The sequence below is a fragment of the Natrix helvetica genome, assembly GCF_964273705.1.
Source record: "Natrix helvetica genome assembly, chromosome: 1".
Lineage (NCBI taxonomy): Eukaryota > Metazoa > Chordata > Lepidosauria > Squamata > Natricidae > Natrix > Natrix helvetica.
The window spans coordinates 313,521,971-314,042,628 of record NC_138548.1 but is presented as its reverse complement, the minus strand read 5'-3'; the positions used below and the strand labels follow the sequence as shown (position 1 = coordinate 314,042,628).

The following is a 520,658-nucleotide window of genomic DNA, read 5'->3' as shown; positions in this document are numbered from 1 at the left end:
GCTAAGAAGCTGCTTCTAAACATGGGAAAGAAAAACCAGCCAACAAGTTGTATGCTGCAAACAAGCAACCTGAACGTATCCCTTAACAGATTCATGCTTTCTGAACATCTGTGTTATATAAAGAATAGTCAGCCCACGAATGAAGATTTGCAGACAAATTTGTAGGTACAAAAGGGATGGAGCATGCTGTAGCTGGTTTAGACAACTTCCAAGTTTCATCATTTGTCTCCCACTTCTCCTCCCCCATGAGTGCATTTAACATATAATATTCATACCACGATAACCATGGTCTCGTGATGAATTCATAATTGACTGGACTCACACATTATGCTAAATATTGTATCATGGTCTGCAAATAAGTATGTGTTTCTTCTTAGATAGCACTAAACCCAATCAAACAAGCCACATTATGGTTTAATACAAACATGAACAAAGCCAATGTCATCACCTGGTTGAATCTGGCTGATCTCAGAAGAGCTAAAGAGGATTGAATTGATTACATGTGGCAGGGAGGCCCCTGGGCAATTCCAGGGCTGCTGTCTAGATAGGAATTTGAAAAATTATCCTGGAAGAAGGAACAGCAAACCACTTTGTATTGTTGCTAAGAAATTACACAAATGTGTCCATCCACTTTTCTGGGCCTGTGGTGTGCAAATACGTACCTTTTGTTTAAGTCATACAGATCCATTCTGACAGCTTATTTCCCAGCATGATGCTGGGACTCCTGCTGGTCCAAGTACTCTTAGAAATATCTCACTGTAGATCTATTTATGCAGGAGAATGAGATGGCCAATTCCTCACTTTCAGTCTGAAATCAAGCTGTTTGTTCCAGTTTCAGGACATTAGCCCTTAATTCCACTGTCTATATCTAGCCTGAGTCTAAGGATCTTGCTTGCTACTATTCAAAAGCCTGTTAGCATTCAAAGCTCCACCAGCTGACAAGACTGGCTGAAGCCCCAGTTCCTGGGGAGATTAGTCTGGCCTTAAGTGCCCAGAAGAGAGGGGTCTTCTGCTATAGGAAAGACGAATCTTCTAAATTCCTGGCTACCAATACTCCTGATTATCCAGTTTACTATGCCTCGGGCCACAATCATAGCATGTGCAATTGTCCTTGGAAAGTTCAGTTGTTATCACTTCATCACATAAAGTGTGTTTGTGGATTACACAATCATTCTCAGTCCCTCATAATCTTTTTCTGCTTAGCTGTGCACTAGAACTTGGGGACAAAGACATTTAATGCTTATTTTGGAGCCTGTGGCTCCTTGCCAAGCTCCCTTGCACGCATACACACACACACACACACACACACACACACACACACACGAGAAGTGACATACAATTATTATTATATTCTGTCCCAGAGTGCGTGAAATATTAGGAGGGTTTCTCTTCCACTTCCTATTAACCATCCTGCAACTTTCAACATTAATCCCAGAGAATACAATGCCACAATTATGAAGCAAGAAAAATATCTCTAAGAAGCTGCAGGATAATAAAACTATGGTCAGCAAGCACTGTCAGAACAAGATTTATAGGAGATGCAGGATGCTAGGGAAACTCAGAAGCTCTTTTTTAAGGGGGAATTTTCCTTTAGAATAATCATTAAAGGAAATATATGGCCTCATGTATCATGTTTGTGGACAAGTGCTTCCTAAACAATAGCTATTATAACTTATTTTGCAATTACAACATTTATGCCCATCTATTTAGAAATCTAATTAGGAACAAGGAGGTAAATATACAGCACTTTTTTCTTCAGGCCACCACCCAGCACAGCCTTCAGCTACACGAATGGAATCCACAGAGGACAGGAAGATCCTTTTACATCCTTTTCCTTTTTTTTCCTCTGGGACTTCCTTAATCTTTTAAAAGCACAAACACAACTCATAAAAAGGTTGCAGCCCAATGTGCTGGAAAAGAAATCATTTATGAAAAATGTACATTCATGCATTTATTATCCTGGGTGACTATTTGTATCACATTAGTCAGTATTCTTGAGTAATGAGTATAAATCACACACACGTTCTGTAGCCTTCTGTTGCAAATGTTAGACACTTCCAGAAGAGATTGAAGTGCAATCCAGACAAATGTTATTAAATGCTGCACATTTCTTACTATATTTCTAAATGGCCACTGTCATAAGTTTTGCTTTTCCCCCCAAACTGTTTTCTTCTGTATACCCATTTGCAAATATTTTGAATCATATGATTCAATTGCAGCTAGAATTTTTTTTCCCTGTTTCAAAAGGGCAACAGATCATCCTGGCAGGCTAATGCCGTTCACAACAGCAATGGACTTAATGAGAATATGAAGCCTAGCAAATTAATATAAATAGATTGTGGCTTCCAACACATTTTTGTGCTCGCAGGTTTCAGTGCACAAGGGGTAAAATATCAAGATGTAACCTCAATGACTTTGTCCTTGGACAGTTGATTATGGAGCTAAGAGGGATCAAGTTGTGGAATCAAATTACCGTAATCTATAAGAAATGCTCAGGGAGGGGAGAAGCTTTGGGATGTGTATTTCATTGCTGTCCTTAAAACTGTGATACTCTAAATCAGTATTTCTCAACTACAGCAACTATAAGATGTGTGGACTTCAACCCACACATGGATTCAACCCACACAACTCTTCAACAGAATTCCCCAGCTAGTATGGAATGCTGAGAGTTGAAATGCAACACATCTTGAAGTTGTGAAGGCTGAGAAACACTGCCCTTACATTGTATCTGTGCAAATGAGCTTACCCTGGCCAAGAAACAGAATCATTCATTTCTACTCTTCTCCAGAACAAACTTTATCCATCAGTTATTTTTTTTTTACATAAGAGTAGAGAGAAGATAAATTAAGATCTATCGGTAGATCACTGGCTGATTTCAATGGAGTGTGGATTCTGACTCCCAATTGCTTGACAACGACAACAAACATAATCTTTCGCTTGCCAATTTCAATGAGTGGGTTGAAATAAATACATAAATAAATAAGCTTTGGAAGGAAAGACAGAATTTTTGCAGGAAAAAAGTTTGGGTTCATTCTGTAAGAGAAAATGTATTCCTGGACTGTGTTGTACAAGTGATGGAGCACTCAGGGTTGTAGATGCTCTATCACTTCAGGTCTTCCAGAATAGACTGGATAACGATTTGAGTAGGATGGTATAAGGCTCCTGCCTTGAGCTGGAGTTTGGGCTAGAGGACCTTCAAAGTCATTTCCAACCTTATGTTCTATATCTTCTTGAAAATGAAACATGTAACATGTCCTCAACCTTATGACCACAATTGAGACCAGAATTACTATTGCTAAGTAAAGTGGTTGTTAAGGGAATTGCACGTGATCTTTACATTCATTTTTACAACTGTGAAATGAATCACTGCAGTTGTTAAGTGAATCACATGGCCCTTAAGTGAAACCAGCTTCCTCCATTGACTTGGCTTGTCAAAAGCTGTCTGGGAAGTTGCATATAGCAATTGCATGACTCCAGGAGGTTGCAACTGTTGTACCAGAGGTGGTATTCAGCAGGTTCTAACCAGTTCTGAAGAACCGGTAGTGTAAATTTTGAGTAGTTCAGAGAACTGGTAAATACCACCTCTGACTGGTCCCGCCCCCATCTGTTCTCTGCCTCCTGAGTCTCAGCTGATTGGGAGGAAATGGGGATTTTGCAGTAACCTTCTCCTGGAGTGGGGAGGGAATGGGGATTTTACAGTATCCTTCACCTGCCACGCCCACCAAGCTACGCCCACAGAACTGGTAGTAAAAAAAAATTGAATCCCACCATTGTGTTGTACATATATGCCAGTTGCCAGCACCCAAATTTTGATAGACTACATGGATGCTGCAATGGTTGCAAGTGTGAGGTTTGGTTGTAAGTCACTTTTTCAGTAACTTGGGTCACTAAGCAAATGGCTGTAAGCCAAGGGCTACCTGTACATGTACATTCCTTGATTTTTAAATTTGACTTAATCAGTTTGCATGCATGCTTAACTCATTCATCTTTCTATGCATGCATATGCTAAAGGGCCTGGTGGTCCAGTGGTTAGAATGCAGTAATTGCAGGCTAATTTTGCTGACTTCCAATTGCTAGCAGTTAGGCAGTTCAAATCTCACCAGGCTCAAGGTTCCATCCTTCTGAGGTGGGTAAAATGAAGACCCAGAGATTGTTGGAGGCAATATGCTGACTCTGTAAACCACTTAGCGAGGGCTGTAAAAGCACTATGAAGCGGTATACAAGTCTAAGTGCCATTGCTATCTATATGGAGAATAACTTGCAAACCAGCTGGATATTGTCAGCGGAATTTTTTTAAAACCATTATCCATTTAAATCTACTCAACTATTTTGGAAGCATATTGCAAATGCTTCTATTTTCTACTGTGAATTGCAAGGTGTCCTTTTCAATAAACAATGAACAAAGGGGAACTAAGAGACCATAATAGACTGATTATACCGAGGAAAAGATGCTGCTTTAAGTGAAACTTCTCTGTGCACTAAAAGCTTTATTTGCTTAAACAATGGCTGTTCTCCTCTCTCTTCCGAGTGCTTCATAAGCCTTTCAGCTTCTCCTGTCGTGGCAAAGCAGGTGATCACTTGACCTGCACAGCACTTTTCTATGAGAGCCGCTCTCCGTTACTCTGCAGCAAATGCCGTTACTCTGCACTTGATATGGCCTTTTCTATAGACCTAAATTGATTAGCCGCTGTGCTGCTTGCAAGATGGGTTGGTGCACCACAGAGGGAGGGTGGGAAGGCACTAATGAGTCACTTTGCTCTAGTAATTGATCAAGATGGTGCTTTCTAACAGGTGTTTTTTCTCCCTTTGTTTCTCTGGAAAAAAATGGGGTAGAGTTAGATTGCAAAGATAAAATGAAGCACAGGGTTGCCTGCAATTATGGGGTTTGTCTGCCATGCCTAGCTCTAGTGGCCTGGAAAAGCAAATTAATGCATGCTTCCAACCATTGGCTCCAACAGCATGTCAATATAGGAGCAATTGTACACATAAGGTTTCTGTTTAATGTCACCTTCCCCTTTGAAAAGCACCATGGTAGAAGATTAAATCACAAAAGCAGAGTTGACATCAGGGCTTCCCAAGGCATAGCTTTCACATTGCACATCTCCTTGCAGTGCTGTGCAAATAGCCTGTGGGGACTGGATCTAGGTAAACCCTTGCCCAATAGAAGCCCAACAACTGGTTGATATTAGCAGGTATCTCTTTGAAATGCACTGCATAAAAAAAACATGCATCTATTCAAAGCTGCGTTCCAAACAGAGATTTGGCACTCATCCAGAAGAGTGCTAAACCTATGTATAAAAGCAGCCTAAATAACAATTGACAGTGGAAAGTTGTGCTGAGAAACAGCAGATATAGACCTCTGTTTAGTTGTGCTCTACCACTTCATTATGCAGCTCCTTCCCTGCTGTCATTGCTTATCAGCTGCTGTTCAATCCGATCAAGGACTCCTTAGTATGTCTTGGAAATTCTCAGTCATCCAGGTCACGGTTGTCCCAAAGGTGCTTTTTCTCAAGGCAATGGACTTTTCTGTTTTTTCTTTGAAGATGTTTTGCTTCTCATCCAAGATTTGAAGAAGCTTCTCTGGTGCTTTTTCATGAGGCAATGGACTTTCTGGTTTTTCCTTTGAAGATGGTTCATTTCTCATCCAAAAGCTGAAGAAGCTTCTTGGATGAGAAGCGAAACATCTTCAAAGAAAAACCAGAAAGTCCATTGCCTCATGAAAAAGCCACCTTTAGATCTCTGTGGTATAATACTACATTGTAGTATAAGGGCATCCCAGTTGGAAAGTAGCAGACTCAACTTCTGTTCAAAGTAGTCGTGGAAGATAGCACCATGTTGGCGGAAGAGAGATGTTTTCTTCAGCCTAAATTGGCTAATAGGATGCTAAACATATTCCAGCCTGGGAGTCACTTGACTCAGTCACCAAGTTAATAGTTGATGAAACACATTCTATTGAATTCACTGCCTTGAATTGCTTGCTTAAAAAGGAAAATGTTATTTTCACACTGGAACAGTTAAGGATGACTTTAGACTGCCTTCGCAATCAGTTGGAGATGAAATTCATTCACTCACTCACTTATTCATTCTATATAGCTTCCTATCTGAAATTCATGACACTAAGTGGCTTGTGACAATTTAAAACAATTCTCCTCCCCAGAATACAATACAAAAATATAACATAATGAGCCACTGAGACATAAAAACAACCAACCACTGCACAGGCATAACATAACATAACCACTGCACAGGCTCTGTAAAACACCAAGTTCCCCAAGCCCAGTGGTAAAACTATGTCTTTAAGGCCTTATTTTAAGTGGGGAGATGATGTTTCAAAGCACAGGTACCATGACAGAAAAAGCTCTCTTCCTAGGCCCAACCAGATGACTTTCTCTAATAGATGGATGGAACTTAACCAAGGAGAGAACCAACCTAGAACAAAGGAGAAATTTCCTGTTAGAAAAATTAATCAGTGAAACAACTTGGCTCCAGAAGTTGCAGGTACTCCAACACTGGAGGTTTGTAAGAAAAGATCAGACAATCATTTGTCTGAAATATTGTGGAGTTTTCTGCTTGAGTTGAATTAGAAGACCTCCAAGGTGTCTTCCAACTCTGTTATTTTGTTATACCTCTCCCACGGGATCTCATAGGATGGATAGATGTAACATGGAATAGGTGGCTCCAGGCCATGAGTTGAAGGAGGACATGGCAGAAGAAAAAAGTTAACAGGGCATGAGATTAGCTGCAAATGGGGAAATATTTATTTAATATGAATTTAGAAACTGCCCACCTCAGAAACCACATCTCTGGTCTTAGAGGAAGAAAACCCAAGCTCCTAGTCTTAGAGCAAGAAATCAAAGTTTGCATTCCCTCAGGGGAGTCTCAGGATGGGAGAGGAGATAGAAAGCAGGGCTAAAGTAAGGAATTACAACCATTCTCTTGTGTCACCTCTCTATAATAGTGTCCCTTCTTTCTCATCCTTCCCTTCCACCTGCTTCTCTCTCTTGAGCAGTCAATTGCAAGGGTCAGATAGCTTACCCTGGACAAGAGTTTTTGCAACTGGGATGAAGGCTGAATAAGGTCTAAGGGCAAGGATCTACAATTCATATTACATGTATTACATGAGACTCCCAACATCCATTAACTCCACCACTCACCCATTTGGACTAAAATCATGCAAATGAAATCCAGCAGCATAGTTTCAGCAGCATTGCATACAGATTTTGCTCTGTATTATCTTTTGATCCCTACCTGATCCCTCCAAAAATAAGGGTGGAAATTAGAGAAAACATTTTACTTTCCTATGCCAAACTCCCACCCACTTACCCATTGTGCCACCATATTAGAGGAGGAGAAGCAAATGGCCTCAGGCCAACAGAAGTAGAGAATGTCCCATCCCTACCTTAAAGGCCACTGTAATACATTTATTGTAGCAGCAAAAAAAATTCATAGACTGAAATCCATGTAATCATGTACCAGATGTATGAAATGGACTGTAGTCCATGAAAGTTTATGCTAATAGAAATGTCGAAGTCACTAAGATATAACAGCTTACTTGCAGCAAAAGCAGTAGAAAGTTAGCTTTCTAGGAATAAAGTTGGTAATAATTAAATATATTAACATTCTAAAAGTTATTGCATTTCTAGAGAAGGTTTAGAGCCTGAAGTCTTTTGATTAGTAAATTGTAACAAAAAAGATATATTATGATTGACAGCATACATAGTGTATAGTGTAGTGATGGTGAACCTTTTTCGTCTCAGGTGCCAAAAGAACGTGTTATGCCCATCCCATAATTTAATCCCCCCCCCCATTTTTCAAAAAAAAGTCTGAAAATCAAGGCCAAAAATCAGCTGGCCAGCGTGTGCATACATGCTGGAACTGACAGGGCAACACCTCACGTGCCCTCAGAAATGGCTCCACCTGCCACCTTTGGAACGTGTGCTATAGGTTCACCATCACGGGTGTAGTGTAATAGCAAATAGGGAAGGGCAGATGCTCATAATTAGTACATTCTACTTAATGTCTTTGAGAATAATGTGAGCAGGTATCCTATTATTTTTTGCCCAAAATGGTTCTTAATAACTCTGGGCCTCACTAGGTAGTCCAGATGACTCCACAGGAAGGAAGGCCAAATTTACTTTTATTGAGATTGGCTATAATAACCAAATCTTGACAGTGTGATTGTGTGTCTGATTGTCTGGTTTTCAAGGGGAAAAAAACAAAAATAGTCCAGTCGTCTTTTGAAAAGTACCTTTGGGCCAACCATGACTGGATGATTGAGCATCTCCATAGATTGTGTGCCTCCTCCTCCCCCTTATAGTTTAGTGAACAAGAGAAGCCAAGTCACGGATCCATTTTTGGAAGAAGGAACCTAACAGCTACACCGTTTCAATTGCTGAAGTCATCTCTGTACTCTGCAAATCGGTGACGGCTTTGACAATATTGCATACAGGAAGCCATCCAAATCCATCAGGCACCTGAGTCAGAACATTGTAACTGGTCCTTTCTTCACCCTGCAGGCAGTTTTAGCGGCTGCCATCCAAAACTCAGCAGAGAGTAATCTGTCCATTTCAACAGAGTTACAGAGAGCACCTTCATCCTTGGATTGCTAGATTTAGCCAAACAGAACAATTCTGCATGTACTGTTCTGCATTCATGGGGCCAGATACCATTTGAGACCTGTTTATGATCATCGTGGTGGAGATTAAACCCTGAAGCACTTCTAATTGGGCAACCTCCTCATAAATGCTGATTTTCTCCAGGACAATTAGTTTAATGTAGTCCAATCCCACATCAGAGATCAGCATGACTACCTCAGGAATAATAGAAACTGTTGTATGGTGGGTAGATCATACAACAGTCATTCTACACTGTCCTGGCTCCTCAAACATAGCAAAAATCACCTCAAATGTTATTTATTTGTATTATTTATTTACTCAACCTATACAGTTGCCCTTTAAAAATGACTTAGGGCAGGTACAATTAACACAACAAAACTCTAAAAAATAACAAACATAAACACAAACATAAATCAGGTTCTACCAGAGGTTAAAACAACTATCAGAACAATCAAGAGAATTGGGGACATCTGGATCATAGGGGAAATACTATTTCATAGGGCAGGTACAGCAACAGAAGCAGAGGTGAAATGCTACTAGTTGGAACCACTTCGCCTGAACCAGTAATAAAAAAAAGCTACCTGTTTGGCTGAACCAGTATTTCTGACAATCAGCTGTGACACACAATTTATATTAGCTAGAAAGCAGGATTTCCTGCTTTCTAGCTAATCTACATCGTTTGGCACAGTGGATTCCCCCCTCACTGTTCTACTTACCTTTGTAGGCACGCTTGGTAGCAGCCTCTGCCCACCCGCCCAGACATCATCACGTCCGTTTTTGACAGTCTGTGCTTCACAGACGTTTCTGCACATGCGCTGAGATGGCACGTGTACTCACATTTGCAAAACTGTAGCAAAGGTAAGTAGATTTCACCCCTGAACAGAAGGCATTTCGTGTGAAGGACAAAGGAGAATAGGAAGGAGTTGTGGGGGGGGGGGGGGAGGAAAGCAGTCTAAACCAGCAAAAAGAGTTAATGTTTTTAGCACTAACCACTAGGAGGAGGAGTCATTAGCAGTAATTGGAGTAGTAGTAACAATGGGAAGAGTGGAGCAGCAGGAAATAATAAGTAATAGCTTGTGAATGTTTGTTGGATGTGTTCTCTAGAGATTTGTGTTGGCTGCTTTGTGTTTTGAGCCCACTGAATTGGCTATGCTTAAAAAAAACCGTGACCATATGTTAATTATTACTTATGCTACTACATTTTGGTCTAGCTATAGATTCTGGGTAGTCTTTAAGGGAATGAGAACAAATAGTAGAATGCATTACATTAGTTCATATAATAGGTGATCAAGGTCAGACTTGTGGATTGTTTAATGGAGTTTCTAGTAGTTAAGTAAATGTCTGACTGTAAGGGCTGGTGCTCATGTCCATTTCTTAGCTGAGGGAGCCAACATTGCCTGAAGATATTTCTGAGGTCAAGTGGCCAGCATGACTACACACCAAAGGCACATGGAACTCTGTTACCTTCCCCATCAAAGTGGTACCTATTTATCTACTCACATTTGTATGCTTTTGAACTGCTAGGTGATCAGGAGCTGAAGCAAATAACAGGAGCTTATCCCATTGCATGGTGGTTGGGCCTACTAGAAGGGGGTGATGAGCCACCATGCCCCCTTCCTGTAGTGAGATGAATTTTTAATATACAGCCATGTCATCTCTCTGCCTCTGGCCCTAGCCTGCTGCATCATGGAGTAACTTGGCAGGTAAAGGTGGAAAAGTTCTCCTTTTTCTCAGCCAGGCCCCCATAAAAGATGCCAGGTTAGCACTTTCATCTAGGATTCAATCTTGGCTAGCAATGAGAAACAAGGACTGTAGTTGGAACACTCACATTTGTTGTCACTTTCTCTTAGTTAGATTGCAACTGTAAGGACAAGAGGTTTTCCCTCCTTGCAGAAGCCAAGTGACAGCTGTATAACGATTGATTATTCCCTATAAATATATTCCCAAGTCATGCTTCATTCCCCACATTCCACCATCTCCTTGGCGTCTCTTTTTTTTTTCCGAACAAAATTTTTATTGGTTTTACAAAAAAATTCAGGAAAAGGGATAGTGGATAGGATTACAAATTTTGACAGCTACATTATGCAGGAAATGGCACTCCCCCCAATTCTCATAACTTTCACTTATTAATACATTAAGTTGTTACTACTTAGCAATATTTTGACAGCATATCTTCAAATGATTTCAATCTATCTTATATCAAACAGAAAAAGTTCTCTGTATTAGCAATTGCATTGTTTTTCTAATTCACTTTTGTGATCTAAGTTTTCTCGGTGTTGCCTCTTCTCCCCCCACCAGCAAGGCTCCAGCACCTCCCGTGTCCTGTATGTCCCGTGTGGTATCATCAGCTTTATCCAGGAGGACTTTGTTTTTTTCCATGAAGGCCTCAGACTCCATAGTTGTATTAATTCTAACTCTAGTGTCCTCCCAGAATATCAGCATACCTTCTGGCATGAGCCATCTAAACCAAATCCCTTTCTGGTATAATTTCTTCGCTAAGAGCGAATATTTTTTTCTTTTATCTCTAACTTTCTTTGGGATTTGTTTCAAGATGGCTATTTCTCTATCCTTGTATTTTAACACTTGCCCCCTTTGTGCACTCAGAATCTCATCGTCTTTCTAAGAAATTTAATGTGGACCTCCCTTGGAACATTATGTGTTCTGGCGTAGGCTGAATTTACTCTATAGACCAGGTCAATATCCCATCACAGCTGTTGTCTGTCTTTTTTGATATATTCAGCCAATAATTTTGTCCTTGACATCTCTTATAAGACCCAGAAACAATAAAAACTGAAAATTAAAACAACTCCTCCTCCTATAGAGACAAGCAGGGTGATCCCCTTTCTGGTAGATTAAAAAGCAATTATATGTATTAGATTGGGTAATGAAAGGCACAAAAGGCTAAGATAACAACAGCTCTTTATTTGGTCAAGTACAGGCATCCACTGAGTGAGAGGTCTGGCAGATCCCTTTTTAAAGGGGAGCTGGCCAGCACTTCAGCCAATCAGGTCTCTCTCTGTTCCCGCTTGAAAAGAGAGGACCTGACTGGAAACTACTATTGTCCTTACAGCAACTAGAGGGGGGAGTATCTAACAATATGTTTTCTAAGATATATGGAACTGTATACATCTAAGCTAGCTAGGAACGTTACTAATGCATAAACTGGTGTTCAAAATTGCAGTGGATATAGTCCTCTCCTTCTAATTATCTCTTCCTCCCATGTCATAAAACCATATTCCAAACCTTGTATTAGATTATAACTCCCTTCTAGTAAGGGCTGCATGGTTATAACTCCTGGTGGGGGAGGCATTGTTTAGTTAAAATCTCAAGGGGGCGTAGGATGGGGCATGTGGATTTCATTAAGATTTCCCTATTCATTCCACTTTATTCAAGCACCAGATAACAAAACAAATGCAAAGAGTAGTTCTGGTCAGTAGTTCTAACTAAAGAAGTACACATCGGATGCTGGTTTGGATTGGTTACCTAGGGAATCAACTGATTTCCAATCAAGATCACTGTGTTGATTTGGGGCCAACTCAAATATATCTCAAGGCATAATTCTTCAGATAAGCCAGGGGTGGGTTTCTGCCAGTTCTAACCTCTTCTATAGAAGAGGTTCCACAAATCTACAGTGCCGTTTAGAACCGGTTCCAGCTCCCTCCCCCCGCCCGTCTGCACATCATCAAGATGAAGAGCGAGAGGAGGAATTCTGGGAGTTGAAGTCCACAAGTCTTAAAGCTGTCAAGTTTGAACACCCCTGGGGTTTTTTTTCTAAAGGGTTAGGAGTGCAAAAGTCTTGTAACTTGACAGCTTTAAGACTTGCGTGCTTCAATGCCAGAGTTCCTGAGCCAACATTTTGGTTGCTAAGCAAGAGTGTTTTAAGTGAGTTTCACCACATTTTACAAGTTGGCCATGCCCACCCAGTCACATGGCCAGCAAGCCACTCCCACTCAGTCACATGGCCAGTAAACCACTCCCACAAAGCAGGCCATACCTACAGAAGAGGTTCTAAAAAATTTTGAAACCCACCACTGAGCTAAGCTATAAACTATAGTTAATGAATCAAAATAATACTGTGTCACATAATGTGCTATGTCATAAAGATTTTGTATTGCAATGTAACATGATGCTTTGGTGGATCCTGCAAAGTAAATCAGAATGTGGTTTGCTTGGCTTGGCTGAATGACAGCCTCATAAAGAGAGGAGGCCAAAGGAAAAACTCAGCAGTGAAAAGTGGACTAGAAAACAGGACCTTGCATAGCTCCAATAACGCCTGCTACCTGAATGGTTTCCATAAGGGAATAATAGAAGCTTATCTCCCCAACTCTGACCTATTTTATCAGATATCCTGGTTTCAGTCACCTACCTCCCTTCACTGCTAATGCTTGCTTTGCTCCTAGTTTCTCCTGCTATTCACTTGCCTATTTCTAGTAAAAGAGCAACAGGAAGGAGCAACAAACTGCATTTCATGACATCCTTCACATGCTGTGTGAAGCAGGTCACTGTTGCTTATTCAAAAACACACACGAATATATATTAATACTTTAGTAGTATGTGTGGATGCAGCCTATTTTTACTTTCTTTTAAAGAGGAAGTCCCATGGGCAGAAATGAATAGTTAGCAATAGGGTGATCCAGTGAGTCTTCTCCTCCAACAAATCAGCCACTATACTCATTGTTCTCTGTTGGTGAGTGACTGAAAAGTTGGAGCATTTGGAATCCAAGGATTCCAAAATTTAGATCAGAACCCACAGATATGTCATCAGTTAAAGCTTCAGTTTTGAAACTCCTTTGAGGATTTGTTGCACATATCTTTTAATTGCACTCCAATTGTTCACCCTAATTAAATAAACTTTGAAACAATAACATATTAAAAGGCTAAAAGAATATTGTAGCCTACAAGTTCTAACAAAAAGATGCATCAGGCACATTGACTCAGGCACATTGGGATATATAGCATTATATACTCTTGGTGTCTGCATTTAATGCATATGTATCTCAAATATTACTATTTATTTTCAGTGTAAAATATGAACCATAAAATGGTTGTTACCATATAAGATGGGTATAACGAAGACAGGTAAATATCGGTCGTAATTGCATTAGCCTATCTATTGCATTGTGTTTATTCTTAAAGGTACCCATGAACCAAAAATAAAATTATGTCTTAAAATGTATTTATAAAATAAAGGGATTAGCAAAAGCAAACCTTTTCTTGATTGCCAGATTTTTAGGAGTATTTGGCACAACCTTTATTTATTAGCAGTTTCCCTGTTTATTTGGAGACTCTAATAAAACTGAATTAGCATTCCCCTTCCCCTTGTTTTCAATCGATTCTGCAAGCAGAAGTTACCCTAGGTTAGTTTTTAAACTGTTCTTTGTCCCTTTGCTATTGTAGGTTTATTACTCGTGTGAACTGAGAATCATTGTAAAAGATAAACTTTAATAGTATGAGTGAAATATTGCAATACTGAAAAATTATAGAGACTGGTATAGATGGTGTAACTGGAAAAACAGCAAATGTTGCCCTTATTTATTCATGAAATCATTACGGGCATTTAATGCATTTGTGGAGACTACGCATATGCCCACACATATGATTGGAAGAATGCCAGTATTATTCCTCTAGATACATAGGGGAAAGCAGCAGTGTGACTGCAAAACAGTGACAAAAAGATTAATTTGTTAGGAGCTACTGGTAAGTTACTTGGCAGAATTCTGCTAGAAAAGGTACATAAAATGACAATGAGCAAAATTTGACAACTGCAGTATGGCTCTGTGCCACACAGTGTAGAATGTATTTTTGCATTTCAGTAGGTTTTTGACAAATGTATGAATGTGAGATAGTTTATTGTTTATTATCTTATAGAAATTATGAAGAAGTGAGCAAGCTCAAATTACTGAATTTTTGCATAAAGATGGAATTGAAGGGTGATAGCTGAAAGCTATAAGAGCACTGTGCAAAGGAAGATAAGCACGTGTGAAAATAAATGGAATGATTAACTGTTCATCTGACTCTGAGCAAAGAGTAAGACAAAGATTTGTAATGTGCTTTTGGTTGTTTACTATGTGTGTGGATAAATACATAAGGAATTATTATGGAGAAGTTATGAGTGTATTGGTTTCGGGAATTTGAATGTATCCGTTTTTATAGATTATGTGAAGTAATGAGAATGGCTTTAAAAATTAATGTATCAAAAATTCAGGTAGTTGTGTTTGAGGGGGAGAAAAATGGATTTTTTTTCAAGTCATATGTAAACAGTGAAAAACTAAAATAAATAGATGAATGTTTGTGCCGTCACCTTTTAAAAATGGGGACATAGATGGGGAATGCAAATAATGGTAGAAGGATAGTCAGTAGATGTGGTTTCTTGTGAATAACAAATATTTGTTGAGGTAAAAAAAAACTGGTTGTGCCTAAGAGAATGCTTCTGCCCACTTATAATGTGGAAAGGTAGTACTGGGTAGGATAGGAGAAACATAAAACTTAGTTGAATGTATTCAGAATGGGATACATCAATATTCAGTAAATCAAGAGATAGGGTCAGGGATGAACAAATATAGAAATGGATGCAAATATAGAAATGAGGTGACCAGTATGAGATAAATGAATTTAGTTAGTCTGGCCATACAAAGAGAATGAGTGAGAATCAAATTGCAAAATAAATATGTTAAGGAAAAAATGATAGTTGAAATGAAGCAGGGGATTGAGTAAAAAGGATGGTAGTTGAATGTACGGTAACTGGTTATATCATGAAAAGAGAAAGATGAGAAGTTTAAAGAGCAAAAGTCAACGTGAGAAGTAATGTATAGATGTGGTTCAAGTTATGGTTTCGAAGGTAGAAAGGGATGGGGGAGAATGTTGAATGCTGTGATGTAAGCTAGTTTTAACTATATTTCATATCTTTTTAAAAAAAATCTCAGACCTTTAATCTCTTGGTATGGTCTTTCTCATTCCTTTTCTGAGTTTTGCAGGATGTTGCTTACTTCCAAATGGGAATTGTGAAATGGAGTATATGCACTTTGAATGCCCTGGAACAATCCGTTCATTATATTCATAGCTCACACTAAATAAATAAAGCAAGCTCATTACAGTATAGTTTAATGCCACAATGTCCCCATACCCCATTAGAAATGTTATGGACACAGCACTTCTTACATAATTAGCATAATTATCTTTGAAACATGCATTGCTGAAAACTTTTTAGCTATGTTCATAGTTTATGTTTGTTTATAAACATAAAGGTTAGTAAATGGAAGAAGTGGTGTGCTATTTGCCATGTCCTGACATTTTATACTCTCACGTTTAACTACTAGTGGATGGAAAGCACTCTGATATGCCTCCCAGGCTAATGGGACAAATCTTTAGCCACTTACCTCTTAGTCAAGGAAGACTGGTTAACCCTGCCTTCTCCTGCCTCTTCTTTTATTGAGGTAGTCTTGGTGGACAAAGAGACTGAAATGAGGTAGTGGCTGGCAGAGAAAGAAAGAAAGGGGAGCGAGTTGAGCTGTTAGGAGACAACGGAGAGGATTGAAAAAGAATTGAACAGGAAGGATTGTGGATAAAAAATCTATGGCAAATTGATCTGGGGTGCTTGTTCTTTTAACTCAGGAGAACAAATTCAACAGAATACATTGATTTTATAGGCATTTATTGAAATATTTATTGAGAATGAGTGTATCTCAAAAAAAAGGGGGGGTTTCTGAAACAGAAAATGGTAGGTTTGATGAAGAGGTTGTAGAAGTTTTCTTCTACCACACAGTTGGGTTGCTGACAAAATATTTGTCCCTCAGCCTCCTCATTTGAAATAAGTGTTTGGTTATGTTGTGTAGGATGAAGTGTGACACCCCCCCTTATCTATCACTTATATTTTTCTTGGCAAGTACCCATAAAACTGCATACAATCCATTCAATTTAAGTGATAATTAGGGGGGATTATATCAATAGTCCTCTCCAACATCACCACCTAGTCTATTTTATTTATTTATTTAGTTTGTCCAACATGTAAAAGATAACAGGTATAAGTATAAACATAAGTATGAACAAAGTAAATGGGTACGAATAAATGGAGACATTAGGACAGGGACAGGAGGCACGCTGGGGTGCTTATGCACGCCTCTTACAGACCTCTTAGGAATGGAGTGAGGTCAACAGTAGATAGTCTTAGGTTAAAATTATGGGGGTTTGGGGAAGAAACCACATAGTCATGTAGTGCATTCCAGGCATTGACCACTCTGTTGCTGAAGTCGTATTTTCTGCAATCGAGCTTGGAGCAGTTTATCTTGAGTTTGTATCTATTGCTTACTAGTGTATTATTTTGGTTGAAGCTGAAGTAGTCTTTGACAGGTAGGACATTGAAGCAGATAGTTTTGTGTACTACATTTAGGTCAGACCATAGGCAGTGTAGCTCTAGGTTTTCCAAGCTCAAAATTTCAAGCCTGTTGGCATAGGGCAGTGGTGGGCAACCTTTTTTTTTCAACTGAGCCAAATCTCGCCAAAACCACAATTGAAATTTATTTTGAGAGCCACATTTTTAAAACCGAAAAATACATAGGATGGTACACTGTTTTTAGTTTCAATAAGTTTTTATTGAGAATATTCTGCATGCAAGTATCCACATAGGTCGGGAGGATACAAATAACACAACTAATAAAACAAAAACTTTAGAACGATATTATTTATCGATAACGTTAAATTCTGTAAAATTTGCCTTACAATGTAGAGAAAATTACATCCTGACAATGACTGACAAAGTCACAACCACTAATGTGAACATTGGCCTTGCATTTCCTTGGATAGTTTGAGTAAGTCAGGTTTGTATGTTTTTGTTTTTAATTTCATCTCTCTCTCCCACTTTCTTTCTTTTTTTCTTTTTCTTTCTTTCTCTCTCTCTGGCTCTTTGTCTCTCTCTCTCTCTCCCTCCCTCTCTGTCTCCCTCTGTCATTTTCTCTGGGTGTCTATCTGTCTGTCTCTCTCTCTGTATCTCTGTCTCTCTCTCCTCCTTCCCCCATCTCTGTCACTCTGTGTGTGTGTGTGTGTGTCTGTCTGTCTCTCACTCACTCTGTGTGTGTGTGTCTGTCTCTCCCTCTGTCTCTCTCCCCTCCCTTCCTCCCTCTCTGTCACTCTGTGTATGTGGGTGTGTCTGTGTGTGTCTCTCTCTGTGTCTGTCTATCTTTCTCTCCCTCCCTCCCTCCCTCCCCCTCTCTGTCTGTGTGTGTGTTTGTGTGTGTGTGTGTGTGTGTGTGTGTGTGTCAGTCTCTCTCTGATTCCCTCACTCACTCCCTCTCTCTGTTCCTCTCTCTGTCTGTCTGTCTCACACACACACACACACACACACACTGTGGTCACCTTGTTGAGTGTTCCAATCACATTTGAAACGCTCAACAACTGGCCTGCATTTATGGTATTTTACAGCATTCTGCAGTCATAGGACCAAAATTGGTCCTATGACTGCAGAATGCTGTAAAATACCATAAATGCAGGCCAGTTGTTGAGCGTTTCAAATGTGATTGGAACACTCAACAAGGTGACCACAGTGTGTGTGTGTGTGTGTGTGTGTGTGTGTGTGTGTGTGTGAGACAGACAGACAGACAGAGAGAGGAACAGAGAGAGGGAGTGAGAGAGGGAATCAGAGAGAGGCTGACAGAGTCTGACAGAATCAGAGAGGTACTTTTAACTACCTGGCAGTGGCGTTTTTCCTTGGGGGCTCCTCAGAACATCCCAAGACTTCGGAGGGAAGCTTACAGCCCCGAGCAGGAGCAAAGCCCCTTTCCCAACTGGCCCTTCCTCCCTCGGAACGCTTTGGAGGGAAGCTTCTGCAAAAGCCCAGGCGAGTGACAACAGGTTCCCACCGTTACGAAGTCTCGGAGGCTGTAATTTTCTGAGCTGTGCGCGCGCGCCTGTTTTCCACGGCGTAGAGCAGCGGCGAGATTCTGCGCGGCGAGCGATGATTCCGGGAGCCATCCGAGAAGATGAGGAACGCGATGGGGGACCCTGCCCCCCCACTGATGGCCTCCGGAATCATCGCTCACCGCTGCTCCACGCCGTGGAAAACAGACGCGCGTGCACAGCTCAGAAAATTACAGCCTCGGAGACTTCGTAATGGCGGGAACTTGTCACTCGCCCGGGCTTTTGCAGAAGCTTCCCTCCGAAGCCCGAGAGGAGGGAGGGGAGCGGGCGCCCGGCACACAGAAGAGCCGCATTAAAGGGTGTAAAGAGCCGCATGTGGCTTGCAAGCCGCGGCTTGCCAACCACTGGCATAGGGTACTCTATTGTGAGTAGAGGAGTGGAGTACTCTTCTCATGAAATACCTCTAGATCTCTAGATAGTCAGGAAGGATACAACAGGAACAATACTTGCCTACAATGGACTCAATGACCAAATAATATTGATTAGACTTTGCGGACAGCCCTTTTATATGATCATATGGTCATTCAAGTTGATGTTTCAACCACTGATGCAGAAGATGAAGAAATTCATGAGTTTTATAATTAAGTTTGGTTTGAAATCAACAGAACATGCAAACATCAGATCCAGATCCCTTCCCTTACACATTGCCATCTTGTGGGTCATCAAAACATGCTTTTTTCATTGCAACCCCTGCCCTACAGAATACCCTCTCCCTGGAGGTATGACCTAAATCCCTAAAACTTTTTCCCAAAAGCTCTTCAGACCTAGCTCCTCTCCCTGAGATAGGGAGAGATCAGGTCAATATGAGAAGATGAGTGGGTGGATCAGGAATGTATGTCTGCACCACTTTGTTTTTGTGGTATTCTTATTTTTTTGTACCACACTGTACATGTTGTTCTATGCTTGGGTTGTAAGCCACCTAGAATTTGCTTTTTTAAGATGGGCAGCCATACAAATATTTTACCTACATGAATAACTAATCTCAGAACAAACTGGAAATTGTCAAGAGAAGAGAAGCCAAAGCCAAGAAAAACAGAAATCACAGAAAGGAACTTAACAGAGTTTCAGACTGCTATTAGAAAAGACAAGAAGCAGTATTGCAACATCTATATAGACAGTGAATATGGAAAAACAAAGAAAGGGTTTCAAAAATATATATATTTGTATTAGAAGGACGTTCCAACCTGACTTCAGTATACTAAAGCACACCATAGATAGTAACCAATTCAAAGGAGATCAAAGGAGTTTTTTGGAGCATACGGGAACACAGTATAGTAGAAATATTAACTGCAAAATACCTTAGAACCGTGATGGTGAACCTATGGTACGCGTGCCACAGGTGGCACATAGAGCCATATCTGAGGGAACGTGAGGCATTGCCCTATGTCAGCTCGAGTACGTGTGTGTGCACTGGCCAGCTGATTTTCAGTCTACTGGAGAGCGAGGGAGGCCATTTTCACCCTCCCCAGGCTTTAGAAAAGCCTCCGGAGCCTGAGGAGGGTGAAAAATGGGCCCAGTAGATCCTGTGGGCCATTTTTTTGCCCTCCCCAGACTTCAGGAACTTTCCTGAAGCCTGGTGAGGGTGAAAAATGGCCCGACTGGCCTACCTGAAGTCCAGAGGCTTCAGTGAGGCCTGTGCACATATGGGGGGCAGCACCGGGGGGGGTGGGTTGTGCATGCATGCACGGGCCGGGAAGGGCATTACATTATGGATATGGGCTCTTTTGGCACCCAAGCAGAAAAGCGTTTTCCATCACTGCCTTAGAATATAGTCCCCATTTAAAAGAACGTGCTAGAAGAAAATCAGTTAATTCAGTCATTACCAAGTTGGAAGGCAATACTCACTAAGCAACAGCTGAAGAATCAATAAAAGTTCTAACCAAGCTGAGGCAGCATATCTGCAGAACAATATAGGAATCAATCTACATTGTAATACCCCAAAAAGGGAGAACTAAAAGAGTGTACAAACAATCATGACATACCCTTAATTTTACATGCTATCAAAGTAATGCTTAAGATCATCAAATGCAGATTTAGAGCCCTACGTGGAAAAAGAGGTGCCAGATGTTCCAGATGGCTTTAGATAAGGCCAAAGAGCATTATGGTGATGCAGTCTGGATACTTGATAAAGCCAAAGAATACCCAAAAGTTATTATGTGCTTCATTGTTTATAGAACGATTTTTGAATACATAAGTTATATCAACTTGTGGAATGCGCTCAGAAAAATGGAAGTCACAGAACAAGCCAGGAAGCCATGATGAAACAGACTGACTCTAAATTGGCAAATAACTGAGATTAGGATCTATATTCTTCCCTTGCTTTGTGCTATGTGCTTTAGGGTGGCCGTACTGGAAGAAGATGAGCAAGGTTTCAGAACTGTAAAAAAAAAAAAAAATAATAACCTGCATTGTGCTGATGACATTACCCTGATAGCTGAAAATTCAAGTATCTGCAAGCTCTAGTAATAAAAAGTCTAGGAACAAAGTGAAAAAGTTAAAATATAAAGATCAAACTAACGACAGCAGATAGAACAACCCATCTTAGAATTGACAATAAAGATATCAAAGTGGTGAACAGCTTCTAGCCAACCATAGACAGTAAAGGAACAAGCAGTAATATATATGCTGGCCTTGTTGTATTCGGGTCTTTTCCCATGTAAGATTGAGATTGTCTTGGCAACGTTTCAGCAAGGTCTCACTCGCCATCTTCAGGCTGGGCTTTGGGCTTAAAGTGTGATCGGAGCTGCTGTCTTTCTATAAATCTTGGTGGGGGTGGGGGCATGCTGGCTTTGTTTCAATAAGTGGAATGATTGGTTGTGTGGTTGTATCATGATTGTAGATTGGTGCAGATTGGTGCTGGCTGTGTATCTATTGTTGTTTCGTGTTGCTTTAAGGTGCTGGAAAAGGGAGGAAGTTTTTTCTTTTTTTCTTACTGCATTCTTGTGTTCTGCGATGCGTGCACTTATTCTCCTGTTCATTTGTTCTATGTATGTTGCAGGGCAGATTTTGCATGGTATTTCATAGACTCCTTGGTTTTCTAGTTGGATTTGTGTGTGTGTGTGTGTGTGTGTGTGTGTGTGTATCTTGCAGACTAGGACTTGATAGGGCAGCCATAAAAAAATACTTAAATGCTGTGATGTCTCTATCCACAAAGATCAAAAAAAAGTGCAGACTATTCTCTGTAACACTCCATGGAGGTAAAGTTGGACTTGAAGAAGCAGGAAGATTATTGATGTTTTTGAACTTTGGTGTTGAAGAAGACATCTGAGCATACTATGGACTGCCAAGAAAACAGATGGATCATCAAACAAATCAATTCAGAGTTATCCCTCCAGGCACAAATGACGGGTTCAAATTATTCTACTTCAGACATATTATCCAAAGACCTCAATCTCCGGAGAAAGCTCTAATGCTGGAAAAGGTGGAAGAAAAGAGAAGAAGATGACCAGCAACAAGATAGACAGATTCACTTAACATGTAGATGTATGCACCTTTGGAATATCGGAAAGACCAGGTTAGCAGCAGATCATTATAGAAAAAAATCTATGAGGTTGCTAGGAGCTGACAATAAATTAATGGCACCTAATCAATCAGTCAGAAGGTCAATCAATCAATCTCAGAGCAACAATCAATCCTGATTTGGGCCAGAGCTGCCTGTAGAAATCACAAAATATTTGTCTTCTCATAATACTGAATTTCTTACTACTTCAATTCTAGAATTGTCTCAGTGCTACTCAGAAATTTATGAAGAGTTCTGGAAAAATAAATTAGTCCATTTGTCCCTCAAGTGAAGCTCATGTAAGTCATGCAACAAGATAAATATACAAACAAGAAGCCCTCTTCACTGTCACTCATGCTTTAGTCATCTCCTGTTGGATTACAGCAACTTACTCTACATAAATCTGACCTTGAAGGCCACCGGGAAACTTCAACTGATGAACAATTCAGCTGTTCAAGTAATGATGGGAGTTCAAAGGTCTTCCGTGTAAAACTCCCAATTTAGAAAAGCCATTGCTTAATGTGATGCGTGAATCCTATGAGGAGAAATACTTCACAATATATGCATGACTCAGGCCAAAACTAGTAAGACATTGAAGAATTTAAAAAACCCTAAATGCCTGTTTGCTTGCTTTTGGGGCGTGCAGCCACCATTGTCAATGTGTTTTGATTGAAGACCGCTTAGTCACATTGTTCTATATCCCTTTCTAGTGGTAATAGTTGTTTCTTATTTTTAAAGAATCTCTGAAAACAGTACATTTGAAATATAATCAATGCCTGCTACTAATGGCTGAGGATGACTCCAGGGAATAGCATTCTACACTCCTCCCTTTATGTTTCTCAGTAATTGGGGAGCAGGCAGAATAGAGATGCCCTATTGACCAGAAGCCAGAGGAGCAGATAAATGATCAAAGGAATGAAACAGCTGGCAGCCTGCCGATACAGGGAACGGGGAGGATGAAGCACAAACAAAATCAACATCCTTTATATGGGCCAATTAATTTGGAATAATTGACACATTTCTGGTTTGTGTGTGACAGTGCTCTGCTTGGTTTTTACTGAATAATGCTGGGCTCCCCAATGTTCAGGCAGTGGACTAATGGGGAGTCTGGAGCTGGTGAGACAATTACCTTCTTGTATTTGTTGCCCATTTGATGAAATAAGGTAAAGGCTCCCATCACACATATGTGCTAGTCGTTCCCGACTCTAGGGGGCGATACTCATCTCTGTTTCAAAGTCTAAGACATCAGCACTGTCCAAACATGTCTCCATGGTCATGTGGCTGGCATGACTAAATACCGAAGATGCATGGAACACTGTTACCTTCCCACCAAAGGTGGTCCCTATTTTTTCTACTTGCATTTTTATATGCTTTCGAACTGCTAGGTTGGTAGAAGCTTGGAAAAGTAACGGGAGCTCAATCTGTTATGTGGTGCTAGGGAATTTGAACCGTTGAACTGCTGACCTTTCTGATTGACAAGCTCAGCATCTTAGCCACTGAGCCACTGTGTTCCTTGATGAAATAGATCACCCCAAAGGTTCATGTTAGGCCATTTCTTTAGCTGCACTCGGGCAGAGGCTATCAAGGAGGAATTAGAAGTTTGGGGTGTGTGAAGATAATTGTAGGGAGCTGCTAAACTAAAAAGGAAGTAGAGGCGCTTCTTCATATTTCTGATCATTTGCTGAATTGTGATTATAATCATTTATTTTTATCCACCAGAATACTGCAGGCCAGTTGATGCTCTAGGTGTGTGAATCAGGATGTTCCATAGAAATCTGTAAGATCCTGGAACAAATCTAAGACATCCTTTCTTCCCGTTTATATCATCTAGAAAACTACACAAGTGTAGCTAAACAATCAGGACATATGTTCCAATATCTCAGGGGTTGCCACAAAGAAGAGGGAGTCAAACTGTTCTCCAAGGCACCTGAGGGTAGAACAAGAACCAATGGGTGGAAACAAATCAAGGAGAGAAGCAACTTAAAACTGAGGAGAAATTTCCTGACAGTTAGAACGGTTAATCAGTGGAATAGCTTGCCTCCAGAAGTTGTGAATGCCCCAACACTGGAAGTCTTTAAGAAGATGTTGGATAGCCATCTGTCTGAAACAGTATAGGGTTTCCTGCCTAGCCAGGGGGTCGGACTAGAAGACCTCCAAGATCCCTTCCAACTCTACTATTGTATTGTATTGTATTGCATTGTATATAGCTCATTTCTTGACAGGCATGTAGATGCCTTTATGGGAGCCTGGTTGTAACTGAAAATATGTTCTCAGAGTTGAACTACTCATCCTGTGAGAGACTAGGGAGGGTTTTCTGAAGATCCCACAACCAAGAGAAACTTGCTTGAGTCTTCTCAATGATGGTGCTCCATCTCTGCAGGTTATCCCCAGAATCCTTCCCTATTGCGTTGTCAAAGGGCTGTGAGAACATGGCTTTTCAGAAAGGCATTTGGGAACAGATGAACATAACTTCAAATAGTATTGAAGTTATGGGTTTATTTTAATTTAAGTTGGACTTGCAAACTGTTAGAAGTCTTTGGAAATGGAGCAGTATAAAATATGAAGGAAATATAGAAGTGCATCTTACTCCTAGATAAAGCAATGCTAGCCATAAGTATTCCAAATTTTGGCATATTGGTAGAGCTTGTACACATTTTGGGGAGGGGCTTCTTTGTTGGATCTGATTACTTGTGCTCCAGCGCAGGGGTGGGTTGCTGCCGGCATTACTGACAGTTCGGTGCATGCGCAATTTTGTGTGCGTGCCAGACGCACACTCTGCCTGCATATGCAGTTTTCCATAGATAGGTCTGCGCATGCGCAGAACATTAAAAAATGAAAAAAAATGCTGCACCAACCCTGGAACCAGTTCAGAGGTGTGGCAGGCCTGGGTCACTGCTGGTTCTGGCGACACAGGCCGCTAAACCACTACCAGTTCGGCCAAACCGGTCCCAACTGGTAGGAATCCACCTCTGCTCCAGGGTTGTGTTGTCGTCTCCTAGAATCTTAACAGTTCTGCTAATGTTAAATTATTGACACTTGGCTTACAAATATGTAACTATTTATGTTAGTATTTTGGCATTTATTTGCCAGTTCAATCTTGATAGACTCTAGATGGTGTACAAATATTTTCAAAGTGCTCTTGATCAAACTGGTAAAATTGCTACAGGTATTCGTTTTTTGTTGCAATGACAAAAAAAAAAACCTGACAAAATTTGCTTCCTGATATCAGATGCAAATAATATAAATCATGTGATTTGTGTCATAAAGTCATGGCCCACATTTCTTTTCTTTGATTGGATACACAAACCTCCTTTCTTGGAGATACCTATGGGGAATTGGTCGTATATACGTTGCTAATTGCTTAAAAAACAGAAAGCAAAAAATAAGGATGAGTGGACCATTTTCTTAGTGAAAAGTAAAAAGAATGGAGTCTCTCAAAAGAAAATTATCTTGCCTTGGGGTAAGCAGTGAGGTAGTAATGTTTGCAGAGAGTACCACTATTCACAGTGGTAAAAACCAAAAGTGCTCTTGAAGAGTTCCAGAAGAATCTCTTAAAATTGGGTTAGTAGTCAACCAGATGGCAAATACAATTCAACTTAAGTAAGAGTAAAGTGATGCACATTAGGGAGAAAACTGCATATAGATTGAGCTACCTTTAACCATGAAAGAAGATATTGGGTTCATAGTGAATGGATAGGTTAATGAGGATGTCAACACAGCATGCAGTGTCTGTGAAAAAGGTAACTTCCATGCCAGGGATCATTAAAAAGCAACTGTAATATAAATGCCAACATTAGTGTGCCTATATGTACAATTTTGTGTTTTGTCTGCCTTTGGTTCACTGTATATTGTTCTGGATGTCACATTTGAAAACCTACATAATAGAGCTGGGAACAGTTTAGCAGAGGATAATCAAAATGGTTGGGGGTTCAAGCATCTTTTCTATGAGAAAAGGTTAGACTGTGGCTCTTCAGCATGAAAAAGAAGAGACTGAAGGGGGAAATGAAAAGTTACATCAAATCATGACTTTTCTACCGTTCTCAAAATAACAGGATCAGGGACCAGGGAACAGAGTTGATTGGGAGAGGTTCTAAAACTTTAACTTTATTGTCATTGCATCTTGTACAACGAAATTAAATGGCATCTTCAGTGTACGTTATACATAAGAGCTATAAAATAAAACAAAAACACACATCCTTCACATTCTATACAATTTAATAGAAAACCCCTGATATTGCATTAATATTGCACTATACAGTAGAATTCAATATAGTTGCTGCTGTGGGATAGAAGCTATTTTTCAGCCAAAAGGAAGCACTTCTTCATTCTTTTTTTGTCTCTTCTTGTATCACACACATTTCCCATATACAGCATACTTACATTATACTTGTACTACACTTACATTAAATAACCATTTCCTGCTATGTTAAACTAAATACATTTCTCCTGACATACTCAATTCTTACTTCCATGATACAGTGAACAAAGAAGGGTGCTGCTCTCATATGTAGCCTTCCTTCCTTTCTTCTTTTCTGCCTGCCTGCCTTTCTTCCCACATCTTATAATTTATCCAGCCATTTTTCCATCTCCAGTACACATGAATTCCTCTACTCCCACTAATTTTTCTACCTATCTAAATAACCTGTAATTTAAAGATTTTTTAAGTCAAGCATTGCTCCAATATGTCTCTGAATGTAAACTCTATGACTATGAACCGCTGTCAATGACCTCAAAAGAGTGAGAAGTGATTCCATTTTGATTTTTCTCCTAGTCAGTGTACAGAGATGAATGAATTGTAGACTAGGTAGTTGCAAATGAGATAAGTAAGATGTATCTTTGGAGACAAATTTGGAATGTAAGAACTCACCACCCCCACCCCTGTGGACAAATATATAATGAGGGAATAGTATGTATTGGAGAGTTTAGAGCTGTGAATTGTGATCTTCCATTCTACCTGGATAAATCTTTGGCCCTGAGAGATTAAATGAATTAAATTAAATGTGTGTTAATTTAACATGGCTTCTTCTTTCCAATAAATGGATCCATACTAGAACCCTCTTAACATGGGCCAGAGAGGAAGGTCCTTCCTTTTTCATACAATCTATGTTTTCCATATCAAACTGGCAGGAGAAAGTTTTCCTTTCTTAGTGTGAAGAAATGGAAAAAGAAATTATCCAAACTGTAAGGCCAAATGAGAGAATGCTAGGATGAGTCACTCAGATTTCAGAATGAAATATTTGAGCAAAAAGCAAGAGCTGAAATAAAAGGAAAAAAGAATAGCTACGTCAAGCTAAAGCCAACCCAACCCCATTGATTGGCCTCTTTGATCCTCACACTTGATAATGAGGCAGCTAGTCTGCCAATTATTCTCCCACTTTTGCCAATCCCTCAAACTAATGGGGTGATTTACATGGCTATGGGCTTTTGAATGCAGGGGAGCCATCTGAAGACCTTTCTCATGAAATAAGCATGTTGATCTTCCAACATCTGTCCTCCCACCCTCCACACCTGTCATGACAAGGCAAAAGAAATTCTTTACATCTTGTTCTCAGCAGAGGAAGAAGGGGACTTCTGTTGGTGAGGGACGCAGCAGACAGGGAGACCCGGGGGCTCAAATTACAAAGATGAAAGGAGGATTAACCACTTATCCCCCTGGCATGTGCCTCAGGGACTGACTTCAAGAGGCTGGCCTGGTTGGGTGCCTTGCCTACTCATCTTCTGCCGGTGCGTAAGAGACAGCGCAACTTGGTCACTTGCATGACAAGCTAACATGCTGAGACACAGCCAGCTGCAACTAATGAGGAATTCTGCTCACTTCTTTATGTTGTCATTCATTTGTGTGGACACTGAGCTGCATCCAGACCCAGCACTAGTGGCAGCAGTTTGGTGTTGTAACTAAGATGCTGGCTTAGAAACCAGGAGACTCTGAATTCTAGTCCTGCCTTAAGAATGAAACCTGGCTGGGTGACTTTGATCCATGCACTCTTTCTCAGCCCATGTACTTCACGGGGTTGTTGTTGTGGGGGGAAAAGAAGAGGAGGAAGGAATAGTAGGTATATTCATCGTCTTAAATTGCTTAGGAAGTAATAAAGGCAGGATTAAAAAAAATCTAATAAATAAAATACATAAAGGTTTTGTAGGCGAGACTCCACAGCCTGCCCTTCAACCCTCAGTTTTAATGACAAGTGCAGCTGTAGCATCAGAACATTCATCTGGGGTGGGGGCATACTATTGACCTCAGATTGCAAATAGTTGGGCTACTTATACCACATATTTTGAAATAGCCTCCTGATGACTTGGTCACCAGGTAGCATGGTCTAAGGACCCTGGAAGAAATCATGGGGATCTTATCAGGGAGCCCCATTTGTTCAGTTTTGTTCATGGCAACCAGCAACAGGAGCTATCCAGGCTGTCACCCATATAAAGTCCCTCCCATGTGCTGGTGGACACTCTATGAAAATAGAGCAGACCAGACCTTCTGTTTGACCAGCAGGTGCTCTGTGACTAATCTCTTCCCTCATTTCTACATGCATTTTGTTGAGTGTATAAAAGCAAGTATTTTTTTTCTATAATGCTTTCGACTTCTTCTCTTGCGTTTTGCAAAGTTGACACTTTTAAGAGTGCGGTGGCCAAGTAGATTCATAGTGAATCTATGATATTGTTCCTGGGAGGGAAGACAAGTTTATTTAATAAGCTCATACCAGAGGTGGGTGCTTCCACCTGGATTGGGCGAACCAATCCAGTGGCGGTGGCTGGAGGCTCTGCCCACCCGCCAGGATGCTTCTGAACATGCACAAGTGAACCAGTAGTAAAATAAATTGAAACCTACCACTGATTCATACATCCCCCAATCTGGATCTGAAAAGTGACTCTCCTGTGCATTTCTGTACATGTACAAGTAGTTTGAAACACGGACATACATGAACTGAAGTTTTTCTTAAGTTTGCATCACTGTAACTAAAAAATTGGCATTTTCTACGTTGTGCGTTAACAGAATGCTGTTAGGTGTGTAGGCCCACTTATGCGAAGGGCAGACTAACTCTAAAATTAGAGCATAGTTTGGGGGAATCCCCCAAGTACATTTTCCAGGATTGCACTGTGTCTTCCATGAGCCTCCAAATGTCACCTAGAAAGGTTAGCCAGGAGGGCTCCAGGTTTCCGTAGCATGCTGGGCATGGGGCCATCTGCTGCTGTTCCTCCTCCTCCTCCTCATTGTAGCTAGACACTTGTCAGAAAGAGTGCCAGCATAGCCAGTAGAGCCAATCACTGAAAGGGGCAGTGGGCTGCCCTTCACATGATGCATTCAAGCAGAGATTGTATGGCCATCTGTTGGGGATGATTTCACTTGAATTCCTGCTCTGGGCAGAGGACCGGGCTCAGTGGACTAAATAGCCCCTTCCAATTCAGTGATTCTCTGAATCTAAGGGGAGGTGATGACAGATGCTTTTCCTCTTCAGTTCTGCTTTGTTTAAAAAAGGGGAGGGAGCCAGATCACCCAGAAACAATAAGGTGCCTTCTGGTAGAGTGGGAGGAACAGAATTAGACTAAGGGATAGTTCACTACAATTCCCCCCCCCCATATCAATGTGAACCAATCTAGTGCACTATAAGGTTCCAACTAAAGGAAAGTGCAGCTCACTTTCATGGCACATGCATAAACATTGCACAGGACAATGCAATGCAGATCATAATGCAAGTGTTCCACCTCCATTTGAAGTCAGTGAAAGGTAGTTCAGAGCAAAACAATAGTAGAACAGCCAATGTATCTGAATACTAAAAACAGTAGAGCTGGCAGCCAAAAAGAAATCACATTTAATTTGTTTAAGGGAACAATACATTTCTGCATATGTATTTACAGTCCGCTGATCTACAGTTTTAATATTATCTCTTCTACCCAATTTTTTTTTAAAAAAGAGAGCGTATTGAGGATAATTTAGTCAACTCACCTCTATTTTCTTCTATTCATTTCCTCCCTCTCAGACTTTTCTTTTGTGCTGTCTTTTTACAGCTGAGATTTTTCACAGATGCAGGATTACTAACAGATATGAACATGTGATAAATATACAGGAATAGTTACAAAAGTCAAAATAATTATTTAGATGCACAAGTTGTGTTCGACCATAACTTCCTGGTTTAATTTTCGTGTGTGATTTCAAACAAGGAAGTCTGTAAAACTTGCTGGGAAAGGGGTCAGTAAGAAGGCGAGAACCTTTTTTATGGTGCAATGATATGATGCTTATCCTAGAAACATACATAGAGAGAGATAATGGTGAATTCCACTGTGGCTCATCCTCCTATAATAAGTAACAGTTTAGGCCAAAAATACATGTATTGCCTTATTTGTCTAGACCAGTGGTGGGCAACCCGCGGCTCGGGAGCCACATGCGGCTCTTTACACCCTTTAATGCGGCTCTTCTGTGTGCCGGGTGCCCGCTCCCCTCCCTCCTCTCGGGCTTCGGAGGGAAGCTTCTGCAAAAGCCCGGGCGAGTGACAACCAATTTTGGTCCTATGACTGCAGAATGCTGCAAAATACCATAAATGCAGGCCAGTTGTTGAGTGTTTCAAATGTGATTGGAACACTCAACAAGGTGACCACAGTGTGTGTGTGTGTGTGTGTGAGTGAGTGAGAAAGACAGACAGAGAGAGGAACAGAGAGAGGGAGTGAGGGAGGGAATCAGAGAGAGACTGACAGACACACACACACACACACAGAGACAGAGAGAGACAGAGAGGGGGAGGGAGGGAGAGAAAGATAGACAGACAGAGAGACACACACAGAGTGAGTGATTAAGTGAATGAGTGAGAGACAGACACAACCACATACACAGAGTGACAGAGAGAGGAAGGGAGGGGAGAGAGACAGAGGGAGAGACAGACAGACACACACACACACAGAGTGACAGAGATGGGGGAGGGAGGGAGAGAGAGACAAAGAGCCAGAGAGAGAGAGAGAAAGAAAAAGAAAAAAAGAAAGAAAGTGGGAGAGAGAGATGAAATTAAAAACAACAACATACAAACCTGACTTACTCAAACTATCCAAGGAAATGCAAGGCCAATGTTCACATTAGTGGTTGTGACTTTGTCAGTCAATGTCAGGATGTAATTTTCTCTACATTGTAAGGCAAATTTTACGGAATTTAACGTTATCGATAAATAATATCGTTCTAAAGTTTTTGTTTTATTAGTTGTGTTATTTGTATCCTCCCGACCTATGTGGATACTTGCATGCAGAATATTCTCAATAAAAACTTATTGAAACTAAAAACAGTGTACCATCCTATGTATTTTCGGTTTTAAAAACGTGGCTCTCAAAGTAAATTTCAATCGTGGTTTTGGCGAGATTTGGCTCAGTTGAAAAAAAAGGTTGCCCACCACTGGTCTAGACAGATCTGAATTATTTAGATTGATGCACATTTAGCATCAGATTTGAGATCTGTTCTGCAACATGTTGCAAATGGATGGCCAATTGACAGCCTGCTTTTGCAAGAGTCTTGTAGACAAACTTTCCAAAAGCCCCTTGTTTCCCACAAGTTATGTCCTGTTATTCTGCATCTAAAGGAGGAAGATTTCCTCTTCCTGCAGAAGCCTTCTCCTAGGATTAGGTGAATCAGCTCGCTTTCAGCAGATTGTTGTGTGTTACTAATACCTTCCCAATTCAGTGGCCATTTGAATTTTTTACAGGAACCTATTGCAGTTTTATTTTACCAGTAGAAAAGCCCCTGTGTAACGTCAGGGCTGCAGATCCCTAGCACCAGACTCTAATGAGTCTGAACTCATTAGAAAATGTAAAATAATAGAATAAGAGTTGAAAGTGTCCTTGTCGTCTAGTCCAACCCCTTGCTCAAGCAGGAGATCCTACAACATTTCAGACAAATGATTGTCCAATCTCTTCTTAAAAAGCCTCCAGTGATGGAGCATCCATAACTTCTGAAGCCAAACTGTTCCACTGATTTTTATGTCAGGAAATTTCTCATTTTTAGGCTGGATCTCTTCTTAGTTTCCATCCATTGCTTCTTTTCCTGCCTTCAGGTACTTTGGAGAATAGGTTGCCTCCTCTTCTTAGATATTCGAAGACTGCTATACACTTAAATTCGTATACATTAAACCAGGATTAAATTGAGCTTTTTAAAAATCCTACTGCTGATCATTGGGATCAGATAGTCACTTCCATGCAACATTCCCATAATTCGTGCAAGAAACTATGGTGCCCAAAGGGAATCATGCATTTTTCTTGAGTGTTTCATGGACAGAGATAGTGGATGAGCATGAAAAACCTGGGGACATCGGCAACAGTAGCTGTTGGCAGGGAGGGGAGATTCAGATAAGATCAAGAGTAGGATACTGGTGAGTTATCCCAATTGGGATATAATCATCAGCATTAGTGGCACCCAGTGGGCTACACCACATGTGCCACTGCAAAACATACAAATGGGGGAGCTGGCAAAAGAAAGATACATATTCCACAGAGCAAACAGCTTATCCCTTCTAATTCATACCAAGGGAACCCATAAATGATACACAATTTGCTTGCTTCAGACAAGGGCCTATAATGGAGAACCAAAAATACTGGAACAAGTAGAAAAGATCACATTGAGGCTCAAACAAAGGAATGGTTGGCCAGTACGAAAGACTCATCAGGCTGCAGGAACCTGCAAATTAGCCCACATGGCTGGTCCCTTGCCTCGTGTCACTTCTATATTTCCAAGTTTCCCCCAAACCAAAACCCAGTATTCACAAAAGCAGACAAGACACGTTCTATAGCAAAAATGTTTAATCTCTTCTTAATGTGCGTGTTTATTTACAAGTACTAAATCTGAAGAACATTAAAATAGGAAATAGCAGGATATTTACACAACCAAAGGGTGCCGACCTGCCATACTGGCACAGTTGCTTCAAGTCTGAAACAATCACATAAAGCAGGGGTGGGGAACTGTGGCTCTTTTGCGACTTGTGGACTTCAACTCCCAGAATTCCAGAACCAACATAGCTGCCTCAGGAATTCTGGGAGTTGAAGTCCACAAGTCGCAAAAGAGCCACAGTTCCCCACCCCTGACATAAAGTTATGATTTTTTTTTTAAATTTTACTATTAAAATTCTGTTTTTTTTTAATGGTTTCCTCTCTGCCTCCCCTCCCATACCACCCCCTTCCCCGTTTCTTAAAGGACAGTTAACTGCAGCCTTGACATTCCTTAGAAATAAGTGTGAGTGGCAGCGCCCTACAGTGCTGGAATATATATTCAGCCCAAAGAAGTACCAAAAGTGCTGAAAAGAGGAACATCACGAGGGAAAAAGGGATTAGCTCACTCTCTTTGTCCAGTGTGTCCACTCCCCTATTCCACATTTGGGAAATATTCCTAAAACTTCCAGTTCCAAGGAGCTGGAAGTATTTACTCCCTGTATATTTTTTCTTGGAGCACATGTGCAAAAAGAACCTGGGATAAATTGTAAACCTTGCTGCATGGAGCTAGTGTTTGTCCTTCAGGCTGTCTGTCTGGAAGATGAAAGTAGAACCAGTGCCTTCTACTCTAGGGACATGGTCCAGAGTGTGTAGCTCACATGGATGGGATTTGCTGCACGTTATTAGACTTCTGTAATTTTGCACATTTTGGGGGTAATTGAAGACAATTCTTACTTGTCGAGGGATTTCTTATGTTAGAACTCTAGGAACTTTGAAGAAAAGCCAATGGTTTAAGGGAACAAAAAAGCTGTCTCAAATTTGCTCTCTCAAGTCATTCTCTCAGAACTGTGCAGTTTGAGATCAAATCATTTAATTTATTAATCACAGTGCCTTCATCATTTTTCTACCAGTTGCTCCTTCAACTCATTCCCATTGTGTCCTAAAACTGCATTTATATTTAAGAATGTAAGGGGTGGGAGACTAAAGGGAGGAAATGAAATATGAGTACGCTTATGAACAATGAATGTAAACCTGAACTGGTCCCTGAAGAACCAAAGGTATTTCAAATGCATCTTTTCCTACAAGGGTATTAAAATAATGGAAAATTTTTCAAGTCATGGCTGCTGGAGTAGACACTAGATTTATTGGTAGGGAATTGCAAATAATGTTGGTGGGAATCAATTGGCATGATGATTAAGTGCAATTTTAAGTAGTGACATGATAAGTACTCTTTTTTTGTTTCTGATATTTGATGCTTTTAGAAATCCTTGAGTTAATCTCTATTTATTCAGTATCAGAGTTGCCATTTTAACATTCCACTGTTTTGCTTTTGAAGGATTTTTGTAAAGACGTGTTAATCCAAGATTTTCCTGCTTATGTATACAACTTTCTTATGTGCTCATTTGAGCATCAATCAAAAGGCATATCAAAATACCTTGCCTATTGTAATGACATGAATAACTACAGTTAAAATAACTGCTTAACTGCAGAAACTTCTGGGGATTCAATATTGCAGTCAAAGCATCTGACATTATCTTGGCAGAGTATTTGTATAACTGGGTGCATCAAGGGTCAACATAATCTGATGAAAAATCTAATAAAATATTTATACTCGTGGAAAGTAAATTCATTCTGCAGCTCCTCGGTGTTAATCCCCACTCTTAATAGGAAAGAAACTACAAACAGTTATATGAGAAGAGCAGACCCTCAAGAGAAATAAGTGGAAATACGAAAGGACAGCTTAGACAACATCAACAGAAGTGAAAAGCTAAGAGAATCATTGTTTAGGAATACAGGAATGGTCCTACAGAGTAAGATGAAAAGTCCCTGTAATCCATGAGGAACTAGCCAGATATTTCAAAGAACTAGAGAAGCAGGCTATGGATCCTCAATCCATTTAGGAATTTTGGTATCAGAAGTAAGCCGATTTTCAATGTACAGTAGTAGTTAAATAAAGCAGGGTAGATGAACAACAAAGAAGAAAAAGTGATCAAATGCTCACAAAGATGCCTAGCTTTTTAAATGACTCTTTCACTATGAAAACCACTTGGTCAAATAACTTCATAAAGTACGAATTGGCTACATAGGCTAACTTTGGAGGGTTAACAATGGGCTACATAGGCTAACAATGGGACTCATTTACTCACCAGAAAAAAAAAGAGTGATGCTATCAAAAGGCTATACCAAGAAAAAGAAAATTGGTCTAATGTTTCAAAACACTTTTTTTCCATGGACACTAAAAAGGGACAAAAGTAAGTTGACCTACTAGTAAGTTCTGCTGAAGTGGGCGTTATGACTCCACAGTTTAAAAACTTTCAGCAATATAGTAATACCAACTTTCTCCATGTATTCAATGAAGTCTTAGGATTAATACTGAGCCATTGTCAGATGAGATGATTATTTAAATAATTTTGCATGCAAAAATACCAACTGTTTAGTATGGAGAGACTGGGAGATTAATTGAACATAAGATGTATGCAGATTTGCTCTCTTATTGAAGAATTTGAACAGAGTTGAGACACTGAATTAAAAAGGGCAACCAGATAAGCCCAAGTTACATCTTCAAGACTCTAGCACAAAGAAGAGAACAACTCCATTTGGAAGGGAAGGATGATTAACTCTGTAAGTTTCTTGGTGATGTCAAGTGAACAGCCAGTCCCCAGAGGTGTAGCATAACTATTGGCAGTGTGGAACTGTCCCTATGTAGGGTTTTATTCAAGCGTTCAAATCCTAAGAGTGCAGGGTTTGAAACCACAATCAAACAGGATTAAAGGGATGATCCATTTATTCATTAGAGCGATCCTTTTTGAAATTGACTGCAAGCCCTTTAGAAACACAGGAGGAATGTGTGGTGGCACAAACAATTGTTTATTTTCTGTGAAACCACAAGCACCATGGTGAGAAAGATGAGCATCTGGGTTCAGTTGCCTACTTGTCATATATATTTCCTCCTGTTATATGGGACAGCCACTGAGCTCCTCTTTTGCCTCAGGCACCGTCTGGAAAGTGGCTGGCTCTGTTTAAATAGCAAACAAACTGATAGACAGAACCAGATAATTATAACCCCCCCCCCAATCCACCCTTCAAAATACAGACATGCATCCCTCAATACAAAGCAGTCATGGGGAGGCGGGTGTGTGTGTGTGTCAAAAAACTTTTTTCATGCCCCATCTGAATATTGCTATAATGGATCTATCTCACTTTCTATCTCGAGTGAAGCCTTTGCGTGTGAAAAAGCATTCACTGGGCAATCATTGTGGCTGCAAATATGCAATGAATGCAGGATCTGTTTGTTCCACCAATAGGATTAGTCTACCACACTTGGCCATACACTGATTAATTTATTGCTTTTCAGCTATTTTAACTGAAGTTGTTTGTCCACCTGGCAAAGAACCTAGAAGATACAGAAAAACGGCGACTTTTCCACACACTTCATCATCGTTAACTTTAATTTTATTTTATTCTATTTGTTTATATTTGGCAAGGACTCCTTTCCCCGGGGATCAAATGATTGCCACAGAATGATGATAATGGTTTAGTTGAATCAAGGCCAATAACGGGAAAAGCAAACTGTTTCATAAGCAAAATTTTTCAAAAAGAATAAATCCCCAAATCTCTTTACTTAATTTTGCATTCTGCAGGATGTAAATCCAATATTGATTTATTTCACGATCAAACTAATATGGATAAGGAAATTCCAGCATGGCTTTATGAAAAAATAAGACATGTGACACCAAACTTATCTTGGTGACCAGTTTAGTCATAATGGGGATGGTGTGTACATGGTCTCCTTTGACTTCAGGAAAGCATTCAGCAAAAATATCATGGGATTTTAGTGGATTACGATATTCTATCAGCTGTAGAGGGCCTTAATTGAATGACTGTACCCAACAAATCTAGCTGGCTAATTGTTTAGCTGGAAAGAAATATTGTGTTGTGTAATGAATGCTGCATTATAGGAATTGTGCTGTTTAACCTATTTATACATGACTTGGACCAGGGGTATAAAATAGCCTTATCAGCTTTCAGATGACACAAAGATGAAGGGGTAACAAATACTTCACCTTCAGGAGCTGAAGTGAAGTAGAAACTAGGACTGTGAACGTCAACATGGACAAATGCAATGTTTGGGTAGGACAAATCAAAGACATGAATGTAAGAACTGGGGAGCAGACCACACTGGGCCATAATATATGCAAAATGGATCTGGAGAGATCTTGCTAACATGGTCATACAGCTGCATGTGTGACACAAATGCAATGTGATACAGCTGCAAAATGAAAAAAGCAAATGCAATCTTAGATTGCAGTATCCAAAGTAACATGACAACTTCAATAGAATTGCTCCCATCTAGTCAATATTGGTCAAGCTGCATTTAGAATATTGTGTCCCATTTTGAGCACTCCATATTAAGAAGGATATTGACAACCTAAAGCACATACAGAGGAGAGAAATTCAGGCCTGGAAGGAAAAACATGCAAGGAACAGTTGAAAGTGCTGGACACGTTTAGCAAGGAGGAGAGACAGATGACTGCCATACTGAACAGCTGTCACACAGAAGACAGGGCAGAAGTGTTGTTCCAGGATGCAAATGAAAAATGAGGGATTTATATGATAGGTAGATTTAAACTGAATAAATATCCTAATCTTAAAAGCTGTTCAATAACAGAACAGACTGCCTCTTTTTGCTAGTGTTTAAACAGAAGTTGGATGGCCATAAAGTAGCAGACTGACAATTGGGCAGTTGGATGAAATGATCTCCAAGTTCCTTTCCGAGTTTAAGTACTAGGATTCTAAGCAGCTCCTGAAAAAATATATGTAACTTTTAAAAAGAGAAATTCTTTGCATTAATCAAAACAGACGAAGATTCTGATCACGTGAAACCACAAAGCGGAATTTGCTTCTTTGTGATCCATGATACAATTGGAAAAGTGAAAAGATAAGTCATGTTGAGGAACATAAATCATATAGTGTTTATAGTCCCAAGTAGACTTCAAAGTCTGGAGACATAAACCTCTAAACCAGTGGTTCTCAACCTGTGGGTCGGGACCCCTTTGGGGGTCAAACGACCCTTTCACAGGGGTCGCCTAAGACCATCGGAAAACACATATTTTCAATGGTCTTAGGAACCGAGACACCAATTTTATGGTTGGGGGTCACCACAACATGAGGAACTGTATTAATGGGTCGCGGCATTGGGAAGGTTGAGAACCACTGCTCTAAACCATTATGGTATCCTTCCTGTGTAGCAACATTTAGCTGTCCTTTAAGACTTATTTGAGTACCATTTTCCAGAAATAAACAATTTACATTAATTCTTTTTTGTTTCTTGTACAAGTGACAAATTAAGTCCAAAATTTCAAAAAAATAAAAGTCTAACCAAACCTCTAATATTCAACACTTGCATTTTTTTTTCTTTTGAAAAAAGATTAACTCAGACTAAATTCTATCACAGTCATGCAACAGCCCACAGGTCTTATGGATCCAGAATTATCTCAGGACTCCACAGAATTTTTTTAGTTTGTTTTATTTTATTGTCTTCTCTTTCTCCTCCTCTTTAATTAAAGAAATAATTAAAAATAAAAATTACAAAGTAATTTGAGATGTATATTCAAAGGATTGTTCTATTGGTGAGGAATGTTAATATATTTTTCCCCCATTTGGTGTTTTCCATTGTTTAGTGTAAAAAGCCACATTTGATATTGTTTCAACTCCTCCAGTTAACTGTACAGTTGCCCCACTGAAGTGTAAAACTTAGATTGTAGCATTTTGTGTATACACACACATACACACACACACACACACCACATCTCTCTCTTCCACTTATTTAGGTAGGATCAGGCTTGGTATGTTTCACAATACCTTCTCTTTCAACACTAGGTGAGTTGAGAGAACAGTTTAATTTATTGGTACTTGATAGGCAGATAGACTGAAAATTGGGTGGATTTGGTCACCTGAGTTGAATTGGGGCAGAGACTTCAACACACTGGTAAATTCAAAATAATAGTAAAAAGCTTTACATGCAGAACGGAACTGAATGTCTTCATGCAAAAAATGGAATATTTGATGGAATGATGAAGAAATAAATGACAGAAGGGAAGGAAAAAGGAAACAGAATTCAGGAAAAATCCCAATGAAAGGAATGTCATCCTTTTGATTGTTAAACGAATGGTCATACATCACTTTGACTACCTGTATAAAGGCTTTGCTTTTAACTGAGGATACCTTCTAAATGAACTGTGCCAAGACAAAACAAAGGAACACACATTCCATTCTAAAACATTACAAGACACCTTGGAAATCTCCATGGTAGCAATAAAGGAAGCCTTGCTTTTAAATCGTATGGGAGATGTCTGATTCAGCCTAGAGAATAAGCAAGTAACCAAGACTCTCTGCTCTGTTTTTAACCGATTTTCCATTGTTTTCCAATGTTGGCATCTGTTCCCCCTAGTGATTGTTTGCTAACCAGCAACTCCAGAATCAAGTAATGCTCAGAATCAGGGTAGAATTACAATTTTGGAGTTGGAAGAAATAGAAGAAAATAGAAAGTACATGTCCAATTAGGAGAGGTGGGGAGATGGCAGTAACCTTTCTGGTACTTTTCTACTAACCTAGGCATTAACATTAAATGTGAGCAAACGATCCTATGCTGTTCCTATGGAGATTGTTATTTATCCCCTACCTAAAGAAACAGGGCAACAAGATAACCAAAGCAAGTTATAAATAAACTGGGAGTGAGAATATTGGGCTGGTCATAGATCATTTAAAGTTTCTAACAAGCAAGCAACCATTCAAACACTTTCTGGAGAGATCATAACTGATCGCTGATATCAGCCTACAAAAAAGATCCCAAATGGTTATGCTTCCATGCAATTAAAGAGCCATGTTTTCTCTTTCCTTCTCATGGGTCGATCTGCTGTCATGTCTGTTTCCCACAGAATATTTTGTTGCGCACAAAGAGCACTTGGTTGCAGGCTCAGCTTCGGTGGCCTAGCCATTATTTCTTGCTTTAAAGCATGATTGTCCAACTTTTTGGCTTGCCTGACCCACACTGAGTGAACTGGAAATGTCTTGGGTGCATGTTAAATGTGTAATACAGTTACTATATATGCTACTGGCAATGTGTGAAAGTCTGGTATTGTATAGAATGGGATGGAATAGTACATTTATTTTGTTTTATTATAAAAGGTAAAATGCAAAATAAGAAAACAAACAAAACATGTGAGCAAAGAATGGATGACATTTGTAAGCAAAGTATGAAATGTCTGTTATTTTAATATGCTATATACTTTCCCTAGATATTGTATGTAATACCTAGGCATTATGCAGTGTGACAAGAACTATTTAGTTCTTGAAGCATGAAAAGAGCAACATGAAAAGGGTTACAGTTAGCTTAGGCTTAGGTTTAGGCTCTCACCCTAACTTTAACCCTTTATTGGAAAGGCATGTATGAAAATAAAAGAAGAAATGCAAAATAGAAGTTTTTCCTTACTGAAAAAAACAAATAAATAACCAAGACAAAAAGACCAGTATTGACCTACATGTTGCAACAAGGAAGGCTAGAATGGGATTTTAGCAGGAGTATTTTATACTTTGCTGGTATGCCTTTTTGCATTGCATAGAATGCCTAGGGAATGTGTGAAATGTTAAGAGTTTCATTTGATTTTTGGCATTCTATAGATTTCCTAGGCATTCCATGAAATGCCTAATTTCACATATTGACAACAACATATATAAGCCAATAATAATGTGGAAGGTTTATGGGGACACATTACTAATGTAACCGTCCAGGGCTGCATGCAGACCCAGGTCTATAGATTGGACAAGCCTGCTTTAAAAACTTTAACCCTGGTTTTGTTTTTGGAATTAGCCTGCTGAAGATACAAGTATGCTGTAATCAGTATTTGGAAGAGTTGAATGTCCATGAGCATAAACAACCTCTCTCTCTCTCTCATACACACACATACATACTGAAAACAATGCTGGAAATGACATGCCATATTTAGCTGGGCTAAACTGCAACCTTATGTGGGAACGCTTTTTTTTTTAACTGTTTGGGATAAAGACTGCCCTTCTGATAATCTGACCAGGCTTTATGTTGCCATTGGGGGAGAGCCAGAGCCAGTGGAATGAGGTGGAACAATGCAATTTCAAAAGGCCAAAAAAAAAAAAAAAGCTTTTCTCTAAACTGCCTGCATGATCCTGCTTAACCTGAATGTTCTCCTTTTGCAATACTGAGCTATTAGACTAAATAGCTCCTTTCTCTCTGGCTATATGACACTTGTACATGGAGAGCTTCTTTGAAAGTATCTTTGACCTCTAAATGGAAAGCTTACACATGGAGGGAGGTGTCTCTGTGTGTGTACTAAGGAAAACTGTGTAGGGGCAATTTTGAGACAGTTGTTAAAACTCTGCTTATAAAAGCTGATTCTGAGTTCTATAAAAATCCAATGCAAGGTGTATTGGGAAGTTGCATTGCTCCTTATAGACGAGAAACATCATTCTTTAGGTGAGATTGTTTTCATATGTGCCTATCCCTCTTTTTTATTTTTAGAGGGGTTTTTTTGCCTTTCTGTTTCTAAGTCTCCAGCACACCCTTAAGCAGCATTCAAAATGAGAGCATTTATTTGGCCTGTGCTCAATAACGTTTTAAAATGGCACAGGACGAACTGTAGAAAGAATAAGAAAGGAGGCCTGGGACCACTTCTCTAGATTCTACTCACCCTCGTTTCTCTCCCACACCAATAATTTGTTTGGGGGGGGGGGAAACCTTGCAAAGATTTCTTGCAGATTTGCAACCTCCCCCCCCGCCCCTCCATATCCTTTCAGTCCCTAAAAGGACAGCATTAGCTTGTGAAAATTGTGCAAATTTAGCAGTTAACACTAGAGGCAGCAGGCCAGGGAGAAAGAAAGGAGGAGTAGATTGAAGAGTTGAGTTGTCCAGTCAAGGCGGGAGTCGAAGCAAATACAGAAGGGAAAAAAATGATAAGACTGCCCACCCGCCTGCTATAAGAAAAACATAATGTAAAAACATTGCCCTAGAAGTTAGTGCATGCCCCAACCTTCCTTTGCCAGATTTGGGGCAGGCCTTGGTGGGGAAGGGACAGTAGCAGTTCAGCTGGAATTTCTTCCCCCCGCCTCTTCTCACACATCTCTTGGGTCTCTCAGGTTCTTTGCCACGTCAGTCGCTCCTTTCAAAAAGGTCCTTAAATTGTTTTCAATTTGCTTTGATAATAATGATTTAAAGGATTGTTTGATTTTCTTCTGTTCAATCGGTGCAAAAGGTTCAAAGACGCAGCAGACTCTGTGCACTGTTTTGTGCCGAGCCCCAGTATATCTTGTGTGTTTTCTTGTTGCTGCAACTTGCTTGCCGCTTTCTCTTTTAGCCTCCACTGCTAGGAAGTCTGCAACAACAACTCAGCCTTTTCAGCTACTTAGGGCCATTGTGTCAATTGCCTGCTCCAACTTACTTCGCAGCCGTTGTCTTCGGGCCTGTTCATCCTTCTCTAAAGCAGCTAAAATCTGATAAAGGAAAGAGCAGAAAGGAAAAGATTAGTATTATTAATTAAAAAAAAATCCTTTACAAGGAGCTGTCTAACAGGAAAGCCAGAAGGAATCTTCCTTGAACCATCAAAAGGCCAACGAGGACAACAGTAAGGAGACAATGGGACACAGTTGCCAGTGAAAAAAAATATGAAGTGTCTGGTTTCCCAAACATCAAAGATAGGAAGAGACTGGGGAAAAATACTGGATTGTAAACTCGAATTTGAAGTTAATAACAATAACAGGGTTGGAAGGGACCATAAATGTCTTCTAACTTAAGTAGGAGCTCCTATACTATTTCAGACAAATGATTGTCCAATTTCTTCTTTAAAACCTCCAGTGTTGGAGCACCCACAATTTCTGGAGGCAAGTCCTTCCACTGATTAATTGCTCTAACAGTCAAGAAATTTTTCCTTAGTTCTAGGTTGGTTCCCTCCTAGATGAGTTTCTATTCATTGATTCTTGTCCTACCTTCCGGTGCCTCTTCTTCATGGCAGTCTGAGATATTGGAACACTGCTATCATGTCAACCCAGTCCTTCTTTTCATTAAACTAGAAATGCTCAGTTCCTGCAACAGTTCTTCATACGTTTTAGCCTCCAGCCCCCCCAATTGTCTTTCTTCCCTTCAAATGAATGGGTTTACTTGCCAGATCACTAGAAAACATGACAACTAAGAGTAGGAGACACGCTTAGCTTGGTTTGTAGTAAGCTGTCCTCTAAAACAGTCAGTATCTTCTCTCTGCAGATTCCCTCTCATCAATGTGGGTTTCAAAATGTACAGGTGAAAAACAATGAAAGCCATTTACCAGGCTTAGATAGAGGCAGAGATGTGTAAGCATTCTCTTTCTGTTTATTGGAATGACTATCCTTCTTCATACCAATCAATTAAAAAAAATGTTTCTGAGCATGTGAAGCCATTGCTATTAAACCAAAGCAGCCAAACAAGGATGGATTAAATCCACCTGAATGTTTTGCCACACTGAGGTAGAATAGCCAAGCATTATGTTGACCTGAATCATAACTCACCCACACAGGCCCAGAAAAAGAATGTGTTCTCTTAATGTCTAAATTTGTCCTGATGTTGAAAATATATGAGAGAATGGTTCTTCATGAACATAAAACCTGATAATTATACAGAACAAACAATGGGATAAATTACAGGAAGTCATCGACATCTCTGAAACTGAGTTTCTTTAGCAGTAAAGTATTTTGAATAGAATATTCAAAGGCCTGCCATGGAATCCTTTTAAGTCAATCTTCTACAGACCCAATTTGTTTTTAAATTCATTACTATCCACAATGAGACATTTCTCAGGTAGTCAATATGTTTAAATGGTTCTGTTTAGGTCATCCTGAGCTCATTCAATCCAAAGGAGAATTTGAGCCTTCTAGTCTCTGTCAAGGAGTGAAGCTATATAAGCAGTGAGTGCCTATCTTTCGTTGCTGGGCAAGGCATGAGAAATTGCTGAAGAATCTAAATGTATTGGTCCGATGTAGATTTCATATTCAATTGCAGTCAGATTTGCCTCAATTGATGAAAGAACCTATTGCTATTCACACTACATTTTAGAATACTAGAAAATGTCAATTCTGGAAATTTTCCACCAAAATTTCATTTCACTAAATAGGCTTATACTTCAGTGCCATTCAGAAAACATGTCAAGTAATGGAATTTAGCATGCTCAAGGCCTTTTATTGAAGGCACTAGAAAAAAGGACATAATTATGGAATACAGTTGAATTCATATAATAAACAATCTTTTCCTACTGAAAGAGCTAAAAATGAATCCTACATTTCAGTTCTGTTCTCAGAATCAGATGAAAACCTTTAGAACACCAGTTTGTACATATTCTTAGAAAGCCATTCTTTAATCAACCATATTAATGAACTGAAGGGTGGGATGTTGCGAGAGGGTCTTTTGACAGTTGAATGAGAAGGGAAGATTTGGCAGGAAAGGATTGAGAAAGTGGAGGGATAAAAAAGAAATACCCCCAAACCCCACCTCCCTTTCAATTGCACTGCCAGATTTTTTTTTAGAAAAGGGATGATTAAAATGCAATCTCATCAGAAATCCCATTATAGTGGTTACATTTGTTGTGAGTGCAAGCTGTATTTTTTTTCCAATTAAATGTCTAGGCATCCATCAAAAAGAACTCAATTAACCATTTCATTGGCTGCATAATTGGAAGCAAACTCTTGTATAATTAATAGGCTGACTATTCGAAAGCAGGAAAGGCCCATCACAAACCCTACAAGTAATATGGAAATAAGTTCCCTGTGATTAAAAGCAGCTGTGACACCTTTAGGCTTCCCATATTGAACATGCAGAGATGATGGGGAGCACACACACAGCACTGCTGCCCAGGGCTTTCGGGAAGGCTGCAACGACGCAAAATAAAGCCACCAAAGTGGCAAAATGTGCCACGGAGCTGGTACATCCTGGTGGAATCATCAGATCAAGAAAGGCATTAGCCAATCCAATGTCATGCCTGTGGGAAGATATTCCTACGGTTGTTATCATATGGGAAAAAGATTTGTGTCTAGTTGCAAAAGTTTTCTAAATATGAAAGGCACAAAATGCTTCCTGGCACAAAATTGGTCTGGCTGCATATCCATATAGATAAAAATCCTGGTCAGAGTTTGACTCCCCCAATACCTCATCCCTCACCTAAAGCATTGTTCTTTCAAGCACCTCTAGGTGGTGCCAAAATACTGAATGTCAACCAAAGCAACCAATTAGGTTGCCGATGTCAAATCTTAGGATCTTAAAGGTCTTGGAGGCCTGAATAGAACGAGAGACTCCTCCAAATCTCCTTTGTTTCCGATTTAACTGGAGACAATAACTAAAGTTTGAGTTTGGAAAGATTTTATGACCTGGTTGTTCTTCTGTGGCACTTCTGGGCACAACAGGGTAAAACAGAAAACAGCAGGGGGGGGACAGGAAAAAAAAGAGAGATACTTGTCTGTCACCTGCTCTAAAGACCTCCATGATTAGGAAGATGCAAAAACCCAAATGAAAATTAATTATGATTTTCATTCAGTGCCAATGACAGCACATTATAGTACTGAGCAACAGGAAAAATTATTCCCTCCCATTTTGCATCAAAGAGGGTGCAATCGGGCTGCATGTAATTGTGTTTAATGAATGAAAACAAACAAAGGGAACAGCTGCTATTTATTAATCCCATTACAAATCATAAAAGAAGCTCCTGAGAGCTGCAAACACACAGGCAACACACTTTTTAGAGCAGACTTATAGAGGCACATTCAACAGATGCCAGACAGTGGTTAACCAAAAAGACAAGGATTGGCAACTTCTTTTGCCTGCAGCTCATTAAGGCTGTACTTTCTAACCACATAGCACTTGCCCTGCTTGCTATTGATTTCTGCTCTTAAGGCCTCGCTGATTTGTAAGACTAATGAAAGGGAATGTTGGGAGCTGGGAGACTAGCCTCAGGGCAGCAGCTGCTGCTGCAAAAAGCACCAGAGGAGCCGCTCTTTGGGGGTGCCGCTGCCTCTACTTCCAGTTTTTGTGATTGCTGTCGATCTTATCCAGATGGCAGTCAGGGTGCTGAAAAGCTGCAACAGTGCTGGCTGTTAGGTTCCTGTTGATGACCTCCGTGACCTTTCGTATACAGTGCTTCATCCTTAAGGCAGGTCGGGTTTAGGCTTCGGTCTGTTCATACAAGAGGCTTTCCTTGGCCCTGCTGGTGCACACCTACCTTTACCATACTTGGCTGGAACCCACTAAACTTTGCCCAAGTTAATCAAGGTACGATTAAAAGGAAAGGTTACATGGAGTTTTATTTGCAACTTATCTCTCTGGATTCCATTCAAAAGGATACTTGCATTCTTCCTTTTATTTATTAAATTTATATGCCGTCTGTCTCACTATCCAAAGCAACTAGGGGCAGTTTGCAATACAATAAAAGAGTATTAAAAATACAAGACCTAAATAAATAAATTCCTTTGCAAAAAGCAATAGTAAAAAGGGGGATCTCCCAGGAAGCAACTCATCCCATCTGGGTGACAGAGTTCTGAAGTCTTTGTGGCTTCTTACTGTTGAATGAAACCCCAGAGTTGCCCCTACTAAGAGTTTTTGATTAATTTACTACTTGATTAATAGCTGAAGCCTACAAGGGCCTTCAAGGATAAAAAATGGCCAACTCACAGGGGATCTTCCAGATCACACTATCTTTTGAGTAAACTCTTGAGGAACGAAAGTAACATTTGAAAGAGAGCCTTAATTCAGGAAATCTCTCATTAACATTCCTTGTTATTAACAGGAGTTGTGATAAATGGAGTTTCATATCTATGTGAGAGATGCTTTTCTCTTTTATGCATTGCAACCAGCATATTGGAATGGGTGATTATTAACTTGATTTAAATAGTAAAAATTCTGTATTATTATTATTATTCTATTACTTTCACCTCAGGAAGAAAAGCTGTAGATCCGGATAAAAAAAATCTCATTAATTGGGAATTTCAAACAATTCTGTCTGTATCACTCTAAAAATAATTCTACATCTTTTATCTCTAAGATCTTGTTCAAAGGAAATCTAAAAGAACTCAAGTAACAGAATCTAGTCTAGTTAAGTAGCGACTATTAATCATTAATATGCAATGCCAACAAAAGACTGGCATGTGAATTTATTTTTATGGGATAAAAACAATAGGAAATTGGAATGCTCCCAGCAGCATTATATTATACCACAGAGGGAACTCTGCTGACTTGAAATAGATCTCTGAACTGCATATTCAAAGAAACTTTGTTCTACAAAATGCAAGTTGCCACTGAGAGATACAAAAATCCATCTGAAGATCACGTCTACAAAGAAACAATAATATTCAGTTTTGCTGACATGCGGCATTAATGTTACTCTTTTCACCATCCACCCGAATCTGGTGCCATTCAGAAACAATACTTTCAGAATTTCCAATATGCGAAACACTTTATATATGAATAGAATATTTAAACTCAGAATAACATTATTCAAAACATAGGTAGGCAATGTATTTTATAGTGGTCTTACTTGGAATATTAACAAGCATGTCACAGGCACTCTTACAAAATGGATGTACAAATGTGCTTTCCTATTCACAAATAATGGGCACATCAATCACATAATAACCATTCTCCAGACTGTGAATAGGTGAGATTGCTCCCTCCTGCCAACCCCTCTAATCCCCCGGGGTGCTCCCTATTACCCCAGTATTCCTTCCCTTCCTTTTAGTTTCTGGCAGGTAGCCATAGTTCCAGCACAGAGCTGCGACCACCCACCATTTTTATTGTTTAATAGTCCTAAACTTTAGTGAGACTCAAAAGATTTTTGGAGATAAAAATGAGACAGAATTTGGGGGCATGTTAGCTTTCTATTAAAAACAAAATATCTGAGGGTACAAAGGGAGGTGGATATATATACATCTAGTTTGAAGTAACTTATCAAATCAATGACTAAAGATCAACCAAGGATCCTAAAAATGTAAACCTAAGCTATTTGTTGTTGTTGTTGTTGTTGTTGTTGTTGTTGTTGTTGCTTTCAAGTCAGTTTTGGCTCCTGGCAACTGCCTGGACTAATTCCTGAAATTTTCTTGTCAACTTTTTTGGAAGTGGTTTGCTACTGCCTTCTTCCTAGGGCTGAGAAAAAGACTAACCCAAGGTCACCAGAAAAACAGAACAGAATAAGAGAGTTAAAAGGAGGTCTTCTAGTCTAACCGCCTGCTCAAGAAGGAGTCTTTATACCATTTCAGACAAATGGCTGACCAGTCTGTTTTTAAAAGCCTCCAGTGATGGAGCACCAACAACTTCTGAAGACAAGAGGTTCCATTGGCATGTGAAATTTGCCACGGAGCGGGAGATCTCAGCTGGCTACAGAGCATACTGGAGTGCAGAAACCTCTAAGAAGCCTTGATCTCTATTCACACTTATGTGAATAGGCCACTTTCTTTACTAGCTGTTGAAGGAACCAATTTTGGAGCCTTGCCCAAATAACAATGCAAAGATGTTTGACAAGGTCTTGTACAAATGCTTTCATTATCTTATATAAGCAACCAATCCCCCCCCCAGCTCTCAACATCTTTCTGTTGGGCAATAAAATCCATATAACTCCATAATATATATATTAGCATCATATATTTTATTGCTTTAATAAAGGATTGTAGAGAATGTGTTCAAAACTACTTTCTGCTGTTCATATCAATTACAGTAGATGGGCTTTTAACCACTCTTAAAACTTTATAGGCTTATAAAGTGACTCCCTTGTGATAGTAAATGCCACCCCCACCTCAAAATTATAAATAAGGTCATTTGTACGTGGGCTCACTGAAATGACCCAGAACAGCTGACACAGAACACATTCATTTAGAGTGTTAAATGCTTCAGGTTTAGGTTGATATTTTTCTTTTGTCTCTTATTTGATTACTTCATGTGTTCCCTTCACTGATTTAATTCTTCCATTCTTATTGGCCCATTACTTATCTGCTGAGGCACTGTTGTGATTTCCCCTCCTATTTTGGAAAAGTGTTGTTTTGTTGTAAAAGGCAGTGGTCTGTGTTTGTTACTTTAAGCAATTCGTATCCAAACAGGAGAAGAAAGGATGAATATAATAGGAAGATAAAAATACCTCAAGGCATATCTAAACTTTAGAAAAGAAACAGGTGTCCTCTCTTTGTAAAGCAAATGCAGGACTTAAAAGAGCTTCAGTAAAAGGTCTTTGTAGGTGGCAACATTTGGCTGGCTAGGCTTGTAGGTTAATTCTTGGACAGAGATAGTCACAGAATCCCAGGTTTGTTGGTTATGTGAAATAAAAAGCATGGAGCATAAGTCACTATGACTCAGGAGGGTAATATCATCATTGTTGTCATCATAATCATCAATACTGATGGAGAGAAATTAGAGGAACTACTACTTGACAAATGTTCTTCTCTCATCCATCTATGTCAGAGTTGATAGTTCAGATAAGGGGAAAGAGGGAGATTGAGAAGAATCTGTATCTTTGGGAGAGCTTAGTACCCTGTTTCAATAATTTGCTGCAACTGGTTCCCCTACTATTCTAGTATCTCAACAGATGGGTAATTGAACTACATCTTTTTAATGATGACTAGCTGTTCAGGACGACAAACACCCTTTTCAGTTAAATGATTCAATCATGGTTAGAACAAATGGTGGGAGAACAAATTATGTTTAAACCAGAAACTTTTCTCCTAGGCATAATACCGGAGGGGTTTAAGAAAGATACACTTTATTTAATTATATATACTAACTGCAGCACGCATAACCTATGCACAGTATTGGAAAAAAGAAAACACACCATCAGAGCTTGATACAATCAGAAAAGTGTTGGCCTGTGCAGAAGCAGATAGGCTCACTCTTGAACTTAAAAATAAAGGGGAATCAGAATATTTTGAAGTATGGAACAGATTTTATGATTGGTATAAGACAAGATGACAATACTGGAACAAATGTATATATTGTGATTGAACAGAAGGACAGACAATGTATTAAGTAGATTAATTGTTAATGGTTGAAACTAGCTGTACATAATGTGAATGTACGACCACTCCAACTCTGCGGTATTGCACTGTTTTAAATGTAATAATAATAAATATATATATTAAAAAAAACACCCTTTTCAGTTTAAAGTGGGACAAAGCCAGATAGGTTTGCCCCACATAATAGAAATGATATGTACAACCATGGTATTTTGTAAGTAACTGCCAAGATCAATCTTGAATAACTGATTTTGGAACATAATTATAATGCACATAATTGTGTTTTTTTGTTTATTGCTTTTATACATTACAAATCATTTTTAAAATATATTTTAAAAAATGGAGCTTCTTTTGTATTTGTATAGAAATGCTGCAGGACACTAAATAGCGGGGGCTCATTAGCTAGTTGTGCAACTATTAAGACATGATAGGATGAGTTTACAGAGGGATAAAAGCAGCTCCACTCTGGATTTCTTTTCATGGGTCAAAAGAAAGAGGAATAAAAAGAGACAAATAGTTAATATTAAGATAAGTCTAAGAGTTCTGATATACCTTACCTCATCCTTGTACTTAGTAATGTATGAGTAGATCTCATGCAGGGCACTCATGCTGTTGAATTGGCTCAAGTGTAACCGTGACTGCTCTGCCAAATAGGCACTCATGTCCTGATCGCTGATTGCTGGCATTTTAGCTATATCTGCATAATATCTATAAGTGAGAAGAAGGAAAAATAAATCACGCTGTTCAAAATAAAGATGTTCAATAGCAGGTAGGAGTCAAACTGAGGATAAATCTAGAAAATACCATAAACTTAATTAACAAGTCTCCAGATTAAATGTAATACATCTATTCATTACAATGAAGCAATTGTAATGTACATAGCGCATTTAGCCATTTCATAGTGTTCTGCCTGCCAAATGACTCTTCATTTTGTGTTCAAGTAAACAGACTAGTCCTCTTACAGTAAGCCCTCACAGGCAGAGCACACAGGGTCTCCCTTAACATCTTAAGACTGAGGAGATGAGGCAAATCTGATCCAAGCTCCTTGTGTGGATTGAAATAATAGGACTTGAGAAACAGATTTAAACAGATGCTGTGGTAATTGGAGGTAAACCTTTTATTGACATCGTCTTCCCCCTCTCCTCTCCCCAAACAAAAGCAGCTTGAGTGCAAGAGATTGGGCGAAAGATCCAATCTTTCTGCAGAAACAGAAATGCTAGGGCCATCTTAAATAGGGATTTGGAGCACTTGGTACTGCTATACCTGACCTACAAACACAAAGCAAAACACAGAAGGATTGCTGAGGGAAAAAGACCTGAGGTATAAGATGTTTTGTCTACATTCTTCGTTGGAGATAGACCTGAATTGTTCCAAAATCATGGTGAGTCAGGTCAAGCAGAATCACAGATCAGTAGTTGGAAACTCCTATGAGAAGAACTTAATATAGCTCATCAGAGAGCAGAAAGTGTTTTATAATTCTGTATTTATTAGAAAGTTTGTTACCAAATTATAATGATGATTTCTGTTATGGAAGAAATGGGTTTCACTTAGGAGAGCAAGGTAGAAGCCCATTTTTTTCCAGACATCAGTAATAATTATCTAGCATTTATAGAATAATTTATAATTGTACATACATCAGCTCCCAGAATATAAATATGCAACATAAAAGATTCATGTTTTAAAAGTGTAGTCATGTGGGAAACATCCTAAGAGCAATATTATCTCTAAAATACCACCATAATGTATAATATTGGCTAGTATTAAAAATAGCCAGCTAAGCAAGCAGCAAATAGTATTGAATATCAAGATTATGAGTGTGCTTCAGATCCCTCTCTGCTAATCATTAAAGCAGCTCCACTTTCTTTAGGTTTTGCACAAGCCCCCCAAAAAGCAATGTTGCTGTTTTAAGAAGTTAATCCATTAAAGTTGTATTAACTTTAAGGGATCGAAAAGCAGTTGCACTTTTTTCAAGCTCTCAAAGAAGAGAGCTACTGTTTAATAACTAGTACAAAAGTGCTCGCACAAGATTTGAAGTTTTCAAAGTGTGCAGAATCTTATTAATTTTTAAAAAAAATATCTTAAGATGGTACAACTGCATCATAAAATATTGTTTGTATTAAGGTTAGCAGTTGAAAAGTTAATGAAAAGGACACAAGTACAGGTTTTGTCCCAGATGTCCTTAGCTTGAGATGCTGGCATGAAAAAGGAGGATGCCCCCCTCCCTCTCACAATATTAGTTAGGTTTCTGGGTATAGGAAGATTAGGGAGATGACTTAAAAGAACAAATCTATAGGATGTTAAGAAAACATCAGGTACAGTACAGAATAAATATGGGTTAAGTTCAGAGAGAATGGAAGAGAGATTCAGACTATCTCATCTCTGGTTCCCTAGTGTCAAGGGAGGGAGGGAAAACTTAGTCAAGATTCTGTTACTAAAGTTTATTACAATGAAATATAATTCTAGCCATCCATGAATCAGTTTTCTGGTCTGTCCATCTTGTAGAACAGGCACTGGGCTTGTGTAGTCCACATATTACATGAATAAACAAAATCATTCATAAAAATAATACTCATAAAACTAATGCAATGTCCTTCTCCTCTAATCATCAGAATAATAAGTTGTTAAAGCAGTTTGAATTAAAGCTCAGCCACAAATATAATATCTAAGTTTAAGTATTTGGAAGTATGGTTTGTACCATGTACCAATGCTAACTAACGTCTCTCTCTCTGTGTATCAGCGGTGGGATTCACTTCCCTTTCCTACTGGTTTGCAAATGTGAGCGCCGTGTCTGTACATGTGCACCACCTTCTGTGCATACACGGTCCTTACGCATTATGTCAGGGCAGGTGGGCAGAACCTTCTACAGCCACTGCTACTGGTTCGCCCGAACCGGATGGCTGAATGCCACCTCTGGTGTGTATGTGTACACAAACAGAAACACAGTCAATTTGTTTAATAAAATAGCTCTACTTATAAATAGAGAGTCTTATTCATACTGTGTTTCACTATCTATTTTTTCATCTTTATTAGAAACAGTGAAAAAAACCTCTGACATATACAATTTTCACAAAACAGCACCAGCTACACTGAGTCTTTTCAATTTGCAAGCCTCTGCCCCAATAGCATACAATAATTAACAAACCAAACATACTTGAAGTTGATCAGAATCTCCCCAGTAAAACCCCTGAAAACTAAAAACTCTTATCTGTATTACTCAACACAATATGATTGTATTATTTTCAGGTTGGATCTAATCCAGGCTTTAAATTCCATTGGCAAGAGATTTTGCTTTGCTAATCCCCCTGCAAATGGATTGCTTTACCAGTAGAAATATCCTCAAAACACAGGGACAGTAGAAGGAGAATGCTATTTTTACTTTCCTGGAGTGCCTCCCAAATTCCCCAAACCCACCTCCACCAATCCTTAAATACAATTTTAGGAGACTTTGATCTGATAATGGTTGCAACGGAAACATCATTCCCTGTCTTGTTCTACCACTGAAAAGCTCAGCTGATAGAAGAAACATTTCACTGAGGTTTCCCCAACCCAAGTTAGATGTTTATGCTGGATTCAGCCTAATACAAATAGCTGCCATTGTGAAATCTATATGCTCTATTACTTATTCATTAGAAAGGCCAGAAAGGAATTGGCAATTCTTAGAAAAACAATTACTTGCAATTGTTTCAAAGAACCAATCTGTCTCCACTAGCCAAGGGTGGTTTTTTAATAGCATGGAACCATCCCAAACTTTCTAGAACTGCCACACCTTTTGTTCTTTTTGCAAACCTACTTTGTCTATAGCTGCAGTTACTCACCTTTCTACCCAGCTCTTATAGTTAGGGATGTCCTTGGCATACAGTAGTTTATTGGAGGGAGAGTCTTTCCCTAGCTTGTGCTCAGAAGTTGAGCAGGAGTCCATGAATGTCTGAGCCACCACTGATAGGCAAGCATCAGTAATACTGTTCTTATGAATGTCAAACACAAATTGCGGGTTCTTAATCACATTCACCCAAAAACGCAGAGGTAGACTGAAAAAGAGAAGAAAAGAAAACATTATTCTTAGTAGCTTCAAATAAAACTCTTAACATAAACCCAATGGTATATTATCCATTAAGCAGACTAAGCACGTGCTTAGGGTACCAGACCCAAGGGGGCACCACAAAATGGAGAAAGAAAGAAAAAAACAATGAAGATTTGTACAGTTACGTACAAAGGAGAGGTGCCCCAAGATTTGTCAATGCTTAGGGCACCAGTAAGCCTTAATCCACCACTGCATAAACATTTACTTGGTTAAAATCTATCAAACTAAGAGGGCAGGGGTCTTCCCCAAAATCTAAATAGGTGATAATAAGTCTGATGCATGGTTTGCTAGCTACACAGCTATCTCAATGAAGGGTGGATATATATATATATATATGGGTGCAGCTGTATATGAACATATTTGTAAATGTTTTATATGTTAATATAAATATGTAAATGGTTTTAAGGGCATTTGGCATTTGAAAAGTAACAGTGAATATGAGAAATATTTCTATCATGACACCTGTTTTAAATATCCAAAATTGTGCCTGGTAAATTATATTATTTGTGACACAAAATAGAGCATTTGTCAAAGTCATTCATATATTGACCTTGGGATTTTATCAGTACCTGTCAACATTTCTATCATTTTCCTTTGCTCTTCTTAAAAGCTTTGGAATTACTGTTAAATGTCAGGGTTCACCAAGTTTTCTGCCCTTTATTAAATCCCTATATTTTTTATTAGCCCTTGGAGATGAAATTCTATTAAGAAATGAGAACTATAATTAAAGGAAAAGCAAATGCCTTCTTGATCCTCTTTAGCTCAGCATTAATTTATCTCTTAACTGAGGCAACCAGCACAATGCAATTGGCTATGCTGTTTCTGCAAATTACCCATATTTATTTTCACAAAACAATATTATTGAGGAAGAAGGGCTGTGATAATATTTTCCGTGTTATATTGGCTAGGTTGGGGGAAAAAACTCGAAGTATTGGGAAAACTCAAACAAATGTACCTGAAGAAGGTTGGGATGACCAAGATGCAAAGTACAATACAAACAACCTCAGGAATACTATCTAATTTTTCACTTTTCACTGGAAAAAAATCTGTACGTCAGGGAAATCCATGGAGACGTTCCCCATAACTTCTAAGGTGGGGTGTGTTGTTTTTTTTTTGGTGTGTGTGTGTGTGTGTAAACTAATTCCATCATCTGATCTCACCTACCCTAACATAAAATCTGAATTATCTCAATGAAAACTAGGCCCTGCTTTTCGTAACTGTTATTTGTCTCAACAAACTCCCACAAATGAGATAATCCAGGTGTTGGTCATACCTACTTCTTTTAATTTCAGGGAACCATCTCTTGAAATTTACTCTATCCACTGAATTAGCAGTACAAAACAAGCAAGGGCATTAGTATGCTGGAGCCTGCCTGCCTCCCTGGGCTCTGTGGAGTTGCATCATTGGGATTCTTTCCCTACCCCGTTTTTCCTCCCAGAGCAGCTATTTCCTTTAATATAGAAAGCCGAGTGATAAATCAGTTCCAAATGTTTCCATGCTCTCATAACTCCATTTAAAAATGTTTCTTTTCCTGCCTTGCTAATTACTGACAGTTACTGAACTACAAAAGCAATTTGGTTTCTATTTAACAAATATCAGAGATCAGAGTGTATATTCCTATCCCCAGTAACAGTGAAAGGAACTGAGAGATCAAATCAGGAAGGCAGCAGCAGAAGAGAAAAGTGTCTGCCGCTTCTTACTATTCACTGAGCAGCCTAATCCCCAATAGCACGAAATAAATAGCGAGACGGAGTTTAAGGCTATGCAAATAAGCATGCGGAGAATAACTTCCCTATCACATTCGAAGGTAAATGTGGAATACAGTTCACCAGCAAATTGATAACTGGCTATATAAACAAAAATGCTGCATACAAGATTTTTAACTGCTCTCCTGTAGCTGCCGCTTTTATTGTTTATTAAGACTCTGAATCGCTTCTGATTCAAAGATTAAGAGGTGCTTTGAAGCGTGCAAAGGTCTGAATGCAGCACCTGTTTGCAGCTCGTTTCAGTAGCTGCCCTGTTTTCTGGTACGATTTTCTGCCCTTCCGAAGCAGCCATGCCATCCCTCCCAAAGGTTAGATTTTCTCCAGCACTCTGAACAGCTTTTTGCCTTGAATCAGCACTGTGCAACCCTGTTATTTTACTGATCTCTTAATGATTATGCTCCCATTATTGGATCCACATTATTATTCCATGTTTTATATCGTGATTTTAGTGATTTGATTTATACATTAACTTGGAAAACGCTGGTTTTGAGGGGGACTTTGAAGTATTTGACGAAGCAAGATGATTTCCCATAATATAAACTTAACAGCAATTTTATTCTGACAGACTTGCATTCTTTTAATTTATTTGATTTCTATACTCTCCCATCTCAACAGGTGAATTAGATACAGGCTATATTGTAGCCTAATATAAATACCCTTTTAAGTGTATTTGTGAGGCTTCCTCTATACCAGGGAATAGAATAACACAAATGCTTTGAGGCTGCACTTTCTTACGTGACGGAGGTAATTTTTTTAAACTATCTGATCTATTTTCCAAAAAAGCTGAAACTACGGTAGGCTGTTTACACTCTTTGACAGAAACATCTTCCTGTTAGCTATCCCCAACTTTTCACCACCAGCTGTAGCTTAGATAAGAAATCGGCTTGCAGAAACAAACCATTGATCTACCTAACTGAATATTTATCTACACAATGACCCATCAGGTATCCACTCTGTCTCAGTTTGACCTTCAGAAGTTGGGAAGAGATCTTGGGACTTTCTGCAGTGCAAGCTGTGCGCTTTATTGCTGCGCTACAGCATCTTCTTACCAGTTACTCTTCCAAGTGTGCCTGACATCATAGTCATTGATCTGGTGCTTATCAGCTTGTTCATCCAGGAAGTCAAACATGTACTTGATGGCCAGAGGCAAGGCACTGCCTCGGTGGGCTGTGCTGAAGATAGTCTCAAAAAGGTCATCCACAAACTTCTGCAAAGTTCCCTGGAACAAAAAAAGAGGATATTTGTTCAGCATTACTTAATATCATTCATGTACACAACCAGAACAGCAACAATAGAATGAAGGCATTCTTTTTTCTTCTTCTTAGAAGGGCTAAAATATCTCACTGGTATTAAAACATGCTCTCGAATAAGAAACTGACGTGTCACCAATGGATGAAATAAAACCGGCATTTCATGGGCTATTGTAAAGGAATTTAGAACTGAACTTGGAGAAGGTATAATAGAACTATAAAGAGAGGAAGGAAGGAATGCATTAAAAATAGGGAGAGCTTCAATGGCACTGTTTTGGCTAGACTACTGAGGCTATCCTGTGGACACCCATGTCATATTCATTCATTTAAGATGGCTCCTGTGCCTTGTCCAGTCTCTACAAATCTTCAATTTAATGATTTATATGTGGTAGTGATATATGATTTTACATAAAGCAATCCAAATTATTTCAGGGTTCTGGTTCAGTATTAAGTACGGGATCACTGCTTTTTTTTTCTTTTCATAATAGTTCCAAGCTGGCTTTCCAAGACAGCGATTTTTTATGAGGAAAGATAAGCCTATAATCCTCTCGGTTATCATCTCATGTAGCATCCAGCTACTGAAGTTTGAAAAACACACAAGCCATGTAGTTCAATAGTGGTTTAAAACTGCAGAAAGATTGTGTAAGGGAGAGAAACTGTCACTGCAGACTTCTTTTAGAGTCCCTACAATTTTGCTAAGAAATCTTGAATTTTGAAAGTGCTTTCAAAAACTGTGCCTTTCAACATCCAACAAATACATAAAATATAGATATATTCCTCTTCTTTAGGTTGAGGTAATCCAGGTATCTCTCTATGAAAAAGGACTGCTTTTAGACTGAGAGAGAGGAAGAAAAATCCATGATGGCATTCTGAAAATATTTGAGAGTGTGAGTTCCCCACTTTCTCCCTCCTGAAGAATCTGGGCTTTCTGACGGAATGTTCAAATTATGTGTCACCTATATATTCTGAAACTAACCAAATGTGACTAACCAAAAGGACAAAATTTCTAGTCTAATATAGTCTAAAACTGTACATGTTAAACAATAGCAATACAGCAACCAGCATTCCTCTTGCAGATTACTATGATTTATGATTTGGCTAGGATAGATTCAGGTGAGCTGAATTTAGCTCTGCAGTTACCGTGGGATTTTTCAGAATCTGACAACAGAGTATTGTTTTTTTATTTGTTCCAATACAAATCTTCTACTGGCCATTTGATTTACTTCAGGAATTAGTGTAGCAATTATATTGTGAGCAGTTTGGTGTTTATGTCATAAGCCACTGGATTTTTAATACTCCTTCGCTTGGGTTTTTGCTGATATGGAAGACTGGTAAAATGAGGGCGTTCATCAAGTGCATGAACAATGAAGCTGGATAAATCAATGATTATAGCACCTAGAGGCCGCAATCCCATCTTGCTTTTGATAATAGCTAGGGTACAATACTCATCTTTGCAGGTTTAGTGGGAGGGCAGATATAAAAAGGCTAGAAATGGGAGGTGATGAAATCAAAGGAATCAGACGACTCATCATATCAGAGGTAGTAGAATCACCAATCACTACTGAGAAAGAGTGACCGGGCCAAGATCACTGAGCTGGCTTGGAGGGCAGAGATCGACCCCCAGGCGTGTCACTTGTGGGGTGCCCCAGGGGTCGATTCTCTCACCCCTCCTGTTCAACATATACATGAAACTGCTGGGCGAGATCATCTGTGGTTTTGGGGTACGGTATCATCAATATGCTGATGATACCCAACTTTTCATCTCTACCCCAAACCACCCAAACGATGCCCTCGACGTGATGTCCCGATGCCTGGAGGCTGTGCGGATCTGGATGGGGAGGAACAGGCTCAAGCTCAATCCCTCCAAGACTGAGTGGCTGTGGTTTCCGTCATCCCGATTTGTACATCTTGTTCCATCTTTGACAATAGGGGGAGAAATTTTAGCCCCCTCAGAGAAGGCTCGCAATCTGGGAGTCCTCCTGGATACGCGGCTTAGTTTAGAAGAACACCTGACGGCCGTGACCAGGGGGGCCTTTTACCAGGTTCGCCTAGTACGTCAGTTGCACCCCTTCCTGGATCGGGATGCTCTGTGCACAGTCACTCACGCCCTCGTCCTTTCTCGCCTGGACTACTGCAATGCTCTCTACATGGGGCTGCCCTTGAAGAGCACCCGGAGGCTTCAGCTGGTCCAGAATGTGGCCGCACGGGTTATCATGGGGGTACCTAGGTACTCCCATGTTACACCCCTTTTAGGCGGCCCATGTTACACCCCTTTTAGGCGGCCTGCACTGGTTGCTGGTTGTTTTCCGGGTGCAATTCAAGGTATTATGACCTTTAAAGCACTCCATGGCTTAGGCCCAGGATACCTGCGAGACCACCTACTGCCACCAGTAGCCTCCCACCGTCCAGTACGATTCCACAGAGTTGGCCTCCTCAGGGTGCCGTCAGCCAGGCAGTGTCGGCTGGTGACCCCCAGGGGGAGAGCCTTCTCTGTGGGAGCGCCTTCCCTCTGGAATGAGCTGCCCCCGGAGCTCCGCATAATCCCTGACCTCAGGTCCTTCCGACGCGCCCTAAAAAGTTGGCTTTTCCAGCAAGCTGGCCTGGCCTGTTAATTTTAATTTTAACTTATTTTAAATGTATTGGTTTTTTTAAAAAAATTCGGTTTGTTTTTTTGGAAATAGATTTAATCTTTTTTAACTTTTGGGATGTGTGTTTTTTAATGTTGTACGCCGCCCTGAGTCCTTTTGGAGAAGGGCGGCATATAAATCCAAATAAACCAAACCAAACCAAACCAAACTGAGAAAGAGTGACCGGGCCAAGATCACTGAGCTGGTTTTCATGGATAAAATGGGACTGCAACTCATGGTCTCCTACTTCCTAGCTTGGTATCTTATCCACTAGATCAGCAATCGCGAACCTTTTTTGGCTTGCGTGCCATAAGTGGGGGGAGCGCAGGGTGGTCATGTGCGGGCATGCCGCACCCATAATGCAATGCACGACCCCCAGTGCGCATGCACACGCTAAATGCGCTCCCCCATTTTTACATGCTTTTTTCACCCTCCTCAGGCTCCAGAGGCTTTATAGGAGCCTGGGAAGGTGAAAACAGCCCCCCCTGCCCCCTCGGACGCCCTCCGGAGGTGTTAGGGAAGCCTCCGGACAGTCCCTGAAGCCTTCGGAGCACTCAAAACGATCCTCTGAGCAGAGGGTCGTTTTGAGCACTCCGAAGGCTTCAGGGACCGTGCGGAGGCTTCCCTGACGCCTCCAGAGGGCCTCTGGGGGGGCGGGGGAGGCTCTTTTCGCCCTCCTCAGGCTCCTATAAAGCCTCTGGACCCTGGGGAGGGCGAAAAATGGCTTTAAAAAAGAGTGAATTCAGCTGACAGGGCAGCGCCTGACAAATGGCGTGCCATAGGTTCGCCATCACTGCACTAGATCAACTAATATTCACCTCCGGATTATGGATTAGGTTTGGAGGGAGAGACTGTCTCTAACCCAACAGTGGGAACACAGTATCATAGAACTGGAAGAGACTAGGAGGTCATCAAGTTCAATCCTCCGTACATGCAGGATTTACTACATCCCATAGATCACTATGCAAATGGCAATTAGAATCCGGTGCAATGCATATAATTCACGTATGTATATAAAACAATTTAGGAAAAAAAGGTGAACAAGATAGAGTTCATGATGAAATATTAAGATCCATGATGGCACAGTGGTTAGAATGCAGTACTGCAGAATACTTCTGCTGCCTGCTGCCTGCCTGCAATTTGACAGTTCAAATCTCAGCAGGCTCAAGGTTGACTCAGTCTTCCATCCTTCCAAAGTCGGTAAAATAAGGACCCAGATTATTGGGGGCAATATGCTGACTCTGCAAACCGCTTAGGGAGGACTGCAAAGCACTGTAAAGCAGTATATAAGTCTAAGTGCTCTCGCTCTTACTATTAACAAACTTATAACACTACCCCAATGTTTCAGTAGACCTAGGAGCCATTATGATTTACCTTAGTAGCTAACAGACGAGTCAAATATATTTCTGAGACCATCTTGCTGCCACGATCACCTTCTCGTTGATCCATGTGATCGTGATTCTTCACCAGATGCCATAACTTGGTGCCACTCTCCAGGTCAGGTGTGATCATGGGGGTCCGGGAACGGAGACTGTCAGGGCTGCTAGCTGTCCGGAGCATACTCTCTGTGAGGAAACCACATATAATGGCAACTGCCTCTCCCTCCTCTGCTGACTCTTGGCCTCTGTCCTCCCTCCACCTCACTTAATTTGGAGCATGGCCTGTCATACCATCAAGAAATATGATATGTTTTGGTCTACCCTGTCAATTAAACTTCATTAACTAATTGGCCCAAGAAAAAAAGAGATTACTGCTTTTTTTTCATGGAAAGGCTCTAATGAATAATGAAGGAAGCTCATTACATTTAAGGCCCACTGGCAGGTACCATTCAATTCTAAATAAGTGACCTTTTTCACATATGAAGGCAAATATGCATGTCTCAGGATAATGTTATAAAATCCAATCAGAGTTGGTCATCAGGAGAAGAGTTTAGTGTGGTTTCAGACTTGTGCTGGAGTCCATCCTCAGGAAACTTCTCTCTATCTGAATCTTCCTGGAGGATGGGCTCCAGCACAAGGTCAAATGCTGTGCAGACTAAACTTTTGGTCCCAGTGACTGACCCAGATTGGATCTTGCAACAATTTTTTTCCTCAGTAAAATAATTTTTATAATAGATCCTTGCTTATCTTAATCATGTTAGCAATAAGACACATGAAAGCACAGTGGCTTTAAGAAAACATAGTGAAGAAATACAGATTTTGGAAGCATAACTAAACTGGGTAAAGCAAGCAGTGGCAAAAGCCTTAACTGGGAGAAGCTGGCTGAATTACTATAAAATGGGCCTAGGTCAATTTTGTCATGCAAAACCAAGGAAGTCAATAGAAAAGGCTTGACTGAAGCATGATATCCCTTTTAGTCTGCTTTTTCTTAATTTAGGAAGACTTTCTTTCTTAATTCCCAGATTGCTACTAAATTCTAGACAGTAAACTGGCAAGGATGTTTTCTCATTTACTCACCATATCTGCTGAGTGATTTTGTGAAAGTAGAGGAATTGGAAATGTTGTAGGCAGAGTTCTGCTTGGGCACCAGTGCCACAGATGAACCATCTGTTACCTGTAGAGAATATTACCAAAATTAAGACTGAAGATCCATAGCCTCTACCTCTCTCACTCCAACCAACACTGAGTTCCCTACTAAAGGAAGCTGAAATAACAAGTTTAACTCCCTATTCAGTGGATACTCAGTGCCTCTTAGAAAATTTGAGAAGAAAGACAGTTCATTCTCTTATAATGTACACACAAACATAAGAAAGCTTTCTTTTTCTTCTTAATAAAGAGCATTTTTCATTCCTTGGGATTCCCAGATCTGACCTGAGTTTTATCTCCTTCAAAATCTGCCTGGCACAAAAATAGAAAGCTTTTCAGCTTTGTCTAGAATTTGTTCTTCTTTCATTCTTGCTTTGTTAGAGCATATTTATTCAATTGTTTGTGGTGGACAGATCAAAGCCAAAGCACACAGGACAGCATATGGATTCTTCCAGGCCTTGTCAGGAAGAATACAGAGAAAGAGAACAATCTTTCACATAATTTTAATGCTTCTTTTGTTAAACTTAAGAGCTTGAAGCTTTCTTTTCATTCTCTACAAATGTGTTTCCAAGATGTATAATTTAGTATTCTCGCTTGCTTTTCTTCTTACAAACATTACCAGGCTAGGTAACATCATCTGTGTACTGATGTTGCCTAGCTTGATAATGAAATGTCTGCAAGAAGAAAAGCAAACTCAGAGGACACCAAAAACCTAACAATATTATCCTGAGCTATGCATGTTTTCCATTATTTAATACTCATCACATGAATCTAGCCTAGACTTCCATCCTCTTCTCTACCACCAATATTAATTCAATGGTAAAATAAATAACAACAACAGCTCTTTGTGGTATCCATCTCTCATATATGAGATAAATATAGGTATCTTATTCAAATACATAGCATATTCAGATGCCAGGTCTCTTCTGCCACCACTATGGCAAAACCCAAGGACAACCACACCTGGTAATGAGCTAGAGTGTTGAGCCTTTTCCAGTCATTGTCGATCTTTGTGGTGACATCTTCATCTTGAAGAATTATCCGAGCCATCCTGCCCTGCCGCCACTCTGCACCGATGGAAGAGAAGGGCATGGGGTCACTGGGGATCGTGCTCACTTTGGACAGATCACAGAATGAAAGGCATGGAGAGCATGTGAATGAGGCATGGCAGAAGCCATTTTAAAAAGCCACACCCCACTCTAAACCCCATTACGGTCTTGCTGTAGTTAGCAATAATTATGCTAGGAAAATCTGTTTGGGATCTAATGCAATAGGGCTATTTTCTCGTTGGTGATTTGGGTTTCCCACTCCTTAAGAACAAAACAATGGCTAATCAATTCTGAAGTGATTGCCAAGAAAACTGTGGTTGACAGAAGTGAACTCAAAAGCAACCCCCTGCCCACAAAACTTCAAATTATTCAACTTCATAACCCATTTGGAGGAATTTTCAAGAATATCTCCAGTTTAATCAACAACCTTCTGCTTTTAAATCCAGTGAGTCTTAATATTCAGTGATCATCTCAACTACTGGGATTATGTCAGTTCCCCTTCCCTCTCAGAAAATATTTAGTTCACTACTTTATTCATATGAGATTAGTGTTCTCATCATCTCTCAGGTAATACATCTTATTACTTCCTGTGATCATGAAGTTGTTTAAAATGCTAACCTAGAATCAGCGATACATCATAATAACATTTTTCTTTGAGAATGAAAAATGACCTTCCTTGCATAGCAAATAGCATCTGTCTCAAGCTACACATTCCTTTTATCTAGTTTTGACCCATGAAGATTTCAAGTATGAGGACTTTATTTTTGGAGCAAAAAGTAGTTCATTTGTGGAATACTGAATACCTCTTGCCCATTTTTATGTCTTTAGTTTCTCCCCAAAGATGATTATGGCTCATTTCTGAGGAAAAGACTTTGGGGTGATAAATTTCAAAAAGGAGAATATCTAACCAAACTAATCCTTCTTCCTACTGGACTCAGTTTTAAATGACAAATTGTTTCTTCGCTTGTCGATTAAAGCAAAATTTATCATTACAGTCAAGGCACCAAACAGGTTTACCAAGTTTGGTTAATCTTCCTGCAAATTCTGCTATATATTGGGTCTAGTTTCATATATTAGCCATTTAAAATTACTATTGTTCTATTCCAATTATTTCTGCTAAGGACTTGACTGAAGGGATATCATCATCACCATCCTCATCTTCATTTGTATTCTATCTGATGATTGAATCACACACAAAAATCTATTTCTTATAGGTAAATTATCATTAACATGTTTTATGATATTGTCACTATTATGCATATTTTGATCCTTAATTCTTAGAGAGCCTAATTCTATTCATAGTTTGCTAAGAAAATACTAGGGATGTGCCAAATGGGAAGAGACCTTTCCAGAGAATTCCAGAATGTTCCATTTTCTTCTGAATAATGAACCTTTTCCAGACAGTGCCCTTCTTGGAGACAATTCAGTAGTTTGGGAAGTAAATCTTTCTGTGCTACAGCATGTGCCTTCTCGAACAGCATCCTTTTAACAATTTGCTTGACCTCCACACCCAATTCTACTTGCCTTCAAGACCCCAAAACATGACTTGTTCTTTAGAGCTTGGCATAGGGACCCTCCAGATAGGTTTTTTTTATTTACTCTGACCAATTTTTATATAAAATTGCTTTTTCAATTTTTAATTCTGTAAAATACACAGAGTAATTTTTGGGCAGCCTGGAAATTCGATGGATGGAAAAAAATAAATAAACAAATGATCTTCTAGAGAACCATACCAATTTGTAGCTGTTGCATATTTGCCTATTCTTCCTCATATAAAACAGATCCATTTATAAAAATACTATCAATTGAGCTGCCAATAACTAAATAACTAAATAACCAACCCTGTCTCTTTTCAGCCCCTGCCTATTCCCCTGAGTCATTAGTTTGAAATTAGCATCAAGTTTGTTAGTTTTAAAATGTGGCCTTAGAACATAGAGGGAGGTATCTATCAACAAGTATAGAAGGTCAGGTGTGAAGGGAACTGTGGGAAAAAGAAAGTAAAATGGCTACATTTATACATACAGGTGGCAAAGATAAAGAGTAGCTTCTGAAGCAGCCACATGAGCCTGGAAAAGCATGCAGCTCCTTTAATGAAGTAAAAGGAATTATTTTGAAGCATCTTTTCTTTTGAAGTTTTATAGCCCTTATGTCATGATTATAATACGAATCCACTGTTTATCCTAACCACACAAGAAATCATTTCTCACCCAAGTCCATGTCTCCTGCTTTGGGTCTTTGGGAATATGGTACTCCTTTGTACACAGCATCCAACAGCTTTTCCTTCACTTGTGTGATGGTATCACAATTTAGGACCTTGACTGGAATTTCAGGAGCATTTTCATTTTCAGGGTTCACACAGTTTAGTGTCTGTATAAAAGGGAAGAATGAAAAAAGCTTAACTGCATTCTTTCTTTTTTAATGATTGCTTTAGTTTTAAACAGTTTTTTGTAATATGAAAACTTGGTTTTGTAGGGCATCATGAAAATTTCAAAAATAAAATAAATATAAATACATTTGTGTAGAGGAATGCTCTGCATAACATTACAGCTTTCCTCAGATGAAACGGATGACAGGAAGGGCTGTCATTAAGCTGTCTTGAAACACATCGCTCCACTCTAATTAGGAAGGAAATCCGAGGGAGAAGCTTGTTGCAGAATGTTCTCATTTGAAAATAATAGGGAAAATCATAGCTGACATAGATCACCTGGTTGCAGCAGAAGGTTCAAAGTCCAACTTTAAGCATTTCTGAATAGGAGAATCTCCAGTCTAAAAGCCTGAAGTAATGAGTCAACTATCCTAGAATGTACAGGCCAATGACCTGACTTAGTAAAAGGCAATATACTTCTATATCAAGCCATGAATGATGCAGATGCTATTTAAACCTAGCATCTCTATTTGTCATGGTTCATATTCCTGGAGAAGAAAATAGTTACTAAGTTTCTTACATGTGGCACAAAGGAAGAGGTCCCCCCCCCCTTTTGATTTAGGAAGAGAACTAATATTAATATTAGAAAAGAACTATTGTTTATAGCCCACTGGGGCTTTAAAGGATGCTGTGTGTCTATATTTTAATGCCATTTTTTTCTTCTTCCAAGGATTCAGACTATAACTTTAGTACTAGGGACTAATCCAATGTTTCTTAAAGTTCAAGCATCTTTGAGAGATGTGAGAATTCAAAAGTATTTGCCAGTCTTTGCTGAAAAATTATTTATTTACCGTATGGCATCTACAGAGAACATGCAAATACAAATTTAATTTAAATAAAGTACATATCAATATAAATATGGATCTATGCATCCATATCCATATCCATGTAGGTAGGTAGGTAGGTAGGTAGGTAGGTAGGTAGGTATAGATAGATAGATAGATAGATAGATAGATAGATAGATAGATAGATAGATAGATAGATTCCTGTGAATTTTACTTCGCTAGTCGTTGTAGACTATGGGAGTGGTGCTCATCTCCATTTTAAGGCCATTGAGCCAGAGTTGTCTGAAGATGTTTCTGCAGTCATGTGGCCAGCATGACATTACAGAGTGCTGTTACCTTTCCCACCATAGTGATACCTATTTATCTACTCGCATTTTCATGCTTTCAAATTGCTAGGTTGGCAAGAGCTGGGGTGAGGACAGGAGTTCACCCCATTGTGTGGCGCTTGGGTCTCAAACCTGGGCTGCTGGCTTTCCAGCCGACAAGCTTCATGTCTTAACTGCTGAGCCACCATGCTCCACACACACACACACACACACACACACACACACACACACTCCCATAGGACTGCAATGTTATAATTGCAGATGTTATAATTCAATATCTAAAGAAGCCGAAAATTATTCAACATTAAAATACCATCAAACCCCACAATGTTAGCAGCAGCAAACATGCCAATTTTAATTTTAAATATAAAATTAATTTTAAATATACTGTAGTAAATATAGTATAGTATGTATCAATAAATATAATCCATTGAATATATTCTCACCTCTCATTCTATCCTACCTCCTTCTCTTATTAATGGTCTTGATGAAGGAACAACTACCGTGTTAATTAGAGATCCTCCCCTCCCCCCCAGCAAAGTATTATCAGAAGGACTAACTCAGAGGACTAAGACTCCATGCTAGTTAAATTCCCACTGTTACTAACCAACATTTTGTAGTCAATTTGTTGCCGGATGAGCTTGTCTTCACTCAGGGAATAGCGGGCTTCTCCAGTGATTGCATCTATAGGCCCCTTCTCCATCTGTTGTTTGATGGCACAATACAACATGAACAGAGGTTCACCTGCACACTCCTGAAGAAAAGAGAAAGAGAAAGAAGGGCAGTCAATATAACATTAATGCTTCATTTCCAAAATAACTTGCATAGGTATGTACGAGAAATACTGTAGTTGCTATTCTGGTCTTTTAGACGACTCTGCATCAAAGGCTGATTTTATTAGCCATTATTTCATGTTCAATTAAATGATTATTTTACAGGATGCTTGCTGCAGGATAAAAGGTATGTACACAGAAATGACCGGGAATGGGCATGGTCAGGATTTTGTTAGTTATTAATTCAATACTCTATTGTCTCCAAAAGTAGCTCTATTTGCTTTGGTAAGATTTCTCTTTCTCCCTCATCCAAAATAGTAGCTGCTTATTCAGTCTTAAACTTTTAAAAAGAAAAAAAAACTTTACACTATTTGGAATATGCAATTCCTGACTTCTCTCTCTCACACACACACACTCTCTCTCCCTTCCCTCTGCCTCCCTCTTTTTACAAAATGGCATGCAAACAACAGTTTCAAGAATTTCACTGAAGGTCATTGAGCTCCACGGATTGTAACTTAATAATGGCAAACCAAGATAAAGATTCAATATTTTAAGTTCAAATGAAGACCCTTTCAGAAAATTTGATTTAACAAGAGATTTAAGTGAAGAGCAATACACAATTATTTGAAGGCTATATTTTCTATGGCATCTTTATAACTAAAATCCTCAGAGAATCTAGGAAGCATCATTTCTGGCACAGATTCTATTATTTCTAGAGCTTTAAAGACGGCAGCCCAAACCTGGCTTGGTTTTGAAAACACATTAAGAGCCTTGCTTCTGAGCTGTTTGAAGAGGCTATAGGCTTTTTTTAAAAAAATGAAAGAGGTAAGATTGATTGAACAACCACTGATTTTTTTTGTATTGGTGTAGGTAGTATACCACACGTATTTTAAGCAATACAGATTACACAAGCTATGCAAGGAAATAATAATTTTGATAGGGCAACGGCAACAGCCCAATGTATCCTCAGCCAATTGGCACCTCAGTCAGAACTTGCTCCTTAAGAAAAGAACAGATGCCATCAAATCATTCTCTTATTTTTTCACATTCAGTTACAATCTCTAGGTAAAATAATTAAGGTATGCAGATTTAGCTCCAGTTTGTTTCTTAAATATTTTATTGCTAGAAGCTTCAATATCTTCTCCAAATTTCTCAACTCAATTGTGAATTTTCCCACTCCCAATATCCTACATTAATCTGTATTTCAATTAACTTCTGTAAATTTCCTTTATTCCTTAAAAATGTTTTTAGTCGTGCTGCTAGATTCCATATTTGATAGTAATGAGATCAATTAGACAATCATCTGAAGGTTTGAAATAAATGCTTCCTGTTGTTTCCTCTATAGCTCCTAGTTCATTTCTCTAGGTGTCCTCTGCTGTTATTATATAAAAAAGCAAATACATAATCAATGAGTCAGCTTCCCTGCACTGATAAAAGCAACACAATTTACTCTACTGTGAAAGAGGCAACCTTATCTATGTCCTGCTTTTTTAGAAGTGTAAGAAAAATAAAGTACTGAGATTTCAGTTCAGGGAGATGTACTAGGTCACAGTGCTTAGATGAAAGGGGGGGAAATTAGAAATTTTGAAGGGTACAGTATTATGCAATAAAGATATTTGACAAGGGGCTGGATTGTTTATGAGAGAAAGGAGTAGCAATGAAGAGTTTAAAATGATTAGGCTAAGAGAGACATTATTCAAAGGAGGAAGAGAACTACTCCAAGAATTGCCATCTGGGAAGGGAGACATGGTCTCCAACATTTACAGATTATTATAGATCTGATCTATAATGCTGCTACATTCTTAATTCCCAAAATATTTCAGGACCGTGAACAGCTCCAAATTATGAGGTGTTAGGAACCCTGGGGCAATATTCTACATTACCTCTATGGAGTCTCCTCTTATTCCGGTGGCCACCAGCACAACAAATTCTACTTTGGTGCAAAGTGAGCCCGCTCTTCTGTCACCATATGCTGTTAGCATCTCGTTAGCATCTGCAGTAATTAAAGAGACAGCTGCTAACGAGCAGGAACAGGCATACATCATCCCTAGACCTTCCGACAACACGCCTGTCTTTGAAATTATGTTTCATTTGCAAACTTGGCTTCATTAAGTCTGCTTGGGGGGAAAATGTGGGTGCTGCGCTGTTTATTAATAACTGTCTTGTCTCCTTGTAACGCACAAGCCAAATGATGACCGTCCGTTAACAGGCACACATGGCAACTATGATCCATCCTAGAAAAATGCTCCCATTTTAGTCCTTCTCTCTCCTTTCAGGTGAAGCCAAAAATATAAAGTTTCTTCCCAGGCAGTTTTTGATTGCTCGTAAAAGGTCTCTGCGAACCGCTCAACCACAAAGATGCAAGTCTAGGCAGAAGATAAATTGAAGATGGCTCCTTGGTCACATCTCGTTTGTCTATTGTGTTTGCCTGGCATATCGTTTTCTACCACTTGCAGTCAGCTGACAAGCCATGCATTGCTTTGGGGCTGCTTGTGCCTGCCTTTTCATCAGGGCTGTTTAAAGTGCTCATAAGAGCAGTGGATTGCTTGTTCAAAAGCACCTCTGAGGACTAACCCATTTGCCATTCTTATTCTAGAGAGACTCGAGAGATATTATGTATCGTGCAATGGGCAATAAAAGGAAGACTTCTGCAAGTTCTTAAAAGCTCGGGATTAACCTGTTAATTACTTTATATTTGCTAACTGATGTTGGGCTTTCTGACTCTCTCAGCCGTACTTGGATATCTACCTCTATCAAGCAACAGTGGAAGAACTTTTTAACAAAAAGTAAATTAGTGGATTTGGTATTTGTTTTCAGTGGGAGGTGGCAGTACTTGACATAGGCTTAAAAAGCAGCGTGGCGTTTCAAACTAACAGGGATTAAGCCATATAAAATCAGGCCATTGCATCCACCTAGAAAGCCAACGTGGTTGGCTTTCATCAATTCAGCCTTATGCCAAATAATGTATTAGCCAGGTCTTTGTTATTCATGGATAGTTACCACACAATGACTCCAGATAACCCATTTTGGCATTTGGTTTTTTTGATTAGTTTTCCAACATCAAAAAACAGAATTGCTTTGTCTGTTCTAATGAAAGATATACAGACTAAACAGGATGGTTACCAGAATGTATTGCATACCTCACTAACCCTGTCCATATCAGACTTCCCTGGAGGCGTTTTAAGTTCTGTTCATGAATGGCCAAACTGGTCCTGGCTTTCTCTTCCAAAGATTAATGTCTTAAGTTCAACTATGCAGAACTGTCAGTAGCTTCAGAGGCTGCTATAGTTTCCAGGGTACCAATTAGGTCATTTTAGATACTGGTTTTTATAATCATTTTGGGCACAGCTTAACCACAGGCAGCCTGTTTGAAAAACTAGGTATGTTTCACAAACAAACTAAAATAATAAATAAATTAATCCATTCAGAGCACAATATGCTGCTATGATAGGAGCATAACCAAACCAAAGGGAACCCACTAAAGCTCAATTCACTGAGTTTAAAGTAAAAGGTAAAAGTTCCCCTTGCACACATGTGCTAGTCGTTCCTCGCTCTAGGGGGCAGTACTCATCTCCATTTCAAAGCCGAAGAACCAGCTCTATCTGAAGATGTCTCCATGGCCAAGACTAAATGCCAAAGGCACATGGAATGCTGTTATTCACCAAAGGTGGTTCCTATTTTTTTACTTGTTTTTTTTTTTTTTACATGCTTTCGAACTGCTAGGTTGGCAGAAGTTGGGACAAGTAACAGGAGGTCACTGCGTTACGGGGCACTAGAGATTCGAACCACTGAACTGCTTACCTTTCTGATCGACAAGCTCAGCGTCTTAGCCACTGAGCCACTCACCGTGTCCCACTCACTGAGTTTACCTCCCTTTAAATTCTAAATTCTGCTTCAGGGTTCTTAGAACTCTAAATCCCACTTTTTTCTTCACATAAGCATCCACCATCATTTTGTTAAAAGGGGGGAAATATACCCTGATATCTTTAGGCAAGCAGCCATGTTTTATAACAACCTCAAACCTTTCTCTCTATTTCTGAGCAGCAGGGATTAAGTGCTGATCAGCAACATTAGAAATAACACTTCATAACTGAAGAGGGAGATAGCGGCCAATACATGTCACAGACACCACTGCTCGACTCTGCATTCAGGTATACAGCACTTTCCTCTAGGGTCATGAAAAAAATTGCTGCTCAATCTTCTAAGGACACAGATCTAAAAATTCCATTATGTCAAATGATTAGGAATCCTCCTACAGACAATATAGGATGAATTTTATAAAATGAGTTCATGGTTTCAAGCTCACTTCATCTAGAAAAGGAACCAAAGACAAAAATAAAATGAGGAAAAATCCTATGGACAGCTTGCTATTGTGTTTATAATGATGTCTACACAATGCTGATGATTCCTACCCCAAATACAGTTAAGTGTAGCTTTTTATGGAACAGCTACCTGCTAACCTAGTGTCCCTCAGTAGTGAATAGTTACATTCACTAGGAACTCGGTGAGTTGTAATCCAATATAGGTGGAGAGCACCATGTTGGAGAAAGGAAGAATGAACTGAAACTATAGGACTCAGTGGGATGTATGAGCTTGGCATGGGAATGCCTGTGCATATGCAGAGGCCTGAGGCAGTATAGCTAATGCTCACACAGTGTCTTATTGATGAGATTTAGCTCATCAGGCACCTAATATTGTGCATTTTTCAATGCTTCTCTTTATCTGTTTCCCTAGGATGGCTCATTAGGATGCTGATAAATGGCTCTTGAGGCCTCAACAAAACCACCAGTCCCAGGGCTTGCTGATTTCTTATTCCCACCTTTTCTGCAGCTGACAGCTAAATGGGAAATGCGGGAGCGAAGAAAAAGTATGTTGTTCTCATCTCTCTGTGGGATTGAATCAATGCATTATTTTGGCAAGCTAGCTTTTCTCTGTTTCACAGGCCTGGATGTGGTCACAAGGGAATATATAATCCCACGTGACCCACACAGTTATACCTTTGGGAATACTTTCCCCCAATTTGATGACAGAATAGCCAGCAAGACTATAAATGCAAATTTGCCCTGTGGCATCCTGTATGAAAAGTCAGAGAGCTTCTGAGAAAGCCATCCTTGGCACTGCTGTTCTGATTGTCAGTCAATTGTGGGCTCAAAGATATGCGCCCCCCCCCTGAAGATCAGAGCCCTGTCAGCATCCCCCCAGTGACACGTTTTCATGAAAATCTGCTGTATACGTGAAAATATAGATATTTTTACTTGCTTGATTGGCCTGCACAAGTTTGGGCTAAGAGATTATAAAACAAAACCCACTGACATCCTGCTTGCTTGCAAAGCCATTTCTAAATATCTTAACTGTGCCCTCTTATTTGACAAATATTTGCAATATTCGCCCATTAAAACCTCTCAGAGGGGAGAAAAAAGAGAGAGAGAAAGGAAAGAAGATGGATCTTTTCTTTCTTAATACATCAGAAACCTGATTGGCAAGGCACATTTGCCTAACATTTTAGCTGAGGCATATGTTCCCAAGACTTGGGAAATCACTCTTACTTTTTCCTCTTTTTTTATACCACAAGACCTGTAACACACTTTTATTACGTCCCTACAAATGCCCCCGCTGTTATTGCATGGATCTTTTCTCCAGACATTAGTTTATGAGAGCTGTTGTTTGAAACATTACTCTTTTCTACTGAAAATCCTCAGGTATATAGGGTGTAAAGATGACAACGGGTGATGGATTAGGAAAAGCTGGCCCATTTTTGACCAATCTGATTTTTGTTTCTTTATTTTAACTGTCTGGTTTACTATAGCTCCCAGGAAAATAAATCCAAGTACCAGCAACATGACTGATAGCCCCATGGTGGTGAGCTAAGTTTTGGAACTTGACAACTGCAATCAGGGGAAATCTGTGAGAAATTCACAACTTGGAAATACATTTTACCTATTTCAGGAGTTTGGTGGATCAGGATATATTTGAAAGAAGTGGAGATGTACCCATTATTCTTAAAAAACAACAACACCAGAGCAGCTATTAGAACATTCCAAAAACAATGTGAGGCATATTTTCCAGACTGCACTATATTTCATTCTCCTTTGTTTGAATCCTATGCTGAAGCACAGTATGTAATAAATTGTAAGTCATGATTGTATTTATGGTTTCTACATTTAATATACAAAGTATGGTAACAGCACACTTGTGCTAAACAATTTCTCCCTGACAGGAGAAGTAAAACTTATCATCAGCTTCAGATAGTACATATAACTGAGAATTTGCTGCATTTGTACTACCAGTGTAATATAAACAGGTTTCTGTTTTTTTGCTAAGTTTCCACTAATCTTTATTTTATTTATTTATTTCTTAGATTTTTAGACCACCCCCTCTCCCAACAAGGGACTCGGGGCGGTGTACAGTCAATGCAAATAAAATACAGTCGTAACAATAAAATACATTTAAAATACATTTGGAGGGGGAGATAGACTGTACAAGAAATAAATTATTCTAAAACCCTAAAAACATCCCAATTAAAACCCCAAACCCAATTAAAATAAATCCCCGGGAGGTAAAACTAAGAGAGTGCCAGGCCAGCTGATTGAAATAGGTGAGTCTTTAACTTTTGACGGAAGGAGCGGAGGTCGGTGGTAGTTCGAATGTCAGGGGGGAGGTCATTCCAGAGGGTTGGGCCCATCACAGAGAAGGACCTACTCCTAGGTGTCGCCCGTTGGCATTGCCTAGCGGACGGCACCAGGAGGAGCCCCTCCCTGTGTGAGCGGATAGGTCGCAGGGACGTGTGTGGTAGGATGCGATCCTGCAGATAACTAGGTCCTATGCCATGGAGCGCTTTAAAGATGGTGATCAATACCTTGAAACGCACCCGAAAGGCCACAGGTAGCCAGTGCAGCTCGCGCAGGAGAGGTGTTACGTGGGAGTAACGCGTACTCCCCATAATAACCCGCGCGGCTGCGTTCTGAACTAGCTGCAGTCTCCAGATGCATCCCAAGGGAAGCCCCGTGTAGAGGGCATTGCAGTAGTCCAGGCGAGACATCACCAGCGCATGAGTGACCATGCGCAGGGCACTCCGGTCCAGTAGGGGGCGCAATTGGCGCACCAGGCGAACCTGGTGGAACGCCCCCCTTGCCACGGCTGCCACATGGTCCTCCATTGACAGCCGGGCATCAAGGAGGACGCCCAAATTGCGCGCCCGCTCCACAGGGGACAGTTGTTCGCCCCCTATGGTCAGAGATGGAGTCAGCTGGCTGAACCGAGGTGCCGGTACCCACAGCCACTCGGTCTTGGAGGGGTTGAGTTTGAGTCTGTTGTCCCCCATCCAGACCCCGACGGCTTCCAAACACCGGGACATCACTTCGACAATCCTTTGTGCAGATACTCATGTTCCATGACTTCACCACCATGGATCAAACAAGTCAGTCCCTTACTTGGTTCCGGCCAAATATTATACTGTGTAAAAAACACAGCCAGAATAAAATAAATTGTGTAGTTATATTTGCATAATTTAAAACAACAATATCAGAAAATATGTTTAAGGTAAAGGTTCCCCTCGGACATACGTGCTAGTCATTCCTGACTCTAGGGGGTGGTGCTCATCTCCGTTTCAAAGCCGAAGAGCCAGCGCTGTCTGAATACATCTCCGTGGTCATGTGGCTGGCATGACTAAATGCCGAAGGTGCATGGAACACTGTTACTTTCCCACCAAAGGTGATTCCTATTTTTCTACTTGCATTTTTACATGCTTTCGAACTGCTAGGGGGGCAGAAGCTGGGACAATTAACAGGAGCTCACTCTGTTACGTGGTGCTAAGGATTCGAACTGCCGAATTGCCAACTTTTTTGATCGATAAACTCAGTGTCTTAGCCACTGAGCCACTACGTGTTTAAAGAGATGCAAAAGTCTGTTGCTCTTATTCTTTTGCAAATTATTATACATTCTACAGCAACATAGAAATTTTCAAGGATACAGGATGTCCCTAGAAGCAAGGAGTGGAATGCCTGTGACCAATGGTATTAAGTTCCTTCCAATTGTGATTGCTTGCCATCTGCATAGCTTTCTACTTATTCTGGAAAGCAGCCAAGCTTCCTTTATTTTAACAAGGGATGGTATTCTTCAAAAAGCAGCTCTACTCTGTGCCATAGCAACTCACTGAGTAAAACTCTGGCAAAACCCTATTATTTAAGCATCACTTTTGATTCATAGATCTGTAGCTGCCATTAACCTAAGATTCCTTCTGTGCCTCAAAATTCCTTTAACACACCATATGCACCAAAACTATAGTTTTAAGTTTATCTGTGATACAGCAGTTCAAAGCTATACTTCAGGCAATATTAAAAACATTCTCTGTGCTGAGAGAATCAGAATTTTATTCATGCCTACTGATTTTCCTAGGGAAAACTGAACCAATGGTAAATATTACAACAGAGAATAATGACATGCTAAGTGATTATCAAAAGAAAAAACACCCGTCAGCAGGACCACAATACTACCATAAGAATCCTATACATTATTATTATAACTCTGGCTCCACAGTTTATTGAGAGGTTGGTGTGGTGGAATGTAGTCTGGATTCCCAGGAGAGAGGAGGCACATTCCAGAGGAACAAGAGATAGTAAAGTGTAAATAGTTTGGTTGGGAGGAAGCGAGTCAAGACAGTTTCTATCTAGAAGTTCTCAGAGTGCATCTTTAATGATGCAAATAATTGTTTCACTTTGACAAATTTTCTGTCAAAAGGTGACAAACAATAATGGAAATTGCTTAGAAATAACTCTATGTTTCCTTTTGGTTTTTTTTTGGGGGGGGGCTGAGAGGGTCACTTTTTTCTTAAATTAATATATGTATTTTACCTAAATAAATTCTCAATAGTTCTCTTTTCCATGTGTATTTAATATATCCATCAATGCCTCAGATGGATTCAAAACAATCCATGCCTTTGCACCAACCAATTCTTAATGAAGATAAAAAAAGTTGGGAAAATGGATTTTTTTAAAAATCAAAGCAGAACCTTCACATTCCACCAAGTGAAAAGGATTTTAAAATAATATATTGAACATTTTAAACATTTATAGCATTAGGTTTTATAACAAAAGGTTTTAGCAAGGATGGAAAACAGCTCAATGTTGTTATTCTTTTTGCAGAAAATGAAATCTCAGTTGGACTTAGTGTAGTACCAGCCCTCAGAAATCAGAGGGCTGAATTCTTGATTCACACAGAGTATTTTAGCCAAATATACTGTCAACCTCCAACAGATAAAAGATTCTGTCAAATGAGCGTCTCAGTCCTTCTCCCAGGCACTCTTAGTGTGGCTCACAGAATGTAACATTCTTACCTTTAGGAACTTATACAGAAGGAATGTGAACCAGTTGGTCAGCATTTTTTCAGCTACCGACTCAGTCCTGTAAGAAAAATAGAAAGTAAATATGATGACAGAAAAATTCAGAATTCTCCGATCCCTCGGAGTCTTAAAACTTTTAGTTATTTATCTTAAAGACTTAAACAGTCAAATTTTGAAAGGCAATAGCTTTAAAACAAAAAGGAATACTGAGGTTATTATGTAACATTAAAAGATAGTCTTAATTAGCCAATTGCAGTTTGGCTCGTTCAGTCCATTCCAGTGAAACAGGATCCTCTCTCTATAAGCTACATATTATTTGGAATAAAAAAGTTCCAGTCTACCATCATCAAATCTTCCAGAGTAATATAGGGTACATGAGAGGATCCATAGAATGTTGTAATTCAGAACACAATTTATGCATCTTCTGATCAATTCATTAGAAACAGAAAGCAGAGATGAAGGAAGTCACATTTACAAGTTTTCTATAAATTCTACACACTTACACCTAGTTAACAATTGTAGTAAAAAGTAGTTAGCTGCAGAATTCAGACAAATCCTGAACAAATTTAAAATTCTTTTGTAAAGCAGCGAAATATTTCTGTTGGAAAAGCCACAAATAAGGTTATTAATGTTAATGTGATTAACAAGATAGCAACCATGTACATTAAGTATCATGTGGTCTGTCCAATGGTCACTAAGAGGAACCTTCCACCTAGAATACAACACTAATAACAGAGGGCAAAGTATAAGTATGAAATAGTAATGAAGGATGGGTAGATTCTTCCAGTTCTCAAAATCCATCTTTGTTTCTTAGAAACAATCAAAGGAATTTAAATCAATTTGCAAAATCCAGATAGGGACACTATCTCCCTTCTGGCTCTTGCGTGTGTGTGTGTGTGTGTGTGTGCGCGCGCGCATGCATGTATATATATACACACATATATATATACATACATACACACACACTGTGTGTATATATATATATATATATATATATATATATATATATATATATATATATATATATATATATATATATATATATATATATATATATATATATATATATATATATATATATATATATATATATATATATATATATATATATATATATATAAAAGTGACACATCCAAAGGACACGTGGGTTAAAAAGCTCATAAGGCATCAAGTGAGTTAAGAAGCTTAAGTGTTTACAACAGAGATATGAATATGTCTCTGTTGTAAACATTAAGATTAACATATTTATCAAACATTTAAACTATGCACATTTATTCAGCATGAAAAAATGCAGGTGGTTCTGATTGAAATTCTTTCTTTATACTTCTTTTTGACTGCTCCATCTATTAATCATCAGCTCAGCTATTTCATATTCAAATGATCACAAAAGCACAAGCAACTCTAATGACCTCAAGAAGGTAACAGCTTTTTCATTGCTATAAGGAAACAGGGGAAGAGTAGTATTGAAAAATAACAAAATCACCACAATCTAAATTCCAATTCTCTAAGTCTAGAAGCTACATGGATTCTGAGTAGTCTACGTAACACAAAGGAATATCAGGCAGAAAGGAACAGTTAAGTAACACAGATTGTTCTGAACAGAACAGGACTATGGAAAATGTTATTTCCTGACCACCTTCTGCCTTCTGCCAAATGAAGACAATATCTTCACATTTTGGCTTTCTGCCTATTATATCCCTCCTTTGCTTTCCTCACAAAAATAAACCTGGTAAATTGTGACAAGGGTAGAAGTGGGAATTGTTGGATTCAAATTTAAACACAAATGACCTAATTTCTACTTCCCTACTAGTAGATATTCTAAATAAATCCCTCTCCTTCCCTTCTGGTATGCAGCCTGGTTATAAGATAAAGAATGACAGCTTGCATTCAGCATGATAGAAACGCTAGTGTGGAAAAAATGTGTGTCCCTAAAAAAAAAGGGGGGGGGCAGAAGTCTGAAATAGCCCAGATACTTTTATAAATCTAATTGTTGGAATAAACTTGGCTCTGAGTAAAAATAACAATATTCAGGTTTCTGCCACTGTTCTGAGATCGCTTTCTGTAGTCAAGGCTTAATTATTAGATTGCCATATGTCCATAGGACTACATTATATAATAGAGATTTCACAGAACATGCGTGCTAAGGCTTGGTGTAAAGGCAAAGTTTGGCTTGAGAATAGCTCAGAGGAAGAAACTTCATCATTTCCTATGCAGGAGGTGATACAGAGAAAGTCTATAAGATCAGGACTGGGGAAATAAACTTTATGAATGCTACTATACATACACATACAGAGACCACATTATTTATTTATCTGCCAAAGTTGCATGCATGCATGCATACATACATACATATATACATACATACACACACACACACATACATACACACACACATACATACACACACACACACATATGAAAAAACCAGCCTGAAGATGGCGAGTGACATCTCGCCGAAACGTTGCCAAGACAATCTCAATCTTACATGGGAAAAGACCTGAATACAACAAGACCAGCATATATATCGGAGCTGCGGTCTTTCTATAAATCTTGGTGGGGGTGGGGGTGGAGTGCTGGTTTTGTTTCAGTAAGTGGAATGGTTGGTTGTGTTGTTGTATCATGATTGGTAGATTGGTGCTGATTGGTGCTGGCTGTGTGCCCATGTTGTTTCATGTTGTAATGGCCTGGATGGTGGGTGGGGCTCGTGTGTTGTCTAGGGCTGGTTTCCAGATGTCTGGTAGGCAGGAGGTATCGTCGCGTTTATTCATGTTGTGGGGGTGTTTCTCTATTTCGATGGCTTCCATAATTATTCTCTTGTTGTAGTGTTCTGTTTTGAGATTAACCTGGTTCCTTCAAAATTAATTTCATGTCCTGTAGCTCAAAATTAATTTTGAAGGAATAATTTTATAGGATCCCTATGGCATCTTATATTAGTAGCTAGTACCTATCAACTACTGTATAATGCTACAAGAAAGTCCCTGTCCAAAGATCTTTAAAACCTAGCTGGTACATACCATTAGTAAAATGTTCAGACCCCAGCCTCTTCAGTGATAAACTGATAATGAAGTTGGCAGAATTCACAATGTGGGCTTACTTTACACATTATCTTTGGGAGGCATATATTTTTACAGACTTAAGAAAGGATAATATATGTGATTATATCTAGAAGCCAGAATTCACTGATATTTCCCCATTAAAAGTGTAGCAAAGAATCATTTGTCCCAATGTAATAGAATAAGAAACAGTACCAAGTTCTAAAAGAAATCCTTCTAATGTGTAATCATATCTCCATCCCCAACTTTGGTGTATTTCTTCTGTTTTCCTTCTTTTAAAAATGTGCAAAAATAGCCATTGTCTTAGTAATGTCAGACTGGTACATCCAGCTAATGGAAATATTATATGTGACAGTTCAGATTGCCATAATTAAATTACTATTTGAAGTAGCTGACACATGTCTTCAAACACTCAGACATATGAATTAAGTGCATGCATGAGAAGACCCGTTTGGCAATTCTACTATTTGATATGTCCATTACATGTTTATGAACATGAATCTATCTTACTGTATGCACATGACAATATTCTTTTCAAACATGTTTTTGTACAACAAATAAAACTACTATTTCATCTGTGAACTGATCTAAAGCCTAAGTCGATAAGAAAATTAACCTTTGCAAAAGTGGCTTGTTAAAAGCTCAAGGAAAGGAACTTTGTGAATATATATTTTAGTACACATTTAATAACAGCTAGTATATTTTTCAGAATGCATTGGACTATAATTCAGTAAACCTATCTGGCTAAGGTTTAAAAACCTGATGGAGCAGAACAGACACACGAAGGAAGCGGAATACATTCTTGTATTCATCTCCTGCCTGTGTTGAGATAATAAATACTCAGAAAAAAATCTGCTTATTTTATTCTGAAACAATCACTTGATAGAGGTTGAAGAAGCAGTCTTGAAGAAACAATTAGGAAAGAATAACATGGCAAAGAGAGGTCTGATGCACTGCATGCAGAAAGAAGCTGTATTCCTTTTGGACTTTTATAATAATGGCTTGCTCCCTACCAACCGTTAGAAACAAATACTACTAAAAGACAGTAACTTTGCAATGGACATTATTTGTGATGAACAAACCAACCCCTGATTTAGAGACTTTTGTAAAAATACAGTATCTATGTGGCACAGTATTGGTAACCAGCAAGATTTAAAAAAAAAAAATAGAAGAAAGGAAGGAAATAAGTTGAAAGGAGAAAGAAAAAGAGAGCAAATTGCAAAATGCTCTATTTCTTTTGTTTGCCTTCTGCTGAGTAAAGAAAAAACATCTCAAATAACAAACAAGACACAGCAGTGAGCCACTACTGCAAATCAAGCATATATTTGTCCTTTCAATGCTGTGCAATCATTTGTAGGGTCATTTTCAAAGCCTTTTAAAACTTTTTCCCCCTTTGATTTTTACATCAGATTATCATGGTCACACCTGTCCCCCACATAGAAACATTTTATTTGTTTAACAAAGCATACAATTATTCTGCAAAGAATGTTAACACAGAGTAGATGTTGTTGAAAATGGTGTATAATAATGACTTCTACATTGAAGTCTCATTTAAAAGAAATGCTGACACACTCAAATGTCTGTTCTCACATTTAACAGAAATCTGATAGGTCTGTCTACTTAAACAAACATTTCCTCCTATCTGTTTGTCACCTTGTTTTTATATCTGACTTGCAAAGATATGAAGATATTCTAGCTTCCAAGTTCCTACCATACTCATAAATGTTCACATTTATAATTGAAATACTAAAGGCCAAAAAAAAATTCCTACTTGCTCAGTTTGGTGAATATTCCATCTAATAGCAATCACTCTGTTTTTGAGAGTTACTCAGATATGAAAATCACTATTTATGGGTGACAATCTATTATTTTAGTGCTAAATTTATGGTCAGAATTGTTGAAAAACACAAAATACCCTAACTACAGCGAAAATCCACACCAATCTGTTTACTAAGAGGATCCTATATAAATGCTCACCTCCTCAAGAGCAATTTGGGATGGTTCTTGCTCTCCAAATTCTTTTCAATCAGATCTGAGAGAAGCTGTTTCAGCACTCCAGTGGCATATTCCATCTCACCCTGTAGGGCTGTCATAATTAAAGAGGCTACATTACCCCGGTCGCGCATGGAAAAGCTGCGTTGGGCCTCTAACGTTCGAATAAAAGTTAACAGGAAGTGCTTTTTGTTCAAGAGCTGCCCAAAGAGTGTCAAAGACTTCTCCACATTGGCCTGGACCTGAGGAAGAGAAAATACAGCAACTTACATCAGAGTATTTTAACGATATAGCAAGATTAGGAAAATCACATACAGAATCAAGTGCAACATTGGACAAGAAACAGACAGACACACCCATAGAGGCACAGGCCTTTAGGGAAAAAAACAAAATACACCTAGAAAAAACAGAAGATCCTACAACAGATATGCAGGACACGGGAGGGGCCGGAGCTCTGCCGGCGGGGGGAGATGGGGCAATACCAAGAAAGCTCAGATCACAAAAATGAATAAGAAAATATTTTTGACATAAACTGATCGAAAGTATTAATGGAATTAACATGTGGACTATATACTACTATGTATTAAATTGATTGAAAGTACCAATAGAATTAATATGCTGACTATATATGACTATGTATCAATGACTTCTACCCAGATGTATACTATGAGTTTGGAAGGAGGGGGCGCCTACCACACTTTGCAACTGCCAAAATTTGTATACTTTTCCACTACCTTTTCCCTTGCAAATTTTAAAAAAACCAATAAAACTTTGTTTAAAAAAAAAAAGAAACAGACAGAATCATGGAGTATAGCCAACAAATACATGCAATGACCAATAGTCACTTTTTAATGTTTATTTCTAATTATATGTGAAGACATCTTCTCTTTGTTGGAGTCTGAATTGAAATCTCAGAATTTAGTGTACAAAACATGAAGATGGCCCTTTAAATCCTTTCAGCTATGTTCCTCCACCCAATACTCAGTGAATCTACTTTTTTTCAAATACTTAACAATTTAAAAATTCCCCACTGTGTGGATATATAATACTTTGTCTCTTAATATTGTTAATTAAAAGCAGCCTATTCTAGAAATTCTGAACAGATTACTGAAGAGATATTCTCAAAGATTGCATACATGAAATATATGTAATTTATAATTTTACTTGTAGGGTTTATTTCAAATTTCCCCCAAATTTTGAGATCATGAATAAACTGATCTTGTTTGCAAATAATACTGGAATAGATCTCTCTCTTGACTATTTAGTGTTCAGTCCACTGAGCCTGTGCCTTTGTTCATGGACAAAACACAAACATTTAGGAAAGGGTCAATAAAACATAATAATTTGACTGCCGGAAAACATCAGAATTCCTTTCTGTCCTGTTTTTCAATGTAGTTGTGCACTTCTGTGCATACAAAATGTGAATAATAAAAACAGTCAAGCCAGGACAGGGTACTAAAGTGCATGGATAAGAGTTTGGAGACTCATTTAATAATGGTTAAATTCAGAGGTTTTCTCCTCTTTTTCCATCTTGTTCTCCTATTGCTCCAAATCTGATTCAAATTCCAGCCCATCCATTCACTAAATATAATATTGAAAGAGAACTGCAGGCTCACAGTCCTTTTATCTAGTATCACATCAAATTTACAGAAACAAATAAAGCTACTGTCATAGCACTCTGGGCCTATGGGACCGAAGTAGCAAAATTCAATAGCAGAGAGAACACTCTGATCCAGATAAGCATGAAGGCTGTACAAGTAGTTCCCACTTAATGACAGCAATTAGGCCAACAATTCCATCGTTAGACAGTCATTAAGTGAAACATCATGCAACCATGCCGGTCTTATGACACGGCTTCCACTGCAGTCATTAAGTGTGACATCGTGATTGGGACGTGTGTCTTACTGTCTGCTTCCCTCTGACTTCGTTGAAAGTTTGCTATGAAGGTCACAAATGGCAACGACATGACTGTGAGACGCTGCGACTGTCATATATGTGTGCTGGTTGCCAGACACCCAACTTGCAATTATATAACTATATGAGGAGGCTTTAATTATCATAGGTTCAAAGGCCGACTGTAAACCTATTTCTTTTTTCAGCACTGTCATGAGTTGAATGGCTGCTAATCAGGACAATTGTTAACTGAGGACTATCTGCATTTGGTTTTCTGCAGAGATCAACTCAAGGAACAGGTCTGAGTTCAGCCGAAAACTAATTTATTATTTAAATACTGTATTTTCATAGGCAGTGTACACTCCTTACAGTGCAATCTATCTTGATGGGACCACATAAAATGTAGAATCTATTAATGATATTTGATCAATATCAGCATATTTGTCGCAGTAAATTTAAAGCCAGGAACATACAGGGGGAAAAAAACATTATAACAGAGGATAACTCTTCTTTTAACGTTTACAATAAATTACTTGCATTGTACGATTTTCAAGAAACGACATTATTTTTAAAAAATCCCTCGCCTTACATACCATTAGATTTTAAGATTTTATCCAACAAGCGTCTTATCTCCATCCCTAAACAGGAATTGCCAAAACGCTTCCGATTTGACCTGGGACTAATTGCCAGATTCCTCCTGGCTAAATCTGAGCATAGCAAACAGCCCTACAGGAAAACCTGATCTTTTGCACTTTCTACATATGGCTCTAAATGTTACCGTCTGTCCCTGAGATTTAGCAATGGAATTGGGTCATATGGTATATCTAACCATGAAGCAGAAAATAAATTGCTAAATATGACCAGGACATCTGATCCATAGGGACTCAAGCAAAGAAATATTTCTATTTAGCTACAGTTGTCGTCTACATGGTGCCTCGATTCCATACTTATACTCATGAAATGTCTGAATAGAGGCAGAAAAGAAGCTGTATCATTTGGCCTACTGACACACTGTGCTGTCTCCATATTTTCCCAAACAGGTAACTAAAACTAAAGTTACCACCAAGGCAAACACCCACCTTCCTCTTGTGAAATAAGTGTTTCAGGGCAAAGATTTTTCATTTCATTATTCTGAAAAGTGTTTTATACTGATGGCAAAATATGAATAATAAATGAAAATTAAATAGATTTATATCCCATGTTTCATTAATACAGCTCTTGTGGATATTAAAAGCACAGAGCAAGTACTATATATCTCCTGAATCGTATATAGAATATGGATTACACATTTATACTCATATTTCTTAAAAATAAGTGTGCACAAAAGAAAATATTATCTTCAATCAAGATTATTCACCAGCTGTTACCAACGGTTATTACTGTCAACGGATTGTTTGCAATTGAGGGTACAGAGATTTGCTTAATGGCCACGCAAATCACATGAAAACATAAGACAATGGTTTGATAATTTGAGGACAATTCAAAAAATTTTTTTTTTAAAAAAATGGTATTTCAGATTGGACAAAGCAGTTGTACTTCTAAGGAATTTTCAGTGAGCCCTTTCTCCATATTTACCTCAAGAAGTGAGATTCAGAACCCAAATAAAGAATACTTGCAAGACAATCTTCTTCTGAATGTCCAACTTGCTCCCTAGAGAATCTAAACTCTCCTAAGGGATGAGTATTAGATTCAGACCAAGCCTGATTCCTGTCCCAAATGAGACACTTCAGAGATTCACCTCTCTCTAGGTTTTCTGAATTTAAAGCTGAGCCAAACAAGCTCCTCTAAGAAAGTGACTGGAGAGGAGGCATGAAGTGGAAAATAATATTGCTTCGTAGTTGGTGGTCATTGTTATTAACTTCTAAAATTCACTCAATTTATCAAAAAAAAATGTTTTCTGTAATGTCTACTAATGTCATATCCTAGAATATTCCCCAAGTCTCATTTTCTTGCATCTGAATTATAAAGTATCTTGATTTTTATATGTGCCCTGTGTTACTAATTAGGTAAATCATTTCCCTTTGGCCATTCTCCTTCCTTTTGTCCTAGCTAGCATTCCATGGTTTTAATGTACCAGCTCTACTTGGTCAGAAACTGTTAAATTGCTGGTAGCGTTCAGGGAAAAAGCTCCAATTTATGTCACAAAACAATAGTAGTTATTTTTGTCCTCTGTGACATGTTCATAATAATTTGAATTTACATTTATCAGTTATAGCAGGAACCCACTGCACTGAGAAGCACTTGTGCAAATTCATTTTAATATCATTAACACAAAGCAAAAGGTTGGAGATTATCTCTATCCTTTCAAAAGCAGCTGCTTTCAGCAATCTAGTTGTTACAGAAAGGACATTACATAGGGTAGTAACCTCCCATATGTTGTCAGTGTTTGTGTGTGTGTTTGCATGTAAATAGGCATGTGTTTACTTCAGTGGTGTATTAACCATTAAGCAGACTAAGCATGTTCTTAGGGCACCAGGGCGAAAGGAGGCATCACAAAGTTGAGACAGAAAAAAAAAAACCCAATGAAGATTTGTACAGTATGTACAAAGGAAGGGCACCAAGATTTGTCAGTGTTTAGGGCACCAGTGAGCCTTAATCCGCCACTGATTTACTTTAGGTCTCTCAAACAATTAATTCTCTCTCCACAATATGTGCATCATGTTCTTGAGGCACTTCAAGGCAGGACCATTTTTATTCCCCAATATTTCTAAACCACAGCTGGGAAATGTCAGATTTAAGACCACTAACGGGAAAAAACTAATTCTAGATTTTTTAGTGACAGAGTTTGTTTGAAATACAATGCAAAAGGCCTCCTGTCTGAAGTGTAGCAAGCCAAACTGACTGACCTAGTTGCTTCTATGAGGAATTTGAATTGGCCCCAATTCCTTGTTTTAATTAGGGGTATATGTGGGGGAAGGAAGGAAGGAAGGAAGGAAATTATTTTCCTCAACAATGGCTTGCTTCTCCATTCAAATTATCTCAAAGTATGCTCCTTTCGGAGGTTCTACGTATAACGAATGAATAAAGAAACATGAGGAAGAGAGCTGTATTTTAACCTGAGTTGCTCTTAATCATGATATGAACATTCTATTTATGGCAGATATCATAGGTGGCATTATGCAAAACCACTGTCTCAAATTTTCACTGATCAAAATAAATAACAGCCTTTGCTTGCTTCATGAAGTTAAAGGAGGATCACACAAGCATCTTCTTTCTTGGGCGGTGTGCTCAGCTTCCAAAAACCCACAATAGCTGATAAGCTCTAAAGCTTGCCTTGTCCTAAACAAGTTGTCTCATAACAAGCATAGCAGAGTGGTGGTGCTGTATTAGTAGAAGCAATAGCACAAATCATCTGTCATAGAAGTGATCTCAGCAGGCTTGGCTAGTTATGAAAAGCTCTGAAAGCAACGAAACAACACACATTCTCTCCTTTTCCTTCCCCCACCCACACGGTCACTCTTTTTTTAACAGGTACGTGTTCATTAACAGAAGTAAATAAGCAATAAAGCATGATGGCTTTAAATTTTCATAAAAGTAATAAAACAGCAACTTAAACCCACAAGAGGAGTTGTATTTACAGTGCAACAAATTAATTGGGGGGTAATGCACAACAAGTTAGGAAGGGTAAAGAAAGACAGATCACATATCCCTTCCTTGCCATCTGCAGTAACAAACATTATTATTTGCTAGTTAAGACATATGAACACAAACTTGTCATATTGATTTTAAGAATTGCTGAAGTTACATTTGACATAGTAAGATAAATGGCAATCCTACTTGTTTTGTTCCAAGGGGGGGATCCAAAATTGACAGTTGAATATCTTTATTAGGGACAAAGAAAATAATACAAACAACTTTCAGAATCTGCACAAAACTTAGTTGGAAATATAAAAGTGGGGGGAAGATGTTTTCAGAATTATATGTATCACATTTCATATTTTTTGAGATGGCTGAGCCTAAAAATATGATGAATACATAAATAAAGTGACAGGGAACTTATTAGATCTGCTAATTGGGTCAGAATGTTATTCACGCTGCCATAAGGCCTCTCCCCCAGCTCTGAGAATATATTTGTATTTGTATGAATCATGCTGGTTTTTTTTCTTTCTTGCAATTTAATTTTTCCAACTGTTTTGCATACAATGTGTAGCATAACTGGGAAAGGCTTGTATTCTTATTGCTTTACTCATTATTATTTTTATTTCAGAATTCTACCAGACCAATGAACAACTTTTTTGTTTTTCTTGTATAAGACACTGTTTTATACTTTACTATATAGCAATCTAAATTATCCTTATTTACCTTGAGAATAACCTGAAAATGAAACTTATTTGGCTGTAGAGTTTTGAATGGAGGGAGTGTGCTGAACTGATTGTAATAATGAACTGTGAATAAAGTTCTGTTAACGTGAATATTACTATCCAGCACCTCCTGTTTGGTACTGTTTGCATGTATAGTTCCATTTTTCCATTTGCAGGTTATCGTTGCACTGAAAAGTTAAAATCCCTCTCTTGTGCTTGATGTGTGCCCTTTCTCTCTCTCTTTTCCCTCACAATAATTAAGGAGGTAATGACAGGCAAAGTGTAATCATAACAACATCACTGCCAAGAGTTGAAACACAGTTGGGCAAAAAAAAAAAAAAACCTCCTCTATGTTTCAGTTAGAATAAAAGCTAAAGTCCTGATTGAGGTATGAATGAATCTGGAATTTCTCAATACTTGTGACATAAAAATGGGCATTTCCAGAACAATATTTTTTCTGGAATACCTCCAAGATAGAATGGGTTCAGACTTTGCCATTGTTTTATTGCAATGGTCTGCCTCTATCAAATGTACATAGTAAAATCTCACATATCATGAAATTAAGCTCCTTGGCTATTTTTGCTTCCTTAAAGACATAACGGCTCACAAAGAATTTTACGACTGTGATATGCTTCAAGCCAATGGCATAATTCTTAAGTTCCATACCTGAGCTCAGGATTTTTCTGCATGTTTAAAGAGAAAAAAAATTACATTCTTTGCTCAAATAAATTTGGCCAATTCACTAAAATCCATAGCAAATTTATGTACCCCATAATACTTGCAATAGCCGTCTTTTATTCTTAAAACAATGCTTAAATTCTTGGTTTGGTTAACAAATAATGATGCAGTCAGTATGAACAGAGAAATAAAAAAAAGCATTATTGAAAGCGATGAAAACAAGGGTCATAAACTTCTCTTTAAAAATAAGATGATTTCCAAGGATTTTTTTAAAAAGCTCCACAACCAGAAGACAGCTCTCTTTCTTTTTTAACAAAAGCTGAGGCATTATATAAACTATGTATTTGTTCTTATATTCCCCCTGAAATTCTGTGCACAAAAAGTGGGTTTTGTCTTAATACTGTCTTCCCTGATGTGGTATCCTTTTAATTTTCTAGTTTTCACCTACATGAAACATCCCAAACAAGATGCAGAAATCCATTGAAATTGTTTGGAAAAAAATACTACTTTAATAATAAAGGAGTAACAAATAGAGTATCATTGTGGGAATTTAAGCAAAGTTGACGACAGGGAGAAGATATGAACAATGCTTTCCTAAACCAATTTACCAATTCTTCAAGAAGGCAGCTTAGAGTAGCAATGGGAGACTTCAATTAGCCTGCCATTTGCTAGAAAACTAAGCTACAAGTGGAAGTGTCCAAAGATTTCTTCTTTCTCTTAGTGACAGATCATTTTTCAGACAGTGTAAAAAGAAACAAGGAGTCAACTATCCTAGACCTAATCCTGACCAATAGGAAGGAATGTTGGATAGAGCAAAAGTGCTCTCCAAGAGGAGAGCAATCACGTCCAGATGGAGTACAAGGTTAATTAGGGGATCTATAGAGAAGGCAGTCATGTGTCATGGACATCAGGAAGACAGATTTTAAAGAACTCAAAAAAAGTTGGGCATCACATCATAGTTTGAAATCCCAAAAAGTCACAGAGATACATTTTTCCAGGGCGCTGCTCTGGAGAGTCCAAAGAAGGGGTTAAACACAGCCAATCTGCCCAGAACTGAATTGAAACTTTAAGCCACGCCTCTGGTGCCGACTCTCCCCAGATTTTTTCAATTCAGCTAGCCCAGTAGACGCGCTTTAAGATTTCTCCAGTTCTAAGATTGATTCCTTGGACTCTCCAGAGGAAGAATAATTTTTTAAAACAGCATATTTAAGGATTTTTAGAGCAGGCTGGTGAGTTTAAATTTAAGTTTGTTTTTTTCCCTTTTTAATTGGGTTTTTCTCACCCTTTCGGCTCTCCTGGAGTCCGGGGCTTTGCTCTGGCTCCTAGAAGCCGCAGGCAGCTGTTGGGGGAAGCGCGTGGGTCGGAGTGCCGACGCCAGCGCTGTTGGGGCACCCCTACTGGGGGCCGATTCCCACTGGAAGCCCTCCGTTGCAATTTGTGCTTCTAGCAAGTCAAATTGCTGCGTGGGCTTCCAGGGCAGCCATTTTGGCTTCTTCCCTCTTTAAATTTGGCGCGCAAAGCAGCAGTGAGTTCCGGCCGCCATTTTGGATTGTGCAATCTTCCGGCTTTACTTTTAAAAGTTTTTTGCGGCAGCTGCCTGGTGCCTGGCTCTTTGCAGGAGCCGCGTGGAGTCAGACTTGCCCGGTGTGACCGGCGACCTGGGCCCCAATCCAAGCAAGTGATAGCGGCGTGGGATCGTGGCCTGCTGGGTCGCCTCCTTTACTCTCCTGCAGGCGCTGGGAGCGAATTCTGCTCGCGCCTAAGAAATTCCAAGCTACTTCAGGCCTTGCAGTTTCTCTGTCTCCTCAGGAGCATCGTGCTGCGGTGGGCTTTCTGGAGGTGGTGAGTGGTGGTTTCCCATCCCCCTACTGCCCCAACCAGTGATTGTTACCATGGCAGATCAGGTCCCTGAGACTTCTGAGGGTGTCTCTTCCAGAGCCCCTGTAAGACAGGCCGGGAAAGCTGCCAGGGAGGCCATTAGAGGGAGTAAGCCTTACTCCAGGCATGGCCCCAAGCAGGGCTCAGGCCTAGACAAAGATGCATTAAGGCGACAGAAGGCCTTAGAAAAACAGTCTTCCAAAGCCCAACAGCAGGCCCAATCTTCCCTTTCGGTGTCTCCTGGGGAGCCCTCCAGGGAAATTCCTCCAGCCCAGGGAGGCCCCATTTCTGATAGTGAAGAGGAAGGGGATTCCTTGGCCATGGCAACTTCTCCAGGCCATTCCATGGCTGATCAGGCTGATCTCTTTGCCTGTCCCTCTGATATGGAGGAGGGACCAGCTCCAATGGGGCCCTTAGCCCCTCAACAGCCGATCCCCGGGCCCACTCAAAGGGTTCGCCCCATTGAGGCCCAAGGGCCTAACCTATCCACTGAAATGCAGGAAATAATTAACAGGGCCATTTCCCAGGGCATTGAGGCAGGCATGCGAAAAGGTGGCAAGCGCACTCGCAAGACCCACCATTTGCAACCCCAGGAGGATTCCAGAGAGATGACTCCTAGCCTTCCACCCCCGTCCCTGCATTCTTCAGTGGCCTCCGATGAGTCAGACTGGGAGGAAGAAGAGGAATTTCTTCCTAGGCAGGAAGCTGAATTCTCTGGGGATGAGGCAAGCCCCGCCAAAAAGCCGGCCTTTTCAGGCTTATTTAATTTGGATAATTTCAAAACCATTTTAGATAAGGCTAAGATCTCAACTCACGTGGGGTCCACCCCCCCCCAAGCTCAGGTGGTTGTAGACCCTGATGATCTATCTGGGGATCTCTTTGAGGAACCCATTTCGGTCCAGGAAATAGTTCCTGTACCCAAGATGTTCCTCAATTTAGTTCAAAGACAGTGGGCGCAGCCAGCTACCATGGCTACCCCCAGCAGCCATGACAAGAAGCTATATACGGTGGATGCCAGCCTGGAGGAGCTGCTCAAGCTCCCTCCTATCGACCCCCCTGTAGCGGCTCTTACCTCCTCTTCTGTGCTCCCTCCTGACCTGTTGGAGGGGCTCAAGGCTGAGGACAAGAGAACCGAAACTGCTTGTCACAAGACCCATCAGGCAGCTGCATGGGCCATTAAGTCCTCCGCTTCAGCCTCCTTTTTCTCCAGGACGGCTCTCCTGTGGCTGAGGCAGTTGTTGAGGAAGATACCTGCCAAGGACGTTAAAGTCAGGCAGGATATCAATAAAATCATGGCAGCCACAGAGTACACTGCTGATGCCACTCTGAATGCTGCTAAGTTTGCCTCGCGTGCCCTAGCATCTAATGTTACTTCCAGACGCCTCCTGTGGCTTAGGCACTGGAATGTGGATATGCGCTCCAAATGGAAGCTTGTTACTGCCCCCTTTAAAGGGGACAAGCTGTTTGGTGAGGTCCTTGACCCAGTCCTTGTGGAAAACAAGGACAAAAAGAAAGTGATGCCATCAGTCACCAAAAAGCCTAATCGTAAAGGTCCTGGCTCTTACAGGAGGCAGGCCTTTCGGAACAATGAGCCCTCCACCAGCTCCGCCCCCTATCATCGGGCGTATCCCCAGCAGGGTGAGCGGTCTCAGGACCGTCAGTCCTTTCGAGACAGAGGTCACCAGCAGCCCTTCTCCAAGCGGCCATTTCAGGGGGGCTCCGGCTCCCGACCCTTTAGGAGGTATAAATGACCATCACAGGTCAGCTCCCATAGGAGGGCGGTTGCAGTTGTTCCACGCCAAATGGGAGCAGACCACGTCGGACCAGTGGGTTCTTCAAACGGTCCGCATGGGTCTCACTTTAGAATTCTGGTCCCCCCCTCCCCGCCACTTCATCCGGTGTCCAGTTCCCTCAGGGTTAGTCAAAAGATCCCTCATGGAACAGGAGATAAGGCACCTCAAGGAGATCAGGGCCATAGAACCTGTCCCAGCAGGCCAGGAAGGAAGAGGGTTTTACTCCATCCTGTTTCTGGTCCCAAAAAACTCAGGAGGGTGGAGGGGGATATTAGATCTAAAGAGGTTCAATCACCACGTGACATATCGCAGGTTCAAGATGCAGTCCCTCCAGTCCATCTTGGGGGCATCAGGCCAGGCGATATACTAACGTCCATAGACTCAAAGAGGCCTACCTCCACATCCCTATCCGCAAAGCCCACCGCAAGTTCCTGAGGTTCTCTTACGCAGGCCTCCATTACCTCCGGGACCACGGGTTCACCATCAACCTGGAAAAAAGTCATCTCGTTCCCACGACCAGACTGAAGCATCTAGGAGCCGTCATCGACACCACCTCGGGCACGGTATCCCTGTCCCCGGAAAGGGTGGCCAGCCTTCGGGAGATGGTCGTTCAGGTGCAGCAGTCACGTCTAGTCAAGGTGGTTCAGCTCTCACAGCTCCTCGGTAAGATGATCTCGTGTCTGTCAATCGTGCCTTGGGCGAGACTTCACTCCCGTCCCCTTCAGTGGCTCCTGCTTCCATATCAAAGAACAAACGAAAGCAGCTCAACAAGACTGATTCCAGTTCCAGCAGAGGTACGTCGCTCTCTAAGTGGTGGTTGTCTCCGGCCCTGTTAAAGGGGTCGCCATTCAAGGAGCCAGTCAGGCTCACCATCACAACGGATGCCAGCCTGTTCGGTTGGGGGGCCCACTGCCACAACCAGCTCGCACAGGGCAGGTGGTCCCCTTCCGAAGCCGCTCACAGCATCAACTGGCTGGAGCTGAGGGCAGTCAGGCTTGCGCTGAAGCGCTTCCAGAGCACCGTTCAGGGCCACCACGTGCGCATCATGACAGACAATGTCGCCACCAAGGCGCACATCAATCGACAGGGGGGAACGCGCTCCAGATCCCTGATGAAGGAGGCGGAGCTCTTGGGTCGATGGGCGGAGAGGTATCTCCTTTCTCTTCAGGCGGAGCACATCTCGGGCACGAGCAACACCCAGGCGGACTGGCTGAGCAGATCCACAGTCGACCACTCGGAGTGGCGTCTACATCCGCTGCTGTTCCAGCAACTGTCCCAGAGGTTCGGCCTCCTGCTGGTGGACCTGTTCGCCAACGCGGCCAACGCGCATCTTCCGCGGTTCTTCACAAGGTTCCACGACCCGAGGGCGGAAGGAGTCAACGCGCTGCACGGCCCGTGGCCGAAAGGTCTGCTTTACGCTTTTCCCCCGCTACCTCTTCTTCCCAGAGTCATCAGGAAGATCCTAGCAGAGGAGGCGGAGGTGCTGCTGGTAGCACCGTACTGGCCCAGGAGAACCTGGTTTGCAGACTTGGTGAGTCTTTCGATCACACCACCGTGGCGGATTCCTCCACAGGACATCTCTCTCAGCCAGGGGGCCCTTCAACATCCAGAACCCCAGTGGCTGCAGCTGGCCGTCTGGCACTTGAGAGGGATCTCCTAAGCAGAGGCAAGTTGTCAGACAAGGTGATTGGCACCATCCAAGCGTCACGACGGCAGTCCACGACGCGCATCTACGACGCCACTTGGAAATCCTTCGCCAGCTGGTGCACGGCTCATGGTACGTCTGCGCCCCTTGCTTCGGTTCCTGTCATCCTGGTCTTCCTGCAGGAAGGTTTGGACAAGGGCCTGGTACCTAACACCCTGAGGTGCCAGGCGGCAGCCCTGTCAACCATCCTCTCAGTTGAGGGCTACGCACCTCTTGGCCGGAATCCGACCAGCCGCAGTTTCCTCAGGGGAGCGACCAACCTGAGACCCCCAGTGGTCCACAGATACCCATCTCGAGATCTCAATGTAGTGTGCGGTCCCTCATCGGGCCCCCGTTTGAGCCCATTAAGACGGCCAGTCTCAGACACCTCACATTCAAGACGGTTTTTCTGGTCGCTATCACGTCTGCTCATCGCATATCGGAACTGGCTGCCTGTCAGTCAGAGAGGACTTGTGTCTCATTCGTAACGACAGAGTAATCCTGAGGCTGGACCCTTCCTTCAGTCCGAAGGTCAATTCCGGGTTTCATCGGGCGCAGGAGGTGGTCCTTCCGGATTTTTGTCCGCATCCTCGGCACCCGAGGGAAAAGCACTGGCACATGCTGGATGTGCGCAGGACTATTCGCAGATACATCAAGCGCACGGCCAGTTTTCGGAAATCCGAATCTCTATTCGTCTCCTTTCAACCAGCTTCTCAAGGCAAGAAGGTCTCTTCATCTACCATCGGCGGATGGCTGCGAGCCTGCATTGCGCTTGCCCACGTTTTACAGTCCGTTCCTGTGCCTCGCAATATCACAGCACATTCGACTAGAAGCGCCGCCACCACAGCTGCCTGGTCTACACAGGCACCGATTGAAGAGATCTGCAAGGCGGCCACCTGGACTTCTCTGTCTCCATTTGTCCGAAATTACAAACTGGACAGTTTTGCATCGGCGGAAGGGACCTTTGGGAGGCATGTTCTTCAGGGCATCCATACCAGCGGAGCGACCCTGATGGCTGAGCCTTCCCGCCCTAGTGACAGTTAGCTTGGGCATGTCCCTTCTTTGGACTCTCCAGAGCAGCGCCCTGGAAAATGACCATTGTCTTACCTGAAGGGTCCTTTTCAGGGCGCTGCAACGGAGAGTCCACCCCGCCCTGGGGTCTATTCTCCGCTTGTGTTTGTGAAGTCACAGTGTTGTTTGTTGTTTCTGTTATTGTTGTTGGACTATTTTTGACTTGTTCCATATTAGACTTCCAGTTGAAGTTTCAGCGCGCAACTGTTCCACGTCTTCATTGAATAAATCTGGGGAGAGTCGGCACCAGAGGCGTGGCTTAAAGTTTCAATTCAGTTCTGGGCAGATTGGCTGTGTTTAACCCCTTCTTTGGACTCTCCGTTGCAGCGCCCTGAAAAGGACCCTTCAGGTAAGACAATGGTCATTCTATGGAGATTCTCGGTCATCCAGGTCATGTTGCCCCAAGGTGCTTTTTCAAAAGGGGACTTTCTTTGTTCTTTTCTTGAAGACATTTTACTTCTCATCCAAGAAGCTTCTTCAGTTCTGGCTGAATGGTGGAGAAATTGAAGGATTTATATTCCTTGCATTATTATATTCCGATCATTCTTTACCATTCAGTCAAAACTGAAGAAAAGGCAAAGAAAGTCCAGTTGCCTTTTTAAAAAGCACCTTTGGGTCAAAGAGGTACAGGTAATCCAGAAAAAGCACAATGCTAAACAGGACAGAGAATAGAATAGAATAGAATAGAATAGAATAGAATAACAGAGTTCGAAGGTACATGGAGGTCTTTTAGTCCAACCTCCTGCCTAGGCAGGAAATCCTATACCGTTTCAGACAAATGGCTATCCAACATCTTCTTAAAGACTTCCAGTGTTGGGGCATTCACAACTTCTGGAGGCAAGCTGTTCCACTGATTAATTGTTCTAACTGTCAGGAAGTTTCTCCTCAGTTCTAAGTTGCTTCTCTCCTTGTTTAGTTTCCACCCATTGCTTCTTGTTCTACCCTCAGGTGCCTTGGAGAATAGTTTGACTCCCTCTTCTTTGTGGCAACCCCTGAGATATTGGAACACTGCTATCATGTCTCCCCTAGTCCTTCTTTCTCTTAAGCTAAACATACCCAGTTCCTGCAACCGTTCTTCATATGTTTTAGCCTCCAGTCCCCTAATCATCTTTGTTTTTCTTCTCTACACTCTTTCTAGAGTCTCCACATCTTTTTTACATTGTGGCAACCAAAACTAAATGCAGTATTCCCAGTGTGGCCTTACCACACTTATAATACCATTATAAAATGGCATTAACACTTCACGTGATCTTTATTCTGTCCCTCTGTTTATGCAGTCTAGAACTGTGTTGGGTTTTTGAGCAGCTGCTACACACTTGCTGGCTCTTATTTAAATGGTTGTCCACTAGGACTCCAAGATCCCTCTCACAGTTACTATTATAGATTGAGGTACCACGTATACTGTACCTGTGCATTTTGTTTTTCTTGCCTAAATGTAGAGCCTTACTTTTTTCACCATTGAATTTCATTTTGTTAGATAGGGACAAATAAGCTCCTCGGAAAGCTCCTTAAGAACTGAATAGTAATGAACAAAAACCTGTTCAACAAGATGAAAAACAAAAAAGGAAATGTTTTGGAAAAGGAAATGGGGCTGTTAACTAAAGACAACAAAAAACTGATGGCTCAAACTTGTACAATGGACTTATCACTTTTCTATAAGTGATAAGTCTCAGAACAAGGTAGGGCTTAGGATGAATGCAAACTATGATGGGAAGTGAAGTTTAGAATACATTCCTAAGAGAAGACAAGACGGTTAGTGGTCTCTTATATGGGGAAGTTGTTGGAGTAATAAAGGAAAATAGGAAGAATACAGTATAACACTTTCTTTGCATCTGTTTTCCATCAGAAGAGAAAGAGCTGTGCCTGATATAACTGAAGAAAGGGCAGGAAAAACATAACTGAAGAGTGAAAAATATATTAAGAACTCGCCATGAAAAAGTTCAAGACTTCAGAGTCATTTGAGTTACATTTCTAGCTGACAAATGAACTGGCAGGAATGATAAAACCTGTTATTGTAATCTTTACAAATTCCTACACAACCGATAAGGTGCCAGAAGGTTGGAGAAAGACCAACTTGGTGTCAGAGAAGGGCGGAGGAGTAAGCCATTAGAACAGACTGTCAAGCACTGTGTCTGCGAATTTTTAGAAAATAATGCTACCATTATTAGGAGCCAGCATGGGATTGTCAACAAGTCATTTCAGATTAAATTTATCTTTTTTTAATGACAGAGTGATTACTCTGGTAAACTAATAGAGCGCACTGTGAACAAGGCTTCTCATTATATTCCTCTGGACAAGACAGATAAATGTATACTTAACAGTACTATACTTTGGTGGATTTTCAACTGGTTGAAGAATCACAGACTAAAAAAAATCACACTTAAATAGATTTGTATTGTTCTAGAGGGAAATACCAAGTAGGAATTTCCCAGGGCTCTCTGCTTAGCCCCATACCATGCAACAATTTACAAATACCCTAAAGAATAGAGCAGAACTGATGCTTATTCAATTTACGGTACAGATGGCACCAAGCTAGAGACTAATATCTCACAGAACAAAATCACAATTAAAATTATAATGACAGCTTTGAAAATCAAGACAAATTCAGCAAGTGTGGCTAGTATAAAGTCTTGCATCAGGCAGGAAAATGAAATATGTAGCTATGGACTTGAAGAAGTCTGCCTTGATGTCACCAAATGTGAAAATGATCTAGTAGTAGTAGTGTGATATAGCAGCTATGAAGGACTGTACTAACTTGGGCTGTGTTAACTGAGCCATTGCATCCAGAATCAGGATATAATAATTCTTCAGTACTCTGATGCTTAGGCAAGGGTTGTAGAGAAGTTGAAGTGAATTCAGAGTAGAGCTATTAGGATGATATGAGACCTGGAAACTCTTAGAAGGGCTAGATATGCTTAGCTTGGAAAAGAGGAGAGATTGATTACCATCTATAAATGTCTAAAAGTTTATACTATGCAAGAGGGAGAAGATCTATTCTGTGTTGAACTGAAAGCAGCACAAAAATGTTGAACTGAAATGGAAATAAATGAGATTAAGGCTGAATATTAGAAGAAATCCCCACACAATAAAAGGCTGTTTAGCAGCAAAACTATATACCTAAAACATTCAGCGTGATCTCATGTCAGAAAAATTGTTTAGCGGATTCCTAAATTGAACAGGAATTGGACTACATGACGATATGGACTACATGAGGGTAGATGATATGTTTGTGTGTGCACATGTGTGCTTGTACACTCTCCCAAGTATGCTGGATATTTACAGATACACACTCATGGCACAGATACTTTTTTTTATTAAAAATTGGTTTTCAAACTAGAGAAACTGTGTGCAAAAGCAGGATGGAAAGTCTGCATGTAATATAGTAAAAATTGATCACATAAGCATTGATTGTGCTTGACTATAATAGGCAGCCTTTGTCTGTAATTAATAACTCCATTATTTCCTAGAGCTGATTACGCCTAAATATACTGTATTTCAAAACCCAAATCAAATCTGAGAGGTCAACAGCGAGGGGATGATAAGGGCATCCTTCATGCCTTCTATCAAGAGCAACCTTGTTAAACAGAAAAATGTGATGCTAATTTTGGCAGAACTGCTTGTACTAAATTAAGGGAATAATACTGCACGGTTTGGGGAAAAAAGAGAGTAATGGATTAGGTGAAATGAGAACCTGGGAATTTGAGGATGTTAGGGAGAGGTGCAAGAAATGAGGGATTAGTCAAGTCTCGAACAAATCCATCTGAATCAACCTAGTACTGCCAAACCCGACAGTAGCAATGATTCAAGGATAAAAATGATACAGGTACTTCTCGACCTATCACTACAATTGGGTACAGAATTTCTATTGCTAAGCAAGGTGGTTGTGAAATAAGTCACACCCAATTTTATGACCTTTTCTGCCATGGTTGTTAAGTTAAATTACTGCAGTTAAGTGAATCATGTCCTTAAGCAAATCAGGCTTCCTCTATTGACTTTGCTTGTCAGAAGCTGGCTGGGAATGTTGCAGACGGTGATCACACGACCCCAGAATGTGGCAACTGTCATGAATACATGCCAGTTGCCAAGGCTTGAATTTTAATCAGGTGACTGTGGGAATGCTGTGATAGTTGTAAGTGCGAGGACCAGTCACAAGTCACTTTTTGGTGCCACTGTAACTTCAAATGGTCACTAAATGAATGTACGTACAGTAAGCCGACAATTACCTGTGGTAATGTCAGTTATGAACCAAAGCTTTTTCTGAGTAGTACAGGGAAATGTATCCCATGGGTGCATCTTGACACTTTTCTTATGAGGGTCTCTCTGATCCTGCATCTGGCTTCCCACAATGGAGAGACAGGTGCATCTGAGAAGTACATCAGCATGACATACATAAGAGCAATTGTTCTTATTTGCTTGCTCACGTTCTGAGCAACTGGTATTCACCACACCAAGCGTGCTCAATATTGTATTGAGTCATAAATGACCAACCGTGATTAATAACCTTTTCTTTTATAGATTTTGCATAATATCCTTGGCAAGGATGACAAGGCTCATCTCATTTCATGGGAACAAACTCCTTAATTTAGCAAAGTATTGAGTGAACAATTTGCTTCTGTTTGTTCTGGATTTCTCACCACTCTTCATCATAAAAAGATCCTCAGTTCAACTATCATAAAATAACAAATTATCAGCAATTTGCATTGACAAGGAAAGGTACTCTATACTATAATATATACTTCCAGTTTAAAAAGAAACTTAAGAAGCCAAAGCCAAGAAATACAAGCAATCTATCATAATTTCTGTAATAACCATTCTGGACCAAGCAAATACTAAGAACTATAAAATAATACAAAGATAATCATGGTGAGATTCCCCTTTCCCAAAAGCTGAACAATTTATATCCTCCTTTGAAATTATGGACATTTCCCAATGGATATCTGTCCCCATGTATATAGCACAGTGTATACCAGCCTATGTTTGGAGCTGGCAATCGGACTGCATTTGTTGGAGTTAGCAACCTTAAGGCAAAGGCCCTTTATGACTCCATTATCAAGGACACATCACTATCAACCAAGAAAGGTGGCTGATGTAAACTTTTATATGAGGATTAAATGGAACGAGGCTTAAATAAATAATTCAAAGTAGACAACAGATAGATCTGGATTGTCATGTGAATATGCTTAGGACTTTTCTAAATTGTTTGTTAAAACTCTGGCCCTAGGAATTGTCATTATTACTCCTTGGTGTTTCATTCCCTTTTGCAAAGTTTAGTTACCCTTGTGGTGGTGTACTAAAAAGCTAGACGTAAAGAAATGATGTACAGTCCAAGTACAGGAAATATTACTCATCAAGCTGAGCAGAGTGTGGTCCAACTGGAGTCCTAACCTATAACAACGGAAACAGCAAGGGGTATTTTCTTCTTGCTTTCATTGCTTTTCCATACTGTGAAGCATCTTCTTTAGCAAGATTTAGGAGTAGGAGGAGCCACAATACTCAGTAATTCCCAGTAAATAATTTGCATCATTCTTTCCAGAGAAAATTAATTAGGTATATCTCAAGTGGGTCTTCAGGGATAAAGCAAGTCAAAAGGAGGTAATTTTGGCAGCTGCTTATCCTGTTATCTTGGATTCTTTCCAGCCGGTAGTTCTGAAGGATATAGGAAGAGTGTGTGGAGAATTATGGCTACCATGTGCTTATTCAGCTCACCCCGCTAGTTGATTAAAATAAAATTAAAATAGCTAACAGGAGGTAGCACTGCAGCTCCAGGTGTGCCTGGATAATTATCTAGTCCCAATACTGGGCAGAATACAATACTGAGATAGATTTGGTACTCTTGGTGAACTATCTTCATCAAAAGCCAGATATGGAGCTGGCCTAGCCCTCTTGGATTTTTGATACCACCAGCCATTGTATCCTGCTGACCATCTGCTAGGATTGACTTTGGAAGCACATTTAGCAATATTCTAATCCTATTTTCTGTATGGTGTCCTGACAGTCTATAGAGAAATTTGTGTCTCAGCCTTTGAACTGGCTAGCCTTGGAGACAGCAAAAATGGACAATATCATTCAGCGTAGTTGCTCAAAAATTAACTGTAATGATTTCCTAAAGGCAATTCTACTGTTTTTGATGTTGTGGAAAAACAGATAAATTGAAATTGTATGCATTTTTTCACTTTTTAAAATTTCTTTTGAATTATGTAGCTTTTTTTGTAATTGTAAATGAAATTAATGCATTTTGCCTTTAACAGTTTTTAAGGCAAAAATAATGGTGATATATAAACATTTAAAACTGTAATAGACTTAACTATTTAAGGCAGTCTCTTTCCTGTTAAAAAGGTAAAAGTTCCCCCGCACATGCATGCTAAGTCATTTCTGGCTCTAGGGGGCAGTATTCATCTCCATTTCTAAGCCAAAGAACCAGCACTATCCGCAGATGACTCCATGGTGGCCGGCATGTCTAAATGCTGAAGGCACATTGAACGCTGTTACCGTCCCACCAAAGTTGTCCCTATTTTTCTACTTGCATGTTTTATGTGCTTTCGAACTGCTAGATTGGCAGAAGCTGGGACAAGTAAGGGGAGTTCACTCCATTCTGTGGTGCTAGGGATTCGAATTGCTTCTGATCGACAAGCTCAGCGTCTCCTAAGGATTCCCCAATTGTCGGAAGAAAGCAGGCAGTACTGCTACGCTATAAAAACTTGCATATGTCCTCTAATCACCTGGTGTTTAATCACTGATTTCAGTATTCATAGTTATAATTGTTACTGTAATCACTAATCCAAACAGTCCACTGCAAATGAAGGCTTCTTTTCTGAAGATTAACAAGTATAACCTATCATGATTATTCAGGATCAATTGGTAGGCAGATGATTTTGGACTTCCTGGTCTAGGGCTGAAAGAGGGAGAATGACCCCAAAGGAACAATGAAACCAAATCAATGAAGTCACTGGCTTCCATGCCTTAGGGAAGACTAGAACTTGGTCTCATGTTTTTAATCCAGCACCTTAACCACAAGGCCACATTGGCTCTCAGTATTCACAGTATTTACCTTTTAATACTTTGCACTAAATTTTCAAAATTTTGTGAGCCCTCTTGAGTAAATTGAATGAATGAATAAAGTTTTTTTAATGCATGATTTTTACTTTTTAGAGAATTTCTACTGAATGAGAAATTGTTCAGAGATAATTCTAATCTATGCACACTTCATTAATGAAGAAAGAAGTGGATTGGTTAGTGAAATTCAGAAGCAAAGAGCAGCTCAGCAGTCCATGCCTTCTGAAGTAAAAACAAACAAAAAATCTGCTAAAAGTAGCAAAACTCCACCAGCACTAGCTTACACTTAGACAATGCAACTAGAAAGAATCACATATTGTAATCTCAGAAAGGAGATTGATGGACACAGCAGTAATGCCCATGTCATAGAAACTCCTGTGTACAAACTCCTCACTGCACAACACTAAAATAGGACATCTACTTGAGTGATTTTTAAAATTAACTGCATTTTAGTGTGGCAATTTTCAATTAGATTATGCTGTTAGCAAAAGGCTTCTGTTGTTCTCTGCCTTTGGCTAATTTTCATTCTCTTACTCTTTACTTAAAATCCTACTACTTGAACTGACCTTAGCAACAACTTTATGATCCACTTAATGATTTCCTATGGCTCCCTCTTTGCTTACCCTATTTGACCTACCTATTAACATTTTTTAAAAGATGCTCCTCAATTCTCCAAGTTGCTATCAAGCAATGTTGTCTGTAGAACTGATACTTCTTATTCTCATTTCAATTAAGGCAATAACAGCTGAATTAGTCTCTATGCTCTGCAGTTCAGAAGGAATACAAGAATAAAGCAACAGCAGGAGTGATTTAGTGAGAGCTCAGTCACGACTGTTGGAAGGGTGTTCAAATCCTATACAAGACACAGTTTTCCTAGCTAGTACAGCTCTGGTCAATTTCTTCAATGTTCAGCTCTTATTCAGTAAAACTAAATGGCTTATTTGACAAGATATTTGTGAAAGCAAAGTCCTTATGTGCCATCTTTTATAGAAAGACGAGGACACCCCCCCCCGAAAAAGTGCCCCTCCACAAAATCAATAAATTTTTGTCCTTGAACCATCTATAAATGCAGAAGCCAAAATCTGCTATCATATCGATGTTTGATCACAAATCATGTCCCTGGCTAGATCTCAAGAACTTGCAGTTTGAAACCCCTGGAAGATTTTGAGTTGATTGATCCATTATTAGCATAATTCTCTGTTTGGATTTTATAATACCTACCTCCTCCTAATACAAAAATGCCTATGACCGGATCCAGCATTTAAGAAACACAGATTAGTGTCTTCAAAATATGGATATAATATGATACACCATGAACAACTTTCCTTGGTGACAACATTATAGTTTTCCCACCAACATCCATACTACTTGACCTTTAAAACAAGCAATCCCTTAAGTTTGTTCCAAGAAGCAACACCTTGAATGTGCCTTCTGTATTAAATCTTTATGAATAATGGGAAATTAGGAATCATGGGAAATTGATGATTTTGAGACCATTTAGGCTAGTCTAAACCAATATCCTAAAACAGAAAACATCAATAGGCACAAATAACACACACACACAAAATTAGATTATAGAGATATCCCTCTCTTCTATAGAGAGATCTACTGCAGCAAATAACAAACAAATTCCCTCTTCCTCAACGCCCAACCCTACAAAGCAGAAGAAATTAATGCAACATTAAAGATTATCCAAGCAGACACACATACACCCATTACCACACCTCCATTTCTTTCAGGACAGGATGGTCTTCTATTCCTGGAAAGAGGACTCTCATGGCATAGGTGCAATAATCCAAAAATGGGATGCCAGCCCCATCCAAGTCATTGGTCAGTTCATGGATATCAGTTTGCAGCTCAGCAAATGCTGGGGAGGAAATAGCAGATTTTAAAAAGTGCCCAGATAAATTTCCCGTTCAAGAATTCAGTGGACTAACACTACTAATTGTACTGTGCAGCTAAAATGTTGTTTAAAGTGGAAATATATTTAATTCATTAAAATGGTATCCTAGCTCACTTTAGTATGAAAAGAGAACCTAGAAGGTTCGTGTTCCCAAAACTCTACTGGTAGGGATTTCTTTAATGAAAATAGTTTAATCTTCTGACACTGACGAATCAAGTGGCAGATCTGGATTAAAACTTCAGTGTGAACTTTGACTTGAACTTATATACAAAAAGGTACTAAAAATGAAAAAAAAACAAAAACAAACCCAAAGCAGAGTATTTCATTAAGGAAGACTAGACTAGACAACGAAAAAGTGAGTCTCTCTCCTTCTTTCCCATCTTTCAAATGGAAGAACCATTTGGTAATAAAGTACTATTGGAGCCCTTGGTGGTCTCTGAACCTACCGTATTTTTCGGAGTATAAGATGCACCAGGATTTTGAAGAGGCAAGTTAAAAAAAATGTTTTTGCACTTTGCAGACCTCCCAAAAACGGGCCGTTTTTTGTGAAAACAGGCCTGTTTTTTTTAAAAAAGGCATGAATAGCCTTTAGGAGGCCTGAGGAGTGCTGGGGGGGGGGGGAATGAGCAAAAAACAGCCCATTTTTTGTGAAAATGGGCCCGTTTTTTGTCAAAAACGGGCGTGCATAGCCCTTAAGAGGCTTATAGAGTGCTCTTGGGGGCTAGGGGGCAAATTTGAGCAAAAGCCGGCCAATTTGTCGCTCGTATCTGCCCTCCCCAGCCCCCAGGAGCACTCTGAAAACCTCCTAAAGGCTATGCATGGCCATTTTGGTGAAGGAGGCGAGGTTTCAGGAGGCAAAAAATGATGTATTCAATGTATAAGACGCACTCAGATTTTCAGCCGCTTTTTTGAGGGAAAAAGGTGCATCTTATAGTCCGAAAAATACAGTAGTTGTTTGTTTGCAGATGTTTCATTTCCCAACTACTACCACTAGGTAAAGGAGAGGTAGGGAACACAGTGGCTCAGTGACTAAGACACTGAGCTTGTGGATCAGAAAAGTCAGCAGTTTGGCGGTTCAAATCCCTAGTACCGCATAACGGAGTGAGCTCCCGTTACTTGCCCCAGCTTCTGCCAACCTAACAGTTTGAAAGCACATAAAAAATGCAAGTAGAAAAATAGGAACCACTTTGTTGGAAAGGTAACAGCGTTCCGTGCGCCTTTGGTCTTTAGTCATGCAGGCCACATGACCACGGAGACATCTTCAGACAGCGCTGGCTCTTCGGCTTTGAAATGGGGATGAGGACCGCTCCCTAGAGTTGGGAAAGACTAGCACATATGTGTGAGGGGAACCTTTACTTTTATCTTACCAGTAGGTAATGTCATCATTCTTCCTGTTTTATATACAGTAGGTCACCCTGCACGTAAATAAGGCGCGAACCTGATCCTCACTCTCACTGATATTACTCAGTTGGGGTAATGGAATGTCTGCAAGCAAACAACTAAATTTAGAGAGCAGCAAGGACTCCACAGTTCATCGATGAGCCGTAGATATTCTCTTCTACTGGAATACAGTTTTTGGCAGGGTTGGAACAGTTCACAAGAAAAATAAAGCACACCCTACAGCTTTAAATTCACCTACAACAAGCCAGGTTGTTTGTTTTTGAGTTCTAAAGCTGGGGAGGGGGAAACTGTAGCTGAAAGAGGAGAGGAATGCAGGGGGAAAATCAAATTAATGGCACTTTAAAAGGAAGCTAGAAATGGCAGAGGGCTGTAGGCTGATCAGTTTGATGAGAAAAAACAAACCGTCAGTTTGAAAGGCACACTATCTTATCTGTAACTGGTGGGACTAGAAAAGAGAAAAGGCAAGGAAGATACTGCAGCTTTTAATTAAAAGTAGATCCTTTTATCTGCCAGCAATGGAAGACAAGGCAAAATCCCCTCCTTCCACTCCCTCCCTTCTCCTCCAATCACTCTGTCACTATTTCTATCTACAGGGCTTTTTTCCTCCCATACTTCCTTTTTTTATTATCTCATTTTAGGAGTCTGCTTCTGAAGCAGCTTCTGGGCCAACTTGGAGTTGGCAGGGTCACAGCCCCAGGCACTGGCTTGTGGTGATAATGGGCAATTAGGTTTTATCAGCAGGATCAGAAACAGTATTCTGTCCAATTTCTCAGCATCTGTCTGTCACATAATGAGAGAGACACAGTCTTTCACAAGCAGACTTCTCTCTTCCTTTAAAACTTTTCCTCTTAAAATCTCGCTAAGTTCCTTCAAACTGTTTTAAACAAAACCCTCAGTAAAATTGCCTCATCTGACCTCAAAGCAGTGCCTAAGCTTACCCAAGTTTTGGGGGTTGCAAAAGCTATAACGCCAGATGTGGCATAAACCAGGCTCCTATGGTTTTTTTTTAATCAGTCTTTACCTACCTGGCAGGTGATGGTTGCCCTACCAATCACAGACTCCTCAATCAGAATGGCCAATGGTACAAGGGAATTCTGGCAATTACAATTACAATATACCTGGAGGAAACCATGCTGCAGGTTTTTGCCTTAAATCATAATGAATGGTTTCATATTTGTGCTCATATAACACAGTAATGAAACTGGAAGCAGTACAAATATGACCATTACTCATTATTTGGCAACAACGTTGTAGGCTGTTAATATTGGTGGAAAAGACGCCTTCTTATCTCCCTGCCTCATAAAAACAGGGCAACATATAATGTTCACTTACATCTTTCTGTTTTACTCTACTGTTTTAGCTGTTGCGCAACTCTTTCAGAAGGCACTAAAGATGTGGTTCTTACCAGCAGGTCTGGGGAACCCAGAGTGGGATTGAGCCCATTAAATGGCAGATACGAATGTGTGTTGTCGCTGGGGTGGGGAGTTATTATTTTATTATTATTATTTTTATTTCTTTAATATTGTGTTTTTATGTCCTATAAGCCTCCTTGAATTGCCATGTGCGAGTAGGCGGCAATACAAAATTCCTAAATAAAATAAACATCTCCAACATTAATTTTTTAGAGCTTGTTCTCAGAGCAAATATGCATTTTATTTCTCGTGATCTAAGTAATGCCGAGATATCCCAAAGGTGCTTTTTTCAAGAGGCATCTGGATTTCCTGGTTTTTCTTTGAAGATGTTTCGCTTCTCATCCAAGAGCTCTTCTTCAGAGCTGAAGAAGCTTCTTGGATGAGAAGCGAAACGCCTTCAAAGAAAAACCAGGAAATCCAGATGCCTCTTGAAAAAAGCACCTTTGGGACAACCATGTCCTGGATGACTGAGAATCTCCGTAGACATAATGCTGAGATACTGAAAGGCAGCTGTGCTTAAAATGTGAGTTGTGAGCCCCCTGCCTAGGGTGCAATGACCAACTCTAAATGACGATTCCAAAATATTTTACATTATGGTTGGCTAAGTAGGAACACAAACAGATCTCACTCTAGGCTTTGCTTCACTTTTGTACAAGCCAGCTGCAGGCTTGCCAGAGCAGAAAGAAGCAATGTTTAACAGTGTTTCTGCTAAAAGCAGTGTTTCTGCTTTGCAAATGGAAGGATCCTTGCATGTCAGTCTCAGCTTTGCTCTCTGCTTTGCTTGCACAAGTCTGCAGTGGATAGTTATGGTCTGATAATAATCAATGATACTCAGGCTGACAAGGATCACCCAGAAGACTGTTTAAAAACAGCCACATGTAGGCTCCTTAATTATCAGTGAAGAGAGTCTCATTCACTGGCTCAAAAAAAGCAAGCAGAAGAAGAAAATGAGGAATCTGTCTCAATGTATCTTGGGGATATATTAAGAAATATTTCAATTGCCAGAATTTTTGTAGCCTCTTCTCTTTCTTAACACATTTCTGCTAAGGAGATTTTTAGATTTAGGAATAGGCAAAGAGCATGATAGTAATTGCAGTGTTTGAAAAATTATGTGATTATATAAAGATTTAATTTCAAATGGTGAAATTAAAAGTGGTGTAGTTGTTTCTTGCATAACCTTAGCCCCAGTGGAATTATTAGTTCTATTTATATAGAAGGAGATTTTGCACAAATTCATTTATTTTTTTAGGGAGATATGGTGCTGGAAATATTGAGAATCCATGCTGTAGAGCCACAAAACTCCAACATCCAAATTCTTGTGTTCCAGGTATTATAATTATAAGACTGCCTCACCCATAGCTAAGTCTGAATATAAATGTCCTTACACCCACTCTGACATTTACTGTTACCCGCCTTATAAAAAGAAATGAAAGAGGTCTCTTGGAGAAAAACATTGGAGAGTGACCATGAATGTGTAGACAGCATAATGTAACATTATGTGGCGGGTGGGTGGTGGGTGGGAGGAATGCTAGTGTGGTTTTTGTTTAGTAATATAACTTTACCTGCAATTAGGGCATTTATGAACCATGACATTATGACTTAATACCCTTGGCAACATTACATTTCTACTCTGAACTTCTCCTTGAAAATTATATGGTTCTGTGGTTTTCAGATAGCTTATGGAAGAAACTTGATTTGTTTTAGTTATAGAAAATTATTTTACATTATATGTCTGGATCATAAAAATAATAATAAATGAAAAGAAATTCTAAATGAAATGTATGCATTGCTTCATGGTCAGCTGAAATCATATGATGTGGAGTGGGGGGGGGGTGTCTCTATCTGATGTGGTTGTTTCACATGGTTGTAGCTTGCAAACCTAATAATCCATCTTTTTCGGGGGGAAAGAAGTTATAGTGTTATCTAAACAACTAAATCATAGAAACTAAATGGAGTAGAATGCTTTAGAGGACCATAAAGCAAACCTAAATCTACCATGATGGTGGAAGATTCATTCATTCTGTGATATGTTTGGTGCTTTTTAAAAAAACACAAAGAAAATGCGGAAAAAGTGCAGCAGTGGGGAATGCTGAAACCAGCTTCTACTTGCCATTTTTTTTCTTATAGTAGTGGACTGACAACAATATAAATGACAGAATAGCAGAAAGATGGCAGACATCCTCACCTTCCTTGCATTCCAAGGCCACCCGTGATTCCAAGTTGTCCATTTGCAGCTGGAGACGTTTGAGGGTACGGTCAGCATCTCGAGACTTCCGTTTGTATGCAATAAGGACAATTATGATGATGAGCAAGAGAAGTCCGCCTCCTCCACCAATGCCAATAATGGCTGGCAAAGTCAACAGGTTGTCAGAATAGATCAGCAGCGAGCCTGGAGAGAACTCAAACCCCCCAGCCTTAATCTGGAAGACACAAAGAAAGAAAAACATCCAATACTTAGTCCAAAAGAGACGTTTATTCTCTGTTTTATTTAGTAGACAAGGAGGCTGAACATATTTTGAAATTGGGCAATTGAGCAGATTGTCCAGTGTAAAGATACTGAAAGGAACTATTGACCTAAGGACATTATCAACATATACTTTTCCAACTGGTGATCAGAACTCTCTTGTCATTGCAGGATAAGCAAAAGGCACTTTTCTTTTTAACCTGTACTTATTTTAACACTAAGAAAAAATATATACTCGCAACACTGATTTTTATTCTAGCAATAGTCCAGAGATTCTTTACACTCAGCATACCATTATTAAAGTTTGTTCTATCCTCACTATTCCCATTTCTAACAATTTCTAGTTAGCATTAGCTGTCACCTTTAGAAGGAAGCAAATGTAACGGTAAGAAAAAACAGCAGTGAGATACTGCAGGATAAGTCTCACACTACCAGAAAGGAGCTTAGATGGGATATAGACATAGGCAGCACACTACTGATACCTAACAGAAGTATCAAGTTTGGTATCTCATTCAAATAACATTATAATAATACATGGGACGCAAAGTATACTCCTCTGATGGATGAAGTGCCTGGAGGTAAAAAATATTTTGGGTCCTTTTCAAAAAATGTAAGGCTATAATGAACTCTAGAGTAAGGCCGAATTGTTGTACTAAAAACTAAGTTATATAATTCATACAGATGTTGTTGAGTAAAAAGAGAGAACAGGTAAAAAATTCAGAGATTAGTGAGATTTTTCTTTTTCCCTCTGAAACCAACAATATTAAAAAAAACTAAACTAAGTTTATGATTTATTTAAATTTTGCATAAACACAGATATGTCAATTTTGTCAAGCAGCCACATTATGATTGTTTTAAACATGCATAACTGTGTTTACTTTTTAACACATGCATTTTGTGGAATTTCATATAATATGTAGATTTTTGAGATAATTTTGAAACAAGGCCTGTGTGCAATATCCATCAAAAGAAAATCGGAGGGGTGACTATATTATGATCTGCATCATAACTTGGGAACTAGTAAAGCATTTTGTTTAAAAAATTGAATTATGTAATTATTCCTGCATTCCTTCCTCAAGTACAAGTAAGAATTTCTAAAGTTGTAATATAGCAGTACATTAAAAAACAGTTTTACAGTGACATTTGTAAATACATTGAAGATGGAAACAAGAAGGGACTTGCTAAGGAATGTGAGGGACTGAAGATAGTTCTGCAGAAGTGAAGCCAATTATGTAGCTAAGAACATGGAATTGACAAGCAGATCAGTTCCTTTGATCCTCTCTGGAGAAAGAGAGGATGTGAGATTACTTATGTTGGACTCCCTACAGTTGCTCTTTACAAGCAGATTGCAAGGTATCAGTCTCTGGAGGATGAGAGAACTGGGAAATTAGGGAATTTACCATTTGGCTCTAACCAAAGTCAGTGTCTTTCAAAAGACATTAAATTTGTATTTACACTCTTCAAAAATTGCCTATTAACTGCTTTAAATGAATTAGATATCTTCAAAATGACAAATGGAAGCATCGGATAAGAGCCTTCAATGCTCAATCTTAGAAAATAAAATTGTATCTTTTTAAACTTGAAGAATTTAAAATACACATCAAAAAGCAAGACAAGATTTGGCACATAGAAAGTTTTAAATTAATGAAGGGTTCAGAAAATGTTGGAGTATTTGATTCTGAATATTAAAACTTTGAAATTAATTTTAATACAATAAATACATTTTCCTAGGAAATAAAAAAAAATATTTCTGAAGATGGAGACATAACAAGAGAACCAACTTACAATGGGGTAGAGAGATATTTTTGAGGAATTGCACCAGAAGCCTGACTTTAACATTGCAGGAAGAAGCAACAATGATCTATGCATCCAATGACACTAAGTAGTCCTTGAATTACAACCGGTTGTTTAGTGACTATTCAAAGGTATGATGGATTATAACTGAGAATCAAAATCCAAGGATTGCTCCACCAGTGTGGCTACCTGATCACACTTAGGGTGCTCAGTAACCAGGCTGCATTTGCTAATATTTGCAGCACTCTATGGTCATCTGTCTGCTTTTTACAACAGTTTTGTGTTTTATGACAGTTTTGCTGAAAACTGAATTTACTTCTGATTTTCGCCAAAACCGTGTTCATAGAGAACCTGTGGTTCACTTAATGACTGTGCATTTGCTTAAGGATTGCAGTGTTCACTTAATGAATGTGGATATGTTTAATGACTGTAGTTACTCACTTAATGACAGCTACGAAAAAGTCCCCTGTCACAACTGATCCAATTTACAATCAAGATAAACAATGATCATTATGGCCATAATTTGAGGAGTACCTGTACTCTAATAGCTGAAAATGCAAAGGATCTGCAAACTCTAATAATGGAAATCAAGGAGCAGAGTGAAAAAGTGGGATTAAGATTAAATGTAAAGAAGGACAAATCAAACTAATGACAGGTGTAGCAACCAGACTTAGAATTAATAAGACCCTGGAGTTGTGGAAAGCTTCTGCCTTTAGAATCAACTGTCAATAGTTAGGAACTAGCAGTCAATATATATGCTACAAACAAGAACTTGGTATAGAAGCAATGAAAGCCTTGAAAAGAACACTGGATGCTATGACATAGCTATACCTAAAAACTCCAGAATTATGTAATAATGATTTCCCCCAATGATGGTCTATGGACGTGAAAGTTGGATTGTGCAGTAAAAGGACAAAAAGTGTATTGACTGCTTTGAATTTTGGTTTTTAGAGAAAACTCCTGAAAATACCATAAGCGTCCAAGAAAAGAAGCAAATGGTCATAGAACAAATCAATACAGAGCCCTCATTAGAGGAATAAAGGACCAGGATGAAATTATCATATTTTGCACATATTGTGACAAAGACCCAGCTTTCTTGAGACTTCCATAATGCTGGGAAAGGTGGAAGGAAAGAGAAGATGATGACAGTAGCAAGGTGGAGAGACTCCTTTGCAGTAGTGACCGGGATACCATGGGGAGATCTGATGGACCAGGCTGGGGGCAATCATCTTGGAGAAGGTCTATCTGCCAAAATTCAACACTAAACTGACAGAGCATAATCAATAAAAAGTTATCTCACAAAACTAAATAAGCAATATGTACAATACAAATAGATAAACAGAATAGTTCTTCAAACAGCAGAATTTACATTTGGAAAGGGAAGGAGGGAAGAGTGACAAAATTTGAAGTACAATGCCTACATTCTGTGATCTTTGCAATTTCACAATTCTTTTAGCAAGAAAAATAAAATAAGCACTTGGTGTCCAGGTAACACAAAAGCACAAAGGCATGCCTGACTTGCCTTACCGTCACTTTATGTTGTCCTGTGAGGTTTGGGGACTCGCAGAGCAGTTGAGTTTCAGAAACAGTAAGAGCACATGGAGTGTCTCCAATGAGTACAGTATAGTTTAAGCGGAAATTACCAGGTGCTGGTGGGAGCAGGTTACGGCCCTTTAAAAAAAATAAAAGTAGGTTTGTTGTTGTTGTTCAGTCGCTAAGTCACGTCCAACTCTTTGCGGCCCCATGGACTATTTCACTATAGCATGCCAGCAATGGTGGGATTCACTTACCTTCCCTACCGATTCGCAAATGTGAGCGCATGCACCACCTTCTGCACATGCGAAAGGCCTTTTGTGGATGTGCAGAAGGTCACACATTATGTTGGGGTGGGTGGGCGGAGCCTCCCGCAGCCGCCGCTACTGGTTCGCCCAAACCGGAGAGAACCGGCTGAATACCACCTCTGCATGCCAGGCTCCAAAAATAGGTTTCACTCACTCACCCATCTATTTGTTTGTTTGTTTATTGTTTACTTCATTACTTTATAAGTAATTCAATGTAGCAAACATACATAATACTTCTTCCTCCTATTTTCTCCAGAACAGTAAACCTCTGAGATGAATTGGGCTGAGAAAATGACCGGCCCAAAGTTACTCAGACAGTTTTTATGCATATGGACTAGAACTCAATCTCTCCATTTACACGCTACCACTATAGTCAACCTTATCTTTTTAATTCAGCTTTCAACTGTGTTCAGCTTTGAAAAGAAAGTACAAGAAATTGAAAATATATATATATCAGACCACTGAAGGGATAATAGCTTATTTTTGGATGAGGAGAAAGACCAGTAAGTGATCGGAGTAAATATTTATTTATTTATTTATTTATTTGTTTATTTGTTTATTTGTTTATTTGTTTATTTATTTATTTATTTATTTATTTATTTATTTATTTATTTATTTATTTATTTATTTACTGTGCTTCTAGACCGCCCCCTCTCCCGAAAGGGACTCGGGGCGGTGTACAGTCCATATAAAGAATATATCGAAATACAATAAATAGAAGAATTAAATATGTACAGTTAAATATGGAGGAGGTTAAAAATGGGATTAAAAAGAACTGTACAGAGCCAGTATATATAAATATAGTTTTAAAACCCCTAGGACACACACAAATTAAATTAAAAACAATACCCCTAAAATAACCAGTTAATAGTACGTTTACCAGGAGGTAAAACTGTATCAAAACTGTTAGGTTAAAAGTTGTACAAAACCCTCCCATCTGTCCAAGTCCAAAGGCGAGCCAATCCACAGGTGTGAAGTTGTTATGAGAACTTCAAGCTGAGAAGGTGCTAAGAAGCTGTACTCAGGCACCCTATACTCTTTCCCTCGGAGCTGAGACAAAACAGATAATCCAAGCCTATCCCCCCCCCCCCAGATTGTAAACTGACATCTAGGACCTCTCCACAAGAATGGCAGCATCCCGATAGGGATCTAGGAGGATCTGACAATGTACTTGCAATGGTCCCCTTCTCCTATCTTCGACACTGCAATGTGAAGATTCAATTAAGATTTTTTTTCTGATTAGCAATTAAATTTCAATCCTAATGTCAGGGTTCCAAGTAACACCCACAACGAAAGAAGACTCTGAGGCTTGAAGTTCCTCAAAGTTCCATTTTATTAGAGATGTCATATTGGCACATCTGGGAAAAACCAAACCTGAAAGCTTCCAGGTTTTCCCCATCTAAATGAAAGTCCAAGTCTCTGCCCAGCACCCACATGTCCATCACATGGCCCAATCCCAATTGGAGATGCTTTCTAGTCACACCCTTCCAGATGCAGGGCAAGATGTCCTTGACTCTCTGAGAAAGGAATGTTATGTTGACTATATATATCTCCCCACTCCATATATCCCCCTTTCCCATTTTCCCACAGCAGTAAATGTAGCAGGCCAGAATGCCCAATGCAAAAGATGGCTTCCAGGCCTGACACTTGTACATTGTGAGTAACAGTGTCTATTAGTTTAATAGACAAAGCTTTTAGTGGGTCTAGGAATTCTGAACAACACTGCATCAACATAATGTATAACTAGTACTTATCTAATAAGATTCTTCAAGAAGAACATTTGCCTCTCAAAACTGCAGAAATGAGGTTGAATAAATTATTACCTTGAGGATAAGAGGAGAACTTGGCTTGAGCTCCAACAAACCAGATGGCAAGGGTTCAAACACAGGATCTGGATAATAGATAAAGTTAGTTTTGTTGATGATCAACAAGGCTTGAACATTGTCCATAATAAAGCCAATCTCATCTGGTCGATCACCAAGCTCTGAAGGGCTCTTGACTGGGTTATCAATGGAAGGAGCATAACACACCATGATGGTATCATTGTAGACTGTACAATTCTGAAAGGCAAAAGTTAGCAGGCTTTTTCATTAAGTTTATCTTATTGCCAAGAAAAACCAATTTCCTCAAGTCATGTGCCGCATCCTTAACTTTTTCATACAACTAACCAAGTCCCCCCTACTGCTAGCACTCTTTTAGTTGCTGTTCAGTGCTTCTATTAATTGGGAAATAGGAAAACATTGAAGACACTTCCATCCCTTTTTCTAGCAAAGGTATATTAAAAAGAGGAACCAGTCATTATATGGAGGGAGCGGTGAAGTGATCCCTTGGAGTGGGGTGAAAGTTGAGTATCTCGACAGCAACAGGCAGGGAGAAATTTTCAGAACCAGGAGGTTGAATGAAAAGTAGGAGCTCTTGTCAATGTGGAGTTTCCTGTATTGTAACGCCAAAATGATAACGTGTCTTTTGGACCAGAATCTACGCCAATAATTAATTGATTCAGCTCAAACAGCATTCAGGCCCCATGACATTGTGGGAATCACAGATTTAAGCCTGGCACAGCCCCCCACGTATTGTCCTTGTCAAATGTAATTAATTCCTGGGAAAAAATATGTATTTTTCTCCCTCAATAAGTAAACTTAAATCAGGAGTATGTAATCTTTTTTCTGTTAAATTGTTAATTTTAAATTAATTAATTGTTGAAATCAATGTAAATTATTTAATTCATTAAACGTTATTGAAATTAATAGAGAATGGATAGAGAATTTTGGGAGCTGGTCCACAAATCTTAAAGTTGCTGAGGTTGAGAATCACTGACCTAAATAATATTAAATGTGATGGTGCTATTATCTAAGGAAAGGGATTCTGGTGATATATCCTATGACATCTGTGACATCAGTTTAAGTATATCAAATCTCTTTTGAAACCATCCAACATTTAAAAATCTAGTTTGAGCCTTTCCTGATTTAACTGAGTTGAAGTATAATAAGGTACTGCATTTATTCTTTATGTTTCAAAAAAGGAGAAACTGCTTCTGGTAAGATTCCTATTTTTTCAGATTTTCATTTTATTATGAATCAAATATGCTGGTTAAACTACTCATTTTACATTCTTTTTTTTTCATACCCCTTTAGACTTTCTTCCTATTTGCCCATTCTAAGGAGACATAAATTAAACAATTACATTTTCAACTTGTTCAACTAATTTGAAAGGAAAAATTAAATTGAATAATAATTTAATTAGATGCAATGGCACACTTCTCCAACAAATGTACAAAACAAAAAAGGGCCACCATAAATGAACTCAGATCATTTCAACAGAAAGTAAAACTTTAATTTCAGGAAAACCCAGATGCACTTTGTCACCTGAGACAACAATTGCAAAAATTTGCTTAGATATCAATCTTCAAGCAAAGATTGATAAATGAACTAAATTACTATTGCCCAAACTGGAAGACTTGCCATGGTTGTTATTGTTGTTGTTGTTATTTGCCTTCAAGTCCCTTTTTAGTGAAGTCTCTTTCAGGATTTTTTGCAAGGTTTTTGAAGTGGTTTGCGATTGCCTGTTTCCTGGAACTAGAGAGAGGAAGGGACTGGCCCAAGGTCACCCAGTTGGCTTCATGCTTAAGGGAAGAGTAGAGTTCATGGTCACTGGTTTCTAGTCTGATGCCTTACTCCAGTGGGTCTCAACCTTCCTAATGCCCCGACCCTTTAATAAATTCCTCATGTTGTGGTGACCCCCAACCATAAAATTATTTTATGTTTTTCCATATTTTTTCAAAAATATGTGTTTTCCGATGATCTTAGGCGACTCCTGTGAAAGGGTTGTTTGACCCCAAAAGGGTCCCGACCCACAGGTTGAGAACCACTGCCTTACTCACTAAACAAAATTGGTTCTTCGCTCTCTGCTGTGGTCATTAAACTTCACTCAAAAATAGCACTGCTTCAAGTGATGCTGTCAATGAAGGACATGTTTTGAAAAGTACAAGATGATGCAATATTTTTCTGCGTTCTTTTCCCTATACTAGTTATACAGATTTTTACCTAACTCATTCTGCATCACAGAACCCATCCAAGACATCCTAAGTAGACTGCTCTCATTTCTCAAGCTGTGAACGTGAATGTGAGGAGCACAAGAAATTCTTTCTCCCTGCACCATTTAAATGTTGACTGTGGTATAAGATCTCCAAACTATTCCATAGTTTTTTCAAAAATTTCTAAATTATGCTCTACCCGAGACAACAATGCAACAAAACAACCAAGCTTGTCAACCAAGGTAATTATGGTCTTCATGAAATTCTGAAGTTTTTAGAAATATATTATCTACTCGTCAAAAACATTGAAGGCAGACTTTTGATTATGGCTGCTCAGGTATCCTGGATCCAAGCTCTCCAAATTCCAGATCAGAATGTGCATCCCAGTGGTGGGTTCCGGATCTCATTGCAACCAGTACGGTTGCAACGGGGCCTGACGTCCTCCACATATACACGTGTGGCGTGTGCGCACACACACACAGCGCACGTATGCATCTTACCATCCAGTGACGCTTCCGCAAGCCTCTGTGACGCCCCAGCTGCTCGGCGGAGCATCACGCAGGCACTGTACGCGCAATGTGCATGCGCAGAAGCACCAAAGGGTTTAAAGACAGGTAAGGCACGTGGGCAGGCGGGTGGGCCCTCCGGAGCACCATACCGGAACGGTGCCCGGTGCTCCGGGCAGGCTCTGGTATGCCCGTACTGGGGCATACCGCCTGCAACGTACCACTGGTGAATTCCTAAAACAACTGGAGAATACTACATTGGGTTAAAGCTGGATGAAGATTTACTTACATTCTCCTTCTCAGCAGTGCCATATTTGGCTCGGATTCTAGGTGCTTTGATAGTAGCCAGGTTAGTGCCCGTCACAGTCAATAATGTCCCACCACTAGGAAGCAAACAGAAGAGGTCAACTGAAGCTCCTAATGAAAAGAGTGTGGGCAGCCTAAGTCAATGAAACAAAGCATTCCTTTTGGTCCAATATTTTGCAGCTCCCTGCTCTTTTAACTTCATGCTGGGAAAAACAATGTCTTTGTGAGTTACTTCAGGCAGTAACAAACAATTCCTACTCTGAGTTCCATTAATCTCCACAGTGTACCCAGGATGCCCAATATCAAGCTTTGACTCTTAACAAGAAGAATAGTTCTTCCTTTTGCCCACTACCAGTCTGAAGTTCTGCCAAATCTAAGGAACCTGGCTGAGACACATGACTGTTGATACTTGTCTCCTTGGGATGCTTCTTCCTCCAACTTTTAAAATCTTTATTGGAACAATGGGGTTGCTCAGCTTGCTTTCTCTGTGTGACTGCCAATGCTTCTCTTTCTATCCTCCTGTCCCTCCTTGCTGTATTCAATTTACTTTTGTGAGGGATAATGGTTTGTTGCTTCCCATTTAATATTATCTTCACCTTAAATTAACTTGTTCCTACACACACTTATCATTTTTATTAGGCTATGCATCTAAGACAAATGCAGTCAACTTCATCATTTAGTAAAATGTCTACTAAGGAGTGCTTTAAAATAGCACTCTGTTCCCATTCTGTGCTGTGTCACATAACTAGAGATTTGAGTGGATTTCTCCCCCTTATATAGCTAAATTTTTGGCAAATAGTTAAACTATTACAGTGCAATTCTACAAATGTGTAGGATAAGGCTTACTCCCAAGTAAGCTAATATCAAGTTTTAATAGCATTAACTGATGCCAAATTCTGGGCAGAAAATACATTATTCCTTCCAGTGTTTATTTTGGAATTCTGTATGGAATCAAAAACTAGACATAAAAGGATATATTTCTCAGACATTGTTTGAATTCTTTTCATACCGGTCCGTTAATTACCAGTATAAACCCAACAAATAATATTACAATTTCACTTTCATATTTGATATTTTGTGAGAAAACACATGTCAAAAGCAAAGGTCTATTGTCCCAAATACAAAATACATCTTTTATTGTGGGAAAAGAGATATATACCATATCAGTAATTCATAAATAACTCCCTGAATTGTCCCTATATAACTTATTAAATAGATACAAAACAGATAGAAAACCTAACATTTGTAGGAATTTCTTTTGACTCTTGGTATTGGTATTAACGTGGTAGTCTACCAAGGAATGTGCAGAATAAAGGGTGCCAACAAATACTCAGCATTTTGTGTTCAAACGACTTATGATGGCTATCGTGCCTTTACTTTACAGTATTGATTGAAATAGCTTAGGGAAAAAAAGTTATGACATTCTTCAGTAGTTCTTCTGTGTAAAGGCATAAACTGCATTAAAAACTACATCACCCAAAAATGGATGATTTTATTTATTCAATCTTACCTTCTGATACTCCATTCAGGTTCTATCTTTTGGATTGTGGGATCCTCGGTATAATAATATGTAACGTCAGCACTGCTAAGCACAGCTCGATTGATATGAATGAGGATGGCTGAACTACCTGGAATCTGACCAGATGGGGTCCTACATTGGATTTCACCAGCATTTCTCCTGTGGGACATAGAGAAAAGAGGGAGGGAAATGAAAATAATGTAATTTGCTAAGTTTAAGACAGCAGGCATCTTTTATATTGCTATACCATGATGCCAAACCAACTGAATATCCCATTTGCACCAAGCAGGCAATTTGTTCACTTAAGGCAGTCCACCATCTACTTTTCATCTTCACTGTCAGTTAATGAAGCCAGAGCCTGCTCACCATCATGGCCCTCACTTCCAATATTCACTGCCAGTCAGCTTTTTGCAAAAACGAATGAATAGCTAAAACTGGTTCACTGACATATATAAGTAAGAATACAAATAACAACATGACTAAATCAACAATAGTGAACAGGTCTTTCATGCCATTAATAATGGTGAGTTTACATACGGGTGCTAAGTGGAACGATGATTGTGCACAAGAAACTCAAAAGAAAATGCAGATAGAAAATACATAACTGAGTATCAAAAATGGGATTGCAGTAGCTTGAAGATCTCCTTTTTCTTGTTTATTTATTTATCACTTAGATTTATATGGAATGTGGAATTCAAAGAATAATATCAATTAAAACAAACAAAAATGATAAACATTTTAAAGACAGCATATTAGTCCCTTAATACTTTTAAGAGCCATACATTTATTCATTCAGTTTGTATTGGCCTATCTCAAATACATAACTGAATGTTTTCTTACTTTCCACCAGCAATTTTGTACTAAGAATTCTTATTATAGGAGGTTGGTAACTTAATTAAAGAGATAAACATTTAATATTGATTCTTTTAAAAAATAGTTTAAAAAAGCATTTGAAAATGAAGACAATGGGAAGACTTATATAAACTATATAAACAAACATAATCACCCTATTTTTTTTAGAAAATGTGAGCTTCCATGTTTTTAAAGAGGAAAATACATGAAGAGCTGTATGTCTTCATGTAAGGTGTAAGGTAAAAGTCTTTCTGCTATCTTATTTCAAAATATACTGGGGAGCAAGATATTTTAGCTATTGCTTGCAAATCCTGGTGGGCAGTGTCTAAAAGCCTCAGTTCAATTTGAGTGTTTGCTGAGGAATAATCTAAATCTGATACCCTTGTCAAATCAATACCTATTTGTTATGTTTTGTCTGCTAACAAAGTTATCTAAGTACTAGTGTAATTCTCTAAAGGGACTAGCACCAAAAGGCCAACTGATATTCTAAAAATACATTTTCTCAACTATACTTCAACAGTAACTGACCAGGCTCAAATTGAAAAAGGGCATAAACCTTTTTCCAGTAATAAAGAACACATTGGGGACACAACTTAGGACATGAAACAAAACACAAAGGAATTGGGCTAGTAATGAATGATAGTCATCTTTTAATTCCTTTAACCCAGATTGCCACCATATCAAAATTGAGTCCCTGTTTTGTTCTAAAAAGTCCAAATGTCTGTGAAGGGGTGTTGGTTCCTTTGAATAGAAAGATCTAAGAATTACTAAATTATTAGCAATAACCTTTAACCCAGATGCCTTATTAGCAAAATACCTAAGGAAAAAACCATGAAAGAGAATGGTGAATATTACCTTCCAATACTGTATATAAAATCTTTAACCGGCTCCAACTTATCACCATCTAAATGTCATGACTGTGGTTTATAACTCTTCTCAAAAACCAATACTTTGGATTTAATGTAATTAATTTTCAGTGAATTCATATCACAGTACTTTGAGAATTTAATTAATAGGTGTTTAAGGATGAAGTCATTCTGACCCATGACCAGAAGAGCAATAACAGAATAGCAAGAAAGTCCCCTTCCTCCAGCACGTCTTTTGATCTAGTAGCAGTAAGAATTGGATTGATTCTGACCCATCATCTTTTTGGCATTGGAAAGGGTCAACTGGAAGAAAGATGCATAGGAAGAATAGATCCCCCTGACCTTTCTCAAATTATTCTTTCTGAAACCATCCATGTGAAACCACGTTAGCTATAGATCAGAGGTGTCAAACTCAAAGCCCGGGTGCTGGATTTGGGCCATGGGGTGCTTAGATCTGGCCTGCAGGGCCACCCTGGAAACAGTGATGGACTTGTCCCTGGTGCTTCTGCCAGCAAAAATGGAGCTTGCAACCCTCCCGAGCTCTGTTTTTGCTGGTAGAGGAGTGCAGGAGTCTGTCACAGCTGAAAACGGAGCTCAGGAGCCCGTTTTCAATGTCAGAGATCCTCAGGCCACCACCTGGGCCCTGACATGAGTGATGTCAAGCTGGCCATGCCCACCCTGGCCCCCCGAGATTAAACACAATCCTGATGTGGCCCTCAATGAAATCGAGTCTGTTACCCCTGCTATAGATAGTGCTCTGTTTATTTATAATTTAGATTAACCCTAACCCTAACCCTAAGCCCGCCTAATTCAACAGCAATCCTAACCCTAACCTTAACCCTAAGGAAGAGAAATGATCTGGAGACTCATCTTTGATAAGAGTTCTCAATGGGTGCGAACATTTATTACTCTTCAAAAAAGGATGCACAAGAAAGATAATTTAACATCCCATTTGATACACATATGGAAAGATATTTTAAAGTTATAAAAAAAATCAGGAAATCCAATGAATGTGGAAGAACTCCTTGCAGAGAAGAGCATGCTAAAAAAATAGCAAATACAAGAGTAAATAAATTCAGGGGAAACAGAAAACTTGCAACAAGGCTAAAACTGCAGTAATCCAAAGCAACTGGAAAGATGTGGAAAACTCCTACATAGGCAACAAGAATCTCTTTTCCCCCACTTAAGAAGCATAGATAGAAATGCCCAGTTGGTGTCTTGTGCTGTTATAGAATCTCACTTATACGAAGGACAGAGATTGCAACCAAAAAGCTGAGGTACTGATAAATTATAATATGAACTTAGTAATTATCAGGTGAATTATCAGTTTGACTAGTTCAATTTCAGTAATATATTTGAATTTATACATGGAAAAAAATGTGAATGAATGTTAGGATTCCCTTGTGAAAATTCTAGGCTTGGCTGTCTTTTAAGCACTTTACAATAGATTTTCTACAAATAAAATATTAATGTCTGCATCTGGTCCTTCCCCACCCACTCACTCTAATCTTCTTGGGAAGTTCTACTAAAATTATCAGTTAATGTAAAAACAAAATAAAACATACACAGTCCTTGAAGCTGACATAACTCCGGAGCGTTCTCCATCATGCAGCGACTGCAAACAGCAGCGATTAAGGCTGATAACCAGTAATTACTGCACAAAAATATTTAAAGAGCCGCTCCATTATCATCCCTAATCTAAAAATTATCCACTTCATGGCTCAGGGACCTGTGTTTTTTTTTATAAGGAAAAGGAATTCATTCTTTGGACTTTCTACTTCTTTTTTTAATGAACCATGAAAAGAAATTCCACAAGCTACACAGAAATGTTTGCTTGGCTCCTTAGGAATACTATCTTACTTCACATTGTAGTCACATGTTTATACCCAGTACGTATATGTAATTGATTAGTTCAATGCATTCCAGCCGTTCTTCTCTCTATATACAGTCCTCGACTTACGTCCACAATTGAGCCCAAAATTTATGTTTTTAAGTGAGAATTTATTACGTGAGTTTTGCCCCCTTTAACCACATTTCTTGCCACAGTTGTAAAGTGAATCACTGCACTTGTTAAGTTAATAACCTGGTTGTTAAGTGAATCTTGCTTCTCCATTGACTTTGCTTGTCAGAAGGTTGGAAAAAGTGATTAAATGACCCCGAGACTCTATAAGGGTTATAAGTATGAACCAGTTGCCCAGCATCTGGATTTGGATCACATGATCATGGGGTTGTAACTGTGAAAAATGGTCATAAGTCACTTTTTTCAGTGCCGTTGTAACTCTGAATGGTCACTAAATGAATTGATGCAAATCGAGGACTAACTGTAGTGCCTGACAACCATTTATACCCCAAACCAAGAAAGCTCACCCTGCAAAAGCACATGGTTGTCCTCCAATGGTCACTGTGATGTTACTTCCTGCATTGAGATGTCTTCCTCTGATGCTAATCCAGGTGCCCCCAGAAAGAGGCCCACGAGCTGGGATGACTTGTGAGAAGGTAGGAGCCTGTCAAAAGGAAACATAGTCAGTTCACAGCATTCAGAAGACAGCCTTAAGGTATAAGCATAACAAAAGGAACTATGGAAAGGCTTCTAAGCAACAAATTAAAAAAATAAAAATGGAAAATTCTTCACATCTCAGGCACTATGGCTATCACATTGCTATGATACATAGTTAAACTCAGAACATAAAATCAATTATGAGGGTATCAGTGATAATTCAGTGCTAGTTCACATACAATTATTTTTCTATAATCTTCTTATTGTTTGCACTTGTACACTACCACAATCAACTAGCTCCTTTGACGTTCATAGCAAGATAAAATACAAAGTAATTATAAAACAAAAATAAAAAATAAAACAGGAGACTAAAGAAATAATAAGGCTACAATTAAAAGCAACAGATTAAATTGGCTAAAGCTCAGCATTTTAAACACCCAAGTAATAAAAATATTGGGTAAAAGTATTATAATTGTATACACTTGCATATGCACATATATTACCAGTGCCTTAAAGGTAAAGGTTCCCCTCGCACTTATGTGCTAGTTGTTCCTGACTCTAGGGGCAGTGCTCATCTCCGTTTTAAAGCTGAAGAGCCAGCTCTGTCCGAAGATATCTCTGTGGTCATGTGGCCGGCATGACTAAATGCTGAAGGTGCATAGAACGCTGTTACCTTCCCACCAAAGGTGGTCCCTATTTTTCTACTTGCATTTTTACATACTTTCGAACTGCTAGGTTGGCAGAAGCTGGGACAAGTAACAGGAGCTCCCTCCGTTATGCGGCACTAGGGATTTTAACTGCCGAACTGCAACCTTTTTGATCAACAAGCTCAGTATCTTAGCCACTAGCCACCACGTCTTACAGTGCCTTACATATAGGCAAATTGATGCTTTTCAAAAAAAAATTAGCTCTAACTGCCATCATTCAGAGAGAAACGATTCTGAGAGGTCACCCTTATTTGTAACCCTCTACTAGCCAGAGAAAAGCTGTTTAACAATAAATGCTACATAGGACAATCTTAGTAAATGACAAACGATTCTAACCAGCCAAAGTCTCATTAGTTGCTTCACAGTTTTGAGTAATTTTAGAAACATTGCTATCAGCAGATGCCAAGCTCTAAATCAGTGAAAAGAACCAGCCCATCATTGAGATATTGCTGTTTAAATCTTGATCTAGTCCAATCTAAATTAGTTAATGACTGCTCCAGTCATATTTATAAGATGGGAAACTTTTCTAGTTAAAATCACACAAGAATCCCAGTTTGAGCAAAAACATCTTGAACCTTCTAAGGCTGAACAGATTGACTGGTAATTTATTTCTTGGCATCCCTTCTGTGCATATTTTTACAAAGGTTAGGATATAATTTCTAAATTAAATTAATATGCTGTCCACCAACAAATAATAGACATGAAAATAGTTAGGATAAGGGCTTATGTAAAAAATCAAGTTAGTAAGGTAAATCTGTGGGGCAAAAATTGGATTCGGGAGGCGATGGGATGGCGAAAGCAAATGTCTAATATTTTAACCTTACCACAAATGTGAAGCTTTTTGGAGCTATGGCCTTGTAGCTGGGAGAACAATCTCTGACACACACTTCTACAGGAGCATCTTGAATTTTGCTGGGGCTGGCTTCTCCAATCTCACAGACAATCCTACAGAAGGTACACCAATTGAATGTGTTATAAACACATGAAATGTCAGTGCTCTTGTTACATATATGAAGTGTAGCTACCCTGCAGATCATTAGCCATATCCCTATGCCAAATATTTCTGATGTTCTTGATTCTTTCTTTCAATCTTGTCATTCCATTTTGATGGGCTGTTGTTATTTTAATTAAATGCCATTTAACAATTTCAGCAAATTATGTCTTAGCATACATCAAATTGGTGTTTGAACAATAGGCATATTAAAATTGCAGAATACATAAAATATTACAAGGGGAGTATAATTTAACTCAGTAGGGAATCAATTAAAATTTAACACAACTAAAAAGAAAAAAAAAGCCATTTATTTTCATTCCGCCCCCCCTCCTATCACAGTATGTGTTAATGTAATGTAATGCACATCCATAAGTTAAGCAGTGGAAAATATTCCTATACATTTCTGGCTTTGTATTTTGATTTACTATCTGCAAGCAAAAAGAAAGACACCCACTAAATGATCCTACATTGATTTTTTTTTATTACCGTACATCCTATTGGTGTTTAAAATTGCTCTGTATTTTTCTATGTAATTTTAAACTGGGTAAATTTGAAGAGCATAGTACACAGAATGTATGTGGCTAGCCAGAATTGACCAACTTTAGTCTGGCTCTGTAAACACTTATTTAACTCAAAGTGGGATTTTAAATTAACACAAACTGTGTGGTGAAAAAACATTCTCTCCCCCCACTTCCCAAACCCTCCCGCCCCACAGGTATATTTTGTTTTCAAAATCAAAACTCTGTTAACAACTCGCAGAATCATTATATTTTACCATCCAATATTTTCCAGAAATGATTTGTGAAACCAGAAGAATCTTTCTGACAGAATGTCACAGAAGATTTGGCATTCCCCTTATTATTTTGCCACTGTTTTTGTGGAACCAAACCCAGAGGAGGATCTGGCATTATTATTTTTAAGCTATCCTGCCATTCTTTTTTTTTTTTTTTGCCTCTAAATTGCTCAGAGAAATGCTTATACACTTGCCATCTCATTTAATAAACACAGGAATCCTATGAGGAAGATTAGGGTGAAAGATAATTGCTTCTAGAATGAACTGGTGACCTTCATGGATAAGCAGAAATTCGAATCTTTATCCGAGTTCAGCTGCCTTATCAACTTCGCCACATTGGCTCTTTCCAAAATAAGAATCAGTCATTTTAAAATGAGTTAAATCAAGAAGTGCTAATGGTGACTAACACTCTAAAAGAAAAATCACAGCCATCTTTCCTTATTGGCAGTACACAAATCTTGACTCTTCTGCTTTTTACAGTTATATAGGGTCTCATAAACGAATCCATTTTTTATATCCTACACAGTCACCTGTAATTTAAAGGATACTCACTGTTCAGCACTGATATATTCACTTTCAATAGGGATGCATATCACTTTGCCAACCCGTACACCCATGCGTACATCATCAAATTTCAGGCCCAAGTTCTCACCAATGATGGTTAACCGAGTTCCACCTTGTCGGGGGCCTGTTTCAGGAAACAACTAAGAAGACACAAAGCAGACTGTTATGAAATCCATCAGACCCACTGCAATGAACAAAACATCTGTCATAGCACTGTTATACCATCCAGATACAAATAAGTATGATACTATAAATTTCTAAAGTTTGCCATTTACAGTGAGGTTATCAGTAGAAAAACTAAAATTGAAGTGATAATCATTTAAAATTGAGGCAGCCCTTCTATAGTTCAAAACAAGTTTCTATCATCCAAAGCAGCAATATTAATACTTTCTTTCTCCTGAATTCTACTATTACATCGTCCATTTTCTTACTATATTAACTTACCACAATATATCCCTCTGAACCAATCAGAGTATGAAAATGGCAACCATAAACTCATATTCCACTGGAATACGGTTTGCTTATACTATTAGCATTGGACTTCATGATGGCCCAGGGAATCCTTCTTAGCATTCTTCTTGTTCAACCCTAGATGTTCTCCGAAAGCCTACTATTTCTTTCCCATGCTACGAATCATTAAAAGAAAAGTCATCATTTCAGAGCCTTCCTTACAAAGAAGACACCAATTAACTCATGTAAAATGGGTCTTTTCTTTCTCTAGTAATTCTGGAATATCCCAGCATACAATAGTTTCTGCCAGCACCAGCTGGGGAAGGAGGAAAGCCCCAGCAGAGCATGATATGGCTCATTTGTTAGGATGATTCCCAATAAAACGGACAGGTGTGGCTTGACATATGCCAGTGCGATGACAGATGAGCGGTGTGTTACAAGCCCACCATTGCCACTAACAAGGTAATTATGGGCAATTTTACACCACATTTTGCTGGGGCCTAGTGCTTGGCATACACCTGCAAGTGATAAAAAGGATTAATGGGCACCCAGCTGTGAAAGCTCCTCTGGGTCACCACAACCCCAAACCAAGGGAAGGGACTCCAGGGCTGAAACAGCATAAAAGGACCTAGCAAAATCAAGATCTGATCCTAGACAAGGCATCCTTTCCTAAGCTGATGAGGTTTAGGAATAGGAAAGAGCTTTGGAATGCATGTAATTCTTAATTTGCCTGCTGAAAACTCTTAAATGCTCAGGAAACACTTTATGTTTAAAAATAGACAGAAGACATAAAAGTATAGTCAAGACAAAGCCTCCCAGTACTGCCTACGGAACAGCTTTATACTGACTCTACCAAATGCATTGGCAAGTCTCCAAGAGAAGGAATTTCTGTGTTTAAGAGTCAGCCTGCAAGTTACTTCACTACATGCCCAGATCATTGTATTTTTTAAAAAAAAACATTTATTCAAATGTTGCCTGGTAAGGCCAAATTGTTTGGTTCTAGGCTTACATCTAGCACTGTAGCTAGAAAGTGATTTGAAGAATCACTTTCATATAAGTATGACAACCTGCAAAGCTTCAACTGGCCAAGAATGATGCAATGATGCCCATCCCACTTCGTGGAATGCCAGGTTGCTTCCAGGTGTGATTCAAAGTGCCAGTTATGATCTATAAACACACACACACATGCACGCACGCACACACACACATACACACACATTATTTGGTTTTAACCTTGTAAGCCAGCCAGAGTCACCCTGTGGCAAGATGGGTGGCAAACAAAATCAATCAATCAATCAATAAATAAATAAATAACATTCTTTCTATTGGGGATTCCTATTTTTTATACTGTGAGACACCAGAGTTTGTTGCAGTCAGTTGAGGTCAAACTGAAATGAGGAAAGGGAAGATATTTTGTTTGTACACTTCCAGGGGAGGATGCAAATATAGATAACACCATCATTCTAGATCAGGGGTGTCAAACTCACATCACCATGGTGGCATCATATGACATATCACAACTTTTTTTCCCCTTCGCTAAACCAGGCATTGGAAATGGGCAGCGCATGATGAATCCGTCTCACGGGCCGCAGGTTTTGACACCCCTGTTTTAGATTATTGACTGCCGGATATTAAATGCATTAACACAATAAGGGGAGAGGGGAAGAGAAAGAAAGGAGCTAGGAAGATCCAAGGGGGATTAGAATGTCCGGCCAGTGTCCTGTGTTCTAAAAGCAGAAGATCCAATTGCACCTCCACCCTGCAACTCTGAGTTTTTCTATTGCTTGTTAGCCTTAAGCAATTATTGACTTTATTCCAAGTGCATCGTTTTGAGAATTAAGAAAATGAGAGTGCGGGGAAGTTGTCTGGCAGCCTGCCACACAGACTATGTGAAGCAGTTCTTATGAAGAAATTGGACAACTATTTCTCTGAAATGATATCGGTTTGGACTAGATGACCTACAAGATCCCTTCCAACTCAGTTACTCTGTTGGAGGGGGGAAGCCTTGCCCGACCTCTCTGAACAACTCTCCTCCAAATTTTGACTTGGCTGAAACCCAGAATCAACAAAATCTGCCAGGTTTTAAATTTCTCAATCAACTCCCAACCTGGAAAAGTTTAGTACAACTTCCGAGATGCAATGTATGAAGTCATTTTCCATTTCATTCACATCTACAATGACTCTACCTATTGACAGATGGAGAAAAGGTTCTGCTGGACAATGACCAAATGGCAAAGTGCAGATCTGTTGCTGCTTGTCCAGAGCCAACATGTATGATCAATCCAAGACTACAAAGCCCATCTTTGTTCTCTGATTTGCAGGTTATTCCATTGATTAACTATGACAAGGACCTGAAGGAGTCTTGCCACGCTATAGAATTTATACAAGACAAGACAATTTGAAAACTGGAGTCTATCATTCACCTACATTTAATCTAATCATGCACTGCTATCCTGAACCAGAACGCAATAAAGCAGCTGTTACAATAGGCCACTTGAGTTATTGTTCCCTAAACTAGGCTCCTCTGGGTACCTGGTGAGTTGTGATGTGATTTGGTATTGTTAAATTAGTGCAAAAGGCTTCCATGGCATGTTAGATTTCCCCTCTACTGCAGCAAAACTGACAAGGGCCACATGTTTGGGGAGAAGCAACACTGGGAAAAAGTTGACACTGCTTGACACACTGTGTGTGTGGGGTCATCATTAAACAAGACACTTGGGAACCAAAGCTGGCAGGAAAATCCAGCTATTTTGTTCTCTTCTTATACACAAACTCCCACCCCAGCTCTGTCTGACAAACAGCAGCCCTCTTCATCTAATTGGTTTCGGAGCACAACTCTTCATATCTGCCAAGTGAATGTAAGAAATACCAGTACCCAAAATATGAAAATAATGAATCGTCTACTAAGCGTCTTGATTGTTTGACCATTTAATTTCAGAATAGCTGATCTGTCCATGCAGTTGAGAATGTTAACTACAGAGCGTAAGACTGGAGGCAGAGAAGTGAGCCAAAGTTTGAAACAACACAACCATATGGGCCCAGCTTCAGTATTGCAACTGGCAGTCAGCAAAGTGTATGTTAGTTGGGATCCGAAAAAGGGACTTTATCATAGAGAAGTCTGGCAACAAAATGCAGCATTTTCATGTGGTTGATTCACTTCTTCATATCCAAAATAGAATTTAAAGCAAAGGGAACTTTGGGGTCAGATTTTGGACAGTAATATCGTGCCAAAGTGATAAAAGACAAAATAATGGCCTGACATGGAGAGTGTTTTAATATTAACTCAAAATCTCTCAATTTCCTGTGAGTAAAGTGGGAATATTAAGATCACACTCAATCACTTGGCTTGATTTTATTACAATAATAATAGAGATAGCAAATGTGAAGTCTTTCTTAGCACAATTATAGTGCTAAAAGGAAGGGGTAAGCACAACAATCTTATCAAATCAATCAAGAGCAACTTAATTTAATTAGTAGATCACATAAATGCTTTTTTTTTTATTCTGACAGCCAGAACAATATTTTCTCACCTATTCTCCCAAATCGACTCTCTTGGAGCCCTTTTACAATGCTTGTACTAGACTAGCGAAGTTACATCTGAAGCAGATTATCATCTTTTTTTTTCCTATCAAAGATCTTCCACAAATCTCCTTAATTGTTTTCTATGGCAATGTATCAAAGAAGAGGAAGGCATTATCTGAGCGGTGCATCAAAAGATAGAGCTGAATTTATTTTTCAGCATTCAAACACTTCTCTTCTAAAAGCTAAAATCTCAGACACCAGCTTTCTATTTTAAATGGATGTACTTCAACCCTATTTCCCTTCAACCTAGCAGAAATCACAGGTTGGCATCAGTAGGTAAGCTTTAACATTTAATTTTGCTTGGCTTTTGGCTAGTAACTGTAACTGACCAATCTCTGAATCCACAATTTATGGCTTAATAAACAAAGTGTTTTTTTTTGTGAGTGTTTTTTTAAAAGTATCTCAACTTGCTGTGTAAACACATCCACTGTCTCTCTCCCAAGAGTAACAGATTACAGTAAGTAACTTTACTACTTGTATTTTCCAGGATTAAATGAACAAACAAACAAACTGCACAGCATATTTTATACCCCTGATTCTATGCACTCTGGATGATCCTAGCAAATAAACTATCTCTGCATTTTCTTGAAGTATTACTGCACAGCAATACCTGTGAAAAAGTAATAACAATGTAACACCCACACACACACCCCAAAAGTACACAGTAATAAACTATTTGATTTGCTTACGTAGGGTGTACAACTGCAGGAACAAGTTCTTAATTTAGTTTTCATAATTTAGTAATGTAGAGTTGTAGGAGAATGGGCATTGGTTCTTACCTGATATGCTCATTTTCTGGTAGAGTAGAGACAGCAGCCAGACTGGGTATGCTCCGTCCATTAACCAATTGGACTGAGTCTACACTTATGATGTCATTGGGCCCTTGTGGCTCCTCCCCAGTTTCAGATGAAGGAAAACTGTAGACTCAAGTGAAAATTGTGAGCAAAAAGTGAAAGTCCATAGTCACTGTATCTCTCTCCTCCACACAAGGAATTCCCTCGTGTGACCCATACCAGGGCGGGGCTGGCTGCTGTCTCTACTCTACCAGAAAATGAGCGTATCAGGTAAGAACCAACACCCATTTTCCTGTTATCGTAGAGACAGCAGCCAGACTGGGACGTACCAAAGACTGGGCTGTCCACTAGGGTGGGAAATTGTAAAAAAGGTCCATTAGGGCACAAGCACTTGTTGTAGCACCCTGCGCCCAAAAGCCACGTCAGCCGACATGTACTTGTCCAACTTGTAATGACGTGTGAAGACTGTGGGAGACGCCCAGGTGGCCACTGGCAGATTTCTTCCAAGGTGGCTTGAGTGGACCAAGCCGCAGATGTCGCAGCGCTGCGTGTAGAATGAGCTGTAATGTTTGCAGGGACCTGTATGGATTGAAGTTCATAAGACAGTTTAATACAGGCTCTTATCCAGTGCCCCAGACTAGATGATGAAGCCTTTGTACCCAAGGAGGCCTGGCAAAAGGAGATGAAGAGAGCTTCCGAGTGGTGGAACGAGGCGGTGTGGTCGATGTAATCTTGAGGGCACGACGTACGTCAAGATTATGCCATTTGTGCTCCCTCTTGTGACAGGGTGATAGACAGAAATCAGGTAAGGTCAACTCCTGACCTCGGTGGAAACAGCTATTGACCTTTGGTATGAATATCGGGTCCAGTCTTAAGACAACTTGGTCTGGATGGAACACGCACAAGTCAAGCCTGACTGAAAGAGCAGCCAAATCAGAAATACGTCTGGCTGAGGTTACAGCCACCAAAAACAGCGTTTTAAAGGACAACAGTTTCAAAGAAGTGGATCTCATAGGTTCAAAGGGTGCAGAAGTCAAAGCCTCTAGAACACGAGGCAAGTCCCAAATCAGATATCTATGTTTGGCAGGGGGACGCAGGTTGGACACTCCACCGAGAAACCTCTGGATCAAGGGGTGAGAAGGTAGATGTTCGGATGCCAGACCGTCCAGAACAGAGGTCAGAGCGGCCACCTGTCGGCGTAGCATGTTAGGGGTAAGTCCCTGATCAAGCCCCCTCTGCAGGAAGTCCAATATCTGCGGAATGGATGCCCTAAGTGGGTCAACAGTCTGGTTGCAACACCACAGAGCAAAAATCCGTCACATGGCAACCTAAATGCGGTTAGTAGAGCTTCTGCGTGATGCCTGAATGGTAGCAATGATGCCGGCTGTTAAGGCTTGCCCCTCAATCGCCATGCGGTTAATTGCAGCCACTGGGGGTCAGGATGACAAACTGACCCTTGGTGTAGAGACAGGAGAGACCATGGGATGTACCATGGGGTGGAGATTGACAGAGTCACTAGGTCGGCATACCAAGGCCGGTGTGGCCAATTCGGCGCAAGCAACAGTTCTGCCTCCTGCTCCAGCATTTTTTGAATTACCCTCTGAATGAGGGAAAGGGGAGGAAATGTGTACATGAGACCCCTGGGCCACTGGCATCTGAGAGCGCCTACTCCTTCTGCCATGGAGTCCATGAACCTCGAGTAATACCTGGGTATCTGGTTGTTGTCTGCCATCGCAAACAGGTCTAGGACTGGGGGGCCAAACCTAATGTCAGTCAATGGAAGAGGCTTGGATGGATGGTCCTCTCCACCTGATCTATCGTTGTCTGGCTCAGCCAGTCTGTTTGGACGTTGGAGACCCCTGAGATGTGTTCTGCCCTGAGAGATGACAGGTGAGATTCTGCCCACTGGCACAAAACAGGTTGGATTCCTGCATCAGGGACCAGGAATGAGTTCCCCCCTGTCTGTTTATGTGTGCCTTGGTTGTGGTATTGTCCGTGAGGACTAATACGTGACGGGTCTAAACTCTGTGGTGAAAGTGTCTGAGGGTGAGGCGAACAACCCCCCCCCCCGCAATTCTAGCCTATTTATGCTGTTTTGGCTCTCTTTGAGGGACCACTGACCCTGAGCCGCTAGGTCCTGCATGTGTGCCCCCCATCCTGTCAGACTTGCGTCTGTCGTAAGTGTGAGATGGCACAGCTCTCTGAACAAGGTCCTACACCCTGGAGAAAAAGGAAGTGGCTGTAGAGGTCCTAACAGCCCAGGCCCCAGTAGTGAAGACAGGGCTGCAATCGGTGCATCCACTGGGGGAGTCTTGAAGAACTTGGTGAAGTCTGGTGCAATGTTGTAGAGACGTTTGTCAAGGTTGGTCGGCTGTGGGCCCGGGCCTCGAGACTCCCACTGCTTCTGGATAATGTTCAGGAATATCTTGGGAACAGGGATCACCTCTTTTTCCACCATGGGTTCGGTGAATGGTGTACTGGGACCCTCAGTTGAAGCCGGTTCTGCCTGTTTATCCTGTGAAGTAGAAGCTGAAGCAGAAGATGGTAATTTACCAGCTTTAATGGTCTTAAGAAAAAGGGACTTGAAACGATCCGTTTTGAATAATCCGGTAAAGGCAGGGGTATCTGGGGTGACCACCTCGTCATCAGACAGGTCTGAGTCCTGCAGGTTATCTTGCTCCCTGCCAATTGAGGCCTGAGAAGTAGAGGTAGATGGATCAGGTTGCTGACCTGCAGCAGAAGATTTATGCTTATGGCCATGTGATGGAGCAGGTTGGGGTTGCTGTTGTAGGTCAGCAGCCATGACCTGTTTAATGGTTTCAGCAATGATGGTTGCAACATCAGCAGGAGAGGTATACATGGTGTGCGGGCCCCCAGAGCCATGTGTAACTGGGAGGGAAGCCTGTTCAAAGGTGCGCTCCCTATTGAGAGGGACATCAAAGAAATTGTCTCTATTGTCAGGTTCCATCGAAGACGAGGACTCCGAAGACAATTCCCCTTCTGAATAGGCCGGGGGGGTGGGGTCAGGGCCCATGGGAGGCAAGACAGGTGGAGCTGGGGATGCCACTTGGTGATCCGCAGAGGGAGGGAGGGAGAATATGATGTTGTTTTGGGGCCCTCTGAAATTCTTTCTCAAGGGCCTTCTGCCTGCTCTCTTCTACCCTGGTAGTCACTTTAGAGACCTTGGAGTTTACTTGTGAGGAAGGGGCCTCTTTGGCTTGCCTCTTCCTGCTGCCCTTTGCCCCTGATGGCCCTGCCTCCTTTAATCCTGCATTTGTATCCATAGCTGGATCAGCCATTTCCCCAAACATAAATCAACACCCCAATAAGATAGGCAACGGTCTCACCCATTTGCTGGCCAGGCGCTCCTGATCCGGTCAACCTGGGGTGATCCTGCATTGCTAGGCACACCAAACAGCTGCTGTAGAGTTCACACCTTTTTTAAAGCATCCAAAATGGCTGACTTTTTTTCTCTGAGGCTTCTCCGAGCCTCAAAATGGTCACCGCTATCTTCGTGGGCTTTTCTGACCCGCAAAATGGCCGCCGATACTAAGTGTGGCCAGGCAATCTGCAGAATGGCCACCGGACTCGCCTAGAACTGCTGCACGTGAAACAGCCAGTTGTGCATCCCTCTGAGTGCCCAGAATCAAGGAGCGCCACAGGGAAACAGTCGTGGAGCCATAGCTTGTGAGCTGGCCAATCTGATTGCAATGCAGGCTTCCTGAGTAAACTCGTGGCCGCAGGCAATCAGATGGCTAAGGAGAGGCAGCCAGAGATCAGTTTTGAATTTCCCTCCAATTTGTAGAATAAAGGATTATTTAAGGAACCAATTTAAAGGAACAACAATTTTTTGGGGGGGAAAATTCACCAATTAAAGATATAATTAAATAATTTGGAGGAGAGATCAATTCTCACAGCCAGTCCAGGTTGGATTGAGTCTGAAAACTGGGGAGGAGCCACAAGGGCCCGATGACATCATAAGTGTAGACTCAGTCCGATTGGATAATGGACGGAGCATACCAGTCTGGCTGCTGTCTCTACGATAGGAAAATGAAATGCTGACAATTACTTTAAAAATGCAGATAAGCCACCCATATGTTGCCATACCCACTTGGTAGCTCTGAGACTTTATTGTGGCCTTACATTATTAAACTTCTCCTCTTTTCCTATGACAACTGATACTTCACAACATAGTGCACTCAATTGGTTCTTAAAAGCCCATAACTCATTACTAACACCAGGTGTATCATGAACCCGGATTTAGGATTTTAACATTCATATTTAAAAGGATGAAGCTTTTAAGAACCAACATATTATTGCTTGGGGAAATGATGCCTATTTTCTGCTGGTTTAAGTTTGGGAGCTCAATTTAAAGCCATTAAAGGTATGACTTAATCTTATGATTTCTGCTGTTGCAATTTCATTGAGATGCTCTCATCACCCCTTCCCACTTTTAAAAATTATGGAGGATCCCAAAAGTGTTTTTGTTTGTATGGATTATATTTATAAGTTAAGTTAAAATGGAGGCATTCATAGAATTATGTTGAATCCTATAAAAATAACAATATTGAACCCATTAGAGGTTAACATAAATATTTGTGTAACATATAAAAAGTAATAATGGAAATATTTTAAATTATTGCAAACATCTTCAATATCTGGCAAATAATTTTGATTTTGCAGAATCCTGGGAGGGTCCTGAAGGCCCCAGGAGTCCTCTGACCACATTTTAAGAAACACTGAACTGGACCAATTTTGTCTCATTCTTGTACATAGAAACATACATATTCTCCTATATTCTTCAGAAACAGTCAAAAGAGGCAGTGGCGGGGGTGGTGGGGACCCCATACAGGTGAGATGGGTGGTGACAAAAAGATCCCATTCACTAGGACAGTAAAAGGAATCGGAGACCAAAACTGAATGATGAAATGAGAGGAAGAGATTATTGAGAAGTGGGGGGTGGGGTGGGAGAGAGAGGGGGGGAGGAGAGAGAGTTCAATAATTGCAAAAACGTGTTAAAATGAGAAAGGAAACTATTAAAAAGGCTACAGCTCATTTTCAGACTAATATTCAATGGCATCCAGCTTTGCAGCAAAGAAAGCTGCAATTTCCTGAACCTTTTGCTTTTTCCCTTGTTTTCAGCTCCTCCTTTCTATTCTTAGATGCAAAGATAATGGGATGGATATACTTCAGGAGAAACTACGTAGAAACTTCCTAAAAGCAGAGAATGTTGATCTACCATAGTGACTGGTTTCTATCACTCAATTTTAGCAGACAGACTTCAGAGTGTGAGTTTAATATATACAAGAGGTGCTCTAGAAACAAATGCCTTGTAATGCAGTGAATATGTACCAAATTCACTTCCAGCCCCTGCCTATTAGAGGGAATTGCCCTCAGAGTAATTCATTAGATATGACCAATTGCCCTCAGAGCAATTCTTCAGATTTGAACAATGAACTCTTGCAAGCCACAAATATCGATTGATATTATACATCTCCATTCTACAGTGAGAGCAGAACAAAAGTCACAGGGAGAAACTAAATAGAAAAGGAGAAAAATCAGTCCTAGAAATGGCATGCAGGATAGGTATCTAATTCTAACCACTGAATCACATCCTCTATATCATTTCATCAGGAGCAGTAGCATAATCAAATAAGCATTAGTGTTCCATGAAAATTTATGAAGGATAAGAGATAATTTTACAAAATTTGTTAAAAAGAGCCTCTAAAAAGTAAAATGACATGATAAAAGTATTTTTAACAGCTGAAGAACTAGCAGTCTAAACTGACAGCAGTATTGTGTGCCACAGGAATGTTATACACACCAGCTTTCCCCAGCATGGTATCTGCCAGATGTGTTACACGTCAAATCCTATCATTCTTAGCCTCCTCTGACGCCATTTCATGATTTGCCAAGGAAATTCCCCTGATACCACAGCTAGGTAAGCTAAGGGATTATGAACATGAAATCAGTAGTGTGCAAAGCTGATTAATACCAACAGCTGTAGGGTATGCCTATCAGTCCATAAAATATTACAGGACCAAGTATTTCCAGGCACCCTGTGACACAGCCAATTTCCTGTATACTGTTAAGAAAGAGAATGGTGAAAGGCCCTCTTCATTGGCAATGCAACACCCCCCTCCCCCTCCCAAACATACCTTAAGGATTTTGGGATCTGCACAACGGCTGTTGCCATTGCTTGCATGCATCCAGCTGCTTTCCGATACTGGGCAGTGTTGACGGAGAGAACATCGTTTTTCTGACACACACCAGCCACACTCAAAGCGTGGATCTGCCTTCAAGCACAGCCCACAGCTTTCTCGCAGAGCTGAGCACTTGTACAAGTGAGCTGCAGAGGAAAGAATACACTCAAAGATGAATTGGTGCAAGGTAGAATTTGCTAATCAGACTATCCTCTGATGAGTAATTTTAGATGTTAGAATTTTTTAAATTTCTAGTCCAGCCCTCTGCCCAATGTAGGCACTCTCAAACCATATAGGATAAGTGGTTGTCCAATATTTTCTTGTAAATCTCCAATGAGGTTGGAGGCAACCCTTCCACTACTTCATAGTTTGCATTGTCAGGAAATTTCTCCTTATTTCCAGGTTGCATCTCTCTCTGGCGAATTTCCAGCCATTGATTCTTGTCCTGCCCTCAGGTGTTATGGTGAATAAATTAACATCCCCTTCTCTGGGGCAGCCCTTCAAGTATTGGAAGACTGCTGTCATACTCTTCTTCATTAAACGAAACATACCTAGTGCTTTTAATCATTCATCATAGGATTTAGCCTCCAAAACACACTGTCAGGCCTGCAGCCATATTTTCTTTTGGATCTTTGGCCTGCCACACTTTCCATTATTCTACTATGCATTTTCTATTATGGGAAAATGGGAGGGGGGATTGTACGGAGCAAATCTATGTAGCCATAACAAAATTCTTTCTAGAAAACCAAGGTCATCCTTTGTCTTTGCAACTCTGCACCTGATCGGAACTGGATGGGTGGAACTGCCAGCATGGCAAAGAAAGATTGGACCATGTGATGGACTTGTGGGTGTGGGGGCAAGATCTTGAACTTTCAACTCGGAAGCTTTCAGATTTGGTTTTCCCAGAGGTGCCAACATAGCTCTCTTAATAAATTGAAACTTGGAGCAGTACTTTGCCTTAGACTCTGATTTACTTTTGGATGCTATTTGGAACCCTGACATACTTATTGTCAGGGTTCCAAGCAACACCCCCAACAGACTCCGAGGCAGGCATCAAAGTTCCATTTTATTAGAAATGTCATATTGGCACATCTGGGAAAACCCAAATCTGAAAGTCCCTGGGTTTTTCCCACCCAAAGGAAAGTCAAAGTCCCCTCTGCTGCACCCACATGTCCATCATATGATCCAATCAGGTCAACGTCCCAACTGGAGTTATTTCTCAGTCACATCTCTCTAGGTGCAGGCTGAACGTCCTTGACTCCCAGGGGAAAAAAACGTTGTTATGGCTATACATCTCACCCCATTTCCATTCAACCCCTTCTCCCATTTCCCACAGCATGTCCATCCACCAAGCCCTGAAGATCCAAAGAAAAAGATGGCCTCCAGGGCTGACACTTATCATATTTGTTGCTCTTCTTCGCACTCTTGCTAGGGCCTCAGCATCTTTTTTATACATCTTTTTTGTGACCAAAACTGGACACAATATTACAAATGTGACCTCATCAGTGTGATATAGAGTGATACTTTTGCTTCCCTTGATCTTGAAACTATCCCTGTGTCAATGCAACTCCAGGACTGTATTTACTTTTTTAGCAGCTACAGCACACTACTGAGTCGTACTTGCATACACCAGGAAACCTAGACCCATTTCATAGGCACTATTGTTGAGTTAGATAATGTCTATCTTGTACTGGTACATATGGCTTTTCCTGCTTAAATGCAGAACTTTACTCTTCTCACCATTGGATTGCAACTTGTTGAATGGAGCCCAATGCTCAAGTCTGTTAAGACCCTCTGAACCTGAAACTATCTTCCAAAGTGTTAGCAATTCCACCAGTTTTGTGTCATCTGCAAATTTCTGATGAGATCCCCTTCAATCCTCTCACTTAGGACATTTATGAATGACCTAGGTTGCATTAATAAAATAACTTGCTCATGGTTTCCTGCTATCCAGGATGTGCATCTAGTTAACTGAATAACTTGCAGCATTTCCAGAGATACATTAGACATAGAGAATAAGTTATAAAACCAGGTCTTTCCAGACTGTCTTCTTTAACTTTGCTATGTGTAAGGAAAGTGTTTGCTCATATGGGCAAAATGTTTTGAATTTTCACTTGTGGCAGTTTGTTAATTCCAATATGATCCCCAGCTGGCTGGTTCAAAGATTAAGTGTGGAGACGGTTTACTATGGAGAAATTTTGTTATAACTGAAGGTGTTTCTACATTCCCTATTTCATCTTACCTTGGATGTTTTGGGGATTGTCAATTATGAAGTTTCCATTCCACACAACAGAAAGGTTCACTGGGAGGTCACTGATGTCATTCCCTTCATAGAAATACTGCCAAAGAAGACACAACAGGGCACAGAGTCTATTAGTCAACCTTACACAAAAATAGCAGATACAAACCAAGAGGCAAATGAAAAGCCAGTGAGGACATCACATTATTCTCACTAATTTCAAGTTCACCTACCTGGATCTTCCTCTGCCAATTATGACCACGCCAAAAGCAAAACAGATTGGTCAGACACTAAGTCTCCCCAATAACTAGGGAACAACAACACCACCACAATTTTCTTTATTCCCCCCCCCCCCCAGCTACTTCGCTACAGTTCTGCCAGACAGAATGCACTTTGGGGGAAAGTCTGAACTGGGTATCAATCCAAATAATCTAAATTATTTTCCACTTTAATTATCCCTTTGCCTACTTAGGCAATGTTAAGATAGTCTGGTTCTGGATTTGTAATGTTCTTTACCAGTAGAGAATGATTGGTAAAAATTGAGCAAATCTACTGGATGTCAAATCACATGCGTAATTTATTTGAGCTGTTGAGGCTAATGGTCCTTGGCACAAAATTGCATCATCTAACAAACTGGGCTTGTTGTTAAAAGTACAATCCGAGAATACACAAAACCTAAAACAAAGTGATTTTCAGACCTATTCATGTAATATACAAGCTATAAATGAGTGTTGTCACTGCATAAATTAATAAAAAGTACAAATTGAAGTTATTTTATTCTAATCATCATTCAGCGCCCAGGAATGCTGTGCACCTGTTCCTCAAAATAAGACAACAGAGCAAGGAGCCTTTGTCTGAATAAATATTTAAACTGAGGAAGAATAGAATCTAAAGCCTCGCAGCAACTAGAGACATTGCTTTTGTCTCTGTTGAGCTGGCAAATACTGTTCAGCTTCTTCTACAGCAGGAGAAGAAAATGAAAATGCAACGGACATAAGGAAGACTCTCTCTCTAAGAAGGATGATTCCAGAGGCACACAAATTGGGAATTGTATTTCCATTCCTACATCACCATGAGCCTTCACCCCATCTATCTCTGTGAAAAATAAACCTAACCCAATCTCTTGCTTCAGACAAACTTCTTGCAGCCTCATCAATATTCCCTTCACAGTGCCTGCGTGCATGTGGAGGCTTAATCGATAGGAAGACAGGAAGGCAGTCGGAACCTTCCCTGACAGCTAATGACCTCCTTTGGCGAGAGATTCTCTGCTTTTCTCCGGAGAAAATGACAGGTGTGTCAGGAGAGATTAAATGAAAGATTCATAGCTTGCTCTAGTTTGTTAGGGAACTATGGATACTACAGGTGCAGCTTTCCCCCTGCTCTGGAAACACCCCCTCCCTGCTCAGCCACAGCAGTAGAGTAGCCACCAAGGCATCAGGCAGCCAGAAAGATGAAGAAGGCAACAAGTATCTTCCCCAAGCCATGTATTCTTCCAAGTCTCTCTTTTCTCTCCCTCCTCCTCTTCAACTTCCATGGAAATCCAATTTGTCTTAATTTGTATGTTTTTTTTAAAAAAAGCTATAAAGCATACAGAATACAGGTGAACTGTTATGCATAGAAAATGAGAAACAAAACACACAACAGAAACACTCACTTTCTGAGAGCTGTGTCAAATGATGTGACCAATCTTTTTTTTTTTTTTTTTTGCATAGAGAGCCAGAAACAATACAGAATCGCAATATGAGGTACGACCAGGGATGGGCTTCAAAAATTTCAGCAACGGGTTCTCTGCCCGGTTGCTGGGTGGGTGTGGCCTAGTCAACCTCCTGCACCACTGCCGGGGGGGGCAGAGTTTTCACCTTCCCAAGACCCCGGAGTCTTTCCTCTGGTAGGGTGAATGCCTCCCCAGGCTCTGAAGGCCCTCGGGAGGCAAAAAATGAGCCAATTTCTGGCCTTCCAGAAGGCCCCGTTTTTCCCCCTCCCCAAGCCTCCACACGGGCTCTGCACTTACCTCACATCCAAAATGGGCTGCGTGGAGACTCCTGGTAGGGGTGGGGTGGGCGGAGCCACCCGGGGGTGGGATTTGGAGGATCTCCAAACTGGCCATAACCTTAGCTATGGGTTCTCCCGAACCCAGACAAATCCATAGCAGCCCATTCCTGGTACAGACTATAGCAATATAGGTCTCAAGCCTTAATTAATAAGGGTTAGTTACAGAGCACCCATAGGCATAGTCTTACACACTAGAATGAAGTTCATTTACTCCCATATTAAATAACAATGGCCAAGCTCTCTATGAGGGTAGTTCTTGGTTTGTGATGATAATTGGGCCCAGGATTGCTATTGCTAAGGCTTAAAGTTTTCATGTGACCCCATTGGTTAATGACAGCAATTCTGACCATTCTGATTGTTGTCATTAAGCTAGATCCCTGGGAGATTCTTAAGCAACTACCTCATGTGATTGCAACTTGCAACTCCTGGCAGTTTTCCCATTATCGTTGTGAGGAGTTAGCAAACTGTGATCATGTGACTGTGGCTCACTGCAATATCATACTCATGAAGCAGGCATCAAGGGCCTGGATTATAATAATCACATAACTACATGGATGGACTCATTGCAAGTCCCTCTTTGTTTAACTCCATTGTAAGTCTTGTCGCTAGCTCTTGTAACCCAAGAACTACCTGGATACATTTCTTCTTTGGAAAAATAGGTTAAAACTTCTGAAATTTAACATCTTGGCATTTGTAAGACATTGTTGGAGAGAGAAGAGGAGTCAAACAGGGAATTAGTCTAGAATCCCTATGTGGGCATAAGAGAGGGAAGTCTGACTACGTTTGAATGCCACTGAACCTTATCTTGTCTGATCCAGGTGCAAACTGCCAATTTGAGAAGACTTCTGTGTAATTGGCTGGCTAAAGCAATAAAAGAGCTAATTGAAATCTCCACTTGTGGATCTGATTATTCATGCCTGACAGATATTTGCCCATTATGTGAGCTTCTGCAATGGCACCTGAGCCTGAAAAATTTATCAACCCCTGATCTATAATATTAATGATATAAAATATTCTTTAATTAAATTCAGCTGTTTAAAACCTGCTTTACCTAGTTAGCATTCTTCACATATATATGCCCGGACTCATTGAATAATATATCTGAAGAGCATCAATTTGAGGAAGGCTTGCCTAAAGGGCTGAATATGATATTAAATGGTTTTAAAATTAAAAACATAAAAATATTAAATTAAACCATTAACGCATTTCAACCAAGTGTCTTATCTGCGGGTTGATGTATCTATCTGAACTATTATTATATTTTCATGGAGAACATCTATTTGGTCACCAAGAATCAACAACTTGATGGCACATTCAACCAACCATTTATTCATTAATTTTATTTCTCTTCCATAAATGCCTTTCCTAGAATAATCCCTCACTAGCTTGACACTGTCCAAGTTAACTGCTGACGGTAACCCAGACAACATCAAGCTGCTCTGTAATGCCAACTATCTTGCACCAAAGAATAGAACTCTAAATACAGATTGCATAATCACAAGTTCAGATAATTGAAGTGCAGCTAATATAAGTTCACATCAATAATATCTTTATCCAATATAATATATAAGCTATTTAAAGGTCAGTAGAGACTTGGAAATAATTGATGTTTGCATAATGTGGTACATGCAGTTGTGTAAGTGTGTGCGACTATATTTGTGTGTGTTCATGTCTCATTCTTTTCTGGCTGTGTTAGACTAATTGGAAACAGGCCGAAGAAGCTGTCTATAGGCATAACTTAAAAAAGGTCACGTATATTTACATAAAGGAAAAGTACCCATCATTTGGAAAGAGAAAAGTGTTTTGGGAGGGTGGCAGGGAAGGATTTAGCTGTGACGAGCAGCGTGGCAGAATAAGTGAAATTGGCATTTTCAATTTGTACTCTGACATGTCTCATTTGGGGCCCTGGCATCTCAGAAAGGCATACAGCCTGCAGCTGTCCGAAACACTTATTTGCATTTCTCTGCCCTGGATCTTTTTGGAAATGAATTCCTTTTGAATAGGGTACAAAGTGGGAACTGGCAGATTATTAACTCTTTAGAAACCCACTCTGACAAAAAGAGTTTACACAGGAGAGACTGTTATGTGCATTTTTGTCTCACGTAACATGACCCTTTCTATCTGACAAACATTTTCTTGGTGGTAATTATTAAGTCTTCTGGTGATCTTCTGCAGCCTATAGCATAAGTAAGGACTTAGACAAGATGAGGGTTCATGTTCATGAATAATCAGCTTTACTGCAATATCTCTTATGACATTAAGACTTCCCTTGCTTTAAGGTAGGATGGATACCTTCCTTCCTTCCTTCCTTCCTTCCTTCCTTCCTTCCTTCCTTCCTTCCTTCCTTCCTTCCTTCCTTCCTTCCTTCCTTCCTTCCATCTTTCCCCTCTCTCCTGAAAGCAATTTTGGCAGCCCACCGTGCATAGTTTGAAAAGATACATTCCTGATATCAACAATCAGTCTGCTTGTCTAAAGGACTACCTTTTCAGAGTATAATATAAAGGAGTGTGTTCTATAAACCATCATCTGTAGCCAGCAATGGCACAATGCAGATTCATTATCTCATACATTGGAGAACTTGCTTGAAGCTAATGAATTCAACATCTTCAATGCAGCGAAGAACAAAGGCTACATTAGATAGCTAAAAACATGCCATGCATGTTCTTACATAATTAAGAAGGCACTGAATGTAATTTCTCTTTTAATACTACATTGGTCCAAAAGGATGGATGGGCACATCTGGAAAAAACGCCAAGAACTAGGAATCCATTTACTTCTACAATTGCCAGTGTTTCTAACATTCATCTAGAGGAAGAACAATCTAGAATGCTGGTCTTGCCAATAATTGCTTAAGAGTATTCCTGGATTTCCAAACTATGCAGAAAGGAAGGGAATGGAAATGCATCCCAAGAGCTAGAGGGAGGGTTTAAAAGGTAGGCCTTTTGAAGAAAACAGGAAGGAAAGCAGCCAATAAATTTGAACCATGGGCAGCAGTCGGACACCACACAACAAAGCTAGGCACTTGGGTTTTCGACTTCATTTTATTCCAATTTTATGTTTCACTATTATCCTTAACTGTAGTTAGTTGCACTCTGACAACTTCTAACTATTTAGGATTGCAACTCAAAATACATGCATTTGGAAGGTAGTTTTCTGGAATCAACAGGGCTTATTTCCAAACAAACATGTGGGAGAAGATAATGAAGGTCAGTTTATTAAACAATCATGTTTGTTGATGTCTTACATTGCTTGTGGCTCCATGCCAATGTTGTTAACATCTCCCTATTCACATTTTTACAATTATACACTTCTGCAAATGTATTAGGCTGGCTTAATGGATGTCGCACACAGCAACCTGAATTTGCTTGTTAGGCTCTCACAAAATTACACTATCAGCAAACATTGCATTATGCATACACACAGAGTATCTCGGAATGGTAGAACGTGTTAGGCTGTTGGTTCCTTGAATTTGGGGGACAACTCTGAAATTGTAATACAAATGTTTCCACACCAGCACCATTTAGATGGGGGATGGCATCATGCCTCTGTCCAAAAAAACCTGGCATAAATGTTTTAACACATTTTGAACTAACAATTTTCCAGATTGGCCGATTGCATTTTATGCATAAATTCTACTCTATGTGCTCTCTGACTTTTACTTACTCTGGATGCAGAAAGCACAGGTGCCAGGCAGAGTCCCAAGGAAGCAAGGACTATCCAGATTATCGACCAGTAAAACACAGAGAAGAACCCTTGGGTAGAGTTCTTTCCGAGAGAAGGAACGCACTGAAAGCAGCTAACCATCAACAGCATAGCAGAGAAAGAATTATTATTTTTCCCCTTTTGGAGGTCTATGCTGCTGAAGGCTCTAAGATAAATCCCGTTCTGATTTGAAACCTTGATTCTTGCTGGGATTCTTAGTAATGAAAGAATAGCTTTAGCAATGCTACCTTTTGGAGGACTCTCAAAGCAAAACCTGTATGCCCGTGTCATTATTATTAGCACTGCTGACATTTTATTCATTGTTTTTGCAAAAACAATTTCAAAAAAGGATTGGGGCGGGGGGCAGTAGAAACTATTATTTGTGCCCCAAGTCTATCTTTCATTTTTTTTTAAAAAAAAACAGGTTTTTAAAAATGTGTTTTTAAAACATTTGAAAAATAACTGTTGATACATATGATAATACCCTTTCACAATATAACTATATGTGTATGCGTGGAGGGAAAAATAGAAGAGCAAAGGGTGGGTTACAGAAATATTATTAGCCTTGCCTATTACACGTATTTAAAGTCAATGCCAATTCCTTAAAAGTCACAAACATGAAACACCACTTGGGTACTGGTAAAAATCAATTCCATTGTAACATTTGTATTTACTGTTGCTACACTGATATAAATATCAATTTAAATCATGTGTCTGTCTATTTATCTTATCTATCTCTTTCTGTCTGTCTCTTTATCTATATACCTGGCCACATGGCTCTCCCCTTGTTGGCTTTGTATATGGCCCAGAAGACCTTGGGCTAAGATAGATGGACTCTTGTCAGATGCATTTTCCTCTATGTTTTTGAATACAACAACTAGATCCTGTCTTGTTTTATTTTATACAATACAATACAATACAATAGTAGAGTTGGAAGGGACCTTGGAGGCCTTCTAGTCCAACCCCCTGCCTAGGCAGGAAACCCTATACCGTTTCAGACAAATGGCTATCCAACATCTTCTTTTGTATTGTTTTTTCATAGTTTATTATGAAAATGCAATTTTGTATTGCATTTTCATAGTTTATTATATTGTAAGCCATTTAGAGTCAGATGGCACCTGAACTGAATTAAATAAACTACCTGGGTAGGTAGGATCTCCCCACAAGGTTTGCCTTTTGTGATTTTGTGTGATTCTTCCTTCATTCCCTGCTGTAATGTATTCTTGATCTTTTTAAAGTATCAATCAGGGATAACTCTATAATTGAAATCGTTATACATTAATGTATATTTTGTCTGATGAATTTTGTTAGAGAGAGAGAATACAATTGATAGATATATTTTATTTTAAAGTAACATTAAAACAAGCATTAAATTAATTTCACCATTAAAAATAGATGTGTTTTTACAGATTTTCTTAGCACCAAGAAAGCTGGGCCAAATACAAACCTCCAAAGAAGTAATGTAGCAACATTCCCTCCCCACTGAAATAGAAAGCTTTGATATCTGGAAGATTTCCAAAAGGGCCACTTCTGCAAAACCTAACAGTTAGAGTAGCTCCTAATAGATGAGCCAAACATTCAGACCCTATTTATGACTTAAATGTTCAATACCAACACTCAACATTGTATACACCATCTGTACTTCTTTCACACAAGCTCCATATGAGCACATTCCTTTGTGCTGCATTTGATACCAACTGAAAGTTCTGGACATTTTTCAAGGGTAGTACTACATACAGTGTGTTGCAGTAATCAAGACTGAAGATAAGAAAAGCAGCAACTAACTGTTGTCATGTTGTCAAACCCAATTGGCTAAGGAAGGGAGGCAGCTGAGACTTTTGGCATTTTTGTGCAAAAACATGCCTGACAAATCCAGTGATGGAAGAGCTTTAAGGAACACTTTCCAAATGTGAATCAGCTCTTTCAGCCAAAAGAGACTGACCTAAGCACCCCAAACCAATAACCTGGTATTTATTCACAGCACTTTTATCTTCTGTAGACTTGTTCTTCTTTCTCTTGCCCATATTTTTTTAAACTTAGGGCACATTCAGAGCAATAGAAGCATTATTGGTGACTTCCCACTCCAAAACCCAAGATGACCTCCCACAGGGGTCTCAGGTAGAATATAATTGGGACAAAACACCATAGGTCAACACCTAAGATTTCAAACAATACTCTGTTCAGCGCAACTTTCTGAACATTCTCTCAGAGGAAGAGCCAGAAGTGCTACAGAAGGATTTCCCCGAGGTCCAATTCAATCTTGCTGGAGCATATGCCATTTAATACAGAAAGTAATGTTAGTCTGTTCTTTATGGTTGCTGGAGAGTAGTAAAGGAGCACTTCAAATAGATCATTAGATGGGCCTCTGTTGACACTTAGTATCATCTGTCACAAGTCTAACAAAATCCCCGAGATCTACATCTTGGAAAGAATCTCAAAAATCAGACAAGAGGCATCTAAATTTTTAGCCCTGCAGCCTTTCCCAACATTGGGGGGAAAAGAGCAAACTGGATAAAGATAAAGCAAATTGCTCAATTGCAAATTCATAGGGTATAAATAGGGCATAATTGAGCTACCAACAGTACCTCCCTCCAACATTCTGGTAAACAAAATATTACAAAGCACATGGAACTGAAATTGACCTAGGTAAAAAAACAGATTTTCAGATGGGCTTCATATTGTACATCAATCTGATTTGTCAGAAAAGTCTTTCTCCTACCTGTTGCCCCATCTGCTTCGCCACTCTTAAATTCGTAATAAAGCAGTGGGCTGATTTGCCTCTATCAGAGAGAAATGGGTTCTTAGGAGCGCCAATGTCAACCACCTCAATTACTTCCATTTTTCAGAGGTCAGCCATGGCACTTAACAGTATCACTGACAGATACCATGAGAAATTCCCCAAAGCTTTCATGAAACTATTTAGATAAATAAAGTATTTTAACGGGATAATTTTAAATGGTCCTTGACCCTTAGAAGTTTCTATCAGCTTTCAGTCTAAAATTAACCAGAGAATGATATGACCATGACAACAGTGTTATAGACAGAGTCTCCATTTTTAGATCAGAAACTTCAAAGAAGCAGACAAATCCAAATTTTCCCCTATGGTAAGTGAGGAGCAGACACTAGTTGGGACAGGCTGATCAACATCAAGGAGAGCATTAAATCATTAACCGTTCTTAGTTGATAATTAATCAATGAGGTTACTGAAATTCTACAAAACATGGTGTTATGTGTAATTCAATGGCATGTTTGGATTATCCCCAATAAACCAGAAGGAGAGACCATTCAATAAAAGTATAAATAGTATGCTGACATATCCATAACTAGCCTGAATAACCAAATATAGCATCTTCCATTGAAAACTAGGAGTTTATAAAAATGTACATCTGGTTATCAAGATGGAATTTTTAAGGACTGTTATTCTCCTTTCCCAAGCATATTCCTAGTCTACTATATCACACCATAGTATGGTGGACAAAGCTGGGAGGCATAAATTCCCCACTCTTCTGTTTTCATATATTCCTGATAAATACAAAGTTAAGGACTAGATAGCAATAGCAAGTAGACTTATATATTCCCTCACAGTGCTTTACAGCCCTCTCTAAGTAGTTAACAGAGTCAGCATATTGCACCCAACCATATGGGTCTTCATTTTACCGACCTTGGAAAGATGGAAGGCTGAGTCAAACTTGAGCCACTCCTGGAGTGAGCATTGAGTTAGCCTGCAGTACTGCATTCTAACCACTGATGCCCACGGCTCTTAGATAGCAGATAAAATCCTGGATAATGGCTATTTTACCCAAGAGAGCACTGAAAAGCAAGGGTTTTAAGTTGGAAGGGCTATGTTGAAATGTTTGATTAGACTGTAACCTTAAAGGAAGTTACCCTAGCCTTTGGCCAGAATGCATATTTTCACAAAATGCCCTCCACCTCAAGCCAGTTACTGGTTCAATGCTTCCCCAGTCCATTTTCCAGTTGTCACTCTCCTCCGTGATTCTGCTACAACTGTGAATCTCAGCAGGACATAATCAACCAGCAGTTTAGATTCCTCCCCTCCTAGAACTCATTAAAAACACAAAAATAAAAGTAGGGTGATTTGGTCCCCAAGACCTTTCCAGTTATTCTTTAGAGTTGCTCCTACAGTGGTAATTTTCATTGCCAGCAATATCTCTTCTGCAGGGAAAGATTTTTTTTTTAAGTCATGGGTCCAGGAAATTAATTAATTGTTCATTCATTCATCCAATCAATCTCTACAGTCACATATCCCAACCAATGTCTAACTATAAAAATAATAATGAAAACATTTAAACAATGAAAACATTCAAAATTAATATATACACTAGCCGAGGTAATGAACCAATTAACAGTAAAGCTAAGAAATGAGGTTCTTAGCACGTTCAGAGCCTCAGGCTCAACTATGCAGGCAGCCTTTCAGAAAGCTGGCAGGGTTGAGGCCATTCTAATTTACTCTGTGGGGAGAATATGTCACAGAGCAGGGGCTACTCCGGAAGAGGCCCAACAGTCTTTGGCTGAAAGGATCTGCAGCATGCCCAATCTGTTAGATCGAATTGGATGGGTAGAGATTCTTGGAAATTGATGTATTCCTGGGCAGACAGCCTCTGCTAGGAACATGAAGTTCAAGGCCTAACCCCTTAAGAAAACTGTTTCTTTAGTGTAGCAGATAAGGAGACAGCCATCCAGATATGCATCTTTCCCTCTCTGAGTGTCCCTACACCCATAATTCTGTCTTCGTTGTAGATATCTTAAAGAAACAGAATATCAGACAGATGTGTAAATATTGTAAAGATTAAAGAACAGCACAGTCCTAATCAATACAGTCTGGGCTTGAATCTCTGTGTTATATTCTTGCAGCATGCAAAACCAGCAAGAAAATCCCTCAATTTCTACTGCCGATTTGCCAGTTGTGATTGCTGCAGATACCTAACCTCAAGACTTGGCACTTCAGCACAGGAATGGCCGTACTCCAATTATTTTCGTTTAAGCTGCGTTTATTTGTTGTTGACAGATACACAGATGGATTCTGTGCATGCCCTGAAAGCTCAAACAGGATTTCTATTTACTTTTTCTTTAAAAAACACACCACACAACTCTATTTAGATTACAACAGCACTCTGTAGTTAACATACCACAGATTTAAACAGTAACTAATCAACACTTCTACCTGTTACCCCCTCACCCATCTGATGAGAAGCAAATTTATTTCATAATCCTTATTTTATACACCAGATAATTTTTTTTAAAAAAAATAGCAAAGTGGTTGATCTAAAATTAAACCAGAGCAGAATGAGGCCAATGCATTTTGAGGTAGATCTGGCTAGCTATTCTGAGATAGGTCCCACTGCTTTCATTATAACTGTCTAAAGCCACCTCTTTATATAAAACAGATTCCCATTAACAATATGCTATCTGTCTGGCTGATCTCATGATAATGGTTTTCCTATCTTTCCCTGCTCAAGTGAATTAAGTGTAACAAAGATATGTATTAAACAACTATCCTTTCTACTTTTTTTTTTTAAAAAAAATACTCCATATAAAGTGAATATATCCAAAGAAAATATGGAAGTTGAAAGGTTTTCCTTGCGAAGGAACCTATTGTTTATTCCCTGTATCCATGAAGGCATCAGTTATTGGGTGACATGAACCCTTGGCCTCAAGACTTTGGAGAATTGCTACTACTCAAAATAGATGATATTGCCTAGATGGCACAATAATCTATGTTGAAGGGTGAGAAATATTTAGATTACCGAAATATGAAACCATGTATGTGCTGGATAACTATAAATGCTGCTGCATAAATGCTTGCATCAAACAAATAAAAACACCAGCATTTGGAAAAGAAGACAGAAAGCATTTTGCAATAGGCTAGTGACAGAGATACCCGATTCCTAATAACTGAGGCCAAACTGCTCCAACTGCTTGTTCCTGAACAGAAAATAGTTCTGTTCAAAGAAAAATAGGAAACTGTCTTATTGCCAGGTCAGAGTATTCCTCTCATTTGGCCAGTATGATTAGTTCTCTCCAGGATCCTTCATGTTACCTCTAGTGCAGGCATGTCCAAAGTCCAGTCCGCGGGCCATTTGCGGCCCGGGGGGCGGTTTAATACGGCCCTCTAACAGCCCTCCCTGCTCTGTGTAAATGCGGACCTCCCACGGCCCTCCCTTCTGATTGGCAAGCAGAAGACTGTCTCGCTGCTGCTCCACGCCTTGGAAAACAGGCGCGCGCGCACAGCTCAGAAAATTACAGCCTCTGAGACTTCGTAACGGCGGGAACTTGTTGTCACTCGCCCGGGCTTCTGCAGAAGCTTCCCTCCGAAGCCTTCCGAGGGAGGAAGGGCCAGTTGGGAAAGGGGCTTTGCTCCTGTTCTGGGCTGTAATTGCGCCTATGTTTTCCACGGTGTGGAGCAGCGGCGAGGTTCTGTGTGGCCGGCAATGACTCCAGGGCCATCCGGGAAGACGAGGAACGCGAGGGGGGACCCTGCCCACCACTGATGGCCTCCGGAATCATCGCTGGCCGCACAGAGCCTCGCCACTGCTCCACGCCGTGGAAAACATAGGCGCAATTACAGCCCGGAGCAGGAGCAAAGCCCCTTTCCCAACTGGCAGTCCCAAAATGACAGAGGGAGACAGAGAGGGAGGGAGGGAGAGAGAGACAAAGAGCCAGAGAGAGAGAGAGAAAGAAAAAGAAAAAAAGAAAGTGGGAGAGAGAGATGAAAGAAAGAAAGAAAAAGAAAGAGAACTTATGACCACAATTGAGCCCAAACTTTTGGTTGCTAAGCAAGAGCATCGTTAAGTGAGTTTCATTTCATAATTCATTTGCATTTAATTGTAATTGTTCAAAGAATGTTTGGAAAAATGTTCGGCCCTCCACCATGTTCACTTCATCCAATCTGGCCCTCTTTGAAAAAAGTTTGGACACCCCTGCTCTAGTGGATCCCTTTTTAAATTGGAAACATCAGAGTTCAGCAGAGTTCAGCATGTGCGCCTCCCCACATGGCAGAAAATTACATACCTTTGACAATTTTAACAATTTAATAAACAGAAAACTATGAGGTGTTCACATCACCTTTAAACTAGGCATATCTATGACCTGCGCACAAACTAAATGCTTTATCGGCAATCCCTCAACCTCTTCATAATCATTATACAGAATTTCCAGTGGGATATGACATTTACATATGTAATGCAAGTAACTGATAGTAAAAATATGCAATACCATGAAAACAAAACTAAACACCATCAAAAAGAAATAAAACATCAACAGTGACATTGAAAAGCAACTTAGGAAGTTTAAAGTAGAGGATATAATAACAATTAGGACACAAAGCTACTTTTATCCTCTGACCTAATTGTCTCTATTCCTGATTGAGTAATCAGTTGCCTTCTGCTAGTCTATATTTAATACTCCTTTTTTGAAAAGTCTACAACAAATGCTTCTATATACAGCTCAATTGATCAGTCTTTAAAAATAAAAAAAATACCCATTTGTAGGTGGACAGAAACGTACACAGATGGGCACACAGCATGACAAGCAAACAAGCAGATGGGGGTAGAAGGACAAAGAAAAAATATAGATATGGAGACAAAAACAGAAGAATACCTAGAAAGAGAAATATGTGGATCTGGTGCAAAAGATCCATTATAGAAAAACATACCAGAGGGGAGACAAAGAAAACATTCCCAGCGAAAATATTCTTATTTTTTTAAAATTATTGTATTGTTTTTAGAATGTACAAACTGATATTCTCAACATTCCAGCATTAAAATATCTCTTCCTTTTAAGAGTATGCAACCTGAAATAAATATTATATACTTTACTCAATAAACTGTTCTTTTTAAGCTGACAAATCTCTTTGTAAGAGCATTTTTCACCATCAGCTGGTGTTTAAACAAGTCAAATGGTACTTTTGTGCCTTGTATATTTTACATGGAGTTTGTGCGGAGCTATCTGCTTAACATTCCCCTTCATTAAGTTTCATCTTGTTCCACCTAATCAAGCATCAAATAGTTACCAAGTTCTTTGAAAAACAATGGCCAAGTGCCTGGAAGGTTTGAAAACGGGATATAAATGTTATTCAATTTAGGATTAACTGACTGCACATTCAGTCACCAGGAAAAGAAATACATGATTCAATTTACACACCACCTACTGTAAGTTCAACAATTTATTAGGCTTTAGTGCATGCATGTGAATCCACCCTTTGTGGTTTGTAAATCATAAGTACAGAGTACTCATACTCAGTACAGAGTGTGAAACAAATTGTAGCTAAACCAAGCTATAGCTTAATGCAGGGGTCAGCAACCTGCAGCTCTGGAGCCGCATGTGGCTCCTTCATCCCTCTGCTGTGGCTCCCTGTCACAGCTTTCAGTTAGAAGAAAAATGGCGCCACACTAGAAGGAGACTCCATGGTGAGGGAACTGGATTTCCTATCGGCTCCAGAATTTCCGGTTAGGACATTTGTGGCTCTTTGAGTATTTTAAGATTACCGACCACTGGTTTAATGGAATGTGTGAACACAATCTACACATACATTTTAATTCAATACCCTTACCAATGTTGATTGGGATTGGGATTCAGTCACTATGCACAAAACATCATGTTACATGACTCTGCCACTTAACACCAGCAGTTCTGGTTGTCACTGCTAAGCAAATCACCATGGGTTACTGAGTGAGGACCTCATGTGATTGCGACTTCTAACTTCCTGCTGGCTTCTCCACTGATTTTACTTGTGGCAAACTGGCAGGGATTGCAAATTGCAATTGTGACCACAGGAAGCTGCAACAGTTGAGACTTTGAAGACTAGTTATATGTACCCTTCATTTAGCACTGTCACACATTCAGTGCTGAATGAGTGGACATTAAATAAGGACCATCTTTACTTACTTAATATGTATTAAGGGTACTGGTCTTTGATTGCAATACATTTGAATTGATTGACTGATTGATCCTATTAAGACTTATTGTTTCCAAGCAGCAGAAATGCCTTCAAGATATCTTTGAATTATTTATATAGGGGAGAGTCAATTGGGATAGATTAGACTTAAAACATAACACTTTAACCAAAATTAGTTTGTTTATCTAATGGGCAATGTGTGATAGGAATGTCTGGTATTTTAATAGGCCTAATCTTATTTCTACTCGATTCTTTTTATTGCCACAATAAAAATATAGTTCCCATTAGAATGAGGAACCTAGATTTCTTTATGTCCCTGTCTAAGGGTTTGAATCTGAATGGCAAAGGAAGACACCTCCTGTGCTGATCTCCTGGATTCATACGGAACACTATTGTGGTCTACACATCTACCTTGAACACACAGACTCACACAAACACCTTCCAACCTCATTTCCCTTGACTATTTTCTACACAAGTAGTACAGCTGCAACTGTGTTCTATTTTTCTATAGTTGATGACCTCCATGCCTTCTTCGCACTATGGGGATGGCAGTAATGTGCATTGCGTCTCATCGGAGCTCAACTGCAATTCATCATTATTTTATCGGTTGGAATTTAATTGGATCCTATCAAACTCTCCTGATACTCCCTTTTCACGCTAAACACTGCTGCAGAAAGATAAATGCCGGTGCTGCTTGGAAAGAGAGTGTGAGGGAGGTTTTTTTTTTCCCTCCTTCACAAATATTTCTAAATTCATAAGATCCGGCCCCATTTCTCCTTCTGTGGCTGAGTAATTAGGGATACATATACTAAAGGTGTGCAGTGCACATAATAAAGTCTTTTGTGTGATTTATGTACTCCAAGCCCAGTGAAACAAACAAACACACACACACACACACACACACACACGGTTTGCCATCTGCTTTGTTCCACATCCGTTTTCTCCACGCCTAACATTATTCTTCTCTATCACTGCTTGCAGCTGAGTCTTCCTCTCTTATAAATTCACCTAATTTTATAGCTGCCTATCTTGCACATTCAGCATATTTAGTGTGTCAGGTTTTTGCCACTCAATGTGATTTCATAAACTCAAGTCTAAAATGAAAAGATGCAAGTTTTTAGTTGAAAATGTATTACATCTTTGCGTTACATTTTTATATGCCACATATATTTTATATGCATAAACATTTGGCATACACACAATGGTTAGTTGCTATTTAGAATGTTTTTGTGTTGCATCTTTGTATTTCCTCATTTAAATTACTTTTACTATGCTTAAATGCATATAATCTACACATATTTATTTAAAATATATGTGCTTCTTTTACCTTCTTTGTGCAGCTCTAATAGGGAAGAAAGTCCGTATTTACTAATTAGGTTCATTCTGCAGAAATTACACTAACTATAATAAAACAGTAGCTATAATTTCCAGGGATTATAAATACATAATGAATTATTTCTACTAGGGAAATCAGAATTTATACTAGACCTGTTTTAGGATGTAGACTCTCTCACTAAGCACCCTCCAAAGAAATTGGACTGCCAAATTCATAATCTGAATTTGGCTATATGGGTGGGGAAATATGTTGCACGAAGTGTTACAAAAGGCATAGGATGTGAAGATGCAATAAACTTTGCTCCAGAAGTATTTTTTTAGGCTTTTAAAGTATGATTGCTGGTACTTTGTTGTCTTATATGTACAACAAGGTTTAATTTCCAAATCGATATAAAGACATTTCAATGCTATAAAGTCAAGTAAGGATGGTGGGTCTCATTTCTCAAGGATAATAACAAAGAAATTGTACAGCAGATATTTATAGTAATTAAGACTTTTCCTGGTTAAAAAACTATAGGCAAATCTTTCTGGGGGAAATATGGGCAATTGGAGAGATTAACAATTTAGATTAAATTATTGCTAATCAGAAGATAATATGATCTGAATTACATAACAGCATTATATTCAGTTAAAATTCTGATTTAAAAATCTATTCTATATACAGGTGAAACTCAAAAAATTAGAATATCATGCAAAAGTTCATTTATTTTAGTAATACAACTTAAAAGGTGAAACTAATATATGAGCTAAGACTCATTACATGCAAAGCAAGATAGTTCAAGCTGTGATTTGTCATAATTGTGATGGCTTACCAGCTCATGAAAACCCCAAATCCACCATCTCAGAAAATTAGAATATTACATGCAATCAATAAAACAAGGATTGTACATAGAACAATAAAACTCTGAAAAGTATAAGCATGCATATGTATTCAGTACTTGGTTTGCAGCAATTACTGCCTTAATGCGGCGTGGCATGGAAGCTATCAGCCTGTGGCACTGCTGAGGTGTTATGGAAGACCAGGATGCTTCAATAGCGGCCTTCAGCTCTTCTGCATTGTTCGGTCTCATGTCTCTTATCTTTCTCTTGGCAATGCCCCATATATTTTCTATGGGGTTCAGGTCAGGAGGGTTTGCTGGCCAATCAAACACAGTAATCCCACGGTCATTGAATCAGGTTTTGGTCCTTTTGGCAGTGTGGGCAGCTGGAAAATGAAGTCAGCATCCCCATAAAGCTCGTCTGTGGAAGGAAGCATGAAGTGCTCCAAAATCTCCTGGTAGACAGCAGCGTTGACCCTGGTCTTAATGAAGCACAATGGTCCAAAGTCCTGTTGCTCAGTGGTCCAAAGTCCTCTTTTCTGATGAGAGCAACTTTTGCCGAAAGCACCAAAAACTGGTTCAATGACCGTGGGATTACTGTGCTTGATTGGCCTCTCCATTCTTCCTCCATATTCTGGGTGTCCTTGGTTTCCAAATGAGAGGTACCACCTGTTGTAACACCCTACACCCAAACGCCACATCAGCCGATGCAAACCTGTTTAAACTGTAATGTCTGATAAAGGGAGACGGGGACGCCCATGTGGCAGTCCTGCAAATCTCCATGATAGGCGCCTGTGTGGCCCAGGCCGACGAGGTAGCCGCACTCCTGATGGAGTGTGCTGTCATGCCCTGGGGCATCGGAAGGTGCTGAACCACATAGGCCAATACGATGGTCAGTTTGATCCACCTCCTTATAACCGAGAAGTGGCTTTTTCTCTGGACTACCCTCCTTGGCACCAGATTTGGCGCCCTCCGTCTCACCCAGTTGCGCTGTGGCCCTGGCCATGCGCAGCAGTGATTTGAACAAATCCGGAGGAAACAAACCAGAGAATTCTGATGTCTCAGGTTTTGAGGGATCCTCATCATCAGACATGTCTACTTCTCTCTGAACCTGTTCCCCCGCCATGGAACCTTCGCTAGCTAGAGAAGGAGAAACAGGCTGGCGTACCTCCAAGGGGGAAGGCCTCAGCCTGGCCTGAGCAGTGGCACCCCCCCCCCCGCAGGGACCTTTGCCACCATTGCGGGTCGCACAGACTGCTTCTGTAACCCAGCAGAAATTCCATGTGAAATAGCAGAGGAGATAAACCTCTGAATGCTTGCTGGAAGCTGCTCCATGTCTCTAATGAAGGAATCCTCCTCCTCCTCTTGTGCACAGTCATCAGGCTGTGGAGCCAATGATGGCCTGATGGGACTATCCCCCCTGATCCCCCTTCAATGAAATGGATCCCTTAGATAGGGGCCCTGTTCCACCATGGAGAGGGGGGGGGAGGTGAAATGTCTCTGAGATACACTGGGGAATCCCCCCCTGTGAGGAGACCTAGACCTGGATCTAATAGGTGATCTAGACTGCAGGAGAGAACTAGGCCTCCCTCTCTGTTCAGCCCTGGACACCTGCTTTTCCAGGGCCCCGTGCTGCCTTTCCTCATCCTTCTGCAAGGCTTGGAGGATTTTCCAGCTGCTGCAGTCTTTCGCAGTCTCACAGAGGCTATGAGCCTCACTCGGGCCCCACTGGAGGTCCCCTCCCTAGGGGCCAATGGGGGAAATCTGGCCTCTTCTCTGCATCTGCCATGGCACCAGGTAAGGGCTCCACCAGGCTCAGCCCATCTGAACAGCAGCAACCAAGAAAACAGTTTCCCCCAATCATTCATGGCCTCCATGCGACAAAATCAACCTCCGGTAGACCTTTCCAGCCCCTTTTGCAAGCTGCGTGTTTGCCTGCAGCCACAGGTGATCCTCACTGTACCGCGCTGCTCCAGGCCGCCTGGTGTCGATTGAGGCCCGCAGGGCCTTGCCGCCACCGCTGTAGAAGGGGGGGCGACCCCAGGAAGGCAGGGATGAAAACAAGGCTCTGTAGTAGCCTCTGCCCAGCCCATGTGGCCCGCAGGAATTTGAGGCCCCAAAATGGCCACCGTAATGGCAACCTGCCTCTATAGCTCCACGAAGCAACTTTTAAATCCCTTATCGGTGGCCGGGAGTGAGCCACACCAAGGGGAGGCTTCCAGGTATCAGATGGAGGCAAGGGGAAGAAGGTAGGGAGAAGGAATTTGCAGGCTGGCACTGGATTGTTTTTGGAAGAATCAGGAACCAAAAGCAACTTGTCTTTCTTCGGCCAGACAGAGTTGAAACTGGGAACCAGAAGCAAGGAGCACAGAGGCGAGGCTTCAATTTAACTCTGTCTCAAGGCCAATTGGGCATCACAATACCCAATCCTGGCTAATCCTACAAAATTTCTCCAGAAAAGAGAAGAATTTCCTTCAGGTTATGTGACCTATTAGCACACATTTTGCGGAGAACATACTTCATGTTCATTGGCAGTTAGAAACCCAGTAGACAGACCCCAGTGAAATGACTGCAGCAAATTTTGGCAAAATCTTGCTTGTTAATATTGTTTTACGTAAATCAGTAAAGTTGAAAGGTATGGAGGTTTTTCTTACTTAAATCATCAAATTTTGAAACTTTGGTCGGGGTGGGGGGGAAGAGGCAGATTATAGTTTAGTGGTAGAAGGCTTTTTAAGGCTTTCCAAAATGTCAGCAATATTTTCATAGTTGGTTTTTACCGGGATTAGAATCAATTCCACTTATCCACGTATTCTACTGTGATAGAATGTGTACCTGAAGAAGCAGTGCAGGAGTCCCGAGCTGGATGGGGAAGGGTAGTCACACCTTATAATCTCTTAGAATAGATCTAAGGCAGGGGTAGATCTAACTCAAGGCCTGGGGGCAGGATCCGGTCCATGGGGTGCTTAGACTTGGCCCATGAGGCCAACCTGAAAACAGCAAAGAACTGGCCTGCAGTGCCTCTGACAGTGAAACTGATGCTCAGGAGTGCTGCATGTGGCCCTCATGAGCTCCATTTTCAGGAGGGTGGCAGAAGGCCATCTCAGCTGAAGACATTTTCTCTGGTAAAGCTCTTGGACTGCCACAGGCGCCCCTGATATGAGTGACATCAAGCTGGCCACGTCCACCCCAGCCATGCCCAGCCCTCCAAGGAGAAATACAACCCTGATGCGGCCCTCAATTAAATCGAGTTTGACATCCCTGATCGAGGGGATTAGAAGATTTTTTTCGATTTGTAAGCAATAAGGGATTTGACTCAATTGGATTTCACTGGGTTTGGGCCATCAAGCATGGTGATGTCATTTCATAGGAAAATACAAACATCAACTCTTTCCCATAAATAAAACTCAAGGTTGTTGGTTTTTTCATGACAAATGCAATCCTGAGAATATCCATGGCTTTTCCCATGCAAAATTATAAACACATATGCAAATGAAATGAGCCATGCTGCTCAGTTTGAAATAGAAGTGATCCGGGAACAATAATCCTTTCTTAAATGAGTTTTTCTTGGATTCTGGGCCTTTTTTTTAACTCCAGAAACTCTATTTTGCTTTTGAGCCTTTGTTTATCTACTTCCATTATCAATATTTAAATCAGAACTGCTTTCTGAGCACATGTCCAAACAATATCTCCTGGCCTTCTTCTCCATAGTAGCATTTCTGTGGTCTTATAATTAAGAGGCTGACAGAAATCCCATTGGGTTTTAATGGCCTCCCTTCACCCAAAATGTATATATGGTTCAGCCACTAGAGGATTGCACAACTATTGTTAATTTTTTTAAAAAAAATCCCATGGCATTTCCCTAGCACCCTTTTTTGTTAATGAAACAATAATAGCATAGATGAAATTCATGTTCTCTAGTCTTGTGCTTATAGATGAGAATATGCCCTTCCTTCTTTCAGGTTTTGTGTTGCTATAGATACAGAATTCCTTCCCCATGGGCTGTATTTCAAATACAACCTTCAGGACCCATTAAGCTAACACTTTTGCTACTGTTCAGCCATGCTGTTTATTGTTAAACAGTGTCCTTCAGTATAAAGCAGACCAAATCTCTTTAGAATGAAGGAAGCTCAATTGTGTTCTAAAGTGAAATGGGAAGCTTCAAAGAAAAGATTTGGAGGAAAAGGCCCTGACCCTGAATGTTCAAGACCCAGCAAAAAATAATAGAACAGAAGATACTCGATGCTGACGGAATTCAATCTCTGGTTCACCATTTTGAGAGTTTGATGGAAATGGGGCCATGGGACACATGAAAGCAGGGATGAGGAAACTATTTGTAATCATAGATTACCTGAAAGCTAGTATCTTGGAGTAAGAAAAGACAGAATGCTGGATTAGCCACAGGTTGATGGTCAGATCTGTGTCTATCTTTTATTTTTCTTGTTAAAAATACAACTAAGCAAGCCCAAATCCTCAAAGAAAGAAAGTGGAAAGGATGCATCAAAACAGCATAAAAAGACAGAAAATCATCAGGATGTGTATTCATATAGAACATTCAGAAACCCTTTTCATGAGAGGCCGTATTTATCCAAAAAGAAGGGAGGCACCACTAGATTTAAAGCAAGAAAAACAACGTGGTGCCATCACAGTACTCTTAGTCAACCTAAATTGGATTCTTTGATTCTATTTAAAACTATTTGAGAATGACAGTTGGTCTAACCTGAACTGTTCTTTTAGGAGGTTTTGCAGGATTAGCCAGCATTGGGTATTGTGATGTCCAATTGGCCTCAAGACAGAGTTCCCAGTTTCAACCAGTCAAGACCACTGCAAAACACCTGAAAACAAGTCATAAGGGAACACACCCTAACCACTGAACTCCCCCAACCCCTGGATCAATGCTAGGGAACCTGGCTAATCCTGCAAAACCTCCCAAAACAACAGTTCAGGTAAAACCAACTGTCATTTTCCGGAGGAATTTTGCAGGATTAGCCAGGATTGGGACATACACAAGTTAAGTGTTAGATATTTACACAAACCGCTGTAGTCTCCACTCAGGGCGGGAACAAGGGGTTGTTCTGATTGGATGGGAGGTCTGCCAGCTCCCCATAAAAGGGGAGCTGCACGACCCCGTATTCAGCTGGATCACTACTACCTAACTAATAAAGAGCTGTTATGTCACTATCGTCTGGAGTCTGTTCTCTCATTGCCCGAATCTAACACTGGCGACGAGGATGGGATCGAGAGGCAGATAGGATCTACTAGCAAGAATCCACGGATTCGATCCAGCCCGGATTTCGGCGGAAATTCCGGCAGCCATCTCAGCGCGGCAAATTCAAACGCAGGACAAGATGGCGATGCACACTCCACCAACCCCATACAACCAAGTAGCCGAGCATTGGGAATCCTACATGCTGAGATTCGAATGCTTCCTCGAGGCAAACGATCTCATGGGAGTACCGGACTCCCGGAAAAAGAATATGTTCCTGAGCTACTGCGGTCGAGAGGTCTTCGAGACGGCCAGGGATCTATTGGAGCCAACCCCCATCCAGGCGGTAACATGGACGGCGCTACAACAAATGCTACAAACGCATTTCGCGCCAAAACCTTCCCGCCACGTTCGCCGCCACGAATTCAACATGAGAAACCAGAAGGCGGACGAATCCATCAACCAGTACATTGCAGCGCTCCGAAAAGCAGCAACACATTGCGAATTCAGGGATCTGGATGAGCACATCCTAGCATGCCTCATATGCGGATTACAGGACATTACGTTGCAGAAACGGTTGTTGGCCAAACCCAACTTAAACCTGCAAATCGCACTAGATGAGGCAAGAGCTTCGGAATCAGCGGACAGGTCTACAGAAACGCTGCAACGCGGGTACAGCGCACCCCATTCCAGAACCAGACAGACCCGGGTGCATCACGAGGCCACCGATCAGGAGACCGAGGACAGCGAGTGCGAAGACAGCCATCGCATGCGCAGCAGCCACTCAAAACCGGCGCAAAAATTTGAATCCCGCTTGCCACCCTGCGCAAGCTGCGGAGGGAATCATCCCCGGTCTACCTGCCATTTTAGAGACGTTGTTTGCCAGCGTTGCGACAAAATCGGACACATTGCAAAGGTGTGTCGGAGCGAAGTACCTGCTACAACATGGCAACCGCCATCGTATCGCCGACAGAAACCCACCCCAGGGGCTTGGTGAAAAAACAAAGGGCGCCCAGAGAGAGAACCAAGGGAGTCAACCGAGAGAGAGTATTCCCAGAGAGCCGAGAGAGAGTATTCCCAGAGAGCCGAGAGAGAGTATTCCCAGAGAGAACCACTAAGAACCTATCTCACAACGATAGGACAGGTCCGCACAAAGTGACCTAAAAAGCTGAAACTCACTGTCCTCCTGGAGGACTCACCTTGCGAGCTTGAAGTCGACACGGGATCATCGCTAACAATCATCTCGTGGTCAGCGATGAAAAAGGCGATTCCAACTCTAAAGAAGCGCCAACTATGGACACCAGACATCCTGCTTTGCGACTACCAGGGGAACAGGGTCCCCGTCATGGGTCAAGGCACGTTCCGAGTGAAATTCAAAGACATCACAGGCCAGCTGCCCGTGACCGTAGCCAGCGCGCCACTGCAAAGCCTCCTGGGACTGGATTGGTTCGAAGCCCTGGGACTGGAAGTTACCGGAATCAACGCCGTGGGCAACAGCAGCGCTGAAGGAATTTTTAAGGAGTTCGAGGATGTGTTCAGCCCTGGCCTTGGTAAGTATGTGGGAAAACCAATATCATTTAATTTGGATCCAAATGAGGTGCCTATCAGACTCAAACCGAGGAGAGTGCCTTTTGCGCTCCGACCCAAAATTGATAAGGAAATTGATAAGCTGGTAGAGCAAGGAATCCTCGAACCAGTGGACCACGCTCGCTGGGAAACCCCAATCGTGACCCCGGTTAAGCCAGACGGGTCAGTCCGCATCTGCGCGGACTATAAATGCACAATTAATGTCGCCCAACAACAGAGCGCATATCCTGTGCCCGTAGTACAGCACTTATTGCACTCATTGGGGCCAGGAATTTTTTTTGCAAAACTAGACATGGCACAAGCTTATCAGCAGCTGCCAGTGGATAGCGCCACGGCGGAGGCCCAAACCATAGTGACACACAGGGGTGCTTTTAAATGCAACTGTTTACAATTCGGCGTAAGCATCGCTCCGGGATTGTTCCAAAGCGTCATGGAACGGCTATTGCAGGGCATACCAGGAGTCGTCCCTTATTTCGACGACATCTTAGTATCGGCTGCAAATGAGGAGCAACTATTAAAGCGTGTTAGGATTGTTTTGGCCAGAATTCGAGAAAAGGGTCTCCGCCTAAAAAAGGAAAAATGCCAAATTAACGTGCCCAGCGTAGAATTCCTGGGTTACAGGATCGATGGACTGGGAATACACCCGACATCGAAAAAAATTAAGGCAATTCAGGACGCCCCCACACCACGAAATCAGACCGAGTTGCAGGCCTTCCTCGGACTTCTTAACTTCTACAGCGTCTTTCTCAGACAGAAAGCTACCGTTGCTGAACCATTGCACCGACTTCTAGCAAAGAATGCTAAATGGACCTGGGGACGTTCCGAGGTGACCGCTTTCGCCGCAGTCAAGCGCCTGCTGACTGCCGACTCTCTGCTAATCCAGTACAGCCAAACCCTACCGCTGGTGTTAACTTGCGATGCCTCACCTTTCGGCGTCGGCGCAGTGCTCAGCCACAGAATGCCAAACGGAAACAAAGCCCCCATTGCATTCTACTCAAGGACATTGTCTTCGGCGGAACGCAACTATAGCCAACTGGACAGGGAGGCGTTAGCCGCTCAAGCGTTTTCACGAATATCTCTACGGCCGCGATTTCGAACTTATAACGGACCACAAACCATTGCTGGGTCTACTGGCGGGAAACCATCCCACACCGGTATCCCTCTCCTCGCGCATGACCAGGTGGACTGTTTTCCTGGCTGCGTATTCCTATAAACTGGTACACCGACCGGGCTCTACGTTGAGGCACGCAGACGCGCTCAGCCGCTGCCCGTTACCGGAACTGTTGGCCGACCCCACTCCAGAAATACCAGTCCTTTTGATTGACTGTTTGGACACAGGACCAGTATCTTCTGTGGACGTTGCTAGGTTTTCTGCTAAGGACAACATAATCAGACAAGTGCAAACTTGGGTATGGAGGGGGTGGCCCAAAGGGATTGTGGGACCCGAATTCAAACTGTTTTGGTCTAAGCATGATGAACTGTCAGTTTTGAAAGGTTGTTTATTGTGGGGGGATCGAGTTGTTGTACCGCACAAACTGCGGAGAAATGTATTAGAGGCTTTGCATGTTGGGCATCCAGGGATTGTAAGGATGAAAGCATTAGCAAGGAGCTACGTTTGGTGGCCTAACATGGACAAGGAAATAGAGGAATGCGTGGCCACTTGCAATCCGTGCCAAGAATCCAGACCAGCCCCCCCTGAAGCGCCCGCTACGGAGTGGGACAAACCGCAGGCACCCTGGTCACGAATACACATTGATTTCGCAGGACCAGTTCACAGACAAACATTTTTAATAGTTGTGGACGCATACTCCAAGTGGTTAGAAGTAGTCCTGATGACATCGATCATGGCAGAGGCGGTCATCAAGGTACTACGGCGACTTTTCGCCACGCACGGCCTGCCCGATCTCCTAGTCTCCGACAACGGGCCCCAGTTCACGGCCATGCAATTCGAATCCTATCTAGCAAGTCAGGGAATTCGGCACGCCCTCGTCGCGCCATTCCATCTGGCATCAAATGGTCAGGTGGAAAGGATGGTGCGCGCTGCAAAGGAGGCCCTCGCTAGGATGGGTCCGGGTGATTGGTAAACACGGGTTGACCATTATCTACTAATTCAACATATTACCCCTAGCGCCACGACGGGAAGGAGCCCCACTGAACTCCTCATGGGTCGCCGACTACGGTCTCACCTAGACCGGTTACACCCAAATTACTCTGCCACATCGCCCCCAGACTCCACGAGCAAAATTCAGAATTTTAGCATAGGGGATTCAGTATATGCCCACAACTATGCAGGGGGGACGCTGTGGATTCCGGCAAAGGTAATAGGAATCACCGGACCTCGTTCCTACTTGTTAGAACTGGAAGACGGTAGGAACTGGAAAAGACACATCGACCAACTCCGAGGTCGCCTGACACACTCCAACCTACGATCATCAAACGAGGAATTGATACCATCGGAAGGATGGCTGATACAACAACCCGACGCGCCCATCACAAACGACTACGGCACAGCGGAACCAAGGGTGGAGCCAGAGGTCAACGTAAGGACAGAGCAGCTCCCAAGCAAAGGGAGTCAACAATCCCCGACCAGGACGGAGGAACAAAAAGGTCACTCTGATCCTGCACCCGTTCTGGCACAACCAGAGTTACGCAGGTCCACCCGAGCAAGACAGAGACCCGCTTACTTACAGGACTTTGTAACAAACCAGAACACTCCATCTAAGATGGGAGGGGTGTTAGATATTTACATAAACCGCTGTAGTCTCTACTCAGGTCCGCCACTAGGGCGGGAACAAGGGGTTGTTCTGATTGGACGGGAGGTCTGCCAGCTCCCCATAAAAGGGGAGCTGCACGACCCCGTATTCAGCTGGATCACTACTACCTAACTAATAAAGAGCTGTTATGTCACTATCGTCTGGAGTCTGTTCTCTCGTTGCCCGAATCTAACATTAAGGTCCCTCAGTGGGGGCACTATTGGTCCTGGGCTCCTCATGCACTACCACCTGTTGTAACACCCTCTGACCAAATGCCGCATCAGCCAATGCAAACGTGTTTAATCTGTAGTGCCTGATAAAGGGAGATGGGGAGGCCCACATAGCCGCCCTGCAAATCTCCACGATAGGCACCTGTGTGGCCCAGGCTGCCAAGGTAGCCACACTCCTAGTGGAGTGTGCTGTGATGCCCTGGGGCACCAGAAAGTGCTGAACCTCATAAGCCAATGCGATGGCCAGTTTGATCCACCTCCCTATAGCCGAGGAGGACACCCTCTTCCCCAGGGAAGATGGATAAAAGGAAACAAAGAGTGCCTCAGAATTCCTGAGGCCCTACGTGCGCCTTAAGTAAATGTGCAAGGCACACCTGACATCCAGCTGGTGCCAATGGCGCTCCCTGTCATGAGACTGGTCCAGACAAAAATCCAAAAGTAAGGCACAGATTTTTGCTCCAACTTCTTTGTGGGCATAGGCATGACCTCCTTTTTATTCTTGTCTTCAACGAGGATTGGGTCCAACGGGGTACCGAAAACGGATTCCCCAGAATAAGGCAATGATGCCAAGTGCCACTTTGCCTTGTTCTCTGCTTGCCACCCCCTCAGCCACAGGAGGCGTTGGGAGGTCACCGAGGCCGCCATTGCCCGTGAGGCATACTTCATGGCATGCAGAGTGCTGTCCACAGAGAATTGTGCAACAGCAACCAGCTTGTTGAGATCTTGATGAGTATGCACCTCCTCAGGTGGATCCTTTCCTGCATCTGTTGTAGACAAAGGATAGCCGTGCTGCTGAAGAACAATGCAGAGGCAGCTGCCTTGATGGCCAACACGGAAGTCTGGAATGTTTACGAAGGGTCAGCTCTGCCTTCTTGTCCTTGGCCTTCAAGTAATCAGCCACATCACCGGACACCACTGTTGAGGTGGATGCCAATACCACCACTGGAGGGTCCACTGTGGGCACCTGCAACACCTCAGAGAAACTAGGTTCCATGTTAAAGAACCTGCTATCACTGCTGCTGAGGTTGAGAAATGTTCCTGGCTATTTCCACTGCTTTTTAACTACCTCTAGGAACAACTTAGGAGCAGCGATCTCCTCCTTTGCTGGAGGAGGCTCTGAGTAAACTTGATCTTCTGGCTTTTTCTCCGGACCACCCTCCTTGGCACCCGACTTGAGGCCCTCCATCTCACCCAGTTGCGTTGTGGCCCTGGCCTTGTGCAACAGTGACTTGAACAGATCTAGAGGAAACAGACCAGAGAATGCTGGTGCCTCAGGTTTTGAGGGATCCTCATCATCAGACATGTCTACCTATCTCTGAACCTGATCCCCCGTCATGGAACCTTCACTAGTTAGAGAAGGAGAAACAGGCCGGCGTACCTCCAAGGGGGAAGGCTTCGGCCTGGCCTGGGCTGTGGCACCCCTCTCCCAGGGACCTTTGCCACCATTGCGGGTCGCACAGCCTGCTTCTGTATAACCCAGCAGAAATTCCATGTGAAATTGCAAAGGAGATAAACCTCTGAATGCTTGGTGAAAGCTGCTCCATGTCTCTAATGAAGGAATCCTCCTCTTCTTGTGCACAGTCATCAGGCTGTGGAGCCAATGATGGCCTGATGGGACTATCCCACCTGGCTCTCTTGTACTGAAAAGGATCCCTTAGTTAGGGGCCCTGTTCCATCATGGAGAGTGGGGGGGGAGGTGAAATGTCTGAGATACAATGGGGAATCCCCCCTGTGAGGAGACCTAGACCTGGATCTAATAGGCGATCTAGACCGCAGGGGAGAACTAGGCCTACCTCTCTGTTCAGCTCTGGACACCTGCTTTTCCAGGGCCCTGTGCCTCCTTTCCTCATCCTTCTGCAAGGCCTTGGAGGATTTTCCAGCTGCTGCAGATTTTTGAAGTCTCACAGATTCTGTGGGCCTCACTCGGGCCCCATTGGAGCTCCCCCTCAGGGGACAATGTGGGGGGAAATCTGGCCTCTCCTTTGCATCTGCCATGGTACCAGGTAAGGGCTCCACCAGGCTCAGCCCACCAGAAATCGCAGATACCAAAAAACAGTTTCCCACAATCACTCACAGCGTCCACGGAACTAAATCAGCCTCTGGTAGACTTTTCCTGCCCCTTTTGCCAGCCGCACTGCTCCCGGCATCGCCACGTGGCACGCCACATGGTCCTCACTGTCCCGTGCCACTCCGGACCTCCTGGCATCAATCTGGGCCTGCAAGGCCTTGCCGCTGCCACCACTGCAGAAAAGATGGCCAACGAGGCTTTGTAGTAGCCTCTGCCCAGCCCATGTGGCCTGCAGGAATTGAGCCCCCAAAATGGCCCCCAAAATGGCATCCTGCCTCTAAAGCCCCAGGAAGCAACTTTTAAATCCCTTAGCAGGGGCTGGGAGCAAGCCACACCAAGGGGAGGCTTTCAGGTATCAGATGGAGGCAAGGGGAAGAAGGCAGGGAGAAAGAATTTGCAGGATGGCACTGGATTGTTTTTGGAAGAATCAGGAACCAAAAGCAACCTTTCTTTCAACACGAGTTGAAACTGGGAACCAGAAGCAAGGAGCACAGAGGCGTGGCTTCAAATTAACTCTGTCTTGAGGCCATTTGGACATCACAATACCCAATCCTGGCTAATCCTGCAAAATTCCTCCAGAAAAAAAACTAAATTTTCCTTTCAGTCATATAATCAATACTTTGTATTAACATAAGACACATACATATGTCTTGTCGGGTCCCACAGGCCGATTAATATGTTTTATTAATGTTATTAATTTTTATTTCAGAGAAAATATTACTGTACTTAGAAATGTATAAAGGTCACATATTAAATGAATAAGGAAGTGTTTAAAAAATGGCAACCAACTCAAACATTTAATGTAATTTATGTATGTTGGCCTGACCTACTATATACACACAGAGAGTTGGGGGGGTGAGGGAGACAGGGGGAGAGATTAAAGAATAGGTAGTTTAAAAATTCATGGTGTAGTGTAGTATGCTATATTATTTTATTTGATTAATTTTCAGTGATACAAACATACATATTTACTAAAAGACTGGCTCTAAACTTAATACATTTATAACTAATAAAAAGGCTTAGCTCACAGCTAAATTTTCAGTAGAGTGATGCAACTAAGAGATTTAACCAGCTGACTCAGTCTCTTGAAACACATCTTCCTTCTAATATGATTTCTCCCAAAGCACATCAAAATTATTCTTATAATTTTGCACAAATATACACAAATAATATCCAGACAATTATAAATATAAAAACATTGTCTCTTCCATTATTAGAAGTTATGAATGAGGTGATATCAGAGAGGAGAATACCCAAATCATGGTCAGAAGCATATATTACACTTTTACCAAAGGAGGAGGCCAATTTATTACAAATTAAGAATTACAGACCAATCTCCTTGTTAAATTCAGATTATTTTTATTTATTTTATTTATTTCTTAGATTTTTAGACCGCCCCTCTCCCAAAAAGGGACTCGGGGCGGTGTACAGTCAATACAATAAAACCAGTCATAATAATTAAATACATTTAAGCTAGATTTAAAATACATTTGGAGGGGGAGATAGGCTGTACTAAGAAATAAATACCTAAAAACATCACAATTAAAACCCCAAACCCGAAAATAAAATAAATCCCTGGGAGGTAAAACTAAGAAAGTGCCAGGCCAGCTGATTGAAATAGGTGAGTCTTTAACTTTTGCCGGAAGGAACGGAGGTCGGTGGTAGTTCGAATGTCTGGGGGGAGGTCATTCCAGAGGGTTGGGCCCATCACAGAGAAGGATCTACTCCTAGGTGTCGCCCGCTGGCATTGCCTAGCAGACGGCACCAGGAGGAGCCCCTCCCTGTGTGAGCGGATAGGTCGCAGGGACGTATGTGGTAGGATGCGATCCTGCAGATAACTAGGTCCTCTGCCATGGAGCGCTTTAAAGATGGTGATCAATACCTTGAAACGCACCCGAAAGGCCACAGGTAGCCAGTGCAGATCGCGCAGGAGAGGTGTTACGTGGGAGTAACGTGTACGTCCCATAATAACCCGCGCGGCTGCGTTCTGAACTAGCTGCAGTCTCCGGATGCGTCCCAAGGGAAGCCCCATGTAGAGGGCATTGCAGTAGTCCAGGCGAGACGTCACCAGCGCATGAGTGACCATGCGCAGGGCACTCCGGTCCAGTAGGGGGCGCAATTGGCGCACCAGGCGAACCTGGTGGAACGCCCCCCTTGCCACGGCTGCCACATGGTCCTCCATTGACAGCCGGGCATCAAGGAGGACGCCCAAATTGCGCGCCCGCTCCACAGGGGACAGTTGTTCGCCCCCTATGGCCAGCGATTGAGTCAGCTGGCTGAACCGAGGTGCCGGTAACCACAGCCACTCGGTCTTGGAGGGGTTGAGTTTGAGTCTGTTGTCCCCCATCCAGACCCCGACGGCTTCCAAACACCGGGACATCACTTCGACAGCCTCGTTGGGGTGGTTTGGGGTTGAAATATACAGCTGAGTATCATCAGCGTAAAGATGGTACTCAACCCCAAAACCACGGATGATCTCACCCAGCGGCTTCACATATGCGTTGAACAGAAGAGGCGAGAGGACCGACCCCTGTGGCACCCCACAAGTGAGTGGCCTCAGGGACGACCTCTGCCCCCCTGTCAACACACATTGCTTCCGGTCGGAGAGGTAGGAGCCGAACCACCGCAAAACGGTGCCTCCGACTCCCATCCCCTCCAACCGGCGCAATAGGATACCATGGTCGATGGTATCAAAAGCCGCCGAGAGGTCTAATAGGACCAGGATAGAGGAACAACCCCTATCTCTGGCCCTCCAGAGATCATCAACCAACGCGACCAAGGCTGTCTCAGTGCTGTGCCCGGGTCGGAAGCCGGACTGGCGTGGGTCTAGATAATCGGATTTGTCTAGGTGTCGTGGAAATTGCTGCGCCACCACATTCTCAACAACCTTCGCCAAGAAGGGGAGGTTGGAGACTGGACGATAGTTAGCTAGCTCCGTTGGGTCGAGCGAAGGCCTCTTGAGCAAGGGTCTCACCACCGCCTCTTTCAAGGCGGTTGGTAAGTATCCCTCACCCAGTGAGGCGCTCACCAGGCCCAGGAGCCAGCCTCGTGTCACCTCCCAGGCTGCCAGTACCAGCCAGGAGGGGCACGGGTCCGTTAAACAAGTGGTGGGTCGCAGCCGTCCACGCAACCTGTCCAAATCCTCGGGGGCAACAGAGTCAAACTCCTCCCAGAATGGTCTCTCAAGACTCGCTGTTGGCGGCTCGTCTGGTCCACTGACGGAGGTCCACCCGCTCCGGATCTGATCGATTTTGTCCTGAAGATATTCCCCAAACTCCTCTGCTCTACCCTGTAAGGGTGTCTCCCGCGCCCCCTGCGATAAAAGGGAGCGAGTCACCCTAAACAGGGCGGCAGGGCGGTTATCCGCGGACGCAATAAGAGCAGCACAGTGTCTACGTTTGGCCGCTCTTATTGCCACAAGGTAAGTCCGCAAATAGGCTCTTACCTGTGTTCGGTCAGATTCGGAGCGTGAGGACCTCCACCTGCTCTCTAGACGTCTCCTGTGGCGCTTCATCACCCTAAGCTCCTCAGTAAACCAAGGAGCCCGGGTGGGTCGATGCCGCAGGAGAGGTCGCAAAGGCGCAACCCGGTCCAAGGCCCCAGTCGTCGCCCTATTCCAGGCAGTCACTAGGTCCTCGGAGCGGGAGCGGGACAAGGCTACAGGAATTGGCCCAAGCTCCGTCTGGAATCTGTCAGATTCCATCAGGTGCCTGGGGCGGTACCAGATTATAAATTGTTTGCTTCAATATTGGCAGAATGACTGAAAAAATACTTAAGTGGTTTCATTCACTCTGATCAAAATGGGTTTCTGCCAAAGAGAAAAATTAAAGATAATATGAGGATAATCTTAGATACTTTGGAATATTATGAGGCACATCCTGAAAAACAATTGGCATTGATGCTTTTGGATGCTCAGAAGGCATTTGATAACGTGAATTGGCGCTTTATACTGTTTCAACTGGAACAGATGGGTTTTGGTGAGAAAAGTACTCAAACCATACAAACTATATATTGTAAACAAACAGCTAAGATAATGATAAATGGAAATTTGACAGAGTCTATTGACATAAAGAAAGGGACTAGACAAGGCTGCCCATTATCATCATTATTTTGCCTTAACGTTAGAAGTTTTAAATAGAAATGTCAGAGAAGGAAAAGAAATAAAAGGAATGAAAATCAAAAAGAAAGAATACAAGCTACAAGCATTTGCAGATGACTTGGTCTTCATTCTAGAGGATCCATTAGAAACAGCATCTAAATTGATAGAAAGAATAGAAGAATATGGAAAAGTAGCAGGATTAAAAATCAATAAAGACAAAACGAAGATCTTGACAAAGAATATGTCAACAAGACAAAAAGAAGACTTGGCGGAAACCTTGGAGATGCAAATTACTAACAAAGTTAAATATTTGGGGATATATTTAACAGCAAGATGCAGCGCTCTTAAAGACAACGACTACTTTAAACTCAAACAACAGATTGTGATTGATCTGAAGTAATGGGAAAAGAATATGTCATGTTTCGATGATAGGGAGAATATCTACAATTAAAATGAACATTCTACATAGAATTTTATATCTGTTCCAGATGATTCCAATTAGACTACGGAAGGAATATCTTGATGACTTAAATAAAATAGTGTTGAAGTACATATGGCAGGGGAAAAAAGGAAGAATAAAACTTAAACTGTTACAAGATGCAAGAACAAGAGGAGGATTGGGCCTGCCCAATTGGGAACTATATCACCAGGCAGGAAGTTTGATGTGGGTTAAAGAATGGATAACACTAAAGAATACCAGATTATTGACCCTTGAAGAACATGATCTATTGTTGGGATGGCATGCCTTTTTATGGTACAAGGGAACTAAAACACAGAGGTATTTTAGAAGACATTACCTACGGGAGGCTTTGCTACTAAATTGGGAGAAGATTAAAAGACAATATTATTTTAAAATTCCAGTCTAGCTATCAACTATTGAAGCTTTTTCATACACAATAATATACAAAAAGGAACAAACAGATATGGTGAAATATTGAATGCAGAGGGTAAACTTAAATATATGCAAGAACTGGAAAAGGAAGGCATAAAGATGAACTGGTTTTCATATGTGCAAATACAATCTAGATATGACAAGGGCCATAAAGAGGAAGGCTTTTATGATAAAATGACTGAGGTAGATAAAATTTTGATGGGTACTGATGAAAAAGTAATTTAAAAACTTTATGGACACTTACTAGGGGTTAAGTAAGAACAGGTTAAAGGAACTATGATAGCTTGGGGAAAAACTTTGGGCATGGGATTGAATTAGAGAAGTGGCAGAAATTGTGGTCTCAAAATTACAAAATGACAATGTCAACAGCATATAAAGAAAATTTGTATAATATGTTTTACAGGTGGCATCTACCCCCCGACGAGAACAGCAAGAATGTTCAAGAATAAATCAGAAAAGTGTTGGAAATGTCATCAGACACTGGGCTCATATTACCATATGTGGTGGACTTGCACAGAAGCTAAAAGGTATTGGACTAAGATCCACACCTGGTTAGAGAAAATGGCACAAAAACATATAGACTTTAAACCAGAGACTTTTTTATTGGGAATTATACCAGAAATATATAATAGAGACTTGAAATATTTGATTGTAAATGTTTTAACAGCAGCTAGAATTGTATTTGCAAAAAAATTGAAAAAATGAGAAAATACCAACGCAGGAGGAAATTATTCAAAAAATTATGGAATGTGCGGAAATGAGTAAATTGACATTTGAAATTAGAGAACAAGAAGATGAACAATTTTACAAGGTTTGGGATTTGTTTTATCAATGGTTAGATAAAAATCATGGTAATGGAAAAAGTGGGAGAACTTTTTATATTTTAAGAATAATAGAATGATATATGCACTACTATAATGGTTTAGCACTGTTAAACAGATTAGAATGATGTAATGGAATGATGTTGTATGTATGTTTTCAATATATAGAATATTTTGTTTAAAATGTAGGAATAATAACTGGAGTTGAACCATTGATGCAAAATGATGTTGTATATATGGATTCAATATTTAGAATATCTTGTTTAAAATTAAGGAATAATAATTACGGTTGAAAAATTGACATATAACAATAATGTACTTATGTTTATCTAATGAACAATTTGTGATTCGATAGATAATTGTAAGTGGTGACCATGGAAAGGATGCACAAAATCTTGTAACCCAACGACATGCTATATGAAATGGAAGAAGGTTGTGTGTGTTTTATGTTTCTGTTTGTTTAATTTTTTTAAAAAATAAATAAATATAAAAACAGATTAAAATTGAAAAATAAAAAATAAAACAAAATTTAAAAATATATGATGCAGCAGAGAGGCAGGATTGCCTTCTTTGTTAATGCACCAATGACCTCCAGCCAACAGCTTCTCTTTCAGGACCCCAATTTAATTTTTGTCAGTGCTGTCATCACTTCAAATGGTCGCTAAACAGGGCAGTCCTTAAGCAAGACCTATCTTTGTTTTTCATGCCTTCCATATTACTTATTACTTTAATTTTACTTTTTGTTTTCACCAAGTACCTGAGGATTATTATGTTGTATTGTTTAGTATAGCATCCTTTCTCCCTTACCTTGCTTGCCTATTTTAGCAGGTAGGTCAGGGGTGTCCAAACTTGGGAACTTTAAGACTTGTGGACTTCAACTCCCAGAATTCCCCAGCCAGGCTGGCTGGGGAATTCTGGGAGTTGAAGTCCACAAGTCTTAAAGTTCCCAAGTTTGGACACCCCTGCAGTAGGTGATACAGTTACCTCAAAAAGAAAACTTCTTTGCAGTGTCCAGTCCCTATCATCAGGCTCTTCAGTGTACATGTACTAATATGTTTTCTCAACTGTCATACAAATAACCCTCCCCCATATGCAGAATTGCAGAATCAATGAACAAATAAATATTTGGTTTGACGTTATGCATTTCATCCACATGCATGTACACATCCGCAATACTCCCACAAGGTTTCTTGGGAAAGAGAAGAAGCCTTGCTTGTTTCTCTCACAGTAAACATGACTGGTATCCTGCTGTTAATGGTAGCAAAAACAACCAGTATCCAGAGAAATGACTAGCAGGCAGGCAGGAAGAAGTTGTCCTGGGAAAGGAAAGAAGGAATACACAACCCCAACAAAATATCATTTTTTACCTACAAAGAGAATATTCAACCTAATTTTTGAATAAACCATTTACTGCCTGATCTGATTTACTTCCATACACATAACAAAACATAGCCCTTCTCCGCAACTCTGCAAGGATGGAAATCCTGGAGGGTTTGCAGGCCATATAAAAACAGCAACCATGCCAGAGATTCAATAGAAAACACTCTCTTAACAGTTTGCTGTCTTGTCTACAGGCAAGATTTGGTTGCTGCTGCCTAATCATATACATACACATTACGCTTTAGTTTTTCTAGTTAACATTTGCCCCCTTCGGAAATGCAGTTGACTTGAGGTACATTAGCCTTAGCCAGTGATGGCGAACCTTTTCAGCACTGAGTGCCAAAAAGGTAGCGCGGAAACGCCGCGCATGTGTGCGCGCGTTCATCGGGGCCCTGCTCAGGAAAAGCCAAACTTCCGGGTTCTAGTGTGCATGTACACCCAATGATCAGCCGGTCAGCACACATTTGCAAGCCGGTTTTTGGCACTGCCGTACTGAGAAGGGATTGCGCTCCAGAAAAGCCAAACTTCCAGGTTCTGGCATGCTTGCATACCCGACAATCAACTGGCCGACACGCATGTGCACGCCCACTTTCAGCACTGCTGCACACATGAAGGGTTAACGCTCCAGAAAAGCCAAACTTCCGAGTACTGATGCGCATGTGCATTCGACAATCAGCTGGCCGGCGCGCATGTGCACACCAACTTTCACCACTGCTACACACACAAAGGACAGTTGATTGTTGCACACACATCCATGCAAGAAACCCAGAAGACAAACAGGCAAGGCAGCATGTGGCGGGCAACATGGCATGAATGCCATAGGTTCACCATCACAAGCCTTAGCTGTTAAAATACATTCTTGTCTTACTATTAGTCTCACCAGGATACTGGCTCACCCCAAAACCAACACAGCTTCTCTCCTGCAGATGTTATTTCATTTAAGTGGGCAGGGAGGATTTATGAGAGAAGTACTCAAGATTGTAATACCCGGAGTGAACACAAAATCCCAGATATCCAGGATTAGAGTGCCCAAGAAAGGTACTGTATACTTCAAATTCAACCGATACAAGATTCCATCCTTATTTTCTGATCTGAATTTCAACTGATTGACAGTGTCTCCATTTAGACTGAGCTTCAATTTGTGTTTCACTCATCTGTTCTATTCTGTCTAATATTATGACAGTAATTTAGAACCTGGAACAGCTTCTTTGGATTTAGTTGGAAAGGAAATAGACTTGGGGCGTCAAATTCCAAAACTCAAGTAAAATCTGCCAGTAGTTTCATGTATATCAAAACAGACAATTGGAGTCAAACTTTTTTTGAGCTGAGGGCTGCATTTCATTTTCTAACAACATAACAGAGATGACACTTCAAAACATGGGTCCAGAATAAAATTAAATGTCTTAATGTAACTGAAATTAATCACATCTAATCTGATTTCTCCCCATACAGTATACTTAATCAAGTCTACTTTTCATAATACATTAAAATTATAAGTCATCAGCAATTTGGGGATTATAGTCAAAGCTGCAGAGAGTTGCAGGCTATAAATCTCAGCTATGGGGAAAGAATATAACATAAAAGAGACAATCACAAAATGTTCTGTGTTCTGAACTTCCGCTTTGAAAAAAACTAGAAAAATGTAAGGAACAGACTATATAAGTTTATTCTTAAAGGCTACCTGTTCTGACCTAGGCTTCCCAAAAGCATGCAGCAAACTCATTTTCCCTTTTACTCTGAATTCTACTCATTCACATCCAACAAAGTCTTTCAAGGGAAGATTTACAGTCACAGACATTATCTGGCTTGGAGAACTGACAGGCCGATGTCTGCAAAACTTGGCAAGGACTCTCGGAGAGTCACGAACCAATTAAGCAAACTAATTGTCTCCTGCAAATTCCCCTCCCCTTTTGCTCCTCTTTTATTTCCTCCAGGAGGGGCCATTCATTATCCACCTGTGGCCTTACTCCCAAGCTGACCCCTGTTCTTTAGCTGTTCCCCCTGTTGTTTAGCTGTTCCCTTTGACTGGTAACTGTGGGCATGCGCACACTGGGAACAGGCTCCAGCTATTCATCTGCCTCACTGATGTCTGAAGACAACTGATAACTGGCATATGGCTCTTGCCCCCTCTCTGCCTCCAACACAGAGCCCTCATCAGAGCCTTCCCCAGACTCCTCCCCAAGCTCCTCACTGTCCGAATCTGCTGCCAGCTCTGTTGGCCGCTGGTGGGCCACAACACTACCAAATGGACAATGTCACCAAATTTTGTTATAATAGAACAGTTCACAGTTTCCTGGATATCTCTATACAGACTGAAAAATGAACAGAAGTAATAGTTTACTTGCTGACACTAATTACACATACAATTCTTTGATGGTCTGATTGGGTGCCCTTAGACTCATCTAGAATTTCCTATCAATATTATTTGATTGTCCTTCTGCTAGTTTAACTACACTTCACTCCCCTGAGCTAATGTGGTCTATTCAGCAGAACAGAGTCTTAAATAAAGGCGTGATGATTAGAAGATAGCCCAGAAGTCTAGCCAAGAAATAGTATGTCTCTGCAGATTAGCACATTAAGTTTACCGGTCTTTATGATCTGAGCTCCTTTAAGACCATTCATCCAATACTCTGGTACTGTGAGGGATGTGAAACTTCTTGAAACAATAACAACACCTGCTACTGCCTTTGTTATTATTTTTTTCTGTCAAAAGAGCACTCATGGCAATTAAGTAATCTCACGTGAGACTACTAACCTGACCTAATTAAAACCATTTGGTTTCTCATCCAGGAAATATTTGGGTATAGGACAATATGAACACAGAGGGGGGGGTAGCTTATCTCTTCCCCCCACACACACACCTGTGAATGAATTTATTTTTTTTATTTATCCTGCCTTTATTACTTTATAAGTAACCCAAGGTGGTGAACATAGAGTATCTAATATCACTTCCTGTCCACACCTCTACTACAACAACAACACAACAAGAAAATGAATGAGACTAGAATGCTAAATCTTAAGAGAAAAACCTGGATGAAGCTCAATAACTACATTTTCCATTTTAAAAAAAGGGAAAACACAACCCACTAAAAAAAAAGTCAACATGAATTAGGCAAAATGAACAAAGATCAAAATACATCCTTCCTGATACTGTGTAGGGCGTATATGCAGGAAACACAGAACTGTCTATAAATATAATTAATGCATAAGTGCAAGATATGAGAAGATTTCAAACATTTTACAGGTTGAGGTTACATAATTTTCTACATCTCAGCCTTCCTCTAGATCCAAGGCCAAAGTAAGTTTTTTCAAAGGACAGTTCTGGACTATGGACTCACCGAAGTATTCTGACACTGGATACTGGTACTGTTGAAACGCAGGGCAGTGACACGGGAAGGGTTCCCAGGGATATGGAAAATGCATTCATAATTGCGCTGTCCAGACTGTGGCTGTGGCAGGTTTTTGGCAGTTAAAGTGATAGGCTTCACTACACCAACAGGGATATAGATCTGGGTGCTTGGAAGGATCTGCGGGCAGTCCTGTGAGAGAGAAAGATTAAAAAAAACAGGTTTTACATATTTGTTTCATGTTTCATAGCAATGGTGTGAGCGGCTGGCAATGCCAGCAATGCTGGCAAGGCTTTCCTGAAGGCCTCTGCAGCTGATAACAGAGTCCGGATTGATCCGGAGAAGAAGTAAGTCAGCAAGGTAGGTGTTGGGGTGTGCGAGACCTGGCTGCAATTGTCTGAAGGTAAGTAGTAGGGCAGTTCCACCCCCCCATCCCCACCCTAGCTTAATTTTTACCCGTGCGCCTTGCCCCACCCTGTGCACCCAGGAGTGGGTGGTGTCTTAATTAGGGCTTGTTTGGGGCAAGGAGTAGGGCTTATGTTGGGCACACGTGTAAAATTCAACAGAACTTATTTTCATGATAGGTATTTTTTTTCAGGACAGCACGGTACTAGTTTACTATGGTTAGCTCTGAAATAAAATTACACTTTAATGTGAATATGCATTAACCACTTTAAAAAGCTATGCATTATAACTAAACATTCATAAAGGAAAGTTGTTATTCAAATGACATACTTGTCTAGTGACTGATCTACATTTGGAAACACTCTCCCTAAAAGCTTCTCCTTGCTATCATCCTACTTCAACTAATAAGGACTCTCCAGCCTGTTATTTTTGTATTCTGTTCTTCCTCACCTGGATGCTCTCAAGATTTGTGGTTTCCAACTCCTGGCATTCATTCTACTAACTCAGCTTCTTCTTCCCTTACTATTTTTGTCTTTTTGTCAAAGCCTTTCAGAATTCTGGCTCGTGTGCTTTCTTTCAGTGCAGTAAAGTGATCTGTCTCCAATTACTCCAGTTTGTATAACCATTATACCCAGACCACAAAAATGTCTGATTCATGACATTTCTGCTTATAGATAGCAAGACCATTTAATGATTCAAAATACAGCTTATAAAATGTTATAGTTGCACTCATGTTAACCTAAGTCATCATTGTTAGGTACAAGTATTTACAAAATTCTGCTTTAGTTAGGTTTTACTTCTGTGATATTTACATATGTCTAGATTAGAAAATCACAAATACTAACACTAATGTTACTGCTCCTCCCATCCCATCAGTGGAAAAAAGTAGTAATACTGGCTTTGCATACATAGAAAGGGTATATTAGAAATGGAAGAGCATCTCACAACCTAATAACATTCCTGGGCAGAGCCCTCAATCTGGGGGTAATCGTGGGGATTCAAGAAATTTAAGGGCATGTTAACAGCACCCTCAAGATGTTTTGTACAGATATCCAAACATAAAGCACACACCTGTGGGTTGTTCCTTACCACCCTACTGGTCTTTCAGATACCTCTCTAGGGCTGAAAAAAGCACCTTTGGGACAACCATGACCTGAATGATTGAGAATCTCCATAGACGTCTCTAGGGCTCAATGTACCTTATCTATTTCATGGATATATATAGGTATATGATATATATCAAAGCCCTGGATGCAGTCATCATTTTATGTTCTTGTGTGGGTGCTAAAGGCAACACCTTAAATAATTTTAAAAATAGCTTATAGATCAGATTATGTCTGAGTCTGACACCTTGCTTTGCCACAAACTGACGTCTAGAGATATGCAAAATGGTTTGAACATGAACCTCTTGGAGCACTGACCTTCTAGTGATTCATGCATGAAGCGAACCACACATAAATGTGTGGTTCTTTCTGATTCAAAATAATGTACAGTATTTTGTTTCGGACACAGACCAACTCGAAGATTTTTGTAAGTGGGGAATGTTTTGATAATGGAACCATTCTGGTTTAGTGATGTCATTGGAAGATGTCTTGCCACATGCAGTTCAGATGTTACTTTTCTGGCCAAGAGAGTCCTGGCTGTCAACCCCACTAGGTAGAGCAGGCCAGAAAATCAATAGGAAGCCATACTTTATCGAGATAGGCTATAATAACTGTATCTTACAAACCTCTTACTTAGACCACAGCTTTTAATTCCCTCATCTCCTTCCCTCCATCCCCTCTCCTCCTAACACATGGTTCTCAACCTGTGGGTTGGGACCCCTTTGGGGGGGTGTCCAGCGACCCTTTCACAAGGGTCACCTAAGACCATTGGAAAACACATATTTTCGATGGTCTTGGGAACCAAAACACCAATTTTATGGTTGGGGGTCACCACAACATAAGGAACTGTATTAAAGTGTCGCGGCATTGGAAAGGTTGAGAACCACTGTCCTAACATATCAGAAAGCTGTCCATTGCTTAAACACTCCAAATTCTTATACATTTTATTTAAACAAAACATGGAACACTCAAGTTACTTTGAATTATGTTACAACCAACCACTACCAATTCAAAATAATTTCCTTCAGAATAAAATTACTTCTTTCAAGATTTGAAAAGGTTTTTTTTTCATGTACACCTCTACTAATTTCAGATGATAATGATGTTGTTATTCAAAAGAATTTTAAAAAAATGAATGCAGGTAGGGGGATTTCTGTATAAGCCATAGGGGCATCATGTGGATGTCCAGGAGAATTATTTCTCTTCCTTTCTTGCTTTGCTATTCAAAGTGCTGTGTTAAGCAGAAGTCATTGTTAGTAGAAACATGGGCCATAACAAATGCTACATAGCAGGAAACACAATATACATGTATTTTGAATTACTGAGTTTTCAGTTCTTCTTGTGTGCCCATTGCAAAGAGAATAAAAAGGGTTTGCAACACAATATAGGCTGACAGTTCTGTCACAAAAGCTGCCAGTGAATTCAAAAAACAGGAGGACCTTGGAGTATCAGACAAGCTGTTTACCATGGTATTTCACTATTCAACTTGCTATGAAAAGAAAGGCCAAGGCAATGTTGACAAGAACACTAGAGAAAATCAATGCAGTACAGTAGAAGAAAGCACTTCAAGCCAAGTTTGAATTTATCATCTGCTATGAAGCTCATAAGGTGAACCTGAACCACTCTATTATCGCTATCCTATCTCCTAAGCTAAACACATTTATCAACGTCTAACTGTGCCCAAATAAATAAAATGTATCACAGCTTAACCTGATCGCTTGGTTTACACTTACTGAGACTCTAACTGGGATCACACAATACGTTCAACCTCAAACTAAGAGCAGCGGTGACGCAGTGGTTAGAGTGCAGTACTGCAGGCTACTTCTGCTGATCACTGGCTGCCAACAGTTTGGCAGATCGAATCTAACCAGGCTGAAGGTTGACCCAGCCTTCCATCCTTCTGAGATCAGTAAAATGAGGACCCAGATTGTTGGGGGCAATATGCCAATTCTGTAAACCGCTTAGAGAGGGCTGTAAAGCACTATGAAGCAGTATATAAGTCTAAGTGCTATTGCTAAACTATCCAACTTTATTTTAGCCACATATGAAGGGAAAATCCAGCCATAGGCTCCCTGAGGATAGGCTCCCACAGGAGTCCAAAAGCTTGGAAGACTAAGCCTCTGGAACACCAACCCATATTGACCTGCAAAACAAATATGGTGGAAACCATACATTGAAGTTTTAAGATCCTTAAATGTAGGATGAGATACAAATATTAAGCATGATAGTAGGTAGCATAACTAAAAAAACTGGCTTTTGCAATTTAAGGATGCACTAATCTTTGCTGTTTCTCTAAAGCTTAACCTAAATAAAAGGCAACATATACTGAATAAATAGCAATGTTAGGGCTATAATATCTCTATTTACTTAGCATTAGTACATGATGCCCTCTGAAAGCAATAATAAAATCTATAAAGGTGCTTAACTTTATTATTCGGGTGCTGAAGAAATGTTAACTCCTCCTTGTTGACAGCTCTCTATGAGAAACAAGCTGCAGAACAACGAGATAGGGTGTGGATCCTGACAAACCAAAATATCAATTTTCCTTTTTCTGCCTGTCTGACCTAGAATTACTGTACAACCTGACCTAATATTGAAAAAAGAATCTTCAAAAACCCCAAATATATTGCAAGGTTATTTTTCAGAATATCATCCAGCTCTGTCTTCACAGAACTCAGCGCATCTCCCCATTTCTTTGTGGTACTGATCACCGGCAACAAATCATTGGCATCTCTGGGTGCTCTGGTGGAAATGTTGCAGCTACATTTGATGGGAAACAAGATTCATTATTGACTGAGCCAAATGCTCATCTATCGTCTGAGCCGTGGGTGAACTTTCCCAATTACCTTCAACAAGTGGCTGTTTAGCAGCTGGCAAAGTAGAGGCCAAAAGCTCTTCATAGCACTTTTTGCTCTCATAGTGCCATCTTCGCTTCCCAAAGCCTAACTGCAATACTCAAGAGAGCAGAGGAGAATAAAAATAAACAGGACCAGCCAGAAAAACAACCTCAGTCCCAGAAGGGCACCACTTCAGCAACAATATCCTGATGCAACACCCAGATTACCAGCCTAATGGCAAAGGCATTCCTACCTTAAATAGCAGAAAGAAAGGAGAATAACATGTTTTCAAGTGAAGTGTTACAGACTTCAAAAACTGGCCTTAAGAGCCTAAAGATATGTATGCTCATTGGGGACTTCCCTAGAGGCAAACCAGCATATGCTTCAGTTTAGCGCAATTCAGGAAGGCTTATTCTATAAAATAGACATATAGCAAAGGCAAAGGCAAGAAAAAGGTGTGTCTTCCTATATCAGGAATGACTGCCAAATACCCAAAGGCCTGGTATCTCAAAAAAACCTTACAAGAATTCTCACCAATCTATCCCTTGCGTCAATGAATTATCAAAGCTACAAAACCAAACAAACTAGCCCAATAAAATGAAATTCAATGGTGATAAGAGTAAGGTTCTACATTTAGGCAACAAAAACAAAATGTACAGGTACAGTATAGGTGGTACCTTGCTCAACAGCAGTAATTGTGAAAGGGATCTTGGAGTCCTAGTGGACAACCATTTAAATATGAGCCAGCAGTGTGCAGCAGCTGCCAAAAAATCCAACACAGTTCTAGGCTGCATCAACAGAGGGATAGAATCAAGATCACATGAAGTGTTAATGCCACTTTATAATGCCTTGGTAAGGCCACACTTGGAATACTGCATTCAGTTCTGGTCGCCAAGATGTAGAAAAGATGTGGAGACTCTAGAAAGAGTGCAGAGAAGAGCAACAAAGATGATTAGGGGACTGGAGGCTAAAACATATGAAGAATGGTTGCAGGAACTGGGTATGTCTAGCTTAAGAGAAAGAAGGACTAGGGGAGACATGATAGCAGTGGTCCAATATCTCAGGGGTTGTCACAAAGAAGAGGGAGTCAACTACTTTCCAAGGCACCTGAGGGTAGAACAAGAAGCAATGGGTGGAAACTAATCAAGGAGAGAAGCAACTTAGAACTGAGGAGAAACTTCCTGACAGTTAGAACAATTAATCAGTGGAACAGCTTCCTCTAGAAGTTGTGAATGCCCCAACACTGGAAGTCTTTAAGAAGATGTTGGATAGCCATCTGTCTGAAACGGTATAGGGTTTCCTGCCTAGGCAGGGGGTTGGACTAGAAGATCTCCAAGGTCCCATCCAACTCTGCTATTATATTAATAGAATAGTTGGCAAATCCCTGCTCCCTCCCTCTAAGCTCCATGAATATGGAGTTTCCTGGTTTCTAAAGTTCAAACAAGTTTTTCTCACTTTTTTTTTCCAAAATGAATTCAACATCCTGTTCCTGCTGCCTCAACATTCCTGAAAAAGGGACAGGTTGAGAAATTCACTGTTAGCTATGAATTTGATTATCATAGTTCTTTGATCTTTGATAACCAAATTCATTGGGCATCCTGGTAAATGGGCCAGAGGTATGTGCTATTATAACTACGCAGAGTCTTTAAAAGTGCTTGCAAAGCAATCTGACACAAAATATGCCTCCTCAGATGCCTAGACAAATACAGTGAATGAGCTAATGTGTTTTTCCATCCTAAAGATGTACACATTTTAGTGAATTTTTCAACCAGAAAAGCTCCAATCCTGCTATGTTATATTTGGCATATATAGGGAACAGTGCCTAATTGAACAAAAATTCTGCCTCACTGAAAAACAGGAAGCACCTGGTACCTATGGATTTTTTTTCTAAAGAGTTTCATGACTCAGCATTCATGACACTGGAGTGAATGTTCCTCAGAAGAAATGGCTCTGGTGCTACGCAGTTGTTTTTCCCAGCTGCTCCATTTTTTTTGAATAGCCAATTCTCAGGATTAATGAGAACATCTCCTTATTCAAACACCACAAGCTTATCAACTGCTTAGCCAACATATCTTTTTCTGGATAGAAGAGACACTGAATTTTGGACAGCAGTGTGAATGACGATCTTGTCAGCTACCCATTTAATTATACTGTAATGTTGTATGTCAGGGGTTCCCAAACTCCCCACCACCACCCAGTTTGTGGGCTGGAACCTGTACACAGCATGCCAGAAACCAGACCATGCAAACAAGTGAAGCCTCATCAGCGGGATGCAGGCAGAACACGAAACCATGCTTCCTCTGGTCCATGGAAAAACCTCTTTCCACAAAACTGGTCCCTGCTGCCCAATAGGTTGTGGGCCACTGTTCTAAGTCATCCCTGCACAGATATTTTGTACATCTTTCTCATATTGTAAGATATCTCTTGACTTTGAAAAATCACATCTTGATGTATCTGATAAACTTGATACAACAGAATGCTCTAAGCGTCTAAAGCAGAGGTGTCAAACTTGCAATTGTCACGGTGGTGTCACGTAATGTATCAAGACTTCCCCCTCCTTTCGCTAAACTGAGTGTGGGCGTGGCCAGCACATGACACATCTGGCCTGCAGGCCATGAGTTTGACACCTCTGATCTAAAGATTTACAAAAGTAAGAAAGAAAAGTTGAAAGTGAAAGGTCAAGCGTCCTCTGAGTGACAAGATTGATAAAAAGGATCAAAATTATTAAATAGAAAAAATGCTCAAAATCCATCATAGTAATCTTTCCTATTTTATTTAACAAGCTGCTTTTCCCATTTTTATTTATTTCATTATTAATATCCATAGAAACTTAAAAAAAAAAACCTCACCAACTTATCTCTTTAGCTGCTCCCAAACTGTGGAAAGTTTTTCTACTGAAAGCTTTGACAGACCTCAAGAATCTCATAAATTTTAGAAAAGCTATTATGAACCAATTCAGAATCAATAAATGTAACTTTTGGGCAGTTTGGGGTGGTGGTGTAGACAACAGATTTCCTGATATTTTGCCAGCAAATGTGACTGGCATCTTTGGAGGCAAGATGGTCTCTGTATCTTCACATATTTATGTGAAGACAGCCCTGCCTCTGAAGATACCAGTTAAATGCCAAGAAATCTGTTGTCTGGACCACAGCTGATGAACTCTGAACCCTAATACTGCCCCAACAGATAGCAACCATGGAACTGTACACCATTAAAAGTTAACTATTTTATTTTCCCTATTTTCATCATTTTTTTTTCAAAACTGGAGGTGTCTATTATTAACTCCCAGTTATTATACCAATAGCTATTTCTGAGGCTACTTGGTTACTTGTTTACTAGAAACAACAAGGAGAAGGGAAAACAGTGAACAAAATTGTTAGGGAATAAACTACAGTTAGCACCTGCCTTCAACGAATGTGTTTCATCAATTTCATCTCTCTCCTTCCACCTGCTTTCAATTTCATCAAATCATGTTTTGATTAGATAAGAAAATTAGGAGATTGTTTTGTTTCACTATCCAAATTGCATCCTGTTGTCATTCAAAGGTTTTGAATTAAAAATAATAATTAAGCAGCCTAGGTGTTAAGCGGGAAGTTGTGTTCTGGCTACAGACAGCCTGAATGCAGAACAAATATTTTAAAAATATAGAATTGTGGGACATCAAAAAAAAATGGGTTTAATACCCTTTTCACCAAGGCACAAAAAAGCACCTGCTCACAGGCCAATTCAACTACGCAATGAATAAAATACTACACAATGAATAAAAGCACCCTACAGAAACAGGACAATCCTTCTTCTATGTAGCTTTTCTTGAACACTTTAATGGCCTAGAGTATGCTGTAATTCAAAAGCAAAGAGACCTAGTTGGTAAGGTAAAGGTTCCCCTCGCACATATGTGCTAGTCGTTCCTGACCCTAGGAGGCAGTGCTCATCTTCGTTTCAAACCATGTCATGAGGCCGGCATGACTAAATGCCAAAGGCGCACGGAACGCTGTTACCTTCCCACCAAAGGTGGTTCCTATTTTTCTACTTGCATTTTTACATGCTTTCGAACTGCTAGGTTGGCAGAAGCTGGGACAAGTAACGGGAGCTCACTCTGTTACGCAGTGCTAGGGAATCGAACTGCCGAACTACTGAGCTTTCTGATCGACAAGATCAGTGTCTTAGCCACTGAGTCACCAGGTCCCTACTTGGTATTATACATGAATAATTATTGTATAACTTTTTACTTGCACACAGCACCTTGTCCCCAAAATGCTACACAGATTGTGCTTCCTGACTTGGTATTCTTAGCAGGAATTCAAGAAACAATGAATCAGAAACAAAGAAAGGTTAAAAATCTATAGGTTAAAAGTCAGAGCCAGAGGAAGTTTTCATTGGGCCTTTTTTTTTTGGCTAAAATGTATAAGGTGCAGATTCCTTGCAATACAACCAGGCTCAGAGCTTGCCTAAAAGAGTTTTAAGGAATTATGCAATATTTATGAAAGGTTAGCAATCCAAAGAGACAGATAAGTCTTAACTCATCCACTGCTTCCAACTATAAGAAATTCCAGAATGAAAGTGATGATATCCTCTGCCCATTCAATGTTACTTTTACCACTTGAGTTGGGAAGCCATAAGAGATCATAGCGCATGAGTAAACGCTAGTGACTGCTTGTTCCACCTTGAGCAATGACCTGATTAAATCTCAAATCCAGTAGTATTTTGTCTGGCTTGCTTTTCTCCAGAAGTAGAAATTCCTGAAGCTTTACTCAAAACAAGAACTGCTTTTGTTGGCTGAGTGTGGAATTGCCAATATTTGAACAGATTGCTGTAGTTTGTAGCAACAGTTTCATCTTCCATAATCAGCAAATAATATTTAGCTCACACCTTAAGAAGCTTCTGTGGCTGATTCTTGCTTAGTAAACATATTAGAGGCATATAAATCAGGGTATTGTATTTTTCCGCTGTTAATTAAGCAAGAGCAGACATAGGATGGTGAAAGGACTATCATAGTTGGCCATATACTGATCACTCCTTCAGCACTACAAAGGAAGTACCATTCATTTATTATTACATCCAAATCCATAAAAATGCATTTATCCCCTTTCAGATTTTCTAAAGTTTGTATATCTTTGCTACTGAATGTTAACAGAGTTTCATGTGGATTCTACTACTGGCAAAAGTATTCAACCCCTAAGATTATCAGTTGATTTGAAGAAGAAATTAGAGACAGATGTTTCAATTGATGGAATTCTAATCAGATGTGAGTGTCATGTATTATTTGAAGAACAGAATTCTGGATATTCATTATCAGAGTCTGATCTTTACAACGCGAGTAAATTAAAGTAGAAGTAGTTTTTGGCTTAAATGAAAAGGCTACATTGAGGCACAAAACAATATCCAGCAATCTGCGGGATCTCTTTTCTTTACTACAATGTTGGTGATTCCATAAGAAAAGTGCTCAGTAAATATGAGGTTGATGGGAGTGTAAGTGTTGTGGCCCACCTGCGGCCAGAAGAGCTAACAGCAGATCTGGACAGTGAAGAGGTTAGGGAGGAACATGGGCCATTCCTGGAGTCTGGGGAAGGCCCTTGATGAGGGCTCTATGTTGGAGGCAGAGAGGCAGGAGGCAGAGCCTTATGCTAGTTATCAGTTGCCTTCAGAGCCAGACATCAGTGAGGCAGACGAACAGCTGGAGCCTGTCCCCAGTGTGCGCATGCGCTGAGTTGCTAGACAAAGGGAATAGCTAAAGAACAAGGGTCGACTTGGGAGTAAGGTTGGACGATGAACGGTTCCTCCCAGAGGAAATAAAAGAGGAGCAAAGGGGGAGTGGAGTTTGCAGGAGACAATTAATTCATTTAATTGGTTTTTGACTCTCCATGGCAGGTTTTGCAGATATCGGCCTGTCAGCTCTCCAAGCCAGATAAGGTCTGTGACTTTGCATTCTCCCTTGAAAGAGTTTGCTGGATGTGAATGAGCAGAATTCACAGCAAATTAATAGAAGGGTTTTTTGTCAGGACAAGGAGTTTGCTTCAGGCTCTTGGGAAGCCTAGGTTAGAACAATAGCAAGGTGGAAGACAGTGCTTGCCAAGAAGAATAGTGCAACTCATGGAGTCCTTGGTGCCTTCTTGAGGTTGGCTGTTTGCTTGCAGATATTTCATTAACCGACTAGGTAACTTGATCAGTGCCACTGAGTGTGGGTTTTCTCCCTATTTATACACAATAATCAGAGTGGGAGGGGTTGCTGTTTTCTCCTTGGCAGTTCCTGGCAGTATTGTTTTCTGCTTAACTGTTTGTCTGATGTTAATCCTTGCTTATCTGGGTGTTGGCTACTAACAAGGATGTGTTCTGATCTTTTTCTTTCCTTCTTAGTTTTTTATTATCTCTTTTGAATGGTGGGTACATGTGGCTTATCTCTATATGTCTATTGATGGTTGATTTGTCTGAACCCCAAGGAGTTCCTCAGCAGTTTTGGATTTAGCTTTGTCTAGAATACTCAGTTTCCCAGTCGAAACTATATTTGAGTTTGACCACGTGTCGTGAAATTAAGGAGTTTTCATCTTGTCTTCTGAGTGCTATCTGATGTATATGGATGTGTTCTGCTAGTCTTCTACCTGTCTGTCTTACATAGTGGCGATATCACTTAGCTGTAAGAGTGATACAGAGACAATAGTGACAAAAGAGATAAAGAGAGGGCTTATAGAAATCTGAACATTTTTCATTTATTTATTTAGAGAACGCACTTGCTTAAGACCACAGGGACCACGATTTGTGCCTGCTTTTTGTTTTGTGTGAACCACATCGTTTTAACAATTGCATAAAACATAGCTTAGAGCAAAGTGTAAATTTAGTCAGTGTGCTCTTTCTCTCCTACCAGTTTATACCTCAGCATCTGCTTTTACAGAGGCTGGTGGAGAGAGGCGGCCGGGGGGGGGGGGCAGATGTAGCTTCTCCTCAATTTCTATATAAAGACAATGGTCCTTTCATCTCGATCATCCATATTCTTCTGAGAGAACAGGCTCACCAACTCCAGCAGCAGCTTTTGCCTTTAGCAATTGTTGACAGAGTTTGACACATAATAAATAAAATAAATCCCTCTCTCCTTTTCACATAACCAGCCCTTACAAAAGCAATCACATTGCTGGTGGCTGGGTGCTGGATGAATGACTGCCAATCTGTTGTGGTTCCTCCTTGGAGGCTGGTGCTCCCAGAAATGATAAAGGGTGAGACTGGGAGAAGGGGAAGGGGGGGCGGGGTGGGGAGAATTAATTGCTTATTGCCAGAAGCTTGAGTTCTTTAATGTGGCGCCGACACTCATCAGTCCAGAATGGCTGCCAGGCAGAAGTCATAGTGGGAAATGATACAAGGAGAGAGAGAGAAGTGAAAAATATAGCTGAGGGCATCTCCACTATGCCAGCCCTCACAACCAAAGATTAGAACGAGATTCATCTAGTACAACACAGGAGCTGTCAAACTGCCTATCCCACTGCAGATTGCAGCACACAACGTGGAAGGTTATCCGTGAAATGAAACAAACCACAATGAGCAAATGGTCGGAGCTAATCCAAGTCAAAGTTGGGTCCAAAGAACCATTAACACTCACTCAAAGTCATAGGATAGTAAATGAGGCCGGGGGAAAAAGAATCATGCCAAGCAAATGCAGGATGGAAAGTAGAGTAAGGCTTGCATTAAGCTTAAAATTGGATTGCATGGGAAGAAAAGAAATAGACGTAAGTTTCAAACAGTTGCAGAGCTGTTAGAGTTTAGTTTATAACCCGACCATGCTACGTCTGGAGACACTGGTTTTTGTTGTCCAGTTCTGAAGGAGAGAAGAGATGCTTTCAAGGTTTGAACAGACAGTTGCACCATATATAACAGTGATGGCTAACTTTTTTGCCATCACGTGCCAAAAGTGGAGGGAGCACGGGGGGGGGGGATTGTGCACAGGAGTGCCCTCACCCATAATGCTATGCGTGCAACCCCCGTGCATGCACACGTGACCCCGGCCCTCCCCCCGCTGTTAGCGTGCAATGGATCCAGAGGCTTTCTAAGAGCCTGAGGAGGGCAAAAATGACCTTTCCCTCCCCTGGAGGCCCTCTGGAGGCTTCAGAAGCCTTCCCTTAAGCCTCCGTAGGGCGAAAACGGCTCTACGGGCAACCTGGAAATCTGTTCCCGAACCTCTGGGTTGCCTGTAGGATTGTTTTTTGCCCTCCCAAGGGAGAAAAATGCCCCAACGCGCAAACAGGATGTCCGTTCCCTGAAGCCTCTGGAGGGCAAAAAACAGCCGAAAATGAAGAGTGAAGTCAGCTCGCCAGCACACACATGTGCGCTGGAGTTGACAGGACAATGCCTCGCCTGCCCTAACAAATGGCTCCGCCTGCCGCCTGAATTGTATGTGAAAGAGAATGTTTAATCTGCAATATTAAAAAAAAAGCTCTTAGAATATATTTACTCATAAGTCACAGAGGTGGACATCACTCACAAAAGGCCAGGGGCTCCAACTGACTTTAATTTTCTAGCCTACGTTTTCCAGAAGACAACCTGGACCCTTAAAGACCAGAACGATACTGTGACAAAAGCTTTTATATTAATAGAGCTAGAATACTACTGATCCATGATTCTCAGAAATAGCAATAGCACTTAGACTTATATACCGCTTCGTAGTGCTTTACAGCCCTCTCTAAGCGGTTTACAGAGTCAGCAATATTGCCCCCAACCATCTGGATCCTCATTTTACCCACCTCGGAAGGAGGGAAGGCTGAGACAACCTTGAGCCTGGTGAGTTTCGAACTGCCAAATTGCAGGCAGCCAGCAGTCAGAAGTAACCTGAAATTCTGCATTCTAACCAATGTGCTACCACCATAATTCTTTTACATCCTGTTGATAGGACTGAATATCAAAACGCCTTTTAACACATCACTCCATTGTTTATAGTTTATACGTAATATAGTTTATAGTATATTGTTTATACTTTGAGGAGACATCAGAGGATTTTATGGTCAAATAAACCTGACTGCAAAATGAAACAGTTTCCACAAGTTCAAATCACAAGTTTCAGCATTTCAGTATCTTCCAAATATTGCTTACACTATACATAGCTATTAATCTGCACACAAATAGCTACAGGGATGTGTTCTTAATTTGCTCCAGGTTCTTATGGTGAATTTCTTCATAAACAAATAGGCAAATAACTATCTGAAAATCGCACACGCTGTCCAGCTCATAAAGCAAGATGACAAACTCAAAGACATAAAACTACAATAATGGCCCCAAAAGATCCAATTCATCTTGTTTCTAGGAGATACCGCATACTCGTCTACGAGACTACCAGTGAGGGCAGCCTCAGAGACCTTTCCATCAGAGCTGGGATTACTCACATTAAGACTTTGGCGATTCATAATTGAACTTTCTAGTTTTTGTTGCATTTTATAAATGGATACATCTGTTTGCAGGTTATCTACATTCTAACCTTAAAATCTAGACTAGGCCTGCACATCATATGACCCAAAGCCACATGCAACCCGCAAGCAGCCTTGTGCAGCATTTTTGAACACTTAACAAATACCGTTGCAAAAAGTTTCCGACATCAGGAAGGTTGCATCACCACCACTACTTTTTCTTAACCACTTCCCCTGTGGAAGACATGCTGCTGAGTGCCTTTGATGCCTCCAATCCCTGGCGATGTTGCTGTTGCTGCACAATCAGTCACTGAACACACACATCAGTGCACCAGCTATTCCTAGGTAGCCCATAATTATTTTGGGCTCGGCCAGAGCCGAGGTGGCGCAGTGGTTAGTGTGCAGTACTGCAGGCTACTTCAGCTGACTACTAACTGAAGTTCGGCAATTTAAATCTCACCGGCTCAAGGTTGACTCAGCCTTCCATCCTTTGGAGGTGGGTAAAATGAGGACCCAGATTGTTTGGGGGCAATATGCTGACTCTGTAAACCACTTAGAGAGGGCTGTAAAAGCACTATGAAGCAGTACATAAGTCTAAGTGCTAATGCTATTGTATCAGTGTGGCCTTTTTTATTATAAAGTTTTTTATTTTTTTCATTTTCATAGCATATAATCACATGTATACTATTACATAGCCAACATCATATTGTATTATTTAATGTTTACATTGATTCATCTTACCATCAACTCCCAAAAACAATTATTGGCTTTTTTGCTCTCCATACACCATATTTGTATCTTATCTATCACTTTCTTCTCCCTTTCTCCTCCTCCTCCTCCCTACCTCCTTTCTTCCCTCTGTCATCCTTCCCTTCTCTACTTCCCCTTCCTCTCTCCTTCTCATCTCTCCCCTTTCCACTCCTCATTTCTCTCCTCCTCTCCCCACCCGCTTGCCCTCTCTCCTATCCCTCTCTTCTTCCCTCTCTCTCCTCTATTTCCCACTCTTCATCTCATTTGCTTGGTGTATTTCAGCTTCTGAGCAAGCTCCATTTTATGTTGATGGTATTTATAAATCCTTTTCAATATATATATATATATATATATATTTAATTTTAACATGTATTCTTCAGTGTGGCCTTTTCTATGGTATGTATGAATTTTACGTGCTTGCTCTAAATGAAATAATGCTGAACTGTCACCAGGCAGAACATTTCAAGTCTTGACATTACAGATAATCACTGAAATATAAGCCAACGGTGTGCTGCAGCTGCCAAAAAAGCAAACACAGTCCTAGGCTGCATTAACACACACAGAGAGAGAGGCTCAAGATCACATGAAGTGCTAGTGAAATGTTATAATACCTTGGTAAGGCCACACTTGGAATATTGCAATCCAGTTTTGGTTGCCACAATATAATAAAGATGTTGGGACTCTAGAAAGAGTGCAGAGAAGAGCACGAAGGTGATTATGGAAGCTAAAATGTATGAAGAGTGATTGCAGGAACTAAGTATGTCTAATTTAATTAAAAGAAGGATCAAAGAAAAGGGAGTCAATCTATTCTCCAAAGCACCTGAAGGCAGGACAAGAAGCAATGGATGGAAATTAATGAAGGGGAGAACCAACCTAGAACTAAGGACAATTTTCCTGACATAAGAACATGATAACATAAACAAGTGGAACAGCTTGTCTTTAGAAGTTGTGAGTGGGTAGTCCAAAACTGAAGGTTTTAAGAGACTGGACAGCTATTTGTCTGAAATGTTATAGACTTTGAGCAGGGGGTTGGACTAAAAGACCTCCAAGGTCCCTTCCAACTCTGTTGTGTTACATACTTCTATATTTTAATTTTACCATTCGTTTTAAAGAACGGTAAATATACCATATACCATAGAATTGCATTGAATTTGACTTTTCAGATTGGTGTTTCAATCTGAATATTTGCCAGCAGCTGTTTTGAGTTTCTGCAGGCTCCACCTTGCTTTACCAATGAGTATAACTACCATATTTTTCAGAGTATAAGACAAATCTTTTTCCCTCAAAAAAGAGTGCGGAAACTAGCTGCTATGGAGTAGCAAGAATTAACACTTTGCAATACATATAAAAACCACTTGCTTTATAATAAAGAAGAAACCCAGGATGATACAGAGCCACGCAGATAGTTCTGTTATCCAAGTTTATTATCCAATGTATCATTACATTTCAGCATTTTTGTCCCCTTGCAGATCAAAAGCCAAACTCTTCTCATCCCTTAGGGCAGGGGTGTCCAAACTTGGGAACTTTAAGACTTGTGGACTTCAACTCCCAGAATTCCCCAGCCAGCCATGCTGGCTGGGGAATTCTGGGAGTTGAAGTCCACAAGTCTTAAAGTTCCCAAGTGTGGACACCCCTGCCTTAGGGGAATAAGCCAAAATGATAAAAGTTCAAAAATATTCAAATTATGGTTTGAAGATAGAATTTGCTTTAAGCTGACTCATTTCTGCAGGGCATGTGCCCTGTCACTTACAATTATTGATTCTCCTTGACAGTTCAAATACTTTAATCACTCAGGTTAATAACTAAGGTGGAATAGATACAAAAAATAAGGGCATTTAAAAAAAAACAGGTGTTTTACTTAAGCTATATGTTATAATTTTCCTTAAGACTTTAGAGGTAAATATACATAAGGTTTTCCTGAAAGCCAGTTTATAAGTAATTTGAAAAAAAAACAAAACCTGTCCACCATTATCAACTTATTTTGATTGGAAGTATCCTCTCAGATAATGGAGCAAGAAAAAGAGCTTATAAAATGCCCGAAGGCTAAAATGACAGTCTGATAAAGATGAGAGAAGAAAAAGGAAGAAAGTGTCCTAGTGAACATAACCGTGACCTCTTTGAAATAGACTTGCTGGCTTGTGGGCTTCTTTCTTAATGGTTTGCACAGGGAGACTAAGAGGAAACTACAAAAGGATAAAGAAGTTAAATCCTCTGGTTCTTGGAAGCCTCCGATTCTTTGTTAAACAGAGCATTCCGCCATAAGCGCGATAAGCAAGACAACAGGGTTTATCTGGCATGTGTCATGTCTGCTTAAATCTCTGGATCAACTTTTGGGAAGCTTTGGAATGCCCTTCCCTATAACGCTTAAGATAAAGGTAAAGGTTCCCCTCACATATATGTGCCATTCCTGACTCTAGGGGGTGGTGTTCATCTCCGTTTCAAAGTCAAAGAGCCAGCGTTTTCCTAAGACTTTCTCCGTGGTCATGTGGCTGGCATGACTAAACACCAAAGACACATGGAACGCTGTTACGTTCCCACCAAAGGTGGTTCCTATTTTTCTACTTGCATTTTTACATGCTTTCGAACTGCTAGGTTGGCAGAAGCTGGGACAGGTAATAGGAGCTCACTCCATTATGTGGTACTAGGGATTCGAACCGCTGAACTGTGACCTGCTGACCTTCTGATTGACAAGCTGAGATTCTTAGCCACTGAACCACTGTGTCCCCCATAACACTTACTTCATACTAAATGCCATGAAAACAGTACTATTTTTTACATATCATATATACAGAGAAGATGTCTGCAAACATTTATGAAGAATTACAAAAAACAAACAAAATAGTCCCCTTTCTATACTATTTTATGTTTTAATTTTACATTTTATTTTAAAAGATTTGTATCTCACAAATCACAATAAAACTATAAAAACCATTAAAAAACCCTAAAAACCCAGTGCCTCAATCAATTTTCCAGGGTGCCCCAACAATCCATCATAGGCTTTAGCACTCTACCTCACTGCCTGAGTAAAAGGCAAGGCTTTAATGGCCTTCAGGAACACTAAAAGAGTGGGCCTTCTGGATTGCTGAGGGGAATGTTCTATAAATGAGCAACAGCCACAGATAAAGCCTACTTCCAAGGTTGCATTAGATGGGAATGTTTCAGAGAAGGATCTCGAACATGCCCTTCCTACTCAATCTAGTAGGATTGACAGATATGTCAAAGAAAGGCAGTCCTGCAAATAGCCTGATCCTAGTCCTGGTCCTATGCTATGTAGAGCTTTAAAGATAATGAGCAGAACCTTGAATTGCACCAGAAATGAAATCAGAAGGTCTGTGCAGCTTGCGTGACAGGAGTGTAACAAGGGAAAACTTAGAGGCACCCAATACCATGCATACCTCTAGGTTTAATCACATTCCACCCATTTTGTGCAATCCAATAGATGTGCTTTCACATCTTTGTCTAAATCTCTACTGCGTAGCAACCCACTACGATCCCTCTTAACTTTTCCTTGCATGGCCTGACTTTTAAATTCTCCTTTCTCATTCTTTCAAGTCTCCTCAGTCTTTTCTTATTCTGATGCCTAAGTAGATATGGATTGCCCAATATTGAATCAAATGATTACTATTGTTTTGATCCCAGGATTTGATCCTTCTTTAAATGAAATGGGGCTCTGAGCTGTATCATCTAAGAAATTGAAAGAAAAAGACAGGAGAAGAAAACCATCTGTTTTCTTCTGTAACACTGAGCAAAAAAAGGCAGACTTGGCTATATACCTCAGACATGTTCACACGGCCTTCAAGGAAGGAACAGTCTGCTGCATTTTGAGTACAAATGTGACGATATTTACACCAGTGGCAAGGGAAGGATCCATTCACACAGGACAGGCAGCTGTAAAAAACACACACAAAAAAAGAAGTCAAGCATTAATACTTTCAGAGACATCTTAATTACACAAGAGCTTGTCTTTTTCATTATTACTAGCAGTGTGTCATAAACAAAAGTGGCTCATGACCAAGATCCAGAAAGTGTTGACAATATATACAATAAGCGAAGAAATGAACATCAGGCTGAGAAATGAAAAACCTGTATTATACAATGGAACCTGTGGGGGAGATTTTATAGGCTAGGACAGTGGATTAACATTTGGATGGGGCCGTACTGACATCTCTTTGTTGCTAAAAGCCTCAGTGGCTTTTGGCCAAAATGTTTGCCATATAATACAAATCATAAAATAGCAATGGGAGAAATACATCACCCCTTAGGATCATAATAGGATACAGAGTGAAATGTCAATGAAAAATGTCCCTTACACATCCCTGCAAGTCTTTTTCCACAATTTTATGTCCTTAGTTCCATGTTGAGACAACCGAGTTCACTACTGAATCAAAGATGAGGACACTATAAAAAAAGCTAAGATGCCACCTTCAGTGACTGCAAACACAGAACTTTACAAATGTCACAGTTTAATATTCACATTCCTTAGTCCTTGTGTCAACTGCCTTCTCCTTTCTCCACACTGGAGCCTCATAATGCTTTCCATGTGATTAAATCTGTGCCCCAGTGACCTCAGCTTCTAACTTGGCAGCATTACAATTCTTTCTTTCCATCAATATGGTACTATGGGTTGAGTCACAGACTTTGTGAGCTTTATTTTGGCCCGTATGAAACGCAATTTAAATAAACAGATAGCCAAACAACAGAGTTCCACTGAATGGAGAAAAACCCTGAAGAACGTAATAAAGAATCATTCAGGGCAAGGGGGGAGGATACAGTCACGCAAAATCTGAGTCAGATTAACATTTGAAGAATGTTATTTTTTTTTTAAATCTTATTACAGCAACATACTACAATGTCTTCTATTATCTACCCAGGTTGCTTCTATACCAGGGGTGTCCAAACGTTTTGCAAGGAGGGCCAGATTTGGTGAGGTGAAAATGTGTGGGGCCGATCATTCAGCCTGACATTCTTTGAACCCTTAACATTAAATGCGAATTGACTACCGTATTTTTCGGAGTATAAGACGCACCAAGATTTTGAAGAGGCAAATTAAAAAAAAAGTTTTTGCACTATCCCAAAAATGGCCCATTTTTCACGAAAATGGGCCTTTTTTTTAAAAGGGCATGAATAGCCTTTAAGAGGCTTCTAGAATGCTCCTGGGGGCTAGGGGGGGCAAAGTTGAGCAAAAAATGGCCTGTTTTTTGCCAATTTATGCCCTCTACAGCCCCCAGGAGCACTCTGAAAACCTCCTAAAGGCTATGAATGGCCATTTTGGTGAAGGGGGCAGAGTTTTGGGAGGCAAAAAATGCTGTATTCAGTGTATAAGATGCACCCAGATTTTTAGCCTCTTTTTTGAGGGGAAAAAGATGCATCTTTATACTTCGAAAAATACGGTATTTTATGAAAGACTAAACAAATAACTCCAGTGGGGAGAAGAGGCTACGGGCCACTTGAAATTTGAAAAAGGGCCACATTTGGCTCCCGGGCCGCACTTTGGACATGCCTGTTCTAGACCCTTCGAAAGGATGGAAGGCTGAGTCAACCCTGAGGCCCATCAAGATCTAATCACAGGTCACCATGGGCAGACTTTTGCCTACAATACTGCATTTTAATCACAGCGCCACCAGGGCTTAAAATAGTTGGTGGGTTTTTGATAGATTAAGAATTCTTTAACTTCATTTTCCCCAATGATCAAGCCTGTAATCTCAATTTTAGGTTTTCGATCTTCATTCCCATTTGCCTCTGCTTTGTTCACATTGGAGAGAAAGATTCAAGAGCTCCTTGGTAGTCTTCATTTGTGGCATGTGTGGGGAGGGGAAAGGAAGGGAAACAAACAGATGAAGTAAACAGAACTCTAGTTTTTGTTTTAAAATCAGTGGCAGCTTTCTTTCTCATACTGACAATAGTTAGGGCTGCTACTAATCCAGAAACATCAGATAAATAGACATCCTAGAAATCATATTCCCCAGTCTCTGGTACACCAGGGCCCAATTATACCTGCAAAAACAGAATGCTACTGTCTGGGATTGCTGTAAATGTGCTATGTTTCCAATTGTCATTTTATTCAGGCAAATGTTTTTGATCTCAGCATTCAGAGAACTGAAGATTTGTATGAGGCCTGAGGAGAAACAAAATCAATTCCCATATTTATATAGCTTTGTGAGCAATGTGAATAAAGTTTTCTTAAGAAAAATAATCAGGAGAAGGGTTGCCCTGACTGTAACTGGGTAATTCAAATCACAGTTAATCGTCAAATCCACCATGTTCAGTCCACTTTCTCGAGTTGAGTAACCAAAGACAGAACAATTTGTAGAACATTGGTGCCATTACTAAAGATACAAAAAATAACTATTTTCTGGAAATTTATTTATGTTTATTTGTGTTTTCATTCCCAAACCAAAAAAACAGATTTAACAAACATGTTTGTTTATTTTATCTATTTATATATCACATTTATATCAAATGAATGTGTGATTGTGTATTTTTAATACCTAAAATGGTACAATCATAATTGGTAGACAAAAGAGTGAATAATTTCATTATCTGGGAAGAAACCATTAAATATTTCACATAAAGAACGTATGAAGTTAATCCTTGCATATCAGAGTCAAAAGTTTTTATGTACCATGGGATGACAAAAACATTCAGCACTATGGGGACACTATTGGGTTTCAATGGGTACAATACAAAATTCTCAATCTCATGTACTTGCTTTGAACTGGCTGGACAATATATTCTTTTCCAATTATTAATACCTGTTGCATCAGCAAATAAACCCCCATGAGGGGAAAACCTCAAAATTTCCCAGCCCTTCATGTCAAAAGAAATATAGTAACAAAACCATTTAGATAAGGTAGCACATAGACCTGACATCCAATCTCATTTAGTGAAACATCAGCTGAGATGCCCACAAAAATCAACAGCTCTGAGAATCATTCTATTTATCTGGGTGGGTGGAGGAGACACAGATATCATTTCATTCCCACCTGTCATATTGTATAGTATTAATGATGCTTGTCACAAACAAAAATGTGTGCCAGGTACAAAGTACATGAATGGCGATCAATGATTGAAAGATTGGTTAACAGTTGTAAGTGTGTGCCTGTTGTGATGCTCACAAATGGTGTGTCTGGGACACTGCGGTGGCTGGAAATGCAAGGATTGGTTGCAAAGTTGTTTTTGCTGTAACTTCAAATGATTGCTGCACAAGGTAGTGAGTAAAGCAACAGCTACCTGCTTATAATATAATGCACATGTATTGTATTTCTAGACTTTTGCGAACTTCACAATGGGTGAGTTTAATGCAGTAACATTTATGTTTGAGAGTATAGTTATGTGAAAATGAAAGTGAATAACTCTAGTGCCAACATTAATTCTTTAAGCAAGGATGAAATAGTTCTATGTGAGAAACTAAATGTAACCTCTATTGGGATTTATTAGGGGGTAGTCCTATACACCAATGTCTATTAATATCTTCGCTTCTTTTTTGGAATTTTTTTCCTCTGCGACTTCTAAGGAAATAGAAATATTTTTCTTCTCAACTGATCATCCTGGCCATATCCACTTAGATTCCTTATTTTATCAAAGTATAAGAGCCAGGGAGACTCTTCATACTGAGATCTGAATAGGCTTCATTCAAAATTAAACATTATAGTATGTTTGGGAGTTTATCCCCTATATCCATATGTCATCACTATCTGTTTATGTTTCAGCAGCAGGTTGCTTGACAGCCTGACACCATCTGTTCCATCTCTCCTTTTTCCTGGGGTGAACATTGTTTACTGTCAATATTCAGGGACTAAACATTTTTTAATGTTTAGAGAAAGTAACTGCATTTCCACAACTTACATAGTTGGTCAAACCGGCTCATATCAGTCATAATAGGCTCAAGTCCAATCTTCCTTTCAAACTTAACTATTGTTTAAGAGGTAATACTCAAATCCTTTCATCTTGTCCAGGTAATCTCTTCACAAGCGGCATTTCCAGCAAGTAAAGCTGTAAATTGATTAATCTGATCTAGAATGAATAGAAAGATTTGGGGTGGGGGGGAGAGCTAGACTGAAGTACTATTTCTATCTCTGCTACAAAGCGATACTTGAAATGTGTTAATTAAATTTCTGTTTGGGTTTGTGAGTTAGCTAGACAGGATTTCACATTTTTGTAAAAAAAAAACCCATTAAATCTGAGATAATGAGAATGGCAATACCATCCTTCAAAAGTTATGATTTATATTTTTAGACAATTAGGGCCACTTTTGTTTCTTTCACTGCTGCCGTTTTTAAGTTGGTTTCAAAGCATCTGCGTGCGGAATTTTTCAAATTAATTATGATTGATTCTCACGCTTGCCTGAGGTCAGATTCATATGATTTGGCATTATATTGGATATTAATATAATTCTGGAAACAGCGCTATATAATATATAAAAAGCGCTACATAATGTATTAAAAAGTTCCAAAGCTTCATGGGAAATATTGAAGGGCACGATGCCCTCTAGTGGAGAACATATTTGCAAAAGAGAAAACAGAATACTATTTATAACTATGCTTGCATACATATCCATAAGCTTTCACGAGGAAATATAGAATGTAAGAATCACATAAAGAATACAACTTATGTTAAAATACTCTCTCAAAATATCAGATAATCAGAGATGCAAAGCCTTTGCCTGTTAATTACATTTAAAAAATTTCTAAGGAGAATTTTAAAAAATGTATACCATATTGTTAAGCCAAGAAACAAAGATTTTTCCTCCTAAAAGAACTTGCAGTCCTACACAAACTTCTGGATTCTGCTATGTGAATCTTTCTTTTGCAGTCAAGATTACTGTTGAGGCAAACCAGAGTTTATGCTAGTTTACAGAAGGATTTGGTGTTTTTTTAACCCGATAGCTACAATTACCCTAATTGATGTTCAAGGACCACAAAGATCTTGCTCTAGTGCAATATTTTCTGGCATCTATGCCCACAAACTTACTTCCTCTATAGTCTTTTGTGAATGTATTTTGCGCAGAATTAACAAAGTAAAGTGCCAAATAATGCCCTCCAGTAGCAGCACGGATGAAAGAAATGTTTGTCTAAAAAAAAAAAGCAAACAAACAAAAAAAACCCTTAAAGGTCAAAAGAGGTTGTGAGTAGCAGGATGCCTCATTCTAGCTGTCCCAGGATAGGAAGAAAAAACTAGGGTGAGATGAGTAAATCCACATAAATCCAAACAACATCAATATCTAAAAAAAACAAGGGGCAAACAGGTCATTTAATTACAGGATTATCTTGCTGCTTTTAACAATATGGGAATCATTGTACTTGTAAAACTATCTGGCATACCTTTCTTCCATCTATACAGTACTGCTATTTCTTATTGCCAGTCCAATTTATGAAATGCTCTATTTCAATTCACTTATAATACAATATTAAAAGAAAAAAAGATAGCCCCAATATTGTTTATGACCGGTAAAGATTCTGTAATAAATACCTTGATCGAAATTTTCGTACAAAAATAATATATAACTGAAAATACTTCTTCAGGTAAATGTGGACATTTTCCTGAACTTATTGTTCTTACTTCTGTATGTGTCTTATAACTCCAGGTTCTTTTGACATATTTTTTTATTATTTAATTTAAAATATGTATTTCTTTCAGTGTTTCCATTTCTGCTGCTGAAGGTCCCTCATCATTGCAGCTGTTAACTGAAATGAATGTATTTCCATGGCTTCATCCAGATATAGCAACAAACCAGTTAGCTGAGGAGCAGAAAACACCCAAACCAGTGTCAAAGTTCCTTTTTAGAGATACACATTTAAGGAGAATCACACTCATCTTACAAGAGAGTCGATCAGTCAGTCATGCAGGTAGGTGAGATCACTGTAGAACTAATCTCATTGAATTGCAGTGGTCAAATGCACTGAAACTGGATTTATTACAAAGAATTTTTAATAGTCTCCCTCAAAACCAATAAATGTTCAGTACATTTGCAATGTTTTCACTTTAACATTATACATTACATTGAAATATGCAACAATATGCTAAAAGACTGAATTTTCTTTGGAAAATACAGTCTTTAGTATGTCATGCTACGTATTACAGAGTAATAATCCAAGTGAGCCTATAGACTCACAAACTATATACAAGTCTTTACTTCACAGACTCCAACTAATTTTTTTTTAGATAATTCATCTACTGAACAAACAAACCATAGTTGCTTGATCACATTTACAGAAAAGTAAACATATTGTCTGTACTGAATGCATTGCATTAAGTTCAACATAACATACCAACAAGTATTTGTAGCATATGCAGATAAGAATATACACGCAGACTATTAAGTAGGGATGTTTATAAACACCAATGTCTGAGTGATACATACTGTATACATTGACAGCATCTACTCACTTGAGAATTTCCAATTTTCTGAATATGATGCTTAAAGAATTCCGGAATTCATATTCTTTCCTTAAAGTTCATATTCCTATGGTCCTATTCAAGTGTCACATTTTAGTTCAGTTTTCATTTGCAAATTTTATTGTATAGGATTGCTGCCACGATGCTTACTTTTTATATTTATAAAGCATGAATGAAACAAGTTCTTTCTTTTATCTTTGGTTTTTCAGGCTGACCACTCTTAGATTTGGGCATGACTTTTCTGAAGGGGAGGAAGAGTAATGCTCAAATCTAAGGAAGCAAAAGAAGATGGAGAAAGCAAATTATTTTTAAAAGATGGAGGGACAGAGTGAGGGATGGAGTGAGAAAAGCAAGCTTTAAAGAAGATTGGAATATAAATAAAATTGACATACAGGTAGTGCTCAATTTACAACCACAATTGAGCATAAAATTTCTGTTGTTAAATGAGACATTTGTTAAGTGAGTTTTGCCCCATTTTATGACCTTTCTTGCCACAGTTGTTAAGTGAATCAATGCAGCTGTTAAGTTAGTAATATGGTTGTTAGGTGATCAAGAGTGGAGGAGAAAGAGAGACGCTTAAATAAACGCTAATAAAACGCTAATAAATAAATAAATGAATAAGGGAGAGAGAGAGGGAGGGAGGGGGGAGGGAGGGAGGGAGGGAGGGAGGGAGAGAGAGAGAGAGAGAGAGAACAGGTTTGTAGTGTGTCAAATTTTTCAGCTTTCAATTTCCAAACATTAGGAGTGATCAAAAGTTGTAACATGCCTTGGAGATTGTAAGATATTTTGGTTACTTTAATATAATTTAGATGTGCCTGGTAAATAACTACATAAATATTATAACTTTTTAACATTTTGTTTGTTTCATTTGTTCTAGTAACTCACAAGTTTCAATATCGTAATGCACTCTGTTTGCAGAACTGAAGTCCAATGCCAAGACCACACCAGACAGTTTATAGTTAAGACAACACAAAGAAGCTCTAAAAACACCTATTTTTTAAAAGGGGTTATTTAAATAGGCAAATAATAATTTAACTCTAGTTAATTGTTAGTTTTAATGGCTGGTTTAAATATCTGTGTTTACTTTTATCTTTCTACAAGAGACATTGGTTGTCAGCAATAAAACAAGCTTAATTAATTGACTGATGTTATTTGATTTCTGACTGCCTACTTCAAAGATAAAATATCCTATAAAATATACATTTTTTACATTAACCAGTTACAAGGTAAGGAGCATTATTAGTATTCTCTAATACAGAACTCCTTTCTTACAAAGAAGAGAATCAACATCTGTGTGGACAATTAGGTTGACCTTTGATCTGTTATATAATAAGCCTACTGGATGGGATATCATGCTATAAATATATTCCTAATTCTACTAAGGGACAATGATTTGGCATTTTTCATCTGCTTTTCTTTTATTATCTCTGGCTGGAAGTCATCATTGTTAGATGGTGAGATTCCTGTCAAAACAGCTTGTCTCTGAGATATACCGTAGTCACCAAAAAGGCTGTCAGTTTGGAAATCCATCAGGACTAGAAGGCTAAGGGCGCACAATTCTATATGTCTACGTGTATGGTTTTTTGCAAGTTTATTGTGTCATAACAGAATCCATTACTATTCAGTGAACATTGGTGGAAGGTGTGTTTGTTAGACTAGACTGAGAAGCCATCTAACAACAGAATGATTCTGGGCATCTTACACTTAAAAAGAAAAAGAAAAACCCCAAGAAGATCCTATGCACACAGACAAAAACACAAGGTGCTAGACGGTGTTCCCTTATCAGAATAAGAAAATGATGCATCCCTTTTGAAGTGATTTTGGGAAGATAAAAATGTTGAGGAAGACATAGAAAACTTATCTCATATATTTCATGTAACATATTTTGATCTCTCAAAATCAATGCTGTCAGGTCAGACAGTCATCTGTTCTGATCGTGTGATTTTAAATTCTGGATTAGTCATATTAAGACTATTATCCCTTTGTATAATTTTGGAGGAAAAATTGATCTGGTGCGCATTACTGAGATGTTACCCGGCAGGGTCCAAAACGTCATTGAGGCTGGAGGGCTGTTGGAAAGCTGGAGTTGCTAACATTACAGATATCCCCTTGCTTCTCACTGAAATCTACTTTAACACTAATTCTGAAGCCATGTACTTGGTTGTTAAGGAAGAGAAATAGGGCAGTCTGGTGTTAAGACAGCCAGATAAGACAACCCAATTATTATTTTTCATACTTCCTTTCGGGAGTCCCTTTCGGGAGAGGGGGCGGTATATAAACGCTAATATATAAACGCTAATAATAAATAAAATAAATTCCTGGCACTTTCACTGGCTGAAGTAAATCTAAGAGGTAGGCGTGGAGAACCACAGTCTAGTAGGTTTAGAAGTCTTCAAAAACCATGCTAAAAGCTCCCTGACTAATCTAGTTCAGAATGTCATTGGCCTGACACCTAAGCAACTTTTGAGGTTACCTAATAGTTTGACACATATAATAGGTCAACTTGTGATTCATTTTTTTTCCTTGGCAACTTGGCAAAGAGAAAGGACTCTATATGTATGTGCGGAGATTAGAATTTATTTGAAAAGGGTAAACCACTTCCTCTTGAATCTCAGACTAGTGTTGACAGAAGGGTTCCTGAATGCATAGACTATTATCTTGCGAGCAAGACTAATGATCCTGTCTTGTCAAGTTATTCAAATATGAAACAGAAAGGGCCACCAATACAAATACTCATTGGCATTTTGTTTCCTTTTTCTTTTCTTTCCTTTATACTGTAATAGGATAAATCTTGATACTTATTTTTACTTTCTTATTTTATTAATTACTTTATTTGTATCCAGCTTTTATTAATTTTGCAAATAACTCGCGTCAGTGAATGTATCGAATATAACTTCTTCCTCCTCTTGTTTTTACAACAACTTTCTGAGCTGAGTTTGGTTGAGAGAGAGTGGTTGACCCAAGGTCACCTGGCTGGCTTTCATGGCTAAGGTGGAACTAGAACTAACAGTCTCCTGCTTTCTACCCTGTGGCTTAACCAGTAGGCCAAACTGAGTCTCAATTCCAATGCAAATTTCAATGAAACCTTTTCAATGCAAATTTACATTGCATTTACAAATTTAATTATGTTTATAATACTATTAAATTCATCAACATTTCTATTATTTATAAAACTTAAACTATTAAAAATAAGAAAAAAGTTTAAAAAATATGTATTTACTTATCATTAAATTTGTATTGCTGCCTATTCATCCATGGTGACTCAAGGCGACTTACAGGATATAAAAAACCACATCTAAAAACAGTAAAACTAATTTTAAAAAAATCAAATAAATAATGTAATAAATTAACCCCACATCTCCCACCTCCCGCCCCAGCGACAGCTGATCACATGATCCATTTAGTGGCCTCCGTCCCTCTCTGGGTTCCCTAGGCCTGCTGGCAGAACCAGGTCTTCAGAGGCTTCCAGAAAAAAATCTATCAATATTAATAGTATTTTAGGATCTCAATATGACAAGCACAAAATTGTTTAACCGTTCATCCAAATTTGAGTATAACATAAAGGTACAGATTGTAGAATGGAACATGAAATTATTGGCGTGAAATGTATAGGTTAAAATGAGAAAATTAAAAAGAGAAAGTGTGCCAGGAAAACTTGATCTGTCCGCATACAATCAAAATGTAAGATTAATGCTAGGAACAGATTTGATAACCATGAAAAGAAATAGGAGACACTGAAAACTGGAGCAGCCAAAAAAAAAAAAAAAAGATGTGAACATTTCAAAGAGGAAAAGATCCAAGTGGCTTTCAGTACAAGCTATCACAATAGTCAGGAAAAAAGGAGCATGAAAGCCTTGGGCAACAAACAGAACAACACAGACTTTCAACATCAAGCAAAAAAAGGATAAGGATTCTTGATTAAGACATCTAACAAGCAGAAGTAAATAACAAAAACAAGAGAATGACAGGTGTTTTAAAAGACTGGAGAAATCACAAGAAAATGTATAGCTAAGGTAGGTAATCAAGTAATCATGGAAGTGAACTGAAAGAGGCAAACGAGATTAAAGGAAGATGAAAGGAATATGCCGAAATCCTTTACGGGTAGGATTACAGAATGACGTAGAGAAATTATATTCAATAGCTGACACTTCTAGAAAACTGCCAAAGGTACAAGAATCAAATGCAGAAGGAAACTTAATTGACCAATTTAAATATTTAGGCAAAGAGGTAGTTAAAGTGCCAGCATCCCCATGTCAACAAATATGAAATAAGACTATGCTGTTTCAAAGTTGAAATATATTGATATACCTATACTTATACCAAAAGAGATAGATAAAAGATAATGTACAAATTATTGAAATGTTGCACTAATTCATCATACAAGTAATATATCATACAAGTTTTTTTTAAAGGTAGAATCATATATGGAGAAATACCAAGAACAGATTTCAGAAAAGGCAGAGGGACACATCGCATAGTTAACTTAAAATGGATATAATTTAGAGCAAGATTATTTCAGCAAGGGCTTTGATGTCGTAGTTCATGTCAGTCAGAATGTAAAATATATTAAGGTCAATAAAGTGTCTTATTCTTCTGAAGAACCAGGTTCACAAAGACAAGGATGCACGTTGTCCCCACATTTTTTTAACTTGTACTGTAAATATATATTTTTATGGATGGTAGGGCTGGAAGAAATGACAAGCTGAGATTAAAGATATAGAGCCCCATCAGCAGTGCTATGCCCACCACCAGCGCCTCTGCCGCCTCCATGGCCCGCTCGCTGCCCAACCTCGCCTGCTGGCCCCACAGCCAAGTGCTTCCCTTTCACAGGGACAGCCCCAGCCCCCCTCATTTTACCAACCTCAGAAGGATGGAAGGCTGATCTTGAGCCGGTCAGGATCAAACTGCTGGCTGTGGGCAAAGTTATCCTGCAATACTGCATTCTAACCACTGTGCCACCACAGCTCAACTTTTCCAATCCACTGGAGGAATCACTACTAGAGCTTTCTCCAGAAATGACTATTCCATTATCTGCTGAAATATTTTCAGGAAAGAAGAGTCCACCATCTTCTAAGGACATCTGTTCCATTACTGAACAGGTTTAATATTATTGTATAATATATGTTACTTTTATTGTATCTTGTCTTCTAAAGTGATAATGAACAAGTCTATGCCATCTTCTCTACCACAGCTTGTCCATAACTATCATATCATCCCATGATCTATTGTTCAGGTTTATGTTCAGTACTTCCAATCATTCCTCTTAGGTATTCCCATCCAGGTCGTTACAAAAAAAAAACCCGGCATATGTTGAAATAGGAATAGATGTTTTTGAAAACCAGAAAAGAAAGTAATTGGCCATAGTCAAAAAAATATGTGTATATATGTAATAATTGTCTTTCAGTCCTTATTTTCTAACACTTTCTTCTTTACCAAATTAAAATACAAAAAACTAAGAGAATTAAAACAGATTAAGACAAGGACTGAAAATCCCCAGGGGAGCCCAAACAGTTGCTCAACAGTTTATTACTTGAGCAACAAACAGTACATGAAATATCTATTCAATCTAATAAGGTAATATTTTTCTTCAAAAATATTTCAAAAATATTAATTCGAAGTAAAGTTAAGGCTTCCCCTGTCCAGTTGTTTCTGGCTCTAGGGGGCAATATTCTTCTCCATTTCTTAGATGAGGGTGCCAGCATCTCCACAGAATCCACATTTCCATGGGGATGTGGCGAGCATGACTATATGCCGAGGTGCACTGATTGTTTTTATCTTCCCACTGAAGTGGTACCTATTTATCTACTCGCATTTTGCATGATTCGGTAATTTTAAACTGCAGAAATGTATCAAAAAGAAAAATACGTGAAAACAAGTAGGACAGTTTGCTCCAATGGTTGCATAGTCAACTTGCTGTCCTTTAACCTACAATGTTAATACATTATAGATAATTTGGATTTATTTAACAAAACAATATATTGTTCCTCAAAGTTAGAAATACTAAACCATGCTTAAAATTGAAGTCCTGTTTCTCGTCCTACATGCTTATTTTTAAAAAAATCCAACACAGTTTACCACAAACTTCATATATTTAGCACTGTCTAGTCCTGACACACATGTTTTGGGGTACTCTGCTAAAAACAATATTTGAGTAGGAAATGGACAACCTGTAATGAGAGGTATAATATCTAATATCTAGTACCCTCTACTATTTCATCATGTTGATCTGGATGGACTACAAAGAAAAGATTCAAAGCTTAATCCCAGGAAATATTTTATGCAGAGGCCCATGAAATTGTGTTGCCCAGAAGAGGCAAAAGTTGGTAACTCTGCTTTTCTCTCCACTACCAAACCAAACTGGGATGCCTGTTGAATCTGGTATCAGTGTAGGTATCAAAGACAGTTTTGGCAACAATAAGAGATAGATATTTTCAGGAGGGGAAGACAAGGTTAAGCCTACTCCTCATACTGCTATCTTCTGCTGTGTTGGCAATGGTATTTATAATGGTCAAAAGTTGGATCTGAAGAATATGCTAATCTAGGCAAAAGTGAGACTGGGTTACTTGTGCTAGGATTGAGGCATTCATGTGACCAGATTCAAAGTTTGGGAGGTTTGTTGTAACTGACGAGTTGTTAAGCAAACAATTCAAAGCGGAGAACTACCTGTAACACTTTGATGTTGGTCAATAAGCTCATCTGCCTTTAATCTATGCTAATTAAAAACTAATACAAATCAGGAATAAAGTGCAAAAAAGGAAAAAAGAAAGAAACATATGTGTGAAGACATTATCTCCCCCACCATAGCAACAAATATAAACAATTTGATAACATCATCTTCCTTTAAAATACAACAAATGATCTCATCTCTTATTTATATACATATCTTTAAAGCCTCATCATTCAGTCCTGGACAGTAAAAGTCCATTGAGGTTTACTACAAATAACATATATACTTTAACCTTAATCAAATAAACCAACTTTCTATTTCTTCTTTTTATGTTTAACAATCTTAATCTTTTAAAATTTCTTATCTTTACTTTTAATAATCATGGTCCTTAATCCCCTCAAATGAAATCCTGGACCTCTGGAACTTGATTTGTTCTCATTTTGTCTTTGTCCCTTCTAATGACATTCTTCACAAACTTTTTTGTATATCCAACATAAGAACATTATCCAGGACACTCTTGGTTTGGTAAAACATCAGCTGGTTTCATTTATATATCATTGTAACATCTCTTTACACATCATACCCATAGCCCATTATTTTTAAGTCCAGTCAAATCAGATTCAATCCTATCTGGAAAATATGGTTTCTTTTCCGTATCAGTTTCCAAACAAAATCTATTTATATCTATATCATATATCTATCTATCTCTATATCTATCTATCTATCTATCTATCTATCTATCTATCTATCTATCTATCTATCTCTATATCAATATCTCTGTCTGTCTCTGTCTGTCTGTCTGCCTGCCTGCCTATCTATATCTATATCTATACCTATATCTATACCTATATCTATCTATTTATATCTACCTATCTAGATATAGATAATAATAATATATACAGACATTTTTAAAATTCACAGGAAGTGTGAGTTCTACTTCAGCCTTAGGCATAAAAACCTGCTGGGTGTCTTTGGGCTAGTCATTGTCTCCGAGGCCAATGTACCTCACATGGTTGTTATGAAAATAACAAGAGGAAGAAGCATTAAGTACTGACTTGATTTATTTATAAAAATAAAAGCAGGATTTAAAAAACTCTAAAAACATTGTTAGTAAGTCAAACTCACATGCTTTTTCCCTTTGATTGTAATTTTTTAATTCCTTCCGGTTCCTCTAATATCCAACCTTCAAAATCCCATCTCTTCCTCTGCCTCCTCCTGTTCTCTCTCTCTCTCTCTCTCTCTCTCTCTCTCTCTCTCTCTCTCTCTCTCTCCCCTCTCTCTCTCTCTCTCTCTCTCTCTCTCTCTCTCTCTCTCTCTCTCCCCTCTCTCTCTCTCTCACACACACACACAATTCAAACCAACAGCATTTTCCCACAATGCTTTAAACTACTAGGAAACCTGTCAGAGATTACCACACATTTCCTTGTGAAGAGCAGCTGTCTGGAGAGTTCATGGGCAACGCCAGTCCTCTCCTTGTCTAGAGAGGAATTGCAAAGAGTTGACTTTGCACTCCAATTCTTCATTCTGCCACAGTCGTTGACTGTGTAGTTTCTCAGGGAAACTATCATCAGTTTACCATTTCTTTCCCAGAAATATTAATTCTTAGTATCCTGACAATTCTTCTCATTTAAACCATAAAACTAGGTGAAATTAAGCCAATCCTATTGAGCATTACATACTCTGATAGTTACATTCCAAGATAAATACAGCTGAGTCTTTTCTGTGTTTCTATGAGTCCTTCACATCACATACTATCTGCATTTTTAAACTGGAATATTAAAGACTAAATAATTCAGACAAAGAAAGCAGATGTTCTACAACTGAGCTACAGCCCTTACCCACCGAGGGTTGCCTGCTAAATAGCAGCTTTTGTAGAACAATATAATCTGTCATCAAATGGCAACAGTTGCCAGGAAAAAAATCACATCCGAGTCCACATACTCAATTCTTGTGGACACATTGTACGTCTTCACACATAATCTTCCAAACACAAGCCAGGGTTTGATTTGTGAAATCTTAATAGCCCCTTTGTATCTTCTGAAATCTATTTCTAAATCTGACAAAACAGCATTTTCCTAACTATTCTGCTTCCTAAAACCAAATACCACTAACACTCCAACTTATTCTTCTAGTTAGATAAAACTCTCATTTTGGAAATCTATCAAAGTCAGAATTTAGGAATTTTTCCAGAACTTTTAGGGTTTCCTTTGTTTCCAACGGTGTTGTGGAAAATGAACAAGCAGGTCTACATTTTGCAAATGTTAGGGTGAAAGAAAGCAAGAGTGTTTTATACATTATGATCCCAAATCTATTTTTCCCCCAGTCCAGCATATTTGTCTTGCAAATATTCTGAGATTTTGGAGATCATTATGAAGTTCTTCAGCTGATATCAACTATCTGTGCCATCTTTACTGAAGCAGCTCCAATTTGTCCAATTTACTGAGAAAGACCCCCTTTAATAATTTGAAAATTTCATCCATCTGCAGGTATTTTTTGATAGAAGTAACACACATTCCTATTTTTTCTTTTGCTCCTGATTTTCTAATTAGTGATCATTCTTCCTTCAAAAAGCTGTTCTTTCTGCCTACAGGTAGCCATAATCTTCTTTATTAATTGCATTTTAATTCCATATATGTCTCTTCTATTTTTTTTTAAAAGGGCCTTGACTAGTGTCCAACTGTTTGAATTCTATGTTTGTATTACAATGCTTCCTCAGAAAGGTACCACCAATTTCCCCAAAATGTGGCTAATACACACATAGTTCAAGAAACAAAGGCTTTCTATAAACACTGCTTAGCATGATGTACAATATAGTCTTCGTGGTCATTCAGTTTCTGCCTAGCTGAACCTCCATGGACCTCCAGACTTACATGAAGTCTGCTCTTCAGTCCATCAAGCTTGTACACAACATATTGTCATGCTCCTTGACAAGCATCTTGATATATTAGGATTGGGTTAAAAATGGTCCCACAGGCAAAACGTTCCGTTACAAGTAAATAAATGACAGAATGAATACAAAAGTAGTGTTTTTCAAGTCACAGGTGTTTTATTAAAGCTACCTTCTATAAATTAAAAACCACAAATAATCATCTTGCGGCAACCTGCCTAGAACAGGTCCATTAAGTGCCTAATACACCATCTGTAAAGTGATCATGTCTAAACATATCCAAGAAAAATGTAAGTATCAGAAAAAGACCAATATTGGTACTCTCGATTGTATCGCAAAACATACAACTGTAAGAGATGTCCACTCCCCTTTATTTATTATCACATATCATTTTATGTGACATTACTTCATTGTACTGCTCAGCTATTCACTTTGCTAGAGAATGCACAGTACTGTAAGAGATATAAAAGTGTTTCTTAGTACTAGTACTTAGTACTTAGTTTCTTAGTGTTGAGAATACATAAAAGAAAACATCTGCTGCCTTAGTACATTTGAAACTGCCCAGAGATATTCAGATGGCCACACATGTTGGAAAAAACCAGGCTGGACCAAGAGTAGTTTGATCAAATTAACTACATAACTTTTAATGTCCATCCTGAATGTTACATATATAAATGACATTTGTACTTACTAGATTTTTCAAATCTCGCCTTTATTACCGTCCTTTATAAGTAACACAAGGCAGTCAACATACATAATATTATTTTCTACAATTTCCCCCCACAATACCAAACCTGTAAACTGAGTTGGACTGACCAGCCCAAAGCCACGTCATGCCGAAGGAAGGATTAGAATTCACAATCTTTTAGTTTCTAGGCCTGGACCTTCGGTAATACACTAAACTGATTCTCATGTGTGTGTGTTTGTATGTATGTATCAGTGGTGGGTTGCAGGCAGTACGCCTGGTATGGGCATGCCGGAGCCTGCCCAGAGCACCGCGTACCATTCTGGTACGGTGTTCCGGAGGGCCCACCCACCTGCCCGAGCTCCTTACCTGTCCTTTAAAGCCTTTGGCGCTTCCATGCATGGCATGTACAGTGCCTCTGCGACGCTTCACCGAGCAGCTGGAGTGTCGCGGAGGCTTGCGGAGGCATTGCTGGAAGGTACGACACACACATGTGCTGCGCATGTGTGCGCACGCACTGCATGCATTCATGTGGAGGATGCCAGGGCCGTTGCAACTGTACCGGTTGCAACGGGAACCGGAACCCACCACTGGTATGTATGTATGTATGTATGTATGTATGTATGTATGTATGTATGTATACAAACAGCGATGTTCACTAAAAGCATGTTTTCAGTGTGTGTATATATGTGCATGCACACACACATACCCCATACTGACAAATTAGAAACCAAAATTGCTTAGAATTTGATTTACTATGTTACTTTTATAAATAAGAGAGCTTGCATTCTTTGCCATAGAAAGCAAACCAATGCATGCTTCAAGTTTACAACCTACTGAATAATATGGTTCAGAGGCAGATTCAATGAAGGAGAAAGAAAGAGCGTGTTGTTTTCAAAAAATATTTCAACCATACCAGTTTTCATTTTAAAAACTGTTTTAAAACTTAGAAAAACATAGTCTACACAAATCCTGTATCAAGAAGCAAGCTAAATTATGTAAGGTTGAACAGAGATTCAATTGCCATACTAACTGATTGCAAGTTAATGTACAATGACAAACATTTATTTATGTATTTGTTTTTTAGAGAACTTATTTGATTGGACTTCCTTCTTTATGATGAACCCCAGAGTCAGATGATAGCAAAGGAATAAGGAAATAAAAAAAAAGTCTTATTGTAAACAACCAGTGCCATCAATAGTTCTAAAGTGATTTTATAAATATTAATACAAACCATAATTTGCTTTTTAAAATAATTCATCTAAAATTGAAATTCAATCTGATCATAAATCAGCAACTGTGGCTGTTTACTGCAGAGGATTTTTGGCTCTTTTTTTACTTTTTGCATATATTAAGATTTAAGAACAGCATCCTTATTGTGCCTTTCTTGAACAAAACATACCCTTTATTATCTCGTTGATAAAGCCACTTTTGTTTGGGTTCATACATGTGTAAAACTGGGCACCCCATCTATCAATGAAATATCTTTAGACTTATAAAATCAAAGAGAAACCAAATCCACATCCTTTTCTCCAAAAGGGATCATGATGAAAAAGAAAGTCCAGCTCAGAAATCTGTCTCCTTCCCTGCCTATACAATCCACCCCCTCACTGGCAACTATTGAGAAGCCAAAATATGTTCTCTAAGGCTGCATTTCTCAACCTTGTGAGCCTTTAAGATGTGTGGACTTCAACTCTCAGAATTCCCCAACCAACATGGTGGTACTGATTTCCAAGTTGCAGTCTTGGCATCACCACTCTGTCAGGAAAAGCTACAATGGAGTTTCCTATGTGCATATCTTACACTCTGCTGCCCAGATCAGAGTTTTAACTCTTCTATTCTGCTGTCCAATTTTATATCCTAGAGCAAGGGTGTCAAACTTAAGGCCCACAGGCCACAGCTGGCCCATGTGGTGCTTAGATGGGCACTATCTAATAAAATGAAATTCAATGGTGAAAAGAGTAAGGTTCGACATTTAGGCAACAAAAATGGAATGCACAGGTACAGTATAGATGATACCTTGCTCAGTAGTAGTAACTGTGAGAGGGATCTTGGAGTCCTAGTGGACAACCATTTAAATATGAGCCAGCAGTGTGCAGCAGCTGCCAAAAAAGCCAACACAGTTCTAGGCTGCATAAATAGAGGGATAGAATCAAGATCACGTGAAGTGTTAATACCACTTTATAATGCCTTGGTAAGGCCACACTTGGAATACTGCATTCAGTTTTGGTCACCATGATGTAAAAAAGATGTGGAGACTCTAGAAAGAGTGCAGAGAAGAGCAACAAAGTTGATTAGGGGACTGGAGACTAAAACATATGAAGAACGGTTGCAGGAACTGGGTATGTTTAGCTTAAGAGAAAGAAGGACTATGGGAGACATGATAGCAGTGTTCCAATATCTCAGGGGTTGCCACAAAGAAGAGGGAGTCAAACTATTTTCCAAGGCACCTGAGGGTAGAAAAAGAAGCAATGGGTGGAAACTAATCAAGGAGAGAAGCAACTTAGAACTCAGGAGAAATTTCCTGACAGTTAGAACAATTAATCAGTGGAACAGCTTGCCTCCAGAAATTATGAATGCCCCAACACTGGAAGTCTTTAAGAAGATGTTGGATAGCCATCTGTCTGAAATGGTATAGGGTTTCCTGCCTAGGCAGGGGGTTGGACTAGAAGACTTCCAAGGTCCCTTCCAACTCTACTATTGTATTGTATTGTATTGTAGATCTGGCCCATGGGGCCACCCTAGAAACAGTGAAGGACCAGCCCGTGGTGCCTCTGCCAGTGAAAACAGAGCTCGGGAGGATTGTGCAGTGTTGTGGCCCAGCAGGCGCCGTTGCCGCTGCCACCAGACTCCGAGAGTGAGGGTCCCTATGAGTTGGCTCCAGAGGAGGTGGGGGACCCTGGACAGGGTTCCGATGCTGAGCAGGGATCAGAGAGTCTGGTCGGCCACCAGGAGGCGCCTGAGGCATGGAGCAGCGGTGAGAGCCAGAGGAGGGGGGCTCCCGATGCCATGCCTTGGAGCAGCGGGGAGGAGTCACGAGACAGTGAGTCAGAATTGAGCAGGGAGTTCCTGGACTCGTTACCGCCATGCCCATAGACGCAAGGAGCGTGGGCGTAATTATCGGCGATAAGAGCTCTCAGCTGCTGATCAAGAGGCTCCTCTCCAGGTTATAAAAAGGGTTGACTGTGCATACACCCTTTGCAGCAGTCAACAGATGACTTATGCCAGAAGTTCTAGTCTGGAATTCTAGCAAGCTGGATAGCTGCTTTCGTGTTTTGTGTTCGTGCTGCACCCTTTGCAGCAGTCAACAGATGACTTATGCCAGAAGTTCTAGTCTGGAATTCTAGCAAGCTGGATAGCTGCTTTCGTGTTTTGTTTTTGTGAGTTTTGTCTTGGTGGTTTACTGCCACGGAACCTTCTGTTTGTTTGTGCAATAAACCTTGTTCCCTTGTACTGTTCAGGAGTGTGTTCTGTGTGGGCAAAGGAGGAAGAGGGGTCAGAACAGTGCACAGCCATCCAAGTCTCCATTTTTGGCCATTACAGCCTCCTGCAGCCTCTGCCAGCAAAAATGGAGCTCGGGAGCCCGATTGCTTCAGCCACCACAGGCACTCCCGACACAAGTGATGTCAACCTGGCCATGCTCACCATGGCCACTTCCACCCCAGTCCCCACTCCCCCAGGTAAAATAACACCCTGATGTGGCCCACAATGAAATCAAGGTTGACACCCCTGCCCTAGAGCACTCTCTTGGATGCCAGAATTTTCACTGAAAACAAGTGCAGGCATGTTCAAAGATGCACAAAAGTTCAAATAATACTGCCAATCATCTATCTGCATCCACACCGAAAGCGCTATTCTTCCAAGAATTAAGGCATCTTTTCCCCATTAAGTAAGCTTTTCAATTTATGTTCTAAGTCTATTTAATACCGGTAAGAGTTTTGTGAACCAAATTTCACACGATCACTCACAGAATATAAATACCAACCATCCTAAGGAAATGTATATAACTTATCTCTATAGAATCAACATATGATTATAATTAAATCATTTGTTATGAAAGTACATACATGCAGCTTTGGTTGCCTAGTTTTTGGGCCAAATCATATTTTATCAGCCAAGCAATGGTATAATTTTTCTTAAAATAAATATGTCAACTCTGGAAACAGTGTCTGACTTTTCCCTCATTTGATTGCTTTTACTATACACTATTCATAGTGTTCTTTCAGAGCGAGTCAAAAAACATTCAGAATGACATGTATTTTAGGATACTTACGATTGGTGAACACTACAGTTGTAAAATACAAAATCCACAGATGCAAACTTCTTCCCTGTCTCTTTTGACTTAAGATAAAGCTTTACCACTCGCTTATCACCTAGAAAGAGAACAAAGCAAGGATAGAGAATCAGAAAAAAACAAACTTGTGATTGGCACAGACATCTGTAAAAATAAAGAATTTTAATTTGACCGGATTGGAATAAATAGTTCTGACTGAATTGAGAAATAGTCTCAGTGAATAACCAAGGACATGAGAAAACATTAATCATGGAGGAAGATGATCCATCCAAATCACTTTTCTTCTTTCTAGATAGATTTAATGGTTTAGAGAGAAAGTAATCTTGCTTAGTCCAAAAGTAAAAAAAAAAAAAAAGCTGAGGTGAAAGACTCTGATAATAGATCTTTAACTGCCTACTGCAGAATTTATATTTGGCATTCTCCACCTTAAATACCTCTCTAGATCTAATCTGGAAACTTTCTGAAGATGCAATTGGCAAAAGTGTCTGATTGAACTTTTTAAAAATGGGGAACCAAAAGATTTGCAGCAAATACACCTCAATGACAAATTAGCCTCAGCAAATCCTTGGCTTGGTCTCAAGCTACTCTATTCAAATTACCCTATTCAATGACAAACTGACTTTTCCAGGCCCTCAATTAATATGCATCTCAAGTATTGCTCTTTTTTCTCTATTTACATGTTGCCTCCCCCTCAAGCAAATATGTTATATCTTAAGGGATTTTGATTTCTCTGTAACAAAAACAATCCACGTATCTGAGGTCAGAATATATTATAGCAGTGATGGTGAACCTTTGGCACCGAGTGCCAAAACTGGAACACACATGCATGTGTGTGCACATGCCAGAGTGCTGGAAACCCAAACACCAGCTGGCTGCCACACTCATGCCTGTGTTTTGGCCATTTGGGGGGTGTTTTCAGGCCATTTTTTAGACGTTTTCAGGCATTCTTGGGGCATTTCCAGGTTGATTTTCAGCTGAAAAATAGCCTCAAAATGGCCCAAAAAATGCCCCAGAAAATGCCCCAAAATAGCCTGAAAGACAGCCTGAAAATGGCCCCAAAACAGCCCCAAAATGCCCCAGAAAATGCCCCCAAAACAGCATGAAGAGGGTCTGAAAATTGCCCAAAAATGGCCTGGGTTTTTTGGCCATTTTTGGAGCTGTTTTCTGACACTACAGCACCCTTGAAAACCAACTGGTATTCACGGGTGCGCATGTGCACACCAGAAACCAAAAGAGCAGCTGGCGATGGCACATGTGCCCACAGAGAGGGCTCTGTGTGCCACCTCTGGCGCGCATGCCATACGCTCGCTGTCACAGGATTATACCATCTGAGCAGAAGACTAAATTATCTGCCTTCCATACAGGGACAGAAACAACAACGCATTTTTTAGACAGTGCTTATTATTACCTTTCCCAACCTTGCTTATTATTACTTATTATTACTTTTCCAAACCTTGGCAGCTTGAAGTTGTGCGGACTTCATCTCCCAGAATTCCCCAGCCAGCACTGGGAAGTTCAACTAGGTGTTGAAGTATATACATCTTCACATTGCCAAAATTGAACAATTCTGAACCCCGAGAGAAGGATTTTGTAATGGAATAAAAATATTACAAGATTTATAGAATCGTAACAATAAACTACATATACAGCTTTTGTATGACTTCAATATTTTTTTGAAAAATTCAGTTCCCTAAATCCACTCGGTTTGTTCTATATTTAACTGCTGCAGGATGATGAGAGATATTAACACACCTTGTCCTCTGGTAATAGGTATCACATCTTTTGTAGATGGAGAACTACAGTAGATTCTGCCATCTTCAATGCGGCTTTCAGATTCAGTGAAATCTTCAAAGGAACAATTCACACCAGCCAGGAGATCAGGAACATTCCAGGCTTGTAAAACCAGCTGACAGTAAAAAAAAAAAAAAAAATCAGTGATCTGTTTTTTTTTTAAGGGCTCTATAACAAAACCTGCATACGTCACCATCTTAAAGAAATATGCTGACATAGTATTTAAATTCCACAGTTATATGGAATTCAAAGTTAAATGACCCACCGGGACTTCCGACATGGTGACTGATATATTCTTAGGTTGAACGGTAAGTTGAACACACTGGTGCAGATCTGAGGCAAAACGCTGGTATTCTTCCGCTCGATCACAACGCTCCTTCCGAGAACAGCTGTGAAAAAGCAAAAAAACAATGTCTATAAGACTGTGGCAATACAATAGTAGAGTTGGAAGGGACCTTGGAGGTCTTCTAGTCTAAACTGAAAGACAAAAAAAGTAAGTATAAAAAGTGGAAGGAGGGGGACATAACTAAGGCAGAATATCAGCAAATAGCCCGAGCCTGTAAAGATGAAGTGAGGAAAGCTAAGGCTCACAATGAAGAAAGGCTTGCCACAAAAGTAAAAATTAACAAAAAAAGCTTCTTCCAACATGTTAAAAACAAGAAAAAAGTTAAGGAAACAATTGGTCCATTGCTAGGAGAAAGTGGCAAGAAGGTGACAAGCAACAGGGAGAAAGCAGAACTATTTAACTCATGTTTTGCATCTGTCTTTACACAAAGGGATAAAACAGTCCAACCTATCAAAAGCAGCACCACAAAATTAGGAACACAAATTGAAATAGGGAAGAAAATGGTAAGTGACCACCTGTCTACCCTAGATGAGTTCAAATCACCAGGACCGGATGGATTACACCCCAGAGTTCTGAAGGAACTAGCAGACGAGATCTCAGAACCACTGAATTATATCTTTCAGAGATCCTGGAACACCGGGGAACTACCAGAGGACTGGAAAAGAGCTGATGTGGTTCCCATCTTCAAAAAAGGGAAAAAATTAGATCCAGGAAACTACAGACCTATCAGCCTAACCTCAATACCAGGAAAGATTCTGGAAAAAATAATCAAGCAACGAATTTGCGAACACCTAGAAGCAAACAAAGTAATAGCCAAAAGCCAACATGGATTTGTCAAAAACAGATCATGCCAGACTAATCTTATTGCATTCTTTGATAATGTGACAAAATTAGTGGACCAGAGGAATGCCGTTGATATAGTTTACTTGGACTTCAGTAAGGCTTTTGATAAGGTAGATCATAACCTACTACTAGATAAAGTAGAAGAATGTGGGTTAGACAGCATCACCACCAGATGGATTGGTAACTGGCTGACCAACCGCACTCAACGTGTAGTTCTCAATGGAACTGCATCTACATGGAGGGAAGTATGCAGTGGAGTACCCCAAGGCTCTGTTTTAGGCCCAGTACTCTTCAACATCTTCATCAATGATTTGGATGAGGGAATAAATGGGGAACTCATCAAATTTGCAGATGACACCAAGCTGGCAGGAATAGCCAACACTCCAGAAGATAGGCTTAAGATACAGAAGGATCTTGACAAACTTGAACATTGGGCACTATCTAATAAAATGAAATTCAATGGTGAAAAGAGTAAGGTTCTACATTTAGGCAACAAAAACGGAATGCACAGGTACAGTATAGGTGATACCTTACTCAGTAGTAGTAACTGTGAAAGGGATCTTGGAGTCCTAGTGGACAACCATTTAAATATGAGCCAGCAGTGTGCAGCAGCTGCCAAAAAAGCCAACACAGTTCTAGGCTGCATCAACAGAGGGATAGAATCAAGATCACGTGAAGTGTTAATACCACTTTATAATGCCTTGGTAAGGCCACACTTGGAATACTGCATTCAGTTCTGGTCGCCACGATGTTAAAAAGATGTGGAGACTCTAGAAAGAGTGCAGAGAAGAGCAACAAAGATGATTAGGGGACTGGAGACTAAAACATATGAAGAACGGTTGCAGGAACTGGGTATGTTTAGCTTAAGAGAAAGAAGGACTAGGGGAGACATGATAGCATTGTTCCAATATCTCAGAGGTTGCCACAAAGAAGAGGGAGTCAAACTATTCTCCAAAGCACCTGAGGGTAGAACAAGAAGCAATGGGTGGAAACTAATCAAGGAGAGAAGCAACTTAGAACTGAGGAGAAATTTCCTGACAGTGAGAACAATTAATCAGTGGAACAGCTTGCCTCCAGAAGTTGTGAATGCCCCAACACTGGAAGTCTTTAAGAAGATGTTGGATAGCTATTTGTCTGAAACGGTATAGGGTTTCCTGCCTAGGCAGGGGGTTGGACTAGAAGACCTCCAAGGTCCCTTCCAACTCTACTATTGTATTGTATTGTATTGTATTGTATAGTCCAACTAGAAGGAAACCCTATACCGTTTCAGACAGATGGCTATCCAACATCTAGCAATCTTTAGCTACAACTAATAATGTTCTCATTATGTTGCTATATTGATGATTAATGACATGCAAAGATCGATTTTATGTTCATCTGCTAGTTCGTTTTAGTTTTATTTGAATTCTAGTCCACCTTTCATAACTGCTTTGTCAGTTAACAATTGAAATAGAATAAAAGTGGCACAAATAAGCGAGAAAGCCCTTAATGCTACTCCTGTACAGAGAAAGCCTTTAATGCTACAAATAAATAAGAGAGACCATAAACATTATCAAATGAAAACATGCTTCACAATACATACTGAAACTTCACATTCAAATAATCGCAAAAATATTTCTTTGGTAATTCAATTTATTTTTTGCATATTATATTTTGCTCCTGAACCCACATCCATGTTTATAAGAAAACTAACACCTAGGTCAGGATGGTATTCAATGTCTCAGAGAATCTCGCTGAAAAAAAAATAAAGATGGGCTTTATGCATCATTTAAAATTAATCTGAATGAGAAAGGAGTAAAGGAAACATTTTACAAACATAGGTATATCTTCTCAGAGAAAGCTTTAATGATAGTACAAAAGTTTTCTCCTAGAAGGTTATTAAAATTTATGCTTTTACCACAATAAAATCTGAATTTTGAAAACAAGCCTTATTCTTCTGTTTTGGTTTGCTTGCTAAATTACATTTCAATGTTTCTTTATGAAAATTAGTCCTTTAAACAAAGAAACCCACCCTAGATGTTATTACTCCTTAAAGTTAAATCTCTATCTTTATGATGGGATCTTAATTTCATTTGCAATTGTGCATGGGTTATTAACAATGTAACACAATAATCTAACAAATACTTATCATGCTGAACAGCTTCTTAATATTCAGTGTTTGCATAAATGCTTGCAAGTGTGCAGTGAGTTTCACATGCTTTTGCACTTGATCTTTACAAAACCACTACACAAATCACAGAATAGGTAAGAATCCAATATGATGATTATGCAAGAAATGCTTTAGAACTGTATTAGCTAATCAGACATTTTTTTAAAAAAAAAGGAAAGACAATCCATTCCACTAGCAAAACATATTTATCTAAAAGCTAAGAGAATATTCCTAAAGTTACAAAATGTCCTGTAATTTGAACTAGTTGATCTTGATACTATAAACATTGTTAATCTCTGTAACTGTTCTTCAAATATACAAAGATGAATACCACGATACCCTGAATCAAGTCTTTGCAGAATAAGCATATGCAATGCTTACAATCTTTCAACGTATTTGTCACCATCCTCCAGACATATCCTAGCTCATTAACATTCTTCTTAAAATATGACAGTCAAAACTGCTTTTTTCACTATGCAAGGAGGAGTCAACAGCAAGAGTAATTTGCCGGTTAAGTTCTTACCTAGCAGGTAAGAATAAGAAATGAGTAACATTGAGACTCGTTCCTGTTCTGTGACTTTTCATGTAGTGGTTTTTGTAAAGGTCAGCAACTTCATGGCAGAGTCAATATTCAAGCTGGGAATTTGGGGATTCAGTTCTCAATATCTGTATAACACTGATGATGCAACTTTATACCTGGGCATTTATATGTCTGAATTAGATCCTTTTTAAAATTTCTGTCCTTTAATATCCTACCCGAATGAATTCCAAGCTCTTCCCATCTTGTGTATTGTGGTTTTAATGGAGTTGGAGTCCTGCTTCAATTTCCTTTGAACCTAAGAGTTCATCACACTCATCTATGCTCTCGATTAAGCAACTCCAAGCAATTTCAAATAAGCAGCTGCAAATATTCCATCTATTTCATCAAAGGCAGCCCTCCCCCGCAGCACTGTTCTAGCCAGGTATTCTGCCTCCATTAATAAGTTTAAATGGGTTTCTTTAACTTCTCCTCTCTGCATTTGTGATAACATTTTTTCATTATAGAAAGCATTTAATTAGGCAGAGGGCAATACAGTATCAACAGATACACATGCACCTTTCAAGGTCTTGGTAGTCTCAATGATTTGTCTTCCCTAGCAAGTGCCAGCATGACACTGCACAATGGAGTTTCTGAGCCCCTACAACATTCCACCTATATCCTTGGGGTGCTTCAGGGAAAGAGATGTCTTTGAATTTTAATTAAAATGCTCCACATGGCTAAACAGTCAGGACTCTGTAGCTTATAACAACTTTTCCCCCTCAAGCCCAAAGAAAATCACCCCCTTAATGTCTTTCCATTTTTGTTTTGCCCCTTCTCTTTTACACTTTCATTAGTAACCCTATATGAGAGGCCCAGTTCCTGAGTTAAAGACGCTGAATTGTAAGTTAGTTTTGATCCGTAGCAGCAAATGCACATGAGCTTCAAAGGAAACCAGACTAATGAGTTATAAAAGATAATGTTGTCTTCATACTATTCCTCTGCAGCTAAAACAGGGCTAGAACTGATTCCCAAGAACATTTCCCTGTTGCCAAATGTTCTTGGATTGGCATCTCAGCGCTGCCCCAGTTCAAGCCAATTTCAAAAGTTAAGAATCTCCACTTTCCCAATGTGACAAACAAGAAGCATTGGGGTACCTGCATTTGATGCATCAATCGACATAACTGGAAACGTTTGATAGCTACAAGTACTGACATTTCATGCTGAGCAATCAAACTGCATTCATAAAAGTATTAAGAAAGTTTCTTTAAACTGTAGATAAAATATAAGATAAACTAAGTAGTAGATAAACTAAGATAAAATATTTTCAAGCAAAAGGAACTAAATATGCTATGTTAATGCCATTACTCACCCACCCACCCATTTTCCATTAATCCAAGTAATTCAATATCTAAACTCATTATATATGAATAGGTGTGTGTGTGTGTGTGTGTGTGTGTGTGTGTGTGTGTATCACTATTCAGATGCTGCACACACTCTCTAAATACATTAATCATGGACAACGGGTCTCAGGGCAGCAAACTATTTTGGGGAAAGCGTAGTCTGGGTCAATCTATGGTGGAATGAGGGTGACTCCTGCTATGTTTCAAGATAGGATGTAGAAAATTTAGTCCTCAGCCACCCACACATCAGACATACAGAAGCTGCCGATGCAGTAGACAACTGGCAACTCGGAGCTGGCTGCCATCAATCAGCTTTACAGGATAAAGCATTTACCACAGAGGCAAGAGGAGACTAAGTATACATACCAGACATTGAGGTTTACTTCTCTCAGCTTGAAATAAACAGGTGAAGCCTAACAGCAATTCTTTGCTCTATACCCCCAGTGTGCTGTTTCCACATTCATGCAAATTAGCAGGATAAGGGATTCTTGACAACTACAATGGACCGATTTTTTTAATCCCTACAAAAATTTGCTGAGGTATCCTGCCATAGGAGATTCAAGGTTGAATCTGCATGACAAGCCGACTCACTCAAGCAAAACAAGTAATTTCCCCAACATTACAAAAAGAAATGATAATGTCATCCTTATCCTTATCATAGTTATAACATTTTTATGAGTATGCACAGCACTTCAATCTTATTATTGCAATCTTATAATAACTCCATAAACTCAGTATTATATAGTCATGAAGGGGGGGGCAGTGCTACACTAAAAAATAGAATTTCCTTTAACTGAGTTCCATTAAACAGAAAAACACTACAACTTCCTTTTACTTTTTTTTACAGAAGTTAACCAGGTGCCACCAAAAGCCCACAAACAGATCTAGAAATGAGTTCCTTCTCTGGCTCTTTCATCATCACTTCACATTCAATAGCCTCTGTTTTTTGAATAATTAGATCTCATAGCCACATTGTGACTAAGGCACTCCAAGCTCACCTTTTGTCAAGGCCTCCTGTCATTTTTCAATTCTATGCCTTTTACCATTCCTCCCCCCCTTTTTTTTCTTTCTATCTGTCCTTCTTACCCTAGCATGCATTGCTTTAATGAGTTGTTTCCTTTTTTCTTTTTAATAAAGTTTTATTAAATAAACATTAAAGCATTGGACACAGAGCGACCATTCTGGATTTGTCATTTCCATACATCTTTTAACATAACAACAAATACAGTTCCTACTTATCGTACATAGCTACTTTGATCTTATAAACATATCCCTTGACCTCCTTTGTATATTTGTCTAGGTATTATCCAGTATCAATTCTGCAATCCTCAGTATATTCTGTTCTGACTCCTTTTCCTCATTTACAACTACTGATACATTTTGTTCCAAATTTCATATTCTGTCTCATATTTATTTTTAATTTCTAGTGTCAGTCTGTCCATTTCTGCACAGGCCAATTTTTTTTACTACTTTATGAATTATTTTCTGATTTAACTTAACTAATATGGCCATCTTTTGTTACTTTCCCTTGTTTAATGCTTTGAAAGGTTCTTCTTATGTATGTCATTCTATCATATGCTCTATGATAGGAACTATGATAGGTGTTACAGAACGTAACATTAATACATTTTTAATTGATGAAATTTAACAATTACAACAATTATATTAGTGATCTTATAGTAAAAATGCACATCCTAGTGATTAAAATAAATTAAACAAAAGGAACAACTAGCATCTATATAGCATCAGCAAAAAACTGTTTTAATCTCTAAACTTAAAATTACATGACGATACTTTGGGCTCTCTGAAGTTAATTGTTTTCTTGCAAGATGTTTTATTACCCAACTAGGTAACTTCAGCATTACTAGGACTGTGCAAAATCGATGATGTTACCTAATTGGGTAATGAAACATCTGCAATGAAACAACCAATGAAAAGATCCCTCAGGTCAATCCTGAGCTATAAATATTCTCTTCTAATGTTAACATTCAATCTAGACCATATAGAACCATATTCCTCTTTTACATGGCCTTGTTACTAAATTGAAGATTAATTGTACTATTATAACAGGTTTATAAGCATTCACAGAATGCTTATAATGCTTATGTCAGAGGTAAGGCTTCCACAATGGGACAAAGTTTTTATATATAAACAAAGGAGTGTGGAGAATAAGGAGACACCATCAAACCAAACCAAACCAAAACAAAAGACAATTCAGCATACTTACATGTTATGTAGGACACACCAACCACAATGAGGATCTCTAGAACCCAGGCACAATGCACATGTTGTATATTGCTCACAGCTTTCCACTGGCACACGAGTCACCTGGGGGACAAGCACTAGTGTTAAATAAAGTCTAACTTCAGAGACTTTCAAGCTGCAGTTCTTATTCACGTGAAATTCCCAGCGCTTCCCCTTTTTCCCCATTTACCATCAGACAACTGAAAATGGTTCACTCTTTTACAGCACCCTACTCCTCGGTTACAAGGGAAGAAAAAGTGAAAAATCCAGAAGTGGGAGCTAAAATAAGAGAAGTGCATCCCACTCTGTCATGGCACCAGCGCTATGGAATGAAATTCTTCCTGAGATCCATGTAGCTCCCACCCATTCTGCAAAACCTTAACAACCTGGCTGTTCTCTACACCTTGAGTTAGGGTGGATAGTGTCCTGTTGCATTTGGGGAGGGGGGGGAGTGCTGTTACTAGGACTTGCCATAAGTTCTTGTTCTTTTTAATAATTTTATTATAATGCATTTTCCAGTTTGTTTGTTCTTGTTCTTTGTTTGTTCTTGTTCTTGCATAAATTATATAAATTTTATTTAATATAATTTAAAAAGGGTCTTGGCTGAAACAGAGATGCACTTCTTGGCAACTCAAGACAATGATTTCCTAACACCAACTCTCTCTGTTTAATACTATGTTGCAACATTATGGTGTTGTACTAAGGGGAAGGAATTATGGTTACCAGCCATCTTTTAAACATTCAATTCTCCTTTGATAAAGGTAATTGGGAAGGGGTGTTATGACAACCAGCTGTTGGAAAGAATACCTCATTGCTTCTGCCAGAAGAAAACGCCACTGCCTTTGTGAAACAGATGGCAAGCACTGAAAAAAGGTGAGGCAGAGGACTCTTTGTCTACCACCCCAATTGTTCTCCATGGAGTACACAACATGATTACAATGCAATCATTAAGGGGGGGGGGAGAGAAGCAATTCAGTTAGCATTGAAAGCATTCTAGAATTCAAAATTACGTTATCGTTCCTTCAGTTTGTTCTGCTATTTCAAGGGAAGCATACTTTTTTTCCCCTAAACTGAGATCTCCACTTGACCTTTAGATAATGTGACAGGATTACACTCCAGAAAGTATGCAGGACCTTGATAAGGTAGTTATTTTACTGTAGACAATTACAGCAACTATGATTACCCACTAGGAAATTCTCTGCATCACATCTAAACATTTTACTTTAGTGGCTAGTGGGGAACGGGGGAGGGGCTTGTTAATCTCCATGTGGACATTTTTGGCCTAATATTGCACCTGCCTGAAATACATAATCCTTCACAAACTATTACAAATTACTATAGTTTTCCCTAACCCGTATCTTCTACCTGTATTATATTAGGGCTACCATCATCACCCACCAGCATAATTCTGTTATGATCATTCTGCTTATCAGCTAGGGCACTAGCATGCAGGGGGGGGGGAGTAGAGTATAATTCAGCCCACTATTTTTAGTACTATAAAACCTGAAATGATGCTGAAATGAGCTAAATTTCAGTAAAATAATATGCATGCATTCTCCAACTGAAATAGTTTGTGCTGCAATCACCTCAGGATGATTCAGGAATTATCAGGAAAGGATCTAACTGAACACTAAAACTGAATTTTAGACATGAAAATTAGACATCTCTTTTTGAAGAGATAAGATAGTAGGTAGGAATGTCAACAAAGGTGCAGAAAATCTCATACAACTTAAGTAGTTTTATATAGGGAGGGGGGAAAACAAGAACAAAATGCAAGCTTGCTTTGCTTGTGGATTAAAATAATTTTACACTTTCCATTCTTGCAATCCCCACATTTAAAGCCAGATACCTTCAGTGGGCCTAAAAGGGTCAACGAAATATAGGTCAAACACCAAGGTTCTTTCTAAGTGCAAGGTTCAGTCATTGGATGCACCCTACTACCTCTTTGATGTTGCTGATCACAGTAGAGGGAAAAGGAAGCACATTTTCTGTGCTATCAATTTTCTCAATATTCCCTTGGGTCATTCCTCAGTCTAAAAAATAAAAGTTTGGGTCTGTTAGATGAGTTTCCAACTCAGAGGAGCCTATGTCTGAACATCAGCTAAGAAGAACTGATGTTTCTAAAAGAGAAGACAGGAAATATTCCCATGAAGATGGGAATGGCTGAAAGGAACCTATACTCCACAACATAGACTAGAGTGGTGCGAAACAGAAGAGTAACAGCTGCTGAGTGCCCAACTATGCCAGTATGAATGTTTTCCCAACATGTATCTCTTGTTGGAATAACTGAAACTTCTCAACCTTAACAAAAGATAATACTATCCTAGCTTTCCAAAGTATGCGGCAATCATTTTTACCCCATTTTAGATTTCCATGTTATCCTATTCTTTCTCAAAGAGTATTCATAAATATAGTATATTTATATCACATTATGTCTGTAAGACAATAACCAATCCAAAGGTATTCAATGAATATCAGGGGAAAAATATAGCCATAGTAGACAAGGGGTGACAAACTCAAAGACCACGGGCTGGACCCAGCCTGTGGGGTGCTTCAATCTGGCCCATTGGGCCAGCATGAAAATACTAAAGGGCTGGTCCGTGGTGCCTCTGGCAGCCAAAACAGGGTGCGGGGGGGCATGAACTTTGGGCTAGACAGCCTCCTGCAGCACTCTGCTGGTCCAAAACGGGCACATGGGGACTGTGTGTTCCCCCCTCGTGCACTATTTTGACTGGCAGGGTGCTGCCGGAGGTGTCCGTGCTTATCTCCCCCCCCCACCCCCTTGGCCGATCCGCAGAAGAGAACTAAAATGCTGATCCGGCCCTCGAAGAAATCCAGTTTGACACCCCTGCACCAGACCATTAACTTTTATATATCACAGCGGCTTCTTGGCCCAATACACCAAAATCAAACAAGCCAAATTACGTTTTCATACTCAGCTTCAACGTCACTATCATGTCTCTTCAATTTAGAAACTTGTTTTCCATAGTTCCTGGCCATATGGACAGAGCCTCGTCTACGTAGAAATTAGGCAGACATTGAGTAAATGTATACGGCTAAGTAATGGGGTCACACACTTCATTTTACTGTAATATTTGTGTTCATTCTCTCCTTTCATGAAAACAGAGCTACTGACTGCCAGCAATTTCTACTGGATATATCTAGAATAGTTTCATTATGGATGAAAGATTGATAAGGACAAAAATCTCAAACTATGTACATGTTTCTCAGTTACTACGTATTTATTTTGTTTCTAATGTACTGTACATCTCCCCAGAAGACAGCTAGAAATGTCTAATTATCTGTTCTATGCATTTAATATTTTTGAGAAATTGATTTCATCAGTTTTCTGGGAGCCAATGTTTATCAGTTACTCTTCACTATTCAAACAGAAAAGGAAGCAGAGCGTAATACCAGCATTCCTCTATAGATCTGCTTCTGATCACAGTATTATCAGCAAGACTTGTATGTCACTCTCTATTTCTATAGAAAACTAGAATGTGAAATAAAATATAACTCCTGGGCAATTGGCTAATCAGAAAAGCCTGGCTCAGAAAGCAACTGCCTTGCTTTTTTTATTTTTTATTTTTTAAAGAACATGATTAACAACTTTAGAAACTATTTTTAAACCATAAACCATTTATATAGTTGGTTGGAAGATGGCACATTATTGTGCATTTCATCTGTGAATACAGAGGTGGCTCCGAGTTCCAGTATGGAAGTGCAGAGTCTGGCACAGTGATGACTAGTCTTTTTGTTGTCACATGCCAAAAGTGTGCACGTATGACACCACCACCACCTGCCCCCAGTTTTGGGGCTGGAAAATCTCCTGCACCAACCTGTTAAGGCAAAACAGGGTGTGGGGGGGGCTGCACAAAATGTAATGCGAGCACCCGCCGTGCATGTACCCTGTCCCCCTTTGCATGTGTGCATGTGTCCCTGCATGCACCCCACCCTCTGTGACAGAGACATGAAGACCAGCTGGCCAGCGGGAGGCACACACGCATGAGTGGTAGAGCTGGGCTGAGATGATGGTTTGCGTGCCTGCAGAGAGGGCTCTGCAGTCCACCTGTGGCACGCATGCCCTAGGTTCACAATCACGGGTTTAGCACAATGGGACCACTGAAGTCCATAAATATTTGTAGAAGTACATATAGCGTATACAATTTCATGGCCTCTAAGATCTGACTATATATAACACACCAATAAAGCATTTGTACTGTCCGCTGGCTTTAGGAAACTGTAACAAAACCAGGGTGGATAAAAATCATTGTTTTTTTTTTAAAAAATTGTATTTTTAAATTTCAAATCAGATTTTTTTTTAAATTCAATTTATTTTAATAAAATGCTTTTGGAGTAAAAATCCATCTCTCTAAAGATAATTTTCTATTTAAGATACATTAATAATTTAGTTTATTCAGCATGAAATGGAGCTTAGTTATGTAGCATGAGGCTGTATATTCTGCAATATTTACATTTTTAGTAAATTCGTTCAATGAATCCAACCTTTGCAAATTTAAATAGGAAACCTTCATTTTGTTTGTAAATAATAATATTAAACATTCCAACTACCAGCAAGAGTGAGTCCTTACATTTAAAGAGCACCTGTCATTTCAGATCCATCATGGCAACACCTGTTAGCAGGCATCTACTCACATGCTGCCCACCATGTCCTTCACCTTCTTGTGTCACTGCTGCATCACCAGTTGTCCCATTAATGTGAGTGGGACTGTCGGTGAGCCAACAGGACGTCAGAGGAGGAGCCGCTGTGGGACAGAGATGACAGCTGCTCTTTCAAAATTATGATTTAAATCGAGTTGATTTAAATTAAGCCTTTTTACTAGTGATTTAAATCATAATTTAAATCAAGTTGATTTAAATCATATCCACTCTGAACAAAACCTGTACTAACTTCCAAGACAAATAAATGTGCTATTTTAATCTTCTACCTTTGGGATCCCCAACCCAACCAGAGTGAGTCGGATTGCCTATAAAAACTCCCCTTATTGCAATCAGCTAAGTAATTGCAGGACTGCATTAATTCAAAGCACTATTCTTTATTTCCACAAAGGCAGCCCAGCCTTTTTTGAGAAAATAAAGCAACAGTTGAATGTTCTTTCCTTAAATGTGCAAACCTGGGAGGGGGGGGACACATGAAGGACAAAGTTAAATGGAACTAGTTGGAAAGAAACTTAGATTCATTCGCAGCATCTACTAAAACATCTTTGACAGATCCAGCTTGTCCACAGGGGCGCAGTCTTAAATCTTATTGTTAGAGGGACTTTTACCAAGTTGCCTTTGCCTGCCCACTCTAAACTCAAATGATTACTTGATTTTGACTGAGATGTAATATTTGATGGAGCACTAAATGGTGTTTTTTTAAGACTTAGAATTTCAGCCTATTCCACTGTCTGACATTTTATACAGTCAGAAAGTTGTTCCTAATGTCTAACCTTGAATCTACTTCCTTGAACTTTGGCACACTGATTCTAGTCAAGCTAAATGTTCTAACAGAAAATAAGTCCATTCTCTTCTACAAAACAACTCTTCACCTATTTGAAGACTGCTATCATATTTTCCTTCAGTCAGCTTTTCTGTGAGCTAAATATACTCAGATGCTTTAACTGTTCCCTGTAAGGCTTGCTTTCCAGACTCTTCACTATCTCACTGGGCCTCTGCTGAACTGTATCTGTCACTATTCTTTTTGAACTGAAGAGTCCATTGCTGTCACAGTGGTCCAAAGAGATATGGTCAGGGAAAAGAAGAATAAACCAATAAACTCACTTCCCATAGTCCCGTCTTATATTCCTATCAATGCACCTCAATAGTATTTGCCTTTTTAGCAGCTGCATCATATAGCTGGCTGTTCAACCTGATGATGAGACACAGGTATCTTGTCCCATTAATACTGCCAAGTCACCCAATCCTATAATATTGGCTTACATTTTTCCCTCCCAGGTGAATAACTTCACATTACAACCCACTGCTCAAGCCTGTCTAGTTTTTTTTTTAATCTTCAATTTTTATCTAAAACATTAGCTACCTTTCCTGTTGTGTATTTTTGGGAAATACCCTAGAGATCCTTGGAGAATATCAGATTGGTTTCTGATAAATTGCTATTTTGTAATTGACTATCGCTGCAGTGAGAATTAGTTTAGTGGAATGGTTAAGGCAGCAGGTTACAAACCAGGAGACGGAGAGTTATAGTCCTGCTGTAGAGAAAAAGCCAGCTAGATGACCTCAAGCCAGCCCTTGGAAGGAGGCACTGACATTCATAGACAGTAACTCAGCAAAAAGGAAAATAGGTGAGGCACAACATCTTCCTACTGTCAACCAGCTGAAAAGAACTCACACTATTGTTTCCAAGCAGCCAAATTGGGTTCATCAAACTCCAGGTAAGCCATCATACCAAGCTAGTGTACTGCTTTGGTTGAAAGACCACAACTTATACAGGCCTCTCCCTAAGGTACTTCTGCAATCTTTGTTTTGCTAAATGTTCTATCCATGCCAAAAAGATGGAATAATGAGGAGAGGGCCTCTGGAAATGGGGAAAAAATATTATTAGTTACCCCCAAAGTGCTTGTTTTTAAATCAAGCGCTTCCCTTTCCAGAAGTCTCATCAAACAATTTGTGTTTGAAATTTATCTTAGGTTCAAAAGCAAAGACTTCTAAAATTCCCAAATTAGTTATGCTATTATAAGTGAATCAAATGAAAATAAAGTAACTAACAACCACTATCCATAACAAAACTTATATGACTTTCAGAAGTTGCAAAGACTGATTCTTGAGTGGTCATATGGAAGAGCTCTTGGACATCTTCCTTGCACATGGATACATTTTCTGTTCTGTATGCCACAGTAAATGTTGCAAGACACTTTTCCAGGCTTAATTTTCCATGCTATGATTTCTGTATCAACATACATATCTCTGTTACAAAGTGCATTAGCTGAAAACTTTGTTTCCCCAGTCAGAACATGGCATTTCCCCATATCACAAATGCCTTGATCTTTTTTTTTAGAAAAAGGCTCAACCAAACAGATTGTAAAACACATTTTGTATCACCCCTGTAAGGAAGAAGGAGAAAATAAGTTTTTGTATGTTACAGTTTCCAAAGTTTCAAGCATAAAAGTTGTCTGGTTTTTAAAAAAAATGTACTGTAGACTTGCTTATTCAAAGCCACTTAAAGGCACCAGACTAGAGTTATAGTTTTGCCCTAGACACAAAGCCAGCTTGGTGGCTTTGGACCAGTCACTTTCCCTCAGCCCTAAAAATAAGGCAATGACTAACCACTCCCTTCTGAAAAGCTTGCCTAAAGAGCTGCTGGACTTGTTTATGTGGTTGCCAGAAGTCAATGTGGATTCGAAATCACACAAACATACACAAAAATTGCTTATTAGGAGGGTGTCTTTACTGCAATTGCATCTGATGCTGAAAGATTCAGTTCCCAGCTCCCAATTCTCAAACTCTTATTATCATCAACAACAGAGGGTAAACCTCATTTTAAAAACCACGGGAGCTTCTTGCACTAACTTGTTTTTGCCCCAGACACAAACTATAACCCTCATTCTTTTTAATCTGCCACAAGAAGTCACCCTTAAGGGGTTACAAGTTCTTTATTAATTGCTCCTCCAGATTTGATTAAAATCCCCTCATTCCTCAGGCCCTTTGAGCTCTGTTACAACTGCTCATTTAATTACTTTCCACCAACATCCTGATAACAGCATGCTATGGATGAAAGCTATTTTTATTACACAAAAGTGAGAGAAAGGGACCTGTACGAGCAGAATGATTCTTGTGTCAGTGTCATCACAGCAACTTGAACAAATGTCAAAAGCCTCCTCTTGTTGTATCCAAGGAGATTTGGACCTTAGTTGTAAAATGAACCGCATTTGATATTCAATAGTTTCAGTGCCAAAATAATATGCATAAATGTCCGTGTTCAAAAGAACCTACAAAATCCACTGATTACAAACAGAGGTATCACAAGACCTTATCCCGTATGTTTTGTCCATGTTCTGTGAGGGACTTCTTTCACTTGTCCCCTCCCAGATGCCTCTCATTTCATATTTTGCCTTCTTCTATGGAACAATGGCCTCTCTTCCAGGGCAGAGCATGGGTCTCTTGAGATATAAAGATAACTACAATTGATCAATTAAATCAGATGGGTCAAACCCAAGACCCACAGGTCAAATCTGGCCCACGGGGTGCTTAGATTTGGCTCATGGGGTCACCCTGAAAATAGTGACAGTCTGGTCCATGGTGCCTCTGCCAGCGAAAATGGAGCTTGGGAGGGCAGTGTGCAGTCCTCTCGATCTCCATTTTTGCTGGCAAAGGGTTTTAGGAGGCTGTCGCAGCCAGAAATGGAGCTCATTTTCACTGGCACAGCACTGGGGGCACCACAGGTGCCCCCGACACGAGTGACATCGAGCTGGCCACACCCACCCTGGTCACACCCACCCCAGCTCTCTGAGGTCAAACCCAACACTGATGCTGCCATCAATGAAATTGAATTTGACACTCCTGAATTAAAAGTATGGAAAAGAGCATTGCTTCTGGAATTCTTCTTAAAAACACCTGTGCTCTAAGATCACACGCTTGGATCTAGGAGGAGAGAGGTTAAAATGGAGAAGTCAGCAACTTTTTGTTTGTTTGTTTGTTTTAAATTTGGTAATTATGTGTAGCTAAGCTTAGTACATGACCTATTTTTTCCCTCGTAACAATCCTTGAAGTTGTTGTGTGGGAAAGCAACTGAGCAAGTGTTTCTGTGGATGAAGGAGCACTAGAACCTGGTCTGCTGACTCCTTGTCCAATTCTTTAACCAACACTTTAAGCCAGTGTTTTTCAATCTTTCCAACTTTAAGATATCTGGACTTTAACTGCCAGAATGCCCCAGTCAATCATGCTGACTGCAGAATTTTGGGAACTGAAGTCCACGTATTTTAAAGTTGCCAACATTGGGAAACACTGGTTTCAATTGATAACATTAACACATTGCTCTATAACACATTCCAAGTCTCTAGCCCAGTGATGGCGAACCTGTGGCACGCGGAGCCATTTGTCAGGGCATGTGAGGCGCTGCCCTGTCAGATGGCCAGCGCGCATGTGCGTGCTGGTCAGCTGAGTTCACCCTTTTTTAAAGCCATTTTTCGCCCTCCCCAGGCTCCAGAGCCTTTATAGGAGCCTGGGGAGGGCGAAAAGAGCCTCCCCGCCCCCCCTGCAGGCCCTCCCCAGGCTTCATTAACTTCCCTGAAGTCTCCAGAGTGCAAAAAAACGGCCCTACGGGCAAACCGGAGGTTTGGGAACGGACTTCTGGTTTACTCGGAGGGTCGTTTTGACTGCTCCGGAGGCTTCAGGGACACGTCCTGAAGGTCCCTCAAGTCTTCGGAGCGCTTAAAACGACCCTCCGAGCAAACCGGAAGTGACTTCCGGTTTGCTTGGAGGGTCGTTTTGATTGCTCCAGAGGCTTCAGGGAAGTGTCCTAAAGGTCCCTCAAGCCTCCAGAGGGCTTCCAGGGGGCGGGGGAGGCTGTTTTCGCCCTCCCCAGGCTCCTATAAAACTTCTGGAGCCTGGGGAGGGCACAAAAAGCATGCAAAAAATGGGGGGAGCACCTGTAGTGTGCGCATTCGCACTGGGGGGTCACACATTGCATTATGGGTGTGGCACACCCGCATACAATCCCCCTGCACTCCCCCCACTTATGGCACGTGAGCCAAAAAAGGTTCGCCATCGCTGCTCTAGCCAATGGCTTCTCCCACAAGGCTCTTTTCAGGATTATTTTTTAGTCTCCAGGCTAACTCAGGTTTTTTTTAAAAAAAGTTCAAGGGCTTTTATGTAATTTCTTTCCAAAGTCCTATTGATTTGAAAAAAAATTGAGAAGTCCTGGCTGGCAAAATCCTTTCTGCTGGCTTGGATTATGGAATCAAGAAAAGGCCTTGGTAGTTCTGCTTCTTTGTCAGATGCTGCTGCTCTCTTCTCTTTCGACAATTACTTACCATAGGCTGAAGTACATATTGGTCTTCCTATCAAGAAGTCAGCTTGAATTGGCCTCCATCTAACCACCCCTGCTGTTCACACATGTAAAACATAGTCCTAGCTTTGGCTTGTGTGCAGATGTTCCACGACAAGCATCAGCGCCATGGGGTGACCAGCTGTGCCATTTAGAGCATTATTCAGAATCCAGTTCAGATCTCTGTATGAAAATGACACTACATCAATTGCCCTCATAAAGAAGGAAGCCAGCCTTTCCCTCTGCAACTTAACCCCCTTAAAAATGTACCTGCCCCTCAAGTCCTAGAGGCGTGGGGGGGGGGGGCAGGGATGAGTGATCCTACTAGGCTAAGAATCTCATCTTCTAAGGTGATTCTGCTTTAGAAGATTCCCAGCTCTAGCCATCTCAAAAACGGAAGCCCATTTTTTAAAATCACTAAACCCAGCAGAAGCCTACAAGTAAGCAGTCCAAGGTTTACCTCATTAGATTAGAATAGGTGACAAAATGTGGGAAATTACTACTTCTAGACATCACTCCTAAATTGCAGATGAATCTGTCAAATATCTCGCTTGCAATAGCCCCAAGCTACGCTTTCTAACTCCTTTTGCAGATTGCTTCAAACGCTGCATGCAGTGGAGACAATTTACCTTCATCACATTAAAGCAGAATCTTATTTTCACCCGTAGGCAAGTGAGAACTACTGATATAATCCAAAGGCTTTGGGTGGCATTTGTTCAGCTCTGGAAACATATTTTGAATTTCTAGAAATCTGCCTTTCACAGAAAACAGGGATATCATGGGAAGTTGGATCTCTCTATGCCCAGGCGCCTGGGATTTTTCCAAGGCCTGCTTGACCGTTTAACTACCATGGGGACATGCAATCTTTTGAAGCAGGCCATTTTCTTTCATAGCAGGTGTGCCACTTCAGCCTCAAGCGCTGGAACAAAGGAGCTGTTTTGAAAGAGGTATTTAGCAGCTAAGCATGCAAGTTTTGAAAGGGTTAGATAGGCAGGCGTTCTAAGTGGGACTGGGATATGAGCAAACGCTGATAAGCATTGATGAAGGAGGAAAGGATTCTATACTACAGAAAATATCTGATTTTATCAGCTCAGAATTCAAAAGAAAGAATGACTGCAATGTCAGATAAGATTTTTGCTGTATTTTCTTTCTGTATTTCTCAGGTCTAAAGAGCAGCCACGTATTGTGTATCTGTTTATGAGCAGGGCTTATCCTTCATTTCAAATTTAATTGTATTTATGCATTTATAAGATTTATACCTCGCCCTTTTCACAACAAAACAGGGCCTAGGGACCTGCTAGCTAAAATGACTCAGACAGCTTTCTTGGCTCGTTGGGGGCGACTAGTCCATGATCTTCCAGACAGGTCTACTTCTGCGGGGTTTTAGCCAGAGAAAACCAACCTATACATGAGTATACAGGAAGTTGTTGACTTAGAACCATTTATTTAGTGGCAATTTGAAGTTACAATGGCACTGAAAAAGTGACTTTTGACCATTTTCACATTGCAACCGTTTCAACATCCCCACAGTCACATGATCAAAATTCAATCCTCTGCCTGGCAAGCTAGGATTGGCAACTCCCACTTAAGACTTTCTTAGATTGCTTTTTTTTTCTGTAACAAGTACACATACACACTATTCAGTGTTCGCACTGTAAAAAAGGGAGGACTAGGACTAAAAAACTTTTTAAATATTTAATAGTTTATTGATTAAAATCAATTGATTGTAAAGGAAGGCATTCAGATACTTGGCAACTGACTCATATTTATGACAGTTCTATTGTCCCAGGCTCATATGATAACCTTTTGTGACTTTCTTACAAGCAACTCAATGGAAGCCAGATTCACTTAACAGCTGTGCTACTAAGGTAACAATGATAATGATTCACTTAACACCTGTTGCAAGAAGGGTCATTAAATGGAGCAACACTCAACAACTGTCTTGCTTAGCCACAAAAAATTTGGGCTCACTTGTAGTGGTAAGCTGACGACTACCTGTATTCCTTACATTAACATTGTGATTGCAGTTTTGTTGTTGTTGGTAGTTGCAAAGTTGTGTCTGCTCCATCGCGATCCCATGGACAACATTCCTCCAGGCCTTCCTGTCCTCTACCATCCTCTGGAGTCTATTTAAGCTCACACCTACTGTTTCGGTGACTCCATCCAGCCACCTCATTCTCTGTCGTCCCCTTAATACAATACAATAGCAGAGTTGGAAGGGACTTGGCGGTCTTCTAGTCCAACCCCCTGCCTAGGCAGGAAACCCTATACTGTTTCAGACAAATGGCTATCCAACATCTTCTTAAAGACTTCCAGTGTTGGGGCATTCACAACTTCTGGAGGCAAGCTGTTCCATTGATTAATTGTTCTAACTGTCAGGAAGTTTCTCCTCAGTTCTAAGTTGCTTCTCTCCTTGATTAGTTTCCACCCATTGCTTCTTGTTCTACCCTTCAGTGCCTTGGAAAATAGTTTGACTCCCTCTTCTTTGTGGCAACCCCTGAGATATTGGACCACTGCTATCATGTCTCCCTTAGTCCTTCTTTCTCTTAAGCTAAACATACCCAGTTCCTGCAACCATTCTTCATATGTTTTAGTCTCCAGTCCCCTAATCATCTTTGTTGCTCTTCTCTGCACTCTTTCTAGAGTCTCCACATCTTTTCCACATCGTGGCGATCAAAACTGAATGCAGCATTCCAAGTGTGGCCTTACGAAGGCATTATAAAGTGGTATTAACACTTCACGTGATCTTGATTATATCCCTTCTTCTTCTGCCCTCAATCTTTCCCAGCATTAGGCTGTTCTTCAGTGAGTCCTTCCTTCTCATTAGGTGGCCAAAGTATTTGAGTTTTATCTTCAGGATCTGGCCTTCTAAAGAGAAGTCAGGGTTGATCTCCTCTAGGACTGACCGGTTTGATCTCCTTGCAGTCCAAGGGTCTTGCAGAATTCTTTGGTGCTCAGCCTTCCTTATGGTCCAACTTTAACAGTCATACATTGCAACTGGGAAAACCATAGCCTTGACTACCTGCACTTTTTTTGGCAGGGTGATGTCTCTGCTTTTTAGTATGCTGTCTAGATTTGCCATAGCTTTCCTTCCCAGGAGCAACTGTCTTTTAATTTCTTGGCTTCAGTCCCCATCTGTGATGATCTTGGACCCAAGAAAATAAAAAATCTGTCACTATCTCCACTTCTTCCCCATCTGCCAGGAATTAAGAGGGCCGGATCCATGATCTTAGTTTTCTTAATGTTGAGTTTCAAGCTAACTTTTGCACTCTCCTTCTTCACCCACATCAAACAGCTCTTTAGTTCCTCTTCACTTTCCGGCATTAAAGTGATATCATCTACATATCTGAGGTTGTTGATATGTCTCCCAGCAATCTTAATTCCCACTTTTGATTCATCTAGCCCCGCCTTTCTCATGATGTGCTATGCATATAAGTTAAATAGGCAGGGCGACAGTATACACAGATTGCAGTTTACAATTTGTTAACTCTCTCTCCTATGCAGGACCCATGGAAATGTGACTGACAAAGTAAAGCATTTGCCAATGCTAGTGCCAAGCATAAAAATAAAATCAGATTTCACCAGACATTTCAAAGTGCCATTTTACATGGAAGAAGAGCTGAGTTTTTATTTCAATGTCTTCATCTGTTTTAAAATAAAACTTCTGAATGAATGGCATAGTAAGCTGTTTAGAGAGTTTGTAGTACCTTTATTTTACATGCCTGAACCATGTTTCCATACCCGTTTATTTTTTCCATTTGAAGTATTCGCATTTAACAGATGAACTTAATCAGATGGTTGTGGTGCTTTAATACAAATGCTTTTGTATATCTTTTCCTGAAGAAGACAGTCATAGGCAGTAATCTCCAGACTAGACATCTGTAATGTAGGGCAGTACATGCAGGCAATACCTAAAAGTATCTAAAAGTTTCAACTAGTATGATAATCCTGAATAAAAGAAGAAACAAATAAAAGTCCCATGCAATCCCTAGCTACCCCTGCCTAACAACCTAAGGTTGGCAACTTGCCCAAATAATGCTATGTTATAAATTCTGGTTTATAAACCACAATAGCTACGTTCATACACTCATAGTAGGGCAAAATAAAATTATCTGACAGAATGGATGAACCAACCCAACAATGATGTTGGGTTGGTTCATCCATTCTGAACTGCAGCCTGGCTGGACTGAGAATATTTGAGAATATTTTAAAAAAAGATATTGTTAGTAAAAAGGATTAAGGGGGTTAAACTGCTGGTACAAATATTTTCACAAGCAATAGATTTTGTGTGTTTGGAGGCAGTAACAATAGGTGTCTGTACTATAGTAAAATGTGGAAAAAGAAATGGTGAAGCACCTGATTAGTACTTGTTGCCATAAAAACAAAAATAGAATTTATTAGAAAACTATATTGAATAGATGAAGAGACACCATTATGTTCATTCTTGAACATAAAGCCATTTTTCGTAGTAACTGCCAGTCACTAGATCCACAAGCAGAAGGCATTTCAGTGCCTTTTATTCATTTTATCAAATTTATATGGCTATCCATTTGACAAAAATGTCTCTGGACGGCTTAGAACTATTTATTAAAATAGCAAATGTATTAAAACAGTCATTATTAAAATATAAAAACTGCAAGACATAGGATTGAATGTCAACCACAACAATGGAGCTTAGAATTTCACAGGTCCTCTGAGATCCCAGGCATGTTGGCAGAGAGATGGACCTAACCTCACTTTAGGAGGTGGGGGAGAATGTCCCATGATTAGGCAGATGCCAGAGCAGAAAAGGCCCACCTCTTGGGACCCACCAAATCCCCTAGCAATTGGAACCCAGAGCATTTCTCTTCTACCAGACCTAATGGGACGGGAGATATAATTAGGGAGAGGCAGTACATTGGGCCTTCAGGCTTGCCACATTTTCTACTGTGGGAAAATGGGAGGGGGTTATTAGATAAGAGTATGGATGATATAGAGTCAAAGTAACATTCTTTTCTCAGAGAGTCAAGGACACCTTGCCCTGCAGCTGCAATGAGGTGACTGGGAGTTATCTCCAAGTTTATATGGTGCCTGTTTGGATCATGTGATGGACTGGGCTGGGCTGGGACTTGAACTTTCTTTTGGGTGGAGAAAACCTGGAGACTTTCAGATCCAGGTCTTCCCAGATGTGGCAACATGACATCTCTAATAAAATGGAACTTTGGGGAAACTCAAGCCTCGGAGTCTTCTTTCATTGGGGGTGTTACTTGGAAGTCTGACACCATGAAGGGCTTTAAAGATTACCAATATGAATTGGAGCCAACCAGTAGTTCTCACAGAGCTGTTTGGTCTGGAGAGAACTAGGAACAGACCCAATTGGTGTACAACACAAAAGCCTCCTACTATAACTACAACTATTACCTGCTGGAGTTGTGAGTTCAGGAGGATCTCCATCACCAAAGATGGTATAGTCTTACAACTGGCATGTCCTCCATGCCACTCCGTCTTGCCAGAGTGCATCGGGAGCCTGTTATCCCCTATTCAGACCTTCCCATCTTCCAGGCACTGGGCTACAATGGTCAGAGCATTGCTTAATACACCAGGAGCAGAGATATATAATTATCAGCAACAGAGTGATGATACCTTACCCCATAGCAATAGATGAGGTCTCCCAGTAGCCTCATAAAGATGTTGAATCATTACTGACTGGAGAAATGAGGCTAGCAGAACAAGACTGTGTTGGCCACCCCTAATCCTGTTCAGAAGGATACCATGATTGATGGTAATGAAAGCAGCAAGCTAATTTGCATTACACTGATTTTGTCCGTGTGTAGGGCTTGCTAAAACTGAAATTTACTGAGTGAATTCATGTTAGCTATCTTATGGTACTATAAAAACTGTTCATTTTTTCAACAATCTCTTAAGAGAGCCATCCCTCTTATAAAGGTGCTGCTTGTCAGTCATTCAAATACTTTTATTCCAATGATCTACATCACCAGTCCATACAGTTTTTGTTCAATTCATCCAAGAATCTTACAACCATGTCCTAAATTAATGCACTGTGCTTGAGAAATGTTCCATTTGCAGCAAAGATTAAAAAGAAACCTCTAATCATCTGCTTATGGGTTCCCTAGGGTTGGGTTTATGCAAATGAAATGTAATGCAAATTTAGATTCTTACCTGTTTTTCACTCATGGCATAAAGATATTGCAGATCAGGGCTCAGCACTAAATCCCGCAAAATTGGACTGCCATCATGGGCTATCACATTTTCATATTGCAAGGCTGGATGCCCAATGGGACTGGCAGGATCAACCAAGATCTGAAAGAAACAAGGAACATGTAAGAAGCATGAAAATAGATGCATTTTTTGCAAAATTAAGATGAGTTACATTTATTAAAGGTTGCAAAGACACAATGTTCCACATTCTATACAATTACAGGTAGTCCTCGTTGAATGACAGTAAGTTCACAACTATTCAAAGTTACCATGACACTGAAAGAAGGGAACTAATGATCAGTCCTTGTAGTTGCAGCCACTGTAGCATTCCCACAGTCGTATGACCACAATCAGCACTTGGCAATGTCAACTGGCACACTATTACAATGTCTGCAATGTCTGTGATCACCATTTGCAATGTTCCCTGTTGACTTTTAACAAGCAATGGGGAAGCCAGCAGGAAATTGCAAAAGGCAATCATGTGACCATGGAATGCTGCAGACACATGGAATTCATATGACAGCAGCAAATGGGATCGTGCACCCTACTAGCACAAATCAGTACAATCAAGTGATGTTGCACTTTACAACTATGGTGCTTAGTGATGGAGTTGCTAGCCCTAATTAGCATTGTTAAGCATAACATATATTTAGTCTTTACTATTTCAATTACTACTTCATAGCTTCCTGTCCTACCAACAGCCTGATAATTGAAAAAGTAAATTAATGTGACTACCCAACACTACCACCCCAAGAATTTGTTTTACTGGGCAGTGGAAAAAGCAGACTTGTGAAATAAAGAAAGGTAGATTTTCCTAAATAAAAATATTATATTTGTTTTTGCTTTTTTTTTTAACAAAAAGCAAAATAAGAAAAAAAATCAATTACATTTGGTCAGTTAATAATTTGTCTGCCCTTTTAAGTACATTTATCTGAGTTGTCATTTTTATGCCTTTCACAACAAAAGCAATTATTTCCATTTGCTTTCCATTGAAGATTTATTTGATGTATTTGTATACCACTTGCCATTATTATGAACTGTGAGTGCACTGTAGTTAAAATAATACATTTGAAAAAAATGAAGCAGGCAATTACTGGATAATGTGTATTAGTATCTCTAGAGAAAGTGCCGGTAAGAGGTATGTTGAGCATTATTGACCATCACCATATAGAAAATATAAAAATCCTTTAATTAGAGCAAGTTTCCCATTATCAATTCCGCTACAGGCTGAATGGGATGGAGGGAGAATGGTAGCTATTTGTGAACCTCAGCCTCGCTTGTGGTAGCCTCAGAAATATTGCACTTCCAGCAATAGGATTTACCTCTCATGGATACAGACCCCTCTTCTTTTACCTGTCATTACAGCCTATCATCTTTGCCAGAGCAATTATACATTTACCACCTCTCAGCATTTACCATCTCCTACATTTGCTGGAATCATTACTGGAATTAATCATCTTCGTTTTTTTAAATGATGAATTATATATGCTTTGTTTCAGCCAGCTCCCCTTACCCAATGAACTTCTCAATGGCCTAAGAGTTGCATTGCTCTTGAAATGCTCTCCAGCATATCAAGAAGGTGAAGCACCCAAGCACTAAACAACCCATGCAAGCATCTATGCAAAGAGGATGCCTAATGAGAGCCAAGAGAATGAAGACAAATTTCATCACCATTTCGATATTACAATCAAGGGCCCGCGTATTCTATTAGAAGTTATACTTCATAAAAGGAGTGAGGGTCAATCAGCATATTTGTTCCCGGCACAGCAGGGATATAGCAAATGCTCTAATCCCATTAATAATAGTGACAATAAATCTTATCCAAAAAGATTTGCTTTCACCACAGAGGCAATAACAGCATTAAAAGGCATTATAAGATTCTATTCAACCCATGACAGGGACAGAATATAACTAGGCTAATTCTCTTCATTCAGCTGCCAAGGAGATGCTCATCATGCTTCTCTTTTATCTATTTGGACTGAAAGCATTTTTTTCTTTCTTGCTTTCTGCAATTAAAACACTTAGAGGCCAACTTGCAAAACCTGAATTGTGGGGAAAATGGGGAATAACCTTAATCCTGAAATCTGGATTCAATCATCTTTTGGTCCTACAATCTATCTAGACCAGGGGTGTCAAACTCATGTCGTCACTGCAAAAGTAGCGGTACTGCTCCTTTTTCCTTCGCTAAACTAGGTCTGGGCATGGCTAGCGCATGACACATCCGGCCCATGAGCCGTACGTTTGACAGCCCTGCATCTAGATAAAGATAATGTACAGGTAGTCCTGGAGTTGCAACAGTTTGTTTAGTGACCATTCAAAGTTACAACACCACTGAAAAACTTATGACCGTATTTCATACTTACAACCATTGCAGCATCCCCATGGTTACATGCTTAAAATTCAGTTGCTTGGCAACTGGTTCATATTTATGACGGTTGCAGTGTCCTAGGATCATGTGATTCCCCTTTTGCGACTTTCTGGCTAGCAAAACCAATGGGGAAGCCAGATTCTCTTAACAACCTTGTTACCAACTTAACAACTGCAATGATTCACTTAACGCCTTGTGGCAAAAAAAAGTCACAAAATGGAGCAAAATTCAGTCAACAAATGTCTCAGTTAACCACAGAAATTTTGGGGTCAATTGTGGTCGTAGGTCAAGGGCTGCCTGCACTAATTCAAATGGCCCTTTAAACTGTATACAGTCCCCAAAATTGGTGGCATGCTTAGACATTCAGAATGGGTGGTCACTTGAAGACTATCACAGTGGTGTGGAGGGAGCTCCATTAATTCGCATACTAGAATCTGGGGGAAACGTAATAAAGTTGAAAAGTTCAGAACAGGCAAAAGAAAGCATTACTTTGTACAATGAGCAATTCTGCTTCCCCAAGAGCTCTATACTCATTTAGAGGTTTTAAAAGGGAACGCAACAGATTCTTAGCGGATGTGGTCTATAATGCCTACTTAGCAGTGGTGGATTGCGAATCCCGTTGCAACTGGTACAGTTGCAATGGGGCCCGGCATCCTCCACATGAACGCATGCAGTGTACGCGTGCATCTTACCATCCAGTGATGCCTCCACGAGCCTCCGCGATGCTCCAGCTGCTCAGAGGAGCGTTGCACAGGCGCTGTATGCGCATGCACGGAAGCACCAAAGAGTTTAAAGACAGGTAAGGAGTGCAGGCAGGGCAGGCTCCAGTACACCTGTACCAGGGCGTACTGCCTACAACCCACCACTGCTACTTAGCAAAATGCTTTTATGCTGCCCCAATCAGAGGCAAAATACTCTTGTATACAACCTGTGGAAACATAAGCAGGAGGGCACTACCGTGATCATGCTCCCTTTGTGGATTTCTTATATGGTTGGCATATATTGAGAGAAATCTAACCTACGACTAGACAAGCTCTGTGTTGGATCCGTGTTGTTTTATATTCTTACATTCTGTTCCCTATAAACTGCAGTAATACTTGGTCAACAAATCTGAATGACTGAATGAGCAGGATGTTTGACTAAAAAAGTATTTCATGACAAAGGAGTAACTGATACCTTTTGTATAACTGTAAATAATTGGACGGAATCACTGGCCTACCCATTCTCTTTGCAACCCCCGCCAAAGCACTGCCCCTCCCCCTCCAATCAAGCCCCACAAAATGGGTTGCAGTCTCATTCTTCGGTTGCAATAAATAGACTCCCTCCGTCCATTTGCATAGTTTCCAATCAGGCAAAGGAAGTGAGGCTTAGAAGGCAGGATCCTGGCGTGTGGCTGATTAGCATGGAAATATATGCGGCTCACAAACAAACCAGAGCCTGCCTTAATTAGAGCAGATCCTTTGATTCACTGCCAACATCCAGCACATACCAGCCCAGGATTATTTTTAGTCAGTTTTACAAAACAAATGTATTTGATTAAGAGGGACGCCCCAGAGTGAAAGAAGGTAGATCGGCAGCGGCAGAGATAGAGAGAGGCTGGTCCCCTACAGCGAACAGGGCTTGGGCTCATCGTGAAGGTGTCCAGGAATGCAGGTGTGATTGCAAGAAGCCTTCGCACAGAGCCTGACAGCTGCTCAGCTAATACGTAGCGAGTCCTGGAATGTGTCTCTGCAGCTGCCACTGCTAGCCTGAAACTTCCCTCACTCCATAGCTGGATCTGAAGACCGTATCCTCCCTCCCTATCTCTGTCCCCCCAACCCTACTCTACATTCCCTTTTAAGTTATTTGCTGCCAACTCATCTCCCCCACCCGCCCACCCGCCCACCCTTCCTATGGATTCGTTCTTTCTTGCTTCGGCTTATCATTGCAATCCATTTAGCTCATTCCAATCTGTTTAACGTCAGGCTAAACGGAAAAGATGCAAAGCAGCCATCCCTTCATTTTTCACCAGACATATATGCTACATACTGTAAGTAGGAAATCAAAACTCCCATTTCTGCTGTATATTCTAAGATATTGAAACAATGAACAAAAGTTATGATCCAGTTTCAGGCAGCAAAATAAAGGCAGAACTGTTTAAACACATTCTTTTATTAATAATAATAATAATAATAAATTTAAATTTATTAGCCGCTCCCTTTCCAGACAGGACTCGGGGCGGCGTACAATGGAGTATATAAAACATAAAACATGTATACAAACACATAAACATACATATATACAGGACATACATGCACGGAGGAGGTAACAAATTACATCACATTGGATAATTAAAAGTCACCATTAAAATACCCCAATTGTAAAAACACAATTTAAAATTTAAAAATTTAAAAGAACTGTCAGGAGGAGTAAGAAAAATTTACGGTTGAGCCAGGCCAGATAATTGAAAGAGGTGGGTCTTCAACTGTACACGGAAGGAGCGGAGATCGGAAGTAGTCCTGATGTCACGGGGGGGGGGTCATTCCATAGGGCTGGGCCCATCACAGAGAAGGCTCTGCTCCTGGGTGTCGCCCCCCGACACTGTTTGGCGGACGGCACCCGAAGAAGTCCCTCTCTGTGTGAGCGGATTGGTCGTAGGGATGTATGGGGCAGGATGCGATCCTGCATGTAACTAGGTCCTGTGCCATGAAGCGCTTTAAAGATCATAATCAAAACCTTGAAACGCACTCGGAAGACTACAGGAAGCCAGTGCAGCTCGCGCAGGAGAGGTGTTACAGGGGAGTATCTAGTCCTCCCCATAATCACCCGCGCGGCCGCGTTCTGGACCAACTGCAGTCTCCGAGTTAATCTTCCAGGCTGGGCTCTTTTCTCCTGTTTAGCAAATATAGGTCATTCCTAAAAACTGTTAACCACCTACTGGTTAATTATTTCTCTTTGAATACTTTAAAGCTTTACCAACAAGCCAGTATTTCAAGCTACTACAATACCTGCGTTAGTAATCAACATTACTCTGGATATACTGAGATTTTGTCCCATTCAAAGCCTTTTAGGTTAGAAACAGTCCACCCATCCATCAATAAAAATAAAAATTAAAAATAGACAATTCCAAAACAGTTAAAGCTTCCCAAAAGATCTACCCAATTCCTAATTCTTAAAGCTTAGGTCAAAGATAAAGTTTTACAAATTTAATCAGCGGAACAGCTTGCCTCCTGGAGTGGTGGGTGCTCCCTCACTGGAGGTTTTCAAAAACAGACTGGACAACCATTTCACTGGGATGGCCTTGAGCAGGGGCTGGACTAGAAGACCTCCTAGGTCAGTGATGGCTAACCTTTTTGTTGAGGCGTACCAAAAGCGGGGGTTGCGGGGGGGAGTCGCACACGTGCATGCCCCAACCCATAATGCAATGCCCTCCCCCTGTGCATTGTGCAAAACATCCCCCCCGCACATGCTCACAGGCCTCACTGAAGCCTCCGGATTTCCAGGAAGCACGTTGGGCCATATTTTGCCCTCTGCAGGCTTCAGGAAACATTGGGCCATTTCAGGAAAACGGCCCAACAGGCAACCCAGAAGTTTGTTCCCAAATTTCTGTTGGCCTCCTGAAGCCTGTGGAGGGCAAAAAATGGCCCAACATGCAAACCAGAAATTGGGGAAAAGGCCTCCGGGTTGCCAGTTGGGCCAGTTTTTTTCCCTCCGGAGGCTTCAGGAGCTTTTGCCTCCGGAGGGCGAAAAACAGCCCGACATGCAAACTGGAAGTTTGTGCATTGAGCCATTTTTTGCCCTCCAGAGGCTTCAGGAAAGACTCCCTAGGGCGAAAAAGGGGTGAAAATCAATGCCAAAAATCAGCTGGTGCTGGAGCTGATAGGGCAACACCTTACGTGCCCTCAGAAATGGCTCTGCGTGCCACCTGTGGCATGTGTGCCATAGTTTCACCATTATGGTCCTAGGTCCCTTCCAGTCCTATGATTCTATGTTCTAAACACTTCAGAAAGATTTTTTTAAATTCTTTAAAACATGCCTGTATCACGTTGTTATTAAAAAATGCAAAGTGCCTATGATTTCAGCACAAAGTGTGGCAAATCTTAGGAGATATTTGCTTGAAAACATTCAATTTCAAAATATTGAAAGATTTAATTTCAAAATATTCAATTCCGAAGCTTTCAAAGCTTTACGAAACCCCAAGGAGAATCCTATCCCTCAATCACAGCATATCAAAGCAACCAAGCTATTTTTCCACACCAGCTGATGTCCTATCACATAAAGCAAGCTAAGGGTGACAGAACTTCTAAGAGCTTTTCCATATCTAATGAAAACTACTAATAACAAATATAACAAATAGGGCCAATTTTTGAAAGCTGAAGTACAAGTTTTTGACAAGTAGTGAATTCTAGAATATGACTGATATCCTGGATTCATGCCTGGCAGGGATCTCAATCCCATTTTTTAATGCCACCTCCTAATTCTCACTCATTTAAATGAATAAGGAATTCAGTGTAACTCTGAAAGCTGCAAACTGCCATTTAATCCAGTGTTTAACTGGGGGGGGGGGGGGGACCTCTTTCTTATACTGTGGGAGATGGATGGTTTCTAAATCACTTTGTATGTGAAGAGAGGAGTGTGTGTAAAAACGAACATTTCCAGTTACATGTGACTGTAATTCTAGGTTTGTCAATTTCAGGAATTAACTCAGAAGCATTCCATGAACATTTCATGCACTGGCAACAGTTTCCCATAGGCTGAATTCCTATGACAAATATACCTTTTCAGTCCTTTTAAGGGCCATATTCCCAATTCAATCAATATATTCCTAGTCTAGTTTTAAAATCAGTCAGTGGTATCATAGCAAATTCCAGTAGTAACTTTTCACTATCAGTGGTAATTCTACAATTTATATCAAACTACTGTTTATGTGACATGATCCTAAGGAGGAAAAAAACAACAACATGGCACCAAATGGGAAAACATTAATTCAATTGTCGCTGCTTCATTGAGGCAGGCATCAGAGACAGCAGGATACAATAAATAGTGCGTAATATTTGCAGTAAGGGATCTGAGCTGGCACGAAGCCAGTTGAGGAGACCTTAATTTAGGCACTTTCTCAATCTAATCTTTCTCAGAGGGCGGCTGAGGAGACACAGTGAGATAATCCTACATGTGCCAGGCTAAACTCCATTAGGGAGGATAGTTATGAAAGTATTTGGCTTGAGCTAGCTTAACATCACAGAAATAGATTACAACCTTTTTTAAGGGAAGAAAGAGACAACTCAGAGGCTTATGCTATAATCAAAACACAAGTTAATAGTACTCAATGAACACAATTGGATTTCCTTAAGGATATGTTCTCGACTTAACAACGATATGTTTAGTGACCGTTCCAAAGTTTCAATACTGTTGAAAAGTTAGTTATGATCTGTCATTGCACTTACCACTGTTGTAGCATCCCCACAGATATGATCAAAATTTGAGTGCTTGGCAACTGGCATGTTATTTACAATGGTGGCAGCATCTTCACAACGTCTCCATTCATGTCCCAACCAGCTTCCAACAAGCAAAGCCAATGGGGGAAACCGGATCACAGCTATGTGATTCATTTAACAATCCTGGGGGGTGGGAGGGAGGTAGTAAAATCGGGTGGGACTTACTTAACAGCCACCCTGCTTAGCAACAGAAATTCTGGACCCAATTCTGGTTGTAAGTGAAGGACTACACGTACATGCAATTTGTCTTCTGTGTAATGTTGAAACTGATGCAGAAGAGGCAGTTATATAACTAATTCTCACAACTATGCTCTTCATATCTATTGACACTACTATTCCCAGAATTCTCAGCATCTGACTACCGTCTTTGGAATATGTAATTAGAAAAGGCTGTAAATAATACAATAATACAATAGTAGAGTTGGAAGGGACCTTGGAGGTCTTCTAGTCCAACCCCCTGCCTAGGCAGGAAACCCTATACCGTTTCAGACAAATAGCTATCCAACATAGTTTAAAGTTTAATTATGCCATGGAATTGAATCTATACTTCTGCCTAAAGGGTTCCCCTTGCACAAATGTGCTAGTCATTCCCGACTCTAGGGGGTGGTGCCTAAGCTGAAGAGCCAGCACTGTCCAAAGACAGTGGTCATGTGGCTGGCCTGACTAAATTCCGAATGCGCAGGGAACGTTGTTACCTTCCCACCAAAGGTGGTTCCTATTTTTCTACTTGCATTTTTACATGCTTTCGAACTGCTATGTTGGCAGGAGCTGGGACAAGTAACGGGAGCTCACCTTTCTGATCAACAAGCTGAACATCTTAGCCCCTGAGCCACCGCGTCCCTCTATACTTCTGCCTACCTTATACTATATTTGGCTACAATCCAACATAAGAAAGCTACATTATTGAAGATCTGGATTTAGATGGCAGGTGCGATCCTGCTGAAACGTTGCAAACACAATCTCAACCTTACACGGGAAAAGACCCGAATACAACAAAACCAGCATACCTACACCCGTGAAAATCTACGAAAACACACACACACACACACACACACACACACACACACACACACACACACACACACACACACACACACACACACACACACACACACACACACACACACACACACATATATATATATATATATATATATATATATATATATATATATATATATATATATATATATATATATATGTTGTATTTGTGCTGATAAATAAATAAAGGGAGACTAGTATGGATCCATTTCAAGCTATTTAGCTCTCATCAGCTAGCCATACCCTTACTGGGATTCGAACCAGGGCTGTATTGCATACCAGGCCATGTAATTGCCACTAAGCCACAGGTTCTCTTCCTTATCAGCAAGGCCAGGGAAATAGGTATGTATTTCTGTTACAACCCCTGGTATGCCATATATATGCCACCCAAATGCATCTACCTTAGGGTGTTAAACTGGCGGCCCATGGGCCAATGTGTCAAGCACAGGCCACACCCACTCCAGCTCAGCGAAGGGGGAAAACATCGTGAAACATCACATGACGGCAACATGATATGGCAAGTTTGACAACCGTGATATGCTCACAGCAGCTGTATAGTGAGTGAAACCTTTTCTTCCAGACTCATATATCCCATATATTTTCTCTCAGTAGGCAGTAACGTAGCCTGCTTGACACATGGAAACTAGGTTTTTAAATCAAATATATCTACTGTCATTCCCTCTGATAATTGGTTCCCCATTCTACCTATAGAAATAAACATTTACTTTTTCCTCACCACCCAACCCCCTCCATTAAAAATAAGAAAAAGCTCTTTATTAATAACCTTTCTCCTAATCCTGATATGTTAACTACTCAAATAATAATAATTGCTCTAATTTCTCATTGACAGTTCTGTTCCTGCTTCATCGGCTTTGGGTAAGTGAGTCATAGTACTGATATTTTCAAAATGAAATTTATCATATAATCTATTCATGGAATTAAAAAAAAAACAGTAGGAAGACACAATAGGAAATAACATAAGAATGTAGAGATATATAAACAAGAATTCTTTATCACATGTAACGCCACAAATCAGCAATACCAGAGCAAGAAAGGAACTGGCAGTACAATTTCAGGTGTCAGTATGTAAAACTTCCGTGTATCCAATAAAAGCAACCCAAAATTAGGTAATACAACTTAATAGTGTTCAAAGTTTATAACTGAGATTCTTCTTTTGGATTATAGGCCATTATAGAATTATAATGGACTATCTTACGCCCATCCACCCAACACTTTAAGATAATTTACATCCAGCCCCCATCATTCCCTTTTAAGGTCAAAATTTAGAAGCCTTTCAGAAGACCTTTTCCAGTGACAGTAAACTTCAGAACGGGCCAGAGTATTGAGGAAGCATTGATTGTGTTTGTTGATGATATGTGGTTGAGGTGGCATACGTAAATCAATATGGCCTGCTTTGATCTCTAAGAAGTTAAAAGTGGCAACAAGAAGCTTGTATTTTCAGATTTGCAAGATTCTATTCATATAGCCTTACAATAAAGTAGAAATAGTTCAATTTACTGTGTTTCCTTGGCTTAGAGGACAGCTGACTGCTCACCTGTTTAACATCTACATGAAGCTGCTAAATGAGGTCATCCATCGATATGAGGTCAGGTATACCAATTATATCTAGCTGCATATTATTCAATTATACATCTCATCCATGAGATGTACAACTGAGTACATCTCATGGATCAACCAAGTGATGCTGTCAACTCTTAAGCCTAGTGGCTGAAGACTCTTAAAGAACAGGATTAGGCTGAACTCTGGCAAGACCAAGTAGATGTGAAGTTTTCCATTTTTAATCCCAAATGGAGTTGCACTGCTCCATTTGGGACTGGGGCAAAATTTGGGATTCTTTCTGACTTGCAGCTCCTGGCAGCCAAGTCCAGGAGGGTCTTTAAACAGATTCATCTTGTGAGCTAATTCCATCTATTCCTGAATATGTTCCTTACAATCAGTCATGATTTGTTCAGTTTGTATGTGGACTATTATGACATGCTCTATATGGGGCAATTCTTGAAGATCATTTGGAAACTGCAGTTGGTCCAGAATGTGGCAGCACAAAATAGGAAATATGCAAATGCAGTGTGACTGCCTGTTAATACCACTTCTGGTCTAGTGATCTGTAGGGGGTCAAATGTTAAAATACTTCAATCCATATCTTGACACATCCTTTAGTATAATAAGATTTCATCATTACAGCAAAGCCAAAAATAGCACTGAAAAAAGAGAAAATTAAAACAAGGAAAGAGCTTGGAGGAAAAAAGATGCAGATACTGCTTTGAATAAGACAGGTCTTTTTTTTGCTGGAAGATAAGTGTTGCTTTCTTACTAATATCATCTCAGTTGCCTTAAGGAACAATTTATGAGAATCCTCAGTGGTTTCTTAAAACCTTAACTGTAGCCTAAACCTGAACAGTAGCTTTGTCAACTGTATTACAGCTGAAATCAGGAAGAAAATGCTAGTTTCATTTTATAAAAGGAACCAGTCTTTAAAAGAGAGAGACAAAGAGGACTGGATAGCATGTGGTTCATTTAAGCACACACAGAACACATGTGCTAAAGCAGTGTTTCTGAAACTTGGCAACTTTAAGTCCTGTGGACTTCAACTCCCAGAATCCCCCAGCCAGCTATGCTGGCTGGGGGATTCTGGGAGTTGAAGTCCACAGGACTTAAAGTTGCCAAGTTTGAGAAACACTGTGCTAAAGGATCACTTTGACACCACAAGTAAGTAACTTTGCTCACTTGCTGTGCAAATCATTCCTACAAACATAATTTTCCAGTTACTTTCAGCATGGAAAATAGACTGTTTAGGTCATGAAAATAGACAGCAGCTTAGAGGGAAGGAGAGAAGGAGGGAGGGAAGGAAGGAAGGAGGGAGGGAGGGAAAGAAGGGGGAGGAAGGAAGGAAGGAAGCACTAAAACTGCCTACAATGAAGATAAAATGAACTGGTCTCTATTAGCAGACCATGAAGAAACATTGAATAGCATGGTCAATGGAAGTGCTATCCTAGGACCACTATGCATTTTGGGGAAATAGGAGCAGGATAATATCCTGATGAAGATGTAGCGAGGTTTTTTTTTTTCACTGTTGGTGACATTAGCCAACAATAAAGCTGTACAGAGTTTAGAAAGCTAGCATTGTCCCACTGTCCCCCATTTATCATTCCATGGGGAATGATAAATTTAGAGAAAGAGGCCAGAGTACTCAACCCCCATCATGAAAAGCCAAGTTAGAAAACTATCTGCTGGCTGGGCCCATTCACCCAAGCTCCAAAATCACTCATATCAGCTCAGAGTTAAATATCATTGGGAAGATTCAACAGCCTCATCATACAGGTATATCTAGGATGGGTCTGAATCTATGGATCCTGAGGAAGTTCACAGTCTCCATGCACTAATCCTGTCTAAACCTCATAGTAAAAGCTGTCAGGGAAGTAATAGGAGACTGAATACAGACAAGGGTAAATCTTTTTGCGAATGAAGGGTGTTACGTTTAATTAATGATGGTTGCGCCCTTCTTCAGAAGCTACTTGACATCATTGTTTTAGGGAAGGTTGGTTAAAAAATCATTAAACTTCAGCTATTGAGAGTCCTGGTTGAAACACATTGCCTGGCCTTGTTCCAATCAAAATTCTGGCCTGGCTGTGGGACTGAAATAACACTGATGGTTTCAAAAAGCTCGTGTTGGTGACCTCTGGAAGCCTAGGATAGTAGAGGATAGGGGAAAGCTACTCTCTTAGTCTTATTTGATCTCTCAGCAGTTTTCAATTCAGTCAGTCATAATATAGGCTGGCTTCAAGTGATAGACATTGTTTTGTGGTGCTCTTCCCAAGTTAAGTTTTATTCAGTGGCAGTGAAAAGGGGAGATTAAATCCCATTACAGAATGTTACAGAATTTGTCTCTCTCCCCCACCAAATAACATCTAAATGAAATTGCTGGGAAAAGTTATCTGCTAGTGTGGGATGATGCATCATCAATGATTTATCTCCACCCTGGGCCAAACAGAAAGAAGATGACCCAGTGTTAGTGCAAGGAAGCTATTGGGACATGGATGGGCAAAACAGGCATAGACTGAATCTCAGCAAGACAGAGTGGTTGTGGAGAGGCCAAGTATTTCCATAATTTTTGACATACTGCACTCTGTAAGATGGAGCTGGATCACTATCTGATGGTTCTTCTTGAACAGCAGCCAGAAGAGCTTTCATGCAATTACAGTACATTTTTTGTGCCAATTGCAGTCATTTCGGGGACAGAATAATTTGCTCTTGGTCATTCATGCCACTGTCACTCTACAGCTGGATTATTCCAATTTGCTCTTCATAGGGCTGTCTTGAAGATCATTCAATAGCTTCAGCTGGTTCGGCATGCAACAGCCTAAATAACTGTGGGAATATCTAGATTCTCTTTATGTAATACACTACTACTGTCTTTCCCCCAAAATAAGACAGGGTCTTATTTTCCCTTGGATTCCCGAAATAAGCCTTATTTGGCCTTATTTTTGAGGACGTCTTATTATTTTTGAGGTGCAGGAGGCATCAAGCGTGGTCACCTCATGGGTGCTGCTGTGTTGCAATACTTTGGGGGATGGCTTATTTTTTTTTGGGGGGGGGATATTTTAGCACATTCATTCAAAAGCCTCATTGGGCTTATTATCCAGGGAGGTCTTATTTGGGGAAAAACAGGGTACTACTGTGAAGAACTATGGAAACTGGTTCCCACTTAGCTTTGAATGAAATTCAAGGTATTGGTTAAAATCCTGTATGACTTGAGAGTCAGGTATCTCCTGAGATTACTTTCTCAAAGTTGAATCTGCTTGTCAGGTAGGTTCTAGTAGAGAGGGCCTGCTGAGCATCTCAAATTAAAGGAACTGTCATCTATAAGGAATTAGTACTCCAGTCTTTACAATGATGTCCCATGTCTTTGGAATAGCCTAGATTTAAAAGGGGAAGGTTTCCCTTACCCAGTTGTGTCCATCTCCAGGGACATTTCCCTTATGAGGGATCCAGGGTGTCTGAACATGCTTCCATGATCATGTGGCTGGCATGACTATATGCCAAGGCACATGGAACTGTCAGGCAGTTCCAGGCCAGTTATATTCCTTTTAGAATATTTGGCACGCCACACTTTCTCTCTCTTTCTTTACTATGCTGTTTCATTAGCGGGCAATTGGGAGGGGGGAATAGTAAGGAGTAGAATTGTGGAATATGTTGTTGTCATTCCTTTCTAGAAATCAAGGTCATTCTTTGTCTCTGCACCTCTGCATCTGACCGGAACTAGATGGGTGGAAATGCCAGTGTGGCAGAGGAAGATTGGACCATGTGATGGATTTATGGGTGTGGGGACAGGAACACTGTTACATCCTCACTGAAGAGGCACAACCCTGGCCTAATTCCTGGCCTAATTCCCCCAGAGACTGGCCTCAACAACATGGACCTCCTAGAACAGGGGTGTCAAACTCCCATCATCACAGCAGTGCCATGTGACGTGTCTGGACTTTTCCCCCCCTTTGCTAAACCGGATGTGGGCATGAACATGGGATGCATCTAGCCCATGGACCACGAGTTTGACAGCCCTCTCCTAGAAGATCCTCAAAAACGTGGTTTTGCCATTTGGACTGGGGATCTCATGAAAATGTTGATCCCATTAAATGTCTAGATTGTGTACATATTTAGAACACACTCTCCCATGTCTTTTTAATGTTATGTTCTTCTTAGCTATTTTCAGCTAGGTTGGTTGATTGCTTAGCTTTGTGTTTTAATTGTGTACGCAATTCAGAGTCATGTGAGTGAGGTGGGCAACAACAAATCAGTCAGGCAGTCATTTGGAATCTTCAAAAATGGAGTGGCATATAAACCAACATTATAATAATTTTAAAAAATAAATGGCACCCATTGGTCCCAAATTAATCAGAAGGCCCTTGGTGTACAACCAAGTCCTCAAGCTATTGCATGTGTTACAAAGCACAGCATTAATGAAAGTTCTATCAACTTACGTTCTTCAGATAGTTTCATGGGTATGTAGGATTTCAGAAGACTCTGTAAATATCTGGAGGAAAATAAGACCTAAAGATGTCTGGTGTCTGGGTAATACTATACTTCAGATATATGCAATTGCTTTTGTGGATTTTTTTTTCTCTCCTGATAAAATATTTGAGAGAAGATAGTGCATAACAGAGTTGGCAAGGAAAGCTATGTAACAAATAAGGAGAATAAAAAAGAATATGGAATTTACTGTTTGAAAAAAACTGGAGAATCAGCAGGAATAATTTGGGAGTATCAGTAAACAGCACAATGGGAAGCAATTAGACAGAAGGAAGAGAAGCAGTCAGGGATACTATTTTACCAATATTTTTGTCTTCTGTGTCCAGCATAGAGCTGGATTGTGAATAAGCAAGTTAGAAATTGGGAGTCATTATGTTGGTTTGTTTTCCTGCTTTACAGTGGATATACTGAAACTACACTCTTTTGATTTTAATGTAGCCCAAGTTATTTTTCACAACTTCAGATAAGTTATTCCCATGAGTTTTAGACGCTTCAACAAAAAAATTGCCATGTGTAACCACATTTCTAAAAATATCCTTTTATTCCTGCATCTATTTTGATCATCTATGCAGAACAAGTTTGTAAATATGTATAAACGGGGATGCATGATAACTTTGTACCCAAAATTCATGGCTTCTTAAGGTTGGGTGTACTCTATTGCACACAAAATTAATAGCACATGATTACGATGCAAATTTTCCTCAGTAAATCTGTAGCTTATCACTCTTATGTCCCCAGATAATGGATAGGTCAAGTGAGGTCACTGATCAATATTGTCATACATCTTCCAAGATGAAGAGGACTTGCCCTTCTTCCCACAATGTTTATGATGTTCATGTTTTATTGTATTGTATTGTATCACACCTTTATTACTTTATACGTAACTCAAGTGAACATACTTAATACTCCTTCTTCCAACAACAACACTGTGAGGTGAGTTGGGCTGAGACAGAGTGACTGGCCCAAAGTCACCCAGTTGACTTTCATGTCTAAGGCGGGATCAGAACTCCCAGACTCCTGGTTTCTAGGTCAGCACCTTAAACGGTGCTTCACTACACCAAACGGGCTTCTGCATTCAACTTAAAGTTGCAAAGATCAATTATTTTATTTTGGAAAAGATTTATATCCCTTATCCCTATTATTACTGCATACTGTTGCTACCCATAGGTTCCTATATCGTTTTGGAAAAGGTGATCAGGTGATTGCTTTTATTAGCATCCCTGTCACTGCGTTCTTTTTTTGTTTGCCAGATGTGCTTAAACTCTAAGACAGTGATGGTGAACCTATGGCACGCTTGCCACAGGTAGCATGCGGAGCCATGTCAGGGCACGTGAGGCGCTGCCCTGTCAGCTGGCCAGCTTGCATGCGCGGGCTAGCCAGCTGAGTTCACCCCTTTTTAAAGCCTTTTTTCACCCTCCCCAGGCTCCAGAGGCTTTATAGGAGCCTGGGGAGGATGAAAACAGCCTCCCGCCCCCCCGGACACCCTCTGGAGGCTTCAGGGACTGTCCGGACGGACCCTGAAGCCTTCGGAACGCTCAAAATGACCATCCGAGCAAATTGGAAGTCACTTGCGGTTTGCTCAGAGGGTCGTTTTAAGCGTTCCAAAGGCTGCGTTCCGAAGGCTTCAGGAAAGCCTCCGGACGGTCCCTCAAGCTTCCGGAGGGCCTCCGGGGGGCGGGGAGGCACTTTTCGCCCTCCCCAGGCTCCTATAAAGCCTCTGGAGCCTGTGGAGGGTGAAAAAAGCATGTAAAAGTGGGGGGAGCACCTGTAGTGCTCCCATGCACACTGGGGGGGTCGTGCATTGCATTATGGGTGCGGCAAGCCCACACATGACCCCCCTGTGCTCCCCCCATTTGTGAATGCGAGCCAAAAAATGTTCACCATCATTGCTCTAAGACATACGATAGACTTATCTGACTCTTATCACGAAGCTCACTATGCATGTACACATTTTAGCTTCTTTGTTCGCCTGCCAAGAAGGTAGGCCGGAACACTGCCAAAATGTAATCATTAGTTAGTAAGTTTTGTTTTCATTTTCTTTACAATAAAATGTGTTTCTTAGAATATATCTTGGGTTTATTTTTCTTAATTATGAAGTATACTTCAAGGAAAAACCACGGTTCATCCCTCGTTAAATACAATTACCCCAGGAGGGGAACAGGGCTGCATTTCCACCCTGACAATCCCCCCCCCCCCCCGTCTATTGCGGTAGATTCAATAGCCTTTCAATAAAGATGTTCACTGTATAACCATTAATATGCTACACTGGATCTTCCTCAGACAAATAGCCTAATCATAAGCATTATTTCTGCTCTGAAGAAAGAAAACATATTGAGAAATGTGTCAAAAGTGTGAAATTCTAAATAAATATAAGGGAATTAATTTGCATGATTTTAATGACGGTTCTCAGAAATCTCTTATACTTCTGAGAATTTTTTTTTTTTAATTCATGCTACCAATGTGGATTTTTTTTAAAAAAAATGCTTCTTCAGTATTGATGTTGGCATGTTTCAAATGGGCATTTAGGGTTAGTTAGTCTTTGTTAATCTTGGTTTTCGGATCTAAAGTTCCAGGCTGTTCTACTTCATCTAACATCTTCATAGGAGATCAGATCATTCTAATCCCTTCAGCTGTCCCAGTACATAACAGCACTTGGTCTATGCTCAAAAGTTAAGAAGAATAAGGTTTGGTTGGTATATGAATGGAGAGTAAAGGAGATTACAGGGGTTGTAGACTAAAGCCAAAACAAAACAGCTTGGAAAGAGGCAATGGCAAAAACACTTTTTTAGTCTGTTGCCAAAATTGCACAGAAACCTTCATGAAAAAATTACCAGATGAGCTCAACCCAAAGAAGACTTTTAACTTTTAACCCATTCATCAATAGCTCACAACTCTGTCCTTTTCTCAGGTAGACGTGAAGCATTTAATTAATAAAATCATATTAAGCATATTAAGAAGAGTCAAAGATCAAAGCAAAGTGAAAAAGATGAAAGAACTAGGTTGAATATTACACAGACTAAAAACTACCTCAATTAAATGCACACAGTAGTAAAGCCAAAAAAAAAAAAAAGGACAAGGTAGTTTGTCAATGTTTCAAAGCACCAGAGGAATGCAAATTGGAATTGCAACTGCTCTATATCTGCAAAACTCTTGACCTTCCCACTGTGGATCCGTCCTTCCCTATTTCTCATTCTTGCCTGCTTCCTTCCCCCTCCTCTTTCTCTGGCACAATGCTCTGTGATGCTTTGTACTCTTATCTGTATGTGGCTGTGATTAATTCGCAGTGGCTGGCAGCAACAACAAGACGGGGGCGCTTTAGTCTGCTGCCATACTTCAAAGGCAGAGACTTATCTGCTAAAAACACACTTTGCAACCTTTTCAGGGGAGCCCTTTCCAGTTCTACAGGGCTCATGGGGTGCTAAGGAACAGTGCAAAAAGAACAGCTTATTTATGGTGCTGCCTTTCAAAGCCCATCCCCCTCCCTCCCCCCCCCCCCTTTCCCATTTGTCCTTCAAAGTTCCAGTGCTATGCTCTGGGGTGACATCTGCTGGAAGATATGAGGAGAGTCCATTCCAGAAATATTTCTGCAGGGAGGCAGAAGATAAAGTGAAACTTGCAACATTTCACACCATCAGTTGCTTTTCCCCCTTCAAGTTTGATGCACACAAACAAAGTGGCTGTTGCCACCGATTTAGAACAGGTATAAATGTTAAAGTAAAAGACTATTGCCAAAAAACAGACCAGGAAAAAGACGTCATACATGCAACCAATGAAATCATTTCTGGCTCCTATCTCAACTCACAAAGATAGCCAGAATTGCATTATAACATTTGGTCACAGCCAAGTCTACCTTCGGTTACCCCTCTGTTCCTCACTGGACTCCCGAAACCCCACATGGTTTATTTCAGCATTTAGGCTCTCCCCAATTCCATTCACAACAGAATCACCCTATTACATTACTTCTCCCGAAACGCAGTAGGTTCAGACACAGCATTCAAGATAAAGCAGGCAGAACAGAGACTGAGTATTCATACAACAGCAGGAGGCATTTAATAAGAAATTTCAGCTATCACTGCTTAGCCACACGCCACTGCTAGGATAGGGAACTTGTGGCTTGAATAGATCTGAAAAGCAATGGATACAGAAACATCTCTCTGTGTATCCTGGACTCTAATCCCAACAACTCTCGGGTATTTTAGAGATAGGGAACCACTTCCCACATCCTTGAAAAGTAGCGTTCGAAGCACTCACTGCCCATCCAAAAGTTTCAATTTAAAGACCAACATTATGTGGTTTTGTAATTATGACTGAAAAAGCAGCTAATATTTACTCAATGTGTTTATTGCAAATAATAAATTTATAATTCTATAAAGAGGTTAGCGTATAAATACCACAGCAGTGTAAAATAAACACTGCTCTTAAGCTTTATTAATAGATTAGAATTTAAGGCATCTTGAACTTTTATTGTTTAGAAGTAGGTAAGTGTTATATTCCAAAGCAACATTTGGGAGGGGGGGGGGGAGGAGTTGCAAGTTTATTGACACTGGGAGTTCCAAATACTTACGTATTGAAGAGAATCAGTTAAGTATGACCTGAAATTACTCAGATAATTCTGAACCAGCCACAGAAGTGGGGACATTTTTCCTATCTTCAATGTCTAGCAGTAATCTGTCAAATCACATTAGAACAAATGGAGCTAAGAGTCTCTGGAGAGCCTCACTCATCCGGGTCATGGCTATCCCAAAGGTGCTTTTAAAAAGGCATTTTGAAGGCATTGGTTATTTTTGAAAATTCCGCTTTCTCATCCAAGAAGCTTCTCCACTTCAGGAAAGAAAAAGTTTCTTGGATGAGAAGCGAAATGTTTTTTTTTTTAAAAAAAAAAAAAGACTAAGTCTTCTTTTGAAAAGAAGCAACTTTGGGGATAGGAGCTGAGGTTTCCACACAGCCCAAGAGACACATAACAGTGCTGAGTTATATGGTATACAGGTAGTCCTCGACTTACAACAGTTCATTTAGTGACCATTCAAAGTTACAACGGCACTGGAAAAGGTGACTTATAACAGTTACAACCTTTCCAGCATGATCATGGGATCAAAATTCAGACGCTTGGCAGCTGGTTCATATTTATGCCCGTTGCTATGTCCCACAGTCATGTGATCACTTTTTATGACTTTCGGGCAACCAAAGACAATGGGGAAACCAGATTCACTTAGCAACCAGGTTACCAACTTATCAACTGTAGTGATTCACTTAATGACTGAGGCAAAAAAAAAGTTGTAAAATGGGGGCAAAGCTCACTTGCCTAGAAGAGGAACGTGTTGAAAAGGGACAAGCATAGGAAATGCCAGCTGCTCACCAAGTTGAGAAGTGATCTTGAATTATCTAGAACACAAAATTGCAACTCTTGGAGCTCCGTAAAGGTAAATAAACCAAATTCACTGAATCAGCTTAATAGCATTTACTCTCAATACCTTCAAGGATAATGTTCTTGTTTAAAGATAAAAACTAGCATTCAGAGTTTGCTCTTTAGTTAAGCAAGCAAGAATGTTTGCTTTAGTGAATAATAAAGATGGGTATTTTCTCTGAATAGTCTCTTTCTTTCTGAGAATGTTTTTTCTCCCAACCTCACGGCTTTTGGACATTTTCTAAAGCTGGTTTTAATTGCTTCCGGATGTTTGTAATGCTCAAACTGTTCTATTAATTCTTTTAAAATATTCAATTGTTGGATATGTGATTATTTGTTCAATTTATTATCCTATTTATCTAGTGATGTTCTGCTACTACTGTTTTCTGTATAATTCATCAAACCTTTTTATGTGTTTGCATTTTAGGAACTTACCATATTTTTCGGAGTATAAGACACACACCCAAAAAGAGGGTGAAAATCTTGTTGTGTCTTATACACTATATACAGCCATTTTTGGCCTCCTGAAATGGATGTGCATAGGGTTTGGGAGGCCTGCAAAGTCTTCCTGGAGACTGGAAAGGGCAAAAATGAATGAAAAACAGGCCATTTTTTGCTTGGTTTTGGCCCCCCCAATCCCCAGGATCACTTTGCAGGCCTTTCAAACTCTCTGCATGCCACGTTTTTCACAAAAAATGAGGCGTGCAGAGGGTTTGGAAGTCTGCAGGGTGCAAAAACCTTTTTTTTTAAATTTACCTCTTCAAAATCTTGGTGTCTTATACTCTAGTGCGTCTTATACTCTGAAAAATACAGTACTTCATTTATTTACCAAAGTAAAATGTTTTGGAAGGATGAACTATCTTAAAAGTGTTTTTATAAATGCATTATTAAGCAACAATGGCCCCCATTAACTGAAAATACAACTCAGCCCTTCTCACCTCCTACAATCCACATCTCTGTTAATATGACAGCCTGTGACTCTGGAAATGCCAAATATTCCATTTATCTAAAAGCAAATGACTCAGGAGGCATTTCATTGCCTGGCAGAACTGAATTGTAATTCCACAAGTCCATAGAGTGATCCTTTTTAACCCAGAAAACTGTCCCAGAGGTTCAGCTTTCCCCACTGTTTATTGGGGTGGGAGAAAAGGATTGTGTAACAATCCCAACTTTCTCATTATTTGCAGTGGACTCACTACTGAACACCAAAATCCTCTCGCCCATCAGCTTCATAACTACATCTCATCAATAATATATTTGGGGATAGGGCAGGATGAGCTGCTGCCTTCCATTCTGAGAAAAAACTAATTTACCATTTAATAAAGATTAATACAAGCATGACTTCAGTCCCAGACCTTGTATTGCTACAAGCCAGAAAATATTGGAACTTTAATTATAGCAGCATAAGGCCAAAAAGAAAAAAAAAGCCAGGGAGATACTTAATCAAAATCAATGTTCATAAGAGCAACAAACTCTTAACAGCTCACATTCACTGACAGATATGACATCAGTTAATCTAAACTGATTTAAAGTAAATGTTATTAATGGGTCCACTTTGCATGACTGAGTCTTGGCTGCCGCACTAGGCAAGCTTACTAAACTTTAAGCGTCTGCTCAGACTAGGACCACACCAGCTGCCGGCTTTCTTAAAAAATACTAGCGATTTCATCATTGTCCATCCATGCTTCTTACATGCTTTACAAAAAAGCAGATTTGATTTCAATTGTGGAGTAAATCAGAAGCTGATCAGAAATTCCCAGGCTTGCTGTTAATTTAAAAAACAATAAATTCTCAACCATTCAATCTGTTCCTGGTTTCCCTGAAAATCAGTTACCTGTCTCAAAATCAAAATTATTTTCTAAAAATCCATACAATAATTCTTTTATTAAAGCTCTACATTGTTTAGGACTGCAAATCTACCATCTACCTTTTTATTACCCAGTTTGTGGTTGTTAAAATTAACATACAAGGCTTTTTAAAATTCGCCCAATTTCTGAAGAAAATGCATGCAATAACAGAGTGGGAAGGGACCTTGAAGATCTTCTAGTCCAACCTCCTGTTAGGAAGGAAACCCTACACCACTTCAGACAAATGGCTATCCAACATCTTAAAAACTCCCAGTGTTGGAGCATTCACAACTTCTGGAGGCAAGTTGTTCCATTGGTTAATTGTTCTAACTGTCAGAAAGTTTCTCCGTAATTATAAGTTGCTTCTCTCCTTGATTAGTTTCCACCCATTGCTTCTTGTTCTACCCTCAGGTGCTTTGGAGAATAGTTTGACTCCCTCTTCTTTGTGGCAACCCCTGAGATATCGGAACACTGCTATCGTGTCTCCCCTAATCCTTCTTCCTATTAAACTAGACAGTTACTGCAACCGTTCTTCATACGTTTTAGTCTTCAATCCCCAGTGGGCCATATAGGAGAGGGCATCACCCTAGTCATTTTCTAACTATCCAACACAACCTCTATTCTTTAGCAGATTGTATATACTGAACTGGTCAAGTGAAATCCACGCCTGTTATTTCTTAGTGGCTTTCTATCCCAGTAACTACAGTATAGTCTTCTTCTGAATCACTTAGCCAAACCAGATGTGGGAACATATGATAAATGGCTGCTCTGACTTTAATGGAAGGACAGCTTTCAAAAGCTGAAGTTGGATTACTTCTTGGTCTTTGGCCTATACGCATTCCCCATGGTATTTAACATCTCCATAATTAAACAAGAAAAGGTTCCGGGGATACAGAACACAGTGATTTTAATTTCAATCTTTCTACATGCCTCTAAAAATGTAGTGGAACTCTGCCTCTATAGAGTTAGTGAATGAAATATAGCAATTGTGATATACTGGATGTGAGCTAACAAATGGAGATGTAATGCAGTCGAGATGCAGTCAACATCTGTCTAAAACTAAGTTGCCTTTTTTTCCCTACCATATTTATTAGATTATACCCTGCCCGAACATTCAGATTATTGTCTGAGAGTGCTTCTAGTCCTAGTATACTAGTCTTTAGTATACTGTGGTGCTTATTACACTTTCCTAGATATGCATGCTTATTTTTGTGCCATGTATATTAAATTATTTCAAATGTTCTCTGTGCACAGATTCTCTTGAACAGCATTCAGAAACTGTCTAACTATGGACAAACTATGGTAGTAGTGAGGAGTTAGAGTATATATCTCTGGTACACTGTCTTCTCATGTCTTTCAAAACCCTATTCAAGGTTATATGCATAATATTTACAGGTTAAAAGGTAGCTAAAGAATCCACTATATCTAAAAGAACATTTACTTTCATACATTAGTGGCTGCCCACTGAACTATTTAGAGGATGTCTTATATCACATCAGTTACCTGAGCTGAAGCTGCTTAAATAGAACAGGGCTATCACCTAGATTTTAAAGCTTCCTATATTTGAAGATATGTTTGGCATCATACCTTTCTTTTTCCTGATAGTTGATTAAAAGCATTTCTACTGAATATTTTATAACTTGTTTGGCTTCTATCCCCTCCTTTGCTTTCTCCTTAATTAACTCTCCCTATTTTGATTCTTGATATAATTAACATATTACAAAAGTGACATGAGTTGGTTTTTTGTGGCATCATTTTTTCATAGGTTGAAGTTTAACAGCCCAGCTCTAGGGGTGCCCATATCCAATCATTGCCTGGATCAATGATAAAGTGAACGAATAGCAACAGTGTGGGATGAAAGAACAGGGCAAACTTACCCTTTGTAGTGTGATTGTTAACTTACTTTCAATGTTCAACTGGAGCTACATAAAATATTATTTACCAACTCTTCGTCAAGATTTTTTTCCAAATATCATTTTGCTTTGCTTTAAAGCTACTTTTCTCCCACTTGGGCATGAAACTTTGATCCTTGATATGAAAATAGTTTGAACTCAAGGTCCTGCTGACATTATGTTTACCCGTTTCCTTGCCACCCTCACAAAAGGAGTAAACTATTAAAACTGAAACACCAATTTTAAAGCCAGGAATAAGCTCAGAACTTTATAAACATTGCTGACTTGTACCAATAGATCAAACCACAACAAATTTCAAAAATCTTCCTCTCAATAATGTCTTCCATCTCCATGCACGCGCACACACACAGACACACAAACTATGCAGATCATACATTTTCATATAGCTACACACACATAGCTTAAATCACAGCTCTTCTGTTCTTAGCCTGCAACAAGCAAAACCAGGTTTAAAAAGTAAATGAATCTGAAAGCTGCCAAGGAAATGGCGATCCCTCCAAAGGCCCCAAATGTTAGTTCCACAGCAGGGAGAATATTATTCTTAAAGACATAATAAAACTCAGCTGCACATATAGGGCTGTGAGAATAAGAAATGGGAGACTCTCTTTGGAGAATTATTGTATAATATATAACACTAGCCTTAACCAGCTGCTGCTATATCATCCTTACCCCAGAAAGAGGAGCCAGGTGCTTCTCTGACCATGTTCTGAACACCATTAATATCCATTTCAATTCTGTTTTCTCTGCTTTTACTTTTTCCTAATGATGTCTTTGGAGCTAGTTTAACAGAGGCACAGGAAACAGCACATGTGGCCTGGAAACCATATGCATGCATAGTTGTCTTCCAAAGGAGCCATTTTAGGCCAGCTGCATATCACCAAAGACGTTGCAACAGAGATCTGAAAGCAATCAACTTGCACCAGGCTCCTTCATGAGAGGAGACCACCAGACATGTAAAGTAACAAGAAAAAGTTAGCTTCTAGCATCAACATTTGACTGGAAGCACAGCAAATCCTGAAGATTTTATCACACGTTTAAAACAGCATCCATGTTGGACCCTTACAATCACCTGTTGGATGCCTCCAACCACATTCCATAGCTAAACCAATATCCATACTGCACAATTATAATTGTCAGTGTATTTTGTCACTTCAACCACTGTTTTAAAGGCATAGTTCATCAGTCACAACTGTCACACAATGTCAATTTATTTCTAAAATAATATTCATTAAGAAACTGCCTTTATTAGGTTATACTCTATACAAGTGATGTAATTCAATGTTTTTTACTACCGGTTCTGTGGGCGTGGCTTGGTGGGCGTGGTGGGTGTGGCTTGGTGGGCATGGCAGGGGAAGGATACTGCAAAATCTCCATTCCCACCCCACTCTGGGGCCAGCCAGAGGTGGCATTTGCCAGTTCTCTGAACTACTCAAAATTTCTCCTACCGGTTCTCCAGAACCTGTCAGAACCTGCTGGATTTCACCCCTGCTCTATACTCTTTATGTCATACCATTAGAAACAAATCAATTTCTTCATTTTTTAAAAAAAATACCAATATGAAACTAGCCATTTCAAACAGTCCCATGTTGAGTACCCAAAATGTATTTTTCTAAAGCACTGTTGGTTCAGCTAAGGAGAGCTCCCTCATCCTTTTTAACTCAAGATTTTGAAATGTGGTGGGTTTTTTTCAACACTTTTTTCTTCTGTAACCATACCAGTTATTATTGTCTTTATCTACCCCAATTATCATAAAGCAGTATAAATTTCCATAAATATAAATTAATACAATAGCATACATATCATCCTTGGGGATATTTCAGATCCCCCATTCTGTTCTAATTTACAGAATGCACTGTAAATTAGAATGCTGAATTAGTAACTCACAGGCTTTAGCTGCATTCTGCCTGAGATTTCCCAACATAAGAGATATACGTTGCCAATAAAGGGTTAAGATGATTCCCTCTCACCACAGAGACTAAGAGACAGCTGATCTAACCCTCTAAGCCCCTTGCCCTCTTCCCCTTCCACCCCCATCTGCTAGGCATTGAGCCAGGCATGTGCTGGTAGCCAGTTGCAGCAATCTTCTCCTCCCCCCTAACTAATCGGCTTCTCCCCATCCACTAAGAAGGATAAAGGCAGAAGACAATGGCCTCTTTCTTCCCAAGCCGCTGCTGCTCAGGGCTATTAATCTCTATGCAGGGGAGGAGAATGCTGGATTTTGGCCAATTTACAACAGTCAGGTTTTTTTTTAAAGCCCCAAATGATCCTTGTGTGAGCTTATTCATGGGCTCCGAACATGACCCCAGCACTAAAGGGTGATGCTGCGTCAGCAGAGCTGCACGCATATGAAGTATGTGTGTGTCAATAACACAATCTTGGCTCTCATGAAAACCCATCATGAAAACCCATCTCTTCTGCAGACAGGTCTCTAAGAAAATATGCTAGCAAGAAAATAAGAGAGAGAATGGAGGAGATGATAAACAATTTAAACTATAGGAAACTATGACTTGAAATAAGCACCTGTCCTGGCATTACACCCCTTTAGGACTGCAAAAAAGCTCATTCTGCAAATAATAAGAAATGTCCGATTTATAATTTGATCTACACATTTGTTGTAACCTGGGCACCTCTGGTAACTCCTTTTGGATTGCATCCAGTACGCATAAAAGGGGGAGAGATTTTTCTGATAAACAGTCTAAGTCTAGCAATACCATCTATGCCATTTGATTAAATTTCAAGAGCTTTTCCCTTATGTGAAAACTGCAGGCAGGCTGCGATATACTATTCTAGATGCCATTCGAATAGAAAGTTGCTTGACAGTGAGATGGGTGACACATCAATTTAATAAATAAATTCATAGTCAGCCAGTGAGGAACCTGCTGGATAGCAAACCCTCTACTGCAGTGGAAATAAGAAATGGTATCATGAAAGATAGATAAAAGTGGTCAAAGCAAACCTATTTCCTGCAGTCATTCATGGAATCTGATGTGCAACCTGCAGTCCCCTAGTAGAAGGATAGAGGTATGGACTCAAGAGGTGGAGTAGAATAAGATAAAACTTTTGCATCTCATTCAATAAAACTTTTGCATCTCATTTGGAAAGCAAGGACACCCAGAGTATGGAGAAAGAATGGAGAGACAATCAAGCACAGTAATCCCACGGTCATTGAACCAGTTTTTGGTGCTTTTGGCAAAAGTTGCTCTCATCAGAAAAGAGGACTTTGGACCACTGAGGAACAGGACTTTGGACCACTGTGCTTCATTAAGACCAGGGTCAATGCAGCTGTGTACCAGGAGATTTTGGAGAACTTCATGCTTCCTTCCGCAGACGAGATTTATGGGGATGCTGACTTCATTTTCCAGCTGCCCACACTACCAAAAGCACCAAAACCTGGTTCAATGACTGTTGGATTACTCTGCTTGATTGGCCAGCAAACTCGTCTGACCTGAGCCCCATAGAGAATCTATGGGGCATTGCCAAGAGAAAGATGAGAGACATGAGACCGAACAATGCAGAAGAGCTGAAGGCCGTTATTGAAGCATCCTGGTCTTCCATAATACCTCAGCAGTGCCACAGGCTGATAGCTTCCAAGCCACGCCGCATTGAGGCAGTAATTTCTGCAAAAGGGGCCCAAACCAAGTACTGAGTACATATGCATGCTTATACTTTTCAGAGGTCCGATATTGTTCTATGTACAATCCTTGTTTTATTGATTGCATGTAATATTATAATTTTCTGAGATGGTGGATTTGGGGTTTTCATGAGCTGTACGCCATAATCATCACAACTATGACAAATCAAGGCTTGAACTATCTTGCTTTGCATGTAATGAGTCTTATCTCATATATTAGTTTCACCTTTTAAGCTGCATTACTGAAATAAATGAACTTTTGCACGATATTCTAATTTTTCGAGTTTCACCTGTAGATATTCAACAACAGGGGAAGAAAGGCTGACTCCTAAGGCACCCTACATATGATGGTCACAGAATCAACCTCTCCTGCCCATTCACCCACCAAGTGGAACCACCTGTTCAGGTAGGAAAATAACCACTGGAAAAAACAGTGTCTTCCCAAGATCCAACATTTCCATTCTGTAAAGCCATAAAGAAATCTGACTCAGATTGCAAGTTGTTCATAGAATTTGGACAATTCACAAGCCAAAAAAAAAATCTCTAGAACACATTCTGTCTATCCAAGAATTGAGATTGTTTCAAGTGGCCTCCATATGGGATTAAAATTTGTAAACTTGGAATGTTGGTAACTGCCTTGAGGCTACTATTTCACAACAGCAATTACATCCATTCCAGAATCTTTGAAACAAAAGCAGTTTTACTAATTAGAAAATTAATTGAAGCATTTCTTCATATAATGCAAATAAATAGGAATAAGAAAAAACTGTCAGCAAGTTATACATTAATCCTATAATTGTGTTATTATTTTTGCAAGATAATTCAATATTACTTTTATATGGGTTGAGGGTAGTGGTTACTGCTCTAAACCCTCTCAATGAAAGTGCAGTGCTTTCCAATCTATCCATTTACAAATAGTCTCCTCATTTCACAGTAGCAACTTCAAATTATTTGTCTGTATTTGCCCTCATTTCTTCCTCAGCAGCTACTCCTGCAAATCTTGAGCCATTGATTTCAATGACTTGTCCTTCAAATTTCTTCTGGCTTTGAGCCCAGCTGTATTGCCTAGGTACTCAGGAACAAATATCTCTATTATTATGGCCATCATTTTCCAATCAACGTAGCTCTCAATTGAAGGATGGTGAACCGTAAAACAGATGAGGAAATCAATGTGTTGTTTGCCCATACCTTTTTTCACAGAATCAGGATACCACAAGAAACCTAAGTATAGTCAGTCTTTGTTCAACTATGTTCACAAGGACTGACCGAGTGAAGTAATTTGGACACATTGAGCTATAGAATTTAGCCTTCTTAATGACTGGATTTATGTCACTTCCCCAGCACATTAGCTACTCAGAACTCAGGAACAGGAAATGAAAAAGAAGCTGGCTTTGTTAACCCCAAAGGGACACTGAAAGTCCCAATGGCTTTCTGATATGAGAAAGCATTTTCAACATAATGCAATTATGTCCTAGTGGTATTTAAATCTTGCTCCCTCTGGTTCTTCCACAAGAAGCTATCTGAGCTGATAAAAATCACCTAGACTGACAACACGATAATGTCACAACCAATGAAACCTTGGTAAAATATGCCCTAGACATAATAACACAAGGATTTCAATTGTTGCAGATTCCATCCATACCGCTAAAATCTAAGATTCCTAACAAGATGCTCAAGAGAATATGCTGCCTTTAATTATTTGCTGCCAGGGCCATGCATTGCAAAACCGGTGAGAAGCAGATATCCCTCATTCCTCCAGAAATAGGCTTAACACATTTTTATTTTATTTTCTTACCCAACAGTAAAGATGGTTGAGATGCTAAAGAAAGTCTTCTGAAGCATTTATTTCATAAGCACATTATTGTTCTATTGTAAACACAATGTTATTCCAATGTTTAAACTATAGTATTTTTTATAAACCCTTGTTCATCCATAATGCTAAGTTTTAAAAAGCTGTATTATGGCACAGCAGTGTCTGTAGCTTTAGGCAATTCACCCCCAATTCCTGACTTGTAACCTAAATGAGCCTTAAATGCTTTCAGGGAATATGGGATTATTTTAGTAATACAGTCTCTACAGTGGAAATATTTCTGTCATACTCTGATCAGGGATTCTGAGTTCATAGTCACAGAACTATCCTCAGTGGCAAAATATTCCATTCCATAGCCTCGAGAATACCTAAATTTTCCAATGTGACATCATAGACATCTAGAAAAGTAAAATGGAACTTCATACATGTTCTTATTTATTGAAAATATTCAAAAAATTTCACTGTTTCATCTTTTTGATTAAGAATTAGGGGGTCGAATTAAGGGTCCAATGCAATTGACAAAACAAGCCAATAAATAAATATTCAACTGAAATCAGATTGAGAGTTCAGAGATAGATAGGAACTTTGCCAGCTGACTTTTCAGCCCATGCCTGATATGGATGATAGCGCCAACAAAGGCTACCTTATGAGTTCTGCCTATCTGCTTTTGGCTGGCTCAGGAACAATGGGAATATTACCAATTATTTTGCAAAATTCCCAGAAGAAATGTCATAGTGGACACCTTAATTTAGGCCCATTCTATTTACAATGGGTTTTCCTCCACACAATCCATTAGAACACTTCTATATTGCTACATGGAGTTCTGTGTGTGTCCTTACCTTTTCCTGCATGAATTCACTAGAACAGGGGTCCCTAACCTGCTGGAACCAGGCTGTAAAAATAGTGGGCAAGTATGCGCAAAGCTCCACTTGCGCAAGCAGCCAACACTCATGCCCAACACTTGTGCAAGTGGAGCTGCCTGCATATTTACTCACCCACTACCCACACTGAACCATCCTCTCTCCTCCCCACCCCCTGTCCTCAAAGCTGGAAAGCTAAGCTAAGACTCTCTCGAGATCCGTGATGGAGAACCTATGGCATGTGTGCCACAGGTGGCACGCGGAGCCATATTTGGTGGCATGCTAGCTGTCAGCTCCGGCGCACATGTGCGCACCGGCCAACCGATTTTTCAAATTTCCGGAGGACCAGGGGAAGTCGTTTTTGCCGTCGCCAGGCTTCAGGAAAGCTTCCGGAGTCTGGGGAGGGCAAAAAACAGCACCAATGGGTCAACCGGAAGTTCGGGAACGATCCATTTCCCGCCTCTGGAGGGGCAGGAGAGGCCATTTTCACCCTCCCCAGGCTTCAGGAAAGCCTCTGGAGGCTGGGGAGGGATCATGTGTGCATACACAGAGGGAGTCACGCACGCATGTGCAGTTGGGCAGGGAGATTGAGTGGGCATCTGCGCATGTATGCATGCAATTTTGGCATGCTGTAAGAAAAAGGTTCACCATCACTGCTCTAGGTGCAGCTGGGGAGAGCTAAAAAAAATGGCAACTACCTGATACAAAGAACCTTTTTTTCCCCCTTTATTTATCATATTTACTTTCCTAAAAAGCAGGGGAATGAGGAAAAAGCCAATCAATCATTGCCTAATGGACTAACCTTTGAACTAGCCAGAAAGCAATGGGGCAATGGAAGCAAGGCTTCACATCACCTCTGCTTGAGGAAGAGAGGGAACTCCTAGGAGACAGAAAGTGTAACCTCCCATCAATAAGAAAGCTGGTTGTACCGCAAATGCAGTGGGGAAAACAACACAGCCAATACAGTTCACTGCCTTTCCTCTGGAGCAGCACGAACCAAGTAACTTCTGAAGTTAAATGACTCACAATATGAAGGTCACTGGAGCCCTATGTGTCATGGAGAGACATCTATTGGGAGGCTTCCTTGTGCAATTAATTGGCAACTGTGAGAACAGAATGCTGGACTAGACAGGTCAGGGGTCTGATCCAATAGGGCACTGTTTCTGTTCTCATGAAGATTCCTTATGTCAGACATTACACCAGTGTGAGTAAATAAGCACAGACATATAGATGCATCTTCCCTGGTTCCTTTCTATATGTTACAGTTCCATCTATATCTGAGGGATTCCAAGTTCAGGAAGACTGAAAGAGGTATGTGTATACATATATACATACACACTCTACATACCTATAGTTACTATTATTTAGAATTATGTCACCGTTAAGAAAATCTCCCTTTCTGTTACTTATACATTAAATGGAAACAATTATAACTATTTTGCATTGCTTTTCTATAATGGAATCCTCATATTTTATTTGTTAAGAACACATGAGGTTTAAAGTGGAATTGTCTGAACTTGTGAAATTAAAAACAAATGTAATATGTTTTCCGACACACTGAAAGTGATTATTATTAATAGTGAAAGGCAGTAAAACTATACATAAAATATGTACCCGAAAACGTTGACCAGAGAGTAAAAACAATGAATTGATGAACATAGAGAAGAACAACCCTAAATTTAAAACAATGAGCACCTAAGGAATTCACAAGCCTGCATTCATAAATTCATAATAAACTGATTGCTTTATTGAAAACTAGAAACAAACCAGAATAGATCTTAAAAGAAAAGCAAAGAAATCACAATTTACCTGGCTAATTCCTGTTTTGTTTCCCTTTTAAAGTGTTCTGATTTTGCACTTCTATGGTTTGTTAGAGGTTTAAGCATTAAGAGAACCACCTCTCTCTCAGTATAACTTAGGTAACAACACACACAAAATGAATCACAATGAACAGATAGTAAGTCACACTTACAAGCATTATGTCTAAAATTAACTGTGCTTTACTGTCCCCAAACAAACTGATTTATTACTCAGTCCACAATATCAAATTGCATTCACATCTCCATTTCCGTGTTTACATTTTCAGCATGTTCTAATTAGGCTGTGATAAAACAAGTATGCAGCTCAATTTTATGAAATTTACCTAGAAACAGTATTTTTAAATTCAATGGCCTTATTCTTGAGTAAATGTTCAAAGGGATACAGTTTTGAACTTTTTATCAGAAAGAGTAAAAGAGTAAAAACTAATTTTAAAAGCTTTTTCAGGCTCAACTTCAGTTATTAAAATTTAGCAAGATACTTAGAGTTTTTCAATCTTCCAGAGGAAAGAAATTTCACAGTTATTAACCATCTGATAAGGGAACTAGTCCCATGGTTAATTTTACCTTTGATTAAATCTTTGTTGCAAACCTCTGGAAGTAATGCAGGATAGCCACAGCATATACTGTTTCTCAATTTTAGAAGGTCAGTTAAAGCAGAAAATCCTGCAGGGAAGTGTTTATGCTGAGAAAACCTCTAGTGTTAATTACTGAACAGAAGGTTGTAGCAAGTAGAACAGAATGAAATTAAAGCCCCTTTCAATTTATCACCCTCTTCATAAACACCACTCAAGCAACATAGCTAGGGAAAAAATATTAAAGCATTTTAATAATAATCATATTGGCCTGATGGGCTGTTAACCGTCGCTAACTTATTAACCCTTAATTAATCATCAAATCACATTAAATGTTTGAAAATTGTATACAGGCAGGATTTTAATGCCAAGTAAAAGTTGAATAATGCAAATTGATCTTTGCAGCTTTAGAAGTAGAAGGAACAGATTGAGTCTGGGAATAAAGAATGACTATAGCTTTTGGAATGCTCCTATCTTTATGCAGCCAAAGTGCTGTTTCACAATTGCACTGTAAATCTACAGCACTGGACAGCTAGTACACATCTACAATGAAAGAGATTATAATTGATCTTCAAAAAACTCCAGAGCTTTGCACTCAATCCTGCTTAGTTGTTACAATTAGCCACTATGTTTTTAAACAAAACATTACATTGCAATTTAGCATATTCTTCCTGACTTTTTAGCTTTTCAAACTATCTACCTGTTAGAAATCTCATTCCACCTTCTGCAAATATTTTTAAAGTAATGGAACATGTCACATGAATATATAACCCATTATTTCTACTACGGCACACATTGGGAAACAATTTGCCACCTAGTACAGCACAGCACAGCCCAAATGTACATAATATGGATTACATCTACAGTCTGCTCAAGATCACCTAATGAGAAAGAAAGCCAGTGATGAGTTTCAAATTTTTTTAGAACCTATTCTGTAGGTGTGGCCTGTTTTGTGGAAGTGGCTTGGAGGTCATGTGACTGGGTGGGCGTGACTTGGCAGTCATATGACTGGGTGAGTGTGGCTTGGCAGTCATGTGACCGGGTGGGCGTGGCCAAGTTGGAAAATGTGGTGAAACTCACTTAACAATGCTCTTGCTTAGCAACCAAAATTTTGGGCTCAATTATTCTCTCTCTCTCTCTCTCTCTCTCTCTCTCTCTCTCTCTCTCTCTCTCATTCATTCACACACACACACACCATTTCCCTCATGTCTGTCACTGACAGCTCTCAAAGAGAAGGAAGGACTCCTGCCTTGGGAAGGGGTTGGACTAGGTTACCTCCATGTTCCCTTGCATTCCTCTATGTGCTCTGTCCCATTTAGTCACAACCAGTCCCATTCACTTTAAAGTTGGTCGCAAACTCCACTCACCCTGTGCGCGCCCTGGTCCCACCCAAGGAGGCGAGCTGTGGGGCACAGGAAAGGGGGGAGTCTGTGGCTCCACGTCTTTCAATCTTCTTCCCCACCTCGGTTTTGCAGGCGGGCGGCGCGGCAGCAGTGATGGCAGTGAGGGAGTTGGGGCGCTGCCTGCTACCTACAGCAAGCCCAGGAGCAGTAGCTGCTGCCCCACGCCACCATCACTCACTCCCCCTCAGGCACGTAGAAGGGGTGTGTGTGATGACAGCAAGGGCAGTCGAGTGCAGGCAGCACTTTGGTGGGCAAAGAAGAGCCAAGTTGTGAGGGAAGAAAAAGCTCTGCCGGGCAGGGGAGCGGGGTGGGTCACTCCATGGCGGGAGCCTTTTATTATTTTTTTCTCTTCCCCCTCATGAGAGTCGAACCGACAGCAGCGCCGGCAGGAGGAGAACAACCCAGTGTGCGCTCTCGATCTAGCCTGAGGAACAGGAGGGGAGTTTGGCTGTTTAAAAGGCCCCACGTGGAACTCCTGTTCCTTTTTTGCTGCTTGAACAGCCATGCAGGGCATGCTCCCTTGCTTTGACAGCCCCCTCGTTTCCAATTGGGGGGAATCCATAGCTCCATGCAGAGGGATGGAAAAGATGGATTTCTTCTCCCCCCCCTCAATTGGAAATGACAGGAGGGGAATTTGGCTGTTTAAAAAGCCCCGCGTGGAACTTCTTTCCTGTTCCTTCTTTTGCTGCTTGAACAGCCATGCAGAGCACGCTCTCTTGCTTTGACAGCCCCCTCGTTTCTAATGGGGGGGTCCATGAATCCATGGGAGAAGAACGTAAAAGATGGATTTCTTCCTCCCCCCCCCCAATTGGAAACAAGGCAGCTGTCAAAGCAAGGGAGCGCGCCCCACGTTGCTTGTTCAAACAGAAGAATTAACAGGAGGGGAGGATTCGTTGGACAAACCAACCAAGCCAACAGGTGCGCGCTGCTCTCTCCTCTGACAGCCACCTCGTTTCCAATGAATGGGGTGGGGAATCCATGTGATTTCCTACCTCTGCATGGATTCCCTGCCCTCCCTCCACGCACACACCAGCCAAAGCCTCCTGGAAGGCTTCTGCTGGTGGGCGGGGCGGGGAGGGGAGGCCAGGGGAGGAACCATTCCGGTTCCGGGCCCCCAGAAGCCCCGGTACAGGAAGGCACGACAAATTATGGGCGTACCAGTCAGAACCAGCTGAAATCCACCTCTGAAGAAAGCTTACTATGTTAGTAAGATTGTTGGTTGCTTGTCAATGGCCACAATTAGTAGGGAGAAAGACCCTCTCAGTGTTTGCTCCTAGGCTTAGTAACTCCCTGCCAGGCAAGATCAGATTCACTATTCCTCTACTTTTTACCTACAAGCATGCAAAACCATATTCATTTAAGCAATCTTTAGGGATAGATTTGATAGGGAGATGATATTTGCTCTATTAGTAGTTCAATTGATATTCTGACTGCATTTGAAACTACATTTTAAATGGGCTTTTTAAAAACAAAATTATTGTTACCCACGTGGAACTCCACTTACTAGGCAGAGCAGAATCCATAAATGAATACATGCAATTTCAGCTTACAGCTGAAGAAAAATGTGGCACAATAATAAATCACTATTTCAATACGAATCAATGAATTAATGCCCAATTTTAAACAAATACCAATGCCAGTAAAAATGATTTTAAAAAAATTAAAAAAATGATACAGGTAATCCTCGATTTATATTCGGGGCAGGAATTTCTGTCGCGAAGTGATGCAGTCATAAAGTGAGTTACCTCATGACCGCATTTCTTAGCAATCCAGGCCTCCCCATCACCATAGTTAACTGAGAGTTCTGGGTCATTAACTTATCTCAATGCAAGCCGATCTGAACTGGTTCCTCCAGCCTGGAACCTTAATAAGATAAGGGATTGCCTCTATCTCCTACTGCTGAGCCAGGCTGAGGATGAGCTTTGCACTATGGATAATAGTCAAAAGTAGCCCAAGCTGTGAGGTGCCAAAAAAAAGACTTTGCTGCTGCTTTCTTTTATTTGAGGGGGGAGGCGGATGTGAAGCCCCACCCTGACAGCCTTTTTTAAATTTGTAATTTTAACTGAGGGTATTTTAATTGTTAATTTTAATTCTATTATTATTATTGTATGCATTTGACGATTGTTACCTCCTCCATGTATATGTACGTGTATGTGTTTATGTGTATGTGTGTATGTATTGTATGTATGTGTATATTTGTATGGGTTTTTATTGTACACCGCCCCGAGTCCTTTTGGAGAGGGAGTGGCTAACAAATTTAATTTATTCTATTCTATTCTATTATTTGCAAATGGCTTTTTAGCGTGCTGCAGTTCCCGGGCTGTTTTTGGATTTATTTATTTATTTTCACAAGGCAAACCCCAGCCCAGCAGTCTGGCCAACCATGTCTTCTCAACAGTGGAAGCAGAAGGATGAGGAAGGCAAGTTGGGACAATGAAGTGGAGGGCAGCAGTGGCCAAAAAGGCAAAGAGGGGGGGAGAGAGAGGCAGGTGCCGGAGTTAAAGCACCCCTGTTGTCATAAGAGCAGGCAAGATGCCAAGTGCCCAGATTTTGATCATGTGACCACAAGGCTCTGCAATGGCATGGGTCCTAAGTCTCTTTGTTCAGCACCATCCTAATGTTTAAGGGTCATTTTTTTTAAAAAAAAAAAGGTCACCAGGACTATCTGTAATATTTTGATTATATAATGGTTAAAAAAGGTTTTATCTTACCCCGAAACTCTTTATTTTAATTTAGAAATAAAGAATACCCAAAGGTCAATAAACATATTTACTTATACTATAGTAAAATATACTATTTTCTTATACTATTTATATTTTGATATATTATTTGTAACTGACTAATTGAACATAATGGCTGGAATTCTTAAGCAGCAAAAATTACTGATTAAGAGTTTTCCTCTCATTCTTTCTCTCATTCCTAAACAATTGTACTTTACTTCTTTGCTACATGCTTAGAATTGAAAGGCAAAGTTTTCAGGGTGCCAGCATGTTTCTCACACAGATAAATCTCAAGGGGGGGAGGGGTTAGAAAATAAGTAATAAATCAACCTCCACTGCTAGCAAACTACAACTAAGGAACATATAATTCTGTTTCCTTGCACACAATGCATTTCTCAATTTCCTTCTTCTATCCAGAAAATATTAAAACAGGCTATTTTCCACCCACAATAATTCCCTGTTCTTCTCTCTTCCCCTGACAATTTGTACCAAGATTTCAGCAAGGAAGCCCAGCAGTCTGTTTTCAGAATCTTGCCCAATTCCTGAATATGAAAGAAAAATGCATTTGGATATAGGCAAAGTTCTTTCCCCCTCACCTCTAAACAACCACAGTCTGCAAAATTATACACATTTAGTATGCAGAAGCAAAATAGTTCTGAACACATGCTTCAGGCAGGATTTTTAATCAGGATAAGCTCCCAACCCCTTTCCCTGTGTGTGCACACATATAGATATATTCACATCCTTGTTTTTCCCACCTTCTCTCCATCTTTTCATTTTTAATATACATCCCACACTTTTATCAATAAATTAGTTGAGGAGGTGGAAGCCAGAAAGCATTTATGTCACTGAAATTTGCCCTTCCCCTCCTTTTTCCAAAACCCTCGGTGAAGCTCCAACAGAAAGAGTTAGCCAGCCAAGAATGAAATCTTTTAATTTACATTTATACTGAACACCTTTAGGCCAAATTTTAAGGCAGGAACAAATAAGTAAAATGCATTTGGAATAATACTTTTAAATGGCCATTTCTTTCCTTGCCTCAGACTACATAATTAATAGTTATGCGAGCAACAGTTATAATTTTGATGTCACCAATTCTAATGGATTATTCTGGATTCAGATTATATAAACTATCCTGATAGGCAGTTTGTTTTATGATGCCTATTCTAGGTTTTAGCTGCTGTTGCTGTCAAATTGCATAGCACAAGTGAAAGGAGAGTGGGGTAATAAAAATGAGGGCATTTGGACAATTATCTTCCCTCTGTGAGAAAGCTTTATAAAACATATGCCACCCCAGGTTCAGCATTTTGATCAAGGCAGGTGATTAAAAGCTTAAAGGTCTGTCATTGGAAGCTGTATCCTGATTATTACTTATTTCTTCAGATTCCTAGTTCCATTACTTAAGTTCCCAAATTAAAGTCAATTCCTAAAACTGGCTGCTTTCTAAATATATCTCAATGCATACCTGTAATGAACAGTTAACCATTAATGGAACATTTCTAAACAATTATATGATAGATTTGGATTTCTGAAGACACAAACATGTTTATATTTGGATTCTAAAGACATTGAAGTGACTAGACGGAGCATTTCAAAATATATGCTTTGGCACTACTGATTCTTTTACAGAACACTGTGGAACCCAGAGACCTCTAAAATAAGATCCCTCCATTAAGCTTGTTAAATCTGTAATTTTGCCCCAAAACATAACATCTTTGAAATAAGTTATCAGGTGTACAAACCAACTCCTGCCAATCCAACAGTTTAATAAAGGAATCAGAAATGAATAACTAAAATATAGTTGCCATGCAAAGGGTATTTCAAAAAAAGAGTATTTACATAATTTCTCCAAGAAGTATTATGATTTTAAAACAAACACATGGGAGGTAGGGGGAAGGAACTAAACTGAAACTGTTTCTTTGACTCCAGTAGCAAAAAGGCCTAAGTGGTCTTGGCAGATTCTAAGGGTACCAGGAATGAAGCACTCAAGTCTCTGTCCTGTTTAGAGAAGCTACAGGCTAGAAGTGATATTAATTAAAGTTTTAATTACTGTAACTAAATGACTGGTATAATTACATTATTCTCCTGGAGACCTCAAACTGATTAAGAATCACATACAGAATCTTTGGGTTGATTTGATTTTTAATTAAGCATATTAGAAATGTGAAGGTTTGCTAGGCAGTGGGTTCAGCCTTATCACTTTATAGTTTCTTCTGCTTTCAAGACTTAACCTGACATATGCACCCCCTAGTAGTGAGAAGGAGTCTATAGTTACTTATAGTGCACTTTCAAGCATATCAGCCCAAAAGTAACCTCCCATTTTACACAATTGAAAACAAATGTTGCACCTTAAGTGCTTCAAAAAAAAAATTCCCAGATGTTGTATAGGACTATGATCTTGCAAATGTTTTGAATTTACTGAATGGTAATATATGGTCATCATTTATAATTCAGTTCCTGATTGGAGATGAAGGGTGCCTACAAGTGCCTTCACACACCTCCATTGAAACTAGTCACTTCATCAGGAATGGCTAACACTGAAGCAACAGAGAAGCTCTTCAAAACAACATTTCCAATTTTCCAAACCAGTAAGTATTTTATAATAATTATTTATTTTATTTACATCTGCTTTTCCTCCAAAGAACTTCATTATGTGACAGGTTTTTTTTTTTCAGAACAGAATGAATAGCAAGCAAGTGATGCAGCAAATCAGTTTCTCCAAGAGTTCTTTGTCTTGATAATAACACATTCTTCTGACGTTTATTCAAAGAGATAAATCCAGATGGAACATCTGGATGAATGTGTGACCAAGCAAAATAATAATAATAATAGTTATTGAGACTTCCGGTTCCGGCTGCGGTTTGCGACGGGCAAGCCTTGCTCGCCCCGCGCAATCCTGGTGGGCTCCCCTTTGATCGGAGGGGCACAGGACGCCTTGGAGGGGCTCCTGCCGAGGGGGCGGCGTAGCGGGGGACCCCCTGTGTCAGCGGCGGCCAGGGGGGCTCCCCGCATCGCCCTAGGCATCGGGAGGCAAGAGGGGAGGCGCTGCGGCGTCTTTGCGATGAGGCAGCTGGACAAACTGAAGATTTGAAGGACGCAGTTGCAATGCGGTGAGATGGAGATTCCCCCCGTTCCCTTTCATGAGTGAAGGAAAATAAAAAGACTGTCAGCCTTTTGAAAAAAAAACTTTCAACCTCGTCTTGGGAAGTGTGATTGGAGGGAGGGGGATTTCCCCCCCCCCCTTGGACAAGCAGCTTTAAACTGTTCTGCTCTCTGCCCACAGAGGAGGAGGAGGGGGGAGCCCGGAATGAAATCACGCTCATAGCAAATGCAGATTTTCTTTACTGTAATTGCGAAAATGAGGTGATGATCTGTTTCCATCTGAAAACTTTGAAAACTTTTGGTATGTTGCTCTCTGATCCCGGAGCGGGCAGGGCAAGATGGCACACTTCCGTCATCTTCATGTACTTTGAAATTTGACTCCACCCACAGAAACTGCTGGCACTTGTCTTTGTCTCCGTGACACTCAGAGAAATATCTTGTTACATTTTATCCTGGACTTGGAACAAAGGATTTTATTGCTTTATTGCCTGGAACTAGAATTGGATGGATGGATGGATGGATGGATGGATGGATGGATGGATGGATGGATGGATGGATGATAGATAGATATGGATGGACAAACACGACAATTTACAACAGAAATTCCATTTCTAACTGTAGCTGTAAGAGGAGGACTACCTATGTATCAGTGACGTGAGGTGAGGTTTATGGCTGGTGGGGCACTGACGTCATCACAATCTTTTTATTAAAATGCCTTTGTAATACAGGGGGTTTTAATAAAAGGATCTCTGCCGTTTTGTCCCATCCTTGCGCGTTTCGAAGGGGTGGCGGGCAAGAGAGTATCGCCGAGGACCATATGTGGTGACCACCAGTGGCCAACAACAATAAAAAAGAGATTTGGGGCAGGGAGCAAGGAGCCGAGGAGTTCCTTGTTGTGTTTTCCACAAGGGAAGACAGTCCCACTGAGGGGGGGGGGAGAGAGAGAGAAAGATGATGGTGATGATGATGACAATTAAGTATCAAAAACCTTTTGAGTTTGACAATATAATACGCTGTCCAAAATTAAAAATAATCTTATTTTCAGATGCATTTTTTGCCATCTCTGTTATTTTTTTAAAAAAATCAGACTTGCTTCCAATTTGTGCCTTCTGGCAAACTACAGTTTTCTTGGCAAGAGATCTGGCTTGCCATTGCTTTCATCATAGGTCTGATAAAGTTTCTTTCTTTCTTTCTTTCTTTCTTTCTTTCTTTCTTTCTTTCTTTTTCTTTTCTCTTCCTTTCTTTCCCCCTGATTTGTTTCCCTCTCTTTTTCCTCTCTCCCATTCTCTCCTTCCAGCTCTCTTTCATTGCTCGGTCTCTCTCTCTCTCTCCCTCTCTCCCTCTCTCTCTCTCTCTTTCTCTCTCTCTCTCCCCTTTTCTTTTCATCTCTTCCTTGTGTGTGCAAGCAAAATACTTTTCTGGGCTGGGATCATGGCGGTGGGAACAGCGACTCCTTCCACTGCCGCCACTGAGAAGTGAATACCTGGTTGCACTGCGGAGAAGAGCCACGCTGTGATCCTGGGGTATTTTGCTTCCACGCGCAAGAAAGAGATGAAAGATGAAAGAGAAAAGGGGAGAAAGAGAGATAGATAGAGAGTAATGAAAGAGAGCTTGAAGGAGAGAATGGGAGAGGGGGAAAAGAGAGGGAAACAAATTAGAGAGAGAAGGGGGATAGGGAGAGATAAATGAAAGAGCTGAAGGGAGAGAATGAGAGAAAAGAGAGAGAAACAAATCAGCGCTAAAAGCCACCCCCATCCTCCCTTCCTTCCTCTTCACAACCTTCCCCCAAAAGCTTTTTTCCAAATAATACCAGCAGCCATTTCATCTCCACCAAAATAGATCCACACACACATGCGTGAGCACGCACCACACACACATGCACACACATACACGCACGCACACCAAAAAATAAAAAAATAAAATAAAATAAAAAATGGCAGAAATGGAGAAAGAAGTGAGACCTCCAGAAAATAAAAGAAGCAGGAAGCCGGCTCATCCTGTAAAAAGGGAAATCAATGAAGAGATGAAGGTACGTCTCTGCGCTCCCCCTTTATTGTCACTGTATCGCAAGCGAGAAGGGAACAAAAAGGGAAGAGGAGTAGCTGCGGTGCCATTGAGTCACAGGAAAAATGAGCGCCCTCTACTATGAGGCAGGAGAACTGCGTGCCTCACCTACCTCGGGACTTTTTAGGCTTTTAAGCCTCGCTTAACTCTGCTTGAGCGATCATAAAATGCCTAAACAGTCAGACTAGATGAGGCAGGCAGTTCTCCTGCCTCTTAGTAGAGGGCACTTTTTAGAGGCTTTTTTAAACAGTTAGGCAGTCATTCACGGTGAGGCAGTAGCTGGCTAGACTCACCTCAGCACTCACCTTTTTCCTTTTACATTTTTTTTCATGATGAGAGCGGTGAGGCTATGCCTCACCTCCCTCACCTGACTGCACGTCACTGCTATGTATAAACTAGATGTTTGGTTTTTTGTTTGTTTGTTTGTTTGTTTGTTTGTTTGTTTGTTTGATAGATAGATAGATAGATAGATAGATGATAGATAGATAGATAGATAGATAGATAGATAGATAGATAGATAGATAGATAGATCAGACAGACAGGCAGACAGACCTGCAATCTCTAATTACTTGAACATCATCACATAAACATTTTTCTTCTTGAATAAGGGATGATGAATAGTACTCCACGTATGTCTAAGGTTACAACAATTTATATTGCTGCTCCAATTTCTCTCTGCATAAAATGGTACTAGTAAAATAGAATAAAATATTCTTCTGTTTGTACTTCGCTAGCATGGATTCACTAACTGCTTTTCTAAAAATATATATTGTCCCTTTGTAAGTGCTTATCAGCTACAAAACAAGACAAATCCTTTTTGGAATTGCACTATACTTTAAGTCACTTGTAAAGTAAGAAGTTGTGTCATAGGAGCAACATTCCATTTTCCACTCTGCGCTACCAGTCATTAGTTGAGGGGTGAAGAACCGATCCTTATTTCTCAGCTGCTATTAACATCAAGTAAATATTGGGAGGAAGCAGGGTTAGAACTCTTCTATGCAGGGACTTTGCATGTGTTAGATCACATGGGTTAAAACTGTTACATTCCTCTGAGCATTTCCAATTGAAGAGACTGGCTTATTGCACCAATCAAGAATGCCTAATATGATTATTATAAGAACGGTTCTTGCAGCTTCTAAAATATTTCATAGAGATTATTGTGCCTCCCCCAAATTTCCCTATCACATTATGTATTATTGATGAATCACACTTATCCAAATAAAGGATTCACTTAATCATCAATGTTAATAGTACTAAAATCAAGTAATTACCACGTTGGGCCCTGTGAACTTTCTGTACAATTACTGATCCTATGCATAATTACTAGGAGAAAAAAGATGTCATGCAAATTCTCTAATCTGCAAAATTGACTCATTTAAGTAGCCCAAAATTTTATTAGTGTTAAACTATATCCACTAGCTAGATCCATCCAGTGACATGCGGTGAGGTTTATGGCTGGTGAGGCTGGTGACGTCATCAGGAAGGTGGGGAATGGGACCACGTGTGCTGGAGGCTGAGGCTGCCTCAGCCTCCAGCACACGTGATCCCATTCCCCGCCTTCCTGAGTGTGCTCCGCTGGCTCGCGCTCCACAGTCCTCAAAAGCGACTGGGGAATGACGAGAACCTTCCTGCCTCTGCTGGACTTTGCGTGCTCCTCGCGACTGCAATAGATGTCCAGAAGTGGCAGGGGCTGTTGGGCTGGAAGCCCAAACCCCATTAGCCACAAAAGCCGCTTCTGGATGTATATTGCAGTCACGAGGAGCGCGCAAAGTCCAGCAGAGGCAGGAAGGTTCTCGTCGTTCCCCAGTCGCTTTCGTGGCTTCGTCATCCGGGAGCACCAACAACATTTCTGCCTACGCAGCTCGCGGGCGCGGATGGACGGAGGTAGCCAGAGTGGCGCCGAGACAGTCCGGCGGGCGAGCGACGGAGGATCAGGCTACCTGATCCTCCATCGCTCGCTCGCTCGCTCGCTCTTTCATCCGCCCGGACTGCCTCGGTGTCGCTCTGGCTACATCCGTCCGGCCGCGCCCAGGAGCTGCGGAGGCAGAAATGTTGTTGGCGCTCCCAGATGACGAAGCCACGAAAGCGGCTGGGGGAAGGTTCTCGGCGTTCCCCTGTCGCTTTCGTGGCTTCGTCATCTGGGAGCGCCAACTACATTTCTGCCTCCGCAGCTCCCGGGCGCGGCCAGACGGATGTATATAATATAATAATAATAATAATAATAATAATAATAATAATAATAATAATAATAATAATAATAATAATAATAATAATAATAATAATAATATATAGTATATAATATATATAGTATATAATATTATATACTATTATTTCATGAAGAGAGGTGAGGCTCTGCCTCCCTTGCCTCCCCTGACCGCACGTCCCTGGATCCATTCATATGATCAATTTACTGGACAATACTAGGAGGAGGAGGAGGAGAAATAGAGTTCCTTCAAGAATTGCCATCTCCATTTCGTTAGTATTCTTGCTCCTTTGCAGCTCTTTGGAGCTTAAAAAATTTCCCCTTGGTAAAAGTCAATGACCATTTAAAACCAACCTTGGCCACTTTAAGACCTGTGGACTTCAACTCCCAGAATTCCCTAGCCAGCCATACCTGATTTAGAGATATGGTAAACCTCCTAACAAATGCACTGTTCTCATCAGGTTTTGAAGGGACACACATGTTCTGAATACAAATATTATCAGGTTTAAGTCCTATGTTTTGTAGATAAGAAAGACCCTCCCATTTTTCTGAAAACCTGGACAGTTTCTAATACAAAATTATATTAACCAATAATCCAACTCTATTATAACGCTATCTCCGTAGAAGCCTCATTGAAATACATGTAATGTTAAAGGAAAATTACCTTTGAGTCAAGTTTCATGTAGCTTTCTTGGCAACAGTCCAGAAAGGTTTGCTCTTGCAAACCCCCCCCCCCTTTTTTTCCTTTTTTTTTCCCAACACAGTCTATAGTCCCATTTAATACTTACAATATTTAGGTTGGGGTTTTTCCCCAAAATAAATCAAAGATGGGGAGGTGCCCAGTAATTTCAGTCTTTACTCTCAATTCTCACTGGCCACACAGACAAACTTTCTTCAGGATGAGCTGTCCTCAACCTAGTGATGTTTTTTTTTTGGGGGGGGGGGGTATATTCAGTGGTGCCTTCATTGCTGTTGTTATCAAGTACATCTACCATGTTGATAATGGATCTTCACTTTCTTACTATGTTTCCCACCATTATGGACTTCTTAAAGGGACTGGATTGATAATTAAATCAGACCATGATTGTAGTTGGCTACCGGAGATGTTAGAAACTAAAGATAGAATACAAAACAGGAAAAACCTGGACATTTGCTGACCAAATTCAGTAATTTATAGTAATTTAAGTATATGTTTTTGTTTTAATGTTGTGAGCCATGCAGAGTAATGTACTGAGATGGGCATCTATATAAATAGGTTAAATCAATAAAATTCCTGTCTTGCTTTAAATTATATAGGTCAAGTATTTATTTAAAAATAAATCACCACAAAACAACAATTTAAATTATTTTGAGTTCTTACTCCATCCTTTTCAAGGGGTGGTTTTATTTAACTTTTCACAACAGCTTCTTTGATTATTCTCACAAATGGGATGGCATTAATCCTTTGCTAAAGAAGAAGCTATACCAAACATCTACTCCCTTAGTTTTTCAGGCATTTTAAATGCATAAAATACAATATGCAGAAAAATGGACTGCTAATTGTGACACACAACCAAAATTTTAACTAATATTGAAAGATTACTTAGTGTTGTTCTAATGATACAGCAACAGTACATATGTTTATTAGAGAGAAGATGGTGGAAGAGCTGACCTCAATCACTCTGAGGAACAGCTTGCTGATATATTAACCTTTATTTTAGAAATATCATATCACTTGTAGCTTTATGAATATCTTTAAAATGTCTACACACAAGCCTTTAAAATATTAATGAAACAGAAACACCAGAATTATCTTAAAGCGGTTTTCCTAAGGTATCCTTTCCAAATAATAATAACAGACACAAGCATAGAATAATTCCCAGATAAATAAATCAGAATTTTAAATGAGACATAATTACAAGGTTAAAGTAGCTAATGCAAGAAGAATAAAGAATCCTAATCACATCTCATATCAGAGAGATCATTTATAATTAGGAAGCATGTTTTTAAAATGCACAAAGTTTCCCAGGCAATGCAGTAATTCATAAATTCCCCAAGGGCCAAACTGGGACCTTTTGGAATCAACTAAAATAATGCATAGAGGTTTTTTTTTAAAAAAAAAAATACACTAATACACAGAAAAAAATGCAGCACACACCTTCAGCCTTTAAGAAAAGAATGAAGAAATGAACTACTGACGTCTGCAACATTCAGAATGAATTCAACACAGCTGATAGAAGGAATGGTATAATACATTTGGTGAGAAGCATGGTGGCGGTCCCCAAATCATCTCAGTCACAGCTGAGTCATGCTTGAATGAATTATGCAAGACAAAGAATATAGGTATCCACACATCTACTATCAATCTTGCTTTTCTCCAGACAGACTGCTAACATTTATTCTCTGCATGAGGACAGACAAAACAAGATTGGGTATAAATGTATGTTTAGTAAGTCTCTAAACTAGCCCCTTTGCCCCACTCTGTGTACTTAGAATCATGTAAAGTCCACAAATCTATTCTGGTGCCTTCTCTCTTCCACAATCTGAAGCAGGAATTCAATATGAATGTCATTCACCCACACCTATCTATTCTTCAATATTAACACTGGATAGTGCAAGCAGCATGTGCTACAGAGAACAAAGCACTCAACACCAGACATGTCTGCCTGATTCAAGGAACTCTCCTTGAACACAGTCCAAGTGGCTTAAGTTAGCAAAGCCAATAACAGCAAAAGGGAAAAAATATTTGTAGACTATCAACAAACACAAGGGAAAATTCAACTACAAAGAAAGCTGAAATGTACAACTATGGCTGACTTAAAATTGCTGCAGAACATGTATAAAATATGTAGGACATATATATTCAGCTATGCAATTGAAAAACCTATGTGAATTTGGGAGTTTTTATAGCTTCTTTCATTTTTGCAGACAGGTTTTATTTCGAATTGTACACATTTTTAATGCATAGGTATTTAGCCAATATTGGTAAATCTATTACTGTTTGACAAAAAAATTAAAAAAGGTAGAACAATAAATGGATACAACAAAATACATCCATACAGTAATTATTCCCAAAATGTATGTAAGCAAAATAGCCAGATTATGTCTACCACACCGGCTTTGAAAAAAGTCTGATCAATCTCTAAGTATCATACACACAACCCCCCCACACGCACACATACACACACACACAAACAAACAAACAAATATAAAAAGCCAGGTGCATTTTCTTTTTTTTCCTTTGCCACCATATAGAAATCAGTCAGATTTATTTGTATCTTACATTTTATAATCCTAGGATTTGTCCTAGTTCGAACTGAAACACATAAATAACTAACAGCAATATTTAAAAAAAAAACATCAATTTTAATAAAAGTTTTAAATGAAACAAATATAGTAAAGAAAAGCTTAAAACCAGCCAAAAGTCATGGTTCTTTCCACCTAGGTTTCCAGTACAGGGCTTCTGAAACAAAACAATGTATGATACTATATCAATCTTCCTTTTAACACTCAACTGTATTCAATCATATAGAAAGAAATGCTAATTATTTGATTTTAACAAGAATATCACATATATAGGTGCTGAACCTCAGTCTCCTTCAGACAAGTTCCCATCTAAAGAAGAAGAAGCAAGTTTGCTAGTCCTTCTTGTTCAGGAGGACACAAAAGCCTCTTTTAACTGGAGGGACAAATCAAGAATATACCAATATTAATAATATAATAACACTTAATAATAATTCTGCTAGCTCAGAACAATGTAAAAGCCCATGAAAACAATTGTGAAATGTCTCCTTTCTACCTCCAATTGCCTAGGCTAGAACTATACATTTCCTGCATGGTAGCTTCCAGCTTCATCGTAGAACTTAGGAATGATATCAAATTATATTTGGGTTTGCAGAAATATCATCCCAATAAAACATAAACTGGGATTTGAAAGAGACACCTATAGTAAGAGAAAAGAGGTAAGGAGAGGAGGGTGGAAGGGAGAGAAAGAGAAGGAGAAATGGTAGAAAGAGGAAGAGGAAGAGCCGGAGTAGGGGAGAGGTAAGGGAGGAAGGAAGGGGAAGGAGAGGAGGAAGATAGAAAGTAGAGAAGGCAGGGAGGGAGAAAAGAAAGGGAAAATAAGGTGGTGTTACAACAGGCGGAAGGGATGGTAAATAAAGCAACCCAAGTTGTATATTATAACCTATTAAAGAGAATAGAATGACAAATGTAAAGAAGAATAACAATTATGTAGAATACAATAGCAGAGTTGGAAGGGACCTTGGAGGTCTTCTAGTCCAACCCCCTGCCTAGGCAGGAAACCCTATACCGTTCCAGACAAATGGCTATCCAACATCTTCTTAAAGACTTCCAGTGTTGGGGCATTCGCAACTTCTGGAGGCAAGCTGTTCTACTGATTAATTGTTCTAACTGTCAGGAAATTTCTCCTCAGTTCTAAGTTGCTTCTCTCCTTGATTAGTTTCCACCCATTGCTTCTTGTTCTACCCTCAAGTGCTTCGGAAAATAGTTTGACTCTCTCTTGTCTGTAGAAGCCCCTGAGAGAGAAGGGACTCTAAGGAGCACCCCGGAATCTTAGTTCCACAAAGATCTGCCCTCCAGAAGTTCCTCTCTGGATTCAGAACAGAGTTCATAGCAGAGACAGACTTCTTGCTTCTTGTTCTGCCCTCAGGTGTTTTGGAGAATAGTTTGACTCCCTCTTCTTTGTGGAAGCCCCTGAGATATTGGAACACAGCTATCATGTCTCCCCTAGTCCTTCTTTTCATTAAACTAGACATACCCAGTTCCTGCAAGTGTTCCTCATATGTTTTAGCTTCCGGTCCCCTAATCATCTTTGTTGCTCTTCTCTGCACTCTTTCTAGAGTCTCCACATCTTTTCTACATCGTGGCAACCAAAATTGAATGCAGTATTCCAAGTGTGGCCTTACCAAGGTATTATAAAGTGGTATTAACACTTCACGTGATCTTTATTCTATCCCTCTGTTTATGCAGCCTAGAACTGTGTTGGCTTTTTTGGCAGCTGCTGCACACTGCTGCCTCATATTTAAATGGTTGTCCACTAGGACTCCAAGATCCCTTTCACAGTTACTACTATTGAGCAAGGTACCACCTATACTGTACCTGTGCATTTTGTTTTTCTTGCCTAAATATAGAACCTTACTTTTTTCACCATTGAATTTCACTTTGTTAGATAATGCCCAATGTTCAAGTTTGTCAAGATCCTTCTGTATCTTAGCCTATCTTCTGGAGTGTTGGCTATTCATGCCATCTTGGTGTCATCTGCAAATTTGAAGAGTTCCCCATTTTATACCTTCATCCAGATCATTGATGAAGATGTTGAAGAGTATTGGGCCTAAAACAGAGCCTTGGGGTACTCCACTGCATACTTCCCTCCATGTAGAAGCAGTTCCATTGAGGACAACACGTTGAGTGCGAATGGTCAGCTAGTTACGAATCCATCTGGTGGTGATACTGTCTAACCCACATTCTTCTACTTTATTTAGTAGTAGGTTATGGTCTACTTTATCAAATGCCTTGCTGAAGTCCAAGTAAATTATATCGACGGCATTCCTCTGGTCCACTAATTTTGTCACTTTGTTGAAGAATGCAATAAGATTAGTCTGGCATGATCTTTTTTTGACAAATCCATGTTGGCTTTTGGCTATTACTTTGTTTACTTCTAGGTGTTCGCTAATTTGTTGCTTGATTATCTTTTCCAGAATCTTCCGGGTATTGAGTTCAGGCTGATAGATCTATAGTTTCCTGGATCTATTTTTCCAGTCCTCTGGCAGTTCCCCAGTGCTCCAGGATCTCTGAAAGATATAGTTCAGTGGTTCTGAGATCTCATCAGCCAGTTCCTTCAGAACCCTGGGGTGTAATCCATCTGGTCCTGGTGATTTGAATGTATGCTTACAATAGTATGCAAGAGAATAAAAAATAAATTAAAAAGTGGCAAAAAAAGAACTTAGGATGTATACAACCTGTGCTAAACTTGTGTTCACTGCCACAGAACCATTGCCTGCAATCAAATGTTCATGATTTGTCCAGAATTCTTTAACTACTTTAATACAAAGATAATGATGGGCTTTCAAGGTTTTTTAAAAAATTGTGTATGAGATTGTATTTGCAGTTTGCTTTACAACTTGCTCTTATGTTCTTGTAAAATATTAACAAGCTACTGATGAGGTCAGGGGAAATTACTCATTAGACATGCTGGGGAAATGTATTTGCATACCAAGGTGTACACAGATACGTTTTGCAAGCACAATTTACTGCAGCCAAGATGCTTCGCTTAGCATGTATGGAGGTATACAAGAATTCATACTCAACTACTCTAAACTTTTATATATAAGATCTCACTGTTATTTCATATTTTTCTTCCCAAGATACTGCTGAATCATTCATCAGGACTGCAGCCAGGTTTGGAATACTCATTTAACACACAAAATACATACATAATAAAGATTCTTTGCACAAATCTTTCTGGTTACAACACAAAGAGAAGAGTCCCGAATTCCACTGTACCTTCTCCTTGAAGCTGATTGGGAATTGTTAAAGAAAATCAGCTCAACTGTAATTAGAGCACCTTCCATCAGGTCCTACTCTATCACTGTTCATTCTCCACCAGAAAACTGGAGAGAAAAATTAAGCACACCTACGCAAGAACAATTTCAGCATTCTGCAGTTGAAAGTCTACCGGGGAAACCTGGAAGTATGCCAAGAAGGATACAGAATCATAAATACTACAACTGCCCCCTCCAACTCCAACTCCTCAACGGAGTCATCCATGCTGTTCCTAGTCAGCATTAAGTGAATGGAGGAACAACCAAAAATTGGCATGATATGGAGCTTCCTAAAGTTCTTTCTGTATATTAAAGCTACTATGCAATTTAGAGTATATACCAGTGATGATGAAACTTTTAGACACAGAGTATCCAAACTGCATGCCCAAACTGAAAGGTGGGCATGTGTGCATGCACATGCGCGGACATGCGCAAATGTGTGCATGTGCAGAAATGCATAAACATGTGAATGCGTGGACATACATGCATGCGCAGCAGAGACCCGAAGATCAGCTGGCTGGTGGGGGGCAGGGCATCTCAACACTGGCAGTACGGCAAGAGGTAAGATCTTTTTTCATGAGCTTCTGTTTCATTGTTTGCAGGAAACAGAAGCTCATGAAAGAAACGCCATGGAGATGTGACCTGGGGCGATGGCACATATGCCAGCAGAGGACTCTGTGTACCCCCTCTGGCACACATGCCATAGGTTCACCATCATGGGCATATACTGTTATACAGTGGAGTAGACTTGGAAGCAGAAACTTGGAATGAAGCATTCAAACTCACAGTGAAGACTTAACAAGTAGCGCTCTTCTGAATGGACTTCAGTAATACAAATGTTTTGAAAGAAACAACAGAAGAAATGGGCATGGTGAAACAACAAATACCAGGATACCGACAGGCCAAATGTAATCATATTTATTTGGAAATAATCCTATTGTACTTCGAAAGTACCAAATACTTCTCAGTAAATATGGCTAAGACTAAAGTCTTAGGCCAAAGTATTTCAGAGCTGAAAGAGTAAAGCCAATGGAAAGAAAAACACAGGCCTTAGGCAAATGTTGAGCAAGCTGGCTTTCTTTGTGTAATAATATTTAGAGCTTATTCTTACACAATTAGCTGAAGAACTTTCTCTAAGACCTCTCTCAAACCCACATTTTTCTACATTCATGTGATTCTTATAAATTACTTTGGAAGTTACATATTATTATTTTGTCCTTCTCTTTACTATATTCTTTCTTTTCTTTCTATTTTCTATGGGGAATTTTCTTTCCCTTTGCATCTTTCCCTTTCTATTCTTCTTTATTTATTTAAGTTTGTATTGCATTTTACTATTGTAATATGAAAACTTAATAAAAATCATGCACTTTTAACAAAAAAAAATCTTGTAAGCTACATTAAACTGTTAAAAATAAAACAACAAACTCCACAAAACCTATTCCTAAAACAGTGGCAGTCCGCTGACAGCATCAAGGTAAAAGGAACCCTTGATTTTCCCTCACTTACAGGAGATTAAGGAGAAGCACATGATATAAGGCTGTGGTCAAACAAAGCAGAATTATAAGAAGACTCAAAATTATCCTCCACACAACCCCTTGCAAAAGTCCAGAACTATGCTATATCACATAGGAAATACCATGAAAAAAGAAGATTAAGGATTCATACATATTTTACAATTCACCTTTTAATAACACTGAAGAGAATTTTACCAAAAATGCAGAATGACATCAAATTATTCCATGTCTCCTCCATTCTACCACTGTAGCCTTCAGAAATATTAAAATAATATTGTAAATGAAGGTAGGGAACTTTTTAGCTTATATACAGTACCTTGCATAAAATAAGTCTGTAGATTTGACCCTGGCACCATCATAAAGAGCTAGAAAAATATCCACTTGAAACCCTGAAGAGTTTGAATTCAAGAAACTGTTATTTCCAGGGCTTATTGTCCTTAGTTTTCAATGGAATTATGCTTCCTCAAGTGGAATTTGTATGCAATATATTAAATATATCCTATATTTAACCCTCAATCTGTGGTCAGGAGACCCTTTGCATAGGCTAATTGTGTATAAGTCACCACCATCATTCCTGATTTAATCATCTCCCATGAGGACCAATTTTATTTATTTATTTATTTATTATTCATGCTTCTAGACCGCCCCCTCTCCCAAAAAGGGACTCGGGGCGGTGTACAGTCCATGCCAAATATATCAAAATACAATAAAATTGAATATGTACAGTTAGAATGGAGGAGGTTAAAAATGGAATTAAAAGAACTGTACAAAGCAATATATATAAATATAGGATTTTGAACCCCTAAAACACACACAATAAGTTAAAAACAATACCCCTAAAATAACCAGTTAATACATTTGCCAGGAGGGACAGTTGTAATTATGCCAGGCCTGCTAATCGGAACAGGTGAGTCTTCAATTTTTGCCGGAAGGAGCGGAGGTCAGTAGTGGTTCTAATGTCGGGGGGGAGGTCATTCCAGAGGGTTGGGCCCATCACAGAGAAGGCCCTACTCCTTGGTGTCGCCCGTTGGCATTGCCTAGTGGACGGCACCAGGAGAAGTCCCTCTCTGTGTGAGCGAATTGGCCGCAGGGATGTATGTGGGAGGATGCGATCCCGCAAGTAACTAGGTCCCGTGCCATGGAGCGCTTTAAAGATGGTAATCAGCACCTTGAAACGCACCCGAAAAACCACAGGCAGCCAGTGCAGCTCGCGCAGGAGAGGTGTTACGTGGGAGTACCTCGTACTCCCCATCACAGCCCGCGCGGCTGCGTTCTGAACTAACTGCAGTCTCTGGGCACGTCCCAAGGGCAGCCCCATGTAGAGAGCGTTGCAGTAATCCAGGCGGGACGTCACCAACGCATGAGTGACCGTGCGTAGGGCATCCCGGTCCAGTAGGGGGCGCAATTGGCGCACCAGGCGAACCTGGTGGAACGCCCCCCTTGCCACGGCTGCCACATGGTCATCCATTGACAGCCGGGCATCAAGGAGGACGCCCAAATTGCGCGCCCGTTCCACAGGGGGCAATTGTTCGCCCCCTATGGCCAGCGATGGAATCAGCTGGCTGAACCGAGGTGCCGGTAGCCACAGCCACTCAGTCTTGGAGGGGTTGAGTTTAAGTCTGTTGTCCCCCATCCAGACCCCGACGGCTTCCAAACACCGGGACATCACTTCGACAGCCTCGTTGGGGTGGTTTGGGGTTGAAATATACAGCTGGGTATCATCAGCGTAGAAGTGACACTCAACCCCAAAACCACGGATGATCTCACCCAGCGGCTTCACATATGTGTTGAACAGGAGAGGCGAGAGGACCGACCCCTGTGGCACCCCACAAGTGAGTGGCCTCAGGGTCGACCTCTGTCCCCCTGTCAACACACATTGCTTCCGGTCGGAGAGGTAGGAGCCGAACCACCGCAGAACGGTACCTCCGACTCCTATCCCCTCCAACCGGCGCAATAGGATACCATGGTCGATGGTATCAAAAGCCGCCGAGAGGTCTAATAGGACCAGGATAGAGGAACAACCTCTATCTCTGGCCCTCCAGAGATCATCGACCAACGCGACCAAGGCTGTCTCCGTGCTGTGCCCGGGTCGGAAGCCGGACTGGCGTGAGTCTAGATACTCGGATTCGTCAAGGTGTTGTGGAAACTGCTGCGCCACCACATTCTCGACAACCTTCGCTAAAAACGGAAGGTTGGAGACTGGACGATAGTTAGCTAGCTCCATTGGGTCGAGTGAAGGCCTCTTAAGTAAGGGCCTCACCACCGCCTCCTTCAAGGCGGCTGGTAAGGATCCCTCACCCAATGAGGCATTCACCAGGCCCAGAAGCCAGCCTCGGGTCACCTCCCAAGATGCCAGTACCAACCAAGAGGGACACGGGTCCATTAAACATGTGGTGGGTCGCAGCCGTCCACGCAACCTATCCAAATCCTCGGGGGCAACAGAATCAAACTCCTCCCAGGATGGTCTCACAAGACTCGCTGTTGGCGGCCCGTCTGGTCCACTGAGGGGGGCCCATCCACTCCGGATCTGAGCGACTTTGTCCTGCAGATATTCCCCAAACTCCTCTGCTCTGCCCTGCAAGGGCGCCCCCCGCGTCCTCTGTGACAAGAGGGAGCGGGTCACCCTAAACAGGGCGGCAGGGCGGTTATCCGCGGACGCAATAAGAGCGGCGCAATATCTACGTTTGGCCGCCCTTAATGCCACAAGGTAGGTCCGTAAATAGGCTCTTACCTGTGTTCGATCAGATTCAGAGCGTGAGGACCTCCACCTGCTCTCTAGACGTCTCCTATGGCGCTTCATCACCCTCAGCTCCTCGGTATACCAAGGAGCCCGGGTGGGTCGCTGTCGCAGGAGAGGTCGCAAAGGCGCAACCGGTCCAAGGCCCCAGCCGCCGCCCTATTCCAGGCGGCCGCTAGGTCCTCCGACCGAGCGCGGGTCAGGGCTACAGGTAATGGCCCAAGCTCCGTCTGGAACCTATCCGGTTCCATCAGGTGCTTGGGGCGGTACCAGCTTGGACCGTCTGGTCCCGCCTCCTCGCGGTGGGGGGTAGCGCCAGGGAAGTCCAGCCGGAGACATGAGTGATCTGACCATGACAGGGGTGTGACAACCAAGTCCCCTATACCCAGATCACTCGTCCACTGCTCAGATACAAAAACAAGGTCCAGTGTGTGGCCACCTTCGTGTGTGGGGCCCTGAATTAATTGGGTCAGGCCCATGGCTGTCATGGAAGCCATGAACTCCCGAGCCACCTCAGATGCTGCTCCCGTCGACGGCAGGTTGAAATCCCCCATAACCACAAGCTTGGGGATCTCAACCGCCGTCTCCGAGATCAGCTCGAGGAGCTCGGGCAGGGCCGCTGATGTATAGCGAGGAGCCAAGTATACAATCAGCAAACCCACCTGCCTCCCTGGGCCCCATTTCACACCAAGGGACTCACACCCGAATATCTGAGGAACAGTGAACTCCCTCGGCTCTAGACTGACTATTTTGATGTACTACATATAGGGACACCTTTGAAAACTACTCAAAAGCTACAAAATTCCAGAATGCAGCAACACACCATGGTGAGTATTCATCATTTTGCCTATGTACCATCTGCTGCCCTCATTACCAGTGGGCTTCCAGTGGAATTTAAGACATTGGTTGTTGCCTATAGACCCCTTCATAGCTTAGGACCTGGATACATGCAAGTAAGATCTGTTAGAGTTGGCATGTTCCAAGTCTCTGTTGTAAAACAATGTCATTTTGTAAGATCCTGGAAATTAGCCTTCTCTGTGGCTGAGGAGCTATAGAATAACACCTCCCATGAAGCTCGCATGGCCCTAACTCTATGTGCTTTAATGCATATTTGTTTAAATGTCTCCTCAAGCAGCCTCTACATTGGTTACGGATATGACATATTCCCTAGTGTGGTTCTACTTTATGTCTATGTTTGAGCTTCTTCTGTCCCTGATGTAATGCAAAATAATATTCTTATAAGTCTATTAGCTTGGGGTTATTTTGTGGAAGTTGCCTATTCAGCATTATATTTAGAGACTTCTTTTTACATGGTCCTTAATGTATTTTATAATTTTTCATCAAAATGATTTTAGAACTAATGAACTGATTCAGCAAGTGTACTAATGTAGTATTTTATGTATTCTCTTGCTTTATGTATGCTCTGTTCTCTTGACAATCTTGTTGAATCAATCCCAGAAATACATTCAATGATCAAACTGAGGAACAAAATACTCACATGAATATTTTAATTACATGTCATCACTGCAAAGAAAAAGTTTGAAAGACTGTTATTTCCTTTCTATGAAAAAGAAGTGGGATCTTAACGTGTTCCTACGTTACATTCACACAAACAGCTTTTGTAAAAGGTTGGGTGGAGGAGGTTGGTCTTTTTACAAAATCGGCAATGGCATAATATTGGAATTGACACTTTCCTGCCATGTGAGAAAAGGAGTAAGGCTAACTAGTGATCCTGTTTTCAGGGGAGTAACAGATGGTAAAAATCAGAAGTAACTAAATGAAGATTGCTTTAAAAGAGAAGTAAAACAAGGACCAAGCATAAGAAATTCAGAATTGATAATTCAGGGTGAAAACGTGTTGAAAAATAAAAATGAACGGTGACAACTCTGGTGTGAAAGAAAAGCCCGCCTTTTCTGATACACGTTGCAATAAATGTTTTGAAAGGGATAAAGTAAGTAAGAGTGGGTGAAATTGGTGTGCTAGAACTAAAAAATATTTCAGTTATTAAAAAGTTAATATTCATATGTTGCGTAGTGATAAGCTAAATTACTGCTAATAGCTAACCATTTCACTGAACAAATGCATATATTATATAAATTGGACAAATTATTTTACAACTTCCTCTCTTCAGAACTTGCACACACACTATACTAATTCATAATTTTGATTATTGCAATTATTCTGCCAACAGCCTCCTCCCGCACCTCAGTTTAGTCTCCTTTTAGTTAGTACTGCATGGAACTAAGAGGGGGGGATATTCTTCACTCTGTCCAGATAAATGCTGGACATCTTTTCTGGCAGCTCCAAGCTGAAATTCTTGCTGAGCTTCTTCACAAATGTCTGCTAAAGCTTCTTGGCTCCCAGTTTTCCAGTTAACTCCACCCATGCCTATCTCATCCCAATCTCTCTGTTCCTTAGTAACCAAACTAAAGTCACCAATGAATCCATTGTCGTGGCTTAATTTAAAGATGTCCTCTATACAACTTTTTTAAAAAACAAATTCCCTCAAATATTGTCACAAATCCTACACCCGTGATGGCGAAACCTGTGGTGGCACGCAGAGCCCTCTCTGTGGGCATGTACATGGTCACCAGCGGCTCTTCTGGTTTCTGGCACACACTGGCCACCTGGTCTTTGCGCATGCTGGAGCGCCAGAAACCCAAAGACCAGCTGGCCAGAGCGCATGTGTGCACTGGAAACCCAAAGACCAGCTGGTCCTCGGGCACATGTGCACCGAAGCTGGTCTTTAGGTTTCCGGTGTTGTGGCGTGCACACGTGCATTCCGGTTTAGGTACTCAGTGCTCAAAAGGTTTACCATCACTGTCCTACACCATTGTTTCCATTGCTGAGAATACCAGGATTGAAATCCACATACAACATGAGTTGGGAAATTCTGCCCTACATCAAATAAAATGCACACCTGTTCTTAAATGGGATATTTTCTTTGCTGTCCTTTGCAATCAAGATTCAAATCTGATTTTCCAAAGTAAAGGAACTTATTTGCGAAAATGTTCTAAAGTCCCAAGTCCTTCCTTTCTTACATATTATAACCAATGACTTAAGAATCAACAAGGGCAGGATTGAGCCAACCATCTTTAGCTACTCATTCTAACAATAAGATGCTGCCAAACGCTTTTAGTGCACCATGCTTTTAACTTGCTCTCCTCTTCCCACTTTCCTCTTTTACATCTTGGGAAGGATTTGACAGAATCTTGTAACATTCTGCAGTTGAAATTGGCAGGTCTTAAATTAATTGACTACAATTTTACACAACAACATGTTTAGCTGAAAATTGGCCTGGGGCCTGTTGGCTTGCCACAGTTCCCCTGACACTTTTCAGAAAACCTTTTTAAAAAAAAGCAAATCTAGGCAAAAGGAACAGATTGCCTGTGTGACCCACTCCCTGCCAAAAATCACTCCCCCCCCTTTTTTATTATTCCTTGTTTCTCAGGCCTACTCTAAACTCCACTAATGCTTTCCCAGTTACTGGCTTGTTAAACCATTCTAATCCTCTCCACAGAGTTCTCTCCTATACATTCCATAGAAGCTTTCATTTCTACATGGTTATCGGCCTGCTGGCTTCCCTTAATGGCCACTGTGCGATAATCTGCATACATACAAACTGACCTGAATCTGATTGTGACAGATTCATTAAGAGCCAATAATTTCGAAAGAAATGGTCCAATAGTCTGGGAACAATATAATAACACTGGCATGACCAAACTCAGATTTATTTTTGCATTTTATCCTCAACATCCAATTGGCATAACTGATCCGGTCAATGTTAATTCCAGAGGAACTTGTATCAGTGCCATTTTTTTACTTGGCTTAATTTGTTAATCATGTCAAAAAGAACCCGAGCTAGTGATTACAGTACAACTGTTTGAATTCCAGCCATGATTTTGATCACGTTGCAAGAGGTACCCATGTTCATGCTATGACCAAACTAGATGCCATGGGACATGTGGACTTTGTCCTCATAGACCGTGAAATTTTGATTGCTTTAATCCTTTATCTCTTCCTTCCTTTATCACAAGGCAGATGTAATTTGCAGAGACAGTTGAGATAGAAAGGCTTTGATGAAATGGTAATTTCATTAGATTATTTCCCTCCATAAACTTTTACCTAGATACTAATATAAAACTTTAAGAACTACTATATGAACTTGGCTTTCCCCCCCTGCCCTTGCCATCCCATTTTTGTTTTATGTCATTTTTTTAAAATCATAAGATTATGAACAAGAATATTTTTAAGTCTACTAATGAAAGCCCCTTTGAAAATATTTTAAGTGGAAAAGTAGGATAAAAGTATTTTACCCAAGAAGAAGGAAGAAGAGACAACATAGGAAATTTATAAATCTAAGTAGAAAAATGAAGATAACCATAACCTAAACATTTGCTTTTTGGGAGGATAGAAGGGGGTGTACCTTTCAATTGTGTTCCATTCTTGGAGGCTGCCTGCTTAAGACCCTGCAATTTTCCCAGCAAGATTTTTCAGAAGTGTGTTTGCCATTGCCTGCTTAGCGTGGCTTTAATAAGATAGCAGCTGAAGAAAGACCGAGCAAGACCTACACCAGAAGTAATGGCCATAGGATCAGCCTAGGTTCCACCATAACAACTGGATGCAACCTAGAGTTAATCGTGTTGTGGATCCTTAAAGTAGGGATATTTAATTGAAGGTTTGAGTCCAGATTCTTGCAGACCACATGTTATGTCCCTAGAAGCTGCCTCCCCACCACATTGGCAAGTAATGAAGTCCATTCCATTCAGCCCAATAGTTCAAAAAAAAAACCTGGACTGGAGGAAATGGACCAAAAGGAGACATTCAAAGCTTCAAATGTGACAAATGCCTGATGTTGGCATTGCACAACACAGCTCCCCTCTCCCAAAAAACCCCCACCAGATTAATTGATTCCATGCTGAAGGACCTGAATAAGTAGAATAGACAAAGGAGCCTTCCTATATAATCCTATTTATACAAAGAGAAAAGGGATGAAAACTAGATGGTATCTTTACAATTCCATCCGGTTTATTAGTTTAAGTTGACAGATAATTTGCCGATTTGCTGACTAAACCAAGGATATCCTGAAGTATTGTTTCTGAATGTGCAAAGCTATAATCTGTCTCTCCAAAACGATTAGTTTTTACTCATTCCTTCCTTTCTACAGTACTGGAAAGAAGGCTCAGAGAAGTAAGAGATAGCAATACAACCATAAGAAAAATAGAATGATCTGCCTGTAAATACTGAAATATAAAACCAAAAGATCATTCTCAAACCACCTTCTCTGCAATGAATGCATGTTTGAAACAAGTAACTTGTTGGAGGAAGTAATTAGTAATTAGTTTAGCTAGGCTGACTGTATTATTTTTCTTTCAATAATGTATGTGCGGTTGTTGCCGTCATTATATTTTCCATTTCCCAATAAACTGACAATCTTTATCGTTACAGCTTTGGCTTCACTGCTTCTGTAAGGGAATTTTGCATTAAAAGCTTCTCCACATGAAGACTGCACATACAACTATCTTGTGTGTTTCAGGATGGCTACAGCAGTAGTTTTGTTAAGCTTTACAGGGTTATACAGGGAGATCCAAATCACCTTTCTGTTTTCTTCGACTGAAGAAAAGCTAAAAACACTTAGTATCAGAAGGAGTTCAGCCTGACTGTTGCCTATTATAATGACCTTTTACAGATGGAATCTTTAGGAGGAGTTTGCCAAGAAAGCCTTTCAATTATCCTTCCTCCAATTTATAAAACATAGAAGACGTCCTTTAAGGCAATATAGCACAGATATGAGGACTTCAACTTCCAGAATTCCCAGTAAAGATTTTGATGGCTGGACATTTTTTATTTAACAAATTTATATTGCTGCCCAACTCACACACAGTGATTCCTGGTGATATACAGAAATAAAAAGCCACAATTTAAAAACCCCAATCCCACCCACTCCGGAAGTGGGTCTGCAACAACCTAGGGTCCCCAAGCTGATAAAACCATGACTTCGAGGACTTTCAGAAAAGTGGAAGCCAACATTTCTGAAAGAAAGATGTTCCACAGGAAGGGAACCACTACAGAGAAGGCCCTTTTTCTTGGTGCCACTACATAATTTCCTTAATGGATGGCACCTGCAACATGTCCTGCTTTCCACTCTGATGGGCTAAGTAGGTGTAACTGAGACAAGACAGTTTTTCTTGGTCCAAGTCATGTAAGGCTTTACAGAGGCTAACCAGCACCTTGAATTGCACCCAGAAGCAAATCAGCAACCAAGGCAGCTCTTGCAATTCTGGAAGTGGAAATCCACACATGCTGCAAATTATTTTCAAATTGCTTAAAGGTCTTCCACTCCTTAAGGGGAAAAACATATCCTAACCCTAGAAAATAAGTCATCAATTCAATTCTTAACTTATTGGGATTAGATGCCCTCCACCACACACTAATACCTTGCCACACTGCACTCTGCTATCTTCAGGTGAAGATCAAAACAACGTCTCTTTCTCCTATCATTTTTCCATTCAAAATCTCTCCATCTCAGGTGGTATTTTTTTAGAAAGGCAATTATAAGTCATCGACAAAAAATGGAAGTGTTTTTTCACTACTGATCATTAGTGATCAGCAGAAACATGTGAAGTCAAAATATCGAGCATCTTGTCTGTAACGTTCAGTGCTTGATTCCATATGAGAAAGAATTATACAAGAATTTGGACCAGTGTTTCATCTCAATATAAAAGAAATTTGGGTCTGATTCATAAGTTTCATTAGTGTTATGTTTGCAGCTGAGAATGCAAATCCCAAGGGTACCATTTTATAAAACTGGAAAGTAGACTGTATGAAGTAATCCCACATGTTTAGAACTGACATTAACCATTCTTGTGCTTTATGTAGTTCTTAGGACTCTCTATGTAGGAAATGCTTTCCAAAAATGACTTGTCACAGATTGAAGAAGTATGCATTCTCAGCAACAAACAGACAACTTATACAATGTATGAAAAGCACTTTAGTTCTGTTTTTATTATACTGAAAAGCAGTCTCTTAGGCTATGATCATGAATAAATCACTGACAGATGGAAGAACTACTTTACTCTTTTCCTTCTTCTCATTTTGTTCACCCCAAAAAAAATCCCTTTCAAATAAATAGTGCAAATTATGACTCATTGACAAAGACAGAAATCTCTTACAAATGATATCTGGAAATTGATCGTGTGAACAAAGACAAGTCAAACAAGCAGAAAGCTACATGCCTGTTATGATCACCATGGAAACAATTGTTTTTGGTGTTTTTATGTAAAGAAAGAAGATAAAAGTAAATAACCAAGAGAACAATTGTAACCTAGCTATAATTATTAGGTAATCATAACAAAAAATGGTGGTGAATTCTATTTATTTCTGACTGCATTGTCTTTTCTGAAAGTTCAATAAAATGACTTTTTGATACCATATTCTTTAAACAAGATCCAGAGCAATCAGATTTTACTTGAGAGTAAAAACTCACATGATATTCTACTTTTAAAACTAACTCTTAGTCTAATCCAGTGGTTACCAAAGTGGACGATACTGCCCACTGGGGGCGGTAGGATGACTTAAGGGGGCGCTAAGAGACAAGGGGGGCGGCAGGGGGGCGTTAAGAGGCAAGAGGGGTGGCAGGGGGTGCTAAGAGGGTGAGGAAAAAATCATGTATTGTGTTGGCTGCAGAGGGTGTCACCCCTAGATTGGTCGCTTCCCCTTAACTAATACTCAGATGGAAAGGAGAAACTTGCTGAGCAGAAGATGGACTGTTTAAAACCCATCGGCGCAGGCAGAAGGACGAAATTATCCAAACAAACTTGGAAATAGCTGCGGGTTTCCCTTTAAGCAATGTCACCACCCTCCCCTCCAATCACTGCCTTCCTCCCAGGAGAGGGGCGCAAGCCGCTTCAATCGCCCGCTCCCCACCAGCGGCTTGGCTTGTGAAAAGTTTTTTTAAAAAAAACAGTTGGTGGGTGAGGAGATCATGCATGGTGTTGTTGGGGGGGGGGACCCCACCAATTGAATTCTAGTTGAGCTTGCGAGAGAGCTCTTTGCCACTGGTTTAAAAAATGGTCATCCTTTTCCTTTGCATGGAGACGCTACTGGGTAAAAGTAACTGGGTGGAGGGGGTGATGAGCAGAAGTGTGGTCGCTTCCTTTTGGTGGTATGGATTTTGGTTAGGGAGGTTTGGATTACCAGCAGGAGGGAGCTCACATTGCAATCTTCTGTTTCTAGCCTTGGAAATACGGATTTTGTTAAACTCACGAGAGCTTTCTTTGATATAGGTATAGTATACTATATGTATATACTATTATAGTATAGGTCAGGAGTCCCCAAACTTGGCAACTTTAAGACTTGTGGACTTCAACTCCCACAATTCTCCAGCCAGCATAGCTGGGAGTTGAACTACATAGCTGTCTGGAGAATTCTGGGAGTTATACAATACAATAAAATAGCAGAGTTGGAAGGGACCTTGGAGGTCTTCTAGTCCAACCCCCTGCCTAGGCAGGAAAACCTATACCGTTTCAGACAAATGGCTATCCAATATCTTCTTAAAGACTTCCAGTGTTGGGGCATTCACAACTTCTGGAGGCAAGCTGTTCCACTGATTAATTGTTCTAACTGTCAGGAAGTTTCTCCTCAGTTCTACCCCTGAGATATTGGAACACTGCTATCATGTCTCCCCTAGTCCTTCTTTCTATTAAACTAGACATGCACAGTTCCTGAAACCGTTCTTCATGTGTTTTAGTCTCCAGTCCCCTAATCATCTTTGTTGCTCTTCTCTGCACTCTTTCTAGAGTCTCCATATCTTTTCTACATCGTGGTGACCAAAACTGAATGCAGTATTCAGTGTGCCCTTACCAAAGCATTATAAAGTGGTATTAACACTTCACATGATCTTGATTCTATCCCTCTGTTGATGCAGCCAAGAACTGTGTTGGCTTTTTTGGCAGCTGCTGCACACTGCTGGCTCATATTTAAATGGTTGTCCACTAGGACTCCAAGATCCCTTTCACAATTACTACTGTTGAGCAAGGTACCACCTATACTGTACCTGTGCATTTCGTTTTTCTTGCCTAAATGTAGAAGTTGAAGTCCACAAGTCTTAAAGTTGCCAAGTTTGAAGACCTCTGGTATAGGTTCTCCTGCTTGAGCAGGGGGCTGGACCAGAAGATCTCCAAGGTCCCTTCCAGCTCATTTATTCTAAGTTTATAAAAGCTCCACTCAATGCTGATCGTGGGTGGATTTTCTTTTAGGATATGTGTTTAGTTTTTGAAATATCCCCATTCCCATCCTCTCTCCTTGTGGAATTACTGGTTTTGAATAGTTGGTTTGGTGAGCAGAAGTTTAGCCATTGAAACCACGTAAGCATTTAAAGGCAGAATGTTTGTGTCATGCAAAATAATTGGCAATCTGAAGGAGATAAGATTATATTATATACCTTTGTATGTGTTGATATGTGCACACATAAATTTTGCAGCAGGGTTAACAATGACCAGAGCACCTCTTGGTTAGCATAGCCAATAAGAAACTTGGCCAATAATATTAAGGCAAGTATGAGCAATTATCTGTCCATGGTTGCTTAAAAAAATGACACCAGAGTTTCTTGCCATTTTTGGATGGGGACAGGATGAAAACGGTAATACAAATCTTAAAATTGAGATTTTTTTTTAAAAAGGAAAAAATAGATTGTACTTCAGTTTTGCTTATATGTGTGATGTGAGGCAACCCTTTTTGATATTTAGACCACCAAATCTTAAAGACTATGCAGGTGGTTTGGAAGGGGTTAGTAGCAAAGCTAGTTTTGATATTGTGGAAATTAATGAAACTGAAAATTACGATGATGTTATTGCAGGGATGTGACTATCCAGCTAAAGTTGTTTCTCTGACATTCTAAGACTTAGATGTCTGAGTGATATCAGGATCTTCTTTTGATGGAAATTCCAGATTGGGTGATAAATCCATTTTCAGATACTGAGGAAGATGGGGTAGTGGAGGAACAACTCATAGAGCTGCAAAATGATATTGAGCTGAAGCCAAAGTTTAAGAAATCATACCAAGAGTTTTGGTTACAGAAAGAAATTTCTGATTGCTATCCTGCACTATGGACAGTGGTTAAGAAGCTCCTTGTTGCATTTCCAATATCATATTTGGTGGAACTTGGCTTCAGTGTGGTCATCCAACTTCTCTCCAAGCAAAGAAACTGACTCCAGATTACTGAACGGGGTGATTTAAGACTCCTGCTAAGTGACTTAAAACCAGACATTGGGAAACTGGTATCACTTCATCAAGCCCTCCATCACATTAAGAATTTACTGAACAGTGAAGTAGTTACTAAATTTTACTGAGCTTACTAAGTTACTAGTTACTAAGGTTCTTGATAAATGACTATCAGACTTTGAAAACCTGATATCACTGGATCATGTTCAACAATTTTGTTGAATTAACATTAACTAAAAAGGCTTTTAAATTGGATTTTGAATAAATCTGCAATTGTTGCAGTTTTGAATTTTACTGTTACTATCTTCCTTCCGTCGTGCAAACCGCCCAGTCACATGAACCCCCCAGCCACGCCCACCAAGCCACGCCCACCAAGCCACGCCCACAGAACCGGTAGTAAAAAAAATTGAATTCTACCTCTGGCTGAGGGGGGCACTGAGGATCAGTTTGTAGCACCAAGGGGGCTGAAAATGTTTGGGAACCACTGATCTAATCCATCCTTATATCCTTTCCATAGTCTCCCCAATCTTACCCTCTTCTTCTTAAAAGTGGCCCTAACTGCAAAAAAAAAACCTTAGGGAATAGGAAAGAAATTGGATCACACAGATTAAGTTCAGTCAGAGCCAAAAAAAACAAATTTGTTTGTGAGACTTCATTTTCTTGGATAAACAGAAACATCCTGTGTGCAACTGAAAGCCCTTAGAAAAAAAAATAGTTTTTTAAAAAGTCCAGCCAAAAATCCAGTGTTCCCCTTTTTACAGCTTATTATAAAAAGCAAAGAAAGGACCTAGAATGGAATGTAAAAACTACAAAAAACAGTTGCTGATTTAAACTACCTACTACTTACTACCCACTGAAGAGAAAAGGATGACTAGCAGTAATAAGTTTACTTATCTGAACCATGGTTCTTGCAACCTGGAATGAGCAGATAATCTATGGCTAAATTCCTTTTTCTGATCTCTCAATATAGAAGTAGAGGGGCAGTTGCATGGTCTGCCATCTCAGACATCATTTCAACGGACAAGCTTTTTTTTTTCAATTTTAATGGTTAAAAAATTAAAGAGAGGAAATTCAGCTAACCAACACAAAGTTATGTGGATACTGGCCAACTCTCTCATGTGCCAGACTTGGCACAGTGTGGCACAAAACAGTTTCATTTGTTTTTTTTATTCTATTTGTCGTTCCCTGGCTCCAAACCATATCGCTTAGCACTTCTTACTAAACAGAAGTACTGAAGAATCAGAGAAAAAGGCCATGCTAATATATAAAGCAAATCATTTGCTAGGTGCCATCTCTGGGTTATTACTGCTTAGAATGAGCCAGCTTCCAGAGAATTTAAAGAAATAAGAAATAAAATATTCTCTAAAAGAAGGTTAGAAACATTGCCTTTGGAAAAGATGCAGCTTAACATTATTTATCTCACCTTGTACAATTGTTGCGCCCTTTAATACATATCATATAAAATTGACATTTTCTCCATTTCACAGCAAAAAAAAAGGATAATCAGGGGGAATAAACTATAAATCTAATGATCATAAAAAGTTACTTTACAACTTCATATAATTAAACTGTTACAAGTATGTGTTGGGATGTGTGTGTGTGTGTGTGTGTAAGAGAGACAAGGCAGTGTTCATATATCATGTTAAACATAGTTTGTTGTTTTTAACAGTGGCTTATTAAATGGCTGTTTTTGAAAACATGGTAAATCAAAAATAAACAACCACATTAATTCCTATACATTAACTTCCATGATAATTATAGAGTTTCACTGATTTCTAAAAGAGACCAAATTGTAAAAAATACTTTTATAATATAAAAACTTACTTTTGTTACACACACGTCTATTTACAGAAAAAAAAATGAAAATTGCATGTTATTACAGTTCATTCTTAAAACTGTTAACCCCATGATAAAGTAGAATAAAATATGGATTAAAAATATAAAAACAGAGACATGGCATAAAAGGGACAGTTAGAAACTTGCTGAAAGGGACAGGGAAATGTCATCAGCCTTCGATCACAAAATGTTCCAGCAAACTTCCCTATATCAAAAGTCCAAAACCACAAGGTTCAATTAAAGTTCGCATAAAGACACGTAGTCAGTACCTATGGCCCAAGACAAAAGGAGAAGTAAGACCCCATCTCCTTATAAGACTTTTTCCTCAAGGTAACCAATAAGAAATGAGTTAAGTGTTTCCGTGTTACGCTGCCTTTGAGAATGTATAAGAATGTGTGCTTCGATAATGAAGGTTGTTCAGAACTTGCAATGCTAGCCATGGGCTAGCTTTCTGAACCTGGCTGCCAAATAAACTCTTCCTGTATCCTGAGAAGTCTAAGTCTGTCATTTTCTGCAACAATTCAATCTGCCTAATAATAATAGCTTGCACTTCAGGAGTTATCAAGTAGACAATTCAATATTCTAGGCCTTTTCTCCATAGCTACAATTATTTGGGAAAGACAGATATAGTATAATCAGGAATATATCGTAATTTACATTTATAGAATGTAATCTTTGATTTACTTATTTATTTTGGGGGATGTACACATGCAGACAAAAGAAAAAGGGGGGAGAGAGGGGGAGAGACGGAGAGATTTTATATCAGGGATTGCCAATCTTGGCAACTTTAAGACTTGTGGACTTCAACTCCCAGAGTTCCTTATTCAGCTTTGCTGGTTGAGGAATTCTGGGAGTTGAAGTCCACAAGTCTTAAAAGTTGCCAAGATTGGCGAGCCCTGTTCTATATTACCAGACAAAAACAAAATATGACTAACAGCCATTAGCCATTTATTGGTATTATGATAATGATGATTCTGTAGCTTCTGCACCGGAAACAAATTTCTTGTGTGTCTATCTAGTTACACTTGGCCAAATAAAAGTATTCTATTTTCTTTCTACCATCCCATATTTAATTCTACATTTTCAATCTAAAATCAAAGTTAAGATTCTTTTTTTCTACTCAGAAAATCCCATTTTTTTTCTAGATAAGGATAAAGATAGCTCAAAGAAAGAAAATCCTCACTTGTTAAAAAGAAACATGGTATAATTTTCAGTGTTAAATACAATTACATATTCATTTGAAGAGCCATAAAAACAATAAGAGAAAGGAAGACACAGTGTTAAAGTGACCGTTGGGAAATAAATGTAGAATTCAATGTTGGAAGCTTCCATCTTCCCTACTCTGAAAATGCCTTAGAGGATCTCCTTTCGGAAGCGGGGATCTAGATACTTAATGACTTTTACTAAACATAGTAAGAAACATTTAAGATCATTAGACATGAATCCTCCCATATTTTTTTTTTCCTTTTAGTTATTTGGGGTGGGAGAACTAGTCTCTGAAGACAGCCTTTGGGAATTTGCTCAAAAGAAAAAGAAGTAAGGATATTGTTCTAGTGTACAACAGCTTCCTCAAACTGTTTGTATGCAGCACTCAATCTCTCACTGCCCTGGGTTTGTTGTTTTTTACTGCAATCACAATTTTACTGTTTAGATCCAGTCAGACAGAATAACTTGGCCCGGAGCCCTGTGAAATATAACACAAAGGTCTAAAACAAAAATATGACAGGAACTATTATCGCAATCCACAGTTACATAGGGAAGCAAATAATAGCCACATGCTTGACCCAAGCTCATAGCAAAGCTGACTCTCATTGTTTCATTTCTTTGCAGTGCTGAAGGATGCCAGGCAGATTTGTCTTTGAGGCTGAAGCACAATTTTATTGTTTGCGTGGCTATCATGTGCCTGGGGATTTGCCCCTGGAATGCACAAAAAGCTTTGCAGGAGACAAAAATGTATTGAAATTAAAGCCTGGTGAAAGAGGGAGATTCTTTGATTATCCTTACATGAGAAAATTAGGATTTGTACATGGCCAATACCTATGCCTTTTGTTAGGCCTGGTCTATTTCTAATATGCCTCAGTAATAAATAAAAAGTATACCTACCTGAAATACATTTTTATTTTTAAATGTACAGATCAAATAAAAAAATCATCCTATCTTAGCTATCACACTGGTGGGGGGAAAGAGACATTCTTGTATTTCTTTTAAGGCAGATTTCTGTGAGGCAAGGCAGTGTTTCATACTAGAGATGGAAAAAGCAGAACCAAGAAATGGAAGTCGTCCCAGATTAATTAATAAAAGATAACAGAATGATTTTATGAATCTGGAAAAAGCCCAGTTGTGAAGTTTAACATAACATGGAAAACAGAATGTTAGATTCCAGATACATAGATATTTTAGTATTTTAAATAGATTTATGAAAACCGAAAGGAAAGGAAATGCATTTCTACTTCTACTTGAAACATTTCATGAATACCTAACACAGCCAAACTGTTTACTTAAAGACTGAAGAATCGTTTGAATAATTTTAATAAGAAGAATAATTTTCACCAATGAACACTAGGCAACGGGTTTCCCATGCAATAACCAGCAAAATACTGCAGACGTGAATACTAAGCACTACCATCCTTTGAAGTCCAAAATTTGTCATTCCTTTTCAACAGTTTGACTCCAGTGCTAGAATGCAAAATTGTGCCATAGTGCAAACACTGCATCAGTTAAATTCCCTTTTCCATCTGCATACCCTTAAATGTCTGTAGACAGAAATTCTGGAAAAATCATCATACTTCATATGACAGAATCTTAAATTTAAAAAGTTTGTGTTGGTTTTTTTTTTTTTTCATTTAAGATTCATATATTCTTTGTGCAGAAATTCTTGAGCTAGAAAGTCATTGAATGCAGGAAGGTTCAGAATGGAAATAGCCACAATGCACAATTGTAAGTCATAATCTTTTCCTGTCACTTTTAGCACTTCCTTTGTTTTTATGAAATGAAGGGCTGCTTTCACAAAACAATACTTCCTGCATGAGCTCTTCTGTCCTGAGTGATGTGAATCATCCTTTCTACGTCTGAATTCATTCAGTTATGCAACATTGAGGCAGTGTATTTTTTTGCAGATAATGAAATATGTCTAGAGCAAATAGTCTTATTTTATAAATCAGGGCTAAAGTTGGGGCTTTCTACTGCTCGTTCATATTAAAATCATATAAAATATTTACCATCCTAAAGAAAGGAGCAATACACATTTGCAAATACATCATATGAAGTGCCACATTCTCTGCATGCCTATGTAAATAGCAAGACCATTTATTCAAATATATTATGTGGACTCCTAACCATTCAGCTAAATTATACAGCTGAATTCCGTGTTCATTATTTGTGTTTTAAATTTTGTGGATTTACTGCCAATTGATGTGCCATCATTTATTCATGCAAACTTCAGCAAACAGAAAATTCTGCTAAACGATGAATCATAGAATTTATCAGGCACCTTTCTAATAACAGAATGTCAGATATACCACCCCAAGTGACAACACTGTAGAAATGCCAAAGCAATCATGTCAATGGTGTTGCTCCATTCCAGATTTTGATGGCTTCCAGATGTTGAAGCATTTCAGTTTGTAACATAAGTTCTGTTTGCCTCTATTTTTATTTTTTATAAACATTGGGAAGAAAAGGTTATTTAAAATGTATTGTTTTCTAAAGTGCATAATTTCTATATGTCCTATTATACAATATCTTTTTGTGTATGAATTTATGACATGTACATTTTATATATGTATGTATATGTGTGCATATTATATAGCTGTCCCATATGCATATTCTTAGGTACATGAAGAAATGGAATGCTTTGCACACATTTCTAGCATACATATGAACAATGTACATGCTAGAATGCCTACCGTATGAACAAATATATTTTCTTGGGTTAGAAGTTGAACACACAAATCTCAAACAATAAATTCAACACCAAAGTTTTTGGCATAGAAATCTTTATTTAAAGAAGCAAGATTGGTAGGGAGGGCAATTGTGAAATAATTTTTTAAAAAAATTAGACTGCTCTTCTATCCACTTGTGAATGTGTTGCTTTGCCTGAATATTACTGGTCAATAGCATCAGCAAACAGCCTGAAGGTCAATCTCCAATGCCTCCTTTGTCTCTGGCATCATCTGAAACCAGTACATAAATTCCTACCATGTCAGGCAGGAAACCAACAAAAACTTTAATGCAACCTCCCTCCCCCCCCAAAATGTACACACATGAGGAAAAAAAGAGGAAATCCCAGCCCCATCCACATGTGTGGATGTTGACCTATCAACTTTTCATCACAGTTATTTGTCAATCTTGGTAAAACATTCATGAGCACTTTGACTTGGAAAAATCTGGTTTCAGGAAGCAGAACATTGCAACCACATGTCATAATTAATATTATTAATACTGCTAGCACCATTGTTGGTAAAAAGTTTTTTTTAAAAAAATTAACCTTGAAAGTAAAAGTTTACTCATTACTATAATCTTTTTTGAAGGTAAAGCATACTGCTGACTCATCTCTCATGAAGGCAACTTGTTTGCTCAGGTTCAGAATTTTACCCTTAGGGTAAAAGTTGCTGAATGTTATATGGATCTTTTTCTATTGTGTACCATAATTCTCTAACATATTATTAGGCGACTTAAGACCAAGGCCTTCCTGACAGCTCCTCTGTGAAATTGCTAATCATTCAGTCTAATCAATATGAAGAACAGTTGCAGGAATTAGGTTTGTCTAGTCTAGAGAAAAGAAGGACTAGGGGTGACATGATAGCAATGTTCCAGTATTTGAAGGGCTGTCACAAGGAAAGGGGGCTTTCAACCTATTTTCCAAAGCACCAGAAGGCAAGACAAGAAGCAATAGATGGAAACAAATCAAAGAGAGGTGCTACCTAGATTTAAGGAGAAATTTCCTAATCAGTTGAATGGTTTGCCTTCAGAAGTTGTGGGTGCTCCATCACTGTAGGCTTTTAAGAAGAGTGTGGGAAGCCCCTTGTCCATAATGGTGCAGGATCTCCTGCTTTAGCAGGAGGTTGGACTAGACGACTTTCAAAGTCCCTTCCAAATGTTACTCTGTTATTTCTCTTAAGTCTAGATGACTTACTCTTGCAAACTTCAACACATGGAATGTGCTCAGTGAGAAAGATGCTACATGGAGTTTCTTAACCCAGACCTGGAAGCAGGAAAACTATTATGCTGCTATTGCCTTTTTCAGTTAGCTGTCCATGACCTCACAACCTTCATAAAGTTTCCTGCACAGTGTTTTCCTTTTAAAATAGCCATGTTGGATGCCTATACAAAAAAGTTAGGAATTTCATCTTTTCCTTTATAGCTAGGCAGCAGTACAAAAGCAATCACACAGCTGTAGTTTTGCAAGATGAAGTTGTTCTCAAATAGGAATTGGGGGGAGAGAGAAGCAGGCAGATAATAGGATGAGATCAGGGACATATAGATTTGGTGGACCGTGATAGCGCAGTAATTTCAGGATACAGGAATGGAACAGATGCTGCAACCACAGTTGTGGTGGAGTTCCTGTGACCTTCTTCTACAAGACTGGCCTGCATCAGGAGATGTCTGTTTACATGAGTTGACTAGTGAAAGGGACAGAAAGGACTACTTAGAAGATGCAAATTTTCATGATTGTTTCAGTATGGGGGCTGTCGCATCCTATCTGAGTGGAGTGCAGCAATGTATAGACAGTCCTTGACTTATAACCATTCATTTAGTGGCCATTCAAAGTTCAACACAGCACTGACCAGTTTTCACACTTACAATTTTTGCAGCAACCCCATGTTCATGTAGTCAAAATTTGGGCACTTGGCAACTCACAGGTATTTGTGACAGTTTGCCATTCCCACAGCTATTTGTTCACCATTAATAACCTTCCCCAGCTGGTTTCTAGCAAGCAAAGTCAATGGGGGAAGCCAGATTCATTTAATGACCTCACCTAACAACTCCAGTGATTTGCTTAACAGCTTTGGCAATTAAAGGTCATAAAATGGGACAAAACACACTTAACAACTACCTTGCTTAACAGCAAAAATTTGGGGCACTATTGTGGTTTAAGTCAAGGACTACCTGTACCCTTACTTCTTCTAACCGTCAGTAACCAAGTTGTTATTTTTGCTTTGTAGTTATTTAAACTTAGAGAGAAATACTTACGTGTTCCTTTGTAGGTTTGGCTTTAGTTTGCTATGAACGTTTTTATATCTCATACTCTTTTATTACTTTTATTTTAAAATCTTACTAATTTACTGTTATTTTATTGTATTTTGTGGCTTGCTTATGACCTGTGGTTACAACAATAACCTTTCTTACTTCCTTTATTTATCTTTGATTCAACTTGGAATGCCTTAGTTTCATACGCCATCTGACTAGATCTACTTCAGCAGTTCTCAAACTTTATTTGGACTGGTGACTCATATGTCCAGCTCCTTTCAGCTTTTGTGGCTGAATGATTGAGAAATATGCTGAGGTCTCTACAAGGCCAATCTCACTTTTTTCCTCCCATTTTTTTCTCTCTACACATGAAAAATAAATGGCGTTGTAGACCTTGAACTCCAGAATCATTCCCAGGCCACACCTTATTACAGCGAGACATTTCTTGGCTTAGATTCAGTGGTCACACACCATTTCATGTGAAGAACAGTGTTTCCCAACCTTGGCAACTTTAAGATGTGTGAACCAACTCCCAAAACTCTAGAGTAGAAATCCACACATCTTTAATTTACTACAGTTGAGAAACATCGGTTTAGTACATCTCACAATTCATTCGTGTCACAATTTATTCAGACCCAAAATTTGTGCCTAAGAGCTTCCCAATCTCCAAATTGACCCTCTCCCCAGTTATTATATTCCCTGCCTATCTTTGTTATATGCCTAGACAAGCTCACATGTTGTAAAGTAAAACAAAAGAGCTCACTTATTAAAAAGGCATATTTTCTTTTTACAGTAAATCCCTTAGAATGCTGTACTTAAAAGTATAAATTACAGCATAATCATATTCCATGCTTTTGTTTCCCTTCCCCCCTATCCATGCATGCATCAACAAAAGACCTTCCTTCATGAAAAGTACAACTTAAATCTCAGTGCATTCAATCTTTATCTAAGTTTCAGGGTAGGTCTCCTTCTAAGGCTTTGTTCACATGAGGCCCATTCATCTACAGAACATTTTGCTCATTAAAGATATTAAAATATATTGCAGCAATGCCCATAACTCTACTTGCTTTTCATCTAGAAAAGCTCAAATCAATGACCTCTGCAGCACCAGCTGTGTGGGCTCAATGTCAATGCAAAAGGTCAACAACCAGAATCATCTCATTTCTAGTGCCACCTCTGATGCCAGGGCTTCTGTTGCTTCATTCCACCCTGACTCAGTTACTCCATTTGCAGTCTCATTTTAATTACCACGAAGCCCAGATTAAATTTAATGAACAGTGTGTGGCTGTTACAATATAGTTACCTTTATGGGCAATTTGATGAGATCCCATATTATTATCTGGAGGAGATTTATACACATACGACATTTTTCCCTTTTTTCCCCCACTCTATGAAAGTTTTATTGCTATTCCTTTTTAAAAGGATTCTGTTTAAATTTAATTAACTTGAATATGAAACAAAGATATTTTTTTTTTGCTGAAAAGCAGGTGCTCAGCAAACTTTTGGGGAATATTGGGACCATCATGAAGATGCAACAAATGTTTTAGCACCTTTCTGTGAGAACTAAAACTCAATTGGCTAACTTCTTCTTTGTAATATACTTATTTTAATCTTGTACCAGAAGCAGGAAAGATAGATGGTTTGAGAAAGGAGTGAAGGAATCCATTTATGCCAAAGTGGAAAGTCCTTCCCTCAACAGAGGTGGAAGTCTCAGGCGCAAGCTGTCCCTCAATATGATGAGACATATTTTGTCCTCATCAGAGCCAGAGATAGTAGCACATTACTTATTCTCTTAGAAGGGAGCAGCTTGGTAATTTCAACTATAAAAACATCAAATATCCTTTGTTAGTTGTGTGTGTGTATGTGTGTGCGTGCGTGCATCAACACACACACAAACACACATAGCCCAATCTTGAATTCGGGAGGAGGGGTTGTTGGTTTGCTTGCTTTTGCTCAGATTGCAGTGTAATATGAGAATGGGGACTGTTGCATGTGTTCAAGTACACTTCACCTTTGTTGGAATTTTGACTGATTCATACACAAAAGGAAAGAAATTGCATCCAAATGTAAAGTTCCTTTTATAACTGTGGCAATGATTAATGAACTGATTTCCATTAGAGTTCTCAAATAGTTTAAAAATTGATTCATCAACTCCTACAGATTGATCCTCAAAACTGCCAGATTAACAGCTTGCTAACAAAGTTAGTTAATAACTTCTGAAACATTGTCTGCTGCGCATTTCTAGCCATTTATAATCTAGGAATATCCATACCTAGACTTCATTTATTAAACCTTTACAAGAGATATACCAGTATCAACACTGACCATTAAATCAGTAATGTATTGAGTTCATCTGTCTTCAAAGTCAGCCAAATGCATACTATTGAAATTTTATCCCTGAAAGTCTCACAAATTACCTGCCAACTTTACAGTACATCACAGTGCCTGATATCCATTAGATTCCTTTTGCAAAGCTTTAAACCTGTGCCTTAAAATTGTCACTTTCTAGGCCCTTTCCCAACCTAGAACAAAAAGAAATATCATCCTGCAACAATTCTTCAGAATTAGCTCTCTTACGTGCCTATTCTCCTCTGAATGCAAAGTACCCTGCTGTATGGGGGAACCTCTATTTTTCATTTAAAGACTCACTAATGACCTTTTAACTTTTTCCAGAGATGCAAGCGCAAGGTCAGTTTCAATTTGCTTTTTAAAGTCCCCAAATGAACAACTTTTTCTATAGATGACAAGTGCCGCGGAAGCAGAACGGCTCCTTGACTGGGTCACACGGTTCTGAAAGCAAGAACTTATAGTTCTGCATTTAAAGCTTAAGCAAAATTATCAGTGCCTATAATAGTTGCTGGCCAGAGGGCACTGGCCAGAGTAATAAAAAATGAACCAATTTCTTTAGAGTAAATGTTTGGTTGGGGTTTTTTCCATGTGGAAAGAAGCCACCTGTATGGATGGCCATAATATAACAACCAGGAGGTTTACACTAAATAAGTGGAGGTTTAAGAAGATTTACACTAAATAAGTAGTTGGCTCATTACTGACTTGTGTGAACCCATCCACAATGGTTCATAAACCATGAGTTATGACTTAAGAGTGTTATGCAAACCCAATCATTGCTTAAAACATGGTTTGATAAGATGAATGAGTGCAATCACAGGAAATTTTTGACATGCCTTGATCCAGTTTGCTCATCCTGCAGTGAAAATTATTTATCCAAAGAAACAGCACCAGTGAGTCAGTGCAAATTGGGAGCAACTATCTGCACTGCATTCCTTTATGGAGGCTGTCTTTTTAAAACCAGGTAAGGAGAAAGAAGAAGAAGAAGAAGAAGAAGAAGAAGAAGAAGAAGAAGAAGAAGAAGAAGAAGAAGAAGAAGAAGAAGAAGAAGAAGAAGAAGAAGAAGAAGAAGAAGAAGAAGAAGAAGAAGAAGAAAGAAGGAGGGGATGAGAGAGAATGAGGTGGCTGGATGAAGTAACTGAAGCAGTCAGCGTGAGCTTAAATGGACTCTGGGGGATGGCAGAGGATAGGAAAGCCTGGAGAAACGTTGTCCATGGGGTCGCGATGGGTCGGACACGACTTCGCAACTAACAACAGCAAGAAAAAAAATCTATGAGGCTCCATCGGGATCAATTGTTTTATCCCCTACTTCTATTTTCTGCCTCTTTCAGTCTTCATGAACCTATACTCTACAGAGTGAAAATAACCACCAAATATCCTATACTCTACAGATTCACAAACTTTTTGCCATTGTACATCTCCTTAGTGTAATCTTAATGTACACACATCCTCTAAAAATCCAAACATAAAAATGAACACAAATGAACAATGAAAGCCATAGAATGAACCTTTGGGAAATGTATATTTATGGTAACAATGTACTAAAAGGTATATTGGTACAACCTCTGGATTCTTTCTGCACCTCCCCAAGGAAATTACCTCATAGTTCGGAAAATTTTGCTCTATTTCCATCTGTGCAACTGATAGTTAGCCCCATGCCTGATTAGTAGTTTAACCTTGAGTAAATTAAGGACTGTTGAAGGTTAAACCCTTTTTGGTTTTAGATAACCCACTAGCTCTACCCAATATCAGGTGAGTGGGCTGTGCAAATTCAGTCAGGCTATATAATAAAGCACTGCTTTCAACACCTAGCTGAACTCCTGAAGGCAGGGCTGTCAAACTCCCTGCCCCTGGGCCGGATGCATCACACACTGGCCATGCCCACTCCCAGTTTAGTGAAGGGGGGGAAAGTCCTGATACATCATGTGATGCAGCTGTGGACGATGTGAGTTTTGGCACCCCTGCTCTAAGGAATGAGAGAATGTGGAATCTCTGGCCCTACATTAAATCTATTATGTCTCCTCAGTTCCAATTAATTATACAACAATTTAAATCCTATTAACGTAAATCAAAGCAATATTTCTTTTTGTTCACGAAACAGTAACAAGAGACAATCCTCTCAGCTATGTAATAAATTTAAGTGCAATCCTTTTCTAGGCTACTATAGATATATAAAATTACAGGGAATTAGATTTTACAAAGTTATTGCCTCCTTTTAAACTTTCACTCTGTGGATTGTTCCTAGTTTAGCAATTATATGGGAAGATCGGGCTACCAGTCATTTTTAAATATGTTGTTAATCTTAATCTTAATGCAAAGTTTCTTAGCTTTTTTCTTTGTGCCTATGTATACATCGATACAGATGAATTTTACTAAGAGGATAAAGGTAATATCATACCCTTACCTTTATTCCAATGTACCTTGTAGGTACCCAGCAACCTAAACCTAATCTTGGACTTTCTCCGTGGTAATGATCAGACAAGCAGGAATCAATTGTTTTTCTTTCTTTCTCTCTTTCTCTCTTTCTTTCTTTCTTTCTTTCTTTCTCTTTATTCCTTCCTTCCTCCTTCCACCCCTTTACTATTTTAAAAAGAATAGAAATAGCAGATAAACATCACTGACAGCTGAGGCTTTTTATGTCCATGATACATCCTCAGTATGATGCAATGCTTCATAACCAAACGCCTTAAGAAACTCAGTCAAACATGAAAACAGAAGTGGTGTCATTTCACAAAATCAGACAAAAAAAGATTATGGGCTTTGCTGTGATCTTGGGGTTTAAATTGGAATAAGGGTTTATTCCAAAAAAGGGGAATGTAGTCATAACTTCCATCCTCAAAATATTGCTATACCCTGCTGGGAAAGTGGTATTTGCTTGGTGGGGTGAGAAATGACAAATGCTTCTGTGTCCTTTCTATAGAGCAGAAGGCAAACCTTTGCTTTAATTTGTCCTGAGTGATTGCTCAGGATAGAAGATACAAAGGATACTTAGCATCAAAATCCCACCAGCTGGGACATTAGATCAATGTTAACCCCACAGACTCTCCTTAGCCTAGAACTGTCCCTGGTAATGCTAAATGTACCAATAAAGGAAAATATTTGTAGCTCAGAGTTGAAGTGAGAGGTCCCTGATGCTCTCTGGGCTTGGTTGTTTTCTTGCAAAAATGTCTGCAAGAAAAACCCTCCAAACTCAGAGAGCACCAAGGACCATTCTATGCTAAATGTAAGGGTCCACATTAACAAAAAAAATTCAATCGGGTACAATAAGAGAAATATAATTTTACAGGTAGTCTTCAACTTGGTTATTTATTTAGGAACTGTTCAAAATTCCAATGATGCTGAAAAAAGTCTGATACTCACACTGATAAGCGAAACACCATCCCCATGGTCATGTGATCGCAATTCAGACACTTGACAACCAGCTTGCATTTATGACCAGTTGCAGAGTCTTGCAGTCACTTTATCACGATTTGTGATCAATTTGGCTATGCTATCTGTATTAGCAAAAAAGGAAACCCTTTGGGAGCAACTACCTTTGCTCAGAAGGTAGTTCATCTGGTGGCCCTGGGACAGTGGTGTGTTGCAAACATTTTTAGTACCGTTTTGGGTGCACTCCCCCATGTGCTCATGCATGCGTGTAACGCTTCTGCACATGGGGGGGCTCCCGCCACCACTACTGCCGATTCAGCTGAAATGGGAGCAATTCACCACTGCCCTGGGACTGGCTCCTCACCACCTGTCAACACTTCTGAAGTTGGTTGTGGCTCCGGCTGCTTGTCATCAGGCCCCTCTTCTGACACTATAGCTGAGCCCACCATGGCAGAAAAATAGTGCCCTCTGATAATAGTGGAGCTATGAAAACTACAGTCATTCCTAACCTTTGATGACGCCACAATGTAGACCAGGTGAAGACACAATCTCCAAATCTAAAAATACTTCTATTATGATGAACTATATAAGAGAATGGTGCTTTATTTCCTCTCTTTCTTATACAGATATGAATTAGGATGTGTCTGAGATATTTACACATACCTTTTCATCTGGAGCTTAAGCCATGTTTTGCTCCTCATTGCTTTGGAAATGGATCTCCCTTCTCTCTCTTGAGGTCATCCTCTTTTCTCTCTACACCCACATTGAGCAGGTAGGAATATAACAGACAAACTCCTCTAAAAGTTACATTCTGAAAATGAAGTTTGCACATCAAAAGAATGTAGAAAAGGAAATGGAAGCTAAAGCACACAACACTTCTAGAAGCAAAACAGTACATAAAAAACAAGATATGTTGACAATTATACATCACTACAAGAGGTGAAAAGATCATAGGCCAGGCCTTCTGTGCAGTTAACCCAACACTGAGAAACACTGCTGGCCTAGAAACTAGGTTGGCCATTTTACTTGTGAGCATTCTAGAAAGCTCTGGAGACTTTCCATTTTAAGTGTGCATTTGAGTTGAGCTGAAATGATAGTTAGAAGGCTATCCCTTTTTTTGAAGTTCATGCTGGTTTTATAAGATAAGTTCATTTATGGTTGAAAGTTATATTCTGTTAATTAGTCAAAGTGACTGATAGTGTAAAAATGTGTGAATATAAATCTGTGTGTAATTAAAATCTATTTAAAAACTCTTAGAAGAATATAGTTGATGAGGGGAGAACTAGTCAGGGCATAAAAGTAATCATTAAATTTCTTAATATTAAGCCAGTTTCATGAATTCAGCATTGTCCTTGGGACCACTACTTATCTGAGAATTAAATTAAAAAAAACATTGTTCTTCCAACATGAGGTCCGTTGTCAATAAGGCCCCCCTCATCCACGATCTAATTTTGGAGGGGGAGCCAGACCTCGCAGGAATAACCGAGACCTGGTTGGGCCACGAGGGAGGCTTACCCCTCGTGGAAATGTGCCCGCCAGGTTATCGAGCATTTCACCAGCCTCGGGCCCAGGGAAGGGGCGGTGGGGTAGCAGTGATTATCCGGGAAGACTTGGAGCCGAGAGAGTTCACTGTGCCACAGACATCCGGGTGTGAGTCCCTTGTCGTGAGATGGGGCCCAGGGAGGCAGTTGGGCCTGCTGATAGTATACCTGGCTCCTCGCTATACATCAGCGGCCCTGCCTGAACTCCTCGAGCTGATCTCATCGGTGGCGGTTGAGACCCCCAAACTTGTAGTGATGGGGGATTTTAATCTGCCGTCGATGGGAGAAGCGTCTGAGGGGGTTCGGGAGTTCATGGCTTCCATGACAGCCATGGACCTGACCCAATTAATTCAGGGCCCTACTCACGAGGGAGGCCACATGCTGGACCTTGTCTTTGTCTCTGGCCAGTGGACGAGTGATCTGGGAATAGGGGATCCAACTATTATTCCCCTGTCATGGTCAGATCACTCAGTTCTCCGGCTTGACTTCCCCGGTGCTACCCCCCGCTGCAGGGAGGCGGAACCGTTAGGTATTAGATGGTTCCGCCCCAAGCGCCTGATGGAACCAGATAGGTTCCAGACGGAGCTTGGGCCACCTCCTGTGGACCTGACCCGCCCCCGAGTGGAGGACCTGGTAGACGCATGGAATAGTGCGACTACCGGGGCCCTAGACCGGGTGGCGCCTTTGCGGCCTCTCCTGCGGCGACGAACCACCCTGGCCCCTTGGTTCACCGAGGAGCTAAGGGTGATGAAACGCCACAAGAGACGCCTAGAGAGTCGTTGGAGATCCTCCCGTTCTGAATTTCACCGAGCACAGGCACGAGCCTATTTGAGGACGTACCTTGTGGCATTAAGAGCGGCCAAACGTCAACATTGCGCCGCTCTTATTGCGTCCGCAGATAACTGCCCTGCCGCCCTGTTTCAGGTGACTCGCTCCCTCTTGTTTGAGAGACCGCGGGAAGCCCCTTTACAGGGCAGAGCAGAGGAGTTTGGGAAATATCTGCAGGACAAAGTCTCTCAAATCCGGATGGGATGGGCCCCTTTCAGTAGTCCAGTTGAGACGCCCGAGGCGAGTCTTGAGGGACCGCTTTGGGAGGAGTTTGACTCGGTTGCCATCGAGGATTTGGACAGGTTGTGTGGACGTCTGCGACCTACCACATGTTTATTGGACCCGTGTCCCTCCTGGCTTGTACTGGCATCCTGGGAGGTTACGCGCAACTGGCTCCTGGGCCTAGTGAACGCTTCGTTGGGTGAGGGGTTTCTGCCGGCCGCCTTGAAAGAGGCGGTTGTGAGGCCCCTGCTCAAGAAGCCTTCCCTGGACCCAACGGATCTAGTCAATTATCATCCAGTCTCCAACCTTCCTTTTTTAGCGAAGGTTGTAGAGAGTGTGGTGGCACAACAGTTCCCACGTCACCTGGAGGAGAATGATTATCTAGACCCGCGCCAGTCCGGCTTCCGACCCGGGCACAGCACGGAGACGGCCTTGGTCGCATTGGTTGATGATCTCTGGAGGGCCAGAGATAGGGGTTGTTCCTCTATCCTGGTCCTATTAGATCTCTCGGCGGCGTTCAATACCATCGACCATGGTATCCTGTTGCACCGGCTTGAGGGGTTGGGAGTCAGGGGCACCGTTTTACGGTGGTTTGGCTCCTACCTCTCTGGCCGGACGCAACGTGTGTTGGCAGGGGAGCAGAGATCGACCCGGAGCCCCCTCACATGTGGGGTGCCACAGGGGTCGGTGCTCTCGCCTCTCCTGTTCAACACATACATGAAACCGCTGGGCGAGATCATCCGTGGTTTTGGGGTGGGATACCATCTGTATGCTGATGATACTCAGCTATACATTTCCACCCCGAACCACCCCAATGAGGCCGTTGAAATGATGTCCCGGTGTTTGGAGGCCGTACGGGTCTGGATGGATGGCAACCGACTAAAACTCAACCCTTCCAAGACGGAGTGGCTGTGGCTTCCGGCCTCCCGGTTCAACCAGTTGCTTCCATCTCTGGCCATTGGGGGCGTGCAACTGGCCCCCATGGAACAGGTGCGCAATTTGGGCGTCCTCCTGGATGCCCGGCTGTCCATGGATGACCATGTAACAGCCGTGGCAAGGGGGGCGTTCCATCAGGTTCGCCTGATGCGCCAATTGCGCCCCTTATTGGACCGGGATGCCCTACGCACAGTCACCCATGCGCTAGTGACGTCTCGCCTGGACTACTGCAATGCTCTCTACATGGGGCTTCCCTTGAGATGCACTCGGAGACTGCAGTTGGTCCAGAACGCGGCCGCGCGGGTGATTATGGGGAGGACTAGATACTCCCCTGTAACACCTCTCCTGCGCGAGCTGCACTGGCTTCCTGTAGTCTACCGAGTGCGTTTCAAGGTTTTGATTATGATCTTTAAAGCGCTTCATGGCACAGGACCTAGTTACATGCAGGATCGCATCCTGCCCCATACATCCCTACGACCAATCCGCTCACACAGAGAGGGACTTCTCCGGGTGCCGTCCGCTAAACAGTGTCGGGGGGCGACACCCAGGAGCAGAGCCTTCTCTGTGATGGGCCCAGCCCTGTGGAATGACCTCCCCCGTGACATCAGGATTATTTCCGATCTCCGCTCCTTCCGTGTACAGCTGAAGACCCACCTCTTTCAATTATCTGGCCTGGCTCAACCGTAAATTTTTCTTATTCCTCCTGACAGTCCTTTTAAATTTTTTAAATTTTAAATTGTGTTATTATAACTGGGGTATTTTAACTGTGATTTTTAACTGTCTAAATGTGATGTAATTTGTTACCTCCTCCGTGCATGTATGTCCTTGTATATATGTATGTTTATGTGTTTGTACATATGTTTTATGTTTTATATGTTCTATTGTACGCCGCCCCGAGTCCTGTCTGGAAAGGGAGCGGCTAATAAATTTAAAAAAAAAAAAATGTTTGTCAATTACCTAAGCAAGGAAATACACAAAACTGAAGACCTGGGTTATCTGCAACTATCTTCCTCAGAGGAATAAAATTGAGAGTAGCAGCTGCAGAGCCTCATAAAAATGGAAATGGAAATAGTATTGGTCATCTTCTATCACCAATTCAATAATGCAAGTCCTGAAATGATACTTAAAGTGGATTTGATTTTAAATCAAGTCGACTTAAATCACGATTTAAAGCATGATTTAAATCATTAGTAAAAAGGCTTGATTTAAATCAACTTGATTTAAATCATAATTTAATGGAAAAAAATTGTCATCTCTCTCCCATAGCAGCTCCTCCTCTGACCTGCTGTTGACTCACCAACAGTCCCAATATTGCAGAATATACAGCCTTATGCTACATAACTAAGCTCCATTTCATGCTGAATAAACTAATTTATTTAGTTATCTATTTATCTTAAATAGAAAACTGTCTTGAGATAGATTTTTACTCCAAAAGCATTTTATTAAAATAAATTTGATAAAAATTTTAAAAATCCAATTTAAATTTAAAAAATCTGATATTTTTTTAAAAACATCGATTTTTATCCATACTATAACAGTCCAACTGCCTGATCTATATAATGGCATACAGGATCAGAAAGTTACATGGCATTGCTACAGCAGAGGTCCAATATATCTGGAATATGCATTTCATATATTTGTATTCAAATATATGTATGAATAACTTCATTTTTTTTAAACAACTAGGCAGGAAATTTTAATTAAATTATTTATTAATTGTTAGGCGGAAATTTTAAGTCCAGTATTTCCAACCATCTAAATCTCATTTCTCAATGCAAAGTTTGAAATGAAATACCTTGTCACATGGTACTGGTTCCCTTTCCTATTTCCAGCTGCTAAACTGCATTAAAAGGATGCTGAAAATAAATTCAATAGCTTTCCTGTTATTGCTTTTCATGAAGGCAATTACTGTGGGTTGCCACAAGGATGTTTAGCATTAGCAAATAGGCTCAGCAATCATAATATCTCTACTGAAATACTTTCTAAGCTATGAAGACTTTTTGGGCATCAGCCTTCAAATCTAGTCTTTTAGGCAATCTTGGATCACCAATACACCTTTCAGTAAGGTTTTAGGAGTCTTTGGTATGAGTTGATTAGCATACTGGCTGTTATGTTTGCTTAACTGGGTCCTGTGTGGGGCAATTCTATGCAGCAAATACCCAAACTTGATCAATTGTAAGGTTAGAACCGAATATCAAAAATAAGTCTGGAGCTAAAGAATCCCCCCTAACCAGTTGGATCCTGCAGACCCAGTCAAAGGAAACCCTCTGCCTCCCACAATGGATGACTGACTGGAAAAAACTGATGGAATTAGGAGAGATGGTTAAATTGACTGCGTTAATCAAAGAAAAGAATACATAACAACTTTGTTTCCTCTTGGAAACTGCTTTTGGGCTTTGTGCTCGAAGTGGACCATTCACTTTGGGTTTTGTCGAATAGATAGATTTGTTATTGTAGAAATGGTGATTATATATTGCTACGCCAAAGTAAAAAGTTGAGGCTGTGCATTTATTTCTTATTCTACTGCTCTAAAAAGAGTGGGAAATGAATGCTTTTTCTTTTCCCTCTTTTACGCTATACCGTCTTCTCTTCCAGTTTTCCCACGATTTTCATTTTTATTTGATTTTATATTCTGATAAGCTAATAAAAAATGGAAATGGAAAAAAGAGCCCAGTGCCCATCCTAATTTCCACAGTCTTCCAAGAGAAAAAGGAGGGATAGAGAACCCTGGGTATACCAGAGTTTTGACAACAATCGAGTATGGCGCCTCAAACTACAGTGGTATAACTAGCCATCCACTACGAGAGATGTTCCTAAAAGCACTGTCAAGTGGCAACACCTGCAAATAAGAAAAAGCCCTCAACACACAAGCTCATGCTCCAGCTCCGAAAACATTTACAGACACTCCCGTAGTAAACGAACAACAGCAACACCTCAAATGGTGCTTGTGAGGACAATCTCTGGTGCTGTGCTCCAGACTTCGCCAGTCCTGGATGTCAGATGTGGGTTTCTCTCTCTCTCCTTCTGTTTCAAGTTGCCTTATGCCTTCTCAGTAGGGGTTATTGTAATTGGGAGTGGCCATCTCTTTTGTGACTGCTTTCTTCCCTTGTTAAAGGCTTTGTTCCCCCAGAAAAGAGTGAGAGAGTGTTTTTCCTTCTCCTGTGTCATTTTGGGGACTATTCTGACAGTCAGAGAAGGAGGGAAGGCTTTTCACAGCTCCCTCTGCTAATTTATTTTTGCCAGGGGGGGGGGCTTTAATAGGGGAGGGAGTTGATGTTAGGCAGGCACTGGCAAAGTGGTGGTTGTAAGTAAAGGTTGGACGAAGGAAGCAAAAACTTGCAGCAGAGTGCCTGTAAATTGTACGTTTTGACATGAATCAGAGCTTGGAGCAATTCCCCCCCACCCAGCTTTTGCCTTTCCTGTCTACAGTCACTTCTGCCCACCTAACCAGCAGGGAAGAGTTGGTGATTCATGAAGTCTTCACAGTACTTATAAGATTCTAGGCATGTGGTGGAGAAAATAGGTGAGGACTCTTGTTTCCCAAAGTAGTTGTTTTTAATGAGTTATGATGATTGTGCTGACCTATAAGTAAGGAGAGTGAGTTAAACAAATTATACAAATAAAACCGGTTGGCATTGTCAGCTTTGTTTCCTTGATGAAAAGATCTGAATTGTTGATAGTGGGAAATTTAGTTTTGACTGAGGAGTTAAAAATGGGGACTGACTTGTCCTGAGAATATGGCAACAGCCCCCCCCCCCAAAAAAAAAACCAAACTAATGGAACAATTCAAACCAGAATTCTCACTCAAAGCACAACTGACCAGGTTCAAATTATCCTACTTCAGACACATTAGGCAGAGATCCAGGTCTCTGGAAAAGGCTGTAATGTTGGAAAAGGTGGAAGGAAAGAGGACAATCAGGAGCAAAGTGGATGGACTCGGTTACAATGAGTGCACACGAAATGACAGGTTAGAGATAGATTGTCATGGATAAAATCTATATGATCACTAAGATTCAAAAAGAATTTGATGGCACATAATCAATCTTGTCTTGTTCTTCCCAGCAATCCTTCTGCATCTTGGCTAACAAGAATCAACAAGAATCATCAGGATTACTGAAGAATGGTTACCAACTGATTGAGAAATACTCCTCTTCCTCCTCCTCTTCCTTGGCTCAATGTGTGTTTTTTGCTATCAATAACTAATGGTTAATGTTGATAGTTAATAATATTAACTAATGATGAAATATTCTCAGATGAAGGCTTTTCAGTTTCCTTCCCTCCTTCCTTCCTTCCTTCCTTCCTTCCTTCCTGATAGAAGAGTTGGATAGAACCAACTCTAGTCAATCTCAGGGAATGGCTGCACACCCTGGGATCTACAAGAATACCCAAACATGTACATGCCATGGAATGGCCATTTGGGTTTGAAAATAAAGGCAATCCTCAACTTACAACAGTTCATTTAGTGACCATTCAAAGTTAAAATGTCATTGAAAAAAGTGACTTGTGATCATTTTTCACATTTATAACAATTGCAGCATTCCTATGGTCATGTGATCAAAATTCAGATGTTTCACAACTGACTCACACTTATAACTGTTGAAGTGCTCCGGGGATCATGTGATAATCTTTTGTGACCTTATGTCAAGCAAGGTCAATGGGGAAGCCAGATTCACTTAACAACCGGGTTACTAACTTAACAACTCACTTGACAACTATGTCAAAAAAAAGTCGTAAAATGGGGAAAACTGACTTAACAAAAGTCTCACTTAGCAACAGAAATTAGGGGCTCAATTGAGGTCGTAAGTCAAGGGGTACTTGTATACAGTACACTAGTTCAAAGACTGCAATATAAGAGTATTTTGCTACCTAATCTCAGATGTGAAACTCATGAACGAGAAAGAATATCATTGCATTACGTATCAAATATTGAAACTACATGAATTAAAGTGGGAACATCTGAAAAAAATAATTAGGTGAAAATGTCCAAGGTTCATTTTAAAACTCTGATCTCATTTAATGCAGATTTCCCAAAACAAGACTCTCCCAGATGTGTAACCTTCAGAGTTTCTAGAATTCTCAGCAATTGATATTGCTGTTTTGGAGAAAATCCACACATCTGGAAGATGTCTCTTTTGGGGTGGGGGGAGTTTTAATGTTTTACAGTCAAATTTCCAACTCTGAAAGTTTAAATATATTTGAATTACCCAGATACTTTTCAGCTTTGATCTGCAACATTTTTCCTATCTGTCTTGTGTGTCCTTGATGAACATCAATTAATGTCAATCAGCACCTAAAGAACCTTCTTACATTATTTAAGACAGGATCATGGCCTTTCTGGCAAAGTAAGCATCTTTAGCTTACTCTTTAGTTCTCCTTCAAATATTTTAGATATCCATTGAGTAGATTATTCTAATGAGGTCAGCTGTGCAAAGATTTGCGGTGGTGTCTGAATTAGAAGATACAGAATTACTTTTAAGGCACCAAAATAGAACCGCTAAAATGTTTACGACTGCAACCCAAACACAATACGCACACAGATGTCCCAATACCAAGGAATCTAGGTTCTGAGCCTAAATCCCAACTAATCACTATTACTCTCTGGGATGCCCTCAATAATCACAGCTTTTGGTTATTTGCAGTCATGTATGATACCAGAGATTATCCCATGATCCTCAGCTTCCTGTTTGTATATCTCAAATTGTAATGTTTAAATACAAGTTGGATACAATACAAACTGATTGTTATCTCTTTAATCACTCTATTCCACACAGATTTCCTCTGGGATTGTTGACTTTAGGATTAGCAATCGCCCTTGGCTATTGCTCCTACCTCAAATAATCTCTGGTAAAGAAAATATACAATGTTTTAAAAAGGGTTTCTCCCATAAATGATTGGGGGGGGGGGTTCCCTATAATCGGCAAAATTCCTTCCCCTCATACATGCTTGCTGTGTGACAAATCTCAGCTCAAACGTTCTGTATATTTCCCTTTGATCAGCAAAGGCCCACTTAAATTGTGTCCCTCTTCTCAGCAGGACTGATTTAACTGCAAGGAGACCTCCACTTCCCCCCCCCCACTCTTAACCAATAATTAACAAGGGGAAAAGAAAAGAATAAAAGGAGGCCTAGCAGCAGCTTGTCTTGAGCTTTTGCAGGCCTTGGCCAAGCAGGTGGAGCCAATGGTTAAGAGCACTGGCTGACTACTGGGGACCATGCATGGTGACTGTCAAAAGATTGTAAGAATCATGATGGAATTGGGCAGCAGCTTTACAAGGCACAACCCTTCCTTCCCCCAAATCGGCGCATTCTTCTTCCCGTTCCAGTGCTATCTGCAACTTCCTTTCATTTGTGATTTATGGTAGACATTGCAACCCAGTCTGGATATTTCTGTAGGTTCTCTCACATGTAAACTAGTGGTTACCATAGGAACTACAGAGGGTCAAGCCAGTAAGGAACATAAAAGGGTGAGTTATCTTGCCATCACTATTGTGTACCAATTATTCTGTATATAAGCAGAAGTTATGGAAATTGTGAAGGATGTCCTATTTTCAAGGAGCATATGAATACCCCATCTTTTTCCAATAAGCAGCAGTTACAAGCAAAGCTAGAAGGAACACAATGCTTCTGTTCTGCCATATGGATATTAATTGTACTGAAAATCGATATCCAGATGGAATCTCCAAAAGAATCGCCTAAGTTTTCTACCATGTTATAGGGAAAAAATGACCAGCTACTGGGATTCATTAAAATCATAGAATAACAGTACACATGCCTAAATTTAAGCTTAAATCCAGTTTCCCAGTGCCTTATTTTAGATTTTGTTACTATACTGCTCATTATGTGTCCTTTAACATGGATTCTTTAAGAATTGCAGCTGGTGTTCAGAAGTCACCACTTCCTTCTACAATGAATTATCCACAACCAGTAGATAGATAATCTACAATTATCTGTAACCAGGGTTACAGCACAACTGTTTCTATCACTTACCTGAAAACATAAATCCTATGTAATTGTTATAATTTAAAAAAAACATAAATTGTAAAAGCAATGCTTTTCCCACCCCACCCTCAGTCCCCAATACATTAGGAACAACATAAAATATTTCCAGGGAAAAAAAACATATTCTTGCAAACTTCTCTGTTCAAAAACATAGCACAAGCACTATTAACCTTGCACAAGTAGTTTTAATCTAGGCTTTTTAATTCGATTTGATTGTGTATTATGTTCTAACTTTTGTTTGCCACTTAGTACTCCATTGGTAGATGGGCGGCTCTATAAATTGCTTAAATAAACCACAAACAATGTTAGTTAGAACAAAGCTTTGCTTGGTTATCAGAAATCTATGGCGCCTGCTCCTCATCTCTAAACTAGATACCTCCATTATTTATCTTGCCGTACTATCTCGCCCACTATCACAGCTCCCTCCTCTTTCCCTCCTGAGAGGGTGGGCTAAATACCCAATTAGCACTCCTGAATGAACATAATGACCCTGGCAGGAGGATCCCTTCAAGAATTTGGCCTTCCCATCTCATTTCCATCTCAATTGCAGAACTTTTCATCACCATGACTAACCCGTTCCCTGCAGAGTTCATCAGAGCCAGGTCACTTGCAAAGGTCTCACGGCTTGTCTCATGCAAAAAAGCTTGGCTCAGAGGAAACAAATGGGAGGCTCAGGAAACGTTGCCACAGAAGGATGAGGAGAAACCATATGGCAGTTTCACTATACCAGACCAGAAATTGCTTTGTTGGAAATACAAAGAGGAAGAGGAAGCAAACAGTATAGATGTGTTTTACTTTACCGACAAAGAGGAAACGTACAGCCTGCGTCAGTCAGGACTGACGGAGAAAGCAGCAACGTACAACAGATATCTGTACAAATTTGCTCTATGCTATATTATGTGTTATGTTTTACGAGAGGAGAAACATGCTGATGGAGCTTGCGTCTGATATGTTCTTCATCCCACAGGGTACTAGAGGACTATGGAAGCACAAGCCCCTTTCTGGTCCTCTTTCATACAGTTGGAAGTACCTTCCTGGGCCTAAAGAAGCACGTTCTTCATTAGTTTAAAGAACGATTTCCAATTGAAAGAAAAAAAGGCTCAATTATAGCAACCAAAGAAGAAAATGTGTACCACTAACCCTACTGGCTGCATTAGTATTGGCATAATGAGAGACTTCTAAAGGCAGCATGACTAGAAAGATATATATATTCTTAGTTGAAAAAATTGTGTTGTTTGATTTCTAGAAACATAATTTCTGTGTGTCTGTACACACATGTACACACACACACACACACCAATATTTTAATGGTAGGTATACATATTGAGAAAGCAGCCAAAGCAGTTTCTGGATTTTACGAGAGAATGAAGGGATTAAATTCAAAGGTTGGGTTGACATTTAACTATGATGATTGACAGGTATCATTAATTGTAGCTAGGCCAGCAGAACCCTATATATTGTACTGGCAAAAGTAAACAACGAATGAGGCAAGAGAAATACAACTTGGCTATAGAACATACATGATAAAATAACAGCTAACCGTAGTAGGAAAAGTAGCAGCACAACGCGAAGAAGTATTTAAAAAAACCTTTCATGAAAGTCAACTAATTTTATAAGTTGCAGCATAAATTAAAAGTAAATTTAAGGGAAAGATTTTGAAGAGGGACAATGCTGTGCTGTCTCCATTCGTTTTTCCTTCTGTTGTGCAAAGTAGCAGGAGAAAGAAGAAGACACTGCCTTGGATATCATGTATTCTTCTCAGGGTAGGATAGTTTTGAATCTAGAATCAACTACCCTCATAGGTAATCTAGGAGAATGGCTTCTATTAGCGTCAAAGAAAAAAAAAACCTTGCCTTACCTTTCATAGAACTACTTCACTGGCTATTCAAATCAAACCACATTGTTCCATCTTCTTCCTTTTTACTATTTTTATTGCTCTACAGCATATAGTCAATCTGTTGCATATAGTTCACTTTTTTCTTTTTTTAAATAGTTGCAGAAATTAAATACAAGCTCTTGAGAATATCACTATGCTGTAGAAAGGCTGAGAAATAATTTCCTTCCTGAACTGTGCCTGAAAGGGCCAGGGCTTCTGTATTCCACCCCAGATTCCATTATGGAGATATAGAAGAAACAAGGTAAAGACACACCTATTTATCACTTGGTCCAAAAGTTTGTTTGTCCCTGAAAGCCATTTCACTTCTTCAGATGGCACTTATTGTCAATTATCAGTTCATGATCTTTCTGTGAGTTTGTTTTTAACTCCATTTCCCAGACTTGTCAATGGAGAGAAGCTGGCCCCACTAATATTAAGAATTTGTGTTGTCTGGGCTACACGGTTGGTTGGTTGGTTGGTTGGTTGGTTGGTTGGTTGGTTGGTTGGTTGGTTGGTAGGTAGGTAGGTAGGGAAGGAAGGAAGGAAGGAAGGAAGGAAGGAAGGAAGGAAGGAAGGAAGGAAGGAAGGAAGGAAGGAAGAATGGATGGATGGATGGATGGATGGATGGATGGATGGATGGATGGATGGATGGATGGACGGACTGATGAAAATGCTACTTAATTGGGTAATGAAATGATAGCAACTAAATAATGAACCTCAGAGAGCACCGAGAAAAAAAGACAAAGGCAGTTTAGGCATAGGGTTAAGGTACTAGCCTAGAAACCAAGAGAATGCATTCTAGCCCTCCCCCAGCATGAAATACAGCTGGATAGCTTTGGGCCAGTCACTTTCTGTCAACCCAACTCACTTCACAGGGAGAATTCTGGATAAGAGCATTAGGCTTGTTTGCGGCCTATGGATGGATGGGTGGATAGACAGACAGAAATCATCATCATCAACAACAACAGCAATAATAATGATAATGATGATTGAGGATGGTGATGGCGATGATGAAATATATATGTAGATTCTATGTAAGTTTTTTGGGGGGCAACACAAGAAGGTTCATACCTCAGGCTTAAAATGTTTATTACAAGCACACAAAAACAAAGGAAAAGGATCTGAAGATTGAGAAAGATACCTCCTTACTGAACATTCCTTATGTTCAAGGAAGAAGCATCTGTCTTATTAAATAATGCTTTAAGCAAGATTTTAGATGCCCGGGATCACTATCCTAAACTGGAATCGATAGAACCACTTTGAAATCTCTGTCTGGTTAAGGCAGCTCATATGTACATTAAGTCCTTCTTCCAGCCTTTCTCGAATCTCTGGATAGACATTACAGAATGAACAGGATTGCCAAATGTTTTTTTTTTAAACAAAAGCCTCCATTGGCCAATTTGAAGCTCCTATTCCCCCTCCCACCTTCAACCCCTCATTTCTCTCACAATCCAATGGTTAATGAGAGATCTGTAATTGTTTCATGAAACAATGAAACTTCCCGTTTGGAGGAAGACCATTCAACAAAGACCGACAAAGAGGACACACGTTCTCTTTTTCCAGACAGTGGCTAAGGGAAGGATATTCAGCCTTGTTATGGCCAGGCTAAACTCTGTTCATAACTCCCACCTCCTGTTTTCTCAGCTTAACCCCAACCTCCACCTTTATTAAAAGGGCCTGCACTTAAAATGCTCCCAAGGGCTGGGAGAGATGGATTCACTTGGCAGCGCATGGCTACCTTGTCATGCCATTAATGTGATTGCTATTGAATGGAGAAACAAGTAAGAGATATAGAGGCAAGGCAGAACACATGGGGCTGAAGGATGCAGGAGACCCTCTGCAGAAGCTACCTGCATTTTAAGAGAGGAGAAAAGAGATGGAGAAGGAAATTAGGAAGGGAAGGGGGGAAACCAGATTAAAAAAAAATCCCTCCACCCACTCTAAAAATCCACCCCTAGAGAAAGAGAACAAAAGCCCCTTATGCAACACAAGACAGCTGGGTTAGCAATCCCCTTGTTCTATGGATGAGTCTAGTTCTCCTTTGCTGGCTACTGAGACTAAGCCCTGGAGCAATGGGGAGAGGTTGCCGCCATATGACAAGCATATGATATGCCAAACTGAGAAAAGGGTAGATCAGTCCAGCATCCTCAAGTCATAAACTCTGCAGCCAAGTAGGAAGGAGCCAAATAAACTAATTCTAAACAATTTGTCTGGACTCTGGGATGAAAAAGAAAGAGCTTATATCCAGTGAGGAAGTACCCAGACAAGGGGATGAGGCAGAACTATCTCCTGTGAATAATTACAAAAAGAGGAGATCATCTTTCTTAATATTCAAGGGTTGCCACTATCTGTAAAGGGAAAAATAGTTGGGATTTTAACTAATATGCAGACATATTAACAAGTAGCCCTCACTTTACAACAGCATTCGCGACTGCAATTTCCAACGCTAAGCAATGTGATCATGTGACCGACTATGAAAATATTACAGATAGTTCCTCACTTTATGACAGGCGTTGGGACTGGGATTTCCATTGTTAAACAATGTGGTGATAAAGTGCCACCTTATGTGATTGCACCGGTTAATGACAGAAAGTCCTGAATTTCCATTAAGTGAATCATTGCAGGTCATTATGTGAGGACATCACATGTTCACCATTTACAATCTCCTGCCAACTTCCCACTGACTTTGCCATATAGAAAGCTGGCAAACTTTGCCACTGTTGATCACATGATCACAGGATGATGCAACATTGTGACTGGCACAATCACATCATTGTGGTGATTCTGCGACTGATGTACGTATGAGGACTGGTCCTAACTACTCTCATTCAGTACCATCTGAAGTTTGAATGGTCGCTGAACGAGTGGTCATTAAACAATAACCCTCTCTAGTTTCTCCTGAAAAATTCCAACCCTTTTGAAAGCATCCTGAGAATATGAGGTAGTATTTTATGCGATACCTAGAAATTCCTCTGGATAATACTGATGTTTCAGAATCTTAGTGATGCCTACTTGCCATATTTAAAGGTTGCAGGTTTTCTTTTTCTTTTTAATGAACACATTATAATAGTTTCTACTAAACATTCAAAATTAGAAAGAGATTTTCCAGTGGAAAACGAACCAAACTTTGATCCAATCTTCAATATTCTACCCAAAGTCCCTATTTTGTATATTTATTTCCCCAAGTTTCCAAAATACATTCAACATTCAATGAATAAATTGCATGAATATATATCAACAGACTCATTTTTTTTCCTGGCTGCAGAATTTAGACCTTCTCATAACAGAATCCATTTCTCTTCCCTTAAGCGATCATTACTTTATATGTATGTATACAGGTTAAGAGCAGCATGTATCCACATCACAGGCACACTTGTCAGTTATGTCAACAGGGGCACAAGCAGTAAATAGGATTACAGACAAGAGCAAAGACTTTAAAGTGTCACAAGCTCACTGTGACTGATTGAGAGGCATCACAGAGGTTGGAAAGAATGGGCAGCGAGAGTGGGAGTGACAGAAACCCAGGTCGAAAAGTCTTTGGAGAGCTTGCAAATAAAGAGACTTTTTAGGGATTTGAAATAGCTGAGCCCAAGAACAAACAGATAAAGCCAATACTAACTGTCCTCCTGGGCACCAAAGGTCTGCTTCAATGCTGCGTGAAAATGACAAATGTCTTTTCTTTTTTCCTGTTAATTGCTGGAGATCAAAACTGACGTCCAAAGTGCTGCCAACTTCTACATTTAGGGAACTAAAACATTTGATTTGCCATGCAAAATTTCACGAAGTACTTCAAAGTATAGCCACATGAAAAACTAAGGCTTTAGAAGCCCAACATTATCTCAGATGATTAACCAAAGAAGCCACTTTGCAGATGGGAAATCCTTCAACTCTTTTGAAGCATTAAAAGATAATGCCAGTTTGATAAAGTGGTTAAGGCACGGGACTAGAAAATAAAGAGACCGTGAGTTCTAGTCCTGCCTTAGCCTTGAAAGCCACATGGGTGACCTTGGGCCAGTCACTATCTCTCAGCCAAAATCATCTCAAGGATTGTTGTTGTGGTAACAATAGAAGGAACAAGATATGCTGGACATGTTCGCCACCTTCAGTTATTTGTAAACATAATAAAAGCGGGATACAAATAAATAAAGACTGGATAAAATCAGCAGCTAGAAATAGCCTACAGCTCTTCCCACACTTGCACTAAAAACTATTCCACCACACTGTTAGGTGGAAAACAAATAGGGCACCTGATGGTTAACTGAAAACACAATGACCAAATTCTGTCCAGGAGAAAAAATCCCAGAGGATGTTGACCTAAAAAATATTTTGGATTTCCTCTGAAAAGGCAAGCATTGATTCCATTTGAAAGTCAGAAGGAAAAGGGTCTGTGCAATCTCTTGATGTTTAAAAGATTCTAGTTTCTACAATTTCAACATCCCTTACTATCTAGTTTGTATCTAATTTATCATGAAGACCTAGTCTGGGATTTCCTTGGGACTACTGAAGTTATCTTGAGATACATCTTTGTAGCAGATTGCGCTTTTTCATTTTGATGCAACTGTTCCAACTTACTTAACACACACACACACACACACACACACACACACACAAATTTGATTGATCGTATTTCCCCTTCTGACATGCCCCAGCTTTTGCCCACAACTCACTTTATGCCCTGGTGCCAGAAGATGCTCATGGAAAGCATAAGATACTGTACACACTTCTTTACTGTTTTTAAAAAGTGAAGTGTGAAAAAATATACAACAGCAACAATAGGGAAAGATGTGGGTGTAGATTAACGCTAGGCCAGGGGTGTCCAAACTTGGGAACTTTAAGACTTGTGGACTTCAACTCCCAGAATTCCCCAGCCAGCCATGCTGGCTGGGGAATTCTGGGAGTTGAAGTCCACAAGTCTTAAAGTTCCCAAGTTTGGACACCCCTGTGCTAGGCCATAGTCCATCCCAAATGGTGAATAAAATGTTAATTCTTAGACTCTTATCAGCAGGAGTGATGAAAGAGAAACCAAGCATAATAAGGGCAGAGTAACTCACTTAACGCTGGACAGTTGTTTATTTTACTGTTGCTGTTATTATTATTGTTAGTACAGAAGAGGAGCGAGCAAAAATAAGAATGAGGCCAGATCCACTGTGACCTTCCTGGGAGAGAACAAACATGTTAAAGAGGCCATGAACTCTATTGGAGGATACAGATTCTAGAAACCTCCCTAAATGTCCCTGCAGGAGTCACTTGTTTGTGAAATGCAAACTGAGTTAAAGGAATTACAGTGGAGATAAAAGTAGGGAGAAAAAAACATCATTTCTGCCTGGAACCCTCTCCTGGAATTTGATATCAATGTCCTATCAAATAATTACAAACGAATGTGAGCCAAATATGCTAATTCTATATTTATAAGCAGTCATTGCTTGCATTTTTTCTTTAAATCTAAAACTCTGTATTTGTTTTACTCCTTAAAATTATAAATGAACTTCTGTGTAATCTTCTATTAATAAATGTCCTTAGGGTAATGATGGGAGAAAAAATAAATATACCAGCTGTGTTTTCTAAATTATATGTCCATCCATTTCAAATACCAGTTCTACCTTCACTTCTTCCCCTTCCCTCTTTGAGGAACATTGATACTCCACCTGAACAAACATACAAAACTCATTACTCAAAGTCTATCCACAATCTCTCCCTCTCTTCCCAGCCCAAAATACAGATAATGGGCTACAGTCCTTATTCTCTCCCACACCCTATACTTAAATGTAAGGGAACTAAAAGCTCTTTCCCAACTTAATAAAAATGCAATTGCATCAAGCTGTATAGCGCATTCTGTCCTCCCTTCAAAAAGTATCTTTCAAAAGAGAGCATTGTAACCAATATCTAAGGGACTGCCACGAAGAAGAGGGAGTCAAGCTATTCTTCAGAGCACCTGGGGGCAGGACAAGAAGAAATGGGTGGAAACTAATTAAGGAGAGAAGCAACTTAGAACTAAGGAGAAAATTCCTTAACATTGTTTTCAACTTTCCAATAAAAATATTTTCCTGTAAGTATCGAAACATTGGGGTTGGGGGTATAACTGTAAAGTCACATCTCATAAAATAGGCTACATTTCTTTCCTCTCCCCTCCTCCACATGAAAATGATTGATATACTTATGTGGACTATAGATAGTAAGATTAATATGCTAATCACTTGCTTGCATAGGAAAATTTTCCAATGCACTTTTTTTCTGAAAACCCATGTTTCTGCTTTAAGCATTATTTCTTTCCTTTTCCATACCACAAGTGTGCTCCTCAAGGTGATTGTTTCTTGCTTTGTCCTGGGCAAATGCAGAAAAATTCAGAAAAATGGAATTTCATTTGTATCTCTTCTATTTTTGGATAGTGAGATCTTTGGAGAGTGAGATGGGCGGCATATAAATTTAATAATAAATAAAATAAAATTATAGTTCTCATTTGTCATACAAACCAAATGTCAGGCTTAGTAAAGCAGTTTCAGCTGAAACTGTTGATTTAACTGTGTGTTAAATCAAGCTTTCCTAAAAATTTCCTAAAACACTGGGTGGGAAAGCTTTGTTTTCTCTTTTAAAAGTCCTATATCTGTCTCCAAAGTTGGTATTGTAATATCTGACAATTCTTTTGCCAAATGTTTCTATGCATCCTATGAGTCATGTTCCCAATAAACCAAAAAATAAACCATGGCTACCTTTTCTAGTTTTTTCTAGCCAGAAATAGCCTGCATCCTACATTCTATATTTAATTTTAATCAAAAAAGAATTGAGTGGTTAATGGTTAATCGTGCTATTTGGGAATGTGAGCAGAAGGGAATGGGTGGGTCCCTTTGGCATGGTTAGGTCTGTAACAGTTCAGTTAAGAGCCAGTATTCCCACATCACCCAATTTCATCACTCATCCAGCTAATTTTAACATTCTTCACAGGATAGATTTGATTTAAATCACGATTTAAATCACTAGTAAAAAGACTTGATTTAAATCAACTTGATTTAAATCATAATTTTTAAAGGACAACTGTCATCTCTGTTCTGCAACAGCTCCTCCTCTGACCCACTGTTGACTCACCGACAGTCCCAATATTGCAGAATATACAGCCTCATGCTACGTAACTAAGCTCCATTTCATGCTAAGTTAAACTATGAATGTATCTTAAATAGAAAACTATCTTTAGATAAGATTTTTACTCCGAAGGCATTTTATTAAAATAAATTTGATAATGTTAAAAAAATCTGATTTAATTTTTTTTTAAATCCAATTTTTTAAAATTATTTTTTTAAATCATTGATTTTTATCCACCCTGATTCTTTGTGATTTCTTAAAATTATAATTCAGTTTTTAAATAGCAATTTAAATGCAGGACATACAAAATTATATTGACCAATCCAAACTAATTCAAGGGTTAGAAATAATAATTAGGATACATACATCCTGAAATATTAACTGTTTATTAGTATTACTTTTTCTTTCTTTTTTAGCATACTGTTTCTCTTTCTTTTAGTTTTACATAAGCATATAACTTTCTTTTATGAAGTTTTATCAAATGTGTTTGTGTAAGGGAGACTAACCATTATCAATTTTTTTTAAACAGTTCAACAAAATGCATGTGTTAAGAAATAATTACTCATGATTTCATAACTACTGTAATTTATCATGGGTGAATGCTAAAAAAAAAAAAACTGAGCCAGTTTTGTTTGCTAAGACTCTCAAAATAGTGCACATAAACTTCAACTCTGAAGACATCACAAATGTAAACAATCTCAATGTTAATGTTATGGAAGGAAACCACCTACTCTTTGGAATGTACCAAACTTTAAAAAGGAACTTACTCAACAACAAAAAAATAAAAGCTCATCTTATGACTCTGAAACTTCAGCTTGAAGAACAAGACTATTCTTTGTGTTATCTGAAAATAAATAAAGCTTCTATACTCTGTTAAATGAGAAACTAATCCTGGAAGTGGGGAGAATAACTGAAGACTTTTGCCAAATAATGTACACATCATTGTTTTTAAAAACTCGTTCACAGGGGTCGCCTAAGACCATCGGAAAACACATATTTTTGATGGTCTTAGGAACTGAGACACCAATTTTATGGTTGGGGGTCACCACAACATGAGGAACTGTATTAAAGGGCCACGGCATTGGGAAGGTTGAGAACCACTGGACTAGATGGATATTACCCATGCAATGATATATAGGAAAATGTGCAAGAAATGTCAGACTATTTGTAACTTTCCAAAATTACTAAAAATATGCCCTCAAGCAGAATTCTTATGTAATAGCTGCGTCAGCAAGAGAAGGCTCATAATAATCATTCTCATAATTTTAGTTCATAGCCCATTTTTCTGTCCACTGACTAAAATACTCTATAAACACGAAGGACAAAATCTAAAGAATTACTTTTTAAAAGCTCTGGCTGAACATTGTCTTAATTCTCTTCCCTGGAAGTATAAAGAATGGTGGTTACTCAATAAAATTCCTGAGATAGTATATTCCGTAACTTAAAAGGTCTCCTGAAGGAAAATTTCTCTGGCATGCTTTGGCATTTCATTGTTATCCCTGGGGTAGGCAGACACTAAACCAATACTTTCAACACTGAATGTGAAATAAGAACAAGGATCCACATGGTAAAGTGAGATGGGGCAGGGGATCTGGTAAACACCAAGAGAGAGATCAGTAGAGACAGCGCTGTCTAAAAGCACCATGATATCTTTTATCCTCTGTCCTAGGAGGAGGGAGGACAAAATGAAGTGTACAGATGGAAGAAGACTCATTTATTCACCATAAAGAATAAGATGCTTTACATCTTATCCAAATAACAGAGAGAAAGAATACAAGAATTACCCCCCTTCTCTTCAACTATAGATTTCAGAAGGATTTAATGATATCTTGTAATCTCTCAGGGTAAGCTCAAGTTTCTAGAAAATGAGTATTTACAAATATAATGAAGATAAAACATTTTGTCATGGAAAAGTTATCAGTACTGAGTAGTTGTTTCTGCTTGACTCTATAAGAGATCTGTCAAGAAAATTCACTAATTCCTAAACTGGGAAAGTTATATTTGTAACAAAAATATTCAACTATTTTTTATATACACTAACCATGTGTCTCTTTATAGTTCAACTCATCAGTCTGTTAATTATGTATTTTTTTTTCAAATTCATTTGATGACAAATTGATTGCCAAACTACTGATTCATTACATCTCTCACATCCAAAGGAAAGATGAACCCTCAACTAATGTACTTAGCCAATGCAGTTGAAAAAGAAGCAGATACACTCAATTACCCCACTAACTAATGTATCTCCACTGTTCCCTTTGAGGCTTCTCTGGAACTAATTTGCTGTTGTGTGGCTTTCCTCATTTTCTTGCATTTACAGCAGCCTTTTCCCAATCTGGCCCCTAGACAGGAAGGACTTTGGTTGGGTTTCTGCAACGAAGTTACAGAAGGCTATTCTGAAGAGATTTTCCACTGGACTTTAATCCTAATCTCTTGACACCAAATCTTACTGTGCTGTGTTCACAGAGAACTAATCCACTAACTAAACTGACTCTAAATCAGCTTCCTACATGCTAATTTAATATTCTACCTGTCTCACATTGATGGCTCATGTTCAACTTGTTGTTAATTACCTCTCTCATTTAGTGCTTCGTGAACCCTCAAACTTTATATTCACTTGATATATTTTTGCCTGAAATATAATACATTGTGCTTCTTCCTGTTGAAAGACATGTTGTTATTTGTCTAACTGAGCTACATTAGATTGCTCTCTTGTTCTGCTTTTCTGGGTATTGGCCAGTCGTCCCAATTTTATGTTATCCACAAATCTGATGAGTATTTCATCAATCCTATCATCCAGATCACTAATAGAAATGTTGAATCATGATGGCCCCCCAAAAGATCCCTTATTACTGCTCTCCAGCTTAATGTTTCTGAGTGTGGTCAGCCAGTCAGTTGATTGAAGAGAGATTGAATATGTAAATGAAACATATATATTTTTTCTATCTTTTTTGAAAGATGTGGATGTATTCTCCTTACTTTGTGACAAAACAGAAAGATAGTAAACAGGGCATCTAGAGACAATTATTCCCGAAAGATATCCACATGACTATCTAATTACAAGGTTGAGTTTAAACTTCTTCATGGAGGGCTCTTTCATATAGCGCTGTCTCCACTCCCTAATTCCTTCAAAGCATTTTGAAGTCAGCCATGTGATGCTGCACTCTTAAGGACCTCCAAAGACTGAAAATAGGCAGGGAACACCATGAGTCAATCAGCACTCTTTCCAGCTAAATAACAAGAGAGTGCAAAAAAATCACATCATTTGATTAGAGCCTTTGCCCTTATTCCAAATTCCCTCTGCCCTTGTTCCCCATAGACAATAGAAAAATAAATTAGTGGCATTCACTTCACAGTGTTTTCAATACGTGCTCTGCTTGTGTGTGTGTGAGAGAGAGAGAGAGAGAGACAGAGAGACAGAGAGACAGAGAGACAGAGAGACAGAGACAGAGAAAAAAGGGAGAGCTCACTTTTGAAAACTGAATTAAGAAAGTGTCAAGATGCCCTTTTTCCTCCATACAAATGGACTCTTGTGATTTTGCAGCCGGATTATTTTCCAACAGCTGCAACCATGATTGTAAGTTGCAACGCAGAGACTCCATGTGTGTTCAGAAGCACCAGGAGCAATAGTTGAGCTTAGACACTAGAAAGCAAAGTCAGGCAAGAGTTTGAGGGAGAAAATCAAGTTCTTGGGTTTGGGCAATGATGGTGAAACCAACTAAAGAGCGTGAAGGTAGTTTCACTGACCAAGTATAGAGGAAGAAGTAGCAGAACCTGGGGGCAGAGTTAAAAGAGGAGCTTTTTAGCAATAAATCAATTTAATTGGACCTTCAACATGTGGACCTGGTTTTTCGCTTCTGACACCAAGTTTCCTAAAAAATAGAGTAGAAAAATAGAGTAGAAAGTAGAAATATAGTAGAAAGGAAGTATTTGTGGCAATATTTCCACAAACAGAAAAGTGGAGCACTCCAGTCCTATAGTCTTCCCAAACTCTAGACTGGAAAACAGAATTCAAATTGTTTCACCATGAACTGGAAAAAAAATAAGTCTAGCAGTACAGTAAACCTAGAAACTCTTATCATTCTAAAAGGGGAGAAAAGTTTTTTTGTAACTGCTATAAGGAACATCCAAAGTCACTTCTTTAACTTTCTTTTTCCTTTTTTTTAAAAAAATGTACTGTGTCTAGAATGTTTTCTCCCCCCCCCCACTTTTCTTTGATATATTTATCATTTAATTATATAGAAACTCATAATAAACATTATATATTTTTTTAAAAAAAAGATCAGGGTCCAGGGTAAATAACACGATTAGGCTAATGCCAGGGCTGCACAGAATGCCACACATAAGAGAGCTCAGACTTTCTCTGTCAGGAACCTGCTCTCTGTGTTTGGGGATTTCAATATCTCTGTGCATAAAAGACATCAATCTTTGCGAAAGAAGAAAGGACCACCTATGAGCAAATGCTTTTTGATAAAGTCCTAATTTCACAGAATTACTTGGTGATATACATTGGCCATTGAGGATACAGATGAGAGTTTGGCCTGGTTGCAGCAGGACTTTTCTTACATTGCCATAAAGGTTTTGTGCAAAACTACAGTGTCTACTGTATTTATTGTTTCTTTCAAAGAAAAAAAAGAATAGCAAAAATTATGGATCAGTCCAAGAAACAAATCACTTCCTTTAAAGACAAATTTAATCAAGGCATGTTTTACAGCCAATGCAATTCCATGGAGAGAAGCACTGGAGTAATCCCAAATTTTGAAAAGCAGAAAGCAAAACATTAAAAAAGAGAGCTTCTAACAGAGGCATTCACACTTTCACAGCACTTTCACTAAACTGATGAAAGCAGCCTCCTGGCGGGGTGATGCAGGCACTCCTGTTCAAAAGGGACAGAGCCTGTGTTACACTGGCACAATGCTGCTTTTATCATTTGTCTACCTTCCCCGCCTCCAGCCCTGCAGACACTTCTGGCCTCTAAACTGGGGAAGAGCTGCATTTGCATGCACATAACAAGAGAGAAAGGGATGAAGCAATGGAAAAAATACTACATCCTAAAAAAGCCGTTACTTGAGTCTTAATCAAAGTCAAGGAAATAACTAGATCCTGATTATCTTTCCATGCAGACCCCTTATTCCATCATCTCTTACTATCTGCTTGAGGATGAGGGCAGGCACAAGGATATCCATTCCCCCCCTTTGACCACAATGGCAATAGAGACCTACTTTCCTCTAAGCTTTTCGAGAGTACAAACTGGAATATTTTTACTCAAAAAGCATCCTCTCTCTCTCTCTCTCTCTCTCTCTCTCTCTCTCTCTCTCTTTCTCCCTCCCTCCATCCCTCCCCCTCCCTCCCTCTATCCCAATCTGCAGAAAAGAAAGTTCAAATGCCCAGATGGGGTGCTTCCCAAAAGCCAAGTAATGAAGAGAAAGAAAAAGGAGCTATGGGACCCAACAGATGGTCCAGAAGGCAGAAATATTGTGCATATTTTTTTGTTCCAGGTCTTAAAGATACAATATCTATTTGTCTACTGAATGGATCCACCATAAATAAATTGCTTTAAGGAAGATTAAAGAAATCACACTATTAGCATTGTGGCTAAAATTATTGAATTTGTCATGGAAAACTCCTATTCCAATGTTTTAAGGAGTCCTCTTCTAAAATGTGCATTGCTTTAATGTGAATAATTCTGGGGTGTTATTTATTATATTTTTCTCATATTTATTACTTTATAAGTAACATAAGGCAGCAAACATACTTAACACTGTTTCCTCTTCCTATTTTTCCCTCAACAACAAAACTGTGAGGTAGGTTGGCCTGAGAGAAAATGACTGACCCAAAGTGACCCATCTGGCTTTCAGGCCTTAAGGTAGGACTAGAATTCATAGTCAACCTGTGACAATATATATCCTGAGAACTCCAAAAAGGCCAACCTAGACTTAGACATATTTAAAATATTTTTTACAATAAGCCCCTGGTTCTCTCCTGCTTCAATCACCTTAAATACTAGAGTCTAAAACAGAGGTGGGTATCTGCCAGTTCATCCCGGATCAGTCGAAATGGTAGTGGTGGTGGCAGGAGGCTCCACCCATCCACCCGCCCGGATGCTTCTGCACATGTGCAGAAGTGTTGTGCGAGTGCATGTGAGCGAACTAGTAGTAAAATAAATTGAAACCTACCAGTGGTCTGAAATAGTGAAGAACAATAAGATAATCCATCTCAAATTAGGGATAGATAGGAAGAGGCATATAAAGAAACAGGGAGGAAGGAAGAAGGGAAATGAAAAAAGAAACAGGATGAGGAAGGGCAGGGCAGGGGTGAGGCTACAGCTGCCACAGGTGCTGGCTGGCAGGCCATCTTCTGAGGAGCAACTGTTTCAGAGATGTCTATCGAAGGCATCAAGGCCTCCTGGGACAAAGAGACTCTCTGTTTGCATCTGGCACCCTAGACAAATGTAAGAGGGCAGGATAACATGAAGAGAGGAGCCTCCTTATCCATGGAGGACACAAGCTCTGAAAGAGGAGCCCTGATTATAGCACAAGGACATGAGCTCAGAATCTTCTTTAAATCCATCATCTACAGAAGGCTTGTCTTTCTTTCCATTTGGCTTCTCTTATTACACAAACTCTACACATACTTAGGCAAGAAGCAGCATTGTCTATAGCTGGCAAGAGAAGCAATGATTGGGGGGGGGTTTCTCTGACTGGAGATGTACTATAGAGGCACCCATACATTTGTAAATAAAACAGGTTTCCCTGTACATCTGTGTTTTTGCAAGACAAATGAGCCATGGCATGGCTGGGCTGTTGAAAGACCTCATTCAGGGATAAGGTGCAGCAGCTTAATGGTGAGGAAAGGGTATTTTCTTCCATATTATGATATGGGATAATATATTTCTGAAATACGTTTTTAACCTAGCCCATGCCCTGGATCTGAACTTTGGTCAGTCCTAACTGAAACTTAAGACATCTCTTTCTAAACAAGCCTTCCTTCTCATTCCCGCCCTTCCCTAACATGGTCCCCCATTTGAGCTTATTAATCACTGTCCTTGTTTCACTATGAATAAACAATCCGTAATTCCATTATCCATGGATTTGAATTGGTGCACAGCGCACATAATTGTGTCAAAACTCAGCAGACTAATCTACTACTAGGACAAAAGTTGAATTCAATATTATGGAGAACATTTTCAGAATTATGATAATCAAAGATTGGTTCAAACCAAACCATTTTTCTCAAGTGACTATTCATAACCAGAGGAAGGAAAATTGATGTTCCATGTCACAACTAAAAGAACCCTCCTTCTTCTCCAACAACCATGCAGGAAAACATAGCATAAGGTTTTTTTTATATATTTAACGCAGGCCATTACCCTTTACCCAACTTTTTTATTCTGCATAGTGGTATTTTCAAGGAAGGGCAGATGAGCTTCCCCTTTTCCAGTTTGCACAAGTAAACAACTCTGCACTGTAAAAACCTAAGCAGGGTTGATATTCCCCCAGGCCCCTGAAATTCCTAAATATTTCTCTATTCCAATATCCTAGGCTTCAGGGTCAGCAGTCTAATAAATGGCTGCCAGGGGAAAGTCTGGGCTAATTGTTCAGCACCCAAGGGAAGCATGCTTTAACCAAACCCCACCCTCTCCTCATGCTCCTAAAATTCCTTCTCAAAGGATGAATGTGTTCCGCCTCCCTTTTTAGGATCAGAGAAGTAAAAATCAGAAGATATGAAAGGAATTTTTCCCCCTAGCCACATACTGCCAGGCTTAGCCTCCTTGCCAAGAAGACAAAGGGAAGTGTTGGCACAAGCTTTCTTGCTTTTAAGCAAAAGGATTAACAACTCTGCCAGGAGACAGAAACAGTGTTAATGTCCCACATCACATCCCCAGCTACTGCTTGTCGCCAAACTTCCATCAATTCTCTTGGACTGCGGAGAATTCACTCATTATTCCTTTCTCTCTTTTGCTCACTCTCCCTGCAGAGTGAGTATCTCTGCTCAAAGGAAGTGGCCTCTGATTATAATAAGTCTTTTAAATTAAGTCCCTTTTAATGTATTTAAATGTTCAAACATTCTAATAGCCCACTAACTAGCACAGATATTGGATTTTAAAAGCAACAAGGAATCCATGAGCCCTTATTCCAGAGAGTCACACAGGATCCCGTCTGCAATAGTTCGCAACTAGTGAGATCCCTAGGAGCTGAGCTCAGGTCAAGAGACTCTTAACTTTTATTTGTTAAGTCTCCTGAAACAATGACTTTGGTCTCTCCCAACGATGTTGTTGTGACCCCTAGCACTGTCACAGCTGCTTCATGAGGCCTACTTTTCTCTAGTTGCCTGGCTGTTCATTCCTATCAGTTCTGCATCCCTGGGGTAAGGACAGGGTGGAATTTTGTTTAGAAGTAAGTACTTGTCTACTAGGAGGAGGATATGAAGGTCCAGAGTTCCCTGGGTGGATCAGGTAACTGCCGAGAGGCTATTTTTCCCATCCAGTAGGCTCATTCAGACAGCTGTTACAGAAAAACAGCTGCACTCTCAATGTCCCCCTTGAGTTCCACCCACACCACTACTTCAAGGTTGAAGCAAACATTACTACCCACTCTACAAACTACAGTAATATAAATTCATATTCAGAAGACCAATCCTGCTCAGATGTGATTATAAAAGCAATTGACTCCCTATTTACCACACTGATGGCATACACACCAGAGCTTTCTTTCCTGTATCTTTTCTTTAAGGATTTGTTTAGATTTTTTTTTTAGCATTACAAAATCTTTAAATACACACACACACACACATTTCCCTTACCAATCAACTAATCTGGGCGTTTCAGCAGAAGCTGCCATTGCCCTTTTGCTATACATTTGCTTCATCAGCCCTTCAAGGAAGTCAATCGAATTGGCAAGGATGAAAGAGAAAATGTAGGAACTATATAAGGGTACGTGGAAACTATTGCACTCAGGGGAAATTTGCCAGACAAAAAACAATCATCAGCAATCACAAGGGATACATAACTGAATGCACAGCACATTGTCTCAATAGTTTCATCAATCCTCCTCCCACACTTCCTCTACAGAGTTGAGCATGTACAACCCTTGCAGAGAACTATTTAAAATTTGCAATTTGAAACTCAAGTGGAAAAGCAAATGGTAGAAACAAGACACCTGCCCCTTCAGACCAAGCATTGATCAGAAAGAGATGACAATCTGCTACGGTTTCTCCCATCTTCGTGGCACCAGACAAAGCTACTTGCAATGTAGCATTTCTTATAGTCTAGAATAGAATAAAATAACCGAGTTGGAAGGGACCTTGAAGGTCTTCTAGTCCAACCCCCTGCTTGGGTAGGAAACCCTAAACCACCTCAGACAAATGGATATCCAACATCTTCTTTAAAACATCCAGTGTTGCTACCCATTGCTTCTTGTCCTGCCCACAGGTGCTTTGTCTACTTTATTCAGAGTCTACCTGACATTGTTATACTTTTTTTTTGGGGGGGGGGATTGGAGAAGAGAGGAAAAACAAAGATTAGATGCTCAAGGCTTAGAAGGAAAAAAATAGCCTAATTTTGAAACTAAAACATGACCTAACCTTTTGCACAAAACAGTAAGAAATTTAGGTTAGTAACTGGGAAAAATGCAAAATTGTATCTTACTTTTTTCCTCATAATTCAATATCCCTATGAACCAAAAAAACCCAAAGCTATTAAGGTACATAACCGAGAAGGCCTCATTTTCCTGAGCGGATGGGAGATTTGATCTGCATAATACAATGTTTTCTTTGTATAAATAATCCACGATAGCATCACAATCCGTGTATGTGCATTCATAGTGATACCTGAGCCATACCTCGTAGCTTCAGACATGTGCCTGCTTTCCCAGCCAGCTGTAGAAAATTTAACTCATGAAGCAGCTGTGAGATCCTCTGAGTGAAATCATTCCAGGCAATAAATTCTGACAGAGCAAACCAAAATCACTGCAGGTAGCAAATGATAGGAGGCCTGGGAGAGCAGGTGTCTTGAACTGCCTCCCCACCACCACCACCACCACCACCACACACACACACACACACACACACACACACACACACACACTTAATAGCAGATTTGAGTTAGGCCTTTGGTGTAAAATGGCAAACTCTGGTTATTCCAACTCTGGAGCCGTCTTTAAGGAATGGTTCCTAATGATGACACTGGTCTGAAACCTACATTCTGATGGATAGGTGTTCCTCTCAAGCCTCATATTTGCCCCCCCCCCCATCTGTCATTTACCTGATAAAATTGATAAAATTCTATCCCCATTTTAAGTACAGAATTGTGAACAAGAAGTTTGGTTGCAAAAAAAAAATGAAGCAGCAACTTTACTTGTAGAACAGGATACCTAGGTTTCCACAATATTACAGTATTATATCCTTGAGGCTTCACATCTTTTCTAGTGTTGGGCTACTATGGCTTGAAGGAAAAGCTTCAAGATCCCCCGTTTTTGAACCCCACTCATAAACAAAACATTCATTCTCTACTAACAATAGATCTACAATATGTTGAGCACATCTCCTAAAATAACCCTCAGCTTGGCCTTGGGCCAGCCCAAGCCTTCCACATCCACTAAATGGGAAATCAGCATCTTGCTTGCTCTCAATCGGCAGCAGTAAGAAATAGATACCCATTTCCTGCCCTGAAAATCACAGTATACAGACTGATAACTCCAAGGAGTGAAAGAGACAGAGCAAATTCAGTGTACAGAATGTTCTATCGCTATGGGCACTGTGTCATAGAAAGGGGAAGCCTTCTCTGCTGGCTGAGGAACAAATTGACCATTGGCTTACCTGAAGGGTCCTTTTCTGTACACCGCGGGAGAGTCCAAGCAATGGGTTAATTCAGTCTGCTTGCCCTTAGGACTGAGGAACTATTTTTCCTTAAGCCACACCTCCTCCTGGTGTGCTCAATCCCCCAGAATTCTTTGAAGGAGTCAGTTCGTGCGGACGGAGCGAAGCGTCCAAGATGATGTACTGTTGACACGAGGAACCCGAATCCCGGCCTTGAGAGCCAGGGTGGGTTGGACTCTCCCGCGGTGTACAGAAAAGGACCCTTCAGGTAAGCCAATGGTCATTTTCCTGTACACCGCTTGGAGAGTCCAAGCAATGGGACATACCAAAGTTATTGTCCATCTGGGTGGGCAGAAGAAGGCTCCCGGGATTCGGTCTCTGACACAACCGCCTGGAGCACACGCCTGCCGAAAGACGCCTCAGCCGAGGCGAAAATGTCCAGTTTATAGTGTCGCACAAATGGAGAAGGAGAGGACCACGTAGCGGCCCTGCAGATGTCCAGGATCGAGGCCTGGGTGGCCCAGGCCGCTGAAGTAGCAGCACTTCGTGTGGAGTGTGCAGTGATGCCGCGCGGAACGGCTTTGGATTGACTTTCATAGGCAGTCGCAATGCAAGCGCGAAGCCACCTGCCAATTGTGGAGGAAGTGACCTTCTTCCCTAGGGAACCGGGCTGGAAGGAGAGGAAAAGAGCCTCTGATTTCCTGAATTCCGCAGTACGAGCGATGTAGACCTTCAGGGCCCTCCTGACATCAAGATTGTGCCAGGATCGCTCTCTGGGATGCGACGGATGAGGACAAAAATTTGGCAACACAATGTCTTGCGCTCTATGGAACCATGAGTTTACTTTGGGGGTAAAGGTCGGGTCCAGCCTCAAAATGACCCTGTCAGGGTGGATGACGCACAGATCCTGGCGAACAGAGAGAGCCGCCAGCTCCGAAATCCGGCGAGCTGACGTGATGGCAATCAAGAAGGCCGTCTTCAGCGTCAGGAATCGAAGAGAAGTAGTGCGTAAAGGCTCGAATGGAGGGCCAGAGAGGGCCCGCAGGACCACGGACAGCTGCCAAGTAGGATAGCGATGAACGGTGGGAGGGCGAAGGTTAGAAGCGCCCTTGAGGAAAAGACGCACCTTCGGGATTTTGCTGAGAGGCAAAAGGTGGTCGCCCGACCAGACAGTAGACAAAGCCGCCACTTGGCGTCGAAGGGTGTTCGGGGCCAGGCCCTTGTTGAGTCCCGCTTGAAGGAAGTCAAGCACTCTGGGAACAGGCGCGGTCGTCGGCTCGATGAGCAGCTCCTCACACCACTTGGCGAAGGCGGCCCAGGACGCATCATAAATCCTAGTGGTTGAAGGGCGTCTAGCCGCCTGAATGGTGTTCACTACCTCCTCCGACAGGCCTTGGTCTTTTAGTTGGTCCCCCTCAAGTGCCAGACGGCCAACTGGAGCCACTGGGGCTCTGGGTGAATCACGGCCCCCTGGCTGAGGGAGATCTGGTCCGGAGGAATGCGCCACGGAGGAGACACCGACAGGTGGACAAGGTCGGCAAACCACGACCTGCGGGGCCAATGCGGGGCCACGAGAAGGACCTCTGCTCCCTCTGCGATGACTTTGGAGATGAATTGAGGAAGGAGAGGCAGGGGAGGGAAGGCATACAGTAGCTCGCGGGGCCACTTGCAACGCAGTGCGTCTGTCCCCTCCGCCCCCGGGGTGAAGAACCGGGAGTAGAAGCGGTCGAGCTGCTTGTTGTCCCTTGACGCAAACAGGTCTACGGCCGGAGTCCCGAATCTGTCGGACATCTGGTGGAACAGGCGAGGGTCCAGTTTCCACTCCGCAGGATCTATGGTCGTCCTGCTCAGCCAGTCGGCCTGTGTGTTGTCCACTCCGGAGATATGGTCGGAGCGAAGGGATTCCAGATGGCGCTCCGCCCAGCGTCCCAGGGACTCCGCCTCTCTCATCAGTGCTCTGGATCTGGTGCCGCCCTGACGGTTGATGTGGGCCTTGGTGGCCACATTGTCCGTCATCAGAAGCACATGTTGACGATGGATGGGCCGGCTGAAATGTCGCAGGGCCAGGCGAGCAGCTCTCAGTTCCAGCAGGTTGATGCTGTAGCTGGATTCCACTTGGGACCACTTGCCTTGAACAACCAGGGACCCCATGTGGGCTCCCCAGCCGGAGAGGCTGGCGTCTGTGGTGATGATCAACCTCTCGGGTTCCTTGAATAGGTGGCCCTTGAGGATGGCCGGAGACACCCACCAGCGGAGAGACCTCTTCACGTCCGGGGGAACTCGAATCGGCCTGGTAGAGTTGCTCCTGGATGCCCTCTGGTGCGGCAGCAGCAGCCACTGAAGAGACCTGGAATGCAGGCGGGCCCACGGCACGATGGAAATGCAGGAGATCATTTTTCCCAGCAGCTGCGACAGAAGGACCACTGGAGCCTGCCTCAAGCTCAACACCTTGTGGGTCATGGACCTTAGACCGGTCAACCTGTCTCGGGAAAGGAAAACCCTGCACAAGTTGGTATCTATCACCGCCCCCAGGTGTACAAGTCTGTTGGTTGGAGTGAGATGGCTCTTCTCTATGTTTAGAGTGAAGCCGAGATTTCTGAGGGATCTCATAGTGGTTTGGAGATCCCGAAGGGCCTGCTGCCTGGACGACGACTGGATCAGGATGTCGTCCAGGTAGCACTGGAGCCTTATGGGCCTGCGTCTTAGCTGAGCCGCCACTACCGCCAGCACTTTGGTAAACGTCCGAGGAGCGGACGAGAGGCCGAATGGAAGAGCTTTGTACTGGAAGTGGCGACCCGCATAATAGAAGCGCAGGAACTTCCTGTGCTGAGGACGGATGGGGATGTGGAGGTATGCCTCTTTGAGATCTATAGATGTGAGAAGATCTCCCTGTCGAATCCCCGCCAGAATGGACTGCAGAGACTGCATCTTGAACCTCCGGTAGGCGATATGCCTGTTGAGGTTCTTGAGGTCCAAGATGGCTCTCCACCCCCCCGAGTTCTTTGGTACCAGGAAGAGGATGGAGTAAAACCCCTTCCCCTCTTCGCCTTGGGGAACTGGTTCCACGGCCCTGATGTCCAGGAGATGACGGACTTCCTGGTCCATACGCTGCCTCTTTTGGGGGCAGGACGGGACAGGGCACCGGATGAAGGTCCGAGGGGGAAGGGACAGGAATTCCAGGGAGAGGCCTTCCCTGACTGTCTGCAGAACCCAAGCATCCTCGGTGTTCTGGGCCCAATGGGAGGCGAACAGCTGGAGGCGACCCCCGATGGGCGCCAAGCCCTGGCAGTCACTTTGACTTACGGAACGGCCTGTTGGAGGCCCCACCGCGGTTATACTTGCGGAAGCCGAACTGCTGCCTGCCTCTGTCCCGAAAGGGCGCTCTGTCTTGGGACCTGTCGCCCTGCTGGCCGAAGGACCTATTAGAGGGAGAGAAGGAAGAGGCAGAGGTGGAAGGCTCGGAGGCACGAAAGGACTGCCTCCTAGAGTAGGGAGCGGCCTTACGTTCCTGCTTTTTATTTAGAGAAGGTAGGATCTTCCTCTTGTCCTTGGACTCAATGAGGAGAGGATCCAGGGACTCGCCAAACAATTTGGACCCCTTAAAGGGGGCGGAAGCCAGTTTCCATTTGTTTTTCTGGTCCGCTTGCCAATGTCGGAGCCAGATCAGTCGACGGGAAGTTATGTTAGAACCGAGGGCCCTGGAGGCAAATTTGGTGGCATTGAGGGACGCGTCAGCGGCATACTGGGAGGCCGCGATTATTTTTGACACGTCCTGGTGGAGACGGATGTCTCCCGCCGGGAGCTTGTTTAGGAGCTCGCGCAGCCAGATCACAGAAGCCCTATTAAAAAAGGAAGCGGAAGAAGAGGCCCTGATGGCCCAGGCAGCCGCCAGATGGGTCTTGTGGCACGCCTTTTCCGCCTTCTTGTCCTCCGCCTTAAGGCCTTCCAGGAGGTCGGCCGGTAGCGAGGAGTTGGAAGTGAGCGCAGCGATGGGCGGGTCGACAGTGGGAAGGGCCAGAAGGTCCTCCAACACTGGCTCCATAGTATAAAGCTTCCTATCTACCCCACTGGGAGAGGATTGCGTGGCTGGCTGAGCCCACTGGCGCTGGATTAAGTCGAGGAACAGCCCCGGGACCGGAACCAGCTCTTGCTGGGGCGCTGGCACATCAAACATGACCGCATTGGGATTAGCCGGAGGGGCATCATCCGCCGGCGCGGTCGGCTTGGGCTTGATCCCCACCCTGGTGGCAGCCTTGACCTTGTGAAGGACCGATTTAAAAAGGCTGGGCTTGAAGAGACCCGCAAAGGCGGGCGCTTCGGGGGGAAGGTCCTCGTCGTCCGAGAGGCCTAGCACCTCCGGGTCAGGGTCCTCAATGGCAGAGGCCTCGCTGACCACCGAGGATTCCAGGGAAGGATGGCGAGCACGCTTGCTTGGGGGCGGAGCTGCCTGATCGGGCTTGGGACCCCTAGGGGCCGCTGCGGTAGGGCTTTTAAATTTCATGGCCTCCGTGATGCCCTTGGCAATGGCGCGGGCCATTAGCTCCTGCATGCGGGGCGATAACTCCTCAGAGTCAGAATCGGGATCCAAGCCCTCTTCTAGGGGGGGTGAAGCCTCACCCTGCATATCGTCTATGCTAGCATCCCCAGGGGGAGGAACCTGTTCACAGGCCCAAGAAGGGACCGGGGAAGCCGGCTCTGCAAATGACCTATTAGGGGATAGGTCCTGGGATTCCACCTCCTCGGCGAGGACCGACTGGAGATCTTCCCGGGAGGGAGGGGCTCCTGAAAGGGACTGCACCCTGTCTGCCTGGCGTCTGGCCTTCTCGAATTGCTTGTCAAGGGCCCGCTGGCGCCTTTCAGCATCCTTGGCCTCAGCTACCGAAGGGGTTCTGGAACGCTGTTTCCCAGAGCTACCCCCACCACTCTTGCCCGCACCCCCACTCCCCGAAGAGGAGGAACCCTTGCTAGGGGCCTGCGAGAGGCTCGGCCTAGCGTCTTGGGAATCGGGAGGACTGGGCAGGTCCATAGTCAATGACCACACAAGATGGAGCAAGGCTATGATAAGGCAGAAGGATAGATATAGACTGGGTGCTGTAATGGGAAACAAAACGAAATGATCGTTAAAATTGCCATATATACAATTAATCGAATCAATACTATGAAATCATCCCATGTTTCACACCAGTCGGAGGCCCAGGGGTAGGATTGGGGCCTGCACCGAGGTGCAAGGCTCCGCAGGAGAAGCAGGGAGGAGAATGACTATAGAAAAAATCTTCAGGCCTGCGCTTACTTAGGCCTCCTCCCTGAGCCGGTATGATGACCGTTGGAATGGCACAGGAACCAGCGCCGCTCGCAAAAATAGACAAATGGCGAAGGTGGCGATCCTAGCCCGAGAAACCCTTGCTAGGCCCTGCCACCTCCAGCGGCCTCCTGACAACGAGGCTGATGCAAAATGGCGGCCATGGCTGGGCGCGCTATTTTCGCGCCTAAAAATGGCCGCCGCAACAGCGTGGGGCTAAGGGAGAGCGAGGGGCGAACGCGCCTCGCAATGGCGACGATCGCCCACTCCTCCCTGCGGCAGAGGTCCTCTAGCAGGCCGGGGAGCGAAAAAACTTCGACGAAAATAACAAACGAGGGGCCTGGGGACTTAGGAACCTCGCCGCTGCAGCCGCGCCGTTTTAAACGACAAGCGGCAGGCCTCCGAAGCCGTCCCAAGAGGATCGGCTGAGGGGCACCCCCCACGAACCCCACTCATAAACAAAACATTCATTCTCTACTAACAATAGATCTACAATATGTTGAGCACATCTCCTAAAATAACCCTCAGCTTGGCCTTGGGCCAGCCCAAGCCTTCCACATCCACTAAATGGGAAATCAGCATCTTGCTTGCTCTCAATCGGCAGCAGTAAGAAATAGATACCCATTTCCTGCCCTGAAAATCACAGTATACAGACTGATAACTCCAAGGAGTGAAAGAGACAGAGCAAATTCAGTGTACAGAATGTTCTATCGCTATGGGCACTGTGTCATAGAAAGGGGAAGCCTTCTCTGCTGGCTGAGGAACAAATTGGCATAACATCCAGTTATTCCCCGGCTAATGTGTGACAGGAAGGTGACCTTGTGCAAATAAATGCCTCTGTTTTTTCTTTAATAAAATGGGAATGTCCCGATGCTTCCTAGCATCAGGGAATGGTGGAAAAAAAAAAACAATTGTGCCTTTACTGTGAAACTGGTGATGTCTGGATGTTAGTGATGATGGAAAATATACCTTAAAGTAGGGAGAATTCAAGAAACAATGAATAATGACTATTCAGTGATAGAGGTGGAATATAGAAGCCTACAAAACAGCATAGCCACACTCACATGCATTTTCACACAGCACTATATCAAACTTTTGACAAGAGAGTTAGGCTTCTTCATGTGTCCAAAGCCGTAGCTGCTGCTTTTTTTCCTTCTTAATTTTGTTCCCTGCATTACACTATGCACCTCATAAATTCCTTTCTTTGGGCATAAAACTAAAAATAAATAAAAGTGTCAATACATGTTTGTGAATGTGCATCACACAGGAAGACAAAACAAGGAAGCCAGGACTAGCTGTCAAATGTGCACATGGCAAAAACTCATGATCTTTTGCTGTGGCAGTGCAAACATTGTCTCCTGCAGAATTGTCGATTCCCAGAAATGCTCACCTTCATTTACTATATGCATAATTTTGTGCAAGAATCCTGCTCTTTCCAATGACTAACTTATCCCGTCTTCACACTCCAGGGTATACGTTTAGCTAACTCTATGCCTTTCCCTCTGCATTCATCTTCACGATGAATGACGATGACTTTTACACTAGAATACACTTGTAATCTTTGAAAATTAGAAGCTTAACTGAGGGAGGGAAGAAAAAAAAATCAAAGGCAAGAACCAGCTCAAACTTCATCCCATTCCTTAATTCAGAACTCATGCCAGCATGTCTCAGCCTTTTAAAAGCTCCCTGCTAGGTTGGGTGTTTCACGCAGAGCCCTTGCCAGAGCCCTAAATACAATTCTGCCAATTCTTCCGGGTTGAAGATGCAGTTAATACCGGCTGTGTTTACATGGGGAATATCCAGCTGTAATTATAGGAATGATGTTATGATAACAGGAAATCCATGTTCTGTGGAGATACTGGGGAAACAGCATACAGTTGTTTGCTAATTATGAACAACAAGAAGCCTTTGTGTAGCTGTGGAAGGATGAGCTCCCTCTGCTTTGTGGACTTTGGCCCACAGATGGTTTAAATCATGTACATCAGAGTATTCTTAGCCTGTTTGTGCACAGTTATCAAAGTTCCTGGGTTCCTGCTGACACAGCAGAGTCATCGTCCTCAGGGAAATGTGTCTGCCTGGTGTAACAGAGCCAAATGCATGCAACAACACTGCAGATTATGATTTTTCTTGACCAAAAAGAAAAGAAAAAGCAGCACAGCAACTTAACGGAAAAGGCCATCAGAGAAGAAATGATGTTTAGTGCGATTTCTATGGCAGTCCAAATACCTAAATCTGAAGGAAGATTGCTTGCTTTACAGTATGTGCACCTTAATAACTGACCAACTGAATCTCTTCTTTGCTATTTATCTTCAGACTCTTGCTGAATCAATTTTATGAGATGAAAAGAACCTAGTTCACAAAAAACACAAACTGTAGGGGAAAAAGGCTTCTACTACGGAGTTTCCCCGAAAATAAGACAGGGCCTTGTTTTCTTTTGACACACACCCCCCGAAATAAGCGATTGGCCTTATTTTATATTGCTGCTGCTGTGTTGCAATATTTTGGAGGAGGGCTTTTGGGGGGGCTTATTTTAGAACATTGGGCTTATTATCCAGGGAGGTCTTATTTTCGGGGGAACAGGGTATGTAGAATCAGATTGCACATTAAAATACAGTCTTCTTAAGAGAGTACCCACAAATAAAGGAAGTAAAAACACTCCAGATGACGGTCCTCAGAAAATGAGTTTCGAGTCATAAGGAAGTACGCACGTGGATATTACTTCATTCTTTTTAAGAACGTGAGACTGAGGCACAGGGATTTTTCCCCCATTTTATGGACCAATAGGACTCTACTAAACAACATAACAAGACCTCCAAGAGTCTTACCTTTTTTATCCTGCCGCTTCGTGTACCAGCAAAAACAACTGTGTGTCCATGGTAGTCATAAGCAGCCACTGATGTCATGCCATCTTCCTTGTCCACAAAGAGCGGCACACCTTCAATTGTGACAGTTCCACCCAACGGTTGGTTAAAATCTTGTCCGCAGAAATTATCATCTATTTGCAAGGGCTGTAGAAAAATATAGGAATAGAAAAATAGAAAGAGATTAGTTGTCTGAGGCTGTTTAAGCTCCCTAGGTAGTAAAAATTATTCCATGACAAAAGGATCTCAAATCTTCAGGTTTATCACCAATAGGGAAATTGATGGTGGTAATAACAGTAATTTTTTATCAGTTGAAAAGCATAGGCAACAAGTTCCCAATCGCTAGGAGAAAACATATTTCCTCTTCGTGGCTCCCTATCTGCGTGCAGTTAATTTTCACCATGCACCAAGCAAGCAACACAATGTATTATTATTAAATTTATGTTCATTAAAATGATTTGAAATTAATCAGAATAAAAATATGCACATTTAAAATAAAGTTAGGTAGAGGGGAAAGCCAGAGAGAGAAAAGAGAGAGAAAAGAGAGATTTCTCATTAAAAAAAAGGGATGCCCGCTGAACAAAAAGTCTTAAGGGTAGATTTTTAATGGCTGGTTTTAAGGCCTGGGAAGGTTCATGCAAGTTCATTTTGTAATTATATGGTATCATCCATAGTTTAAAATAGACCTGAGAACACATGGAAACCTGTACAAAAGATACAGGATTAGTGTTATCTTCTCTAAAAAGTGTACCCCTACAATAACTGAGTAGCTGAATTCCGTACTAGCTGAAGTTTCCAGTGTCTCCTTAAAGACAGCTTCATTTGCAACGTATTATGATACTCTGGTCTGGATAGAATCAGATAGGGATGCATCTGATGAAAAGCTGCATTCCTGTAGTTGGTGTGATCAGCAAATTTCAAGGTTGCATTGAGCTCAGCAGAAACCCCAACTGCACATATGAACCCTAAAGACTATAGTTTTCAACACTTTATTACGGTACTTTCCCATCCTCACGCTCTCCTTCTAGGAGAACTAGTTTGTCCCCATCTGAATTAAACCTCAGTTTGTTTGCCCTCATTCATCTTCAAATTTGGGGTTTTTATAACTTCCTTGCAATTGGTTAGAGAAAACAAAAGCTGAAAGCTGTTGTCCTATCACCTCTATAATGATAGTTAAAGCAGTCCTGGCTTCATTTACTGGCAGATATTACTGCACTACAGAAGTTAAAAAGCATGGGATCGAAATATAACTCTGAGCTCCATCATGTGACAACAAACATGGCCCAGGACTGGAATAATGAAATGTAAGGGGCCATAAAAAGGAATCTCATTCATTATTATACCAGGAATCCAAATCCTACCCCAACAAGACAACTCAGTATGTGAGAATTGATGGTATCAAAGATCAATGAGAGGTCAAAAAGAACAAATAGTTTGCATTTCCCAATGTATCCTATGGAATAAATCATTCACAAGGAGAAAACCCATTTATTCTAATCCTACTTATCTGTTTTAAACATTTGTGTAGCTGCTCATCTTAAAACCAACCTCTGGGAGGCTTACAACCAAGGAAAACAAGATGTACAATCATAAAAGCAAAAATGAACAGTAAAACCAAAAAAACCACAAAAGAAACTGGCGCCGCAATAAAATTTCCCACAACTTCTTTATCTAGCTCTGACCTCACCCTATTCCAGTGCTGGGGGGAAGAGCCAGATTTTAAGTGCTCTTCAGAAAGTTTAAAAGGTGGAGGTCAGATATCAAAGGAGAAGATGGTTCCATAGGACAGGGCTGCAACATTCAGTAATAAATAATAGTAATAAAATTAATGTAATATTTATATATTGGATTTTTATCCCACAGTTCCTTCAGGATCCTAAAGAGACATATACAGCTCTCACTCTTCTTATTTTTCCCCACAACAATCCAGCTGAAAGTTGTTGGGCAAAGAACATGCAGTAAAATTCTGTGGCCAAAAGTGGACCTTAAATTTGGATCTCTTTAGTAGTAGTCGAACTCCATCACTATACCACATTGATTCTCCTGTTTCTATTTCTAAAAGTTCCTTTCAGAAGGAGTAAAGGAAAATGAGTTTCAAAACTGACGGAATAAATCCAAATTCATAAGTCTCATGATCTCTGAAACTCCCAGTAGATTTGAACTTTGAAAAGCTTAGAGCAAACTGATGCAAAAAAATGTAACAAGAGACATTATTGCCAACATATGCTGTCTAATAAAGCCCAAGAATAACAAGGACAAGCCAGTACAATATGCTTCATTGATTATAGAAAAGCCTTTGACTATGTCAACCATGACAAGCTGAGCAACTGCTTAGGAAAATGGGACTCCCAGATCATCTCATTCTCCTCTGCAAAACCACCAGACAGGAAGCCACAGTCAGGAAAGACACAGATTGGCTCCAGGTCAACAAAGGAGTGAGATATGGTTGTATACTTTCCTACTTGAATCAGATGTCATGATGGAATTTATACAATCATGTTATTTTTATGATTACAATTTAATTACAACATTACACATGAACTGCCATTTTTGTGTCATTGAAATTTGTAAGACATCTATATCTAGAGTCCTTATTCTTTGGACATATGGTACATACAATTTAGACCATTGTAGGACAGAGATGAAACCGATGAAATATAATAAAACCAGTCAAATCAATCATGATCCAATACATGCTCCCTCTTCACACAGCTGGCTTCACAGTAGGTATTTCCTGGTTTCTAATCAACAGGTAAAGCGTAAGTACATGTTCTGTACACACATTTATTTTATTCCTGATTTAGTCCTATAAAGACCAGCCTTAAACTCTTATCAATTGTCATAATAGATTAATCAAGATACCAGGCCTTTGGTCCCCGTATTCCTTTTCACAGATCAAAAAAGCAACCCCTGATGATTTCACAGACATATCCATGAAGGGGATAATAACTCATTGGTTTGTTTGCTTTTGGTTTCTTCAGGATGTTTTTTTTTTCAACTTCCCAATTTAGTACTCAGCCCTGGAATTTCCTGGTGATTTCCCATCCAACAACTAACCAAGTCCAACTCTGTTTTCAAGGTCAGCCAACATAAAGCAGAATTTGTCGTCTTCTTCCTAGAGATCATGCAAGTTCGTAAAAGAAGCAGCAAACAGATAGGGCTGCTGTAGATTTTTAAATGAGGACTGCCCATAAATGGAATAACTACCATGTTAATAGTTCTTTATACTTTTTTGCTCATTTAATGGTTTTTAAAGAATACTGACAGAGGCAGCTGCCAACTTTGCCACTGAACTCAAATACAGAAAAGGGAAGCAGAACTAATTCTAACTAGGAGGTGCTCATAAATCACAATTCCACTGATCTAAAAAAAACCTGTGGTTCAACAAACCAAAAATTCCAACACATGTACATGTGAAGAGGAAAAAAGAGGGAAAGACAAACGGAATGTGAGCAGCCTTCTGCTCTTTTCTGTTTCAAACATCTTCCCCATCATTCATCTTGTTCAGGTGCCTTCAGAAATAGGTGGAATTGGTTGAACTAACATAGCACCATAAATGCAAGGTGGCTGCTGCCACCAGTTTAAACAGAAGAGCAATGTCTGCTACCACCTGTTATTATTGCTATTGCATCACCATCATCACTCCATTATCATCATCATGGATTTATATAATTCACTATACTTTGTACTAAAGCGGGGAAACCAATTCATCCAAGAACAGCTTACTCTTAAGAAATTATTCCAGGAAGAAAGAAGAGTACAAGGAAGGGAACATAAATAGATTCAAAATAAGCAGATTCCAAAATAACTGGGATGAAAGGCTGCAAAGGGCTATTAAAGCATCATTCCAGTCAGCATGAGCAAGCAGTTGGCTACCCTGTTTCCCCGAAAATAAGACCTCCCTGGATAATAAGCCCAATAGAACTTTTGAGTGCATACACTCAAATAAGCCCTTCCCAAAAAATAAGCCCTCCCCCAAAATATTGCAACACAGCAGCGGCATGAGGTGATCATACTTGCCGCCTCCTGCACCTCAAAAATAATAAGACCTCTTCAAAAATAAGGCCCAGTGCTTATTTCAGGGGGGGGGGTCAAAAAAGATAAGGCCCTGTCTAATTTTCAGGAAATCATGATAGTTATTTTTTCCCCTGTCCCAATGAAAGCAACCTGGGGCCTCCTAAGGTTGTTTTCATTTAAAATCCTACTGGGTTGGATAAAAAATTTAAACAGTTCTCACTAAACTCCAGAAAAAAATCCATTTGAACGAGGAATAGAACAGACACTGTTTACAGAATAACTAAGAGGCTTTAAGAAAAGATAAGGAGAAATACATGCAGAGTACATTCAGAGAATGTGCTCAGCACACTACAGCTATGTAGATAATGACAAGGGACAGCATTTGTTGATAAACTATAGAATTAAAATTATTGGGAAAAGCTGGGTTACCAGATCTACATTAACCCTAAATATCAAACAATGAACGAAAACTACATGCAGCTTTAGCTTTAAGACAGATTCTCAGTTTTCTGGATAGTTTACCACACCCAAATCATTGGGCTCAAAACACAAAAGATCCAACAACAATAAGGGTCCCTAGACAACACACAGGGGCAGGGGGGAGGTGTCCTTCCAGAGCAAGTACAATAGGGAGGGGGCAGGAGAGGTTGAATTTATATATGTGTGTATGTGTGTGTGTGTGTGTTTATCAATTTTAAATCAATTTTGAAGGAACCAGGTTAATCTCCAAAACAGAACACTTCAACAAGAGAATAATTATGGAAGCCATCGAAATAGAGAAACACCCCCACAACATGAATAAACGTGATGATACCTCCCGCCTACCAAACATCTGGAAACCAGCCCTAGTCAACAAATGAACCCCACCCACCATCCAGGCCATTACAATACAAAAGAACAACGAACACACAGCCAGCACCAATCAACACCAATCTACCAATCATGATACAACCACACAACCAATCATTCCACCTACTGAAACAAAGCCAGGACTCCATCCCCTCCCACCAAGATATACAGAAAGATGGCAGCTCCGGTCACACTTTAAGCCAAAGACCACAGCCTGAAGATGGCGAGTGAGATCTCGCGGAAACGTTGCAAAGACAATCTCAATCTTACATGGGAAAAGACCCGAATACAACAAAACCAGCGTGTGTGTGTGTGTGTGTGTGTGTGTGTGTGTGTGTGTGTGTATGTATTTGTGTTACAACCCCTGGTATGCCCAAATATGGGAGGGATAATACATAATACTTAAGTATACATAATACTTAAATAGTATTTCATTACAACTCCCAAATGTCATCTCAGCACCCAAAGTGGACTAAGGAAACTTCATCAATAATTGTCCAATATTCTGAAATGAAGAGCAGTGTTTTTAATAACAGTCTTAGAAGATAATGAAGTGGGGGAATCTCTAGTTTTCTAAATTTTTCTATCACTTTGCCTCTAAACATTACCAGAGCTTAAATGTACAGTAGATCATACTGATATTTATGGGAGTCTGACCTAATTGGATGCAAATTACTTTTTTCACACTGGGACATCACAAGATGTTCTTTTATTTTAAAAAATGAAAAAAATGAAACAAACACAGAAGTTGTGTTTTTTATGGTGGTGGTGTTTGCTCATGTTATGGACTTCTGATAACACTCAGTGACAAGCAAATCCAGAAATTCAAAAAAAAACCCTACAAAAAGGAAGAAGACTTTTGAACAATTCTATATTTCAAAGAACTATTTCATTTCTATTTTCAGTCCAATTTCTCAGGAGATTGTACTCAGGATGGTAAACACTGAACAAGAAGTACATTGTGTCTCATGTGTCCATCATCTCAATTGACATCATCTAGCTAAACAAACTGAAACATAGTACAATAGGGTTAACCCAACTTTCTGCAGCAATTCTTCTCATCTAGTCTCTTTCCTAGCTGTGTCCTTCTCCACATACCTTTCAACTACTGTCTTTATGTTCACTTTGAAAAAAACCCATAAAGGAAAGTACCCCAATATTTCCCCCCCTGCTATCCAAATCCACTAATAGTCAAAACAGCCATCCCCCTTAGTCCATAGCAAAATACATCCATTTAACACCCTTCACTTTGAAGTAAGCACTTGGAATTAAGAGAGGGTGACAGTGAGGAATGGAGAAAACTCAGGAGTAGATGAAAGAAAGAGGGGAGGATCAGGAATAGGGAAATTTCTTGAACCATGGTATTTGCTCCCATCTCCACCTCTGCAGGAAGAGAGTAGTTGCCATGACAACATCTGGTCCAGCAGTCTCTGACCATGTATTTGGGGGTCCAGGGATGCAGAGAAAATTGAAGGAGATGGAGGGAGAGAAAAAACTTATTTTCTGCAACCAACAATTTATGGATTCAAAATGGAGGTATTAAAGAAATGAACCTGTCCATAGATTGCACACTAAATCCATTGTTCTGCTATCTCCCCAAGAATACAGTTATATGTTAATGGCAAACTACTGTTCTCTATAGACTTCAGCTGTGAATGTCACTGTTGCTCTCTGAGAACTGCCAGGTTAACTGGAGGGAATATTGTTAAAAGAAGGGGCAAAGATACAACCAGTGTTATAGAAGTTTCCGGGAAACAAAAAACTGACTCTTCTCCTTTGTTTACTTTGAAAAAAAAATATGTATTGTATGTGGTTGTTTAAAAGAAGCAGCTTTAGCTAGATAGCAGGGTAGGTTTTTAATGGTTATTAGAGCTAATACCACCTATAAAATATGTATGTGCACATAACTTTGAAAACATAGATCTTTAGTATGATGACTTCATTTGCTTTCAATATTTAATAAAGTTAAATATGGCAAGTTGCTACCTGCACCCAATTCTTAGTACTAACACATTACTGTTACTCTTTATCTTTTATTGTCACACTGTTCAGTAGCTGGGTATAATATGCAGCTTATGAGTACCGTGTTTCCCCAACAATAAGACAGGGTCTTATTTCCTTTTGACCCCCAAAATAAGCACTTGGCCTTATTTTGGGGGAGGCCTTATTATTTTTGAGGTGCAGAAGGCAGCGAGCGTGGTCACCTCATGGCTGCTGCTGTGTTTATTTATTTATTTATTTATTTCTTAGATTTTTAGACCGCCCCTCTCCCAGAAAGGGACTCGGGGCGGTGTACAGTCAATACAAATAAAATCAGTCATAATAATAAAATACATTTAAGATACATTTGGAGGGGGAGATAGGCTGTACTAAGAAATAAATATATTCTAATCCTAAAAACATCACAATTAAAACCCCAAACCCAATTAAAATAAAGTAAATCCCCGGGAGGTAAAACTAAGAAAGTGCCAGGCCAGCTGATTGAAATAGGTGAGTCTTTAACTTTTGCCGGAAGGAACGGAGGTCGGTGGTAGTTCGAATGTCTGGGGGGAGGTCATTCCAGAGGGTTGGGCCCATCACAGAGAAGGATCTACTCCTAGGTGTCGCCCGCTGGCATTGCCTAGCAGATGGCACCAGGAGGAGCCCCTCCCTGTGTGAGCGGATAGGTCGCAGGGACGTGTGTGGTAGGATGCGATCCTGCAGATAACTAGGTCCTATGCCTAGTGTTGTGCTACTACAGCAGTTCAACACAGTTGCTTGTTAGCTAGACACTTTTCAATACAATACAATACAATACAATACAATACAATACAATAGCAAAGTTGGAAGGGACCTTGGAGGTCTTCTAGTCCAACCCCTTGCCTAGGCAGGAAACCCTATACCATTTCAGACAAATGCCTATCCAACATCTTCTTAAAGACTTCCAGTGTTGGGGCATTCACAACTTCTGGAGGCAAGCTGTCCCACTGATTAATTGTTCTGTCAGGAAGTTTCTCCTTGGTTCTAAGTTGCTTCTCTCCTTGATAATTTCCACCCATTGCTTCTTGTTCTACCCTCAGATGCCTTGGAGAATAGTTTGACTCTTCTTTGTGGCAACCCCTGAGATATTGGAACACTGCTGTCATGTCTCCCCTAGTCCTTCCTTTCATTAAACTAGACAAACCGAGTTCCTGCAACCGTTCTTCATGTTTTAGTCTCCAGTCCTCTAATCATCTTTGTTGCTCTTCTCTGCACTCTTTCTAGAGTCTCCATACCTTTTCTACATTGTAGTGACCAAAATTGAATGCAGTATTCCAAGTGTGGCCTTACCAAGGCAAAACTAATACTAAAGTGGTATTAACACTTCATGTGATCTTGAGTCTAACCATCTGTTGATGCAGCCTAGAACTGTGTTGGCTTTTTTGGCAGCTGCTGCACACTGCTGGCTCATATTTAAATGGTTGTCCAGTAGGACTGCAAGATCCCTTTCACACATTTTTCAATCAAAGCACTGCTCAGCTGCAGGAGTAAATGGCGGTAAGTAAGGAGTGGGACACAAGGCGCATCATTGGCCTGCCTCTCTTTTTGCCGTAGCCATTAGTGTGACAGAAGGGGTACAGTGGCTAAGGTTGTGGAAGTGGTCATTAGGTAAGGATGTGTGGAGTGTGTGGGGCATATTTCCCTCTCCCTTCCCCCCCCCCTCCAGCCTCGCCTCACCTTATGTTGTTTGCACAGCAAGCAACCAGAGGAAATGGGGGGGACCAGCTGTGCAGGCATTTTAATAATTTGGGGGAGGGCTTATTTTAGCACATGCACTCAAAAGCCTGATTGGGCTTATTTCCGGGAGGTCTTATTTTCAGGGAAACAGAGTAGCATAAATCTATGCAGGGTGGACTCTGCATCCTTTCAGGAAGTGGTAGACACTGAAGGTGTTTAAACAGAGGCTAGAAGGTCACACATGCTATCAATGAGCTATTCATATTTTGGGTGTGTGTGAGAAACAGGCTGCCTGGAAAGCATCTGTGTTGCTGTTGTCCTGTCTCTTTAAGCCCTCTCCTCAGCCAGCAGCCAACCAGGTTAAAAGGGCTGTTCTGAGAAATATGTGGGGCAGAGAGTATGTGGAAGTAAGGCAGTCAGAAAGAGATTTATTTTATATAGCAATACTCATAAGAAGCAGTAGTTGGGAATTGGAGTAGCAGCAGTGGACAACAGTGGAGTAGGGATGATCAGTGTGTAATATCCTGTGAATGTTTGTGTGTGTTGTCTAGCGACCCGTATTGTTGGCTCTTTTGTGGTTTGAGCTCAATGAATTGGGTGCACATAAAACAGTGGCAGCAATGGAGAGATGTCCATAAAAAGGTGGGATATCAAGCACAGACTGGCAACCGCACAGGTGCAGAAGGCTTAAACTCAAGTTCATTAAACTCGCCATAAAAACAAAACAAACTTCAGCTGCACAAGAACAGGAGTTTGCTTCTCGCAGAGTTCAGACTTTGCAAGAAATAGCCAACACCTGCAGAAACCAGACCTCTTATGAAAGCCATCACCCCCCCCAAAAAAAAAGCCATGGAAAAGGTAAATGGGACAGATACTTTCTTAGAAGAGACTAGTACTTTATTACAGACAGTTGTTATCCACTCTATACCTGTAGTTAAACTGAAGTTAGACCAGCCAGAAATGGACCCATGGATCAATATCATTACAGAAATGTTAAAACAACAGAGTAAGAGAAAAAAAGCTTTGGTTAATTAATGAAGAGAGGAGAAAGACACAAAGGAAAGAGAATGAGAAAACGGTGAAAGGCAACAGAAGAGTTTGGAGGACTGATTTAAAAGGGTCCAGGCACCATAAGCAGCACTATCACCCAGGGGTGAGTTCCTACCAGCTGAACAACTGACTCGCTTCACACGCGTGTGCAGTTTAGCAAAAATTGAACTTCCGCATTGCAAACAATGAAAGGAGCAAGGAAAACAGCTGAGGGGCGGCAATTCAATCTGCCGCCACTGATCAGCTGGGCTTCGAAAGAAGAAATAAGGTCAGTATAACCCGTGGGAGGGAAGGCTCACTTTCACGGAAATAGAGAACCGGATCGCTCTCGGCTTGTAGTCAGAGCTACCGGTTCTGCCAAACCAGTCCGAACCGGTAGGTACCCCTCACTGCCATTACCTCTAAAGTTTTCAGAATGTACAGTGAGGTTCCAAAGATGTAAAAATTCCAAAGTTGTCAAAAGAAAAAGATGACATAGAAGCCTAGTTTATCATGTTTGAAAGATTTGCTACCTCTTGTAAATGGCTAAGAATGAATGGGTGGTCAAGACAGCCCCATGTTTTACAGGAAAGGCTTTGAGAGCTTATGGTAATCTTCCAGCAAGAGAAGTAATTACTCCCTTGTTAAAGAGGTAATCCTATACAGGTATGATTTAACCCCTTACACCTTTAGGCAAACATTTAAAAGCTACACATATGTAGCTGAAGAGATTTGAACATGAAGAGATTTGTGAATTTTGGGCGACACTGAAAGACTTAGGCAGGAAATGAGAAAGAAAAAATGGTAGAGGAAGTAATTTCAGAACAGTTTCTACAAATATTCCCTATTAAAATGTGAGGTTTTGGATACAAGAATACAATCCAGAAATGGGTCAAGGGAAGTAGTACTGGTTGAGGACTATGGGGCAGCAAAAGGACCTGTGATGTTAGAAAAGAAGACGAAGAAAGAAGAATGCCTGTTCCAGAAAGAAGGAACTATAAGGAGCTGGAAGGTTAAAGGTGAAAGGAGTAAAATCTTTAGCTTCAGCCCAAACAAAAGGACAGCATTGGGAATTCAGAGAGCCAGAGAAACATAGTTGTTATAACTATGAAAAAGTAGGCATTTGCCAAAAGACTATAAAAGCCAGAGGAAAAAGCAAACATCTCCAGTAGTGCAAGAATCTCTGGGGAGAAAAATTATGATTCCAGCAGAAGTTAATAGGGTAGCTGCTAGGTGCTTAGTAGATACTGGGAATAGAACTGCTGGGATGTTCTCCTTTAGTAAAGGCAGCATCTATGGTAAAAGAGCCTCTTACAAGTATGTTTGGGCAGAGTGAAATGGCCCCATTGGTTAAAGACAGAACACAGAGAAAAGAAACGGGTAAGCATGATAGGAGAAATCTCCAAGTTCCCATTAGGGATTGTTAAAAGTTTTTCCACTTATTGATGGTTGGATCCAGAAAAAAGGATTAAAAGCGGCTTAGTCACAAGAGTGGGGCAAAAATGAGGAAGGAACAGCAGCAGGAAGGGAAGAAACCTGGGATTCATTTTAGCCCTCCTGATTTAATAGATATATTCTGGAAAGGCCAATAAAGCTAGGGGTGAAACCATAGGGATAAGATATTCCTAAATGGGAAATTCTCTTAGGACTTGTACAAAAGAAAGATCCAATGTTAAAACTTTTGTTGGTTTGCAACAAAAGTTGCAAACCAGATTTCGAGAAAAAACAGGGTTGCTGTAACAAACTAGGTTTCATCCCTACACAAAGGAATAAACAGAACTGTTAGTAGCTCCCTGGGGATATCACAAGGTTATATAGGAACTAGCCCATGAAAATCCATAGTCTGGATATATGGGTAGAGATAGGACCTCATACAGAATTTCTGATAGATTTTATTGGCCAGGAATTTGTAAACATGTAGCCCATTACTGTAGATCTCGCCTTGTGTCAATTAAGTTCTTATTCAAAGAGTGCTTTTAAAGGCTATTCCTTTTTCTAAAATAGCCATGGATATCGTAGGCCGTTTGCCACAATCTAGTGAAAGCAATGAGTATGTCCTAGTTGTCTGCAATTATGCAACTTGTTATCCGGAAGCAGTTCCATTACAGAAGGTAACTGCCCAAAAACTAGCAAAGAAACTGGTCAAAAGCTTTAGTATAGAATAGGCACACCTAATGAGATCCTTACATATAAAGAAGTCAATTTCTCTTAAATACTTGTACGCAGGCCTAGGAATAAAAAGGTGTGTATCAATTCTTATCCACAATCAGATGGTCTTATGGAAAGAATGAAGCAGACCCTAACAGCTATGTTGAAGAACAGCAGTGGTGGTGGTGTGTGCCTCACCAATGAAACAAAAGATAGCTTCTAAAAACTATGCTTGGCATCCAGGAGGTCTTTCAGCAACTGTTCGCAATCCTATGCATACCTTCTAACACAAATCTATGAATGAGAGCCAGTTTGGTCTAGTGGTTAAGACACTAGGCCAGCGATGGCAAACTTTTTTTGGCTGGCATGCCATAAGGGGGAAGTGCAGGGGGGCTGTGCGCGGGCGTGCCGCACCCATAATGCAACACGTGACACCCCCCAGTGCGCATGCACACATGAGAGGTGCCCCCCCCATTTTTCCATGCTTTTTTCACCTTCCCCAGGCTCCACAGGTTTTATAGAGGCCTGGGAAGGGCGAAAACAGCTCATAGGGTCATTTTTTGCCCTTCGGAGGCTTCATTTAAAGTGACTTCTGGTTTGCTCTTAGGGTGGTTTTTAGGTCTCCGGAGGCTTCAGGGAAGCCTCGTGAAGGTCCCTGAAGCCTCTAGAGGGCTTAAACCGACTCTACGAGCAAACCGGAAGTCCATTCCCAAACTTCCTGTTTGCCCATAGGGCTGTTTTTTTGTGCTCCAGAGGCTTCAGGGAAGCTCCTGAAGCCTCCAGAGGGCCTCCGGGGGGCGAAGGAGGCTCTTTTCACCCTCCACAGGCTCCTATAAAGCCTCTGGAGCCTGGGGAGGGCGAAAAATGGCTTTAAAAAAGGCTGAAGTCAGCTGGCCAGATTGCGCCTGGGCACTGGCCAGCTGACAGGGCAACTTCTCGCGAGCCCTGACAAATGGCTCTACATGCCACCTGTGGCACACATGCCATAGGTTCGGCGTCCCGGCACTAGGCCAATGATGGTTAACCTTTTTCTAAAGGTGTGCAAAAAATGTGCGCGCGCACGCTATCATGCATGCACGCGTGACCACCTGTGCATGCACGCATGACACCCCCACCTGTGCATGCATACACGACCATGCATGGGGGACTTTTTGCCCTCTCCAGGCTCCAGAAGCTTTCCTGAAGCCTGGGGAGGGTAAAAACGGCCTCCCTCCAGCCCTCCGGAAGGCCAAAAGTCAGCTGGGAGCTGAGGGCTGCTGTGATGGCAAATCTGGCTCCACGTGTCACCTGTGGAACGCGTGCCATAGGTTTGCCATCATGACACTAGGCTATAAACCATGCAACCTTTAAGTTCTAGTCTGCCTTAGGCATGAAAGCTGGCTTAGGTGCCGTCATCAATTGCAAATATTTAAATTCCAGCTTGTTGAATTTCCTAAATCTGCTCCAACCCAGAGCTTTTGCCCCAAACTCTCATTGTAAAATCTCCTTTTGGCAAAATGAGGGAAGAAATGGAACCAGCATTCTGTTTCTGTAAGAAATTTTCCAAATAGTTTAAGCCAGATGCTTGTTACCAAAGCTCGTGTGAGTGTCTGGCTAAACCTTGGCTCGAAGCTAGAGAGAGCATGGGTGATCCAAACAATTGCATGGACGTGGCAGGCTTCTCTCTTATCTTTTAGGGCATGACAAAAAGCAACTTAAGAACAAGATGATGGTTGTAACAATAATTGAAAAAGAAGAATTTTCAGATACCTTAAAAGTATTAGAAGCAGGAGTCTTGTTATAAATTCATAGAATCATGGAATTGTAGGGCTGGAAGGGATCTTGGAGGTTTTCCAGTCCAACCTCCTGTCTGAAGCAGAAATCCTAATTCCATCCCAGACCAAATGGTTATCCAGTCTATTCTTGAAAACCTCCAGCAAAGGACCATCCACAAGTCTGTGAGACAATCTTTCCATTGATTAATTGTTCTCACAATCAAGACATTTCTCCCTCTGGCTCCACCAATTAGATTTTGTGCTGCCATCAGGTGGTTTGGTGAATAAAACAATTCCCTCTTCTCTGTTACAGCCATTCAAATATTGGAAGATTGCTATCATATCACCCCTAAGCATTCTCTTCATTAGGCAAAACATACCTAGTTCTTTTAGCCATTCATTGTACAGGTTAGCTTCCAGACCCCTTATCATGTTTGTTGTTCTTCTCTGCATTATCTGTGTTTGAACCTTGGTGACAAGTACTTGATGACCAATACAGAATTCTAGGTGTGGCCTCACCAGTGCAGTATGGCGCAGCACTATCACTTCTTGTGATTCTGATGCTATTCCTCTGTCGACACAGGTAGGACTGCATTAGCTGTTTTGGAAGCTGCAGCACACTGCTTAATCATACTTAAATAGTAGTCCACTAGGACACTTAGATCTCTCTCTCTCTCTGTTACTATCATTAAGCCAGGTTCTCTTATTCTATACCTGTGCATTTGGTTTTTCCTATCTAAATGCAAGACCTTGCTATTCTCACTACTGAATTGCATCTTCTTGGGTAGGGCCCAATGATCAAGTCTGTCAATCTGAAAATCATTCTGAATCTTGAAGCTTGGGTTTATCTGCAAATTTGATGAGTACCCCTACTATACCCCTTCATCTACATCAGCGGTTCTCAACCTGTGGGTTGCGACCACTTTTGGGGTCGAACGGCCCTTTCACAGGGGTCGCCTAAGACCATCCACCTCTACCGGCGTCACCCATGTTCAGGAGCACATGCTGAAGCGGCAGATGCCGGAAGAGCGCTGGGTGGCGAAGCAGCCTCCTCCCTGCTCTGGGCACAACCTAGATGCCACTCCGCCCGGTCTCCACGCCAAGGAAAGACCAAGGTGCTGAAGGGGGAGACGGGTTCTGCTGGGTGGTGTATCAGCCTAAGCTCTGAAGGACGTCCGAAGCGAGGGCGGTCAACGGTGCCGCTTCAGTCCAGCCGCTTGCACAGAGGATCGAAGGTGCCCAGAGAGCAGGAGACCAGTGGGACAGTTGGGCCACCCTCTTCAGCCGGCGGGACAGGCTCTTGCCCAGACAGGCACATGCTGGGATTCAAGCCGCCTTGGACCTGGAAGCTCCCTTTGCTCCCCCCCCCCACCGCCACCGGTCCTGTCCTGCGGGCTAAACTCGGAGGCTTTTTGGCCCCCAGGAAGGGCTGGCAGGAGAGAGGAATTACACTTGGGATGGAAGCACAGTTCAATGTAGCTTAAGCCTCTGTTTAAAATCCCATTTAAAGGGCAACTTCTTAATCTGTGTTAAATTGATTGCTCGCACGAATTAACCACTACGTTCTCCCACGCCTGGTTGTAACGATTCGAAAGAAAGAAAGAAAGAAAGAAAGAAAGAAAGAAAGAAAGAAAGAAAGAAAGAAAGAAAGAAAGAAAGAAAGAAAGAAAGAAAGAACGGGGGGGGAACAGAATGTAAAAAAAGTAAACTTAATAAAGTGAAGCTCATGTAAATCACGAACTGCTGCTGGAGGCAGGCAGGGAGGTTGTTTTGTCCTGGAAAATCCCAGCCTGGCTGATCTTCTCTCAAACCAAGATTGGCAAATTAATCACTATGCTTTAATTATGTTCAATTTGTAATAATATAAATACATCCTGCATATCAGATATTTACATTACGATTCATAACAGTAGCAAAATTACAGTTATGAAGTAGCAACGAAAATAATTTTATGGTTGGGGGTCACCACAACATGAGGAACTGTATTAAAGGGTCGCAGCATTGGGAAGGTTGAGAACCACTGATCTAGGTAATTTATGAAGATGTTGAACAGCACTGGGCCAAAGACAGAATTTTGAGATACCTCACTGAATGCTCCTCTCAATGTAGATTTAGTTCCACTGAGGACCACACACTGAGTGTGATTGGCCAGCCAACCACAAATCCATCTAGTGGTGTGTCTGTCCCACAGTGTCCTATCATATTAAGAGGTGGGTGGAAGTCTACTTTATCAAATGTCTTACTGAAGTAAGTGTAGTATATCTGCACCATTTCCTTTATCCACTAATTTAATTGCTTTATCAAAGAAGGCAATAAGGTTTATCCAGCATGACCTGCTTTTAACAAACCCATGATGGCTTCTTGTAATAACCCTGTTCATTCCCAAGTGCTCACCAAGATGCTGCTTGATTATCTTTTCCAGGATTTTCCCAGTTATTGATGTCAGTCTTTTTGGTCTGTGGTTTCCTGAACCCATTCCCCCACCTTTTATTTTTTTTATTTTTTTTGACGACTGGAACCACATCAGCTCTTTTCCAGTCCTTTAGCAGTTCCCCTGCACTCCAGGAGTTCTGAAAGGTTTCATTCAGTGTTTCTGAGGTCACATCTGCCAGCTCCTTCAGAACCCTGAGACATAAACCGTCTGATTGTGATGATTTAGTAAAGTATAGATTTTTTTTAAAAAGACCCAAACTCTTCACTGCTGAAGAGAAATAACCTTACTACCCAATGCCAAAACAGCATAAAATCGAAATGAATAAGGCTTCTTACGCTTTGTTGAATCTTATGACTTCCAAATCCTTTTTAGTTAAGTAGCAAAATTCTAATTACACAGTTGCAGGTGAGCCATTCAGGAAACAGATTACAAATAAACAAAAAACCAAGCTAATACAGCTTTGGGGCAAGAATGAACACTTTGTGTACATATAAAGAATTGTTTTAACATCCCTGTGAGTTGCCCTTTTAACCATCTTGTTATTTGCAGTTTTTTAGGACCAAAGGTTTGCCTGCTTTTCCCCTGGGTTTCCCATAGAGGCATTCCTCTCGAGCTGTATGGTTAAAGGGCCTCAAAAGACAATTCTAGAATTGCCAGTCATTCATAGACTGGGGCCTCTGCGAGCAATAACAGCTAACTGGAGACCTTCTGCACTTTGGTGAAAGGGGTGGTAAGGGAAAGCAGCTAAAAGAGCAGGCAAGCTGAGGGAATTGACTCGGTCAAGCCAACCAATTCACAGCTGCAATTTTGTTTGCTTGCTCAGCTGTTCTTGAATCCCATAGCTCATTTAACAGAGGTTTGTGATGAGGAAGCAGAAAATAATTAAACCAAGGAAATAATTCACCAAGTTGACATAAGGGGACCAATTTCACATAGGGAATGCCACTTTTCTCAGTTAGAAAGGAGAATGGGAACGCCAGGCTCAACTATTTGCATCTTGGCTAATTTTAAAACATGCCAATTTAAATTGGCCACATTTGGAAAAGGAACACTTAGAAATATTTTAAAAGTGGAGCAGCTGGCAATAAATGCCTAGTTTTTATAAAAGCACACTTCACATTACATAAATATTTTGTTTTCCTAAAAAAAAATAGAATGCAGAATTGTATCTTAAGGAGAATCCAACACTTAGAAAGAATTTTGACTCAGGATGAATATAAATGCATTAATCTCGAGATGTGTTATCAACCTATATGCTGAATATGAGGGCTGAACATTGAGTCATGTTTTCCTAGGCATTTATACAGATAACACTGTACATTTGGGGTGTGGTACCCGCATGACTGTACCCTACCTTTTTAACCACATGACCACTGCCTTAAAAAGTTAGTCTCTCTCAAATTTGCATTCCTCCAACTCTTTGAACAGCACAGCCTCTTCAGAGCACAGAGTGTAAAAGATTTCCAAAAGAATATTTATGCTATTTATGCCACTTTTCTTCCACCTTGCTTTCCACCCTCCCAGTGTGCAAGCTTCCGCAACCTCATCTGCTCCTGAATATGCAAGAGGCATAAATGTTTATGATGTTTACTCTTCTCTGCTTTGTCTCAACAAACTCTCTGGGAAGTGACAAATACAGCTGCACTCCCGGGATGTAGAATACAGTTCCTACCACCCGCTTGCCATGTTACACTGACACCACCTCACTAAATAATTAGGCTAGCAATTAGCTTGTTAGCAGCAAAATGATTTGTTCGGGATGCACAGGCAGGTGTCACACCGATACGGGGTCAGAGCAAAATCACCTATTTAGGATAAAGAAAATGGATCAGTTGGTTTCCCTAAGAACAAAAGGACATTGGCTACAATGTGAAATTCTCCCACATGTCTGTCTCAGTGAGCCACGTCATATAAGAAATATCATTTTACTCTTGCAACTGTTCACTGTCCCAGCATAAGTCCACTTATATCAGGGCTGATACAGGAAACAGACATCTGTCTCTCAGTATCTTAATTCTCCTGCCAACAATGGCAGATAAACTAATGGACTCAATTTTACAAATAGCTGAATATTCTACAACTACCCCTATTAATAAGAAGAATTTATTTTCCTTATACCTAGGAATGTGGCTCAGTGGCTAAGACACTGACCTTGTCGATCAGAAGGTCGGCAGTTTGGAGGTTTGAATCCCTAGCGCCGCATAACAGAGTGAGCTCCCGTTACTTGTCCCAGCTTCTGCCAACCTAGCAGTTCGAAAGCATGTAAAAATGCAAGTAGAAAAATAGGGACCACCTTTGGTGGGAAGGTAACCGTGTTCCGTGCGCCTTCTGCATTTAGTCATGCCAGCCACATGACCACGGAGATGTCTTTGGACAGCGCTGGCTCTTCGGCTTTGAAATGGAGATGAGCACTGCCCGCTAGAGTTGGGAATGACTAGCACATATGTTTAAGGGGAACCTTTACCTTTACCTTTACCTTTAGGAATGTGTCAAATCTGTATGTAATACAGTTTAGCTCCAAATTGTGTTTTGCTGTTAGAACACCATCAGACTCTGCATCCATTTGTCTGTAACACAGATGTCTTCAAATCACAGACTGGAATGAAGGATGACAAACCATATAAATACACTAAGCTTTTCTACTTGATTACAAACTGACCAATAAGGTCTGTTTTGATTGGAAAAGGAATCTCCTATTAATTTTTTCTGATGTATTTTTATTGAAACATATATAACAGACTGAATGTGAATCATCTCCGTCTGAGTTATACTTTGGTACAGGAAACGATTATGCAATATAGTTCACGTCTAAGCTGCCACTCACAAGTGGCTACACAATGGGAACATCATTTTGCACAGGACCCGGATAGCACTCTAGCTTATTCACTGGCCTTTTGTAGAAATTGTATTGTAGAAATAAACAAAAACATACTGTATAGAGAGTTAAAAGTGGCATAGCAATACAATAAAACTCTGTCGTTATCCAGGGCACCGAGCAGGATTATAACGTATAATTACAATGGCCAGGGAATTCACTGGTTTCTAAAAAGGATTTCTCCAAGCTGGACAATTAATTTATTAGAAATATATGATTTTCAATCTAATCTTTACACATACTACAGGAAGTAAAAGGTCTCCATGTTTTCTCTCAAATGGAAGAAAGAATTATCTTATAGTACATACTGTGAAACACAGGTATATCACTTAAAAAACCCAAAGAATGATGTTTTTGAAACAGTTAAAGGTTTTTACATGACTAATTAGTCAACTTTTCTATTAAATCACACACAATAATTAACTCAGAATTATTTAATTGGTTGGGAGCCCTACTTTAATTTACCACACATTTAATTAAGCTGGTGACTCAAATCTTCAAATCTTGGTTTTCTCAAACAATACTGTGAAACTATTGTTCACTTTAAAAGGTTGCATTGTGTCTCTTCCTCTGTCAAATGGAAGGAAAAAAATTGCTGAAATTAAAGGTTCTAGACCAATTACGCTTAAAATGTGAGGGGGCTGGAAGCAACAGCCAGAGAATAAGAAGCAGAATACAGCTGAGCACGCACATAAAAGAAAGCATGTAACATAAAATCCTGCTAGTAAAATGTTGAAGCTCCAACACTTCCTTAAAAGACACAGTGCACATTCAAAGGGGGAAAAAAGCATCTTGCAAGAGAGCAACACGGATGTTTCTTTGATTCATTACTTTGTTTCAAGCCCACTTATGAGGGCAATGAAGGGGTAGATAGGAAAGACAATATTCATCCGTTAAGGTTTATTAAGTGGCTAGTCAGTTAGCTATCCATTCGGGCTAATCATTTCTGGACTTGTGACATCTTCAACAGAAAAATGAACTCAGCGATCACCTTTGTTTCATATATTTGTAAAAGTCATACTGAAATTTGACAGAAAGGGGTTTGTGGCAAAAAAAAAATTAAAAAAAACCCCACAACTTATTTCCCAAGTGATTCCATCACACTTCTACACATTAGAGCAGGGCTATCACCCTCCCGGCCTGCAGGCCAGATGCCTCATGCGCTGGCCACACTCACACCCAGTTTAGCGAAGGAGGGAAATAGTCCCAATACGTCACATGACACCACCTTGATGACATGAGTTTGACATCCCTGCATTAGACCCAAGCGGTACTTCAGATTCCAAAGAAAAAAGATTCTTCTGAGTACACTGGGCACTCATGCATCATTCATCTGCCCTGCTTAAAATCAGCTGCAATTATTCATGATTTAATTGTTCTGCCTTTATTTAATTCGGGAGCTCAGCCTGGCCCTCCCAGCTGCATTGCAGTCCCTGGAAAAGATGCATTTGCCTTAAAGGAGTTGCAGAGAGGCATGACTACATATCCCACTATCACAAGCTTCAAATTGTACAGCACAAGTCCAAAAGGAGACTCTGTGGCCCTGACTCAAGCACTTCCTCACTGCTTACGCCCCTATCCATATGACTCCCTTTTCATTTTTGTCACCAATATAACTAAGATGCATAAACCAGTCAGGACTGCTTAGCCTTATGAGCAAACTGTGCCCCAGTAACACACTTTTATACTGGGGGAGGGGGGAAATCAACTGAGGATACAACTTATTTCTTCTTTAATAAAATTGTTATGGACGCTACTTGAACAGGATTAAAACAATTCAAATATTAGAAAAGGAAAAAATAGCACATGGTGAATAAGTAAGAAAAAATAGAAAAGAAGAAACAAAAGATCACAAAGAAGCAGCTTCCAATCTTTTTGACAATGGCTATTAATGCACTTCCCTCCCCCCTCTCTCCCTCCCCCCTCTCTCCCTCCCTCCCTCCCTCCCTTCCTCATTATATATCATGATTCCCTTGTTTCCATTAACTTACTCTTTCTAATCTTCGAACCCATAATCCCAAATCCATTTTTCTTTTTCCAGCTATAAGTCCATAAGAGGTAAGATATAACTTATTTCTCAGTCCTGGAAGAGTTAATGGGGGGAAAAATCAAACATCCTGATCTCACATCAGGATGCCATACAGTAAGAATCATATCATATTAATGTCTTGTCTACATAAACTCACCAAGAGAGCCAATTTGGCCACTCTTTTACTCCCTAAAGCAGGTGCTGGCTCCAAAATGGATCCACAAATGGAACAGGAAGAGGACAGAAAAAAACCACAAGACAGGACTCTTGGTGTTCAGCAGAGCATCCCAGCCCCAGATCACATTTTCAGTCTGATGCATTCCTGGTCCAAAGCCAAGCAGCAAACAAACTGGAATGAGCTCTCCAGCTAAATGTGTTCAGTTCCTCCACATCAGGAAACAACTACAAATATCTCTGGAGCCCCCTTTGGTGATCAATCCATCTGGATTCGGCACATTCAGAATCAAGACATCAAGAATCCAGGAACTATATCATGGATGAACATTAAAGACTGGTCCACACAGTATGCTTTCTGTCCGCACAAAAAGCCCTGGTCTTTCTCAGATATGCACAAATGTATGCCTGTGCAGGAGAATATAGCGTGTGATCAAGTTTTCATAAATCTAGCCTGCACTGTAGTCCATGTCCATAGCTTAACGTTTTTCAACCATTGTGATTGGTAATGGATGAGCTCTTCTAACTTCAATTCAAAACTGGATCAGCAATTATAAGCATCAGTGAAAATATTGGAAAATATAAGTCGTCGCGTGCCTCCCTACAGCCTCCTAGGACCAAAAATGGGCTGGGGGGATGCCCCGCATTGCCCTCGTGCTCCTCCCTCACCCCCACACATGCACACATGACCCCCCCACGCATGCGCGGCAAAGACCCGCAAATCCGCTGGCCGGTGGGAGGCAAACACACATGCATGGAGGAGCTAAGCTGGGGCGATGGCTCGCGTGTCTGTAAAAAGGGCTCTGTGTGCCACAGGTTCACCATCACAGATATCGGACATTGAGTCCTGGTTGCATTTCATCACAGTGGTGCATAATTTCCACTTGTCCCATTAAGAAAGAAAAAAGTGTGGTCCAAGTCATGCAGAATGAACAAAACAGGGCAAATACACCTCACGGTTGGTTTCTAGTACTCCCAAAATTGTGGGCAACTCCACAATACACCCGAGCCTTGAGGGAAAACTTATACAATTTCTGTGCTTCCTTTAAACCATAAGAGAGAATATGACATACCTTGTTCAATCTGAAAATTACACGAGATTATTAACAGTTACATGGAAACTTAAAAATTCCCCCCTTCTAAAGTCTGTTGTTGAATTAAGATGATTGCCCAAGACTTGGCATTTAAAATAATGCATTAATTTGTGTATAGAATATTATTTGGGTTTTAAGAGCTTCTCAAGAAACTAATGTTTCATTAGTAGTAAACCGAAATACATAACAGTGGGCAAATTTATATTCCAGAACAGGTAATTACAAAATTTGCTTGTATAAACACTTACAATAATGGGAATCACCACAGACTGCAACCACAATCATGAACTCACCTAGTGTGCTTTTTTCTTCTTCCTGTTAATGTTATTTGAGGTTGCTTGGGCTAGTCATTAAAACAAACCTATTGCAAATCACTGAATATAAGTCACATTTTTAGGGACAGATCACACATCTAAACCATAAGTTGTTTCATCAATGTTCTTTCACACTAATTTGCCATCTAGACTTTGAAAAAAAACTTCCACTGAAAGATTGGTAGGATTAATAAAAAAAAGAATCTTTGCAAGATTCATGGCAAATTGGATGTTTTAAGTTCTTTCTCCACCTTACTTTCCCATGATTTCAGCTTCACCCTGTAGATACACTGTTATGCTGTATACATACAAATATACATATAAGCATGGATATTCACCAAATGATAAGTGATACAAAAGCAAGGATAATCCTGCCCTTGATCTTATTCCAGTTCTCTCCACAGTTCAATATTTAATGGAAACCACCAATACATGAATCACATCAGCAGCATTTCGCATCATTCAAAAAAAAATCCCCATGCCTTCTATGCGCTTCGAGAAATACTATTCACAAGCTTTGCCCAGTTTTTGAAGCCTGTGGATTTTCTCCCCTGAAGGTAACAGGAGCTTATGACCACCTTGAGGCTGCAGACATGAGTTAAGTGTTTTTTTAAGCCAATGTTATAGGTCTGATCTATATACCTCCTTTCCCAATTCATCTTTCCAGGAGGTTCCCCACCCCCACCCCCCAGCTGGATCATTTTGCAAAAGGAGCAAAGCCCAAAGAAAAGATGATGTCAACTTCTATCTCACAACACTTCTACTGCTCTGCAATTCCTGAGACAGAACGTTGGTCTTACCTGAACGTTTTTTTCTGGAGATGTGGAGGGAGGGGTCACGGCAGGGTTATCGCAGCCTGATTGGTCCATTTGACTGAGAGAAAGCTTCTTAACCTTCGGCTTCTCCCGTTGGTTCCCAGTTTCCGCAATGTCACGGTCAGCACCTGTAAATTAAACACAAACAAGGGCAAGCCCCCCCGGGGCCTCCCGATTCTACACCTCCCGGACCCTGTCTAACTAACTAGGGCGGGAATGTGACCCCTCCCTCCACATCTCCAGAAAAAAACGTTCAGGTAAGACCAACGTTCTTTTTCCAGTAGTGTGGAGGGAGGGGTCACGGCAGGGACATACCCACGCTACGTCCCTGGGCGGGCAGACTGGGTCCCAGGTGAAGAATCGGCCACCACCCTCTGAAGGACCCTCCGGCCAAACGATGCCTCAGCCGAGGCATAAACATCCAAACGATAATGCCTAATAAAAGGCGTGGGGGAAGCCCAGGCAGCCGCCCTACAAATATCCTCTAAGGGCGCCCTGGTGGCCCAGGCCGCAGAAGTAGCGGCACTGCGGGTGGAGTGAGCAGTGATCCCTGATGGGGGAGGCTTCCCGGAAGCCCCATAAGCCTCAACTATGGCCAACCTTATCCACCGTCCTATGGTGGAAGAAGACACCTTGCGTCCTAACGAACCTGGGTGAAAAGAAACAAACAATGCCTCGGTCCTCCTAATGCTCTCCGTTCGCTTTAAGTATATGCGAACCGCCCGGCGGACATCTAGCTTATGCCACACTAACTCCTGGTCCCTCGAAGGGTCGGGACAGAAATTCGGGAGCACGACTTCCTGTGCCCTGTGAAACTGTGAATTCACTTTCGGAATGAACGAAGGATCTAAACGAAGGACCACCCTGTCCTGGTGAATTACACACAGGTCACTGCGGGAAGAAAGGGCCCCCAACTCTGAAATGCGCCTGGCCGATGTAATGGCCACCAAAAACACCACCTTAAGGGTAAGCAGACGCATATGTATTGTCCTAAGCGGCTCGAACGGGGAGCCCGTCAGAGCCTGGAGAACTAAGGTCAGATCCCAGGTCGGAAATCTATGAACCGGAGGTGGACGGATATTAGCCGCCCCTTTCAGAAAACGCTTAATCAGGGGGGAACGGGAAAGAGTCGGAGAACCTTCCCCCCCCAAAATGGTGGCCAAGGCCGCCACCTGTCGCCGGAGAGTATTATGCGACAAGCCGTCCTCCAAACCCTTCTGGAGGAATTCCAACACATCGGGGACGGTAGCCCTAGAGGGATCCAACCCCAGTGGAACACACCATTTTGCAAACGCCTTCCATGTGGCGTTGTAAATCCTAACCGTGGAAGGCCTCCTAGACGCCTCCAAGGTGGCTATGACTCCCGATGATAGCCTCCGCCCCCTCAAAATCCCCCGTTCAAGAGCCAAGCGGTCAGATGAAGCCACTGTGGCTCTGGGTGATCCACGGTACCCTGACGCAGAACGACCTCCCCTGGGGGAATCCTCCATGGATCTACGACCGACAGCTGGACCAGGTCCGCGAACCATGGTCTCCTCGGCCAATACGGGGCTAGCAGGATAACGAGAGCCCTCTCTGTGACTACCTTCCTTATCGTTCGGGGAATGAGGGGAAGGGGAGGAAATGCATAAAGAAGGCCCGGAGGCCACCGGCTCCTGAGGGCGTCCGCTCCTTCCGCCGAGGGAGTCTGGAATCGGGTGAAGAAACGCGGCAGCTGGGCGTTCTCGGGTGAGGCAAACAGGTCCACCAGCGGCAAGCCGAATCTGAAGCAGATCTTCCGGAACAGCTCCGTGCCCAGTTGCCACTCGCCCTCGTCCAGAGTCGTGCGGCTCAGCCAATCCGCCTGGAGATTCGACACTCCCGAGATGTGTTCCGCTACGATCGAGGCCAAATGCCTCTCCGCCCATAGGCCCCACAACTGTGCCTCCCGCCAGAGAGCGCGGGAGTGGGTGCCCCCTTGGCGATTGACATGGGCCTTCGCCGCCACATTGTCCGTGAGCAGGAGAACATGGCGCCCCCGCAAGTGATGACGAAAAGTCCTGAGGGCAAGTCTGGCGGCTTTCAGCTCCAGCCAATTGATGTTGTGGCGGAGATCCGAGGCAGACCAACGTCCCTGGGTCATGTCGGAGTCCATCACGGTCCCCCAGCCGAAGAGGCTGGCATCCGTCGTCACTGTGACTCTCTCGGGCTCCCAAAAAACAGGCCCCCTGTTGCAGCGCTGGGGACAACCACCACCGAAACGAGAGCCTCACCTCCACCGGTAGAGGAACTGGTCGCAAGGAGTTGCTCATCATCCTTCTCTGGACTGGGATTAAGGCCCACTGGAGAGGTCGCAGGTGGAGCCGGGCCCAGGGCATTATCCCTATGCAAGAGACCATCTTCCCCAGGAGTTGAGACAAGGTCAGGATGGAAACAGACCGTCTTTTTTGTACGGAGGAGACCAGCTGGCGTAGGCTGGACAAGCGTTCTGGAGACAGGCGGACCCTCCCTGACTCTGAGTCTATCACTGTCCCTAGGTGAAGGATCTGCCTGGATGGGGACAGGTGGCTCTTGGGAAAGTTCACGGAAAACCCCAACGCCTGAAGCCAACGGATCGTCAGCCGAAGATCCGACTTGGCTCTGGATAGGGACCCTGCCTGAACCAGGACGTCGTCCAAGTAGCACTGAAGTCTCACCGGAACGGAACGCAGGTAAGCCGCCAGTGCTGCCAGGACTTTGGTGAACGTCCGCGGAGCTGAGGCCAGACCAAACGGGAGAGCCCGGTACTGGTAATGCCTGCCCCGGTGAGAGAACCTGAGATAACGCCGGTGAGACTGAAGGATGGGGACGTGGAGATAGGCCTCCGTCAAATCTACCGAGGCCAAATAATCCCCCTTCCGAATGCCCTGCAGAATGGATTTCAGGGACGCCATCTTGAACCGCCTGTATACTAGGTAGCGGTTCAGGCGTTTCAGGTTGAGGATCGCCCTCCAACCCCCCGAGGATTTTGGAACTACGAACAGGTGGGAGTAGAAACCCAGACCCCTCTCCGGCTCCGGAACGACCTCCACTGCCCTGATTTCTAGAAGATGGGCGACCGCGAGGTCCATGAGGCGACGTCCTTTCGGATCCCGAGCCGGGGGAAAAACTTTGAAAAAACTTGGGGGTTTGGAGAGGAATTCTAACCTTAGGCCGTGGCGAACGGTCGCCCTGACCCAACCATCTGACGTGATCTGATCCCACTCGTCCGCATACAGTGCCAGGCGGCCTCCGATGGGATGACTCGGGTTCGAGTCATTTCCCTCTGCGGAAGGGGCGGCCGCCCCCCCCACGAAAGGGCCGCTTGGACTGCGGCTGATACCTAGAACGGTCCTGAAAACTCTGCCTATTGAATGACCTGTCCTGCCTGTACGGTTGGTATCGCTGGTCCTGATCCCTGTCATAAGACTTGAACTGGGGCCTGCGATAGGGATGACTACGGGACTCCGCCTTCTTGGTGGATGTAGGCATAACCTTCTTTTTATCTTTGTTTTCCACCAAAATCGGGTCTAAGGAAGCCCCGAACAAATTTGGACCCTCAAAGGGGGCAGCTACTAGATCCCACTTGGCCTTATAGTCCATCTGCCAGTTCCTGAGCCACAGGAGTCTACGAGAGGCCACAGAGGTGGCCAAAGCACTTGAACCAAATCTAACAGCGTCTAGGGTCGCATCAGCCGAATACTGACACGCTGCCATTATTTTAGCCAAATCCTGGTGTACCCGCTCATCTTGGATCGGAATACGATCCTGAAGCTGGCGAAGCCACATAACCGTTGTACGGTTGAAGTACGAGGCGGCAGCTGCCGCCCGCACCGCCCATGCTGAGGCCTTGAAATTTTTACGTAAAGTGAGCTCCGCCCTCTTGTCCTCTGGTTTAAGCTTGTCTGCCGCGTCCCCCGAAACCACCGGGGAAGATGAGACTAAAGCTGCTATGGGCTGATCTATACTCGGAAGCTGAATAGCCTGCACAAACGACTTTTCCATGTTATAGGCGCGACGGTCGTTGCTGCCAGGCGGGGAAAAGTTAGAAGGACGGGCCCACTGACTAGTAGCTACCTCCAAAAACAGGGGAGGAGCAGGGATCTCCTCCTTATTGGTGGCTGTCGCTGAGAACATGACCATGTCCGGATCAGTGGGCGGCGGGACTGTGGGGTCCCCAGTGCCCACTTTGGTGGTCCTCCTAGCCTTCTTAAGCAAAGGTTTGAACATGGCCTGGAGGAACAGGTTTGAGGAACGAGGCGGCTCTGGGGCCGCATCCTCCTCCTCCGAAAACCCCCAATCATCCCTCCTTGCCTCCCCCCTTGAGGAGACTTCACTCATGAGGGAGGGGGAGGAAGCCCTAGACCTAGATCTACCAAAAGGAGTAAGCCTACTATGATGATACGGCCTGTCCCTTTGGGCAATGCCCCTAGAGATGGCCGCGGAAATAAGCCTTTTGAGGTTCTCAGGGAGGTGTTCCAGATCCTCCTCATCGCCCTCTGAATCATAATCTGGTGCCACATGGGCCCTGCTACGTTTACTGCCTCTACTCGGGCCTGCAGAGGTACCCTCCAGTGGGTCCTCCCTATCTGCCCCTCTAGTCCCCCGGGAAGGAGAAGGAGAACGAGGATCCCCCCGCCCCTGACTCCTATCAGATCTATATGAGGAGGCAGATGAAGATGAAGGGCTAAACCCCCTGGCCACAGGAGGAGAAGGGCAGGAAGCCAAAGGGCGTGGAGATCTGGATCTAGGCCCAGGATCCCGGGCCTGCCTTTTCTCAGCCCTTTCAATAACTTTCTCAATGGCCCTGGATCGCCTGAGCTCATCTCTCTGCAGAGCCCTTGAAGGCCTTTCCTCTGCGCAAGGCCGAGGAGCTCGAGGCCTAACTGTGGGGGTGGGATCCGCCCTATCTTCGCCCGCCTGAGAAGGCGCGGCCTGCTGGGACTCTGATCTCTCCGCCATCGCCCCACTCACGTGCTCCAGGTGAATCAGACCGAAAAACCAGGGAAATAAGCAGCCACAGCCCTTTAGCTGGTGAGAAACGCCTGCTCCGGGCTCCCTGCGACGCTGCCACTCGCCCCAACACGTTCCTCCGGCCTCTACGTGCTGCAGGCCCAGCCACGTGTGTCAAAATGGCCGCCGGCTTCTTTGGGCGGTCCTCCGACAAAGCGCGCCCAAAAAAAATGGCCGCCGACCTCCACTGACGCTTCCTGAGCCTCTGGGCGGCCGCTCGCAAGCTCGCCGCCCCGATCCTAGCCAGCACTCACAGAAGGAGCCTAAAAACCCCCGTAGGCAATAAACACTCTCCCGCGCCTCTGCCGCGAGCTGCAACCGGCCCCGGGATTAAGGCGACTTGAAAAGAAGCCGATCTGCCGCTTTCGCGCCGAAAAACCCCAGCGCGCTGCGGCTCCAGTCAATTTAAACGTGTTGCTGCAAACTAGGCAGCAAAAGAAGGTAACAGGATCGCCCAGCACGCCCGAGACTCCAGGCATCAGTCCGGGCGATCCCCTTGGGAGAGGGAAGGCATGGAACGCCCCCCCCCCCTGTCTCTCAGCCTTCCGAGGGCAGTAACAACAGCCCTGCAAGGCAGACCAACTATAAAAAAATTTGTAAATTTAGAATGTTCAATTTTTACTAAATCCAATACTAAAATAGCTATAAAACTCTCTAACTAGGAACCAAACCTGAGTCTTGGACCTTGACTGAGAGGAAACTGGGAACCAACGGGAGAAGCCGAAGGTTAAGAAGCTTTCTCTCAGTCAAATGGACCAATCAGGCTGCGATAACCCTGCCGTGACCCCTCCCTCCACACTACTGGAAAATTTTCAGATTGTTTCGGGCAGTGGGGGGGGGGGGGTTATAGGCTCAAAGGCTCCAATTCCCTTCCTTAATGAGCAGCTCAACATGGAAAAGGTGGACTCCTTGCCTAATAATGGGCGACACCAGATCCATAAAAGAGGAACTTCTACAGATTCTTTTTTTTAAAGCCTAAACTGAAGAACTACAGGTACACTATAAGATAAAGATTCTCACATGTGTGCTAGTCTTTCCCTAATCTAGGGGGGCATCTCCATTTCAAAGCCGAAGAGCCAGCACTGTCTGAAGACGTCTCCGTGGTCATGTGGGCAGCATGACTAAATGCCAAAGGCGCACGCAATACTGTTACCTTCCCACCAAATGTGGTCCCTATTTTTCTACTTGCATTTTTACATGCTTTCAAACTGCTAGGTTGGCAGAAGCTGGGACAAGTAACGGGAGCTCACTCCGTTATGCGGCGCTAGGGATTTGAACTGCCAAACTGCCGACCTTTCTGATGGACAAGCTCAGCATTTTAACCACTGAGCCACCTCTCACTGGTACGGTATAGTGAAAGCTTTTTCCCAAAATTGGGCAGAGGAAACCAGGGGGGATAATTTTCCACTCAAGTGCATTATTTGTCAGCATATGACCAAACAATCCTGGATACATTTCTTTATTTCCATGTTTTTTGTGTCACTTCCCTGAAGTTTCCATCCAGAAGGGAGTTCAGGGATTGAGCAGCTGATCTGCGCCATATATAGTCTCCTAGAAAGATGAAGAGATTGAGGACAAGAAAACAGAAGACTGGAGAAAGTCTTATCTTTCCCCTCGGTCAGCAATTATGTGACCCAGCAGGCAGCAGCGTAACAATTTCATCCCTTTCCACCAGAATCGAATTAGTCTGAAGCCAAAATCAGATTTCTGAGCCCAGCATTCATGACAGCAAACCCTTTACTTTGTCAGGCAGCTGTTAACTGTATCCCTCGGAGTTTGAAGAGGAGTGGGGGGGGGGGCCTGACTGGGACAATTACAAATGGATCTCTGTGCACAACCACCCCAGGTGGAGGCAGCTGAACCACCTGCTCCCACAGAGCATCTCCATGTACCTGCCAGATCTGTAATTTATAAGCCAACATACTGAAAAATAAATCCAATTCTATTCTTCTTCCTCTAATTATCTAAGCAGGACAGAGATTCCAAACAACATATGGTCCTGCCACATACCTGCATCCTCACATGTAAAAAATAAAGTGTGTATCACTGGCTACATACAAATGGCATACTTAATTGGCAGAATTTGGGTTGGTTCTAACATGGCAATAAATTCACTGTGTGGCACCAAGTGTCTATAGATCAGGGGTTCCCAACCGGGGTTGCAAGGTGATATTGCAAAAACCTGGGTTTACCATGTTTCCCCAACAATAAGACATGTCTTATTTTCTTTTGACTCCCAAAATAAGCACTTGGCCTTATTTTCGGAGGTCTTATTATTTTTGAGGTGCAGGAGGCAGCGAGCGTGGTCACCTCATGGCTGCTGCTGCTCTGTTGCAATATTTTCAAGGAGGGCTTATTTTCCGGAAAGGGCTTATTTTAGCACATGCGCTCAAGAGTATAGAAAAGGTTGTTGATAGTACAGTATAGATAAATTACCAAGAAAATGCTATTGCTTCATACTTACCTAGCACTCTAGATAATATTAAGGAAAAATCTGTAACATAGTCTTAAAATTCAACATCTTTCTGCTCTTTAATCATGAACACATTCTTTTTGCAGACTAGGTCATAGAACTGTAAGTTAGATGTTGCTGAACTTACAACTGATCTTTATCATTGGTCATGCTGCCCAAGGACTTTGGAAGTAATAATTTATCAACATATGCAAGGCCAATAAATTTTCATCCCTGTCTTTGAGACTAAAATCTCAAGGCCCACAAAACCAGGCTGTTATCTTTTCTCTTTTTTTTTCTCTTTCTTTTGTTTTTCCTTCAAACAAAATCTCCTATGGAGGAAAACTTGGAATAGATGAATGTCTTTAAAATTGCTCATATCAGCTGTTAAATTTGAATACGCCCTTAAACTGAAGTAAGGATTAACTCTGTTTCAGCTAGATATCAGTATAAAGACATCCAGTTAATTATAGGAGAATGCAATGCTAAAGTTGGAAGTAAGAGACCATCTGCAAGAAGAGGAATATTTAGGTTTGGTGTATGAAATGAAAATGGAGACAGATGAATAGAGTTCTGCCAGAAATATTCAGTGTTTATAGCAAATACCTTCTTCAACAAGCTAAAAACTACATATGGACCTCATTGAATGGACACAGCAAAACAAAATTTTCTTTATGATATGCCTGCAAAAATAGAAAAGTTACCTTCAGTCAATAAAAATTAGAGCTCATGATGATTACAACTAGGATAAAACTGTCCTTCTAAAATTACAATTCAAATAAAATAATAAGTTCTAAAAATGTATACTCTCAGCCATATTCTACATGATTATATAGTAAAAGTAAAGAATTTATTGATTCAGATTTGATAGCCTGCCTTAAGAACTTTGGGGTGAAATGTGTGACATCATTAAAGACAGAGAAAATAAAAATATCCCATAATGAAAAAGCAAAAGGAGGGAATAGTCAAAGGAGAGCCACATAATTATGTAGAATATTGCTAAGACCATATATTGTTGAATATATGGTAAAAAGAAGAAAACTCTGCCCAATTCAACATTGAATTCCAGAAAAGAGAAAAATAAGAAAAAGCAGTACAAAAAAAATGTAGGGGTAACAACCAAATGGCAAGGACAATAATTTTTAAAATTACAGAAGCCGGGGAAATGTTTTTTATCAAAAGAAGAGCAAAATAAGTGGCAAACAATGCAAAGATCTACTGGAAAAATAAAATGTAAACAAGAATTAAGTCAAACAGATGGAAGTACAGTACAAAGAAATCTCAAAATTCATGATACATGTGATACATCACTGGACTAGAATCAAACATTATGGAAAATTAAATGGATCCTAGAAAATACTTGTACCAACGAAACTAAAGGAACCAATAAAACACCATCAACACTGTTGGATTTCTTGTCAAGAGAATACAAAAGTCAGTCTGCTGTTCAACATTTTAAAATATATAAAATAGTGCAAATAATGCAAATTGAATGCACAAGGCAGAAAAGTTCAAGTAATCGCAGCTTTTATCTTGCTAAAATTGGAGGATGGTAACTTGAATAAAAGCCATAAAAGAAAGAGACATCTGCTACCTGGGAGAAAGACTCTGACAGATCTAGAAAAAATACTAAAGTGCAGCAATATCACATGGACAAGGAAAGAACAGATTGTAAAGGTTTTCCCAGCTGTAACATATGGTTGTGAAAGCTGGACCCTTAGAAAGGCTGAACAAAGAAAATTGAAGTTTCTGAATTGTGATACTGAATTGTGATGAAGAAAACTGTTGAAAAATAATTCAGACTACAAGAAAAAGAAAAACAATCATTAAATACTAAATGAAGTAATCTTAGATTGCTTATAGGAAAGACTAATAATGAAGTTCAAGTTTTAATATTTTGGACACACAATGCAAAGCAAAGAGTCAAGGAATATTCTAATGCTTGGAAAAACTGAAGGCAGTCAAAAAGGGGGAGGGGAGGAAGAGGAGGACGTGGAGGGTGGAGGACTAAATCTATCACTGATGGCCTAAATATGAGCTTACAAGAAACAGTCACTGACAGACAATTGTGGTAAAATTACATCTATTTAGTCACAAAGAGCCAGAGGCAATTGAATAAGCAATAAGAAGAAATTAGCAATCCAAATGATGCAAATTGATCCATCCCTTTGTTTTGTCTTATGAACCATTCAAACATAACTAAATGCTGCGTGACAACAACTTGTGTAGGAAATAGAATGACCATTGGCTTACCTGAAGGGTCCTTTTCTGTACACCGCGGGAGAGTCCAAGCAATGGGTTAATTCAGTCTGCTTGCCCTTAGGACTGAGGAACTATTTTTCCTTAAGCCACACCTCCTCCTGGTGTGCTCAATCCCCCAGAATTCTTTGAAGGAGTCAGTTCGTGCGGACGGAGCGAAGCGTCCAAGATGATGTACTGTTGACACGAGGAACCCGAATCCCGGCCTTGAGAGCCAGGGTGGGTTGGACTCTCCCGCGGTGTACAGAAAAGGACCCTTCAGGTAAGCCAATGGTCATTTTCCTGTACACCGCTTTGAGAGTCCAAGCAATGGGACATACCAAAGTTATTGTCCATCTGGGTGGGCAGAAGAAGGCTCCCGGGATTCGGTCTCTGACACAACCGCCTGGAGCACACGCCTGCCGAAAGACGCCTCAGCCGAGGCGAAAATGTCCAGTTTATAGTGTCGCACAAATGGAGAAGGAGAGGACCACGTAGCGGCCCTGCAGATGTCCAGGATCGAGGCCTGGGTGGCCCAGGCCGCTGAAGTAGCAGCACTTCGTGTGGAGTGTGCAGTGATGCCGCGCGGAACGGCTTTGGATTGACTTTCATAGGCAGTCGCAATGCAAGCGCGAAGCCACCTGCCAATTGTGGAGGAAGTGACCTTCTTCCCTAGGGAACCGGGCTGGAAGGAGAGGAAAAGAGCCTCTGATTTCCTGAATTCCGCAGTACGAGCGATGTAGACCTTCAGGGCCCTCCTGACATCAAGATTGTGCCAGGATCGCTCTCTGGGATGCGACGGATGAGGACAAAAATTTGGCAACACAATGTCTTGCGCTCTATGGAACCATGAGTTTACTTTGGGGGTAAAGGTCGGGTCCAGCCTCAAAATGACCCTGTCAGGGTGGATGACGCACAGATCCTGGCGAACAGAGAGAGCCGCCAGCTCCGAAATCCGGCGAGCTGACGTGATGGCAATCAAGAAGGCCGTCTTCAGCGTCAGGAATCGAAGAGAAGTAGTGCGTAAAGGCTCGAATGGAGGGCCAGAGAGGGCCCGCAGGACCACGGACAGCTGCCAAGTAGGATAGCGATGAACGGTGGGAGGGCGAAGGTTAGAAGCGCCCTTGAGGAAAAGACGCACCTTCGGGATTTTGCTGAGAGGCAAAAGGTGGTCGCCCGACCAGACAGTAGACAAAGCCGCCACTTGGCGTCGAAGGGTGTTCGGGGCCAGGCCCTTGTTGAGTCCCGCTTGAAGGAAGTCAAGCACTCTGGGAACAGGCGCGGTCGTCGGCTCGATGAGCAGCTCCTCACACCACTTGGCGAAGGCGGCCCAGGACGCATCATAAATCCTAGTGGTTGAAGGGCGTCTAGCCGCCTGAATGGTGTTCACTACCTCCTCCGACAGGCCTTGGTCTTTTAGTTGGTCCCCCTCAAGTGCCAGACGGCCAACTGGAGCCACTGGGGCTCTGGGTGAATCACGGCCCCCTGGCTGAGGGAGATCTGGTCCGGAGGAATGCGCCACGGAGGAGACACCGACAGGTGGACAAGGTCGGCAAACCACGACCTGCGGGGCCAATGCGGGGCCACGAGAAGGACCTCTGCTCCCTCTGCGATGACTTTGGAGATGAATTGAGGAAGGAGAGGCAGGGGAGGGAAGGCGTACAGTAGCTCGCGGGGCCACTTGCAACGCAGTGCGTCTGTCCCCTCCGCCCCCGGGGTGAAGAACCGGGAGTAGAAGCGGTCGAGCTGCTTGTTGTCCCTTGACGCAAACAGGTCTACGGCCGGAGTCCCGAATCTGTCGGACATCTGGTGGAACAGGCGAGGGTCCAGTTTCCACTCCGCAGGATCTATGGTCGTCCTGCTCAGCCAGTCGGCCTGTGTGTTGTCCACTCCGGAGATATGGTCGGAGCGAAGGGATTCCAGATGGCGCTCCGCCCAGCGTCCCAGGGACTCCGCCTCTCTCATCAGTGCTCTGGATCTGGTGCCGCCCTGACGGTTGATGTGGGCCTTGGTGGCCACATTGTCCGTCATCAGAAGCACATGTTGACGATGGATGGGCCGGCTGAAATGTCGCAGGGCCAGGCGAGCAGCTCTCAGTTCCAGCAGGTTGATGCTGTAGCTGGATTCCACTTGGGACCACTTGCCTTGAACAACCAGGGACCCCATGTGGGCTCCCCAGCCGGAGAGGCTGGCGTCTGTGGTGATGATCAACCTCTCGGTTTCCTTGAATAGGTGGCCCTTGAGGATGGCCGGAGACACCCACCAGCGGAGAGACCTCTTCACGTCCGGGGAAACTCGAATCGGCCTGGTAGAGTTGCTCCTGGATGCCCTCTGGTGCGGCAGCAGCAGCCACTGAAGAGACCTGGAATGCAGGCGGGCCCACGGCACGATGGAAATGCAGGAGATCATTTTTCCCAGCAGCTGCGACAGAAGGACCACTGGAGCCTGCCTCAAGCTCAACACCTTGTGGGTCATGGACCTTAGACCGGTCAACCTGTCTCGGGAAAGGAAAACCCTGCACAAGTTGGTATCTATCACCGCCCCCAGGTGTACAAGTCTGTTGGTTGGAGTGAGATGGCTCTTCTCTATGTTTAGAGTGAAGCCGTGATTTCTGAGGGATCTCATAGTGGTTTGGAGATCCCGAAGGGCCTGCTGCCTGGACGACGACTGGATCAGGATGTCGTCCAGGTAGCACTGGAGCCTTATGGGCCTGCGTCTTAGCTGAGCCGCCACTACCGCCAGCACTTTGGTAAACGTCCGAGGAGCGGACGAGAGGCCGAATGGAAGAGCTTTGTACTGGAAGTGGCGACCCGCATAATAGAAGCGCAGGAACTTCCTGTGCTGAGGACGGATGGGGATGTGGAGGTATGCCTCTTTGAGATCTATAGATGTGAGAAGATCTCCCTGTCGAATCCCCGCCAGAATGGACTGCAGAGACTGCATCTTGAACCTCCGGTAGGCGATATGCCTGTTGAGGTTCTTGAGGTCCAAGATGGCTCTCCACCCCCCCGAGTTCTTTGGTACCAGGAAGAGGATGGAGTAAAACCCCTTCCCCTCTTCGCCTTGGGGAACTGGTTCCACGGCCCTGATGTCCAGGAGATGACGGACTTCCTGGTCCATACGCTGCCTCTTTTGGGGGCAGGACGGGACAGGGCACCGGATGAAGGTCCGAGGGGGAAGGGACAGGAATTCCAAGGAGAGGCCTTCCCTGACTGTCTGCAGAACCCAAGCATCCTCGGTGTTCTGGGCCCAATGGGAGGCGAACAGCTGGAGGCGACCCCCGATGGGCGCCAAGCCCTGGCAGTCACTTTGACTTACGGAACGGCCTGTTGGAGGCCCCACCGCGGTTATACTTGCGGAAGCCGAACTGCTGCCTGCCTCTGTCCCGAAAGGGCGCTCTGTCTTGGGACCTGTCGCCCTGCTGGCCGAAGGACCTATTAGAGGGAGAGAAGGAAGAGGCAGAGGTGGAAGGCTCGGAGGCACGAAAGGACTGCCTCCTAGAGTAGGGAGCGGCCTTACGTTCCTGCTTTTTATTTAGAGAAGGTAGGATCTTCCTCTTGTCCTTGGACTCAATGAGGAGAGGATCCAGGGACTCGCCAAACAATTTGGACCCCTTAAAGGGGGCGGAAGCCAGTTTCCATTTGTTTTTCTGGTCCGCTTGCCAATGTCGGAGCCAGATCAGTCGACGGGAAGTTATGTTAGAACCGAGGGCCCTGGAGGCAAATTTGGTGGCATTGAGGGACGCGTCAGCGGCATACTGGGAGGCCGCGATTATTTTTGACACGTCCTGGTGGAGACGGATGTCTCCCGCCGGGAGCTTGTTTAGGAGCTCGCGCAGCCAGATCACAGAAGCCCTATTAAAAAAGGAAGCGGAAGAAGAGGCCCTGATGGCCCAGGCAGCCGCCAGATGGGTCTTGTGGCACGCCTTTTCCGCCTTCTTGTCCTCCGCCTTAAGGCCTTCCAGGAGGTCGGCCGGTAGCGAGGAGTTGGAAGTGAGCGCAGCGATGGGCGGGTCGACAGTGGGAAGGGCCAGAAGGTCCTCCAACACTGGCTCCATAGTATAAAGCTTCCTATCTACCCCACTGGGAGAGGATTGCGTGGCTGGCTGAGCCCACTGGCGCTGGATTAAGTCGAGGAACAGCCCCGGGACCGGAACCAGCTCTTGCTGGGGCGCTGGCACATCAAACATGACCGCATTGGGATTAGCCGGAGGGGCATCATCCGCCGGCGCGGTCGGCTTGGGCTTGATCCCCACCCTGGTGGCAGCCTTGACCTTGTGAAGGACCGATTTAAAAAGGCTGGGCTTGAAGAGACCCGCAAAGGCGGGCGCTTCGGGGGGAAGGTCCTCGTCGTCCGAGAGGCCTAGCACCTCCGGGTCAGGGTCCTCAATGGCAGAGGCCTCGCTGACCACCGAGGATTCCAGGGAAGGATGGCGAGCACGCTTGCTTGGGGGCGGAGCTGCCTGATCGGGCTTGGGACCCCTAGGGGCCGCTGCGGTAGGGCTTTTAAATTTCATGGCCTCCGTGATGCCCTTGGCAATGGCGCGGGCCATTAGCTCCTGCATGCGGGGCGATAACTCCTCAGAGTCAGAATCGGGATCCAAGCCCTCTTCTAGGGGGGGTGAAGCCTCACCCTGCATATCGTCTATGCTAGCATCCCCAGGGGGAGGAACCTGTTCACAGGCCCAAGAAGGGACCGGGGAAGCCGGCTCTGCAAATGACCTATTAGGGGATAGGTCCTGGGATTCCACCTCCTCGGCGAGGACCGACTGGAGATCTTCCCGGGAGGGAGGGGCTCCTGAAAGGGACTGCACCCTGTCTGCCTGGCGTCTGGCCTTCTCGAATTGCTTGTCAAGGGCCCGCTGGCGCCTTTCAGCATCCTTGGCCTCAGCTACCGAAGGGGTTCTGGAACGCTGTTTCCCAGAGCTACCCCCACCACTCTTGCCCGCACCCCCACTCCCCGAAGAGGAGGAACCCTTGCTAGGGGCCTGCGAGAGGCTCGGCCTAGCGTCTTGGGAATCGGGAGGACTGGGCAGGTCCATAGTCAATGACCACACAAGATGGAGCAAGGCTATGATAAGGCAGAAGGATAGATATAGACTGGGTGCTGTAATGGGAAACAAAACGAAATGATCGTTAAAATTGCCATATATACAATTAATCGAATCAATACTATGAAATCATCCCATGTTTCACACCAGTCGGAGGCCCAGGGGTAGGATTGGGGCCTGCACCGAGGTGCAAGGCTCCGCAGGAGAAGCAGGGAGGAGAATGACTATAGAAAAAATCTTCAGGCCTGCGCTTACTTAGGCCTCCTCCCTGAGCCGGTATGATGACCGTTGGAATGGCACAGGAACCAGCGCCGCTCGCAAAAATAGACAAATGGCGAAGGTGGCGATCCTAGCCCGAGAAACCCTTGCTAGGCCCTGCCACCTCCAGCGGCCTCCTGACAACGAGGCTGATGCAAAATGGCGGCCATGGCTGGGCGCGCTATTTTCGCGCCTAAAAATGGCCGCCGCAACAGCGTGGGGCTAAGGGAGAGCGAGGGGCGAACGCGCCTCGCAATGGCGACGATCGCCCACTCCTCCCTGCGGCAGAGGTCCTCTAGCAGGCCGGGGAGCGAAAAAACTTCGACGAAAATAACAAACGAGGGGCCTGGGGACTTAGGAACCTCGCCGCTGCAGCCGCGCCGTTTTAAACGACAAGCGGCAGGCCTCCGAAGCCGTCCCAAGAGGATCGGCTGAGGGGCACCCCCCACCACCTTGTAGCTTACCTCCTGGCCTTCAAGTGCAGATTCTATTGAAGAAAGTCGCAGAATTGAAGAGAGAAACGTCTCACGAGGTTGGGGAATATTAGAGAAAAAACTTTAAACGCAATTAGAGAGTCCAAGCCAAAAAAAAAAAAGATCAATTTAGCTCAGAGCTCTAACTAAATACGTCCAAACGGGCTGACTGAGGAAGAATTCTGGGGGATTGAGCACACCAGGAGGAGGTGTGGCTTAAGGAAAAATAGTTCCTCAGTCCTAAGGGCAAGCAGACTGAATTAACCCATTGCTTGGACTCTCAAAGCGGTGTACAGGAAAAGCTGTTCTCGGGCATTCAAAACAAGTGACCTCTACTCCATTTTGCTCTTTTGCCACTCTAATAAAACCAGATGTGTGTACTTCCTTTCATCAGTCTAGCTATTTCCAAGCCTGTCCATCCTTTTATCCCAAGCCTTCCAGGTGTCAGGTAACAACTCCTGCAGCTATACAAACTGGAGATAACAGGAGTTGCTTTTTGACATGTCTGGCGGGGGCAAGAAAAGGTGTGTCTTAATGAATGTTTACTCATTCTGAGCTATACCAGAGTGTAGCAAATGAACTCCCTTTCCCTTAGAGAATATCCTTACCATTTTCTTTCAGTTTTCTGGATATAAGCAATTATGTTGTTTATGTCCAGAAATATTGTTCCATTTTGTTGCCCCGGACCTTGATTTTAATGTGACATGATTATATGATCACTTTTGATTTTGCAAGATCTGTGCTGTGGGATTTTACCTATTTTTTAAAATAATTTTCAAAACAAATTATGAGGAAATAAGAGGAGAAGTGCTTTTTTTTCCAGATGAAGACCCAAAATAATTGAAGTTTGATTTACCAAACATAATTTCTGGTGCATCTTCTTTGTCTCTGGATTTGTTTTCAAATCAACAGAGCTCCCAGAGCTCATATCTCCTACTCCCAGTTGTGAAGCTCACAAGCCGGTCTTAAACTATTTTACTCTCTTTAACCCATGGAAGTGATTTCCTGTGAGAATAAAAATAACAGAACACCATAAACCACTTATCATACTCAGATGTTTTGAAGATGATGGTTAAAATGTTACTGCAATTCTGAATATGTTTTGGTTTTTCAAAACAAAGATGTTAATTAAGTGAACTACTAGAATAAGAAACTTTTAAGCTCCTGAAAGCTATTTCTGAACAAGCCATGTTTTATCATTGTTGTAGTTTCATGTCATGTGTTGGCAACATAGTCTTATATGGGAAATTCTTCTTTGCGCAAGAATGAAAAAAAATGAGGATTATTATCTCTACCCATTACTCATCTAATTCTCAGATGGTTGTGTAAGGCTTCCCTTCCACTGTTATTAAGAATACACTAAAACCAGGCAAGTCAACCAAATCGGAAATATATTCAGATTATCCTATTCAGAAAGATTATTGAAGTTATGAAAATAAAGAACTACAGGGCAAGTGTTTATACACTGCATTCCCATCTCAACTGCTAATACCAACAGCATAATACTTTACAGTTTATAATAGCATTCCAGTTGTAATCTCTCCCGTTTCTTATGGAGACAGCATCCAGCAAGCTAAGTTCTAGTACTTATTTCCTGGCTAGCAGCCACATAGTTTCTAATGCTTCCAAAAGCCATGGAAATAGCACTCCTTGGGTCCTTATATAACTCTAGGCAGCATGACACTTCCCTCACATTTTGAATAGAGTGACCATAATTCTGTCCCACTGAATCTTTCTGATTGGAGCTGGTATGGTCCCAACGAATCAGATTTCTTGTCCTCAATATATAGGGGAAAATTTGTATCCTTTTGGTAATTTGTGGATTCTCTTTCCTATGATCCCCATTTTGCTAAGACAATGATAGCAATTCAACTTTTGCAAGCCAAATATTACTACTTACTATTACTACACTTAATGGTGTAGTATAGATAGTCACCCTATCAGGGAGATGAGTGGCATATGAATTTAATAAATAGATAGCACACCAGTACCAAATGTCTAATTTTAATAAACTCTAATGGCAGACATTTTATTTATCCACATTTTATTTGCCCTTTTGATTTATATTAGTTTCCTTTTCCATATCGTTGTTGACTTGTATGACACAAGTCACTCTGAGCAGAGCAGAGAAGTTTCTAAAATAATCCTGAGGTTCATTATTTCTAATGATGCTTGGAATAGCTTCTGCCAATGCCCTTTATGTTGAAATCACAAGAAAATGGATTAGATTAAATTTTAAGGGCAATGTCCTGGCAGTACAAACTGTTCCACAGTGAATAAACTGCTTCAAAATATGCTAGAGTTGGCCTTGGTTTTTAAAAAAAAATAATTTAAAATAATTTTATTACATTTTACAAAACACACATATAAAAAAGAACATAAACCAACAATCGAAATAAATGATAGAGTAAAAATAAATGGGATGTAAAAATATAAAGAAAAGGAAAGGAAAAAACAAATATATACAAAGAATGACTTCCAAAATCTTCTTCCAAAAATATAAAGAATACTTACTTTAGAATATTAGTTTATTGGCTTATCATTATTTATTATTAATTTATTAGTTTTATTACAGCTTAAGACTATAATAAAATGTCCATTCTCTGCAAAAAAAAGAAGGAAATAAAAAAGTTCCCCTTTTTAAATTTTAACAATCATCAAATACATATGTCAATTTTTGATTTTTCTCCATCTCATGTAAAAAAAGTCCTACAGAAACTTTAAAAGTAGAACCTGAGTTCTAAACCACTTGGGACCCACCCACTGTACATTTCTTGAATTGGTAACTATAATTCCTTCCATTATTCACTAATTTAAGAAAATAAAAAAGCTAATATCATACCATATCCTATGCATCTAGTTTCTTCCTAGAAATAAAAGGCATCTATCTGAACTGAGGGCAAGTTTTAACTGATTTTATATGTTAATTAAATTGTTAATAGTTTTATTCCAAACCCTACAGTGAATAACCTTAAACTGTTCTTTTATGGGTTGGTCCAAAATTTAAAGACAAGGATTGATCGAGTCCGTGGAATTTGAGATCCAATCCCTCATATTTCAATCACTCCAACCATCACTCTTCAATTCAATTGAGACCTGGGATCTGTTTCAGGTATATTAACCTTATCTGTGTGAAACTGCCCATACCAATCCACTTCTGAAAGATCTTTTTATATTGTATTTTTACATAGTTTTTATGGTACATTCCTGTTCTCATTATGACTATATGAAATGCCCACCCTATTATACACAATCTAAAAAAGGAACCCAGTAAAGCAGGCTCCTCACTCAGCCTCACTGCAGGCTTTACACAATGGAATAGGGCAATAAAGCTCTTGTGTTTGTCTTAGCAACAGCCTGTGGCAAATACCTCCCTTGGGACAGAGCCAGGCAACTTTCCCCTTTGTTGAGAAAGAACATCTCCAGTCTTTTACTTTGACTTATCTTCTTCCCCGCAGGGCAAGAGTTTATTTCTAATTGTCCTCAAAACCTGACACTCCAGTTGTACTTGATACACACCATTGACCAAGTCCCGTTGACCTGGGAAAGTCCTTTTCCTGCCAGTAAGAGAGACTTTGACTATACAGTTGCTTTGTATTCCCATATGTCTAAACCAAATTGCTGCCTAATATCTCCTCTCCAGAGGCGGGTTCCTATTGGTTTGCACTGGTTCGGTGGAATCGGTAGTGGAAATGGCGACTGGGTTGTCACGATGTTAAAAAGTTTGCTAGGCATGAACTGACATTCAAGAGTTAAACTAAGAAAGAGTTATTGCGCAGGTCATAAAAGTTCTTATCTGAAAGTGATTTATTGCGCATGCTTCACTCATTCCTTTGTTCTTTGTCCGATTGCCAGGGAGCTGGCAACCGGAGCTTTTATTATCAAAATGTAACCAATTAGTTAGTTCTGTTTTATTTACTTTTATTATTTTCATATTAAAGTTTGTTTATTAATTAGAATATACTTCTTAAAGACTTTTATTTCTTTTCTTAATATATCAAAAGATATGCTGAAGGGAATCAGCCCGGTCCATTGATCTCAGATTTCTCCAGGGTGTTTTTTCCCCTAACATGGGTCTCCAAACTGGTAGGAACGGCATGCTCGCCACGCCCCAGTACCGGTTCCCTTGTCGCCGCAACATCTTTTTTTGACCTTTTTAAGTGTTCTGCACATGCGTAGACCTATTTATAGGCTACTAGGCGCACGCACACAGCGCACACAAAGTCATGCATGCACCGAATTGGCAGTAATGCCAGAGAAACCCACCCTTGCCCCTCTCACATCCCATGAGGTTTGGATACCACATCAAAGTGACTTGAAGAATAATTGCCATTTTCCACCCAACTAAGGATCTGGATTGGCAGGAAGACTGTTCCCATGATAAAGAGGGTGTGCAATCACCAGTTTTACCTGTCAGAATTTGTCTTGGAAGTAATAATAAAAAGTAAATGCTAAATATTTATTTATTTAGTGTACCAGTTTTACCTGTCAGAATTTGCCTTGTCGAGAAGCACCACAGACACACTGAGGGGTAGAAATGCTAAAGAAACTCAGTCCAACACTTTTATCAGACTTAATACTGGTCCTTGTGTCTCTCATCCAGCCTTTCTCAGCTTTAGTGCCTTCCAGATGCATGTATAGCAATTTCCCCAAATTTGAACTGTCTTGAAGAGTTTGGGGAGTAATCTTTACAAAAGTAGAAAATGCCCAAACTGGGAATTTGCTTAAATGCTGCTTTTCCATCTATTCTTCTGAAAAAATATACATAAACACATAAACAAAACCTCTAAATGTGCACCAAAATTAATACAGATTCTTGACCTACAGCAGTATAGATTTATCTAGATAGTAGATAAATCTTTTTACTCTAAGAATATTTAGTATCCGATATTTATTCCTAATATCTGCCTTTTCCTTCCTATATAAAAACAAAGGCAAAAACTTTGATCAGCCACTTCAACATGGTCATACTTTAAATCAGGGGTTGCCAACCTTTTGAACCTCAGGGGCCACTAAATTCATAATTTTAAATCCTGCGGACCACTAATATGATCCGCCTAATGACCGGCTGGATGGGCGTGGCTAAGTGGTCATGTGACTGGGTGGGTGGGGCCAACTTGATCTCACTTACATCAAGGAGCACCTCACCAGCCTTTACTTTCCCCTCCCCTCCCAGCCATTCTTTGCCTCCCCACCCAGGCTCCTTAGGGCCCCAACAGGAAGCAGTTGTTGGAGCTAAGCAGCCACCATGACAAAGAGTTGGCAAAACAGCTCACTTTAAATTGGATCTGACCGAGAAGGAGGCTCAGTAGAAGCACCTCACTGAAGACTACGAGCATATGTTTTCCAAGCAGAGGGAAGACATGCGGGAGTGCAAGGCCAGGTACTAGTGCCTGGAGGCTCAGCAGGCTGAGATGGTCAGTCAGTTCCAGACCATTATGCAGTCCCACTGGAACAAGGCCTTCTGGCTCTCCGCCACCAGTGGCACTTTCCTCCAGTCTTCACCCAAAGGCTGAAGTTTGGCTTCTGCAGACCACCAAAATTTTCTTGCGGACCACTAGTTGGTGACCACTGCTTTAAATAATGGATTGGGAAATCACATCTGGCCTCTAAGGCCATTTTTAAAAGCTTCAGAGGAAATCCAAGGCAAGAACTGACAGCATAGCTCTTTCCATTTTGAATAAGAAATACCAATGCCTATAAGTAGTTTAACACAAATGTGTTAAAGAAAGCACATAGTTCCATCGGCAAAATCCAGAAAATCCCAATTCAATTCATAGGCACTTGATATCATTAATAAGCCCTGTCTCCACAAACAATATTAATTAAATAACTACTTACCCCAAGATTAAAATGAACCATCCCTTACATCTCTAGGTAGGAGACCAGGCTGACAATCAATCAATAATAATAATAATGAGGAGGAGGAGGAGGAGGAGGAGGAAGAGGAGGAGGAGGAGGAGGAGGAGGAGGAGGAGGAGGAGGAGGAGGAGGAGGAGGAGGAGAGAAAAACAAGGAAGCTTATGACAATGAATCATGCTTTGCATCCTAAAAGTGATGTTGACCGATTATATCTACCAAGAGCAGAGGTGGTCAAGAACTCCTACAAGTAAAGCAGACTGTGGAAGAAGAAAAACACAGATTGAATGATTACATCCAGAAAAGTGAAGAACCAATGATTAAGGAAGTAAATAAAGGAGGCCTTTTGAAGACAACTAAGTTAAAAGCTGAATATAAGAAAGAAGTAATTGAGAAGCAAGCTGAAAATTGGAAAAGCAAAGCTATGCATGGCCAATACTTGAAAAGTATTGAAGGCAAAGCTGACCAAAAACTAACTTGGAACTGGTTAAGATCAGGAGTACTGAAAAAAGAAACAGAAGGCTTTATTTTGGCAGCTTAAGAACAAGCCTTAGCCACAAACTGCATGAAGGCAAAAATTCAACATGTTACCACCAACAGCAAATGTCGCCTCTATAATGAGAAAGATGAGACAGTCGACCAGTTGATCAGCGGGTGCAGCAAAATTTCACAAACTGACTACCTACAATGCTATGACCGTGTTGCTAAGACCATTCATTGGAAATTGTATCAAAAATTTGGATTTCAGTACAGCAAAACCACTGGGATCATCAGGTTGAGAAGGTTTTAGAGAATAAGAAAGTCAAGATCTTGTGGGACTTCAGAATTCAGACTGACAGGCACTTGGCCTACAACATATCTGACATAACACTAGTTGAAAAGAAAAAAGTATGATTCATTGACATTGCAATACCTGGTGATGCACGGATTGACTATAAACAGCAAGAAAAATATACAAAGTACCGGGACTTGCAAATTGAAGTTGAGCGACTGTGGAAAAAGAAATCGAGTGTTGTCCCGATTGTAATTGGAGCCCTTGGAGCAATATCTAAAGGGCTACCTCGCTATTTCGAAATTCTAAATTTCGTTCTGAACATTCTGATTCTACAAAAGTCCACCCTACTTGGAACAGCTTATATCCTCCAACGTTATCTTAACAGTTCGTAGGTCCTTGGTTAGGACTCGAGCTGCTGAGCTACCAACCAGCCCCAAAGGCTGTGAATCTCACCAAAGATTAACATAATAATAATAATAATAATAATAATAATAATAATAATAATAATAATAATAACAACAACAACAACAACAACAACAACAACACCTAAAGGTTTTTATAACTAGGGAGGGAAGAGGGGAGGGAAAAACCAGAAAGAAGAATGACTTACTGAATTTATGCAACCTAATTCTTTATTCAAAAGCCAAGGCAGAGAAAGCTTTCCTTCTCCACGGTAGCAAGACTGGATACGCTCCTTGATCTTGTCTTTGATCTTCTTCAATGTGAAAAGGCAGAGGACAGATTCTTTTGGTGGTTTGACTCTGTTCTTCTGCCCCTGTGAGAAGATTGTGAACAGAATGTCATCCTGTTCTGAAATACCCAGTTGCTTGGCCAAGGCCCTTCCAGGCTTACTGAGGTAAGCGTCCTGAATCAAGCGATATTCAATGCCATCTCGAATACAACCAATGGGAAATTCCACATATGAGTAGAACTTGGGGTCATCCACGCATAGCCGGACAACTTTTGAGGTGAAAAACTGTTCTCCTGTAGAGTCTGGTGAGGTAAGTTGGGTGTCCAGCTGCAGTGTTAGGTAATAGACAAACTGCTCACTACTGAAACTATAGATATAATAGATATCAAATGTGGGAAACTTGGAGAGTGTATCTGATGGGATCTTAAGCTGGGAGGAGACAAATTCATCTTGATAAACGAAGCCAAACATCTCTGCATTCTCTTCACTGTCCATCAGCTTACGGCTGGACAGAGTAGGGAAATACTCAGACTTCCCATCAATGGGAGTTCCAATGAAAAGCTTGTTTTGTCCATTATGCACTTCAATTATAACACCAGACATTGTTCCTGACTCATTGACACTAGAGAGGTAGTGTTCCTTGCGGTGGTGCGGCTCGCCCAACTTGAAGAGATCATCCAAGCGTAGGAACTGGCAGATACCTTGCGAAGCACTGCCACAGGCTATCAGACGATTCCCAGAGTAATCCACCAGCAGCAATTTATTGACATTGTTGGTACTGACTAGTCCATGTGGGCAAGACTGCACACTAGGTGGTGGGTAACACTTCTCATTGTCTTCTACTGGACCCGTCACATGTGTGCGCATTTCTGTCAGATTGTTTGCAAGCTTATAGATCCGGTTGACAGCACCTACATATACTTCCCCAGTTTTGTTGTGGACCACCAAGTGTGTCAAACTCCAGTCTGTGACTTGAAAAGTCATAAAAGGGGAGGAAGATTTGGTAGTGCTTTTTGCCAATGGCAACCAAGAACTACCCAGAAGCAGCAGGGTCCAAATGTTAATTGACAAATGGTGCTTTAGCCTCAGAAGCCACATGGTGGAAGAGTCACATCCAGCAATACATTAACCTAACTATAAAATAAAGAAGAATCAAACCAAAAACGGGAGGCGGGAGAGAGTGAATTCCTGTGGACGAACTTCTTTTTTTCCACTTGTTTCCAGATTCAGGATATTATGGATGCTGGCATTCTACATGGCCCTAGGGAAAAAATGCAAAAACAAGCATGGTTAGGCGAACAGTTGTGCCACTCAAAATACAACAGCACAATAAAATCTCAGTTACAAACATCTCAGGAATGGAGGTGGTTCCGATAGCTGAAATATTCAGCTGTCTCAGCGAAGCATCGCATAGTAGTTGTTCATCATTCTGCATTCTTCTCATTAAAGTTCCCATGACTGTTTTGTAAATTCACTAAAGAAAGAAGCAGCTAAATTGTTTTGAGGACTTGTTTAATGTTCTTTTTTTTTCCCCAATGGCAACAAAAAACCTTAATGTTAAATTTGGAATCCTGTTACCAAGGGACTAATTTTACATCTTTTGAATTAAGAAAAAAAACAAGAGACATAAAGGGAAGGTCTGGGATTTCTTTTTAAACTTTCTTTAAAAAAACTGGGATCAGATCTATTCTGAACTTATTTTAGCTCATTTGTAACCTGTTCTGTGCATCATCGTTCTGAATTGTTGCTATTTATATTAAACGGCACCGCATTGCATTACTGTGGTATCAATGTCGGTTACGTTTTCTCATGGTTTTGAAACGGATAAAGGCAACAACATCGATTTCTCACAAAAGAATCCTGGAAAATTTCCATACATATTTGCATGATGCAATAACTGAAACAAGTCCATAAATCCTTAATTACACTTCACTGAAAAACCAGGCTTGTCTTTCAAGGGAAAAAAATGGCTTTGTGTCACGGGTTAAGAAATAGAATAATGCACTTGAAAGTCATTTCCGCTTTGTTCTGATAAATTTTGCATGAAGTGGTGTGGCCATGAAGATATAAATAATTATAAAATCTTTTAGGAATTGGCATTCTTCCTCTTTCTTCCTAGTTTTAAGGAATGTACATCTGAATTGGTACCCACCCACCCCCATCATTACTCATTATTCATTGCTTTACCTCCCACCACCATCAATCCTTCACTCATGCAGGCATGTGAAGATGACGTGTTGGCTTCATAAGGCACGTGACTATGGGCTTTGTCAGCCTTTACCTTAATCTATTTGCCTCTATATACATCTTCAAAGGTCCTGGCATGAGATGTTTGGAGGGGGCAACATAAGAAAAGTAGCTACTCTCCCTGGGTTCAGTATATTTGGTCTTTGACTAAGAACTTTATTTACGTAAAGGTTTGTGGCATTTTAGGGTGAATTAAAAAAACAGAATGTTTAGGAAACCACAAAGCGCATCTCCTAATATGACAAAAGTCTATTGTGCATATATTAAAATACTCTTGATGATATCCAATTAGCCACTGGACCTGCAGTGGGTACTCCATCACTGGAAATTGTTAAGAAGAGACTGGACAACCATTTGTCTGGTATAGGGCCGTGATGGCTAATCATTTTGCCATCGCATGTTGAAAGCGTGCATGTGGCAGTGCACATGTGACAGTGCAATGTGTGCCTGCACCCATAATGCAATGCATGTGCTATGTCCCCCTGTGCTCCCCCCACCCTGTGCATGTGCAAGTGACCCCTATGTGACCCCCCCATGCACATGTGACACCCCCCGCACCCTGTTTTGGGCCAAGTACTCCTCCCTGCAGCCACCTGTGAGCAAAAACAGGTCCTGCAAGGGCTGCACCTCTCCACCCCCATGCTTCCCACTCCCATGCATGAGCATGTGACCCCCACGCATACATGTGCATTTCCTGCAAGCATCCCTCTCCCCACACATATCCAGCAGAGACCCAAAAATCAGCTGGACAACAGGAGGCGTGCGCACAGGCATGATGGAGCTGAGCTGGGGCAACGGCGTGCGTGCCCGCAGAGGGCTCTGCTTGCCACGTGTGGCACGCGTGCCATAGGTTCACCATCACAGGTATAGGGTCTCCTTCTTAAGCAGAGGTTGGACTAGAAGACCTCCAAGATTCCTTCCAACTCTGTTATTCTGTTATATCTCATCAATGCTTGTTCGCTTATACTGTTACTTTTTCAAAATTTGACCATTATGTGGAAGTGCCCATGTTCTTTCCACTCAACCATGTCTGGCAAGCATAGAAGGTTGCTTTTAAGATCTTAAAGAATTTCCCATCTCCCTGGCAAATGATTCTCATTCTTATAACAAAAGGCAGCCTTGGTCTTATCCTAGATTTAGCACATACCTCAGAAACCTCAGAACTAGCCTTCAGGCAGAATGAAGGGTGAAGGGTGGGGGAAGCCACATTACTCATTCCCTGAACTGCCATTCCAAACACTCAAGAGCACAGCTTTGTTTTTTTGCTCTTCACAAAAGTAGGAAGTGCGCTTGTCCTTCCTTCCAAGATAGGTCAAAACATATCCTTAAATACTTGTACAAGGCAGAATACTCCATTTTTTTAAATATTCTCCTGCAAAATGCTACCATTCTAGGTTTTTAAAACTAATCCTGAAGAAAACAACTAATAAAGCATAGATCTTGAACCCATGTAGCTAGCATAATCATAATTTAATGCTGTGTGCTGCCCGGAGTCACGATGTATAAGTTGAAGAGCTGTAAGTTTGTTTTTTTAAAAAAATCAGTAGCTTAATTATCCAAAGCTGTATTCTTCCTTAGTATCAAATCTTTGCACACAACTCAAAATCAGAATTCCCTCCTCCACTACCTAGTGTAAATTGAAGAGTCCTTTTCCTTTAGCTACGGTTCTCTGTGTATGCCTCACCCCTAGGCATCCACAATTAGGATTAGAAAAAAGGGAAATAAGAGGGTTAAGAGAGAAGAAACTCTTTGACACTGCAAGAGAAAGAAAAGCACAATTGGGAAAGCAGTGGAAGGTTATGGGGCAGCGATGGCGAACCTTTTTTGGCTCGCGTGCCATAAGTGGGGGGAGTGCAGGGGAGTCGGGTGCAGGCGTGCCACACCCATAATGCAATGTGTGACCTACCCAGTACGCATGCGCGCACTACAGGCACAACCCCCCCATTTTTTGCATTCTTTTTTTGCCCTCCCCAGGGTCCAGAGGCTTTATAGGAGCCTAGGTAGGGCGAAAACAGCCTCCCCCCCCCCCCCGAGGCTTGAGGGACCTTCAGGACGCTTCCCTGAAGCCTCCGGAGCAGTCAAAATAAACCTCCGAGCAAACTGGAAGTGACTTCCGGTTTGCTCGGAGGATCGTTTTGAGTGCTCCGAAGGCTTGAGGGACCTTCAGGATGCTTCCCTGAAGGCTCTGGGGCAGTCAAAACGACCCTCCGAGCAAACCGGAAGTCCATTCCCAAACTTCCGGTTTGCCCATAGGGCCAGGTTTTTGCGCTCTGGAGGCTTCAGGGAAGCTCATGAAGCTTCCGGAGGGCCTCAGGGGGGGGCTCTTTTCACCCTCCCCAGGCTCCTATAAAGGCTTTGGAGCCCGGGGAGGGTGAAAAATGGTTTTAAAAAAGGGTGAACTCAGCTGGCCAGCTGACAGGGCAGTAGCCTCGCGTGCCCTGACAAATGGCTCCGCATGCCACCTGTGGCACGTGTGCCATAGGTTCGCCATCACTGTTATGGGGTTTCTCCAGCGTTTGGGAGTACTCCAATGGGAAAAGAGGAGGGGACCTTGGCCAAAGGATAGGTAGAAGCACAATAGTTTAATCTATTGTGTCCCACCAACATTTGGCACTGCACCATCAAGCCTTTGTGACATTAACCTTTTCAACAGGCTTCTCAAAGCCACAACAAAGAGTTTGAGGGTGAAATGCATAATCTCCTAGATGCATATTTATGATCTGAGGCTTGAGCCTCTCACAGAAAGAGATGCTCTTAACAATTTACTTACTGCATCTTGATTTCTACAATCTTGCCTGAATCTACACAGATGCATCTGATTTTTTTTTGCAGTGGAAAGCTTCATCACAGAATTCAGGACCTCCACTTCCACATTCGGATTAGTATTAGTCATTTCCTATGTTCAGGTGAGCATTAGTAAAACATGAAATCCATCTGTCCTTTTTAAACAGAAGCACATTGAGAACTGGTCTGACTCCCAGCACCATCGGCCCTTCAAACATCTGTCCTTCAACTACCCATTAGGCCAACATTCCGTCTTGACAATATCAATGGAGTTGATGCTGGATGGGCATCAGAGGCTGAATGACTTGCCATTCATAGACTGAGAATGCAATGCTAAAGTAGGGTCTGGGCTTAACCCTGCTTTGTTTTGACTACAAAGGGAAGCCAGCTTGTCAAAATAGCAATCAACCCATTTCAGTAGCAATGCTGACATGTACACAGAAAAGCCCTCGGCTAATCTCTCAGGCATTCAGCTTCATCCCAAGAAATTGCTGATCTCAGAGAAAAAGCCCAAGAGCCCTTCTCCCATAGAGAATCTGCTTTTATAAAGTGTAACTTGAAACAAAACTTAAAAGAGAGAAAGACGGTTTTCAGGGTTTTTTTCCCTTCTCTTGCCCATTACCAAGAAGCTCACATGCAACTAGGGAAAACGTTCACACCGTTTCACCATTTACCTAATTGGACTTCAATGTGTTGAGTGGTTAGCCATTAATGAGATTTTACTTTTTATAAAGATAGGAAGCAAAAACAGAGACCATTGCAAAGAGAGAAACGAGCTGTGACAATCTGCAAAGAGAGAGTTTGGCTGTTTTAAGGGATTTCCCTTCCAGCTCTGATGTTGGGCTTACTCCATGAATCTGAATTATTCCATACCACACACGTCCCTGTGACCTATTCGCTCACACAGGGAGGGGCTCCTCCTGGTGCCGTCCGCTAGGCAATGCCAGCGGGCGACACCTAGGAGTAGGTCCTTCTCTGTGATGGGCCCAACCCTCTGGAATGACCTCCCCCCAGACATTCGAACTACCACCGACCTCCGTTCCTTCCGTCAAAAGTTAAAGACTCACCTATTTCAATCAGCCGGCCTGGCACTTTCTTAGTTTTTACCTCCCGGGGATTTATTTTATTTTAATTGGGTTTGGGTTTTAATTGGGATGTTTTTAGGGTTAGAATATATTTATTTCTTGTACAGCCTATCTCCCCCTCCAAATGTATTTTAAATGTATTTTATTGTTATGACTGTATTTTATTTGCATTGACTGTACACCGCCCCGAGTCCCTTTTTGGGAGAGGGGGCGGTCTAAAAATCTAAGAAATAAATAAATAAATAAATATTTGAGTTTTCTCCTATTCTCTGTGAAATAGAGGAGAAATCTATAGCTGTAGCATGTCACACATTACCAAGTTTCCCCAACAAAAGACTGGTTATGTCTGATGTGTGTGTCACAATCTATACAGAGTATACCTAGTTTTGAAAGAAAGTTTCATTTGGGTTTTATTCCATTTTTTTACAAACAGCTGCCTTTAACAAAGTGAAACAGATAAATAACGTCTATATAAGAGTGTGCATGTGTTTGTATCTGCAACTCTATGATTCCCTAAAATTACACAGAAACAGCAAGATACTGACGTCTTATTTGGACTCTTACTGTAGCTTTTCAAACTGTTGGTTGCTATTTAACTATTGAGATTATTATCCTGGGATTAATATAAAACGAAGAAGCCATAAAACTAGCTTAGGTTTTCCAACCTAGCGCCTTGAAGAAGTAAATTTGTTGGTAAAACAACCAAACTATGTAAGAGGCCCCATCTGAAGAAGAAAAGCCTAGAGCAGTGATGGCTAACCTTTTTGGCACTGAGTGCTGAAAGTGTATGCGCGCATGTGCAAAGGTGCATGTGTACACACACAATGCAATGCATGTGCAATCCTCTGTGTGCAGCCCGCCCACCATGCATGCACCACCACCCCCACATGCACACACAACCCCTGTGCATGCACGGCACAGACATGAAAAACAGCTGGCCGGTGGGAGGCGGTTGTGCATGCGCAGCAGAGCTGAGCTGGGGCGACAGCTCATATGCCTGCAAAGAGGGCTCTGCGTGCCACCTGTGTGCCATAGGTTTGCCAACACGGGTCTAGAGACACTCAACAAGAGCCCCAGCTTTCCCCATTGTTAGCTTCTCCTTTCAACAGCAATCCTTCCACTGTTGCACACCATACCCAGAGGACCATATAAGCAAGCATGGCATCCTTTCAAAAAGTAGGTCCTTCCAATTGAGAATGGTTAAAATAAGACTAGGTAACAAGGATTCAGTCATAAGGGAGGAATTTGTACTTAAGACTTACAAAGAGATCTCTAAAATCTATGTTCCACTCTCCATCTCACTTCACTCCTGTTCTTTTATTTACACAAATTGCTAGAGAGAAGGATAGCCTCCAGCAGAGGAGGAGCTCATTTAACAGAAGCCAGAGATTTATAGACATCTACAGTAAAAATGATCAGAATCATTTGTCACTCTGGAACAGTCAGAAATGCAACACATCCCTCTCCAGCCTACAAAGACAGATGCTTGCTGCAAGAATTCTAGTCAAAGTCCTTCCTTTTTCCACAATAGAATAGAACAGAACAGAATAGAATTCTTTATTGGACAAATGTGATTGGACGCACAAGGAATTTGTCTTTGGTGCATATGCTCTCACTGTACATAAACTCTTAAAGGATACAAGGAACTACCAAATTACATCCTCAAGCACATTAGATTCAATTTCTATACAATTAAAGTGAGCAAAGAGAATCTCCTCATACAGAACCGATCACTATCACCTTCAGCATTCCAGTGACTTCCCAAAAACTTTCCAGAATCTTTTTCCAGAAATCTCCCCTACTGACAATTGTATCCCTTACCTAATATTTCAAGAGCCACACCAGGAATTTGTTGTACTGTATTGCAAAACAGAGCAGAGCCTATGTTTTCAAAGCAGCATATTCTTTAAGAATTCTTTCCTAACACCTTGTGCACAAGCCACACTTTTGTACCCCATCACCCAACCCACATAGAGGCAGGTAATTGTGGGCACAAAGAATTCTACATTGCCTACACAATTGGCTACTACAAGTGCCCATATTCATATGCTCAGATTTTTCATTCTTTCCCATTGAAACAAGTGAGCTTTTCAATGCCTAGCAAGGCTGCCCTAAAAGAGCAGCTAGAAACTGGAATGGATATACATTTCAACAGCTAGACTGCTGATGAAAGCCTAGGCTTTTAACCATTAAAGAAAAAGAGGGGGGAAATACCGCATCAGCTGCACCGCCTCTCCACTCTTCCACTCCCTATTCAAGGTGCCATTTAAACAAGTTTAAGGCTGGCAGATCTCAAAACTGTTTTCTCCTGAGGGTATGTATTTATGCACCATGGTAATCAGGAGAGGCTTTGTTAAGTGCCTTGCTGTCTATTGCAGTACAGAAAAAGAGCCTTCTCTGCAGCACAAAGTAAAAAAGAGTAACCAATATCTACAGATTAGGAAGGCTACAAAAGCCAAGTTATTAGTTCTCTATCTTAATTTTGGACAAATCCTTAAGGTGGCTAATGAAATTAAAGAGAAAACAGAATGTTTAAAAAAACATAAATGAAGGTTAACACCAACTCTGATCCTTAACGTGGGTCACCTTTATAAAGACCTCTCTCAAAAGGGCTTAACAACTGAAGAGTGTCATGACGGGATAGGCAGCCCCTTAATCACAACTTAAACCCATGTGCACCTTTCAGAAGAGCTTAGATTTTTTAAAAAATAAAATAAGAGTAGCTCTTAACAGAATAAAGCCCTTGTGGAATTAAGAGTTGTTAACCTTATTTTGTGAAGTTTCTTCTTCGGTAACATTGTATTGTTAACTAGGACATACAAAATCTTTGCCAGACCAATTCTCAAATACAGCTCATCCACCTGGAATCTACACTGTATATCAGACATTAATATGATTGAGCGGGTCCAGAGGTATTTCACAAGAGGAGTACTCCACTCCTCTGCTCATGATAAAATCCCTTATGCCACCAGGCTCGAAATTTTGGCCTTGACAACCTGGAACTGTGCCACCTGCGGTCAGACTTAAGCATAGTACACAAAATTGTCTGCTACAATGTCCTACCTTCCTACTTCAGCTTCAACCACAATAATACACGGGCAAACATATCGATACAAACTCAAGGTAAACTGCTCCAAACTCGATTGCAGAAAATATGACTTCAGCAACAGAATGGTCAATGCCTGGAATGCCCTACCTGACTCCATTGTTACATCCTCAAACCCTCATAGTTTTAACCTTAAACTGTCTACCATGGACCTCACCCCATTCCTAAGAGGTCTGTAAGGGGCGTGCATCTCTGTCTTACTGTGTCTACCATCCCTGTCTTACTGTCCCCATTTATCTGCATCTACTTCCTTTGTTCATGTTTATGATCATACTTATACCTGTTACCTTGTATGTGTTTGACAAACAAACAAACAAACAAACAAATAAAAGTATTGGAAGAAGCAGACGGTAGGCCCATTCTAATGCACTTCAGCACATACGTACATTCTCCCGCTGGCTCTCTCCATATATAAAGGATGAGATCTGTAATTGCAAGGGAACAATGCCTGACTCTTGCAGTCCAGTTGACAGTCAATCACTGGGAGGCAAAGGAAATTGGGTAAGATCCTGGGGCTTTATAGGTTATACCAAAGGCTGCCAGAAGCAGAGTAGAATTCACTCACCTGCTAAGAAACACTGGAAAAGTACCTCAATCTGTACATGTAGGCAGCCAGTCTAAATGACTTTCTCCCAGTCTGCTTGCTTTCAGTAATGATTCTGGGCTTCAAAGGTATTGGCTATTTTGAAGCTTTTCATTCCAGTGCCACTGCTGACTTATTGTAAAGCTTTTATTTAAACCAAAAAGAAATGTGTTTTGATATGGTTTTGTTCTCTTAGGATTCTAATTTAGACAACGCAAGATAAGAATGAACTAAGCACATTTCTTATTTGGCCTCTCTTGATGGCCCACTTCTTTGTTTTATTTTTAATTAGCAAAAACCTTACTATTTCCCTATCATTAAAACTCACTTGGCCAACTTTTTAGGCCCTACTTCAGCAACATCAATCATCTGTACCCCCACCTCCACAGCATCCAAGCCAGCATAGCTTGAATTTTGAGGTCACATTGTTCAATGTTTCCCCTCCACACCTGTTTTGTTGTCAGCTGCCAGCAATGTGAGTCTGGGGAGCAGAAAAATGTAGGCGATTGTGTTACACAGGGCAAGAATTCCACACGGCTACAGTCAGGCATTTGCCCTCACATCAGATCCGGCTCTTTGCGTGTAAGCAGACCAGCTATTTTATGCTGAGGGGAGGGAGGAAAGGGGTGGAAGGGGAAGACTGCAGACCCAAGCACCAGAGCCAGTCTGCTTGCTCCTGTGTGGCATTTAGGCGTGTTGAGATCTCATGAGGAACAAGGCAACCATGGGTGCTTTTAAAATAATAACAATAACAACAACAGCTGTGTGAAGTGATTCCCTCTGAGACGGAGACAGCGAAGGATTAAGCTTTCCTTCCCACCGTAATGCAATCCTAACAAAAATAACCCCCTTGTGGCTGCAAAGCAACTGGGCTTAGTAAAAATCCCAAGCCCCCCCCCCCCCAAAGCATCTTTTTGAGCAACCTTAATTACCATAAAAAGAAAGCTAAGACCAGAAACAGCAGCAGCCAATTTTGAAAGAACCAAGATCAAAATATGGAGGCAATGTTGAAAGAGATTTGGGGGGAGGCTCCAGCTTTTGCCTCAGCAGACCCTTAAATCTCCATCTTCTAAAATACAGTCCCAAGAGGGGTGGGGGGATAGGGTCTTCTGTCTGTCTCACTCAACATGATATAAAATAGAAGTGGTAATAACAAATCAGAGCGGCCTCCTTTTAAATATACCTTGCATTCTGGAAGTGCTTTTTAAATCAGCAGGTAAGGAGCACAAGTGAAAAAAAAACCTCTCGTCCTACATACAAGCTTGACCTGACACAAAGATCTACAGCAAGGCAAGAAAGCTGCCACCGCTGCTACCAACACCTCCGGCTTGATTCTGTAGCTCTATCAGGATCCCAGAGAAAACCATCCTGCAGGCATCAAACAGTCAGATCTTCCAACTAGGGAAGAAATAACCTACAGCAACTCCCCTACTCCATGAGGATTATGCGACAAACATCTCAGTGGAACACAACAACTCCACCATCTGCCTAGGATCCTTGCTGGGGGAGGAGGGAAAAGGTTGTGTTTGCAAGAAGAAAATATTATTTTTTTATTAATCTGATCTGGCTGGTATATACAGTCCTCAGGACGTAAAAGGGAAGGATCCTAAAGAACAGAACACAGAAAACTCTAGTTATTGTGTGATTGGACACACAAAGTGCATCAGCTCTCAGTGTACGTACAAGCAACAAGTGATAAATCATGATCATAATCATAAAATGCAATCATCATAAATCATAAAATACTACTCAGTGATAGTCATAGGATGTTAAATAAGCAATCAACATAAATCATAATATGATACTAAATAAAGACAATTTGTGTGTGTGTGTGTGTGTGTGTGTGTGTGTACGCGCATGTGTATTTTGGAATATTTTATTTATTTAACTAAGGAGGGATTATCAATCGCTGGAGAGAAACCCCGAATAGCACAGCATTTGATCAAGGATCAACAGCCTCATTGGCACAAGTGATGCTAACCGCATACCCAAGCTCCAGCTGACTCTATGAGAAGACTGTGTTGTGTGCATGCGATCACAGGGGCAGAAACTTTACAAGCTTTCTTCTGCATCCTCCATCCTTGAATTTCATCAAGCAGCGCCCTGACCCAGTTCAAAGCCATGTAGAATCAAGAATCTTGGTTTGACTGAGGCAAACACACACAGAACCAGAAGAATTAGATGCAGTGGTATGATGTAAGGAGTGTAACTGGCAAAAAAACCATGTGAGATGTAAGGGGAGAGGGGGAGAGGGAGGGAGGGAGGGAGGGAGGGAGGGAGGGAGGGAGGGGAGAGGGGGAGATGGAGAGAAAGAGAATAGATGCAAACATTCTTCCTCCAACCTTGCACATCTGACACCACATATTTCCCATTATCAGAACAGGAAGTTTACGATCGGCAAGCAGCACAGGAAAATTGCAAACTTTAACAGCATCCTGAGAGCTACATTCCGGTTAACTCCTTTCTGAGTCTCTGGCACACAGCAGTAAATCAAGTACACCCTCAGCTTGCATTCCAGATAGTAAGTACAATTTTAAACCACCCACAGATCTCTCCCTAGCTATGCCGGTGTCAGGTTGATGTTCGGCTTCCCGCTGGTTTCATGCACAGATTTCCCACTTTTATTCCCACCCAAAACCCCAGTTCCCCCACAAGCTGCCGGACAATTCCTGCACAGGGCTTTGATCACAAAGTTGTCCACTGAGAGGTACAGACAATCGTCCCAACATTCAGCAATGGTTTGGGAAAGCAAGATAAACTGCAAGGAGATAAGCCAATTTGCAACAAATTTTGCAAGACCCTTGGCTTCTAAGTACTGTGTGCAGATCCACTTGAGCGATAGACAAGCTGTGTGACACTGGCATCGGTGTCCAAACAAAGCAGACACAGCTGTGCAATTCAAGCACCAAGTGGCAAGAACATTTCTGGGATCAGCCATGGACTCCGCGGCTGGATCCCATCCAGAAATAGCACTTTTCAGTCTTTACGGCTGAATCGAGATGCATAACTTCTCCCAATTTGCAGAGATAGTAACGTTCAGTATTAACACATGGATTATACAATCCGGCACGACCCAGCTCGTTGAGGGCCATAACTGGAAAAGCACAATAGTCTAATCTGTTGACTAGGCATGGTAAAATGCCAAGATCTCAATATTTATGCCTGTTCGATCCAAATCCCCTTTCCTGCCTCACAGCAACAGCAGCAGCAGCAGGTGACACTGTAATCTCTGGTGCAGAAGTTTTCAAATGACCTCAATCTTGTGGCTTTTTCCCCCAGCAACATGCTAAACCACACTTAAATGAACCATGGTTTAGTGAAATGGTTCAACTGCTTAGAATCCCTTGATACCCTGAACCATAAGCTAACCACATTGGCTAAGTTCGCATTAGCCATTGAGCCACAAACAAGACAAAAATACATTTTACACAAGCATGCTGTATTTGTTGTACTAAACTTGGAAAACTGTGCCAGCAGCTAATTTTCCATTACATGTCTCATTTCCACCCCTAACTTGTTCTGTATTAATTTAGTGAAGATCGCTAGACTTCTACAAAACAATTCAACTGCCATGCTATTGAGGCTATTCTTCCACATTGCGTTCCAAGAGAGAAAGCAGTCTGCAAGGCTATAGCCTCCTGAATCTCAAAAGTATTTTTAATACTGCTTCTAGGAGCCTAGCCCAATTCCAAAAAAAGGCTAACCAGATTAGTCCTAAGGATGCTTAGATAGGAGACTACCAAGAAGTCTGAGACTTTAGGATGCAATATTGGAGAAACATCATAGATATCAAACTCCCTGCCCACGGGCCAGATGCGTCACGCGTTGGCCACACCCATCCCCAGTCTAGTGAAGGGGGAAAAGTCATGATACATCACGTGATGACAAAGTGACAATGTGAGTTTGACACTCCTGCCCTAGAAGGTAGCAATGTCAAACCACTTCCATATTGCAGTCAAGAAAAATATTTACACAGCCACATATAACTAAGCTCACTTTGAGAGTCTTAATGATATGGCCATTATCACAAAGCCTCTTACATGATTTTTTTTTTTTACTTGTCGATAGAATTCTCCACTACTAATTTAAAGGAGAACCATAATTGTTTATCAACTATTGGACTCACAACTTTGAGGCCATGTCATCCCATAACTGATTCCATTTGCAAGCTATTCCTGTAGCTAAGAGATTTTTTTTACATTTATTTTTCATGATGGCCTTGTGTTCAGTAAAGAAAAGATGAACATTTCTGTGAAATCCCTGCCAAGATGGGGAAAGTTGTATCTGATCTACTTTCTGTTGCAATGCAGCAATTAAATGAAATAATATTACTTAAGTTTCTGAGAGCCACTGGCTAAGTTACTTAAACACCAGGGAAGGGCTGGACCAGCCGGCTGTGCCAAGTGGCCCATTCATAGAGACAAGTACACCAAAGGGATTTAGAAAAGGAAAGAAGCTTAAATTCAGGAAGGAATCTGGATTAGGAAATCAGTGGGAATGGATTAGGAGGGAAACGAAAGCTGCAAACTTGATTGATATTACAGCAGCCTTCAGCAAACAGGTGCAATCCAGAGGTATTACAACCGCAAATTCCAGAATTCCAACTTATTATGCTTAGCTTATTTGAATACAATATTAAACAGAACATAAAGTACTGACTATGCCTGTGATCGCAAACCTACGGCACACGTGCCACAGGTAGCACACGGAGCAATATCTGAGGGCACGGGAGGCGTTGCCCCATGTCAGCTCCAGCGCACATGCGCGTGCTGGCCAGCTGATTTTCGGCTTTCAGGTAGACCCGTTGGGCTGTTTTTCATCTACCCCAGGCTTCAGGTGGCTCTCCTGAAGCTTGTGGATAGTGAAAAACGGTCCAACAGGCCCAACAGAAGGTCAGAAACAAAGCCAGAAAATGGGCCATTTCTGGCTTTCAGAGGGTCTCTGGGAGGCGATGGAGGCAGTTTTCGCCCTCCCCAAGCTCCAAAAAAGCCATGCACACATGTGTGTGGGGCAGTCGTGCATGCATGCAAAGGTGGGCACAACGCAGGGGTGGCATTTAATTATGGGTGTGGGCACGCGCACTTGGCATCTGAGGGAAAAAAGGCTCACCATCACTGGCCTATGCTTTAATGTTATTCAATTGAAGACAAACTACTCGACCATCTAGTGAAGCGAAGGCTTGAGGGCCCTTCAGGACGCTTCCCTGAAGCCTTCGGAGCGCTCAAAACGACCCTCTGAGCAAACAGGAAGTTCGTTCCCGAACTTCCGGTTTGCCCGTAGGGCTGGTATTTTGCGCTCCGGTGGCTTCAGGGAAGCTAATGAAGCCTTGGGGGCGGGGGCGGGGGGCTCTATAAAGCCTCTGGAGCCTGGGGAGGGTGAAAAATGACTTTAAAAAAGGGTGAACTCAGCTGGCCAGCGCACGCATGCACGCTGGCCAGCTGACAGGGCAGCACCTCGCGTGCCCTGACAAATGGCTACGCATGCCACCTTTGGCACGCGTGCCATAGGATCGCCATCACTGATCTAGTGATACCTGAAGAGCCATATAAGTTCCTTTTGATTATCATATTTTGTTAAGCTGTAATATGAATCTGTCCACACTTGAGAAGTATCTTATATTTAAATATCTAATGAGTTCAGTGGCAATGGCAGGCATGCAAATTCTTTTTCCTGCAACAAAGATTGCAACAAAACCCCAAAATCACAACTTTCTCCCACCAGAAGGGTTGGATTACAATTCCCAGGATTCTCAGCCAGAATCGTGAGCTGGCTGCAAATTCTGACAACAGTAATCACAAGAGGAATGCATCTGGAAAGTGGAAGACGAAAGAAAGCTAATCTGCAGCAGCAAACTTTGTTTAGGAAATTTTTCTTAGAAAATTTATGTCCCATTTTCAAATGTAAACATGGTTCTGAAGCAAAAACAAAAAAAAAACCAAATCACTTATAGAAATGATGTGTCCTTTAACTTTCATCTGCCTGCTTCAGACCTCAGGCTTCTGAAGTCCCGTGAAGACTATTCTTTCTATGAACCGCTCATCCTCATTTGCTGATGCAGAGTAATCTGCACACACAGTCTCAAAGAATTTATAATGTTGATCTGATTACCCAAAAGATTAAAGCAAAAAGTTTGTGTGTGTATGTTTGTAGGTGTGTGTGCCTGCATGCATGCAAGTATGTACCAAGTGCAAGAAAGATCATACTTAATCAAACAAGGAGTAACTAATGAATCTCACATAAAAAGAATAATAAAACATTCTGTGGAAGGGAAGCATATTTTTTGAGGGCAGAATTTACTGGTTCTTTTCTTTTATGTATACGCAAACTATGATTGTTTAAATAAGAAGTCATAGTTAAAGAAGCTGTAGTTAGTACAAATAGAAATGATTCTTTGCCAAAGCCAGCTAAAAAGTAGAGATTCTGTTAAAAGGAAGATAAAATTGTAAGATAACAAGGACAAAAGATGAGATTACCAATATACATGAAGGTACTGTAAATTCACCTTCTAAGTCAAATGTAACTCTTGGCTACATTAAGGAGATATCCATATAATTTTGTGGACAGTAATATGGAGATAGTTTGCCATTGCTTTTTTAACATCCTAGTCTAAATTATGTTTATAGATTTCCTGATGGTCTTTTTTTTTCAAATATTCATCCGATTCAATCCTGTTTAATTTCTGAAGATCAATAAAGTCAACTACTTGTTGAACCAAACTAATGAAAAAAGCCTTCATTGAGCCTTTATTCAAGAAACAGGAAAGCTTCTAACTCTCAGGTTTACAGTTTACTGAATCTTGGGAATGTGATGGCATTTGGAATGGATCTTACTTCTCTTTACAAAGACATTCCTTGCATACTTCTTCCCACTTCTTCTCCTTCGCTCTATTTTTTTTCCTGGTGTTATTTTGCTACTAATAAGGTGTGTGTGTGTATGAAGCAAATCTGACGACAGTAATCTGGATTCAATTTTTAAAGCTTTTTTTTTTAAACCAGATCGTGTGAACAGTCAGCAGCATCCTACATCCAGTGACCTCAGAGTCTTGATGAACAGCTATTTAAAGGACAGTTTCTTGTTGACAAAGTTAGATTGGGGGAGAGATAAGCTAACCATTCTCTTTTAGCATAGCAATAGCACATATATACTGCTCCATAGTGCTTTACTGCACTCTCTGAGCAGTTTACAGAGTAAACATATTGCCCCCAACAATCTGGGTTCTCATTTTACCTTGAAAGGACGGAAAGCTGAGTCAAACTTCAGCCAGTCAGGATCAAACTCCTGGCAGCGGGCAGAATTAGCCTGCAATATTGCATTCTAACCACTGCACTGTCAATGTTGCAGCAGCTTTCACTTGAAATCAGTGAAAGTTTTTTTTTTCTCAAATTCAACTGCCAAATGGGGAAAAATCTGTGGGGTGGCCCTGTCACAGCCAGGAAGAGAAGGGTTAACCTCTTCCATATAGGTTGAAATATACCTGCTAATAAATCTGAACTGCCAAAGCTTTCTCTATTGACTCCTGTGGAAAGCTTCAGCCAAGCCTAATTACAGTATGCATCAGTGACTGGAAGTACAGCTATGGAGAGCGAGTGATGCTTTAATTCTGGGGGGGGGGGGGAGATTTTTCCAAGCTTAATGGCAATTGGAGGGAGGCAGTATGAGATGGAATGAATAGGGGAATTATATGCTGGGTGAGTGTATGAATAATTATGTAGGCCTCCCTTGGAGTCACAGGTAGATCTTGCAATATCAGTCAATAGCTAGGATAAGAGACCATTGAAGTTTGCATTGTATAACAATTCTACCCATTAAAGAATGAATACACACACACACACACACACACACACACACACTCCTTTACCTACATTATATAGGAATGGAAAAAAGCTTCACATTCCTTCAGGATCGTAATTAAAGAGGTTCCCAAAACCTCTGATTTGATTGCAACATTTTTAACACTATTCTAGAACTACTAAAAGAACAGTAGTTTTATTCATTTATCAAACTTATATGGCCACCCACCTCATTGCAGAAGCAAATGTGGGTGGTATATAACAGTCAATGTTTGTGACTGTTTGTTTGTTTGTGGCTAAACAATAAATACCTAAAACCCTTTAACATTAATTATTAAAAACAAAAAAAGACTATAAAAAAAAGCACAAGGATAAAGAAATGCCATGTTTCCGTGAAAAAAAGACTGTCTTATTTTTTGACTCCCATAATAAGGGCTTGGCTTTATTATGGGGGGGTGTTATTATTTTATGGCAGGTGGCAGGTGGGTCAGGTGAGAAGCGAGACGCTGAATGACTCTGGACCAACTCATCAACAACTCCCAGCTCAGCTCACTTCATAGAATTGTTGTGAGGGGGGAAAGGAAGAGGAAAGAGTATAAATTCACCACCTTAAGTTATTTATAAAATTAATAATAAAATAATTATAATAAATCTTTAAAATTATTCTTATGGAAGAATTAGAGGAAGGTGGTGGATGTCATTGGTAAGTGTAATTCTTTAACTATTCTTCCAGAAAAGAAAATAGCAGAATAAATAATTAAGAATAACTTCTCAACGTATGCAGGTGAAAAACTTTATTTTTCCCATCTATGACCTCAGGCCCAAATTTATTTAGCTTCAAAATCATCTGATCATAAAAATCAGAACATAAACCAAAACCACAATTCACTTACGCCATCCACATTGCATATAGGTTACTATCCTGTGTGTATTAATGTTTAGTTTGTAGTTTAATGAAAAGAAGGACTAGGGGAGACGTGATAGCAGTGTTCCAATATCTCAGGGGTTGCCACAAAGAAGAGGGAGTCAAACTGTTCTCCAAGGCACCTGAGGGTAGAACAAGAAGCAATGGGTGGAAACTAATCAAGGAGAGAAGCAACTTAGAACTGAGGAGAAATTTCCTGACAGTTAGAACAATTAATCAGTGGAACAGCTTGCCTCCAGAGGTTGTGAATGCCCCAACACTGGAAGTATTTAAGAAGATGTTGGATAGCCATCTGTCTGAAACGGTATAGGGTTTCCTGCCTAGGCAGGGGGTTGGACTAGAAGAGCTCCAAGGTCCCTTCCAACTCTGCTACTGTATTGTATGGTCTGGTCTGGTCTGGTCTGGTCTGGTCTGGTCTGGTATGGTATGGTATTGTATAAGGTGGCACTTCAGAAAGAGAAACAGCATGTTCCCTTCTTAGTATCATAAATCAAGCCTGGCAACATTTACTGGGTAACATCACCTTCAGAAGTTGCACACCCACAAACCCTGGATTAACTACACACCCCCTGTCCAAAAGCCCCATTCCCCCATACCAGCCAGGCATGTATACTTGCTAACAGGAAGTCACTTCTCCTCCACAAACATGCCACCGTGGTTACAGTGCTTCACAAACCCTCTAGGCAGACGCCTTGGAACTGAGCCCAGGTCTGCAATGGACTGCATTATATATTCTTAAAAGGGACAAAATAAATAAATAAACTTTGCCCAGAGCATTCAGATGCTGCATGGCAATTCAGAGACCAAAGCAAAGAGGCCTAAAAATACATTCCATTCTTCTAGCGGGGCAAAAACAGAAAAGCAAACAGTGCCAAACTTCCTAAGAGGAAAGCGGAGGGAGGAGGGAGAAGGAGTCAGTCTGACTCAGACAGCAATACTACAATGGGATGCAGCAGCTCCTTAAGAAGGAGAGGAAGACAATTTAAAAGAAAGCTGATATCAAAGAAGACTTGAAACCCAGATGGAAGGAAGCGTGGTTGAGTGCTTGCACTTACTTGTCTGACAAAATCGTAAGATATGCGCAGTTTTAAAAAATGGGACAATCAGATGGCAGTCTGGCCACATGGCTTGCAGAACCAATATATCTCCCTTTCACCCAGGCTGGAAAGGAAATCTGCCTCCACCTTTGAAAAAAATGGCCAAGAGACATTTCTTTCAAACTCAGGTCACAGCTGTTCTGTGAACTCCATTGGCTAAGACTGCTGCTTGGCTGGCTGCAGCCACTACCCCCCACAAACTTCCAAAGAGCATTATTTTAAAACATAAAAAGTCACTAGACGTACCTCCCTAGTGCCTTCATGCCAGTCTTTTCCTAATAAAAGTAGCAAAAAAAAATGCTACTCACAAGACTTGCTGTTCTATTCATTCTTTAGAACTCAAGAGAGACCCCACAATACTACATGATGCTTGTAACTCTTCAACAAGAGCTAAATAGTTTGTGCCTACGTAATGTTTTCAAATCTCTTGACCATATTTAAGTTATCTAGAGTGACCCTCTTGCTCCGCCCTTGCTTCCACCCCTCGGGCTTGCATCTCCTCCCTTCCCCTCCTTAAAATTCCCTCCTTTCCCTTCTGAGCAAGAACTACATCCACACTAAGCTGTATTTAAGCAATCATATTGGCTGTGAGGAAAAACATCTCAAAATTCCATAGTGACAATGTCTTTCTATAACACCCTCCAAAGGTTTATACTATTTGCAAGCTTTAGATTTTCTTAGAAACATTCATCAGGCACAAGGTTTGAAAGGTAAGAAAACAAAGAATGGGAGGAAGGACCTGCACTTTACAGCCAATGCGTGTCAATTTCTATAATAACGAAAATGTAAGTCTGTGTACAAATAATCAAATCGAGTACAGTGAGATGTCAGATACAAATGTACACTTCTCAAAATTTTCTGAGGAGAGACATCATTGAAGGTTTCAAATCAGAAACAGAATGAACATTTGAGATAGAAGTTGATTTAAATCTTGTTAGGAAGCCAATAGTTTTTGACTGGGCCCAGATTCAATATTGATGGTATGAAATCCATAACCACCTTGAAATTTGCTAGTTTCTGATATGTATTGAGTTGCTTTGTTAACTCTTTCAGATAGCAAAGTCAAGTAGAAAGAATGATGCATTATTTACAGCAACATACCTTCATTTAAAAGCTTTTTCTAAAATCTAAATATATTTTGATTTTTATTCTATTAAATCTAAAAGCCTTTTCTGCCCCGTTCCAGTTGACTATCTATCAAATATTGAAGAATCTGTTCAAAAAATTTAACTGCTGCCTATTTCCTCCTTTCCAACCACTTTACCATTGCAACAAATGTCAAACCTCTGAATACGAAGATAAACTAAAACTGCATGTGAATATTATGTTTAGACTGATAAATGAGATGCTCAGAAAACATCTTGATATTGTGTTGTGATTCATTTGTTCTAAATGAAAGCATCAACAGCAACTCATCCGCAAGAGTGCTGTACAGCTTAATTAACAGTCACAGCATTATTATTGGCGCTGTTATTGCTATTAATATATCTTTAGTCAAGATGGTCCTTGCATGAGGGACATGGAGAGTACAGTAAGATTAAAAAGCCAGCAGGAGGAATGTGAGATATAAATGCAGCAAGGGATGAATTGTGAGTATAAATGTGGTTCCATTTCTTAGACTTCATTTGGTTTTCCACAAATAAGAATTAACTGGTGGCCCTTTCTGCTCAGAAACTCAAAGTGTTTATGAATGTTTGCCACAAGGAACTTTGCAACAATTCTATTTATTGGGCACATCACTTCTGAACCTCAGAAGGCAAAAACTGAGAGAGGCAGCTCTTTCCAGGAGGTTGAATGTTTGAACAGCAATTCTTTTCAAGGTCTTTAGGATCCAAGGTCAAGATAAGGAAAGATACTCCCAAAAATCACAGTAAAATAATGGGCAATAAGCAGAATTTATCTTTTCAGATACTTTACACCGGTCGATGTGCATCTCCTGATTAGTTCAATGTTAACTCAGCCTTCCATCCTTGGTAAAATGAAGTTGGTAAAATGAGGACCTAGATTGTTGGGGGCAATATGCTGACTGTAAAACCACTTAAAGAGGGCTGTAGAGCACTGTGAACTTACTTTATTTAGATTTTATTTAGTGAAGCAGTATATAAGTAAGTGTTATTGTTATTACTATTGCATCTCAGCAAACTCTAAAGCAGTTCTACTCCCCCTTCTGTGTGCTTCTAGACAAGGCTATTCTTAAACCGTTTCACAAAATCTACAAAAGATCCAAAGACAAAATATCATCCAATGACATTTTGCTACTATATGTAACCCTCCCATCTTTCATCGTTTTTCATTCTGGATAAAACCTGTAGCAAAAAAATATGTAATAACTGAGTACTGCTTTTTGACTGGCAGCATTGGAAGCCTTCCAACAAGACTTGGTTCAAACAACACATTAAGCAAACCATATTATGACTTAGCCCAGAGTGTTAAACCTGCCAATATGTACATCAATGATAATGTTACTCCTGCACTGAAAAACATATTATGAGTGCAACTGACAGATAGAAACATTAAAGTGAGTTGTTCATGAAAATGTAGTATAAAGCTATCCCTCACCAATGGTTTAATCAAATATACATGAACATTGCATAATCTAAACCACTCTATCAAACAAAGAAAGCTTGTTGCTAGCCCAGTAATGTTTTATACCTTTGGATGCTCCTGGGTAGTGCCAAGTTAAAACACAAAGTTTAATATCAAACAATAACAGTGTAGCAGAATCATCTAAACCTGCTATTATAATTATAACTGAAATATCCATGATCCAATAAGACGAGTCAGGTGTGACAAAGGTGGCTGTGTGATTCAATAAATAAGAAAAACATATGGTTTTTTTTATCCTCAATCCACATTCATTAATACTGAGAAACTGAAAAAAGTGATATTGTTTCAGATGTCAAAGAATGCTGTCAGGAATGTATGATCTATCTGTTTTGGTAAAGGCAATATTTTCAACTAATCAAATGATGTTACCTTGTCAGATAGTTTGAGATATTATTGTAAGATATTGTATTGTTCATATTATAGTACTGAATTCATTAGTAAACCAATAACTATTGTTAAATATAAAATATAAGGTAGATTTCTTCTTTCTTAGTTTGTATTTTTCACTTTCATTTTCTTTTTAAGGTTAAAAAGGATTTGTTAATAGCAATAGCACTTAGCCTTATATACCACTTCACAGTGCTTTACACCCCTCTCTAAGCCATTTACAAGGTGAGCATATTGCCCCCAACAATCTGGGTCCTCGTTTTACCAACCTCAGTAGGTTGCTGAGTCAACCTTGATCCAGTGAGAATCGAACTGCCAAACTGTACATGCATAAACTATATAATTCTTTTAAAGTAAAGTATTCCAAATACTCAATTTCCTATTATAAACCCTAGTTTCAAAGGTGAGAAAGGTACATGAAGCCAAGTTAGAGAACACAACCAAGGTTTTTATTAAAGGCAATGTCCTTTTTGAATCAAAAAAGAGCTTCCTGGCAGTTTCATTTGGAGCTGAAACCTTTTTCCCTTCGCATTCTACAGCCTGCTGGCCCTTAGGGACTCACCCTTTGGTCCTGTGATGCGATAGGCAGAGAAAAATCTCTCCATGTTGCCTTTGGTATTTGCTATCCATTCAGGAGGTCTTTGATACAGATTTCCCAAAGCTCAGAGCTGGGAAAGGGATGACAGCATGAGGGCTAAACGGGGAACTCAAAAGAAGGAACTTTCGTTGCTCAAAAGAAAGAACAACAAGCCATGAGATGGGAAGCTGATCCCATCATAGGTTAGAAGACACAAAAAGCATCTTAGAAATGAAGATGCATCTCCTGGTCTATATAATGTTTCTCCCTTCCTCTCTCCCCCCACTCTCTCTCCCTCTCTCTCCCACTCTCTCTCTCTCTCTCTCTCTCTCTCTCTCTCTCTCTCTCTCTCTCTCTCTCTCTCTCTCTCTCTCTCTCACACACACACACACACACACACACACACACACACACACTGAATAAACATATTTCTTTCTTTCAAAGCTTGATTGCCACTTCACTACTTGCCACATCACAAATTACAATTTTTAAACATCAGAATTAAAAAAATAATTAAAAAATTAAAACTGTTTAATGTTTTCTTTAAAAAGATAAAGGTTCCTCTCGCACATATCTGCTAGTTGTTCCCGACTCTAGGGGGCGGTGGTCATCTCTATTTCAAAGCCGAAGAGCCAGCGCTCTCCGAAGACGTCTCCATGGTCATGTGGCTGGCTTGACTAGACGCCAAAGGCACATGGAATGCTGTTACCTTCCCACTGAAGGTGGTCCCTATTTCTTCTACTTGCATTTTTAGATGTTTTCGAACTGCTAGGTTGGCAGAAGCTGGGACAAGTAACAGGAGCTCACTCCATTACGCAACGCTAGGGATTTGAACTGCCGACATTTCTGATGGACAAGCTCAGTGTCTTAGCCACTGAGCCACCAAGCCCCTACTAATGTTTGCTTTAGAACACAATACTAATAATCAAGCAACCCTGAAAGAAAGGCTCTTGAGGAACAAAAGCCATGGTTGGGCAGCGGTTGCTAAGTGTTGAAGAGTGACCCCTAAAGCTAGATCTTTGCTGAATGCTGTAAGATAATGTGGTGCCAGCCTGGTTCCAGGGAGTGGGCATTCCAAACCTGGAGTGCCACAACATAAAGAGCTCCCTGCTTTGTCCCTTCTAGAATACTTGCATGTGTTGCTGAGACAGACCCACATCCAATACTTATAGCTGGAAAAGGAGGTCAGAGCGGGGACTGTGGTGGCGGAGCTGTCCTATGCCAGAAGGGTCACAGTCAGCAGACTAAACACTCCAAACCACTAATGCCTCCTGAGTCTCATATGACATAAGATTAATCCCGGAGTAAACCACAGTTTTGCACCTGCTCCTACTGGCAGAACACAACCCACACAGAGTCAGAGGCCTACCTAATTCTCAAAGTTGCAAACAGCCAAAAATACCAAGGCTCTGTTTGGTCAGGATTCATCTTCAGTATTGATTCACTCATGCCTTCTGATTCAAGTGAATCAGCGCCAATCTCAAATCTGCAAGAGATTTCCCCACAAAGCTTTATCTGAAAGATTATCATCAGCTCTATTAACAGAATAAATACAATAACAGAAGCTTTCTTTGCAACCATTTGGCCACAGCTATAGATGCTTTTAAACATTTTCCAGTAACAAAAATTAAAGAGATTTCACATTCTGCTCTTGATAGCTGTACCCAGGAAGCTGTATGTAAATAGCATTGGTCTAAACAATCCCTCTGAGATAATCAGCTAGAGACAACATGCCTTGGGTGGGGTTGTATTCCCTTCCCTTCTACCAGCCAACTTTTTCCTCTCTCTCTCCCTCTCTTTTCCAGGAGTCCCAAGGGAGTTTCCTTTTCAAGAGACAACTGAACTTCCTGGTTTTTCTTTGAAGACATTTCACTTCTCATCCAAGAAACTTCTTCAACTTTCCAGGTATCTGCTTTCTCTCTCTCTACCCCCCCCCCCCCCAAAAAAAAAACATATATCCTATTTTCTATTTCCTCCACTGCAAAAACAGAAAGCTGCCAGGATAGGGCCATTTGATTCTTGCCAGAGGTCTCAAATGATCACCTGCAGAGGATTTCCAAAACTGGCCATATGTCCCATAGCATATAACCATGATGGCGAACCTATGGCATACGTGCCACAGGTGGCACGCAGAGCCATTTGTTAGGGCACAGAAGGCGTTGCACTGTCAGCTCCAGCTCGCATGCACGTGCTGGCCAGCTGACTTCAGCCTTCTTTTTTGGCCGTTTTTCACAGCCTGGAGGCCTCCCTAAAGCCTCCAGAGGGCAAAAAACAACACAACACGCAAACCGGAAGTTCAGGAATGGACTTACAGTTTGCACGTTGGGCCATTTTTCTCACTCCGGAGGGCAAAAAAACAGCCCTAAGGGCAACCCAGTCTTCACCTTCCGGAACCTTCAGGAGGCTTCCCCAGAAGCCGGGGTCTCACACATAGCATTAAGGGTGTGGGCACGTCCACGCATGACCCCCCTGCGCTCCCCTTGCTTTTGGCACCCGATGGGAAAGAGGTTAGCCATAATTGGCATATACGGTCTTACTAACAAACCCTACAGGAACAAGGAAGCTGATTAGGTGGAATCACATAACAAAAATACATTGCTGTCAAACAGCAGATACATGTGGATACAGAGCAGAGGCTAATACTTCCATATCAATACAAATTGCTTAGGGCTCCCTCAAATTTGTTGATTAGTAAAAAATGCACTTTTTTCAAAGCATCACCTTAGTAAGTAAAAATATTGCAAGGGTAGCCAATACTTTATAAGATGTTATAGTTTTGGTTTCTAATCTTTAAAATAGCTGTAAGAATGAGACAGGCAGGCAGGTAGGCAGGCCGAGAGATGATCAGACAGACACAGAGACTACAGGGACCAAAGTACAGAAAATAATGATCTAAGATATCCTATAGGAGAGAATTTGCATAAGTTCATTTTTTTCTTAATGCAGTGTGCTAAATATATTATCATTAATTATATTTGCTAATCATATTCAATGCTTTGGACTGAAGGAGAAAAGGTGTGTTAAAGTAAGTACAGTAGTCCTCAACTTATAACCACAATTGAGCCCAAAATTTATGTTAAATGAGACATTTTTGCTTCCTATGTTAAGTGACTTTTTACGACATTTCTTGTCACAACTGCTAAGTGAATCACTGCAGTTGTTCAGTCAGTAACATGGTTCTAGGAAGCTCTGGAAAGCACATGTCCTTAAAATAATGTAGTTCTACTCAACTTTTCATGATTTTTATGGGCATATTCATATTGAATAGTAAAAAAGTGGTGCCACTACCACCCTCTTGAGATTTTTTTTCTTTGTTTGTTTTTAATCTCCCATTCCTGGTTTATCCTAAAGGTCTCTCATTCAAGTATTGGCCAAATTTAACTCTCAGCTTCTCAGACTAGAGGCCAACCAGGTTCCATGATAAACTCTTGATGTTACCGCATTCTGTCATAAAACCATCTTAAGGATTACTGGAAGAACAATTACCTCAGACAAGACGAAAGTATACTGTGTTTGAAAATCGTACCATTATGGTCTACTATTTTAAATCAGAAAGAACAAAGCGGGAGTACTTAAAGCGAATGTTTGAACACTGAAAATAATTTATCCAGACTCAAACATCACTGGACAATGATTAGCAGATCAAAGGAAAATCATTACCAGAAATACAATATTCAGAGAAGCAGAAATGAAGAAAATTAAGAAAAATAGTGAAAATGATTAAACTCAGATAACAACCACTGGATATATAAAAGAAGCAGATGATATGAACTACATAAATGATAACTTAGAAGTAATGACAGAACCAGTACAAACCAGTACTCAAACAATCTATGATCCTACCCCACAACTTGAAAAATAAAAAGAGAAGATTACAGCATAAGCAGAATTACCATTAGACAAACAAATCTTGACAGTACTGAAAAGTGCCCCCAAAGTGTTCTGGCACTTATAATGAAAGATATGAAAAAAGTTTAAAATAACATCTATCAAACAGACCAATCATGTTATCTATAATATAGGAGAAGAAGAAAGTATTAAAATTAGAAAACCAAAAGTAAAGTCATATTCAATCCCAAAATGGAAGATTATACTGGAGGCCAAGATAAAGGAACTGAGATGAGATGCAAGTAATTTATAAATAAAAAAAAAACAAGACAAAAATTGAAGAATGAACAGATCAGGAGAAGCCTAATAAAAAAATATTGGCTTAACACCAGAAAAATTGAAGCAGCTTTGAAAATCATAAAGCAACAAATAACATTACTAGCTGGGAAAACTGAATGCTACGAGGTATGAATCATACAATTTAAGCAAAATCAGCTATTTTAGTCAGACCAGAGGTGAGTCTGCAAAAGTATAAACAGCAATAGAAATTATGAAAATGTAAAGCCAAACAAAAAGAAAACAATCCAGTTTTAGAAAGATCTATAGAAAACTCAAAAATACTACAATAAAAATGCTCGATGGGTCAAAAAAAATTGAAGATAGAAGACTTAATAGTAAAAACAGTAAAAAAAAAATCAAATGAAAAGGATTAAGGATTAAAAACTGGACACCTTCCTTGAAATGACCAACCACATGGCTTTTGGCTCAAGTATCTGACTGGTTTATATCCAATTATAGCTAAAGAGCTTAATGAAGTATTGCATAAAGGAGACATCAGTGACTGGTTCATAACTGACAAAATGTATCTGATTCAAAAAAGATATAATGAAAGAGACAACATCAAAAAATTATAAGCCAATAACAGATTTGCTACAAAGTTTATATTATTCACAGACATAATCACGGACAAACATCCAGGATTATTTACAAGAAAATAACATCCTCCCAGTAGAAAAGAGGAAATAGAAAAAACAGAGGTATAAAAGATCAACTTTTATTCCGGAGAATTGCAAAAGCTGAAAAACTACTTTACATATTATCTAGATTGATTATAAAAATGTTGGATCATTAAATCTCTGGGGGGGGGGGGAATTGTATGAGTAAAAACTTTAGACTACAGAAAAAATAATGAAGCAGTGGAACGCAGCATTTTCAACAAGCAGTGGTTGGAAATGAAAAACATGGGCTTGTTAACATTAGGAGAGGCGTCTTCCAGGGTAACTCATCATCACCCTTTTATTTGTGATAAAATATTATGATTTGTCATTGGAATAATCCTACTTTCAATGACTTCAAAAAAAAAACAATTCTTGGCTATCAAATAGCAAAAAAATGCTAATAAAATCTCACATCTGCTTTATATGAATGATTAAAAGCTTCCTAGAAAATCAGAAATCAAAATTCAGTCATTGACAAACACTGTAAGAATTTCTAGCATAAATATAGCAATGTGATTTGGCCTAGAGAAATGTGCGACAGTAGCAATAAGGTGGAGTTAAAATCACGAATGCTAATGGGTTGAAATGCTGAATGGCTAAACCATTAGGAACCAGCAGGATGAAGCCTACAAGTAAAATCTGGACATTTTATAGCTGATTAACATCAAGCACCAACAAGTTGGAAATGTGATTAGTATCCAAAGAGTTAGAAAATTGCTAACAAAACAAAATTATTAGACAAATTTGAACAGAAAATACACCATCAATATATGGGCCACATCTGTGATACAATACACTGCTGGAGTAATTAACTGCACACAAGCTAAATTGGACAGTTTAGGCTAAAAAACAAGAAAGGTAATGACTATTCACTGTATATTATATCCTTGTACCCTGTTTCCCAAAAAATAAGACCTCCCCGGGTAATAAACCCCATAGGGCTTTTGCGCACATGCACTAAAATAAGCCCTCCCCTGAAAATAAGCCCTCCCTAAAACATAGCAGCAGCTTGAGGTGACCACACTCGCTGCCTCTTGCACCTCAAAAATAATAAGACCTCCCCCAAAATAAGGCCAAGTGCTTATTTCGGGGGTCAAAAGAAAATAAGACCTTTTCTTATTTTTGGGAAAACATGGTATTGAAATTGATAGACTATAGCTGTACCACAGAAATGGAGGCAGAGATCTACTTCAGGTCAAAAAAAAAGTTTTGAAAAAGAAAAGCTTACTGATAACATAAAAGACATCCAAGAACAAACAGTGATACAAGTTAAAAATTGGAACTTACTGAATGTGTAGGAAACAAAACATAAATATCAAAATAATGTAATAAAAATAAGAATAGAACAGAATGCTGGCAAAGAAAAGCATTATATGGTCAATTTTTACTAAAGGTAGAAGGGAAAGTGGCTTACAACTGGAACATTAAAAAAGAAAATAGAGGATTTTGGCTGCTCAAAAGCAAGCTATTCGAATTAATGCAATCAAAGCCAAAATTGTAAAATCATCAAATTCAAAGTACAGATTATACAAAGAGGCAGAGGAAACAGTAAATCAAATACTCAGCTCCTCTAACAAGATTGCACAAATGGATTATAAGTGACATAACACAGTTGTCAAAATGATTCATTAGAGCATCTGTAAAAATTACCATGTTCCCTCCCTTACTTTCCTATTATTATTTTTTGTATTTTATTTTATAAACTAATTAAAAATATTATGTGCCAGTAATGAGAAATTGGTAGCAAGAGTTGCAAAAAATAGTTGAAAGTGAACAGGTTAAAATATTGTGGTATTTCGGGATACAAAACTGATAAAATCTTGGTTCAAAACACTGCAGATTTAACTATGGTTGAAAAGAACGTGTAGATCATTTATGTTAAGGGCTTAGTGGAATAAAAAACAAAAAGTTGGAAATCATCAGAAAATATCAAGATCTGAAAATTGAAATTGAGAGAAACCAACTGTGGTAGTCCCATTGATTATTGGCACACTAGGTAATATTTTAGGCAGCACATAGAAATGTTATTGGTAAAAAAATTCCATCTCACAGTTACTAAAGGCCATACTACTTGAATCCACAGATGTACTATGCTGATACATTATGACATAATAAGTTTTTGGGAAGAATTCTATGTGTATGAAGGCCAATGCCATCTAAAAGACCTGGCAGCTGGCAGTATATATTATAAAATAATAAAAATTGGAAAGCACTTTAAAAAACCTGTTCATTGGTAACATTTCTCTCTGTCAATTATAAAAGGCCATTACTTGGATTCGCACATATACTGTACTATGCCAATAAAACAACCCAGGTTCTTAAGAAGAACTGGATATTTATGAAGGCCAACACCAGCTAAAGAACTGGCATTGTGACTTCATATTGCTGCAAACAATTAATAGTTATTTTAATAATAATGGGTTAATAATAATTATTAATAGCAATAGCACTTAGACTTATATACTTCTTCATAGTGCTTCTACAGTCCTCTCTAAGTGGTTTACAGAGTCAGCATATTTCCCCCAACAATCTGGGTCCTCATTTTACCCCCTCGGAAGGATGGAAGGATAAGTCAACCTTGAGCCTGGTGGGATTCAAACTGCCAAACTGCAGCTAACAGTCAGCTGAAGTAACCTGAAGTACTGCGCTTTAATCACCGTGCCACCTTGGCTCATAATAATTCGTTGAAGTAACAACACTAGGTGCCATCCCAAAAAAAATCTTGGATGGTACTTAGAAATCCTGTACATTGGCAAAATTGTTGATTGCAAAAGGCCACACTGCTTGGATTCACACGCATACTGTATATATACATTACGACATCTTAGGTTCTCGGAAGAACTTGATGAGAATGCCAACGGCAGCTAAAAAAATGGCAGCTGTAATTTCACATTGTTGTGAATAGAGAATAACAGTTTTTATTATTATAGTTTCAGAACCATTGAAACATGTTCCAACTTTGAAAAGGAACCTATCCAGAGAGATTAATGAGCAGAGACCAAAGTCATGTCATCTTAAAACACAACTTATTTAACAATGCTGATTTGGAAGCAACTGAAAAGCAAACAACTCAAAATTCAGATTTATTCCAAACTACCAATAAAAATACCACTTTGCGAAGTGAGCAACAGATAATGGAAAGTAAAGAGATCACTGATGTTAATTGAGGAGAAGGAGGAGAAGAGAAGGAGAAAAAACTGAAATGGCTAAAGAACTGCAAGCACTGTTGGTTAATCAAGAACTAGTTGGGAAAGTCAAGGAGAAATGAAAGCAGCTGGAAGAATATGCTTGCCAAAATTGAAACAAATCAACAAGAAAACTTTGGCTAAAACACTGGAATATTAATGAAGTTGTTAACATTATTCCAATTGAAACATTGGCTCAAATGAATCAACTGATACATACCACAGCCTATATAAACACTAATTATTTGGAGCATAAAATATGAAGGAATTAAGTTACCAAGAAATGAAAACATCAATGGAAAATGAAATTGGAATTGAGGATAAATTCACAGCACTTTGAACACTTCAAAGAATTTGAAGCAGGGAACCTTGAAAAATAAGAAAATCAAAATTTATCTATGTGAGAAATACATCCTGGAGAGGAAGGGAACCCCAAAGGCTGTAGAACAATGGAAACAAAGAATTTGTTTTTGAAGAGAAGATCAAGTGATTAACACCTGAATTGCAGCAGCATTTGCAGTTTACTTTAGAGCAAATCGACATCAATTCTACAAAACCCTTGAAAATTGGAAAGGACCAATTACATATAATGGGGAAAAAAACTGACAAAGATGCCTTCAATTTTTGGAAAACTGTGTATGAAAACAAGAGGAGTCACAATAGGGAATGCAATATGGATCAAGCAAGTTGAAAATGCAGTGGAAGTACTCCATATGGAAGACATTGGGATAACCGAGGAAACAGTATGAAGGCAATCAGAGGTGGTCAAAAACTGGAATGCTGCTGGATCACATGAGCTCTGTGAATTCTGGCTTAAATCACTGACAAATCTACACTTGAGTTTGCCAGACCGGATGAGTAAGACTTTGGGAGCGCCGGAAAATGAAAATTTAAAAATGGCTAACAACTGGAAAGTCCTTGGTTAAGACTTGAATAATTAAGTTTTCATCAATCTTAAGATTGTCGATTGAACTATAGATTGCACTTAATCCCATTTGTTAGAGATTTAAAAAATGATGTGTAAAGGCACTTTTACTAGAAAGAAGATGGCTAATAAAAAACTATAGCAAAAGAAACCCTTGGAGATTTATTTCTTCTATCAAACAGAATTAATAGGCATAGTCCCTGGTCACCTGTCTCCTCAGCCCCCCCCCCCTTATTATTTTTTATTGTATTAGTTTATAATATAAAACACAAAAATACAAAAGCAAATAATAGGAAAAATAGGAGAGAGAGAGAAGGGAAGGGAAAAGTGTGAAGAAAAAGAAGGGAAAAGGAAAGAAAAGCCATTGACTTCCAACTCCTTTTGGTGCAATAGAATAAGGTAATAACATCAAACCTCATCTTTTTACTTTTACAGAATAGTATATGGGTGTCAAACTCCATTTCGTTGAAGGCCGCATCAGGGTTGTGTTTGACCTCGGGAGGGGTGGGGTGGCCAGGGAGCATGGCCAGCTCGACATCACATGTCGGGGGGGATACCTGTGGTGGCCAAGCGGGGCTGGGGGGAATCCTCCTGCAGCCTTTTGCCAGCGAAAAGGGAGCTTGTTAGCACAGTGTATGGCCCTCCCAAGCTCCATTTTCACTGACAGAGGTACCATGGACCTCTTCTGTTTCCTAAGCACCCCATGGCCCAGATCCGGCCTGCAGGCCTTGAGTTTGACACCCCTGGAATATTATAAAGTATACAGTCATTTATATAACAACAAATCTACCTAATTGATAGCCTCAGACCCCTCCCCTCATTGAACCGATCAGCAGTTTCTCCCATTGGCCAATGTGAGGAATCCTCCCTCCCTCCTCAATAAAAAGTTTGTGGGTTTTTTGCTGCAATTTCATTTTGAGGCAACAAGGTTTTTTTTGAAACAAATGAGCATTATGCCGTAACATTTATTTTTTTGCTTGCAATCGCTGACCAGCAAAGTAGCTACAACATCAAACCAAAACATTAAAAAGTCTCAAATACAATAAGAGCCATAAAACCACCATATAGAACTGTTAATTAAAATTTACATATATAAGAAATAAAACAAAGTAACATTAAATAGATAAAATTAAAAATTAAAACAGTAAAGGGACTTCCTAGTGACATCATTTCAAGATTAAGATATGGTGAGCCTTCTTATGACAATGGCTACCAATAAGATTGGCAACCCTATCCATACAGGGGAGAAAAAGGGAGAGCTACAGTATTCAGAAATATTCACATCAGCACAAGGGCAAAGTCACATGAATTTGTGATCTGTGAGAAAACAGCATCGCTGGGGTTTTGTTTTGATGCTTCACATGAAACCACAGGCATGTGAGACAAATGGTGACATAGCAATGATAGAAAAGAAAATCTTGGCCATGAGCCAGCTAGACATCCTTTATTTCCATCCGCAATACTATCCTTTCTTGAGCTCCCGTGTTCAGTCTTTCTTCTACAATCACTGCATTTGTAGTTAAACTGTAACATCTCCACACCAGAAGAAAAAGAAAGCTTTATATCATAAGAAGTTGACATTTTTATTGGCCCAGGAAGGAGAGGAGGAGAGAGAAAGGAAGAGAAAGGATGCAATACTGGAGAATTCACGCAGAAACATCTGCCATGGGTCGGCTTCGGAATCATCATTTTGCTGTCACTTTGAGACCTTTGCTCAGTATCCATTTTAGACTTAATTTCAGAGCTCATCCCAGTGGCCTGGGCAGCAAGATTTGTCTTCACGCCATATGCTCTTTTTGTCTTAACAGAAGTATAACACATAACAAATTACTCAGGTAAGTTTTCACTAGGCTGGCAGTGCTGATTGCCTACGGAATGCAAAGGATCATTACAGTTCTTACTGCTTAGGTAAGCCATAGGTGACTCGTTCTCAGGAGACATGAGGCATACTTGCCAAGACATGCTAAATCTACCAATACACACAGAGCCAATCTAGAGAGGCAGCTTGCGTGAACACCCCGTGGGAAGATGGCAAATGAAAAAACAGCAGCTGGTGTGCAAAAATAAACTTTTTGGCATTCAAAGCAGAAGGGTGTACCGCATGTCTGCTTCCCAAATTTACCAGCCCGTCTAGTTCTTTTGTAAGCGGCTTCATCCCTGACCTTTGGGGCTGATGTAACCTCTATCCAGCTAGCCGCCTCCAGACTGGAGCAGATCTATCATTTCTCCACCTCCCTCCTACCCATCCTTTCTCAATAGGACTCTGCACCTTGTGACACAAATCATACTCCAGTCAGTAGCCACAGCCATCTTACTGTCGTTTTCAGTTCCTGTGAAATTTAACGAGAAAATGGGAAGGAGAACCGGAGCCCTAGAAAGCAAAGCAATAGCCAGCAAGGGCTGCTGTCGCTGGTATAATGCTTTAAAAAAGGAGACATAAAGGATGGTGCCTCCACTGAATGGAAACAGGATTACTTAGTTCCATAGTTCATGCATATAAAGATATTATGCGATTTCTAAAGAAGGGTTATTCCAAAATCATTGGCGCTCGTCTCTGACTTTTCAGGGAATGCCAGGATCTTCAATGCACCATATGTATGCAAATCACATTTATTACCATCAGGATACAATGCTAACAGTGAAGCGGTCATGCCGTGGATTATGGGTATTTGAATTACTTATACGCAACACATTCACATCTTACAAAATAGCAGCTATGGGTGGGTGGGCACTGGGTAGGTGTGTCTAGCAGAAATGGCTTTGTTGAAATGACTGCTTTGTTTTGTTTCCATATTTTACAGCTTTGTCTCTTAGCCGCTAGAATAAAAAGTAGAGCAGGATACATAATAGGAAAACTAATTAAATGTAATTATCCAACAGCACATTTCTTCATAAAAATTATTTAGGAACATATTCTCTCTCTCTCTCCTTTTTTTTTTTTACAAATGTATCTGCAGAAATAAAATAGTGGTAATGATAAAGTTCTCTGATAACCAATTATTAAATACATGAATATCATGTAGACTAGAGATTTATTATATACACTCATTATACTGGTGAGGATTTTACCCAAACCTTCTTTGCACGACATTAGCTGGGTTCATAAAACCAATGAAGTGTAGGCGTCTGTACCAGAGATAAATTCCTTGTGTGTCTTAACTACACTTGGCCAAATAAATTACTTTTAATTATAAGATGCACCTTTTCTCCGCCCTAAAAGAGCATGGAAATGTTGATGCATCTTATACACCGAATACAGCCATTTTTGGCCTCCCAAAGGCCTGCTCCTGCATCCCATTTTTGCAAAAAACGGTGAAAAACAGGCTGTTTCTCACAAAAACTGAGGCGTTTCTGCCTTTCCCCAGCCCCCAGTAGCGCTCTGCAGGCTTCAGCAGGGCTGGGAAAAGGCAAAAACGCCTTCATTTTTGTGAAAACATCCCATTTTTACATAAAAATGGGGTGTTTTTGCCTTCCCCTTGCTGACGCCTGCACAGTGTTCCTCGAGGCCAGGGAGGACAAAAACTATTTTTTCTTACTTACCTTTCGAAATCTTGGTGCATCTTATACACGAGTGCATCTTATAGTCCGAAAAGTACGGGTAAGTATCCGGTTTTGGGGGGCCTCTGGTGACCACAATGATTTATCTTGGAGACAATAAACTGTTGAAAAAACTGCAGAAGCTTAACACACTTATTTTGTAAGCCTTTGGGGGTTAAACCATGCATTGTGTCACTGAATGTTTTTGCCTTCCCCTTGCTGACGCCTGCACAGTGTTCCTCGAGGCCAGGGAGGACAAAAACTATTTTTTCTTACTTACCTTTCGAAATCTTGGTGCATCTTATACACCAGTGCATCTTATAATCCGAAAAGTACGGGTAAGTATCCGGTTTTGGGGGGCCTCTGGCGGCCACAATGATTTATCTTGGAGACAATAAACTGTTGAAAAAACTGCAGAAGCTTAACACACTTATTTTGTAAGCCTTTGGGGGTTAAACCATGCATTGTGTCACTGAATGTTGGCAGTTTTGAAGTTTAATCTTGGCAGCATCTAGGGATGCTTCAAGAGACAGATGCAATCCAGAGTTTACCTGTGCCAATCCATCCTGCGGCTGGATTTGGGTTAGGCATGCTGTGTGAACTCAAGTCACAGTGTTTTGATCTTTTTAACAACATGAACTAGTGCAACCACATTCACAGAAATCAGAAGTTACACCGGGGAAAGAGAAGTTAAACTGGTGTGTTGTTACTACAATGACAATAAATGGTGTAACATATATCCTTTATAAGGATCAAACACAAGAGAGGAGAAGTGATGGCCTTGCCTGAAGTTGAGCTTTTTCTTATTTGGAAAGCAAACATCAGTTGTTTAAGATAGTTTGGAAAATTCTTTGGAATGGTGAATATATAAAAATATATTCAATCCTTGCCTATTACTACAGACAGCTTAAAGCCCACTAAAATTCTGCTAGGACATTATTTCCATCCTAGATGAAAAGCAAAACACAAATGCAATAATAAATAGTATGTAAAAAATAGACAATTCCCAAGTAAAAAAAGAATACTACAGTACAGTATAGAGGAAATATATGGCTATCATTTCCTTCCAAATCAGTATGTATTAATCTGTTATCTAAGCATTCTTTGTAGAAGATGACCAAACTTAAATCTGACAGCCATAATATCTGAGAGGCAGATCTGCTTTAGCTCAGCCAGTTCTCCCCACAGGCAAAGAGCAGCATTCTGCAGTCTACAAGTCCTCCTAGAGGGGCTTATTTCCCAGTGGCACACTTGTGTGTGTCTGAGCTCTTTGCATGAATAGTTCTGTTTTCACTGGCAGCTTTGGCCTGGAAAGGGTAGACACCATATGCGTTGCTTCAGAATTATCAGCGGTAGTCCTGAACCTGCCGTGCACATGGAATTAAAAAATAAATCTGCACAGAAACAGCTGCAGTGTGGTTCATACAATCCAGCTTTTATAACACCACAATTTAAAATACATATTTACATTACACATTAACCTGATGCCAAAAAAGTTTGCTTCCAATTAACTGTGCTTAAGATCTCAGCATGCCAAAGTTTCTGAGAGATGCAGCCTTTAATTATTATATTAAGACTCAGGCTAAATAAAGCCCCATTAGCTGCTTACAGCTGATGTGTTTTATCAAAATCATATCCTGGCCTTTCTGCAAGAGGGGCAAAAAGATTCTCCCATCCCATGTTCGTTTGCTAAATTGTCCTTTGATGTACGCTAAGCTAAGAAATAGTAGATGATTCTATTAGAAGAGTCAACTACTTAGATTAAGAATATTGTTCTTCCAGTCTCAATTATTATAACCATAACATCATGTTGGCTTCAGAAATCCAAGAACTTGCAGAACAATACCATGTAGCTCAAGAATGTATGTGTGTTCACTCTATATGTTCTGCCCAAAGTTTAGCAACTTCTACTGGGTGTTCCTCCTGATACTGCCAAGCTTTAGCTCTCCAAAGCTGCAGAATGGCCACCAGAGAAGAATGTTGGGAGGGTATCACAGGAATTACCCACTTCTGTCCCAACATGTTTCACTATCTCACCAATGTAGGATGGAGAAACATGAAAGTGCAATACATTGGCTGACTAATAATTCTTCCATCTCTAGCCTGCTGCGTTATGGGAACCTCATTTTAACATCTAACTAGTCCTTTGCATAATTGTGAAGGACACAGAACCTTGCTTGGCTTGTTCTCCATCTTTTAATTTTTAAGTTATGGAGGAGGGGGTGTTAATCAATGTAAAGTTTTCACAAATGATAATCACAAATTGCAGAAAAAGTACTGTCATGAAGATTAACAAAAGATTATCTTGGAATTAGAGTGTTGGTAAGAATTTAAGCAGATTGGGGAAAAAAAGAAATGAGCGGGCAGGGGGAACAAATGACTACCAACACCACTGTTGCAAAGACTTGATTGGAAATTGGGTCGAAGATTGGGCTGCAGACTAAGAATTGTTATCCCAGTGAAGGTAAATCCTAGATAAAGTCAAGAAAGACATCTGTTCTTTCCTTCCCTTTCTATGTACCTCTTCCCTTATCCTCATCGCCATTCAAGTTCCTCTCAACTTTTCTCTCTCCTCTCTTTTTTTGGAATGTGGCTTCTGTTAGTTGATATAAATATACATGTATCCATACCTGCAGATAAAATATAGCAGAAGGTATAGATATTGCACAGAAGTTTTGTTGACATTTTTTTCTATTCTTGCAATATTTTTAAATTTAGGGTCATCCTCCTTTCAGACAAACATTGTAAACACAACATATTGTCGACTGCTGCTTGGTATTCAATATACTTACAAAAATAATTGTGGAAACGGGATAAATAAAAAGACAAGTTAATCCACTGTTCTCCATCGCACGAACCATTTTGTCCTCAAAACAGAACACATCTGCCAGGTTCCACGTCTTGCAACTGGCTGCCTATCCACATTTTTCAAACTGAGGAGTTTATGTACAACTGTAAGTAAGTACAAATATGTAAGTACAAATGTAAGTATAAGTGGAAGTACAAACGTGTGAGGGAACTTGGAGCTTCCTGTCAGCTACCTGCTCTCCTATGGAATATGCAGAAATTGAGGCATGCAAAGGAGCAATGATAACAAGACCATTGGACATTCGTTACCCACCAGTTACTTTTTTAAACCACAAGTTGCACAGTCTCACCATCACATGTAGTTAGTTCTTAGAGCAGTATTCCCATAATTGAGGTCTTCTCAAAGGAATATGGCTCACATAATAGTTTACCAATATTGCAGACAGGAATGATAGGAATTTAGATCTAGGTTGGTGAAATATTTTCAAACAATTTCTAGGTAACATGACATGGTTGGCTTCATCCATATTTTCAATAACAATGATTCCGTTGTAGAGAGGTTTCCTCTCCTCCGTTATTACCTGGGCTTTATAAAAACTCTTATGGCTTTGATTGGCTTCCTTTCCTAGCACTTCTTGCACATATGCTCAATTCCATCCTGGCCTAAAGCCTGCTTTGGTTTTGCCAGAGCATAAAATGCTTCTGCCTGCAGTGAAGGCAGGAGCAAAAGCATGGATTCACTTCACTTCAAAGCTCCGACTTGCAATTTACCAACAGTTTCTAATTGCCTAAGCAGGAGCAAGCCTGGGAAAGCTGGAAGCAATGAGATAACTGAAGAGCTTGTGGAGTCTCGCTGAACCACAGAAAAGAAGAGTGGAGGGGGGGGAGAAATGTCTGAAAGTTTTCCAAAAGCAACAAAACAAAGGAAGGAAGAGACTGTTTTGCAATACGCTTTTTTAAAAAAAAAAAACCAGGCAGGGATGGGTCAGGAGAATCAAACAATAACAAACCAGCACCCATTAAGAGTGCCAGGGATCTCACTATGAAGTCCTTGCATTATGACTTCCAGAGGAATGTCAGTGGGAAAGGGCTCAGGCCACCTATATGCTTCCACCCAAAGCCAACTCATAAGATGTCATGAAATTCAGTGTGACACAATGCCTGAAATGCATGAAAAGGCAGTAAAAAGAGCCATAAATTCACACGAGATTTGTCAGTTCACACTCCATTCATATTTAAAAGGGACTGGTTCACACATTTTATCCATAACAACTTAGTTAGTTTTGGCCTAGCGAGTTGGGCATAAGCCCGTCTAATTCTGATTTATTCAAAGAATCCTGGCTAAGAAAAGCATTAGTCAGTGATGGGCACACCCAACAATTGCCTGTAGGAGAAGAACACCCAGTTTACAAAACAGGAACTCTCTGGATGTCTCTGGGAAGCTCACAAGCAGCAAATAGCCCTTTTTTCCATTGCTCTCCTACTCAATTAGTAATCTACTGGTTGTGACAGTAATCTACAGCCATCTTGACTAATAGGTTGGAAAGAGAATTATCCTCTATTAATTTATGTAATTCTCTGTAATTGGCATCTGAAAGTACCATCAATACAATTTATGAAAAATAATTCCATCAATTAAATGATTTTCCCAGCTAAATACATTCTCCTGCAACTTAACCTAAACTCCTTAAAAATGTGCACATCACTGTTACCCTTCACTTTCTAGGGACTATTCTCACAGTGCAATGATCCTACCCCTTTCAAGGAATGTCAGAGGTTTTTCCTCCCATCTTTTTTCTTTGTCCTGAAAAACCAAGTGAGGAAAAGGTTGTCCTGTTCCCTGAAAGGAGATCACAGGAAACACTTCAAATCTTCTTCACAGAAAAATGGGAAAACTCTTATCATTTGACCAGAAGTAGGCATGGATGAAAACCTGGAAACGGAGATAAGGTAGAAACCCACAATGATGTTAAAACCTTTCCTCATCATTCAGCCTATTTTCAGCCTACTTTTCCTCAGAGCATTAAGACTGCCAGTTCAGAAATATAATCAAACTTATACATGGCTTGGATGCTTAGGTTGCATGGAACATAACTTGAGGTAATAAGCAATTGAAGTTTCTAAGCCAACAGGCAAGCCAAGACAACGAAAGGCAGATGCTCCAGAGCTTGTTGTAATCTGTTTGAGTGTTTTGTGTGCTTGGGCGTAACTTTTGATTAAGTTATAGAAGCAAATAATGTTTGGGTCTAAAGAGGCAAACGTGCTCTGGATCGAGTATGAGTACACTTATTTTACCATCTTTTCCTTGCATAGTAAATGCATAGGGCCCAGAAAATAATATGTTTTGAGTTAAGCAAGCAATAAGGAGGCAGCAACTTTTTTGAACCCTCTGGAGAGAAAATTTTTCTCTATTGCTAGACTGACTAAAGAAACTCCCAGCTGCTTGGATCTTCTGTCTCCTGAACTCATCTGCCTGCTCTACTTCTTCAGCTGTCCAGTCTCTACACTGACTGATCTCTCTGCTTTATAAACTATGTCTCCAAAAAGACCACCACCTGGAAAACCTGGTTTTGCTACCTCGGCACCGACATCTGCAACATCCAGTCCTGCCACACAGTCAAAGATTACAGAACTGATGCAACCCAAGAGTACAGAGATGGATTTGCAACAAATGCTTCAGCAACTCATACAAGGCCAGGAAGAAATTAAGAAACAATTAAAGGAAATGAAGGAGGAAATTAAAGAGAATCAAGTCCAAATTTATAAGAACTCACAGAGACTGGACCTTGTGGAGGGTGGGGTGGCGGAGGCGAGGGGGGGTAGAAGCTTTGCAGAAGGGTAACAAAGAACTTGATATCCAACAAATGAAAACAGAGTTTGAGAGAATGTCCTTTTATCTTAGATTTCAAAATGTTATAGAAGCAGATGGGGAAAATATAAGGGACATCATGACTAATATCTTAGCTGAATACATACACAAAGATAAACAACAGATGGAATGGGAGATAGACCTGGTCTATAGAGTGAACTCAGCATATGCCAGAACACACAATGTGCCCAGGGAGGTTCATATCAAATTTCTTAGGAAAAGCACAAGAGACACAATTCTGGGTGTACAAAGGGAGCAAGCATTGACATATCACGACAGGGAGATAACCATCTTGAAGCAGATCCCCAAAAAAATTAGGGAGAAAAGGAAAAATTATTCGCAATTGGCGAATAAATTATACCAGAAAGGGGTGTGGTTTAGATGGTTGATGCCTGAAGGGATGCTGATATTCTGGGAGGAGACAAGAATTAGAATCAACACACCCATAGAGGCACAGGCCTTTATGGAAAAAAACAAAGCGATCCTAGAAAAACAGAAGACTCTTCAATGGTCACACAGGACACGGGAGGGGCCGGAGCTCTGCCAGCGGGGGGAGAAGGGGCAACACTAAGAAAGCTCAGATCACAAAAATGAGTAAGAAAATCACATTGTTATAAACAGACCGAAAGTAATAATGAAATTATACCTAGACTATATATTATAATATATAATATGATTGAAATATTTTTATAGAATTGATATGCTGATTTTATACGATTTTGTATTAATGTTTTATACATAGATGTACCTTATGAGTTTGGAGGGAGGGGGCGTCTGCCATACTTGCAACTGCCAAAATTTGTATACCATTCCACTTACCCTTTTCCTTATAAATGTTTTAAAAAACCAATAAAACTTTTTGAAAAAAAAAAAAAAGGAGGCAGCAACAGTGCAACCACGTCACCAACCTGTTACCAATTCCTTAACACCTCCTGAACTCTATTTCTGTACGGAATTGTATATTTCTTTCAAGGAATTGCCAGTTGGTAAAATAAGTGTGCCCACACCAAATTAAAACCTCTTTCCGAGACAGATCTGAATACTCCGCCCTTTTACTAATAAACTATAGGACATTTGTAGATGAATGTATCTTTTTATGTACACTGAGAGCATATGCACCAAAGACAAATTCAATACAATACAATACAATAGTAGAGTTGGAAGGGACCTTGGAGGTCTTCTAGTCCAACCTCCTGCCTTGGCAGGAAACCCTATACCATTTCAGACAAATGACTATCCAACATCTTCTTAAAGACTTCCAGTGTTGGGGCATTCACAACTTCTGGAGGCAAGCTGTTCCACTGATTAATTGTTCTAACTGTCAGGAAATTTCTCCTCAGTTCTAAGTTGCTTCTTTCCTTGATTAGTTTCCACCCATTGCTTCTTGTTCTGCCCTCAGGTCCCTTGGAGAATAGTTTGACTCCCTCTTCTTTGTGGCAACCCCTGAGATATTGGAACACTGCTATCATGTCTCCCCTAGTCCTTCTTTCTCTTAAGCTAAACATACCCAGTTCCTGCAACCGTTCTTCATATGTTTTAGTCTCCAGTCCCCTAATCATCTTTGTTGCTCTTCTCTGCACTCTTTCTAGTGTCTCCACATCTTTTTTACATCATGGCGACCAGAACTGAATGTGGTATTCCAAGTGTGGCCTCACCAAGGCATTATAAAGCGGCATCAACACTTCACGTGATCTTGATTCATTGGCCAAGTGTGATTGGTATGTCCAATCACACGGCCAATAAACAATTTATTCTGTTTTCAAGACCTGCCACAAATTTTCTGGAAGCATCAACAATGACTGCTTTCCTTAGTGCTTTTTAAGTTTCAATGTAAATTTAAATCCCTCCTTACCAGTATGTCATGTAACAGAGAAATGAGCCAAATATTCTTGAATATTCACATAGTTCCAGAAAAGTCACAAAATATCAAAAATAATTTGGAGAAAATATAGTAGAATAGGAGTTGTTTGCCCTATCAGTTGAAGCTACTGAGGCAGAGTATGCTATGGTATGCTTGAGAAACAGTTTCACCAACTCTCTTCTCCCTTTCAGTTTGATTGTCCCAAGGGTGCTTATTCAAAAGTCAACTGGACTTTGTTTTTAGCAATAGTAATAGTATGTAGACTTATATACCGCTTTGTAGTGCTTTACAGTCCTCTCTAAGCGGTTTTACAGAGTCAGCCTTTTGCCCCCAACAATATGGGTCCTCATTTTATCCACCTCGGAAGGATGGAAGGCTGAGTCAACCTTGAGCCTGGTGGGATTCAAACTGTCAAATTGCAGCCAGCTGGCAGTCAGCAGAAGTAGCCTGCAGTACTGTGCTCTAACTACTGCACCACCAAAGCTTTTTCCATGAAGACTTCTTTTCATCCAAGAAGTTTCTTCAGTTCTACTGAAAATCTCCATAGACCTTCAATTTGATAGGTCTTTTTTTTAAAGTTGATCTTTTGCTTTTTGCTTAAAAAAATATGTCGACAATTCCATTTTTGTAAATTTTACAGAAGCAACATCACTAAAGAGCTTCCAGCAGTGCTTTGAGGATCAGAATGAAAAGAGAAATCTTGTATCTGTGTCTTTTACTTCTACAAATGAAAATAAAATAGGGAGTGAAATGTAAAGAAATGAAAAATGTTCCATTATCACTGGAAGGAGTTTTAGAGGAAGCTATCTTTCTCTCTCCCTTTCTCTTTGTATTATAAGTCTGTTAGATTTTTACTTTATACATTTAATAGCAACAGATTTAATCAACTCAAGTTGCAATCTTGTGCACCATTCCCTGACAATAATGTCTTCTGAATATCACAGGATTCATTTCTGAATAACTACACAAAGAACTGAATTGGAAGTCATGAGCAGGGCAAAAATGCAATGGTTCCTTCTCGACTATAGATGTGCTTTGTTGCTTGAATGTTCAAACTGCTGTGGGATCCATTTCCCAAGAACCCAGTAAGGCACAGTGAGCCTAAGAGTTACAAAAGCAATCTCAAATTCTATGTTTTGTTCCCAGTCTCCAAATGATATGAAAACACATCTCTTCCACCATAGACAACAGCACTGCTTTAGCCAACACCTAAGAATACATGAATCACTCAAATACTTATCACTTGAAAACACCCATTCAATTAACAAGCCTTTTTTTTTTCCCTCGTGGTATAATTATATACATTTTAATGCAATCATCACCCCCTGCACTTTAGGCATTAAATGGCAGGGAGTCAAAAGAATAGAGACACTGGATTTTTCTGATCAAGAATTCCTGAAAAAGAATGATAATAGTGCAAAACTCGCTGGTGATGCGAGTTTTGAGATGTGAAAAAAATAAAAAAAATAAAGGAACGACAAAAAAGAAAAAAGGAGAATAAGCCAGGAGGGATGTTATAATAAGTAGAGAAAAGGCTTCTCGTTTATCTGCGCTCCTTTCTGCTATAAAAGAAAATTAGAGCTTTTGCAATTGCAACGCGCACGGTTAATCGGGCGTCAATAACCCCAACATTAGCATCAAGGAGTCCGGAAAATAAAACTGAATGAAGAAGAAAGAATAGCCACTGGCCCCATTCCCAAGCTTTGGGAAGGTCACTGGCCGGATTAAAAGTTCTCAAGCTTTGGCTGGTAGCAGAGTGCAGTTTGTATGCCCCAACTGGGTTACTGCTTTTTCTCAGCCTCACTATTAACTTGGCCAGCTGAGTGGATGTGTACAAGATAGAAAAGGGCAATTTGGTGCTGACAGCCCTCCAGGGATTTCATCTGGAAGACAAGGCAGGAAAAGCTGCTGGCATTGGCTCTGCAGCATCATTTCAGTTGTATTTATGCTTCATTTTTAAAACCTTTTAAAGTATCTTCTTTAATTTTAGACACTTTTTAAATATGTTCTTGAAGGACAGGAAGATTACCAGGGCTAGGATTTGTGAGTCCACTGCTCTTCACAGCACACTGTTCACCAAATGAAAGTCCAACTTCTTGTTTAGCCAAGGGGCATGGAGAAGGACCCCAGTTCTGTTCCATAGTCACTGGGAGAGATGGAGAGAAGATGCAGCCTTTCCTCACCTAGTGTCACATTGGTATATGGGATTATATCACTACCACCATCCCAACCAGCCAAGTTGGCTTAGCTAGGGATGAAGAAAAATGTAGCCCATACCATTTAGAATAGAATAGAATAACAGAGTTGGAAGGGACCTTGGAGATCTAGTCCAACCCCATTTAGGCAAGAAACCCTACACCACTTCAGACAAATTGTTATCCGATCTCTTCTTAAAGACTTCCAGTGTTGGAGCATCCATAACTTCTGGAGGCAAGTTGATCCACTGATTAATTGTTCAGGAAATTTCTATTTAGTTCTAAGTTGCTTCTGTCCTGATTAGTTTCCATCCATTGCTTCTTGCCCAGCCTTCAAGTACTTTGGAGAATAGATTGACTCCCTCTTCTTTGTGGAAACCCCTGAGATATCAGAACATTGCTATCATGTCACGCCTAGTTCTTTTCATTTGGAAGGTGCTGTTTTAGCAAAGTTTAAACAGATTATCAAGGTAGAACAGGAAACACTTAACTCAGATGTCTGCTGCTTTCACGTTGCTACACATCTCCCTTTTGCTCTTCTTAACTCTAGCAAACAGGTCAGCAAAAAAGTAGAAGTAGTCCTTGACTTATGACCACAACTGGGAGCAAAATTTCCATTGCTAAGCAAGGTGGCTGTTAATTCAGTCATGCCTAATTTTAAAACCTTTTCTGCCACATCTATTAAGTGAATCACTGCAGTTGTTAATTGACTCATGCTGTTGATAAATGAGTAGGGCTTCCCCCATTGACTTTGCTTGTCAAAAGCTGAAAAAGGTAATCCCCTGGCCCCAGGCTACTGCAACTATTATAAATGCAATCAGGTAGCCAAGCACTCAAATTCTGATCACGTGAGTGTGAGGATGATGTGATGGTCATTTGTGTAAGGACCAGAGGTAAGCCATTTTTGTTACTTTGATCAGTCACTAAATGAATGGTTGCAAGTCAAGGACTACCTGTATTAACTCCACTGTAGATGGCCCAAGATCATAAAACACGTGCGGGGCACTAATGTTCGGAATAAAGAAGCAGAGGATGAGGAAACTGTGACGTCATTAATTCATAATAGGGAATTTATGGCAGGAACCCAGTGTACATTCATTCAGAAGTAAACTCAGCAACACGTAATAAGTTCATTTATGTCCAAGAAAATGTCCACGGCCTATTCCACTGTAGATGGCCTGAGAAGAACATAAGGCAAGTGCAGGACATAAATGTTCTGAATGTGGAAGTAGAAGATAAGGAAACAGTGTGAGGTGTATTATCTTTGGAGGGTGACAGCTTTGCAGTCTTTGGACCAACAGTCCAGCAGAAGACAGCTTAGCGGTCAAAACATCTAATACTGAACTTTTGATGGTCAAGGACCTTTACTTTTCCAGCCACATCTGGTCTATTAATGCAAGGAGAGTGGCGGTCACCCAGGTGACTTGGAAGAACCATTGAGATTCCTGACAGCCTACTGAGTCTGCAACGGTACACAAAGCAATAAAGGCATCATTATCCACAACAACAACGAAGTGACTCCAGATTGCCGACAGAACATTACCACCTCAACCCAACCATAGCTCCAGGGAGGACATTACAAATGACAATGGTTTGTTCTGCAACAATAAACCATGGCAGCCACCTTCTCCGTCTTTCCATTCCATTTAGTGCCGCTTTCACAAAGCTCCTGAAAAAGTTTGTAAAGCAGCAGTGGGCAATGAGTGGCCATGCAGCTGTTGGTGACTACAGCTCCTAGCTGTTCCCAGCCACCATGGTCACGTTATTTATGCAATTGATATTCCTCATTTCTCCAAAAGCTCAGGGTAACTTACATGAGGTTCTCCCTTCATTTTATCCTATTTCTGAGGAAGGGTCTGAAAGAGAAGAGAGAGAGGGTGACTGGCCCATGGTTGAGGATGGTCTGAATTTAGGCGTTTTCCAAGATTTTAAATACCATACTGGTTCTCAGTGAGGAGACAATCTAGGATTGTAATTCAGTTAATATTATGGTTTTGCAGCTGTAAAACATTCCAAGCTTTGGACTTGGCCTTATACAGTTTTAATTATAAAATCTGAGTTTGCTGAGCTTCATTCATTAAAAGTGTACAGGGAGAAACATCAAAGCCTTTCCTTTAATTTGGACTGAGGTTTTATCTCTAAACCTCTAAAACCCTTATAAAAAATGTAGCCTTTTTTTTGCAATGAGAAGGGAATGGAAGCATTTTCTTGGGCAGAAACAAAGAGGAAGTTGAACAGGAGGTCTTTCTCTGAAGCTGTTAATTGAGGAGCAAAACATTAATTGTACAAGCTACTTGTTTTTAGGCAAAACTCTTGATGGTTAAGTTTTCTGTAGCATCTAGAAGGTGATTCATTGCCTTGGGTTTGAAGGGTACGGGGATATAGATGACATAAAGAAAACTTCAGCAGGAGTCAGCTTAGAACAGAAACGTCTCTTCTAAAAGTAAAAGGGTGTTGGTACTTACCTGATACGCCTCTTCTCATAATGGAGAAGGAGTATCCAGGCCATATGGGTTGACCTTGTCCTCTTTTGATTGGACTGAGTCAGATAAGCTCTTTTAGCCACGCCTTGGTCACCAGGCTCCACCCAGTTATCGGCAAAGAACTCTATCCGACTCGCTGTGTCATCCATTCTAGACTTTATTTTAGTTTCAAACCTTTATTTATTACTTCAACAGAACAGTTCAACAAACAACATAACAATTTCGCAACATACCCATATCAGGGAGGGGCTGGATACTCCTCCCCCACTATGAGAAGAGGTGTATCAGGTAAGTACTAACGCCCTTTCTCCATAGTGAGGGGAGGAGTATCCAGAATGGGACGTACCAAAGCCTACACGTCCCTAGGGAGGGTTACACATTTGAGTATATGCCCAAACGTATGCCTGGTGAGACCTCTCCCTCGCCTTGTGAACAGCCTGCAACACCCTACATACAAATGAGGTTTCCGCAGAAGCAAAAAAGTCTAACTTGTAATTCCTCACGAATGGTGAGGGGGAAGACCCCGTGGCTGCCCTACAGATCTCAGATAGTGAGGCCTCCGTGGCCCAGGCCACCAAAATGGCGGTGCTTTGTGTAGAATGCACTGTAATAGAGCTTGGTGTTTGCAGACACCATGCCTGATAGGCAGAAACAATACAGGTTCTTAACCACCTGCCTATCGTGGTGGAAGTCACCTTGTTCCCCAGGGACGCCGGCTGGAAGAAAACATATGGGACTTCCGACTTCCTGTTCAGCCTGGTTCTTCTGAGGTAAATCCTCAGAGCCCTCCTCAAGTCCAAGATGTGCCACTTTCTCTCTAATGGGTGAGAAGGGTCTGGGCAGAAATTGGGCAATATCAGCTTCTGCGAGCGATGGAAGAAAGAGCACACCTTGGTTATGAAGGAGGGGTCCAGCCTTAGCATTACCCTGTCCTGGTCGAAGACACAGAGATCTTCCCTGGTAGACAGAGCCTGCAGTTCAGATATCCTCTTAGTGGAGGTGATGGCCACCAAAAAGGCCATCTTAAGTGTCAGGAACTTCAGAGAGACAGTACGTAATGGATCGAACGGAGGGCCTGTCAGAGCATCCAACACCTTGTGTAAGTCCCAAGAAGGGTACCTGTGCACCGTGGGTGGTTTAAGATTGGAGGCCCCCTTGAAGAACCACTTGACCATCGGATGGTGAGTCACTGTCTGAGATCTACCGCACAGGAGTACCGATGAAATGGACGAGACGTGTCTCCAAATCATGTTGGGAGCCAACGCTCTATCCAGCCCCACCTGAAGGAAGTCCAGAACTTGTGCAACAGTGGCCCGGACCAGATAGAGATGCACCATGTTGAAAAACCCTGCCATGTAGCACCATAAATGCGCTCCATGGAGGGTCTGCAAGCTGCCTGGATAGTCTGTATAACCGTGGGGAGAAGTGATCTTCCCTCAGGATGCTCCGCTCAAGTGCCAAGCGTTCAACTGGAGCCACTGAGGGTCCGGGTGTTCCAGCGACCCCTGACTGAGGGAGAGCCTCTTCTGGGGGATCCTCCAGGGCCTGTCCACTGAGAGGCATTGGAGATCAGCAAACCAAGGCCTTCGGGGCCAGTGTGGGGCAATCAGTACCACCTCCTCCCCCTTCCGCAAGATTTTTTGTACGACCCTGGGGATCGGGGTAAAGGTGGATAGGCATAGAGGAGCCCCCGGGGCCAAATGCAGTGGAGAGCATCTACCCCCTCCGCCCCCCATGTCCGGTACCTGGAGTAAAACCTCAGGACCTGGGCGTGAGAGGAGTGACGAATAAGTTGACCTCCGGGTGTCCGAAGCGCTCTGCCAACTCCTCGAAGATTGCTGGCTGTAGCTTCTACTCTGAATTGTCTACCTCGGTCTGGCTGAGCCAGTCGGCTCTGATGTTCTCCACCCCTGCTATACCTCAGCAAATGCTGTCTGAGGTGCTTCTGCGATTTCTCATAGTTGGACATCCAATTCTGAGTTTGTGGTAGGTTCAGGCATGGGACTGGCCTGTCTAACCCTTTTGCCATGGCTAAAAGAGTGCTATGATTCTATGACTAGGATTAGCTCACAAAATTTCTTGAATGTATTATGAATTCTTTGAGTTCAATTCACTTGTCGGCCACTAGGGTGCGTTGCAAGACTTTGTAGATGCAGGCACAGTTCACATGTCAGCCACTAGAGTGCATTGCAAAACTTTGTAGATGCACATGCAGTTCACTGGTCAGCCACTAGAGTGCGTTGCAGAGCTTTGGAGATGCAGGCGCAGTTCACGTGTCAGCCACTAGAGTATGTTGCCAGACTTTGTAAATGTAGGCGCAGTTCACTGGTCAGCCACTAGAGTGCATTGCAGGGCTTTGGAGATGCAGGCGCAGTTCACGGGTTGGCCACTAAGGTGCGATGCAACGCTTTGTAGATGCAGGCGTACATCTCTTGTTGGCCACTAGGCGTTGCAAGTGTTGGCCTGAAATACTAGACTGCTGTTTGTAGAGGATCCACTAGAGGGCGCTGTTTGTGCCTACTGTTTTGGAGTGATTGGTAATGGCGCCTTCCTTGCTGTTAAAGGATGGAAGGCTGAGTCAATCCTGAGCCAGTGAGATTTGAACTGCCAAACTGCAGCTAGCAGTCAGCTGAAGTAGCCTGCAGTACTGCACCCTTGTGCCACCTCGGCTCTAGTTGCCAAGGCTATTCTGCTGGTTAGCTTGTCAAGCTGACTCTCCAGTTTTTGGAATTCCTAAGGGTCTTTACCCGAACTGGTAACCTGTGTTGGACCTGGCTAGCTTGGTACCTTCTATAGGGGTTGAGCCCTTCCCAAATAATTCATAAACAATAGTAACCAATCCACAAAAGCATAACAATCTCTTCAGCTGAACTACATCTGCCTTTTGGCCCTTTGGGTGCCGAAGGCTTTGCACATGCAAGGTAAGCTGATGTTGGGATGGTTGGGGCGTCTTTATTGCTCCTCGTTGTCAGGACAACTTATCATTAAAGTTCAAAGGATTTGGGAGGTCGGGTCTGGGCTAGCTGACCTCTTTTTCGTTCAAGTTTCGTTTCCATGGAGATCTTTCTACTTTTACAAAAGTGGAAGGCTTTTACAACCACTTAAGGAGTAAGGCTTGGAATCTGCATCAAGTTTCTTTTCTTTGTTAGGCCACATGTGTTTGGCCTTAACAACAGCAGATCAGATTACATAGGTTGGGAAAGGGTGGAGTTGCTTTATTATGCAATTCCTGGATCCCTTCCCCTGGAGCTCAATTAGATAGAAACAAGGTCGATCTTGCTTTCAAACAAGGAGAGAGAGGAAACATGCTTTTCTAACTTTGCAGGATCTGCTTTTTCAGTGTATCAGAGAAGAACAAAAACAGGCTTTTCAGAGCAGATTGAATCAACTAGGTGGTAGACGCTGCATTTCTCATGCAACTCTTGGCCCCTTTTTAACAAATTTTCTTAATCACAACAGAGTCCTTCATCTCAGGAGAGATAATCAGCCTTTCTCACTGAAATGGAATGTTCCTCTTTGCTCCAAGAGGGGGTGGGGGAAATCCTGGCAGCTGATTTCAGTTAGACTGCAAACTGAAGTTTGGGATTCAACTTCAATATCCCTTTTACTCGAGGGGAGCTCAAAATAACCTCATCTTTACACTGTTCTGCCTCAGGTGGTTGCCCCACCCCCATGCCTGCAGAGGTAGAAGGAAGGCTTGAGGAGAATGCCCCATAGTGAGGGAGACTGCCATCCCTTGATAGAGCCCCAGATGCCTGAGGTATCAATGGGAATCCTCGCTTGCTGGGAGGGATCCTCCTCAGGCTCCAGACCAGGGGAAGCCTTCTTGCTGATGGCCTTATGGCAGATGCGCCCTAGGGCTTTATGCCTCTACCTTTCATATTTAGAGGCAGGTTTTGGAGGCTTGGAGCCGGAGCTTGCCTCTTCAGCCACCCTGGAGGAGGTGTGCTTCATTTTGCTCTTTGCCTTGCCACCCCCATCCTTGGATGGACCTTCAGGGGTAATCTCTAACCAGATTGGAGGCTCTTCTGCCCCTCCAGTGGGGCTGCTGGCTTTAGAAGCGAGGACTTGATTCTTGCCTGTGTCCTCTGAGCTGCAGGAGGCTGCCATCTTGGGCCACGTGGGGACTCTCCTCCCCCTTCTTTTCAAATGGCGCTGTGCGGCAAATACAACAGCCCTGCCGGTCAGGGCTTTGAAAAAGCGGCTTGTGCTACAAAGAGCTGCTGCGCTCTCTCCTGTGGCCTCCTGCTGTTAACAGCAGCTCCCTGAGAGCCTTGCTGCCCCCTCCTTCAGCTGCTTTCCTTTCTCTTCCTTAAAGGGAAAGTTTTTCCTTAAAGGGAAGACCTTCTTTAAAGGGAAAGCCTCAGCAGCGATCTGAGCCTCGTTGCCCTGTCCTGGCTTCTCCAGCTACTCAGGCAATCAGAAAAGGATTGAATAGGGCTTGCATAAATCGTGATAGCAAGGTTGCCGGAGCACAGGATGACAAAGCCCGAGGTGTCGAAGGGAATCCACACCTAGAGGGGGGGTCCCCTTCTGCAGCCCTGCCAGGTAAAGAGAAATCTTTCCTCAGGTTCCAGGCCAGGGGGGGGATGTCTTCCTGCTGCTGGCCTTGTGGCCAATGCGCTCCAAGGCTTGGTACCTCTGCCTTTCACACTTGGAGCTAGGCTTGGGGGGTTTGGATCCACAGCCTGTCTCTTTAGCCCCCTTGGTGGAGATATGCTTCCTTTTTGGCCTTTGCCTTGCCTCCCCCACCCTTGGCTGATGCCTCCGAGATGGTTTCTAACCTTTTTAAGGACTCCTCAGTGCCTCTGGTGGTTGCTGGCTGCAGGGCTGAGTGTTTGGCTCCTGCTGGCCTCCTCTGAGCTGCTGGGGGCCGCCATCTTGGGCCACATGGTTTCAAAATGGCTCCTGGCTCCAAATTCAAAAAGCTCCTCTTTGCTGGAGCACGTGGAAGTGGCTTGTGCCTTTGCAGGCTGCCGCGCAGCTTCTGCTGCCGCTGGGGGCTCTCTCTCGCCTCCCCTGTCTCCCGCATCTCTTTCTGAGCCTCTCCGGCTCTCACCTTGTTCTCTGGCAATCGCTGCCAGCGCAGGCGCTCCGGGAGTTTTAAAATGCCACCATTCATCGCTCAACCCCTGAAGGGAGCGGTGGAGCACTCTGGCACCCTTAGAGCCTCTTTGGGCATTGCCCTTGCTGCAGAGGCCTTAGCGGTTGCTGTGCCAGCTTTCTACCCCTGTTGGGGGTTTCCTCAGCCTCTAGTGATTGATCAGACAGCATGGAGGCAATTTCGATCGCTTTTGCAGCAATTTAAAAATTTTCCTTTAAGTTTTTTCAGGATCTCAGGATGAACACAGTCGTCCGTTGATGGACTGAGTCGATAACTGGGTGGAGCCTGGTGACCAAGGCGTGGCTAAAAGAGCTTATCTGATTCAGTCCAATCAAGAGAGGACAAGGTCAACCTATCCTGGATATTCCTCCCCTCACTATGGAGAAGACTGCTGGCACAAGGAAATGCAAGTAAGAGTGTTATATTATGATCATTGTTTAGACCGAATTTGGCATTTTTATCCACCTATCAAGTCCTTCTCAAAGGCTTGGGATAGGAACCTTCATTTTACCTTCATCGAGCCGAGGTAGCACAGTGGTTAGAGTGCAGTACTGCAGGCTACTTCAGCTGACTGCTAGCTGCAGTTCAGCAGTTCAAATCTCAGCAGGCTCAAAGTTGACTCAGACTTTCATCCTTCTGAGGTGGGTAAAATGAGGACCTAGATTGTTGGGGGCAATAAGCTGACTCTGTAAACTGCTTAGAGGGGGCTGTAAAAGCACTATGAAGCAGTATATAAGTCTAAGTGCTAAGTGCTATTTACTGTATTTGTCACTTCAGGATCCAATCCCAAAAAGGGTCTTGATCAAACTACTCAACAACCAATAGCCCAATAAGTTGTACATGCCTGCACACACAATAGCCTGTTGTTATTTTACAAGCTGCAAGGCCTTGGGTGTCAAGAGACAGGCCAGAGTGAAAAAATATCATCCAGAAAGGCATTAATAACAAGCAGCCTCTTCCATATCTTTCCTACACCCATTAACACAGCTGGCAACAACCATTGTCTGCCCCTGGATTTATATGAAAGGTCACTTAATTCAGATTAGTAACCTATTACCTTTCTTTTCAGACAAGCTAAATAGTGGCAAGGAAATAACTGCATTCCATTCATTCCAAGGTATACACTGCAAAGCTAGAAATGAAGATAAAAATCATGCAGCCAGCACAGGTTGGCAATTAAGATTGTGGAGACACTAAGATCCAAGTCCACACTTAACCATGGAAACTCAGTGGGATCCCATCCCTCTCTCTCAGTCCAAACTTTCTTAGTGTTTTTTGGTCAGGGGAAGTGGGAACTGGAGGAGGGAAATTTACATACAACACCTTGAAAGTAAAACAAGAGTTAAACTAAATAAATGAACCCAATTCAATTATTTCTGGTTTTAGTTTTGGGAAGATGGTTTGCCCAAAAAATTCCAGAAAGTTGCAACCTAGAATACATATACCCTGTTTCCCTGAAAATAAGATCTCCCCGGATAATAAGCCCAATTGGACTTTTGAGTGCATGCACTAAAATAAGCCCTCCCCTGAAAATAAGCCCTCCCCAAATATATTGCAACACAGCAGCAGCCATGAGGTGACCAGGCACGCCGCCTCCTGCACCTCAAAAACAATAATACCTCCCTGAAAATAAGGCCAAGTGCTTATTTCAGGGGTCAAAAGAAAATAAGACTACCTTGTCATCACTCCATGACTTCAATCTGGTATTTGCTATCTGGTGTGCTCAATATTGAGTAATCAACAGAGCTCAAATACATTTCATTACCACAACAGAATCAATTAAATCAGAGGAAGTTTGGTGTAGTGGTTAAGGCATCAGCCTAAAAACCAGGAGACTGTGAGTTCTAGTTCCAGTTTGGGCATGAAAGCTGGCTGGGTGACTTTAGGCTCTGAGTCTCTCTTAGCCCAACTAATCTCAGAGGAGAAAATAGGAGAGAGGACTTTAGGTATGTTTGCCACCTTCAATTACTTACAAAAATGAATAAAATCAACAAAATTAATTCCATGTCTTTCTAACACTAAAATTATATCGCCAATTGGAACAAATGAAGAGCTTTGTATATTTGGGTTCATTTCCAAGCAAGCATTAACAACCTCCAAGTTCTCTGGGACAATGTCGCCCAGTCAACAGAATCAATAGCCAGGAAAGGAAATGGGACCTGAGGACAAAAATATGTTGAAGGCACCATCGCCTTCAAACAGTTCCCATTTAAAGGAGCAAATGTATTTACGAAGAGGGTGTTGTTTTCCTACAGCAAACAGACGTGTGAATAACTATTTTAAGTGTCCATGTACGTACAACTGAGAGATACATTTCACACTCTGTACACTATTCGTGCATCTGAGTAACCCAGTCTTCTGACTCCCAGAGTCTCGGAAACAAGATGGCTATGCTTGCGTGGCGAACGTCTAAACACTGACGTTCCCATCAATTATTTTTACGAGAAAGAAAACTATCAGATCTAGAAGGCATCTAACTAGATTTCCACACCAAAGTGAACATTTTAAAATACCTCCAAATGAAACAAAGTAAATCTCAGTCCCCACATACATTACATAGTAGTGTAACCATCTCCCCCAACACAGCACTCAAAATTACAAAGTATCGGTGCAGTCTCCAATTGCAAAAAGACTTTATTTTTGTGGAACCAGCATGATACATGACTGATGAATAAACTAACTAGTGTATTATTAATAAAATACCACTACTACTGCAGAATGGGACACATAGCATCATTCTAGGGAAAGGCACTTTGTTTGCCCCATAAAAATAGTGAGTGATGTGAAACCGTTGGTAAAGCATGCTGGTAAAGCTAAGGAAACACTAACTGCAGACCAGCAAAAGTAGTTCAACTGAAATCAAATATGCACCTGGGGTGGCCTGAGGACTCAGCACGCCTTGATCTACCAGTTTGCTTGCTGCTGATCTCTTGGGCTAACCTGGCCAAGTCTCTTTGCTCATACTATATACTACCAGGACAGCATACAAAAGAATTGTGTTGAATTTTTTTCTTCTGGGGCTGGCCAGAACATTTAATTAATGGCCTTCTTCATTTCATGCACTGTTCAAACTGCCCACTGCATTCTAATTTCAGACTGGCAACAGGTAAGCATTGCCTACCAGATCAGTCACTTGGCTTTAGGGAATGCCCAGGAGCACAAAGCTCACTTCTCCAATATCTTGCCACCATTTCTTGCTAGCTACAAAGTGCTCGTCTCTGTGTCCATCCCCAGAGCCGGCTCAGTTTCTTTGAAGGAAATCTCAAAGTGTTCCAAAAAACAGAAGTGTAAGAAAATTATGCTCCTGCACTGTGCAGGTTCTATAGGGCCCTAAACAATCAAGCAAGATAAAGTATTACGTTTTGCTTTACAATTTTAAAGAGATGTAGAAAACCACCTCATGTTATCCTTTGAGATATGCTGCAAGGATGACTGTATATATACTTTGGGGCAACTAAATTTCACAGCTGCCAGGGTGGTATAAGCATTTCACAAAGTAATTAATGATGCTGGACCACTGTGTGCACAGTGTTTTACTACAAAGGAGACTGTTAAGGGTAGTGATGTAGTCAAAATAAATTGAGCTGGATGTGACACCCATAACCGTGTCATGCAAGAGGACTCACAGAGATATTATATACATACATACATACACACACACACACACACACACACACACACACACACACACAATATTAATTGTATTGTATTATAATATATTTATTGTATTATATTATATTTAGTATATATAGTATATATAAAGATGAATGTTGGTATTGCTTTAATTTGAAATCTCCGCTTCCTCCAGACACATGCAGTTCTTGTAAGATTTCTGCTGCCCATTTTCTTTCTTGCTCCAAATTTTCTTTTCAAAAGTCAGGAGCTGGTTGTTCTGTTGGCAACAATGGAAGAGAAGAAAAGAACGCCTGAGAGGATAGCCTTTGTGCCCTTTTGGCCTGGTTAACCACTAGGCAGCAACCAAACTAGGTCCTCAGCTACATTCCTTGATTTTCATTCAGAGGTTTTTGTTTTTCCTCCCCATCCTCCGCCTCTCCTCAACCCATTCCATTTCTGCTTTTAATGAGACAAAAACCCGAGCCCTGATTTTAAAAGCAAGGTTTAATTTCCAACTGCAGAAATACAATCCAGACTCTTTTTCTCCCATGTAAAGAAAATGAACAGCACAGGTGGAGAAGACAAAACAAAACAACCAGGCCTCTGCCTTTTAGGACAAGGAAAAGTGTCACTACAAAAAGATTTTGGAGTGCGGCTCACAGCAAAGCTTTGTCACCTCTACTTTGCTTTACTTAAAGCAATCCCTCATGACCTACTCCAACAGCAGACAAGTTCTCAGCAGACAGAAGCCAAACTACACTAAGATCTACAGGAAAATGGCAGAAAATTAAAGCCCCATTCCTTGGTCCTCTGTTACTAACATCTGATGGTTTGCTGGGCTATGAATTGTGTCTATCCATCTTAAAGCACAAAGAAAAATGAATGCCCTCTTTCATTCAAGGGCAACAACATCGTTGTGCGTTACAAAGGTAGCAATAGCTCAAAGTAAGCATGCTTTAAAAAAAGAAACAAAAGAAAACAGTAAACATTACAGACATTGTTCAAATGGCAATTTCTGACCAAAAAGCACAGGAGGGGGGGATGCTTATATTGGGTTCTTGGCATTTTCTGAGTTTGCTTCTCTTCTTGACATTCTATCATCAGGCTAGGTCAGCATGCTGGGTGGGGAATTCAGGAAGTAGAAGTTCACACATCTTAAAGTTGTCATGGTTGAGAAACATGATCAGATGATCTTATCTTGCCTCCTACTGAAGAATTAGCAGGAAGAGGAGCCAAGTCAAAGAACACCAAGAATTAAACAGGTCAACACTGAACTACATATATTTCCACTATGGCAAAATGCATCTATATTGGTATTTTCCTCTTCATGGACATGCATACCGACTTACAGTCAAACATGCATAGCAATGACAAGAATCTAGACCTCTGTTTGATGATAAATTGGCAAGGTACTCATTTTGCAATTGGTAACCTGCTCAAATACCTGAATGGTGATATATCATGATTTAACATCAAAGCTTTCAGGAACATTTCAAAACCTGAGATATAAGAACAAATTAAGCACTCTAATCGGCAAAGTAACAATTGTATACTATACTTCTTTTCAAGACAATAATAAAATCAATGGAACTTGTTTTGTCAATTAGGAGAAAATTTCAGTTCTCAGCAGCCAAAATCTTAACATTTACAGTGCCTGACAATATGAACCCAATATTATTTTCATTGTAGCAAGAGCACAGATGATAATATAGCAAGGAAGATTAGATGATGTGTTGCAAAGTAACTGTTCTTTATTAAGCAGTGTTAAAATCTATTGTGGAAGAATCCTGAAAAATAAATATTTGTATCCAGTTTTTCCCCCAAACACATGTTTGCTTTATACTGATCTGCTATATTTGCTTAACTATGTTCTATTGAGTAAACTAGAACTTTCTAGGTTCACACAACATGTCAAACCATTCACCATGGCTTACAAACCACAAGAATTCAGTTCACCGCAGAAAACAAGCTACAAAAATCTTTGGCCCAGATTGGAAAAGGCTGCTAGTTGACTAACAATGGCTCTCTAAGTCTTAGGCAAATGTCCTCCCAAATGTTGCTATCCCTTGGAAATATCTGAAACTAAAATTAAGACTTGATAAATGTGGCCTAAAGGAGACCTATATATCTTTCCTTAAATAACTGAAAATCATGATATTACCATTTTAATGGAATGTTCAGAAGCCCCCAAATTAATGATAGAAAACACTGAAGATAGCTGTGCATACAAATATACAAATAAACAAGAATCCATTGGGGCATGGAAGAGAGTAAACTGGATATTTTGTCTAGCATCCCTAAAATTCCTACTTACCACATCACATATAAAATATCCAGAAATCCAACTGTGAAAGACAAGGGCCACAATCTGGCTATTATTTTACAGAATCTACCACACAGGCAGCATACCTCTATTTTCCTAAATATGCAACTTAAAAAATGGCATCAAGAAAACAAAGATCCAGAATGGGAGGCAAGGGATTGCCAATCTAGCATTCCTCCCAATGTCTCTGTTGTGCGATCACGTATTTTGGATCCAAACTTTCTTCCCACCCACACAGACTTAACATTGTCTCAGCACTGCTAGCACTGTAATTTACTAATATAAAGCAAGTTGAACTATGCAAACAAAGTCTGAACTAAAAGATTTTTTAAAAGTAAAATAAATGCCTCTTTTCTTTATAGCCTACTTTAATTATCTCTGCCACCGCATGCAAAGTGGGTTGGGTTTTTGGTTTATTTGGTCTGCTAATTTTGTTTGACTTCCCCACTCTGCACAATTTGGTCACCGTATCTCGAAAGGGAGATACTGAGTCATTCATTTTACCCCCTGACTACATACAAAAGATGCTGAGATTGTTCAGGAAGCAATCAGACATTACACTGAGAGAAACGGTTTTCCAACAAATAATATTTGTGGCAGTCAATAGCTTTTGCTCATCCCATACTCCTCTTTCTCCTCCTCCCCTTTCTTTGTAAATCCAGAGACATAATTTCTATTCTACTAAAGAGGCAATAATCAACTGTTAATAAATCTTACAGATTCTATCTCAAATGGAAGGAAAAGTGCTTCCTAAAAGGCTTCTTAAATCTAAAGTTTTCTTCCCCAAACATCCCTAAAAGGAGACTTTAAAAAAAAAAAAACACTGATGCTACAAGATGCTACTCTGTGAACTGCAGGCACAAGAGAGTGGAAAAGGGATTCAGTTTTGCATTTTCCCTTATTCTTAATTAGATTTATTGTCCTACTACTAATCGCATGTACATTCTGTTTTTATCTTCCTTATCATTACTGTCAGAGCTGGTGAGCGAAGACATCCAAGCCCAGTCCCAAACACATCTCCTCTAGAACAAACTGAGTCCAATGGGACTGATTCTCAAGAATGTATCTACAAAACTACAGGCTAAATCAATATTTATAAATGCACTGCCAAGATTATCAAAACATTAAGTGGATAAAAGGGGATGACTAGTGTATACAAACATGGGAGGAGGAAGGATTTTTCAAATATTCTTAATTACTTGGATTCAGCTTGCATCTGAATATTCAAAACCTCTCCAAATGTGCTAGACTCACATGTTTGCCATAAACACGGATGCTAGATTCATACACACTTTCATGCACATGCATACCCAGAGACATAATCAATGACTTTAGGAAAGCTAGTCTAAAAAAATGCAAGCAAGCCGCTAATTTTGCTATACAGGATATTAATGGGCTTTTTTTCAAATGCTCTTTGGATACAGCCTAGAGGTTCAGGGTAGTTTACAACCTCCCGGTTCTTGTATATTGTGAAGGCTTATACATATGCATTATGAATAACACCTACACGCCTACACACACAGTTGCACTCATTCACTGAAGAGAGCTCGGATTTCTCATCTATGCAAGAAGGCTTACTCTGGGGTGGCAACACATCAGAGCCTTCACTAATAGCTGCACCACAATCAGCAAGAATTCGTGAATGAGCAGCCTCTTAGATGGGGCTATGTGTTGTATAGGTGTGCATTTTTCCAGGCATTATGCAAAGGCTCCAGAAGCCTGCTGCATTCTTGTGGCACAAATCTGTGCACCGATGGGTGTGCATATTCGTGTGTGTGTAACTAGTTGGGGCCACCAGACCTCAGCAAAAGGGGTAGGACTACTGCCCTCAGCAAACTCCTTGGTGCAGTCACCATCAACGAAGCCCCCCACCCAGTTGCCAAGGGAGGCACAGCGAAGGCCACCGGACTTGCCGTTGGCTGGAGAGTATGGCTCCTGCCGGTTGTTAAGGAAGCTGACCAGCAGAAAGCTAAAAGCAGCTTCTCTCCCGGAAAGCAACGGGGGAAGAAGCAGTTTCCCTCGTTGGGACATCATTCAGGCGTCCCACGTCGGGATGCCAGCCTATTCTGTCGGGGGCCCCTATTTCCAACTTCAGCGGGAGGGAGGGAAAGGGGGGGCTTCCATTAAGGAGAGGGGTCACCCAGGGCTTTCCGTGCTTTCTCCCCACGAAGTTCCTAAACTCCAGGGACCTAAAGGGGTGAACAAGGGACGGGGCGAGGCAGGCTGAAGTCAAGAAATGGAGAACTGGCCCCCAAATTGGACCGAGAGGGAGGGGGGAGGGGAACGGGCAACCGGAGGTCTTTGAAGACTGCAGTGAATTGCGGCCGCTGCTCTTTCCGGGATGCCTTCCCATCGGTACGATTTCGCCGGGTGTCTTTGCCTGACTGAATCGTCTCCTTTTCTTCCCTCCCACCCGGGAAAAAAAAATCTCGGCAGCTAAACTTTTCACCTCATCCCGAGATGGACCATCGCCGATGGAAATGACACGACAATCTTTCTCGGCGGATTCGTTCTGCCAACGGAGAAAGGCGGCTGGATTTGGGAGGGGGGGAGAGTTGAGTCACTTTCGCACTGCGAAGCGACTCCAGACCTCGCCCCCCCCCCCTCCACCTCCGCTCGCTCTTGGTCAGTCTACGAAAAACCGCGTCTTCCCAAAGCCACCCCCCCCCCTCTCTTTAAAAAGCCTCCGGCTAAGAGCAGGGCGCCATCCGGCTTGCGGAGAACCTCCTGCGAAAAAAGCCGCCGGTCCTCCTTCCCTTTCTCAACCTCCTCACCCCCCCCCCCGCCCCAACAACTTAACAGCAGAGCAAAGGCGCAAGCAGGCGCAGCAAATCACACACACCCCGGGAAAAAATCATTTATAAGCGCACGGCAAATGCAGAAATGAGCGGAGGGGTGGGGAGGGCAACCGGAGTGCCACGCTGCATATCCCCTCACAGCCACGCACGCACCTCGCTATCTCTTGTCCTGGTTCAGGCTCTGCTGCAATTCCTCCCACCCCACACGCGCGCGCACACACATACACACCTTCGTCGAGCTCCTGCCTACCTTACCTCCCTTTCCAGAGGCTCGGCGTTACCAGGGAGGAGTAACTCGCCCTAACGCAGACACGCGTTTTGCCCACCCCAGCCGGCAAAACGTGAAGGCGATCGACCGCCCTGTCAGAGAAAGCGAGGCTTCTCTTTGCCCGCAACGTCCGCGCCGCTTTCCCCTCAGCGCCGCGCTTAGCTGTGACAACCCCACGCGGTATTTCCATTCCAGGCTTTTCCATTTCGCGTCTTTCCCACTCGCTGCCGCCAACTACTATGCTACACACGCCCTTTTTGTCCATTCCAAAGGCTGCCGGTTTCCTCTTTGGGCACTTTTTAATTGCAAACGCTCCACACGTCTCATTGTCAACTCTTCCCGCACCGAGCCAGCCAGTCTGCCTGCCTGCCTGCCACGTTTTTCAGGCAAGCAACTGAGAGCCAGTTTTTTCTCCCGATTTTTCCCCCCGCGAATCTTTTTCAACCAGGCAAAACGCCCCTTTCTCCCTCGCCACCCATCCCATCCCACGCCTGTGTGTGTATGTGTGTGTGTGTGTCACGCGCTCCCCCTAATTTACGATCTTCCCCAACACACACACACCAAATAGCAGCAGTGTTAGCGGCGGCGATTCCCAGCCAGCCAAAGAATCTCGCAAACTCCGCTTAGCTCCCGCAGGCGAGAGCCCTAAATAAATAAATAAATAAATAAATCCACGGAAGCGGTCTCGCCGCGTGCCTGGGCTGCAGAGCTCTCCCGGCACAAGAGGCGCAGGCTTCCCTTCCCTTCCTTTCCTCCCCCCCCCCCCCCAGCGAAGAAAGCCTCGCAATCCCCCGGGCTTGCGCGTGTCTCGCTCTCTCTCGCCCTCTCTCTCTCACCGTAAACCCTGGCTTTAATGAGTCGTCCCCTTCGTACGGGGCGCAACTATAAGGGAGCCTAGCCTGGGGGAGAAATACATTGCGATGCGCCTTTTCCTCCCTACCCGCCCCCCGCCCCACTACACAAAATTGTATGCACGCAGACAGACACTCATCCACCCATCCCCCGACAAATATTTAAAAAACTGGATCTTTGGACGAGCTAAAGAGGAAAGTTCGAGGGGATGACTTACAGTTTGCATCGGCGCTCGGTTCGAACGAGCCAGCCATCATGACTATCCTTACATTCCACGCCAAGCAGCCCCCCGCTGCAACTCGGGGCTGGGAGCCTCCTTGGCCGTGTCGTTGCTGCCGCCGCCGCTGCCCAGCATGAAGGGAATGGTAGAGAATGGAATGCAGCGCGGGGTTCCAAAGGAACTCCAGCCTCGCTCTGACTTCCCGGGGAGGCAGACTGAGATACACATTCAAAGGGCTGCTAAGCTAGCCCATTCTTCTCGCTGTCGCCTCTAGGGGGCGTTCAGATCTGCCCGTATCCGCGCACCGAGAGGAGGAGAGAAGAGAATGAAGAACGGGAGAAGGGAGGCCCCAGATGCCACGAGAGGCTGGCGCCTTCTTAAAAGGGCAATGCCACACCAATCCTATCCCTTAAAGCGGCCATGCTCGCCTAGGTAGAAGAAGAACCGGAGTGGCCGGGGCCTGGCGAGCGGGAGAGGGAGGGGAGAAGGGGGGGGAGAATTCCGAACAAGCGCAGATCGCAATTTAAGGACTTTCCAGCCGCTCCTTAGGAAGAAGAAGTGGGACCGCGCCCCCCACTTTTTAAAAAGGAGGCGAACCAGAATCCCATGGAAATAAATCCCGCTGAATTGCATGCATAGAACTTTGAGGCAAGGTTGGTCAAGAAAGCGGCCAAAGAAAAGGCGGTCGCAATCGTTTTTTGCCTTTTTTTTTAAAGTGCGGCATAAAGCTGAGAACTGCAAAGAGATAAATAAAAGCTTTTTTCGCTCAATACGGAACCGATTTTTTAAAAAGGCTCTTTTCTGTGTTTTATTCCACATTAATAAGATGCTCGGAGTGATGTATTCCCTAGAAAAGACGCTTGGAGCAGGAATTACATGTATTTAATTTTATTTATTTATTTCCGAGATTTATTAGCGGGTTGGTGTCTAATAGCTCTCGGTGTGGCTTATAATAAAAACAGAAATAAAATCAGGAATCCGTATAAATCAAATGAAAAAGCAGGCTAAGAAAACAATCTGTTAAAAGCAGCAATTAGTTATCATAAGCGCACAGGGTAATTCTGTGCATGTTTACTAAAAAGCAAATTATATTAGGGGTCCAGTGGCAATTATTCTGTGTGCACAGAATTGCAGTTGGTTTCGTTTTGCAGAGCAATTATGTTGCGGAGCCGTTGGTTTTGTTAAAGACCAAACAAACTTTCACTCTGGGTGCAACTCTTATCGAAACCCTCCAACATAAGGCAGGGAAACCTACATTCCAGCTGCCTCCAGCAGCCATTCTTTATAATATAGTACACCTGGGGCTTCTCCCCTTACGCTTACCCCCCCCCCAAATAAATCATTAAGCCACCTCCCATTGATTTTTATAAAGCCAACTAGGCTGAGATCCAAAGCACGTTTCCTGGGAAGCAAATTCTGTTGAAATGAGATTTTCTCCCCTTTAAAACCAGGACATAAAAGAGCAAGGGTCAAAGAGAAGCAATTAATCTTGCAAGTTCTGGTATTTCAAAAATGCAAATATTTTTTTAATGCTCATATTTTCCATCAATACAGAATAATCTCTTTCTATGCAAGCTTACAGCACCAACAACAGGTAGAAGTCGGAAGCTTTTCACTGGCACCAAACTAGGAAACTGTTGAAAGTAAGTATTGGACTGCACTTTATACATGTGTATACAATTTAGAGCAGCATGCACTCAGAAAAAGGCCTCCAACTAGTGTGACAGCAACTACTGTTACAAGGGGGTATAATACTGTCCTAATAATAGCATATATGCAACAAAAATATATATTTGTGAAAATATCCACCTTCTCCAAAGTAGTGCCTTCGAGATATGCTGGACAGATTATTTAGTTGATGTGAATTAAGGAAGTTAAGATGTGTAATAGGTGCCAGTTTGGCCAGTTATTTTTCTTTTGTGAAGTCAGAAACCTAAAATATATATTTACCTAGAAATACGGAAAGCAGCAAACATTGTATTCTGCCTCTGGGTTACTATATAGAGTAAATGGTAAACTTTAGAAGCCTCCTGGGCTGAACCTCCAAGTTCCTTTCCCACATGCTTGTAAAGACTGTGTGGCCAAGCTTAATTAATCTGTCTGAAATGGAACAGATAGAGGAAAGGGTCTCTTATTATAGAGATGCTGTTTCTGACCAATAATATGTGCAGGTTAAACTACAGAAGGTCTATCACAATTGTCCTGTTTCTCTTGTTATAATACTACCCGTGCATTTTAATATTATAATAACGACAAAGAACTCTACCTACCATCTTAAAAGCATTCTAAATTTATATCCTTCCCCCTCTCCACAGTTCAGAGGAAAATATTAGAATTGATATTCAACAGCTATGATTTTATAAAATGTCTAATGGATGTTGGGAACTTACTGAACCTGAGAGTCACTCAAACATTATTAGATGATGAGTGATCAGGTTGTTTAACTCTCCACTTGATGCCAACAGATTCCAATGCCAAAAAAACCCTTATCACATTTCATTTCAGCTTCTTCACTGCATGAATCAAGTACGAATCATCCATTCCTATAGCAGGAGATTTGTCCTAGGGTTGCCCCAATTAAATGGTCTTCCAGTATTATTTGGGGGGGGGAACGGAATTAAGAGGGTGGCCACAGCTACTGTTCCATAATTGCCAGGCATCTGAGCCAAGCTTTTAGGGAAGATCTACTTCAATTGTTCTGCAGTACTGCCTTCCAGGGTAGGGGGATTAATATTAACTATGTACATTGTTATAATAAATGTCTGTCCATCTAAATCAGTGGTTCTCAACCTTCCCAATGCCGTGACCCTTTAATACAGTTCCTCATGTTGTGGGGACCCCCAACCATAAAATATGTGTTTTCTGATGGTCTTAGGTGACCCCTGTGAAAGGGTCGTTCAACCCCCAAAGGGGTCCCGACCCACAGGTTGAGAACCACTGATCTAAATCTTTAAAAAGAAAAGTGTAGCAGGCCATGCTAGTTCTTACTTGTGCTTTCATCTCTGTTATTTTCATCTGGGTTTTTACTGTTTGTTTGTTTTGCTCTCCTTGTGGCAGTTAGATTCATATCTGATATTTTGGTTCTTAGCAGTGTCTCTGAGACGATTAGCCTTCCTACGTGTGTTCACATCAGGGGTGGATTGCTGCCGGCATTACTGCCGCAGGTGCATGCACATTTGCACCTAAAAAGGTCTGCGCATGCATACGTTAGAAAAGGGGGGAAAATTACATTTTTGCAATGAGAAAGTGCAGAACCGAAAATCAAGATGGTGGCCCCGCCGATAGAACCGGTTCAGGGGTGTGGCAGGCCAAGTTACTATCTACTCAGCCAAACCAATCCGAACTGGTAGGAACCCACCTCTATTTCACATTCTTTCCTGTAATACCTTTCTATGCAGATTTTATGATACTAGAATACTACTTATGGTCAAGATTACCAGTTGCCTTCACAAAGTCCAGTACCCAACTGTTTAAATCCATTCCGCCTCCATAAGAATAGCAGACTGAGGTTAAAGATTAACCATCCCTATGGTTAATCTCCATTTAACCATAGGGATGTCCCTTGGATGTCTGTTTCTCAGCCTAACATACTTTAAAATGTTGAGGGTATCACAAATGGGGAGTAGAACCGGAATAGCATCTTGAGCTTCTCTGATTTTTTCTTTTTTCTTTTTCAAAGCGTGAATGTGAAGTGTTGAGGGGTGAACTCTGTCTCCACAGATCCAACCAAAGTTTGCATTGTCAGCTTGAGCAGCTGCCATTTTATACCCTCAACCTGACCATTTCTATATTGGACCTAAGGAGAAGGGGAAATATGGCTTTCAGCTGCTCACTCTTGTCTATTTGGCAAATGGATGTGGAACCTTTATGTTTCAGAGCAATCCATTCACAACGTTTCAGCAGGACTATGGTCACTTAACAAGGAGATAACATTGTAAGTAGAAAATCATAAATGCCATAAAAAGGATTGATTACCAATTTCACTTTATTATTTTTCCTTAAAAGTGCATTCTGTGCTGGCCGCTTTTATCATTTCTGTTCTTTCCCCTCCTCCTCTTTCTTTCCTTCTTCTTATCAGTTCAGAAAAGTTTTTTTCTATTGGTGGGCAATCCTTCTTGGATTGGTCAGTTATTCCTTTTCTTCTGGGCTTTGCCAGTTCTGTTTTATCTGCTGAGGGGAATTAATTTGTCTCTATCTCTGTTTATTATTCTTCGGCCATAAGGTCTATTATCTCTTGGAAGGAAGGGAGGAGAAATCCCATGTAATCAGGAAGCAGCAAGGACTTTTAGAATCCTGAAGTAGTGACACAACTTCTTTTCCAAGAGTTAAAATAAATAGTTAAGAAAAAGAAAAGGTTAAGAATGTCAGAGGAAATTCATTGCATGTCATACGATTGCATGTAATAAGGTCCTGTCACTTCAAAAAGGAAAAAAAAAAAGCAAGGAATTTGGAGTGGGGAAATAGCAATGAAGGAATGGCGGTGCTGGAGTAGGGGAGGCTTTAATCTTCATCTGTTGGCTCCTCTTCCAATCATAATCATCTCTCAAACAGCTTTTACCCTGTGGATGCCAAGCGCACATTAGCCCCTAACAACCACTAAAACCAGGGTTATTTAAAGCTTCAAACCAAGCACAACAGTTGAGCTGATATAATAAGCTAATATCCTAAGCCATAATGAGCATATGGTTTATTCAGTAGCCACGGGATAAGCAAGCTATACTTGGAGAGAATCAATCCATTTGGTCACTAAGAGTTGAGCCCAACCTGAGAGCACATAATGAATCAAAGTGTGGCTTAGTAGGCTATATGAGACCAAACACAAAGAAAGCTTAGTTGAATGCAGTAGGATTTTCAAGTAAATCTGGGATTGCAACAAAATAGTTTGCAACAGTATAATTGAACAATGTCCTATAAGCATCCTGGTTGAAGAACAGGTTGTCAATGGTCTTGATGTACTATAAGAATCTAAAAAAAGAGTTGGCAGCTATTTAAAAATGTATGCAGGAGGCTTCATGATCAGTTCTGATGTTTCAATGGATGGATGGATGGATGGATGGATGGATGGATGGATGGATGGAATCACTAACAATATACCCACTTTGGCCCATTTTGCCATGACAACATTGAAAATGCTTTCTTTTCTCCATCTATGCACCAGATGCCAAAATTTCCTGAGATTAAGGGGAACCTCCAATAAAAACAGTTGCAGTATTGACAAATACTGCCTTCAATTAAATTATTATGAAATCTATATCTCTGGGTTATACCAACCCTTCCTGCTGCAAATGAGATTGTAAAATAGCAAAGGAGATAGATCAAGATAAAAAGAAAAGCAAATTATGCATTCAAGGGAAGCAAACCAGAAGAATAACCAAGAACTGCAAAAGCTGGTTTTTAACTGTCACAAATGCCGTTCATTAGCTCAACAATCAAACAAATGCATAGCTTTTAATTTTAGGAAAGATCTCCAGTTTTTAACTCTTAGTTCAGGAGTGTTTTGGGACCTAGGTGACATTGGCCCTCCTGTTAGGCCAAACATAACATTTCTCAGGAGTTCTCAAATTCTATTTCAGAAGTTGCTCTCCTAGTCTGCGTACTACAGTAATATCAACCAAAGGCAATACTAGCAGGAAGCAATAGGCATTCCAGGTCAAGCTGGTTTTTTTTTTAACTTGCTGCTTTGTTGTCTGATGGTGATCACTCTCATAGTAGCAATGTGGAGGTCATATAGATTAGTGATGTCCATGTCAAAAAAAAAACCTTGCTTACAATGATTTATAATAGCATTGTTGTTTATACACCTAGTTAGATCCCTGGATTACATAGTTTCAGGACCAGATAGGAGTTGCCATCCAGGTGTGCAGGCTAACAAAATTCGGCTAGAAATATGAAATACTGAATGACTTTAATTCTAAACCACCTCCAAGTATAGAACTATATATCCTGCTAAAACTATTTATTTCTCTTTCACCTTCCACCCTATACCTGTCTATCAAGATAACAAACGTTTCTAAACATGTCTGAGTTGCAGCTGCTATCTACAGAACCAGATTAAACAACTCAGGAATTCAGTCCTGTACATAGCAGTGGAGAAGTAATCCCCATTGAATTCAATGGGCTAACTTCTAAAGGAATGCAGATCCCTCTTTGGAAGGAGAAAATGACTCTGTTCAATGTACTGATGCATTCACGTAAGGAGGCCAAAGAGCAAGCACTGCCGTCCCACCTCACCCCCAAACGACAATAGAAAATACATTTCTATGTATGTTAGATTTTACCAGAAGAGATTGCAGTTATAGCTCTAGCAAAAATTGTAGGGATATATGGGGATGTGCACACACCTTTTGCTTTTTGGCTGTGAAATACAAGAGGGGGAAGGAACTGCTCCTTTGCCATCACTGAATTTTTCTCTTACAGAAACCTTAACTGACGCCTCTATCCCATTAGACTCACAGATTTAAAAAGTGAGATTATGATTCAACCTCCAAATGTGCCCATGTTTACGTGTGTGTGTGTGTGTGTGTGTGTGTGTGTGTGGTGTGTGATCTGAGCTGAGAGATCTGTCAACGCTTGCAAGAAAGCCTGGCATTGTTTAGAACCCAGGCCAAATTCCCATCAATTCAGCAGATACAGCCATTCTAAATGGAAGTCCTCACCCCCCTCCCCTCCCCTTTAGTGTATCGGCCTGAAGAGGCAGAATTTAATACCTGCCTGATTGTGGCAGCACTGAAGAGACCTGATTGAACATGTCCTCTTTTCAGGTGTGTGTGTGTGTGTGTGTGTGCCTCTTCTTTTTCGCTTTGTCTTTGGGCACATTGCTTATTTGTGTATAGATTACGGCGCCTACCCTTAAAAGCTTTTAAGACTGAGGAGAAAAGAACAAATGAACCAATTCCAACTAAAAAAAAATAGACAGCATTAGGTTACCTTTCCATCACTCATTATTTTTTTCTTTTCTCCCCCTCCCGTTTCATTTCCAAAGGCTAAATTTAGTGAATACTTTTCACATTAAAAACTTGTCAGGTATTCATGTCGAAAGAGGCTTCTGGTTTGGTCTCTTGGGGGAGTTTCCTGAGAAAGAGAAAGCTCTTAAAGTATAACGGGGAAGGAAGGGAAAGATTTTCACAATTCCTTCTCCACCCTTTATAAATTCAACTTTCTGGATCTATTAAACAGAAAGAGACACCTTGGCCTCATTCTCTGGTTACCAGGCTGTCTGGTTGGCATAACTTAACAAGTGTTTCCCATGCTGGGCATGACCTCTGAGTGGGTAACCTTCCCTCTCCCCTCACCCCACCACCACTACAGGCATCAATAACAACAATGTAGTGTGTGTGTGTGTGTGTGTGTGTGTGTATCTGTCTGCATGCAAAACTGGTAGAAGGTTGAGGGCCCGGCAAGTGGAGTAAATGCAGGGAAGATAAAGCGATGGGTGTGTTTAAACATTCTCAGACAAAAGACACTGCAATTCTTATAAAGATCATTGTGTTTCTCAAGCAGTTTGTACAACCAGTCATTTGACTCTGGCAAGCAGTTCAAATGTGATACATCCTCAGTGGAAGACGGGGAAGGTAGAATTGGAAAAGGTGTAGGCGAGTAAAAGCAGGATGATTTATTTTATTTGTAGCTGCATTCCAGCCATCACTTGCAGCTCACGGTTTCTAGTAAGACTGCTAAAAAGGCTATTTTCTAACTGTGCAATTCCCTGCGCACTTTGGTGGTGCCAATGTCCATCGGGGAGGAATGTTAACAGCAGTCCAAAGCCTTTCCCTGGACAATTGTTCTGATCAATTTCTTCTTTCAAATGTCTATATTCAGAAGGATGCAGCAAAGGAAAGTTACAGTGGTAAAGACCTGAAAGCCAGGGCCCAAAATTTACAACCTGGTTTTGTTGTCCAGTGCATTTCCATAGACCCCACTTGAGTCTGGGTTTTTTTGATTAACATGTGCCCCCCCCCCCCCCCGTTATTCTTCTGATTGCAAACCCAGAAGGAAGATGTAGATGAGGAAGAGCCCTATCCTGGCCATGAGATTTACAAATCTGTTGGAAAAGCAGGGTGAATTAAGACCCTGATTCACCAGACCACTAACCAAGTAGGATAGTTTGTTGATCAGACTTATTGTGGTATAAGGCCAGAGGTGGTATTCTATCAATTTGGACCAGTTTGCCCAAACCGGTAGCGGAAATCGCGGGTGGCCCCGCCCACATGTCCCGGCTCTATGGCACCCTATTTAGGCCCCTTTTTCATTAAAAGTGCTTCGCGGACAGCTGAGCATATGCACAGAGGTGACATGCACATGCTGACATTTGCGTACCGGTAGGGAAGATAAGTAAATACCACTCCTGTTTAAGGCCAAACTTCGCAGAATACCCCCTTAGTTAAACACACACTCCATCAAACTTACATAGTTTTCCTTCCAAATACATCCATGTCTAGAATTATAGTTTTTCAGCTTCATCATTAGAGAAGATAACTTACAAATATTGCCTTGCGGCCAGTACTGTGTTGTAGCTTTTCAGAAGAGAGAAAATAGTTTCAGGCAAAGAGACAAGGCAAACTAACTGATACAATGTTTTAATGGGATGTGAGTTGGTGACCTGGGGTGGCATCCCTGGACATTTGCCGAGCGTTAACAGGCAGTCTGGATAAGCAAACTGAATTCAGTGACCTTAGAACTTGGCAAATGATACTTGGTTCAGAGCAAAAGAGTTTCAGTAAATCAAAAGCAATGGAGCAGTGCAGCAGCTAAGATCGCACGCTATATTAATCCATAGTGCGGTTTCTTTATATTTGACATAGTGGGTTGTATTAACCAGTCATCGTGGTTAATAAACCATAGTTTATTGCTTAACATGATATGTAAACTAAGTGGATGGTGGCTTATTTAACAAAACATTATTAAGCAACCATGGGTTAGGATGATGTATGAATGGGATCAGGGACGTGCGGTCAGGGGAGGCAAGGGAGGCAGAGCCTCACCTCTCTTCATGAAATAATAGTATATAATATTATATACTCTCTATATATAATACCTCAAAAAACAAATATTATAATGTTGTTGGCGCTCCCGGATGACGAAGCCACAAAAGCGACTGGGGAATGACGAGAACCTTCCTGCCTCTGCTGGACTTTGCTCGCTCCTTGCGACTGCAATATACGTCCAGAAGCGGCTTTTGTGGCTAATGGGGTTTGGGCTTCCAGCCCAACAGCCCCTGCCACTTCTGGATGTCTATTGCAGTTGCGAGGAGCGCGCAAAGTCCAGCAGAGGCAGGAAGGTTCTCGTCATTCCCCAGTCGCTTTCGAGGACTGTGGAGCACGAGCCGGCGGAGCACGCTCAGGAAGGCGGGGAATGGGGTCATGTGTGCTGGAGGCTGAGGCAGCCTCAGCCTCCAGCACACGTCCCATTCCCCGCCTTCCTGATGACGTCACCAGCCTCACCAGCCATAAACCTCACCGCACGTCACTGAATGGGATGATGTCACCACTTCATACATTTGTTGATGGTTCATGTTACTGTATATCAAAAAATAGGAAGTGGCAATGGAAGAGCAGCAAGGTGAGATGGGAACCAGTGGTAGAAGTGAAAAGGATGGACAGCAGTATGGTAAGAATTGGGAAGGGAAAGGGAGTAAGTAATGATGCAGATGAATCCACAGGAAGGCAAGGTGAAGGGCAACTATGTAGGTTTTGATTTCTTCTTGCTTCTACAGTGAGGATGAGTTCTAAACTGTCTTCACAAAGGAGCCACACTTTTTGTAATGCCATTGCCAGTCTGAAGTTCAGATGATAAAGGACGAAGGTTGGGGACTGGGTAGCAACCCAATCTTATAAAAAAAATAGTTCAGTGCTATTGAAATAATGGATCCAATTCTTCAAGACCTGATTGAAATAATTGCCTACGGATCTTTGCTCTATGATGTACAGCATTGACAGATCTAAGTAATCCCAGTATACATGTAGATATTTGTAACATTCCAGTTTCCTTCCAGATGTAGTTCTGGCAGCCCAACAAGACAAGGTAGGCGAGACAAAGAAACCAGTGCCCTCTACAGCATGACTACTTTTATTGTAGCAGCTATAGTAGCAGATTCTTGAAAGTATAAATGTGCTTCCCCCTCCCCCTTCATTTTTATCTTCACGTGAACTAGTATGAAATGTTTTCTCTATAGATTCCAGATAATGGTTGACCTATAAAGTCCTACATGGCATAGAGACACATTATTTGAGGGAACAGCTGTCCCCCCGCCTACTGACAGAATTGGTCTGCTCTAGATTTCTTTCACTGAACTATGCCAGTTAGCAGAACCCAAGACACATGCCTTCTCTACCATAGTACCTCCTCTGGACTGAGATTCCCTCTGATGACTGGTTGTTCTCCCAGACCCTGGGCTAGATGATTTCCCCCTTTGTTGAGTTAGTTGTTGGTGAGATCTTTTGGGGTTTGCTGGGTCAACCATTTTGCTCTCCTTTTCTATGTTGAAGTCTGGCTCTATTGTTTGTTTGCCTCCGTTATATATTGTTAATGTTTTCTTGGTGCATTGTGATCTGTCCATAGTTATGTGGCATTGGGTGGCATCGAACTGACTAAATAAATAAAATAACTTCAGAATTGGGCTCCAGAAGTAGTATCCATGGATTTTTTTGGTAACCAGGGTGTCATTACGCAATTTTGCTAGATAAAAAACTCCACCAAACAATTTATTTTGGAATGAACCAAAAACAAGCTGCATTTAGTTTGCATGCAGCTTGAAAAAAGAGCTGTAGGTGTGGTTCCTCAGAGATATTTGGTTTTGGGGAGGGAATGCATAAGGACAAATTAATTCTTAATGGGATTTCTTAAACTTGTTTCTCCAGTACTAGAGTTTACATGCCTATAAGGTCCCATTTATCATTTTCATTTTCCTGAAGCTCCTGGACCTACTATTCCTTCATCTTATTTTCCTAAGCATGCAGACCAGTATGGGTTCCAGATCTCGTCACAGCTGGTACGCTGCGATGGAGCTAGGTGTGCTCGTCAGGCAAGCATGCTGCACACGCATGTGCACACCACCACCCAGCGACAATCAGCTGCTCGGCGGAGGTCGCGCAGGCGCTGCATGCTATGCGCACGTGCGCAATTGGCCCATTTCCCTCAAAAAGTGTTAAGGAATACAGGCAGGCTGCTCCCAGCTACCACCAGTAAGCCCGTACCGGGGCATACCACCCAGAACCCACCACTTCTGCAAACCATGAAAAGAGTACAAAGGAACAGCATCTTCTGCCCAGGTGCAAGGAGGAAGAGGAACATTGACACAATCTGCACTAAGTCCCCATCCAAATCTCCAGCAGGCACTGAATGTGGCACCTATTTAAAGATATTATCTTTGCCAAGAATAAACTTTGTTATGCTATTAAAATATTATTGCATTTGAAGCTGTGAAAGGAAAAAGGAATTCTGGAAAAATATAGTGCCGTCAGCTTCTATGTGAATATCCTACCTCATATATAAATGTTGCATCTTTCTTAGTCTCCTCATCTAGAGTGTCACATGAGCGAATGTTCATGTCTTTTGGTGACCAAGCTTAAAAACCTGTCTGGGAATTCCAGATACGTTCTAGCTTCAGATCCTCCCTTCTGCCACGCCTGGTCAAGGAATTATTTGTTTTCAGAAAGTACATTCAAGAGAGGATTAGAAACCGAGGCAACCAACAACTAAAGATAAGCAAATATGCATACTGGAAAATTCCTTTCAGGTTGAATGTGTGGGAAACTCTTGTTACCATCAAGACACTTTTCCACCCCAGATCCAACTTGCCTTCCATGAGGACTGCTTAAGAATTAATCTGAACACCCACCATACGAGGATCTTAGCAATGGATGAGCTCTTATTCTATTCACTTCTCCAAAATAAAAGGCTTCTGCCTCCCACCAAACTTCTTCCATTAAACTGCATTTTCCTTTGAGTTGATTGCAAATAATTCCTTGGACGCTTCCCTGTCATTTTCTTGGCAACAACAGAGAGAATGTTTGCCAATGCCTTCTGGTTTTTCTTTTAAATTTTGCAATCTACAGTCTATATAAGTCTAAATGTAAATCAGGTCCAGCCAGGTACCGTACCTGCTGAGCTACCTCATTGTATACTTCTTTAAGATCTTTAATGATTGGGAGACTATCCAGCTTGTCCCTTAAACAGTAAAAGAGGGTAACTATAGCTCTATTCCAACAGCAAAAAATAATAATAATAGGGTGAGTTTTCACATAATTTATCTGCACAAATAGTTCATAGCAACCTACCTGGATATCCCAGGTCCCTAAATAAAGTTCTATTTCAAGTGCACGATTGTGATTGTGACATGTCTTCAGTTTCTTTTTATATTTTGCATTTATTTTATATTTATCTTAACTTTATTTTTGTTAAGTAATTTGACAAATATGTACAGATGCTGGGATAACTTTTTTTTTTTAAGTAAAAAGGTAAACAGAAACTGCTTAATGATCCTGGAACAGAAAGAGATGGATAATGAATACCAGGCTTCTTTTTCTGTGACGTGAAGACAGTCAATTTATGGGTGCAATAAAGGGCATTGTTTTTGTTAGAAGGTGCCAATATCAGTAGGAAGGAAGTCTGCTTGGAAGAGTCAGAATGTAGAGCACCAGATCAGCATATATTCAGTCACCCCGTGTTGTTATCAGATCCTTCTTGTTGGTAGCAAAGGTCCTGTTATACTGTAATTTAAACTCTTCTTTAAATTCTTTGTATCTTTTCCAAATGGTATAGACCAATGTAATCTGGTGGGCTTTGTGACTCTCTGTTCCCTTAGCATGGGGTCCAGGCAGCACTGTGGTTGTGCATGCCAATAAAAGATATCATTTTGCATCAGTCTCCGAACACTTTGGTCCCTTATTTTTTGTGGACATTTTCCCCATAAATAAATAAATAATCTCTTCTTTGAATTCTTTCTGAAGGTAAGATCTTTTGCACTTTTATAACTTCAGATTTGGTAGGCTAATATCTGACTATCTGATGTCTTTTAGATTATTACTTTCTGGCAGTCAAGGAAACATGCTGTGTTCAAGGATTTTTCGATTGATTGATTGAGTGAGTGAGTGAGTGACTGATTATGTGCCATCAAGTTGATGCCAACTCATATCAGCTACATACACAGACTTTTCAAATTGCCAACCCTACCCTTCAGGTCTTCCAACAAGCCCATGCATTGTCACTATCATTAAGTCCATCCACCTTGTTGTAGGTCAGAATCTTCCTCTCCTTCTTTCCTTCCTTTCTTCCTTCCTCCTTCCCCAATATTATAACTTACCTAGAGAGCTAGCTCTCTCAATAACAACGTGATGTGTCCAAATAACATAATGTGTCCAAAATATAATAATTTGAGCAAGAGATAATTCTGGATGGATTCATTTTAGGATTAATTTCTTTACTTGTCCATTGGTGGGATGCTCAGCAGTATTTCCCAATACTAATACTGAAAAGCATCAATACTGTTTCTATTCTGTTTCTTCAGAGTTCAACTTTTGCTTCCATAGAATTCCCAGGGAAAATCTTGTCTGTGTGAGGCTGATCACTGTAGGTATAGAGACATCCTGGTATCTGAATATCTTTTACAAATGCTTCATTGCTACTCTTTCAGATGCTATGATCTTCAGCATACTTCTTCATTGCTGATCCCTTTACGTTTGACAGTTGGTCCTGAAAGACCCAAGCTTTCTACCACTTCAATATCTTTATTGGCAGTTCTAAGGCTGGTTTCTGTAGCTGTTGTCATTAGTTTGGTCTTCTTTGTATTTAACCTTAATCACATATTTCTTTTCACTATGCTCCCTGACTTTCATTACAAGTAGTTCCAGACCATTTGCATTTTCAACTATCAGAAACCTCAGCGTAACACAATCTGTATGTACATACCCAGGGAGCCTGGGTTAAAAGAATATGAGTGTGGTTTTAATATTCTTCTTGTTTCTTGGTCTTCAGCGGACCATTTTCATATTAATCATTAACAACAACTTTTATTCATTCTGCAGCTCCTCTGGTTCCTATGAATGAAGTTCAAGACTTCAAAGTGATTCCTGATGTTTTCCTTGAAAATAATGTATCAATTTGATTTTGTGTACTCCATCTGGTGATGTCCATGTTTAGAGATGTTGTTAAGATTGTTAGCAACAACAAAACCATTGGGTTGGTAGATAATAATAATACATCATTCTGTTGCTTCATTTCTTTTTCTTATCCCATACAGTCCAACTACATTTTTCGCCTTAATATTTCTGACTTGGAGTATTCCACTCTCCAAACACAAGCAACACATTTTCCTTGCACGTTTGTTGATTCCAGATTGAGCTTGACCATAAAACTTGTCAGCCTCCTTTTTTTTGCCGCATCAGTGATTGGAGCATGAACTTGGACAACTTTCAGATTAAAGGGTTGCCCACAAAGTCTAATTGATGTTACTCGGTCACTGACTGCATTGTGCATTGTCTTTGTTACATCCTTCCTGGCTATGAAAGCAATGCCATCCCTTCTCTGTTTTGTGTGTTCCGAGTAGCAAAGAGTGTGATATTCTGACTGAAGTGTCCGATCCCAGTCCATTTCAATTCACTGATGCATAAGATGTCATCATGTAGTTGATTCATTTCATCTTTCACTCTGATGAGCTTTCCTACGGTCATGCTTCTTACTTTTTATGTTTCCCAATGTAATCTTTCTTTGCAGGTTTGAATTTTCTTTTCCTTTGCATAGCAGTCTCAGTAACTAGAGAACCCGAAGGCTCTATTCTAGTGCATCATAAACACCATTAGTAATTTGAAAGATCCTCAGTTCTTCCTCTGTAGCATATTGAATGCCATCTGACCCGAGGGCCACTTCATTTAGCACTATATCGTCAATCATTTTATCTTATACATTAGGGTCTTGGGGCGCACAATAGAGTGGTTTACCGTTGTCTTCTTCTGCAGTATGAAATGATGCCTTTACTGTTGTCACAAAAGGGGTAGTCTGCCTGCAGCATCTTCCTATGTTGCTACAACCTGATATAAATGCCTCTTTGCTGTAATTGGCAGCTGGGATGACTTTCATGCCTTGGGTGACCCTACTGGAAGTATACATTCTTGTCATAAAACTAGGATGCATTTCGCTTATCCCTCCCAGGAACATCTGCACCACAGTAGGGCAGCATAGTCAAGGAGGATGATTTTTTCATCATCATCATCTTACTTTTTTTAAAAAAAATCATCTATGTTAAAAGGGGATTTTAGCATATAATTCAAGACAGCCAACATACCTAACATTCATTCTTCTGTTTCTCAACAACCCCTGAGAGGTGGATTGGACTGGCAGCAGTGACAGGCCCAAAGGAACTTAGCTGACTTTCATGCATAAAAAGAGGCTAGAACTCACAGTCACTTGGTTTCTAGGAGAATTTAATCCAATCTTCATCTGGAGAACAACAGATTGGAAAAAGAATGCTTCTTTTCTGCCATTAGTCCACTCCTATTAAAGTCCCTCCAGGTTTTAGCATCTTGTTATACTATGGGAATTTTGTTGACTTTCTGTACCTAACTATACTTTGAATTGCAGTAATGGCTTTTGACAGAGGCCCATATGGATTCTAAATGTATTCCATTATGTTTCTTTAAAATCTACCCATTTACCAGTTTTCAAGCTGAGGCGAGATTCTTCGATCCCTTTTCATTCCTTTTCATTCTTTTTTCATTGATTCGAGGCATCTCAGATCAATATAATCAGTTACGGTCCAGCTCTTCCATATACCCAAGACAGTTGGCATAAAAAAAGAGATCCCCAAATGAAGGCAATATCCATTCCTGTTTGTTTCTGGCTGGAATATTGGGAGCTGGAAGGTGCTTTTGCTAACCTGTTTATGTGTTGAAACCCAAGTTCTTTGTTAGATAAAAGCAGCTACCATTCTTCATATCTCCATTCAGCCGAGTCTCTGTTCTAATCATTAAAAAAAAATCATGCTTCATAATGAGAAATGCTAAAAAATAGAAGATGATTGGAGTTGAAAGTACATGATCTGAAATTTGAGTTACATGGTTATTTATGGTACAATAAAGCAAAGGTCACTGCAGATTTTAAAAACCATCATGTCAGATGTGCCATTTTGAGAATATGGAATAGATCAGTAGTGGGTTGCAAATATTTTTACTACCAGTTTGGGCATGCTCTGAGCAGGTGGGCGGGGCCTCCTGTCACCGCTACTCCCGGTTCAGCCGAACTGGGCCAAACTGGGAGCAACCCACCACTGGAATAGATATAAAAAGCTAGGCTATATTCAAAAATACCTTTGTGGCTCTTAACACAAGAAGTGTATTATAGAAAGGAAATGATAACTAAACTTAAATGGTTAACTTATGGTAACTTACTAGAATTTTCTCAAAGGTAATGTAAAATGAAATCAAGAGAAGATTTGACATTAGATATTCTTGATTTTCTATGTAACAATTACTAGAAAGATTTAATTAATTTAGGTTTCATGCTGATTGGGAAACCCCCTTTGAATTTTTTGTGTGAAACAGAAAATAATGAATTTATGACATGGTTTTGATGACTAGGAAGACTAGTAAAAAGTGAAAGTGAAAGTTTCTGTTGTAACTAGAGCAAGAGGTTATTTTGTATTTATCGCTACTTCTGCATACTCTTTTTTTCCTTCCTCTTCTTCTGTGGATTTTTGGCTTTATCCCCTTATTTATTCATTTATTTATTTTATTCTAAACATTCATTTCTGTTAGTTTTTATTTTCTTTGTTTGAAATGCTAATAAAGTTATTGTAAAAAGATCAAAAATTGACCTCTGCTCGTTTTAAAGAAAATTTCCAAGTATTTATTTATTTATAGTTAAATGAAATTGTTCTGAAGAATTAGAACAACTGAAGGCTTGGACATGAGTTATGATACAGGGTGGCCTGCATTGGATTCAAATTATTGGAGACCCTACTGTAAGCCAAGGAGTCTGTTAGGCACAGTGGACCCCTCTGCTAAAGGTTGACACCCCTTTCTGAATAAAGCAGTTCTCTTTTCTCAGCAATAAGGTACTTTTATTTTTATTCTAGAAAGCTTTTTGTGGCACTGCCTTGTATGAATACTTCAAAAAAAATATTCCTACCCTTCTGCCTTCATTTTGGCTGCAACTAAATTAACTTAAGAGCATCAAGGTTCATTGAAGTGCATTATACTATTTTCCCCCCTTCCCCTTTTAAGTGTCAGCAGGAACCGCTTATGCTTTTGTAAGCAGTATTGCAAAAGATGCTTTGTTTGAAACTCTGACCAAAGAAAGATGGTGGGCAATTTTTCCTCCACATCCTCGTATTACCTCCCTGTTGCACTCCCCAGATCACTATCATGTACGCCCACCGACAGAGAAAAATGCAGAGTCAATGCTTCACATAGGAATATCCATTAATACAGTTTCTTTGTATCAAGTATTCATTTCTATATAGTTACCTTGGTCTAAATATCAAATGAATCACACACACACACACACACACACACACACACACACATCAAAACAACTTACCTTATGTACGGCCAGAACCCGAAAATAACATTTAACACAGCACAGTACTTAAACAAAATGGTTCAGTTGAAATCTGCACATGTGGGACTAATTGGGGTAGATTGCAGGGGTGACACCAAAATATAATTTTATCATATTTTATCTATATCTTGAATTATTGAATTCTATGCCAATTCCATTTTAAATCGTATTTTATCAAATTCCATTTTAAATTGCTTTTATCAAATTTTAGTAATAATTTGTTTTTGGAACTTTGAACTGTGATATGCCCCAAGGGCTAATCAATAAAGTCTCAATGTTAAAAAAATGTTAAAAACATTTCTATACGTTTTTTTCTAAAACCAAGGTGCATTTTCTAACATTTTGATCACTGTACTGGATCTTCCTTTTTCCCACTTTCATCTATGAAGTTCTTTTTGATCCACATTCATTTTCTTCAGTTCCATTTCAGTGAAGCACATGGAGATGGCTTTTGTTTCTGGACAACTATTTTTACTTCCTGCATGTCCTCCTCTGGTAATGAAAAGTGTCTAATACATTTTGCCAGGCACTTTCTTGCAAGAATTGTACTAGCTAATGGACAGTACTTGGGATTCACCTTGAACATCTGCTTTATCAAATTGTGAAGTTCATAGCCATAGTGTGATGAAAGAGGATTGTGGTATTTAAATTATTTAAAAGAAATAGACCAAATAAAAGAGGAGGTGGAGTTGCATAAGAAATATAAGAATATAAGAAATAACTACATCTCTATAGAAATAGAGCACAACAATGATGAAAATTATCTTGAATGCATTTTGGTCAATATTAAAGGAGGGGGGATGACATTGCCATAGGTCTATACTATAGACCACCCAACCAAACAGAGGAAGTGGATGAACTTTTTGCTAGTCAGCTAAGGTATGTAGGAAGAACATTACAATAGTAATGGAGGATTTTAATTACCTTGACATCAACTGGGAGACAAACTCTGCACCAAGTGGAAGATCCAACAGGTTCCTAATAAACCTAGCAGAAAACTTTGTTTTCCAAAAAAGTAGAGAAGGGAACAAGGGGATCAGACATATTGGATTTAATTCTCACTAACAGAGAGGAAATGATAGAAGGTGTTGAAGTTACAGGAACCTTGGGGGCAAGTGATCATGCAATATTGGAATTCAGCATTCTGCAAGCACAAGTAGTAGAACAAAGACAAACTAGAGTATTGGACTTTAAAAGAGTTAATTTCAATAAACTTAGAGAGACCTTGGGAAGGATTCCATAGATGGGAATCCTCAAGGGGAAAACAACTCAAGAAGCTTGTGAAATTTTGAAAAGTGAGATTATAAAAGCCCAGTCTAGCACAATACCAATGAAGAAGAAAAATAACAGCTCTCAAAACAAACCAGCATGGCTGCATAAAGGATTCTCTGACAAATTGAAAGACAAAAAGGATAAGTATAAAAAGTGGAAAGAGGTGCACATAACTAAGGCAGAATATCAGCAAACAGCCCGAGCCTGTAAAGATGAAGTGAGGAAAGCTAAGGCTCCCAATGAAGAAAGGCTTGTGACAAAAGTAAAAAATAGCAAAAAGAACTGCTTCCAACATGTCAAAAACAAGAAAAAGTTAAAAGAAACAATGGGTCCATTACTGGGAGAAAGTGGGAAGAAGGTGACAAGCAACAGCAGAAAGCAGAACTACTTAACTCGTTTTTTGCATCTGTCTTTACATAAAGGGAAACAACAGTCCAACCTATCAGAAACAGCACCACAAAAAACAGATTAGGAACATAAGTTAAAATAGGGAAGAAAATAGTAAGTGAGCACCTGTCTACCCTAGACGAGTTCAAATCACCAGGACCGATAATTGATTTTAGCCAATATGATAGATTCATTCCAGGTCTTTTCTATATTGAAGACAGACTTGGTACATTTTATCTCTTTTATTGCATATTTCTGTCTTGTGCTTTTATGCTGGACTAAGAGGACTCTACCAAATGATCCTTCTCCAATTACTATTAGTACATTGTAATTCTCCATGATAATCAAAAGGATTTAATTTTTGCAGGTGTCTTCAGAAAGCTGAACAGGTTCAATATTTCCTTTCACAATTTCCTTCTCTTCCACAATATTAGGAGTTTTAAAATTTTACTAAATTTTTGTTTTCCTTTTACTTGGGAGAATCAACTGCAGTTTTCCTTCAGGAATATTGTTCCTTAGAGCTCACTTTTTTTTTTCTTGTAGCCTCTACTCTTTAGTTAATGGAAGTCAGAGAAGCATATTCTGATTAAAACAAAACAAAACAAGAAGTGTTCCCACAATTTGTGGGAATCAACCTTAAAGGCAGCAGTTTCAGAACATTAGGAAAATGAAATTTTTGCCATGAGAGTTTGTTGGAATTTTTCACAAATAAAGTTTCCAAAATAAAATACAAAGACATGATTTAAAAAAAAAAAAACTCAAGACAACAAAAATCAATACAAGAAAACCGCCAAGAATATAGCATGTTCTCAAGGGAAAGGACATAATATTTTCCCTGCACTTTTATTAGATATAGCTGAAATGTGACAATGCAGCCACAACAAAAATAGGCAGCTGTATCTTTTCAACCTATTATTAAGTATAGGAACTCCCTTTCTATTGGTAAAAGCTAGCACAAGAAAACATTCTCAGATTTTGAATTAAAGGAGCTCAGCCCATTCAGACCGACACTTTTGTCTCGATAATCTTGCACCTGGTCCTACTAGGTGAAATCTCCTAGCAATTCCTGATGTTTGTAGGTGCTCTTTTCCTACTTTACAATTTTTGAGCATCTCTGTTCAAGGCTAAATAGATCCAGTTCTTAGCTTTTCAGTGTTGCCCAAGTCGATTTTGCTTCTACTAGATCAGGGATGTCAAACTCAATTTCATTGAGGGCCACATCAGGGTTGTCTTTGACTTAGGGTGGGCAGGGGGCCAGCTCAATGACACTCATCAGGGGTGCCTGTTGTTACCCAAGTACTCTGCCAGCGAAAATGGGTTCCCTGTTTTTGGCTGCGATGACCTCCTGCAACCTTCTGCCAATAAAAACGGAGCTCGGGAGGGCCACATGCAGCCCTCCCGAGCTCTGTTTTTTCTGGCAGAGGTGCTGCGAACCAGTCCTTTGCTGTTTCCAGGGTGGCCCCTTGGGCCATATCTAAACACCCTGCAGGCCGGATCCAGCCCCCGGGCCTTGAGTTTGACACCTCTGTACTAGATTAACTCAGGGTGGGATTCAAAAAATTTAGCAACCGGTTGTCTGCCCGGTCGCTAGGTGGGTGTGGCCATGGTCAGCATGGCCTACTCGGCCTCCTGCACCACGGTGTGTGGGGGGGTGTTTTTCCCCTCTCCAGGCTCCAGAGGCTTTCCTTGAATGGAATGCTGCACTAATCAATGTGCAGGATGGCCCTTTAAAACTAAAACCACTGCTTTTTCAATAATCACATTTGTGCAGTTACTAACTTCATTGTACATGACTTTGCTAATTCATTCTATATTGTGAACCAGGGCAGTATTTCATTTGAGGATACCTGAGGCACAACATTTGCTTTGGAACTATCAGATGATAAATACAATGAGGGCAAACCCAGATTCTTCTTAGGGAACACTTACAGTGTGATAGTTTAAAATGTAAACATAAGAACTGCTGTCATAGGTAAAGCCAGGATCTATCTAGCATTATGTTTCCACCAGTAGGTTGGTCAGTTCGATGCCTTTGCCAGTTCACCAGCGTAACATGAACATCATGGCCAATTGTTTCTAGGAACGCATACTCAGAATTGTTGAAAGTTAGGACCCACCCATCTCCTGGAAAAATGAAATATTTTGAGAAACATTAAGAAGGCAGAATATTATATTTCCCCTAAAAGAGAAATAAAAATCTTAAAAGGACACAGAAATTCAGAGCCACAGTTCCCTGTGCCCAAGCAGATAGCTAGCTGAGGTCGGCTTTTAGAAACGCAAATTTGGTAATCCATTCAAGACAAAGGCAGAATTACGTAGAATGGTAGGATCAGTCCTCACTCAAGATCCAAACCAGGAAGGTCATTAAGACACAATAGGAATTGCCCAACACCCTTTCAGGACACAAGCCTCCTCATTACATCATCTCAGAGAGTCCAGGCTTCAACCAAATTTAACTCAGACAACCTCTGACCCCTACAACAGCCAATAGAATTGCACAGGAACAGGAAGCTCAAGTTCAAAGCCCAAGAGAGGGTATAAAAACCCCTCACTCTCAGACCCATGTGGTCAGCTGCTGAGGCCCTCAAACCCATGTGGTCCTGTTCATCAATAAACCATCTTTCCAATCAGCCTCTATGTTTCCAGTGATTTTCTCCCTGCTTGGAACTGAACCAGATGGATATTTCTTCCAACAGAAGTATACTACACTTGACAATACAACCAATTTACCCAATTTCCTTTTACAAAAAGAATGTTGGCAGAAATCACCATATTCCATAGGAATGAATTCTTCACCATAAGAATGAATTGCATTCACCTATACACCACCATTTTTATTGTTTGAATTTGTTGCCGGTCGATACATCCATGCTCACGTGTAGTATATTACAAGAAAGAAATAATCTCCTGGATTTCTTTTCCGCTGCTGCAGCTGTTTTGTACTTGTATAAATCTGTGTGCAGGATCAGAATAACCTCCAATTTATCCAGAATTTAATATTGCACAATTTTGGACATAAAGAAATGGCAAGAACCAAGCCAAGTCACTAAAACCAAGCAGCTTTCATTGAAAGCGAGAAAGAAAGAAAAATACAGATAAGTGTATCCTTCTGATCTAATTCCCTTTTTCCTCCTCTGCCACTATTCCAGTTTAAATGACTATGATTTTTTCCCAGCGAGATGGTAACGCAATTACAGATAGACTGGAAAACAAAAAGAATATCCTTACACTGTATATCACAGTAATTCATCCCTGTTTTTCTCCCTGGGAAAGCTTATCTTTAATGTGTTAGAAATATATGTGGTCCTCAACTTACAACCTCAATTGAGCCCAAATTTTCTGTTATTAGGAGAGACAGTTGTAAAGTGAGCTTTGCCCCATTTTACAATCTTTCTTCCTGCAGCTGTTCCGTGAATCACTGCAGTTGTTAAGTTAGTAACATGGTTGTTAAGTGAACTGGGCTTCCCCATTGACTTTGCTTGTCAGAAAGTCACAAAAGGTGATCGCATATCCCTGGGGCACTGCAACTGTCATAAATATGAATCGGTTGCTAAGCATGCAAATTTTGATCATGTGATCATGGGGGTTCTTGCAACAGTCATACGTTTGAAAAATGGCCATAAGTCACTTTTTTCAGTGCTGTTGCAACTTCAAATGGTCACTCAGTGAACTGTTGTAAGTTGAGAACTACTTGTCATGAATAAGACTTTCAATTGGCATTACTAGGGATTGAACCTGAATCTACAGAAGCTATAATGCAGCCTTCCCCACCAGGTGTGTTGGCATTACAATTCCCAGCAGTCTGGCTGAGAATATCTGGAGGGTATTTGGTACAGCAGAAGGCTGTCCCATCACTGTTGTGAACTGTGAAAGTATATGAAAGTTTTCTAATTTTCTTTCCTGATCTTCCCACAAGATCTCAGCAGTTGTTCCCGACAACTGTGATCACAGCCTTCTGTAGAACTCTGGCAGCATGGGGTGAAATTAAGATCCACAACAAAAAGAAACATTTTCCTGGGGGAATCACAATTACAAATGCTAGGCAAAATGTATCACCCAGACGTACAAGACACTCTGTGCTTATGCCTAGGATGTGTTTTCAGTACCAGCATAAATTCCTTTGATTCATTAATGGAATTGGGGAGTGGCTTCAAATATTGGGGTGAACCTTTATGCAGTTTGCTTGATTTAGACTTCGCATATTTTGCACAATCATTCTTCATAAGTTCAATTTGTGTGCATGTCACTTAGTCTGCTGCGTGAACTTAGACACTTTGGTCACTCAGTAAATCATGTTATCAACATTACAGATATTTAAAGCAAGGAAGAAGCATTTCTAGGTCAAGTCAAGCATATCCAGGCTGCCTTTTAGTGTCGGTGCTTCTAATTTCATTTATTCAGCATCAACAATCCGATGAGCCTTTTTTTCTTCCTCCCATTAATCCCACTGTCAGCTTCTTTGGGTTTTTTCTTCTTGCATGTTGTGCCATTTTGGATGTGCAAGGAATCTTGTCACACAGTTCCAGAGCTCTGCACTATCTACTACAAGCTGCCCTTTCATTTTCAACAGCTCAGGGCTGATGGAATGGCTTCTCCTTTTCGCCTGCTGTGCTTATGTTCCTTGAAATGTGGAATTTTCTATTAGAGCCCTTAGTGGGCAGTCTGTGATATTGTTAATTACACGAGGAGAGTTTTGTGTTTTCCCCATGCTGGTTCATAAAACAAGAGGATTGTTCAAGAATTTGCAGTTCATACTGAAGGAAAGGAGAAGAGTCAAGTGGGTCAGGGAAAGCTTCTGGACTTGATTTGACTGATTACTGGCAAAGGGTTTTCCACATACTAGGTGGCTAGATTTTGTTCCCTCATCAAAGCAAGTTTGCTTAAATATCATTGGTGTTTAATATTGGATAGAGCATTTGGTGCTTTCATCTGAGACACACTTAAGATAAAATTGCTTCTTATCAATGAGGTGTAGGGCTGCCTCATTTTCCATGGAGTTCAAATAATGCAAGTTCCAGTAGATTTTTTTTAAAACAGAAATATTGCTAATACCAGCAAGATATACAAACCAAAAAGCTATGAATATATCTTGGGGGGGGGATTATTTCTTTTCTTGTATGTGTATTATATCAAGTAACTTCAAATTTTCCCCTGAGTGAAGAAGATCAGAAATCTTCTTTTAAAATAACAGCTGATTTTGTTATGGTATATATTCCCGTCTGATACTTTCAAAAGTAAGTATCCTTTCGTGTAAAGCTCAAGACCCACCTTTTTCAAGTTGCTGGCCTGGCTCAACTTTGATCCAACTATATCGCTCCTGACGGTTTTTTTTTATTTGGGGTATTTTAATTGCATTCAATTTATTTAGGGGTTTTTAAACATTGTGTTTTTACTTGTTTTTATCTATCAGTTCACCTCCTCTTTGTATATGTCGTGTATATGTCTTGGTATATGTTTTGTTATATGTATGTCGATATATTTATTTCCTATGTTTTGTTGTACGCCGCCCCGAGTCCTTCGGGAGAGGGTGCGGCTAAGAAATAAATATTTATTATTATTATTATTAAAATATAATATTAGCATCTCGCCCTTCTTTTTAACAATACACAATATCAGTTTCCCTTCCCTGCTGAGAATAAAGGAACAGGCAAAACTAAATGGGTCAGAAACCAAAACAAGAATTACCAAATGTATTTTGTATGTATACTGTATGTCTTATGCACTAATTATTTTTGTAAATAAATCTTAGTACTGACAGAGCAATATGACTTCTGGGTAAGAAATCTCAGGGACAATAGAGCTAGGAGGAGGTGGGATTAAATATATTAACATAGCTCGAACCTGTGACTTATTTTAGCTTTGACAGCAAATTTAATTAGGAGGAAACATACTGATCTTCTACATCCTGGGGCCTTTATGAAAAATAGATGCATTCACTTTGTCACCCCAATCCAGTTTCTTTATTCAAAGAGATGGATTTCAGAGAAGCCACTTCCTACATATATAAATTGGAAAAGGAATAGAAGATATTTACTTCCTTACCAAAGCCCATATATTGCTGCGGTAGAACGGAGATCAGAAAGAGCTACTAGTAAGAGCTCCCTAAAGCTTAATGTAAGACAAATAAATCATTCTTAAGCCTCTACTGTCCATGTTACTGCCATGATAGTCCTATGCTTTATAAAACTGCTTTTTCCCCATTTTGCTAGGGTAAGTTGCTTGAGTACTAGCGTACATGTGTATCTGTCGGGAGAGCTTGATATTATCAGAGAATTATATGAAAACATTCATATAAGTGGGAGTAAACTGTATTATTGGTAGAAATTGGGAACAATTAAAATCCGGTGGGAGTTACATAATTTAGTAACATTTCTATTGGCTGCAATGCTGCTGATATAAGCTATTCCAAGCACTGCATGTTCAGGAAGTAAACTGATTCAGTGATGACTTTGCTAATGGTTCAATACAACACTGGACAGATTAAAGGATAAAGATAGGAACTATATCTCAAGACATAGAGACATCTATAGAATCCAAAGGCTTGAACACTTGGGATGATTTCAATTTGCTTTGAATTCCTGGGTGGAAGAAAAATAGATTCTTATATTAATATATACATAAATGAGAGATGAGTCCTTAGTATATTTCTCCCTGAAGGCAACAGAGTGTATGCCAGAAGTAGAAAGTAAACACATCCTGGCAAAGAAGCACAGGAGGGCAGGGACTGTGCTGTAAATGCCTGTTTAATCTTTCAGGATGGTCACACCACTGCTCTGTCTCCCTATCTGTCCCTTGAAAAAAAGATAAAGCAAATTTTAAAAAAAATATTTCTTGTTAGGGTGGGCAGAGAAAGTGGGGATAAGATACAGTCAGTCGTCCTGCCACAGTTGTTCTGAGGTAAGCAGAAGCAGTTGCAAAGTGTGAATATTACAGCATTTGCAGTTCATTGAATGATATAAAATACTCAGATATGAGGTTGTGTTTCTGGAAACCCTGAGCAAATGAAGCTGAATGAAGAAGAAAAAAATTCCCAGGACTGTCACCTAATGTATGCTTTCAGAACAATATGTGCTAAATATTTTCTCCTTCTGTGGAAAAAAAGTTAAATTTTCACTTCTCTCTCACACTCCTCTTAACAAATGAAGGATGACATAAATGAGTAGTATTTGAACTTTGAAAAGGGAATTCCTTTTCAATCACAATCAAAACATTACTTCTAGATCATGTGATTAGAGCTAAAATATACCTACTCAGTCTCTATTTCCATCTGTGGCTGTTTCAATCATTATTTGCTATACAACGTTGTTAAACAAATAATAAAGCATCAAAGGAAGCAAAAAAGACTGACGTGTTAAAGGTGATTCTCTTCTCACCGCTCTAATATTATTTAAGAGACAATTCTGTCCGTGTAATTTAATCTATCTAACACTTATGACTGATATAAAATGGACCACTTGGCAACCCATGTGAACCTGTCAATTCTCTGAAGAACATCCTGTCCATTTCAACTAGGCTCCCTGCTTAGTTCAGGCAGGGATGATTATATTGATATTTCTTAATCTAAGTCTATTTTCCAGGTTATCAACTTGACATCACTGTACCTCCCAGGCATTGGCAAAGGCTAGTTAGATTAGCATTGTCATTTTCATCCACTATTGTCTCCAAGGCCCTGGCACTTCACACGCCTGTGCTCGTAACCCCCGCTGCAGGATCATCTATGCACCATAGTGTACAGGTTTTTTTTAAAAAACAACATGTGTTTTGTTTTGTTGTTAAAAAACAAAAAGAAATCATGAAATGAAACTGTGATTCACGGATCTCAACATTTTGGGGCTCTCTAGATAGTATGGAAACTGCACAATTAGGGAACTACCCAAGCTGGAAAGCCAAACAAATCTAGCCGGTGTTACATTTCTGAACCTTTTCCTGCATTGCACGGAAGATGGTAGAGTTAGGATCAGAGGTGGTATTCAGCAGGTTCTGACCAGTTCTGGAGAACCAGTAGCGGAAATTTTAAGTAGTTCGGAGAACTGGTAAATACCACCTCTGACTGGCCCCGCCCCATCTATTCTCTGCCTCCCAAGTCCCACCTGATCAGGAGAGAATGGGGATTTTGCAGTAATCTTCCTTGGAATGGGGTGGGAATGGAGATTTTCAGAGGTGGGTGGCTCCCGGTTCGACCTGGATCGGGCAAACCGGTAGTAGTGGCAGCAGGACGCTCCACTCGCCCATCCAGATGCTTCTGCACATGTGCAGAAGCGGCACACGCACACAAGAGCACAGAAGAGCATGTGAGAGAGCACAAGAGTAGTAAAAAATTTGGAAACCCACCACTGGTATCCTTCCCCTGGAGTGGAGAGGGAATGGAGATTTTACAGTATCCTTCCCCTTCCACATCCACAAAGCCACACCCACCAAGCCATTCCATACCCACCAAGGCATGCCGTGCCCACCAAGCCATGCCCACAGAACCAGTAGTAAAAAAAAATTGAATCCCACCACTGGTTGGGATGGTGGGTAGAGGAACAAAGAACTTTTGAGCAAAGACCCATCCTTATACATCTGTATACTTGTAGTAATATTTCATTTGAATGTTTCATATTCCCTAACTCGATGCCCTTCATATATATTTATTTATTTGCATCCTGCCTTTATCATTATTTTTATAAATAAGTCAAGGTGCTGAACATATCAAACACACCTTTTTTCCTCCTATTTTCCCCACAATGACAATCCTGTGAGGTGGGTTGGATTGAGAAAGAAGACTGGCCCAAGGTCACTCAGCTGGCTATTGTGGCTAAGGCAGGACTTGAACTCCCTGACTCTTGCTTTCCATCCTGGTACCTTATTTATTTTATTTATTTATTTATTTATTATTAGCGTTTATATACCGCCCCCTCTCCCGAAAGGGACTCCTTAACTACTAAGCCAAACTGGCTCTCTTATTATTACTTACATTACTTATATTGGTTTGTCCAACTGGTGATTAAAGATCTCAGTCTTTCTAAGAAGAGGAACACACAACCACAAAGTCTCCCTTTGGGATTTCAGCAGCAAGGGTCAACTCTAATCCTTTGCTCTCTGAGGTTTGCACGGCTGGAATAACCTTCCTCCTATTGTTATTGGCTGTCCAGAGGGAAACATAAAGCTATGCCCAAAATAACTGTTACGGCTGCACTTAGCAAAGGTGAGGTGTTTAAAAATGGCTCATTCTTTTGTTCTTTCTGACTTTTCCTTCCAAAGGCTCCTGGGGTCTGCAAAAGGCCTTTCAGAAACACAGAGCCAGATAGGTTCAAAGGGTCAGTTAAACTCCAGCGTTCACTGCAAAACATAGTTACTCGCGCTGAACTCTTCAGAGTCCAGAGAGGGCAGCTGTTTCAGCTTCACAGCAGTCCCAACATCTTCCATTAGAATACTAGTAGCGTATCTTAAGCCACCTAGCCAGTTCGAAATCTGAGTCCCTTGTACTTAGAACCTGGTTCTACTCATTGATTTAACCCAGCAAGGACAAATGATAAATGCTGCATAAAGCACAGATGGCCCGACACTTCTACTCCTCAAGCCGATCTGTCCTTGGTTGTATCACATTTGCATGACTATCAACATAAGTTTTCCATCAAGGTTTCTTCTGCCGTTGCTGACCCAAGTCCCTCTGCCATCTGTCTGACCCCGTTTCGATCTGCAAGATCACTCTGCAAGCCATTCTGGTACCAGAGAATGTTCCATATGCAGGCTAGTTTCCCCTTCTGTCCTAGGAAAGCACACCCAAGTTGCACACACAGGGATATGTGAGACTTACGGGTGGACACAACTTTTCTTCATTTTTTGAGCTCATACTGTGAAGCCTATTTAAAATTAAAGGGGTAAAGAAGAAGCTGCTGTAAATAATGTATTTGTGGCACACTAGACAGTTTGCAGAGCCTGAATTCATTGAGTAGTCTTAGTTAAAGAAACTCAGCTCAGCCTGCTGCATCATTAAAAATGCATCTTGGTTTCAGCTACATATACTTACCACTGAGAAGCAACATTGCAGTTATCTTTGGAGCTTCTTTCCTTCTCTCCATTAACTCAAATAAATCTCAAATAGGGGCACAGGCTTCTGGGTTCCAGCTTGCAAAAACTATGCACTGAGATTTATTTCTATATAAAAAGACTTTCACAGCTTAAATGAGGACATGCTTATTTGCAGGTTTTAAAAGCAAACACATGAGGATCACTTGCACATGTAGCTATGATTCTTTTGCTATTCTGTAGTTAGAAATCAGTGGCTTTTTAAGACAAATGTTATAGTTGTTAGTCTACTTTCAGTATTTGAGTTCATAATTAAACTTACTAGCCGAATAACACAGCTGCCAGATTTACACATGGTACTTTGCCATAAACCATGGTTTAGAAACCCTGGGTAGGTTCACACAACACATTAACCTGAAACCCTTGGGGGGGGGGGGAGTCGAAGGCATGATCCAAATATTCAACGTTGCCTATTCTAGCTGCTGGTGACTCCTCAGAGCCTTAGGGAAATTTCAATTACCATCCTCAATTGATACATAATTGATTTTTAATTGAAGATGCCAGGGACTGAATTTGAGACAGTTTACAAATGAAGTATGCACTCTAACCAATAAGCTGTGTGCCTTCTTGACACAATCTATTAAAATATAGTGCAATTATTAGCGGAAATTCTTTATTAGTCTTCCCCTAACAAACTTCAGAGATTTGGGGTTGTTGTTATTATTGGGGTTTTTTTTAAAAAAAAAAAGTACTGGTAGGCTACTTTTTCTGGCGAAAAGCTGAGTTCAGTTTTGTGTGAAGTTCCAAAAGCTCCATTTAGAAGATGAAAAGGTGAGAAAGAAGGCAAGGCTGGTGGGAAAATCAATTGATCCAAATCCCCTTCTCCCAGGTATGAATTAATATTTAATACCATAGGTACGTGAAGAAATAAAATATACCATAAGCCAATGAAGATGCTTATGGTCTTCCTGATAGTCCACCCACAGCCAAAGATCTGGACTAACAAGGTTTATTACTCCAACAACATCTGCAGGGTCAAAACGTTCCCAACTTTACTCGTACAAAGTTCTTACAAAGACAACTTCAGATTAATGGATTTAGGCAGGCAAGTATGAATCTATATTCCAGATAATTCCCTGTTTTGCAATTAAACCATGAAAACAAGTAAAAACGGTTTGAATAATGGACCAGCAATTTACCTGATCAGGAACTGGAGTTGTCCTTGCTTATATCAGAGATCACTGAAACTGTAAGCTGCTACTGGTATTTCTCCACTGGTATTGCTCTTGGCAGGCTGATGTAACTCCCAATTATTTTGTCCACGAATTCTTGGAACAGGATGCCAGAAGAGACAGCACGTCCTTTTTAGAGGCAGGAGAGGTGAGAACTGCATCCATCTGCCATCAAGATCTAACCCCCTTTGGAGGCCTAGCTCTAGAAAGGGCAGCCCAGCCACACTGAACTTAACTGAAAGCTTTTATTATGTACCTTCAGAAAAAGTTCCTTTGGGGTCCCTATCTTCTTCCGGATCTTGTTTCTTTCAAAATACTATGCAGAGCAAAAAAAGGCTGTAGAAGATCTGCTACAATAAGATGCCTGAGAGATGTTAAGCACTCCTGGAGATTGTTTTCATAGAAAGAGTGCCATCTACTGACATAAATAAGATGCCACAGCAAGTATTCATAGACATTTCACCAAGCACTCAGGCTACACAGTCTGTAGCCAAACCGACATACTGTTATCAGCCCTGGTCAAACCTTCCAGCCAAAGTCCAAGTCGGTGTTAACTTTGAAATATCTTACTGATTGGCAAAATGGGTAAGGAGCAGCAGTGTTAAGGCCAAACACCCACAGGACCAACAAAGACAAAAAATTATCTTGAGATGTGTGTAAAACTTCACAGATGTATGTTTATTACAATTAATAAAGGGACATGATGGTTCAGTGGCTAGGATGCTGAGCTTGTCAATTAGAAAGGTCGGCACTTTGGCGGTTCGAATCCCTAGTGACGCATAATGGAGAGAGCTCTTGTTACTTGTCCCAGCTTCTGCCAGTCTAGCAGTTTGAAAGCATGTAAAAATGCAAGTAGAAAAATAGGGACCATCTTTGGTGGGAAGGTAACAGCGTTCTATATTCCTTCAGCGTTTAGTCATGCTGGCCACATGACCAGGGAGACGTCTTCAGACAGCGCTGGCTTTTTGGCTTCGAAACAGAGATGAGCAACGCCCCCTAGAGTCAGAAAGTCTCCCCTTCATTTCCTCTGATATTCAGTGCCCTTTATGATAGGCTAGAACTAGGAAATTTACCTGCTGTGTCCTCAAGCATTGTCTATGCATACTTAAAAAGCAGAATAACTGGCTGTAAAAATGAAATATTTTGCACAGAACATTTGCTGGCCTTTGTATTTTAAATCTGGTGATCCCGATTTTAAGACTCAGTGGGCACAGACTGTATCTCCTGCTGCACATCACAGATAGCTATCAGTGTAAGACTTTATAGAGATCTTTCTAGGGTTTTAGGAAGTTCCATTATATGGTGGAGAACAATTCAGTCAAATACTCAGGACAGATGAAGACAAAGCAGGCTCCTTCTCCTGGAGCTTCCTTAAGGATTGTTATCTCCAATTCCTTGTCTTAGAAACTGTAAATGACAGCGCTGTTCTTAATTTTTCATACTGTTGGTGTAGTATCAATGATGGAGATAAAACACTTTGCTTTTCCTGGCACAACTGAGAGCACAGGCAACCGAAGAAAGACACCAGGGAAAAGGTCCTGGTTATGGGTCACAACATATATAAAACTGAAAAGAAAGATCTTCAGAGAAAGAAGTTTCAGAGTAGCTTCATCAGTAGGTCCCTATCCTGGAAGCTCAGTTTTGATGTAACCATTCTGATTTTAAAACATTAAATAATTTAAATGCCTGGTGAAAACTGTTAGATACTTTCTCTAACTACAGTGGTTTCCACCAAGGTCCTCTGTTCTGGCAGGAACAGAAGTTTAATCCTATTGGTCAAAGGGTCTGACAGCTCCCTATAAAAGGGCTGCTGTCAGATTCAACCTTTGCTGGATTGTTCTCACTTGTTATACTTAGTAAAGAGCTGTTGTTACCATTAAGAGCGTAGCAATCCAGCAAGTACATCCAGCCTGGAGCTCAGTGCGGCTTCAAGTGGCCATTTTTGATCAACAAACTCAAAATGCCCTCTGAACACAAAATGGCCATGCACGCCCCACCGACTCCGTATGACCCAGTCACCGAGCACTGGGACTCGTACATGCTATAATTTGATTGCTTCCTCAAGACAAACAACCTCATGGGCCTTTCTGAAGGCCACAAGAAGAACATGTTCCTTGGGTACTGTGGCCGGGAATTGTTTGAGACGGCAAAAGACCTCTCTGAGCCGACACCACTACAATCAGTTGCCTGGTCTGTGCTTCAGCAGATACTAAGGATCCATTATGCGCCCAAGCCATCCAAGCACGTTTGCTGGCATGAATTTAACAACAGAAACCAGAAGGAGGTGAGTCAATTAACGAATACATTGCGGCACTCCGCAAGGCTACAGTGTACTGCGAATTCCGAGACCTGGACAAGCTAATTCTGGAGCATATAATTTGCGGCGTACGGGGCATTAACCTACAGAGGAGGTTAGTTGCTAAATCTAACCTCACTCTACAGATCGCCTTAGACGAAGCCAGGGCATCCGAATCAGCCATCAAATCTACTGAGACTCTGCAGTGCCAAAGCGCTCCACAAGAAGCGTGAAAGAGTACATGTGTACATCGCAAGACTACCAAGCCTGAGAGCTCGGAAGGCAAAGAAGATGACAGCTGCTGCATGTGCAGTAGCCGCGTCCAGCTGGCGCACAAATTCAAACCACGTCTCCCACCTTGTGGTAGCTGCTGAGGAGACCATGTCAGATCAGTTTGCCATTTCCATGATGCAACCTGCCAGTGCTCTGAACAAAAGGGGCACATCGCCAAAGTGTGCCGGAGCGAATTCCCTGCCATTGTGTGGCAGCCTAGAAGCACACCAAACCGCCAACAGAATCTCAGCCAAGGGGCCTGGCAGAAGCCACCACGGTGCTCAGGGGGCGACAATAGAGTCACCTACCACACATCAATCGGTCAAGTCCGCACCAGGTGGCCAAGAAAGCTGAAGGTCACAGTCCTCATCAAGGACTCTCCAAGTTAGATGGAGATCGACACCGGGTCATCACTGACCATCATACCATGGTCTACCCTAAAACAGGCTATCCCTAGTCTAATGAAGCAGCATCTTTGCACCCCTGACATCCGCCTACATGATTACCAGGGAAACTGGGTCCCCATCATGGGCCAAGGCACGTTCCAGGTGAAGTTCAAGAAGTTCAGTGGGAAACTCCCAGTGACAGTGGTCAGCGGCAAACTGCAGAGCCTCCTAGGGCTAGATTGGTTCCACGCCCTAGGCCTAGAGGTGACCAGTATCAATGCCTTGAAAGATGATGGCGGGAAGCCATCTTTAAGGAGTTCGAAGATGTCTTTGGCACCGGTCTGGGTAAGTATGTGGGGACACCAATTTCCTTTAGTTTGGACCCCAACATAGCCCCAATAAGGCTAAAACCCAGGAGAGTACCTTTTGCTCTCCGCCCTAAAATTGATAGGGAAATTGACAAGCTCGTAGGCCAGGGAATCCTAGAGCCAGTCGATCACGCATGCTGGGAGACCTCTATAGTGGCACCTGTCAAATCTGATGGGTCTGTCTGCATCTGCATGGACTACAAGACTACAAATAAAACGCTACAACAAAGTGCCTACCCTATACCCGTTGTACATCACCTCCTTCATTCATTAGGCCCCGGAAAATTTTTCGCTAAATTGGACATGGTGCAGGCATACCAACAATTGCCTGTAGATGGTGCTACAGCAGAGGCCCAAACCATTGTGATGCACAGGGGTGCAGTCAAATGTCACCGCCTACAATTCAGTGTTATTATCACCCCTGGACTGTTCCAAAGCATTATGGAACGGCTTTTGCAGGGGATTCAAGAAGTCGTCCCCTATTTCAACGACATCTTGATATTGGCTGCAAACGAGGCACAATTTTTAAAATGTGTATGAACAGTTTTGGCTCGAATGAAAGACAAAGGCCTCCATCTCAAAAAAAGAAAAATGCCAAATTAACATGCCAAGGGTTGAATTCTTAGTGTACCTAATTGACGGCTCTGGGATTCATCCGACCACACAAAAAATCAAAGCAATTCAGGATGCCCCCCACTTCGCAATCAAACCGAGCTGCAGGCGTTCCTCGGGCTCCTTAATTTCTACAGCGTCTTTCTTAAACAGAAAGCCACAGTTGCTGAGCCCTTACACTGTCTCCTGGCTAAGAATGCAAAGTGGTCCTGGGGCAAAGCTGAGGCTGCCGCATTTGCCGCGGTAAAATGACTCCTGTTGGCGGACTCCTTCCTGGTACAGTTCAGCCAGACCCTGCCGTTGGTGCTGACCTGCGACGCTTCTCCATTCGGCATCGGTGCCATTCTCAGCCACTGCATGCCCAATGGAACCAAAGCCCCTATTGAATTTTACGCCAGGACCTTGTCCGCCGCAGAGCGGAACTACAGCCAGCTGGACTGTGAGGCTTTAGCTGCAGTGGCCCGAGTAAAGAGGTTCCATGAGTATCTATATGGCCGGGACTTTGAACTGATTATGGACCACAAGCCGTTGTTGAGCTTACTGGCTGGGGACTGACCTACCCCAGTGTCATTATCACCCCGCATGACCAGATGGACCATCTTCCTAGCTGCCTACTCCTACCATCTCATCCACTGACTAGTCTCCACTTCGGGACACGCTGATGCTCTCACTGTTGCCCGCTGCCTGAACTTCTCGCTGACCCTACCCCCGAGATGCCAATCCTCCTCATTGACTGCCTGGAGACTGGGCCTGTCTCATCCAGTGACATTGCCCGTCACTCTGCAAAGGACTCCACCATCAAGCAAATTTTGAACTGGGTGTGGAGAGGATGGCCCAAGTGGCCTGTTGGGGCTGATTTCAAAATGTATTTTGCCAAACACAATGAGTTATCGGTTGTAAATGGCTGTCTACTTTGGGGGGACCGGATTGTTGTTCCACCCAAACTGTGCATTGCAGTATTAGAGGCTTTAAAAATAGGGCATCCTGGAATTGTCAGGATGAAGTCTTTGGCTAGGAGTTACGTGTGGTGGCCTAACATGGACAGGGAGATTGAAGAATGGGTAGCTACCTGCATACTGTGCAGGAGTCCATACCAGCTCCCCAAAGGTGCCCGCTAAGGAGTGAGAGCAACCTCAAGCACCATGTTCTAGGGTGCACATTGACTTTGCTGCCCCAGTTCATGGCCAGACATTTCTCGTAGTTGTGATGCCTACTGGAAATGGTTAGAGGTAGTCCTGATGACCTCAACTACGGCAGAAGTGGTCATCAAGGTGCTACGGAGACTTTTCTCCATGCACAGCCTGCCCAACATCTTGGTCTGACAAAGGGCCTCAATTCATGGCCATGCAATTTGAGCCCTTCCTAGCAGCTCAGGGAATCAAGCTTGCCCTGTTCGCGCCATTCCATCCGGCTTCCAATGGTCAGGTGGAGAGAATGGTGAGATCTGCAAAAGAGGCCCTCTCTAGGATGGGCCCGGGAGATTGGCAAACACGGGTTGATCACTATTTACTAATTCAGCACATCACACCCAGTGCCACTAAAGGGAGAAGCCCCTCCGAGCTTCTCATGGGTCGCTGGCTAAGTTCCCACTTAGATCGGCTACACCCCAATTATTCTGGCTCATTGCCCCCAGACTCCACAAGCAAGATTCAGACTTTTAGCGTAGGGATTTTGGTATATGGCCATAACTACGCTGGGGGAACTCTGTGGATTCCTGCCACAGTGATAGGCATCACCAGCCCTCGCTCTTACCTCCTAGAGCTCAAGGACGGTAGGAATTAGAGAAGGCATATTGACCAACTCCGTGGCTGCTTCTCCAACTCCACTCTTAGACAACCAGAGGTAACTCCTGCACGAGTTAACCAAAGCCTACCCAAACAGAACAAACACTCAGTCCTTCCATGGCCAGCTCAAGCCCAAGGGTACCAGAAAACCTATCTGGTTTTGTTGCAGGCCTGCAGCGAGCTCCGAGTGAACTGGCTGTAGAAGCTCCAGCCATGGCTTGAGAAAGGTTCCAGGAGCTTCCACCAAGTGGACCTGCAGAGCAAACAGGTCCGTCTGACCTGTCCAAGGAAACCCCTCCTACTGAACTGCACAGGTCAGGCAGAGCTACCCAAAAGCCCGCCTGCATGACTAGTAGGATTGTTCCATCCAAGAGGGGAGGGGTGTTAGATACTTGCTCTAACTATAGTGGTTTCCACCAAGGTCCTCTGTTCCGGTGGGAACAGAGGTTTAATCCTATTGGTCGAAGGGTCTGACAGCTCCCTATAAAAGGGCTGCTGTCAGACTCAACCTTTGCTGGATTGTTCTCACTTGTTATACTTAATAAAGAGCTGTTCTTACCGTTAAGCCTGTGTGTGCCTATCCATTACCCAATCTAATAAAAACCTTACCTCCTATAAAAGCTCAGTGAGATTTCTTCATCAAGAAAGCACAATGACCTGAAAGCACAATGTGATTTCAGCATGGCTCTCCCAAAACACAAGTCATGTGGTTATAAATACATACACATCTCAAGTTCCTTGGGATTCTGGTCAGGCTGAAAAAGATGCAGGGTTCTGGAAGTGATAAATCTTTCCTTAGAAGGTTGGGGATAGATGCGAAACATAGTTGTCAGAGTGTGCACAGTGTGACTATTTTGAGACAACCCAGGAGCAAAATATAGTAAAAACAGATTTGTCTCTCAAACAGTGGTTTATCTACAAGGAATATATACATACATATACTAGGCAAAGTCAAGCAATTAATCATCAACTATATCAGGGAAGCACACATGGAGAGAGAGAGAGAGAGAGAGAGAGAGAGAGAGAGAGAGAGAGAGAGAGAGAGAGAGAGAGAGAGAGAGAGAGAGAGAGAGAGAGAGAGGCAGACAGACACACAGACAGAGATAGAGAGACGTCCTGACAGGGCCTCTCATATATATACAGCCTCTTAAAGTGATAACCCTGTTGACTCATTCTCATTGCATCATCAGTTCAGTATTACAGCATTACAGCATTACAGCTGCTGGTCAGCTATTAAATCATCATTACCCTGACAATAGTTTTTAAAGTTTTTACCTGTCAAACATAAGGAGAAAGCAGACCGTGAAATAAAGCTAGTTCTTGTCTCTTTCTTTTGTTTATTTGTATAGAGGGCTCCGTTTTCCAAGGAAAGCACCCAAACATTATTTCCCTCTTGAAGGTGTCAATGCAGTCATCTGTTCTGCCTGAGAATGTGTGCATAGATCTTTCTAGACACAAGGCAACTTGCCCAAGAAAGCCCAGTTTTGGAAGCTAGTTGCCTTCACCAAAGTTCAAGTAAGGATAAAGTATGTTCAACACCACAATGTCTTAAAGGAGCTCCTTTTTCAAAGTTTCCAAAGCTCACAGGCATGGAGCTGCCACTGTCATTCCTCAATTGCTCCAGAATAAATACATTTCATGCCTCAGTACATGAGCTGGGTGCAGTAAATGGAAAAACCTCACCTTGTGCTCTCTCCTCTTCCAAGAAGGTTGGTGTTGTCAGCTGTACAGTTAAATCTTTGTGACACCTGTGTGGCTGAGGCACAGGCTGTAAGTTCACAATCGTGGCTTTCTTGCAATCAGTGCAAGCAAAACTGGGCTGCTTAATGGCATTTTAAAGACCTTTTGAGAATTGTAAAAATGACGAGGCTGGCAGTGTGGAGAAGCAGAGGTAGCAACTATTTTGTTAGGGCAGAAACTGTCTTATTTTCTCCAAGCTCAGCCTAAATCATTTTCTTCCTGACCTGCAGGAACCTCATAATCTTCTAGATCATTCCTAAAATTTAGAGGAGTAATATTCTGCAAATAATAGCCCGGTCCAAGGTACTGTAAGCATGATTTCAGCTGATTTCAAAGAGGGAAAGGAAAGAGCAAATAATCCAGTGTTTTACTTTCCAGAACATCTGATTTTTTTCTATTGGAATAATAATGATGATGATGACACCCATATTTCATAACAAGCAAAAAGAATCTCATCCTAATTTGAGAATAGATCATACAGATCAATGGAATGTACTGTATATCAGTCTGAAGGGCAGTATGCCTGCTTTTTCTTCCCCAAACCCTGAAGGACAGTGACTAGCACTGATAATGTTACCTACTTTGGGTAATGAAGAATTTTCAAGAAAACAAGCAAACTCAGAAAGCACTGAGGACCCCTCATTTCAACCCTGAGCTATAAATACTGTATTTTTCGGAGTATAAGATGCACTTTTTACCCCCCAAAAAAGAGGGTGAAAATTTGGGTGCGTCTTATACACCGAATGTTGTCCCACCCACCCACCAGCCCCCACCCTTTGACTTCTGCCTCCCAGCAATTTGCCTCCTTGCAGCAAACAGCAAACAGCCTGTTTCAGTTTCAGCTTCAGCATAGCCCAAGCAGCTGATTGTCGGTTTGATCGGCCTCCCGACCATCAGCTGTTCAGGCTGCAGGAATTGCCATTGCCTATTGCCACCTCCTCATGCCCCATTTTCAGCCTCCACATGCCCCATTTTCCACCCAGTCTGATCCCCGCCACCTGGAATGGGTGGAAAATGGGGTGCACAGAGACCAAAAACGGGGCATGTGGAGGTTGAAAACAGAGCATGTAGAGGCAGCATAGGCTATGGCAAGCTCTGCAGCCTGGTCAGGAGGCCGATCCAACCAACAATCAGCTGCTTGTGCTAATCAAGCTGAAACTGAAACACACTGTTTTCTGCAAGGAGACAAATTGTTAGATGGCAGAGACAGATTTATTTTCCCTTGTACTAATCAGGCTAAACTGAAACAGGATGTTTGCTGTTTGCTGCAAGGAGGCAAATTGCTGGGAGGCAGAGGTAGATTTTTTGTTGTTGTTTTCATCCCCAAAGCTGAGTTCATCTTATATTTTGGAGCATCTTATACTCTAAAATACAGTATTCTCCTTTGTTGAGACCCTGAACATTCTAATTCATCATTTTTTTGAGTTCCTTTCCAAGAATATTATGGCAGGTGGTGAGCTATGGGAAAATTAGCAGTATTGTGGTCCATTGAATGGAGGTAGTAATGGAGGATAAATAACCCTGCAGAGAAAAGACTGATGTGAAGCTATGTAATACTAAAGAAATCATGAAGCTCTTGGAAGAATGACTGACTAGCCTTCCAGCACCCTGTTTTTGTCAACAGTAATAACCAGTGATCCATCATCCTTGACTTGTTAGAGAAGACTAAACACCACCCCATATAACAAAGCCAGAAGTGAGAGGTAGTCAGAGAACCACAATCAATTGGTGGCTTTCATATGAGCATTAGAAGGAGCTTTTCGTTCAGACTAAGAGTCCATCTAACCTCAAGGGGAAGCAATCTGGTGCCATCCAAATGTTCATTTTATTTTTAAAAATGAACATGCTGTCCTTCAAATTTAGGTTTTAGATTATGGTCCCTGCAAAGCCTTGGAATTGGCTAGGTTTGACCAAGCTGTCAAGTAGGAATTGTCGTTAGGGATTTTATCTTTGCTTTTTGTGTTTGTTTATTTATTTGTTTCTTTTTGTATTGAGCTGAGTTAGATATTTATTATTATGGGTTGTTTGTTTTATCTTGTTTGAAGTTGTACACTGCCCAGAGTCTTTAAGGACTGGGGGAAAACAAACAACCCCAAATATATGTAACAACCACTCAACCCTTAAGCATGGCGAGTTCCTAAAAGCATAGAATTGAAAATGCCAGTGAAGTCATTTGAATCCAGCTGTACGCTCAGTGCAGGATTCCAGAATTAGGTTTCCCTGGCAGAGGACATCCAGGCTCTGCTTGGACACCTCCATCTCTGGTATAGACAGTGGTGGGTTTCAAAAAATGTTAGAACCTCTTCTGTAAGTGTGGCCTGCTTTGTGGGAGTGGCTTGCCGGCCATGTGACTGGGTGGGAGTGGCTTGCTGGCCATGTGACTGGGTGGGAGTGGCTTGCTGGCCATGTGACTGGGTGGGAGTGGCTTGGCAGTCATGTGACTGGGTGGGAGTGGCTTGGCAGTCATGTGACTGGGTGGGTGTGGCCAACTTGTAAAATGTGGTGAAACTCACTTAACAATGCTCTTGCTTAGCAACCAAAATGTTGGCTCGGAAACTCTGGCATTTGAAGCACACAAGTCTTAAGGCTGTCAAGTTACAAGACCCTTGCACCCCTAACCCTTTAGAAAAAAACCCCAGGGGTGTTCAAACTTGACAGCTTTAAGACTTGTGGACTTCAACTCCCAGAATTCCTCCTTTCGCTCTTAATCTTGATGATATGCAGACAGGTGGGGGGAGGGAGCTGGAACCAGTTCTAAACGGCATTGTAGATTTGTGGAATCTCTTCTATGGAAGAGGTTAGAACTGGCAGGAACCCACCCCTGGGTATAGATGATCCTGTTTGATAATTGATTCCACTTTCAATCTGTTCTCACCATTAATTATTTTTTCCTATAGTTTAACTGGAATTATATTTTCTAATTTAAGTCTGTTATTCCATATTCCACACTCTCAGATGAAAAGGAGATCTCAATCATTATCTGTGTGGTGCCCTCTAGAAGTATTTTTGAAATATTATCATACCTTCCCCCAGCTATCTGTTTTCATGGGTACATGTACAAAACTTACTCAGTGTCTCCTTATGAGATCTGGTTTTTACTCCCTGATCATTTTCATCCTCCTTCTTTGCATCTGTTCTAGTTTCTTGTCATTGCCTTAACCAAGATGCACATAATTGGGCACAGAAGTCCAAGTGAGGTCTGACTAATGCAGAAGTGAAGAATGATTCCTGATGACATACCCATATTCAGGTAGTCCTTGACTAATGACTACAATTACAATTGGGAGCAGAATTTCCACTGCTAAGCAAGACAGCCATTAAGGGAGTCATGCATGATTTTATGAAGTTTTGCCATAGTTGTTAAGTGAATTGCTGCAGCTGATAACTGAATCACATGTTTGTTAAGCAAGTCCAGCTTCTCCCATTGACTTTGATTATTACTGGCTGGAAAGGTATCAAATGCTTATAACATGACCTTGGGATGCTGTAACCATCATGCTGGTTGCCAAGTGCCTGAATTTTGATCACATGTCCATGGAGACGCTGCAATGGTTAACAAGTGTATGGACCAGTCATTCAGTGCTGTTATAACTTTGTACAGTCACTAAATGAATGGTTGTAAATTGAAGACTATCTTTCAGGTTAATGGCAGCAATGCTTTCCCATACTTTCCACAGTTGTATATGGATTGTTTTTAGCTTCTATATATCTCAAGGGTATAGGAAGGATGTGTGGAAAAAGGAAGGCCACTACTTACTTGTTTGGCCCTTGCTCTTGTTTGATTAAACTGGCCAGATTGGAGCTGGTCTGCTGGTGAAGGGATATCCATAATGCCTTCTTGCCCACAAGTTCTGTCCTTGAAAGTTTAAAGAAAGTAATTCTAAAGCCTTTCTTGAAAAAGCTCTTGATCAGAAGATCAGTCTCAACGATTGCATTCTTGGATAAGGTGGTTCAGAAAGTGAAATCTGGATTGGGATTATATACAGGATATGATGCTGACATTGCTTTGTTTCAGTAGATAATTGATGCAAGAAACTAGACAGGGAATTTTTCTGGGTTCCTTAGCAACTTTTGATCCTAACAGCCATGGTAGCTTTCTGGATTACCTGGCAGGGCTAGAGTTTAGTGCTCACAGTAGTAGTAATCCTTCCTGTGAGTAGGTGTCCAAACAATGGTTCTGAGGGACAGCTGTTTGACACCTTGATTATTGTTTGTTGATGAGCCATTGGATTCTTTGTCTTTAAAGTTTTTTGCTCAACATCTACTGCAAGGGGAGTTCATGTGCAGCTTTGGAGTGGAACTGCATCCACATGCTGTTGACCCCCAATTCTACTCTTCCCTGACTTCCAACCTCAAGGAATCAACCACTACCCTCGACTATTGACTAATCTTGACACATGTAGCTTTAGACTTGGAAGTCACAGTTGTGACAAGAAACACATTTGCATATGCATTTACTTATTCATTCATTCATTCATTTTTATTCATTTTATGTTTATCTTGTCTTAGGTACACTCCTTCCACTACCTATTTCTCACACAATAACTGCCCAGTCAGTGGTGGGTTGCCAATTTTGTTACTACCAGTTCGGGTGCGCTCCTGCACATACACGCATGCACAGAAGCATCTGGGCGTGTGGGGGGAGCCTACCACTGCCACTACTACCGGTTCAGCCGATCCAGGCCAAACCGGGAGCAACTCACCTCTGAACCCAGTGAGGTGGATTGGGCTGAGAGAGATTGACTAACCCAGGGTCACCCAGTTGGTTTTTCATACCTAAGGCAAGACTAGAACTTACAATCTCCTAGTTCCTAGACCAGCACTTCAACCACTAGACCAAAGGGTGGGTGTACCAATTGCAGTGTTTCCCAAGCGGGTGAGATTTAGTAACAATTATTCACATCTTGGTTACCATCCATTTTATGTTTATGAAAGGTATCTGGAAGTAGCATTTAGTTTAAAATGGCTGCTTATTCTTTCTAAAGGTGCTTTATGTGAACTGCACAGGTTCCTCTTTCAGAACGAATGAGTCATGATTAGGAATGTTCATGTCAGGGTAAAATTGTTCACTATTATTGAACAAATACCCGATCAGCCTTCGCTATCTGACTGCCTATTAACAGTCTTGGGCAGCTGAACTGAACAAATTGCATGTGAAGCTCCATTGTCTAAGACGGTTAAGTCAACATATTTCAAGGGATTTTGGAGGGGGGACTGGGGAGTTTGCCACTTAGCCGTTTGTGTTTTGTAGTATGTCAGCTAAGCTCTCTCACACAAAATTCTCTTTTCCCTATTTGAATTAAATTGCTAAACTGAAAAAAGCATGCAATGAGTCAGAAACCAATTCAGTTATTGTTTGAAAATCAGGTTTTAGACTCAATTTCCAGTCAGATCCTTTAACTGTTTAGTGTGTATCTTTTGCACTTGCATTCTGGCAGTACACCAAATGTATTGAGGTAAATTTACCCATCTAATGCATCAGAGTTAGAATTGGGATGATCCAATTCTAAATATCTGCTTGGATGTTTATCTATGCAGCAATCATCAAATTGAGGCTGAACAAAAAGCAAGTTAGCTACTGGTTAATCATAGAATTCTAGTGTTGGAAGGAACCTAACAGAGCATCGAGTCCATCCCCTGGAAACTATTACATCCCAAGAGATTACTATCCATCCTCTGTTCTAAAATGTCCAGTGAACGAAAAACTACTCTATGAATAAATCTTTTCTACTGACTAATAGTTTGATCTATTATCTGTCTGTCTATCTGTCTGTCTGTCTGTCTGTCTGTCTCTGTCTGTCTGCCTGTCTGTCTGTCACTTTCTCACTTTCTCACTATCTATCATCTATCTATCATCTAACTCTATCTATCTATAATCTATCCTATTATCTATCTATTTACCCATCCATCCATCCACCCATCCATCATCTATCATCTTTATCGTCTATTTAGCTATTTAGCCCCATTTATCCTATCTATCAGCTACCCTATTTATCAGCTGTCTGTCTGTCTATCTATCATCTACATTGTTATCCCCCCCCCCCATTTATTATTTTTATAAATAACTCAAGGCAGTGAACATATCTAATACTATCTCCTCCTCTTTTCCCCACAACAACCCTGTGAGGTGGGTTGGGCTGAGAAAGAGTGATTGGTCCAAAGTCACCCAACTGGTTTTTCATGCCTAGGTGTGAAAGGAACTCACCATTTCCTGGTTTTAGTCTGTGTCTACATCCTTAAGTTCTAGTCTTACCTTCTGGAGCAAATAAGAGTTAGGCCAAACTCAGTGTGACTGCCCTTCAGATAATAATAAATAAATATTTATTATTAATTGAAAACACCTATCATGTCCCATTGAACTTTCTCTTTTGCAAGCTAAATACACTCAGGTCTTCTAAACATTCCTCATAGGACTTGGTTTTCTACCCTTTCATCATCTTGGTAGCCCTTCTCAAGACTTCTTGTCTTTTGAAACTGAGGTGTAAAATGAAACAAGCAAGGTCTTGGACACAAGAAATGTTCCCTTAAAAAAGGTATATGTGTTGTGTTGTAGCACATTTTATATGCCTTTATGTCAAGTAATCATAAAAAATAAAGCATTTTTACAATGAACTATACAATGTGATGTTTGGCTTAGGCTTAGTATGTTGTATAAACTCAGCCATTTTAGTTAGTTATCCATGATTTAATTCTTAGTATGACTTGCAAAGATCATAATCATAACTATGTCTAAGCTATGGCTTTACTATTATACAGTATCTGAACTAAAACTCATTCTCAGCAACAGCAAGAAAATCTCAGGCAAAAGAGACATATTTGAAATGACAACAAATTTAGTTACCAGCATAGTGGTATTTGTTAGCAGACCAGAAGAGAACATATGAGGACAACTGGAATGGGAAATATCTTCTAAAGTTACTGAAAAGAAACTGTCCACAATGGTTTTCAGCCCTTGAAGTTCTAATATTTGGAAAATGCAAGGTGTAATTGTGAGATAAAACTTCTTTCTCTTTCTTGGTGCTTTTCTCCCACTATGTCTATGACAAATTTGACATTAACTGCATTCTACTCTTATTAGCAATTGCCAGCATTTAGATCTCAGAGGCATCAGTCTGAAGGAAAACGAAGCTATTCTCAGATTAGTGAGAACCATTAGTCCAACAAAGCTACCTCTCTTCTGTGACCTTCAATGGCCAAGTATCCATTAAAGTAGAAGGGCAAGAAAAAAAAGTCTATAATTTAAATCTTGGAGTCCTAATAAGGCTGTTGATTCTTTAGCATGCAGTAGGCAATCTGTTATTAGAATTGGCTTATTAGGTTATTAGAATAATACAATAGTATTATTGTCTGCAATAATACTAATTACACCAGCCCAGCCATATCCAAGAATCTACTTGCATAGTAAGTCAAATCTAGAAGAAGGAGTTAAGACTTTCAAGACCAGTGATTTACCATTGGGCAGTCCAAGGTGTTGACTAAATAGACTGGTTCCATTGCTTTGCACTTGGAGAGGTTTTGATTGTCATTAGAACAATATTGACTGGACTTGAAATTGGAATTGCAAGATTTTAGAGATTGGAAGTCTGATTGTCTGGAAGTTAGAAAAAGAGAAAGAACAAAGAAGGCAAAAAAGGGGTTTCTTTAGCCTCCCCAAAAATCAGGTATTCCAGTTTGGTTGTCTTCAAATTCCATAATCCTCAGATGCCAAAGAGCAAGAAATTTCAGCTTAAAACATATGACAATATTCAGATTATCTGCTCGTAATATAAATGAAAGAACCGATATGCAAGTGGGATAGGCAAACAAGTCCAACCATATACTAAATGGACATGGTGCAGTCATGGCCTCATATCTATTTTTTGCCCACCTCCAGATATAATGTTTAGGCAGAGATGAAATAAAGCATTTTCACTACTGGAAAAGAATAATTATATATCACTCTGCTTTCCAAATAGCTACTTTCCCATGGAGGAGTTCATATCAGTGAAAAAAGAGCATGAATCCCCATCCTCAGACTCACAAAATACATGAAGGATAGGAAATGGATAGAGAAATAGACAGGACATCATTTCTGGCTGGGCTGAGCTTCTTTCCTACAACTCTAGCTTGAAAAGTGATTGGTGACTCTCATTTTTTTGGCTGCTGGGCAGGTTTGGGATTGTCTTAGGCAAGCGAATACACTGTCCTTCTGTTCTCTGGGTCCCATGACAACTGTAAAGTAAGTTTCCTGCAGTCACACCTTTTCTGGCCTGACTGATCTCTTTTTCATAATGATATTTATTACTGCTGTTGTTTTAGTTCCACTTCATGCAGTATTGTCTTTATAGCTGTAGCCCACAAGTGAAATGATTCCACTTGCTCGAAGAAGTCCTGCAATGATAAATTAGGAGAAAGAAAGGCAAAAAGAAACTAGCTTCTTTGGACTGTTTGATGAATGAAAAAAAATAGAATCATTTAATTCATAATATATATGAATTCTGCTATCTTTGTAAGTGGGTAGCATGATTTACCATATTAAGATATTAAGTAATAACTGATAACATTGGAAGAGTAGTGAGGCTGGAGTCAGGGAATGAGGAAAGGGCTGTGTTAATAAACCAGATCTTTCAGAGGAGAAATCTAAAAGTCTTTCAGTTCAGTCTGCACTCTGCAGTTGAGAATGGTTTGCTTAATTCTACTATACATTAGGGGGGGGAACCCCACAGCAACCTTCCAAAATTGTTATACGGCTGGAAAATTAGAAATCAAAGAACTAAAATATTCTGTTAAAATATGATATGGAAGACTGGGCCACAGACTTCTTGTTCCCAGAGCAGCAGAACTATTATTTGCTGAGCTGAAACTAATCAGTGCTGGAAATTCTTCTGTTTGTGGTATTTGTTCAGTAATATGTAGCTCTGCCACAAATCTCCATCTCTTGGAATCGATATTCCTGTTACAATAATATTGTAAGCATGATTGTGATTCAGGCCTGTATCCTAAATGAGACTAGCCATGCATTTATAAATCTCGTGAAAGACAATGGAGGTTGCTGGCAGACAAATAGATGGCTTGGAATTGGTTCTAACTATCTCAAGTTTCTTGTTTCTCCTCCATTCTAATTTTTGTATCATGGGAAAAGTCTCCCTCTCTGAGCTCTCAATCTCATCTACATAAAAGGCTGACTTCTTGTGCTAAGGATTAACAGCATAGGTTATGTATCCATCACAACCAAAGCAGCTAATCGTGGCAGGCAAATGTACCAGACTGCTGTTCCATATCATTTTTATAGTGCACGTATATGGCAAAATATAAATATAGCATCTTCAGAGATGCCAAATGATCTCCATCTCCAAGGTAGGACAATTCCCTTATTAGGCAAAAATGTGTATAGGATTTTGAGTTCTCCAGGCAAGTTTTTAGAAAGAGCACAGGGCATGGAGAAGCAGCAAGAAAGTCCCAGACTTTGCTGAGAAACTTCATCCATGATTCTGCCGTTCAAGTCAAACTCAAAATGGAGATTGTTGATTAAATGCATAGTCATAGTGCTGTCAATGTCAGTTTGCCCCCAGCATTCAGATGCATATCAGTCTGTCGTTTGCAATGGGCAAAGCGCACAGCCTTTCAGATAGTAAATATGTGAAGTGATCCGAGTGCAGATTGGAAATACGTGAATGCATGCAAATCCATCAAGCTATGCTCTTTGCAGGTAAGCAACATTGTGCAAAGTGCAGTATAGGAGTGTAAAATAGTAAGCAAAAGAATCAGAGGCGGTATTCAGCCAGTTCTGACAGGTTCTGAAGTGGAAATTATGAGTATTTCAGAGAACCAGCACTGCCTCCCAGCCTCCCAGCTGATCTTCTTTTGTTGCCCTGAACAGGAGAACGGAACTGGAAAACAGGTTAGTGGGGTAGGGAGGGAATGGAGATTTTGCAGTAACCTTCCCCCACCATGCCCACAAAGCCGCACCCACAAAGCCAGCCCATATAACAGGTAGTAAATTTTTTTGAATCCCACCACTGAAAAGAATGTAAAGGCAAGAGATAAAAGAAAATCTAACTAAGTCTACTTCATACCCTCAGCATTTTCTTAATATGACCAAGTTGCCCATAGGTTCATTTTTCAGACCTGTCACTCATTTTATTATTCAGTTTATATTTTCATACAAAGTGAATTCATTCTGGACCCTAACTCCTCACATATCCAACACTTATTTCTATATACCAAAGTGAGCTAAGCACACTCTATGGCCAGCCACTTTAGCTTCTTTCAACATCCATTCCACACAACAAGATAGGATTGTTGCTGCTTTGATTAAATGCTAGAAGATTTCTATGGACCTACAGAGGAACTGGAAAGAAGGAAGGAATTCTTCCCTTCTTGCTTTGATCAGTTTTTCAGATCAGATGCCTAGAAGGGTGACCATTTTCAGGATGGATCAGATGATTACCTGCATATACTTGGCATTTGGTGGAATGTCATTCCTTTCCTATCCAGCAGATGTTTCTCCTTTTCTAAAAATAATAGCCCAAATGTTCCAGAAAATGTCTGGCAATCTCAGGAAAAACAAGAAGTTTCTTCAAATGGTTTCTCTTAGTAGCTATACTCAAAGGTTGGTCATCTCACTAGGTCCAGCTTGCCTGGGATGTTAAGCTTGGAGGATGACAACAAATGCCTAGGTCTAAGTAGTCTAGGAAATCTGGACAGAAGAGTTCCAAAGCAGCACAAACTGGAATTACCCATAACTTCACTAACACTGCACAAGTCACAGCCTCTTCTAAAAGGCTAGCACATGCTTCTCCTAATAGACAAGTTGAAGTTCACAGCAGGAGAAAAGGAGCACATCAAGCTAAAACAGGCAAATAAATTCCTATGCTGGGCTTAGAAAAAGTGTACTTTCTCTCATGATAAGGAAACCTGACATGGCAGCATATGGTCTCAGCCATTCAAAGAATGGAAACTCAACTCTGGGCCATTCAAGCAAATATACATTTTCTAGAGGCTATCAATGGGCCTCCGCTGCGGAAGATCAGGCTGCTTGAACAAAATTGCTAGGTTGTCTTCTTTCTCTCCCATTTGAACCTTTACCCCAGTGTCAGCACAGTGGAGTTGCCAATTAAACAGCAATCTTCACATGGGTGTAGGGGACCCCGTGTTTTGGAGCTCTGCAGCTATCAGCTAATCAAGTACAGCAGCAAAACAAAAGAAGGCATTTTTCCTTCAGAAGCAGTAGACAGTCCAAATAAGAGAGAAAAAGAAGGATAGCAAGATAAAGCACAGTATAAAAAAGGTTCAAGAGTTCTACATGTTGTCCATTAACAGTAAACAGTAAAATAATGAATCTCAGAGAGAGGGGGGATTTATGACAGAACAGGTGCCGAGAAGAGCAACAAAGATGATTAGGGGACTGGAGGCTAAAACATATGAAGAATGGTTTCAGGAACTGGAAATGTCTAGTTTAATGAAAAGAAGGACTAGGGGAGACATGATAGCAGTGTTCCAATATCTATTGGGAAGAGGGAATCAAACTATTCTCCAAAGCACCTGAGGGCAGAACAAGAAGCAATGGGTGGAATCTAATCAAGGAGAGAAGCAACTTAGAACTGAGGAGAAATTTCTTGACAGAACAAATAATCAGAGGAACAACTTGCTTCCAGAAGTTGTAAAAGCTCCAACACTGGAAATTTTAAAGAAGAGATTGGACAACCATTTGTCTGAAATGGTACAAGGTTTCCTGCCTAAGCAGAGGGTTGGACTAGAAGACTTCCAAGGTGCCTTCCAACTCTGTTATTCTATTCTATTCTATTCTATTCTATTCTATTCTATTCTATTTATTATTTTCTATGTTTAAGAAAGAAATTTTGATGCTTATTAATAATAGTATAAAATATACCAGTAGCATGTAGGTAACTAATAGAATAATATGTAATCATAATAAAGTATAGTAGTAATAGTCTAGAATATAGTAGTAGTAATAGTAATTGTCATACAATAGTATAGAGATAGGAATAGAATAGAATATAAGAAGCACTCGAATCATCTTTATCTATTTGCTTTTACAAAATAAAACATCTCCCCAACCATTA

The 520,658-nt window shown here is 40.9% G+C and overlaps 1 protein-coding gene across 5 annotated transcripts; it reads right to left on the bottom strand.

The window, feature by feature from the left end:
• Nucleotides 1–38,430: 38,430 nt before the first annotated feature.
• PLXNA1 (plexin A1) lies at nucleotides 38,431–472,970 on the bottom strand. Of its 5 annotated transcripts, none has more exons than XM_081965343.1 (32): nucleotides 472,953–472,970; nucleotides 407,545–408,886; nucleotides 361,556–361,738; nucleotides 244,076–244,216; nucleotides 227,894–227,994; nucleotides 220,674–220,797; nucleotides 220,370–220,523; nucleotides 218,597–218,696; nucleotides 197,463–197,577; nucleotides 179,206–179,406; nucleotides 140,017–140,113; nucleotides 137,730–137,920; nucleotides 126,734–126,885; nucleotides 125,219–125,339; nucleotides 123,558–123,694; nucleotides 119,464–119,631; nucleotides 117,937–118,030; nucleotides 114,932–115,168; nucleotides 112,795–112,938; nucleotides 109,195–109,429; nucleotides 104,018–104,160; nucleotides 81,928–82,184; nucleotides 76,892–76,958; nucleotides 67,395–67,541; nucleotides 65,459–65,618; nucleotides 63,166–63,317; nucleotides 62,134–62,230; nucleotides 61,052–61,242; nucleotides 56,850–57,019; nucleotides 53,769–53,981; nucleotides 50,511–50,661; nucleotides 38,431–42,441 (listed from the first exon to the last, which is right to left on the bottom strand). In XM_081965343.1, the coding sequence occupies exons 2-32, from the start codon at nucleotides 408,721–408,723 to the stop codon at nucleotides 42,346–42,348; spliced, it is 5,718 nt and encodes a 1,905-aa protein (XP_081821469.1). In that variant the 5' UTR covers nucleotides 408,724–408,886; nucleotides 472,953–472,970; the 3' UTR covers nucleotides 38,431–42,345. The 5 variants fall into 5 exon arrangements, with proteins under 5 accessions (XP_081821469.1, XP_081821466.1, XP_081821470.1 ...); XM_081965340.1 differs by lacking the exon at nucleotides 472,953–472,970 and adding an exon at nucleotides 470,680–470,976; XM_081965344.1 differs by lacking the exon at nucleotides 472,953–472,970 and adding an exon at nucleotides 470,680–470,976 and having other exon boundaries at nucleotides 63,166–63,269.
• Between the last annotated feature and the right edge of the window lie 47,688 nt (nucleotides 472,971–520,658).

What these genes read in the sequence shown, in the direction of transcription:
- PLXNA1 (XM_081965343.1), bottom strand. Translation starts at nt 408,723, where the DNA reads ATGTGGCTTCTGAGGCTAAAGCACCATTTGTCAATTAACATTTGGACC. An exon ending in GAAGCGGCAGGATAAAAAAG is followed by an intron (nt 244,217 to 361,555) that starts GTAAGACTCTTG and finishes TGTTTCTTTCAG; the next exon opens with ATCTTGGTTGATCCTGCCAG. An exon ending in GTTCTCCTCTTATCCTCAAG is followed by an intron (nt 112,939 to 114,931) that starts GTAATAATTTAT and finishes TTTTTTTTAAAG; the next exon opens with GGCCGTAACCTGCTCCCACC.